This window comes from Paroedura picta, chromosome 4, assembly GCF_049243985.1.
Source record: "Paroedura picta isolate Pp20150507F chromosome 4, Ppicta_v3.0, whole genome shotgun sequence".
In the NCBI taxonomy this organism is placed as follows: domain Eukaryota; kingdom Metazoa; phylum Chordata; class Lepidosauria; order Squamata; family Gekkonidae; genus Paroedura; species Paroedura picta.
This window is the reverse complement of record NC_135372.1, coordinates 116,017,612-116,578,905: the sequence shown is the minus strand read 5'-3', so window position 1 is coordinate 116,578,905 and position 561,294 is coordinate 116,017,612. Positions and strand designations below refer to the sequence as shown.

Sequence of the window (561,294 nt, the reverse complement as noted above, 5' to 3'; positions counted from 1 at the left end):
GGTGGGGGAATTAGCAATTCCAGGAGACTATCCTTTGTGAGAGGCAGTAACAAGTAGAATGTTCCACCAATTTATATGAGCAAAGGATCCAGCTAGGAATCTCAGGCAGAGCCAGACTTAAAAATTAATCAAAAAGGATTTTAATTGAAAAATAAAAGGGACCCTAACACATTCACATGGTTTAAATGTCTCAAACACATAGAAGAAAATAAAGAACTGAGATGGTATGAAAGAGGATTAAGTTTTTTGGTAAGCAAATGTTTGAATAGCTACCTTCCAATGTGCAGAATGTCCAGTAGAGAGGCCTGCAAACCAACATGCTATGCTGAGTGAGTGTGAGGTAAAAAAAAACACACATTGAACTGAGCCAAGAGGGTTGTTTTTATACCCCCAAATGTATCCTGCAGCCACTTTGGAGTATTAGTTTCTAGGACAATGGGTTGGTGCTGTAAGACAATGAAGAGGAGACTGGGTGAGCCAGTCTTTGACAAAGAAGCCTTTATTGGCTGATTGGGAATCTTCCAGTGTTGAAGTAATAAAAAGGGAGTTTCTCAGGTGTTCGCCATATTTACATTTTGATATGAACAGGTGCCTTAAGCATAATGGACTCACCCAATGGAAGCTTGATGGTCCAGCAATTAAGGATTGGGAAAACGGCTGGAAAAATGTCTTCACTGGGAAATGACATTTGGGCATTTCTGCACTATGAAAAAAATAGCGTTATGCCAGCGGAATGGCATAGCGCTAAAAATTATCGCTCCTCCAGCCTTTCCTCGTTTTCTTGCTGTGTTGCTTTCATCCGCTGCCTTTTTGCACTTCTTACACGCTACATCGCCTGCTGGAAATGGCGGAAGAGAGCAATGCGCTTTACATGCTCTTCCTCCTGTCAATCAAGCCAGGCAACCAATCCCTTTCTCAATGTTTTAAAGGGCCCACGATGCCCGCTAATTTTTTTAATTCGATACTTCTCCATTTAAATGTCTATGCATCTAATCATAGATGTATAGTGCTTTTTGAATGCCACCCCTTATGGAATCATGAGTCTTGATACTTAAAAAAAAATCTCGTTCCTATTTTGCAGGGGGGACTTTAGAGAGGCATGCTTTGTATCACAAGTTTGGGAGAAAATTATTTCTGGCATTGCCTGCATGTTTCTTTCCAGGCCTATTCATTGCTCCAGGCTGTTCTTAATTTTTAAAAAGCGCTTCCTATCCCCTGGCAGAAGGGAGAGGGAGTCGGGTGCAAGGGCGGGATATTGGAGGTGAAGGTAACTCTTCTTCACCTCCATATATTTCTTTGGCTGGTGGCCTGCTGGTTGCTCTCCTGTAACTCATACTTTTTAGGTTGGGGAATCCATTTTATGCGATTCCCTAACTAGCGCTTTAAAATGGAGGATGTAGCGAGCAATTTGGTGCCTGGACGTTGTATGTTGGTGACCTCATGTGGAGCGGCCAGAATACGACTGCCTAAGGTAAGGATTTTGCTACATTTAACAGGTGCGGAAAGGCCTATTAAATTGAATCAATACTTTCAGGTGTGCAGGGTTGTTAAGCTTAGCCACCTGCCAGACACTGTCAATTCCTTTGTCCTCATTGTTCCAGGATGGGGAAAAAGTTAATAATCCAGCCTCTCCTTAGTGCAGAATGCAGATTAATTGCTAGCTATATCCTCCTTCCATGGAATGCGACCTTTCCCTTGGAAAGGTCTATTTCTAACACACAAAGATTTCTGGGTAGGCTTCCTGGCTTAACCAGTCTTGATTAAAGTGTACCAGAAATATTAATAAATGGATGTTTGCAGCTGCATTCCTCCTTGCACAGCGAAGGATCTCTTGTGGCCTTAACACCAGACAAGGCACAGATGGCCCCTCATGTACATTCCCTACCATAGCCCTGTCAATCAACCTCCTCTTTTGCTGTCACAAGCAGTTCTATATATGTGATGCAGAACAAATAGTGAGGAGAAGAGAAGAAAGGAAAGCACAGACTTTTGATGATGGAATGGACAGGGAAAAAATGGATGCTCTAGCTTTCATGCTGCACTATGTAATTTTAGGATGTATTACAGACCAGTTTAAATAGTTCCTTGATAGTAATCAGGCATCTTCCCTTTCAACCTTAGTAATTTAATGTCTGCTTTTTGTTCTTATGACAGTTCTAATCTGTTTTCTCCCTCCTCCCTTTTATGACTTTCTATGCATCTTTTAGCAAAACAAATACCATCTGTTCTGACAATGCTTCCCAGATTCATCTGCTTGACATCATGTAGAGTATGCAATACATTTGATGGAAGAAGTCTTGCTGCAGTCTTACCTCTTCCCCAACTTTCTGCCTTCAGTTAAAAAAATGTACGGTAAAGGACTAGAATATCATGGAGAGGAGGCTCATAATTCTGTTTACCACATACTTGCCTTCCCCTCTCTTTCTCCCTCTATATCAGGACCTACATCAGTGATTCCCAGTCTGATGCCCATGGGAACCATAGCACCCATTAATGTGTCACCTGGTACCCACTTCTTAACCAAAGTATCTAATCCCTAAACCAGTCTTGGCTTTTCTCCACCACATTGTAGTAGGGAGTGCGTCACTTTTCTGTCTGTAGGAACTGCAATTGTTGAACACATGAAACAGTCTTATTCTGAATCGAACACCAGCCCGTCAAAGTCATGACTGTCTGCTCTAACTAGCAGTGGCTTTCCAGGATCTCAGGCAGAGGTCCTTGGCATTATTTACCACGTGATCCTTTTAACTGGAGATGGTGGGACTGAACTTAGGACCAGCTTGGTATAGTGGTTAGGAGGGGTGTCCTCTGATCTGGAGAATCAGGTTTGATTCCTCACTCCTCTTCCTCACATGCAGCCAGCTGGGTGGCCTTGAGCCAATCACGGTTCTCAGGGCTCTTTCAACCTCACCTACCCTCAAAGGGTGTCTGTTGTGGGGATAGGAAGGGAAGGTGATTATAAGCCAATCTAGTAGAAAGTGGGGTACCAATAAACAGCTCTCTTCTCCTTATGCATGCCAAGCAGCTGCCTGACCCACCGAGCCACAGTCCCTTCTGTGGGGATTTTTCACATTGGAAGAACAGCAAGGAGGAGGCCTCGAGCATCCACTCCCTGAAGGTTTGCCAACTGCAGGAGAAAACTTGCTGAGAGGAGTTGGAAGGGCAGGGGCAGGTGTGCTGGCATTATACTCGTATGCAATGTCACTTCCAGCACAAAGCATGAAAGTGCTATGATCACATTGGGACAGTGCGCAAGTTTTGTGCCAGAAGTGCTATTGCATGTTGGTAGTACCCAATTTCTCCCCTTCCAGTTGATGAAACACCAGCTGGGAATAGGGGCTAGTTAGCTATCTTATCTTTATGAACACCATGGTCCCAGTCTGAATTAGATCCCCGATAGCATGGCTGGGAAGTCAATCCTGAATACAGAACTTCCTGTTCAAGTCTGGTCCATAGGACCTGGATGGGCATGGGAGAGAGGGGAGGAGGAAAGAGACAGAAGGACAATGATAGTTAAGGCCTCATTTGCCCCTGACTACATCTGCCCCTGGGCAACTGGCCTTTCCCCTCCTTATTTGTCACTGACAGGGCCTGGGAGGCCAAAATAGGTATTTCTATGATATCAGAACATATACAGCAGTGGTCCCCAACCTGCGGGCTGCGGCCCGGTGCCGGGCCACGAAGGCTATAGCGCCGGGCCGCGGCTCCCTCTCCCCGCCCCCCCCCTGCAGTAAAAAACTTTCCAGGCCGCAAGCTTGCGGCCCGGGAAGCTTCTTAGTGCGGGAGGGCGGGGAGAGGGAATCAGGGCCAGGCCGCGATTCGGCCGCGCAAGGCACATTTGCGCATGCGCAATGCGCGGGCTGCGGGCGCGGCCCGATGTGCGGGCGTGGCCTGATGCCCTGCCGGTCCCCAGGCTCAGAAAGGTTGGGGACCACTGATATACAGCAGCCATGAAAACAAGCAGCAATTGAATGGGAGCTCCCGAGAAATAAGAATGGTAGTAGCATATATTTAAAATTAGTTACATGACTGCACTTCATGACCTTGTTGTGTGAGAGTAAACGGCAGATGCGCCTCATGTTTTTTTTTTCCAAAGCAAATGCTGAGATTCTGTTTTCCATTGAAGAATGAGGGATGTTGGAATTCCCTGTGCTGGGCAATGGTTAATGGCTTGAGCTTGGAAGACATGAGAGAGAAGGGGGAGGAAAGCATGACACGGCAAAGTGCTAATGAAAAACATGTGTATTGGCCAAGGGCCTTCAGCAGAAGATGGCAGTCTCTATGGTTTGTGAATAATGGCTTAATCTTAGTTAAAAGGACTGGACTGTGTTCAATTTTCAGATCAAACAGTGGTGTTCTCCCACAGCAGTGATGAAGTGGCAGGTAATGGGAAGGTTAATTCCAAAGCATCCCACCGGCATTCCCTCAAGCAGGCCTGCTGCAGTTGGCAATGGAAGAAAATGGCTTCATTAAAAAAAAAATTGCTCTTGAGTATTTATTTTAGGGCAAGAGATCTCCACCAGGCCAACCATTTCTGGAGGCCCCTATAGTACACCAGGAGGCAGTCTTAATGACTCTGGGGGTTGGTGGCTGTTTTGCTGCCAGAGGTAATTTCTAACAGAGTTTTATATTGTATATATTTTACATGGGGTTTTTATCTTGTAATCCGCCACGAGACAGCTTGCTGGGAGCGGTGGGAAATAATTTGGAATAATAATAAACAACAACAATAATAATAAAAGACATTTTATTAGATCTCAAATAACTGAGGCTGAGGACACAAACCCAACTTGCAAACAGCATTTGTGTGCGACCTTTAAAAGAAGAGAGTGATGCTTGATTTGAAAGTGAGTTGAATTATATAAACACAGTGAACTGGAAATAAAGTTCATAAGATGGCATCAGTATAAGGTAGCCCTTTTCAACCTTTTGACCATTGAGGAACCCCTGAAATGATTTTTTCAGGCTTCGAGGAGCCTCGGAAGTGATGTCTGCTGACCACATCTCCCTGCCATGCTCCCCCCCCAGAAGTGCCATGTCACTGGAAGTAACATCACCACCCGCTTAGGCTGAGTGGTGGAGAGAGAGGAGGCGGCTTAACGCAATGATAGCCCTGCAAGCACATAAACAATGGGAGAACCCACTCACACTCAGGAGGAGGAGCACTGGAAGCAGCCAGTTCCCTAGCTTGTGGCTGAGTCCATTAAGGCAGGAGTAGAAAGGCCATGGATCCCCCCCCTTCCCTAGAGATTCCATGGACCTCCCTGGGTCTGTGGAATCCTGGTTGGAAAGCCCTGGAGTAAGGCATTGTGGGGGCAGGATCAGGGCTGTTATACTTAAGATAGGTGTGTTTTGAAACTGACTTGCAGTGAAATCTGAGAGAGATCTAATTCATGATACTTCACTCCCTTAGCATGATGGTTTTTTTCTGTACTTTAGAACTGCAGGTATAATAAGATGAGCATCAGCATACAGAGCCAATAGACATTTGAAAGGTACTATTGCAAAAACAGAGCCTCTTGTGTCGCAGAGTGGTAAGGCAGCCGTCTGAAAGCTTTGCCCATGAGGCTGGGAGTTCAATCCCAGCAGCCGGCTCAAGGTTGACTCAGCCTTCCATCCTTCCGAGGTCGGTAAAATGAGTACCCAGCTTGCTGGGGGGTAAACGGTAATGACTGGGGAAGGCACTGGCAAACCACCTCGTATTGAGTCTGCCATGAAAACGCTAGAGGGCGTCACCCCAAGGGTCAGACATGACCCGGTGCTTGCACAGGGGATACCTTTACCTTTACCTTTATTGCAAAAACAATATATAATGAGGGCCTATAGGCAACCACTTCCTGTTCAAGTCTGGTCAGGATGGACATGAAGACATTGTAGCTTTGGAGATTTACCAGCAAATTTACCAGCAGGGCAGCAAATCCACTGCTCCACATCTGATTTCCTGAGAGAGTGAAAGAGAGAGTCCATTCACAGCAGTATCTGTTTGGTCCTTTCTCTGTCTCTTTCAGAACCCATGTTGTAGTTTCTTTTCACACACACATCTGTTTCTGCCATTCCCTCAAGGGCAATTGTACAAACACACAAGTGGATATCTTCAGTCTTTTATTTTTAAAATTTATTCATTATTTACAGCATTTATATCCTGCTTTATTGCCTCCACAAGGGCCACCAAGGTAGTCAACACATTTTTAAAAAATATAATAAAATCATATTAAAAATGTTCAGACCAAAACCCACATAAGTGGCACACAGCACTGAAACAATTAGAAATGGAGCCAAAATAACATTGACATGAAAACAACAATTAAAATATTTTGTCAGAAGGAGGGAATCACTGAGGAAATGCAAATAAAGAAAAAGGGCTTTCATCTTTAAAAAAAAAAAGACAAAAAAGGCTTTGCCATGCAAAATACACTGATCAGAAGCCTGTACCAATATATTCTCCTAATCACTCCCATGCAGAGTGTTTACATGTTCCTTGATGTTCTCAGGAAGACTGTTCCAAGACACAGGGGCAGCCACAGTGAAATCATGAGAATGAGCACTTCACACATTTGATGATTGATAAATGACAACTTTAAGAGGGTCAACTGCTTTCACGGATTTAAAACACAGCAGCAAGGTCGCTCCTTGTTGCTAGTTACCAAGATAATATTCTGCCAGTAGGTAGGAATCAATGGACACTTTTCCCATTGAAGGGAAGGAAACAGTGGTGGTCTCCAAGGACTTATATTGAAAGCAGGTAGAATTGCCAACTCTGGTCAGGGAAATTCCTGGAGAGTTGAGGGGAGGGCAAAAGGAGTATAATACCATAGGAAGGAACTTCAGTGAGGTATAAAGTGCTGGAGAGTTTGCCTGCCAAAGCAGCCAAATTCTCCAGGAGAATTGATCTCTGTAGTCTGGAGATGAAGTGCTTTTAGCACAGAGGCCACATCCTGGGACCTGTCCAGTAAATGTAGACCCTGCCCCCTATGATGTGCTTGGGTTTTGTTTGCCTTGTTTATTTAAATTGTTTTAAATCTGTAAGCCATTATGATGCTTCCTTTGGGCAGGAAAGTGGCATGCATACTGAACCAAACAACTAAAATGCTGTGCAATGGGTACAATATTGGACTTGGACAGTTCTAGATCTTCACTTGACATGATATTTAGGATTGTCATAATTGTGGGCTGAAATATTCCTGGAGATTTGGAGATGGAGTTTGGGGAGTTGAGGAAGCTCAACAAGGTTGTGTTGCCATAGAGTCCACATTCCAAAGTTGCCATTTTCTCCAGGGAAACAGATAGCCTGGATATCAATCACAATTCTGGAAGAACTCTCCAGGCCCTATCTGAAGGTTGGAAATGTGAATCGAATGAAGGAGGGGAGAACCATATGTGCCACCCTCAGCTACTTGGAGGAAAGGTGGAATGAAAATACATTAAATACATAATCAATTAGGGGCTAGATTGCCTTCCTTGTGAAGAGTAGTTAAATTATAACTAAGAAATAGGACATGACAGATTTATAAAACTATGCATTATATGGTTGAAGGATACAGAAATTTTATTCCATGTCTCATCATAACATCAGAGGGTCTCTCAATAAAGATGATTTGGCAGTAGGTTTGATTATCTCACAATACTGCTATAGGATATAGTGATTCCTGCTAGCTTAGATGTCTTTTGTAAACAGTTTAATTGTAGATATTTATTCATGACTAATGGTTACTAGCTATGATGGTTGAAGCAGATGTATGCTCACTGGCAACATATCTCAGAATGCTAAAGGAAGGCTCTTGTTTCCAGTTCCTGCTGGGAAGCTTCCTGAAGGATCTGAATGGTCACAGTTGGAAGGCTGATGGACTGGATGAAAGAGTTACACAGTTACTCCCACCCATGGAGGACATTACTTAAAACAGGGACAGGGAATCCATAAGCTTCTTTGACTGTCAGCTGATTAATCACTGAGCTGCAAGGCTGTGTGAATAACTGCAATTATACAGAAAACAATAGCACATGTAAAAATGATTAGAAATAAAAAAGCACACATCATCCCTTTCTCCACTTAGAATGCATTTTAAGATGCTGTATGATTTCTAAATCTCTTACGAATCCTCTTCAGAAAAGATAAAATAATCTCACCCAAAGATAATATATGAAGAGATGAAGAGATCCTTGGGTCAGTTAGGAACCTCTTTCAAACTGAGTATGATCATATGTTAGGCCCCAAATAATCAGCTAACTTTCTCCAGCAATAAGCCCTTATTGATCGACTTAGAAAATCCAGTAAGCACTATTAATTTGACCAGTCCTCCCCTAGCAGATTTTGCAATTTAAAACAACTCCATGGAATCTATTAAAATATCCCCACTGTCCAATCCACTGAATGACTTTCAAGATAAGCCTTCTCACAGTTCTACATCTACCATTGTTCTAAGGTTTTTAGAAGCACAGGATTGAGACACAGGCTGTCTACTCTCCTGGAATATAATTGGATGGGCTGGGAGACAATCTGATCATTCAGTGCACTCTTTACTTAATAATTTTAATATTGTTTTATTTCATGAAATCTGGGTCCTTAAAGATAGCCCGTTAAAAGGTTACTCTTCTTATTCAATAGATACCAAGAAAAACAAATCCTAAGGGTAGACCCAGTGGAGGACTAACTAGTTTGTTTGTTGAAAACACTCAACTAAAGGTTAGTTCACTGTTCACAGATACTACAGTCTCTCAAGCAATTTTCTTTTCAGTAAGTTCATTAAAATTAATTTTTGTAAAGGTCTGTTTATGTCCCAGCCCGCTAATTTAGAAACTGGAGCATAATAGCAGAAACTGACCAAGATGTGCTTACCAGTATTCCATTTACCCAGATATTCCCTGGATCATCTGGAGAGATTTGAATACCTGCCTTGGCAACTCCATAGCATGTTTAACAAGACTTACTTTTTGAGTTGGGATTCATCAATAAATACCGTAATACTTAGTCTGCAGAAAGCCAAAAATGAAAAAAATCATTTTGGTGGCTTAAGTTTGCAAGGGGGGATTCACAATCATTAATTGGGCTCGCCACTGCGCTGATAAAACTGTTCTGACTTAGCAGTGATATCAGGGCTCTCTCAGCCTCACCCACCTCAACCCCTTTGTTCCTAGGATTAAAGTTAGGGAATTCAAATCCATACCCTGGGAGCAAGCATGTGAGAAACAACAATCTGAGTTCTAATATTACTCCCACTCCTAAGAGTGGCACAGGAGATCAATGTAGTTTTGCAAACCCCAATTTTAGGACACTTAGAACCATAGAATCATAGAGTTGGAAGAGGCCATACAGGCCATCTAGTCCAACCCCCTGCTCAACGCAGGATCAGCCCTAACCATCCTAAAGCATCCTTGACAGAAACAATTATAAAGATCCCACCAGAGAAAGTCATTTGGTCTTCTGAACTACTTACATCTCTTTTAAGTACCTTTTGTATGACTAAGAAACCAAAGAAAAATCTCAGACTAGCCCCTCTCCCCCCCTCCCCAGTTCAGAGCTATTTGCCACAATTTAAAGAAATCTAAAGTATAGTATTTAACCAAGTTTTGACGGTCAAATGCTCAGAAATTTCTGCCCTGAGCCTTAGGGGAGGGTGGTATACAAATGTAATAAACAAACAAATCCAGTTTTGCCAATTTGTCTATAAAAGGGGGGGGGGTGACTCATTCCATGCTAACTTGACAGAAGCTTTGTGCCTCACATCTTTGTGACAGTAAAATGTTCCAGTGAGTGGTAAGCACAAGGAATAAATGGAGAAAATTCCATCTATTTCATTGAATCTTTGGGGAAACTTTTTAAATGAGGAAGGATTCTTTATATCATCACCTTTTACTGCACTTTGTAAAAAAAAAATCCAAATGGTCGCTGTTTAAAATTGAGGAAGTTTTCACATTATTAAAAAGTCGTGCAGGGCTCTTGGCCCAGACTGGATGCCCCTGGAACTCTTTAAGAACCATTGAAACTGCTGGGTGCCAATTTTACAACACTTCTTCACTGTGCTTGATTCAGTTGGCTAAGTCCCTGACAAATGGTGAAAAGCTATTGTCATTCCTATATATAAGAACTCACAGCCCTCCTTGGCCAATTACAGACCTATTGGAACAATATGAATGAGAAAAAATATAAACAGTCATAACTGCATAACATATCAGTAATCATAAACAGATGAAGGGGATAACAGCAACAAATAAGGACATACTGTATGTCAAGGTTGCTTGGCAAAGGGGATGAGGTTGTAGGGAGGTCCCCATCACTGGCCTCATCTGAAAGCCTGGCAGAAAAGCTCATTTTGAGAGCTCCCTGCAGAACTGTTTGAGTTCCAATAGGGTCTTGATTTCATTGGAGAGCTTGTTCCACCATGTTAGGGCCACGGATGAGAAGGCTGTGGCTTTGGTTGAGGCCAGACAGTCTTCTTTGGGGCTAGCAATCACCAAGTTGTTGGAATAGATAGAACGTGTCACTTTTCGGGGAGTATATGAAAGCAGATAGTACTTGAGGTACACAGGACCCTGACTGTGTATGGCCTTGAAGGTGAGTACCAGTACCTTAAACCTGATCCAGTATTCAGTGTTATCCATACTAGGAAAGCTTTTTGCTGCCCACATACAACTAAAGCTCTGGAGCTAGTCCTACTGCCCATCAATTCCAGGTCTTTAACCAGTTCTACAGGGTCTATAAGAAAGAGGTGTTCCACCAAGAGTATGGTTGAGGCCCAAGTAGATCACCAAGAAGTGCTGCCTTTATGACTGAAATGGAGAGAAGATCTGCCCTCCAAAGATCTTGAACTCCCTGTTTTAAATTATTGTTTTCAGGGGGGAGGGTTACTGCAATTTATAAAAATTTATTGATTACGTGCTGATTTTACTGTTTTCAACCATGTTGTTACCAGCTTTGAGCTACTGAGAAATGACAGGCTATAAAAATAAAGTTTATTATTAGTATATTATTATTATATGTTTTGGAGAATGGTAATTCATAGGGTCACCATAAACTGGAAGTGACTTGATAGCATTTAGCACATACAGACAAGAAGCAAGACAAAAATTATTCAAACTCGCTTCTTGTTCCTAAGAATCATACACATTTTACAAACAGTTTCCATCTGCAGGATAATTGAAGAACAGACCAGTTTTCTTTCAAGATCAAAAGGAATTTAAGATCAAAAGATTTCTGTTGTATACTGAATGCAGTCTTTCTGTTTCTTTGGTTTTGGATGAATTTGAGAGATTTGTGGCCTAGCTGGGTACAAATGCATTTCAGTAAATAAACACCCTTTGGAAAATGTCTTGAAGAAGATCCGTGTGGTTTACTTTTACATGACTCAGTGAGAGAATGGGATTAGGTGTGAATTATATCTTTTGAAGCTTGTCAAAGTTGTATTCAGCCTCCTTTTCTGTATACTATGTATATCTGACCCAGCATGTAATTCTCAGTTCATCACATACAAAGCACATTTATAGAGGCCTGAATTTTGATTTGTATTTTGTATGTGGGTAGTGAAAAGCAGGGTATAAAAAACAACTGTTCTTCTGTATTAGCACCCCCAAATTGTGCTTGACATCAGAAGGAGAAGGGATGAAGAAGCGTGGAGAGGAGACGTTAAAGGAAAGACCATGGGGGCAGTGTGGGGGAAAAAGAATTTATTTAGTTATTTATTTTTAAATTTTTACCCTGCCATTCTCCAAGGGCCCAATATTGGCTTACAAGTTAAAATACACAACAGTAATTTTTTTTTTGTTTTAAAATCTAAAACTCAATTTTAGAACATAACTAATAAAAAATGTCTCTTTTTGATGGAGTGTGAAGATGGATTACTGAACTGAGGGGTCATATGAAGTACTTGTAGTGTTGTCTGTGGGAAGACTTTTGAATCAGGACTAGCAAGGGGGTAGGATTGGGGAAAAGCAGGAGCCAGAAATGGTGTATGTGTGTGTCCATGTGTGAGGAGACTGGGGGGCTTTCCGCACCGGGATCCTTGTAGCAAATTGTTTGCTGAACGAAAAATCGCCATTTAAAATAGTGCAATTCGTCATTATGCATACCTGACTTTGTAGTGGAATCCAGTTGCGTTTCTATCGTTTCCCACAAGCTTCCGGTCTCAGCAAAAATCGCTAGAAAGGAAGCGCTATTGCCGAGCTCGTCCCGCCCCTGGCCGTCAAGCAGCCAATGGGCAGCCGTTAGCATGCTCCCAAACAGCCCCTTTCCTTTTAAGAAAGGTTTTTTTTTTTTAAACACACCCATTGCAACGAATATGTGTTGATTCGTTGCAACGGAGAGACCCATCAGCTGGCAGGTGTGTTTGAGCTGTTGTTTCATCGTTGCCACGCTCCCCCCAAGTGAAAAAAAAATCCCCCCCCCTCACGGGCCCGATTTTCGGCCGAAAACAGTGTAAAAAATAAAGGGAAAATACATCAGCAAACGGGCTTCTCTGTTGTTTGTGCTTAGTGACTAAACAGCTATGGGGAGGGACTGAAGCCGGGGAAGCCTCTAAACAGGCTTGCTGGTGGGTTGAACTTTGCTCGCTCGGAGAAAAAAAAATGGCGATCGCTTCGCCGGAAGATCAGAGGAGAGAGCCAGGGGGAGGGACTTTGTAGAAACCACAACAATGGTAACGCACAGAATTTTCCCGCTAGTGTTGCAGATTGGTTGCAGGAGTGTAGCGCTTTCCGGAGGGTGAATCCACTTTTGGGGATTTCCCTGAAAGCGCTACAAGGAAGCGCTTTTTGTGGATCGGTTTCAGGTGTGTGGCAGATTGTCAACGACGTTGTGCATAATGGCAAATCAGTAGTGTTTTCAATTGGCAACCATTGTGCGATTTTGAAGGCGTGCGAAAAGCCCCTGGGAGTAGGAGATAGTAGGAGGACATATGAGGTGAGAAGGCAGGCAGGAAGATGGAGGGGGATAGGGGTCAACAAAGGCAGTTACTAGAAAGAAGGGAACTAGAGATGGAGGGCTAGCCTAGATGAGAGCTGAGCTACAGGTGCTTGTCCTGTTCCACATAATAATAGGGTATCTTACCTTCAGAGACCGATGCTAGGAGTATACACAGCCAGCACCACACAGAGAAAAGGAACATACAAGACAGAGGCAGTAGTGGTTGCCCTTCTTGTTTCTGTTGTCAGTGTTCACACATGTACTAACTGGATCAGGTTGAAAGAAGGCTAGTCCCAGGGATTATGATCCTACCACTACCGTGTGGTACAAGAGAAGAGGTGGCGGCTGCTTTGTTTCTACACAGAATGTTTATGTTTTGACATATGTAGGGGTGAAGGAAGGAGTTGATCAGCCTAGTGAAATGAGCTCCCTGAAGAGCTAAAGGCCCGTATGGAGCTTCCAATGTTCCGCAGGGCCTGTAAGATGGAGCTCTTCCACCAGGTGTTTGGTTGAGGCCGGACTAGGAAGAACTGCACCCTTCCTGTGCAGCCCCGTAAAGCTGCTCGGACATACCCTCTATCTGCACTCTGGAATAGCGACATTGGATATGGGAGTCAATGGATTCTCCTGTTGGTCTAGTGGATTCTCCTGTTGTTGTGTTTTTACTGCCATCTTGGGTTCCATTTGGATATTTTACTGTTTTATGGGATTTTAGATTTATGTAAACTTCCATTAGCCAGTTGTGTCCGGGCAGTTTAAAAATTTGAAAATAAATTAATAAAAATCAAGCTTCACATGCAAATATGAGCATGTGTAAATGTCTGGTAAGAGAATGAATATTTCATTTATTTACTTGGAAAATTCCTAGGCTGCTTTTTCACTTAAAAGTTCACAAAGCAGTACAGCAACATTGAAAGCTAGTAAGAACAATAGATAGCAGCAACACAAAGGCAGATGAAAGCAAATAAAACAGCAGAAATATAAATCAAGTCATAAAAATTAATTTGGCATCTCAGAATTGAATGCAAAAGCCTGAAGAGAATATTTCATGGACAGTGCCACCAAATAAGAGGCAATTTCTGCATGAGGAAAATGTTCCTGGACAGCCTTGGCATGTTGACAGCATGTATAGCCCCCTCCACATGACATCGCTAACCTCCCGAGGCTTTCTAGTAGCCAGGTCTCAATGTGGCCATTTTTAAATTGTGATTTCAGGAATCCAGAAAACTGGATTTACCATCCTAAATCGTGTGAACCACCAGCGAGCAACCAGGGATAAGACTGTATGGAGGGGGAAACACGCAATAGTCTCAGCAACTTTATCCCGCCCTCGTTCCCACCCTCCCCCTCCATTTCCAGGTTTGAGTAATTTTTTCAAAAAAATGGCACGGTCTCTGTTGTAACGGGACCTCAGACCTACATTATCCAAGGTGAAATAAAATCTTCTGTAAAGTGTCCACGATCATTTTGGGATCAGGCAGGCAAAACACAGCCCCCGTTTTGATTTTCTGGAGATAGGTAAGGAGCTGGGAAAGTGGATTGAACAGCTTTCTCCCGATCATTCAGCCATGTGTTTTTAAGCCTACCATTAGCACAAAATGTATTTTTGAGCTTCAGTTACCTGTCCAGCCTTCTCACAACTCGGGTAGGCAGAATCAGTCCTGTTTGCATCTTCTGGAGGTGGGAAATGAGCTGGGAAAGGGGGTGGGTAATCTGACTGCCTTCGGCTGCTCATACAGGGGGTTGAGAAGCTCGTTTTAAAGCCAACCATTAGCCACAAAATGTCTTCTTGGGCTCCAGGGATAATGTGCAGGCAAATCAGAAATCTACCAAGACAGAAAGTGCAAAAAAATTGAAATCCAAAAAGGTTGTGGGTTGTTTTGGAGTTTCTCCATAGCAATGGGGCACTATTGGTTTTATTAAAGATGCATCTAGTTTTATGGCATTACTGCACAGAAATGTGGAAGTGCTTTTTTTTTTTTTAATTGGGGGCTGGTGGGGAGACAGTTTCAGTCCATGAGAGAACTGCTGTGTTGTGATTTGTGGCTCACTGTGATTGAAAAGCCAAGGAGCAGAGGGAGCAGTCTGGCTTGTTTTCCCTTGCAGCCTCGATGGGGCAGAGGGAAAACACGGGAAGGGTCTTCCCATGAGGAGGGCTGCAAACGCAAGATTCACCATCCTGCGTTTGCCAGCAGGAAGCCACTCACATTTTACTCCCCACCCCCTGCGGAAATGGCAAGACTCTTCCTTGTCACCACCAATTTGATCACAGAATGATGAAGCACCCAAGAAGGGCCCCAATGAATTTCCTGGATACCGGCAGGTTCCTAAGTAAGAAAGTGGTCTGATATGTTCCATTCCCCTTTGTTATATCCGCTCTCTTTTTCCCCTGCTATATTAAAATGACCCACTGTCTAAGAGGCTTAATTATTTCCATTCATACCAAATTCTGATCCAAAGAATAGCCTCAGTGGCACCTGGATTCTTGTAAGCTTATAGAACGGGTTGCTAAAGTACCTTTTAACTTTTTAAATTCACAAGTTCATTAAAAAAAGAACAGTGTAATGGGTTCCTCTGGGATTGTTCAGTCAGACTGCTTAAAAGACATCACACTGAACTTTGATTTCATAACTGCTTTTCATGTGTGCGCTTGGTATATGTTTCAGCTTATCAGTAATGGGAGAGAGGGATTTATCTTCACAGAGAGATCTGTGTCAAATTAATCAAATAGAATTAAGATTCAGGACCTTTCTGTGGCTGAAGTCAACATGCAGTCAGAAAGAAGGATTTGGATCAAAGTTAATTTAAAAGAGCTGGGTTCCTTGCCAGGGGTGCTACCATTTCAAAAAGAATTTTTGATACATGATTGTGAAAAGAGTAAGTTTTAAAACGATTCATTTGTTTGTAGAACAGAACAGTCTGGTGTGACTCCTTGTGTTAGGTTTGTGGTCATGGTACTTATGAATATATGTCATTGTTATTGGAAAGGTTGCTTTAATGAAAGTAGGAATCAAAGCACTCATGAATGGGTGCACAGAAGGAAGTGGTTCCTTATCCTGGCAGATAAATGAAACTGGGGGCTGCAGCTATTTGAATGCAGTCCTTCTATCAGTTGTGTGGTATTAGTAAAGCTTGTTCATCTGTAGTTCAATTAGCTGTGGCATCATTCACTCTACAAACTTAGTAGCAGCAAAGGGTGAAATTGCTCCTCAGAGAGCCGTATTTGAAGAATGTGCAAGACCAAAACTTGACCTTGTGGCTACTAATATTTGCCTTTGATGATGGAGCAGTTTCTATGCACATGGATCCTATGGCCAGCTATATGTTAAATTTCACTGCTCATACGTATGGGTGATACAAAACAAATTCAGAGTCTAGTCAGTGGCACCTTTCGGACCCACAAAGTTTTATGCAAGGTATGAACTTTCATGTGTATGCACACTTCCTCAGGTACAATATCATGGAATCTGAGGAGGTGTGAGTGCACACAAAAGCTCCTAAAGGTGCCACTGGACTCTCAATTAGTTCTGCTGCTCCAGACCAACATGGCTACCCACTCGAATCTTTTTACAAAGACATTGCTGGGAAAGATATCACTGGGCAAGAATCCAGGAAGATTTCACTGGGTGACTTCAGAATTAAAGACTGCTATTCTTTCAGTTTCAATCCAGTTAAATGTAATATTTGCATCAGTTTCGGATAATAATTCTGTTATGAAACCATAGCCATACCACAAAATTACAGGAGCCAGCCATGAGTCACACCAGTAGATGATCAGTGTAACTTATACGGTTCATTAGCTTACGTCCTATGAATAAATGCTATGCACATTAGTCTGCTGAGGAGCATGTTCCCTTTTGCCTTAGCACTTCTGTTTACACACAATCAGTGGTTTTTAGGAGCCTTGAGAAGTGCTAATGCAAGAGGATGTGCACTCTGCAACAGAAGCTACCTGGCATATGGAACTCGCACATTGGATTCAAGTCACAATCTTTTCGTCCGACACCTTCAAATGCACTGCGTTGATTTTGTACTTTGAATAGTAAAATTTCCACCCTAACTAAGGTTCAACTTCCTTGCTCAAGAGGAAAATTTTAAACACAAGGCAACTTTTCTGGATAAATACTTTATTGATTTCCATACTTCATAAATGATCGTGCAATGTAAGCCATCGCTGAAAAAATCATTAAGGTATATGGCGGCTTCACAGTGCTGGTTATGTAATATCGTGCCATTAATTACTCAGATAATTCATGGTAATAGAAAATATACTAACAGATTTCCTAATGAGATAGCATCTTGAGTGCTATTGTCTCTACACAACTTAAAAATGGTCACTGTAACAGTAAATCCTTATGAAAGAATCAGGAAAAGGTATAATCTTTCCTGAGTAATTCTAATTGCATAACAAAGAAGGGTACTGAATTATTGACTTAAAATTCTCATAATGCATTTGGTATGTGTTTTTCTACATTAAGGTCCAATCGTTGTAGCCAAAGGTCATTATCTGCCAGAGGAAGGCCACTTCCACTGGCAAAGGGGGGCATTTTTCTCTGTAGGACCAATGGATCCAACCCATAGTAAACTTGTGTAGACATACACCCACAAATGTACTTATGTACTGTCACATATATGCATGTGTGCACTTGCACACACACCATCTTTTAAACTGCATTTGTGGTTGTATATTCATTTCTGGTTTGTAATTCTAGCTGATGCCAAATGTATTTACTACCAAGGAAAACACCTCAAGATGAACTGAAGAAAGGTCCACATTCATCAGTATCAACTTTACAGGTGGGCATCTAACATCAGCATTTCTATGCTAATCTGAGTTCTATAGGATTGAACAGCTGTATGTGTGACCAGTAGCTATGTGTGACCAAGTACCCACTGAGACTATTGGATTAGGGCCATCATGTTTAAGATTAGACTGTAAGGATGATGGTTGATCCTGAGACAGACTTCCCAAAGCCAAAAGATCACACAGAGCCTAATTCTATTATGGTTTAATGGGGAGTCAGCACCACTGAGTCCATGGGTATTTATTTCCCGGAGTGCGAAGGACTGCAGCTTTAATTTCTTCTTTATATCCTAAAACAAAATATTTTGCAATACTTCAGGTATAACTGGGGTTGGATAACAAGACTATCATGAGGTTGTGAAATATTGGGCAGTTAACTTCAGAAGAGCTACATGTTAAATGGGCAGGCAGGCTCCTGTATCTGTTGAGGTGACATCAACTGGGGGATGAGAGAGCCATTCGTAGAAGAGATTCAGTTTGTGAATAGCCTATCCTTTTGTATCAAAATTTCATATTCCTATGCCGGGGTTTTGTCAAATAGAGGCACATTTTAATCTCACTGGCTTCAATGAGAGAATTAACCACATTCTTAAAAATGCCCCATTGAAATTAATATTTTTTCTTGAGTGATCTCAAGCCTATGTCCAGAAGTTAGTAAATATTATAATTTCCATTGGATCTCTGCTTCCTCATAAGCAGGCACAGGGTTGCAGCCATGAGTGCTTAACAGTGACTGGATAATGCCAATCTTTAAACAGCCCGTGGCGCCACGGGCGCCACGGACTATATAATTCGTTAAGCCCCCTAGAGGTGGGCTTTGTCCGTGATGAGGAAGGGTCCGGGTTGGACCCTTCCTCACGACAGACAATCGGAGGGACCAATCGGCAGGCGCGAAGCGCCTGCCGATTGGTCCCTCCGATTCCCAGGCTGAGCAACTGCGAGCCGTGCGCAGCGCGGCTCCCAGTTGCTCCCGGACTGATGCGGCGAGAGGCGCGAAGCGCCTCTCGCCGCGTCAGACCGCCGCCCGAAGGAACCCCCAGCAGTCGCGCGAAGCGCGGCTGCTGGGGGTTCCCTCCCTGCCGGTCTGACGCCTTCTCCCCTTTCAAAACCCCTTTTTATAAAGGGGCTTTGAAACTAGTAGTTTATAAAGCTTCAACTCTAAAGTTCCCCCTAACTCTCTGTGCCTCATTTTTCTTTTTCACCATAAGGTGATCATATTATTGGGTTGGAACCAGACTACTTTCCCCACTAATTGAATGTGTGTGTGTGTGTGTGTGTGTGTCTGTGTGTAATTTCCACCAGTTTCCTCTATTTGCTGGAGACCCCCTGTTTTCCTTTCATGTCATTCCTGAAGGTACCAGAAATAGCATTTTGGGGAGATCAATGGGTTTGCTGTGGGAACAGGGGAGGCAGGAAAATTCTATTCTGCTGACAAAAGAGTCTTCCATTATTGGACTATTTAGTTTGAATCCATCCCAGAATCTCTGCCCTCATCAGAAAAGAACAACAAGCAGAAAAACCCTCTCCGCTGGGCTTTGGCTGAGGTTGCTGAATGGTCTATGCTGTAAGGTTCCCTGCTATTTTAAGATCACCTCAATTTAAAAAGCAGATTATAATGGTGTGTCATATTCTGGTTGCTCATCAAAATTAAACAGAAGTCCCTCCACACATGTGGTTGGGCAGGATCACTGGACGGGCCAGAGTGGTTAGTTTCTGTTGTTTGCACATACTTCACAGACTACAGAATAAACATTCTGCATTACTAATCCAAACTCTATAATTGGAATGTGCTATTGCAGATTTGAAAATCCTAATTACTGGGGGATGGGGGGAACTGTGTGGTATTGGCTGAACATGACCTTCTTTATCATATTAACCTCCCCGCATTCTTTTTGTTTCTTTCTTCCTCAGTAAATTATTTACAGATTCTCCACTCTGTAGGCCTGATTACAGATAACAGTGGAAAGCATTTTAATAGACTCCAACCTTGTAAAATTTATGGCAGCCAATGTTGAGGGGCTGGAATGTGCTTTGGGCTTTGTCTGTCAATGCTTTAAACTCTCTTCTGGCCTCTGTTTTCTTCTAATATCACAAAAGGATAGGGTAAAGTACCTCTGATTCTTTCAAAGGGGGAATGTGTATGGACCTGCGCCATCTTGCAGGTGTTACTAATTGGAGCTGTCCGCATAGATGGCCCTTATCATCTTCAGGGCCAAAGTAAAGTATTGGATAATTGGCTCATCAAAAGGATTTGTGTGCCACAGGATTGGAGGGGGAAAGTCAGGGGTGATGAGGTAATCATCTAGAGCAGTGGTCCCCAAACTTTTTATCACTGGGGACCAGTCAATGCTTGACAATTTTACTCAGGCCCGGGGGGGGGTAGTCTTTTATCGGGGGACGTTGCCACCGCCGCCTGAGCCCCTGCTCCACTTGCTTTCCCACCGGTGCCCCTGACTTCCCGCTGCCTGCTGGGGCCGCTGCCAGCAGCAGCTGCGCAGTGCCACACTGAGGGGGAGCCCCAGCCATGAGGTCGCTGGAGACCACCAAAGGTGAGCCGGTGGCAGAGTGGCAGGGCAACCTCCGAGGCAGCAGCCGGGGAGGAGGACAAGGAGGAGCCGCGGCCCGGTACTGACTGATCTGCGGCCCGGTCCCGGTCTCCGGACTGGGGGTTGGGGACCACTGATCTAGAGGGTTGTAGCAAGATATCATCCTGATTGAACTGTTACCATCACTAGCTTAATGTAGTGGTTAAGAGTGGTGGCTTCTAATCTGGTGAGCCAGGTTTGAGTCTCTGCTCCTCCACATGCAGCCAACTGGGTGACCTTGAGCTAGTTACCGTCCAGGTTGAGCTGTTCTCACAGAGCAGTAATATCAGGGCTCACTCAGCCCTACCTACCTCACAGGGTGTCTGTTGCAGGGAGAGGAAGGCAATTGTAAGCCACATTGAGACTTCTAACGCCAGTTGGCCATAAAATTATAATTGTGCTAAGAGGCTAGAGAAGAAATTAGCTTGCATTCTGAGGGACTAAAGGCCTCTACTACAACTTGCTGAAATTGCACTGGACAGCAATGTAGAGAATGTTCGAGCTGCAGCCTTTGACTCTGGGAATGTAAGATTGTGCCATCCAATGCAGATTTAAAATATATTAGGCAGTTAAGCTCGATTTTCTTGTCTTCTTTGATGTGAGATTTTAGAGTTGTGTTTCGCTTAGAAAAAATGACTGCCTGAAACATTATTATAATAAATTCTTTCTTTCTTTCTTTCTTTCTTTCTTTCTTTCTTTCTTTCTTTCTTTCTTTCTTTCTTTCTTTCTTTCTTTCTTTCTTTCTTTCTTTCTTTCTTTCATATATATAGATATATGTTTAAAAGGACTGTTTTTTTCTCGTGTATACTAGCTCTGGGGACCCACAGAGTTCAAATTTGGACTCCTTGACAGATGGTCTGACAGATCTGCTGTTCATTCCTATGGCAACATCTGGCCTTCATCTTGAGTATTGTCATAGAAGAGAAAGAGGTATCAAAGGCAAAACACACACACACACAAATGTTAAGGCCCATTTTCAGAAACCCCTTCCCCAAGTGTGACAACCAGACTTCTTAGGGATGCCGGTGCAATTATTTCTCTCAGGATTTTACCTGAATCATTTGTGTGCTTCCATGTGACTGAGACTGAATTGGATGGGAGGAGCTGAATATATGGCCTTCCTACACAATGGGCACCCTGATACTGTACATATGGGGCCTAACTACACATTATACTGTTTCTGAAATCTAATTTAATTCCTAGGTGCATAGGGGCCCAGTTTGGAGCAGGACAGTGGTCCATGGGAATAGGAATGTCATTTTGCTTACTTAATGTGTGCTACTACATTTAGGAAGTGGTGGGGGTCCAAGGCTCTCTATACGCCATGGTCCCAAACTGAATTGGTCTCCTACATGCCTGAGAACTGAGATCTGGATCACATGATACAAAGTCCACAAGTGTCTATATTTGTTAGGGCATTGTATCAGATGTGCGATAGGAGTTTTGTGCCTCCTGGATGCATGTGTGCATATGAGTGTGTGTGTGTGTGTGTGTGTGTGTGTGTGTGTGTGTGGTGGGGGCGTTAGAATTGGCTCTAGCCTCCCCAGTTTTCATGTTTTCAAATGATCCCAGAGAGTTACTACTTGCTCTGGAGAGAAACTTACATATTATGATAATTGAGAAGAGAAATTTTACATATCGATCAATATACTTTATGAGGACAAAGTTACATGGATTCCTGGTGGATCTCTGGCACTATACAACTGGACTAAAACATGTTACAGTAAACCTCCAAGCTAATGATCCTGTCCCATACTAATCAGGTGGCAACACTCTGCTTTCTTTTCAAAACTGGCCACTAGGTGCATTTGCCCAGCTTTCAGACTACAGAAAGATGGAGATGGAAAGATCTCTCTTTTACTTGAGTAATCAAGGAGTGCACCTATTTCACTCCAGAAAGTAAGCACACAGCCCCATATTAGAAGCTAAAGGAAGAAAATAATATACTGTTCAAGGAGCATATATTTAAGAACAGCGATGAGAGGATGCTGTGGCATGATTCAATAGTCACTTTTAGCACACTCATGTCCACATACCCTGCAACCAAGGGAAGTATGATAGTCATGATTACTGGGAACAGGAAACTTAATTTCTGGGACCCTTGGGTTGCTTATCACAATAGGCTTTAGCCTCTACTCTGGTTAAAGTGGCCACACATTTTCTACTTCTGTCCCTATACTTTTTACTGCTGTGAACCAACATGGCCACTCTGCAGGAATGTGCCTGTTTGGAGTTATGTAAGGGAGCCATGTGTCCATTGTCTTTTTCAAAACTAACATTCAGTAAAATGTCTTTCTGAAGGGAGGCACAATTCCTTTGCCATATGCAACCTTCCCCTCTCTTGTAAAGACTCTGTCAGCTGTCAGCCCCTAGCTCCCTCCTTCCCACTCCTTGTCAAACTTCCCATGGCTGTGGATGGCCTTGTTTATGACAGCATTAACCCCATATAAAATATCCCATAATTCATTTGACTATGGAAGGAGCCAAAGACAGCTTCAAAGGATTGGCTTCCTTTGCAATACACATGAGGCCAACAGGGTTAGAAGATGCACCTACAGGTCTAATGAGAGCCAGAGTCCAAGTGGCATTTCTGGTTTAAGTTTAACAGTTTGGGTTTCCCACTCGGCAGTAGCAGACTGTCTGAAACAGCCGACAATGGCAGACGGCACAGAAATCACAGCACGGCTGAGAGGGAGGTTTGCAGCTTGCCCAGGTAGCCACACAGTTAGGAGGGGGGGAAGGTCTCGGCCGGGGACGCTTTTTCTGTTGTGATTTTCTCTGAGGAGGAAAAAAAGAGAAGAAAGGTTAATGACCCCAACAGTAATAATCCTCATAAAGCATACTCAGCCTCCGGGGAGGGCGGTATATAAGTATGATAAATAAATAAATAAATAAATAAATAATACTCAGATTTCCTCAATATGGGGGTTCTGCCTGCCCCCATAGAACACAGAAAGATGCACTTATGTTCTTATGTCCTAAAACAAATTCATTTAGAAAGGTTTTTTGCTGCCTCTCCAGGAATTTGAGTAAAATGGCTTTCAAAAGAAAAATTATAACAACACATTTTAAGATAGCATTCATTTATTGGATTTATTCACCGCCACTTCTGAAGCTAGTCCAGCTCGTGGTGGTTTACAATAAAAGAACAAAGCCCCATAAAACAGAAATGACAAAAGTCCTCGATGGAGGGTAAAATAATCTATATCCCTCCTCCTAACCCTGCCGCAGCCTATAATGCCAGGGCGCACTGGTCCCCAATATCTACCATTGTCCTCGAGAGAGGTGCCTCTGCCCAGTTGACCATGGGCCATGCCTCTACAGGGGTCCTATATAGGGAGGGACCCAATCTTCGTGGCCCAGCCTCAACCAAGTGCCTGGCGGAAGAGTTCTGTCTTACAGGCCCTGCGGAACATTGACAGCTCTGATGGGGCCCTCAGCTCTTCTGGGAGCTCATTCCACCAGGTCAGGGCCAGGACTGAGAAATCCCTGGCCCTGGTCGAGGCCAGGCATGCCACCCAGGGGCTGGGGATAACCAGCAGATTCATACCCACAGGGCAAAGAGCCCTGCAGGGGGCAAAGAGCCCTGCAGGAGACAAGTGGCCCCTCAGATATGCAGGACCCAGGTCATAGATGGCCTTTAAAGGTAAGAACCTAAACCCTGAACCTCATCCAGAAGCTAATTGGTAACCAATGCAGCTGCCTCAGCGGACGCTAGACATGGACCCTCCAAGGTGATCTTGTGAGGACCCTAGCAGCCGCATTCTGCATCAACTGCAATTTCCGGGTCAGAGACAGGGGAAGGCCTACATTGAGCAAGTTACAGAAGTCTAACCTGGAAGTGACTGTTGCATGGATCACTGTGGCCGTGTTCCAGGGAGAGGTAGGGCTAGTAGCCTAGCTTAGTGCAGATGGTAAAACACCATGGGGGCTACCTTTGTGATCTGAGTCTCCACAGACAAGGAGGCATCAAAGATCACCCCCAAATTCCTGGCCACAGACACAGGATCAGGCATGCTTCCTGATCCTGCCCGCTTCTACCCAGCCACAGTACCTTCATCTCAGAGGGGTTGAGTTACAGGCGACTCTGCCTGAGCTATCCAGTCACTGCTTCCAAACAACTGGCAAACGTTTCTGGATGGGAGTTTGGCAGGCCATCCATCAGGAGGTAGAGCTGGGTGCCATCAGCATTCTGATGACAAAGGGTTGGACGGAGATTTCAGATGTTCTATTATTTTAACTATTGTTTGACCACGGACATTTTAACTGTAAATTATACCATGGATGTTTCAGTTTGATGATGTTTGTGAACCATCCTGGGCCTATTTGTTGGAAAAGGTAGTATATAAGCCTAATAAATAAATTTAAACCCCCCAGAATTAAATTCCAGGGCAGCCTAAAAACAGACTGTAAAAATGAACTGTTGACAGCTTAAAATAACACCTTCCGGACTAAAATAGTGAGCAAATAGTTTTGCATGACAAGAAACGTTTTGGCCTGGTGCCTAAAAGAAAACAACGCAGGTGCCAACCAAGCCTCCAGTAGAAGGGCGTTCCACAAGCAAGCTGACCTGTATATGGTTGCTCCCTACTTAGTGTTGCCAGCCAATGGCTGGCCCCTTAGAGAGAGATGGGGAGGAATAAGGTAAAGGTAAAGGTATCCCCTGTGCAAGCACCGAGTCATGTCTGACCCTTGGGGTGACGCCCTCTAGCGTTTTCTTGGCAGACTCAATACGGGGTGGTTTGCCAGTGCCTTCCCCAGTCATTACCGTTTACCCCCCAGCAAGCTGGGTACTCATTTTACCGACCTCGGAAGGATGGAAGGCTGAGTCAACCTTGAGCCGGCTGCTGGGATTGAACTCCCAGCCTCATGGGCAAAGCTGTCAGGCGGCTGCCTTACCACTCTGCGCCACAAGAGGCTCTGTTGGGGAGGAATAGACATATGCAGTTGCATTTGATGTCATGGACCAGCAGCACCTTAGGCTTGTCTGGGTTCTTATTACCTCACATTCCTGGGACTAGATATATTCCAAAAAATTCTCAGCATCTTCACAAAATTACAGCTCCCGAGACTCTTTGGAATCTTGATATAAACCAGATATAAAACGGTAGTATAGATATTAATCTCAGTGACAGAAACATAAAAGATAAGGAGAGCTCCTATAATTTTTCAACAAAGACCCTAATTATTTTGGCCTTGCGAGCGTTTGGAGACCACTTACCTTCAAAGATTTCTTTTTTTCAGCCTCTTTCCTGCTTATCTTCTTGGATGTTTTGGTTAAATCTTTTAGAAAAGGCAGGGAAGAAAAGTCAGACATGCCTGTTACTCCTGCTGTTTAATGTGAGCCTCTAAAACCAACACTCCATCGGGTATGAACACTTCAGGACTGACACCCTTCCCCCACAACAAATTCTAGCCATTTCAGGCTAGCAAAATATGATGGTAGCTGACCAATGTCAAACTAAAAATCCTGGTTAAAGGATGGCATTGAGGGACCTTAAGGGCAGAGGGAAGGGGGTGCTTCCTTCTTACCCAATCATGCTGCACCTTAAATTGCCATCTCACTCCCAACTCCTTTGTTTTGACCTTTAAGGCGATATGCGGCTTGGGTCCTACCTACCTCTGGGACCACTTACCTCCCTATATCCCCTGCAGGGCACTTTGCTCTGCAGGTATGAATCTGCTGATGGTCTCGAAGCCCTGGGAAGGACCCCTGGCCTCGACCAGGGCCATGGCCTTTTCGGTCCTGTTCCCTACCTGGTGGAGTGAGCTCCTGGAAGAGCTGTGGGCCCTGTTGGAACTCTCTGGGTTCTGCAGGGCCTGCAGGATGGAGCTCTTCCACCAGGCATTCGGTTGCGGCTGGGTGTGATGAAATAACGGGTGTGAAATTAGGTTCCCCTCCCCCTAGTTTCCATGACCAGGTATTAGACTGGCAGGAACCACTGATTGAGCCCCCCCTTGGTTTCTTTATCTCCAGTTGTTTCCAGCCATTGGCTCAACTGCATTAGATGTTGGGGAGAGTTTAGTATTTATAACCGCTATCTTGTTCTCGTTAGTATGGGGATTATTGTATAATTTTAGGATGTTGGCATGTTTTTAATTTGTATTGATGTTTTATGAACTGATGTTTTATCGTACATTTGTTGTGAACTGGCATGAGCCAGCGGTTCTGGGAGTGGCAGTATATAAATTAAATTATAAATAAATAAATAAAACACTATATATAAATTCAGCACAACCTTTGTTACACTGTGGACATAATTTTGTTCTCAGTGATCTTCTCCTGGGGACATGTAATCATACATTGGTGTTTAAAGACAAAGACTACTGTGTTTTGTGCTGTTGGTTTATCTTTTTCTGACTGGATGACATAACTGAAAAATCCTGTAAGAATACTTCAGACTTTCTTTCAGCACCTCTATTGATGTCTGTTCTTGCTTGACGCCTTTTCATCTTCCTAACTGTGCACCCAGCTTCTTTTTCTTGTAGGCCCGTATCCTGATTTACCTCACATGCTCTTTATTACTCAAGAGAGGAATAAACTTTCCCATGTAATTCTGTCAACCTTCAATCAGTCATCACCCATTCTTCTGCTATATAGCTTTCCTGCTAATACCAGTGAGCTCAGTTGGATTTCTTAGACACTTCCCTCCCTTGTCAAGGTATTTACTTACCCATTCACATAATGCCACTATGCAACTCCCCACCCCCAAAACAAAAATAGATATCTCACCCACAAGAGGAATTTATAGGGCTGAAGACTGACACAACTGTTTTATTTCTATTTGCCTTTCTAGAAAGTTTTCCTACATCCACAAAACCAACAGAAAATGAATATTTTCCAGGACTTTACATCTTTAACTGCAAGGCGGAAGATCACAGCTCAAAGTCAAAAGGTCTACTTTGCATACCAAAGGCCCTAGGTTCAGTCCCAGCATCTGCAGTTGAATATCAGGTGGTAGGTGATGGGATAGACCTGTACCTGAGAACTTCTCTGATATCCTGGAGGAAGCAGAACACAGTTTCAACCATTTTGGTCTTTAAGCGCCTGTCACATCCTCCTGTTCCTCAAGGCAAGAGCCATTACGGAGAAGGAAAGGGATTTAGTAGTTTACAAGCAGGCCAACTTAAATGGGAGAACAACCAGAAGATGGCAACCAGAAGACCACAGTTGGCATGTAAGGACATACAAGGAGATATGGACCTTCAGGCATGCCAGTCCTAGGCCATGAAGAGCTTTAAAGGTTACAGACCTCTTTAACTGAACTTGGAAACAAGCTGACAACCAATGTTCTTTTAAAATAAGTGAGATAAGTTCCTGCTGGCTAGCCCCTGATAGCAGTTGGGTTGCCATGTTCTGATCTAAGTTTTGTGTTGTCTTCAAGGCCAGCTCAATATACTATTAAGTAGTCCAGCCACAAGGCTGGATAACTGTTGGCTGAGTTTAAGGAAGGAGAGAGCTGGAGAACAAACCTCAGCTGATAGAAAGGGCACATGAAGCTGCCTTATTGTTAATCAGACCATTATTCTTTCAAGGTCAGTATTGCCTACTCTGACTGGCAGCAGCTCTCCTGGATTCCATGTTCTACCTGTTTTTGTTTTTTTTTAAACTGGAGATCCTGGGGATTGAACCTGGGACTTTTTGCCTGAAAGATGCTCTACAGCTGAGATACAGCCCCACTCTTCTTAATTTGGCCAGGCTAAATTCTGAAATAATATCAGCTTCTGGTCACTTATGAAAACCATATTGTGTTGTTGAGCTTTCACAAGCTCAAATTACTTCACTCTCAGTTTCATTCAACTAGTTATTTGTGAACAGATGGCTAGTGGTAAATGTAATTCTGCTAATCCCAGTATGCCTATGAAGTGCCTTTATAAAATTAGCCTTGATGTTTCTTTCATCTCATCACGTAACTATGTTGTGCTTAGGATTGTCTGGGTTCAGTTGGAATAGTCCAAGGATATTATCCCAAATCTTCATTAAAAAAAATAGGAGACATATGTTGGAGTGTGAAAATTGAGGCTGTAAACGCAAAGATGTAGATGGAATTTTCATGGATTCATTTGCTCTGCACCTAGTCTTTGTGAGACAGTCTTTGCAGGAATGTAGACAAAGGCTCCTGCCTCTTCCCCCTATCCAATAGTGCTGGAGGCAATCTTCCCTCTAATTTTTCTCCCTACTGAGTGGTGCAGATCAACATTCTAAACAGATTAGAAGGGTTGTAAATCTTAAAATATGGAGCCTCTTGTGGCTCAGGGTGGTAAGGCAGCCAACATGCTGTCTGAAGCTCTGACCACGAGGCTGGGAGTTTGGTCCTAGCAGCCGGCTCAAGGTTGACTCAGCCTTCCATCCTTCCGAGGTCGGTAAAATGAGTACCCAGCTTGCTGGGGGGTAAAACAGTAATGACTGGGGAAGGGAATGGCAAACCACCCTGTATTGAGTCTGCCAAGAAAATGCTAGAGGGCATCACTCCAAGGGGCATGACTCAGTGCCTGCACAGGGGATACCTTTACTTTTACCTTTAATCTTAAATGGGCAAAGAACTATGCAAGACCTTGTGTGACTCCAAACTGCAGATGAGTGGAGCTTCCTGTACTAATGAGCAGGTGCTCAAGTGCACAGCTTACAGCAGAGGTTTCAAATTCATGTGTTAAACAGGCTGGATTCTACATACATGTCATTTTGTCAAGCCAGGCTGTATGTGCCATAAAATGTAATGTCAGGGTCCAAAGATATAAACTTTATAAAGGACAGCAGCTGGTAAGCTCTAAATTGGTGTGTCCTCACGGCAAGGGCCCAAGGTGTAGAGGGGGATCCAGAGGAATACCTGCATGGGCAGACTGGAAAGCCAGCAATGCTGTGTGTGCCTGTAAAAGCTGCCAGGATGTACCACTAGGGAGGACCCCTTGGATATGGGGGTCGGTGGTGGGACTGGTCTAGTGGGTACTCCTGTTGCTGTGTTTTCATCGCCATCTTGGGTTCCATTCGGATATTTTATTGTTTTATGGCAGGGGTAGTCAACCTGTGGTCCTCCAGATGTCCAAATGCTGGCAGGGGCTCATGGGAATTGTAGTCCATGAACATCTGGAGGACCACAGGTTAACTACCCTTGTTTTATGGGATTTTAGATTTATGTAAACTGCCACGAGCCGGTTGTTTCTGGCAGTCTAATAATGTGAATATACGTATGTGTGTGTGTGTGTGTGTTTGTATGTATATATGTATATAATGTAGATGCCCGTGTGCTGCCTGGGGAAGACAAATTCCTTTCCCAGCCTGCTTCTTTTTCCAGTGCTGTGAGCTTGATTCCCAGGGAAAAGCCCTGAAGAAACTGGGCATTGCAAGATACTCTCCACTCCTCAGCTGCTGCAGAAGAAAGATGAAGTGGGCAGCCCCTGGCCTAGACATGAAGCCACATCCATGGCAGGACCCAGGCTGAGCAAAGCGCAATAAGTGATCCATTGGTGTATGGGCTCAAGCTCATTGCCAGCAAGCTGTGCCACCCCATGCTGCGGTAGTCATCCCAGGCCACTGGATCATCTGATGGGGGGGGGGGAGGCACTGCATGCACAATGTGGCAATATAATTAGAGATCACTGGCACTGTGTCCCACAAGGGAGCAGCTGCCTACAGCTGAAGGCCACCAGGTTGTCCATGATGGAGGGTGGCCCAAGTGCCAAGTCATTAGCTCAGGAACAGGACTAGGCCCCTGATGTAGGGGGAAAACTGCTGAAAATTGTACTCTATGGGCCAAAATGGTGTTGCATGTGTGGGGAGTGCAAATATGGTGGCAGCTGGGAGTCAGCAGACCCTGGCAGATGGTCATCTATACCCCCCTAATATGCAAATGTCTCCCCACAGTCATCTGCAACAGCCTCCTCAGAGCCTGCAGGCTGAGTGGAGAGGCATGTGAGTGGAGACCTTGCTTTGGTATCCACAGCTGGTGTAAATGTGGCTGAGATGGCCCCCGACTTCCCAGTGAGGACGCCATCCTTTAATATAACAAAAAGCAGATTTGACTGACCTACTATAGAGATGGGTGGGAGGTCTGGGAGCTTCATTTTGTTGTTCACCACACTGGTGTCTGTGTTCTGTTTTTCCTCAAATATCATGTAAGAATAGCAGGCTGTAAGCAAAGTGCAGCAAAGAAGGATGCCAAAGAGAAGGTTCTTATCTTCCATTCTAGTGGTGGGGGAAAAAAAGAGTATAATCAGCTAAATAATAAACGTTTTTGGACTCATAAACTGTATTTGTTGGTAAAAACGTGTTTTTAGACATTTCGCTAGCCTTTGCAAATATCTGTCAAAGTATTTATACCATGCCTCCCTAAGACAAGCGTAAATTGTTTTTACTCCCTACTGAAGAGCAGTAAGGGCAGGTGGACACCCAACCTTTCTGCTGTATCTGAACCCACAAAACTATCTCTCTTTCCAGAGCTGATTTTGCACTTAATTTGTTTTTTCCATTTTCTATCCTCCTGGATTCAGATCGATTTGAACCCGGGTCTTCTTCCTTTCTATCCCCCGAATTGAAACAGAAAGGTTTCTGCACTTGAATGGGGAAGCTCAGAGGGGGGAGGGGAGTGGTGGTCGGGAAGCTACTTATTTTTCTTTTCCTAAATGGGGGGAAGGGGGAGGCAGGAGGCAGCGGCAGCCTCACAGAGAAAAATAAATCCAAGAGGAAAATCTCTGTTGAGAGAAGTGTGGGCTTTTGGAGCACATTCACTTGAAAACAAAGTCCAAAATGATTGCAAAAAAAAGTCTTGGGAGGGAAGTCTTTGAACTGATGCCCTGACCAATCAGGGACAGACTACTTTGCGATGTCAGCTTTGGAGGCATGGGGAGGAAGTTAATTTGACAAAGGAAGTTAATTTGACACTTATAGTGGAGGTTTTAAAAGTTGGTTCTTCAAATACAGCGAGTTATATAAGCTCCTGGATATCACAGGAGAAAAGGAGGGTCGCCGCAGATCCATCATGGATGTTGCAGAGGGAAAATTAAAGCGCCCAAACTCAAAATGGAAATCGAATATAGTGAAGAGGGGAGGGGTTTATTTGGGCTGGGAGAGAATAAAAAGCAAAGTGCAGACTCAACCCTGGTCTGAGTTATCTCCCAGTATTACAACTGATCTCCCCATAACAGAGATATCCCCCCCCCCCGAGAACATGGCTGCTTTGGAGGGTGGACTGTATGTCCAGCTGAGGCCTGTCCTCCCCAAACCTCACTTTCCCTAGCCATATTGTTCCTGAGAGAACTGAGGGAAAGGTGACAATAAGAAAGAGAAAAGAGGATGAGGAGGTCTGAGAGAGGAATACAGCCCAGAAAAGGCCTGTGAGAGCTGGAAGAGCATCATCAGAGATTGTAGAAGCTGATATAATGAAATTGGAGTTCTATTATCCAACTTAAACTTATGATATAGACTTTTTATTGACCGTATTAGGAGAGTCCTAGGAAGAAGAGGCTGCTCCATTGAAGTCAGCTTCGCTTAGAGCTGTATTACTGATGATATGAATTTTGTTCAGAGGGGTAATTCTGTAGTTGGATGCAACACAGGTTGGATGCAACACAAAATGACATTTAGATCCCTAAGGATAGTTTATAGCCTGAAGTTTGGGTCAAACAAGTATTAACCTCGGCATGACTGTATATGGAAGGAAGGAATGGCTATATTTATCAGGTTTATTCATTACAGATGGCAGGATCAATAGAGGGAGGCCTCCTGATATTAAGCCACTGACTGACTAAATGAGAATATATGTAGTAAGATCAACTGAATACGGTTAGAATATTCTGCTTGCGTTGGCTATCAAAGATAGGTTTGTATTTATATAATTGGGTTTACAGGGGATTTGGAGTGACTTATTGTTATATATTATTTGGCTTACAGGGGATTTGGGGTGACTTATTTTTAAAGGCTTGTTGAAAAAGACTTAGCATTGTAATGAATTTAAGAAGAGCTGGCCACAGAGCTCAGTGATTCATAGGGATGAAAAAGAAAAACAATGGCATGCAGAATGACACCATGTCATTAAAATTACTAAAAGCTAATAGGGCATTGTATATGACTGGCATTACTCTGCCCATCTGACATGGGCAGAATATGGTTCCCAGTCCTTCCTACGTAAGGAAAACTCCTTCCGAAAAAGAAAAGTTCACAAGCTCTTGCTGCCCTCCCTGGTTTATTGGTGTGCCCATCCTTGATATAAATCTTCCCATAGCTTGTCATTTATTATTATTTAATATTTAATTGATCTGCTCACTTTTGTGTTCATTTGGTACAGAAACTAATAGTAGTAGTAGCAGCAGCAGTAGCAGCAGCATGCAAAGCAAATGGCCCCTGTGCTCTGGGGCAGTTTGAGGGATTCTAAGGCCATGGGCCAACCTCCAGAATGGGACCCCATAATAACTTTCCTCTTCTGGGGCCAAGCAACTCTTCCCTTCCCCATGGCCCAGGTCCAACATGGGGCCCCATTTGCAACTGGGGAATCAAAAGGAACGTGGATATATCCACGTTCCCTTACACAGAGGCAAATGAGGCTGGGATGACCCTGGCCCAGCCATGATGTCATCTGGGACTGGGAATTTGCCCTGCCATTGGGCAGGGCAAATTCCCAGTGAAGAATGGGTGCCGGAGCTCTTTCCTTCAGGAAGCAGGGCCTTTTGCCTGAGTGTTATTGGTTTCCCCAGTTAGAAATGATGACTGCAGAGGTGGGTGGTGGAGGAAAGTGTCATCAAGCTGCGACTAGCTTATGGAGACCCCCTGCCAGGATTTCAAGGCAAAAGGTGAACCGAGGTGGGTTGCACTTGCCTGCCTTTGCATAACAGCCCTGGAGTTCCTTGGTGGTCTCCAGTCCATTACTAACGGGGGCTGACTTTACTTAGCTTCTGAGATCTGACAAGAACAGGCTATAGCCTAGGCCAGGGGTAGTCAAACTGCAGCCCTCCAGATGTCCATGCACTACAAATCCCATGAGCCCCTGCCAGCGAATGCTGGCAGGGGCTCATGGGAATTGTAGTCCGTGGACATCTGGAGGGCCGCAATTTGACTACCCCTGGCCTAGGCCATCCAGGTTGGATGCATGCTTCACAACCCCTCTGCAGTATCTGTTGTCTTATTTTCAAATGAATCAGTTGGCACAAAATAAGAGCATATAAAAATAGCCTTACTTTTGTGGAGTAAACCCAGCCACTCGCAGCAATGTGGAGTCAAAGGAAGCAAAGGCTGCTGCCTAGAAGAGATGTTTCAACAATGCTAAAATTGCAGGGCGCTCCTCTCACTTTCCTTTCTTGACTTCAGCAATGCAGTATTCCTAGAAAGGCAGCCGGAATGTCACCACTAGAGCCAAAACATATGGAGAATTGCTAAAACGGTTATCCCACCAAGTCCTGCACTTCCCAGATGTCCGAAGGCCCAACTCAGACCAGGACCATAGCAGCTCTAGTCTTCCCCTCAGCACCATTTTCCCAGTGTGAAATAGCCCCAGGGAGTTGCTTGCGCCCTTAAGGAAGCATTTTCTCCCTAGATGCTAATAACTGGATCTCTGTATTACATTGGTGCCCTTAGCTCCTCTTGCAGCTTGGTTTAAACTGACCTGCTACTGGAGCAGCTCCAGCCGAGGCAGCACTGAGCTCTTGGCTCCAGCTGATCAGGATCAGTATAGCTGAATATTGCCAAAAACGAAGCTGAAAAATTCAACTTTTAGCCAGGCTCAGCTATTTTGGTAGGCAATCAGATTCTCTGATCTGTAAGCAGTTTGATTTTTCTGGTATTTTTTCATCTTTTCATCTTTTCATCATTAGCGGAATGCATACCTCGACATCCTGCACAGGAAGTTGGACGAGGTTTACACCCGAGCAGAATGGTGCTGCTGAAAGGGATCTGAGATAATGACTGGAGATGAGTCCCATGCTCATGGCTGCAGTCCTACCCAAATAATGGCGGAGTGAAGCAATCCTGACTGCAACCTAACTACACAACAGACCACCCACAAAAGGGAACACACATACACCGTATCAAATAGGGCATGGCAAGTTGCCAGACACATGACATACTTGGTAGTACGGCCTTCATATTGGAACTCAAGGAGAAATGACAAAAGCTCGATCCCAGAACCAGGGAAAGTGTTTTTGTGGGATAAACTTCTGGAAGTAAGGGGTACAGAGTGCTATACCAAGGAATAGGGAAGTCTATGCCAAGCATGTGATTGTCTTGATCAAAGCAGAGCCAGCGGAGAAGGGACTGCATCACACGACTCAGAAAAGGCAGAAGATCCGTACCAGCTCTTGGACCTTGAACCAGCATGCAGTGATGAAACATCAAAACAAGACACACAACCTGGGAAGGCTAATTCTGAAGCAATCGTGCAAGAGGTTCAGAGCACTACAGGAAAAGGAAGTAAGTGAGAATGAGAAGACAGCTGACAATGGAGGACAGGAGGAAAGAATTTTTTTTTTGCATTTAATCCCAATAATTTTAGCTGCATGACTACATTTTGTTACACTTTAGCCCATGTGTTTTAAAACAGTTTGCACTATCATAAACTCCTCTGATGTGTGACAAAGGGCAGCAGATACGTAAGGAAAAGCAATATTCTGTTCAGCAAAAGACATTAGCCTTTAAAAAGAGCAAAATGCCTCTTCCATGGCAGAATAAAGACTAAGAGATTTATCGTGGCATCAGCTTTCATGGGGGAGGGAAGGTGACAGGGCGTACCCCAATCCTGTCAGGTCTCAGAAGCGAAGCAGGGTCTGTGCTTGGAAGGGAGATCTACAATGAAGGCTCTGCAGAGCAAGGCCATGGCAGACCACCTCTGCTTCTCCCCTTCCTTGAAAGCCCCTTGCTGCGGTTGCCATAAGTTGGCTGTGGCTGGATGGCATTTTACACAAACTAGCTTTCATGGCCTAGAACTCCCTTTTTTAGCCGCATGAAATGTTCTCTTCGCCTGTTAGTACACGAAAGAACAATCATGGGCTTAAGTACATTAACCATAAGTTTATTAACCATCACTGAAAATTCTACAGATATGCCAGATTCTTGATCTTGGCCAGAATCGTATGCTATACTGTCACTTACATTTAAAAAATTCTTTACATTCTGGCTGTCCTCTTTTGGCAGGCTTTTTAAAAAGAGGTTTTCTGGTCTAGCAAACAGGTAAAAGTGCAGGAAAAAGCACACACATGACTTCATATAATTTGGTCTGAACGACTGTAATAAAATTTGACTGATTGATTGAAAACATACACGCAAAGATGATAGTCTCTTCCCTTGAAAATGTCATCAATCTGTAAACAGAGGATATAGCTTGGCCAATGGCAAGCTCTTCCTAGCTCAGTTGATTTCAGTGTCAGACAACTGGGCAATGTGCTCAACTTTATAATCCACATCAGTATGACTCTAGAGTTACTTGAGTGTACCCTATGCCTAATGCTGTGGTGGGATTTACCTGATGAACTTTCTAGCCAACTCCTGCTGCTGAAGTCTCTTCCTCCCAACTTCCGGGGACCCCTGAAACAGTGTTGGGCACAGTCTTCCATATTAGGGAACGGGAATTGTAGGAAGAATTCTGATGATATGTAACTCTTGGACATAGTATTTCTCTTCGAATCTGGTGATTAGAGTATGTGCAGGGCTCTTTGCTCTGCAGGTCTGAATCTGTTGGTTTTCGACCGGAACCAGGGCCTTTTTGGTCCTGGCCCTGACCTGGTGAAATAAGATCCTGGAAGAGCTGAGGGCCCTGACCAAGCTAGCACATTTCTGCATGGCCTGCAAGATGGAGCTCTTTCGCCAGGCATTTGGTTGAGGCCAGGCTAGGAAGGTCGAGTCCCTTCCTGTATAAGCCCCATAGGCTGGGCATCCCCAGAAGATACTTCTGGGGGAGGTGGTGGCTGTTACTGTAGGGCAGGGACAGGCCGGAGAGGGAAGATTTATAGATTGGTTTTTTGCCACCAATATTGTATTGTACTGTTATACGTATTTTATGTGGGTAAATAAATGTACTGAATCAGATCATAGGTCCATCAAGGTCATAGTTGGGTGTTCAGACTGGTAGTCTCCCTAGGGTTTCAAGCCTTAACTAACTCACTTAATGTTTGGTTGTGCTTTAGGTCCTCTTTCGGGAAGAAAACAGAATGTGAATAAGTGAATAAAGGAATGATTGAATGATGGAGAAATCTGACCCACTTCTTCTCCTGGAGAAAATAACTTTCTTCTTGGTGGAAAGCAATGTTAGATTGAGTCCTTTATATTTACTTATTTATTTTATTTATTATATATTGATATGCTACCCACCCCTTGCAGCTCAGGGCAGTTTACAGAGTACATGAAAGTTATTAGATACACACAATATAGGTTCGATAACTGCATCAATTAATAATAACAGCGATAACAGTGATAATTTACTTTTAAATTTGTGGTAAACTTTTCCATCTGAATTTCACACACAGAAAATCTTACATTTGTAATTCAGAGTCACTTTGTACAATTAATTTTGTTTACAGAAATCAGTATGTGTTATTTGTAGGATATTTCACACTATATTTTTCTGCTGCATGTAACAATTACATGCAGGTTATTCCACATGTTCCTTTAAAGGGCAAACAGGTCAAACCCTCTGCCAAAGAATCAATGGACACAGGTCCAACATCAAAAACCACAAAACTGAAAAACCTATAGGGGAACACTTCAACTGTCCAGGATATTCATTAAGGCAGTGGTCCCCAACCTTTTTATCACTGGGGACCACTCAACGCCGGGGACGACTCACCGGGGACCGCTCAACGCCTTTTACTGAGACCCGGTGGGGGGAGGTAGTTTACTCCTCTACTCTCAACCACTGCCCTAACGCTCTCTGATCGCTATGGTAATGTTTAAACATCCCTTCAAAATAAGATACAGACACGCCACAACAATGAACATAAGGAACATTTTATTTTCATGGAAATTTTAACTCATGACAATGACAAATCAATGGGAACCCTGAGCTTGTTTCTCTGCAACGAGATAGTCCCATCTGGGAGTGATGGGAGACAATGACACCCAAAGTGTGTTGTAAAGGGCCGGGGGGGGGGATAAGGCGTCCTTTGGGGCCCACCTCCAATTAGTCGAAGGACCACATGTGGTCCGCAGCCCACAGGTTGGGGATCGCTACATTAAGGGACCTGAAAGTAGCTATTTTGTTGCAAAGGAACTTCAAGAACAGGCTAGAAAGGGAGATTGCAGAAATGCAAGTTATTACAACACTCAAAACAATGACATACCCTGGACTCAACAAGGATATAGGTTTTTATCTCACTATGCATGCTAACCTTGTTTAACTCGTGTATCCACATTCCTCACAATTTATTTTAATTGGGACAATGTGACTGTTAGAAATATTTAATGTAATTTTGAATTTAACTCTCTGGTCTCAGGACAAAATAGTTGCCAGCTCAGCTTCTACTTGTAGCAATGTTTCACACTTGGGTGGGGAAAGATGGGGCAAGCAACAAATGGTAAAGTGTAAGCCGTCAGTCACTAGCATAGACAGTTTTATTTCTCCTATGTTTTTGTAAACTACAACTAAATTCGAGGGGACTGATTGGCTGTTTTAGCAAAGAATTATCATATGGATGTATTTGGATATTGTGACACAGTTTACTAATTTAACAGGATTAACTTTTGCTTATATATTCCCACTGTCATGATGGTCAGTTCATAATCTGAGGAAGAGTGCTTGCACTCGAAAGCTCACGCCTTGAATAAATCTTTGTTGGTCTTAAGGGTGCCTGCCACTGGCCTTTAAAATTTGTCATAGATGAATCAAGTTGGACCCAAAACAAAGGCACCATTAACTTCCAGAAGGCCTTCTTGATGCTTCATGGCCAGAGCATTGTGCATGTGACTAGGAAACAGGGTTCTAAAGTTGTTATGCTGTTCAAGAGCTTGCATAACCTTGTGTGCAAGCAAGAGAACTGTCACATAAATTATTTATTATAACACTGCACAAACTCTTGTGCAAGTCTTTGTGAAATTGGGCTAGTGGCTATTTTATTGCAGCTCATGGTTCTTTGGATATTATTATGTTTGGTAATATCACTTTTCCATGGTAGGGGCGGAGAGAATCATTTTCCATACTGCCTTTTCTCAACATTAAACTTACCGATTTCATTATTGTCCAGGTTTCTGGAACTTTCCTTTCTCTTTGCAGCAAGGGAGATGAGGAAAGGGATTGAAACTAGATGGAAATTATAGACCTTTAAAACCAGAGTAGCAAACAGGATTTTATTGTTCTAAACTTTGAATGACAAACCCTCTTAAGGCCAACCTATATGCAATGCTAGAATATCAGTGATTTTGTTCGCCATTGTGGTTTCTTTGTTAGTTTTGTAAGCAGGCACAAGAGGGTTTGATATGAATGTGGATTATGATATGGGGCCAGGGAGAATCAGCTATTTCCTGGGCCACTTTTCCCTGTCCCAGAGCTGATATTTGTCTCATTTGGGGAAATATACAATTTACCTCAGGGTACCCATGTTAATTTCCTAGGGGAGCAAAAGATCAGGTTTAGATGGGAGTTTGATACTAGAAAATGACACACACTAAAACAGAAGGAACAGAATTAAACCTTCTCCCATGGTACAATCCCATTGAGAATTGGGGCCTTCTGTAGCTGCAAGTTATGTCCCCCCCCCAAACAACAATAGACCCATGCTGGAGATAGGATCACAGATCATCTGGTTCAGCTAAGTGTTAGTTGCAGCACAGAAAGCTCTTTTAAATTTGTATTGTTTTGTAAACATAAATGTATCAGAAACAGTCTCTACTTTCTGTTACTGTGGAGGTACTTTTCAGAGGTACTTTTCGAAAAATGTCACTGAACACATACATGCCGTACAATGCCTTTGCTTTCGCTTGATCTTTCATTAAATGTTTGGGTAGATAGAAAATGTTACTTGAATTACAAGCGTTTTATGTTAAATGTGGATGTGGATAAGCAGCCATGTGAAATGTTTCCCCCCCCCCTTTTGCCATCCATAGATGGTTTATGGCAACTCCGAATGATTTTTGAGGCAAGAGACATCCCGAGTTGGTTTGCTGTTGCTTGCTGGTTGTCCTTAATGGTCTCCCATTCACATAGTGACCAGGGCTGATCCTGCTTAACTTCTGAGACCTAACAATACAGAAAATGGGACAGTTTGTCATTATAATACTACACAGAGAAGTAAACCTGTCCCTTAGGCTTACAAAGTCACAATATCAATATTTTTACAAAATATGTCTTTCCAAGGAATGTTAACAAATAAAGCTATATAAATTGAGAAACTTGTCTCGTTTCTTGTCTTTTCTTTTATTGTGAAGGTTCCAACCAAAACCGTCTCTGGATTTGTTCCGTTTTCTAATTTCAGGTGTTATACATTCCTTTCTGGAATTACTTATACCGATCAAATAGTGAGAGGTAAGGTATAAGTTGGTAGTTAATTGTTTATAATTTGTTAACGATGTATGGTATATTAATACTGATTACTTGTATTCAGGACAACCACTGAGGAAAATCTTGAAAATGGGACAAATCTAGAGACTGTTTTGGTTGGAACCTTCACAATAAAAGAAAAGACAAGAAATGGGACAAGTTTCTCAATATGTAAAGCTTTATTTGTTAACATTAATTGGAAAGACATATATTTTGTAAAAATATTGATTTGTGACTTTATTATACAGGTTTACTTCTCTGTGTAGTATTATAACTTCCGAGACCTGACAAGACTGAGCTAGCCTAACCTATCTAGGTCAGGACGTATTTATCTTACATCTACAGCAGTAGAATAAAACAGAAGTTCAGCGGCACTCTAAAGACTAACAAAATTAATTCCAGCATAAGCTTTCATAAGTCAGCTCTCACTCAATAAAAAAGTTATCCTAAAATAATTATATTATTATCAAAGGTTGTTCTGGACTAGTATTTTTTTACAATAAGTGCAAATATTCTATTCAAAATGCTTAATTTTTTTGAAAAACAGACCACTATTGTCTCTTTACTAAGACAGCCCACTCCAGAAACCACCAGGATAGACTATTGCAGCATAAATGTAGCCTATTGCCATGACAAAGCCATAGATGGTATGAAACAGTGACAGTGAGGGGGCTGAGGGCAAGCAGTGGTCCTTGGGATGAGAACAGAGGTGTTGCAAGGATGCTATTGGGGACATATTATACTTCTTATTTGCATCTGTGAAGTACTGAAACATTTCCCATTTCTCATTGTATTAACAAACATGGCATCAAAACATCCAAACAAAATTGCTCTTAGTGAAACAATTGTCTTATTTTGCAATGCTGCTCCATGGATATTAAAATTCCTACCTTACATTTTCAAACACAGGGCAAAATGAAGTTTCCCTTTACTAAACATTTGCTGATTTTAACATGTGCAGAAGTTCATCATGAGCATTAGTGAAGGAAACAAAGAAAAGGCAAATGAATAAGAAATATAATTTCTTGTACTACAGAACAAAGTTGATTCCATGTATTCATGGAAAAATAAAACTGCTGCATAGAAAATTAGGGAAAATGCTGAATTCCGGTGACCAGAAATTTGGAATGTAAATATGAATTATTTTATAAGAATATTGAAGAAGTATGAATTCATACCGTTTGGAATTTGTCAGCATTCGTTACTGCTGTTGCAGAAAATTATATAAAAGGTTTAACAGAATTTAAATAATTTTAAAGCAAGTATAATTGCTTTATGTTTTAAATAGTTAACATAAGAACAAAAGGACAATAGAAAGCGAATTAAAAATTCTTAATGCTGCCATAACGCACCACAAAAAATTAAAAAAAATGCTAATATATATATAAAAATTTGGCAAAAAAAAAAATCATGTACTTTCCTAATAACACCAAAACCAAAACTGCTATTTAGTACACATTTTTAAAAAATCTGATACGGTTAATTAAAATGTCTTTTAAGAGAAATTAGGAGAAATGATGACATTGTCAACCAGTAAATTAAAAAAAATGATTAGTATAACAAAAAATGAAAATATCTTTGAAATGTGAAAAGCAAATAGAGTGAAACATTCGAGTATTGAAAGTTTTAATATCACCTTTCTGAGTTCAGAAGGCAAGCCCATGATTTTGGATTTTGTTAGACAAAGAAAACTTTGACATTCCGTGGGGTTATCATTTTTGCATAAAACACAAATTTATGCATAAAATCCACAAGGATATAAGAATACGGGAAAGCAATGACAGATAGAGAATGGTTAATTTCATCCTACCTAGGTGGCCAGTGTGTCCAGCTTTCCACTCTCTCTTCTCTTCCTTCTGGTCTGTGGAGAACCTTGGCACTGTTCCTTGAGTTCTTGCTCCCCACCCTTGGGACTGTGCAAAGCCTGCCTCTCAGCATTGTAATGAAAGCCATGCAGAAACTGTTTCAGCCAGCCCTGTGAATACGTACCTGAAATGGTCATTCCCCCTCCCCCCAAGTCTTTGATGATCTGATTTTGATCACATCTTTCTTTTTAACACTCTGCTCTATTTCTTAAAGCAATTAAAAATTGGGGAGCAGGGGGAGAAATCCTAAACAGGAAAATACTGTCCTGGAGCTTGATGTTGTGTCATTTTAATCATGGAAAAATTCCATTGCCTTCAATTGGAATAGCACCAGATGCTAGCCAGACAAGAATAATTACTATAAAAACAATTGAAAAGGTATACTGGTAACATGTCAAGCTCTGAACTTAGTCCTTGTTTAAAGACCAGTCCTGCCATTGACTAGACAGGAAACCACCATGGGCTATAGAGGGACCCAGTGAATGCAAAATGATTATATATAATCAGAGTCATTTTCTAATGCCTGCTGCTTGACTTTAAATGTGATGAATTGAGCTGCTAGCAGGGCTGAAATTGAAAAAAACTATGACATCTATAAAAACATATTTGGGGGACTTTCTATAAAGAACAGGCACAGAGATGGTTCCCAATGTCAACAAAACATTGAATTTTTATGAGGAATGATTTAGTAGCTGATTAATACTATCTTGTGAGATTGTATGCATTGCACTTTCTCATCTCCTTTCTATAATTTACAAACTCCACTTGTAAATTTCACAAATTCTTAACGACTGTTCATATTTACATATTTAGAAGAAGAATTAGTTCTTATATGCCACTTTTCACTACCAGAAAGAGTCTCAAAGCAGCTTACAATTACCTTCCCCTTATTCTACCCGTAACAGACACCCTGTGAAGGGAGGTTAGGCGGAGGGCCATTCCACACAACCGGCAATGTAGCTAAATCTGAGCACTATTGTACAGTGCTGCGATTAATAGCAGCAGGCTGCGGTAACACACACAGACATTTTTCTTGGAGAAAAGGCTCTCCCACTAGTGCTGTTTTCGTAACGCACAAGTTTCCAGTCTTGCTGGAATCACAACAAAGGAGGCGATATTTTTCCGCACTTCCTCCCCCCTGACCGTCAATCAAACAGAACAGCCAATGAACTGTTGTGTTTGTGCTTCCTTTTAAAAACTGTTTTTTTTTAACCTGAAAACACCTGTAGCAAGGCATATTTGTTCATTAGATGTATCAGAAAGACCTTTTTCGCTGGCGTAGGAGCTGACACTTAATTGCTAACATGTTCTTAAAGTAACCCCCGGGTGCAATTTCTGGCCAAAATTACGGGCAGTGTCAAACAGGGGGCTGTATTGTGCTTGGAAACTTTACAGACAATTGCTTGTGGAGGGATTTCAGCCAAAGAAGCATCGCTTATTCATTACTTTTGCCGGTTTAAGGGGGGAAAAACAGTGATCACGATGCTGGAAGCTCGGGTGCGAGAGCTTAGGGAGGGACATTCTTGCTACCGCTATATTGAGAATGCACATGTCTTTTTCAGATGTGTTGCAGGTTGTTCTCAAAAGTCAAGCATTTTTTTTAAGGGTCTCGCCTTTGTGGATCCACTTTTGTGGATTCCCCAAAAAGTGATACAATGAAGCGAGTTTTGCGGGAGTGTTGCAGAACTGCTGTACTTTGTGTACGACGTTGTGCATAATGTTAAAAAAAAATAGCGTTACACAATGGTAAGACTTCAGCAACATTAACGCTATGCGGAATAGACCTGAGAGAGCCCTGATATTACTGCTCTGTCAGAACAGCTTTATCAGTGCTGTAGTGACCCAGCTTGACAGATTAGAAGTCTACACTCCTAACCATTACACCAAGTTGGCTCTCATATATTTATATACTGCCCTCCCCTGAGGATCAGGGTGGATTACATAAAACTTAGCAGGGAACAGTACAGATAACTCAGTCGTTATAATGTTAACAACACAGTGATGACAAATAGAACATTATGATAGAACAGGAAAACAATGGTGAGAACTGTAATTCAAACTACAGCATACTGACGGCTCCGTGGGTTGGATGAATCGGTGGTGGTTTTAATGGGAGGGAGGCTTGGGGGCCAATGGGAGATGATTGGTTCAGTTCAAAGTCAACCAAATGCCTGGCAGAGGAGCTCCCTTTTGCCACCTCATGCTACTAGGAGTCTGTATGCCACCAAAGATGTAATAAGATTTAACATTTTGGAAGAGGAGGCAGTGATTTCTCCCGCTCACTGCAACTCCCTGAAATGTTGTTCCTGGATAATTCAGTAGACCATTAGGATTTTCTCAAGAGATAGATTGGGGATTTGCACAGATTGGCAGAAATATTTTCTTCATCTTCCAAAAACTGAAGAACTCTTCAGAACTGGGTGACTGGATACAGATGATTAAATATGCTAATTGACCTAGGGAAGAAAGGCTGAATGATGTCTGATTAGGCTGCATACATGATTGGAAAAAGCCACTCGAGCAGTGACTTGGAGCAGGGCAGTGGCAGCTTGGGAGCAAGCTAACTGGCCTTTCTCACCCAATTATTTTTTGCAGTCACTTGTGCAGCCCCCCAAGCAACCTGGGAGACCAAAAGAGGGCTGTTGGGCTGCAGTCTCGCGTAACATGTAGCTTAGCCAAACATCTATGTAGTGATCATATTCACTCATTCCTTATATGAAATACTTAAGACAAAATGCAGCTAGCCAGAAGCGATATCCATAATTTCAATATCTGTTTTTGGATAGAAAACTGGGGACAAATGGTCATACTACAGGCATAAATGAAGCTCCCAATTTTAGGCCGATTATGTACCAGTATTTTCCGTCATGCATATCTGTTAGTTTTTCTTTTTCTGTTCTGCATTTTTCATTGCTTTCACCTCACAAGTCTTTTGGGTATTTTTCCATTCTGCATTGATATATGCCTCTTTTCAGCACTCAGTTCATTTTCTGGTTGCTGATTCCCCAGGTTTTCTGAGAGTGGGTTTGTGCTGGTTTTTCCCTGGCTTTACTTGTAAGCCAAAGATAATTCAAAATCATACAGATTTCCTCAGATTATTCCCTTTTCCTGCCTCTCAGAGGCCGCTCTACCACCCACATTGAGGTCATTTCTCCCACTGTGCACCTTCCACCACCTTCCCCCCTTCATCATCAGTGTACAAGCTCCACTATTGCTTACTTTTTCCATCATGTAAATTTGGGGGGGGGGGGAGATGGGATGAATCAACATTTCCTGTCAATTTTTCCTCAGTGATCTAAGTTTAGCAAAAAAGTCACATTGATAGACTCATCCTGTTTGTATTGTTCAACATATAAATTATTTGGATGAGGTATTAGAGGGGATACTTATTAAATTTGCAGATGATACTAAACTGGGAGGGGTAGCAAACAGAACCGAAGACAGAATCAGAATACAGGATGATCTTGTTAGGCTCAAGAACTGGTCTAAACTGAATAAAATGAAATTCAATAGGGACAAATTTAAAGTTCTGCATTTAGGTAGGAAAAATCAGACACCACTATAGGATGGGGAGACTTGTCTTGGCAGTAGTATGTGCGAAAAGGATCTAGGAGTATTAGATACATTGAACATGATTCAGCAGTGTGACTCGGTGGCTAAAAAGGCAAATGGAATTTTGGGCTGTATCAAATGGAGTATCATGTCCAGATCACAGGAGGTGATGGTACCACTTTACTCTGCTCTGGTTCAGCCTCACTTGGAGTACTGTGTTCAGTTTTGGGCACCACAGTTGAAGAGGGATGTAGACAAATTGGAGTGTGTCCAGAGGAGGGCAACAAATATGGTGAGGGGTTTGGAGACCAAGATGTATGAGGAAAGGTTGGGGGAGCTTGGTCTGTTTAGCCTGGAGAGGACATGATTGAGAGGGGATCTGATAGCCATCTTCAAGTATTTAAAGGCTGCCATAGACCGTTTATGCACTGGGAACTTCACTGCCCCAGCTCCCGTTCAGGAGCACAAATTGGGGGCGGATGAGGTGCACCAGGCCAAATGCTCTTCCATGTGGGTGCAGGAAGAGATGGGGCAACCTGCTATGACTAAAACTCCAGCCTGCATCCTGGCATGAAACCTCCAGTGCATAAACGGTCATATAGAGGATGGAGCAGAATTGTTTTCGCTTATCCCGAAGGACCAGATTCAATGGGATAAAATTAATTCAAAAGAAATTCTGTCTAAATATCCGGAAGAAGTTCCTGACAGTTAGAGTGGTTTCTCAGTGGAACAGGCTTTCTCGGGAGGTGGTGGGATCTCCATCTTTGGAAATATTTAAACAGAGGCTGGATAGCCATCTTACGGAGAGGTTGATTCTGTAAAGGTTCAAGGAGGTGGCAGGTTATGGTGGATGAGAGTTAGGATTGTGAATGTCCTGCATAGTTGGACTAGATGAACAAGGAGGTCCATTCCAACTCTATGATTCTATTCCCTCCCCAAAAAAATTTACATGATAGAAAAAGTAAGCTTGTACTCCAATGAAGGGGGGAGGATGCCAGAAGGTGCAGGCTGTGGCTTAGATCCTACCTGTTTTCCTCTGAGCCTTGCTCAGATTCCCTTTTCACTGTCACCACCATTCCATGTAGCTTTTGTCTATAAGAGTCTGATTTCAGTGGTTAAATATAGACTTTTCTTCCTCTTCCCCCAGCTGAAAAGTTAGTAGTCTCCAACTTAGTGTTTCCTTTCTCATACACATTTCTTTCTACTTTTCCCACTAGAACCTTTTTTTCCTGATAAGAAAAAAAATTATAAAAATCTACAGCTGGTGTCCATTACTTTAGACCTGGGATTCTTCAATGTCTGGATCAGGACTTTCAAGTGGCCACTGGCTTTGTGCCATTTTTGGGAAGAACATATTGAAGGGAAGGATGTGATGCCTCTTGCCTCTCTTTGCACACATGTGGCGAGTGGGAGCAGGAGGTTATTCAGCAGTAATGATTCATCCATGGTGGCTTGTTCCTCATTATGGTATATCTCATGGCTTGTGTTTCTTAGCCCTGGCTCTTTTGGTCTTTTATTCTGAACTTGACACTAGTGAGGTCATCTCCCTGACTCTGATTCCATAACCATAACTCTGATGTCATGTGAATTTGTGTCACTTGACCATGTTGCATTGTTGCAGCTCCATAAAGATAATTTCAAAAGTCTTTGTGCAGCAGACCCTCTCCCCATGTCAGATCACAAAATCCCAAAAAATCCCACTGAGCATTTGTAAGATGCACCTCAAGTAGCTCTTTGAATTCTGACTATTGTCTTGCTTTGGGTCTCTTGATATTCAGAGCACTCGGGAAGACAAAATTTATCATTTTCTTTATATTCTCAGCCCAAATTATTGCATCTTTTCTTCCCCAATTAATATTCTGGACAGATGCTACCAAGCCCAGCAGAATTTCCATAGCAGACTGAAGTAAACAGACCTGGAGATCTCTGCAGAGGGAATTTCTTGGAAGCCTTGCTTCATGTACCTTCTCATAAGCTCTGATGGATTCTGCACCAAAACAGGGGTGAGAGGTTTTTCAATTATTGCCCTAATGATCCTGCTTGTTTCACAATTCATAGTTTGGGACTTGTCAAACAGTTATGGCTATGTTAAATGATGGTGGAAGAAGCCGAGAGACTGACAATAAGTGTAATGGTGCACACTGAAGAGCAGAGTGGCATTTGGGATGACATAATACTAGAATGTGGTGTTAAACCATGCAAAACAATAGCTCATAAAGACTGGCTCCAGACACTCCCCTGCTCCAGCACAGCTCCCTGATCACCAAATGCTGACCCTGGAGGACAGGATACCCTGAAGAACAACAGGAAGTATATCTGGAATAAGGAGGATGACAAAATGCAAACTTTCAATTTAGTCTGGATTCAATCCAGGATTGGGCATGGGTTGTGTCTACTCAGGGCTGGAAGAAAATTAAATTCCTAAATGCTATTCTTAAAAAACAACAACAACAACGACAACAACACCCTATAAGTTATAGGGTTGGCTGCTCCTAGCCAACCTAAATGCTAATTGAAACCCTGTGGAGATCCATTTTAGATCAAGGCTAGGGGCAGGGGAGGAGGAGGAGGAGGGTTGAGCTCTTCCCCCATTTGGTGTAGTTGAAAGTGACACCCCCCTGTGCTGTTAATTAGAGCTCAAAGGGGAAAGGGGCCATTAGCGGAAACTGGCTTGATGAAAAAAGGCATCCTCTTCTTCTGAACATGATTATATTTTTACCAATAGTAAAGGGGTTGGATCCAGACTAAATTAGCAATTTCCTGTGGTTCTCCCTTCCTACTACAAACTCTTGGTGGCAGCTGCTGCCCAGATCTCCCCATGTCCTGCTGGGCAAAAGCCCCATTGGCTTCACCCACTTTCTTAAAAGCCTTGGTGCATGCCAGGAAAGATGCTGGTAGACACCGTGGTGCACTTGTTGTGGACCCCCCCCCCAATGTTATAATATTCTTGAGAAGCTTCTGAGCCATGGCTCTGCCGTTGGTGAGCAGGAGCTCCTGGGTGACAGGGGGGTTGTCAGGTCAGTGCCCAGAAGGGGATGCCAGTGGCATAGGGACAAGGTATGTGAATGCTGTTCCTGCATGCCTTAGTCCTGCTTGCACAGCAGCAGCAGCTTTCCGCACCCCTATGGCCTATTATGCACGGCCGCTGAAACGGCTGCATGGAGAACGCGGAGAAGCGAAGCAAACCGATTATGCACGGGATGGAACACAACAGCGGCAAAACCCAGAGTATCCGATTATGCACGCAGCTACTCTGGAGCCGCTTCTGGTTGTGCCCTGGTCCCGGGAAGCTCCACTTTCTTCCGCATCTCGCTAATGCGGCTTTTTCGGCGGCATACGTTGACTCTGCGCCCGGTTGCCGCCTGCAGCGTGCATAATTGGTGATTTTAGCCGCCGCCATTCCACGCCGAATGAGGACCTTCCACTCCGTGCATAATGGGCCTATGTGAAAGCAGTCAGGTCTGAACTGCAAGCTGAGCAACAGTGCAAGGGCCGGTCAGTTTGGCTTGTTCTTCGGCTGTTCATCCTCCCACTCTGCCTCTGTTCTAGGTGATTTATAATTGCAGCAAGATTGCAGTTAAGAAAGAGGTTTTATTTATAGACGGTTTTTAAAACTAAGACTCTTCTGGGATACCCTCTTTGTGAATCCACGTGTTTAAGGAGGTTGTCTCAACTCACAATTCAAAAATGTTGAAGTCATAACCTGCTTGACTCATCTCCCAAAGCAGAACTGGATTGTTTCCCATCAGGTGCGAGAGCTACTGTGGACTTGCACCTGTGACCCATTCACCTTCACAGATATTTATTATGCTAAAAGTTATTATGTCGAGCCATGTGGCTCACAGACTTATTGTGCAGGCTTGCGGACTATTTGGACTAGCTGCCTTACTGATGCAGACTATCAAGAAACTTTAGAAGAAAAAGGATATTTTTTGATATTGTAGCTTTCAAGATACAATTTGAAATCGGCTATAAATCCTTCAGGATTAGCTAAACTTGCTTGTTTGTTTACATTACTAACTCAGTATCAAGTATAAGAAACATGTGCCTTGATTTAGTGAGTGAAATCCATACACTGGCCCTCCCGGTAGACACGTAACTATGAACCAAAGAACAACAAATTAGTTCTGTGCCCCAAGTGGACTTTGTACTTGAGTTTCTTGAACAGCTCCTAATGTGGAATTACAAACTGCTTTTGAAATGGAAAAAAACTTCAAAAGTTAGCTGCAATATGAAACTGAGATCTGTTGTTGATTTTTTAAAAATCCACTGGGCAAGTACAAGCCCTTTAGTATGGATTCAAATGGGTAGCCGTGTTGGTCTGAAGTAGCTCTTTAGTATACTTAGGGCAGCTCTTTGGAGCTTGTTTCCTGTGTACAATATGGTGACATGCACACTGATTTATTACCAGCATCGGTCCCCTGGGATTGCATGCATAATTCCAATTATGTATATATACAGCTGAAATAGAAATAGATGAAGCATCAGATAATTGTATCTGTACAAACTATTTGGCAGTCATTTATAAGTTTTCCAGGCAAAATAGAAATTACTATGCATCTGCAAATTATAGAACAGAGCCTACAGTATGATGCTAAATAATTGGTTAGAAGTAATAATATAGTTGTAGCAATATTTGTAACTATATTACAGGAGCCCTCAACCGCCCTGTCTTTTGTACCAAACAGGGTCTTGCCTAAGTAATAAAACTGACAATCAGCTTTAGAGATGATGAGTACAAAACAGCCTTCTGAGCTGACCCATTATTACTGATCAAAATATTCTTGCTGCCCCAAAAACAAGTAAAAATGTTTATCAAGCTTATGTGAAGGAAAGGGGTACAGGAGGAAATGGCACTACATGAAAGGCCTTTAGTTCTTTCAAAAATATACTGTGGGTCTATACTGACAATCCCATTTTCTATCTCACTCCTAACTCCTCAGAACACCAGCCCATCTGGGAAAACACTAAAAAAAAATGCTGAGACACATCTTAATGCAGCAAAAGGATGAAATCCAGGCGTGTAAGTTCCACATTAAAAAGGCAAACCATCTGCTAGGAAAAAAGCAGAATATGGCAGAAACTTTCCCAACAAATTACAAAATTTGTTTTTGTTAGTTCACTTAAAGTTTACAATATATACCTTGCCTTTAATTTTAACTTTAATATCTTCATAAAGGAACACGGCCAAATGGACAAAAACTGTGGCAGCAAAAACACTGCTTGCTGTAACTATAAAAATCTAATTGCTTATTTATTACACATAGCGCCAAATGTCCTCCTGGCCATGAATATAAGAAAAGTCATTGGAACAAATGTCCCCTTTACAATGTCTTAAGAATTTTTCTTTGACTCAGCCAAGAAATTAGAAGATAGAATAAATACAGGCCACCTAGTCCAACCCCCTGTTCAATGCAGGATCAGCCTAAAGCATTCAGGATAAGTATCTGTCCAGCTGCTGCTTGAAGACAGCCAGTGAGGGAGAGCTCACCACCTACCTAGGTAGTCGATTCCACTGCTGAACTACTCTGTGAAAAATCTTTTTCCTGTTTAAACCTATTACTGTGGGTTCTATCCTCTGCTGCCAATTGGAACAGTTCCCTGCCTTCCTCTAACAACTTTTCAAATACTTAAAGACAACAATCATGTCCCCTCTCAACCTCCTCCAGGCTGAACATTCCCAAGTCCCTCAGCCTTCCCCGGGCCCCAGATCATCCTCATTGCTCTCCTCTGTACCCTCTCAGTCTTGTCCACGTCCTTCTTGAAGCGAGGTTTCCTGAACTGCACACAGTTGAGAGAGAGCTACAAACTGCTGCACTCTATGCTAGGTTAGCACATGTATCTTAATTTTTGCCACCTGAGAGGTGGTAAAAAGTAAACGTTGAAAGTAGAAACAAAAAAGACAATGTATTATTTGGACAGGACCCTTCTCATACAGTCACAACAGGTAATGTTACCAACATTGTAAGATATCAAATGAATGTTTATAGCATTGCAAACACTGAACTCTATTGCATTAAACACATTATAGCATATTAAATTGTAGCAAAATTATTCATATTTACCACTGAGCATATTTTTGAAAATATCCCAGAGATGGAGGTAAGCAGTGACTTAGGGAATACCCTGGGTGCAGTAGCTAGACCAAAGGATAGAACATTGTACTGGAAAGGGTGTTGGTTCAGATCTCATCCGTTCCAATCAGTTCAAAGCATGCTACACCTTCTGGGTTATATGGTATCTGTCACTGCAGCTTTGCCTATGGCTAGGTTACATATGTGACCCCTGCAGCTCTGTTTTTTATCTTGTTAAAGTGCTGAGATTCAATAGAACTGCAGCACAGAATCACAATCTTTCCAGACAGTATTGCACTGGTCATAATCCTGGGTAGCAGGATCAGTGCAATACTGGCCAGGGTGTAAACTGCACAGAGCAGTTTTTTGATCCTTTGCGTTTTCACACTGCATAGTCTCCCCGCTGTGAAACAATGTTGCCCAGTTCCTGTAAACATCTTATCTGCTAGCCCGAGGCGCCGGCCTGACCAAGGGAACGCTTGGGTTTTAGGCGGGAGAAATGTATTGACAACTGTTTGCTGTCCTAGTATCGAACAGTCTTGACTTCGAATGTTATAGTGTCCAGAGCTACTTCCAATTAAAGCTTTCTTTCTATAGAAGTTTGTTTGTGAGTTTTGTCTGCGCTTGACCAAGTGCAGACTCTGCCCAGGATTGTGATTCTATGCTGCAGCCCTGTTGAGCTGGCAGTTGCCCCAATAGGGCACCGGGTTCTGCTGCTAGGCACTATTAGGGTGGCACAGGGTGCTGCTGCTGGCTGGACTCTGATACATTGCACTGGTTTTCCTGTCCCTGGAGAAATGACCCCCTCCCAGTATCCACTTCAGGGATTCTCTCATGCAAACTTGGTCCTGTTGGGTTGGCACTGCCACAGTGGCACTGGTCATGCTGGGCGGTATTGCACTGGTCCTGATGCTGGGCTCGCCTTGCAAAAATGCCCCCCTTCACTTTCCCTACAGAGAGTCTCTGGGGCATTTTGCTGGGCTTGTATTGCCTTGTCCTTTTTTCCCACCTTAAAAACCAATGGAGGAAGGGATTTTTGGACACCCACAGAATTGGACCCCTTGGTCCAAACCTTTTGAAACTTGGGGGTTCCTTTAAGGAGAAACTCCAGGAGCTATGCTGCACATTGGTGCCTCTCAAACTCTACTCCCACCAGAATATTGAATAGACGTGCTAGATTTCCCATACACTTAAATGGTTCCATAGGTTATAATGGAGTCAAATCAACTCGGGAATCTTGAATTGTTGCAGAATCCGAATCCTTATATTAAACCGGGGATTCAGGATTCACCAAACTGATAAAGGATGATTTGGTTCAATGCCCCCAAACCCCATTTTTTTTTTGCACACTTCTAGTTTCTACCTAAGGAATTTTCTAAGTTCCATTTGTTCCAGGATATTGTGTTACCCATATTTATCCCTATGCCAAGCTCTGAGAATGAGCATTTGTGTTCTTTAGGTGTTAGGAGGGCATTATTATTTTATCTCAGGAAAGCCCTGGAGTTTCATTGCGATAAGGCATTGCTTATTTGCTTTGGGGGGGCCTGAAGAAGGCTATGAGAGCATCAGCTTAGACTCTGTGCAGATGGATTGTTAGGCTATTGGGAAATGTTATGTCCATTGAACATCCATGCACACTCCATTAGAGCAATGGCTTATTCTCCAGCTCATAGACAATGCAGAAATTAATGTTCTCAAGTGTGTTTTTACCTCTGTAGCTAGGGTTGCCACCCTTCCAGTAGGGTCTAAAGATCTCACATAATTATAACTACAGAGATCAGTTTCCCCTGGCAGCTTTAGAGGGTGGATTCTATGGCATTATAGCCCATTAAGGTCCCTTTCTTCCCTAGGATCCACTCCCAAATCTCCCAGTCTGCAGTAAAGGACCCTATTTACAGGAACAACAGAGCTTATCTTCTAACCCTATCCATTGTAATTAGGAAGCAGGATGTATTGCCAACAGAGATTAAAGCCTATTACTTCTCTAAATACTGTCTCTACATCTACAGCCAACAGGTTCTTTGCATGCCTCAGGAAGAAGGTATGAAAAGAAAGTCAATTTCTCCCTGAAGCAAAGACCACTTTTTCTTCAATGGGTCAGTCCAGACATCATACAAAGCCACTGTTTCATTCAGCTAACTATTGTTAGTGGGACACTTCTGTTAGAGTGCCTGAGCTACCCTGAGCCATTGGGGAACAGCAAAGGAGAAATGTAAAAATAAATCCTTATCCACGGTTCCTCTATATATTTGTGAAACGGCCTGGGGGGTAGGACATGTCTGGCTGTCCAAGTTGGAATAGGGCCAATCAGGATACAGCCAGCAACTCTGGCTGCACCCTGATTGGCCCTGCCCCTACAGCTCCTGCCCTCCCTCCCTGGACGCTAGCCACATTCCTCTCAGACATGCCAGAGACAGAGGGAGACACACAGAGCCCTGCCAGACTGACCACAAGCCCTCATTCCCTCCTATCGCTCCTGCTGCTAGGGAGGCAGAGAGAGACACAGAGAGAGTTGCCCCAAGCTGCTGACAGAGACACAGAGAGCTGCCCCTGCTGCAACTGAGGGAGACAGAGACAGAGAGCTGCCCCAAACTGCACACCAGCCCTCCTTTCCTCTTACAAACCAGCCCTGATTACCTGCTATGCTTCTGGCTGCGAGGCACACTGAGACACGCAGCAAGAGGGAGAGAGACACACACACACAGAGATCTGCACCTCCTGGTGACCCCTGGGTCCTAGCATCCATTGCATTCCTGCTTGCAATGGGCTTTCTTGCTAATAAATAAATAAAACTGTGGTTTAAAATTGATGTTTGGAACACCATGGTTAATCTTAACTTCATGTAATGCATGAACATGGGCATCCTGATTTAATCCTTGCTTGTTCCTTGGCATTGTCCTTGCTACAATGTGAATTGATTAACCAGTCAAGGGACAGGTGTCTGTAAGAAAGGTGGAGCAAAGAACAAAAAGGGATATATTCGTTATCTATTTAGGCAAATTTAAGCAGAAGAGGTCAGGGTCCTGCAGGACCTAAAACAGTTCCATCAATGTGCCTGGCTTGCTTATGCATCTAAATAGACATCTTGCAATGCCAAAATATTTAAAATATCAAGTTTAGTGCCTTCTCCCTCACACACTGCAGGAAAAGAAGAGATGTAAAGGAAAGGAATAAAGGAAATGGTTTACTTTTAAGATTGATTGATTTTGTATTCTTTAGTGCAACAGTATGTTTTTATCCAGATTTATATTTGTGTGCTTTTACTACCACGTAAACTGCCCTTTTGGAAGGGTGGTATAAAATGTAATAATAAATACATTTGGCTCACAGGCCAAATCCTGATTTCACAGGTTATTCGTAAGTGAAATAAGTGATGGGGTCACGTGACTTCATAAATGAAGCTATTATATTGAAAGAATGAATCATTTATTGAAACTGTTCAAAAGTCAAAACGTTATGAGAAATAATACATAAAAGCTATTACATAATACAGCTGCACAAAATCTGGCAATGTTTTACATGGTCCACGAAGAGAAAGTAAATGTACAATCTCTCTGATCTACCTGGAAGTTGCTTTTTTAAATAAAGAATCAGAGTAATGAAAACATGTCTAGCATCGCAATCAAAATTGTAATGCAAAAAGAAATGCCCAATAGCTTCAAGTTCCAACTTCCCTACTAGCCCAAGGGCATATACATTTCTGGTACGCAATACCACAATGTCTCCCTTCCAAATGTATAGAAAGTAGGACATTAAATCAGAACAAAGTAAAAGGTTTCCTAAATGTGGGATTCAGTAGATTGGCTAGGTCATTAGACCTGTGCATTATCCTTCAAACACTTTTGTTCCCTCACATGCTCCTGTGTAGTTAGTTAACAGGAACCAACCGGATGTAATTATTTCTGGACAAAAATGGACATTTTATTAATTCTAATTGCTCTACTGACTTTATTAGTGACCTTCTTACGTGAAGATAAAGTTTCCAACATCTCATACTCATGGACAAAGTTTTGTTATATTCCTAGTAGAATATAGATCTCTCTGGTGTCTGGTGGGACTATCTGTTAACATTATGCTTTATTTCTTGTACTTGATTTCTGTTTTATCTGTGTGTGTTTTTTTGCTGGTCCATTGAATGAATAAAGGATGATGTTGAATGTACAGATGCAGCTTTTTTGCTCAAGCTAGAAAGGTTGCTTCCAGACAGGGATGATTCCCAGTTTTGTGTTTGCAGTGGCAGTAGACCCTATGCATGGTGATTCTCCATGCGTTCCCTTTGCGCCTGCCATTCCCCCCCTCCTGTCAACAGCAGGCTTTTTGCAGATTTTAAAAGGAATATACTGATTTAAAAAATGGCAAGTAGCTTGCTGGTGAGTGTGCAATGGTGCGAGAAGTAGGGCTATGTGGAAATCCAGTGCTTTCTGTCCACGTGGACCCAAAATCTACTTGTAGTATGATCTTCCAGGAAAGATCATACCAAAATAGTACAACGAAGCTACAGGAAATCTAGAAGTTGGGCAACTGCACAATGTTGTGTAGAAGTCTAGGGGGGAAATACTGCAGTTTTTTGTGGGGAGAGAGGGGGTACACAGAGCAAGAGCTCCGTTTGGAATCAACAAGATCAAACATAAGAAGCAAACGGAGAGAACAGCTGCAAATGTAGATAGCTATTTTTTTAAGCATGATATTTTAAAATGTGCAAGCCCAATCCCGTTACATGGACACTTGGTGTCAGAGGTAGGAAACATCGCCTAGTTCACAAAAGTGTGGTTGGGGTTATCAAATACCTGGAGTACTGTGTGCAGTTCTGGAGGACTCACTTCAAGAAGGACGTAGATAAAATTGAAAGGGTACAGAGGAGAGCGACGAAGATGATCTGGGGCCAAGGGACCAAGCCCTATGAAGATAGGTTGAGGGACTTGGGAATGTTCAGCCTGGAGAAAAGGAAGCTGAGAGGGGACATGATAGCTCTCTTTAAGTATTTGAAAGGTTGTCACTTGGAGGAGGGCAGGATGCTGTTTCTGTTGGCTGCAGAGGAGAGGACACGCAGTAATAGGTTTAAACTTCAAGTACAACGATATAGCCTAGATATCAGGAAAACATTTTTCACAGTGAGAGTAATTCAGCAGTGGAATAGGCTGCCTAAGGAGGTGGTAAACTCCCCCTCACTGGCAGTCTTCAAGCAAAGGTTGGATACACACTTTTCTTGGATGCTTTAGGATGCTTAGGGCTGATCCTGCGTTGAGCAGGGGGTTGGACTAGATGGCCTGTATGGCCCCTTCCAACTCTATGATTCTATGAAATAAATTGAAATTCTACCAGTTTTAGGCATGCACAGTCAAGACTGCTGCATAAGCCTTAGAAACTGCATGGGTAACACACATTCTCAAATGTACTTGCCTTCTTAACTAGGGATATGCATTTGGAAGCCTCCTGACTATTATGGGACATGTAGGGATCTAATGTAATAAATCTGTGATAGAACTTTACAACTGAAAATCAACCAAATGTTCTGGGATTGGGATTCAATCTGTCTACCATGTCCCCCCTCCTTCCTGTTTTAATAGTTTGAATTTTAATAATAATAGGATAGAGGTAGCAATTTGGGAGAATGCAGGACTTTCCCCATGTATGATTATTTCCTAAAGGTAATTTCAACAGAACTCTTCCACAGTTATATATTTAAAACATGTAGATAATGTTCCTATGAGTAAAAATCCTTTTAATACAAAAAATGTGCTTATGCATCCCAAAATGAACACATTATAAAAATTAGACTAAAGTGTGGGTATTTGATTTAGAATGCACATTTTAAATTATAATCAGTGAATTAATTTAAGCAGGTCAACCATGAAAGAAAATAAGGAAAGCTTATTAAAAAGTTTATAAATACACATGCCCACCTGAAGCTGTGCCCTTGGCTGGACCCAACCAGATTTTCCTTGGTGAAAAATAAGGGGAGGGGGAGTTCCTTTTGCTCAGCAGAGAAACTATGCAAGGACAAAAGATGTGTGAGGCAGCAAGGAAGGGAATGAAATTCTGTGTTATTAGTTAAGCAGGAACTCTTCTTTCATTAAATACCTTTAAATGTGAATATTTCTCTCTGTTAAGTGGAACATTTAGTTTCACCTTTACATATTCTCATTTAAATTTGAGTCCTAAAAGAGAGTGAGAGTGAGATGCTGTTGAAGTTGGGGAAAAATGCAACTATTTGGAAGGAGAAAGAAAGCTATTCAAAGACATCGAACTCAATAAACAGACACACTTTGGATCCAGATTAGGACTTTCATTTTTAGTGACAGCCTGTTCATTTTATAACATCAGAGTCCTGTAGCACCTTTAAGACCAACAAAGATTTATTCAAGGCGTGAGCTTTCGAGTGCAAGCACTCTTCCTCAGACTTCGTCATTTTGTTGTTATTTATTTAGTTTATTTATTTATTATATTTATATACCACCCTCCCCGGAGGCTCAGGAAACATGAATGAAAAATAAATGTTTTATTTGTTTACTTTTAAATAAAAGCTTTTTAAAAAGCTAAAATAGTTTTTGCTATTATTTGCTTCAGGGTAAATATTTTTTTTAAATGCTGATTAAAAAAAATACTTGCCGGCGTATAAGACTACTGGGCGTATAAGATGACTCCCCGACATTTCCACTCAAAATATAAAGTTTGTTACATTACATTACAGTACTATGGGCCACTATGGGCAGCTATGTCTATCCCAACTGAAATGCACCCGGCGTATAGGACGACCCCCCCCCCACTTGGAGGCATGTTTTTCAGGGGGGAAAAGTAGTCTTATACGCCAGCAAATACTGTACTTTATTATAACTCCACTGTTGTGAGCACAAGTACATCTTTTGAAACCAAAGGGAAATGCTTCCTTGTAATGTGAACCCAAATAGGCTCATTTTATTTTCACTGATTTTGAGCATAGAAAATTGTACAAATTTTGTAATATTATGTTAAAAGTAGGACATAAAGTTAGACATTTCATGACATTATCATCACTTTTAAAATGAATCTATCATTTATCATCAATCTTTGTTGTTAGTTTACACTTCATGTTTGAGCAGCTTTTTATCCTTACCTTTAAAAAAATAAAACAAATAAACTGACATCTGAACAAGAATTACAGAGTGACGATTTTGGAATAAAAAGAGTTATTGTATTTTCAAATAGCACAGTTGACAAACAATTAAAAAATCCTTAAACTACCACATACCTTTTTGTAGCGTCTGGCATTACGTGGCTTCTAATAATTTGCTCTTCCTTTTTCTTCTGATAGAGTGGCAGCTAAGAGTCAATCAGGGTATTAAAAATACTTGCAGTCCAGTTATGTGGCCTGTTAGTTACACGTGCAATCTCCCCCCTCCCCTCCCCTCCCCTCCCCCCAATACTTGAGCATAAATAGTTGATGTCTTCACCTCATAAGAGTTGGAAAACTTCATAACAGTAAACTTCAGAAAGGTTTTGTCTGCATCATATAGGAAGAGAATCCAGAAGGTGTGCAGCAGTACTTTGCCCGCAAAAGGAAATGGTTTAAGTTAACACCTCTCGAGTTTCATGAGGGAGTGTGTCCTGAAACCCACTATTGAAAATGGAAACATTCTTCATGATTCTTGCACTGGACATATTTTGTCCTAGTTGGGGACAGTTTATCTCCCCACCCCCAACCTATTTCCAGTGAAAAAAAGGCCTTTTTGAATAATGCATAACATTATTTCACAGGGTACATGAATTGCAGACATGAATTAAGAATTTGCAGGGCCTATAGCACCAGAGACAGTTTAAGGATTCATGTGGACTTAGCAGATCACAACTGGTGCTGTTACATGTCTTGTAGCATTGGGGCATCCTTTCCAAGGACTGCTGGAACTTTTGAAGCAATTGGCAGGTTCTTTTTTTCCTCCTTGTGGTCCATAGCTACATAAATAGGAAGACCACCTAACAATAATAGTGTGGCCTCCTAATCATACAGCACTGTAGGCCCCCTAGAACTGTGGGGCCTGGAGCAATGTGCTACTCGGCCAAACCACCTCTGACTATAGGTGCACATTCAAGCCAGCATTCAAAGTATGGAATGTTATTTCCTACTGACACGATCCTCTCTCTTTTCCCCATGTGTCACCCAAGAGGATCTCGATGGGGATAGCAGCATGATAACAGTGCTTCTGCCTGTTGTATCGGGGTTTGAGATACAGTAGTGTGGCTGAATAGCATATTCTGGGATCCTCGTCTAGCACAATACACAAATCCAGTTTTGTGACCTAATTCCCATCACCACATTGCTTCAGTGGGAGCAGAATTTTTTTAAAAAAGGAAACAAACCAGAGCGCACAAGATTTCTGCGGTATAAGTCTCATACAGAGATTTCTAGGTTTTAAATGATTTTATAGCAGGTTGAAATTCAATATATAAAACTAATAATAGGTTATGTTTTCTTTTCAAGGCTTTTAAACGTAGATTTTGAAAACAAAACCACTGTGTTCCCAATGATATTTATAGTCTCCAGAAGACAAATAATAAAATGAAAACTTACATTTAACTATTGCACGTTTTGACCAAAGTATCTTTTACATTGCATGAAAACTTGCATTACCTATTGTTACTGTGTTTTTAACTTGTGTTCAGACAAATTCATAAACATCCCAGCACTCTCTCATATCTTCCCTGTTCTCCCCCCCCTCCCATTCCTAAAAAAAACCCTGGTTTCTCCTGCACTTTTTTCAAAGCAAAAGGTAAACTGAACTAAGTATTTTGCATTGGCAACTTCTGGCACAATCGGCCAGCCTGTTGAAATCCACCCAGAAAGGGCAGACTGGGTGGTTTCTTTGGAATTTACATCTTGAAAACAAAAGATTTCAGCAATGGAAGTTGACTGTGTTGGGATATCTCCTTCTTTGTTCTGTCTTGCAGATTTCTCTCTCTCTCTCTCTCTCATTCTTGTTTGCACTCTTTGCCTCTCTCTCCAGTCTAAAAAAGCCAGGATCAAGTCCCTCTCTTCATTATCAAAGCCAATGGTGCAAAATGGGGTGTGCTATCCTCCCCTTGGTATTTTTTGTTTTCTTTTGGACCTGAAAAAAAATTGGGACTCTCAAGAAAAAAACAGATGCCAGTACTACTAGAGTATTTGGTTCTGAGATTTTCCAGAGGTCCTGAATTGTTTTGGGTCCAATTGATTCAAACAAAAAATGCTGAGAAAAAAGCAACGATAAGGCTGCTAAAAACAAGCCAGTGGCAAAGCTGCTGTTTTGGGTTCCTTTAAGCTCAGAAGCAACCAACTTTGCATGGAGAACTCTTACTATGGCTTGGCTGGGACTTTGCTGGGCAGCCTGTTTTACCGTGGACTGCCCAACAGACCCTGCCAAGGAGCCAATTCTATGAGGAAAGTTCTCCCCACAGGCTCTACTGGGGCTCTGCTGGGCAGCAGAGATCAACAAGCAATCAGTCCTGCAGAGACAGCTCTCCCTGAAGGCTTGGCTTGGGGTCTGTTGGGTGGCCTAGTTTAAACCAGGCCATGTGGCAGAACCCACCATGCAGCTGATCCTGCAAAGAGAGCTTTCCCTGCAGACTTAGCTTTGGGTCTGGTGGGCAACCTGTTTGAAACCAGGCCAAGTGAAACCAGGCCCACCAAGCAGCTGATCCTTCAAAGAGAAGTCTCTCTGCATGCTCAGCTTGGGGTTGGCCAGGCAGTCCAGTTTAAACCAAGCCATATGGTAGAACCCACCAAGCAGCTAATCCTCACAACTGATTTCCAATGGACTACTATTTCTGCAGGGTGGCCAGAGACCAAATTACCCTAAATAATTGGGCCAGATGTGAGCTTGCAGTTGCAATGGAGAGGACATAAAATTCACATTTAGCCTCTCGCACTGCCATCTCAAAGGTTCTCATAAGTGTCCTATAAAGTGTTTTTGCAGGAGAGGACATCAGGGAGCAATCTCATCAATGGTGGCCAACATCCAGTTATGCCAATCGTTGACCATCTCATCGAACAAGTTGTTGGGAGGCTTTGGGTCCCACAAAGCATTCAGGAATCCTTCTGGATCCATATGTCTCTGTGGGCAGGCAAATATCTTCTCTCTGTCTCTGGGGGGGAAGGTGGGGAATCTGTAGTCAGGCCTTCAAGGAGTAGTGGTCTGACCATGGCATTGCATTGCATTTGCTGCTATCAGATCCACCTCTACCCCTGAGCCAAAGATCAAGTACAGGGTGTGGCCTGCTTGATGGGTGGGACTGGCAATAAATTGCGACAGCCACAGTGCAATCCTTTGCGGTTACTGCTGCCCTAAGCCCACTGACATCAATGAAATCATTAGATGGAGAACATCTGCATAGGATTATACAGACAGTCTAGCAAATGATATTATATACAGAATAAAGGGGGCATATTAAGAGACATAACCCAGATAAAGATTTTTAAAATCTCTATTGTTTTGGAAGGTTAACAGCATATGATTAACTCTCCCACTGAAATCACAGCCAATTACTACGGAATCCTAACCATATTTACCCAGAAGGAAGCTTCAATAATGAGCTCAATGGTTCTCACTCACGGATTAATGTGTATAGTCTTGCCGTCTTAAATACTTAGTAGCAATAAAGTGACTGCAGTCACCAGAGCTGTGCCAAAAATAAAACTGCAAAACAGACCCCTGCCCCCATACTACCTGCTGCATCCAAACTCTACAGCCTTTTTTCTTGCCTGGACCCCCCTCCAAGTCAATCTTGCCACCCTGTACTTCTCACAGTCAGCTGGAACCAACATGGGAAACTGATTGGTTGGCTGCAACAGTCTTTCTCTTTCTCGCCTTATTCCGTCAAGCCAGTAGGATCCCACCAGGAGTGTCCTGAAGGGTGTGTTTGGTTCTTTTCACACTTTCCTGCCATGTGGAGAACAAACAAATGGGGGAATCACCACTTTACCAAACCATGGAGGAAAGAAAGTATACACACATGGATCTGGGCCATGGTGGCTACAGACTTACTTGATTAGAAAAAACTATTGATATTGTCTCAGTATATTTTCTGGAAAGAAGGGACTGGGCAGTCCAGTTCAAAACTGGACACCTGGCAACCATATTCTACATGATTTAAATTCTAGGTACTGCCTTGCTTAGATTTTCAGGTGAAACTTTCAAGAATCCATCATGCTCAATATCAAAGGAGTGCCGTCTTGCAGGCCCTGTGAAATCCAGAGAGCTCCGACAGGGCCCTCAGCTCTTCTGGGAGCTCATCCCACCAGGTAGGGGAAAGGACTGAAAAAGCTCTGGCCCTGGTCAAGGCCAGGCATGCTTCCCGGGGATACGTGATCCTCAACAGATTCCTCAACAGATTCATACCCACAGAGTATAATACCCTGTGGGGGACATAAGGAGATGCAGGTAGGAAGGACCCAGGCTGCATATAGTCTTAAAGGTCAGAACCAATACTTTGAACTTTATTCAGAAGCAACCGGCAACCAACACAGCTGTCTCAGCAGTGGCTGGGCATGGGCCCTCCAAGATGACTTAGTGAGAACCTGAGCTATTGCATTCTGTTGCAATTTCCAAGTCAAGGACAAGGGTAGACCCACATAGAGCAAGTTACAGAAGTCTAATCTGGAAGTGACTTTTCTTTGGATCACCGTGGCCATATGTTCCGGGGACAGGTAGGTGCTAGTAGCTGTGCCTGGCACAGATGGAAAAATGCCATCTGGGCTACCTTCATGACCTGAGCCTCAATAGGTAGAGGCATCAAAAATCATGCCCAAGTTCCTGGTCATAAAGGCAGATGTAAATTGCACTCCATCCAGGCAAGGGAGATGCACTTCCTGATCCTGTCCCCTTCTTCCCAGCTACAGGACCTCCATCTTGGAGGGGGTGAGTTTCACACAACTCTGCCTGATCCATCCAGTTACTGCTTCCAAACAGCTGGCAAGTGTATCTGGGGGGAGATTCAGCTGGCTGTCCATTAGGAGATAGAGCTGGTTGTCATCTGCATACTGGTGACACTCCAGCCCGTAACTCCAGACCAGATGGGCCAGATTGGGCGTATAGATGTTAAAGAGAGTGGGGGAGAATATAACCCCTTATGGTAACCCACAAGGAAGTACAAAGGAGTCTGACAACTCTTCCCCCACCACAACCCTCTGTGACTGGTTCGTAAGAAAGGAGGTCAGCCACTTCAAGGCCATTCCTGAAATCCCTGTGTCCCTGAGGCAGTGTACCAATGACTTGTGATTGACCACATCAAATGTGGCCAACAGATCTAATAGCACGAGGATGGATGATCTACCCTGGTCCAACTGGCGTTGGAGATCATCCATCAGAGCGACCAGCACAGTCTCCACCCCCATGGCCAGAAGCTGTTTTTAAATTTTAGTATCAACAGGGTTCTGAAATAAAGGGAACATAATTCCCTGGCCCGTTCAGGCTTTTTCCTGTTCTGAGTTCAATCTTTTCTTCAGCTGGTTTGAATCAGCATATGGCTTCTGCTGAACTATGATGAGGATTATCTATCATTGCTTTGGTAATTACTTGAGGTCTCTAATGACTGCTGTTCACGTCAAAGCAGTTGTTCCACATGTAATGTTCCCTGGGGCTGCATTTACTGAGCACCACCTCTACTGATGGTGGGGTGGGCAAGTTACAAGTCATCACATGCAATATAGTAATTTAGCAGAAAAGCTTTGGTATATTGCAGACATACTTTCTAAAAGGGAGACTCAAACCTCAGGCAATCAGAAACAAGCATGTGGCATAATCATCACAATCTTAAAATAATGGTAGCGATGGTAGCATGAATCCTACCCTCAATTTAGTGAAAACTTGAAGACTTTATCTCCAGATTAACTTGCTTTTATGAAATATGCGCTCACGTCTTTTTAACTGTTAAAGGGTGTAAGTCCTACAGCCTGTGCTTATTTTGTAATGAGTGATGAGAAGGGAAAGCCATAACTCCCCCCCCCCCCGCCTAAACTGAACTGGTCACTGGGCAGTGGTATATCTGAAGTATGGCAGGTATGGCACGGGCCTGGGTGCCACTTAATGGTGGCCCACTGAGCAATTTCTATTAAAGTGAGCTAAGTCATCCTTGGATAGTGAGGATGGGAACCATACTAGGGGGGTGCAGGGGGTATGGCCCACCCCTGGTGCAGCCTTAGGAAACCTTGTTTGCTTTCAATTTCCAAAGGAAGGGGGTAGTTACAGAGGGGAGTCATGTTAGACCTCAGTAGAAAAGCTAGAGTCAAGTCCAATAGCAACTTAGAGATCGATAAGATTTTCAGTGTATGCACTTCTAAGAATCAAAGCTTCTGTCATCATATATTTGTCAGATACCTGACAAAGACCAATTATGCATTGTGGCAGCAGGGCAGCATGCTCTGCTGCTTCCCGAGTATACATGGGGGACAAAATCTCCTGGTGCATCTGATCTGCCCTGGAGTTGTGCGTGTGCACAATGGGGCAGGAAAGGTCCACCATGCCTCATGGTGGCAGTTGGGGGCATGGAGATCCCACCACAAGATGCTGGGATAGTGGCATGCCACTATCCTGGCATCATGGAGGTGTAAACATGCCTCGTTCAGCTCTACAACACTGTGAAGCTGAACAGGGCATTTTGTGTTCCTGCAGGGACGCCTTAGGTTAAAAGTTTAAAGTGTTGCCTTTTTCTGATTATTTTTGAGGGATTAAGAAATAGCTAGGCTAATGCCTGTTTGCTTTGAAATAAGGGCAGAAATGGTTTATCTTAGTAGCATATATAGCTTGTGCTAGGGGCCCCGCAATTCCAGAGGCCCCACAATGCTGTACAATTAGGGGGCCTTCACACTGTGATTGTTAAGGGTCTTCATACTTATATGGCTCATGGACTGCAAGAACTAAAAAAGAGCAATATGTATGCTCTGTTAGTAACTGAACATGTGCATCATTAATTGGGCATGTGTGCAGACCACAAGCCACATCAGTGTGAAGGTCCCTTAAATATTGGGGCATTGTGCTTGAACATCCCACCATGGTTCAAGAAAAATTTTCAGCAAAGCGAAGTGGTTAGTTGTTTCCAAAGTTTCCGCTATCCCTGGAAGGGGCCCCCTCCATTACATGTGCAACACTAGTAACTGTACCAGTTGTGCTCCTTAAACTGGCTCTGGTACTATGGGCCTGAATGAGAGTAGAGACCCACCTACACTGCCAAATTGAACATAAATTTTAGAAGCTTCACACTGCAGCTTCCTGCAGTGGTCAACCCAAACTGGCCCACAGCTGATTGGCATCTTGGCTGCAAGATTTACTTGTGTGACTAACAGTGTAATCCTATGCAAAGACTAAACCTATTAAAATTACTGTACTTAAGCTGGAAAAACTCTAAATCGGATTGCACTGGAGGAGGCTAAGAGAGCATCCAAAGGGTTTGGGGATAAATTGGCCATGACATGGTTGTTGCAAGTATCTCCAAACCTTCTTAAAAAATAGCCATGGGTAGGGGACTGTGAGGCTGAACAGAGGAATTATGAGTGTGTGTATGGAGATGCATATTCCTATTCTTGCTGTCTGTTTTTCTGCTCTAATTTCATTCCCCATAAATAGAACAGAAACAGGAATGTGACTTTTTCTTACCATTACTGTGTTCAAACTGGTCATCGTCTACAACTTCTGTACATTTTTCTTTTAGTTAGGAGATTGTAATGAGTGTCTGCCATGTAATATCTAGTTTGACCCCTAAGCTCCGCAAAAAGAAAATGAACTGAAAAGCAAATTAAACCATACAGATAGAAACGTGTCATTTTTATTTAAGGGTCAAATGCAGTTGCTTATTAAAGCTGCTTTCAGTTTTTGCCACTCAATTGATGTGTTTTACTAGGCTGGATCTGAAAATTTTCTGTTTATTCAGACTTCTCTTTGATGAATACAAAAACAGCTGCTATTTTCTTTGTTGCAATAAAAACAGCTAAATACAAAAGATTTCCTCTAGAAAGAGCAATTCCATCCATTATATAGCTGGCAATCTGTTTATGCAAAAAACACATAAGGCCTTATAAACTGTCAATCTTTGAACAAATAATTCCTTCAAAGCATTTTAGGTTTCTGAACCCCCAACTTTGTCAAAAATCTTAAGATTTGTCTTTCATAAGTACATTTGACACTAATTCTAATTCTATTAAATGTCCCTCTAGCATTACTTCTCTTTCTTCTGCAAAGGAATGGTTCTCCTTTTCATACCTTGGAAATGTATGTAGAGAATGACCAAATAACTGGGATCGTTACCAGTCTAGGCAAACCAAAAGGCAATGGTTTGCAGCAGACTCTGAATTCCTCATTAGGTTACAAAAATCTCTTTGTAGCACATAGAACTGGTAAAAGGCTTTTGACCCCCATTAGCAAGGGCAGATCCCCCATGGCCTATACTTAAAAGAGGGAGTTGGAAAGGTTGGGACGAGTGAAAAGAGTTTGGTGTCCATGTCCTGAACCCTTTGCCGCATTCCTTTGTGTTTGAACAACCTTTGTGCACGCACACACGCGTGCACACACACACACACACACACACACACAAAAGCACCATATGAAAAATGTCCTCATTAGTCTTCTGTTACCTACAGGCTAGCAACCCCTTGCATAACAAGTAATGGCAAATAACAGCATTCTAATCCATAACACACCCCACAACTGAATTGTTAGGCTATCCGAGGTCAGCTTGCTGCTGGGAGGGGGGGGGGAACGGTAATGACTGGGGAAGGCACTAGCAAACCACCCCGTATTGAGTCTGCCATGAAAACGCTGGAGGGCATCACCCCAAGGGTCAGACATGACCTGGTGCTTGCACAGGGGATTATTAGTAAACCGTTGCTGTAAAGGTAACGCAGCGTTCTTGGACATTGAGAGGCACCCTATTACTCGAGATATGTGTATATGTTATCTTTCAGAGGAGAAAGAAGAAAAGGGTGACACAATGCAATGTGTCAGCAAACCAAAAAGAAAGAAAGAAAGAAAGAAAGAAAGAAAGAAAGAAAGAAAGAAAGAAAGAAAGAAAGAAAGAAAGAAAGAAAGAAAGAAAGAAAGAAAGAAAGAAAGAAAAGGATAAAAGGAAAAAAGATGCTAGATGATGGCTTTTGAATATAAAACCCCTATGTCAAGTCAAACTTTATTGCACTAGGCCATCGCAAGATCAGATAACAATAAAATTGTTCAAAACAAACACAGATCTGTCACGGTTATCACTTAACCGGAATAAAAATCACACTTAGCCCATTCCTTCTGCTCATTCGCCCACAGTATTTGCCACAAGGCCAGCTCGAATCTTTCTTGCGGCCAAAGCAAAGGTGGCCACCCTTTGTGATAAAGCCCCTATGAGTTTCACTATAAAAGCTTTGTCAGAGTGATCTATATAAACCTAATTTTACATTCAATAAGAATAAACATAATTCAAGAAGCTGATAAGGGGGGAACTATAGTGGTACAAAACAGGAAAATGACGTAGAAGTACATCACAATTAAGTGATCAGACTTTGTGGGGCTTAGATACAGGGTATTGTTATGAGCTGCTCTATGGCGCTGGAGACTGATCATTTATATATAGGTAATTTTGAAGAGAAATTTGCACATGCAGTGGGGAATTATTTTCAGAGATTTATATCTATAGGGTAGAAGTATATTGATATTTTTTTAAAGATGGGAAAAGGCAGTTGTATCCAGGTGCAGGAATTTCATTGGTAACTTGATGTTCAGGATAATAATATCAAATCTGAAATTCATTTCGGTGAACATCTTAACAATTTCCTGGATGTTATGATTAAGAAAAAGGGTAATAGGATTTGGATGAATATTTACGAAAACACTGGCACATAGTTTCTTTTTAAAATTTTGATAGTTTTCACCTGGATTGTATTTTAAAACAGTTACAGCATAGTCCATTTTTTAGGATTACAAAGAACTTTACAGAAACTGAAGGTTACGAAGGAGGGGCAAATTTGTTAAAAACAAAATCTTGCCATCAGCATATGAGAAGGCTAGAGTTTGTAGTACTAGTAGAAGAAGAGTTGGTTCTTATATGCCACCTTTCTCTACCAGGAGGAGTGACAAAGCGGCTTACATTCGCCTTCCTTTTCCTCTCCCCACAACAGACACCCTGTGAGGTGGGTGAGGCTGAAAGAGCCCTGATATTACTGCTCACTCAGAACAGCTTAATTAGCGCTGTGGTGAGCCCAAAGTCATCCAACTGGCTGCATGTGGAGGAGGAGGGAATCAAACTCTGTTTGCAAGATTAGAGTCTGCTGTCCTAACCAGTACACCAAGCTGGCTCTCAGATTATTTATTGTCCAATAATAAAAACAAGTGCCAAAGAGACAGAATTGGTCAATTTTACTTATAATCAAATCAATGCACCATTTTGTAAAAGTATATAAAAATGTGGAGAATCCTATAGCATCCTTTGCAAGACCACCTCTTAATCTCTTTTAAAAGATCATCTAACTTAAAAGTTAAATTGGTTTATAGAACCAAGTTTGAGTCCAGTGGCACCTTTAAGAGCAATAAAATATTATTGAAGATAATTTCATGTGCAACCACTCATCTTTAGATATAATAAACAGAATTTCCTCAGCCATTGAATCCTAGAATCATAGAATAATAGAGTTAGAAGGGACCTCATGGGTCATTAGTCCAACCCCCTGCACTATGCAGGACACTCACATCCCAATCGCTCATCTACTGTAACCTGCCACCCCTTTGCCTTCACAGAATCAGCATCTCCATCAGATAGCTATCTAGCCTCTGTTTAAACATTTCCGAAGATGGAGAACCCACCACCTCCCGAGGAAGCCTGTTCTACTGAGAAACCGCTCTAACTGCCAGGAACTTCTGGATGTTTAGATGGAATTTCTTTTGAATTAATTGTATCCCATTTGTTCTGGTCTGTCCCTCTGGGGACAAGAGAGAACAATTCTGCTCCATCCATGTGGCACCCTTTTAAATACTTGAAGATGGTTATCAGATCCCCTCTCAGTCGTCTCCTCTCCAGGCTAAACAGACCAAGCTCCCCCAACCTTTCTTCATATGTCTTGGTCTCCAAACCCCCCACCATCTTTGTTGCCCTCCTCTGGACACGTTCCAGTTTGTCAACAACCCTCTTCAGCTGTGGTGCCCAAAACTGAACACAGTACTCCAAGTGAGGCCGAATCAGAGCAGAGTAAAGTGGTACCATCACCTCCCGTGATCTGGACACGATACTCCGTTTGAAACATCCCAAAATCCCAAAAAATTGCCTTTTTAGCCACTGAGTCACACTGCTGACTCATGTTCAATACATATAGGTGTGAGGGGGCTAGTTGCCAGGAAGGGCAGGTTAGTCAAGGTGCATAATTAAGTGGCCAATAAAATATAGTTGGGATTGGATTAAGGCAATTGTTAAATTCTGTGAATGGCAATACATTGGCATTCAAATATAAGAGGTAATGAACAGATAAGAGAATGAAGTTTCAGTCCAGTGGCAATTCCAAGGCCAATAAAGTTCAATTCTGGATATAAGTGGTAACTGAGAGACATGATTTGTTGGCATATTTTAACCACACCGGATGCTAAATGTAAACTCCGAATTTGTGCATCTGTGGTTTTCTCCCACCCCTGGTCAGGACTCCAGTTGCGGCATATGTTTTGCATTTTCAAAATATAGGAATTAACAACAGGGGTGAGAACGCTTGGATCTAAATTGGCTCATAGTAACACATTTGTCCCTATGAACTTTCAGCGTGCCATTTCAGGAGCAAGTATGTCTAAAGACCACTTTAAATGTGGACGTTGTAAGTGTGGTGACTCAAATTATGAAAGTTTCATTAACCCTTTTTGACAAAAAGATATGTTTGCAGCATCTATACAACATGCAATTCATATGATATTTATGCCATCTGATGTTCTTTCAATAAGGGATTTGTATTGAAGACCTCTAGAAAACACAAACAACTGAACATAGATGCAACATACTTTGCAAAACATTGGTGACCCTTTGGTAAAACATGTTATTGAAAAAAAGTATGCACTCACTGTACATTTTTGTATTTTTTGCATGTATTTTTGGGGGGTGATGTGGTTATATAAGTTGTATGATGATAATAAAAAAATATTGTTAAAAATGTGATTAAATGGATTTTATACTACAGCCTTTGGCTTCTCATGGGTTAAATTCTGACATGGGACTTTTGGCCTTGCTCAGTCAATCTCATAAAAATGCTGCATCATAGAACTCAATTGTTGTGGAAAGGTTCAGTATAAAGTGAAAATACTGGTCAGTATTTTCTTTACATATTTATATGTGTGTTTTCTTGCTTCATGTCCAATGTATAGACTATGCAATTCATTCTAATTAATATATAACTGTTTGGGGGCTTAATTTTATTCTGTTTTTAACTTAATTTTAATAGTGTATAATAATTTTTGTTATGGTCTTTCTGTTGTTTGCATTTCATGTAAAATTGTGCTTTTATAGATCTAATATGTATACCAATATAAATGACTTGAGAGTAACATGAAGAGTCTCACTCTGCATAATTTAATTTTTTTTATTTTGTGTGTGTTTCATGCAGGCAATATACATGTAATGACTATAAACTGAAAAGAGGGAGAAATGTAATTTTTGTTGACAGACTTTATGGAATTCCTAGCTGATGGAGAACCATTTCTTTCATACTGGGCTCATCTTCTGTTGCCGACTCCATCACATTGGATTTTCTTCACCCCAGAGCAAAGGAATATATAACATTCCCACTCATGCCAGAACACCCCTTTTCCACCACTAGTCTTGCAATTGGAAGCCATTTTAGATTGCTTGTAAAAAGTAGAGTAATGAACCGATGATGAATTAAAATGGCCACTTGTATCCATTACTCAGAGATCTTCCCTTCCATCTGCTGTTGAGAATTTTTTGTTCAAAACTCCCTGCCTACATGCAGGACTGTCCACACTGGTGGAAGTTTGGATTCTAGGCAGCACAGAATCACAGAATCATAGAGGTGGAAGGGGCCAAATAGGCCATCTAATCCAACCCCCTGCTCAATGCAGGATCAGCCCAAACTGGAAAAGTTCTGTGATGTTGTGATTCTTTTCTATTCTTTGTGACCATACATGCTTGAGAATCACGAGGACTGCCCAGATTGCTGTAATTGCAAACTCCCTGCTTCCTTAGCTGTGTACTTACAAAATGGCTATCAAAGATTCCAAGTAATCTTAGGGAAAGTATCCCACAATTGTTGAACAGTATACACCAATTCATAACAACATTATTACATCTGTTTAACAGTCATAGAAATTTGCATGTTCAGTTTTCACAATTGTCAAATCACAGAGCATGTTATATGTACCATATAATTCCATTAGTGTCGTCATTCAAAACACAACAGGAAGCTCTAGGGGAAGAAAAATGGGAGAAGAGACAACATAAGCATGAGGTGACACAACCTACCCACAAGAACATAAATTAAATCATGAATGCAAAGGAAAGACACTTTTGTGGATCGCACAAGCAAGGCTACATAAAACCTTGCTGACAGTTTTCTCCCAACATTATAATGCTGTGATAATATTATGAAAAAGTTAGTGTCATAAAACATTCAAAATTACATTAAAATCAGCAGCTTGCTTAGGGGAGGGAGTGGGGCGGGGCAGAAGGTGGAGTGCACATTAAGTGATGACACTTAAGGGGGGTGGGAAACAAAATGTGAAACCAGGGATTCCTCACTGGAAAGAGTTTCTATTCACCGGGTTGGTGTGTGTGTGTGTGGGGGAAACTATGGGGAAAGTAGATTTGGAAAATGGGGCACTAGATTCAGATCTACTCCTGGGGAAGTCAAAAGTTGTGTGGGATGCTTTATAAACTTCGATTATTTAGAAATGCTGATGCGGAGGTTTCCACTTTTGCAGAAATGGTCAGAGAGACACAACAAAGATACAGCTAATGTGTACCTGGCATGGATGAAGTTAATAAGCATCACATGAGCCATGCTGGCCAAAAGCAGTTTTTGAAAACAATATGGAAACCATATATGAACATGGAATATTAGATTAGCAGAGCGCTCAAGGTACATGGCACTGCAGAATTACCTGGTGTGTTTGTGCTGCTGTAAAGAATGGATCTCCATTCTAGATGGGATAGAGATAGGACTCAAATCCAGTCCAATTAGCTAGGATGGATGTAAGTGCTGGAAATGTCCTGCTGTCATGGCAGCAAGATGAAGAGAATGAAACATGTGAGAGAAAAGGTTGCTGGAAGGAAGACTACCCAAGAGTAGCAATCTATACATCAAAGGGTTAGCAATCTATACATCAAAGGGAGACCCAGTTTGGTGTAGTGGTTAGGAGTGCGGACTTCTAATCTGGCATGCCAGGTTCGATTCTGCACTCCCCCACATGCAACCAGCTGGGTGACCTTGGGCTCGCCATGGCACTGATAAAACTGTTCTGACTGAGCGGTGATATCAGTGCTCTCTCAGCCTCACCCACCCCACAGGGTGTCTGTTGTGGGGAGAGGAAAGGGAAGTTGATTATAAGCCGCTTTGAACCTCCTTCGGGTAGGGAAAAGTGGCATATAAGAACCAACTCTTCTTCTTCTTCATTAGAGCAGTAGAACGAACTCCCTCCCAAAACAAATATTATTTTTCTTGTTTGGGTATATTGAACCCACAAAATATCAATATATCTGGATATTTCTCAATCCCAATATTGGTATGGCATTCAGATTTGGTAAATATTCAGTAAACCCAATTTTTTGGGCTCCATTATAGCTTATGGGGCCCATTATAGTCAATGGAGAATTGATCCAGGGCTTGGGAGGGGGCACCACATGTGACAGAGGCACCACATTTGTGGCATTGCTACTGGTGCCTCTCCTTACCCTGCCAAGTTTAAAAAAGATTAGACCAGAAGATCCATTTCTATGGACCCCCACAGAAGGTGCCCCCATAAAGGTATTTAAATAAAGGGATTTAAAGGAATCATGGTCCTTTTAAATGCTTTCTCCATTTTGGCTTGGAGTGAACTTGAGTCCAAAGGCATTTAAAGGGACTGTATTTTTCAGGCATGGCCATTTCGGTAGCCAGAAAAAATCAAAATCAGTATCTGGCTGAATTAATACCCCAAAAATACCAATAAGCAGTAGAAAGGAATGGATACACAATATCAATAAGGGTCTGAATTGGTACCATCTGTGTATAAAACATGTAGTATGCCACCAGGTAGGCTGCTCTTGATTTCAAACAACTGTTCTTTATTTATTTCAGAAATACTGAGATACAGAAGAAATTTTCATTGAATGAATTACCAACAAAGTGCTGGTAATATTCTAACACACATAATATATCATTTTCTTACGGTCTCACAATATGTTCCTTTTTTCCCCCAGGTGGCAATCCTAACAACTGACTATTGTGTGGCTAGATCAAATATATCCTCTGCAAACCTTTGTATACTTTCCAACATTTCAGAGAGGAAAATAAAGAACTCTCATGCACTCCAGTAAAATGACCTGATCAAGAGTAATGTAACTAACAAAATCAGAATTCAAAAGTGCATGGCTAAGGTGAGAAATCAAATACATATAGGGCATATACTCACACTATATTGCATTTCAAGGGGTTTTAGAGACATGCCAGCACAAGAACAGTGAATCAGACATGGCAAATGGCAGTCCTATGTGATACATGTGCTCACCCAGTATATCCTTCTGCTCCCAGCCTGCCATGCACCCAGACCCCCTGAATCCCTAGTGGAAGAAGGAAGTTACAGTAGGTGGCCTCTGTCTTTTTATCAGCTGGCTGGAGGCAGTGACTCCTTGCCTGTCAAGATGCTGCATGTCATGATGACTGTAACATCATGGGCTGCTTAGGGTTCCAAAAATTGGGGGGGGGGGCTGACCCTCATAAGCAGAAATAATTAAGTAATAGCAGTCTAGTCCTCTCACCACTGAGTAACTGCATTGTTTCCCTTCCTACACACTCATAATGAAGTAGGACTTAAAGAGAGAGATGGGTGTGAAGTGCCCTCAAGTTGCAGTCAATATATGGCAACTCTATAGAATTTCAAAACAAGATCTGCTTAGTGGTGGTTTTCCATTGTCTGCCTGTGGGTAGCAACCCTGGATTTCCATCCAAGTACTAAGCATGGCTGACCCAGCTTAGCTTCTGAGATCTGGTGAGATTGGGCTAGCCTGGGCCATCCAGGTCACCACCTGAAGAGTAACGGCCCATTTCAAATACAAATTAAAGCTTCACCTCCTCTCTCCTTAGCAATTAAACAAGCCCTCCACCTCTGATCCTGTATCGCTGTATCCCTCTGCACAACAATCTTCTCGTGTTCCCTTTACGGCCTTTTCTGCACTATTTCGTAAATATATGGTCATCTTCAAAATAATTCCTCATCCCCTCTTAGGTTCTCCATTCTTCTCTCACCAGACACTTCAATTTGTGTCACGATACATCAGGACTTAGTATATCAATAGCAATACATTTTGGTTACCACCTCCAAAGGTCAGAATGGCCTTGGGCCCATATATCTTCAGGATTGCCTCTCCCACTATGTTCCAGTGCAGTAGATTAACTCATCTGAGCAAAGCCTCCTGAAGATGGGTAAGCTGAGCCGCTGCTCATTCATCTACTCTCTGTGGTGACTCCCAGCTCGTGGAATGCCCTGCCTGGAAGGCTAGAAGGGCTCCTGCACTTCTGTCATTCTACAAAATGTATTGAATTGATAGTTCAATGTCTTCTTATTTTGTTACCACTAAGTATCGATTTTATAGCTTTAGGATTTAGAATGTGTACAGTACAATAGCAATCAGTGTTCCTGCACCACATAACTGTTCATCTTGTTCTGGTTGCTAATATAACACTGTTCTCCTCTGTGTAATGTTGTTTTTGGTTTGAAAACTACCCCTTCCGCCTCTGTCCAGGACTGCTTCATTTTGAAACTCTCTTGAAGCCAGTAAATGTATCCAATTCTAATAGGATGTTTCCCCAAGTTCTACAAAATCTTCTTGAAAATTGGCTATTGCTAATTTTGCACATGTGCTTTTACAGGTAGATTTTTCTGTGCATAACAGGAAAATCTACTTCTAAACAATTGTTGTTCATTGAGAGTATCCAATCTATATAAAATTAGCCTTGTTGTTAGTTGCGAAGTCATGTCCAACCCATCGCGACCTCAGGCCTTCCTGTCCTCTACCATGCCCTGGAGTCCATTTAAGCTCTCACCTACTGCTTCAGTGACTCCATCCAGCCACCTTATTCGCTGTTAGCCTAAGTTTGAACAATTTTTTTCTTCTGGGCTTTCCTGCCAGACCCTTGGTTGTTAATTCTTTGACTATTGTGAGCATACAATATACCCAAACAGGAGCCCAACTCCTGTTTTACGATGTGATTTCTGGGTACACTTTCTCCGAGGATGGTCAGTTATTAGATAAGGGGTGAAAAAGAACAAAGAGTGGTAATTAACATGCACCAACCCAGTTTGCACAGCAAATATATAGGTCAATGAGGATTCTAGCCATAGAGGTCTGCCAGAAGGAGAGCAGGTTGCAATGCCCTTATTAGAAGAGAGTAACAAAGATGTCTGAGACCATGCTTAGGGTTGTCAATTCCAACTTAGAAAACTCCTGGAGATTTCGAAGCAGTGACTGAAGGGAGCAGAGCTTAGGCAGGGTAGTGAACTTAGCAAGGATGTGGTGTTATACAGCTTCCCCCCCCCCATATGGTGCCATCCCCCCCCCCTCTTTGGAACTTTGTAGACTGGAGATTAACTGCAATTTAAGGAGCATTCAGGTCCCACTTGGAAGTTGGCCACCATAGAATAGCCCTGTGTAAGAACACAGATATCAAACAGAACAGAGCCTGGTGTGAAGAGAGACAAACTATCCCTGAACCCTTGGTCAGAATCACTTTTTTCTGCCTGTTATAGGAGCCATGCCATGAAAACCTTGCCTAACCCCCCTAGATAGGAAGTGGGAGACTGAGAGGTGGTGGTGGCTGTCAGGCAATGGCATAACGTCTCTTCTAGGAAAATCTGGAAGTGATGCCATGCCTTTCTGGGAACTGGCTGAAACTCTATGGCCAACTCATAGAGAGGCATGACGTGACACTGTTAGCTGACAGCCTTTGATTTTATTTTTCTCCCACTGGAGATGTTACCAGCTAACATCATAACTCTGTAGCAGAACACGAATATGCCCTACTTCAGGAATCTGTTTCACATATGCATAAGTTAATGCCATAGTACATCAGATAAGAGTTTTCCTGGTACAAGCAAATATAAAAGTTTGTGTGTGTGTAAAAATAACTGGTCCAAATACTCTTCACAAAAAAGTTGACCATAATGCAGTAAGAACTGATAAAGGCGGGGAGATCCACTGTTTTTGAAATTGTATTGGCAGAAAAAAATGAATTTACTCAATTAATTAAGGCTAAACTTCACACCAGGGTTTCCTAAACTTTTTGGTGTTCTCAGTTGTTTAAGTCACTTGGATACTGAAATTTTTTTTTGAAGGGAAGTAGGATAGAAGTTACACTAATCTAACTCCTAGGGAACAGGCTCAGTGAAGGTTGAATGTGATATTACACTGCCATCTAGCTCCTAGTTTTTCAAATTCACTGCAAAACCAATCCCCAAGTAGTATTTAGACTACACATCCATTGAAGCCAACACTTTAAAAAAATGTAGCTAGATTGGTAGTGTTGCATCCATTCTGTCTTTATGATCTGTTAATGTATATGTCACATGGAAAAACCAATTGCCCTGAGCTCTTAAAATAGTCTCTCACATTTGAGGGAATGCTTTGTCCTCCTGTGAGATGTCCACATATCATGTGAATATATGAGAGTCCTTCACATTTCAGAAGTATTTTTTCATTCCTATGTACTCTATACACTGCACTTTTGTTGAAGTTTTAATCTCATGCATACTTTTTTGGGAGTAACTCTTGATCTGTTCAGCAGCAGAACGAAGGGGTAAAGAGTAGAGATTCTGTGAAGTCCATGGGTAAATTCTACTTGCCCATTGAATTCTGGACAAATAACTGGGTTGCTAGTTCTGAGATGGCAAATACCTGGAGATTTCAGGGATGGCAGGATATAATGCCATAGAGCCAACCCTCCAAAGTGACCATTCCACAAAGGTCTCTCCCCCTACAAAACCAGTTCTCTCCAGGCTCTACCCCTCAAATCTCCAGGAATTTCCAGACTTAGAACTGCCAACCCTAAATAGAATTCCATTGGACTGTGAGAGGAACTCGCATGGGCCAAAAGTGTGATTGTGATGCACTGCACTGTTGGAAAGAATTGTTGAAGCAACTTGCTGAACAGCCACAAATAGGTCAACAAAGGATGCTAGCTTTGTGAACTTGGTGTTCAACCATCCCTAGTAATGAGATGGGAATGTGCTGAGGTGACAGAATGCAATGTAGCCCTTCAGACAAGTCTTTTTTTTCAGAGCCTGCATGTACTAATTTCCTATAAGTGGAAATCTAGCATAGGTTCTGGCCTTGCCATTTGCATTAATTCTTCCTGGTGTGTCCAGCTTTACTTTCAGCTAATTATTAAAGGCAGTGGGATGGGGAGGAAGAGTTTGGATGGCAAGCTCCTCAGTTGCAGCCGGAAAAGATACAGCCATTCTGTCACCTCACCAGACCTTTGATTTCCTTAATTAGCTGACTTAACACCTCATAACCTATTTAACATCTCATAAATGGTGTTAATGCCACATGCTGCAGTTTAGATAGAGAATGGTCAAGGCCATGGCATGTTTGTGCTCAATGCTCTGAAGTATATTTTGTTTGTTGTTGGGGGGGGGCAGAAATTACTCAAATATCCACAGGTATTGTGTAAGTTATTCTATCCTAAACTTCTGGCTGCTAAGGCACTTTTGCTTCTGGATTTAAAAATGAAGGCATACTTGCTCTTCCTTTCAAATATGTAAGCAGGAAATTCCAAATTATTCTCATGTCTAAAAATTTAAAGTATAGCCCACTGTTCATATGGAGCACCTACAAAACCATTCAAAAGGAGTGTAACTCAGGAAATATGTTACAAAATGCATTACAAAATTCTGGAATTATACATGACACATAACACATTTAAAATCTTTAAACACAGCCCTAAATAAAGGAGTAAGGGCTCCGAAGGCGGGCCCTGTCCGGGATGAGGAAGGGTGCCGATAGGTCCCTTCCCCTGGAGGGCCCAATCGGGAGGCACGAAGCGTCTCCTGATTGGCCCCTCTGCTGGTCAGTCCACCCCCAAGATTGGCTGCTTGCCCAGCCAACAAACAATTGGGAGACGCGAAGCTGCGGATCGCCTTCCCCGGGGCTTGGGGAGCGTTTTAAAACCTGCACACCGCTTTGTGTGTCTGCTGTGTGCAAACCTAGCACATCTTTTATGCATGCCTGCTCCTGTTCCTGACGTTTACATTGCCACAACCCCCACTTCCATTCAGACTGTTACCTAAGGCACTGCTTGCTGCAAGGAGCCTAGGGAGTGTGCATGCCTTTTGGTTTTGCCTCTCATTTAATCCTCCCTGGCCTGCTAAGGGAGGAAGGCAGGAGATTTGGGTCAGTGGGTTAGCAGGCTCTATGACACTTGACTCTGCAGGCATCCTCCACCCCTGACCCTTGGTGTTCTGCATTTGGGGCATCTCTTCTGTAAGCTTCTATTCTGTAAGCTTCTATGCACAGTGCACCTACCCTGGCCAGTTACTCTGTTCACATGCTTATGTAAACAGACACATTTGGTGAATCAGCCAGCACTTTCTATGGGACTCTGTGACTGTGGGCAACTTCCCTGGGCTGCCTCCAAGTGGGAAGATGCTCAGCTGGGCTCAGGGAGGTACCGCAAAAGAGATTCTGCCTGTGGCACATGAACAGCCAGCCATCCTTCCAGCAACCCAGGCGACAGATGCAGGACCCCAATGCACTCTGGCCAGAGGCAACAGTGGTAGCATCCCAGTTGGTGTCACAGAACTCAGGGGCAAACCAGCTGCCCTTGCACCTTATGGTTGTCAACTTCAGGTTGGGCAATCTCTGGAGATTTAGGGGAAGACCTTGGGAGGGCCTGTGTTTGGAGAAGGAAGGGACCTCAGCAGGGGATATGTTGTTGTTGTTGTTAGGTGGAAAGTCGTGTCCGACCCATCGCGACCCCATGGACAATGATCCTCCAGGACTTCCTGTCCTCTACCATTCCCCGAAGCATTAGGCTCTTCTCCAGGGAGTCCTTCCTTCTCATGAGGTGGCCAAAGTATTTGAGTTTCATCTTCAGGATCTGGCCTTCTAAGGAGCAGGCAGGGCTGATCTCCTCTAGCACTGACTGGTTTGTTCGCCTTGCAGTCCAAGGGACTCGCAAGAGTTTTCTCCAGCACCAGAGTTCAAAAGCCTCAATTCTTTGACACTCGGCCTTCCTTATGGTCCAACTTTTGCAGCCATACATTGCGACTGGGAATACCATGCCCTAATATAGGCTCATCCACTCCATATTTAGGCTGCCCCCCCCCCATGCTTACTGAAAGGCCCAATAAATGCCCAGATAGACCGATTCCGGCCTCTGGGCTGTAGGTTTGACATGTCTGCTTTAAAGTTCCGATTTAATAGTATTGTGGCCAAACTACACAACATTTCCAGTTAGACTTTCAGCATGAGTCCTTTTTAAAAAGGTTCATTAACAGCCTCAAACAGATGCCTTGAAGAGTTGTACCTGGCTTTTTTTCTTTTCTGCTCAGCTAGTTTCAGCTTCTGCAAGTTAATTCATTTAATGCAGAGGAGTGTGAAAAATTGCACACACACAAGAACAGGGCTGTTTTAGATCACTGAGACTGAAGCATCAAGCTGTAGGCCTGCTTGGTGTGATTTTTGACTTTCTTTGAACTGGCGATCCCCCACCATGCTTGAATCACAGGCAGCCTTTCAAAACTACTCAGTGTCAAAAGCCCATCTTGTCTGTAACTCTTTCATCTTACTTAAGCAGTTTTCTTGATAGGCTAAATGCTAATATTGCATCCTCCTCTGTAAACAAATTCAAAAATGTTACGTATCAATTACAACTTAGCTTCTCTAGGCTAATACCATGAGAGAGAAGAACATCACAGAGGCATGCCCTCCTGCAGCTAGTAAACACTTGAAAAGGCATGGAAAGGGGGAAGAACATGCAGGACCAATCCGCTTTGTGTTCTGTTGAAACCATACTTTGGCACTGAGTTCATCATTGATCTTCTGTGCAGTCCCACATGGGGACTGCGTATGAGGAGGCCTGCTACTGGACAGGTTTTCATAGCTAAAAGCCTCTAAGTCAGGGGTAGTCAACCTGTGTTCCACCAGATGTTCATGGACTACAAACGCTGGCAGGGGCTCATGGGAATTGTAATCCATGAACATCTGGAGGACCACAGGTTGACAACCCCTACTCTAGAAGACACTGTGTGCTGGACTCAAGACTTTGTTCCCTCCCAGAGACACAGGCTCCTATACACAAGTTCCACTTTTGCTGCTGAAGGACTGGGTTGTGTTTTGTGAATCTCTGTACTTCATATTGAGTTGGTGGATGAGGTGGTGGATGAGGTGAAGGAGGTGGGGACCCTAGGGGGAAGTGACCATGTCCTCATAGAATTCTTTTTGAGATGGGGAGCCAAGGAAGCTTGTAGCCAGACGCGGATGTTGGATTTTCGTAGGGCAAACTTTAATAAACTCAGAGACATGATGAGTGTCATACCATGGACGAGAATGCTGGAAGGGAAGGGAGCATGTGAAGGGTGGGCGCTACTCAAACAAGAGCTATTGCATGCTCAATCAATGACTATTCCAGAAATACGAAAACACTGCAGGAGCTCTAAGAAGCCTATTTGGATGAACAGAGAACTTCAAGAGGAACTAAGAAAGAAAAGGAAAATGTTCAGGAAATGGAGGGAAGGACAGAGCTCTAAAGAAGAGTACCTACAGGTTACTAGGCACTGTAGATCAATCATCAGAAAGGCCAAAGCTGAGAGTGAGCTAAGATTGGCCAGGGAAGCCCATTGTAACAAGAAAAGATTTTTCAGTTACGTGAGGAGCAAACGTAAAGTAAAGGAGGCAATAGGCCCGCTGTTGGGTGCGGATGGACAAACTCTAACGAAAGATGCAGAGAAAGCAGAAAGGCTTAGTGCCTATTTTACATCTGTTTTTTCCCACAGGTCTAAGTGTTTAGGCACATCTAGAGATGGCTGTAGCCAAAGGATAGTGTCCGGGTGGCAGGTTAACATGGATAGAGAGGTGGTCGAGAGGCATTTAGCTGCACTGGATGAGTTCAAATCCCCTGGTCCAGATGAAATGCACCCGAGAGTACTCAAAGAACTTTCCAGAGAACTTGCACAGCCCTTGTCCATCATCTTCGGAACCTCTTTAAGGACTGGAGATGTCCCGGAGGACTGGAAAAGAGCAAACGTTATTCCGATCTTCAAAAAAGGGAGGAAGGATGACCCGGGAAACTACAGACCAGTGAGTCTGACCTCTGTTGTGGGGAAGATAATGGAGCAGATATTAAAGGGAGCGATCTGCAAACATCTGGAGGACAATTTGGTGATCCAAGGAAGTCAGCATGGATTTGTCTCCAACAGGTCCTGCCAGACCAACCTAGTTTCCTTTTTTGACCAAGTAACAGGTTTGCTGGATCGGGGAAATTTGGTTGATGTCATTTACTTGGATTTTAGTAAAGCTTTTGACAAGGTTCCCCATGATGTTCTGATGGATAAGTTGAAGGACTGCAATCTGGATTTTCAGATCGTTAGGTGGATAGGGAATTGGTTAGAGAACCGCACTCAAAGAGTTGTTGTCAATGGTGTTTCATCAGACTGGAGAGAGGTGAGTAGCGGGGTACCTCAGGGTTCGGTGCTCGGGCCGGTACTTTTTAACATATTTATTAATGATCTAGATGAGGGGGTGGAGGGACTACTCATCAAGTTTGCAGATGACACCAAATTGGGAGGACTGGCAAATACTCCGGAAGATAGAGACAGAGTTCAACGAGATCTGAACACAATGGGAAAATGGGCAAATGAGAACAAGATGCAATTTAATAAAGATAAGTGTAAAGTTCTGCATCTGGGTCAGAAAAATGAAAAGCATGCCTACTGGATGGGGGATACGCTTCTAGGTAGCACTGTGTGTGAACGAGACCTTGGGGTACTTGTGGATTGTAAACTAAACATGAGCAGGCAGTGTGATGCAGCGGTAAAAAAGGCAAATGCCATTTTGGGCTGTATCAACAGAGGCATCACATCAAAATCACAAGATGTCATAGTCCCATTGTATACGGCACTGGTCAGACCACACCTGGAGTACTGTGTGCAGTTCTGGAGGCCTCACTTCAAGAAGGACATCGATAAAATTGAAAGGGTACAGAGGAGAGCGACGAAGATGATCTGGGGCCAACGGACCAAGCCCTATGAAGATAGGTTGAGGGACTTGGGAATGTTCAGCCTGGAGAAAAGGAGGTTGAGAGGGGACATGATAGCCCTCTTTAAGTATTTGAAAGGTTGTCACTTGGAGGAGGGCAGGATGCTGTTTCTGCTGGCTGCAGAGGAAAGGACACGCAGTAATGGGTTTAAACTTCAAGTACAACGATATAGGCTAGATATCAGGAAAAAGTTTTTCTCAGTCAGAGTCGTTCAGCAGTGGAATAGGCTGCCTAAGGAGGTGGTGAGTGCCCCCTCACTGGAAGTCTTCAAGCAAAGGTTGGATACACACTTTTCTTGGATGCTTTAGGATGCCTAGGGCTAATCCTGCGTTGAGCAGGGGGTTGGACTAGATGGCCTGTATGGCCCCTTCCAACTCTATGATTCTATGATTCTATGATTCTATATTGGTGAGGGAAATTTTCTTTTCAGAATTGATCCAGTTATAGCTCAGAAAATGCTCTTTAAGAAGTGTACTTGAAAGAGACAAAATTACTTAGATGGATGAACGCCACCTATGTCTGTTCTGCCTGAGTGAGAAGAATAACTTATAAGATCTGCCAACAATTCATCCCTAGAGCTAGAAGGGATTGAGTATCAAAGTCGAAGGCAGTATTGTTGGAGAAAGCTCTCAAAGCTTCCAAACCACTCTCTTAATCGATTCTGGAAGAATAATCCATTCCTGTTTCTTTTGATTTGGCTCAGTTGGCTCTGCCACTTGGTTCCATGTGCTAATGGCTCCAATGGGTTTGCACCCCTCCAACCCAATGGGTGTCACATCTAAGGCTAAGCCTATTGTTTACTGAGACAGTCTCTAGATTAAAAGCAGCTTCATATTAAGTTGCTGCAGTTGTGGGCTGTCTGTAACGCCTTTCGCTGTTTCTCAGATACCCTACGGAAACTGTCCATTGTGCTCCAGACAGACAATACTGCCACTATATTTTATATCAACAAGCTGGGGGGGGGGGCAGGATCCTAACACCTATGCCAGGAGTCAGCCTTGACTTGGTTAACAGCTCAGTACTTACCTGCAGGCTATTCACATTCCTGGAACATTAAATAGACTAAGCAGAGTGGGATCTCTCTCTCTCTCTCACTAGTGGTCCATAAAGTAGAACCAGTCTTCATCCAGGGAAGCAGACTTGGCCTCAATTAGGGCCAGGACCTTTTCAGTCCTGTCTTCTACTTGGTGGAACGAGCTCATTCTGCATGGCCTGCAAAATGGAGCTCTTCCACCAGGTCTATGGTTGAGGCCAGCACAACAAGGAAGATCTGTTTGGCTCCCTTGCCAGGATAGTGCTGTGGATGGCGGCTGTGGGTTTCATCTGCTCCCTTCTTCCCACCTCCCTCTATGACTATTGGGAGAAGGGATATGTCTGTATTGTTTTTCTGCTGTTCTTCTCTTGTATATTGTGATTATTGGATTGTGATGTTTTTATGTCTTGGGATTTTAATTGGGTTTTATTAGGGTTTTTACTTAGACTGATGTAACCCCCCATGAGCCATTTGGGAATGGCAGGTAATAAATTGAAATATAATAATAATATAATAAAAAAAATCTTGTTTGTATAAGTGGAGAAAGTTTTATCTCTGGCATGGTACATTATGTGTATGTATGTAATGTGTATATAATGAAGTATGTAATGTACTAGCAAGGAAGCCCATTGCAAGCAGGAATACAATGGGTGCCAGGACCCAAGGGACACCAGGTGGTGCAGTTCTCAGTGTGTGTGTCTCTCTCTCGCTGCGTGTCTTGGTGTGCCTTGTAGCAGGAGCCATAGCAGGTAATTAGGGCCCCTTCTTAGGAGGGAAGCAGGGCTAGTGTGCAGGTTGGGGCAGCTCTCTCGGTCTCTCCCTTGGTTGCAGCAGGAGCGATAGGAGGGAATGAGGGCTCGTGTTTGGTTTGACAGGGCTCTTTGTGTCTCTCTCTGTCTCTGGTGTGGCTGAGCATCCAGGGAAGGGGGGAGGGAGCTGTAGGGGCAGGGCCAATCAGGGTGCAGCCAGCATTCCACCGCCCAGGCTGTTTCACAAATATATAGAGGAACCATGGATAAGGATGTAATGTAATGTAATTAAGAATCTAACTCCCTGGTCTTAGGACAGAAGACTGAACTCAGCATTGCTTGCAACAGGTTCTTTTAATTACTTCTGTCCACAACTGGGAAAGTGTCTGACATTAATCACTAACCTTAACATTTCTATTCCCTTTATTTGTTCCTCATTTTGCTGCATATTTGTTGGATATCTTCATGGTGCTATTTACTAAATTCTTGCCCAATTAGGTTGCCCAATTCCAGACACTCTAATGGTTTTAAAGCAGTTTGAGTTTGGTTTGGTTCCATTCCTCTGACCAACCTATATCCTTTTGTATAAAATAATACTAAAGACCAAAGCCCTACACTTTACATGTGAATGGATGAATAAGAATTTCTTGTCATGACTAGCTTGGTCCTCAAATAGAAGAAACATACAAACAGCCTTTGTGGAAAATCTTACTATATACAAATGCTATAAATAATGAAGAATCATTGTTTAAACAAAGAGGACCCACACGAATAATTAATTAAATCCCACATTTATCCCATCTGTGAGCAGAGAATTCATTGCCTTATTGCTCCAATTAACTGCATTGTGGAACACAAAAGAATTCCTCTTAATATCATTTCCCAGCTTGAGAACTTTCAAATTAAATCTTATTACCCTCAGAACAACATTCACCCTGCTCCACAAAGTGTTCCTTCCCTCATATTTCTCACATAGCCTCTGACAATTCACCATCCATCATTTTGATATGACACGTAATATAAATGTATCTAAAAAAGTAAAAGTGAAAGAATGAAAACCAAAACCACTGTCAAAATAGTAAAATAAGTTAATTAAGGAATATTTAATCATCTCTGTTTGAAAGAATCAATGTATGAAGATTTCAGAAGGGCAAGAATATATTATTTTAAGTATTTTATGTATTTTAAGAATTTTTAGTATAATGTGGAAATTCGCAGCACATGTAGAAGTCCTGAGTAGGGATGGACAAAAACTGGAAAATTCAGGTTCAGGATTCATGGTAGAAATGGGAGAGAGTGAAATGGAGAGTTTAAATGGCTGGCAGCCATTTAAACCTAAAAGTTGATGGGCAGACCAGTCAAGCTGCTAGGTTTAAATGTCTAGCAGATATTTCAGTGATCCATTTTGTTCCCTCCCAGTTCCAAACTAGGGGAATCAAAACGGATCACTGAGTCTCAGTCTGCACATGTTGGATAATGCAGTTTCAATGTGTTTTTGTAGCTGGATTTTCCTCTATGAAATGGGAAAAATTACTTCTTAAAATGCATTGAAGATGAGGTGGGTGCAACGGTCTGTTGTTACGCATCTCAGCAGTCCATTTCACTTCCCTCCACTTGGAAGGGATGGAAATCAAACAGAGGGAAATGAAATAGAGGGTGGACTGATTAAGCTATTAGGTTTAAATGGCTGGCAGCCATGTCAACAATCCATTTTGCTTCCTCCTGCCTGTTAATCTGAAATGGCTGGCAGCCATTTCACTGGTCTGATTTGCCTTCCTCCATATGAAAGACCATCCTGCACAGCTCTGCGGGTATGAATCTACTGGTTGTCCCAGGCCCTCGGATGTATTCCTGGCCCAGGGCCTTTTTGATCCTGGCCCCAACCTGGTGGAATGAGCTCCTTGAAGAGCTAAGGGCCCTGCCAGAATTGTCAGCTTTCTGCAAGGCCTGCAAGATGGAGCTTTTCTGCCAGACATATAGTTGAGGCCAGGGTAGGGTCCTGATATTCTTTCTGAGGACCCCCCCCACACACACACAGTATTGTCAGATAAGGCACCTCATTCCCAATGGTAGAAAGCTTGGCTTCTGGCTGGATGAGAAGGGAATTACTAGATGGTTTATTTATCACCAGCTGCCTTTGTTGCTATAAGGGAGGATTTTATGAGGTTTTATTGTATTTTATTATTTTATTCTTATACACAGCTGCAAGCCCACTGGGAGAGTGGCGGTATATAAATTGAAATATAATTTTAAAAAAATGGCCTAAACTCCCAAAGCAAATTGGACAAAAGGTCCATAAAATGTTTGTGGGGTGTGTCTCCCCCAAATGTCATGGGGGAACTGCCCACAATCATGGGGAATTTAGGCTTGTGAACTGACTTGTGCTCAACCCAAGTTCTGAGAGACTCCTTAGGCTCAACAAATGCAGCAAACAATTTAAAACATACATGCTAAAATCATATTTTAAAACCTTTAGAATCAACCCCTCCCCAAACACCCATCATTAAAATACGTAGAAATGCATAAAAACAGCAATTGAAACACTGGTCAGGAAGGATGGATCACTGAGGAAATGAGAAAGGAGACAAAACAGGCCCATTCCGCACAAGTTTAATGTAGCAGGAATGTGGCAAATTGTAATCGCTACTAATATGCAGTTATGCACGACGTCGTACACAATCTGCCGCACTCCTGAAACAGTCCCGCTAAAAGCGCTTCATTGTAGCACTTCCAGGGAAATCCCCAAAAGTGGATTCACCCTCTGGAAAGCGCTATACTCTTGCAAACAATCTGCAACAGTTTCAAAAAAGTTCTCTGTGTTACCATTGTTGCAGTTTCAGCAAAGTCTCTCCCCCTGGCTCTCTCCTCTGAACTTCCGGCAAAGCGATTGCCTTTTTTTTTTCTCGGAGCGAGTGGAGAGCACCCAGCAAGGCTTCTCCGGCTGCAGTCCCTCCACAGAGCTGCTTCAAAGCTCCCCCCAAGTCACCAAGCATAACACAGCCCCGTTTGCAAGTTCCCTTTATTTTTGGCCGAAAATCACGCCTGTGCACGGGGGGGGGGGATTTTTTTCACTCGGGGGAGCATGGCAACGATGAAATGGCAGTTCACATGCCAGCTGCCAGCTAGATGGGTCTCTACGTTAGGAGGAAGCAAGGAATCAAGGCATTTTCGTTGCAACGTGTGTTTTCCTTTTTTTTTTTTTAAACTGTTCTTAAAGGGAAAGGGGCTTTTCCGGAGCATGGTAACAACTGCCCATTGGCTGCTTGTTTGATTGATGGACAGGGGCAGGACAAAGCACAGAAAAAATCGCTTCCTTTCTAGCGATTTTTGGCGAGAACGGAAACCTGTGGGAAACTACTGAAATGCAACTGGATTCCACTACAAAGGCAGGTATGCGTTACGCCAAATTCAGGTATGTTGGTCCCAAATCATATAAGACTTTGAAGGCCAAGACCAGCATCCTGAATGGTGCACAGACACAAACTGGGAGCCAGTATAAATGGGCCAAGACTGGAGCAATATTGTCCTGATGACCTGCTATGCTCAACAGGCTGTTTTGGACTGAGGGATCTTGACACCTAGGCTGAGCTTTCCTTCATTTCCAGGCTGCCCCGTCAACATTTTCAGATTGAATAAACTGAAAAGGATTCCAAATAATTGGACTAGTCATCACTTAGGATTATCTCACCCTGTCATTGCCAACATAGAGACCAAGTTGGAAAGGTTGTGGGATTTTATCAACAGAGTTCTGAGTGGCAGGCTACTGAGCAGTCCACTTCCTCTGGCGGCCCAGATTCCAAAAGGCCCCTGAAAACCCAGAACATCTCTTCTGCCCTACACTGTGCAAATATAATAACGGCAAAATTGTTCTCCTTGACATCACCACTGCCATGGAATATAATTTAAAATAAGCTTTCACCCGTGTCTTATTGAATTCATCCCAAGTCTTCCTCCACAGCTGCTCTGTCTCTCTTGTTTTTTTACATCTCCTGCAGTCTCCTCAGTAAACAAAGGGACAATCTAGACTCCAGGGCCATTTTCAAACTGCCCTTGTATTCTGTTTTAGGAACTGGTTGCTAATGGATTTCTTCCTGTCATTTTAGACAGATGCTGTAGCAACTGGCTGAAAGTGGAATTTATTTCCCTGTTCATACAAACCCACTTGTCTTGGGTTGGTTGAACCACTTTTGAGGGAAACTGCTTTCTTCCATTTTCTAGCCCTTTGTTGCATTTCTGAATTGCTACAGTGTGCTGTTTGAAATGTCCATAGCACTTCCTACAATGCCACTCCCTCTCCCTCTTTGCCTCACAATCTCCTGTGGACTTTTAAAGAAAACATTCTGAGAGCTATAGCGCTAAACCAATATAGTCAATGGAGTCAAGGTGTCTCAGTGGTGGTGCTATAGCACTATAGCACTCAATATAGAATGCTAAAATTATTTCTGAGGAAGACCATGTGGGAAAAGAGCACAGGGGGAAAAAAGTTTGAAATGACCATAGGGCTTAAGTAATGGCTCATTAACAGAAGGAAATGATATTCAAGTGGTTAGCCATGTTGGTAGGAAAACAAAATTGAGTCCATTAGCACCTTTAAGACCAACAAAGATTTATTCATGGTGGGAGGTAATGTTCCTTAAACAAGTACAGAATCAAAAATTAAACTATCACCTCTGTTTTTCTTTGTTGTACAAACTTATACAAACCTATGCTTGGGGTTGATAAATCGGGGCTTTGGCTTTGGGAATTCTTTAGGAGATAAGAACACCCACTATAATTTAAAGCACATTAACACCGTCTCCAGGCTGTATTTCTCTGAACTGAGGAAGTATCTGAAGAAGTGTGCATGGACACAAAAGCTTATATTTTGAGTAAGACTTTGTTGGTCTTAAAGGTACCCCTGGACTCCAACTGTTCTGCCTGAATTGGCAGCCTTAACAACATGCTAACACCAATGCTTAAGCCAATCAAGGTTTAGAATTAATTTTACACTTAAATGTTGCTCCTTTACTTTTGGATAGCTATAAATCTTCAGGCCAAAGCAAACAGGGTAGTAAGTAGATTCATGCCCACAAGCCCAGACTTTCTGCTACCAAGTAAAACAAGGATAGAGAATACAAAACAAGGATAGGGTGATGAGATTAGGAGTCTTTCATGAGTTCAAGGAGTCTTTACACTGCTGGAGGACTCTCCTGTAGTTTGTCTACTAGTGGCTCTTCTAACACTGGAGCGTAAGAATGCCAGTCCCTTGGAATCACAGCTCATCTCCAGATCAAAGAGATCAGTTCCCCTGGAGAAAATGGCTGCTTTGGAGAGCGGACTCCATAGCATTATATTCCACTTAAGTCCCTCCCCACCCCAAATCCCATCCACTCCCAGCTCCACCCACAAAGTCTACAGGTATTCCAACAGCTGGAAACCCTACATTAGATGCATGTCAGCTGAAAGAAAAAGTCTTTGAGGGAAGGCGTCTGGGAGATAAGCAACAGGTGGGGGAGGATTCCACATTTCTTACCTGCACACATTTCACTGATGAAATCAGATCCCTCTCCTGGCCCTGTTTGTCTGTGAGACTGAAGGAGATTCAGGTTTCTGAATAAAACCACCTCTAGGTATCTTTTTGTAAGATCTCCTTTTTCCTCTTTGGTCATTCTTCTTCTCAGTAAATACAAGGCCTAATTCTTTCTTTGTGGCCATAACAAATTTGAGTCCATGTGACTCTTTAATAGTATTTTGGGTGCATTTAAGTTGAGTTTCCTTTATGAAGAAGCTCTTTCTTTTTATATTCCTGCTCTGCTGTATCACATGATGTTCCAGGGTAGAAGTACATCTGCACAGTTCGTTTTATGTGATATGTCCCTGGACATACCTCAAAAGTTTATATGGTCTGTGATTTATCCCAAGGCAAACCTCTGATTTGGTTTCAAATGCCAGTTTTTGCCCTGAAAAGTCAGTACCTCAACCTCATTTAGAGGATCTAACTTTCTGGCCACTTACACTATAACAGCTGCAGAACTGCCCAAGGGACCTTCCTACCAGTCTCTACCTAGTCTTTTGAGCTTCATTCTGACATTGCTACACGACCTAACCAGATTGGTGTAGTGATTAAGAGCAGCACTTCTAATCGGGTTTGATTCTCCACTTCTACCACATGCAGACAGCTAGATGACCTTGAGCTCATCACAGCCCTTATAATACACCTCTCACAGAGCAGGGCTGAATCTGCACAGAGCTTTTATTCCCACCCCAGGTCGACTCAGTCCCTGCCATCCAAACTGAAAGTGATTTTGGCCAATTTAAATTTTCCCTCTGCAACAATCAGGATTGATCCGGAGTGACCCTACCTTTTCCCCACAATATCCTGGAGTGGATATAACAATCAATATTTGAAAAATATGACTAAAGGTGCAATCCTCTGTTTCTCCCGAACTAACTAGCTGCAATGCTGTAGAAAAGCCCTGATTGGCCAGGGTGTCAGTTCAAAGGATTTCTTGTTCTCAAGCTGCAAGGTTTCTCTTAAAGGGGAAACCCTAACTTCTTTCAGTAGAGGCTCCAGAAGCTTCTCTCACTAGAGAAACCTCTTGGCAGAGATTTGCCTCTTATATATATTCCCTCTTCTCTGCTCTCTCCAATCCTCTCCCCCCCACCTTCAAGAAAAGAAAGAAAGAGGCTCCTGCTGCACTTGGCTCCCCCCACCCACCCTTCTGAGCTTCCCTAACTACGTGCAGAACACTTTTCTGTTCCAATGGGGAAGGGGGGGTAGAGGAAGACCCGAGTTCAAATCGATCTGGATTCAGCCGGATCCACAATGGAATAAACAAAGTAAGTGCAGAATCAGCCTAGTAATATCAGAGCTCTCTCAGGCCCACTTACGTCACAGGTTGTCTGTTGTAGAGAAGGGAAGGGAAGGCAATTGTAAGCAGCTTTGAGACTCCTTTGGGTAGAGAAAAGTGAAGTATAAAAACCAACTCTTTTTTTCCCTACACCACATGGTAATGTGCTAAAGGTATTTCCTCAGTGTGGCTTCTCTCTTCTGTGTGGATGCTTCAGTACCAGTGTGTATGGCTCTGCTTTCAGATTGGCAATTAATGCAAAAGACAGAGCCCTTGCTGGGGAACATGACCTTTACTTCTGTAAGTGGAACGATTGACATAACTATGGTTGCCAATGCCAGGCAGTGTAATTTCTGGGGATTTGGGCTGGGGTTTTGGGAAAGGAGGGACATCCACTTGTAGTAAGGCTTGGAGGAGGAGCATGTCTCATGGTTTAAGTGCCAGTCAGTGCTTAACACCCACTCAGGGCAGCTGTGCTACCCCTGGGTGCCTCCTCCTCCAACCTGCATGCCTGTCTGTCCAGCAGCCAGCCAATCACCTTCCATCCCCCATTTCTGACCACCCCTTCTCCTTCCACTTCCATCTAAGGCTTGGAGGCTGTCCAAAAGGCTTGGTGCTGTCTAAAAATAAATGAGTTTTCCCGGCCACCAGCAGCAGACAGAGGAGTAAGGTTGCCTGATAGAGGTTGGAAAATTCCTGGATATTTGGGGATGGAGCCTATGGGAAACAAGGATCTCAGCAGGTTACACTGCCACACATCCATTTTCTCCAGGGCAACTGCTCTCTATAGCCTGGAGATAGTGTTAATTCTAGGGGATCCCCAGGTCCCGCCTTGAGGCTGACATCCCTATCAATAACACAACAGATCCCTCCCTGAACAACCTGGAGACTGCATGTGAATGCTGCTCTGGAGCTGTGACGATATGAGCAGGCGTAAAATGGCCTTTGAAGTGTTCATCATTTTGCTAGCTATATATATCAATAGTAATAGTAGATATACTAACATGGCATCAGTATATTATAATGACAGCTGCCCTTTTGCTCCTGTGCAGTGGTGTCCAGCAGGCACCTTCCCCTTAATTCATGGTGGTTCAGGCTTCCCATGGATTTTAGCATAGAATCATAGAATCATAGAATCATAGAGTTGGAAGGGGCCATACAGGCCATCTAGTCCAACCCCCTGCTCAACGCAGGAACAGCCCTAAGCATCCTAAAGCATCCAAGAAAAGTGTGTATCCAACCTTTGCTTGAAGACTGCCAGTGAGGGGGAGCTCACCACCTCCTTAGGCAGCCTATTCCACTGCTGAACTACTCTGACTGTGAAATTTTTGTTCCTGATATCTAGCCTATATTGTTGTACTTGAAGTTGAAACCCATTACTGCGTGTCCTCTCCTCTGCAGCCAACAGAAACAGCATCCTGCCCTCCTCCAAGTGACAACCTTTCAAATACTTAAAGAGGGCTATCATGTCCCCTCTCAACCTCCTTTTCTCCAGGCTGAACATTCCCAAGTCCCTCAACCTATCTTCATAGGGCTTGGTCCCTTGGCCCCAGATCATCTTTGTCGCTCTCCTCTGTACCCTTTCAATTTTATCTACGTCCTTCTTGAAGTGAGGCCTCCAGAACTGCACACAGTACTCCAGGTGTGGTCTGACCAGTGCCGTATACAATGGGACTATGACATCTTGTGATTTTGATGTGATGCCTCTGTTGATACAGCCCAAAATGGCCTTCACCTTTTTTACCGCTGCATCACACTGCCTGCTCATGTTTAATTTACAATCCACAAGTACCCCAAGGTCTCGTTCACACACAGTGATACCTAGAAGCGTATCCCCCATCCAGTAGGCATGCTTTTCATTTTTCTGACCCAGATGCAGAACATTACACTTATCTTTATTAAATTGCATCTTGTTCTCATTTGCCCATTTTTCCATTGTGTTCAGATCTCGTTGAACTCTGTCTCTATCTTCCGGAGTATTTGCCAGTCCTCCCAATTTGGTGTCATCTGCAAACTTGATGAGTAGTCCCTCCACCCCCTCATCTAGATCATTAATAAATATGTAAAAAGTACCGGTCCGAGCCCCGAACCCTGAGGTACCCCGCTACTCACCTCTCTCCAGTCTGATGAAACACCATTGACAACAACTCTTTGAGTGCGGTTCTCTAACCAATTCCCTATCCACTTAACTATCTGAAAATCCAGATTGCAGTCCTTCAACTTATCCATCAGAACATCATGGGGAACCTTGTCAAAAGCTTTACTAAAATCCAAGTAAATGACATCAACCGAATTTCCCCGGTCCAGCAAACCTGTTACTTGGTCAAAAAAGGACACTAGATTGGTCTGGCAGGACCTGTTGAAGACAAATCCATGCTGACTTCCTTGGATCACCAAATTGTCCTCCAGATGTTTGCAGATTACTCCCTTTAATATCTACTCCATTATCTTCCACACAACAGAGGTCAGACTCACTGGTCTGCAGTTTCCCGGGTCATCCTTCCTCCCTTTTTTGAAGATCGGAATAACGTTTGCTCTCTTCCAGTTCTCCGGGACATCTCCAGTCCTTAAAGAGGTTCCGAAGATGATGGACAAGGGCTGTGCAAGTTCTCTGGAAAGTTCTTTGAGTACTCTCGGGTGCATTTCATCTGGACCAGGGGATTTGAACGCATCCAGTGCAGCTAAATGCCTCTCGACAACCTCTCTATCCATGTTAACCTGCCACCCAGACACTATCCTTTGGCTACGGCCATCTCTAGATGTGCTTAAACACTTTGACCTGTGGGGAAAACCACATGTAAAATAGGCACTAAGCCTTTCTGCATTCTCTGCATCCTCCATTAGAGTTTGTCCATCCGCACCCAACCGTGGGCCTATTGCCTCCTTTACTTTATGTTTGCTCCTCACATAACTGAAAAATCTTTTCTTGTTACAATGGGCTTCCCTGGCCAATCTTAACTCACTCTCAGCTTTGGCCTTTCTGATGATTGATCTACAGTGCCTAGTAACCTGTAGGTACTCTTCTTTAGAGCTCTGTCCTTCCCTCCATTTCCTGAACATTTTCCTTTTCTTCCTTAGTTCCTCTTGAAGTTCTCTGTTCATCCAAATAGGCTTCTTAGAGCTCCTGCAGTGTTTTCGTCTTTCTGGGATAGTCATTGATTGAGCATGCAATAGCTCTTATTTGAGTAGCGCCCACCCTTCACATGCTCCCTTCCCTTCCAGCATTCTCGTCCATGGTATGACACTCATCATGTCTCTGAGTTTATTAAAGTTTGCCCTATGAAAATCCAACATCCGCGTCTGGCTACAAGCTTCCTTGGCTCCCCATCTCAAAAGGAATTCTATGAGGGCATGGTCACTTCCCCCTAGGGTCCCCACCTCCTTCACCTCATCCACCAACTCTTGCCTGTTGGTCAGTATTAAGTCCAGTATGGCTGAACCTCTTGTGGGTTCATCTACCATTTGATAAATGAAATTGTCAGCCAGGCAGGTCAGAAAGTTGCATGACTGAGGACGCTTCGCAGAGTTTGTTTCCCAGCACACATCTGGGAAATTGAAGTCACCCATGATGACAAGGTCCTGCCGCTTGGATATTTTCTCAAGCTGCTCACAAAGTGAGCATTAGTTCTCTGAATGAAAGGGAACAGAAAGGAATTCAAGCAAAGGGGGAAAACCTGCTGATACTGAGAAGACTTTTTTAAAAAAACTGACAAGGAGTTGGGAAGCCCCATTTTCCATATTGCAGAGAACTGTGTTATCAGCCAGTGTAGAAATGGGAGGGAATGCCACGATCTCATGATATGGGAGACATGATGAATGTACAGAATGCTTGATGAAACCCACTGGCACTGGCACTGCAAGCTGTGATCATTGGCAACATGTGCATGTGTGTGCGTGTGTGTACCTGTGTAAAATTAGCTGCAACTCCACAATGCTTTGTTAAGCACAATAAAATATATAAAAGCATCAATTTATAGTCAATAATTTAAAATTGCAGGTAGGCAAACTAAAATTATTTCAATTAACAATTCAATTAAATTATTTGATGCAAAACATCAATTTAAATGTTTTCTATTATTATTTTCTATTTATAAAACAAATTTCAATTACATTTTGAAGTAATAATAGTTATCAGTTATAAATATGAATTGTTATATAATAGTTATAAATATAAATATGTCATTCCCTTTCAAATTAATCTAAAATGTGCTTCATCTTAAACTCTATGGCTCTATAATTTTATGCTGCTGATTGAGGATGCAATGAATGTCTTTATTGTAAAAAATGAAGGTGTAATGAATATACCAAGAGCCAGTGTGGTTTAGTGGTTAAGATTGGTGGTTTCTAATCTGATGAGCTCGGTTTGATTTCCTGCTCCTCTAATTACAGCCAGCTGGGTGACCTTGAGATAGTCACAGTCCTGTTACAGCTGTTCTCACAGAGCAGTAATGTCAAGGAGTCTCTCAGCCCCACCCACCTCATAAGGTGTCTGTTGTGGGGAGAGGAAGACAAGGTGATTGTAAACTGCTTTGAGACTCCTTCAGGGTATAAAAACCAACTCTTCTTCTATTATTTGTGGTTTTGCTAGCAATTGCTAGAAAAGAGGAAATCATTAAAATGAGCTGAGCTGATTACCTGCCTCTTTGATATTACTTAAGAGTTTCTCTGAGACAAGAAACATTTTTAAAATGTTGAGGTTACAGTTGTCAACTCATTCATGTTATGTTTTTAAACAGCGCATATAAATATTTTTATGATCAAAATTGTTTCTATTTTGCATTACAAATTCATTGTTACTGTATCCAATGAGCTGGAATATGTTCAAAGTGGAAAACATTTCCTCTTTTTATATGAGAAGTGTCAGTTATTGAAACTTCTGATAAAAACAGTCCATTTAAAATGTCAGACATATTCTGCACAGGACCATTCATTAAGTAGCTATTTCCAAACACCTAAACAATGGTTTGAAAATATTTTTAAAATTAAAAATTTAGTGCACTTTGATGCTTTATTTCTGTGATATTAATGCTAAGATGTAAGTAAACACTTGAAATATGACATACTGTGAGATTAAGCAGTCAAGAATATCAGTTTATTATTGTCTCTTTAAAAAACTTTGATACCCTTTTGGTTACTGCAGAGGCAGAATTTTAAATAAAGTTAATCTTTCAGATTGGACAACAAATGCAAAAAGAAATCAGTATTCATGTTGGTGAAAATATCAAAGATTACTGCAGTGAATAAAAAGCAGGCCCATTTCCCCACTCCTACCTCTGCCTGTTCACTTAGCTCTAATGTCTATGTGCTAAGTATAAACATACAGTTTATAAGTGTAGAAAATTAACATTTTTAAAAAACTTGGCAAAAAAGAAGTTTAGTGTTCAAAATTTCTAGATATATAAGAAAAAATATCCCTGTATGCTCATCATGGCTGACAAATGAAGGCATTTTCTATGGGATTTTATTTCCTTTGGATGGATACGAGAGCTTTGAAGATGTCTGATGTCTTTGTAATATGCCTTTTAACAAAATCAAAGCCGAACGGATTCACAGCTAACAGGTCAAGGTATCCAAAGAGACCCCAGTCAATGGTCACATCCTCCATCTTCAGAATGGGAACTGCAAATTTGCTCTAAACACCAATGCAATCATCTGTCAGATGTCCTAGCAATAGAAATACATTTTATATTCTAGATTTCTCTAGATTTTGGAACAGACGTTCCATTCCCACAAAAAAAGAGCAATTACGGTATGTGTATGAAGCAAAATCCCAATTACTCCCAAATATTTTAAATGATTGTATCTGCAAAATGACCGGAGCACCAAGCCAGCACTGTGCAACACACTTTCTGCAGTCATTTAGTGACTCATGAAATATTTCAGCATGGTATATTTGCAACTGCTAATAAAAATAAAAACAGAAAGGCATGGGAATATGAACATTTACCAATACAGCTGAAAACTCAGAGGGAGGTAAGGAAAGGACACAGATATCAGCCAAGGGTAACAGGAGAGAAACATTCAATATTTTGTTTGGAATGCAAGAAAAAGAAGTGACAAGGTCAGTTCCTACCTGAAAATCATGTGCCTCTATTTATTTTATCTTGGGAAACAAAAACCTCAAGATTCTCACTACAGATCTGTATTAGTCTTCCCCTTTAAGAAGTTGTAGGTTCACAGTATGAGAAAAGAAATCTGGCACAAATGTCTATTTTAAAAAAGAAGCTGAGAAGAAGGGAGGAGGGGGGAAACATTTAAATCAAGTACTTTACAACAAACAGAGAGGAATAAAAATATTGCCTGCACCTTGAATCCATCAGGCTCTTCCCTTCTGAAATCTAACTCATCTTGTGGGAGGGCAGGGAGGGAATACCAGTGCATGACCATCTTAAAGTTTGCTTTCTCCAGATGCAAACTCCATATACTCAAGGAATGTGGCATAGTTTAGTGTCTCTTCCCTGGTTCTAATTTGCAGTGAAATTCACAGGCCTTCTTGATTAATTTCCTGCCTATTGGGAATCAAGGTACAGGCTTTGCTATTTACTTAAGAAGTGCACAGTTTCGGTTCAATTCATTTTCATTTCTTTGGTTGTTAAATAGAATTCGCCCTCGGCAAATGGAAATTTTTGGCAAGTGAGACTTGCACACCAGTCACTTTACAAACAAAATAAAGATGCTTAGAGGTTCCACCTTAAAATGTAATAGCACTTTTCGTTTAATATCTTTTGACCCCTGAGCCTGAGTGAAACCTTGGACTGGAGGTCTCTATTGTGAAATTTTTCTCTGGGTTTAACATTCAGTCAATATTTGGTATTATGAAGTATTCTAATTTTCATTCTAATGATGTTCTAGCACAGGAGTCCTTAATGTGGCACCTGTGGGTGCCATGGCACCTGCAGACAATTTTCTTGATGCATACCATGTGCTCTTACAAAATGTCCGGGGCCATTGCCTTGTAGGGCATCTGCTTGGCTGTGCCAATTAAAAAATATATTGTTTGGGTGGCAGCTGCCAATGGTTTTATTGCTCTTATTCCTCTTTCCCATGTGTTTTTAATCCCTCTTCTCCACTGTACTTGGTCTGTGTGTGCGTGTGTGTATGTGCATGGCTCCACCTTCTGCGGCAGGCATTTTGTGGTTGGATCCTCCTATAGCAGCCATTTTGTGGCTTTTCCCATTAAAAGTGCCCATAGACCAAAAAAAATTGGGGACTCTTATTCTAGATCTTATGTTTATATTATAGTATTTTGAAGTGTCTATACTTTTAAGTAATGGAAAGCCATCAGGCATGCACTACTACACATTTAATTTTGGTATAAAAAGATCAACCTTTTGAACCTCTATAAGAATCTGGAATAGAGCCTCTTGTGGTGCAGAGTGGTAAGGCAGCAGACATGCAGTCTGAAAGCTCTTCTCATGAGGCTGGGAGTTCAATCCCAGCAGCCGGCTCAAGGTTGACTCAGCCTTCCATCCTTCCGAGGTTGTTAAATGAGTACCCAGCTTGCTGGGGGGTAAACGGCAATGACTGGGGAAGGCACTGGCAAACCACCCCATATTGAGTCTGCCATGAAAACGCTAGAGGGCGTCACCCCAAGGGTCAGACATGACCCAGTGCTTGCACAGGGGATACCTTTACCTTTAAGAATCTGGACTTGATTCATTCTTCTATACTGCACCGCCATCCTGTTGTGACGATGTCTTGGTCTTTTCCTGGGAATGATCTCTGTTGAGCAAAACGGAGCTTTCTTCTGAGTAGATGTGATTAGGATTGGCTCAGTAATTAGGGCCTGGAGTTCTCTTGGAATTATAAATAATATCCAGGTGACAGAGATCAGTTCTTCTGGAGGAAATGGCCACATTGGGGGATGGACTGTACAGCATCACATCCCCACTGTGTTCCCACCCTTCCTTAAACTTTGCCCTCCCCAGACAGATCTCCATGAATGGGAGGGAGAGAAAGACAAAGAGGCTACTGGCAAATAAAGTTCTGTGGAAGAAAAGGAACAATGAGAATGGTAATCTGTCTCTGAGACTACAGGTCTTTCTGTAGGGGGAGTTTAATTTTTATGGAATTTTGGCAGAGTATAAAACACAAGTATTCTAAGGTGATCTTTATCTTAAAACACTTTCTCATCTTAAAATATACCCCATATACTCTCCTTTTGCATATTTTTTGCTGGGTCATGTCCACATGTCTGTTAATTCAATTGTCTAAATATTTCTGCTTCATATTCCTTCCTGTTTTGTATGTCTATAGCTTCTCCCTTATCAGCTTCCTTAATTATTATTTAAATTGGACCGACCATGTTTGTTATACTTCTCAAATTCATCAAGGTTCTGGAGTATTTTATTTTCAAAAGCTTAGACAGGAACTGACACAGGACCTGGTGCCATAAAGTAGATATCACAGAAAAGGGGCAAAATAGGACAAGACCAGACTGGTGGTTGTTTAAAAAAATTCCTTCAGCTTCAGTCCTCAGTACCTACCTCTTGTCCACAGGGTCATGTCTAGGAGTAGGTACAAAAGGCAAACCTTTATTTAGAACTTGCAATTCATATTCTGATAAAATCCTGTCTGAGAGATCAACAACTAGGGGCTTTCCGCACCGGGATCCTTGTAGCAAATTGTGTGCTGAACAAAAAATCGCCATTTTAAATAGTGGAATTCGTCGTTATGCATACCTGCCTTTGTAGTGGAATCCAGTTGCGTTTCTATCGTTTCCCACAGGCTTCCAGTCTTGGCAAAAAACGCTAGCCAGGAAACGCTATTGCCAAGCTCGTCCCGCCCCTGGCCATCAAGCAGCCAATGGGCGGCCGTTAGCATGCTCCCAAACAGCCCCTTTCCCTTTAAGAAAGGTTTAAAAAAAATAAAAAACACACCCGTTGCAACAAATATGCGTTGATTCGTTGCAACGGAGAGACCCATCCAGCTGGCAGGTGTGTTTGAGCTGCCGTTTCATCGTTGCCATGCTTCCCCCGAGTGAAAAAAAAAATCCCCCCCCCTCACGGGCGTGATTTTCGGCCGAAAACAGTGTGAAAAATAAAGGGAAAATACATCAGCAAACGGGCTTGTCTGTTGTTTGTGCTTAGTGACTTTAAACAGCTCTGGGGAGGGACTGCAGCCGGGGAAGCCTCACTGGCTAAACGGAGGCTCGCCGGTGCGTTGATCTCCGCTCGCTCCGAGAAAAAAAAATGGCAATCGCTTCGCCGGAAGATCAGAGGAGAGAGCCAGGGGGAGGGACTTTGTAGAAACCACAACAATGGTAACGCACAGAACTTTCCCGCTAGTGTTGCAGATTGGTTGCAGGAGTGTAGCGCTTTCCGGAAGGTGAATCCACTTTTGGGGATTTCCCTGAAAGCGCTACAAGGAAGCGCTTTTTGCGGATCGGTTTCAGGTGTGTGGCAGATTGTCAACAACGTTGTGCATAATGGCAAAACTGTAGCGTTTTCAATTGGCAACCATTGTGCGATTTTGAAGGCGTGCGAAAAGCCCCCTAGAGTCTCCACCTTGTTCTAGACAGTTGCTGTGTCTTCTCCAGATAAATTTTCCCTATGATTTGTTGGATAATATATTCTGCTGGGGTATGGGGGTGTTCCTTGTTCCAAAAAAGAGGATGGTGATAAGGCCAAAGTGGCTGGTCTATTGTAATACATGTCCTCTTCTCTGTTGTTGTTATTATCTGTGCTGGAAAGCCTGGAAATATCTCTCAAGGTGCCTGTAAAGTTAGGAAATGAAATTTGGTTGCTGGCTGCATCGGCCTGGAACAGCTGATTCGGATGCCACCACACACAACCCTAATTCCAGGGTTGTCAGGAAACCCCAGAATTTCACAAAACACTGGTTGAGAAAGCCTGACTTAGGGGCAGAAATCCCACAGCCTCTTGTTTCCAATGCACAGAGAATACTTCCTATGAAGAGAAAATACAAATTCTTCCAATATGATGTCAGATCCTACACTGGACAGACCAATGGCAAGTACTTTTTTGTTGTTGAAGATTTCTAGCTTGTCAATTAAGAACTCAGAAAAGTATCTCCTCCTGCTGGAACAAAGTGCCTCCACACGCTGAAATTTTCCTTGTAAGTTTTACATTATTTCCTAATTCCACTGTCATCATGAGAACTGGAAAAGGTTGTTTCCCCTCTTTCAAGCCAAAACCACTAACGATGGTGCACTCTGAAAACATAAAGCACAAATAAACAGCTTGTTCTAGTTTTAAAGAAACAGCACTCTTTCTTCCTATCACGGTTCTGTCTCACATACAAATAATCACATCTTTCCTATAACATTTCTTTCTAAATAGCCTTTCAAAAGAATTGATTGAAATAAATATATCCTAAATATCTGAATTCTTGAAAGAACTGTGTTCTGCAAATTTGAAGGGCAGGCGTCACATTGATAGACAAGGGCGTAAAAATGCATTGCAGATTTATTTTTTTTTGCTCTTATGTGGCCATTCCCTGAAGAAGTTGTAAAATAAACACTGTCCCTACTTAAAAGACATAATAAATATTGCTTTTGAACTGAGTTTGTTTCCTAAAAATTTCCAACATGCCGTGCTTGGAAGTGATTTCATGCAGCAGATTAAATTTTAAACTAAATTGTGCTCTGGATCAGTGGTCCCCAACCTTTTTGAGTCTGGGGACTGGTGGCAGCAGGGAGGGCAATTGCCTGGCTGCGCATGCCGTGCATGTGCGGCCACTCATGTGCATTGTGCATGCGCGCCCGGGCCATGCATGCGTGCATGCGCCATGCACACCAAAATTGCGCACGCACAGCATTTTTGTGCATGCGCGATTTCGGCTGTGCATGGCGCATACGTGCATGTGCGGCCCTGCTTCCCCCTCCCCCTCTCCCACAGTAAGAAGCTTCCCGGGAAGATTTTAGAAGGTACGTCTGCTCTGTAGGCTTTAAACATTTCCACTTGTACAATGGGTGTGGACAGGTATGAATTGGCAGGTGAGTGAGCTTTTCCCACCTTTCCTCAAGCAAGAGGCCAGAGTGGGGGGTCTGTTTCTGAAGTTTTTTACTGCTGGGGGGCGGGGAGAGGGAGCTGCGGCCCGGTGCCAGGGTCTTTGCGGCCCGGTTGGGGACCACTACTCTGGATGGTTGTAAGGAAAGAAACAAACTGTGTGTCTTTTTTATTTGTAGTCTTCTGTCTATGGAAATGAAGCTCAGCGTTCAGAATGGTGTCTGCTGTTTATTTATTTATTTTCTATTTCTATCCTGCCATATTCTGAAGACTTGGGGCGGGTTACATAAAACAGATAAAACCCCAATAAAACCAACCAAACCCTTCAATAAACATAACACACAAGAAGGCAGCACCTACAGCCAATCACCAGAGGGTGGGGTTCATATGATGGTGCAGCATGGGCTGGCGAAGGGGCCCCAGTTGTCCCTGACTTGGCCTCAACCGAAGACCTGATGGAAGAGCTCCATTTTGCAGGCCCTGCGGAACTTAGGCAGCTCTGTCAGGGCCCTCAGCTCTTCTGGGAGCTCATTCCACCAGTTGGGGCCAGGACCGAAAAGGTCAAGGCCAGGCGTGTTTCCCTGGGGCCATGGACCACAAGCAGATTAGCACCCACAGATCAAAGAACCCTGAGAGGGGATAAGGAGACAGGGGGCATGTCTTTATTCTGTAAACCCCACTTTTTAATTCTAAGAGTATGGTGAACAGGAGGTTTCAATTGCTCAGCAAAGGGCAACTAATCTACATGTTCCTTTGACTTTCCTGGGGGAATGTATTTTTCTGCCTGTAACTCTTCTGTCCCATGTCCTGGGACATTTGGTTAATATAGCAGAGTTTTCCCAGTCATAGAATTGTAAAACTGAGTATAGTGAATAAATCTACACAGAAAAATAAGGAAAAGTGAATTCCCATTTGTTCAAATAGATTCAGTTCCCATTCGGGATGCAGCCAAAAGAAGTGAGAGAAGTCTAATCTAAAGAATACTTTCCCTATCACAAATGGCCAGCTTGTCCAGCATCATGTTTTGGGGGCTATGAGGAGATTGTATCTATAGGAGAGACATATGCCTCCATGGAAGGCCATATAAAGTGAGATTGAAAGGGCAAAGCAAGCGAGAGAGGCATCCCATTTGAGGAGGTCACACCTATACATACTTAAGAGTGACGTAGCACCTCCAATATCCAGGCGTGCTGAGTCAATCACTCCAATGCCATACAGCTGGAATGAAAAGATATGAGGTGGTGCCCCTCACTCATCCTGGCTTCAGGAAGATTTTAGAAGGTACGTCTGCTCTGTAGGCTTTAAACATTTCCACTTGTACAATGGGTGTGGACAGGTGTGAATTGGCAGGTGAGTGAGCTTTTCCCACCTTTCCTCAAGCAAGAGGCCAGAGTGGGGGGGTCTGTTTCTGAACAGAAATAATTTTGTTTGGTTTGGATCTAATGAATTGTCAAATTAGGTGTAATTCAGAATTGTTGTTAGTATATTTCTAGCTGCCCATCTTGCTGAGAGCCAATTTGGTGTAGTGGTTAGGAGTGCAGACTTCTAATCTGGTGAGCCGGGTTTGATTCCTCACTCCTCTACACGCAACCAGCTGGGTGACCTTGGGCTCACCACAGCACTGATAAAACTTTTCTGACCAAGCAGCGATATCAGGGTTCTCAGCCTCACCCACCTCACTGGGTGTCTGTTGTGGGGAGAGGAAAAGGAAGGTGAATGTAAGCCACTTTGAGACTCCTTCGGAAAAGCAATGACCAGGTGCAGCCCTTCCCCGGGTTTTGTACTTTATTTATAACACTGTACTCATAAATAACATGTTTCCTAGAAAAGATTATGAAATCAAAAATTCCCCGTGGTTCTGCTGTTCTTATCATTAGGATGTGACAACTTATACTATAAATAACCTAAAAGGTTCTGTCAGTTTTGGATGTATTTTCCTTCTCTTAAGGGAGGCATAATTTGCAGTATGAAGAAACTGCACATGATGCTTCTGATCGCAGCTGCTTTTTCAGGGGGCGGGGGGTGAGAAGGACAATGACTTTTGACCATCTAATCCAAGAATGGCTGAAGCTGTCAGGCTTTCTCAAGTATCTTGGGGATATTTTGCTGCATCAACTCCACCTATGCTGATTTGTTAGTTTCCATACTAAAGTTAACTGGCCAGAACAGGAGTAAGAAGGAATAAGAAGGCAGATCTCTAAAAAGCTGCCATGAAATGGTTCATCAGAAAGAAGTGTGAAAGTAGTAGCCTAATGTGTTGAGTGCATGAATTTTTGAAATAAGGGCTGGTTTTTATATCCTGCTTTTCACTACTCAAAGGAGTATCAAAGCGGCTTACAATTGCCTTCCCTTCCTTTCCCCACAACAGACACCCTATGAGGTAGGTGGGGCTGAAAGAGCTCTGACAGGACTGCTGTATGAGAACAGCTCTGACTGGACAGTGACTAGCCCAAGGTCACCCAGCTAGCAGCATGTGATGGAGGAGTGGGGAGTCAAATAGCAGGTGTCCCCTGCCTTAGAGATCTTCATGAGATGCTACCTGTTAGCCAGGGCTTTTGAGGGGTTTGAATGGCAGGCATCTTTTAAGGGGAAAGGGATTTGGGCAGTATTATTTTATCTTTGGTTTTAGCTGCATGTGTTTTAATTGCAAGCCACCTTGAACCAAGAGGAAAAATGGGACATGCATGTTTTAATGAATAAACAAACACCATCCCTTAGTTGTTGATTTTCCAGGTTTTCTCTTGCTTTGCTTTGATCTTCTTCAAACTTTGATATATATATATATATTTAAATCATAGTTGTACATCACATTGAAAGGAAAGTCTCATGCCCTGTCTTCTAGACTTAGAAAATATAGATTTAATACCCCCCACTCTTTTTTTTTAATTGTAGTTTGTCAATATAGTCAGTTATGACAGTGTGTTGACTCTGGGTGCCACCTGGCATTCACTTTGTCTATTATGAGCGTATTATTAGCTAGAAGGAATGACTCAATGAAAAAAACGGTTTTCAGTTGTGTGTGTTTCCTTTTCTCCTGCCCTCTTGGTAGTACAGTAACAGTAAAGACCTTAGACCTGAAAGAATGTTAAACACTTACTCATTCAGGCTTTTAACGTTGACCTGAAAGGTTTTTAATTTTTAACTTTAAAAAAAACCAGAACAGCACCCAAACCCTACCTATCTTCAAAAGACCACAAGTCCCTAATTGGCAGGCTTCCTGACCTGTGTCCCACGCAAATGCCCTCGACGCAGCAGTGAGGTTTTACCACAAAACAGTTTGAGAAGTCCTATTTAAACACATTCATCCTGCCTGTGCGCAAAATCTATTAAAAGGTATTTTAAAAAAGAAAACAACCCCCCATTCTTCTTTTACAATGGAGGTGCCATCAATTAAAAAATTAAGGCAGGTCAGCTTTATATGGATTTAAATTATCCTTCATTTCTCCTAGGAAACTGCATGCCATGCAGTTTTCTTACATTTCTCTCCTGTGAACTCCTGTAACCCTGCTGGACAGCTCATTTGTAGAATTTATAGAGACGAATAACCACATTTATTTTTTTAGAAATTTATACCCCGCCTTTCATCCAAAGGTCCCAGGGCAGGTCACAACAATACAAAATAAGGTCTATAAAACAATCTAAAATATATTTAATACATAACTCAGCTACCCTCCTTCTTATGCCAGACAGCACCCAGAGGGGCCACTGAACCATTGGCCAATTTCTGGTTGGCCACCTAACATTTACTGGGGTTTCTGTAAAAAGTATGGCGATATAGTTGACTGACACCCCTCCCCGGAGTTCTTATTTTCTTAAGCGAGAATCAGGATCACTTTTTGTAGAACAGTTGAGAGCCAGTTTGGTCTAGCAATAGAGTAATAGGCTAGGCCTGGGGAGACCCACCTTTGCATCGCTGTTTGGTATGAAATTCACTTGGTTGAGGTTGATCCGAACCATCACTTCCCACTGGCCCCCCAAGCCTCCCCCCGAGAATCATTAGAGATCCGCCAAACCACTGGGCCTCAGTATGAGTTAATCAGTATTTCTTAGTATTCTACTGTTCAACAATGTTTATTACTATCATTATCTTGTTGTTACTGTTATTGTTGTTACTACATCACTATAAACTGAGTTAGAATCATAGAATCATAGGGGCCATACAGGCCATCTAGTCCAACCCCCTGCTCAATGCAGGAGTTAATTGTATTGTTCCCGTTTCATGTAAACTGCCCTGAGCCATAGGGGAGGGTGGTATATAAGTAAGTAAGTAAGTAAGTAAATAAATAAATAAATAGGGTGACCAGTCTACCCCGTATGGTTGTTGGGATGATAAAGAGGAGGTAGGGAGAATCGTGTAAACAAAACCATGTACAAAACCATTTACCCAGGCCTGAGCTTACAGGAACTTCATGGAGTGGAGTCACAGGAAACTGGTATTGTATGATACTCTAGGAACTTCCTAAATATCTATGGAGTTTACCATAGAGACCTGGGAAATTCCTAGAGTGTCATATGACCCTGGGATGTCATGGGTCATTGTGGCATTACACAATGCCAGTCCCCCAACCCTCTTTGCTCCTGTTCCTCCACTGAGCAGCAATGGGGACCCAGAGCCTGGAAACAGGAGATTGCCTGCCAAAGGGGGCAGCCTGGTCTCCCTAAATGAGATAAAAATGTAACAAACAAAAGAAATCTTGAGTTGCGTTGTTAGTTTATGTATTTGAACCACATGAGTGGATTCTACAAAGTGGGGTGGTAACTGGAACATGCAATTCAAATCAATGAGTGCATTACATGAATAACAAGCAGTACCATATTTTGGCACACAAGAAGCATACTCTCACTGATCCTGTGCTGTGGCAGTTCACTCAGTGAAAAATATAATAGGCAAGCTGGCTTATTGCCTCCTTCACAGTCATTGGAGGACTGTACTGCAGTCATTATGCAGCCTTGCTTTTATTGATTCAGAAAGGAAAAAAATGTCTTAAATAAAAGGCTGAATCTTATTCAAAGTCAAGGCTGACTTTGAACTTCAGAGGCCTCCAGCACAGACTTGGAAAACACCAGCTGTGCACCAGAAGAGATGGTAGATAGTGACAGCAGAGTAATTCCATCAATAGCTATTCAGCTCCTGCTGCTTTTGAGATTTTGTAAAGCAAAACTGCTCCTGGAAATGTTCAGTTAGCTGATGACTGCATGGTTTTAGGAACAGCCTTTCAAGGACTCCCTAAAGGGAAGAATACTTTGTATAGTCTGGGTTGCCAACTTCCAGGTGGGGCCTGGAGACCTCCTACATTTACAGTGGATCTCCAGACTACAGAGGTCGGTTTCCCTGTAGAAAATTTGGTCTTGGGACAGGGACCATTCTGGGGTCCTGGATCTGAAAGGGGCTGCTGCTAAGTCCCTGGAGTCCTGGCATGGCTGTCTCACCACGGTGCCCCAACTTTTCTGCTGCTCTTTCCATGGCATAAGTAGTATCTTTCTCTGCTAAGGAATAAGGTTCTGCTACCTCCATCTCCAAATTGCACTACTCTGTGCCAGCCTTTCTTTGCCCTGACTTGACCTGGTCCAGTGAGAGGGAGACACGTGTTGCTGCTGGGAGATTCAGCAAAGAAGTCAGAGCCTCAGCCAATACCAGTCTCCCAGGGAAGTGGGTGGGATCCTTTGCGCCAGAAGCACCCTTTCCCATGTCTGGTGCCTCGGACAGGAATGGCTTCTCTTTGTGCAATCCAGATTCTCAAAGGCTCTCCCTCCATATTATTTGAATTATTCTTTTATTGTCAACAGGATGGCTTTTTTCCTTCTGCACATAGAGGAGCTGCACTCTGAAAATCCTGCTGCAGTGGCAGGGCTATCCAAACTGGAAAGACACTCTTGTTCTGCTCTGGAAGAGTATACAGAAATTTGTATAGCCCTGCCTGGAGCAAGAGGAGGCCTGACTTAAACAGTCTCAAGAGAATTCTGTTTATCTAAGTCTCAGAAATCCAAAACATTTGGAAATCCACTTGGGGGAAAAAAGTAGCTTAAGAATTGAATTGAAAACATGCTGCAACGTTGTAATACCTAACAAGACAAATATTTAGGATTTAAATAAAAGCTTCCTAAATCATTTATAGTATTATTTCTAAGGAAGTAATAGAGCTAGGAGGGGAGATAATGGATATAGTTGGATAGCCCAGCTGCTGCCATTCATATGGATAGTTTATTTTAGATTCTGCTGCAGATCAACTTTACCTTTGGGGATAAGCATTGGATTCTTGCTCTTCTTAGATGAATCTGGCCTGTAATTGTCTGAGTGGAAATTGCTGATGGGCTAGTTGTGTCCAGATGGGGAAAAAGATTTACTGTGATAGGAATACTGGTTTTGTATTCAGGGCAATTGGTATTTTATTTTAAAAAACCCAGACATTATGAATCATAATGCAAAAATGTCTCCCCCACCCAATTAACCTGTTGGTTTAAATCTTCTTTTCCAGGCCAGGAGAAGCTTCAGGATGGTTAAAAGATTTAGGAACCAGAACTCTTGGAAGTGATTATGGGTGCAGTAGAACAGTCCTGCTCTGGCTTGCAGGTCCTGTTCCACTCTGCCCACCTGGGTCTTCCCAGCACCTGGAGGTGCTTTTCTCCCTCAGTTCAACCATTGCCACCACCTGACCTTTGTAGGAATTGCCCACTGGGAGGGTCGAGAGACAGCTTGGACTACAGCCCTCAGACTTAATACTCTTTATACATCAGAATCTCTATTGAGTCATTGGAATATAATAATAATTAGATTTAAGGAAGCAACACCCTCAAGACGGTAGGAAGAAGCCAAGGATCAGTCTGAAGATGGTTTTGCTATTCAGAGAGGAGGAGACAAAGATTAAATAGCTGGGATTAGAGTCTTGGAGTCTGCTGGTTTGAAACAGTGGTTTTCTGGGCGTCTGATGCAAAAGTAATAGGTGTGCTTCCTATGCAAGGACTGGGAAAAAAACTTAAACCAGTACTCCTGGATCTTCTCGTGGCTTGAAGGCAAGGAGCTGCTTACCATCCCCATTTAGAAATAGCAAATGTTCTTGTACTTTCCTGATAGCTCTGGGTAAACTTTTTCATCTTTCAAATTTCATGACCCACTCTTGTTTTCACCATTTGCTCCCAAATCCTGTTTCTGTAATCTTTCATGCTGCCATCTGTCAGACTGGGAGCCTTTCTAATGACTGCTGGTAACCCTTTGGCATATATTAACTTACCATGTGGGAATCATTGACCTAGCAATCATCAGGATTGCAGCAATCTGCAATATGGTATGACAGTCTCCACTGTTATGAAATTCTGACTCCACTACATAGGATCCTGATGTTTTCCTACCAGTAAGTGCTGACATGGCAAACCTGGAGTCTCTCTGGGAAACTGGTGTTCCCTTTAATTTGCTAGAACTTCTATCACGGTATGTGCTTAGTGCCTTGAAATCTCCTGATGTCCGTGTAATGATTGATCATGCTAGCCAGCTTCCTCCTCCTTTCAGAGAGAAAGAGACAAGAAAATCCAGGTGAAAGTCATTGAAATCAACAGCAGCATCTGTGTTGGCTTGTGCAGGAATTCAAACTCTGTGGGATTTCTTTCAAAAATAAGATTGGCTTCTTAGACCTATAGAGGTGCAGCAGCACTCTAGCATATATCTCATGGGAAAGAGAGAAGAGGAGAAAAACCACATTTATGCACATAAAGGGACAACTTATACACAACACAGCTGCTGTGATGGTTGGGAAACCACACATGCAATATGCAGACCCTGGGGTTATGAGTAAAATAAAACTATGGAGGACATTCTGTTGAGCATGGCACATTTTCCCTGCCCCCATCAATCTACATAATAGGAATTACACTTAGTAATTCTTAGTAAAAAAATAACAACTTTTATCTGCACATGTCGAAATGCCACTCATGCAACTCAAGTGGCACTGCAGAGGGTTGGGGAAGGAAGAACTATTGTTGCTGCTGCTTACAGGCCTCCCATTGCTGCCTTGTCAGTGGCGGTGCTGTTGTGAATGTGTGGGAGAAGCCAATGGTGTTGCTGCTGCTGCCATCTTTACCATTGCTGTGGCAAACCAAGGTCCATTCCGCACAGCGTCAATGTTGCTGAAGTCTTACCATTGTGTAACACTATTTTTAAACATTACTGCAACACTCCTGCTATATTCCCGCAAAAATCGCTTCATTGTAGCGCTTTTCAGGGAATCCACACAAAAAACGCTTGACTCTTGAGAACAACCTGCAACACATCCAAAAAAGACACGTGCATTCTCAATATAGCCGTAGCAAGAATATTCTTCCCTAACTTCTCGCACCTGAGCTTCCGGCATTGCAATTGCCATTTCCCCCCCTTAAACCACCAAAAGCAACGAATAAGCGATGCTTCTTTGGCTGAAATCCCTCCACAAGCAATTGTCTGTAAAGTTTCCGAGCACAATACAGCCCCCTGTTCGACACTGCCCGTAATTTCGGCCAGAAATTCGGGGGGGGGGGGTGTTTAACTTTAAGAGCATGTAAATGATTAAGCGCCAGATCCTAGACCAGCGAAAAAGGTCCTTCTGATACATCGAATAAACAAATATGTGTTGCTACAGGTGTTTTCAGGTTTTTAAAAAACAGTTTTTAAAGGGAAGCACAAACACAACAATTCATTGGCTGCTAGGTTTGATTGACGGCCAGGGGTGGGAGGAAGCATGGAAAAATATCAACTCCTTTGTTGCGATTCCGGTGAGATTGGAAACTTGTGCGTTACGAGAACAGCACTAGTGGGAGAGCCTTTTTTCCGAGAAAAAAAGGCTGTGCGCATTACCGAGACCTGCCATTATTAATTACAGCACTTTTCGATAGCACTCAGAATTAGCTACATTGGCGGTTGTGTGGAATGGCCCCAAGAGTCCACACAGGGCCAAATTGTGCTAGAGAGTATAGGTGTAATGGGAAAAGAGAGAACTGCTTAGGGAGAAGGAATTACAGTAGAGTTACAGTAGTGAGGGGAAGATGAAGGGATGATAAGTGGGTGAAATGGGGAAAAAACAGACACACAAACGCAAGGAATGACAGTAAAAATTATGGGGGGGGGAATTGAAAGGCTGCCCCTGTAAGTTCCTTGTGGGTTCCCAATTATACCATAGATTCCCACAGGACAGATAGTAGATTCTTAGGTACTATGACACACCTATGACATATCTAGTATAGTCTTGTGACTCTGGAAAGCTCATGCAAATCCTGAATATTATCAGGCTAGCCTGGGGCATTTTTTTTCCATTTAATGTCCAGGAAATTCTATAAACGAAAACAGAGGGTTCCTCCCTCCCAAGCAAAAAAAATATCCATACGAAAAAATTCTTAAGGCTGTATGGGATGATCTAAAGACCAGATGACAGGTTTCAAAAATTAAGGTCCTCTGAGTTATACTCTTTTAAGTCCACTGAAGCTCAGATGGGTATAACTCTGCTTAGGATGGCAAAGTTTAGAACACTTTGTGTTCTATGTGTTAAATATAACACATAGATTTTTGTCTCTTGGATTTGAGAACTGCATGTCTTATTTATTTATTTTAAAAACATTCGTTGCCTATCTCCCTTGCAGAGCTCTAGGCAGCTTGCAATATAGCTAGCACAATATAAAAAATGAATGTTGTATTATAATACGTGAGGCTTTGGATCTACAAAAACCCTTTTTGTAATTAAAATATCCAACTGATTAAGTCAGGAAACAAAGCAAGTTTCTGATAGGAGGGTACCGTCATCGGCATTCCAAAGACTATTTATGTTCCTTCCTCCAGTCTTAATTCCAGTGATTGATTCTTTGCGTTCAATCTCATAATGATCTCTGCATAGTTAAACAGGAAGGGGGAAAGAACCCTTTCATTATTTTGAATCAGCCAGTTTCACCAAATGGTGTATGTACAATGGCTTCTTCGCTTACATAATGACAGCATAAGTGTACTGGCATCCCCAAATTGTGTAGGGCTTTTCAGTTTGTTGTAATCCACACAATCAAAAGCTTTCTTGTTGACAATAAAACAGATGTAGACATCCTTCCGATACTCCAGCACCTTTCCAAAATCTCACTCTCTACCTAAATGTGGAACAGGAGGGATTGTATGGTACTTAAAGAAAATATTATGTGCTTTGTGAGATACAAAGAATTCAAGGAGAACCATCTCAGAAGGATCTTGGGTTTGGTCCTATTCTGGGAGCAGGCAGACTGTGCCGTGACTGAAGACTGGGAAACTTGTGAAAGCAACATGGAGATAGACAAAAAGATGGAAATGGAAATCAGGTCACTGTTGGAAGAAAGTAAGTTTAGGGCCCAATGAAAGATCATTGCATTTTTCAGTCATTTTATATTGGAATTCCCTGACAGTGGATCTAACGATGATGACAAGAATCAAGGAGGACTAAACAGAGACATGGATCCATCAGTGGCTGCTAGTCATAGTGACTCAATGGAGCCTCCATATTCAGATGCAATAAATCTGAGACTCTGATCTGGCAGGGCACCTCTTAAGTTCTCATATAATGTCCCCAATGATTGTACAGAATACTACAATGCAGAACCCTTTTATGGTGCTGCAGAAACATCAGTAAAAAACAGTCATACTATTATGGCATCATACTTCAGCCTTTGTCACAAATTATCTTGGTAATTTTGTTTTGTTTTGTTTTGTTAAGCTTTTGGAATCTATCCCAGAATTATTCCTGGAAAATCCATCTCTCTGAACAGAATTTATCAACAACAGCTGGAATTGTTTATTATATTTTATGAGCAAATGAAAACTATATTGAATTCCTCATTAAAGGTATACTCCCTGCCGCCACCCCCATTTGGCACTGTTAGGAGGCCAACAGTACAATTCTAAACACAAGTTACACCCTTTGAAGTCCATTTACTCCAAAGGATTTAGGAGGGTTTAATTCTTCCTAGGATTTCCCTGCAAAGAAACAAGCCTAGGCATATCCGCTCAGAAGCGAATCCCACTGAGTTCATTTGGATTTACACTAAGATAAGTGGGCATAGTATTATGGCCAGAAGTGCTCATAGTCTACTCCAAGTGGTATTTCAAGCATTATTTCAGGTGATGGGAAACCTTGATTGTTTAGGTTCCAGCAGCCCTAGCAAACCCGACTTTATTCAGACACTTTTGGGGTGATTTGGAATATATTAGGCTAACAGTTGGCTCCATGAGTAAATTTAGCTAGCACCCACCACTTAGTTTAACACCAAACAAATAAATACCTCAACATGCAAGCCACAGGTATTCAGATCTCGCTGGAAAATCCCATTAAGCTGTTCTATTGAACAGAGATCCTGCAAGCTTTCCCCAGCTCTGATACAGTCCCTGTGGGTGTCAAAAGGAACCCCATAGACCTTTCATCTAAAGATGTACAAGAAGACATTCACTGGAGGGAATTAATGCAAACCATAAACATTAACAGTGTAGCAACAGAAAGGTGCACTTAAACTGGCAAAGAAACAAAGATCTTTCTGCAGCTTTGGTGACCATGTGCAGAACAGAGAGTAATTGTGTTTCTTAAAACAGTTCTGTAATTCAGACTCTGAATTTTAGAGTTTCCCTTGAGTAACAAGGAATGAGAGTTCCTTGAACAGCCAATCTCACAGCAATGAAACCAATTTTATGGTTTAAAATGCTACTTGAGATGGCTCCAAAAGTTGAGCTCCTGCAAATAAAGTATTAAAATTTTATATATTATCTTTAACCGCTCCTAGCGGAGCGGAAGAAATAAAACAGTAAGGGCCCCGAGGGCGGGCCCTGTCCGGGATGAGGAAGGGTGCCAATAGGCCCCTTCCCCTGGACTGACAGGCGGAGGGCCCAATCGGGAGGCGCGAAGCGCCTCCCGATTGGGCCCTCCGCTTGTCAGTCCAGCCCCAAACTGTCAATCAGCAGCCGCGCACAACGCGGCTGCTGATTGGCTGTTTGCCTGGACTACAGCCAATAGGGAGGCGCGAAGCGCCTCCCAACCCGCCCCATCCCCGACGAGGGCTACCCTTCCCTGCACGGCGGCCATTACTCTGCTGGCCGCCGAAAGGGAAGGTAGGCCTGCGGCTCCCTGTGCCTTCCCCCAACTGGGGGAGTACAAAGGATTCTGCGGGCCCGGGGACGGCGCTGGGAGGCTTGCTGAGCCGCCCTGCGCCGTTCCCGGGCGCTCAGAAGCCGCTGGGGGGGTAGGAGGGGAGAACGGCTTCTGCGCGCCCGGGGAGGGCGCAGGGCGGCCGAGCCGCCCTGCGCCCTTCCCGGGCGCTCAGAAGCCTTTGCAGTTGGGGGCTGGGGAGGGGAGAATGGCTTCTGCGCGCCCGGGGAGAGCGCAGGGCGGCCGAGCCGCCCTGCGCCCTTCCCGGGCGCTCAGAAGCCTTTGCAGTTGGGGGCTGGGGAGGGGAGAATGGCTTCTGCGTGCCCGGGGAGGGCGCAGGGCGGCCGAGCCGCCCTGCGCCCTTCCCGGGCGCTCAGAAGCCTTTGCAGTTGGGGGCTGGGGAGGGGAGAATGGCTTCTGCGCGCCCGGACAGGGCGCAGGGCGGCCGAGCCGCCCTGCGCCCTTCCCGGGCGCTCAGAAGCCTTTGCAGTTGGGGGCTGGGGAGGGGAGAATGGCTTCTGCGCCCCCGGGGAGAGCGCAGGGCGGCCGAGCCGCCCTGCGCCCTTCCCGGGCGCTCAGAAGCCTTTGCAGTTGGGGGCTGGGGAGGGGAGAATGGCTTCTGCGCCCCCGGGCAGGGCGCAGGGCGGCCGAGCCGCCCTGCGCCCTTCCCGGGCGCTCAGAAGCCTTTGCAGTTGGGGGCTGGGGAGGGGAGAATGGCTTCTGCGCGCCCGGGCAGGGCGCAGGGCGGCCGAGCCGCCCTGCGCCCTTCCCGGGCGCTCAGAAGCCTTTGCAGTTGGGGGCTGGGGAGGGGAGAATGGCTTCTGCGCGCCCGGGCAGGGCGCAGGGCGGCCGAGCCGCCCTGCGCCCTTCCCGGGCGCTCAGAAGCCTTTGCAGTTGGGGGCTGGGGAGGGGAGAATGGCTTCTGCGCGCCCGGGGAGGGCGCGCAGGAGCCTTTGCCATCTTCTCCCACCCTTGCCAGCCACCAAGCGCTGTCCCCAGGGACAGTAGCTAGCGCCCATTTTATTCTAATATAAAATGGGCTTAAAATCTAGTAATAATAATAAAGTCAATAACATAGAACCTGAATATCAGGCTGCATTAAACTTTTATAAATTCCTCATACAAAGCTGATGATAAATAACAAATGACCAACACAAGACCATTCATGTTTCAGCCTCAGACCATCTTCAGTGTCAATAGCACATAACAGTTTTTAGACACACATCCAGAAAATAAGCAATGTGTGTCAACTCTGATCAGGTGACGTTACCTCACATATTTTGTGCTTTAATGTTAGCTTATAAAGCAAACCATGAGTCATGTCACATGGTAAGTGTGCTCACAGATAAATCATCCATTGATACTATAATCTGGTACAGAATGTCAAGTATTTCAGGATGTGTATGTCATCAATGAGCAATAAAATACAGTGGCAAGTTGATGACACATCTGGAAATAGATTTTAATTAAATTATTTGTATGTTATATAATATATTTCTATTGATTTAGATTTTATTTACTGTAGCTCAGCCTTTGAAGCATTCTCAGTACATTCCCAGTTGAGCTTGTTTCCACCCTCTTCATTGCTTAAAACTCTATTTTCCATTATGGAAAGGTAACATCCTACATCCATATATTGGGGGGAGTCTTTCACAATTAATTTCCCAATATTCCTGCATGGAAATCAAGGTTAATTAGCTGTTCATATTAGAATAACACTAAGTGAGGGGAAAGCGGCAATCAAGATTATGTTTTCCAGCAGGAATCTGTCTAGAAATAATCTGGCTTGTATAGTTATTTGATTAGCCTAAGTATTCATTTCCTGTCTAGGAAAAAGGCATAATAGGTATAACTTGATGAAAGAGATGGAACTTTGAAAAGGTAATATGTGAATCAGAATCAACATAATTGCACATCGGGGCTCTCTGATGTGTAGGAAGTGAGGGACATGAAAGGTTTACCTTCCTTGCACCCCCTGCCCAGTAATTTATGCTTACAACACTATGATGGATTACTCCATTCTACACCCATTGTTTTAAGGTTTATATTAGAGTAATTCAGCACAGAACTGCACAGTAAACCATGGAATACACACCCTATTTTAGCCAATTTTCCAGTTCTATTTGATATTACAAATTGCATTGGACAACAGCACAGACCCATGGACTGGGTTATGCATTTAACTAGGAAGTACTTATTTACAAAAGCATTTCAGAAGATCCATAGCTAAAAATAATAACCAATTGTGGATTGGTTTTAATTGCTTTAACTATGGGTTTTATTGCAATTTTTATCTTATAACCGCCGTGAGACTAAGGGAACGGCAGTATAAAAGTTAAATAAATAAATAAAAAATATGATACTATCAAATAACATTTCAGCTTGTGTTTGGGGCCTAGCTCTTCTTGTGTACTACAGATATAAGCAACCACTAATGACTAGCTGTTAGCAGTAAATTACAGGGCTGCAAAATTGCTGTGAAGCCATGAAACACACTGCTGAAACATTAGTAACACATCCTCTCCACCAATATGGAAGTAACAAATTGGTCCCCTGAATAAAAATGTATTTACCCATGATATTAAGTTGAGAGAATAGATATGCACAGTCAGAAAAAAAAATGTTATTTCACTCAATATATTATCTTCTGGATTATTTTAGTCAGACTTGAGTCAGATATAGGCATGCACTTCAGAAGCCACAGGCATTTAAGTTCATTTTATTTATTGTTCTTATTTATGATTACATTTATATCCTGTTCCCAGCACAGCTGGCTCATGGTGGATTACAACAATCGTAAAACAATACAGACTAAAATCAATAACAATCTAAATCCCCCCCCCCCCACAGTTCTTGCCAATAATGTTTCAGGTTCATTATGGGTAGTAATTTAAAGTCTTTCCTAAACCTAACTATACTATCTATCACTGATGATTATAGGATTATGGGAGAGCATTTGATTATAGGAGAGCATTTACCTGAAAATCTTTTCCCAAAGATAAACAGGTCACAGTCTTGGAACTTCTTCTGAGAAGATTTCAATCAATTTAATTTCTCATACTTATAGAAGGAGAGTTGGTTTTTATATGCCGCTTTTCTCTACCAGGAGTCTCAAAGCGGCTTACAATCGCCTTCTCTCTCCTCTCCCTACAAACAGATACTCTGTGAGGTAGATGAGACTGAGAGAGCCCTGAGATTCCTGCTCGGTCAGAACAGCTTTATCGGTGCTGTGGCAAGCCCACGGTCACCCAGCTGGCTGCATGTGGGGGAGGAGTGGGGAATCAAACCCAGCTCGCCAGTTTAGAAGTCCGAACTCATAACCATTACACCAAGCTGGCTCTTATAGGTTTTTAACATCATTTCCTAACAATATCCAATTGCTCTACTTGTCCCAATGTTAACTAACTAAATTAGCATACACACACACATCCGTAACAATATTTCGCTCCCTTATATTTGGGAAATAGCCTCCTGGAAGGAGATTGTTTGGGGCCCTGTCTGTCCAGGTCCATCCTGATTGGCCCTCCCCCTCCAGCTCCCATCCTCCCTTCTTTGCCTGCTAGAAGCCTTGTGGCTGCGGCCTCCATTGTTGCCCATGAGGAGAGAGGCAACGACAGGGCTTTGTGGCCCGCAGGTACACTCCTGCTGGGAGGGAGTGGGGGGAGGGAGTTTGGGGCCTCCCTGTGGGCCTCAAAGCCCTGTCCCTGCCGGGGGAGGGGAGCTTTCCACTCCCTTTAGCCCGCTTTGCAGGCCAAAGGGAGCTGCAGCCACCCTCTCACGCCCTCCTGCCTGCCACCCCTTTCAAAGCCCATTTTTAAAATGGGCTTTGATACTAATACATATATATATATACTTAAAATATCTTCTTAAAATATGTAAAACCTGTTAGTTCATTCTTAATGTTTTTTATCTTAACGTTAGTGTTTAAAAATAGTGAGTACAAGTTTTTCATATACATGATTGTCTTTTGGCCCTCAACCAGGGCATCTACCTTTGAAATGTATCTTCACTTCTGTGAAAGTAGACATTCCTGTCTTCCTTAGACACTCTCTGCACTTGGGCCTCAACAGATAATATCTATTAATAGTGGGTTAGATGGCTTCATTTTTTGTGTTATTGCTTTGTTTCTTGATCTTGTCCAAGGCTATGTGCAGTTCTGGCATTTAAATTAAAGCCAGAGCCAGCAGAGTTATGCAAGGCCTGCAGAACACAGCTCTTCTGCCAAGCTTTCGGTGGGGCCAATGAGCTGATAACATCTACCGTGCCTCCCAGAACCCCTTCCTACCAGATACGCCCACTAGATCCATCACAACGCAGCCTCTGCTCTGGCCAATCTATCAAGCAAAAGTGTACGTCAAATGGTTATATGGTTAACAGTTTAAATGTTTATAATGTTGATACAAGTGACTGATTTTAATTTCTGGAGTACTGTACCTAATATTATAATAGAACTTGTGAACATTTGAATCTATGCTGTGAAGCACCCTGAGCTGTGAGGGAGGATGGTATAAAAAGGTATCTTTGAACTCCCTTATTGTCAGCTTTGGATTCCGGAGAATGGTAGAGGACAGGAAGACCTGGAGGATCTTTGTCCATGGGGTTGCGACATGACTTCGCACCTAACAAAAACATTGTCATCTTTAGCTGGGGGCCCAGGCTAACTTTGTTCTTGTGTGCATTTCCTATGAGGTTTTTCTTTTCTTCTTTTTTTTGGGGGGGGAGGAGGTCTAGTTTAGCAACGGTTCTCCTGTATTTCGGATTTTACTTGCGAAGGATTCTGATCTGAAACCACAATTCCATTATGCTTATAATCTATCCTTTCACCAGATAGAGGTCTTGCTATTTGGTGTCTGGCTGTGGTGTGAAACTGAACGCAGATCAGCAGAGTAAAGGCCAGCTCAGGCATCATCTAAATAAATAACAGCTTGATTCTAAAAGAAGCTACAAATTCCTCCACGTTGGCAACTTCAAGCGTTTTGTTTTGCTTTTCCAGACAAATGTACAGCTGTTTTCTGAGAAGCTGAAAACTACCTGGAAGCCCCCTCTTGTTAATTCAGTACATAAAAGGCCAATCCATTTGGAGATCTACCTTCAGTATAAGCTAGTTTTCAGATGTTAGAAGATATATTGGATAGAAAATATTAGAATATTTGTGCTCTGTCCAAAAAGCGATTTGGGTTTTTGAAAATTTTATTTAAAATTCCAGTTTTCCTAAATGTCCTGGGCATCTGGCATTACTAAAAAGTGGTTATGCACGTATATACGTGTTTTGAACCATTTGGGGCATTTTTCATAAAGCTTAGCAACAAGTATTCTCTGAGCTTCACAATAGCCATACATGGCTTCCAGGAAGGCTGTCCTTATTTATCAATCTTTTTAGCTTTGGCAGTGTTGTTCATCATAGGGGGCATAGAGAAAGGATGGGAAGAAGGCAACAGAACAAACAAAAAAGAACCAGCATATAAATATACATTCATTGCTAAGGGGCTGGAGTTCTTCATACAGTAAGTAAACTATGCAAGATGGAAAAGTTTTAAATTTAAATGCCCGAATTGCACAGAGGAACAGAAAGAGCACCCTGCTGGATGAGACCAGCGGTCCCTCATGTCTGGCAAGCTATTTGACACCATTTGGCCCTGGGCAACTGAGCAGAGAGGACAAGGACTTCCTGTAATGTTGCTTTCTGCAATAGTCAGCGGGACTTACCCCAAGTCGCCTGTTGGCAGGGGAAGGGCGGGCGGGAAGAGAGCGACTCGCTCCTGCTGCTCCTGGGGCTTGCTCGCGCTGCATGCGGCAGCATGAGCGGTGGGCTTACGTGCCTAATTAGGCACAGCCCTCCTGCTTCCTGCCACTCGCAGCTGGGCAGGCAACCAACCAACCCTTCCTCCCTGTTGTTGTTTTTATTCTATTGTGTGTTAATTCGTCAGGGCAGGTATGCCTACGGGAATGAGCCTGTTTAGGGGAACTGGTGTGCGATTGGCTTCCCCAAGGGGTTCAGGGCCTCCGTAAAAGGGTGGTTGCTAACGAGCTAGGGCCTACCCAGTGGGGTAAGCCACCATAGCTTGTTTCATGACCAGATGGCTCTGGGGGTACCCAAGGAGGTTCGCACCCTTTGGTCCCCCATCTGGGCCATCTCCCAGTTAGGGAGTCCAACAAAGGAGTTACGTATTCCCAGTGAGGAATTGGATGACATACTCTGATGGGTGCAGATTCCAGGTTGGAGGGTGTTCACTGCATAGGCCAGGCTGTGCCAACCCTCCCGTGGGAGATGTGTTTGAATAAATGCTGTGGCCAGTTATAAGCCAAAACAAACGGAGTCGCGTATTCTTCATGCCAAAATGGCCTTTTACCAACCAACTGGTTTTCGGATGCCTGCTATATCTCATCCTCCCACCCCCACCCCCTGTGGCGTCTTAGCAATATTAAAGCTGCCCAGGCAAAGCAGTGAACCCATACAACCACTCATAGGAATAAAAACATACATTATCAATAAAAATTAAATTTCTATTTATCGGTACCTCCAACAAAACCAGGGTTTAAACATTAAAAACATGCTGTACAGCAAAGATTATTTATCAACATAAATCTCTGGACAATAATAACATGAGCCATGAACTTAAAAAACAAAACAAAAATGTCAACAGATAAATGGTAAGCCATACAGGTGGAGACAGCACCATATGAAATTACTATGCTCTATTTATTGTTAATCAGGTGTTCAGGACAACCTTATCACAAACTATCAATACATCCATAGATTAGGATGGGGCCCCTATGCTCATGGAGCTACCGGGCAACTGCCCAGCATGCCTATGAATTAAGACAGACCTGTCCCCCCCCCTTTCCTCTTACCCTTCCCTTTTCTGAGAGTCAACTTGGTATAGTGATTAAAAGCAGCAGCTTCTAATCAGGTGTCTGTTGTGGGGAGAGGAAAGCAAAGGCGATTGTAAGTTGCTTTGAGACTCCTTCCTGTAGAGAAAAGTGGCATATAAGAATCATAGAATCATAGAATCATAGAGTTGGAAGGGGCCATACAGGCCATCTAGTCCAACCCCCTGCTCAACGCAGGATTAGCCCTAAGCATCCTAAAGCATCCAAGAAAAGTGTGTATCCAACCTTTGCTTGAAGACTTCCAGTGAGGGGGAGCTCACCACCTCCCTAGGCAGCCTATTCCACTGCTGAACTACTCTGACTGTGAAAAATTTTTTCCTGATATCTAGCCTATATCGTTGTACTTAAAGTTTAAACCCATTACTGCGTGTCCTCTCCTCTGCAGCCAGCAGAAACAGCATCCTGCCCTCCTCCAAGTGACAACCTTTCAAATACTTAAACAGGACTATCATGTCCCCTCTCAACCTCCTTTTCTCCAGGCTGAACATTCCCAAGTCCCTCAACCTATCTTCATAGGGCTTGGTCCCTTGGCCCCAGATCATCTTTGTCGCTCTCCTCTGTACCCTTTCAATTTTATCTACGTCCTTCTTGAAGTGAGGCCTCCAGAACTGCACACAGTACTCCAGGTGTGGTCTGACCAGTGCCGTATACAATGGGACTATGACATCTTGTGATTTTGATGTGATGCCTCTGTTGATACAGCCCAAAATGGCCTTCACGCAGCCAATGGGCAGCCGTTAGCATGCTCCCAAACAGCCCCTTTCCCTTTAAGAAAGGTTTTTTTTTTAAAAAAAACACACCCATTGCAACGAATCTGTGTTGATTCGTTGCAACGGAGAGACCCATTCAGCTGGCAGGTGTGTTTGAGCTGTCGTTTCATCGGTGCCACGCTCCTCCCGAGTGAAAAAAAAAAATCCCCCCCACCCGATTTTTGGCCGAAAACAGAGAAGCTTCTCTGTGCTTCTCTGTGACTAAACAGCTATGGGGAGGGACTGAAGCCGGGGAAGCCTCTAAACAGAGGCTCGCTGGTGGGTTGAGCCCCGCTCGCTCCGAGAAAAAAAAATGGCAATCGCTTCGCCGGAAGATCAGAGGAGAGAGCCAGGGGGAGGGACTTTGTAGAAACCACAACAATGGTAACGCACAGAACTTTCCCGCTAGTATTGCAGATTGGTTGCAGGAGTGTAGCGCTTTCCGGAGGGTGAATCCACTTTTGGGGATTTCCCTGAAAAGGAAGGAAGGAAGCGCTTTTTGCGGATCGGTTTCAGGTGTGTGGCAGATTGTCAACAACGTTGTGCATAATGGCAAATCAGTAGCGTTTTCAATTGGCAACCATTGTGCGATTTTGAAGGCGTGCGAAAAGCCCCTTCTTCTTCTTGCTTCCTTGTCCCCTGACAGCTAACCTTTCTTTATCTGCAGCTACTGAACTACCATATGACTTGCATGATCTGCCCAGGCCTGGCTGCTTGCTACTGTTCAAAAGCAGCCACTCCACAAAAGCCATTTTGGTGTATGGTTAGAGTAGGATCTGGGAGACCCAGTTTCAAATCCCCATTGTGCTGTGGAATCTCACTGGATGATCAGTCATGCACCCACAGCCTAACCTACCTCACAGGGTTGTTGTGAAGATAACACGAAGGAGAATGATGTAAGCTGTTTTGGGTCCACATTGTCAAGAAAGGTGGGGTATAAGTGAAGTAAAAAGTAACACATTGAAGTGAAAATGGGAGGTGGGTAAAAGGTAGGCTGCTCGGTGGTTAGGAAGGAAACAAGGGTCCCTGCTTATAATTGCTATAGCAAAGAAAGCAAATAAAGGATACAACCATAAAATGTCCATGCACATTGCTCTTGCATACTCATAACAGGTCACTTGTATTTCAGGGGCACCATGTATCAAGGCTTATGGAACCAGCCTGTTCTGAATGGAGATGCATACAGAAGCTGTGCAACCTCTGTGCACCATCATATTTATGCTGTAAATGGAAAGATGAGACATGGTTTAGAGAGCCAGCAAGGAGTTGGCCAGAGAATGAAGGAGACCAAAGTTATCTACAATTACTGTCCCTTAGAAATTCAGGAGCGGCTCAGAGATGTTTTGCCTTGGACTCATAGGCTGAATGAAATGTTAATACTTGTCAACACTGTGTATCTTGGCCAGCAGTTAGAATGTTGTAATTACAACACAGAACTAAATGAAGAACCTAGAGGGAAAAAAGCAATCACTGGGAGGCATGGTGAGTGACTTGGCAGCAACATATATTCTGGTTGTAAACTGCAGATGTTCTGCTTATAAAATGAAGGTGCTTAGATGTCAGAACCACAGGAAATTATATACTGCCATCATTATGAACTCTCAGTTAAGAGGTTTGCATAGACCTGTCTCTCAGCTTACTCTCTGATCTAATGTAATAAGGTTACAGCAGCCAGTCCTGATCAGTCAGTGGCTACTGGTTACTAATGAGTAGACTGGAGATCTTAAAAAAAACATATGGGAGACCAAACCCACTTTCATCTAATTAAATTAGTTCCCCTAGAATGCAAACTTATGGAACAGCAGTATGGATTTGTCATTGTCATTATGAAAGTTTAGCATTTGCCTTGACCATAAACAAATATTTTGGGCTTTTTGGACACTATAAACATCCTGTGAGAACAATCTATGATGACTACTCATCATATTTAATGGAATAGCAAATGAGTTTAAATTAAGCATTCCTAAGAAATCAAAGGTATAAGTGGCCCAGATGTTCAAGTTGAGTTAACTGTACAGGTAAGTAGACAGTGACACTTAGGGGGAACTATGTGTTACACTTTTATAAGGCAATGACGTGCCTTGCAGACAGCAATAGGAACTGCAGTTGCAAGCAGTAGGCCTCAGGCTTCAGAAGGACGATTATCACCAGCCATGCAACAGACTGTGCTAGCCAAGGGGTGTCTGTGGCCATGTGCATTCCTTTTGAAGGGGCACATCTGAGGGGGTAGAACTTTCACTTCTGCCTAACTACCTGGAGATGAGCTGTACTTCCAGGGGAATTTCAGATTCCATCTAGAGGCTGGCATCTCTAAACCTCAGTGGGGTACAATGCTACAGTCTTCCCTCCAAAGCAGCCATTTTTGTCCGGGGAGCTGATCTTTATAGGCTGGATATGAGCAGCAATTCCAGGAGATCTCCAGGCCCCACCTGGAGGTTGGCTGTCCCTAGTCTGGACGAGAGATACTTGCAGTAAATGATGTTTTGGAACTCAGCCGATGTCCTCCCCTCAGTTCACAACGTTCATTTGCAGTAAGTCGTCGTGTAGGGTTGAAGCAGATACTTTAAAATTAAAGAGAGAAAAGAAAGTCCGAGATAGAAAATGGCAGTCGTCCTCTGGACCTGGAACGCTGACAGCCTATAATCCAGGAAGATATACTCCCTAAAGGATTGGAGACGGCCCCAAGAACTTCCTGGGTAGAAAGGTGAGGTGGGGTTTGCGTACCCCTCCTCTTTTCTGCCAATTGCTTGCGCAATTGACCCCTGTCAGGCTTCAGAGATAGCAGAGCAAATGCCCTACCACCCTCTCAGAATGACATCTTTAGTCACACTCTCTTCTTTATACTGTATTTATCTCTTCTTTCCATGCAATCCCTCAAGTAATCCAAAGGAATACTTTTCAAAAAGATACAATTGTGTACCAGAAAGAGTTTAGACTAGAGGCCTTTCTGTGTTGTGCCATACATCTCTGGAATTAATTTCCTTGTGATTCTTCATGTGTATCAAATGGGAATGGATTATTATTTAAAGGGGGACTAATCTTGCCCAATTCCTATCCTTACTAGGGCAAATCTGCACGTTACAAAGTCCCTGCCTATGAGTACCCCATAGTACCCCTGCCTAGTTCAGGTAAAAAAAACATTGCAGAGAGGAGGTAAGGTTGCCAGACTGATGTAAGTTTATGTTCTGGAATTCCACACTACCTAGCTGTGCATAAACCTGACAAGGGTCAAGACTGCTGTGCACAGAGAAATCTCTTAGTTTTCCACCTTCCAATTGAGGCCACACCAAACCGTGAGCTAGCCCCCGTTATATTACAGAAAGCAACGGGCTTTACTACTAGTCATATACACAGTAATTCATACTTCTGATGACATGTTGAAGGTTCCAAAGAATCTCTCCTCCCCCAGGGCCAATTGCTGCTCTTGCTCAGGATTCTGCACCCCCCCCCCCCACTCCCTTCAGGCCTGCTGTAAAGGAAGCCTTTAACAGCCCCTGACTGAGGCAAGGGAGGCGTTTCTGAGAGCAAAACAAGGGAGTCTGAGGGCATGGGTGTACTTTTCTTTTGAGGGGGGGAAAGCGTTCCCCTTCTGCCTAACCACTGGCTGACAAGGAGGCCACAGAAAAGCCCCTTCTCACTTAAAATACGGCTGTGGCAAGCCTATCCATGCATATCTTTGAATGTTTGAGGCCTACCATGGAAGGTTGTTGTGCAGATGAAACTAGATGCTGTTGAAGAGGTTCTTTTGTCTCCTGTTTAATCTGCACAATATCCCTGTGTAGTAGGCCTCAAGTTTTTTAAAATCTCCACAGCAACCCTAGTGGGAGGCCTTAAATGTTTCTTCTGCGCAACAACCCTGTCCACCCTCCATCGCAGACATTTAACCTGGGAAGATAATCTTTACAATCTGGAGATGAGCTGTAATTCCAGGAGCTCTCCAGGCCCCACCTGGAGACTGGCTCCCCCTGGGTAGGAAATATTCTTAGAGGTTTGGAGGAGAACCTTAGGGTCAAGGCTGCTGCGCAGAGAAACCTCCTTTAGGGTTGTTAGCTTCCAAGCGAGGCACTAAACCCACACCAAACCATGAGCTAGCACCTATTGTATCGCACAATGCAACAGGCTTTACTACTAGTAGTATGAATATTTTCCAAGCATTTTATTTAAACTGATGTTCTGAAAAGTATCACATTTTTTCTCTAGATTTTTAACCCAGATTTACATAGTGTAGGTATTGGTGAGATAATAGGCTCTATTTTTCATTTAGCATGAAAAATATGCCTATATTTAATTTTATAACAAGTCAGTGCAGGCTAGACAAAGAGGCATTTGGAGGAAGCTTGGAATAAGATTTACATTGACAAGAATTTTTTTTAAAAAATTGTCCATGCCCTCCCCCAATCTTTATTTTTAAATTTTTTATACCACCCTTCCCTGTAGACTCTTCTCCAGCACTGCTTTCTAAATTCACATTTCTTTCTTCTACACCTGTTTTTCACATTACAGATGTACATCTGAGGACCCAGCTATGGAAACTTTGCATTCTGTACACTTTAGCCTTTACTTGAAAGTCAATCTTCACTGAATTCGTTATATTTGTTATTAAGTAGCTTTTGCATATAAATACCCAAGTCATCATAAAAGAACATCTTAACACTTTAACACAATGATTTCCAAGTTAAACATATAACAGAACATCATACAACACAAATAAAAGTTCAGTTCAAATTTTGTTCACTGTTCCTAAAGCAGGAAGCTGAGTTTTCTCAGGCTGTTCATGCACAGATAAAGCCTGTTCAGCAGGTTACTGTCCACATATTCAACAGTATAACATATTCATTCAGCATCATTTCATGCACATGCATTTTTGGCACATCCATATGGAAGCCAGATCAAAAATCTATTTAGCTTGTCAATTGTGCATACACATTCATGTCCAGATTTAGGGGAATTGCAATCCCCCCTAACTGGTTACCAATTGCTTAAATAGTGTGTGTGGGATCAGTTCACCAGTCAATGAATTATAAACACTGCATTTTTTGTTTAAAAGTCTATTTTTAACAGCAATAGGAGTGGACTGACTCCACCCCATTCCTTATAATCAAGTCCCCCAAGCCCATGAAAATTAAGAAGAGATTATTTTTATATCCCACTTTTAACTACCCACAGGAGTCTCAAAGTGGCCTACAATCACCTTTCCTTCCTATTCCTTCAACAGACACCCTGTGAAGTAGGTGAGGCTGAAACAGCTCTGACAGGACTGTTTTGTGAGAACAGCACTATCAGGACTGTGACTAGCCCAAGTCACCCAGCTGTTTGAATATGGAGCAGTGGGGAATCATACCCAGCTCGCCAGATTAAAAGCCGCTGCTCTTAACCACTAGACTAAGCTGCTATGTATGAAGTAAATATTCTATATGAAGCAAATATTCCATCTGTTAGCCAAAAGTAGAATACATTGTTTATCCACTTCTGCTTAACAGATGGAACATTAAAGCTTCAATCCATCCCTTACAAGCACATATTTATAGCAGGTGTAAGAAAGTGTTTGCAATAAAGTTGCAGGCAGATTTTGCTCTTCCTCTGCTGTGACATAGAGCCCCCAAGATTCCTGGAGAAAATCATCACAGCTACAAAACAAAAACACAATGTGTGTTGTCAAAAGAACTTTGTATCCATTTTGAATCTGATCCCTAAATATTTCCAAGATCCTCCTTGCTTTTGCAAATTACATGGGATTGGCACAATCCAGCACCCACTAAAAATTTTAGTTTCATTTTTGTGTGGATTCAGACAAATGCTAACTTTAAAAAAAAATATTTTTTGGCCCAAGTATATTTTGCCAATATATGTATGTAAATGACAGCATTTTGAAAATGTACGGTTTCATAGTTCATTGGGAATCTCCCCCCCTCATGAAATATTAACATGAAAAATTGCTTGTATATCAAGAACCAGAAACCTACGAATTTGATCTCAGTTGGGGTCCCACGACTCCCCTCCCACCCTCCCACAGAATTAAGAGAATCAGGCAATTTAGTTTTTGATTGTGGTTTTAATGTTGATTAATCTATTAATTTATTTCAATTCCAAAATTATATTTTGTTTTCTATGTCATTTATATTATTGTGAACTGCCCTGAATCTCCAGAGAGAGGGTGGCAGATAAAGGTCACAATAAATGAAGAAATAAAAGCCCTGTGGTGTGAGCTACACACATCATTCACTGTTGTCCCCTTCTTCTTTTGCCCTCGATCGCTCCCAGCATTAGGCTCTTCTCCAAGGAGTCCTTCCTTCTCATGAGGTGGGCAAAGTATTTGAGTTTCATCTTTAGGATCTGGCCTTCTAAGAAGGAGTCAGGGCTGATCTCCTCTAGGACTGACTGGTTTGTTCGCCTTGCAGTCCAAGGGACTCGCAAGAGTCTTCTCCAGCACCAGAGTTCAAAAGCCTCAATTCTTTGATGCTCAGCCTTCCTTATGGTCCAACTTTCACAGCCATACATTGCAACTGGGAAGACCATAGCCTTGACTAGACACACTTTTGTTGGCGTGATGTCTCTGCTTTTTAGGATGCTGTCTAGATTTGCCATAGCTTTCCTCCCTAGGAGCAAGCGTCTTTTAATTTCTTTGCTGTAGTCCCCATCTGCAGGGATCTTGGAGCCCAGGAAAATAAAATCTGTCACTACCTCCATTTCTTCCCCATCTATTTGCCAGGAATTGAGAGGGCAAGGTGATAGCCTTGCTGAACTCCTTTCTCAATTTTGAACCAATCAGTGATTCCATGCCCGGTTCTCACTGTTGCTTCTTGACCTGCATATAGGTTTCTCAAGAGACAAATAAGATGCTCTGGTATTCCCATCTCTTTAAGAACTTGCCACAATTTGTTGTGTTCCACACAATCAAAGGCTTTAGCATAGTGAATTAATCAGAAGTAAATGTTTTTCTGGAACTCCCTAGCTTTCTCCATGATCCAGTGTATGTTGGCAATTTGATCTCTAGTTCCTCTGCCTCTTTGAAATCCTGCCTGTACTTCTGGAAGTTCTCGGTCCACATATTGCTGGAGCCTAGCTTGTAGAATTTTGAGCATAACTTTGCTAGCAATGGTGCGATAGTTTGAACATTCTTTGGCATTGACCTTCTTTGGGATTGGAATGTAAACTGACCTTTTCCAATCATGTGGCCACTGTTGAGTTTTCCAAATTTGCTGGCATATTGAGTGTAGCACTTTTACTGAATTGTCTTCTAAGATTTTGAATAGTTCAACTGGAATGTTGTCACCTCCACTAGCTTTATGGTTGCTCAGACTTCTTAAGGCCCATTTGACTTCACATTCCAGGATGTCTGGCTCCAGGTCAGGGAGAGGAATGGGAAGGCGACTGTAAGCCGCTTTGAGCCTCCTTCGGGCAGGGAAAAGCGGCATATAAGAACCAACTCTTCTTCTTCTTCTAACTACCCCATCGGGTTAATATATGTATTGTCCCTCAATTTTCTAGTTCTGTTTAAAGCAACCCTAGTGCGATGAATGTATCACACGCATTCAATTAACTAAGCAGTAAATGTCTTGCAGACTTGTATAGCCTGGCAGTTCTGTAAGCCAGAAGCCTCAGGTAATAAATCTTGTCTTAGGGGCTAATGTTCTCAGGCCAACTTGCAATGTATCTTCTGTGCTGCCCAGGGGTACATGGGCCTGGTTCTGATTGGGAAGCCAAGAGAAAATTACAATTTTAAAATTCTACCTATGACTCAAGCAATAATTAATTGCAACAGTTTTCTTTCCCACTATTTCTTCTATTTTAGGATTTTTGGAGTCAGGTCAGAAATTACATATTTTATGTTGTGATTAATTGTACTTTATGGTGTGTATTTTAATTACCTGTACCACCGTGAAAGGCCATTTGGCCAAAATGTATCTGCTTTTAACATTTTTTTCTTTTATTATTGGCTGTGTATTATTTTCTGATTTAATGTACGTAAACCCATTGTTATTTATGTTGCTATTAGGCCTGGTAACAACCTTCTTGATTACCTGATTTGGATTGGGATCAAGGCATACAGGGAGAGGAGGGCTAAGGACCCTGACCTTCACATCATTTTCCAAACCCCAAACTGTTCTGTGGAGCCACTGTTTGCTCTCATGGTAGATCCAAGTTTACTTTACCTTTTCCCTCCAGGATGAACAGTACTTCTCAAGCTGACCCTGGGATGTCCCTAGACGCAACTCTGTAATGCAAGGTTAAAAAAGCACTGGCTGATTCTACAGGACTTTCATAGGAACCACTGAGATATATGGGGAAGCACACTGAATGCACGGGAAGTACAGCTATTAAATTCTACTGCAGCTTGATTCAAAGAGTTTTAAAAGCCTAATTTGGGCTATTGCAATTTCTCTCTCCAATTGTCAATAACTGCCCATTCAAATCAGACAGAGCCTGAGATCCTAAAATTGAGATGAGCTCAGATCACATTAGGGGAGTTTAACAGATAAATTACTGATGCTTCTCAATCCATGCGAGATAATAGGCCTGTAATTACTTTTGGTCTCTGTGCAACATTATATTGACCATCAAAGTATTTCAGAGTATCTGAAAACCTTTATAAGAGTGCCCTCTAATGGTAAGCATTTTTTAAAAAGCAGGAAACCAACACAAATATGACCCCCCCCCCAACTGCCTTTCGGGACTGTCTGTAATCCTTGAGCATTTTTAAGATTCTTATCCTGCATTTCAATTGGAAATTCTCCAAGACAGACTACAATAGGCCTTTTCAGTGGCAGCCCCATGTTTATGGCACAACCTCTCTAGGCCAGCCCCCTCACTCACCTTTAGGAGGACGTTAAAGACAGCTTTACTCATGACAGCACTTGTGTGTTTTATGTATTTTATTTTATTATTATTATTTTACATTGTAAGCCATCCTAAGTTCCTAGAAGGTAGAAAGGTGATCAATAAATGTTTTACATACATAAACGGAAAATAAATAATTATGTCAGATAGAACTCAATCCCGGACTCATTATTGCAGTGACAGAGCAACATCATTCAAATTCACATTTTTAAAGGGTTGACTGGCTTCTGCACTTCAGGCACACTCACTTGCCCTTCAGCAAAGGAATCTTCAGAAAACCAGATTTCACCTTTTCAAGCAGGGTCCAATTAAGGGCTGCCCAATGCAAAAATGTCTGTAATTGGGATTTTCCCCAAGCCCATCATTTTGTGTCATTTGGACATTCCCCTTTCTTTGTCACCATCCTCCTTCCCCCCTCTCTCCTGCCATTCCAAAAAATCTGGCTCTTTTTTTTTTAAGTGATGATCACATTACAACGCTGTTTCTAAGTTTTTAAAAAACAGTCTTGCACAGCAGTGTTACAGTGTTATAATGTTATAACCCAGGTTTTTAAAAAAATTATATTCAGGACACTTCCTGGGGAAGGGGGGAAGCAATCAAAGGTCCAGAATGGTGAGATTATGGGGGCACAATGAAAACAAAGGTGTGAGCAGGCATAATTTTGCAAAAAACACATTTTTTTTGAAAAGGGGAAGTGAGCAAAGCATGATGGGATGCTGCCTCAATCAGATTCAGTGCAGAAATCTTATCATGAATTTCAGCTTGGGAAATATGGGGAGGAAAGCCCAAATGTGGAAACACTCGAGTCAACTCATAGCATCCAAAGGACATCCAAAGTGAGGCTAAAACAAGGTATGTCTCCTAATGGGGAAACGGTCAGAGATAGTTGGAGTATATACTATTAAAATAACATTGCTGGTTTTAACAGCTGGGGCCATGACTTTCATGAGAAGCTTGTTTGGACTGTGCTGTTTTCATTCCAGAGACTTTTTAACCTTGTTTCCACATGCACAAGCTTTAACAGGGGATCTGGTTTATATGCTGAGGTGATGTGAAAGACCTCTCCACTTTACACCATGGAGAGCTTTTTCTGGTTAGAGGAGACAACCCTAACCATGCTTATAGCAGCCTGATTCAGGATCGGGCAATTTCATGACGGACTCTGGAATGTTCTTCCTAGGGGAAAAAGGAGGAACACGATTGCTGTCTTTAAATATCTGAAAGGCTGCCACTAAGAGGAGGGCAGGGAGCTGTTCCTCCGTGATGGGAGCCGTGGTGAGAGACTAGGTTTAATGGTTTCAGGAGGCTTTCTATATCTGAACTGGACAAATTGCTGAGGTCAGTGAGGGCTACCACTTGCTCCTTTGCCCCTTGTCCATCATGGTTGCTCAAGTCGAGCGATCAGCAGATAGGTGAACCACTGATATTGTGAACCTCTCCCTTTCCCTGGGAGAGTTCCCTCAGTGGCTCAAGGCGACGGTGGTTTGCCCTCTGCTGAAGAAGCCATCTAGGGACCTGCGGGACCCCACCAACTACGGCCCAGTCTCACATCTTGTGTTGCTGGGGAAGGTGGTTGAGAGGGCTGTGGCGGACCAGCTCCTGGCATTTTTGGAAGAAACTTTGGCCCTAGATCCATACCAGTCGGGTTTCCGTCCTGGCCATGGCGTGGAAACCGTGCTTGTCGCCCTGATGAATGATTTCCGGCGCCAGCTGGATTGCGGTGGGTCAGCTATTCTTGTGTTCTTAGACCTGTTAGCTGCATTCAATGTGCTTGACCAGAGCTTTTGGACACAGGGATAGGAGGAACAGTTCTTAAGTGGCTGACCTCCTTCCTTAAGAATAGGTCCCAGAGGTTTGCTGTGGGAGATGAGTTGTCTGACTCCTTTGCACTCCCATGTGGGGTGCCACAAGGGGCAGAACTCTATCCTATCTTAACATCTATATGAACCCTCTTGCCCAGTTGGTCCAGAGTTATGAGGGCTGGGTTGTCATTAGTATGCAGATGACACCCAGCTTTATCTCCTAATGGGAGGCCGGCCGGATGTCCCCCCAGAAACATTTGCCAGCTGTTTCGAAGCAGTGACTGGGTGGATCAGGAAGAGTTGCCTGAAACTCACCCCCTCCAAGACAGAGGTCCTGTGGCTGGGTAGGAAAGAGCAAGAACAGGAAGCACGACTTCCCTGCTTGGATGTCATCTGTACCACAACCCAGGAATTTGGGATTAATTTTTGATGCCTCCCTTTCTATTGAGGCTCAGATCATGAAGGTAACCTAGACTTCATCTCTCCACCTGCGCCAAGCCCAGCTACTAGTGCCCCACCTGTCCCCGGCCACTGTGATCCATGCAATGATCACTTCCAGGTTAGATTTCTGTAACTCGCTCTATGTGGGCCTACACTTGTCCCTGATCTGGAAATTGCAATTGGTGCAGAATGCAGCTGGACAGGTACTTAGCAGGTCACCTTAGAGGGCTCATGTTCAGCCGTTGCTGAAACAACTGCATTGGCTACCAATTTGCTTCCAAATCAGGTTTTGCTTCTTTCAGGCTTTTCCATGCCTATCACCAAGCCTGATTTGCTTCTTTCAGGCTTTATGTGGCTTGGGCCCTTCATACCTCCTGGGAGGCGCGCCTGGCCTTGATCAGGGCCAGGGCCTTTCCGGACCTGGCCACTACCTGGAAGAATTATCTCCTGGACGAGCTGTGGGCCCTGTCGGACCTCTCCGAGTTTTCAGGGCCTGCAAAATGGAGCTCTTCTATGAGGCTTTTGGTTGGGGCCAGGTGGAAAGCCTTGGGGTTTGTGATCAGGTCCCCCCCCCCCCCCGCTTCTGGGTACGGTGTTGCTAACCCAATTTTAGGTCATCTGCACCAAGACTGATGCTCAAAGCAAAATTATGGATTTTTTGGGGTCACACTGGGACCACCATCTCGTATTCTGTGTGGGTTTGGTTTTCAAATTGTTCATTATTGTGCATATTTCTATGGGGAGTATTTTATTTTTCTTTGTAAACAACCACAAGCTAGCAGGCTAGGAGCGGCAGTCTAGAAATCTGGCTCTTTTTTTTAGTTCAGCGGTGGAATCAGCTGCCTGGGGAGGTGGTGAGCTCACAGGCAGTCTTCAAGCAATGGCTGGACAGATACTTAGCATGGATGCTGCAGGTTGATCCTGCACGGAGCAGGGAGTCTGTTATATGGCCTGTACAGCCCCTTCCAACTCTTTTGATGCTGTGTGCTCATGCATGTTAGACAAATTTGATTCTCTGACCCAACCCCAATTCAGTGCTTGCTCACAAAGGGAAATGTAGATATCCTAATAAATATTTCCAAAATGAAATCAGATGGGACAAGTTAATGGAACAAATTTGAGTAAAGAGCCCTCTGTCCCCTTGTCAAGGAAGAGGTAATGAGAGGCCACATCCAGGCCCCAAAGCTGTGGATCCTAGCATGTTGTTCACTACTCAACTTGCAGAAATGAAAAATGCCCTTTAACACCTTCTCTGCATAGCCCAGGGCAGGCTCCCAATGTTCTGTTCTTATCCAAATACAGGCCAAAGCACAGACATACAAATCAAAATGACTACCTGAGATGCCCTCAAAATTAAAACTCCAGCAGAACAAAACACTGGATTTACATGAAGGTTTCTTCTTTTGAGTGGGGCGAAATCCTCCAAAACTGCTTAAGTCATACCTCCTCTCATTCCAGGCAGGTCTATGTAAATTTGTGTGCCTTTCCAGAACCAATAGGGGGCTGCCTTTCCAAGCATGTAACAGCCCAGTGCCCAATAAACAATCATATTGTAAATTTGAACTTTTAAAATAATAACCATAGTAACCAGAACAATCTCGTCAACATCACAATTTTCCAAATTCAACTATTAACCTGCAATAACACAATATACATTTGGGATGGGATCAATTGCCCCATTAAAGAAATCTTTGGTGGTTAATATGTGCCTTTGGTGTGATGTTGCCTTTTCTGACCAGCACATATTGTTGCTGCACCATTTCTGTGAAGGCATATAGAGTCGGTCTGATTGCATGGGAGTTCTAGTCAATTTATGCTGTACCATTTCTTTTTGCTGACCATTTTCCTTGGGCCACTTTGCTGAAGCAATGAGCTTCCCAGACCCTCAGGTTTGCATTCATTGCAATCAGGCTCGATTATGCACTGGGTTTTCCTGCAGTTTAGCAGTGTATTCCACGCAGTTTAAAATAAAATTTCTGTCTCTAACACTGCTTTCTGCTCAGATGCATTTTGCTTTTTTTTCTCCATCTGCACAGTTTTTGCGTTGTTCAGGCTCCACCACAGAATCAGTTCACTCCCCACCAACCCCAGGGTATCCAAAAGTGCATTTCCTCTGGGTTATTGAGAAATGTGAGCTTATTACACAGTCTTCTGTGAGCAGATGCAGTTCTTCTTTTGGATTTTCTTCCCCCTGCCAAGAGGTGAAAATTTTACCACAGTCTCTGCTTACTGCTCAGTTTAAGGCATAGAGTGCTGTTTGAAATTGTAAGGAGAGATTCTTCAAACTTCTTTCACTTCTGAGTGACCATTTCATTGGAAGGTTTTCCTGCCTACATTTTGTCTAAGTTGCAGTACTGCTTAAGTATTTAATTTGATAAGGCCCACTTAAATCTTGCAAGAATTGGCATTCGGCATTAGAACTATAGGCGTAGGGTCCACCCTTTCCTTATGGATGCCCCTCCAGTCATCTTCCCCTTCTTTGCTCCAATGTGTGCATCACAGTGGTGGGAGAGGTAAGAAACATTCCAAGAACTGCTGTATACCCCCCTCTTCTCCTCCCATCTAGTCAATTTCTTTTCTTTCTCTTTTTTGATTAAGGGAACTTTGTAGCAGACCTAGCCACTCCCAAGGAGGCAGCAAAAGCTTCACTTCTCTTGGTTTAAAACAACAGGAAGAGCTTTAGTTACATATTTTTCTGAACCGACTTTCAGTCTGTTAAGTGGCTAGGAAGTAACCTAGAGAAACATTGATTTTGGCTTTGGCCAGTTGTGTTTTTCCATCACAGAATTGACAGAACCTCATCCCTTCACCCTTCCAAGTTCTGCATGGTGATATTGGTTGATTCAGTTCACATTTTTATGCTTTTAAAAAGCAATCACAGGCAAGTGTTTTTTTCATTGTTTCCTATGGGCATTCGCTAGTTTTAGGGCGACATTCGATTTTAAAGTCCTAGCTATTACATCCCATCTAGCAATTTCCTGCATGCCTATCCCCAAACCTAACTTTCTCACAGATTCAGGTGGGTCGCTGTATTGGTTTGAAGTAGAACAATTATTTTGTTTTGTATTCTGCGCTTCCCTGGGAGGCTCAGGGCAGATCACATCAGGGTCAAAACAATCCAACAAATAAATTACAAGTGCAACATACATTAAGCATGAATTCCAGATTACAAATTTAAACGAAAGGTTTCAAAATCACTTAATCACGCCTCCTCTGCGCAAACTAAAATCTTACAGAGAGCAACGCAGTTTGGCATGAGCTTTTCCGCGCATGCCCAAGAACGAGAATAGCTTGAATATAACTTGATGGGGCTTGCTTTCCCGCCTGAAGGCCGACTCCCTCGTTCAGCCGCCCGCGAGACACAAGCCCTGCTTCCCCCAACCCACAAACGCCTCCTCCGCCTGACCGCGCCAGCCTTCCGCTTTCCATTTCCCCGAAGCGGCAACACGTGTTGTAGTCCGGATGTCCCCATCCACGCGCTTGCGCACTCCTTGCACTACAGCTCCCGAGAGGCTCGAGAGGAGCGCGCCGGCGCATGCGTCCATCCGGGGCAGAGAGGCGAGGCGGGTTCGGCTTTTGCGCTCCTCCCCCAGCGCGGCTGCTGATGCAAGAGCTGAGCGCGGCGGCGAGGGAGGGAGCGAGTGAACGCGCGAGTGGCTGAGGGACCCCCACCCACTCACCCACCCGCCTTCCGGCCGAGCTCCTCCGCGGGCAGCGTTGGGCGCCTCCTTCCCCCGACGGGCCCCGTCGCCTTCGCTCTTGACGGCCGAGTCGAGGCGCAGCGATGTCGGGAGACGAGGTGAGGGCGCGGCTTGGCCTCTCGCGTGGCGCCAGGCCGGGGCTGTGGCGGCCGCCATGTGAGAAGCCGGGCCCAGGCCTCTCTGCACCCTGCCCGCGCTGCCTCTCCCCGCCTGGGGCGCCGGGCCCGAGCAGAGGCCCCTCGCGCGGAAGGGCGCTGGGGACCCCGGCCCCTTTCTCCCCCACCCCTCCCTGCTCCTTGGTCCGCCCTGGCCGCGGAAGAGGGGCGGTGGCAGGGAGCGGCAGTGCGCCCCCGGAAGGCCGTGATTGAGGGCACTGGGGCTCTCAGAACTAGCCGTATAGGGCGTGGCTTATTAATTATTATTAATATACTATTATATTCCGCTTGTGGCTTGAGTGGGCTACGTTGTTGTTTGGCTGAGTTTTATGTCCGGCTTGTGTATCTGAATGGGAGCCATCCTGGGTGCCCGAGGTGTAATCGGGGCAAGCTCGCTCCATTTTGCGTTAGTCAGGATCCTCGCTCCTGCGAGTCACTTGAGCACTACGTGCCTTGTGTCTGAGCTGGGCTGGCCGAGCAGTTTTATGGCTGAGCAATTTTCTCAGTAATAGGTGGTTTATAGTGGTGACGCTGCTGCTTAGGAAGGAGAGATTCCGAGGCAGCCTTGGCTTCTGTCATATCCATGTAGTAGTGGGGGCTAGCACTCAAATCCCCCGTTCTTGCATGAAGCTTTCTTTGTGGTGGGTCAGTTTGATTTCCAGCGCTATAAAGAGTGAAGGGAAGAACCAACTATTCTGGATTCCTTCAAGTGAAAAGTGGGATAAAAATTCCGGTTACGTATAAGAATGTGCTTGTTGGAATCAGTTAGGGGGGATACGTGTACCTGCAAACATGCTGTGCTTCCTAAGTAAGCCTTGTGTTTCAAATTAAATAGACTGTCTCTAGCATTTTGGGGACAAGGAGGCAAGAGAGGTTTCTGGTCACAACATTTGTGTGAAGAGAACCTAAGAAGGCCTTGTTAACTAATTGTTTCTGCAGGCCTTGGTCTACCCCAGCATATATGTATCCATAAAGGATAAACATAACTTACCACATGTGGCCCATCCTACTCCTGGATTACTTGTAGTAGTCTTTCATGGGTGTGTTGCACAATCTAGTTTATCTTTAAGCATGTAGGATGAGCCAAAAGTTCATAAGAAGTCTACTTATGCAGCTAAGAACATAAGGAAAACATTTTCATGGCTGGTAGTCAGGCTGCACTCCTTTCATGATGTTTATGTTAGTGGAACTAGTAAATAATCAGGGCATGGAGATAATAATATTGAGATTTTAGTTCAGTTTTGTAGCTCAGCAGTGCAAAAAGATGTATTCCTGCTATAAGATCGAGTCCTGTGGCACTGCAAATTGAACAAACTTCTAGAAGGATATTTCTTGTTTGCCAACTCTGTATCCTTCTGAAGTCCTGAAAAGCTATTCATGAGAGTTGGGACACCCCTAGAGACAGCATGGGATGGTGTACCAGATGTGTAATCAGAAACGAAACTAACAGACCCCCCCCCCCAGCCATAGAGTCCTACAGGAGGAATGTGTGTGACTTCTGGCATTTCTTCTGCTGCAATCAGTGTTGTTCTGTTTTGGGGACTTCCAATAACAAAACACTCTTCTATAAGCAAGATTTGTTTGTTGTTGCATGGGATCCATTCCATTAAGGATAGTTTAAATGTAGGTTGAATTAACTACATTTGCAGGCCGATTTTATTTACCAAGCTAATTGTTTCCTTTAAGTGCAAATTATGTATATTTGTCCTTTGCACAGTGCTTCAGGAAATAATACCTAGAGTATTTTGATCACTACAAGTCCTGTTTAACTACTTGGCATTAGTAATAAGAGGAGTTTTCATTTCAGGTGTTCAAAGCTGTAATTAAACTTTTGAGCCATGTTGTTTTTATGTATTATTTTTTCAGAACTCCCCAGACTTTCTCTGCTGGTGTGCAGTGAGACATTTATTTTTTATTTATTATTTATTAGTATATATAAAGAGGAAACCCAGAAGTTCTTGAGGACACGTAATATTATTTTCAAAGCTAGCAAAGGGATATGCTTACTGAGAAGTCTGTTGGTTTCAGCAGTTCTTACTCCCAAATCATTACTCAAAGGATTATAGCCTAGGTTTCCTACATTCAAAATGGAAATACTGGTGTTTACTGATAAAAATGGTTGTCCAAAACTTTGGTACCTCTTTCCCATTTTAGATTAGTACTTGTAAGCTTCTGGGAGCTATGTGATAACACCATTCATAGATCTTGTTTCTTGCCAAAACTTCCCATCTCTGCTGCAGGAAGTTGATGTTTTCTTATAATAAGATGAAATTTGTTACATTTTAATTTTTAAAAATGAAATTAATCATGGAATTGTGGCTGCCTCTCCCTCGTTATGGATTCACTTAATCAGAAAACTGTTCCTGAAGAAATATTTTCTTTTTTTCCCCTCCCATTTCGTTCTTTTCAAAGCAGACCTCCAACTCATGCTGTTCCTAGGAGTCCTCTGTCCCCTCATAACAACATTCTGGGGGACCATTTGGTCTGAAGGTGAGGGGGAAGGTTGCTCCCTTGATAGGAGTCCCTTCTGTCAGTTTAGAGGTATTGTGGAGGATTCCAAACCCATGCAATTTCTTGTATCGTTTTGAAATTACCCTTTAGTACGCAACTGACATTCTAATTCTAGCAGTATTTTGTTTGTTGCCTAGACAAGGTCTTTCTTAGCCTTACAATCTAGAGAAATCTCTTCTATAGCTCTGTATTCTACAGTTGCCTAATGAACTACAATTTTTGGCAGATGATTTTTGACCCTACTATGAGCAAGAAAAAGAAGAAGAAAAAGAAGCCCTTTATGCTTGATGAAGAAGGAGGTGACACACAAACAGAAGAAACACAGTTATCAGAAACAAAAGAAGTCGAACCAGAGCCAGCAGAGGACAAGGATACAGAAGCTGATGAAGAAGACTTCAGGAAAAAAGGTAGGCCACATACTATTTAGTATGAAAATACTTACCACAGTGGAGGAGAGTACCCTGGTGCAAGTGTTTGCAAAAAGCAGTTAAATTATGGAACTGAGAAAGTAGATGACTTCAGAGAGCCCTCAGTTCAAAAACCAGCTCAGCCATGAAACTGGAAAGTAGCCTTGGACAGTCTGGACTTTTACTCAACTTGACCTTTCTTTCAGGATTGCCATGAAAATAAAATAACACTGTTTATGCTGCTATGCATGCTGAAGTATAACTAAAGCCGTACAAGTGTGCAGCCTTAAACTGGTCTGTGTATATTAACAATATTTAAAACTGATATGAATTTTTTCTTCCCACTGATTGCGTTCTGCATTTCATGATAAGCCTGTTTGGACTATTTGTGTGGTATTGTTTTCATCTCACAGACTGATGTCTTTTTGCATAGATCTTACATTTGCTTTCCTGTCCCCAGTTGCTAAGCATCTCAGAGTCCTGGGAAAATGTGATTTATAAATCTGCGTTCTGTGACATGTTGAGTTTGAGGCACACAGGCTGCTGCTTGTATTGAAAGTGGCAGCTGGTCCTTTCCTTCTTTTAACCACCACTCTTAATTGGCACGTCCTGTCTTTTAGTTGAGGTGCTGTATTCTGTGCCATTCACAGGATGCCATTTGCAAAAGAGTATGTAGTTTCCTTTCTTGTTGGCTTCTGAAGGTGCTCCAGAAAACTGTTCAGCACTAACTTCTGCTTATGCCTTTAGCTTTCAAGCAGCTAACTCAAACATGGCGCTGCTTCAGTAAGCATTCATTAAAAATGCATCTGCTGGGTCCTGAATAGATTTTAGTTGCTTAAGTTTATTGCAGATCTGTTCTTCCCTTTTCATAACTGTTTATATTTAGTCTAAATTGCTTATAATACTTAATTTTTACTTTTAGATGCGTCAAATGACCTAGATGACCTAAGCTTCTTCAATCAAAAGAAAAAGAAGAAGAAAACAAAAAAGATATTTGATATAGATGAAGCAGAAGAGGGTGTAAAGGTTAGTTAGCATAAAGTTTAAGGCTGTGTCTCTGAGCCTTGTCATCTGTGCCTTCGCAACATCTGCTTTATGCATTCCTGAGATGATGAAAAGAGCATGTGTCTGGCATTTGAACTGTCCTGCTTTACCAGCTATATAGTGGGCCAGCATTAAAATTGTGTGTTGTAGGATTGTCTCCATCCAAAGAGTTTTTAATTTGCAATTACGTAAATCATTTCGGAGGGTAGCTATGTTGGTCTATAGTAGAACATCTGGGTTCGAGTCTAGTAGCATCTTAGCAATCAGCAAGATTTTCGGGATATGAACTTTTGGCAGACAAAGTTCCTTTCATCCAGTATCCCTTCATCATGGTATATGACGGAAGTTTGACTCTTGAAAGCTCATACCCTGAAAATCTTATTGGTGGCTAAGATTTTACTGGAATCTAACAGCTCTACAAAAATTGCTGTATGCCTTTTTGAGATTATTGTTGGACATGTGAGTATTTATAGGATTAACTAAAGATCATTCATTGTTAGGGTCACCATAAATTGGAAGCTGCTTGGCAGCATTTTGCACACCATTTGTTATTAGAAATTGTTTAATCCTTTTCATTTACCATTGCTGCGCAGACAAAACCCAAAATGGCATCTCAAAATACATGCTTTACTCTTCATTCTCAGATCCATTAACTAAAGCATCTCTCATGTATATTACTGTCCCTTTCTTCACAGAAGTGAAGGATGTACTATTTAAAATGATTTTCCTATTTATGTTTCTATCATTCCCAAGTACAATGCAAAATGGGGCTATCCTGTAATATGTGCTGTTCAACTAGTAGATTCTGTATACGTCTTTGTGTTTATGAACTAGACATATACCACCAGCTGTACATTTAGGCCAGTTTCAAGAGTGATGCTTAATCATTTGTATTTCTTTAGATTTGGTGAAAATGCTCTGTGGAGCTTGTTTGACTTGTGATACAAACTTATCTTGCCAGTCTGGTCTTGTTCTTTGACAGCCATCTTCTCTCGATCTTCTAAGCCCTGGGCAGTTGTGTCACAGGAGGCTTGCAGTACAGTTGTGTTTTGTTCAGTTTAAATTCATTGAAATCAATGGTCTCAGACAAGAATAGTTCAGAGTAGGATTGCACTGTTGTACTTGGGTTTGGTTTGAACACGCAGAGGGCTTTAAAAAGAGATTTAGTCTTCCTTGCATTAATGTTCTTGAGCGACACATTACAAAATAAAAGGTGTTCTTAGTGTGTTAAGCCAAATGACAGCTAGACACTAAGTCTGGTTCTAAAATTTACTTTCACGAGGATCATGTGCGTCTCATGACCAGTAGATTATTATATATTGTGAAATGGATGTACAGTGGCTTATATTTTGATGTCACTTATTTGTATATCTTCCACCACACTTTTTTTTAAAGGAACTGAAACTTGAGAGTGATGTACAAGAGCAAGTAGAACCAGAAGATGACCTTGATATCATGCTTGGAAGGAAGAAGAAAAAGAGGACTGTGAAGTTTCCAGATGGCGATGAAGTATTGGATAAGGATGAAGGTATAACAGGGATAATTTTTGCCTTGTAGGAAAGATAAAAATGTTAAGGGTTTCTTTACAATGGGGTCTTCCAGCTCATATGTAGAGTCCAGGGGAAAATATGTTCATGTAAATGAGGGCTGCTGCAACAATCTCCAAGCTTACTTTGGCTTTCTCACTGTCTAATGGGGCAACTAGTTCCTGTCTTGGCCTTTTACTAGCAGCAGTCTGTGCTCTGTTGTATGCTCATATCTGTGTCCATGCCTGCTTGCTTAGAATTCTAGTGGGAAAGAGGCAATATGTAGTGCAAGAAACATAGATTACCTTGAGGTTGTCTGTAGGCAGTATCAAAATGGGGGTGGACTGAACAGCTGAAAGGTGGAATAGTCTCAGTCTCTTGAATGCTGGAGGCTTGCTGGGGGAAGCAGGAAGGATCCTGAGCATGCAGTAAGCAGCTTCCTTAGTGTTACTGGTTGGAAGTTTTCTTTGATTCTCATAATTGTAGTTGGATCGTGTGCCATTTGAAAAGCAGCTTCCTAGTGGTTCTCAAGTATGTTTGTTGTTCTTACAGCATTGGAGGATGAAGACAGCAAGAAAGATGATGGAATCTCTTTTAGCTCTCAGTCAGGACCTGCATGGGCAGGCTCAGAGAGAGATTACACTTATGATGAGGTAAATACTTTGATTTTATTTATAGGTTTTTAAAAGTGACTTCCAGTTTTATGGGGGCATAATCAAACAATACAGTGGACCTCAAAATTTCTGTAGATTCACACAGTCTGCTGCATGTTGTTTAATTGGGGATATACACTCATGACAAGGAAATTTTTTATTCAAAACATATCTGTCAGACTTTTATCTCCTTAAACTGAAGGTAGCAAAATTCTGGTTTCTATTTGGATTATTCAGAAAGTCATTGTATATTTCCATACTTTTTAGTTATGAGTATCTGCTACCTGTTTTGCAAGTAGAGCTGGGGACAGGAAGCAGAAGCAAGAAGCACTCTGAAATGTACAGTAGTGAGGAACAAGCTGAGTGAGGGGCCATGGCTTAATGCTGCAGTGTTTCTAGGGGGGTTTTTTAGGGAGGGGTCAGCTATTGGTTGAGACTTTGGCGAGCTGCTGCAAGTTTGTGTAAACAATACTGACTTAGAAGGACCAGTGGTCTGCATTAGTATAAGTCATTTTATTGTTCCCAGGGCTCTGTTCCATTGACTTCCACTCATGGTGCTGCTGCCGCTCTAAGGGCGCACCAGAAGCGGCAGGAGACTTAGCATCCTTGCTTTCTAGACATTTTCACTAGTGACAAATCCTTCCAACAGGCAGCAAGGAGTGGTGACTTACAGCTGATCATGTGGGCTTGTGACCATCAGAGCATTCTGACCCTTGGGTTGAAGATCAATTTACTAGGGAATGGAAGGAAAATAGAGAGAACTCTCCATCCTGTTACAGATAGAATTGAGCATTTGTCAAAGAAAGCCTAAATGCATGTGCTGTAAGTCAAGATTCAGTATTGGGGGGGGGGGAAGGGAATATTAACTTCCTGGTTCAGAAGCACACACAGCTCGCCCCTCAAAGTGTGAAGTAAGAAGGTACTTGCAGATGTTTATTTTTTGAAACATCCTCATTTTTGTGCCTTTCAGATTGAACTGATAGGCAGAATGTACATCCATCTAGGATTGGCCAAAACTGTTTATTTTGATCAGTGCTTTCTTGGTGAAGTTCAAACAGGAGAGTTTGATAACCGCTCTGTTAATGAAGTTAAATATACTATTATGTCACAACTTTAGCACTTCAGAAAAAAGCAAAATGTCATTGGGTTGGATCCAGTGAACTGTTCTGCCTTTTGCTCTTTATTACCACAGACTCATCCTACATGGCTTTTGTTTATGGTGGTCTCATGATCTTCAGCATAACCTTTTTGGGTAGTCAAATGGGACCTCCCCTTTTAAAACTAAGTGGAAAAGCTGGTTGAATCCATCCCTGTATTTTTCTCTTCAGTATGGTCACTTGATTCTGCATTGCTGGACAAGCCTGCTTGTCGAAAAGCTGCCCTAAATACACAGTATGGAATTGCAGCTGTGGTGATTTATGGTTTGTGGCTGATGTTAAAACCCTTCCTTGTGTATTTGCAGTTGCTGAATCGTGTATTTAACATTATGCGGGAAAAAAATCCAGATATGGTAGCTGGTGAAAAAAGAAAATTTGTCATGAAGCCTCCCCAAGTTGTAAGAGTAGGAACCAAGAAAACATCATTTGTCAACTTCACAGATATCTGTAAGCTGTAAGTCTGTTCATGTGACTTTTTAGTGGGAGGGGCAAGGTGGCCAGAAGGTGAAAGGGGCATAGTGAGAAATTTACGCTGACAATGTTTAACTTTGTGGACTTGAGAGGCAAAAGCTGCTCAGCAAGTATACAGTATCTGTTAGTGGGCTCCAGGATGAATGGTCCAGGTATAGGAGGGGAGCATTTCCCTCCATCTCCATCATCATGTGTGCTATACAAGAGCCAGACACAATGTTTCAATCTTTAAAAAAGGAATCTCTAGTAGGACTGTGATCAAAGTGCCCTGTATTTGAGAAGCCTTAAAGAGCACCCAGATGTGATGTGAAGATATTGATTCCTGCTGATTACTGGTACAGAGACTAGCTTGATATTGAGAAGGTGCAGTTAGTGTTTTGGTGGTTCTGAAAGTGGCAAATAGAAGCCAACGGGCTAAGCAGCTGCCAGCCTGCCTGCACTGAGCTTGCTTGTTCTCTTTTTGGTCTGCCTTTTCGTTTTGACTTCAGCCTACCTTTCTTCATCACATTAGACTGACATTGGTGTGCCCAAGTGTATGTTCAGTTGTGTGGTGCTCTCTTTTGTGCAATTACTGTGATATTTTTCTAGAACCCAACAAAGTGCATGAAGGCAAAAATGTGTACACACGTTGAGAGGGAATCATTTGGAGCAAGGCAAAAGAGCAGAATCGATGGAGTTCTGTGCACCAGGATTGCAGATGTGTGTTCGCAAACAGAATCTTCCCATACCTCTTAATCATTGTAACCCTGAAACCTTGCTCCTAGGGACTCTTGAAAATGGCCTAGGGGAGGCTACAAAAGGCATGCCGTGAGAAAGGGGAGTGGTAGAAATGTAGAAATTTAAGTATGGTTTTTGCAAGTCTTAGGGTCCACCCCAATATGTTTGTTTTGTTTAAGATAGCTGATTTCTTAAGGTGCAAACCAGATGTTTCATACCGGGAGTTGTAGAGACTGGTGCTAGGTTGTCTTGTGTACAGTTACTGAAAGGAGCTGATTTGGCTTTCCTAAAACCTTTAGAAGACCAGGCAACTGTGTCTACAAAACATGATGCCTTTTCCTGGACTATAATGCCTGACGTTGACACTACATGGCTTTTTCACAAACTTGTCTAAACCTTTTTACAGAAGGTTTGATGTGAGATTTGTATTGATCAACTTCTGCTCTACCACTGTCCCTTTTCTGTTCCAACAGAAACTCCTTTTTAAATTCTTCAAATAGCCTTAAAAAGTCTGTCTAGATATTTTTGTTTAGAACTTCACATGAATGTATCACTTGTTATAATTCTCTCAGCTGTCAGATCTCTGAGGAATCATTTGTCCTCGATCTGATGATGTGCTTAAAAATAAGACCGAGCATTTGATTGCTTTGTGATGTTATTTTATTTAGCCTGCGTCTTTCTCCAGGTTTCGAGCAGTCTCTTTTTTGTGACAATGTTTGTATAAACATCTCCTTTTAATATTTTTAGATTACATCGTCAGCCAAAGCATCTCCTGGCTTTTTTGCTTGCAGAATTGGGTACAAGGTAAGTACTTAATTTTTTTTTGAAATGCAAGTGAAATTTCAGTAAATCCACTCTTTTGGTTGAAATTATTGTCTGAAAGCTAGATGAAGCCCTTTCACTGCCTTCTCACAACAGCCCTCTCCAATCTTCGTAAGAGCGTTGCCAGGGATTGTACACATGCTGTGGACAGATTGCAGGGAAGAGGGGGAGTTGTACAGAATCACCTGATACAGTCCTAGACAATGGCCTTTCCTAGGCTGCAGAGGGCTGTTTTGTGAAGGCAAAGGCAGGAAAGACTTGTTGCTGGACATCTTGTGCAGCCATAGGATCCAAGCTTGTATGTTTGAACATTAGGTTAGCTTATGACCTGCTCTCTGTGTCGTTCGATTCTGAATTGCACAATTCTTCTTTCAAATTAGTGGCTCTATAGATGGTAATAACCAGCTTGTAATCAAAGGAAGATTCCAGCAAAAACAGATAGAAAACGTCTTGAGAAGATATATCAGTAAGTATGTTCCACAGTTGCAAATGTCATTTTCTGGAAACCTTTTTGGCCACCTTTCTGTAAAGTTTAAAATTAGATGCCTCTGTCTTGTGAGCTCTTACATACTTGTAGCATGAATTGTTATTTATCTTAAATGGTGATGGTCTGCAATCCACATATTCTAGGGTTAGACCACTAAATTGTAATTTGAATACTATAGGGCAGTGGTGGCGAACCTATGGAACGTAGAGCCCTCTCTGGGCATGTGCGCTGTTGCCCCAGCACAGTTTGCTGAGTCATCCTGCATGAGGTTCAGCTTCCCAGTGCTCAGAGGATGGGGAGGACTAAACCCATGTGTTCCCTGGCCCGGGCAATGATTGGCTGGCTCGGGTCACTCAGCTGGGCTAGCATCTATAAGCATTGGCAGGAGCGGGAAGGCTGCATAGAGCCCAGGGAGAGCAAGGCCGGGCCAGACCCCGCTGAGATGCCCCACATGGCTGCCCACACGCATACCTGGCCTCACTGCCTCCCCTCAATGGAGTGAAGGTGACAAAGGGGGGGGGGAGGGAGGAAACAAAACCTAAAAATAAACAGCCCAACAACAAAGGGCTCTGTTATTGTGTTTTTCTTTTAAGACCAAATATGTTAATGTGTGAGTTGTTTTTTCTAAACTAAACCTCAGTATTCAGGTCAAATAAATAAGTGGGTTTTGGGTTGCAGTTTGGGCACTCAGTCTCTAAAAGGTTTGCCATCACTGCTATAGGGCATGTGGAGACCTGCTATTAACTTTATTATGGAGATGTCACCTCGGCAATACACTGTTTACTTCTTGTAGCAATGTTGTCAGTGTTGAAGGAAAAGTTCTGTGCCTTTATTATTTATTAGGTGCTTATAGTGCCCCTCCCTGCAAGCAGACTTTGACTCTGAATCTAGTTCAGATGGGTCTGCAGCTGGCTGTAGAAATTAGGGTTCCTTCATACAAGTAACTACTCTTTTCTAAAATGCTGGTATTTCTACTTTGGTTGAATACATGACATTTTGGGCAGCTGTCAGCCGTAACATTGTAGCTAATGTCACATATGTTTTGTTTCCCCAGAGGAATATGTCACCTGTCACACGTGTCGGTCACCAGACACAATCTTACAGAAGGACACCAGATTATATTTTTTGCAGTGTGAATCTTGCCATTCGCGCTGCTCTGTTGCCAGCATCAAAACTGGTTTCCAGGCTGTCACAGGCAAGAGAGCACAGCTCCGTGCCAAAGCTAACTAGCTGGTTGGTCGACACTGGATTTTGCAAAGTGATCTGGGCGCAGATGGCTGGACAGGCTTACAACCTGAATGGATTTCCAATGTATTAAAAAACAAGATTGTAAAAGCTGCTTGGCTTTGGGTTGGTCTGTGAAATTCTTGCAAGAGAAAGATCCTCAAACTGTGTTGGCATTTTCTGACTGAATATTTTACCAACTGTCAGAAGTGTGATGAAAAAGGAGGTGCTTTTTAATCTGTTCATAGAATTCTGTAAAATGCAAGAAAAATTAAAGTTATTATAACTGACTGTCTTTCATTTGAATCTTTCCTGTTTCTTAAATGATTACTATGGTAACATGTAGGCATTGTATCTGATTCAAAGAATGGGGTGCGTGTTATAAAGAACAGTTTATCTTGAATAAGTATATTGTAAGAGCTTATGAAATGGAATAGAGTACTTAAAAAAATCTTGTTAATGGCTCCTTTCAGTTGAATCCATGCATGTAAGAACTATGTGGGCTAATCCCACTAATATTAATTTTGATGTCTATTTCATTAGAGTTAGGTTTGCTATCCTAAGACAGCTTTCTTTGGTATGCTGTTTATAATAACATTTTCATCCATACTCTGGAACTTTCCAGTACAGTTCATTAAATAAAACATACCAATTGGCATTTGTTAGATGAGTTCAGAAGGCACAGTTAATATATTTCTGCATATATGGTTGGAAAAATGATGCAGTAAGCATATGCTCTCACTTTTAAAAGTTCGGTGGGTATGTCTTTTCATTGTGTGCTTGCACAGCAAACTTTTCAGATTAAATTCTGATAATGTGCAAAGGCATATTCCACACAAATGAAAGCACCCTGTTTCAAAAAGTATTCACATGTTAACATTTGTCTGAGCCCGTGACTTTTCCCTCCCTCACCAATCTCACCCTTTTACTTTTAACCGCTGCACAGATACTCTCATGGTACCATTTATTTATTTCATTTATACTCAGTCTTTCTCCCCAAGGATGATCCAAAGCAGCTTGCGTTCTTCTGCTGTCCATTGTATCCTCTCAACAACCTTATGAATTAGGGTTAGGCTGGGAATGTGTGACTGTTCCAAGGTCACATTGTGGCCTAGGGATCAAAATCTGGATCTTCCAGATCCTCTTCTGACACCACTGCACCACACTGTCTCTCCGGGCTAATTCGATCAATAATCTAACACTGGCATGAAAACTATGATTGCCAAATAGGCTGAAGATATTTTTATGTATATATCCTGATTTGAACATGCTGCCTCCTAAGGTTTTTTATTTGTCATACCTTACCAATCAGGTATAAAACAATGGAAACAATCACTGGAATTAGGTAAGAGTGCCTTTCACTGTTGTATTACTTCTGGATCTCTGTTTGCAATCTATGTTTTATTAATGAGTAAGATAAGATGACTGATGGCTGAGTTAAGGACGTGTTTGGTCCTTGGATATGGCTGCAAATTACTAAAGATAACCATAACCATAGTTACAATTTGCAGTTAACCATGGTACAGTTTTAAAATGAACCCTATTACTTGTGCAGCCTCAATGAAACGGGGTTGTCGGTAGGTGCTGGCTCCTTTTGCATTTGACATGCGAATTCCTGTTTTGATTTTTAATTTACATATGTATACTAATAATTCAGCTGTGCCAGCAGGTTGTCTTTTATTTTCTCTCTGAACACTACTTGACTGAACAGTAAAGCCTCATGGTCTTCTGAATGGTTTTTAATAGCATTTTGAGTTGTACTGAATATTGGATGTATATTTTTAACCAAATAAAGACAGGATCAGTGCCTCTTGTGTAACGTTACTATGGCATTGTGGTCTTCACAGGACATTTTTATAGTCCCCAGAACGGTGGTCAACCCATACAATGTCCTTTTTTCTCCCCTCCCCCTGCACCACAGTTTCCTAGTGCAAATATGGCTTGTCGGGTGCTAGTAAGGGGTATGTGTGTGCAGACTGTAGGGAAGTGTTTTCAACTGATCCAGGAACTAGTATAAGAAGGAGCTGTTGTGCAACACTCTTCCTGCCATTGAGTTCCTCCAAGGGTTCTACATGAGCACAGTTCAATTGGCTGCTGTAAATCTCTGTCACCCTTTTTGTAATGAAAGGTTAGCATCTAATTGCCCCACTTAGCATTTAATTGCCCCATGGTGTTCCAATGTGTGTTGTGCATCAATTGTGGGGGTAGAAAGTGCTTTCAAGTCACAGCTGACTTAATGCACAGAGACCCTGTGCTGCTTGATGTTCCCCCATCCAAGTACTAATCAGGGTTGACCCTGCTTAGCTTTTGAGATTTGATGAGACAGGGCTGGGCCATCCAGGTCAGAGCATCAATGGAAGTAGTAGCTCTTTACATTGGCCAGTTTGATTTGGGTGGTGAAAATTCTGTCACCACCTAAGCTTCACACTTTTGCCGTGAATGATTAAGGAAATGCTTACCATAAAAGTTTTGATTTTAACTATTTGTACTAGGCCAGGAGTGTTGCTTTCCAGCAACGCCACATTTTGTGGGCTTTAAAAATCTGTTCAAGCAGTCACCGTTTAGAGGTGAATTGTTTTGACTGTGTTTATTTTGTTTATCCTTTGTAGGTAAATGAAGAGTTCCAAATATCCACTTTCTTTGTGGTGCTCCCTAATTTCCATGTCTCCTTATTCTGCATGACAGAAAAACTGGCTTCAGTGCTAGCAGTAGTGTTCTTCCTGCCTAATTGTTACAAATGAACAAACCTTCCCAGACCGTCTTTTGTTTTCATAATGGGACTGTAAGTCTACTTATTTTAAAAACATTTAGTATGCAAGCACAAAACGTATGCACAGATCTAGCTTCTGGCTGAGCCGGAAGCCACTGATAATGCTCAACTGTTTGCTGTGCAAGTGGAATTGCCTAGATGCAGAATGTGTCACCCTCCTCTGTTATCAGCTCAACCATACAGCATGCAGCAAGAGAAAAATCAGGATTTCTGTGGGGATTGCTATTGGTGCCAGAATAATCAGAGAATTTGCTGATTGAAAGCAAGCTTGCAACTTCTACCTATATGTTGTCACTTCACCATTCCAGTTTTTATATAGCCTTTGCCTGATTTCCAAAAGCTGTAATTATTAGGTTGCTGAGCTTAAACAATTAAATCCAAAAACAGTCGGTGGTAAATAATTGCTTGTTTGTCCCCACAAATTCTGACCCCAGAAGAGTCTGTGTGGGGCCACAGGATGTGTGGCTTAATAGCTACATGGAGCAGGAAGCTTGGAAGCAGAGGGAATTTTCTTTCCCCTACCATCATAGTAGAATTGCTCCTCTCAACCTGCACAGCTACTAGTTTAGGTATGTCCTATGACTCAGAAGAGACTGAAGGTGTAAAAGACATGATCTGCAGTCTTTGTATGCAGATTATGGAGTCTAATCCTGTATTTACACTCCCAACATGTAATGGGGCTGGATTCTATATATGCCGAACTCAGTTTCTTTTTGAGTTGTGCTATACACTTGTAATGGGGAAGGCACTGGCAAACCACCCCGTATTGAGTCTGCCATGAAAACGCTAGAGGGCGTCACCCCAAGGGTCAGACATGACCCAGTGTTTGCACAGGGGGATACCTTTACCTTTTATACACTTGTAATAAGTATCACAGTGAATTTCAGCCCACTGTCTGGGGAGGAACTTTGGAGCAGGGCTATATATGTCTACTGAATTCCTTCTGTTTTACCTGTTTGGGGTTCAGCCTCCCTGGTTTCACAAGTGGCATATGAAACAATGTGGGTATCCTGCTAGTTCAGGTCTGTGCCTTGAGGAGGATGGAAGAGGGGTAGGTTGGGGAAGACATAATTTTTGTCCAGTTCTACACCTTGAATGCTCATGAAAAAGGCAGCGAGCTGTATGGGAACTATCTTGTACGAATCACTTGCTTTCAACTCATTTTTATAGTATGGAACAATAGTTCTCTATATACTTGAATAGTTCCAAATGGACTGCCCAAGTTTGAATGTGAGGACAGTGGAACAAAAGAAAAAGTGCAAAAAGCAATTAAAAACCCAAGACTGCCAATATGTGCAATTAGACTAAAATCAGACGATAGCAACTTACCAAAAAAGAGGTAGCATGCTGAATTAAGTTTGTTTTATTATACAGGATTTTATATACAAAGTGCCCCTGCCCCCATTTCCTTCCCTACCTCAGTCTTACAGCCAGGTCATAGGAAACCATTGCAACTTCTCAAAGCCTAGAAAGCAGCTGTAAAATAGCTCAGTACGATACAGCAGGCAAACTGTACAGGGGGAGCCAGAATAGAAAAGGTCAGGGGAGGGGAGAGGAGGGAGGAGAAAAAAAAACCACTTGGCCCTTTTTTATTACTCCCCAGTAAAATGACAACCTATTACTGGTAAAATATTGTGCTTTGAGAGCCATGATCCTTTCTTGATGGTGATACCCACAGAAAGGGAGCAGCATTCCTTTGCAGGATTTGTTTTCCCAGAGAGATTTTGGGGGTCTGATGTCAGTCAGTTTCAGAACAGACCAGTATGATTCTGTGGTTCTTGCCTTCTCTTGCTGAGCAGTTGATCACCATCAGGGTATTAGCATCATCAGGGGTTGAGTCATACAGCTAAGCAAACTTTGCCCCGTTGGCCTTTGTCTTGGGAGCCGGGTTGTAGGTGGAAGAGAAAGCCAGGGACATTGCCAAACTCTGGTATATGCTGCAGTTCTGCTTAGTGTTGCAGGTGAATGAGTCTTTAAAAAAGAGGGTGTTTGGGCTAAAAGGAGGTGAAGAATCAAATCAGGGTCATCAGGGCAGAAAGAATTCTGTCTGCTTCAGGCCTATGTATTTATGCAAGGAGGACTAGAACCTTATTTTTCACTGATCCTAGGCTACTGGTATGATAAACAAGTGGTTAGTGTGTCGTTACTGGCTTTCATTGGACATGCGAGTAACTCTCTTACTCTTCCTTATCCATCTTGGGTGAGCCATATAGAGATGAGCTTTGTAAAGAGCAAGGGTGCTTGTTGTGGAGCATGGGTGCTGGGTTGTGAAGGGAAGGCTTCAGCCTCATCCCTTTTTCTGAAAAGCTCTGGATCCCCTATGATAGCCTGGCTGTAGTCAGTGCTCACCCTTGCCGCTATGCACAGACCTATCGCTTTACCCTTGCTGATGTGTAGGAAACTGAGTGGATAAAGAGGATTTGTAAACATCCCGGCAGAACCCACCCAACAGCCATGTTCTCTGTCCATGACATCATCTAGCAACCAGCATGTTCCAAATGCCTGTATTATCCCCCCAATGATGGTGCAAGTCCAAAGTGGCACCCCTGGCAGCATTTATTATCTAAAATAGAAAAACATCATTCTTATGTAGTATCTCCCCTGCTATGAAGCACCATGCCCCCATCAAGTAAGCTGCATCTTACTTCACTTGATGGTAAGGGTGTGTGTGTGTGTGTGGGGGGGGAGAAACCTAAGATCTTCATCTGCCAATAGAAAACCCATTCCAGTATCTGGCCAGTGAAGGTCATGGTGCTTACTGGCTGCAGGGCTTTGAGTCTGTAGAAGAAGGATGGGGTGGGAGCAATGCAGGGTTCCACTGGGATGGCTAGTTTGCTGTGTACTACAAAACGGCTCAGAGATAGGGGTCCATATTTCTCCTTTTGGATGCCAGGCAGAGAGTATGACAGTCCGGCATGTTATGCTTTTCTGCATCAACATGCCAAGGCAGGGCTTAAATCTCTTGCTGTCCTCCTGGTTTTTCCATGGCTGCTTTGCTGAATGACATGCTAGGATGATGGGAGGGGGAAAAGGAGACAGTAAGTGGACATCACCTGAACAGCTTGGACACCATCTAGTAGTCACCCAGGGGGGTTAGACCCACCCAAAGTCCACATGGGGGTCTGCAGAAGGATCTGTGATCTTCCTGGCTTTCTACCCACAGCTGCCATTTCACATTTCAGAAAAGCACATTTCAGAAAAGCACATAGGTGGGATCTATGTGATGTAATCCCCATGCAACAGTCTGTAAGTGGAAGGGGTCAAACCCTCCCCCACTCCTTCCTCTACTGTCACAGGCAGGAGGGACTAATTTAAGGTGACCAGATTGTTCCTCTTTTGGAGGGACATCTGGGGGTACCTGGCAAATTGTACTTATGTTGAAATTAAAAAATATATATTACAATACTATTTTTGCATTCTATGCATTCTATAAAAAAAATTGTTGCTCCATATAGACCAAATTTTTAATCAAGAACCCCCCCTCAGTCAATGGTGTCCTGCTTTACCAATGTTAAAATCTGGTCACCTTAGACTAATTGCATCTCTCCCCTGTCATTTCTTGACCTACATGGCTATTCCTCAAATGGGTCCTGCAACCTTAGCACCAGAATTGGCTGCTGGTAGGAAGGAAAAGTCAGGAGGCTCCAAGATTAGCAGTGCCCACCAGCAGGATATAACCCAGTGGTTAGAATGCCATATGACCGAGGTCTTCCAACAATCAAGAAGTACAAACAAATCAGAAGTGTTAGACTACAGGTCCTTAAGTTCCCTTAATGTGCAATCTCCTGCTTGCCTATTGTTCCTAATATTGCAACCCATCTTTGGTTACAAAAAAATACAAAAATTGGACATATTTCCCCATAAAGAACAGGAGAGGGGTGAAGTGGGGGGAGATAAATTGTGCCAACAAACACTAAACAAGCATCATTATCTAAACATGTGCATGGTTTAGTAACTCATCTGGATAATAAAATGTGGCCTTGTGACTATACCTGGTTACTGTAGGCTGGAATCCTCCACATCTGTATAATGGCTATTCTCCTGAAGTGAAAGTGGAGAATGGAGAAAGAGATTATTATTGGTCTCTTTTTGCTTGGAAGAGGGTAAAATATCAGATGTCTAATGGAAGAAAAGAAGTCTGAGGGTTAAACTTTGTAAGTGGAAAGTGATGGACCTCCTTCCCTTTTTCCCATGAGCTTCCACAGCATTCTGGGAGGTTTAGGGCAGTAGATGACCAATCCCTGAATTTACTGGGAAGGAAATTCCCAGTGGGCCACAGCCCTGGAGGACGTCAGGTGGCCAAGGGGCTCCTCTGATGTGGTCTGCACTGCAGTGATGACAATGGAGAATGGCTGTGACTGCAGTGGCCCCTGTGGCTTGGCTACCACCACATGGGTTGGCTGTTTGGTTCAGCTTGCTCTAGGGTTGTTTCAAGATCCCTGTCTACCTGTGGGAAAGGGCTGCTGTTAGGAGGAGGACTCTTAGGCCAATTCTACTGCCATGGCATCTAGATGAGGGTGCTTTTGCTTGATTGCCCTTCTCCTTACCACTTTTTTTCCAAGGGTTATCTCTTGATCCCCAACAGTTTCTGTGGGGGCTAGAGAGACAACTGTGGGGTATGACTGCAATTCCAGCTGACTTCCAGGTGGGGCAATTCCAACTGACTTCCAAAGTACTTTCTCTGGCGGGAATAGCAGCTTCATGCAGCTCTGGTGTAGTGGTTAGGAGTGTAGACTTCTAATATGGAGAACCAGGTTTGATTCCCCCATGTGCAACCAGCTGGGTGACCTTGGGCTCAGGATATGATTTGCATTTGCAGTCTAAAGCTTGTTTGTCCTTGGGCGATGCTGTAAAACACTGGGTGAGCATAAAGCCCCGAAGCCTGGGTGAGCATAAAGCCTCAGCCAGCACCAGGTTTAAAACAGACCTGGACTTTCTCTGGTTTCTCAGGTCAGTGCTGTAAATGCTTAGTGATAAGTGTAGCTGTAGTCTGATGCGCTGAGTGTTTTAATGGCTAGGGCTCCGGTTTGCCTTGCTGTGGGAAAGCACACATCCATTCTTGAAGGGAAATGGTCTTTGATTCCTTCCTTTCACTGAGGGCACAGATCACAGCAGTAGCCCACCAGATATTTTTCCATCTTCATCAGGAGAAGCAACCAGCTCCCTGCCTGACTCCGGGCAAGCCTAGCCAAAATGATCAATGCAATGGTTAGATTACTGTAACTTGCTCTAGGTGGGTCTGCCCTTAACCTTGACCCGGAAACCAAAACTGGTACAACATGGAGCTTCATGAATCCTTACCAGGACACTCTGGAGGGCCCATATTTGACCTGTCCTTTAGCAGTTGTACTGGTTGCCAGTTGAATTCTGGATCAAGGTTAAGGTGTTGGTTCTAACCTTTAACGCCTTACATGGCCTTGGCCCTGCATCTCTGAAGGACTGCCTTTCCCAGTGTGTCCTGGAAGAATGCTAGGATCTTCAAATGCCAACTTGTTAGTGGTCTCCAGCCTGAAATAAGTGTGGCTCGCCTCAACCAGAGCTAGGGCCATTTTGCCTTGGCTCCAACCTGGTGGAATCAGCTGCCAGTAGAGACCTGGGCTCTGATGGAACTGTTGAAGTTCCAGAGGGCCTGTAAAACAGCCGTATTCCACCAGGCTTATGGTTGCGGCCAGAACCAGTAAATAAACCCATATGGGCCTCCCTCTTTCCCTCTCCAGAATATCCCACCACTGAGCATATGGGTGAGCAGTAGGACAATGGAGCATTATGGGGTATCTATTGTTTTTACCATTTTTCTTTTGAATTTTGGAATTTTAATGTTGTAAACTGCCTCAAGCCTGTCTGCAGAGGAGGGTGGTCAAAAAAATTCAATCAATCAATAAAAGTAAAGTAAGTATGTCTGTCTGTATGCCTGGCCTTTCCTGCCAGGCCTTCTCCAACCGAGTGTGGATTTAAAAGGGGGCTGATAAAGCTGCGATCCATCACAGCACCAAAGATCATAGGACCAAAGAGTTGGAAAAGGCCTATAGACCATCAGGTCTGATCTCTTGCTCCAGGCAGGAGGTCCAAATCTAGCACCTCAACAAGCACTTTCTAGCAAGGGAGATTCTCTCCCCCGTGTGGGTTCCATTACGATTAGGAAGTTTCTTGTAATACTGACCCTTCTGCAACTTCAGCACATCTGGAGAAAATAAAAAGGGGAAACAGCTTTCTCCAGAAGTTTGGAGCACTTTCAGAATTGTACTCAGCAATTTTGTCTGCACTATTGGGAGAGGGTCTGGGGGCTCTCACCAATTCGTCTTCGCAGTCGTCCTGCACCAGGCCTTCCTCCTCGCCCTCCTCCCCGTTTAGTGGCTCCTCCGTGTTTGCCTCTGAGGCTGTGTCTTCTTGGGAGATCTCGCTTTTGTTTCCGTCGACTTTCTTTCTTACCTCTGCAGGGGAAGACGTACAGTGCACAAAGAAGAGAGATTCTCATCTGCTGCCCTCTTCCTCCCCTAGTCATTTCCCAGTAGCTCACTGAACAAAGGTCTGATTCTCCCCAGTGTCATAGTCCACTCGCCTTCTCCCAGGTGGAGTAGAAACTGGCGTGGAATGGAGATGGTTTGACTCTTTCACCCCGTTTTGAGTTTTGCTTCTCTCTTGTGCAAATCAAAGGTGCAGTGATTTGTTTTAGCCTTGTGTTGAATTTTTCATTAGAAATCGTAAACATTCCTCAGTGTAATCTGTGTCAACAAATCAGCATTATGCATCTAAATGCCATACAAAAAAAGCTATGCAATGAACATACACAATACAACCGAAGCTACAAACCCAACAGCACACAGCAGAAAATTTGTTGACACCTCAAGTATAAGAATATAAGTACTGAGGAGATTATAGGATAAAGTCTATTTAGATTTGGGGGTGGGGGGCTTAGGTCCACAGTATCATTTCTGGTGGAAGGTGATGAGAGATGGCTGGGGGAGGGGGCTGTTCCATGTTAATTTGGGGAAGGGGTAAAGAGGGGTGGGAAAGGATGGGAACAGCAACCACTGAGCAGCAAGGTTAAGCCTACACACCTTCCAGAATTGGGTATAACGATTAAGTCAGGAAAAATGGAAGGTTTCGGCACATTTTAATTGGATCTTTCACTCCATTCTGCTGCTCAGTTGGGGGCAAGCTACCATCAGAAATTGCTTATCTGCCACTCAAGGGTCTGAGCCAAAGATTCCAATGAGTGACATCTGGCAAATCTTGCCCCATGCAGGTGTACTCTCAAGGACAAACTATAAGAAACAGTATGGCACCATCAGCGTGTCTTTGCCGTTAAAAAAAAACATGAAAGCCTGAAATCTTTTGGAACTACAGGTTCCAAACCAGGGCCATCCATTTCCAACTGACCGGTAGCTGCTTTCTGTTGTTCAGCAATCTGCTCCAATCTTCCCAGGAGAGCATCAATGTTAGATTTGATCTGCGTCAGCTCTGTTTTGATTGTCTGCAGTTCGTTGCATTTCACTTGGAAGAGAAAGAAGTGGAAAGTAAGCCTTACTCTTCTTTACTAGTTTTCAGATTCACAGTTTTCCTTGAACAGAGATTTACTTTGCTATCTCATACACCATTACTCCAATCTAACCCCCTCGATGGCAGGTAGAGTTCTTCCCATCACTAGGAGGTATAGATACAAATGACCAAATTCTCATCATCTAACTTGAGGCCTGTGCACACATACTAGCTCTGATCTGGGTAGCCCAGGCTGGCCTGACCTTATCAGACCTTGAGAGCTAAGCAGGAACAGCCCTAGTTAGTATCTGGATGGAAGCCCACCAAGGAAGTTTCCTACCTTGATGCTCCCATGGGGCTGCCATGAATCAGCTGTGACTTGATGGCAAAAATAAAAGAAGAAGCTTTTGTACTATGGTGATTCAATAAGATCATCTAGGAAAGAACCCTAGCCAGCAAGCACTTGCAATTTGGAACAAAATATTTTTTTTCTTTTTAAACCAGATCTCCCAACCCTCCTCCACCCTGACCTTTGGGCAATTGTTTCTCACGTGATTAAAATATCCTTCATGTCGTGATTGTAACCTGGGCATTGCTTGCCAGGAGAATTTGTAGCAGAGAAGTGGATACAGGCTCCTAGTAGGAACCAAGGATAGTATTTTAAATCCCACCTCCAGCAGTCTGGCACATGGACAGGCAAGTCCAGACAAATGTGCTGACAGTGACACATCAGAACATTTGTCTGGAACTCAAGCAATGTCAGCACTGGCAGCACTGCTGGGGGCAGGGATTCAGGGGAAGGCAACAGACGTGGCTTCTGCCTGTCATCACCTCCCTGGGATGATGAACTTCCAATGCACTTTAGAAGTAGATTTTCCTATTTCGCACAGGAAAATCTAGCTGCAAATGCACACTGAAAGTGCATGATTTAACATGTGCAGAATCAGTTCTGCACAGCCTTCCGATTAATACTGACAGCACTACCACTGGAAAACAGCTTCCTTCGGGCAGGACTGAACAAACACAACCTGCATTTCTCTCCCCCCCCCCCCCGTTAGTCAGTGCACCAACATCTCCACAGAACAAAGTTTGGCTCCAGTGGCAACTTTAAGACCAACAAAGTTAAATTCTGGGTGACAGCTTATGTAATGAGTGATGGCATATGTAATGAGACATGTCTGTTAAGCAGAGCAGTGGTTCTCAACTTTCCTAATGCTGCGACCCTGTAATGCAGTTCCTCATGTTGTGTTGACCCCCAGCCATAAAATTATGCAAGTGTTCTTTCACAGAAATTAAACTGAAACTGATCAATGGCTTGAAGATCCATTGTTCATGATTGTATATAAATTGTACATAATTGTACATACATTGTATATAAATTGGCGGGTGCCTACAGGAGGAGCAGCAACTGTGGCGCCTCCCCCCCCAGTCAAGCTGCTCACCCTGTCGCAACCCCTGTGAAAGGGTCGCTCGACCCCTAAAGGGGGTCCCAACCCCCAGGTTGAGAACTACTGCCTTAGAGGTTCCATTGTCCTGAGTGTTGTAAGAACTTATAATTCAGCAACCTCCCATTCCGGCCTGTTTCTGAAATTCCTTCACAATAAAACAGCTGCTTTGAGGTTCCCCATTAAGTGCCCTGGGAGGCTGAAATGTTGCCCTACAGGTTTCTCCATGTTGTGATTCTTGATAGATCGAGATGAATGGCCATGTTAGTCAGCCTGTAGCAGTACAAAAGAGCAAGAGTTCAGCAGCGCCATAAAGTCTAAAATGTGTAGCAGGCTCACCTGAAGCAGTGAGCAGTGACTCATGAAAGCTCATACCCTGCCACAAATGGTTAGTCTTTATTTATTTCTTAAACATTTAAATGCCATCCTTCCCTAAAGACTCAAGGCAGCTTACTGTGATTTATAAATTACAATGGTTAAAACAATTTTTTTAAATGTAAAACTAAAGCCATCCATGTTTTCTGCTCTTTCTGTATCTGAGAGGAAGGGGAATAGAGTGCAATTCTGTTGTTTCCAACTGTGTTCCGGCATTTTTGCTTACGTTCTTCATTTACGTAGGGAGGCCAGCTCAATGATGGTGTATATATAGGCCTCAACCTATATATAGGCCTCAACCTATATAGACCTGGCAGGACATTTTTCTTTCTTTCTTTCTTTCTTTCTTTCTTTCTTTCTTTCTTTCTTTCTTTCTTTCTTTCTTTCTTTCTTTCTTTCTTTCTTTCTTTCTTTCTTTCTTTCTTTCTTTCTTTCTTTCTTTCTTTCTTTCTTTCTTTCTTTCACACACGCACTATTGGAAATCAGTTGGAAGTTGTACAACCCCCAACTGCTTAAAGTTGTACATTCAGCTATTAAACATGTATTATGTTTTACAATGAAACCTTAAAGCGTCTTCAATGATGCTAAGAGAAGCCCATAAGATACATCCCTCCATCCCATAGAAAGCTGCATTATAAAGACACAGGCACAGAAAAAGTGCAGCTTCAATATGGAGTTCATACAAATGCTACAGTTCAAGTTTTCATTCCTCTAATTCCTCATCACGTTCCCTCTGCTTATACATGCTTATACATTCAGCACAGATAAATCAGGCAACTGATTTTCACTCTCGGGTGTCCAAAATACTCCACTATCCTTCTTGCTATTATCAGGCTGTTGAAAATCTTCACTTTCCTCGCCACCACCTTGAAACTGAAGGCATAAAATAGCCCACATATGCATCAAACACTGCTTCATCTGAAAGATCTCACTCATTATAGACTCCCGAACATCATAAAAAGAAGGTCAGTCTTTGAGTTAATGCTGGCTTCAGTGTGAAACCATCGGTATTCTACTTTAGCAGAAAAAAGGTAACGAAAACCCCCACATTCAGAGAATTACATTAGGACATGATTCTTGATGTAATAGAATCATAGAATAACGGAGTTGGAAGGGACCTCCTGGATCCTCTAGTCCAACCCCCCCCCCATACACACAATGCAGGCCACTCACAACCCTATTGCTCACCCTCTGTAACCTGCCAGCCCCTTGAACCTTCACAGAATCAGCCTTTGTGTCCATTTCTGTATCCGTTTATCCTTTGGCAAAGGGTTTGACCTGTTTGCTGCATGTAGAGGACCAAAGGGCATTGTTTGCCGTTTAATGGCATATACCATGTTAGAAAATGAGCAAGCGAGCAAGCCTGAGATGATGATGAAGAGCTTTTTAAAAAAATACCCCACCTTTCACTGCCCAGAGTGCTGGTTTTTTTATACCCCACTTTTCACTACTCCAGCAGATGGTCTAGTTTATTTATAATTTATTTATTTATAATGTGACTGTTATATTGTCCTTCCATGCAAGTGGGCTTACACAATAAGCAATAAAACATCATAGCATTAAAATCCAATAAACACATTCAAAGCATAATAAAATCCAATGCAACCCCCCCTCCCCTGTTCCAAACTTCCCACAGCATCACCACTCCTGCCACCAATATATGTCCCAAATAAGATGAGGAAGATGTTAGATCCTGTGATTGCCTTATCTGGGTGTATGTGGCAGTAAATTTGGCACAAGGATTTAAGCCCTGCCATGGCATGTTGATCTAGACAATCATAACATGTTCCAATTAGATGTTGTATTATTATAAGTGAAATTGGGGGCTCTCCACAGGTAGAGACTGCATTTCCACACACCACTGGCACTTGGGCCAAAAATTTGTCTCTTCCCATCAAGTTCACAACTTGCTGAGCATGGGATTAACTCTTAGGCTGCCACAGGGAGAATCTGCAAATCTTCCTAAATGGTGCTGTTAAGAGCATAACTAAAAGCAGACCATAAAGGGTTATTTCACACTGAAATAGGGCAGCTCCATGTCTGGTAATTCTGAGAGATCTTGCCCCCCAGATGAGCATACAAGTTCATGTTTGCACGTCAGTATTTTTTGCAACAAATACCTAGAGAAGTGTGTGAAGAAACCATGTTTGCCACTGACTAAACCATGTTTCACTAATCGTCATTTACCATGCACGCCATGAGTTGTTTTTATGTTTGATCATTTCCTGTGTGTGTTTGTCTTGAAATGTGTTTTAATGTGGTCCCTAAGTCAGGTAAAAAAGGGACAGGAAAATATTTTAAATCAACCAAGGCAGGCACTTACATTTTAATTTGGCTGAGCTGTGTGCAATGGCAGCAGATCGGGAAAAGAGCTTGACTGGGAGGGTTGCTTTTACACGCCTTACTAAAGGAATTGTCACCCGTGGACGCTTCACAGGAACCACTCTAGGAACAGGAGAGACCCGTCCTCGATATTCAAAGAGTCTGCATGTCAAAACAGAAGGAAGAACCAGTTTGGAGGAATTTGGAAGAATTCACAAATGACCTCCAGGGGGAGGTAGAGATCCATGCATATCTAACAACACTTATTGGCTCCAGCAGTAAAAGTCACCGGGGGTGATATTTGATCATGAAAGTTTCCCGAAGACACAGTCACCAAAACATTACTCTTTGAGCTAATGCTGTTAAACTCACGCAGAGGTCTTTTACTTAGCAAATCATTCTCTACAGTCTGTAAGGCTGCGACTTTTAATACATTTTTAAAACACTCACCTTAATGTTTCCGCTTTTAGAATTATCTGAGGAAGCTCTGAAGATGTCAAGGCTGATAATATACACGCCGAATTCTTTTAGTTTTTTTACCCTATCGCCCTTTCAATCTCCTGTGTTCCTTATCTCAACCTGGAGTCTATTAATATTATGAAATGCTTACCTTGTGCTGGGGGGATCCAGCAAGATAAATCAGGCTGATGTGGCTTAGAGTAAGGCAGACACCACGCTATTTATGCAGTTAGCGTTCAGGCAAGCGAAAGCAATTGCTCAGCTCCTGTTCCCTCGTAGCTAAGGTAGGGGTAGTCAAACTGCGGCCCTCTAGATGTCCATGGACTACAATTCCCATGAGCCCTTGCTAGCATTCGCTGGCAGGGGCTCATGGGAATTGTAGTCCATGGACATCTGGAGGGCCGCAGTTTGACTACCCCTGAGCTAAGGGGACCCTTTCCAGCACTAATGACCACCAACTTCAGCAAAGCTACGGAGGCCCGATTGATAGGAGTCTGCAAAGACCTACTTAAAAGCTGTCAAACGGTGGGAGAGGGGAAATACCCTTCCGAAAACAGAAATGAAGGAGGAGAGCAAAAAAGAATGAGAAAGCAAACAGCCAGTGTGAAAAGAGCTACACTCTTGAACCAGGTCTGAATTTATGTTTTTTAAAAAATATTTATATGTCTACCTTTGTCCAAAGCATCTCAAGACCCAAAGAGGAAAACAACAATATTAAAAAATATAAAACCATTTGAATAAATGAATTAAAACAACAGATATATTAAAAAACCAAAAATGAGTTCCAATACACACTGGCACCAGAGGAGGAGGAGGAGGAGGAGGAAGAGGAGGCAATGGGTGTACCTTGTCTGGGCCGACAAAAGATCTTTTGCTGCTCTGGGCTGGCTGCAGTCTCTTTTCTCCGCAAGGACCCACCCTCAGTCATCTATGCTTTGGGATGTGACTGTCCATGCTAAGGAGGTATCACAGTGACAGCTGAATACTGTAGCCTCCAGAACTGTAGTATGAGAAGCCAGCAGTGTTTCAGCTCCACAAATGAGGGAGTATTAGAAATATCTTGCTACCTTGTTTCCTGATACATACATATGCTACGTACGTCAGGTAGAAAGTCTTTAAGTTCTATCGCTGGATTCCCATGGTTTACGAAAGCCACATAGGCCGAATTTCAGGCTATGTGCATCTGTGAAAGACACAGAACATAATTTGGGAATGTTACCTTTTTACTATGTCATCCTGAACTAATGGCGTTACTTAAAACTGGAGATGGAAATGAATTTTGAGGATGGGAAAGAAATCTTAAGGAGATCATCTCAGATCTGTTGGCATGTTCCTCAACATGTTGTTTTTATGGGGTTTTAATGGGGATTTGTGATATTGTTACCCGCCACGAGCCGCAAGGGAGTGGCGGGCTATAAATCTAATAATAATAATAATAATAATAATAATAATAATAACAACAACAACAACAACAACAACAACACTGAGGAAATAAAGCTGGGTTTAATGGTTTAGGGTTGGATGCAGAGATCCATGAACGGAAACTATTGACAGTCATGGATCTTTCTTACTTCTCCTCTCTCAGCAGCTATTTCTGTCCTCAGGAAAGCTGGTTCACGTGCCTGTTGACTGATTTTGCCTTCTTTACTGCCACATCACACTGTCTGCTCATATTCAGCTTACAGTCCACAAGTACCTAAAGCTCTCATACACTGCTACAGTTAATATTCGGCATTAATATCTTAACATTCTTGAAGAAAGGTATTAGTATTTTTTCCTTTCTACTGAGTGTCAAGTACTGAAACTTTAGAAATGCAAATGTTTATTTATTTCAGAAGATGGCCGCATTCCTGCAAAAGAAGATCCATATATAAAATGGCCATTAACATGTTGCTGTTACGGCGTCTTAATATAGTGAGCAAGAACAGCTTCTGGTGATTATTTCATCTCTCCTGGTGCTGCTCTTCAAAGGCAATATGAAGGGTTGTTATTTCTGAAGGCAGAGGCATTTATTCATCTCATCCACTCACCTGTCATAGAAATCATCTCTGTAGTAGTCATAATCAAAGTCGTAGCCACTGCAAACCAAACAGAGAAAGCTGATTAGGACTACAATTATTTCTCCAGCCATCTGTTTGTGGTGGGTCTTGTTAGATAACCAAACTCAGTTCTGTAGATATGTGTTTGTGTGAGTGAGTGTGTTTTGTGTGGGTGGGGGGTTTCCATAAATTATATTTCTATCTTGTCATCCCTGCAAGGGTGGCACTTGCTTCATTTTTATTCTCATGATAATCCTTTAATAGTTCTATAATGTATTTTTGGGCTGACAGGGAATGTTTGGCAGAATTTGCGTTTTTTCTGGTCAGCAACCAGCCTTTTAACCTCTACTCCATACTGGGTCAAGGGATTTTGAGTAGTACCACTATTTTGAATTCTGCTGTGGTGCTACAACTCCAGTGTATCAGGAGACAACTGTGCCTGGAAAGGAAACAAAGTCATCAGCCAGATCTGTATATTAACTGTTTCCTTGCCATGGACTTGCAGATTTCCCCCACTGGTTCGTGTTCGTGCAACTGGGACAGAGAAAGATCTTTTACCAGCAATTATTATGGGCCAAATTGCCAAACAATCAACAGGCAAACAGATGCCATTCCTAAGGCATGCTGGAAAACATTCCTAGCTAAAGCAGAGGGGAGGGAACAAAGAAGTTCAGGAGACACCAGACTGACTCAGGGATGGTTTTGCTGTGACCAGAGTGGTGGCAGTAACTGAGCTGATATCTCCCTGTTCCCCTTTCTCCTCTCGGGCTGCTGTTTGATACACTGTGATGAAAGTATAACAGAGAAAATCTTTGCAAAAGAGAATTTCAGGAAGATTTCATCTGGTAAATAATAGAAAAGGAAGGCTTTGACATTTCCTATTGAAAAGGAGGCATAGCAACACACCCATCTGAAAGGTTGACTTGGTGTGAAAATTTTAATTTTGACTTGACATTTTTGACTCCACAATGACATTGAAGCGACATTTCAGAACAATGACGAAACCACCTGAGATCTAAAGCTCAGCCCTCACTTGTTCCACAGACAAAGCCCGGTATTTTTCCATGCCGGAAACTTGATTTCAGTGTTCAGCCATGTAAGCTGCTCCCTTAAAGACTGAAAAAACGCAGGATGGAATTGCACGTGACATGGCTGGGGCACTCCAAACAGACCCCCCCCCATATTAAAACAAAACAGGACAATTTCCACACAGGTCATCTGCCCTGGAGAGCCAGTTTGGTGTAGTGGTTAGGAGTGCGGACTTCTAATCTGGCATGCCAGGTTCGATTCTGCGCTCCCCCACATGCAGCCAGCTGGGTGACCTTGGGCTCGCCACGGCACTGATAAAACTGTTCTGACCGGGCAGTGATATCAGGGCTCTCTCAGCCTCACCCACCCCACAGGGTGTCTGTTGTGGGGAGAGGAATGGGAAGGCGACTGTAAGCCGCTTTGAGCCTCCTTTGGGTAGGGAAAAGCGGCATATAAGAACCAACTCTTCTTCTTCTTCTATGTTTGCTGGTATTGGGAAGTGGGGGTTTCCCCGCTTCCCCACAGCATTATGATCCACCTCCCAGGGCTTCCCTAGCTTTGGGAAATTTGGGGAAAGATCACAGGTAAGCCTGGCTGGAGTGGCTGCTGTCTAGGTCAGGGGTAGTCAAACTGCGGCCCTCCAGATGTCCATGGACTACAATTCCCATGAGCCCCTGCCAGCGAATGCTGGCAGGGGCTCGTGGGAATTGTAGTCCATGGACATCTGGAGGGCCGCAGTTTGACTACCCCTGGTCTAGGTGAAAAAGTCCAGATTTGCCTACTTACACTCATGACAACCATTTCCCTCACTGTTGCCACTTCCTCCTCCTGCCACTGGTTTTTTTTTTTTAAATAGGCAGCCAAATATTATTATAGTGATATCATGTTAAAACCATACGCATTTTTATCAAAAAATTTAATTGAAACATTTAGGTCATGCTTTTTCTCATGCTATATCTCTAGCCTTTTCATTGAAAAGATATGAAAGGCAAGCATATTTCCACAATGAAGGGGTCTGGAGACTTAAAAGCTGAGAATTCAGAGAACTTGTATACATACTGCTATAACAATATACACATTAAAAAAAAGAAAAAGCCCTGCAGGGGGTTGTGATGGTGGGGCCTGGCTGCTGCCCCGTATCCGGAGCAGGAAAACGAAAGGGAAACCTACTGTGTGGAAGTGTCATTGCTGATGTACAGTACGGCCAGTCACAACAGTAATGGAAACTACACATGTCTACCTCTGTGCAGAAAACTGCAGAATTTGGAACTGTAACACTATTTTCCCACCTTTATTTCTATATCATCTTCCCCACCCCCACCTCAAAATGGTCTTTCTCCTCTGTGGAATTCACTGCTTCATCAGGTTATGATTGCTGCTACTTTACCTGCATTACAAAGACAGCCACACAGATAAAAGTCCACCTCTTACAGGGCTTTTAAAATGGTTTAGTCAGGAAAAAAACACATTTATTCAACTCAAAAATTCAAATCCGTAAAGCTGTGAATGTATATATGTCTATATTGGCCATTCCTGGAGGTCTTCCATCCAGATATTAGCCAGGTCCAACCCTGATTAGCATTTGAAATCTGACAAGAGCAGGCTACCCTGGGCTATCCAGGCCAGGGCTTGTGTAATGTTAGCTGATGTAAAAATGACTGATTGCCATGTGACAAATTAACGGAGAAGTCCAGGCTTCCGTAAAACCCCAGACTTTGTTGAAGCATACTGATTACTCCTCTCCCTACCAAAGACACTCCCTGAAGACTCCACTGCTCCTCTTTGATGTTCTAGTTCCCAAGTAAAGCAAGATAGGCAATCCTATTTTCTTTATAAATCGTGGGTAAACCTCTGGATACTAGTGCAAAGAGGCAATATTGAGGAAGGTGTCTTCTGTACCCTGTTTGTTGGCCCTCCAAAGCAACTAATTGGCCACTATGTGAGACAGGATGCTGGACTAGATAAACCAATGGTCTGATCCTTGTTAGGTTCTTATATTCCCTTTCCTAACAAGTCAGGTGAAACTGTGAGTTATGAAAAATTTTCCCCCCACTCCATGACTTTTAGCAGTCAAATCCTAAGCAGGTCTGCTCTGAATTGTACTGAAATTTATTCAATGGGGCTTACTCACAGGAAAGTGTTCTTGAGATTGTACTGTAAATGCCAAGAAATTATATATGCACAACAGATGGCAAATACAATGCATGTTATAATGGGAAGTCTTGCACATGCACATACCACTTTGCAGTTCCAAGTGTCCCTTCTGAGATCACCAATCAGTGTTATAATAAATAATTATATTAATGTAACCTCCATGTTCAGAGGGTGTAACTCTCTGAATACCATTGCTAGAGAACTATAACAGAGGGACGCTAGTTGCCATGACCCCCTGGTAGGTGTTCTGGTCACTGTGGGAACAGGACTGTGGACCAGACGAACCTCTGATGTGATCCATTATTTCTCCCATTCTAATTCCCAAGTAGGGTAAGGCATTCTTTTAAAAATATTTAAACCATATATTCTTCCTAGCTGTCTTTGGAAACAACTAACAAATGGGATGTTTAAACTTTGGCATAGTTGTTATGTTGACTTTGAATGGTAATGGGAGATCCGGAAACTGAGCTGTGTTCCGAATGTTGGTCTACAGCAGGGGTAGTCAAACTGCGGCCCTCCAGATGTCCATGGACTACAATTCCCAGGAGCCCCTGCCAGCGAATGCTGGCAGGGGCTCCTGGGAATTGTAGTCCATGGACATCTGGAGGGCCGCAGTTTGACTACCCCTGGCAGAGACGAAGACCCTGCAAGGGGCAGCAAGAAGGCTGTTAGACAGGATAGTGAGGTCAGGACCTTCTCTCCTGTTAAGTCAACACAGAAATGTTACAGGGGTGCATCATTTATTCATCACTATTTGTTTGATATAAAACTGTCTATTTTCGAAACTAAAAACTTAGCAATTTACCCTCTCAAAAGCAAACCCAAGGCAAATCAACCTATGTGTTCATATGGACAATTGTTCCTGACCAATGAAGCTGTAGTATACATGATCTCCCAACTTGTTCTTCCTGAAGACAGATGCATGAGGAAGACCATGTTAACCACAGGTGTTGATGGCAATACTCTTGACTTCTTGGCTGTCTGTAGGCATTTGGCTGGCCCATGTGTGAAACATGATGTTGGAGCAAATGGATCATTGGTCAGATCCAGCAAGAATACTATTATATTGCACATTGCTTAGTCTATACAGACAGTGCAGAGATAGTGAGCAGAGAGAAATTTCTCTCCCCCTCGCAAAGCAGCAGGAAGATCAGCAAAACCTGAACCTCACTACAGAGAGAGAGAAAGAGAGAGACAGACAGGCAGACAGACAGACATTCCATGTTCCCCATAGCATGGTGATGCTTCCTCCTTTCTTTTCACAGGGGATTGTTCAGTCAGAAGCTTCAGGTTCAATACAGGTGCCTGCTGGTGCTCTACCCTTCCAGGAAGAACCCATTTAACTTTGTGGGAGGTATTACAGGCATGCACTGCAGGTGATGCTGTAACAGTAATGCTAGAAGGGCAATCTGATATCTATATATCCATTTCCCAAATGTGGCTCCCATCTGTAGATACTTAAATCCGAGAATCAGGACCATACTTACCCCAAACAGAATTTTCTGCAAACTTGGGTGACTTCTCAGGTATGCAGAAAAATCTGAAATCTAAAGGAAAATACACAAGGGGTGTGTGTTAATTTCCCAAAAAGTAAAATAGCATTCCCCGCTCAAGGGCAGAGAACGCACTTACCCCCAGCAGTTGTTAGAGGAATTTGGGGACTGTGCTTGATCCAGTGAGAGTGGTGGCATATAGGAGCAGCACTGGGTCTACTAGTGGCGGTACAACCCAGGAGCCATGGTGGGTTGGCTGGCCGTGATGCAGCCCAGGAGTTGGGGCTGCACAGTAGTGGCTGGCAGCCTAGGAACGGCCCTGGGCCTGGCAGTGGTCATGCAACCCAGAAGCCATGCTGGGTTTGCCAACAGTGGTCATGCAGCTGGGAGCCATGCTGTGTCTAGGGGTGGGGGCCATGCTTCCTGGGAATCGTGCTGGGCATGCCATCAGTGGTGCAGCCCAGGATTCACACTGGACCTGGAAAGAAAGAAAGTGTGTGTGTATGTGTGTTTGTGAGGGAATTCACTCTGCAAGTTTTGTGGGCCCATGTCTTATGGTGCTATATTATTCAAATACAGTTGATAACTGATCAATTTAATGCAAGTGAAGAGTTAAGTTATCTCATTTATTTTACATTTTTTTCAACAGAATCTAACTTTTTCTCTATTACTTTTGTGCAAATATAATATCTTTAAATTCTTGTAAATTCTATCATGTTTTATCCAATTTTGGTTTTAATACAGGTGAATCAATTTCTATAAGTTCTGCTTCCATTTTATTCTTTGTGCCTCTTATATTATCTCCCCTGTTGCAAGGTTTTTCTGATAATAAATAACAATATAACAAGATGGAAATTACTACTTTAAGGAAATTGTCCCATTGATATTATAATCTTTTACATATCTTTTTACATTATAACTTTTTAGATTTTCCATTTCACTCCCCCAGATTCTTATATAGTTTTCATGCTATGCTAATGCAAGAGAACATCTAACGGCCCTCCGCCCCCCACAAAAATACCCCATGAAAACAACAGGAAATAGATCTGATGGGGATCATGTTAGAATAATAGTAGAATGGTGGTTGTTTTTAGTTACAGGTGCTGAGTGTGAGTGATTTTTAAATACTTTAATTGTTTTTAATATTACTGTTACTGAATGTGATGTTGTACACTGCCCTGAGCCAGCTTGCCATGTAGGTGGTATATCGATTGATCGATCGATCAATCGATCGATCAATCAATCAATCAATCAGGGCCAAGAACAATTCCAACATTAGAAGAGCATACACAACTAATTCTAATCAAATGGAAAAATAAAATTAAGATAATTATTCAATAATCTTCAATACCAAATGATGAGTGGCTATAATCCTAAAAATAAAATGCTTCTACAATATTCCTGTACATGAGGTCGCTACATCATACTTAATTCTAAGTTAATATAGTTTTATCTCAATGTGTAAGAAATAGCCACTTGAAAAGTTCTTACATGATACACAAGCTATAACACCAACTTTAAATCTATGAAAAGTACCAATTAATCTTAATGAACACATAATAGCACTTGTAGCAATAAAATACCAATTAATCAAGTTCTCAATGCCACATTCAATTAATTAATATCAATAAATTTGAAATATTTAATGAACATTAAAATCAATACAATAGTAATTAAGTACCTTGGGGGTAAAAATCCCCAAAGATTATAAAGAATTTGTCAAATTTAATTCCCCAAACATTATATCTACATTATGGAAGAGATCTTTATTTGGAACAATTAACACTGTAAAAATGATGTTATCAAAACTGATGTTTCTGTTTGCCAGTATCCTTGCAATAGGCCAGACATTTGCATGAAAGAGCACTAAAATAATTAATTTTTTTCTCTGGGATTATAAAAAAGCCCAGAGTTAAAAATAAGTCAATGCAGGATATTTAGCAGAATAGTGATTGTGATGTGCCAAACTTGGAGAAAAGTATTATTATGCTGCCAGACTTATATGGATATATGTATGGAAAAATCAAGATGATACGTCATTATTAGCAGTAGAGAGAGATTTGATTGCAGCTCCATTAAAGGTTTAATGGAGTTTAAAAATCTAGAGAGGAAACAGTTTAATAATGGAGAAAAATGTTAATGACCATTTTAAGAATATGCCCCAAATATATTAATTAGATTTATTACCCGCTGCTATCAGTCAAGCCATCTTGCACTGTATTACATAAAATAATACCCCACAAGTACATAAAAACCCTTAATCCCCCAGTAAAAAAATACCCTGGTGGCAAAATTTCCCCTCCCTGTGCCTCAAGGGACAACTTAATGCATGTTGACTCCACTGCAGATGATCTAGTCTAGAAGGGCCCATCTCCCAGGCCCTGACTCCACCCAAAGACCTGGCAGAAGTGCTCCATCTTACAGGCCCTGCAGAACACAGAAAATTCTTGCAGGGCCCTCAGCTCTTCCGGGAATTCATTTCATCAGGTCAGAGCCAGGACAGAAAAGGCCCTGGCCCTTGTTGAGGCCAGGTGCACCTTCTGTAAGTTGACCAGTAAGTTGGAACCCAAACACTCTGCAGGAGGCATAAGGCAGCAGGTGGTCCATCAGATATGTGGATCTCTGACCAGATAAGGACTTAAAGGTCAAAACCAAAATCTTAAACCGGATCTGGGCCACAACTAGCAACCAGTGAAGCTGCCTTAGATATGAGCCCTCCAAGATGTTCCTGTGAGGACTCTAGCAGCTGCATTTAGTACCAGCTGCAATTTCTGGGTAGGGATAAGTGTAGAGTGTAGAGTGAGTTACAGAAGTTTATTCTGGAGGTGACCATTGCATGGATTACAATGTCCAGGTGCTCTGGAGACAGGTAGGGTGCTAGTAGCCTTGCCTGGAGTAGCTGGTATAAAGCCCAGCGGGCTACACTTGTGACCTGTGCTTCCATAGAAATGGAGGCATCAAGAATCACCCCCAAATTCCTGGCATGGGGTGCAATGTTAATTTGCGTCCCAGCCAGGTTTGGTAAATGTGCTTCATGGCCTGCCCCCTTCTTCCCAAACCATAGGATCTCTGTCTTGGAGATGTTGAGTTTCAGATGACTCTGCTCAAGCCATCCAGCTATAACTTCCAAACATCTGGCAGATGGTTCCAGGGGGAGTCTGGGCAGCCATCCATAAAGAGCTGGTTGTCTTCTGCATATTGCTGACAATGCAGCCTGAAACTCCACACCAGCTGAGCCAGAGGGCACATAAAGATGTTAAAAAGTGTAGGGGAGAGCACCGCTCCCTGAGGGACTTCACAAGGTAGTCAAAAGGAGTGAAAAAACTCCTCCCCCACTGCAACCCTCTGAATATGGTTCTGCAGGAATTACAGCAGTGGGGGTTTCCCCGCTTCCCCACAGCATTATGATCCACCTCCCAGGGCTTCCCTAGCTTTGGGAAATTTGGGGAAAGATCACAGGTAAGCCTGGCTGGAGTGGCTACTGTCTAGGTCAGGGGTAGTCAAACTGCGGCCCTCCAGATGTCCATGGACTACAATTCCCACGAGCCCCTGCCAGCGAATGCTGGCAGGGGCTCGTGGGAATTGTAGTCCATGGACATCTGGAGGGCTGCAGTTTGACTACCCCTGGTCTAGGTGAAAAAGTCCAGATTTGCCTACTTACACTCATGACAACCATTTCCCTCACAGTTGCCACTTCCTCCTCCTGCCGCTGTTTTTTTTTTAAATAGGCAGCCAAATATTATTATAGTGATATCATGTTAAAACCATACGCATTTTTATCAAAAAAATTAATTGAAACATTTAGGTCATGCTTTTTCTCATGCTATCTCTCTAGCCTTTTCATTGAAAAGATATGAAAGGCAAGCATATTTCTACAATGAAGGGGTCTGGAGACTTAAAAGCTGAGAATTCAGAGAACTTGTATACATACTGCTATAACAATATACACATTAAAAGAAAAAGAAAAAGCCCTGCAGGGGGTTGTGATGGTGGGGCCTGGCTGCTGCCCCATATCTGGAGCAGGAAAACGAAAGGGAAACCTGCTGTGTGGAAGTGTCATTGCTGATGTACAGTACGGCCAGTCACAACAATAATGGAAACAACACATGTCTACCTCTGTGTAGAAAACTGCAGAATTTGGAACTGTAACACTATTTTCCCACCTTTTATTCTATATCATCTTCCCCACCCCCACCCCGAAATGGTCTTTCTCCTCTGTGGAGTTCACTGCTTCATCATGTTATGATTGCTGCTACTTTACCTGCATTACAAAGACAGCCACACAGATAAAAGTCCACCTCTTACAGGGCTTTTAAAATGGTTTAGTCAGGGGAAAAAAACATTTATTCAACTCAAAAATTCAAATCCTTAAATCTGTGAATGTATATATGTCTATATTGGCCATTCCTGGAGGTCTTCCATCCAGATATTAGCCAGGTCCAACCCTGATCAGCATTTGAAATCTGACAGGAGCAGGCTACCCTGGGCTATCCAGGCCAGGGCTTGTGTAATGTAAGCTGATGTAAAAATGACTGATTGCCATGTGACAAATTAACAGAGAAGTCCAGGCTTCCGTAAAACCCCAGACTTTGTTGAAGCATACTGATTACTCCTCTCCCCACCAAAGACACTCCCTGAAGACTCCACTGCTCCTCTTTGATGTTCTAGTTCCCAAGTAAAGCAATATAGGCAATCCTATTTTCTTTATAAATCGTGGGTAAACCTCTGGATACTAGTGCAAAGAGGCAATATTGAGGAAGGTGTCTTCTGTACCCTGTTTGTTGGCCCTCCAAAGCAACTAATTGGCCACTATGTGAGACAGGATGCTGGACTAGATAAACCAATGGTCTGATCCTTGTTAGGTTCTTATATTCCCTTTCCTAACAAGTCAGGTGAAACGGTGAGTTATGAGAAATATGTTAACACCAGAAAATGTCCAATGTCTTATTTTCCCCCCACTCCGTGACTTTTAGCAGTCAAATCCTAAGCAGGTCTGCTCTGAATTGTACTGAAATTTATTCAATGGGGCTTACTCACAGGAAAGTGTTCTTGAGATTGTACTGTAAATGCCAAGAAATTATACATGCACAACACACGGCAAATACAATGCATGTTATAATGGGATGTCTTGCACATGCACATACCACTTTGCAGTTCCAAGTGTCCCTTCTGAGATCACCAATCAGTGTTATAATAAATAATTATATTAATGTAACCTCCATGTTCAGAGGGTGTAACTCTCTGAATACCATTGCTAGAGAACTGTAACAGAGGGACGCTGGTTGCCATGACCCCCTGATAGGTGTTCTGGTCACTGTGGGAACAGGACTGTGGACCAGACGAACCTCTGATGTGATCCATTATTTCTCCCATTCTAATTCCCAAGTAGGGTAAGGCATTCTTTTAAAAATATTTAAACCATATATTCTTCCTAGCTGTCTTTGGAAACAACTAACAAATGGGATGTTTAAACTTTGGCATAGTTGTTATGTTGATTTTGAATGGTAATGGGAGATCCGGAAACTGAGCTGTGTTCCGAATGTTGGTCTACACAGAGACGAAGACCCTGCAAGGGGCAGCAAGAAGGCTGTTAGACAGGATAGTGAGGTCAGGACCTTCTCTCCTGTTAAGTCAACACAGAAATGTTACAGGGGTGCATCATTTATTCATCACTATTTGTTTGATATAAAACTGTCTATTTTCGAAACTAAAAACTTAGCAATTTACCCTCTCAAAAGCAAACCAAAGGCAAATCAACCTATGTGTTCATATGGACAATTGTTCCTGACCAATGAAGCGGTAGTATACATGATCTCCCAACTTGTTCTTCCTGAAGACAGATGCATGAGGAAGACCATGTTAACCACAGGTGTTGATGGCAATTACAGCAGCCACTGAAGGACTGTCCCTTGTGTCCCTGTCCTGGCGAAGCAGTGGGCCAAGAGCTTGTGGTTGACCATTTCAAACATGGCTGAAAGATCTAACATCACAAGAAAGGCTCTACTGCCTCTATCAAGCTGGTGTCGAAGATCATCCGTCAGAGCAACCAACACCATCTCCCACCACTCTCCGTAGACTCATGGCGGTTTACATAAAACCAATAAACCCCCATAAACCCTCCAATAATACAGTCACAACTCCTAATATCTTAAAACACAAGAGGCGGCATAGCCCCCATTTCCCCCCCATTCTACAGTCAATCGTCATAGGGTGGAGATTCGTAGAGAGGTGTCATGTTGGTCAGAGGAGGGGCCCTAGTTGTTCCTGGTCCTGGCCTCAACCAAAGACCTGGGAGAAGAGCTCAGTTATGCAGGCCCTGCGGAGCTGAGAAAACTCCATCAGGGCCCTCACCTCTTCCAGGAGAAAATTCACCAGGCTGGGGCCATTACCTAAAAAGGAGAAGCATTTACCTCTATCCCACCCAAAACTGCAGCAGTCTATCTCAGAAGGTCTGGTTTTGCTGTTAGTAAAAGGGAACTAGGATGGGAAAAGCGGCTAGCTATCTACTTTGATGCTTGTTAGATTTTTTTTAAATAATTTTTTTTACATCTACAGCCACCATCTGGAGGTTGGAAACCACACCCAGTGAGCTTCCATGGGAGTGTGGTGATTTGAACCAGCGTTCTCCTAGATGCTAGTACAATATTTAACCACTACACCAGTCCAGCAGTATGGTATGGTAGCATGGACTTTAATAGTAGTGGGCAGGATGCTATAAGAATATTGCGAAGTGGTTTGGCAGCCAAAGAGTCATTAGAGTTCTTTATCCAGATACAAAAATTATTTCCTCCTTTAAATAAGGAAGAGATGATGAATCCACCACTGATAGGCATGATAAACTCAACTGGGTTTTGCAGTTGAAAAACCCATGCAAGTTAACTCTCCCACACACTTATATTGTCCATCATTGTCTGGACTCTTCTTTCACATCCCTTGCTTTTCTATTAGGAGCTAACCTTAGCAAACAGATAGCAGAATTTAAGGTCAAACAGTATGCTAAGATCTACAAGTCTGTGACAGACAATTTGATCCATTCATATATCACACTATTCTCAATAAGCTGCCAACGATTATAGTTAATTATAATTCCCGGTATATTAAATGAACAAAGGTCTTCTAAGGGGGCTTGAAATTTATGCTCACAACAATCTCTCCATCAAGTGCAGAAAAACAGGAAGGCACAATTGCTTTCAATGATAAAACTGTGAAGTTACAGCCAACTTATTGCCAACTTATTGCTCATGGGGTTTTCAAAGCAAGAGGTAAGTGTGGGGTGGTTTTGGCCATCGCCTTTCCTTTGCTTTCCTCTGCCTAGCAACTGTTGTCTTCCTTGGTAGTCTTCCAAGTGTTAAAAATGGCTGACTGTGATTGGTTTCCAAGTTCTGACATGCTCAGGCTAGTCTGGATGATTCCATTGGCTCACTTGATTTAGGATTATGGGCAGTGTCTTTAGGCAGAAAAAAGAGGATTTTTCCAGGGCTGAAAAATGGAATTTTCAACTGCCTGGGTTTCAACTTGAGATCTTCTGCACTAGGTTGGCAGTCTGTGGAATACATATGTATGTATGTATGTATGTATGTATGTATGTATGTATGTATGTATGTATGTATGTATGTATGTATGTATGTATGTATGTATGTATGTATGTACCGCCCTCCCTTGAAGCTCAGGGCGGTTTACCAGGTTTACATGGAATGTAAAAATCAGTAAATAGAACTTAGTTGTTCCATAATTACAACAGCAACAATAATAATTAACATTAAGAGCAACAGGTTTTTGTTTTTGCTTTTTCTTGTGGCTGCTGGCTAGGCTTACTTACGTGAGTAACTTTTCTCCAATGCCCTGGCTGCCTGTCTCCTAGCAGGGAAGTAGGATTATATGACTTCTGAATCCTTCCAAATCTAAGTTTCTGTTTTAGAATGGAAAGACTCACATTGTGCCTGATTTCGGAGTGCAGAAAGGCATGCTTCTCTCTCAGCCAGTGACTACTTGTTCCCTTCTTGATTTTCCCGGAGTGAGGGTATTCATAAAGGAGAGTGGGGTGCATGTGTGCTTGGATGAGCACCAATAACTGCTGCTATTTACCTAGATGCTCCACAGCTAATAGACTAATTGACTGAAATACCAAGCGTGGCTGTCTGAGAAATAGCTTCTTGCTTTCTCTTTCCCCCACCTGGGATCTGAATGTGACAGCTGGTGAATTGCTAGACTCTTTGTGTGTGTGTGTGGGGGGGACCAGGTGTTTCCCCCCCTTGTTAGCTGGCACTTGACAGACCAGATGTGATTGCGCTCACCTTTTCCGCTCACTCATGGAGTCTCTCTTACCGTTAGTCTGGGTAATTAGTTCCGAATGCTCCTAATTTGGGACTGTATCGGAAATGAAGAGGATGCTTAGGAGAAATCCATTCCTGTCCAATGTCTCATGCAATTACATGTAGCAAATACGAAAGCGCAAGCAGTGGGAGAGGGAAAAAGCAAGCTGCAAAAAGACAGGGCTCCCTGACTGTTGCGATTGCTAGAGCAGGGGTAGTCAACCTGTGGTCCTCCAGATGTCCATGGGCTACAATTCCCATGAGCCCCTGCCAGCAAATGCTGGCAGGGGCTCATGGGAATTGTAGCCCATGGACATCTGGAGGACCACAGGTTGACTACCCCTGAGGACCACTAGCAAATGGTAACCCCAGTTCCTGATAGCACACGAAAGTGTTCCCATCCAGTGCCCCTGTCTCAAGCAGCCACATTCTAAGGCTGCAATCCTAAGCCAACTTCCTTGGAAGTTAGTTTGACTGAAATGAACAGTGCTCCCTGCCAAGTAAATACACTTACAAATGGGGCGTTTAATATGATTCATTGGGCACTGGGGGAACCATTATACATGCCCATTCTGATCATTTGACCTGACCCTGTGTGGGGCCAGTTCATCCAGACAGATCAGAGAGCAGCATGGTCTCCAGCACTGGCAGTCATACTGCACTGTAACCCAATCAGTTCCTCCAGCCCTGCTGGTTCAGATTAATGGCTCCAACATCCCATTCCCAACAGTGGCCAACCCAAAGGTTTGGAAGGCTCACAAGCCAGGCACAGAGGCCAAGACTTAGTACTGCTTCTACCCATGGGGATTTCTTTGAGTCATCATAGCTGCTAGCCATTAATGGACCTATCCTCCATGAATTTATCTACCCCTACTTTAGAGCCATCTGTGTTAATGGCCATCTAGTTATATAGGAAATTGTCAGCTGCAGATATGCTAGGTCAGCTTTTACGAGCGCTTTCAGCAGCATAGATCACCTGACTCAGCTGTGATGTCACACCAAATTGCTGAAGAAAGCTTTTATGAATTGCTCTCCAAAGTATGCTGCAGTATATTAAATTTGGCAGGCCTTACTGACCGGCTATGACAGAAAGTCTGATGCAGTAACAAGGATGGCAGTATTTAGTCTATTAATTGGTGAGATTAATTGATTTAAAAACCTCTTGAAGAACTAAAAAGGTTGCCTTGATTAACTGGGAAGCAGGTTTTAAAGATAATTCTAATTATTTTTAATACCAGCTCCAGGTGGCAGGTTCATCTCTCACTGGAAAGAGTGCCTTTTTAAAATTGGTGCTAGTGACAACATATGTGCATTTTCTAAAAACAAAACATACTGTCTGCTTCATAACTGTCTGTTTTTTGCAAATATATGTAAACTCTGTTTGATGATTAGGCTAATATTTTTAACTAACTGGAAATTAAAGCAAATATGTTGTACAATCCAATATTAATTCTTCACTCAGGATACAATCCGTGAAAATATGGAAAGGCCCATAATCTATAAATCCCACTACTTGACTGTTGCATGAAAGAATCCCAACAGTTTTTTACAAGCCAAGAACCTTTAGTTTTCAGATGCCAAAGGAACACAAAATCCATCCAGTCTGATATTAAAGCAGAGTCTCTGTCGTGCTCTCCCTAAGGTGATCTCAGAAGGGGTAGCCTGACTGTCTGAATGATCCAGGAGCTCCTTTGGCCTCCAGAATTACTGGCTGTAAGCAGGGGTGGCTGAATTATGGCTCTCCAGATGTTCATGGACTACAATTCCCATGAGTCCATTGTCCACCTCTGGCTGTAAGTAAGGACCCATGTTTGCAGGACAATACCCAAAGATCACAATATTCATAAGTAATTCTTCAAACCCTGGCCTTTGACAGATGCCATATTCAGTCTGTCACCAGATAATTCAATCATCTTACCTAGATCATCATATCCCACCCATTGTCTAACTGGGTCCACATCCTTCTCCTCCTGCTTATGACTTTACTGACACAGCAACTATTATAAAAGTAGCAAAGTTTTTACTGGCAATTTTAAATGAAAATCTTTTACAATAGATTTTACATCTGAAACTGTTTGAAATTTTCATTTTATGCTTTGCAATTTTATGCCAATAAAGGTACTCTGAATCTGAATCTGACTTTACTTAGACTTCTGCTTCCTCCGGTTACATATCATTCTCTGCTTACCAAAAATTCAAATTCACCAAGAGAAAACAGGGCCGTGTACTTTTGGAACCTAATCCTGCACTAAATTTGGCCACCAGCAAAGCCGCCCCATTGGAATCCAGGTAAATTCAAATGCATAAGACATCCCATGCCCTCCACCTTTGCAGCTTCTTCCCCTCTGGAACCTTCCTCCAGCAAAGGGATGCCAGTTTCCTGGTGGGACCTGGGGATTATAGCTGTGACCTATGAAATTATAATCTCTAGACTACAGATATCAGTACTCCTTGAGAAAATGGATGTATTGGAGGATGGACTCTATGGCATTGTAACTCACTGAAGCCCCTGAAAGCCAAGAGTTGCAGAAAACTCCTCTGAGGAAGAGGCGGTCAGCAGCCAATAGACCTGATCAAAGCCCACAGCCAGTAACAGAGACATTGCAGGAGGAGGCAGTCCCTGAGAAGCCAGACATGAATCTGCAGCCAGGGACCAGTCCAATAATCCCTGAGCTCCCCAGGCCTGAGTTGGCAATAGTCATCTGCTGACCAGTTTACTTCCCCTGTTACCAGAGCTTCAGGAACAGCTAAGCAGGAAGATAAGAAAGAGCTGCAGGAGAGAAAGTGTAGTGCCAGATTGGCAGCACAGCACTGGGTCCACATCAGCAAGAAGGATGAGTGCTTGTCGGAGCAAGGCTGAGGTTGTTGGCAAGTGCTTAGTCCACTATCCCTTCCCCTTTTAATCCTAAATCCACCCGCAATTACTTCCAAGAATAGGGGCATTGCTTGAAGTGCCAATAGACTAATGGAACAAGTTTTTCTGAAACTATTTTACTTTTCTCTCTATCCCAGTTGGGGGAAGTTTGGATAATGATTTTATACTGATGGCATCTCATATGTTGGAGGCTGAGTTAGGCTGATAAAAGAAATAGTTTTGCATGTTGGAAATGTGATGTGAATGTTGATGATTTTGCCTCCCCCCCCCCTTAAAAAGAATATGCAGCTTCTGGAAAGCCCCCAGTGCCCATGATCTGTCATCTCCATGGATTTCATCATGGAGATTTCAACCATGGGAAAACTGTCATATGGAGATGGGGTGGATCTCTTCTCTAAGCAAGCCCATTTAATGTCCTGTGCCTTCCTCCCCATGTCCCATCACCTCACAGAACTGTTTATGCAGCACAATTTGCACTCCTTTCCTGACAAAATAATATTTGACTGTGGGACACAGTTCACTGCCAAGTTTTGAAAGGCCCTCCTCATGCTGGCAGGGATCAAACCATGCTGCCACAAACTGTTAGAGCAGATCAATCAGATCCAAAAACTACATGATTTTTGTGGTTTTCCTTGTTTCTTTATTATTTAGGACTTCTGTCAAAATGGAATCCAGGTAATAATTTACACAATACAGACCGGTATCCCCATACCTATGTGAGCCTGTGGCCAGTATTATACTATTAATATCTATAAGGACTTGTCACTGATGAAAGAACTGAAAACGGAGATTACCTGGATTCCATTTTGACAGAAGTCCTAAAGAATAAAGAAACAAGGAAAACCACAAAAATAGGACATTTTAATTTATTTATCATATTGCCAGTGGATAGGTCTGTTTCTCTCTGTTTGCTTTAATTATTAGACCGTCCTTATACTCTTGCATGATTCTTCTTGGTATGCTAACCAATCTTGTTTCAGTTCTCACACCTGGGTGTGAGAACGACTGACTGTCTTGTATTCACACTGCATTGGGGATCAAAGGGGCCAACTGTGAGAGAGGGAAATTGGAGTCTATCTGTGTGGGTTCTTATATTATTCCTTGTCTTTGACAATGCCTGTGATGCTGAATACCTGTAGTTGCTGCCTTGCCCTAATAAAAATTGCCTCAGGTGTTTGTCTTTGTGGGTCTAATTTGAACTGCACCCCAGGGCTGTAAAAGCACCATACTATAAGAACCTGCAAGAAAGAAGGGGAATTTGGGAGGGGGGGGAGAGAATTAAGCCCTGTACACCAGTGGTCCCCAACCTTTCTGAGGCTGGGGACCGGCAGGGCAGCGGGCCGCGCCTGCGGCCTGCGCATCGGCGCATGCGCGAATGCGTCATGCGTGGCCAAAATAGTGCATGTGCGGCACTTTCGCACATGCATGATTTCGGCCGCGCATTGCGCACATGCGATGCGCGGGCGCGGCCCTGATTTCCTCTCCCCGCCCTCCTGCAGTAAGAAGCTTCCTGGGCCGCAAGCTTGCACCCTGGGAAGTTTTTTACTGCGGGGGGGCGGGGAGAGGGAGCCGCAGCCCAGCGCCATGGCCTTTGCGGCCCGGCACCGGGCCGCGGCCCGCAGGTTGGGGACCACTGCTGTACATCACAAGCTGCTATTCAGAGAAGTAGGTGATTTTTCCTGAATCTTCTCAATAGCCACTTGTGCTGTATTTTGTTTAGGACCCCCCTTTTCAGGACAAGCAGGAGGCTATGAAGAGGAAGGTGGGGAAAGATTTTCCCCATCAGGTTCTTCTTCCACTGGATCCAATTTCCACTGTGTTCAACACAATATTTTGTAAAATAATATTTTGTCATCTCAATCTGAAGAATAAATATTAAGATAAGACTTTATTAAGGTTATGTATTAAACAGTAATGACTGGGGAAGGCACTGGCAAACCTCCCTGTATTGAGTCTGCCAAGAAAACGCTGTAGGGCATCACCCTTAGGGTCAGACATGACTTGGTGCTTGCACAGGGGATCCCTTTACCTTTTATTAATGACCATATCTAAGTGTGGCCATATTTTCACTCTTGTTTTAAAACCTAAGAAATGGTAGGAGCGTTACAGTAGTGATATTTAAGTGATCTGTGAATTGCACAGAAAACAAGAACATGTTGCTCTTGAATTTGCTCTTTGGGCAGAGAAAAATATTTTGTCTCAGGATAATCCTGAGAGAATAATCTTGGTTTATATATAAGCAGTAAGAAGTATGGGGGCAAGTACTCAGAACTCTGTGGAAGACAAAACCAACACAAATCAGCCCCAAAGTCACCCAAAGTCAGGGTCCACTACACTGAATGTGCTGGATGAAAATCAGTGCAGAATGAAATTAAGGGACGAGCTAGAAGGGGGAATAATAACACCTGATCCTGCACATGTCAGCCAAGGAGAGAAAGAGAGCAGTTCTGCATTCACCTCAGAGAACAGCAGTCAGCACAGCAAGCCATCTATCATGGCGAGGATCCAATGGGTGGAAAGAAAGGCAAGGAATATTTCCAGCATGATTTTGCTTCAGATTTAACTCTGAAATCTAAAGACAAATTGGTATTCTGGCACACAATAGCCATATTGCCACCCACCCACCCACCCACTAGGTTTTGAAAGAAAACATGCAAAATTAAATATAATTTGTATTTTTTAACCTATGCAAGGATCAAGCTATTTAGGGCTTAAACTGAATGAATTTTTAATAGATGTCAAGAAGTGAAGGAATCCAAATCTGCTACATAATGCCAGATAAATTCACATAAAACACACACAGTCCTCTTTAAAGAGTAGACTATCAAATTCTATTTCATTGGTTAGTTGTGGGTTATGTAATGCATTGTGTTGTGTTAACATCTCAGTGAATTCTATTAGAAAGTCTCTTTGTACCTTGTAAGGCCCCCAATTTTGATATTTTATTTTGTATTAGGGATTATTACCCTGTTTTTCATCTCTTAAAAATACAAGTGATACATCAGGGTGTTTGATGTATCCATGGTGATTAAAGGTAGCATAACCAAGATGAGGAGCCAAAACACAGGGAAACAGCTACTTCTCTTTCATCTTCAGATGAGCTTTTTCAGAGTTGCACCAGTTGGGTGAACAGGGCTGCTAAGATTTACCTAAAGTAAAGGTACGATGAAAGAGGCAGAATGGAAGAAATTGTTGTCAAGAGTGTTGCTGATTAGCAGAGATGGACAGAGGATGAAAACTCTGTCGAATCACCCAACAGATTTCTCAGAACTGAACCATTCCAAAGCTCAAAGAAACATGAGAAACTATGCCCTATGCAGCATCAAATAAAAAAATATAAGTTAACTATTTCTTACCTTAGATCAGGGGTAGTCAACCTGTGATCCTCCAGATGTTCATGGACTACAATTCCCATGAGCCCCTGCCAGCATTTGCTGGCAGGGGCTCATGGGAATTGTAGTCCATGAACATCTGGAGGATCACAGGTTGACTACCCCTGCCTTGGATGACTTTGAAAAACTAGCCTAATATTATTACCAACCAATCACTTCTATTTTACTATCTATCCTAACTATCCATCAAAAATGCCCTGGTATGCCATTTTTCCTGTTGCCATTTTTTAAAAATCCTGCATACTTTCATTATTAATTTTCTTCTTTCATTCATTTTCTTTTTGGTATTGCTACCTCAATTACCAGTTGAGTACCCAGCTTGCTGGGGGGTAAATGGTAATGACTGGGGAAGGTACTGGCAAACCACCCTGTATTGAGTCTGCCATGAAAATGCTAGAGGGCATCACCCCAAGGGTCAGACATGACCCAGGGTGTTTCCGCACAAGGACCAATGTTGCCAATTGGTCCCACAAAGCGGAAACGCTATTTTTAAAAGTGCTATCTTGGCGTTATGCATACCTGCTTTTTTAGTGGAATCCAGTAGCTTTTCATTTGTTTCCCACAGGTTTCCAGCCTCGCTAAAATAGCTAGACAGGAGGCAATTATTTCTGTGCTTTGTCCCGCCCCTGCCTGTCAATCAAACGTACAGCCAATGGGCGGTTGTTATCATGCCCCGGGAAAGCCCCTTTCCCTTTAAGAACAGGTTTTTATAAAAAAAAACACACACACCCACATTGCAACGAATATGCCTTGATTCGTTGCAACGGAGAGATCCGTCTAGCTGGCAGCTGGCGTGTGAGCTGGCGATTCATCGTTACCACGCTCCCCCGAGTGAAAAGAACCTCCCCCCCCTGAATGGCCTCGATTTTCGGCCGAAAATAAAGGGAACTTGCAAACGGGGCTGTGTTGTGCTTGGGGACTTAGGGGAGCTTTAAAGCAGTTCTGTGGAGGGACTGTAGCCGGAGACGTCTCGCTGGGTGAATGAAGGCTTGCTGGTTCATTGCTTTCTGCTCGCTCCAAGAGAAAAAAAATGGCGACCACTTCACTGGAAGTTCGGAGGAGAGAGCCAAGGGGAGGGACTTTGTTGGAACCGCAACAATGGGAACGCACAGGTTTTTTCGCTAGTGTTGCAGATTGTTAGCAAGAGTGTAGCACTTTTCAGAGGGTGAATCCACTTTTCCTGATTTCCCTTTAAGCGCTACAATGAATCACTTTTTGCGGGATTGTTTCAGGAGTGTGGCAGATTGTGTGCGACGTCTTGTGGAACTGCAAATTAGTAGTGTTTACAATTTGCAAGCCTTCTGCTACATTAAAGTCATGCGGAATGGCCCCCTGTGCTTGCACGGGGGGATACCTTTACCTTTACCTCAATTATACATTCTATACCAGTTTTTACACATTTGGCATAAAAGGCATTCCTTTTACCTGTCATATTTCTATCAAATTTTGTTAGTATGGCTGAGGAAAAAGATGACTACAGTCAAACCAGAGATATTACAAATTTGGTATATTCTCCAGGTGTTTCAAGGATGAAAAATCTATAGCTGGGCTGTCTGCCAGAGAGCAGCTGCTTATAAAAGCAACATTAGCCTCTTTCAGCTGTTACAATTTTGGCACTCGTATAACACAGAAGGGAAAATCATGCTACTGGTGACCCTCCTGCTATGTACTGTTGCTATTTTGTGTGAATAGGACAATACATGCATTTTCAACCATACAGTCAGAAAACCAAATTTTTTGAGAGCATATATTTGCCTGAACCAAAGCTAGAAAATATGCACATTGCCCAATTCACACAAAATGACAACTGTGCATATTGGGATGATTATGGATAGCCCCATTCTCCACTTATGTGTGGCTTGAGCACAAATCCGTAATGACAGAAGATCGCTACAGAGTGACTGCAGTCTCAATGGATCTAGTCATTGAAAGCATCTGGCTTGAACACTGGCAAATTTTACTACCTTCCATATGACCCTTGACAACATTTCCCTCACAACATGGCCTGCTTCTCCCAGATTTCTAAATGGATGCCATTTCTCCCTAGTTCATTTATAAGCAGCCAGCATGTAGCAAACAGTCATCTGAAGCTGCTCTCAGATGCACCTCAGAACCTGGAATTGAGTCAGAAGCATGTATTCTACTCCATAAAAGCTTATGCGATAATAAATCTGCTAGACTGATGTCACATATGCATTGTGAAGTTCAAGAAGATTGAAATGTGATTGTAAATCATGCTTCCGGCATAACAACCAGTCAATTCAGAAGCACATTTAACCCTGCCCTTCTCTTTCTCACATATTCTCAACAACAGTGGGGCAGGGGCTGAAAAATACTTGATGTGATATATATACATTTGTCTTTTGGGTGTGCCAAAATACTACCTTCCTTTTTTGGATTTGCTTAAAGTGCTGGACAGGGATTGCATTCCAGAAATAAATTAAATTAATGCTGCTCGGACGTTCTCATTAAAAATGTCCTGCAGGAAAGTCAGGAGTCTTATTTGAAGCACCTTTTTGTTTTCGACGAGGAGACTGCCTCTTCATTTCTAAATACTATTTTTGCTGTCTTGCGGACCAGAACCTTAGCAAAGCAAACACGTGTATTCTTATGGTGAAAAAATACACACATGTTCATTATTCCCAAAGTGCAACATCAAGCAGTGATTGTGGTCTAGTAATCATGGAAATAATTAACTTGCATCTGGGCTGTATAACTTCAGACTGCAAGTGTGATCCCATCACTGGGAGTCTTTAAGCAGCGGCTGAACAGATCCTCATCTTGGATGCTTTAGACTGATCCTGCATTGTGCAGGGGGTTGGACTAGATGGCCTGAATGGCTCCTTCCTACTCTATGATTCTATGATCCTATGATTGAATCCTCTGTTGTTGTTGTTTTTTAAAAAACATCCCTCAATAGTAGAAAACTAGCATATCAGAACTGAATATTTTTCTTTAATGTCTAGTTTTTTTTATATCAGAGGAATGATTTGCATGCATTCATGTGGACTACCATTAGCAATCAGGAACAGGGGTAGATGGGAGGAAAAAATGGTCCCTCCTTGCCCGCTTGCAGGGGGGAAGGAAACCTCCCCCCCCGCTGGTGCTGCGGCCGCTTCCTTGGGGCCTGCAAAGCGCTCTCGCTGCCAAGGGAACCTTCCGCCACCCCCGCATTGCCGGCGCTCAAAGCACTTTGAGGGCCCCAGGGAAGGGAAACTCCCCCCCCCCCCGAGAGTGGGCAAGTAGGGAGAATGGGAGGTGGAGAGGGAGGGCCAATCAGGGTGCTTCAGCTTCAGGGTGCTGTACCCTGATTGGCCCTATTCCATCTTGGACTGCCAGGACAGTCTCCACCCCCAGGTCTGTTTCACAAATATATAAAGAGGAACAATGGATAAGCTTTTGTGTGCAAGCCCACTTCTTCAGTACACTCTTTGCACCCAAAAGTATAAGCATAATCTTGAATAAAAATTGGTTGGCACTAAAGTTGCCACTGGACACAAATTTTATTTTGCTGCTTCAGACCCACTTGGCTACCCACCTAAATCTACTATTCTAAGACAGGTTCTTTAAACTTAAACGTTAGACCACTATATAAGCTTCCCATTACTGTGAAGCTGTAGTCTGGGCTGCCTGTCCTTTGTTAGCTCCACATAGTAATGACAGCCATCAGTGCCTATCTACCCTCTATGGCAGTAGTCCCCAACCTTTTTATCACCAGTGACTGATCAATGTTTGACAATTTTACTGAGGCCTGGGGGAGGGGTAGTCTTTTGCCGAGGGACGACGCCACTGCCACCTGAGCCCCTGCTCCGCTTGCTTTCCTGCTGGTGCCCCTGACTTTCCACCACCCACTGGGGGGCGCTGCCAGCAGCAGCTGTGCAGTGCCACGCCAAGGGGGAGCCCCAGCTATGGCGGCCACCAGAAAGCACCAAAGGTGAGTCAGCGGCAAAGCGGCAGGGCAGCCCCTGAGGCAGCAGCTGGTAGGAGGACAAGGAGAAGTCGCGGCCCAGTACCAACTGGTCTACGGACCGGTACCAATCTTCAGACCAGGGGTTGGGGACAGCTGCTCTATGGATAGCCCAGGAAGAAATTTTGTCTAGAATCTGGCATCCCCAGACTATCATCTCCTAAGTGTCACAGTTCTGTGAGAGCATGAGATAGCCCATTCATTGTTCTGTCCTGGCTAGAACTATTTACATGACCACACCTCAAGTACTGGATACTTAAGAGAACTTCAAGCAAGGCACCTTGCCCTGAGATAAATGTTTCCTTGAAATTGCCTCCCCCCCCTGCCTGCCAGTCTACAAACAGGGCTCATAGTTCACTACAAGAAACTGAAGCCTCAATAACTGAACTTACCTGTACAAGGCAGATGCTGTTCTCTTCAGCCCTTTCGGTCTGTTGGGCTTTGGTTCTCCAGCCATGTTTATATCTGCAATAAACAGCAATTAGGCATCAGTACTATGGTATTCACTTCCTGTTCCTGATGCTGACTATTATGGACAACTTTTTAAGTGCTCTGAACACTAGAGCTTTTTAAAAAAAATTAAATGCAGCCTTTTTGAGGTACATTTAACACAAGGCAATGACTATTTATGAACCTTTTAGATAAAGCAACATATGCAAATGGTCTTTTCCCATCTGTGAAAGTAGCAGATATAAAAGATCCATTTAGCTATCTGGTTTTATGCAAGGTTCAGCTAAGTCTATCAGTGGATCGGTCCTTTGATCAAGTAATTAATCAGTGATGTAAAATACTTTTGTGCCATTATTCTTATGTGGTCGTGAAGCATAAGACAAGTCCTGGTTAAGAAGGTCAGGGTCAGGGTCTGGGTTAATGCAGGCATAATACTATACCCCCACCCCAAATCCAGAATACCCTGGAGAGCGTATATTCGACAAGTGCTTTGACAGCTGCACTGGCTTCCAGTTGAATTCTGGATCAAATTTAAGGTATTCGGACTTACCCATTAGATCCTTAGCAGTCTGGGCCTGCATACCTGAGAGACCGCCTTTCTATCGATGCCCCCAAAGAGCGCTTCACTCTGCTAACACCAATAAATTGGTGGTATCTGGCCACAAGAAGGTACATCTGGCCTCTCCTGGAACAGATCCAGGCCCTGTTGGAACTGGCACAGTTCAGAGACTGTAAGATAGAGCTCTTCTGCCAGGCTTTTGGATGGTCCAATGACACTAGTAATATCTACTAGACCCCCTATTGCAAGATGCCCCAGATCCCAGTCTGGTTTCAGGAGAATGGGAAAAATCTGGGATTGTTGATGCTGATGTTCAAGCCAGATTGTCATTCTTGGTTTTAATTTAATTTAAAATTTGAACGTAACTGTTTTAAGAATTTGTATGTCCAGAGGGAAATTGATGCACACTGCCCTGAGCCATCTTGCTGGGAGGGCAGTACAGAAACAAAAAGAAAGATAGAAGATTAATAGTATGAGAGAGGGAAAAGAATATGCATGCCCAGAGGTCTATCCTGATTTCTACTTTTGGCCAATATTAGATCTGTTCAGTCCTCAATCTTAAGAGGAAAAATTACTTGTAACGTTTTCTTTTTGTTCTTTATTATAGAAGTGTGCTTTAACAACAACAATAAAAAGGAAATATCCCACTGCTTACAATTTGCACCCAACAATTTATACGGATGACTGCTGGTTAATCAGACAGAATATTATCTGATTAACCTCCTGATTAAGGCTTGAAGCCTTAATTTGAACACAAGAAGGTGTTACATATGGAATTATACTCCTTACTGCCATGTTGAAACTCTCTGGTTTATTTTAATATTGTTAAAATTACCTTCTGCTTTCAATACTATGCTGCCCTAGCTAGTCACACCCAGTAGCAGCTGTCCCGGAGAAGCCTGGGTGGCAAGCCCAGCTGGAGCAGAGTCAGAGTTCAGTCCAAGTCACCGGGAGTTAAACAAGTACAGTGCAGAGCAAGGCAAAGAACAGTCGAGCAGTCCCAAGGTCAAAGTCCAGAGAATCCGATAGTCAAACAAAGCCAGTTCACTATACCAATGCAGTATGCAAGAGTGAAGCCAGGGGTCAGTTGCCAGAGATCAATCAGACATTCACAGGAACAGAGCCAATCCGGGGGGGGGGGGAGGTAGTTGCATAGCTTGCATCCATGCCTGAAAAGTCGCTTCTGTCTTCCTAAATGCAGCCCAGCTAATTAGCTGCACCTGGGGGGATGACTCACCCATCCCCCCGAGCTAACCCAGCTGGCCCCCATCTATTCTGGCAGCATTCCTGGAGCCTCTGGCTTCTTCAGTGTTCTGCCAACCCCACTTTGTCTGAGATGCTCAGGTGATTCATTTGTATCTGATTCAGACTCCTGCTGTGGCAGTGTCCATGATCTCTCATATGCCGGGCCCAGCTGACTGGAGCAGCCCTCCCCAGCATCCCTGTCAGAATCCCCTGTTTCTTCAGCCTCTTCAGCCAGAGCTGCCAGCTCCAGTTGTTCTGGCAACCCCTGGGAGATGGGAAGTGGCAGCGGGGGCATGAAAAATACCCAATTAAGTCTTTGAACCTGTTTGTTAGAATGCCAGTGCTGTATGGCAAGTGTCTTATTTCATCATTAATATACCCCTCATACTACCTTGTACTGAGTCAATCCATGGGTCTGTTAAGGTCAGTGGGGTCTACCTTGACCTCAGGCAGAGGTCTTTTATATCACCTACTACACTCTCTACCAATGAGCCATGGTCCCTCCCCAGTTAACATTGCAAATAAGATCTCATTTGGACAATCCATTGTGCACACACACAAATGTGAAATGCTCAAAATCCAGTCAGCCCTTTCCTTGATAAGATTACCTCATGAAGAATTCATCATTTTACAAAACTATACCTCTTGTTTACAATTACAAGTTGCTTTCTTTCTAGCAGAAAAACAAATGCCCAATATTGGGCACATGGCTTTGACATGTTCCTTGGCACCATCTTCCATTCAGCGCATGCTAAAAGCTGTGCTACATGCAGAGGCATGTCTGAAGTAACCTGATGTGATCTCATGGACAGTTTGCAATTCTAGTGATGGGGAAGAATGAGATTTTTCTGATCTGCTAAGAAAATCTCTGCCCTAAGCCTTCATATGGAAGGGTGTGTGTGAAACGTGAGGACAGAGAAGCGTGACCAATTTTCACGGTCTGCATGAAAACAGAACAAAGTAACGACATCTATAAAGGCACTGCTCGATAGAAGTGAAGCATAAGGAAAGGTGAAGAATCCGTCTGTCCTGCTTTTTCTAGCTGGAGGCAGGAGGGATGCTTGCATGCCTGACAAAACACTCCACATGGTCCTTGCGGCTCCCTCGAACACCTTGGGACTTTGCCAGCACAAAGATATAGCATCAAAAATGACAGATGTCCTTTCATTCAAAGCCAAGTCAGACATTTTGAATTGGAGATGCCAGTGTCACAATAGGGAAGCTTGAAAAGATCCATTTTGGGTGAAGCACTGCAAAGATGGATTCACAGAGAGGAAAGATCCCAGAGTACATATCTCATTTGTGGGTGGCCACCTTGCATCACAGATTCTGTTAAGTGGCACAACCAACTGGGGCTTATCAGGCTCCTGGAAAGACAAAGGAAGTCCCATGGGCCTGGCTATGTCATGGAGTTAGGCTACAATATAGAAGTCCACCTGCTCTCCAGGCCACAAGGCAATAGTGTTTCAAGGCATGCTAAAACTCACAACGGTAACTTTGGCAATTCTCTGGAAGGCACTTTCTCTGTTTAGGTCAAGGCACATTTTAAGAACTCCCTCAGCAATGGTGATCATGTTCCTTGTTGGGCTGGGCAAATGGCTGCACAAGAACATAAGCAGAAAAGGCAGGTTGTTTTACTTCAGGGGACCTTCCATTGGTTCATGTGGGGTTTGCAATAAGCTGAGCAGGAGGCGCTAGTGATACAGAAGAGTCTTTCCTTAAACAAATCTGCACCTCTCTCTCTGCATCTCCATGAGTCACCATGTCGCTGTTTCATTATTCTCTATATTCCTGTGTCCCTCAGTTATTCCCTATCTTCTTTCTTAGCTCAGTTATTGAGTTCCACATGCATCAATATATCCATGGGTGAGCATGGGAAACAAGCTGTATACCCTTGTGTATTTTTGCTTGTCTTCATTTGGGGAATTGTTGTGAACAATGTTTTCATCTTGCCTGTTTTCACTGGCCAATTACCCACTTTTTGTGTCTTTATATGGCTTTATTTTATGCCTTTTCATGTCCTATGGGGAACAGACACCGTTTACATCCAATTCATGCAAAACCAACATTTCTACTGAATTTCATTAATATGGACAAGGAAAAGCATGCCAGCTGTTTCGTCCTGAGTGTGGACAAGACATAAATGAAATTTCTTTTGAAATTAGTTGTCACGGAATTTGGGATCATCCCAAGAAATAAGCAGCATGGATTATATGAGTAATAAATTTGCATGGATCGCTTTGACAGCATAGACCAGAAAGAAGATATCAGTGTGGACTGAAGTGCATTGCATAGTTATTTTTTCCATCATTTTCTTAATGAAGAAAACTTACAGATTTTTGACATTTGTATTTTTCTGAATGACAACTTGAAGGGAAGGGAAGGCCAATGATTTGTTTTCAGTGACCTCCAATCACAGCGTGCTGAGCAATTCTCTTTGAACCACTCCCTCAGTATTTTTAAACATCAGCAACCAATCAGCGCAGAGGTCTGAGTGCTTCTGCATTTCATGACAACAGGAATTACATTTATTTGTCTTGTGAACATTTAAGAGCCAACCTCAGCCCCAGAAAAATACATTAGCTGCCACATTCCCATGCCACCTAGCCCAGAAGTCACAGAGGGAGCTGTATTTCAGTTCTCCAGCTTTGGAGACTGAGAGGTGACATCTAGGAAAAAGTGCAAGTTGTTTTGAAGGACTTGAGAATAGATTGCCACTAAGTAAATAACATCTTGCTTAAAAAAAAAAGGGGGGGATGTCAAAATGTTCCCATTCTCATTTCAGGTTGTTATACCAGATTTGCACAGGATGGAAATAGGTTTTGTGCCTTTGTACAGGTGTGTCTAGCACTCCTGTTGCCTTCCACATTGCCACCACCTACTGGGAGAACAAAAATGCCAATTTCTGATTGAAAATGTTATCTTCAACAACAATTCTCAGTTTATACCGGGCAACAAGAGCTTCTCAGCTGGTGACATTTCAAAGCATCGTGCAAAACGATTGCGGCTAGAAACAGTTCATTTCAGGCAAACAGGTAATATCAGCACAAGCTCTGTCGCTCTTCTACATGGCTGTCTTAAACACTACAGTATGTCAGCAGCTGCAGTTTGCAAGATGTGTGTAAAATTAGTGATCAAAACATACCAGCAACATATTGAATCTGTGTAGCGATCAAAAGAGCAATGCATTGAATCCATGAAGCTGCTTTATAGTGAGTCAGACCATTGGCCTATCAGTGACTGGCAGCAGCTCTCCAAGGTCTCAGCAAGGTCATTTGCATCATCTCCTACCTGATCCTTTCAACTGGAGATGCCAGAAACTGAACCTACAATCTTCTGTGTGCAAAGTGGATGCTCTACTAGACCGTTTATGCACTGGAGGTTTTATGCTAGGTTGCAGGCTGGAGTTTTAGTTGGGTCAGGTTGCCCCACCTCTTCCTGCACCCACACGGGTGACCATTTGGCCTGGTGCACCTCATCTGCCCCCGATTTGTGCTTCTGCACGAGATCTGGGGCAGTGAAGTTCCCAGTGCATAAATGGTCCTAATGAGCTACGTACATTTTATACCCAAGGCCAATATGAATATTATGCCTGTTATACATATTTCATTATGCAATATGGACATTATATGAACAGCTGAACCCCAAAGAGGACAGATGTTCTTGTTGCATAAAGCTCAGGGAATGGTGCAGTAACAGATGACATATTGCTTTGTGAAGATGCAGTATATTTAGTTGTTTCCATTGGGCAAATCAGGATTATATCCAGTCTCTGAAATGTATAGGGCATCAGAAAGTTGCTTCACCTCCCTGACAGTTATCAGATATGGTTGGTGCTTCTGTTGATGCACTGGCTGACCTCTGGATGGGGAAATGATCCGGGTTGTGGACACAATTGGTTCTGATGCCCTCTCTTAAGGGTTAGAGACCAGACAGAACTTTGATTTACTGAGGGGCTGTGGGCAATGAAACAACAAGACAGTGGCTAGAATGATACTAGAGGAAGACTCAAAATAAGACATGGGTGAAAGCTCATTTTAAAATTTACTCCATGGCTGCAATGATGGCAAAGAAACAACACTTTTCAGCCATGATTGTACCTGCACAGTGTAGGCTGATGGATCTGTTCTTGTGGCTAGAAGCCTATTGGGAGTAACAGCCCCACTCTAAGGTGACTCTACCCACCATTATTTTCAATAGACAGGAAAAAGCAACAAACAAGGGAAGGACAATAGAAGACCAGCAGAACCAAATCAAAGTCTCAGAGGATCTCTGCAGCACTGAAGGTGGGGAACATTTCTGCAAGCCCATCAGAACCAGTGCAATGCCCCAGAAGAACCAGGGCAACTGTGTCAGTGCAAACTGGGCAGGACTAAGATCAAGCCAGGAAACTGCTTTTGGAGAAAATGTCAGGCAGTTTCAAAAGTGTGTAGAATGGAATCCCTGCAAGCTACACACACAATCTCTCCAAGTGGGGGATGGATTACATTTTTGAGGTTCCAGTTATAAACCACTCCTCCCCGGAAGGTCTCCCCAGTGCTTCTTTTGGAAAGGACAGGTGTTCAAGAATGGCTCAAGAACAAGCCAGTAACCAAACTTGCAGGGAAACTTCACCTGTGTAGACCACTCCCAGAAAGACACTGGAAGCAAGGCAAGCATCCATCCTACGCTCACAGCTCTCCTCCAAGTTCCAAAGGCAGATTTAGAATGACAAAAAGGTAGTCATGACTTCTGGAAGGAGCTCTCCAAAATAACTCCATGATAGCTTGGCAGGCACTTTAGTCACACCACACAAGCAAGGGAAACATGTTCACAAAACTCACAGCCTTCCCCCCAGGCTGAAACATACAAGTCCAGAGAACACCCATCAACCATGGTGAATTCGTCCACTGTGCAGAGAAATGGAAACACCTGTGGAGTCACTAGGCCACCTCTAAAGTCCCCAAAGACAGGTTCAGAAAAACTTCCAACTGTGTCTCACCAAAGTAACCCCATGACAGCTTAGCAGGTACCTCTGGCAAACATGGAAACCCTGTGAGGCATGCCCACTCTATCCCAAATACTCTCTGGTTGGGCTTTTTGAGGCTGATGTGATGGGCTATGGCTCCTTCTCTTCCCCCCTCCCTCCTGCCTCTTCCACCTACTGTCCCTTCTGCCTCTGCCTCCTGGCTTTCTTTGGAGAGCTCTTGCTTACATTTCATGAGCTTTGCATTCCAAACAGCAATGCTGTCATTTATCCAGGGGGTCACAGATACAGGCCAGTTTTTACTCCTCTTCCATGCAGAAAAGAGGCAATCTGGTAGTAATACACACCTATAGCCTCTGTTCTCTTGTGGGAGGGCCTGGCTCCAGTGCTGAGGTCAGTGCCCAGCTCAGCACATGAAGCAGGGAGATGACTTGCCCCAGGCTGAACTTATGGGTGCAGGGCATGTCAGTGGTGTCCTGGAAGGGCTTGAGAATGCTCAACATTTGGACGAGGTTCAGCCAGTCCTTGAAGCTGATGTTAAGCTCCTCTTCCCCATGAAGGATGCTCATGGAGATAACATTTGGCACCATGCTCTTCTGCTCCACCAAACATGCAATCACAGTGTAGATAAAGTTCTAGCAGGTGAGTAAATCAGAACCAGGTGAGTCAGTGTTCAGGCTCATCCTCCTTCTCCCGCCTCTTGCGCAGCAGATAGGCAGACTTGATGTTGCACGTGAAGTGGGATGTCAGGCACCAGCTGGTCTCCAACAAGAACTGCATCTCAAGGGTGGCAGCACCCCAAGTGGCCTTGATAGTGCTCCCAACCCCAATGCATCCTTCACCACCAGGAGAAGCTTAGGCAGCAGGTGGATGATGTCCTTCAGGTTACTCTGTATCATAACAGTGATGTTTTGTGTTGCAGTGGTCTGCATCCATATCCTGCCCATGGAAGATAACGGCTTTCTAGTCTGGTGGCAAGAGTGTCTTCTCCTGGGGCCTGGGCTATGTCCCAACAATTCAGAGAGAAGAAGAGTTGTTTTTTTATACCCCACTTTTTACTATCCAAAAGAAGTCTCAAAGCAGCTTACAATCGTCTTCCCTTCCTCTCTCCACGACAAGACACCCTGTGAGATAGGTGGCACTGAGAGAGCTCTGAGAGAACTGTAACTGACCCGAGATCACTCAGATGGTCCTCTGGTTGCCACCAGTGGGCAGTGCCGATGAGGTAGCTGTGCCACTGAGTGCTCCAGTGGTTTGCCATGAAATGCATGGTACTGCCTTGTGCTATAGAGAGCTCAGCCTTGATAATTGCTACTGTGGAGTGGTGTATGGTGGGGAAGACTCATTGGCTCATGATCTTCTGCAAGGGGAATCCCATGGAGTCAGATGTTGCTGTAGCTGGTGAAAGGCTACATTCTCCATGAGGGAAATGGGTTCGTCATCCCCAGCAATTATCTCATTGATGAAGTGAATAAGTGCTTTCTGAGCCCTCCACATAGGCCTTCTAGATGGCACAGTTGCCATCCCTGGAGGAATGACCTCTTGGAGGATGGTCTGCCTTGATGACTCACCCAACTCAGTAGGAAGCCTGCAAACCATGAACTGGCAAAATTCATGACAAACTTTACTTCATGAAGCCATTTGTGCGCATTCCTAGTGCTGGACAGCATCAAGTTTTCCTAAAAGAGGCAAATTGCTTAGATCCTTTCCAGTCTGGGTTTGGGTCCTGGTTGTGAAACAATCTTGGCCATTATGGTGGGTGACCTGTGTCAGAGACAGACAAGAGTGCAAACCATCTGATTCTCCTAAATTTCTCAGCAGCCTTTGATACCATTAATCATGGCATCTTTTTGGATTGCCTTTTTGAGCTGGTATTCGGAGGTGTGGGTTTTAGAAGGAAGTGCTGGGAGTTTGTTGCTCAACTTTTGGGGTCCCACGAGGCTCCATCTTGTCCCCTGTGCTCTTCTAATATACAAATGAAACTGCAGTGTGAGATCATCTGACTGGGTTGTCACCAGTATATGGATGACATTCAGGTCTATTTCATGCTTCTAGCTGATCCCAGGGAGGTTGTAGAAACCCTGAACTAGCATCTGGAGGCAATTCTGGAATTGAGGTGTGTTAATCTCAACAAGATGGAAGTTTTACAGGTTGGTGTAAGGTCTGACTTGGGATTTAAGGTGACACCTGTTCTGGGTGGGGTTGTGCTCCCTTGAACTAATGGGTCCATAGTCTGGAGTTGCTCTTCAACGTAAACATACTGTCAGATAAGAAGATGGCAGTTATGGCCAAGAGTGCCTTTTACAAGATTTGATTGGTTAGCCAGTTGTTCTGGCGTTTCCTGGCAGAAAAGATCTCGCTAGATGTACATCTAGATGAAATTACTATAATGCACTTTATGTGGGGCTGCTCTTGATGCAGAATGCTGCAGTCTGAATGTTGTCTGAAATGTGTTGTAGTGACCATGGTTGTAAAACAATTTTTTAATTTTTAATCCCCGTTGCAGAAACACTCCAAAATCCTTAATGGACCTTAAAAAAATTGGCAACTAGCTATCAGAATCACCAGTTAAAATTTTCCATCTCGGATTAAAGCTTTTGTTGATTAATCCATTAACTATGTTGCTTTCAGTTAGCAGTACAGTCACCAACTCCAGCATGGAAAATTCCTGGAGAGCAGGGGACAGTACTAGGGGAGCATGCAGTTTTGGGAGGTAAGGATGCTAAGCAGGGATACCAGACGCTACCTTCCAAAACTTACATTTCTTTGAAGGCAACTAATTTCTGTAGTCCAGAGATCCATTGTAATTCTGGGAGAACTTTGAGCCACACCTTGAGACTGGTTTGCAGACCTGTATGAAAGCCAACTAGTAGAGCTTGGTGAAGCAAGGACAGGTCTACATACCTACTCATAGACTTCCTTTGCAGTTCTTTGCAAATAATATGGCACATTTGTGGTAGATCTGCTAGAGCAGTGGTTCTCAATCTGGGGGTCAGGACCCCTTTGGGGGTCAAACAACCCTTTCACAGGGGTTGCGGCAGGGCAAGCAGCGGGGGGGGGGGGGGCGCCATCCACACAACAGCCTTGGGGGGTAGATCGATATAGAGCGTTCATCTGTATGGAACAGTGGAAAAGAGCAAGATTGGCATGGTGGGACAGGAGGCAGAACTGAATTGAGAAAGCCCAGAAAAAAATCTATTGATATACAATCATGAACCATGGATCTTCACGCCATTGGTCAGTTTCAGTTTAATTTCAGTGAAAGAATGCTTGCATAATTTTATGGCTGGGGGTCACCACAACATGAGGAGCTGTATTAAAGGGTCGCAGCATTAGGAAGGTTGAGAACCACTGGACTAGAGGTTTTCTTTGAAAAAATAAGCAGATGTTCTACAACCAGGTGTGTGGGTGTTTTTGTTTAGTAGTTTATTTTCTGCAGTGTAGCTTCTTGCTGCTGAATATAACGCCCTGGAAGTGATGATGATATTTGCTGTAATGTACGCTACAGCAGCACTGAGGTCCCAAATCAAATTAGGCATCTAATGTGGTGAGCACCGTGCAAAACACAAAAGACTTATTCACCGGGTTTTGCTTCCATGATACGCAACTACAATCCAAACGTGTTCACCTATTATCAAAAGCAGGCCATCCATTGCATTGCCACAAATGATCCCACAGAGCAGTGAGGGTTTTTTAAAATCACAAACTGCTTAATGTGAGAATATGGTAGACAATCCACAGGATTTCCTGAGGGATAATCTAGATTACCTCCAGTGCAAACATAACATATGAACAAGTTCACAGTGCGATACCTTTCCTGCCGGATCTTATTCTTTACTTTTAGCTTTATTATCGTTTACATGAAAGAGTTACGAACCTAGCAGCTTTATACTGTTCATGAGCTCATCTTTAATATACTGGTTGATGTTGCATTATGTTGTAACACAAAGCCCTTGCTCTTGTTTGAATAAATGATTGAATGGAAACCTCTAACCCTGCTTTTCTTGGCCAATTTGAGAACATCCCTAGAAACATTATAATTCAATAGTCTCAGATTAATCCTCTGGATTAAATATCTCGATTTATTTATTTTACAACATTTATATCTTGCCTTTTTGCGCTGATAAGGGCAGATAAAAGAATTGCATCTCAAAAGAATTTAAAATCAATAAAAATATATCAAGAAAACCAGAACTAAAATACAAATGCAAAAATATAAACACAACAATTAAAACAATGGACAGGAAGAAGCAATCCCTGAGGGATTGACAAATGAAACCAGTGATTGCCTTATGCTTGTTTGGGCCCAACTAGGAGCTTCTGGTCTTTTCTAAAATTGGCCAGGAAAAGCAGATTTTAAGAAAAACCCTACTTCACACTTTTAAAAGGCCTGTGTTTTTATTGTGCATATTACAATGGAATAGTCTTCTGATATTTGTATGTCATTTTAGTCTCCTGTACCTTTTCTGCATGGGGCAAAAAGGCCGGGCTGGTGCTCAGGGGCTAATCCCAACTTCCACACAACACAACATATGGTAGGGGGGGCTTTAGGCCCTCTATTGCCCCACAGAAAGGGACATTCCCTTTACTGCTGCAGGTGCTGATGAGGCCTATCCCAGTGCAGGCTGTAATCAAGGGGATATTCTGAAGCTGTATAGGGCCCTCCTTTCTATCTAAACCAGGGGTAGTCAAACTGCGGCCCTCCAGATGTCCATGGACTACAATTCCCAGGAGCCCCTGCCAGCATTCGCTGGCAGGGGCTCCTGGGAATTGTAGTCCATGGACATCTGGAGGGCCGCAGTGACTACCCCTGATCTAAACAATCCAACTCAAAACGACCCCACTTATATAGGCTGCAAAACCATTTGTTCTGTTTTATATAAAACGAGCCTTGCTTATAATTGTTGTTCATTGATTTTCATGGGGGTCATCGATTTTCCAGGCTAGTCCTGAAGTAACATTCTTGGGGAATCTTCACAAACTTGACTAAATGCACAGCCTCCAGACTACTGTGAACTGGCTATCTCAGGGACTGTTACACTACTAAAAGGCTGGGCAACATCTTCAATAATGTTCTTTTAAGGATTTCTACGGAATGCACAGCTTTTTTTACCTCAGGCTGCAAAGCTCCCTCAGGCCTGTCCTTTTAGGACTCTCATTGGGGCTGTAGAGCTCTTTAGCTAAGATTGTTGGTTTTTCCAAGCACAACCATTTAGCACTTTGCTGAGAGCTTCATGCCTTCAAGGCAAGGATGCTCTCAAAACAGGCATGCAACCATTTTTTATGATGTTTCCTTTTTCTGCTAGAAGTTCTACATTGTTAAGAGAGCAGCTTTCAGTAAGAAAACCACTACCGAGGTATATTCAGCTCTGTCTGTCACAGAAAGATCACTCTCGCAATTCCATAAAGACCTTCAGGTTTCTGAGATATTCTCTTTAGGATGCATAGGCCGAGCTCTTACACATATATTTGAGAAAGGATGCAAGAAGTCCTTACCCAATGTCTGCCCAGCAAGCACTCTTCCATTTTCCCCCAAGACAGCAGCCCGTGCGTGCCTCTCATTTGAGTACTGTACAAATGCATAGCCTTTGTGAACGGAGCATCCCACCACTCTGCCATACTTGGAGAAGATGGTCTCTACATCGGACTTTTTGACCACTGCTGTGTTGAGGTTTCCAATGAAGACTCTGGAGTTGATGGACTTGGGGTCGTTCTTGTTCGTGATGTTACTTGTCTGCACTTTCAGTGACATCTTGACACCTGAGAATCAAAAACAGGGAGGGTCAGCAAGGTAGTGACTCTCTACAGCAACAGTCTGATGGAGGCAATAAAAGGTGGAATAGGAGAAAGAAGACCCCAACTCAGCAGACAATTCAGTGGGGTTAGGACTGGTGAAAATAAAGGTGGTATACTGCATTTGTTCATTTATAAGATTTATATCCTCCCTTTCTGCCCTCATATCATAAGAACCATCAAAATCAACAAGATCATTAAAACAATTAAAACAAAGCTAAAATATACATAAAAACAATTAACCAACTCCATTTGCCAGGCAGATTTCATGCAACACTAAATAACAGAACTTAAAAAACAACAGTTTTTTGCCATCTTAAAGACTCACATGCAGTTATTGTGGGGGGAAAAACCTTTCCAGAGCTCTAAAAAGCCTCAGGTCCAGAGCTCTGGAGAGTGTTTATTTAGAAAGAGGTCCAATAAGTGTCACAGAGATTTAACTACTTCTTTTGTTGGTTTCCATTGTGCTGAGTAAGTCGAAATGGTGTTAAAAAGGCTGAAAGCCTTTACCTTTAAATCTGCTGATGATGCAGGAGACTGTGCAATCCACTGAGAGCAACTGGTTTAGACTGGAGTAACTCTGCATAGGATTGCACCATCTGGTCTCACTTGTTCATTGCCATTTTGCATTTTCTCACCTTCTGTGTGGATTACTTAGATTTTTCTACATTATAGAAATGAGAAGAGTGGATGAAAATGGGCAGATGGTGATTTTATTTGTTAATGACTTTATTTCCTGATCTGTTTATTTTTGAATATGATTGCAGGTTCAATATCACTGCTGTGGATTGCATGTTTTTAAAATTGCTCTTTTACTTGTTGGCTGCAGCTGTTTTTATGAAAAGTGTAATGCTTATTTAAGCTGCTACAGGATTGCTACTTTTATCAGTTAATTTTTCTTCTGTTTTTTGTGTCAAAACCCACTCTGAATGTTGCTTTAATAACATAAAGGAAGGTGTTTTTTAAAAAAAAATAGTAATAGAGGACAGATAGAGCAGACTTTCAAGATGCATCCTAGCAATCCAAGGAACAATCTATTCATCCTCCCCAATACGCATGGAACCAGCATTTCAGAAGGACACAAAGGTCTTCAGGAATGTTTCTAGATTGTTGCCACAGTATGAAGAATTCCAGAAACAGAATCCTAAATAAACAAGGAAGGGTTTGGGATGGGATATAGATTGTACTGTTGCTCCATTTAAAGGGTATTCTCTATTTTTAGCACCCCAGACAAAAGACTATCCCTCCCTCCTCAACTGTCCTTCAAATTGCCTCTCTGGATCCTTGTTTTGTGAGACAGTCCTCTTGGTGTAATGGTTAGGAGGGCGGACTTTTAATCTGGCGAGCCGGATTTGATTCTGCACCCCCCCCCCCCACATGCAGCCAGCTGGGTGATCTTGGGCTCGCCACAGTACTGATAAAACAATTCTGACCGAGCAGTAAGATCAGGGCTCTCTCAGCCTCACCTACTTCACAGGGTGTCTGTTGTGGGGAGAGGAAAGGGAAGCCGAATGTAAACCGCTTTGAGACTCCTTTGGGGAGAGAGAAATGGCATATAAGAACCAACTCTTCTTTTTCTTCTTGGAAGGCTGGAGTAGGGAGATACCAAATGCAAAGGGAGGCATCCATTTTTAGAGTTTAAGATCCTTGTGGAATATCATTACAGCCTATCAGGGAGACAAGGAAATGGTGTTTAACACCTTCCTGTCTATAAAGTCCTCCCCACCTAGCCTTCTTCTGGGTTCTGTTGACCTGAATCAGTCCACAGTTTACATCTGTCCATCTAGTGAATTTTATCTTCTTCTCAGATTCTCGCTTCCCCATCTGGAAACAGACGAGACTTCTAGAATTGTGCCTGGCTTAAGACTGTCCACTGAATGGCAGTGTGGAGATGTGAACCTGAGCCTCCCAAATCTGACTCCAGCTACAATGACTATGATTACCACACAAGCCCACCTATCACATGTCCATGTCGATATGAAATTTGAATGCTTTCCATTTTACACTGTACCTCCAAAGCAACTGGAGAATTCACTGCAAGATTCTACTGTCAAGGCATCCTTGTCTCCCTGCCTCTTTGATTGCACATGGCCACTGTGAGGAGGACTTAAACCATTTTCAGTATGCAGAGTGCCTCGGAACGCCATTGGACATCTAAAATTCACCTTTCCTGCAGCTCTCATATCATATGAATTATTAATGCTCCCAGATCAATCAGAATAGATTTGTCCTTTGCATCCACAATCCAAACAGAGCACACACGGCCAGACTTGCAGCTTCCATTTCTGCTCCCACAATGCAGTGTGAACACAGCCAGTAACAAAAGGCTACGGTTTTAAAATCAGCCTGGTGAAGTAACATGAGTTAATGAACCTTCCTCGAGTTTCTGATTATCCCAGGCTAAACTCTTTCTTAGGCTTAGTGAGGAACACTGATGAAAATGTAAAGTGGACACAACATGGGGGTATAATACGATCAAAAACTACTGCAGTTTATGAAGTTATATGGATTCAGGCTATGATAAAGCTTTGTTGTTGTTATGTGCGAAGTCGTGTCCGACCCATCGCGACCCCATGGACAATGATCCTCCAGGCCTTCCTGTCCTCTACCATTCCCCGGAGTCCATTTAAGCTTGCACCTACTGCTTCAGTGACTCCATCCAGCCACCTCATTCTCTGTCGTCCCCTTCTTCTTTTGCCCTCGATCGCTCCCAGCATTAGGCTCTTCTCCAGGGAGTCCTTCCTTCTCATGAGGTGGCCAAAGTATTTGAGTTTCATCTTCAGGATCTGGCCTTCTAAAGAGCAGTCAGGGCTGATCTCCTCTAGGACTGACCGGTTTGTTCGCCTTGCAGTCCAAGGGACTCGCAAGAGTCTTCTCCAGCACCAGAGTTCAAAAGCCTCAATTCTTTGACGCTCGGCCTTCCTTATGGTCCAACTTTCACAGCCATACATTGCAACTGGGAATACCATAGCCTTGACTAAACACACTTTTGTTGGCAAGGTGATGTCTCTGCTTTTTAGGATGCTGTCTAGATTTGCCATAGCTTTCCTCCCCAGGAGCAAGCGTCTTTTAATTTCTTTGCTGCAGTCCCCATCTGCAGTGATCTTGGAGCCCAGGAAAATAAAATCTGTCACTATCTCCATTTCTTCCCCATCTATTTGCCAGGAATTGAGAGGGCCGGATGCCATGATCTTTGTTTTCTTGATAAAGCTTTAGTGAAGCTTTAATATTTTGCTTGACATTTTCAGGGTGGACTAGCTTTTCTATGAGTGCAAGGATTCCACCCAGGGAGTGGGTAGTGAGGATCCGGGGAGGACAGCCCTTACACACGAGTGTAAAAAGCCCCTGGTCTGAGACCACTGCAAGCATGGCAACAAACAGGACAAAATAATGGCTATTGATACTTTGATTTCAGGACAGAGTTGGATGATGTGAGCCCAGGTATGAGATGGGAATGAAATGATAAATTTCTTTTATCTGCAAATTCATCTTGGACAAGCCCCATTTTGATTTCACTTCACCCTTATGCTGATCAAACCTATAAGTATTTTTGTGCCATTTTCTGTTTCTTTGTGTGCAATTTACCAGTGAACACGAATGCTTTGTCCAACATGAAGAATGCATCAATTATATAAAAGAAGCAAAATAAATCAGGAATACAAGCATTGAAAGGCAACAGCAGCATATTTTTAAAAATGAGCCAGCAAATAGCATAGCTGTACATTTGTGGACAGATTCAAATGAGTAGCCGTGTTGGTTTGAAGTAGCACAATAAAATCAGAGTCCTGTAGCACCTTTAAGACCAACAAAGATTTATTCAAGGCATGAGCTTTTGAGTGCAAGCACTCTTCCTCAGACTAAGAACTGACCATCATAACAGTAGGAATATATAAGCAAAGTTATAGTTATTTCGTTGCCCTAACCATGGTTCACCGATAATTTCCTAAGTCTGTTCTGTTGTAGCATTTGATCAGATCTTGAACCCATATTACATCTTACAAGAAATATCCATCTAATAATGATCTAAAAACTCTCAATGAAAGGATGGAAAGTCATCATTCTCTGAAGTATTTTGCACCCCATTTCAATATTTATACAAATGCGATAAACAAACACTTTCATTTTTAAAAATTTCTGAATATCTGCTTGGCCTTCAAAGTTTATTCCCAACTTTCCTCCGCCTGAGTGAAGAACCACAGTTTCTAACAAAGACCACACTCAATCTAGTAAGGCATGGGTGTTCTTCTCATTCCTGCTTTGAGTAGATACTGCATTAATTCCTTTCACAGCAGGCCTGAATCGGGTGCCATATTCCAGTTACACAGTCCCCATCTGGACAATGAGTTATCACTGAATTTCAGACTCCGATATGTTTTCATTCTGTCTTGTCATCCCTATTCTCATGACAAGCTGAAATAGAAGTGTGGAAAGGAGTGAGTTATTTCTCACTCCAGGAGTTCCAGTTTTCATCAAGCTTTGACCTGATTGATTGCAAAAACCTCCCGGTCACTTGTTAAAACCCCTAGTGAATGTGTTGCTTTCCATTCCAACCCCAATGAATTATAGTTTGCACTAGCAAAAACATTAGCCTGCTTCTCTCCAAGATGAGAGCAGCGGTACTCTCTGCTACACACATAATAACATGGAAAAACTCATATTGCATTATTGGCTAATAGGTGAACATGCTGAGGTTTATTTAAAAAATATGCACAGCATGGAGAAAGTGAATAGAGAGAACTTTTTCTGCCTGTGTTATAATGTTGGAGCTCATGGGCGCACAATGAATATTCATGACAGATATAGCAATGCACTTCACTCAAAGAACTATTGCCTTGTGGAATTTGTTGCTGTAGGGTGTTGTGACTGCAGCTATTGTAGCTGTTTTTTTTTTTAAGGGACTGATGAAGTTCAGGAAGGGCAGTCCATCCGTGGCTATCACTCAATGGAAGATCTATGATCAAAGATAGTAACTCTCCAAGTCCCAGTGCTGGAAAACAGCAACATATGGAGGCTTTGGCCTCTGTCACCTTGTTGACTGCCAAATTTCAGACAAGTAGACTAAAGCCCCTACTCTGAGGCAAAGGCATCCATGCATGACATTAAAATCTATGGCACAGTTGATGGACAATATTCCAAACAATAAAGCAGTCATTTGAAAAAAAGAGTAGCACAAGGAAGACGCAGACGGACAGGGCTAGGGTATTTGGTGATGCAAGGCATCTGGGCAGATAGGCAAGGGTTTGGAGAGCAGCAGGAAAGGAGAGTGCAGACTGCAAGGGGAACTTTGGAATGGCAGGACAGGCATTAGAAGGTGAGAGGAAAGCACAGGAGTACCTCATATTCCTTCAGCACTGGAGTCGTTCACACATTTATGTAACTCTAGTGGGTCTTGCCTGCAATCTGTCAAGAAAGCCTGGGACCTATCTCTCCTTCCCCCCATCTTAAGGAACACTGTATCTTCTTCCTTATAAGTAAAATGTCCACCTTGTGCATATGAAACCAATAGAAACAGAGACTGCAACAGGGAAAGAAACCAGAACAAAACAAAAGCAAATCGTAGGTTTTTTAATAGGCTGTATAGATGGGGAATTTGCTTCATTTTTATATTATAGTAACTACAAAACCCTCATTTTTGCAATTATTGTCATAAAAAGAAACAATGTCTAATTTCCTGCATATAAAAGGCCCAAAGATCAATCATAAACATCTCCAGTTAAAGGATTTTAGGTAGCAGGAATTGGCTGGGGGGAGTGGGGTGGAACTGATCACACGACACTTTTTTTTTAAGGGGCTCTCTGGGCTACAAACTTGAACAGGGAAGCAGCATGGGCAAAGGAGGTATTTAATCCTTCTTTTCTTTCATCTACTATCCCAGGTTAGAGATGCCAGCTTCCAGGTAGGACCTGGAGATCCCCTGGAATTACAGTTTCTCTCCAGATCCTGGAGAAAATAGCTGCTTTGGAGGGTGACCTCTATGGCATTGTACCCCACAGGAGTCCCTGCCCTCCCCAAGCTCCATCCACAAATCTCCAGGAGTTTCCCAACCTGGATGAGCTACAGATGAAAAAAACAGGCACTTGAATCTCACCCCCTCTACAGCATCTAGCAGCTGGGAAGTATTTTTACTGGGAAATGTATTTAGTCAGCTAAGTGATAGCCTACATTTTGATACAGGGCTGGATTCCACAGAAAAGTTCTCTGGAGTTAACAAAATTGATTTTTCCCTGCCTCTCCATTTCTTCAGTAGCCTGTTACTTGTCTCAATAACCCGTCTGAGGCTAGGGAAAAGAACAACCATATGAGTGGCTATAGCAAGAAAGGGGCATTCGGGTGATATCATCTCCTTCCAAAAGGCAGAGCTTTGCTTCAATTTGCACCCTCTCCTTCCTTCTGGCCCTCTCCTTTTAACAGAGGCTTAATGTGTGGAAATGCGCAGCTGAAGCTATTCATGGCATGGAGGTAAATAACATTTCATTAAGCCTGTATTATAGGGACAGAACAGTTTTCTGTCTCCAGGCAGTTGGCAACCCCATGTGCTTTTCAAATCTGTGTGTATGAGTTGGGGTGGGGTGGGGGGATGATGACTAGCCTAGAGATATCTGGAAAGAAAAGGCTGACCTGTAAACTGGACTATCTGTGTTGTAAACAACTTAGAAATGCTCCATCCCTTTACATGGTGCTCATGCCCTGCAGCACTGGTTTCTCGTAGACTCCCAGTGAGACTGAAATGTTTAAATGAGCCTCTTCCGTACATTTGATACATCGTTCAGGGCCTGTCAAGAAGGGCTGTGGGTTCCTTCTTGCACAGCAGGGGCCGCTGTTATATTGGGAACATGCAGCCTGACTGGCATGCAGGCTGAATGGCTGAGAATGTGGTTTCATTCTTTATATCTCACTGTTGTGGCTCCTGCCTGGTCTCTTCTTGGTCCTGTCGCCTGCCTGCTGCCTCACCTTCTGTAGCTAGCAGATCTTCAATAGCACTGTGCAGTATGTGTGTGGGAAGGGTGTGGATGACAGCTCATACCCGACATACTGCAGCCACCTTGAAGATGCTGAGATGATGTGCAAGTTCTAGGACTGCCGTACCAGCAGGCTCAGGAAACAATGTATTTTCCCTTTAACACAAACTTAATTAGGGTTGCTGACTAGCTGGAAGGAGAATGTCCTGTCCCTTCAATTGAGGCATAATTTGTGGAAATGGCCAGATGAATCTTTTCATGGCAGGGAATTAAACTGCATTGCCTGGTAAATAACACCCATTAAATCTCTTGTTAAAGGGACAGGAAATTTTTCTCCAGGCTAGTTGGCAACCCATATTGAGCTGCTATTTTTCTCAAAACCTCTTGGCAACCCTTGGCTTCATGTGTTCAAACCTGAAGCTGAAGATTTTTATAACACAGAAATATAGAACATCAATAACATCCCTCAAAGCCTCCCTGAAAAGGGCAGGGCATTGTTCTATAGACCAGGGGTAGTCAACCTGTGGTCCTCCAGATGTCCATGGACTACAGTTCCCAAGAGGCCCTGCCAGCAAATGCTGGCAGGGCCTCTTGGGAACTGTAGTCCATGGACATCTGGAGGACCACAGGTTGACTACCCCTACTATAGACCTCCTGGCAACCCTCTGACTGGGTTTGTGTCTGAGGAAGCCAGTCTTCTTGGAAGCAAATCCCATCTAGTTGGACTTAACTTCTAGGTTGTGCGCATAGTTGGTCTCCTCAGGGTCTGGATGGGAGCTCTTCTGGTGATCAACCACCTCCATTATTCATTAGGTGGAAGAAAAATGGGTTATAAATGTCATGACTTCTTGGGGAGAAAGGGTTGGGAGTAGGCAGGCCGCCTTTAACTAGGGGCTAAAAGGCCAGTTTTTCAGTGTCCAAGGCAAGCAATGGAAACCTCAACCCTGCCAAGAGGCTGCCAGCCTGTGTTCCTTCTGACATGTGTCCACAACTGCAACATCAGAGCCATTACAAACTAGCAGCTCAGATGGTAAATATGCTACAAGAATCTGCTTGGTTTAATTTATGAATTGAGATTGTTTGGCTTGGCTCTTGATTAAATTTCTGGCTGTACATCCCTAAACTTGCCAGTAAATTTGAGTGCTCTGTGGGAAAAGCTTTCTCTGCAATTACAGAACTAGCATGCTGAGGGGAGGAGAGTCATCCTATCTTTCTCCTTGACATACTGTTTTTCTATGTGAAGAGAGTGAAAAAATATGGGGGAAACTTCAGATCTGTGATTGCAAGGGTGTATGGTGGCAGTTTGGGGAGTTTTCTGGAAATTGCAAACTTCTGAGATGCGATTTATGTACTTCTGGCTTTCTGCTTAGACTTGATGGTCTTTAAGGTACTACTGGACTCAAAGCTTGTTCTACCGCAGACCAACACACCTGCCCACCTTAATCTACAAGGCACTTCCCTCCACTACCCAAAGTAATGCCACAATGCAGTATGTCTGTTGTCTCTAGTGAACATTAGCAGAGCCACTCTGTGATTCCAGTTACAAAATCACTGTGACCACAGTTGACTAGAACCATCTCCTGCCAACAGAGTATATCAGGGATATCTATTTATAAGAGACAAAATCATCAATGACTTGGTACAGTTAGCTGATTAATGTACTGCAAATTAAAAATGGGGCTGTGAGTAATCAAACTTGCTATTCCTGGATGCGCCAACACTATGCATGCGAGTGGGCATGAGCCACCTGCTGGTTACATGAAGTCTGCAATGTGCATGGACATGGCATTGAGTTGCATTGTGTCCTCATTTCTAGGAAGAGGCACCCACTCAGGTATGTGTTTAATGCCAGTTATTAACACTCGTTTGGCTAGACATTTCCGGGTGAAGGACATTCAAAAATGCTGTTTAAGTCCTTGTTAGCATTTTATGCCGGCTTGTTTTAACTTCCCATCTGTTCCGATAATGCCTTCTTATCCTTTCTCCTCTAGGCTATTCTCACAGTCAGGTATGTGGATTCCCATCTTTATCATTAAGCCTGAGAAGAGTGGATAGGGGAGAAAAAACCTTTTTAAATAAGTCCAGCTTCACTCTCTATGCTATGCCTCAAAAGACATTAAATGCCAGTATCTCAAGTGCCGGCTTTAGGAAAGCCTCATTCTCCTGTTTGTCTAAATACTTTCCAAATTCTAATGTTCTCTGAACAAAGATATTTACAAAAGCTCTGACTGAGATGGTTCTTCCTGCAAACAATAACATCACCACTGGTAGTATGCTGAGTTCTAAGCATGTGAAACTGCACCACCCTGCGTGGCAAGAAGCAATTGTTAGGACTACCACTGAACTGTCTTCAAAGCTGAATCCTCCACTCCCGATTCGGCTGCTGAAGCGGCCGTTCCCTCCGGGCGCAGCCAGCACCACGCTGCAAAGGGGGGGGGGGAGGCGGTGTGTCTCCGGAGGGCCGGGAGGGGGACGGGGATGGGAGGGTTCCTCCGGGGCAGGGGGCTGGGACCTACCTGTTAGGCGGGCAGCCGCATAATGGTGGCTGCCGGGTGAAGGCGAGTGGAGGGGTGGGGTGAGAGGCTCTTCATGCCTCCCGACTTATCAATCCAAGGGCAAGGCACTAATTGTCAGCCACGCTGTGTGCGGCTGCCGATTGGCACCTTGCCCCCTGACTGACAAGTGGAGGGGAAAATCGTCAGGTGCTTTGCGCCTGGCGATTGGCCCCTCTGCTTGTCAGTCAGGGGGCAAGGGGCCAATGTGCCCCTTTGCCCATCACGGACAGAGCCCACTCCCACCCCCCTTAGCCTTTTATTTATACTTCTACCACGGAGCGGTTACAGATAGTTTGATCTCTTACCACCCTGGAGGAAGGGCGCCAAAATAACAACCAATTGGATATCAGCTCTGAGGCATTTGTGAGTCATTTTGCAGACAAAATCTCAACACTCTGCCATGACCTCCATCCAACCTTATATACAGAAAGTGAACTAGAGGCCCCTTGGCCATCTTTAGGGAGTATACTGAGTAAATTCAGACGACTCACGATGACTGAAGGGGAGAAGATGCTAAAGGCAGTGAAGCCAACCACATGCCCTTTAGACCCATGCCCATCATGGCTGCTAAAAACAACTGATATAAAAATAGTGGCCCCCCTCTGGAAGATAATAATCTTTTCCCTCTCAACAGGAGAATTCCTGGAAGGGCTAAAAGAAGCAGTGGTTCACCTGCTGCTCACAAAACCATCTCTGGACCTGTGACAACCTATCAACTATCATCCTGTCTTACTCTTACCGTTTCTACAGAAAATGCTTCTAGCAGTGAGCTAGGAACTCATGACTGTATCAAATGCTGCTGACAGTTCTAATAGCACCAGCAGTGCTGACCCACCTCCATCCAGCTGGTGGTGGAGGCTGTCCATCAGGGCAACTAGCACTATCTCTACACCATGGCCAAGTCAGAAACCTGAATGAAATGGGTCAGGGGCTGAAGTTTCCTAAAGGAATGCTGTTATTTGCCCCGCAGAATCCCTTTCAACCAACCTCGCCACAAACGCTAGATTCGAGATGGGGCAGTAGTTGTCAGGCTCCTGTGGAGTCACAGATGGGTTTTTGAGGTACAGGTGTACCACTGCCTCTTTTAATCCCTCTGGGAATTCTCCCACTGAGAGGGAGAGGTTGATTATTTCCTGGAGGGTGGCTCCTATACTTACATCTGTTGTTTTTAGGAGCCATGACGGACATGGGTCTAATGGGCAGGTGGTTGGCCTCCCCTTGGCTCCCAAGCCTCTCTCCCATGGAAACCACCACCAACCTATGGGCGTGTTAGTATGCTGTAGTTGAATTAATGTTCTCACCATTGTTCTACTGTTCTATTTTATTGTTATATTTGTTATCACTGTATTGTTATTGTTTATTACTACTGAGTTATCTATTGTTTCCGTTTCATGTAAATTGCCCATAGCATCTAATAATAATAATAATAATAATAATAATAATAATAATAATAATAATAATAATAATATAAAACTGGGCGAGCCTCAGTGGTGGCATTCCTCTCATGCTGGGTTTGCTAATCTCTAGTTACTGCTTTGGATAAAGCAATATCCCAAAGATGTAGAGCAGCTTGGAAGATGACAATTTTTGGATGTCCAACCAGCTTTTACTGGCCCACCCATTAAAACCAAAGTATCCATTACTGTGGAGGATAGAAAACCAGGTCATGTTATGCTCTTTCAGTCTTCGCCCATAAACTATGATGTGCCAGATTCTATCCAGCTTCTGACCTGCTGGGTTTCATGGTAGATTAGGGCTGAGCTGACAATCCCTTCTAGGCTTTCAACCTTAAGCCATCAAGTTCTGCACATTTATTTATGTACACATTTATGACCTGGATCCACTTCTGCTGGCCTTGCCGAGAGGCTATTATTTTTCAAAATCAGAAGCGATTAACCTATTGAGCAACCAGTCAAATATTCTGCTGAAGAAATGCCTTCATATCTGAACTGCTGCAAGCAAAAGCCCTGGGCACTGTTGCCACTCAACTTGACAACCATGAATAGATAACAAAGGAAGAAAAAGGGGAGAATTAAGAAGTTAGGGAGCAGAAAAACACATGGAATATGAGCTTCCAAGACCTACCACAGGTCTCTGGGAAATACTCTGTCTGGACTCTTAACATATAGACTTCACCTATAGACTTCACATATAGACTTATAAGCATCTTATAAAATAAATCATATGTTTCCCCAATTTTATGGGAACCCAGGATCTAGGCCTCCCAGAATTTTGTCCTCCTAGTCCTCCTCTGCTGGTAGCCCTGTATGAGACAGAAGTGCTGGCAGAGTTTAAATACCCAGGAGGGAGGAGTACCAAGCTGCTTAAAAGAATTAAATAATTTTATTAGAAGGGAAACAACTTTGTATAGAAAGAGAGGACACAGAGAGAGTCCTAACTAACTATCTAACAACTGTTGTACTGCATTCATTCAGTCTTATTCTGGAGGCAAGCATGGAGGTAATATGCTTGCTTCCAGGAAGTCTGCAAACTGGAGAAGATTATTTGAAAAACATCATGCTAACTCTGCTAAATGCAATCTCCTCTGATGCTCCCTGTACGATATTCTTCATATGTTTCAGAATCATACACATGACACATCTTACATATTCCAACAAAAGAGGTTAAAAAGAGAATTAAAGATGGACCACATGAAGAGATACCAAAAGAAAAAAAAGAGTAACCTAGAAAATGGAGATCTTTGGGGATGGAACATTAGAAAAGTGAGATAATTGAATAAGGGGCAAATAGACCTGGGTACTATGGGAGAGAGGAAAGATTGCTGATTTATATCCCTCAAAGTGATTTGAGTAGTGAACCCCTGACTCTCACACCAATGCAACATGGAATTGCTTTTCTGGTTTATTAGTTTACAATTACTTTTCCCTCTCACGTCTTTGTACCTGCCTGGTCACCTTGCCTGGAAATATGATTATTGCACTTACTGCAGGATATTGTTGGCCTTAAAAGAATTCTAGAGTTAATATGAGACAGCAGCAATACAAGTTTCGAAATCAGTTCTCTCAGAAATCTTGGTGGAATTTCTATTGTAAGATCCCACATTATAGGCATTCCAGCTTTGTGATCGATAGCTGCTTTTATGATTGTGAAAACTGAAGAAATGGGCCTTTTTTCTTGGCTTTTGTTTAGTCCAAATCAACATTAATGTCATCATGATTAGCATGTACAAGTTCCTGGAAACGTTTCACCAGTTGTGGGGAAGATGGAGAGAAAGCCTTTGATGTTGGAATGCAGCCAGCAAGAAAGGAAATGTCTGAGTTTTTGCAGCTTGCGGGTAGACTGTTTTATGGTATGTATGTGAGGATTAGTTCACTTTTGCAGGTTAGATCTATCTGGAAGTTCATCTCCTCCACATAGTCAACTTGTATCTTGGTAAATAAATACAGTTCAAAAATTCCCAATAGCTTCACTGACACTTTCTGATCACAAGACATTAGTCCCGTAAAAATAGCCCCTGGAATTTGCTACCACTTGTGATGCAGGGTGCGTGGAAGGAGTCAGATCCCTTCTTCAGACCCCTGTTAAATGTAATGGATTTGCCATGAACAATGGGCTCCTGACGGAAATTTGAGGAAAACATCATATTTGATTCTGAGCATATTAGGGGTTTTTTTTGGGGGGGGGGGTACATACCTCAGGTGTTAAACTAAAGGTAAAGGTATCCCCTGTGCAAGCACTGAGTCATGTCTGACCCTTGGGGTGACGCCCTCTAGCGTTTTCATGGCAGACTCAATAAGGGGTGGTTTGCCAGTGCCTTCCCCAGTCATTACCGTTTACCCCCAGCAAGCTGGGTACTCATTTTACCGACCTTGGAAGGAAGGAAGGCTGAGTCGACCTTGAGCCGGCTGCTGGGATTGAACTCCCAACCTCATGGACAGACAGCTTCAGACAGCATGCCGCTGTCTTACCACTCTGCGCCACAAGAGGCTCAGGTATTATACTACTACTAAACAAATAAGTTATCCTCCTTCCCTTTCCTGAACATTTGTGAAAACAAGACAGTAATCATTTCATGCCAGTTAGGGCCCTCTTCACTGTGACAAGGAAAAAAATTACATTGACCAATTGTGTATTAATATTTCACACTTCTTATAATTACATTGTAGCGATGAGAGTATTACATATTGTATACAGATTCACACTGGCATCCTATCAGCCATCCTGGTTTATTGTTCCTTTCATCAGGGAAACACAAGCAAATACTTTGGGGTTGTGCTGCACAATCTCTTGTCTACCAAATAAAACTGCTCACAATAATCCAAAAGAAAAGGTGCTTGTGAAAAACAGCAGTGGGTCCAGGCCGTCTTAGTCTCCTGCTGCCCAGCCAAGACAAAGGTCGGGAGTCTCTCAAGGCTCTTGTCATTTCAATGCTGAATGGGTGAATCGCATGCTAGGGCCACCTCAGCCCAGGAGACAGGCATACTGGTGTGGGAGGTTTCCATGCACTTGGCATTAATATACTTTATATCATTTATATAATGAAACATGTTGTGAAATTAAATATTAATATATATATATATATATATATATATATATATATATATATATATATATATATATATATATATATATATATATATATATATATATAAATTAAAAACCCATGGCTTGAAATATAGCCTCATCAAAATTCAAATGTACATTCATGCTAATCCCACCATTGACCAGACGCATTTCGGCATCACTGCCTATCAATAGTCAGGCAGCTTGGTGTAGTGGTTAGGAGCCAGCTTGGTGTAGTGGTTAGGAGCCAGCTTGGTGTAGTGGTTAGGAGTGCAGACTTCTAATCTGGTGAGCCAGGTTTGAATCTGCGCTCCCCCACATGCAGCCAGCTGGGTGACCTTGGGCTCGCCACAGCACTGATAAAACTGTTCTGACCGAGCAGTGATATCAGGGGTCTCTCAGCCTCACCCACCTCACAGGGAGTCTGTTGTGGGGAGAGGAAAGGAAAGGCGACTGTAAGCTGCTTTGAGCCTCCTTCAGGTAGAGAAAAGTGGCGTATAAGAACCAACTATGGACTAGAAGGCCAGATAAAATTCTTTGTGGCCTCTTCTGTTTCTAAAGCAGGGCCTGGTCCAGATGAGCACTTCCTGTGTCCAGTGAGTGTCCAATAGGAGCCAGCCTTTCTCCAAAGTATGCTGATATTCAGTCTACTATTTTTGTACTTGTTTTAATTGTCATAATCTTCCTTTGTGTAAGCTGCTTTGAGCTCTTAACTGAAGTGGTTCTAAAAACCGAAAAGAATACAGGCCCTGAGATACAGAATGGCTGCTGAAAGGTCTTTGGTTGTGGCCAGAGCAGGTGAGATTGAGGGCCGCTCTTCAACCAATGCCGGAACATCAGCCGTTCCCCTGAGGCAGATGGCTGTCTGGGTTGATTCTTGGTGGTGGGGAGGGTATCACTGCTAGCCATGTTGGATTGTTAAGTATGTTATTCAGTATTCAGTTTATCGATCGGCCATGGGCCATTTCTATCAAATGCACACAATCAAGATATAAAGATAAAACACATGAAATCATAAGGAGGAAAGAGATGTAAACTTTTTTTTTGGGGGGGGGGGTTCATTGGAGGTTTTATGAGATATGGATTATCCTCCAAGAGCTGTTCACAGGAATGGCAGGTTAGAAATGTAATGATAATAATAACAACAATAACAACAGCAACAACAATAATATATATGTTGTAGAAACAGGACCATGTGGAAGATGTAACCTGTTCTGTTCCTGGTCAAGTAGGCAAGCCAGGTTGTACTCCAGCCCTGCCAAGGCCTGTCAGCTAAGGCACTGCACCACACCCACAGGAGCTGCCAGGCAGTGCCAGCAATCTAGTTAAGAATCAGACCTGGGGGTTCAGAAACTGTTCAGGTAATTTCATGCAGCAGGGAGCATTATAAGGGGTAGCAGCAACAACTGAATTGTTTCTCTTTGTGCATGTGAGTTAAGTGTTAAGCACCATCAAGTCACTTCTGACTTATGGGCACACTACGAATTAAAGATCCCCAAAATGGTCTATCGGTAAGGGCCTTGCTCAGGTCTTGCAAGCTGATGGTTGTGGCATCCTTTGATGGACTCAATCCATCTCTTGTTGGGTCTTCCTCTTTTCTTCACAAGATTGTCCTTTCTAAGGAGGTTCTTTTTCTGTCTCTGCTTGATTACCCTATTCTTCGTGGCTGGCAGTTAGGGTCCTGATGCTGACAAGGCTCCTCTTCATTAAGGTGGTGAAATGAAGACGAGAGAAGAACTGTAATAGGTTCACTGTAAATCTAGGAGCAGTGAGCTAGACAGAGAATGTGCAGCAATCCCTATCAGTGCATTTATCAGCACAGGTAGTGTCTCCAGAGAGACACTATGATACCATTTAGCAGTGCCACCAAGAACTGTAGCCAGAGTTCCATTGGCCATCCTGAGTGCTATGCTCTGGACCAGATTCTACCCGAGTACTGCTCTCCAGATGCTAAAGCAGTAGGAGACTTTTTCGGCATCATGGCTTAATGTAGCGATCCCCAACCTGTGGGCCGCGGACCACATGTGGTCCTTCGACTAATTGGAGGTGGGCCCTGAAGGATACCTTCCCCCCCCGGCTCTTTACTTCATCCCCCCCAGCCCTTTACAACACACTTCATTGTTGTGGCGTGTCTGTATCTTATTTTGAAGGGATGTTTAAACATTACCATAGCGATCAGAGAGCGTTAGGGCAATGGTTGAGAGTAGAGGAGTAAACTACCCCCCCACCGGGCCTCAGTAAAAGGCGTTGAGTGGTCCCCGGTGAGTGGTCCCCAGCGTTGAGTGGTCCCCGGTGATAAAAAGGTTGGGGACCACTGGCTTAATGTACAACCTGCCTTGCCTACTAGAATGTTACTACTACTTTAATACCTGACAGCATGGCACACATACACAGGGGGCATATAGACTAGCTTGAAAAAGCCTTCTGTGTCAGAATAACATAAATCAAGAAGAGGAAAATTCTGAGTTCTGTATGTTATTATCCAGATGTTATTATTTTGCCCGGTTAAGAACCAATCAAACTCATTCTGCTGAAATAAGAACTAGAGACATTGTTGGTTTTAATAGTGGAAGCTTGAGATTCTCAGGGCCTACCACCTAGACGTATTTCAGTCCCAACACAATCTTGGAAAAGAAAAGTTATGTTGGAAAGAGAAGTTGGGGAGTGGAGAATCAGCAGTGCTGTGGCTTACACTTCCCCTCAGTCTGTTGGCAACTGCTCTGTCAGGGTCTCTTCTTTTGTCAGATTTTGAATGTGTGGCCAGAGCAGGGTGATTTTGACTGGGGGAAATGATGCCGAGGCTCTCACAGGTAAACTTGTGTGTAACATGTCACTAGTCCCTTACGGCAAGGGTAGTCAACCTGTGGTCCTTCAGATGTTCATGGACTACAATTCCCATGAGCTCCTGCCTGAAAACACTGGCAGGGGCTCATGGGAATTGTAGTCCATGGACATCTGGAGGACCACAGGTTGACTACCCCTGCCTTAGGGTGCTGAATACCTCATCCAAAACCAGTGCTTTCGTAGAATTGTGGCATATAAACAGCCCCAAACATATGCCACTGGACTCTTGTTCTTTTCTACTTCTAAAGACAGACTAACACAGCTATCCCTTTTGATCTGTAGCCAGAAGTCCGTACCTCTCTGTGTATATTTCCTCTGTTTCCTGAGCTACAGAACAGAACAATGCATAGGAATGGCTTTGGCTGAAGAAACCTTCCAGGTAGGGGAATATAAACATTTCCAATAGTAATTAAGGAAATTGTAAGTATAATTAATGCTGCTGAATGAGGAAGAAGCGTCTGTTGTGAACACCTGTGCAATATTTTTGTCATTTAAACTAACAGGAAGGGGTTATTTTTTTTTTTAAAAAAATCTTCACCTGGAGAACTGAGGATCTTTAATGTGTTTTTAATTGCCTGCTTGTTAACAGGTAGGTTAGTGTATTCCTTAACACTGATACCAGTGTTGTGAAATATGGTAGGTGCTGCAAATGGCATGGCGTGTAAGTCATTCAGACAGTAGGAGGTTAGATTAGACTCTCAGTGATGCTGGGATAAACTGGGTATAAATCAGCAGCCTCCAGTAGGTTTATTCTGGATTTATACCAGCATAATAAAAAGCAGATGTTGCAGACTCTATGGGAGAAAAGCATGAAGATGGATGAGACACATTAATTGCAACTGGTTAGAAAGTGGGCTAATGTCCTATTCCTATTACTGGCTGGGCTGACAAATAATTGGGGGGGGGCACCCTATTTTGTGCCAGTGCCCAAAGGCCTTTGCAGAAGAATTGTTTTTGGAGGAATTAACCAGTTACTGAGCACCATCTGGATCACTTTTGCCTGATGCACATCTATTCTGAGAAAACTGCATTTCCCCCTTCATCAGAATGTTACCATTCAGTCATGAATATAGCAAGCCCAAACAACTTGTGTATGCAGTAACTGGATCAGAATTCTCCTGCTCCCTCTTGATTATTCATTTATTGAATTTATATACCACCTCCCCTTTTGAGATATGTATGCTCCAATAAGGATGGGCTCCACCCATACAGTGTGTGAGAGGATCAGTGTGGCATCATTGTAGGAGCCCTGGGTTAGGGCTTGGATCCATTGGAATGTTTCCATGGATGGAAGGATTTCAAACCACACAACCACCTTCTTGATTTCTCCTTCTACTGCATCCTCAAATTGCTATCCTATATGCTTTTGTAGGGTTTTTTTCTGTCCTTCAGGATCATCATTTTTTGGGGAGAGGGACATTCAGGGCACCAGTGGGAGGGAGGAGGTGAGGGAGTTTTGCATCACTGTTGGAAATTGTTCAATTTGTAGAAATGCTGTGGTAAAACCAAGCCTAGAGAAACTTGGATTCAATTCCTTGCTGGACTATGAAGCTCGCATTTTGTCCGTCACAATGTAGTCCATTGTTGCCTGTTCGCAGGCCTTTTCCATATAACAGTTTCCATGAGGGCTGTAATACAGAATTTTAGGACATAGCTCATGCAGTTGGTTGGTTCATGGGGCAGGGGTATCTTAAAATGGTGATGGAAGGTATCATCAAGCTGCAGATAACACCATAAAACTTTTAAGGCAAGAGCTGTTCAGAGCTGGTTCAACATTGCTTGCCTGAATTTTCTTAGTGGTCTCCCATCCAAATGCTAACCACGGCCACCTCTGCTTAGCTTGCAAGATCCAATGAAATCAGGCTAGCCACATCAGGGATAAGGCAAAGGTCTCTTATGAAGTTTCTGCTGGCTGCACTAATACACAGTTGTTTGAAACTGTTATATATGCTGGGTCCCAGTTGCTGGGGAGAAAGTTAGACTTATTAGTGTTATAAATAAATAGATAACCATGAGCATCCACTTTCTGTTTTTTTTTCTTTTCCAAGGACCTGTAAAATGGCTCTCTTCCACCAAGCCTACCGTTGAAGTCAGAGTGGTTCAGAACAACCTTGAGCCTCCCTCCCCTGCCCATATCACCCCCATTATAGGTTCCCTGCTGCCCAATACCACCAAAATAGCTGAAAATTCCCAGCAAGATGATGGCAACTGAAAGGACATGGCGGAATGGCAAAGCATCTTAGAATGGATAAATTATAACATTTTATTGTATTTTATTATGTTTTATTTTATTGAGCGCTGGTTTTAATTGATAAGTATTGCTGTGAACCGCCCTGAGTCTGCTCGCAGGGAGGGTGCAGGGAGGAAATCCAGTTATTAATAAACAAATAGCAGTGCTGAGGACAGTGTAGAAGTCAGTTTTGAATTGCAAAAGCCTATAGGGTTTGAAGGGGTTAACCCTCTCCCTCCCACTGCGGCAGCTTCAATTCAAATAAGAGTGCTGTTGCACTGTTGCTTGCTCTTAATCTGGGAAGATTCAACCACCACCTCATACACTTAAACCCCAACAAAGCAACATTGGTTTCCTGTTAACTGGAACATATAAAGAAGGAGCTAAGAGAGTCCAGACCTTTATACAGTTGTGTACCATTTTCTTTGCCTTCTACTATAATCACAGCCCCTGGCTTGAAGCTCCCCGTAGACATCATGTCCTATTAAAGCAGCCAGAAAATGAGATTAATTTAGCTTTGCATCCCCTACAGGTCCTAAAGCCCTGGTATGACTTTTGCTTTCTGAGTGAAGGGAACCTCCCACAGTGAGTAGCAGTCACTCTGAGCATTTCCCATTCTCTACCCCGTAGGGGAGGGAGAACAGTATGATCAGGCCCATGATGTGCAGATTTCAGAAGCCTGCTGAATTTAGTGGAAAAAATGACTCCATCAACACAAACACTCCTCAGCAAGCCAAGAGCATTCCTCCCATTATTTGGAATGAAGTTTAAACTGGACAAGACAAGAATCATGGGATTCCCACATCTTTTAAAGGCACATGGAAGACCAATTGAGATCAAAGTTATATGGAGTAGGAAGAAGGAGTTTATCTCATTCATAGTATCTATTGCTCCCAGATGGTGGGTAGTAAACAAAGTTGCTGTTTTGGTGATGTTATGGAACTAATGCTAGTAGAAAGGGTGTATTTTCACTATCAAACCCCCTGTCTTCAGATTTTAGCCTCTGCTCCCACTGTTTCTTTTGTATTTAAATGGTTAATGACATTCATGGGTCTCTCTGACCTCAGACTTCATGGAGTGAATTTATCTCCCCTGTTGCAATGCACTGAGTTGCCCCCCCCCCCCATTTTGTTCTCGGGGATTAGTAGACCCTCATGAACACCATCAAGTGCAAGGTGGTCATTTGTAGTGTAAGGAGCAGAGGGCAGAAATCACTGTATCTTCTGCAAATGAAAATACCATTCCATTGGAGGCCCTGCAGCCAGTTTTCAGTACTGAAACCATGTGTGAGCTGAACAGTTAACCTTTCTTCTCCCCTCCCCACAAAGCTCTTAGCCAACTGCCCTAGACACTTTAAATAGTTCAGTCAAAATTGTTGGGAAGATCCAGTCATGGATTTCTGGCACAGAGTTGCATTTCCCCTCCAACTATGTGTGTATGTTCTCCCCCAAAAACAATATTCCCCTGTATGGAGTTTTAGATACAGTATTAATATGAAGTATCAGATCATGATGGTAGTGTGGCTGGCATTTTGCCACCAGGCATTTGGTTGAGGTCGACCTGAACCAACCACTTCCCACTGGCCCCCGAGCCTCCCTCCTATGGGAACCATTGCCAATCTGTCCAGCCCAGTGTCATCAGTATGCATTAGTTGACTTAATGTTCTCCCCATTGTTTTCTGTTCCACTATGTTACCTATTATCACTATTGTATTATCACTGTTATAAATATTGGATTATCTGTATCGTTCTTGTTTTATGTAAACTGCCCTGAGCGGTATATAAACAAACAAACAAACAAATCGACACAATCAAAGGCGGTACAGGGATGATCATGAACCAACTGGAAGAAGCGGTCATTGACAGAGATGAATGGAGAAAACTTTCCTACAGAATCGCCGAGGGTTGGACATGACTGAACGGATGACATCATAATCAAATAAATATATAACTTCAGCACCCCCCTCTGACTGTATTATGACATAGGACAATTCCCACTACCTCATTCTATGCAGTGTGTGCAACAGTTCTCAGTGCTGTGGTCCACTGCTGCTGCTCCTTTATTTAAATCCTTTAACATTATTGATATTCACTTCAATGATGGCCTAAAGCCAGGGGTGGTTGACTTGATAAGCTATTTCCCCCCCTGATTGTAAGTGTTTTGCTTCACAGATTAGCTATTTAATTGAGAGCCAGGTGTCACACTGTCTCCAGAGGCCACCGTCTTAGTGATGAACTGTCAGTGAAGGAGGCATGAGAGTTTGCTTCTCCCTTTTTGCAGAAGACTCTCATTATTCCAGTGTAAAGACAACGCATGGCCCAGCTGTTATTTCCTTCTTATCATAGTTGTTTGCAAATGGGAAACATGATTTTTCTTCTTGTGCCTAAGATGAACACAGTCACACATTTCCAACAACTCTGATAATTAATTGGCCAAAAAGAATCCCAGCCACATGGAAGTACCACAACATAGGATCTCTCAATTCCCTTACAGTAACCTCTGCTACAAAAAAGAAACTACATTATACCTATTGACCTTGAAAGAGGGCACCATAGACAACTAGCGAATAATACTTGATTTTAGCCAGTGCCCACTTGGAACTAGTTGTGAAGGTCAGAACACTGAAACATATGATTGATTATGAAGAGGAAAGTGTGACTGAGCATATGCAATATGACTTTTCATTGTCAATGAATAATCACTGCACACTTCTGTGTATCTGAGATTAAGGAGTTCAGGATGGCATACGGGGCTGCCTTCCACCATACTGTCCTCATAACAACCCTGTGAGGTAGCTTATGCTGAGTGTGGTTGGCCCAAGGATAGGTATGGTCATAGCTGAGTAGGAATACCTGCATGCTACTCATATGCTCTTATTCTCAACTATCTGGTGATGACCTTCAGCACCATGACCTCTACCTGCCATTGCTTGCTCCAGTTGGGTCTCCATTTCTTGAATCCATACTTCTTTCTTTCTCCCCATCCATCTTTAATCCATACTGATGTGCCCTGAAACTAGTTATAGAATCTATAGAATAGGGTAGAATAGTTACCCTTTCCTTTCCAAATGAGTTATTTTTCTGTTTCCTGCCACACAGCAAATAGTCACTTTGCAAAAGTGTTTTTTTAACTAGAAAACACCCATAGTACTTGTATTCATATACATTTAGGTAAGCAAGCAAAATAAGATTCTCTCTCCAGCTGTTTTATAACCCCAAAAGCAATATATACAAAATCTGGCTATTTAAATAAATTCAACTAAAAGCATTTTGATGCCTATGTAACTATGTGTTAAATAGTGTTATTTACAGGAGACTGATGATACCTTATGTTTTTGATAAAATTATTTATATATCTAGATTAATAAAATATTTAAAAATAGAACAGTTGATGACTTCCTGTGTGCTATCAAGTCACAGCTGACTTACGGTGACCCCAGCAAGGGGCTTTTAAGGTAAGCAGGAAACAGAATGGTTTGCCATTGCCTTCCCTGCCTGTCTTCCTTGGTGGTCTCCCTCCCAAATACTAACCCTGTTTAGCTTCCAGGATATTACAAGGTTGGGCTATACCATGCTGCCTTCCCTCCATTCTTCCATTCATAGCCAAACAAAAAGATAATAAGGTTGAATTTTACCCTTGACACTCCAGTACATTACAAATAATGCCTGTTTCCTAATACATTTATTATTATTATTGGGGTGGATCTTATTTTACCATCATATGTTAACTTGGACATCAATGCAAAGTCCCATGTATATTTATAACATTCCATTGATGAAGGATGGTTTATTTTGTTTAATATGCAGCAACCCAGATGCCAGCATGGATGACCAATCCTATCAGGACTTCCCTATTATTATCTAGAGCAGGGGTAGTCAACCTGTGGTCCTCCAGATGTCCAAGGACTACAATTCCCATGAGCACCTGCCAGCAAATTCTGGCAGGGGCTCATGGGAATTGTAGTCCATGGACATCTGGAGGACCACAGGTTGACTACCCCTGATCTAGAGCACACTTTAAAAGAAAACCCAGCAGAAGTAGAAGAGATTATTCATGTAGGAAAAATAGTACAAGAAAAAAGGATCAAACAGACATACTTTCCCCTTGTGAAATCATCTACTCCTTCCTGCTTTGTTCTGTGGCTGTTCTGAATGTTTAAAAAATTATGGAGGATCTCCCACATATTGCCTAGTATGATGACTGAAACGTGGATTCAGTTGGTTTTCCCCCTACCTGACCTGCCCATTCACGTTCAACTTCTCTGCAGAGATAAATCATAGAATCATAGAATCATAGAGTTGGAAGGGGCCATACAGGCCATCTAGTCCAACCCCCTGCTCAACGCAGGATCAGCCCTAAGCATCCTAAAGCATACTTCTTTTCCTTTCCTCATCTCCACTGGGTTTGAATAGGAATCTATTTTGGCTCCCTTTTACTGTTTCTATATCCTGTGTCTCTGTGACCTCACTAAAGCTAGTAGCTTTCAGCGTACCTATTTGCAAATGCCTCCAAACTCACCTTCCCACCTCCCCCTTCAATTCAATCCCATATGTCCTCATAATAATGTCAAGCCTCACATGTGTAGAAGTGGAAATTGCCCCCCCCCCAAAGTCCATAGATATCATAGAATCATTGGAAGGGGCCACACAGGCCATCTAGTCCAACCCCCTGCTCAACGCAGGATCAGCCCAAAGCATCCTAACATATCAGTTTATGTTTTTCTTGTTGTCAGCCATTCAGTCGTGCCCGACACTTGGCGATCCCGTGGCACAGCTGTCACCACAGTCCCCATTCCCGCACTACCTGCCTCAACCATGCAATGTTCTGGCCAGTGTCCATCTTGATTGTTTTTAGTTAGTATAAATGCAAGCAGGTTGTTATAGCACTTAATTAATACACATGCTTGATCAGGAAACATATGAACAAAGACAATGGAAACTTAAATTAATAATTCAATGGTTTGTTTTTTTCTTGGAGAAAAGTCATCATTATTTTATTATTTAATCATAATTTAAATCACCTTGATTTTATTCCATCTGCCCTGATATTGTCAAATACCATTCATGTTAATAATCAAATAGCAATTGTTAGTTATCTAATGCTGAAGTAGAATACAAACGGGTGTTAAATTCTGTGCAAGAAAATGTTTTGGACTGTTTCAGATATTGTCCTAATTGCTTCACTCTGAATCTGATTAATCTGATTAATCTGAATTGCTCATAGTTTTCTCAGATTCTGGCAAATTGATTTGGCCAAATTTGAATTGATTCTGCACTATTAAAACCAGTGGCACCATTAAAGTCCATGAGGATTCTCCCCTTTTCACCATTTCTGGGCTCTGGGAGTGGGTAGGATTTGAAGTAGAGGCACCAAACTTATAGCATGGCTGCAGAAGCCTCTCCTCAAAATAAGCTCCAAAGTTTCAAAAAGATTGGCCCAGAGGGTTCAATTCTAGAGGCACCCAAAGAGGGTGCCCCCATTCAACTTCCATTATTTCCCATGAAGAGAAAAAAATAGATTCTCTAGTCTGTTCATAAATTCTCATTATAGGAAATAATGTAGGCCAAGTGGAGCAACCTATATGGGTGACCCTAGCATTGAATCCTGGTTCAATGTTTTTGAAACTTGGAGGTTCATTTGAAGAGAGGCTCTTGCAGCCACACTGCAAATATGATGCCTCTACCTCAAATGTCCTTCTCCCCAGAGATCCCTATCTCCCCTTTCTCTTTCTCTTTTAAGTTAAAATGACTGCTTGTCCAAATTGATCATGATTCAGGGATTTGGATAAGGTTGATTTGGCCATTTAAACTGATCAGATTAAGCCAATTCGTGCTTGAATCCAGGCTGATTCAGGTAGTTTTTGGCAAATCTGGATTGAATCACGCATCCCTAATCCCAAGAACCTTGTGTAAGATAAAAATATTTCCTGTAACTTGTCCCAGAAACATCTTGTAAATGCACACAAATTCTATTCCAGGTATGAAAAGTATAGAAAGTCTGAACTCCACTGTCATAAATAATACAGAGACTACCACACCATATAAAATCATACATACATAATATATTATATTAAAATATCTATTACTAGCTATTCCTCTAAAGAGAGCTCAAAGAAATTTACAAAGAAATCCCCAAACTGCAAATTAAATTGCAAAATATTTGTTTAACAGTAAGGTAAAGATAGCAATCTTTTAAATAACTTTGCAGTCCCCACTGATTGCTCTCTGGAATGGCAGAAGATCTTCATATTTCCCCCTGAAGATGGATGGACAACTTTTGACTCTTGTGTAGCCCAATAATATCCATAAACTAGAATTGCAAACTTGTTCAAGGTAGTCTTTTGCTCCTCTAGAAATACACTATTAATATGGTACCATGACACATAACCATGGCACAACCCCCATTGCCACCAACCCCTGCCTGACTTCTTGCCTGTGTTGACGGGAGAGAGGTGAGAAGGAAAGAAGGAGAACGTTCCAGTGGCAATAAACAGATACTACCCATCTCCCATCACTTGTCCACCTTCAAGCTCCTCTTGCAGCTTCTTTCTGTCACTCTGACAGTTCTCCCCTTGCCCTCTTGTGGCTCCTTCTCCTCCCTTTCCTTCCATCTTCCTCCTCCCCTTTCCCTCCCATCTCTGTTATCACATCATCCTGCTGCCTTTGCATGTGTGAAGTTGCCAGGAAACCATTAAAATGGATTGTATTCAAAATGGCAGACAGAAATCTCATGCAGTAAATCTTAGTTTTTGCCCCATGTAAGGTAAATATTTTAAAACCTTTAAACATTTTTTAAAAATTTTCAGTTCTTCCTGCAAATCTGGGATTGTCCCATATCTGTAAAAAGGTCTACGGTCTAAGGTCCTATTGAGAATTTAAGTTACAAAATACATTTCCTTGCTTTTTAAAATAATGCACTGGGAGAGGGAATAACGAGAGAAGAATATAACAGTTTAAGGGAAAGAAGGGAACCAAGAATGCTTAGCAGGAAAAAGAAGAGCATAATAGCAGTTTTCCAAAAAAAAAAAAAAAAAAAAAGAGGAGTCAGTCATTAATATGATGACAATGACATTTCTGTTATACGGAGAAGAAAGAGAAAAAGGGAGATGTTTTATAGAACAAGAATAAAGGCAGAAAAATGTACAGTCCCAAACAAAACATAATGGAAATCAAAGAATGACTAATGGGAGCCATATGACATCTATGTATTGAGTGAAATTTGTTGAACCAATTCTTGAAGAAAGGGAATAATGAGAGCAAAATAAATAAATAGCTCAAGGATTGCAAAGTATGTATTTTACCTATCCTGCAAAGCTCCACTATTTATGGGATAGGTATGATCATTCCAGAAGTTTATGACCACAGTGTTTTCATGGCTCATAATGATAACCCTACAACTTCAAAACTCACCGAGTCATCCCTTTCTCTTTATCACCATGTATACTTCTCTGTGTCTCTAAAAATATACCGTATGAACTGAAGACAATGTGTAGGATTCACAACAGCACTTTCATGGTTCAGAGGGAGAGAGATTTTCATTAGTACCCCCTTCCTATTTCACACACCCAGGGCCCCAGGAGCAGCATTTCAGAAAGTATTTGGACTGTAGCAGGAGTGAGGAAGCAAGAAGGTCATGCTCAGCAGATGGAAATCCATCCTGTCCATGGAACTTATCTGATGAATCCAAGCCAATGAAGACTATTCGTTCTCTCTCTGTCTCTCTTTTATGCATTTGAGATGCAAATTAGCCCCCCTGACTGGTAATTTCCTTAGAGGTACTTTTGATAATTTATGAGATTTCTCCGACATACAACATTTCACAAGTCAGGTGGAAAATAAACACTTCCTCAGTCTTCTCTAACAAGCATTCAACTAAAGCCCCCAGCCCCTGCGATGTCATCAGCCTACCGATTGCTCATAAATGGGCTTTGCAAGGCACACTATTGAGCAGATGCTACATTTTCAAATTTGTTTTGCTTATACTGCCTGCAAGATGTTTAGTTTCAAACAGCTGATTAAAGAAACAGCACTGGCAAAGGATGGGATTTGGAGATAAGAGCTGACATAATTCAAGAACTGCCAAAGGCCTTTTATGTGGGAAACTGGGCAAATTGCTTAACTTCCATGTTGCACCTCAGGCTCTGTACTTACAACAACATGAGGATTCAGAGCTTAGCTATGGCCTTGAAGAAAACAGACTGAGGGTTGGATCCAGCACAAAATTTTTCTGTGTGGTAGATTTCTTGAGCAAGGGTAAAATGTAAGAAAAAACACGGAGGTACACATACAGGAAATCCAACTTATAGTATCCTTGCTTGCATTTCCACTTGAGCAAGATTTTATGTAACTAATTTCTGGACGTTATAATACACAAGGAGGAAAGTGCATCACTGGATCTAACCACAATCTCAGGTCTTGGACCTCTGGTGGACAATAGGCCCATAGAAAGGGAGAACAATCACTGGGAAAGTATGGGGATGACGTTGTGACTGCACTCTACCATTTACCTTCTGTAAATGTCTTCTCCATTTTTTGCTCCTCCTTTACCCGACCCTTTCTCAAGCAGTTGCCCATTTCTTTGGTCACTGTGCTTGATCTTGAGAAATGGAAATGAGTGGAAGCAGATGGGGTGGTCACTGGGCTACTGGCACTATGCCTTGCAGGTACTCTTGAAAGTGATCCCATTAACATTGCATAGCAGTGCAGGATGTTCAGTACACAGTATGAATGCATTAGCCCATATGGTTCAGATTATAGAGCTACAAGCAGAGAGGAGAAGGGAACAAAGCTTATCATCTCTGGTGTGAACCTGCTCCATTATCAAAGAAAAGACAGACATTGTACTGATACAATGACCTAGAATATAGGCTTAATAGTAAAAATACCTGGGCTGCAATGTGGGAACAACATGCTTTAGAGAAGCTCCATTGGCTTCATTGAGACAACTTTAGTGTTAGCAGTTTCAACCACAGTTATTCACTCTGAAATCCTCAGTTATAAGTGGGTATTTGACAGCTAAGAAGACAATAGAATGCATGAAGAAAGCCACATGGCATGGTGGAACCACTCAGGAGAGGAATGGGAAGACAGTGAATGGAATGGCTGATAGGATCTAACTCAGACCACTTCTGCAGAAGAGCAACCTTCACACACATTGGCATTCTTAAAATATTGAGGATTGTAACAAAAAAAAAAAAACCCTACAGCATTTTTCCTCCTCAGGAGTCAATCTGAATTTTACCCTCCCATACCCCAATGTTTTCCAAATCCTCTCTTACCCCCCTTTGGATCTTCACTTTTACTTTCCAAATTCAAGGTTGTTTTCCAACCATGCTGCCCTTTTGTCTCATCATTTTGGCATCATCAGTGTCCTAGGTCTTCTTTGTTAACTGCCCTCCCACCTCCACGAAAGTTGTCCCCAAGCCATAAACAAAAAAACTTATTGCAGATTTCATTAAGATGTAATTTTTAAGAGTCATATTAAAAACAAGCCACTGATCTGCCCAATGGAGCCTGCGAAGGAGACGATCCTGCGGGGATAACTCAGCCTGCAGGATTGCCTCGATTGTTACCCTAAAGAAAATGCAGTTCCTTTTAAAGAGGGGAGGGATGTAAGTCAAACTTTCCCCCTTTGTAAATCAAGGTTGTTTTTGCCAATGCAAGTACATCGAAATGATGCTTTTTCTGTGGGTGAACCTCATTCATAGATAGAAATGAAGGCAAGGGGCTGTTTCAGAGTTTTAGTGGACCTTGAATGAATGCTAGGATGGAACCACCATGGCAGGATTCAAAATGAAAACTCACTGGTGTTTCCCCCATTACAAAATGAGCTTTATTTTTTACCAATGCAAGTCCATTGTAATGGCTTTGTTAATAATAAAGGCTTGGTTAATGACAAAAAAGACTTTGTTAATGATAAAGGACATGATGGGAGGCAGCCCAGGTCCCATTTGAAGTAAACGTGGAACTCATTAAGCAGGTCTGTTCCTTGCTTAAAACCCTATTGTGGAATGAGTACTACAAACTCAAAGCACAAGATGGGGCTTCAATTTGCCATTAAAATGAGGTAAGACTGTACTGCTGGAATGGCCTCAGTATCCAGGTAAATATTTGGTTTCCATGTGTGGCTTTGTATCACCCCCTAGCTATATACCCATAACGGAAATGATACTAATAAGAGGCAATAATTAGTACTAATAAAGTTTAATTCCTGGAATCTCAGATTAAATGATTGCAGGTAGGACAGTGTTGGGAAATATCCTTTTCTGTCTTTCTGAGATCTTGGTGGCCCAGTCAAAGCAGGCAATGCTGACCTAGATAAGCCAGCGGTCTGACTTGGTACGGCAGCTTGATCATGCGCTCAGTCAAAACACTGTTTAGCTACATCACTTTATCCTGGCATGCTCTGTGGACATACACATCAGGAAAAGTAGAGTACTCTTCCAGTTTAACCAATTCACTGGTTAATTCACTGATTAAATAACCTGCATGTTTCAAAAACCTCAACAGAGGTGTCTGTTGAAAGGACGAGTGACACATTAGTAGAAAGCAAGACCATCTTCACTATTTTCTTTTAATCCCCTCTTGAAGCAACATAACAGGACCAAAATAGTTTCACAAACACACGTGCCCTTAATTCTCAGTCCCAATTAATTAAAATGTGTAGTTACTGATTATAATTCCCCCCCTAACCCTCTAATCAAAGCTTGATTTCCTAAAGAAAAGGAAAGGGAAGGAAAAAGGTCAAACAGGCCAAGAGCATAATATAGGGCCTTTTCGCACAGGGATCTTTGTTGCAAATTGTTTGCGGAATGAAAAATCGCCATTTAAAATAGTGGAATTCGTCGTTATGCATACCTGCCTTTGTAGTGGAATCAGTTGCGTTTTTTAGCGTTTCCCACAGGCTTCCGGTCTCGGCAGAAATCGCTAGAAAGGAAGCGCTATTGCCAAGCTCGTCCCGCCCCTGGCTGTCAAGCCGCCAATGGGCAGCCGTTAGCATGCTCCCAAACAGCCCCTTTCCCTTTAAGAAAGGTTTTTTTTTAAAAAAAAACAGACCCATAGCAACGAATCTAGGTAGATTCGTTGCAACGGAGAGACCCATCCAGCTGCCTAATGTGAGCTGTCGTTTGATTGTATGATCGTTGGCACGCTGCCTCGAGTGATAAAAAAAAAATCCCCCCCCCTCTCACGGGCCCAATTTTCGGCTGAATTAATGTGTAAAAAATAAAGGGACTTTATTTCAGCAAACGGGCTTTTATGTGGTTTGTGCTTAGTGACTAAAGGTGAAGGACTGAAGCCAGGGAAGTCTCTAAACAGAAAGAGGCTCGCTGGTGCGTTTATCCCCGCTCGCTCGGAGAAAAAAAAATGGCGATCGCTTCGCTGGAAGTTTGGAGGAGAGAGCCAGGGGGAGGGACTTTGAAGAACCCGCAACAATGGTAACGCACAGGTCTTTAGCGCTATTGTTGCAGATTGGTTGCAGGAGTGTATCGCTATCCGGAGGGTGAATCCACTTTTCTGGATTCCCCTGAAAGCGCTACAACAAAGCGCTTTTTGCGGGTCAGTTTCAGGATTGTTGCAGATTGTCTACGACGTCGTGGGTTATGGCAAATTAGTAGCGTTTCCAATTAGCAACCATTGTGCTATTTTGAAGCCGTGCGAAATGGCCCATAAGATTGCCAGGGAAGGATATGAAAAAGCAAAAGGCCTATTTAAGATCAGTTGCCCCACCAGTGCCCAGGAATCAACACAAGCTACCCTTGGTGTAGCCCTGGATTCCCAACCTAATCACCTTAAAAGGATAAGGGAGCAGTTTCTGCCTCAACTAGCAACCATTCACACTTTCTGAGCAAGGTCTATGTCACTGAGAAGAACTGCTGAGCTAGAGAGTTTAGGCAACAAGGTATTAAGTCTGTTCTACAGCCAGTGAATTACAGCAAGACAAAGAAGTTATGGACGCTATGGACATTTTCTGCAATAGCTTTGGACCAAATGTTTCCATGAATGGAGCAAGGTTATAGAAGGTTTCTGTTGAAGGTTTTCTGTTGTCTTCCTCTTGTATTAGTGGGTAGGAGTGGTTTAAGGATTCATGGGACCCATGGCACCATGACCAGCAAAGGAATTCTGGGGCCCTAGCTTAGTACCATTTTGGTGGGAGCAGCCAGACTGGGGACAGAAAGAGGTGTCACTCCAAGTGTCCTTAAAGAGGGAAAAGGGGGGAGGAGAGAGCCTACAGCCCTGATCCATTGAGGAAAGGCACCATGCGGGGACCTTGGAAGCATGGGACCCACAGCATATACTCCATGGATAAACCAGCCCCGGTTACAGTGAAGCACGAAAAGTCATAAGATGCAAGGAAGCCAGTTCCTGGTGAATACTTTCTTGTTACAGCCTCTGGTGCTGCCTGTCTAGCTGTCACAGAGAATACTGAATTCTCAGTGGTAGCTTTTCAAGGGCTGCAGGACGATTCTGACAAAGTGGCTGATAAATATAACACAAACTCACACCACTCATGGACTAACTGGATTCAAATAACATTCCACCACCGCCGCTATATTATTGTTGTTGTTGTTGTTGTTGTTGTTCAGTGTATGTTTACTCAAGAATGGACCATGCTGAGTCTAATGAAATGTACTTCTGCAGAGAAAAATCCTGGTATTTCTTACCATGTGCATTGCAGTAAGTCCACATTGGAGCTGAATTTCCCCAAGGCACCTGTCTTTCTTGTGGAGAGATTGCACCTGATTGAGTAGACACATGCTGCAAGGCACTTTCAAGTCCTGCCCTGCAACTGTGACTATACTTCCATGGTCCCAACAAAATGACTATCTAGTCAGAGGAAGAAGCAGTGACAGCATTGCTACTCCAGGCTAATGGCTCATTTCTCCAAGCAATAGGTTGGTCTTGACTGTACAGGAAAGCCATCAGCTGATGCTCTCAAAGCAAAATTGAGATTTGCTACATGATCCATTTGGGGGAAATTAAGTAAACTGCATAATGCTCTTCAAAACAGTTGGCAGATGTCACAATGAAGAGTTCAACTCTTGAAATGATTAATCTTGGTTGTGTTGCTTGGTGTATCCATTACCTTCATTTAACATGAACGGTGGGCTTCACATAACTCCAGGGCAAGAATTACATGATATTTCTGGGCAGTGTTTCTTTCTTTTCTTTTCTTTTTTATAGGAGTCCAGTTGTTTGCCGAGGTAAGACCCCATGAAGACTTGATATTCTACATCAGAGGTGGTCAATCTGTGGTCCTCCAGATGTCCATGGACTACAATTCTTATACAGACCTTATACTCTGTCAAGAGATTCCTTTATAAAGATGGTCCTTAAATATAAAAACCATTGTCCCTTGAAAAAGCTGTAAGGCAAAACGCGTCGGGACTTTTGTGAAATTATAAAAAAATAAAGAATTACTGAAGACAGAAGACTCTATATAAGTCCATTTTGGATATTTTATTGCCATATTGGTTCCCCAGTGCATCTATATTTCTCTATATTTGTTTCTTTACTGGGACCCACCCCTCCCAGCTCATTATTTTCATTTTAATAGCTGGCAATTATTTTTTGTTTCTTTTATCCCTTGTACATACTGCACACATATTTTTACACTACTTTAGGCACACTAGTGTGATTTGCACTGCATTCATACACTGTATGTGTAACTAATGCAAAATTACCTGCATTCATTTTAGCAGGAACAGTCTGTCATGAGTAAAGAGATTCTGGTGCAAAATGAAGAGTTCACAGGTTTGTGGGTCACAAGAAAGAAAAAGAATTGAACTGGAGACATACAGATAAGAAGAAAGGGTTGCTCTCTTACAGTCATTTCACGATAAGCTGACAATCAGCTTCCTCCCTTGAGTTGGCAGTTTGTGGTTTTGTTATGAAACAGGGAACACCACAGTTGCTGATCATAACAGAGGTCCATTCCACATGAGTTAATAGTAGCAGAAGTCTTACAAATGGGAAACACTACAAATTTGACGTTCCGCATGACGTCGCACACAATCTGCAACATTCCTGCAACACTAGCGCTAAAATCACTTAGTTGTAGTGATTTCCGGAGAATCTGGAAAAGTAGATTCATCGCTACACTCCTGCCAACAACCTGCAACACTTGCAAAAAAGACCTGTGCGTTCTCAATGTTGCGGTTGTAACAAAGTTCCTCCCCCTGGTTCTCTCCTCCGAACCTCCGGCAAAGCGATCGCCATTCTTTTTTCCTCGGAGCGAGCGGGGAAAGCAACAAACCAGCAAGGCTTGATTCACCCAGCAAGGCTTCTCCGGCTACAGTCCCCTAAGTCCCCAAGCGCAACACAGCACCCTGTTTGCCAGTTCCCTTTAATTTTGGCCGAAAATTGCGCCTGTGTGTGTGGGGGGGGATTTTTTTTTCACTTGGGGGATCGTGGCAACGATGACTCACCAGCTCACACGCCAGCTAGATGGGTCTCTACGGGTCTCTACATTAGGAAGAATCAAGGCATATTCGTTGAAACGTGTATTGTAAGGCCACCAATACCAAGAACGTGCCAGCTCCCCAATAGTGGGGTCCAAAGGCAGGGGAATCTGTCACATCACCAACTACCTGATCTGTTTTTAACTGGAGAGGCTGCAAATTGAACCTGAGCCACAAGAATCTTCTGTCTCTACTTGAACACAGTCTCCTGAGCTCCCTATTCAAATCCTTTTCATTTGCTTCTCTTTCTTTCAACAAGGAGAGAAACAGCTTCATGCTCTACAGATAAATGCAACAAGTAGTCTTTTGTATAGTTTCTGCTTCTAATAGCCTTGGAAATCTCTCCTGTGTAGGCGAACATGCTTTTTGACAGAAGCAAAATAAATTTTAAAGGTCAATTGAATCAGATAAGCCACTTTTGGCAGCTCCTGCATACTCAGAATTTTATGGCTAACATTTAGCTTATGCTAGCAAGGCGGGGGGGGAGGGGGGAGGGTTGAGGTGGGTAAATTCTTTGGAGGCAAGACAGTCTCAAAAGGAATGTTCTAAAAAGAATGAACAATTAAAGAGAATGTCATATACGGTCCCACTGGTGCAAATGATTACATACTTGGCAGTGGACAATGCTACATGCATTAATCTCATTTAAAAACCTTTGGTGCAATGATTTGGATCCAACTCATTAGTGGCCTAGGAGGACTATCGCTAATGGCTGGCCATGACTAATTTCTCAGGAATGGCTCTGTAATTCTTTATCAGGCACATCCTAATAGGCAAACATGAAGCTGTCTCCCCATCTGCAACCCCTTCTTGCACTCACAGGCACCTTCCTGCGATTGCGTCCCCTCAGCAGCGCATTGACTTGATTTTAGTTAATGAACTAAGGCCCTGGGAGCACTAATGTCATTTTAACAGAGTGACTTATTCGAGACCGAAACAGGCAAGTGAACTTATATGGAAATACTGTGATTGTTTTTTTTTAAAGGACCCACATCATTCTTCAAGAGATGCAGACATCCATGGCACAGTGAAACCACTTTTAGGTTCAGCAAGTGGTAATGATGTGATGTCCTTTTGATGAATGAGCATATCAGCACTGCAGAATGCCCACACGTGCTAGAAGATAGGGCACTTCACAATGGTCTGTGGCACTCAAGAGCTGATCAAGGTGAAAAAACAAGAGGATGCCAATGCCCTGTCTTTGTAGGACCCGTTAGATGTTATGACAATTCTACTGGCCCATAGGAGGTTTCACCATAGATTAATGGCATCTCAGTAATATTCAGAATTGCCGCTGAGGAAGGCACAAGCATGATCCCACAGTTTGTGCAGATTCCTGCATCTGTCCCCACTACTCCCCAATCTCCCAGGGCTACCTGGTATCTTTACCCAGTAGAATACCTCTTTTTTCATGCAGAAGGTCCCAGTTTCAATCCTTGTTATCTCTGTCTTGTTCTTTTTTTCACCTGAGATCCCCTAGAGCAGCCTTTTTCAATCTCTTGGCCGGGGGGTGGGCAAACTGTAGCCCTCCAGATATCCATGGACTCAAGTCCCATGAGCCCTTGCCAGCGAATATTGGCAGGGGCTCGTGGGACTTGTAGTCCATGGACATCTGGAGAGCCACAGTTTGCCCACCCCTGCTCTTGACCATGGAGGAATCCCTGAAATATTTTTCAGACTTTGAGAAACCCCAGAGGTAGAGATCCCCCCCCCCAAAAAAAAATTGCTTCAGGATGGCTTTCCACTTCTAAAACTGTGGTCTTTAGGCTATTTTAAAAACACAGAGCTACAAAGGCCAGAGAATCCACTTGGGGGTTAGAAGTTCATAAAGAAGCTTTTTCCCAAGAGATCCAGCTGAAGTGACGTGACACTGACAAGAATTGCTGCTGTCCAAGTACAAGGGATGTGATTAGTGAGGCACTTTTTCCCGTGTTTGTCTCACCTTGTCACACTGATAATGTGTTTGTGTGGCACATGTCGACTCAGGAGGTAAAACTAAATAGTGCTTCAGAGAACAGGTGAGAATCAGAAGTTTGCTATCTCTTGAGGAGGTTATTTCAAAGCATATTGGTGCCTCTGACTCACTTGGTGAATATAGAGAAATGCATACCAAAGGGCAGTTTATTGTGGCAGTCAATGGAGAGCTAAACACCAAGGATGATGTGTGGCAAGGAAAATTTTGCCACTGCTTGTTCCTGAATGGGTGTGGCTGTGTGGCAAGCTTCTTTTTATCATCTGCTAAATGCTAAAGACTGCAGGTTTCTTGCACGGTGCTATTATGATGGTGGAAAGTTAGCTGACAGGAAGCAAGCTGATTCATTGAAAGGTGGCACTGGAGAAGAGTTTTATGGACACCATGGACTGCCAAAAAGACAAACAAGTGGGTCCTAGATCGAATCATGCCTGAACTCTAGCTAGAAGCTAAAATGATTAAACTGAGACCACCTTACTTTGGCCACATCATGAGAAGGCTGGACTCACTGGAAGAGATGAAGGTGGCAGGAAAAGAGAGAGATCCAATGTGAGATTGGAGCTATACAGGAAGCCATGGCCCTCAGCATGCAAGACCTGAGCAAGGCTGTTAATGCTAAAATGGTTTAGAGGTCATTAATTTATAGGGTCACCATAATTCCTTGGGTCATTTGCCTGGCGTATGGTTGAGGCCAATGCTAGCACTCAGCAACATCAGAATGGGCCCTCTTATCTTCACCTCTACCCCCCTCCATCTGAAGTTTGAGCAGGGGGTTTGAACTTGATGGCCTCTATGGCTCCTTCCAAAGCTATGATTCTATGAATCCTGGGGAATATAATTTAATTTGAACTCTTCAACCCCAGGTTCTTTGGGAGGTTGTGACTGAGCATTTTTATCAGAATATATGAAAACTGCAAATGGTTTAAATAATTTTATTATTAGACTTTTTAGACTTTTAGGCTTCCCATTTCCAGAGTAACTTTGAATATAAATTTTAAATTATGTTAGCTGTCCCAAGACTGTTGTTGGAGAGGGGTGGTCTAAAATCTAATAAGTAAAATAAAAATAAGTCAGGAGCAACTTGACTGCACTTAACAGGCACAACAGTTAGCACCTTCTGAAATAATCACCTATTATTCCCCTGACCCTTAGGGGAGGGCAGCATATAAATAAACAAACAAACAAACATATTCATGTACACATACAGTTTCCCTGTGCGGCCTGTGAAATGTGAATCCTGTGACTGCATTGTATAGTCCAGTTATGTAGGCCACGAGAGCCCAAAAAGGAAGAAAAAAGAAATCCGCATGTATGCTAGAGGCATTCAGAACTCTATCACACCAGCTTTCACTCCCTTCATCACTACCCTCCTGCTTCATCCAAAGTGAATCAATGATTCCTTGCTCTTATTTCATTCTTACAACAAACTCTGTGAGGTAAATTAACCTGAGAGAGAGCTATGCTGAACTTAACTGCAGCCTGGGAATTTGAATTCAAAACTCCTCATCCAAAGTCCAACACTCCAATTACTAGACTATGGTAGCTCTCAAAATAACGGCCACAGCGTATCAGAACGGTGTGCCTCTGGTATGCAGAAGAAATGGTGCTTCTGGAATGCGCACAGGAAAACCGCTCCTGTCTTTCCTCCCTCCTGCCATGCTGCACCAAATGAGTGGCAAGAGAGCAGTCACACCTGTGAAATGTGTATGCAGTACACACACAATGAGCGATATAGTTTGTGGCAAGGCAAAACATGCACCTACAATAAGGCAGTTTGTCATATATACAGGCCTTAAGTGGCAGGCCAAACTTTTCTCCCGGGCTGAAAATTGGCCATGTGCAAAATTCCCTTTTCAGCTCAGCACGGCTAGAAGAGCTGAGATACAATGACAGCCAAATGGAGGCAAGGGGATAAAGGTAATAATGACATCCCCGAGCCACAGGGACGAAGATGACGCACAGATACAAACCAAGAGTCTGAGACAAGCCAATTGATCAGTTAACAGCAAGCAATATTTGCATAATAAAGGAGCTGCAACATTTGAAAGCGGTGCTTTTGTGGAGGAATAACAACAGGCATGAATAACAGCAATTATATCAGCACTATCCTGGCAGTTCCTCATCAGGAACTCCATGGCAAAGGCAGGCGATGAAATTATCCCGCAATGAGCCGAGAAGCACTAAGGAGGAAGAAAGGAGGTTTCCCTGGAGAGCATCCTTACTAGGCCACTTGCCTGAAAAACTCTCTCGGCATCTGCAGCCACTAACTGAAGCTTCAGTCCGCTGCGGAGAGATTGCCGGCATTTACACATTACCCATCTTGAACAGATGCTGCGTTTCCCGTGTGGTCACGGGAGCCACTGCAAGATAAACATCACAGCCACCATTTAGGCCTGCTGAGTTTTGGGGCTGTCACCTCTGGAGATGTTCTCCAGTTTCTGAAACATGCTATTGTGGGGTCCAGATGGTACTGTGCAGGGAAAGGACATTCCAATTTAAAAGGCATTCTCTGGGCTGGACTTTGTGGTCAATTTAAGGGTGATGGTCATGTCAATAAGAGTATATGAGTATGTCAGTTGCTGATTAGAAAAGAACTTTGAAAACGGCCCAAAGGGCATAGTGGGGGAATGGCTGCTGCGGAGGGAATTGGGAATAAACTGCAGAAACATTCAGAAACCAAACGGGAAGCTCTGAACTGTTTCCTACTGCTTTCCCTATGAGATTTTGAAAAGAAAAGCATATGATATAAGCTAGGGTGCACTACGCTGGTGAAACCACAGGCAAGGCAAGAAAGGTCCCCCACCATTTAAAACAAAAATTAAAGAAGAGAAGTAAAAAAAAGGGGGGGCAGGGATTGCAATGTTGGTATAAGAGACAGTGATGAGTACATGTGTCCTAATTGGTTTCTTTTTATATTCATTCATATTTCTGTATGCTTCTTCCTGCATGGCATAGTGGAGCCAACTTGGTGTAATGGCCCAGAGGGGCATCCTGTAGTCTGGAGAAGGGGGTTGATTCCCCACTCCTCCTCCATATGCATGCAGCCAGGTGACCTTAGGCTAGTCACAGTTCTCTCAGAGCTCTCTCAGTCCTGCCTATTACACAGGGGGTCTGTTGTGAGATAAGGAATGGAAGTTGACTGTAAGCTACTTTGAGACTCCTTAGAATAGTGAAAAGTGGGGTATAAAATCAAATGTTCTGCATTTTCTGTGGATTTGGTCTGTGTACACACACTATCCATATGTATGTATACACAGTCCTAAACTGGACCCCCCAGGCTAATCTGATCCCAACAGATCTCAGGAACTAAGAAGAAGAAGAAGAAGAAGAAGAAGAAGAAGAGTTAGTTCTTATATGCCACTTTTCCCTACCCGAAGGAGGCTCAAAGCGGCTTACAGTCTCCTTCCCATTCCTTTCCCCACAACAGACACCCTGTGGGGTGGGTCAGTCATTCTAAGTATTTGGATGTTAGACAACCAGAGAAGTCCAGGGTCACTACACATAGGCAGGTAATGGGAAACCACTCCTGAATGTCCCTTGCCTTGAAAACCTCATAGGGATGCTATTAATCAGCTGTGACTTGTTGGATTGGAAGCAGATTTTGCAGACTTAAAGTTGAGCTGCATCTTCCTTAAACCAACTTATATCAATGGACTCAAAATGATGCAATTCTGTTCAGGATTTCTCTGTAAAACAGCACAGATGGGAAATTTGAAACCGTCCTTACTGACAAGGCATACAGAAATACTTGCCTTCTCCTCCTCATACACCAAATGCAGAAGCAAATTTGCAGTACACTTCAGATATTTATCAGAATTCTAACATGTTGGTGTGAAACTCATTTCCCAAGCAACAGCCTCTGCTGCTTTCGGTGACCAGTAATCATATGTTTTTATGGGGTTAAGGTCAATCTTCCTTACCAAACAGAGCCCTGTAACAGCTGGCTTTCTTGCAACTGGCCATTTTTGTTTTATCAAAAACAACACTGTTGCTAATGGAAAGTGGTTCTAAAGGGCAGACCCGGAAAGGAACGTCAGCTTCAATTCACGTTGCCTATTCTTCAACAAATGCTCACTCTGCATGTTTGAATAGCCAGACTGCTCAGCAATGAAAATGCTTGTTTCGCTTCCTCTCCACTACTTGCCAACTGTCAAATTGCCTTAAACGTGCCACAGAGCTCAAGCCATGGAAGTTGCACAATAGCAATGGTGGCCATTTGCTCCCACCCTTTCAGCTATGGCATACATCCATCAATATGTCAATCCATCCTAATATCTGATCGTCGTCCACAGCTGTTCCATCACTGATATTGAGTAGCTCTGGATTAGGAGGCCCATGTTCTGAATTTGCTCCTTGACTTTCTGAGCAGCAAACTCCTGCAGTTTCCAGTGGCCTTGTGAGACCCTTGCAAACAAGCTTGAAGAATCACACTCATGCATACACTCATCCATAACAGCTGTTATGCTCTCATTTTAAAAGAAGTTCAAGTCTGGCTTCGGCAGCTGCATAACTTTGTTGACCCAGATAGCTTAGGCATACCCAGTCTTGTCAGATCGTAGGAGCTAAGTAGGGTCAGCCTTGGTTAGTATTTGGGTGGGAGACCTTCAAGGAAAAGCAGGGTCATGACACTGAGGCAGCCAATGGCAAATCACCTCTGAATGTCTCTTGCCTGGCTGCCAGACAATCCTATAATCCTGGCTCTCCTGCCTACCCTACAGATGCTGTACAATAAATTATCAGCACAGTTGATGGCATTTGTCATCACACAAGACAGCTGAGTGGTAGTCACTGTTGGCACATGCTCAGAATATATTGGGTTGCTGGCCAAGTCATGTATACCCCAGGGTCAGGAGCAGGGCATGCATCATTTAAAAACGATAAGCATTAGGAGTTGATGTGCTGCTTTGGGGCCTACACAATCAGTGGCATTCATCCGTCTTCATCACTCTAGGCAGCCGGCTCTTAGCTGCTATTGGCACATTCTCAGACTCATGGATGAGACACTGTGACGCATGATTTATATATACACTATCACACACACACACACAATGAAAGACAGAGAACATCACAAGATTGCTTAGTCAATGCAATGCCTTCCCCTGCACACAAACCACCAAATTGCAGCAAAAGAACACACATGGTCCCAAAGCATTTGCAACCCAATTTAAAACACCCAACTCCTCCTCCCGTCCTTGATCAGTATAGCACTGGTCAAAATGAAGACTAGACAGATAAATCAGCTCTGGCAGAACCAAGAATTAGGCAGGCAGAACGGAAACACCAAACACCCACAGTAAAAGGAACAAAGTACCTCTTTGGTGTTGACTGCATGAGAGGGTTTGCTCCGCGCTGCCGCTTGGTTTCCGTTCCGAGGTTTGTTGCACCAACCCTTCCCCCTTCAGCCCAGGGCAGCATTTAGCCTGCTGTACCCTGTGCATGAGCCTCTTGTGGCGCAGAGTGGTAAGGCAGCGATATGCTGTCTGGAGCTGTCTGCCCATGAGGTTGGGAGTTCGATCCCAGCAGCCGGCTCAAGGTTGACTCAGCCTTCCATCCTTCCGAGGTCGGTAAAATGAGTACCCAGCTTGCTGGGGGGTAAACGGTAATGACTGGGGAAGGCACTGGCAAACCACCCCGTATTGAGTCTGCCATGAAAACGCTGGAGGGCGTCACCCCAAGGGTCAGACATGACTCGGTGCTTGCACAGGGGATACCTTTACCTTTACCCTGTGCAACCTAGATTTGTGCCTCCACATGAGGCAGCCAGGGTGGCGAGGTTCCACCGTGCTATGGGGGGGTTATTTTTCTTTTTAATGAATGTGTGATTGAGTAACAATGTAATCACATGTTCTTTAAAAAAAAATCCCTAAGTGGCTCCACCATTCTGTGCAGTGTGACAGAGCTGCCTGAGGCATTTCTTTTCATTTGTCAGCGGGCTGAGGTGGGGAGAAGCTGGGCCAGGACGAACTGGTTTCCACCCCCCCTTCCTGGCAACCCAGACCTGACGTACACCCCAATGAGGCTTGCAGCAGAAAAATCCATGTTCATCCACATCCCCTTGCCACAGGTCAACGGAGGGCCTAAGTGACGCCAGGCCCAGGACCACCCTGGACCAATGCCGGCATCATGAGAAAGCTGGATTTCGGCCTGATCCTGGATGAGTGGTGAGTCAGACCAAATTCCTGGTGCGGTGGTGGAAAATCTTCCTTGTTTTCCTGGGTTGATTGGGTGAGCAAGGGAGAAGCCACACAGCTGCATTCTAGAATATGGTCCCCCCTCCCCCCCAAAAAAATCAATTATACATCTTAAGCAGCAGTGCAAAATACTGGCAACCGAATTCAGAATAACTTAAAAACATTTATCATATTTCTATGCCTCCCTTCTCCGACGACTCAGGGCGACTGACAACATACTATTACAATGAGTTAAAATGTTTACATTATTAAAACATTCAAATAATTATTTAAAAATTATGTTAAAGCTCCAGGAGCTGTTGTCCTCTCTCCAGTGTGGGCAGGGGAAGTGCTGTACTGAGGTAGATACTTGGTGTCTAGATGCTATTTCCTGTATGATTTCTGTGTAGGGAGGCCAGTTGGGAGGTTAATATATGAGCCTCAACCATAGGCCCAGTGGAACAGTTTTGTCTGATAGGCCCTACAGAACAGTTTTAGGACAGTGTCTGGTCACTTGCAATGGCAATCAAACTGTGATTCAAGAAGAGGAGGGTTTGTCCATTACTAGTATCATGATGACCTTTTCCCCCATCCAACCAACTCAGCATCTTAGACTCAGAGGAAAAGGCTGAGAGGACCAGCAGGACCAATAACATGGCTGAGGGGTTGCTGAAAGGGTCCAGCAGTACCAGAAGCCATCCTGCCTGAGCCTGCAATGGAGGATTCTGAAATAGTCAGCTGGGCAGGACCCAGTCTCCCAGAGGACATTTTCATTCTGCAGGAATGGTGATGACAGAAAGCCCAGTACAAGGTAGCCCAAAGGTAGCCCAAGGTAGCCCACTGGCAGTCTTCAAGCAAAGGTTGGATACGCACTTTTCTTGGATGCTTTAGGATGCTTAGGGCTGATCCTGCATTGAGCAGGGGTTTGGACTAGATGGCCTGTATGGCCCCTTCCAACTCTATGATTCTATGAAGTGAAGTGCTTGAGTGGTGCCTGGACATAACCCTTGCCCAGAGTCAGGCAAGGAGAACAATAATTCTTCACAGGACCCTGGAAAAAGCACAGCGCAGCCACAGGAGCCTCAACCCCTGCCTCTAATCATGAAATTTGTAGCAGTTTCCTCCCAATTCCTGTGGAATAGTAAAATTATTGAAAAAATCCAAACTTTGGGCCTTGATTCAATTCATCTAATAGAACTCGGCCTTAAAACAGCTAAAGCTGTCATAAGGCAACCTCTATTTGATATAGATTCTCAGGAGCAATCCACAGTGGTCAGGAAATATTCCATCTCCATACCTCACAAATATCTCCATAGTAAAATACCACTGGGCCTTCTCAAGAGCACGTTTTAACACGTTTCCCTCAGCTCTTCTTGAGGGCAGGTTTCAAAATCGTCCGCTAGAGCTATGCTTATGCCCCTGTGATACTGCCTGACCTGAGTCAATCTCACATATATTATATTGTCCCTTTTATGACAGCATCCGAAAATGTTTAATCCTATCTTTACTATCCCATTATACTAGTCATTCATCTTTGTCCTCCTATAATAGTGACATTCTAGTTAAATTTTTGCTAAGGGAAAAAGACCCATTTATTTCTAACTTGGTAGCAAAATTCCTTTATATTTCTACCTGAACCTAAAAGAATGTCCGAACAATAGTAATGTATAGGTAAATGCCAAAGAGCCAGTTTGGTGTAGTGGTTAGGAGTGTGGACTTCTAATCTGGCATGCCGGGTTCGATTCTGCACTCCCCCACATGCAGCCAGCTGGGTGACCTTGGGCCCGCCACGGTACTGATAAAATTGTTCTGACCGGGCAGTGATATCAGGGCTCTCTCAGCCTCACCCACTCCACAGGGTGTCTGTTGTGGGGAGAGGAATGGGAAGGCGACTGTAAGCCGCTTTGAGCCTCCTTTGGGTAGGGAAAAGCGGCATATAAGAACCAACTCTTCTTCTTCTTCTTCTTCTACTTGGGTTAATGGACTGTTTAAGAAGATTACTTGTTTTTGTATTTAACTCCTCCAAGTTCCCCCTTTATTCTTTATATATTGTAATACTTTTTTCTATTTACAATAACATTATATCTGTTCTTAACAACCTACTGTTTTAACACTGGTTAACATTGTTTTAATATCTTAATATTTTCATGTAGCAATATTCTTGTATTTTTTCATGACACCATAGTTATTAACTTTTACTATTAATTATTATAGCTCTTTGTGGATGGATCATTTACATGGGTCAATTGACTGGATAAACATGCTACTACTAAGACTACTCTACCTCTGCCTGCAGGGCAGCTGAGCCTGATTACTTCTCAGCCCCCTTAGGCTGAGGCTGGGAAAGTTGCTTAGCTGGATCAGCTGGTCTGCTAGGCATGAACACGAATCCCAGACCTTTGGCTTCATTTCCAGCTCCTGTCTGCCGGCACCTATCCATGCTCCCAATCTTCACTATCCAGACCATGAGGGCACTATTCCAGAGGAGACTTGGACTGGGCCTGCCTGAAGAGTGCAGGACAGCACCATTAGTCATCTGTAAGGCATGGGATCCCAAGGGCATAGTCTAAAGCAATCTTCCCCAACCTCCGAGCCACGGACCAGTACTGGGCTGTGGAGTCTTCGGTACCGGGCCGCGGAAGGGGAGAGGGAGGCATGGGCACCGGCAGGCGCAAATGCACAGAACTGCTGCGCCTGTGCGTTTGCACTCACCAGCACAGGAAAATCCAGCTGCCAAAGCACATTGAAAGTGCATTATCCTCTGTGTGTGGAATGGGCCCTGAGCAGTCATTCTTAGACTTCATTCCCCCATTGTGACCTATGCCATAGACTTGCTAGGAAAGCAATATAATTCAGATTGTAAAGCACTTTATCAAAACATAGTTTTAGAAACATTCTGCATTAGTAGTTGGAAGCAGTGTACAATAGTGCAGGTTCTTTTTAGCACTCAGACTCTACTTTGCCTGATCATATCCATTGTTCCCCATCTACTTGGCCACATTGAATATTCCCAGTACAATAAGCTTCAAGCCTTAATTTCTGTCCAAAGGGGTTAAAAGCCACATGTGCTGCCCTTCAACCCATTCTTAAGAGTATGGAAAGATTTGTAACCTATCATTGTTGGGAGATTATGATCATTCTTTTCAGTAAATGAAGTTTAGAAGTCATTAAAAGATTTGTCAGCTGAGACTTATGAGCCCTTCTTGCTGCAGTAAAGCAGAACAGTGACAAATTCCCTCCATCGCTGTATCATCTGTTATGTGTTAAAAGTTGCAGTGTTCCAATTACTGGATACCTACACACTCTATAAAAGAAACGCAACTCAAATATCCTTCATGATTGCCTGGAGAATTAATCAGAGATTGTGGGTTTTGCTGATGTGTCGCGTCTGCCTTAAGAGCTGTTTGGTAATAGGTGTACAACATTCATTTGGGTAGTACATTGCCCATCTGTGAGAATCTAACTATGCAAGACATTTTTTTAATGAGGTGGCAGGTATGGGTTACTGGGGCCCAACTCCCTTTCTTCACAACCACACAAAAGCTTTGGAGGCACATCAAGTTGAAACTCAGAAGGGGCCCCCTTGGGCTTGGGAATGTAGGGCTGGGGAAGAAGAGGCTCCTGTTCCCCTCTGTGCAATTTTTTGGTGTTCCTCTTTAGAGCTGCATTTTTAAAAGTCTTGTGTAGTTAGGCCCTGAGATGAATTGAAGACCAGGCCTGAGAATAAACACTCAATTCTCTGAAGTTGCTTGACTCAAACCACTTCATTCCTCTGTTTTATACTGCTTGGACACATGCCTTATTCATTCAAGATCAGTCCAGCACATCAAACCTTTGAGTGCAATGCAATTTAAAGCCTATTTATGAACTTTTAAATAATCTTTTATTCCTACTTTTCTCCCTTATTGAAGAAGAGTTGTTTTTTTATGCTCCACTTTTCACTACCTGAAGGCATCTCAGTGGCTTACAATTGCCTTCCTTTCCTCTCCCCATAATGGACACCCTGTGAGGGAGGTGGAGCTGAGAGAGCTCTGAGAACTGTGACTAGCCCAAGGTCACCTAACTGGATGGATGCGGAGGAGTGTGGAATCAGATCCGGCTCTCCAGATTAGAAACTGCTGCTTTTAACCGCTACACCAAGCTGGCTTTGAGGACTCAAAGCAGATTACAGGTTGTACAATATATATCCAATACAAAAGTAAATCGAAGCATGCAACTCCCCCTCCCCTCCTTAAATTAGCACTTAAAACAGACAATGAGTCATAAGGCCTTACATGGTCTGGAACCTGCATACCTGACAACCTCTCCATATATGCTCACAAAGAACTCTTTGCTCAGTAAATTCCAACATGTGGGTGATTCCTGGCCCCAAAGAGGTATGCCTGCTGGAATGAGTTGTTGGCAGAGACATGGGCCCTTACAAAACTTTCAAAGTTCTGGAGGACCTGCAAAATGTCACTCTTCCACCAGGCATTTGGTTGAGCCAGCGTGGTGTAGTGGCTAGGAGTGTGGATTTCTAATCTGGCATGCTGGGTTTGATTCTGCACTCCCCCACATGCAGCCAGCTGGGTGACCTTGGGCTCGCCATGGCACTGATAAAACTGTTCTGACCAAGCAGAAATATCAGGGCTCTCTAAGCCTCACCTACCTCACAGGGTGTCTGTTTTGGGGAGAGAAAAGGGAAGGCGACTGTAAGACTCAACTCTTCTTCTTCTGAGACCCAGGGCTGCATCTCTAACATCTATAGGGCCCCCTTGAGTATCCCATATCAGGGGGTTCTTGCCCATATATGGCAAGAATCTGGGGTTCTTGCCTGGCTCATTCTGTCTTGGGACAAAGCGATTATAGTAGGATTTATTGAAATTGGTTTTTAGTATTTTTTGTATTTTTAGTATTTATATACATTTGCATTCAATTCTGTTTTTACACACTGATGTAAGCTGCTCCGAGACCACTCTGTAGAGGGATAGCTTAAAAATCTCATAAATAAATAAAAGCAAATAAAATATAAATTAGTGCTAGATCTGCCAACATAGCTCACACAGTGCCATAGGTAAAAGCCCTTTGGCTTGCACTAACAGCTCATGCTCCTGGCCAACCCAGACTTAACGTTGATGTGGTATCTATGGCTCCACTCCAGTTGATTCAAAGGCATCCCAGTCAAGATAACAGGGACACAGATTAACCAGAAGGCACCAGTACTGGGTTGGATCCTGTGACTTGCTTCTGTTTACACTGGATCTTGGGTCTTTCCCATGGAATTGGCACCAGGTCAAGAAGGAGTGCTGATTGCAAAGATTCATGTGAGCAGACCCAAAATCTTGGGTCATTAAACATTCTCCCAACTTCACAGAACCTACCTCAAAGTAACTGGCTTCCATGCTGCTGGGAGAATGTCTAAAAATCTCCTCAAACAGGCATGTTTCTCCTGTGATCTGATGAGACATGGCAGTCGAACAGGACTGTAGGTGGTACAAAACAAGCTGCAGGGGGAAACCTGCTGTCCCCTTGGCTATTGTACAAAATGTGTGCATGTGTGACATCAGGTCAATTCAGCACTTTGAAATAACATCTCCTGGAACAGTGTGAGAGGCCTGACAGGCCCTTCCAAAGAACCTCCCTTTCTGCCCTTTCAAGAGTAACAGACCACAGAAGGAACTACATAAAAGGTCGGTCGCATCTGACTCATCCTATTCAGAGTTACACTTAGGCACAAACAGAAATAAGGGCTGTGGCTCATGAGACAAGATTCTCATTAGCATGGTTGTTTTGGAAACACACAAGACAGTTATAGTCAGGTTAAAAAAATCAGATTTCGTTTTTGCTCATAATGTGATTGCTCATAATGTCAAAAGCTGCAGTTCACAAGAGCAAAAGGAGACAGCGTGTTCTCTTCTGTGGAGGCAGGCAGGGATGGTAGGTTTGAAGACCTGTATTTCCTTTCAGGTCCTTTGTGGCTATCCATGTCTGCAGGCTTTGTTTGTTCACTGTCTGTGCGTCAAGCTGTAGGTGGTGGCTCACGTGGCTGAATGTTTCTTTCCATCTAAAATTCCTTGCCCATTGCAAACTAGGACATCAGGGAGAAGAGTTCTAGCTTAATCCTTCCCAACTTGCATGTGTTCCAGTTGGAGAGAATTTCTTAGTATCAAGAATTCAAAGAACAGTCAGTCTTTGCCTGCGTGATTGTGCCCTATTTAATTTCTTTTGATATTCATTTAATTATTAATATTGATGATCTGGGATCTCCACTTTTGGTTGGCGGTTTTGTAGCTTTGTTTGCATTGCGTATGCATGTTCTACATTTTTATATGCAATCTGTGATGTATTTACATGCTCAGCACCTGCCCTTGACACATGAACATTCAGTATTGTGCAGATTCTATGGGGTAAAAGGAAGCATTGCACAAATGTTTTAAGAAATGGCACAAAACATTTTAAGAATCATGGATTTGGTCCGTGCATGGACAAACTAAATTTAAGTGAGCATCTCAGTGTAAAAATGTTAGAGAAATAAAACCATCGCTCATTCAGTCACATCACATATCCTCCCCCCTCCCCTCCCCTCCCCAGCCTCAGTCAACCATGAAGCTGTAACCAACCACACAGGGTTACTGTGAGGATAAAAAAAGAGGGGAGGAAAACTATGGACAGTGTCTTGGAATCCTCAGATTAAGGGCAGGATAAGATGTAATAGTTATAATGGGTTAGACAGTTTAGAGCCTAATCCTGTTTGCATTTGCAGATGGCCCAGGTTACGGACAGGATAAAATGTAATATGGCTAATGGCTTGAACGGCTCATGGGAGAGACTTCTAATTAGTCCCTGAGCTGTTCCTGGGGGTCCACCGACCCCAGGAAGGATGGATTCAAGAACTTCCCTTTTCATGCGGATTGCTGATCTCATGTGACTCAGGATCTACCCATTCTATGGGTGCTTCCAGATTAGGAGTTGGATCCTGTGAAAGTTCTTTCTGATCCTACCCGATTCCCCTCCCACTGCAAGTCCCATACCTTTGGGCTCTTGCCCATGTGCATCCCATAAGTCCCAGCATAATCCTTTTGTAAATCCAAAAGAAAACCCTTTCCCATTTTTCACCATTGGAAAAACTGCCAGGCTCCAATCAGATCATGTTACATTGTGTGCAACTCTGAAGTTCTTTGTTTGTGTGTAATTTCCCCCCCCCCCCAGTTGTAAGTACATACAAAAACAATAAGAAACAAATATCTAATAAAATAAGCTGTCAAAAAGTACAGGTCTGGATGTAGCCTCTAAGATGCTGGGCATAAGCTGATTTGCTTTCCCATGTCATGCTTCCCTGCAGCAGGATTCAACCACGAGAGTGTTTTGCAGGTATCCAATTATATTGCATGGCCTTTGCGTTTCTGAAGACTCCATAGCTTACTAGGGTATTTGGTTCCTGTTTTATTTTCATGGTGTACACTACACATTTTATGACTGTCAAAGAACTGCAAGCACAACTAGGCCTGTCTCGACATAGCCACTCTCCAATTATTCACTCTAACAGTAACAGTCGTTGGGGGAAGCAAAAGAAGAATGATTTCGGTTTTCTAACCTTGAGTTCCCTCTGCCCTCTTTGGGCAAGAAACACTGCGCTTGTGGTATTTTCCTTTACATGATTGAACTGATCACGTTTCAGAAGGGGCAGCAAAGTTACCTTATCTGCCGAGACAGACTTAATGCAAACAGCACATGGCCAAAATATCAGTGTGTGAAAGCTGCCATTGACTTACATTTGCACACTTCCCACTGCCATAATATAAATGTTAATTATGAGAAAGCAAGTACTGCTATAACTCTGGTAGGTGACATACAGGCATAACTCCTGCCTAGCCTGCATTTGTGACCCCAGGAGGTCTTGTTGGGGACGGGGCACAGCACTGTTGTTGTGACATCACTTCTGGGTGATCACCTGGAAGGGATTTCACTGCCCCCCTGCCATGCTCTAAGAATTCCCCCAGTTGCTGGTATGTGCAAACTGTACACTGTGTGTGCACACCCCAATAAAGATTGGGTTAATTCCATTGGCATGGGGGGGGGGGGTTGTGAGGTCAGTTTTGGGTGAACATTTGGTAGAGATATTACAGTGCCAGTGATGTCACAGTGCTATGACATCACACTGGTGTCCCTACCAGTTTTTCTTTCACTGCCCAATTGAGTGTGGGCAATGGAAGGTGGGGACAAAAGTTCACCTCTCATGGGTAGGCACCTAGTCCAACCACCTGTCACTGAGTAAATGATAAAGACACCAACTCAAGTGCTTACTGCGTGAGGAACCGTGGTCAATACTGAATCCTGCTCAGTTAAGAGGGAAGAAAAGAGAGAAATGCTTTCATGACACTATTGCTGTGCAGCTTGGCGCAGATTCAGTCTTTCACTCAGAGCAGTAGATATTTCTTGCACCATCTCAAAATGGTTCATGGGGTCCTGTCCCTTAAAATAATTACCTAGCAACTCTCAAAGGAAAAATCAGCAATATACCTCTCACTTGTTTTTCTGAGAAATGATTTGTGCAGTGGCAGCAGAAATGGCACTATAGCCCAGGAGTCATGGGAAGGTCCAGTGTTGCTTTAGCCCCCGGTAAATGGAGATAGTGATGGGAAACTGGGGGAACAGAAGCATTTGTATTGTAGCAACTGCTGGCGTGGTTCCCTAATTGCTCCATATCACTTAGCAAATGGCTGGCATTCCTAAATCAGCAGTTACAGTGAAATATTTTTCTAGCACTGAACATATGAAGCTACCCTACAGTGAACTGGTCAGTACTGTTGATTCAAGGGATGCCAGCCTCCGGGTTGGTCCTGTGGATTAATTATAGCTCGTCTCCAGACTGCAGAAATCAGTTCCCATGGAGAAAATGGATACCTTGGAGGGTAGACTGTATGGCATTATGCCACTCTGAGGTCTCCTCAGAGCAATCATTGAGCATGCCAGTGCAACACCCACCTGGACTACAAACTCCTTGACATGTTGCATGAGGCATGCATAGCTGTGGTCACTTTCATACAATCGACCAGATGCCCCGCCCCGCCTCCTTAAGTGTGTACTCTCACAGCATAGTAGGGCAACCTTTTAATCCTTTTATAGAGAAGATGTTGCATCAAACCAGGACAAAGTCTTTTCTCCCAGCCTTTCAATGACTAATGGACTCCCACTGAAAATATTTCCATGATATCACCACCTATGGCCTTGATGATGTCACATCCAGTGTGACTCAGTTAGGGTTGAATGGGGGCCTGGAGACCTCCTGGAATTATATCTGATCTCCAGATAACAGAGATCAGCTCCCTTGGAGGAAATGGCTGTTTTGGAGGGTGATCTGTGTGGCATCACGTCTCTGATAAGGCCTCTCTCCTTTTTCACACTCTTCAGAATCCACACACAAATCTCCAGAAATTTCCCAACCTGGAGTTGGCAACCCTAGACCCAATCTAGTCTCTGCAGGAGCAGTTCCATCGGACCTGGACCAGTCCCACAGTTGGCACCCTGCACTTCTTTGCACAGGTTACAGCCCAAGTTAAGCAAAATGTGGGTTAGTTCAAAAACCTTACGGGTTTAGTTACAGCATAACATTTAAATCAAGCTCTGTTTGCTTGAGAAAGGAGGCAGAGTCCCTCTGAACAGCCAAGTGCTTTGGGGTGAAGGGAGGCCGAGGCGTTCCTCTCAGTCTGAATCAGAGATGCTGAGAACCTTGCAAATAAGAAAGAAAAGACAACTGCTATTTGAACATAACTTGCTTGCAATACCCATCATGTGTCAAGCTGTATAATGTCCCATCATATGATGCTTTCGGTTTCTTGCTCCCAGTGCTACTAATTTTTGCATTTGCTCAGTAATACCTAATTGTGATTTCACTGGCTTGCATGCCTTTCTGTCTGCCCCCAGGGTCATTATGGTCAGGTCATGCATAATTTAATTCCATCTCCATTTTGACGGTATCTGTTGCTTTTGCACTTGCACAGTCAGCAGCATTAATCAGTCAGCAGCATTTGTTGATCTGGCACCTGCTTGGGACAGACCAGGTAGAATCACGGATCCCAGAGGGCAGCGCAAGAAAGCATAGTCTGATACTAACTAATGCAACCATCCAAGAAAGGATGCAAAATGGAGAAGACCGGAACTCTATCAATGACAAAGTATCCACCTCAGCAGGATCAAGACAACCAAAGAAACCACCTCTTTTATAAAATGAGCCTTTCCCCCTGTTGGTTTCATCAGGTGTACAGCCGAGTGCAGTAAAAACAAAAGATTTATGATCCAGGCCCAGTGAACCATGAGTCAGTCTGCTAAAATGGGAAAGGCTAGGAAAGAGAGAAAAGCCATGCAGATACTCTCCCCCCAAGCAGTGCTAAAACACCCCTTTCAAAAATTGGTTTATAATAGATAACAAGGAAAATGGAAGAACATTTTCAACCTAATTTTGAATGTTTTTTTTTTTTTAAGATTTGAGGGGCCTGCTTGAATTTTGCAGAAAACTTGGAATCCAAACAGGGCATCCCTGTTCTAAAAGAAAAGTAAGATTTCCCCCTATAAACACTAAGGAATATATATTATTTGAGTAATCCCCATAACAGCCTGATGAGATCAGAGCTCTTCTGTGCATGTGCAATTTGACTGCATGTTTAAATTTCCCCACTGAATAGAACTAAGAATGGGTGGGGAAGACAATAAAATGGTCAAGGGCAAAGCCCTATTTTTGATCCTTAAATCTACATTTTGTTTGTGGGTTTTGTTACCCTTTGGAGAATTCCTTAAAATGCTGATTGTGTTTAAATTCTACTGCCATCCAGTGTGTAGAGCCCCCACTGTGAGCAGCAGGGAAGCTCTGCATGGAAGGAAAGCGCAGGTTGAGCTCAGCATATGGAGGGAGATGAATGGAGATAACTGACAATCAATGCCAATTGGCAAAGAGGCAAGGAATAGCGGCCCTGCTTTGTGTCTTTCTTCAACAATGGAAGGTTCCGTAGAGTTTTTCTGGACACTGCTCTCTCCCTCACAATCCCAGGGTGAGTTCAGACATTCTTTCCTCCTCTGTCTACACATCTCCACAAAACAAAACTTCACACCAACTGCAGCCTAAACGATGTACCCATGGATTCATTAAGTGAAATTCAAGCAGGCCCCAAGTCGGCACTGGGTCATGCGCTGGTGCCACCCCCCCCCTGGCACCATTGTGCTGGCCACTTTGGGCTGGAATGGCTGCTTTGGCTTGTTCTAACATCTTGTTTGATGGCTTGTTCTAACATCTTGCCCGCTAGAGATGTTAAGCTGATGGGTCAGAAGCTGATGGGTCAATAGCTACCCAGATCCTCCCTTTACCCCTTCTTGAAGATGGGGACAACATAAAGTCAATCATAAATAAATGCTATTTTGTGTGTGTGTGTGTTTTAAACCCTAACATCCAGTAGTTGTCTAAGTAGTCTTTAGAAGGAATGGGCACAAACTGGTTCTTCATGAATTAGGCCAGTTTGTGCCCCTCTGAACCCAAGTTTGGGGAAGGTCCCCTCTGGAACAATGTCCAGACTTTTTGTCTCCTTGGGTTAGGGGTTCAATCCATTTAAACCTAGCAGCTGAGCAGAACAGTCCACTCCACAGCTGCTAGTTTTAAAGAGCTCTGAGCCATTTAAACTGCCTATTTTGCTCCTCTGTTTTCCAAGAAGGGGGGGCAAAGCCAACTGCTAAATGGCTGCCAAGCCTGCCAGTCATTTCAGACTGATATTAAATGGACATGTTTGAATGGACATTATAAGTGGACATTGTAAGACTGAAATGGCTTCAGGCCATTTCAGGGATCAATTTCACTCCCCCCCCTTCCAAGTGAGGAAGAAGCAAAATTGATTGCTGAAATGCTGTCCACAATACCCTCAGAACTAACAGATAGGAATCCCAGGCATTTGGAACAAAACTGCAGCTAGTCTTTATTAGAACAAAGGAAAGAAGTCATATTATAGGCTGATGATTGTCGAAGACAAGTACCCCAGAGGGGGCAAGGGCAGTTATACCTTTGAATGTGCAGGAAAGACCGTTCCCACAAACAATTTGTTTGAACCCAGTGAGTGTGAAAGCTGGAGTCAGGGAGTCTGGCTCCTTGTTAGCCTGCATACTAACAGGAGTGCAAACAATTTCCTAGTTATTCTGAGCTATACTATAACATATTATCACATTACTATAACATAAGCCAGAAAAGCTTAAAGGCCTGGCCAGGAACAATGACACCCAAGGGGAGGGGTACGAAGGAGGAATGCACCTCCAGCCGAGGAGAAATCAATAAGATTGACATGGAACATGACATGCTGCAAACTTCATGGAATCCCTAAACTGCTTGTGTTGACCTCCACCTTGTCCTTTTTGTCAATCATAGTTCAACATTTCCCCCCATCTGTGTCCCCCTGGCTTTCTCCAAGGGCTTCTCATTCTTTCCTTCTTGCTCTCTCTACCTTTTACTTCTCTAGTTCATCTTCCCTAGCTCCTCTTGCTTCCTTCTCCCCTCTAGCATCTCTAGGTCTTCCCAAACTACAACTGATCAGAAACCTAGACAATGCATTCCTAGCCCTACCTGGAAGACTGGGAAATCAGGTCTTGGTGTTTTTAGAGGCAGTTTCAACCATCTGGCATCTAACTTTGACCCATCACTGCCGAGTTCCTATTTCAGACAAACATCTAAGAATATTTGTGGGGTACATACATCCAAATTTTCCCTCCCAGAGTTCTGATTTTACGCAGGTTAGTTTTCTTCTAGTTTTGAGGCTCAGGTCAGCAATATGGATATTAAACTCTTTATGCAAAAATCACTAAAAGTACACAGAATCAAGATGTCAGAGTAATGTGTAAAGCAGGGGTAGTCAAACTGCGGCCCTCCAGATGTCCCTGGACTACAATTCCCAGGAGCCCCTGCCAGCGAATGCTGGGAATTGTAGTCCACAGACATCTGGAGGGCCATAGTTCGACTACCCCTGGTGTAGTGTCCAGAGAACACAACAAAAAGTTCTCTGCAGGCCATCCTCAGTGCTGAGAGGCATTTACCCTGAGCTGTATTCCAGCACAGTGGTTATTTTTTATTTCACTTGTGTGTAATTAACAGAAATCCCTAAAGGTTTTTTTATTATAAATCAGACTGTATAAATAGCCCAGTTCATTACCAAACTACTGGCACTTTTATCCTTATACAACAACTGCACCCTTGCTCAAAAATCCTGCTTGTTTAAAAAGCATGCATGTAAGAAAATAAACAGTTGTGACAAACTCAAAAAATGCAGAGGGAGCACGTGGAAGACATGTGGAACTTCCATCTAAACACCATTTCAGATAGCAGATGGACTGCTAAGAAAAACAGGAAGAAGTCATGCATGGAGAAAATCATTCTACACTAGAATGTAGCCATTTCCAACTCTCTAATGTACAAGTGTACTTTAACGATACACGTATTTGCAAATACCAGGTTGTTACATTGATACATAATATGTTTAGTCATTTTAGGTGTGTATATTTGGGAACATGACAGAGGAGGCAGCCCTGAGCTTTCTCAAGGAAGACTGGTGGTGGCGGCAGCAGGGGAAATGAGGAGGAGGAGGACCTATTTTTCCATTGTTACAATTCCATTAGAGATGATAATGCCTGGTGAGAACCATAACATGAGTGCCATGTCTTAGTTCTGGTTTCTGCTCTACAAAGCAGCCTTGAACATGTCAGCACTCCCACTCTTTCTTGTTTAGAGGTGATTTACAAAGTCAAACATAGGCACTGATGCTGATAATCTGAGGAAGAAGGGATCATGTTATATACTTCTTGTTACCAACTGTCTTTTAAACATTGTAAATTAAAACAAGTTGCAGTTAGAATGCATTCTTATTTCACCCATGCTGGGAAATCAACTGGCAAAGCCCTGAACATCTGCTACTACTTGGCACAGGGACAATCGTATTAACTCTCTCTCTCTCTCTGTGTACTATTCCATATCTACAGCTCTATCTTAGGTGTGTTTTTCTCCCATAACACTACCAAGGCTTGCAGGGCTTTTCTGATGATTAATTAATGTTTGCAAAGTGATTGTATTAAAGATGGCCTATAAATGTAAATAATGGCAATCATTTGACCCTGGGATGCACAGGGATGAAGCTTCAGTGGTCTCCAGATCTGCAAAGGTTGGTCAGCCAACCTGAAAGAAGCATTATGCTTTATCACTGGTAGGAGACACAATTTGAGTTGATGCCATGCTATATAGACGCCAAGGATCTGATTAATATTCACCGAAGTATTACACTAAATCTACTATGATTATTTAAATACTTATATGCCTTGCTTACAACATACAGGCTCCTAAAATACCTTCCAGTTAAAATGTTAAAAGAATGAAACCATTTCTCAACAAACCAAAATAGCAGTATCAGATCTGTAATATATCAAAAATAAAAAGCTGGTTTTTAACATAGGATTATGAATATATGAAGTTGCCATATGTTAACCATTGGTCCACCCATGAATCCATCACTTGCTATTCAGATGGATAGTGGCTCTCCAGAATTTCCATCAAGAATTTTCATTAGTATTGCTACTTGACAGGTTTTTAATTAGAGCACATTGGGATTAAAATTTGGGTATCACGGATGCAAAGTATATTTTTGTCAGTGATTTAACGAATCATCTCATAAGAAGACATAGATTCAGCTGAGGGGATCATGTGAGTGATCTTGCTATTATTCCAAATCAAGTAAATCTGATATGAGTACATTTTAATTTAGCATTTAATATTACATTTGATATTTAGGCACAAACTCTACAGCTACTGACTTGCCAGGAAATAGATAGCACCAATTTCCAGCAACAGAAACGCCAAAATTTCAGCCTTGTACTTTCACCAAGCAGGATATCAGGGAAGTAATCAAACCCCTTTCAAATGCTGTTGTTATACTACTCTATCTTTCTTGAAAATATAAGCACACTGATACAGAAAAGAGATTTGCAGTGTAATCTTAAACAGAATGACACTTTTCTAGGGGCTAAACTACATGATTCGTTTGTTTATGGGTTGTCTCTGGGTTCACCGCTTTGATCCATCACAGGACAGCTCCAAGAATGTTACTTTAAAAGCCTCAGAAGTTAATTTTGCTGACAAAGGTTATCATAGGTGGAAGGGGGGGGGGGGGGTCCTGCTCTCTTTCAGCCTTTTTTTCCAGAGACTAAAGAACCTCCTGGTGGAAAATTATTCACATTTCTTTGTAGCTGCAGGTGAAGTAGTCTAAGCATTCACCTCCAAAGTTCCCACTGGCTTTGGATCAAAGTGGTGAACCTGGAGACAACTTGTAAATAAAGGTATCATGCAATTTACCCTTAAGCTCATTGAAGTCAATGGGCTTCAAAGAGTATAACTCTGTTTAGGACTGCACAAAAAGAAGTCATCAAAGAAGGAGGGCCTTGAACATTTCTTTGAAGTTTATAATTCGCAACCAGGCCCTCTCAGAAGTCAGGAGAAGCCTGGTCTACTTCCAGCTTCTGAGGCTCCTACTGACATAGACCAGACCACTGACAGCTTCTCACCAAATGAAGACACTGAAGACTTAGACAATGAGGAGGCAGAGCACCTGATGCCTCTCTCTGGAAACCCTTCTTGAACATGCAGGAAGAGCCCCAGCCTGGGACTCCAGGAGATTAAGTCAGCTCTCTGGCCCTGACATACTAGTTTGCCATTCTGCTCAAACTTAGAACCTGAACCCTCCATTCCAAATCTTGCTGCATCGCTTGAAGTCTTTCCTCAAATGCCCTTCAATCCTAGGGTTCTTAACACTTCCTTGGCAAATGCCCAGGCTAGTGCCTGGATGGGTGGAGTTTGAAGAGGATATGATATCATGTATAGGTGGTGCTTTAGGATGCATCACTGGGTCTCTATGGTCTTCATCGCAGAAGAAGAGCTGGTATTTATATCCCACTTTTCTCTACCCGAAGGAGTCTCAAAGCGGCTTACAACCACCTTGCGTTTCTCTCCCTACAACAGTCACCTTGTGAGGAAGGTAGGGCTGAGAGTTCTGAGAAAGCTGACAGGCCCAAGGTCACCCAGCAGGATTCATGTGGAGGACTGGGAAATCAAACCTGCTTCTCCAAATCAGAGTCCACTAATCTTAACCATAAGAGCTTCTTGTGGCACAGAGTGGTAAGGCAGCAGTCATGCAGTCTGAAAGCTCTGCCCATGAGGCTGGGAGTTCAATCCCAGCAGCCAGCTCAAGGTTGACTCAGCCTTCCATCCTTCCAAGGTCGGTAAAATGAGTACCCAGCTTGCTGGGGGTAAACGGTAATGACTGGGGAAGGCACTGGCAAACCACCCCGTATTGAGTCTGCCATGAAAACGCTAGAGGGCGTCACCCCAAGGGTCAGACATGACCCGGTGCTTGCACAGGGGATACCTTTACCTTTACCTAATCTTAACCATGCTGGCTCCCTAGAGACAAGGGAAACTTCCTATATTGTCACTATGTGGAAGTCAATTTTCTCCTGTTCCTCCATTCCTTAAGAGTGGAGAACTAGCACTAGGGGGCAGGTGATTCTTCACCCTGTGTGGTTAATTTGGAGGCCTAATTAAGCCCCCCCCCCAAGTCAAGAACCACTCCAACCATGCCAGAACACTAGAGAACTAGTAGTTTACTCCTGAAAAGGAGGGGTCTTCATCTCCACCTCGTTGCAAGAACATTGAAGACTTCAGTCCACCTTCAGCTTTTTCTGGAACACTAGCTAAGATATGGTGCTATTGGCCCCGCTCCACGAACTTGACACTTTACTTGACTTGCATCTTATGACTGGATAAGCTAGACACCTAACCATAGACACCTTGCAGCTAGACACCTAACCATAATGAATATACTGTGTTACTAGTTTGCACTATTTTAACTCCTTAACAAAATCTATCTATATCAATTAATAAAAATCATATCTTTTGCCATATATTTGCTTCAGTCTGCACCTCTAAATTGAGAATGTATCTTGTGTTCAAGTCTAATGGAGATGCACATAGAAAGAAGTAAAGAAGCTTATCAAATATTCCCCATTAGCCTGTTTTTAAATTTGAGGCTACCTTTGAGCTTGAGGCCTAAGCCAAAAGGGCATTTCTGCCTCCTCATCAGACCAAATAAGTTTGCCAGGTTTTGAACTGGACAGTTCAGTATTTTCATGCCCTGCTTAGTAAATAAACTGAGCAAATACTGGACAATATAAATGTCTGGTTTTTTTAAATTAAGTAAGCCTGCTACTATGCAGCCAGCCTCCATGCATGAACACTTTCTTTCCCCCTGTGGCTTGATAACATGACACCACCAATCCCTTGTTCTCCATTTTAGCCAACAAGGTTTGAAAAGAATCAAATCCCCCTTTAGTGTTCAGATTGGACATTCCCAGAGAGATCCTATTGAGCTGATTGAAGAAATCAGGAAAAGGAGGGACTTTTGCAGCTGACCAATTGGCTTCCTTTGTTGGTTCCAGCTGGCTGTGGGGAGTAAATGACAGCATGATTTAATCTAGCAAAAGGCAAAAAATTGATCTTGGAGGCTTGGCCATAGCAGAAAAAAGGAGGTTATCTTGCTGCACTTTTACCTTTTGTGCAGCCTTGGTGACTGCAGGCACTTTATTACTATTAAGCATGTTAAGAATGCAATAAGCCCAGAAGTCCTTGTATGTATTAAATGAGGGGACAGTGTGGTCAGCATGTCAGTCTAGATCCTGGTTAGGATAGACAAAAATGTAAGTTCCTTTAATAGAGGCTTAATAGGATCTTATTTACCTCTATGCCATTGAAAACTTCATTTCTGTGCCTAATCCTCTACTAAAGGGGCAGTGTATATTCTCATATCTGTATCTATCTTATATTCTAATAGCCAGTTGACCAATTTTTGGATACTTAAATCTAATGAGTGGAGCTGTGAATGGGCAAGACAGCTCTTTCTACAAACCTGGAAAGTGTCCCAGGTTTGCAGAAAAATGTAAAATCCTAAAATAATACACAGGCCAGCTTTGAAAACAACAACAACAACGATGATGCCTGTAGCTTTAAGCAACTGATTCGCTCAGCGGTCCCTGCTAGGCAACCACAGTATTCCAGACTGAGTTTCAGTGTGTAAAAAACAGGGCCTTTCCAGGCATAGTTTCACCTTCTGAGGGAGGACTTCATGGAGCTGGACCTGACTAGGGTTGCCAGTTGCAGGTTGGGAAATTCCCGGACATTTTGAGATGAATTCTGAGGAGGGCAAAGTTTGGGGAAGAGAGAGGCCTCAGCCAGATAGAATCCTGAAAGATCTCCAGGGCCCACCTGAAGGTTAGCAATGCTGGTAGGAGAGAAGAAGCTGGAAAGGGAAGAGGCTATGGGGGCTTTCAGGAAGGGAAAGGAAACAGTGAGGGAAGGGTAATGAGATGCCTCCTGCAAGTCTAGCATTGTATGTATGTATGTATGTATGTATGTATGTATGTATGTATGTATGGTGTGACTTCCATAACACCCCCTCGCAGTGGAAACCATCTGATAGCCCTAAACTGTGGTTGAAGGCTTTCAGCCACACTGGTTGCCAGTAAACTGCAGCCCTCTCCCCACAGGAATGCACAAGTTCAGCCAAGGGTCTATATGAACGATTCTGTACACACTAGACTTGAGCCAACTTTACATGCTAGACTGGAATTACAAACAATATAGCCTTCTAATGACCTGCCATATGGCCTTCCCACGCTGCCTCTCTTTGGCTATCACATTGCTAACATTGGGTTGGATCCAGTGCAAGCAGTTGGCTGAGCAAATATTTCCCCTGTCTTCTACAATTGCTCTGCCATTTGGGAGCGCCTCACAAGCAAATGGTGCCACAGGACAGTGTAGTAAAACCAGGAAGCAAAATAGTTTTTCTTTCTTCTCCATTAACACAAGACTCAAAAGACAACTTTACCCTTTCGCTGAAACGGTTGTGTATTTTGCCTGTCTCCTAATCCTCAAACAGAAGTTTCAGGCTGCTTAAGAAAGAGGGGGAGAGAGACACTCTAGTAGTTCCTTCCATGGACTCTTCCCCTGGATCCATGCCATGGACCCCATAGAGAAAAGGACCAAATAGAGAGCGGGAGAAGCCAGGAAGGAAGCTATTTCCAGGATTCCTCAGGAAGCCTTTTCCTCTGGCCCAAGGGCATTCAAGGTTTGCAACAGTGAATCCTGTATAACAGCCAGGAAAGGATTATGCCAACAGAAAGTTTCTTGCCTATATAAAACCACAAGTCCCTCTTCCAAGCAGAGTAGCTGGTTCCCTATGAGGCTAAAGGTACTTTCCTTGAACCTCTTGAAGCCTCATTCCTGACCAGTAAATAATCCAGTCCATTATATTTTAGCAGGAAATTGTCACACTTGATGAACAGGGGATCACAGAGCAATGCTTGGTGGCTGCTATCGAGTGAGTGGGTGCGGCTTAAATGCTCAAGTTGCTATGAGGAATCCAGATTGTTGCTCGAACCACCTGCCAAATAGCCATCTGTGTCATATGTTCTGCCAAAGGCGGAAGTGAGACTTTGGGGAAGGAACTGAGCACGATGGGGCCTTGTTTATATTGAGTGCTTCTCTTCAGAGTCAAAAACTCCAGAGACACGGGAGATCTTTTCTGAATGTTAATTAATTACAGACTTTTCGAATCACAGTTTGAGCCACATTTTTGCAAGAACGATTCCTGCTGCTTAAACGAGCCCCTTTTCTCTTTATGCCATTGACGGTGCTTGCTTTTTACTTCGCCGCAGTCTCATAACCTCCACGCTGCCTTCCGAGGAAGTACATACGTCAAGTGCCTTCCAGGTTATCCAGCACAATTGCCCAGATGCAAGGCAGGTAAATAACCACTTCCCAGAATCCGTTCTGTCTTCATGCCTCTGTAGCCTGCCAGGCACCCTGTGGATAGGAAACACTTACACAGTAGTGGAGTTTGGCAGATCAGCTTATTTTTATCTGGTAATTTTTATCCTAAGGAATTGAGACTACTTCAGTATTCGAGCTTTCTTTGATAAGGCAGGAATGAAATGGAGAAATGTGCTTTCAGGGATGGGTGAGAGCTTAGCAGAGAATAAAGATCTCCTGTGCCTTCGTAAAAATGTGATGCTTTATGAATCGTATGTGATTTCTTCTGCGTGCCTGCGTATTCAGCTGGCTGTGGATTGGGGAACCTTTTACATTTTATTATCAACTCAACCAAATGGAAGCAGGGGCACCAGAGCAAGCAAGCAAGCAAGAAACACTCACACGCACACACACAATGCTCATGTTCTTTAAAGGCCCTGATTTCCATTATTAGGGAGATCATATTGGCTCAGAACCTTTGGTTGTCAGTAACCAATTCATAGGACTGCTTTTTCACATTGCCTGCCTTTGATCAACAAACTTCAGAATGGGGTACAGTTCACAAGTGACAGAATCAATAAAACAGAGCCACGAATAGTATGATGTCACCATAGAATTGGAAGTGTCCATAGAGTGGCCATCTAGTCCAGCCCCCTGCTCAGTCCAGGATCAGCCTAAAGCATATAAGTTTCTGTCCAGCCACTGCTTGAAGACTGCCAGTGAGGGGGAGCTCACCACCTCCTTAAGCAGCCAATTCTACTGTTGAACTATTCTGACTGAATTCCCCCACCCCGATATCTAAACTATACTGTTCTACAGCTAGACTGTTTCCACACTAGCGATATCATTGGGATTTGCATTTTTAAATGGTTGCCTTTTTCGTCCATTTCCGCTTCTTCAGGTGTGGTCCCAAATTGCCCTCTCAGTTGCTCCACAGCAAAGGAATTCCCAGAAAACTGGATTTCAAGTGGGGTCTAATGCAGTGGTTCTCAATCTGGGGGTCGGGACCCTTTGGGGATCAAACAACCCTTTCACGGGGTTCCCGGCAGGGTGAGCAGCTTGGCCTGGGGGGGGCACCACCACTGTTGCTGCTACCTCTGTAGGCACCCACCAATTTATAACCAATTTATAACCAATTCCTCCCCCAAAAAAGCTCGTGAATGCACACAGAGGGGTAAGACCCGTATGTGGTCATATGCGGTCATTGGGGGTGTGGCTACATGAACCTGGTTCGCGAGCCATGAACTACCAATTTTGTGGGTTTACGGAGATCTGTGGGTTTGATCATGCCCATCTGTACTCTCAACCTCTTCTACTTCAGGCTGAATATTTCCACGTCCCTCAGCCCTTCCTCAAAGTGGTTAGTCCCCAGGCCCTGGATCATCATCGTTGCTCTCCTTTAAAGGTAAAGGTATTCCCTGTGCAAGCACTGGGTCATGTCTGACCCTTGGGGTGACGCCCTCTAGTGTTTTCTTGGCAGACTCAATATCGAGTAGCTTGCCAGTGCCTTCCCCAATCATTACTATTTACCCCTCAGCAAGCTGGGTACTCATTTTACTGACCTCAGAAGGATGGAAGGCTGAGTCGACCTTGAGCCGGCTGCTGGGATTGAACTCCCAGCCTCATGGGCAGAGCTTTCAGACTGCATGTCTGCTGCCTTACCACTCTGTGCCACAAGAGGCTCATAAGGTAAAGCTGGGTACTCATTTTACCGACCTCGGAAGGATGGATGAAGAATGCTCTCCTTTACACCCTTTCAATTTTGTCCGAATCCTTTTTGAAGTGAGGCCTCCAGAACTGTATACGGTACTCCAGGTGCAGTCTGACCAATGCAGTATACACCATTGTTTTAACAGCGGAACACCAATGACATAACTGACTTTCATAAACAGAATGAGAAAACAATGTATGCTTACAGAAACCATCTGCTTTCCAAAGCAAGCTTTTGATCAATGAACACAGAAGTGGATGGCTCTTGCTCATGACACTGGGGTATCAGCATAATATAGACATATGTCTTTGAAACACTATTCAGCTGGGTTATGATGTGACCCCAAACATGCTCAAAACGTCAGGGTGTAAACAATAAAGGCCCAGATTTAGCACATGGTGCACCCAAGGTCATCCTAGTAAATGCAGTTCAATTATTCTCTCACAAAAAAGTCTGGCATCTATTTTGCTACAGAAGTACTACACACAGCCTCCAGTCCTTCAGAGGTCAGAACGTCCTTATCAGCACCCCAGCTCCACTACTGTTGCAATTTATAGGCCCTTAGAATTTACTGAACACCTCATACAGATTTTCTTCCAAATTGCTATCAAAAGCAGTTTATTTTTTGGGAGGGGAGGATTTAGAACTTTAAACTTCTAAACTGCACCCCACAGCCCTGCAAATGTATCACACTTGCCTTAGCAATGACTAATCTGCCTCATTGACTTAAAAGGGACGCAAGCATGGTAATTTTCCTTGAACTGGGATCAAGAAAGAGTATTATAGCTTCGCTATCAATAAAGACATGCAGCTGAACAATGAACACATGAATCTGCCGTTTATTAGCTCCATTCATAAGTTATAGTGAATGAACATACAATCTGTGTACAATACAATGATAATTTTCTTTATGTGCCCATTGAGTAAGTCTCATGTTATGTTCAGCAATGAATGTGCAGTTCAACATGTGATTTGACCCCCATATTTATCCAGGTTCTAGTCCCTGGTTTAATTGGTAAAGTGAATGTGTGTTTGCTGTTTCTTACAAACTGATCCATGTGTGTACATGTAGAAGGTATACGCATTCACTGTAACATATGAACATGGTCTATCAAAGTCAGTTCAGTCTCGTTCTTTTATCCTAGAATTTTGGTAAGGTTTCCAACATGCCAGATTTGGGAAGAGAGACAGTGTTTTTTATTCTATCCCCCGCCCTCTCCAAGTCTTTGACAGTGTGACAACAACTTGATAAGAACAACTTTCTCAACTTTTGTGAAACCCTGGAGTTTTTTGATGGCCCTGGAAGGGTTTCCCAAATGTGTGGATGTTTATTAACTTTTAAATATATTTTTACAATTTGTTAAACATTTATCAGTGATATGACCATATAAGGTCAGGTTGACCAGCATTCCCCCATAAAATGGCCAATGATGGGCCTGGAGAGAGTGGAAAAGGGAGTGGCCACAGGTGGGCGTGTACACAGCTATGCTTCCCAACCATATTCTGCACAATCTCACCACATCTGGGGTTTCTCGAAGTCTGAATGTTTCAGGAGTTTCTCAGCCCCAAAGTTGAGAAAGGCTGGGATAATTAATGGTAAGTATTTTCACACTACACAACAAATTGCTATCATCTGGTATCTCTGAGCGTCTGTAGTCATAATCATGCATCTCTGAAGAACTGGACTACTCATCTCAGACTAAATGAGCTGTTCCAAAGGATACCACGCTGAGGTAGCATTGTCCTGGAACTGCTCACCAACCAGGAAAGGGCTCTTGTGTAACAGCCGTGGCCTTATAGCCACAATTATTGGTCATGTTTACATGTGAAACAAACATGGCCAACAGCTCTGCTTTGACAAAAAGTTCCATTGGTATCTGACACAAACAATGCCCCCCCCATTTGATAGGGCACCTTTAAAATATATACTTCTTGCATTGGGCTTGTAGGTTATTGTGTTGAGCAAACCATTTTACATGAGTCTCAGCTAACAGTGAGCTTGGCCGCTGAGTGTTTAATGCAGGAAGGAAGGCAGCATGATTCATTAGGGGGGAAGGACAGGACAACTTATCTGCTTCCTGCAATTCCACTCACAACTAAGAAAAATGAGCTAGTTTAATAGAAATTATGTGTGACAGCAAAGGACAAACCATTCCAATCGAAACAACAGTGGCTCATGGAATTCCTGAAAAGAAAAAAAGGGTAGGACTTGGTCTCTTCGAAGTGTGGCATCAGCTGGGAATGTATTTAGGCAGTTTAACTTTTTAAAATTAAAGCTAAAGGGGGAATGAATAAAAGAAGTGGGAGATGGAGAACAGGAGACTGATAGTGACTGATTTCCAGTTCTAACATGCTGCAGATTCTTTTGCAAACATGTTAGCAGGGAAGGGCAAATTGGGGTTTAAGTCAAAAAACAGATAAATAAAAAGGAAAGGGAAAAATGGAATTGCATCGCAGCATGGAAGTGGAGGGCAGGAGGGGAATTAGAGTGAAAGGCAAGGAGAAAATAAAATCAGAAGATAATGCAAGAGAGAGAGAGAAAGAGACTATCCAGTTCTCAGAAATCAAATCACTCTGGAAGGCAGAGCTTTCATCCTGATTCTCCAATTCACTGTTTATTTTGCTCAGCTGAAATATGACCCTGGGGGTCAAGAGCATTACATTTCAGACTCTTCTCAAGTTAGCTGGTTTATTAAGCATAGAGGGTCAGCTTTCCACTGCTGTTGTTAGCAATAATCAAGCTTCAAACCCACAGATCTCCCTCATTTCCTTATATTTGTTCTTCAAGAAAAGAAGAAGAGTTGGTTCTTATATGCCGCTTTTCTCTACCCGAAGGAGGCTCAAAGCAGCTTACAGTCGCCTTCCCATTCCTCTCCCCACAACAGACACCCTGTGGGGTGGGTGAGGCTGAGAGAGCCCTGATATCACTGCCCAGTCAGAACAGCTTTATCAGTGCTGTGGCAAGCCCAAGGTCACCCAGCTGGTTGCATGTGGGGGAGTGCAGAATCGAACCCAGCATGCCAGATTAGAAGTCCGCACTCCTAACTACTCCTAACCACTACACCAAACTGGATCTCAAAGGGAAATACTTTGGTACAACAGGTTATACCATTCAGAACCTGCATGCCCAGATGGATGGCTCATTCAGGATGGTCCTTGTTCTACCCAAAATGGAATGTTTCCTGAGTTTAGATGGGGGAATTAGCAAATTCTAGGAGACACAGTATGAGGGGGCAGCAATGGGATCCTCCACCTGTATATACTCAGGTCTTTAGAAAACTCAAACAAAGATCAGTTTGAAATAAAAAAATGATCCTATTAAGAACAAATTAAAAATAGAGCTAGCACACTTGCACACTGTTTAAACCTAGTATATGCATGAGAGAAATATAGAGGTGAGATGGTATGATAGGGGAGTATTTACCTTGGCAATGTATAGAAGTCCAAGGAGAAACAGAAGAAGAAGAGTTGGTTCTTATATGCTGCTTTTCTCTACCTGAAGGAGTCTCAAAGGGGCTTACATTTGCCTTCCCTTTCCTCTCCCCACAACAGACACCCTGTGAGGTGGGTGAGGCTGAGAGAGCCCTGATATTACTGCTCAGTCAGAAAAGCTTTATCAGTGCTGTGGCAAGCCCAAGGTCACCCAGCTGGCTGCATGTAGGGGAGGAGCAGGGAATCAACTCTGGCTTGCCAGATTAGAAGTCTGCACTCCTAGCCACTACACCCAGCTGGTATAACCGACAGTGGAAGCAACTAGCTCTTTGGGTGTATGTGGGATACCCAGAGAGCACACACACAAAGAAGGGGTTTTGGCATGTGCCTTAAATAGCTAGATTTGTGTCAGGAGGCTAAGGTTGGACTCTAAAACAATGGACATCATGAAATAGCAAGTGTAAAAAAGAAATCTAGGAGACAAATGAGGTTCTTAACAGCTGTGGGTGAAATGTAGGGTGAATTCTCAGAGGTTTCCCAGGACAGAGGTAATACCTGTGACTGCCCTGGGTGGACCTTTGATGAGTTTCCCAGGCAAAAGACAAAGACTTGGTTATATTAACTGAAATAGGTAAAAATGTAAATAGTGTCATAGCAACCTTGGGATCAGAGTTCAGGAGATGGCTTCAGGTGTGGTCAGTATGTTAATCATGGCTAATGGAGTTCTGAAGCTGAGGTGGGAAAGAAGGAGCAGTTAAGGTGTGATAAGATTAGCAACTATTCCTATGTGTGCCATTGATCTGCAAATAGGCATGGGGGGAGGGGAGAAAAGCTAGTGGCTGAGAATCCCTGCAGGCAGATGATGATGTCACCATCCTAAAGAATCCAGTCAGTTCATGGAAAGCATGGCACCTGACTGAAGAGTATACTTTCTGTATTTGTGCTGATATTGCTGGTCAACCATTGGAGAAACTGATACACATTTGCATGCTTGTAGCACCAGGATGCAGCTGTAGAACAACATAACAGCTGGATGCTATCGTCAATGAAGGGAGTTTGCAAGGCAAACTTTCCTCAAACCGAGGAGGGTTTTGACTGCTAACACCTGAAGACATTCACTTTTTGGCCTTGGACTTAGAATTGCCAATAGGCCTGGAGAAAATGTTCTGCCCCTTTCAGAAAGTCTTATTGTGTGAAAATGGGCAGTTGAAGCTTTTCACGGCACAAAGGTTAATAATACCACCTAATAAATAAAATCCCCCCCCCTTTGGTGGAGCCAAATTACAGCTGATTTATGGCAACCCAGTATGGTTTTCAAGGCAAGAGACATTTTGGGCTGGTTTGCCATTGCCTGTCTCTGTGTAGCGACTTTGGTATTCCTTGGAGGTCTGCCTTCCAAATACTTGCCACAGCTAGCCAACCTCCCTTGCTTCTAAGAGCTGATGAAACTGGGCTAGTCTGGATTATTGGGGTAAGGGCAAACATCCCATTATACTTAATTAAAAAGATAGAACAATTTTCTCCAGGTGTGTTGGCAACTTGACCTGGGCTATGGAATAGGCGATAACAGTCAGGGACAAAAGGCCTAGATTCAAAGAGCTTCTTAGCTACTCCCACAGGTTAAACATGCCAAGTGGTATGTTTCACAGTTTTATTGGACTGTATCACTATGCTGTAACACATCCAGCCTTTGACTGCCTTTGCAATGTGGCTGTGGTAGTACTATTAAGAGCCAATGACACAAAACTGTAGAATGTATTATATAGTTCCCAGAACCCTAGCTAAAGTGACTTGAAACCAGAGAGGAGACGAGAAGCCTCAGACTAAAACTGTAGCAGAACAGAGCAGTTCGAGAGGGAGCCTATATAATGGACCAGGATTGTCATCTCCTTCAACGATTATTGTAATGATAATCTTTCTTTACTATGCTGCCATTGCCTTTTGCAATGTCACTTTCTGCATTGTTCATAGTATACTTTGTCTCGGTTTGTTGTTTGCATGGTGTTCCAGTAGGTCCCACTTCATTCATGATTCATCCCTTACTAAACAAGTCATTGCTGGAACACGCAGGACCCAGCCAACTACCGCCTGGTCTCGCATCTTGCGTTTCTGGGGAAGGCAGTTGAAAAGGCTGTGGTGGACCAACTCCTGGCATATTTCGAAGAAGCTTTTGGTACTTGACCCATACCAGTTAGGCCTAGATGGGGTTTTATATGTTTTATTGAGATTTTATATGGTAACCTGCCACGGGTCTCTAGAAAGTGGCAGGCTAAAAATCAAATAAATAAATTGTTTTATGGTGTCCAATTGCCTCATTTTATATTCTGATCTGTAATATGCCTTGAGAAAGGCAAGCTATAAGCAAAGCAAATATATACATAAATAGTCTGATGATGTGAAAAGGTAAAAATAAGTAATAACCTGTGGACAGCAATGGGTCTTTGTGCAAGATGGAGATTGTTCAGGGACAACTGTGCTTGTTCTTTATAGGAATTCACAGAAACAAACAGGAGGTTTGTTGTGTTCTAGATGATGTTGTCTAGTCTGTTGAGCAAGAATACTCCAAAATTCTTCATGTACTCTTCCTAGAAATCCTTATTTCCAAAACTCTGCTTGAGGAAACTCACAACTCAAATAATATCATTAACACAAGCCACAGCACAAAACCAGCATAGATCAAACATGGAGCACTGTAAACTGATCTTCATTTACAAGGCTAGGAGCAGAAAGAAAGGATTGCTTGAACTCTAGCAACTAGGAGAAATGGTTGAACATCCAAGGCAGGAATCACATATAAAGTCCCAGAATGAAAGGGATAACCATTAGTGGCTTCTCCCGATGCGCAGCACAAATGAAGAAACTTCTCCATACATCACAGCCAATTTGAAATAAGAATTCCAATAATTTTCATCTCAAAAAACCCATTTCAATTTTGATTCTTTCTCATGCAATTGATTTTCCTGCCAATTTGTTGTTCCTTGCCCACAATTTTCTTATAGGACTTAAATATATTTCTCAGTATCATCTGTAAATCGATAAGGCATGAATGTCCATTTACTACATATATTACACATACAAATGGTGTACACTGCATATCAAAAACATAACTTTGGCACATAATACAATCTATAAAACTAACAGCAAAAAGCAGATGACCAAAAATTGTTGACAAAAATAGGAACAACTACAAAATGAAATGAAACAGAGAACAGTAATTCAGCCCTGGTTTCGAGAGGGACAACTGTTGCGAGGAATGAGACTGAACCCTTCCAAAGAAAAGATTATCTTTCTTTCTGAAAAGCTCAGCATGAAAGAAACTCAACACTTGCCCAATTTCACTGCTTGTGCCAGTGGACTCTGGTAGGGAAGCTGTTGGTAATGACTAAGAATAATAATGAACACAATCCAACAAACCATTGCCATGGGCAGAAGGATTTCCACACAGAAGGTGTGATTTTCTAGTCTTCCCCCCCTGTTGCAACACTAAATGCCCCCCTTCTACCTGCTGAGGCATTGTGAGAAGCATTCTGGACTGTGATATGTGTGGGTGGAGATGGGAAAGTAACACTCCATGGAAATCCTTCTGAATGCAGAAACAGTATGTTTGTCCAAGCCAATGATTGAGTATCAAATCCAGCCAAGAGTAGACCTAAACTGTTCATGAAAAGGAACTTACTCTGGGCCTATCCCAGCCCTGCACTCCCAATGGAGGATGGGAGGAAGAACCAGCTGGAAGAAAGGAAGCACCTCTGCTTGCCTTGCCAGCAAAGCTGGGTACAGTGGTGCCCCCCTTGCCTGCCCCATTAGATCCACTTCACCATGACACTGTTGGGCAACATGTGTTTTTCACATGTAACTTGGCCCAACTGGGCAACACCTTCTGTCACAGACTAGAGTCTGCAAGGTTCTCCTCATCAGATGAAAAAAACAAAGACTTACATGAGGAGGATGTTGTGCTGCAGTACCTCTAGGAACACCTTTTGATGTGCAAGAGGAGCCCAGGGAGTCTGAGCCAAATGGTCAGCTTGAGACACAACACTGTCTTCTGACTCCAGTCTTTAATCCCCCACCCTGGAGTTTATGGCAACACCTGAGGTCTCTCCCCAACTGATCCCTCATGCCACACAAAGACCAAAACCACCCCAACTTGTTGGAGTACTTGCCATTGTAATCATATGTGTCAATTTAAGTACAGGTAGTCAGTTCCTGGAGGGGCAGGGCTCACATTACCATTTCCTGTAGTATTTAAGGCCTCAGTTCTCCCTTATTCCTTGCTGGTAAATGTCTAAACTCTAGTATTCCTGGCTCCAGCTATTTGACCCCTGCTTTAATTCATTCCCCTCAGCCTTGAGTAGGACACCTTATGCATGCAACTCAGCTGGGTTGTGCCATGCATTTCTTGAATGATGGTCAATCCAGGAGGCACTTTCCTTGCCCACTTAGTTGGCCAATGCAAGTGTGATGGTGTGGGGAGAGGCAGCCCACCCAAACTATTGGCCTTGCCAGAAAGGTCCAGGTGGCTATAATGGCCAATTCACTCCTACATTTAGTCTAGATTTATAGATCCATGAATCCAAGGAAACATGAAAACAAGGTGAATAAATTGCAAGATAACATGTTTACAAATGAAATTAAACTCAGAACATCTCTTTTAGGGACACTACAGAAATATAAACTAAGTACACAGAGTAAAGCAAACTGTGCACTTATGCATGCGAAATCATACCAATATTGATTTGGCATAGAACTTAGCTTTGTTAGAAAATCTATACATACATTTAAATGCGATGGTGATATTTTGTCTTTCCTGTATATTTGTTTCATTGCCAAAGTTTACACACTCACCAGAACATTAAATCTCATGTTGTAAAAGTGTTTTGTTTTACAAATGACTGAGTACAAATCCAACCTTGCAGACGACTTACAGACTTAAGTCTTTCTGAATTGTAATGAAGAGCAATGAAGATCGCTCTATGGCAACCAATACAAACCAGCTGTGGCATTGACAGAATTGACAGGACTGAGGGACCGTGGCACTTAATTCACTCAATGAACAGCCTGACTTGCTCAGTGGCTGAGATTATTTTATTGACATCAGTGCTAATCTGCTCAAGTCAATAACTTTCACTAATGCACAGTGCAGTACAGAAATAGTAAACAATGGTATATATATTGGTGGCAACTTGCTGGTTACTAGTGGGTGGAATGGCATTTCCATTAGAGAGGTTCATTTTTTTTTCAAATCAATGGGAAAAAATGAAAAAAAGCCCCATTAATTTAACTTATTTGGATACTGTAAAAAATTGAGAGGGGGATGTTTGAATGAATGCCATTCAGGAAGGTATTCATATTCACTCCCATGTTCATTGATTCAACTTAAGACGTGATAGTTGAGAGCCAAACTAGACATTAATTCTGAGTCCTCTTGGGGTTAATAAACTCAGCTTGGAAGCCTCACACAAGGAAAGGAAGAAGCAGCTGCTGTTTTCTTTTATCCTACTTGTTGCTACTCAAAGTGGCTCACAATCACCTACCCTTCCTCTCCCTACATCAGACACACTGTGAAGTAGGGGAGGCAAACTGGGAGAACTGTGACTGGCCCAAAGTTACCCAGCTGGCTGCATGTGGAGGAGTAGGGAATCAAACGTGGCTCTCCAGATTTGAGGCTACTGCTCTAAATCACTACACCATGCTGGCTCTCCAGGAGTTTCAGCCTTCCTCCTGCAGTGTTTTCCCAATCCAGAATGGCCAAGGAGGGCCCTTATTTGCCTTGACATGAAGCTGTAAATGTAAATGTACTGATTGTAGTATGTGGAGTCTTGCCACATGGATTTTGGCACACTAAAATGGTTCAGAATGAAGGTTGAAGCTCCTTCTCCCCTTATAATGAATTGAGAACAGGAATGCTGTAAAAGCGTGTAAAACAGATGTAACCTCTACTTTGACCCTGAGTGGGCTCTCTTAATCTGTGGCTGTAGAACATGTTTGATGTACAGAGAAGTGCGCCTAGCCTCAACCAGGGCCAGGTTTTTCTCTGTCCTGGCCCCTACCTGGTGGAACAAGCTCCTGGGTGAACTACAGGCCCTGCAGGATCTCTCAGTGTTCCACAGGGCCTGTAAAACGGAGCTCTTCCGCCAGGTCTATGGTTGAGGCTGGGATTGGTGAGGAAGAGCATGCCCCCCCCCCCAAGTTTGAAATATACACCACTACTCTCCATTCTTCAACGTCCCTGATTGGGTAGGGGGAGAGTGGTATTTACCGCCATGTTTGGAATTTTTTAAAGTCTTTAAATGGGGGATTTTAAGACTGTTGTTAGCCGCCACGAGCTATTGTAGGGAGTGGCGGGAAATAAAGTGAATAACAACAACAACAACAACAGCAACAACAACAACATGAAAAGTAAACATGGGTATCAAGGTCTGTTGATGAGGGCTTGGAGAATTATCAGTTGTTTCTAACCAACCCCATTCCAGGCTGATGATCATTCTTCTGTTATACTGATGAATTATCAAGTGGCCACTGCTAAGTCAATAGTTGAGAATATCAGGGTAACTTTTTACAGTTTGCAAAAGTTAGTTTTGGACTAGTTATTAAATCACTGGGTGTGGGAATGAGTAAGAAAATCCAAAACATTTATTAATTACCTTTATAGTTTGCCTGCCTCCTTGGGGGACTCGAGGCAGATTACATAAAAGCATATAAAATCCCCAAACTTTAAAACCACCCACCTACAATTAGAAGAAAAATAAGTGGAGTCATCTACCCCCTCCATAACATCTACAAAGGGTTCAATAGATGATGTAGTGAAAAACCTGGGGGGGGGGCACTCATAAATGTCCCAGCCTCAACCTAAGACCTGGTGGAAGAGTACTCCTTATTTCTCATGCAGGCAAAACAAGAATGAACAGGATTTCCCCATGGCCAAACCAGATATTGGAGAAAATCTGTACACAGCTATTTTAAAAAACACCTTCCCCTGCCTGCAACCCTCTATCAGTCTTATTGCAATCAGAGCATAATGAGGAATAAAGCTGTACTCTTGGTATGGAAATGTCAAGGAAAATGAAAATGAAATCAAAGCAAATCCAAGCCCTAATTTTAGATACTTCTGGAGGGAAGGTGGCATGTTATAGTTGTAGCCCAGACTCGTCTGATCTTGGAAGCTAAACAGGATCATTCCTCAAATGGGAGATGACCAAAGAACACTCTACATAAGAAGGCTACAGCAAAACCACCTCTGCTTCTCAATCACCCTGAAAGTCTCTTGCTGGGGTTGCCATAAGTCAGCTGTGACCACACAGAGACACCCCCCCCCCACACACACACACACACCATTCAGCTTTCATGGCCCACTTCAACACTGATAACTTTTTTTTTTTGCTGTTTTTAAATATCATTTTATTGTATTTTTTCACTTTGTGAACCACCTTCAGCAGATCCCTGGAGAGGAAGCAGCTACCTTTCCTGAAGAAATAATTTTTCTTGTTTACATTTATACGTTGTTACTGGTTTTAGTAAGTTTGCTGTAAATGTGTACATTTGTTTGTATTGTGTGCACAAACTGAACTCTTTTTATAATTTTTTTTCAAGGCAGGATCCCATAAATGTTTACAGAACTATGTATAATTAGATCTATTGAATGACAACGTTTCCCCCCTCCCCCCCAAGGTAAAGTGAAGTGATAGAGCCATTGTATTATGCCCTTTACACTTTGGAATACCTATTTGACCTGACCAGGAAAAAGTTCAGGACAAAAGAGATGGATAAATAAATCACATTCTTCTCTAGCCTAAGCCATGCATTTAAATGCACGTGCCTACCTTTCTCTAAATTTAAATGCATGTGCCTGGCTTTCTCTACACTATTTTCTGAATCTGGATTGCATTGTATCCAGACTTAAGAACTGAGTCCCAACCGGAGGTGTGCCTTTTGATTTTCTTCAATTGAACATCTAGCAAGGAGTACAATAACACTTTCAAGAAATCACTTCTTCGTACTCCTCCTGGAGTTTGCCAAGGAGCTCTTTGAACTACTGCAAAGCCTGTAACACAAAGGTTATATATGCTCCCTTCTGAAGAGGTAATTTTATTAGTGAAGAAAATAAAATTCATACAAAAATGCAATCCTTTCTACAATAACCAAGCTATTTTTAAAATATCTTCATCCCCCAACTCTGTACAATCGTAATTTTAATTAGGCTGTGATAAGAACTGGCACTCATGGAGAGGGAATGTCAAAAAAATAAGGATTAAGGATGAGTAAATGTTCCCTATTTAATTTCTTTTTGTATTCATTTATATTTTTGACAAGCATTTTCATTTTTGGTTTGTGGGGTTTTTTTACTGCTGGTTTTGTATAAATGTTTGTCTTGGGGATACACACTGTAATTGTGTGTGTGCACAATCAAATGGGGTTGGATCCTATGAACATGTTCAGCTAACAAAGGAGCCCAGAGGGACTATAAGTGCAAAATGTAATATGCTCCAGTGTAATATGGGTCTTCTGCCAGAGGACGTTCTCCTTACATAAAAAGAAGGTTGCTGGTGGAGTAGATGCACAGGAGTAGGTCCTGCAAATTTTGTATGCCTGCAAATTTTGTATGCCAGCAGTTTTTTCTCCAGCTCTCGGTGTCATGTAAAAGAAATTCAATGGAATGGGTATGTAGGTTCCAACCCATTGGGCCAAGAAAAAAAAGTGGGGTATAAATATTTTAATAAAGAAATCCAAAGTAATGGGTACAACATACTTCATTTATATGCATATTAATTAGAGGTGGGCATCAACCTAGAAAATGGAATTTGGTTGGATTTGTGGGTGGTCGTGGGTCGGGGGAAGTCAGGAACCCCAAACCCAAAACTTGCATGGACACCCCCCTCCGTGTTCATGAACCTTGGGTTTGCTTGAGTTCATTCACTGTTTAGCTGTTTCCTGGTGTGTTATACATGTGAAATTCACTGGAGCCCCCTGATTGTATCACCTCATTTTGGACACAGTTTCCTGGCCTTGTACAGTGTCCAGCCTTCTCCCTTTTGGTCCTGGGAGGTGGTCATCCACACACCTACCTTCCCATGTCATAATTTTAGAGAAGAGTAAGGTATCCTATGAATTTAATGGATGATGACTGAAATGGGCATGGTGCCCACACATATGGTCATGAAGGTCCATAAGCTTCAAGGTGCCTGGGTGGGGTGTAGCTTCCAACATGCTCCCTGGGTCCTGGGCCAGGTGCTCTGATTTCCCTACTATCTACCTACCTAACCAACTTTCTACCTGCCTACCTAACCAACTACCTACATACCTAACCAGCTGCCTACCTGCCTACCAAACCAACTAGCTACCTGCCCACCTACACCACCATCTATACACCTGTCTAACACCTGCTGAGTACAACTACCTACAAGCACCAGACCCAGGGCCCAGGCAGTGTGGTGACAGCTACAGCACATTCTGACCCCTCCAAGCTTGTGGAGCTCCTGGTCACCCCCTGCTCTGTAGGCAGGCCCTCCAGATCCATTGTGCAAAGGACACAGAGTCCCCCCCCCTCCCCAGGAGTCTTTGTGATGAACTCTGGGGCATGAATGGCAGCTGGGTAGCCAAGCAAAGGCAGGAATTCCTGACTATCTCAGGGTGCCAAAGCATGGCTGGGTATTTTTTTGGCATCTCCCTCCTGTGAGTGGGGGCATACATGGCTCAACCCTAACACCACACCACCACTTCCATTGCCCCTCCATGCAACATCTCCAGAAGTTTAATCCCCAGTAACAGAGGTTGCAAACCATCATTCATGGACACTGGTGGCCAGACGTTCCCAACCCTCTACCTTGAATGTGACCACTGTAGATTTATGTCTCCATTGGGAGTGTTGGGTGGGGAAGGATGCTCTTCCCCACTCTTCCCATCAAAAGCCTTCTGTGGGACACCCTGGATTCCGTGAAAGGAGCGTTGCCCCTTAACAAGGCCGTTGTTCTCCTCCCCACTGTTAATTCCACCTGGATTGTGTCCATCCAGGCAGATCACTGAGCATTAGCCTCTGTCAATCACCATGGCTGCCTGCCAAAACAAAAAGGGTTGGCACCTGCCAGAACATGCGGCACCACTAGTGGATGTTTTGTCCATGGTAAGCTCTGATGGGTCAACAGGATTGTTCCCATCCCATGCCCCCAAATGGTGATATTTTGAGGCCCAAAGGTGTCTGTTCCCACCAGCCTCCTATCTCTTCACCCACTCCATGCAAAAACAGAAGACCAAGGCACCCTGAAGGTCAGAGAACATGAGAGGCAGTCAAAGGGAATGTGGGGTAGATCATGGGACAATGCAAGAAGAGATCTGTAAGGATACCCCTTGGCAGATGGCAACTGAAGACTTATTTCTAAGGAATATATGTAGAGGAATACATTCGACTTCAACATAGGGTAGCATGGAGAAAGCCAGAAATTCAGAACTATTTGGCATGGGGCCCTGAAGAGAAGGGAAGTATGCCTGGAGAAAGAATTTAAACTTGGTCCTTGGTGTGGGAGTTGTTGGGGGTCCATCTCATTAGATTGGGAACTATGGACTAGTTGTCGTCATGGCAATACTAGCTCTCTATGGCCATTGTGGCCAGATGAGTGTTCAACGTACATGGAAATGGGTGAGAGGAGAACAGGATGCTGCAGAACTCTGTGTTTGAGAGTATTCTCTCTGTTTAAATGCTGAAAGCCAATAAGCTATAGGACCCAGACTTTTCCAAAACTATTCTGAGGCCTCACTGGACACTGGAAGTGCTCAGCTGAACCAGGGCCTGCTTTAGAAACATAAGAGACCTCAAAGAATTTTATCTGGCCTTGTGGTCCATAGAATCAATTAAGGTCCTACATAGGTAACATAATATATTATTGTACTAGTGTGAAAGCCTATTGCAGCCTGTATATAAAGACATGTATTAGAAGGTAAATATTTTAATTTTAAATAATATGGTTACTTCCATATGGTACTTGGGTTTGTGTTTTTAACACAATTCCAAAATGTCATTACACTGTTTTGCTTGCTATGCAATCAGTGTGCAGTGTAATGAGGCAGCGTATTTCTTCACATGAATTATGGTCATTGATTTCATACCTCATTTTCTGTATCCAGTATAGGAGGTTACTAGAAAGGACTCTGGCTGGCTTGCTACAAACCAATATCTACCTTGTATTAGATCCATCACATCTGTATTTTGCATTTTCATGCTCATTGAAATAGCAAATACCTGTTGCAAGTTTCACTGACATATATGTGTCCATCGTTTAGTGTTTGAATTGTGCCTCCATCTTTTAACACATATCTTTTTATATAGGCTTTTATCTCATTTCATCTAAAACAAAATTCAAAGCAATTCAAATTCAAGGAGGTCCTATTTTTTGTAAAACACCTTGGGGACTTCAAAGGAGGCCAAAGGGGTTTCAGCCCAGACTGAAAGACTTCAGCTGTAAAGAGCCAAGTGGCTTTATTTTTCTGCTCCACTGTCTTCTCTAACCAAATGCTTAGAGAAAAACTTCACTAGATTTTAAATAAATTCAGGGTTTGGGTTTAGATAACAAGGAAGATCAACCATCTGTTCAGAAGTTGCTAAAGTCCTTTTATTTATTTATTTAAAAAAAACATTTACTGCCTACAATTAAGTTATGATTTTCCTTCTGCCTCTCTCTAGAAATGAAGTCTGGTAGATTCCTGTGTTGACCATCTGCCCATTCTGTTCATATGTGCTGATGAATCATCATACAGTGATTGTCTGCATGGTAGTAGCAAATACCTTTGACTATAAGATTACAAGTAACTTCTGCATTTCCTTATGACATAAGGCAATGACTTCTGGAAGCAAAAAATACAGTTCAAGAGACCCATTGAAACTGCTGCATCCCCATGGTATTTGCATGAATATAAACAGTGGGTTGAGAAGGAACATGATTGCTCCCTTTAAGTATCTGAAAGCTTGTCACTTGGAGGAGGGCAGGGAGCAGTTCCTGTTGGCAGAAGAGGATAAGACTTGCCATAATGGATTTAAACTGCATATAGAATAGTGCCAGCTAGATATTATGAATTAGTTTTTCACAGTCAGAGTAGTTCAGCAGTGGAATTGGCTGCCAAAGGAGGTGGTGTGCTCCCCTTCACTGGTGGTCTTTAAGCAGTAATTGGATAGCTATTTATCATGAATGCTTTAGGTTGCTCCTGTCTTTATCAGGGAGTTGGATTAGATGGCCCGTATGGCCTCTTCCAACTCTATGATTCTATGACTGAATTGCCGAAAGGCCTCAGCTGAAAAAGTTTTTCTCTTGTGCAAATCCTCCCCTTATTGAAATCCCTTCTTCTGGAGGAGGGCAGCCCCCAGACCAGTGGTTCTCAACCTTCCTAATGCCATGACTCTTTAATACAGTTCCTCATGTTGTAGTGACCCCCAACCATAAAATTATGCAAGTGTTCTTTCACAGAGATTAAACCGAAACTGACCAATGGCGTGAAGATCCATTGTTCATGATTGTATATAAATTGGGTTTCTTCAAGGGTTACTCAGTTCAGTTCAGCCTCTTGTCCCACCATGCGCAGTTGCCTGAAGGAGGAGTGGCAACAGTGGAGGCGCCCTCCCCTGGCCAAGTTGCTCACCCTGCCATGACTCTTATGAGAGGATCGTTTGACCTCCAAAGGGGTCCCGACCCCCAGGTTGAGAACCACTGCCCCAGACAATCTATCTTTGAACTGAAGCTGATTTCTTTTCTTGGATGGCGAGGAGAAAGGCCCAGAGGACTTTCCTTCCACTGGAGGCCTGCTTTTGAGGGAAAGCAGTTGGACCAAGAATACAGTACTTCTGGGACATTGACTACAGATCTTTGGTTTGGGAAGGGAAAGCAGTTTTGGAGTGGGGAATACCATACCCTGTGTAAAAAATTGTATTTTCCTTGAGCCAACGTGTGACTGGGAGGAGGCTTAAAAAAAAAAGAGGTTCTAAGCCTTGAATTCACCCTTATAGCTAATGTCTGGGTTATATTTAACTTCCTCAAACTTTAACCTTTATGCCAGTTTCAAAATCCATCAGAATCAATGCAAACTCTTGCTAACTTGAATAGATTTCAAAAAGTCAAATGCATATTAAGCATCTCAAAATCTACTGGAATCAATGGGAAATTCTAATTGACTTTCTTGGATCCAAGGTTTTATCCACATGATGAGACAAAAAATTCACCTCTAGTTACTTCAATGTGATTTTATAGGAACAAATCAAACTTATTTGGACTAATTTGATTTGTTCAATTTAAACACACTAATCAAATTTGAAGTCAACAATTAATCCAAGTGAACTTTTGTGTAAATATTCTCAAGGGTGCACATTTGATTTTGAGCATTCAAACAAACAAATTTGATTTGCAGATGAGAAGAAGTAAAAATCTATTTGTTCTTCCTCTTGTAAATATGCATTGCTATGATATTCAATTTGCATAGAGCATTGAAGGTAAATTTTGAATTCAATGCATATGGAGACCTTGAAATGGAATTCACATGACTAACCCAATGGGAAAGTTCCTCTATGAATCCAGATTGTTGTAAACAATGTTTTTCAAATATGTATATATAATAATGGTTTAATGGCATGATATTTTAAGCTGCTGTTCTGACACAGGTTCTTGCAGGACCAAGAATAGGCATTAGCTTCTGTTGCAAAGAGATAATCTGTTCTCTTCCATCAGTTTTGGGGTCCAACTGCAATTCCAGTAACATGTACACCCAAAGCAAGGTTTAGGAAAGAGACTGTGCCAATGCTTGTGATGTATCTGTGTAGCTTCAAAACATCTCAGGTTCCCTTGTTATGCACATAGTAATTATCCTGGGGTTTCAACAAGGGTGAGAAGCATGCTGTAAACATTTTCCCATGACAAGTTTGTCTGTATAGATGCTCCCTCTTAAGGGAGGCCAATGAAGAAAAGAGGCAATTCTTTAGTTTTAAAAGACAAGCTCCTTTCCTTTCATAACAGTAAAACTGATCCACGAATATGTAACTCCTAGACTAACTTTAATACATTGAGTTTGCTCCTTACTCCATTTACTGGGCTGGAAACTAGTGAAAAGAGAGGTTTGACCGGCATATTGCCCATTAACTCTTTTCCTCCCCCTCCTTCTCTCCTTCACAGCCATACTGGAGCCATCACTCCCACCAACAGCAGCACGGAATGCTTGTTGGCTCAGCTCAAATAGCCAGATTATAAACTCTTAAAACTGTGTTGTGTTATATTTTAATGTCTGGTAGAGACAACAAGATTATATAGACAGCCAGATGACCAAGAACAAAACTCAGCATGATAATAAACTTTTAGCATGCTGTAATGTTCAGTGCTAGTACAGACAGATATTTGCCTCTGTGCCCCCTCTCTTTATTCGTATCTGGCTACTGGATCTTTTCAGCCCATTTGTGGGTATTACACTTTTTCCTCCTTTCCCTTGCTTGCTGGGAGCTGCAGGTAATAAATCTAAGTAATAATGATGATTATGGTGATGATGATGATGATGTCACTTCCTTTTACACACATACGCCCACACAGAATTGATACTTGTTATGTTTCAGCCTGGATATCTTACATAATATTGAAATGCACATATAAGAACTGATAATTTCACTGCTAAGAATATATGCAGATGTCCCAGGAGTAAGGACTGCAGTCCTAGCCTTGAGATGTTACGGTGCAGCAGAAATGAAGAGGAAAAATTAACACAAGGCAACACTTTTATCTCACAGTTATCTTTCAGCTTTGCTCCCCTTCACCTCTCACCCACTCTTCACCTTTGATGATTCCAGTTTCAATGTGTGTGTGTGTGTGTGTATGTGTAAGAGAAAGAGAAACAGCAGCCCTTTAGAAATGCTAAAAATATCCAAGAAACCTATGAGAGAGCCAGCAGTGCATAAGAACAGCTGTGAGGAGGTTTTACTTGGATTTCAACTCTTGCCAAATTGAGGAATCTCTCCCCCTGGTCCAGCCTCCCTTCCCTGCTGGTCCCAATCCACACGCTTAGTTGGGCAATTGGTTTACTCCTTTTCCCAGAGAGATACCTCCGTTTTCTTATTTCTAATGATATATGATGCTTTGGAATGCTCATATATCCAGTGGGAAGGCTCATTTATACACAGTTTGAAAAATAGATGGTGTATGAAGTGCAATTTGGTGTTGTAGCAGAGTTTTGTCCCCCTTGGGGTGACTGGGTGTTTGATTAAAACCCTTTTATGGGAAATCAATAGGTTCCTCATTACAACTTTCATTCTCCTTCCTTTAAAAAGCACCAAGATGGACTTGTAAGGGACTACCCTACCTGCCATCTTTCCACTCCCAGATGTGAATTATTCTTTCAGTGTTGATTTTGATCCCAGGGTTCATTGAGGGAAATAAACAGGCTTCTTTCTTTGTTTTTTGTTTGTTTTTTGTTTGTTTGTTACTGGTTTGTTTTTTTTAAACCCAGCAAAAATACACTAGGTTTACTATAAAATTGCTTTTATACTGTGAAGTACATTGGAGGGATATTCAGGAAGGCATACCATGGTGAAATGTTCTCAGAAAGTAATATTTATTCAGTATACCAACAGATAACAGGATGATGTAGTTGTTGGAGTGCTGGACCAGCTGCATCATAATTCTGTTGAGAAGTACACTGGGTGCTAGTAATTCTGTCTCTCAACATAACCTACTTCACAGGCATTTTTTGAGGTTAAAATGGAGAGACAGGAGAACCATGAATGCTGCTCTGGGCCCCTTGGAGAGATGAGATAAAATCTTGATAGATATTATAAATAGATATTTTTGGACCAAATACATCACACAAGTTCATGAGGAATTTTGGGTAGGGAAATAAATTTGGAAATCCCAAAATTTCCCCATATAAACCAAGCTGACCCCCCCCCCACTTCCCCTCTCAACTGTTCTCTGAATCATGGGCTTCCTGCAGCATATCTAGTTCTCATCCATCCATCCTTGGTTGAGTATACTGGTGACTCTACAAAGTCATATTTCCCCTCCTGGCATACCTGTAGAGTTCCCCAAAGACATAGAAACCCCAACCTTGTCTCTGGAAAGCCTGCCTTTGCTGCTTTTGTTCTTGATATGGGCACCAGCCAGTTTAGAGTTAGCCATATTCATCATAGTCAGCTTCCTGTGAACATTCAAAGTAAGAAACCATTTCTCATCTATTTCTCTTCTACTACACTTAGCCAAGGGAAAACAATGAGTACACCCACTTAGAAATTTTGATTCAGAAGCAGCACACTGTCCTCTTTCAGGACCAAGGACAGCACCAAAGCAATCTTGGAAAGAAAACTGCACCCTCAAGGGTCTGGCATGCATCATTTACTTACTCACATGCAGAAATGTCTGAAGGCTACCTTTAATTTTTTTTTACAGTTTCTAAAATCTCCAGGAACTTGCAAGGCACCTGAACATTATGGAGAAATGCTGATTGCGTGGACGAGGATGCCCAATATAATGAGGGCATTGCATGTATTTCAACAAGGGCACTTTTACTGTATTTACATGGAACATCTGCAGGACATTCATCTCTTAATCTCAGCTGCTTTTATTAATTACATAAAATGCTCTCCAAATGTAATCCATCCCCCCTGCCCGTGTAACTCCTGTTCTTCCTACACTCTGATTGTCTACTGCAGAAACCATAGCAACATGAAGGAGTATACTGTAAGACAGAAGGTAAAAGGAAGGTACAAGGACGTTTAAAGAATCTTCCTGCTTTTTAACAAAATGCAAAGCTTTGCAGTTGTGCATGAGGACAGTGTAGTGGGCAAGGTGTCAAGACTACAGGTGAGGATGCCCAGGTTCAAGTCCTTGCTCAGCAGTAAAGTTTACTGGGTGATGCTTACTGCCCCCAAACTCTTTGAAAGAATAGCAGGATAAAAATGTTCAAGTGCATGCAACATGTGGCTGTGTATGGGGAGAAAAGTTGTGCTGCTGGATTAGATGACCTCAAAGGATTCATGCATACCACAGAGCTCATGTGTCCCATTAATACCCCAGCATTCTTCCAAGGAGCTAAGCATCACATACATGGACGGAATGGTTTCATTTGTTCCCCTCACTACAACTCTTTGGATGAGAGAAGGGATAGCCCAAGGTCACCAGTGAACTCTATGCCCAAGTTAGGAATCAAACTGAGTTGCCCCTGGTCCCACTCCAACCATCTAACTGAGGTGTCTCATGTCATTCTTGAAAGAACAACAATATGGAATATTCATGTCCATTCTAACAAGTAACCCCCCCCCCCAATAATCCAGAAAAATTAGTTCCTTTAGGCACCTGATAGGAAAACTTTTGCCTGTAATTATGTGCACATTTTTGTGTAAAAGGTATGTAAAAATTAATCAGGCTTACAGGCAGCTAATACCACACCAATTACTATCTTGATTAATTGGATTTCCCTCTATCTGTTATAAAGTCTTTCAAATAATTACATTTTATTTGAATTGAACACCTTTAGCGATAGCAGAGGAGAACGCATATATCTGCTCAAGGATCTTTTGGTGGTATTTAGTTGTTTATTGCTTCTCTCAATCTAGCACAATTAATTCCATCATTCCTTCAAGGAACTAAATTGGTATACATGGCTCTCCCTTCTCCTTTCTCCCCTCTAAACAATCCTATGGGGTTAGACTGGGAAAGTATGCCTGGCCCATGCTCTCTCAATGAGAAGTCGTGGCAGGTCAGAGATCTGAACCTGGACTTTCCAGCTTCCAGTCTGACATTCTAACCAATACATAGCACTGACTCATTTAGTATAACTGGCTTATATTTTTTCTTGCATTTGGTTCTTTGGGAGCTGATTTCCTTGTTGCTTATTATATTGCTTATTTTCTAGCTGCCGCTGGTTTATGATGCATGTGTGTGTCAAGTGCTATCAAGTCACTGCTGACTTATGGTGTCTCCAGCAAGGAGCTTTCAAGGCAAGTGAGATGCAGAGGTGGTTTGCCATGGCCTTCCTCTGAAGAGTTTCTTTTGTGGTCACCCTTCCGAGTACTGACCCTGTTTAGCTTCTGAGATCTGATAAAATCCGGCTGTACCCTGCTGCCTTTCCTTTGGTTGAGGGGCTATCTATAAATATGCTACATAAACAAATAAGCAGTCAGAACAGTTTCTGTGGCCCAAGGGGAGGGGGTAGAATGGCTGAATCTATACAGCTTCCCAATGTATATGTATGGCTTGCCACAAGGAGTGATTTCCCATTGTTGCATTCAGTGTGGCTAACCCCCCTCTCATTGTTTGTGCAAGTCAGTCCCAAAGCAAACCTTCAGAAGACAACCAACAACATGGACCCTAAATGTGATAGCTGTTTATCTGGTTTGGCTGTCCTTGAGCTACAAATGCAGCAAACGATTTTCTGCATTGCTCCTTCTTTAAAGAGAAAAATGCAGTCAGGGAGAGACATCCATAAAAGAAATAAGAACTAAACAATACGCCAGTTAACACAGTCCAAATATAAATGACTCTTCACCGATCATTCTTCACACAAACCTGATGTGAACATTTAAGCCTAGGGAAAAACTACCTTCCAATCACTGTGATGAGAAGACAATATTCTCTGTTTCATCCATCACTATCACAAGGTTGGAAAGCACAGCTTGGTTGCCAAAACGCTTTCTGCTGCTCTGCTCACTAGAAACTCATTTAATTGTTCTCCTCTTTGTGTTCCCACTGTGTAGGGTGCTTATTTGCTATTCAGTTCTCAAAAAACAAAACAAAACAAAAAACCTATCATGGGCTGTGGCAGTGTTTGCATATCAGTGGTAGAGTTTGCAAATTCTGGGGACTGCAGTACTCTTTGGGGGTAAATAGCTGCATGGCTTGTACAATTATGCCCAGACGGCTGGGGATGTGTACCTGGTAGGATTTTACAGATCAGATAATAACAGTTAGTGTTATTGTGCTTGAAAAGAATGGGCCTGCACCATCTTCCCTCAGCAAAGTCACATCTAATGGGATTTTACTTGCCCAGCAATGCTAGATCCCATGCAGTCCATCAGTCAGGGTACTCTGATACAATATCTTCTGTCCCTGCCAGTTTAGAGCAGCCCTTTTCAGCCCTCTGACTGGAGATACCGCTGAAATATTTTAAGGCTTTGCAGTACCAGGAAGTGATGTCAGCTGGCCATGCCTTTCTGCCATGTCCTATGGAACAAAGAGGAGCCTTGGCTGGCCAAGGTTTAAATGATCATGGCCATGCTCCTTTCCCCACTCCAGGCCCATCATTGGCCACTTGGGGAGGGGTCTGGTCAACCTGCCCCATTAAGGGTAACTTAAAAAAATTACACAACCTTTTCCTTTCCTCTTCATCTGAAACGGCAGGCACAGGATGTCAGGGCTCTCCACTGCTGCCATTTTAAAACCTCTCTTGCTGCAGTACCACTGAGGGGCCTTCACAGTACCCTATGGCAGTGGTCCCCAACCTTTTTATCACCGGGAACCAGTCAACGCTTGACAATTTTACTGAGACCTGGGGTGGGGGGTAGTCTTCTGCCAAGAGACATTGCTGCCGCCTAAGCCCCTGCTCCGCTTGCTTTCCCGCAGGTGCCCCTGACTTCCCACTGTCCACTGAGGGGCACTACCAGCATCAGCTGCGCAGTGCCACACTGAGGGGGAGCCCCAGCCATTGTGGCCGCTGGAGAGCACCAAAGGTGCAGAGTGGCAGGGCAGCCCCTGAGGCAGCAGCCAGGGAGGAGGACGAGGAGGAGCTGTGGCCCGGAACTGACTGATCTACGGACCGGTACCAGTCTCCAGACCAGGGGTTGGGGACCACTGCCCTATGGCACCACAGTACTATGGTTGGAAAAACCTGGTGGAGAGTATGTGATGTGCGATGATGACACAGGTATTTGTTTCAGTGCAGGGATTTGGACCCAGCTGCTGCAGTCAATCACAGCTTCTCATCTTCTGTATATGTAGCATAATAGGCACATGTGCAAAAGTTATATATGCCATAATATATGATGCATGCTTTTCCTTCATGGTAAAATATCCTAATCAAGGAATGTGGAAAATGTTACCCCCAAAGTTCTAGGTAAGAGGTCACCTAATGTGGCTAACAGGTGCTGGAGATGTAAAAAGGCAACAGATTCCTTTTACCATAAGTGGTGGACATCTGAAATGATTCAAAAGTTTTGGTGTAAAATACACAGGCTCATGCAGGAAATTATGAAGTATATGTTTCTTATGTATGCTAAGCATATGTTGTTGCGTTTCTTCCCAATTAATTTACCAAAGCAACGAAAAGAGTTTTTTTCCCTATGCAACAGCTTCAGCTGGGTTAATAGTAGCAGTGAAATGAAAGCAAATATCAGTTCCAGAAGTGGAAGAATGGCTGGACAAGATGGGAGATTTTGTATCGATGGCAAGACTGACTAGCATGGTATGCAAAGAACCTCCGGAGAAATTTCACAACCACTGGAAATGCTTTCTGGATTATCAAGAGGCATAATTATTCGTAAAAACACAGAATCACTGTAATTAACTAACTAGCAGACTGAATGTTAAGATGAGACTGTATTTGAAAAATCGGCCTTCTTTCCCTCTCCCTTCTCCCCTGCACTGTATACAGTATATCAACCCCTTCACTCTCCACCCTTTCCATGAAATAAATAAAACTGTATTAACAAAAGAGAAATGTGGAAAATGTGAAACAATCTTGAATTAAAACAGCCTTAGCCGAGTCAAGTAGTCAGACTTTATTGCACTAGGTCATAGGCCATCGTGAGATCAGACACATAATAAAATTGTTCAAAACAAAACAACAGCCTTAGTTAAAAACATATTCTCTGATTAAACAAAAGGGAGCAGTAATATGAAAAACGCCTAATTATGGAGGGTTTAACCAGCTTTTGGACTTGCCCATGAGCCACATGCACTAGTACGATGTTTAAAATTGCCACAAATAATGACGGGTGTGATGTCATATTAATGTGAGTATTTTGTTAATGAGCGAAATTAACACATAGACGAAAGGATAGTTCACGCCAATGGTATCATAGCAAACAAATTAAGCACACAAACAGAACTGCAGCTTTTAAATTATGTTGAGGGAGAGGAAGGCAATACACCCAAACTGTTAATGTCCTATCTCAAAGTGTACAATAATGGTAAAGGTTTCCTCCTCAAATTCAGGATCTGAAAAATATAATACTGTCATTCACCCCTAATCCCAGGGTATAGGGTCTGTAAATTATTAGATAACCTTGCTGAAGCTAAGCAGTGCTACATCTATGTATGATTAAATATTCTATGCTAATTACCTGCCACTAGATTTTCCTGTGTGGACAAGTTAATCCAGCACTTGAATGATTATTATTCCACATTAACTGTCTCTGCACCTGGATTCCAGAAAGGGCAACAGATGTATCCACACCTTCCTTATCCAGGCAACCATGCCTGCTGTTATGCATAAAGCTACGTAATACATAATGTTTGCAAATCAGCTTCCACATGGTGTCTGGGTTCAGGATGCTGTGACAAGCCGTTTGTCTCTGTTGTTTAGTTAGAACACTTGCTTTCATTAATGAATATCATCCACGCACAATTCAATACCACAATATTTATACTAATCAGGTAATTAATCAATTAACAGTCAGCAGCAAGGAAGTTAATGAACTAAAAACCTTTTAGTCATTTGACTGCCGTAGCTATCCGTGTTTCTGGCAAGGAAAGGTCCTGACAGGTTTAATTTTGCTCCCTTCATTTCATCCACTTAACAGCCACTAAACCTTTGCCGGTGTGCAGGTGGTGTTAGGATTCTGACAATTTACCAGCTACTAGGCTATTAGAACAAGGCTAATTATTTGACCTTTGGCTCCCTCATAGTTGGGAGCCACTGAGTAGCAATTTAGCCCAGCTATCCTATTTCATCTAGGTGTACTGGGATCAATGCAAGGATGCCCCCCTCCTCAGAATGCAGCAATGATGTGTGGTCAGCAGTTCCCATTCCCTCTTGTAATGTTGAGATTTCCATGCTGATCTGAGGCAATGAGGGAGCTGAGTGGAGCCCTTTTCCTTGGCAACACTGGCTGGATTTGGAGAAAGAATGTTATATTACACAAGATTTATATATTTTCATCTCAAAAGTATCACTTTCTATTTATCGACCCGATTTTCACTTTCACGCACAGCTCTGGGGATTAACTTTAACATACACGATGGGCTGTTTTTCTTCAGTAGGGGTTAGAAAGCAAAATAACATATTTGCCAACCCATTGCATGGAAGCCCTTTAATGTGGGTCCCTGAGCAGCAGGATGACCTGTTTGCATGGCCACGTAGCAATTTAGGCTCCTTGTATTTGACCTTTCAGCAATGCATGTGCACATGCACATACGGACAGAATGCAAATTCTCTGTTGCAGAAATGCCAGACAAGAAAAGTTGGTCTTTATACCCAGCTTTTCACTACCCAAAGCAGCTTACAATAACCTTCCCTTCCTCTTCTCACAACAGACACATGTGAGATAGGTGAGGCCTTGTGAACTGTGACTAGCCCAAAGTCGCCTAAATGGCTGTATGTAGAGGAGGACTGAGGTATCAAACCCAGTTCTCCAGATCAGAGGCCGATGCCCTTAATCACTACAGCATACTGGCTCTCTTAATGAAATCCTAAACAGAATTATACCTGTCTAAATGAACTGAAATTAATGGACTCCAAAGAGTGCAACTCTGCTTAGGATCGCACTTTAGGACTGATTATGCATGGGCAGGAAGAACTGGGCCAGCGCCTGCATGACAGTGAGGCTAATCACCGCTTATGTATGACATTGGTGTCAGCCCAGCCCCCTCCTAGCCCTGGCTCACTGTAGAGCCTTTAATGGCCTGTGGCCAGGAAATGCTGATTTTCCAGTGTTCCCTTTTTTGCCATGGCTGCCATCAGTGGTCAGGCTGGGCCAGGCCCATGCCCAAAGGCCCATGTTACAGTGAAAAGGAGGGGACTGAATATGCCCTACTTGGCTCAGTGGTGCTTCACAGCATCGCGGGGTCAAATGTTGTTGTTGTTGTTTTGCTAGTTTACAGGAAGGTGGGGCTGTCTCAAGCAGTTCCACCTTCCTGCAAAATAACCCCATCACCGCCCCCTGCATGACGGAACCGTTCAGCCATGGCTATGTTTCCCGGGGGGACTCATTTCAGTGGCAAAGCTGATCTATTACCAAAATGTGTCCCCTGCATGGATGCAGAAAGTGGTAGACCAGCTCCACCACTGAAATGCATCCCCCATGCTGCTCTGCCATAATGAATTGGCAGTGGCCTGGCGTGGTCACTGCCATGCACAATCAATTTAAGAGACCTAGCTTGGTATAATAATTAAAGAGTAGCAGCCTCTGATGTGGGTTTGATTCCCAACTCCTCCACATACAGCCAATTGGGTAACCTTGGACCAGTCATAGTCCTGTTCGGGCTGTTCTCACAGAACAGTTCTCTCATCTCTACCAACTCACAGGGTGTGGGAACAAGAAGGGAAAGGTGTTCGTAAGCCACTTTGGGAATCCTTCAAGTAGTGAAAAGTGGGGTATAAAAATGCAGCTCTTCTTCTTCTTCTCATGAAACAGGAGTAGAATGTCTGATAAGGCCTTCAGAACTTCCCTGTGGAATCAGATGAACACCCAGAATTGGATTTCCAAACACAGCTGCCATAGTCGTCATCCCCATTTTTTGGTCATATTGCTCCTTCTCATAACAAAATGGCTGCTGCTCCATTATGTTCATGAAAGTACTGGAAGTGGGCATCCAAAGGCAAGAGAGGAGGTTATGCTTACTCAGGGGACTTCCCATGTATGGTTTAAAAAGGACTTCATAACATAACCAAAAATAAAATGGAAAATTCAGTGCACTCTCCTTCTTCCCTCTCTCAGACTCTCACACATTTTATTATACTTTTTCCCCAAGGAGTTCAACCTAAAAAATACTGCAATGAAAAAAATACTGCCATAGATAGATAAATAGAAAAAATACTGCCATAGATTTTCCAAGAAATTTCTCTGTCTCTTTTTCTCTCACACACACACACCAACACTCACACATTTGTTGCCATGGTGTATATTTGTGTACAATTGCACGAAGATGATACAACATACTGTCAGGCATTTATTTGTGAAGAGTGCATTCCATCTGTTGCCAGGGTCACTATACTATTAAATTATTTCAGTTTTATGCCTGGAAACAGGACTCCTTGTGAAACTTGGAGAGTGGAAGCCAGCACACGTTATGCTGAAATGAAAGAAAGGAAAATGAAAAGTGCAGAAAAATAATAGATATCAAACTGGATGTTCCACGTTTGTTGCTCAACCACCTGTTTTGTGGTGTTATTCATATTTACTGAGCATTTCATTCTCATGGAGGGCAACAAAAAATGCAGATCAAACACTGTTGAGAGAGGAATTAAAAACCAGAGTTGACAGAAGTGAGTCGGATTCAAACGCTTTCACCGAGATCAAGAGAGGATATGGACTTCTTTCATGGCAGCAGTTCTTCATTTGGCTAGAAGCAGCACTTGCCCTAGGATCTCCGACTAGTTTCAATTTATTCCTTATTTTCTCCTAGGATTACCAATTTACAGAACAGCCAAGGCAGTCCATCAATTTCATTTCAGTTAAAAAACAATCTCAAGCTATATCCCAGGACAGCTCCTTGGGGCCATTTAAGTACACCCACCTGTGTCTACTTGTTCCATTTTGAATTAAAGTTTGACTTTTATTATAGTCTAGAATTATGCGTGCAAATATGTTTGCATATTTATATGGCTATGGTGCTTTACTACCAGACTTGATTTTGTTTGTTTCCTTTCCCCAGTAGGACTCTAACTCATCAATATGCTTAAATGGATATGCTTAACATTGATTCAGTTCACATGATTGAATCTTCTTCAGTATGGGATTTGTATGGAGGAACTAGTCATTGTATCCCTTTGCTGCAGGAGTCTGGTCCTTCTTCAAGTATTTTGACAGATGCAGAAGTGTACTGCAGAATATGACTCTAGATAAGAAACTTTTAAATCAAAGCTTCAAAGCACATTGAAAGCTGTGATGACTATTATCAGTGCTCAACCACGGCCAATAAAAACCCAAGAACTGACTGAAACAGGGCTTCTTACCCAGGGATACCCTTTACCATTTTGTTGTGCTTCCAGAGACAATGTTTACTGAGAGGAAAATGGCAGTGTTCCACCATCTCTTCAGTTTGCAGGATTCTAATGTGTACATTATTCTATTGATTGATAGATACATTTTCAGGCTACTTGTCCTCTTGACTGAAGGTGGCTTACATGCATTTCTGCCCACAAAGCTATCCTATACTGAATTGAATTCTTGTTCCATCAGCAGCTCTCCCAAGATTCTCAGGCAGAGGTCTCTCTTATCTCTTGCTAGCTCATCCATTTAACTGGAGATGCCAGGGATTGAACTGGGGACATTCAGCATGCCAAGCAGATGCTCTGCCAGTGTGCTGTGTACTGTATAACTCTGTTGATTTATTAATCACATATTAAAGCCATACAGATGCCACCCAAAGAGCTCCCTCCCTCAATGTGACTATGATGTAAAAATACTATTGGAATGGTAGTTTTATTATTATTATTTTATTATTATTTATTTATTGGATTTTTATACCGCCATTCTCAGACCTGCTGACTCATGGCAGTTTACAATAGGTACAGCAATAAAACACAAAAACTCTATACTACTGGCAAGGCTATGCCGTCTTGCCAAGAAAATATGCAATATTGTTGTTGTTATGTGCGAAGTCGTGTCCGACCCATCGCGACCCCATGGACAATGATCCTCCAGGCCTTCCTGTCCTCTACCATTCCCCGGAGTCCATTTAAGTTTGCACCTACTGCTTCAGTGACTCCATCCATCCACCTCATTCTCTGTATATGCAATATACCCTAAATTATAACAATAACAGTAAAAACTAATAGTAATAATAACTAGCAGATAATAGATGGTGGTAGCATCTTCTCCCTACTATCCCACAATGTCTCAGCAATTTTTTTCAACTGAATATCAACTAGGTATCCTGGTGTTAGCCAATGAGGGTGGTATTGGGCCAAAGAGGGAACCGATGGCCCAGTTGGTCTATCACCATGGTCTCCAGCTCAACCAAAAGCCTGGTGGAAGAGCTCCGTCAGGGCCCTCAGCTCTTCCGGGAGCTCATTCCACCACGAAGGGGCCAGGTGCACTTCCCAGGGGCCTGGGACAACCAGCAAATTCATACCCACAGGGTGAAGTACTCTACAGGGAGCATTAGGAGATAAGCAGTACCGTAGATAGATAGGACCCAGGCTGCATATAGCCTTAAAGGTCAAAACCAAAACCTTGAACTTAATTCGGAAGCAACCTGGCAACCAATGCAGCTGTCTCGGCAATAGCTGGACATATGCCCTCCCAGATGAATTAGTGAGGGCCTATGCAGCCGCATTCTGTACCAGTTGCAGTTTCCAAGTTAAGGATAAGGACAGGCCCATGTAGAGCGAGTTACAGAAGTCTAATCTGGAAGTGACTGCTGTACGGATCACCATGGCCAAGTGTTCCGAGGGCATGTAGGGCACTAGTAGCTGTGCTTGGCGCAGTTGATCCAGGCATGGATTGCTCAAGTATCAAGCATGAGTGAATGGAGATAAACTATCTTAGAGCATGTTTTTACTCTTCACATGATTCACATGAGAACAAAGAACCAACATATCACTTTTGTATAGAACACTCACGTGCATTTAGTGACCCTTGTCCCTTACCCCAACATTTCGCTCATTAGCATTTTATAAGAGAAACCATTGAATTTTTCACCTCTGCTACTGAAAACTCCTGGGATGCATAATGTAGATCCATTCCAGTAGAAGTCCTCTGTGGGAAACACACCTTACACTGCAGGCAAGTCTCACAAAACCATTTTGAAACAAAGGGGAGCTTTTCTCAACAGGACTTGTTATGGAGAGCATTCTACTGTATTATCTCCGTACTTAAACACACAGTCATGTGTCCATTTTCATGCATTTCATCCATTTTCATCCATTTTCATAGTGACCACAGGATCTGAGACATGTGACTAAATAATTTACATCTTCCTACAGGCCTTGATTAGAGCCTCTTGTGGCACAGAGTGGTAAGGCAGTGACATGCTGTCTGAAGCTGTCTGCCCATGAGGTTGGGAGTTCGATCCCAGCAGCCGGCTCAAGGTTGACTCAGCCTTCCATCCTTCCGAGGTTGGTAAAATGAGGACCTAGCTTGCTGGGGGGTAAACGGTAATGACTGGGGAAGGCACTGGCAAGGCCACCCTGTATTGAGTCTGCCATGAAAACGCTGGAGGGCGTCACCCCAAGGGTCAGACATGACTCGGTACTTGCACAGGGGATACCTTTACCTTTACAGGCCTTGATTAAGACCAAATAATATCTTATCTCTGAACATCAATTAATTAATTAATTAGTGGCCATGCCTGGCATAGATGGAAAAATGGGCTACTCCCATGACCTGAGCCTCCACTGATAGGGAGGCATCCGAGATTATCTCCAATTTCCTGGTCAAGGGTAAGATGTTAAGGTGGATAGGCACACTTCCTGATCTGCCACCTTCCTGCCCAGTTACAGGACCTCCATCTTGAAGGGGTTGAATTTCATGTTCACTGCCATTGGCTGGTAGGGCATATATCTCATTTAAAGTACTTTCCTTATGAAATAGCCTGCCTGGTGAAGTCAGGAAGACACTTGATCTCCTGGCATTCTGCAAACTGCAAAACGTAATGATTTAAAAGGTTTTTTCTACGCAGGTAATTGAGTAGCTTAGAATACAAATATTCACAAAGTTGCTCAGACAAATTATTAGGGACTGTGATCTGTATTGTTCTGTATAGTTCATTGGAAGTTGGATCCTGCTATGGAATCTTGCATTATTTAATGGGTCAATATACTTTGCTCCAGTTCTGTTTTTTTAGATTTTTTGGCTGGTTCTACAACCCAAATCGTATTTCATTTCTTAATCAATGTCCCATCCTGTTGATTATATTGATTTACTTTGTGTCCCAGTGAGAAAGATGGCCTATAAATCATGTAAATAAATAAAATAAAAACAAAGATTGAATTGGACATCATTCACTCTCCATGCTACTAAAAAATAATATTGAGGAGTTTCAGTTTTATGTTTATAAAGATTCCTGGCCTGTAAGCAAATACTCTAACCCTCTCCCAAGGTGTGATTTTCTTTAAACCTGGCTTTTGTATTTTTCTCCCCACCAGAAGATTCATTTTCTTCCTATGCTGCACAAAACTCCAGTTAAAAATTATATATACAAAAGCAAATTCTTAATAAGATAAACAAACATAACTAGCATAATTACTCTAGAGCTTGGCATGCTTCAAAATTCATGAAAGGTGTTTTGTTACCTAGATAAGACTTGCAGAAATATCAGGTAAAGAATGCCGCCCATTTGCACACTCGATACTTTATACCTTCCAGTCTATACATCACAGGTCCTGTTAAATTAAGTTAGTTAGAAAGATAATTTAATTTCTTTTGATTAAGTGCCAGGAATAAACTGCAGGTGAATGACAAGAGTATTTTAATGAGCCCAAAGCCTAATGAATCTTTTTCTTCCCAGTGTTAATTAGAATTTCAAAGGAGAACTCTGGAGGGACCAATTTATTGGGAGTGCAAAGAAGAGCCTTTTGTTCCAACACTCCCAGGCTGGTAAGCACACTTCCTACCTGACCTTGCATCTGTTTGGTTAACAGAGATTCTGCTTACTCAGATAAGAGGCAGAAACCTCTGGCAAAATAGCTCTAGGGAGTTTATTGATCTTTCCAGCTCATAATAAATACTTTGGAGTGATCACTTGACAAAAAGACAAATATCCCATGCAATGTACTGGTCCTGCCTACTCTGGTCTCTGGGCACCCATGCTGCCAGCCCAACAGAGCGCAGAATGCTAATTCATTCCCAGAATGGAGGAGCCACACACATAATTTTCGTCATCATGATCATGCATGGGCATTCAGCCTCATCCATGGCCGGCAAGAAGAATTCAGAAAAAATTTAGTGCCGTTCTACTGACTTCTTCCTCTACGATAAAACAAAATCAAATAAGATAAATGTAATAAATAAAAGTAAGTAAGCATCCAGAACCACACCCAAATTCCTGGCTGTGGACAAGATGCTAAATTGCACCCAGAGTGGCCAGCTAGGCTTCCTGTTCTAGTCCCTTCCTACCCAGCCGTAGGAGTGCTGTCTTGGAGGGGTTGAGCTTCAGGCGACTCTGCTCTAATCATCCAGCTATGGCTTCCAAACATCTAGCAAATGTACCGAGGGGTGGGTGGGAGTCTGGGTGGCCATCCATTAGGGAATAGAGCTGGGTGTCATCCACATATTGGTGACAACCCTGCCCAAAACCCTGGACTAGCTGGGCATAAAGAGGGGACATAAAGTTGTTAAGCAATTTGGGGGAGAGAATCGCCCCCTGTGGAATTCCACAAGGGAGTTGAAAGGGGTGTGACAACTCTTCCTCCACAGCCACCCTCCGTGTCCACTTCTGGAGATAGGAGATCAGTCACTGAAGGCCTGTCCCCTGTATCCTTGTTCCAGCAAGGTGGCAGGCTAACAGCTTATGACCATGCTATGTGTGATAGAACCTATCACTGCTGGACTGGTACACAGTGCCCAATGATCCATGGCATCCCCCATTAGTCTAGGGTTACCCCAAGCCAGACCCCATGTTCCCTTGTTAGCCAGAATGCAAGCTTGGCCAAGATTCCATTTTTCTTTCAGTATGACCAAAGCTACCAGTCTGACCTGACAGCTGCAAATTCCAATGTGTTCTGAATTTTTTTCTCCCCCCACAAGTGGCCGGCAGAGTCTGTTTTGCTTTAGGGCTTCCTGCCCAAGTTCTGTGAATCGCTCTGGCCAATCTGCCAGGGGGAATCTTCTCCCCCATCCCAACAACTAGTTTCTAAAAGCCCCTGGAACCTTCTCATTGTGCCTTGATGGTTTCTTTTCTTCAGAGCCATTAATGGCCATGCAGAGCCATCACCTAGACCCATCAACACCCATGTCTCTATTGTCTCAACCCCAAGGCAGCCCACCTTGTCTTATGTGCAGTTTCAAGCATGCCCCTCTCTCCAACAGGGTATAAAAATCCCTGTCTTGGCAAGCCAAATTGCCATTCTGGATTCCCGGATCCATCCAGGTTGCCCCCCAGTTCACTGGTTTGTAGTGATGCCTTGCTCTGCCTCCCCACTTTCTTAAGGATTGGTACAAATCTCTCTCATTAACCTGCTTTCTCAGGCTCTATTCATTTCCCCTCTTATTTTCCCATCTCTGATAGCTTGTTAGTGTGCCTGATCCACGTTGTCTATGTCTGTTTTTATTTTACGTTAAACCAATGACTGCCTATTATTTTATTTTACTATCTGTTGTGTGCCTTGAGTTCCTAATCATTCAATCATCTGGTAAATATAGGCAATTTGATCCTTTGCTAAGGTTACCTGACCTCTTGCAAGCCATTCCCCACTTAACACGTGTCTCCTGACATGCATTTAAGGTAACAGTTGACCATATCAAATGCGGCCAACAGATCTAACATCATGAGGCTAGCTGAACCGCCCCTATCCAGCTGGTGCCAAAGATCATCTGTCAGAGCAACCAACACTGTTTTCATCCTGTGGCCAGGACAGAAGCCCAGCTGATATGGATCGAGCATGGAAACTGGCTTCCATCTTGGACTGCTGATTTAGCCATACAGAAGACAATCTGGAAGCTTTGTTTAGCTGATACAAAATGAGCTGCTCATCTGTTAAGTAGAGCTCAGAGGTTGTATCATATCATGCCCAATATAAAAGAACAACACCAGTTAGTCATGTGACTCTGAGTACAGTTCAAGGAACTGGTGATACTTCTGAAACCTTGCATGACCTGGGACCCACATATATCCCTCCACACCCCATTTTTGCCAGCCTTGTCTGGTTCCTATATGGTCTTAGAATGTGTGCCTGGGCCTTAGATTTCTTCTCAAGGGAGCACTTCTCTTGGCTTCTCTGTCCTCTTATTCTCCCTTTCTACTATGTGTCCTTATTCTTCTTTTATCCCCCCCACTTCAGATCCAGGCCATTCCCCTCTCTCTCCCCACCATTGTTCTGGATGCCTAACTGTCTTTATGTTCTTTCTTCATTTAACGCGTTTCTATCCCACCTTACCTCCTCAGATTTAAAGTAGCCAACAATGTAGTGTCCACTGTGTTAACAGAATTAAAACAGAATAAAATAAACAAATTACACATGTAAAAGCATTCACATTTAAGAAGAAGAGTTGATCTTCATACCATACATTTTCTATCTTAAAGAGTATCAAAATGGTGTGTAATTGCCTTCCCTTTCTCCCCCCCCCCCACAACAGTAGCCTTGTGAGGTAGGTGGGGGGTCTGGGAGAGTTCTGAGGGAAATTATGACTGGCCCAAGGTCACCCAGCAGGCTTCAAAGGGAGGAAGGGGAAGGAAACCCAGCTCTCCAGATTAGAGTTTGCTGCTTGTATTCACTATAGCACATTCGCTAAAACAGACAAGAATTAAAACACGCAAGTTCACTAATAGATCTGCTCAACTATTCATTCTCCATCGAATGCTCTCTAGAATAAAGCTGCCTCACAATTCTTGCTAAATGGAGCACCTCACCCATCCTAACAGGCTATTTAAAGGGAGGAGCTCCCATGGAAAACCCCATGATTTTGTAGTAGGTGTATGGGACCTTCCATCCACTTTCAGGTCTTCCCTTGGGGGGCTAGCACCCCCCAGATGATGTCAAATCCTGATAATAGCAATCCCAGCAAACCCCAGCTTGCTTTGTCATGGCAATGACTCTGGGAAGGAGTGATCCCTTTGGGGTTCCATGTTCTTGTGCAATTCTGTTTGCAATCTGTTCATTTTACAATCTCTCCTAGGAGCCAGGTCTGACTGTATAGTATCAACAGCCTAGGCATAACTCTAGCATCATTCTCCCTTGTTGCATTTAAGCATTCTGCACCTATAGTTCTGCTGTGAATTTAATATGCTCTTTCTGTTCAGTGCTGAACATTTTACCGCTTAAGATGTACAATGAACGTTGTGAGCATGGAGAATGCTGGATCAGCCAGGCAAGAGATGCAAACCCAAAGGGATATTCTCTCTTCTAGATTCTGTTAGAAAACGTTTCTTGGCTGCTTGATGGGAAATGCTAGCCAAAGAATCTGTTTGCTTGGATTAGTGTGCATGTGAACCCGCTGCTGAAGTGAAGAAGCAAATCTCTAAGTCACTTGCATATATCTGATGAGGGGATTTACACAGAGATATCAGCTATAACCCAGCTGTTTATGTAGAAAAAGAAGGTCCTAAAGAAAATCTCGTCTCGTGAGTTTGCTATGTGGAACAAACCACCTAATTTCTAAACAGCCCAGCTCACATCTGCCAACACCTCTAAGGTAAAAAGGCTCCCAAATTGATTTACTAAATAAAAGCCACAGTGAAATACACAAACACACACACAAAGCAATAAAGAGAACTGTGAACAGCAGCCCAATAATACAGTTGGTAGTATCAGTCTAAACAATCACAGCAGTGCAATTTCCCAACAAAATTCCACCTCATGAAGCATTAGCCCAAGAGCCTTCCTTGGTGAATGAATTATATGCTGAAGGGGATCACCAAGTTGGCTCCATTTCTTGTGTCTATCCATGACAGGTGAGAGGCGCCCCGTGCTAACATGTTTTCATGCTAGGCATTTATGCTGAGATTATTTTGATTTATATACCACCGCATTTCCTAGGAACCCACGGCGGTTCACGGAATAAAACATTAAAATACAATAAAACCCCATAAAACCCCAATTTACAATAAAACAAGCAAATGGGCAAAACACCAATAATCTATCCCATCCCACCTCATTCAGACGGTTCAGACAGAGGCCAAGTTTTCTTCCACTAGGAGTGAGTGGGTGCAGGTCTAGTAGACTCAAATAGACTTTGATAGACTTTGGGAAGGGGTCCTTGATGGAAACACTGGGGGTCAACCCTGGCCTCAACCAAAGATCAGGAAATCTTTGCCACTGTTGCTGCTTTTAAGGTTTTGTTGAGATGGGGTTTGGCTGTACCTTGTTTTTGAATCATTGTTGCTATTTTCTTGTTTTTAAATGATTTTATTAACTAGTTAATTAGTTTTACCTTTGTTTTGATACAATGTTACTTGTTTTACTTAAAGTTAAGTTAATCAGTGTGTGTGTGTGTTATTGTTACCCAGTGTGCCAAAGTATAAGATATAATGAGCTGGTGTGGCTGCCTTCCCGGGGTGGTGCTGCTCAGCCTCATCCAGGTAGTAGGATGATTTGCCTCAGTACTTGGGGGGATGGCAGGATGCTCCCTTCAGCGGCACACTTACTCTGCAGTGCCCGGGGGAGGTTGTAGCCCTGGAGGCTGCTGCTTGTTGCCCTTCTGGCAGCAGGTGGAGATCTAGGAGCGCTTCTGTCTGCATGGGGGACCAGCCACTGGTGAGTGAGGGAGTAAGTGGCGGTGGCGGTGACAGCCTAGGCAGGGAGCAGGCCAGAGTTGTCTCTCTCGTTCTCACGCTCCTCCTTTCAGGCCTCATGGAAGAGAAACTTTGCTCCAGGGCAAGCGGGTGCAGGCAAGGTGCCTGGTAGGGGCCAAAGCGTGCTTCAGACAGCAGCTTCGGCTCTGTTTCCTTATAGGATTTTGCGCTCCAGACCATATTCAGTCAATTTGTCTCTGAAGCAGCCCTGCTTCAGAGATTTTTTGACTGGAGCGATCTGAAACGCACATGCCTAGTGCAGACTGGAGTCACCTCCTAGGATTGCACAGACACAAAGGAAATACATACTGCACTTATTTTAGCCAGCGTGGGGTAGTGGTTAAGAGCGGTGCCAACCCTACTTTTACTTTTCCAGTAAAAATATATAGCTGCATAAAGTCATTACAAATTAACAACGAATAAAACCCAGAATTAAAAACATATATATATATATATATTAAAAAATGGTATCACAGCTTAAAATGAACCTCATAAAGAGTTTCCAGGCTAAAAGAAAACTGTAAAGGCAAAAGCTATATTAAAAAAACCCTATTCCCTTAATTAAAATTCCCTACTGAACTGGAGGAGGTGGTCATTCAAGCACTCTGTCTCCAAGCTGTTTAAGGCCTTAAAAGGTAAGGACCAGTATACTGCCTAGTGCTCAGAAACAGAGGGACAGCCAATGCAAATCTTTAAAAGCAGGGGGGGGGATACAGTCTTTATATCCTGCTCTTGACAGCAGCCTCCTGGCTGACACATTTTGGACCAGCCAAAGTTTCTGGACAGTATTCAAAGGTAGTTCCACCAAGACCGCATTACAGTAATATAACCTGGATGGGAACAGAGCGCGGATCCCTGCAGTCACATCATGCCTTTTGAGGAATGGCCCCACTTTTCATATCAGACCCAAGATGATGAAAGGCAATGCATCCAGATATGTGTTCAAGATATGTGTTGTTACCAAGCATATCCACCAATCGAAGGACAATGGAAAAGTTTCAGTGGGAACTAGCTAAATAAAAAAGTGGCCATTCTCTTTTTCTCAGCACAGCCTACCTCACAATGTTGTTGTAGAGATAAAATGGGAGAGGGGGAGAATGGTGTCTGTCACCCTGAGCTCCCTAAAGGAAAAGTTGGAAATAAATCATTCTAAATAAACGACACTTGTCAAAAGATGCTGAGGTTTTCTGCAAACTATGGAAAACTGAATTGTTTAATAGGTCTTTTCTATGCAGACAAGACAGTATCTCAGTATAAAATCTTTCACAAAGTTGCTTGGACCAATTATTAGGGACTGTGGTCTATACTAGGCATATAGGGAAAAAATTCAGACAGTTTTGGATTCGGTCTGAATAGATTCAAGCACTCAAAGCACCCTTCCCTGTCTCAGAGTCAACCGAATCTGAAACCATTCAGCACTATGAATGGTCAACCAGAATTCCCTCCTTTCTGTCTATTCCATGATGTGGGGGTAAGGACTTGAGACAGAGATATCAAATTTGTGGTGTAGTTGCGGGGGCCTCTCTGCAGAAACAATCCTCAGCTTAAAAAAAAATTGGACCAGGTGGTCCAAGTTTATAGGCACCCAAAGTGGGCTTTCCACCCAACCTCCATTTTTTCCAACGGCAAGGGAAAAAAGTATCTCTGTTCTTGTCTCGTCATTGGAAACAATGTAGATTGGATGAGGGTACCCTTTTGGGGTGCCTATAGACTTGGACCCACCTTGTCCAATCTTTTCAAAACTTTGGGGTGCTTTAGAGGAGAGGCTCCGGCAGCTATGCTGTCGTCCCCCCCCCCCCGACCTCAAAATAGCTGGAAACTGCCCAGTCTCTGCATTGCTGAATTGTGCCTAAATTGCAGTTCAGTGATTTGGCCACAGCTAATTTAACTTCAAAGGAAGGTCTATTTGGACTGGATTAGTCCAAAAAGTGCCCAGGTCCTTTTCAGACTAGCTGAACTGAATAGCAAGTCTATACTACTGTGCATAGTTTGTTGTAAACTGGAAAGAAAGGCATAAAGAGAAATGGGTATTGCATTCCACGGTGATGAAAATATTCAACTCCTGTTGGTTAGGGAACAATGAGATTTTGCATGTTGCTGATGGCCTCTTGCCTTTTCTGGAACTTGCTTGGATTCTATTGCTAGCAGAGGCAGGAAGAATTGGTTTGGGGGGAAAGAGGAGGCAAAAAGACACAAAGGAAAGCTGGAAGAAATAAACTGCCTAAGGGATCCTGTGTTTATGAAGCAGGCTGAGGAAAGGCTACGAGAGATTAATAGGTGTTTTTAAGGAGATAATATCTGCCAGATCAGAACTGGGTGAAAAAGCATCAGGGCACTAAATCATAAATTACAGATTATAAATTTAATAACCCCATGCTTAATACAAAAAAACAAAAAAGCTCAGGTAGGGTTTAGTATAGAAGGGATGCAGTTTCCAATGTTGTTACCCTGCTTAGTTTGCTTGTTACATTATAAAAGATTTTATAAGTTGTCTGTTACCAAATAACATTTTATACTGTGCACACTTTTTATTGTGATCAGAGTTTGATGCAATCCTTGTACTTGGAAGTCCTCTATAGTTTTTTGACAGAGCATGCTATATAGTCTTTTGCAGACTGAGAATATCAAGATGGATATAATATCGAATTTAGTAATTTACCTTCCTATAATTGAGATTGGGATGGGTAACAGAACTCGGTACCCACCAACTCTAGTAGCATGAACCATGATGCTGCTATCAATAAAGCTGTCAGGGCTGGCTCCAGGCTCTGGAGCCCCTGGGAAATTTGCCTCCGGTGGCTACTTCACTGAGCATCCCACTCTGGCATGGGCATGGACACGGACACAAGACATACATCTGGAAGAGGAAAAGACAAATACATACGCCACCACACATCATCTGCGGCATGCAATTTACAGATTTGCAGAGGTGTGCACCACTCGAATATGGCAAAGGTGGTACAATAGAAGGCAAGTTCCTAGGCATGCCTCAGGTGCACTAAACACATAACCTGGGTATGCCAATCAACAGCTGAATGTTCAGATTTAGGCTCTGCATTGAATGACTAATTAGCAAAGCTTTAGAGACCCTGTTCAGAAATTTAATAAGGCGCTCTTTTTTTTACTGTACTTGACAAGCTTTTTGAAAGAATGGAACTGTGATAAAGAGGCGAAGACTATGAAAGCACACATCTTTTCTTTGGGAGCTATTCCAGCAGTTGCTTAACCAAAATGAAATGGACCCATCACAGAATTATTCTGAAAATGAGAGTATGATAGATAGATTTAAAATGACCCAGTAATGCAAGGGCCAAGAAGAGTGAAATTCTATCAGCCAACAGGAGATGAATGCTGGGAAGCAGTGAGGGAGTTAAATTTGTACAACTGGGGCTTGAAACAGTCGGAAGTCATCTGCTAGAAAGGAGAGTTGCCAGAATGGGTTAACTGAACAACAGACAGAAATAGGGATCTGCATAGAGAACAGATTTTTCATTGTCCACCTATACTATCTTGACTAGCAGCCTGATAGCCCAGCTGACCCTGATTTCATCTGATCTTGGAAGCTAAGCAGGATCAGCAGAAAAGTTGGTTTTTATACCCTGCTTTTCATTACTCAAAGGCATATCAAAGCAGCTTACCCTTCCTCTCCCCAAAACAGACATCCTGTGAAGTACATGAGGCTGAGAGAGTCTTGAGAGAGCTGTGACTAGCCCAAGGTCATCCAGCTGGCTGCATGTGGAGGAGGGGTGGTGAATCAAACTCAGCCCTCCAGTTTAGAGGCCAACCCTCTTAACCACTACATCACTATTTATCATACTTATATACCACCCTCCCTGGACGCTTGGGCTCTCAGCCACAGTTAGTACTTGTAGGGGAGGTGACAAAGGAAACAAGGAGTTGCTTTGCAGAGGAAGGCAATGGGAGACCACCTCTGCTCATCACTTGCATTAAAAAAAACCCTTAGCAGATTACAACTGGTGCTGTTACTTGTGCTGCTCAAGTAACAGCTACCCCCCCCCCTCGCCCAGGGATAGGTAGAACTATGGAAGCATCTGACTGCTTCATTTTGCTAAAAACATTTCTCGAACCTTGGAGGGACATGCAAGTGCAGTGACCTGATCGACCTCCATGCTAATGCAGCTTGTGGTCCGCATGTATGCTCAATGAGTGATGCACATGCTCAGTTACTAATAGGGCACGTGTATCACCCTGTTTTTGTTCTAGCGGGCAACAAGCTGCATAAGTATGAAGACCTCCTAACAATCACAGCAAGAAGACCCACCAATGATACATCACCGTGGGGCCCTAGAACCATGGAGCCTGTTACATGTGCTACATGTGCTACTAGGATAAACTGCTTCTGCTCTTGTGAACAACGCTTCTAACTCTAATAACTCTAATAGTTTCAGCATTAGCTGAAAATATGTGCAATCAGCCAAATGTGTAAGCAATCAGCCAAATGCTTATTTGAAAGAGATATTTTTAAATGCTTGGAGAGTTTATTAGTCTACAGTGTCAGTAATCCATAGGTGATGGGGCTTTGATGGTCTGTGCTGATCTTTAGAACTCCAAGCTGCTTCTGTGTAGGGGACTATTGATCTGGGGATTACAGGGGCATTTCTTACCTTAGCACTGAAATCCCAGTTTATTCTATTGTGATTAAATGAATAGAGAATATGTGCCATGGTCATCGCTTGTTTGAGATTCCTCTCCTTCCCGCTCAGACAATCATATTCCAGGAATTTTAAATTGTTTTTTTTTTTAGCAGGTCATGCAATGCAGTTTGCTCTTCATTTAGTAGGAGAGATATATAAGCTTATTATTTTTTATTACTTCAGTTGTGGAATTGCTTATGGTAGAGGTGGTTCATGTGGCTGTTCGCTGGAGGACTGGGTTGGAGAATGGGGTAGAGATCCATTGTTCTTACTGGAAGGCAATTGGAGGTGATGGCAGAAACATTGCAGTCTCAGAACCATGCAAATGGACAGCTGTTTTGTTTATATCATTGTTCAGTGTGCCCACAAATCCAGGCTTTCTTTGCTTGCAGTAGGATCTGGACTCCATCCAGTAGCCTTCATCCATTCACTGCTGCCTCTTGACAACCACAGGTAAGCACCACAGATCCTCACACCCATTCAGAGTTATGCATTTTGAGTATTCCAGAAAAACTGACACATGGACTACTGCTGGCCTACTGTGGAGTCCCGTCATGGATTAAGGCAGGACTATCCAATACTACATATAAGAAAGATTGTCCAACTGGCCAGGAAAAATTGTCCTTAGTTCTGCAGCCGAAGCTTTTCAAAATGCAGAGCCACGTAACTGCCCCTAATAAATTCTACAGATAGAGAAAAGGAAAGCTAGAAGGGACTATTTAAAGCACTGGTTCTCAACCTGGAGGTTGGGACCCCTTTGGGGGTCAAACGACCCTTTCACAGGGGTTGCATCAGGGCAAGCAGCTTGGCTGGGGTGGGTGCCATCCACACAACAGCCTTGCGGGGTAGATCGAGATAGAGCGTTCATCTGTCTGGAGCAGCAGAAAAGAGTGTGATTGGCATGGTGGGACAAGAAGCAGAACTGAACTGAGAAACCCAGGGGGAAAAAACCCAATTTATATACATGAACAATGGATCTTCACACCATTGGTCAGTTTCGGTTTAATTTCTGTGAAAGAACACTTGCATAATTTTATGGTTGGGGGGTCACTACCAGAAGAGGAACTATATTAATGGGTCGTGACATTAGGAAGGTTGAGAACCCCTGATTTAAATGATTGCAGCCCTACATATAACCAAGTAATTTTCTTTCCCTTAAAAAGATCGGCACTCTAGGGAGCAACCTTAAGCAGGTCTACTTAGATGAAAACTCCAATTTACTCTATGGGGCTTACTCCCAGGAAAGTGTTGATAGGATTGCAACCCTAGCTAAAGAGACTCTCTAAAAATCTTAAAGATGGGCATAGGTGAAACTGATAAATTCTGTTCAATATGAAATTGCACAATGAAGCAGAGGAATCTAAGCTCCCTTCTATTTTCAATATAGAATTGGGATAATATCCTTAGACAGCCAGCTCCAACTTGTAGCAGAAGTGACATGATGATATATGGTATTTAAAATGCATTGTAATCCTTTTGTTTAAAACAAAAACCTGCAGATTTCTAGTTAGCACTCTTGAGGGAAGGGGGAAAAAAAAGAGACTCATTCTATTGTCAAAAGGAGTGAAATCATGTACCCAAAACAGTTGCCCCTGTAGCAATGTTCTTTGTTTTTTAATAATTTGCCAGATTTCTCACTGCATTCCCCTTGTTCCATGATGTCAGGTGAGGGTCTGGCTCAGAATTTGCACAGCTAAAGGGCAAGGTAGTACATATTAATGAAGTCCGTGGCATTTATAGCTCTAATAATATTTATGCACTGTCTGCTGAATGGTATTTGACAGGGCAAATATTTACACACAATATTGCTGACAGTCTCACTAACTGCGAACAGCATTATCTGAGGAAGAATCAATAGCCTGATCTCACTCCCAAGTCCCAGGAGTGAATCCTAAACTACAAGGCTGGGAGGAAGAAGCCCCATCAAGATTTTCTTTTATCAGGTGAGTCTCTCCAAAGGGTATCTCTTTATGACCAAAATCACATGTGCATTGTAAAAGCACTGGAAGCTTGAAAGGCAAGTGTAAATCAGCTTGCCTGCAAAGCAAGGACATCCTTCATTCTGAAAGCCAGTTACAATCACATTTGTTGCAAGCTTTGTTTTTCACTTATGCACATAAATGCCGAGGGCATAGTGGGGTGGGGCACTGGGGACAAAATCCCAAAGTCCCTCTGAAGTTCCCAGGTAGCCTGCCAGATAAACCAAGTGATTTATTTTCATGTGAAGTTTGAATGAGATCTCAGTGATCTTCTGGAGACCCAGAAATGACTAAGAGGCCTGCGGAGAACTTCCGCAGACCAGTATAGCCTCACCAGTAGGTATGGGTATGAACTGGTTCAGGAAAAATGGGGTTCAGTTTGGTCCAGGAACCAAGCAAAACCAGGAGGCTTGTTCATAGGATCATGGAAGGGGCCATATAAGTTATCTAGTCCAACCTGCTCCTCAATGCAGGATCAGCCTAAAGCATCCTTGATACGTATCTGTCCAGTTGCCAAACCATTTTTTGGTTCATGGCCCTGCAAACCACAGTTCCTTTCAAAAGGGCTTGCAGAAAGTCTGAAAAACAGCTGAGCCACTTTGTTGTTTGGGGTTGACTTGGATTTTTAAAGAGATCTGATTTCTGATCCATCCACAAACCACCATAAACTGCTCTAAAAATTTGTGGAAGTTAACGATGGTTGAACTGTCACTAACTAAAGTGTGCCTTTCCCATTGTTGGTACAGAAAGCTGGGCCAGAGCTGGGTGGCACCTGCAGTGATGGTTTACAGAACAGCAGGTTTCCTTCAGCTAAGCCAGCTTCTGGGTCATTTTAGCTTCCTAGTTTCTCTCTCCACTGAGGAGAATGACTTAAAAGCACTTTAAGATGGTCAGGGCATGTAAGCATGTTTCTTTCCCCAATAATGTGGGCAAGATGATTTATAGTTGAAGGTGCTACAGAATACAAAAGCTCCTTGTATAAGTTTATCACATAATATGTATTAAATCTTGCCCCATGTTATTGTATTGTATTGATAATTTCTCTGCCAGCAGAACCATCTCTGCTGGCAGCAGCCAATATTGTTGAGTGATGGTGGAAGAATGCATAATGTGATGTCGTGATCTGGAAGAAGTCAGGATATGTCATGGAGGGGAGAGGAAGACCTTGGCACAGGCTGAGTGAATAGGCAAGAAAGGCTTCCAGTGGCAGGGAGTTCCAGGCCACCAACAAAAGAGCCCCATCACCAATATCTCCTAAGTACTAGGATGAAGAGCAGGGCAGGGATCTTAAGTCAAAGGCAGGTACATAAATGTCTAATGGGTGCCAGTGATAGTTCAGGTGTGCTGTTTCCAAGCATAATACTAAAAAGCATATTATGGGTAGAAAAGAAGAGGCAGGAATGTCTTTTCATTCTGTCATGAGCCATATTTTATGAGCTAGTCTCTGGTTGGATCAAGAAAAATGAAGGAGATGTTGCTAACGATTATGGGGAAAGAAAAGAAAGGACAGTGGTGGACAAAAAAGAATGGGTCAGCACCTTGAAACTACCTGAACAAAAGAAGCCGACATGGCTTTTGGCCATGGGGATGAATTGTATCACAGCGTCACTATGGAAACAAGGCAAATGTCTTCAAGAAAGACACTACCAAGCATTTAACAAGCTGAGATCTGCGAATCTCTGGCACCTGGATGTGTATGTTTGATCTGTGAACGGTGAAGGGAAAAAGTTCAAGGACCAAAGTCTGTTCCCAGCATGACGATTCATCACTGTTATCTTATACAGCTAGCACTGCTCTTGCTGTGTTTGAAAGTGGGTTTCGGCAATGACGATAAGGGAGCATGGAATGAAAAACAGACTAGAGGAAAGCAAGTGACTCACATGCCCAGGAAATGTAATAGGTTGCTCAGCACCACTTTGGCTATTACATTTGAACTATGCAATGATAATCTCTTGGTAGGAAAAACACAAATCATACAGCAGGGATGTGTGCCTTGAGTACCCAAACTGGAAGCATCAAGGAAGTACAGTAGCAGCCTCATAAGTAAGCTCATTGCATCAAGTATTTACTTGTCTACAGAGTTGTATTCCCCTTTTCAGAAAATGCTATCAAGGCAGCTGAAAATATATCAAAGAGTCCATTATAGCCATAAAATGCAAAACAAACAGTAGGTACTCTAAACATTAAAATAATAGTCACCACTGGAATCCAGAATTAAAATGAGAATACTATACACATTTTTATTAGACTTCTATTTCACTCTGTTTCGGCTGACTCCAGATTACAAAAGATTAAATAAAATCATTCTGTCCCAAAGTAGTTTTCATTAGTGTTCTAAAACGGAGAAGAGAATTGGCCAAATATACATATCAGAAGAGCAAGTTCTGATATGGCCTTGTTCTGCATACTCATCCATCAAATCTCTGAAGGCAAACAGGGCCCAAGGCAGATATATGTCTACATGGCCATTCATAGTTGAGGCATAGTTCTTATTGTATTTTGGTTAGAAAAGTCCCATAACAAAATAATGAATGTATATGTGACGAGTTGCACTTTAAATTCTCAGATATGCTGTGTGAACAGGTAATTGACTGTGGGGAATTAACAGTGACAGGTTGTTCCAAGAGATCTGATTGGAACAGCATACATCGAACAAAGAAAAACATGAGAGCTGAATGCTGACAAGAGGGCAGTGTGAATTCAGCCCTGACTGAGAAGAGTCTAATCCCGACAGAGTCTGAGTCTGTCCCTGACAGAGAAGGGATTAGTGCTGACAGGGTTTGTGCTTAGCCATAGCTGAGAACAATTGAACACAGCCAGAGTACTGGGAAGGTTAGCTGGAGGAGTGGGTAGATAGGTAACAATTTCCATTCGGGCCACAAAAGAATAATAGAATCATAGAATCATAGAGTTGGAAGGGGCCATACAGGCCATCTAGTCCAACCCCCTGCTCAACGCAGGATCAGCCCAAAGCATCCTAAAACATCCAAGAAAAGTGCGTATCCAACCTTTGATTGAAGACTGCAAGTGAGGGGGAGCTCACCACCTCCTTAGGCAGCCTATTCCACTGCTGAACTACTCTGACTGTGAAAAATCTTTTCCTGATATCTAGCCTATATCGTTGTACTTGAAGTTTAAACCCATTACTGCGTGTCCTCTCCTCTGCAGCCAACAGAAACAGCATCCTGCCCTCCTCCAAGTGACAACCTTTCAAATACATAAAGAGGGCTATCATGTCCCGTCTCAACCTCCTTTTCTCCAGGCTGAACATTCCCAAGTCCCTCAACCTATCTTCATAGGGCTTGGTCTATGGAGACAGAACTTCTCGTAAGAGAAGAATTTCACTACCCAGTTGGAAAAGGGAGATAGCTCTAAGGAGTGGAGTGATCCCCGATCAGATGTGTTTAGAAACTGCTTTTTAAATCCTGAAAAGTCAGCAACAAAAGACTCAAGAAAAGTACTGGTGTGTTTAGTGAAGGGATTTGTGTACTGGACAATGTATCTTAGCCTTTTGGAAACCAAGAGTCTAATATGGTCAGGAAAGTGTACTTTCTTTAGCCAAGATGGCTAAATTGACATTAATGGTTAATGGAAAATCAGAAGAAGCCTTTCAGGAACAATGGGGTCCTTATCTGAACAATCTAAAAAAGTAAATCAGATGGGAAAGGAGCGGGATCTAGTATGATTAGATTCTAAACAATTGCTTCACTAATATTTATTATAAGTATCTATTCTATTTCCATCTTTTCTGGAAAAATAAAAATTATATATATATACAAGAAAGTGTACTAGAGTCTTTAGGAAACACTGAAACAAAACCTCTAATCTTAAAGATTCTAAGCCACTGTGAAAAGCTTAAGAAACTCTCAGTTGCTTAAAGTATATGAACTGTAATCTGTGCCCATATTGATATGCCTCAGAAATTTTACCCGTGATTTCACCTGATGGTTCCCCTCTATATTGAGTAAAATATTCTGTTATTTTGGAACTTTAAATAGCCTCAAGTGTCATTTCAGTAGTTTAAATCGATAAATAAGGCTGCTCAATCAGAAAGGGAGAGATAATGGAGGACAAATCTTGCTTCTGAGGGAGGAAAATAGGCTAGGTCATCAAAGTATGCTTTCTGCTTAATGATATTGACCACTTTTAATAGAAATTTGCCACCTATTCCCAGGTGAGTAAATGCTTCCATGTGCATTTTGACTTCTTAGTAAGTCTACTATATCAACACAGCAAAGTGTTTTTGAGACAGTCAAAAAGCAGTTCATGATACAATATAGAAGATTGCCTTTCCAAGTTTAAAAAAAAAATCTCAGTAGCTATTTGCAAGACTTTCCAAATAATAACAGGTAATAATTGCAGGGATTCAAAATTTGTGAACTGAACACAACTTTACAACTTTCCACAAACGATTTCCAGCCTGGCCTTGGCTACTCAGCCGGTTGTCCTCCCCTTAATGAAGCCTTTCTTTCCTTACGGAGGAGCCTGTGTTTGTGTCCCTGCCTCAAGCCCTGCCCTCCCATTGATTCCCACTCTGTCAATTTCACTGCTACTGAGCTCTCTGCAATAAATTAAGTCTGCATGGCGAGTGTTGCCTCGGACAGAACTACTTGTTAGTTTGAGGTTTTATAGAGTATAGATCTGTTTCCCTCACAGCCATGAACTTTGCTGACTCAAAGGAAAGTGATCTTTAACAGTCCCCCAGACAGACGTATTTTTCCTGCCCAAGTGCACCCAAATTGCAACCTACAACCAATTAAACATACAATTTCTCATTTCTTGCAGCAAACGAAATTTTAATTCCAAAATGTCAATAAAGAGTCCTTCGCTTTCATTTTTTCTGTATTGTCTGCAGCTTGAGTTGGTAATTTTGAGAGTCAATAAAGGGAAGGTGGCTGAAGTGGTTAATTGAATGCCACCTGGTAGCTTGATGTAATGCATTGCGTTTGATGTAGAGTGGGTTCTCCGAGGTAGTGTGGGCATAAACATCGCTCTGTTTTTTACATTTACATTCCCGAAATGTATATAATCTATCTAGTGCCTTTTTATATCTAGTACCTATTGACATGAGCATATAAATCTTTGAAGGAGGACATCTCTAGGTGGACAGACAATGGTCAAATTACATTTTAATGAAGACAAGGCCCTCTAGTTGGGGTTAACATTGTATAGGCAGACTCATGGAGGGTTCACTGCAAATGTTCCATTTTATGGTATTTTATATCTTGTAGCTACCTTGCGAACTAGGTACTCATGACCTTGCTCAAAATAGGGAATTCTTTCAGTAGGAAAACAGAAAAAGAAAAAAACACTAATTTCACTCCCACGTACGTACATTCCTCTGTGATTCTTGAAAGATGGGTGGGATATAAATGTGAGGAAAGTGAGGAATTGATGACTGCACCTTTCTTGCCTAGGCTTCTGTTTGTTTTATTTAACTCATATTACCCTAGGCTTTGTCTTTATGATCATGCACTTTTCACAGCATAAAGATATTTCCCCCCAGTTCATTTCTTCTTTGTCGGATTCTGCAGGCCTGTATAAACTTTGAGGCTGGGAGTAGGGATGTGCATTCAGATATATGTTGTCCAAATATTTTCCTGAAAAATATTTTTGGGTATATTTGAATATCTGGAGTGGTATTTATGATAGAGGTAACTGAGTCTTGAGTAATATTTGGGAATATTTAGAGCCGACATTTTAAGAATTCCAGGTTTGGTTTAAAAGTTTACGGGGCAACAAAAAGTAGCTCCTGGCTGAAGTGAACCTCACCTAGCCTGAGGAAGGCAGATTCCATCTGGTGGGAGTCTTGCTTGGCTCAGGGGAGGCAGCTCCTTGCCAGTGTGAGCCAGGTGTAGGGCCAGGTCTAGTTGGCTCCTTCTCCTTCCAAGATTCTTTGTGGGATGGTGCCCTTATCCAGGGCTCTTTTTTCCTCTCAGTCCACATCTCCACAAATAGCCTGTTCAAGCAGCCATAGTATTGGAGCAAATAGTCCAATTCATTTGAAACTTGGAGGTCCTTAGTGCACAGGCAGGATTAGCCCTCCTGAAGTTGTTGCATCAATTGATTGAAAAACAGCCACTCCTGGCCCCATAGAAAGCCCCCCATAAGGACTTATGGAACCCACATTATTTCTAAATCTTCCATGAAAACCCAAATCCAAATCCTGAAAGGGTATTGGGGGCCCCAAATACCATCAAATGCCAATAATCATACCATCCCCCCAAATCCAGATATGAAAAAAGTCTTCTTTTTTGGGATCATGTATACATCCTTTGCTGAGAGCCCAGCTGATTCTGTAATTCTAACTTTTAAAGAGTCCAGGCTTCAGAGCATCATTGTGTCCACTATTAACATGCTATATAGGCTTAGTTGTACAAACAGTACACAAACCAACTCCAAACTTCTGTTCACCCAGAGGTCTGGGAGATAGTTCAATAGTCTGTCAATAAACGAGAAGAGCAAGGGGGTGGGGAGCACAATACAGCCTTCCCTAACCTATGTTTCTGCAAAGTTTTCTACACATTGCAGAGGGTTTTGAGGAGTGGTTTGTTGTAAGTCTTTTTGCAGTCCTTAGAACCTTATGAGCCTCTTGTGGCGCAGAGTGGTAAGGCAGCCGTCTGAAAGCTTTGCCCATGAGGCTGGGGGTTCAATCCCAGCAGCCGGCTCAAGGTTGACTCAGCCTTCCATCCTTCCGAGGTCGGTAAAATGAGGACCCAGCTTGCTGGGGGGTAAACGGTCATGACTGGGGAAGGCACTGGCAAACCACCCCGTATTGAGTCTGCCATGAAAACGCTAGAGGGCGTCACCCCAAGGGTCAGACATGACTCGGTGCTTGCACAGGGGATACCTTTACCTTTACCTTTAGAACCTTGTCATGACTTCTCTGTGCTTCATTTGAGATATGGGAAGGGAGCCCTTATGTATGGGCAATATATAGTAGAGCACTGCCATTTTCAGAGTATCCATTTCCAGGATCACCACAAATAGTGTAAACTGTTTGACCTCCTAGTAGCAAAACCACCTCATTTCCTCCAAGGTTTAATGATGTAATGACTATGATAATGGCTCAGTGGGAATAGAAACAGGCTGCCTAATGCGATCCGATTGCAGACTGTGAACAAATGAAATCCTGAGTTATGAAACTGAATGGCAAGAGTCTGCTATATGCAAGATCTCCTTTGAGAAAAGACTATGGACCTGTAAGCATTGTATAGATAACTTTCACCAATCACATTTAGTATATTTAAGCTATTAATAATAATAAAAATAAAATAATAAAAATAATAATAAAAATAAAATAAATAATAATAGTTTTCTGATGAGCTACTGAATTTAAATATATGCTGATTATGAAGTGAGCTTTAAAAAAAATCCCAGTGTGACTAGAAGCAACACATTTACAATAATTGCACGATCCTACAGCGAAAGGTGCATGGAAAAAGAGTTTTAAGCAAAGCAGATCCCTCCAGCCTCTCTTACCACCAGCCTTTTTAGACCTCTGCTGTTATTCTTTTGTATACCAATTCTTAGGGGGCATTACTGATGTGACAGATCCTTTCCAGGTTCAGACATGAAGCAAAAAAAAAAAAAAAAAACCCAGCTAGAGCTGCTTGGAAGAAGAAGCACATTCAGTTTTCTAATGATTTAATCCACAGGGATATACGGACTGACAGACCACCACCTGAAGCAGCCTGCCTTTTCATTCCAGAGACAAAAAAAAATCCCCAGACTTTTCCCAAAACAGAGTACCTAAATATAGACACGTGGGAAGATAAAACACGTTTTCTAAATGGGCAGGCTAATTTTGATGGGGGTCTTGACAACGGAGAAGAAAATGACATCTTGCTAGACTGATTCTTTACCTTGTGATTTATTATTTATAAAGATCCCTATAACGACCAAGAGTAGTGCAATTTTTAAAAAATGAAACAAAGGTAGGGCCAGCCTATGGCTTCGTTGCACTGACACAAGAGGGTATAACTGTGAAGATTTAATTGGCACCCTAAGGGCACCCGTGGCTGTGATGAACCACAGGGCTGTTGTGCTACAAGTGGGGACTTGCATTAGAGGACTGAGACCTTGGCCCAGATGTGATGACTGATACATGGAGATTGTTGAAACATGGGTTGGAACAAGAACAAAAGAAGACCTGCTTACATTTCCTTTCCAGAATCTGCTCTGACTATCAATGTTCTGTAACTTACACTTTCCTCTCAGTGATGAGAACATTTCCACGAGTTAAAAAAGCACAAATGACAGTGCACCAAAGCAATCATGCCCAAAGATACATTGTTCTATTAGTACAGTCCTTTCGCACACCAACGTCTTTGTTGTTCCTTTTGAAATCCATGATTAGGTACAGCCACAACAGGGCAAATAATGCATAAACAAGACAGCAGTGATCCAATGGCTGATTGTGCCTCTGTTCTTTATAGCAATTGAATTAGATGCTGATAAAGAACAGTGAAGGATTCCCAGTGTCAACAGGGTACACTGTATATAGTATCTGATCTCTGGACTTCTTTACAGTTTTTCAAGGAAACAAAACTATGCAGTAAAAGGACGCTAAAAGAATAAAACAAATGCATTCCCTGTAACTTATGCATTTTGCAGGGGAGAGGCCAGGCACACACCTAAGTGCAAACAAGACAGACCAGTCATTTGATGGATTAAAATTGAGCACAACATTATTGGTCACAGCTGAAAGAGCCTTGTTGCAGCATGGGGAAATGGATCCAGGGCATTGACCTACTGCTTTCTGGCTGTATACCACCCCTCCAGTCTGCCTGCTTGGGGATACCATGGGATGGGAATTTCAGGCACACACACCACATGGATGGAAACCAATGAGGGATCACCCCAGGCCACTTGAAGGTGAGGGCACCTCAACAACCCCTGACCTGGGCATAACCTTTGAAGCTCTACACCCACAGTTCCTTAAGAGGATCACCATAGAAGGGAGAAATGGGTACACAAGCTGAATTTCTCTCCAAATGGATCTTTTCCCATCCTGCCACCTCCAACACAGTTGTGATGAAGAAATATCAATTTATCTATTTTATTTCCTTTGATTTCTATGTCGCCACTCCCAGGGTTACTGGCTCGTGGCAGCTTACAACAATCTAAAAGTATACAATAAAATCAATACATTAAAACAGTACATAAAACAGAACCCACCAGCAGCATCACACAGGATTAGCATCAACAACACAGCTGACAACTTGTAGCAGCATAGGGTCATCAGGGTCTCGATAATGAAACAACCAAGTAGAACAATGCAAAAAAGGGAAAGGGAGCTTAAGAGAAGCCATGAAACAAAAGGGGCTGAGATGGCACTGCAGGACCAGATATACCCTGCCTGATTCTCCCCCAGCCACATCAAGCCCTGCCTGATTGGTTAGGCTGGGGGAGGGGGAGGCAGGGAAGCCATATAGCAGTGGTAGTCTCATCCAGCCCCTGGCCCATCGCAACAATGCTGACAGGCCTTCTTCCTTCCTTCCTTGTTGTTGTTGTTGTTGTTGTTGTTAGGTGCGACGTCATGTCCGACCCATCGCGGCCCCATGGACAATGATCCTCCAGGCCTTCCTGTCCTCTACCATTCCCCGGAGTCCATTTAAGTTTGCACCTACTGCTTCAGTGACTCCATCCAGCCACCTCATTCTCTGTCGTCCCCTTCTTCTTTTGCCCTCAATCGCTCCCAGCATTAGGCTCTTCTCCAGGGAGTCCTTCCTTCTCATCAGATGGCCAAAGTATTTGAGTTTCATCTTCAGGATCTGGCCTTCTAAAGAGCAGTCAGGGCTGATCACCTCTAGGACTGACCGGTTTGTTTGCCTTGCAGTCCAAGGGACTCGCAAGAGTCTTCTCCAGCACCAGAGTTCAAAAGCCTCAATTCTTTCACGCTCGGCCTTCCTTGTGGTCCAACCTTTGCAGCCATACATTGCAACTGGGGAGACCATAGCCTTGACTAAACGCACTTTTGTTGGCAGGGTGATGTCTCTGCTTTTTAGGATGCTGTCTAGATTTGCCATAGCTTTCCTCCCCAGGAGCAAGCGTCTTTTAATTTCTTTGCTGCAGTCCCCATCTGCAGTGATCTTCCTTCCTAGGACCCCCACAAACAGAACTCTGGGTAAATTTGAGAACTATGCTTCTCATTTCCCCAGTCTTCATTATTTTGCCCTCCTCGTTTTCTGCCGTTCAGTATTACAAGGGATTTTCCTTCTAATCCATCTGTATCCCATGCCCTTGACAGTAACTGCCCTGAGGGACAATACTCTATAACTGGCCCTTTCCTCATAACAGTTTTTAAACATTTTGTGATATCACAGCAATCGCCACGGATGCCCGATTGGCAGATGATAGATGGGCAGACATACAGTTTTCACCTTAAGCAAACAGAAGCTTGTTTTCTGTGAAAGGAAGTTGTTTAAAATTACCTTAAAGGAAGACTTGAAAATGTGGCAGTCATGTTGGGGGTTGGCTACATTGGTATTTTTCATGATAAACAGGTAAATTGTGAAGGGCAGAGGTCCATTCTTAATTGTTTGGAGAAGCCTGACCGGGCACAACTCTCTGGAGTGTTATCCACTGTATATGTACATCTGCCATACAACGTGATTAGTATATAGAATGTGAAGAAGGCAACACTGTCATCAATAACTCTGGGCATGCTGAAAATGATCAGAGCATTGGTGCATCTTTCCCATAAGGAAACCTATTTAGAACTTGCTTGTTGGGGGGGATGCTACAGGGGACATGATCAAGATTTGTAAAATGCTGCATAGGAGAAAGTAGATAGAGGGAATATTTTCTCATTTTCCCCAAATTAGGTTGCAACAAAGTTGGTGGGCAGTAGATACAAGTCAGACAAAAGAAAAGGACTTCTTCACTCAACGTATAATTGACTATTGAAAAACTCTCTTCATTGACATGCAAAGGTTCCACCAAGCCTTGTGTCTGGTATGCATTATGCATGGCATGTTTAGACTAGTGTTATTTTTTGCAGCTAGGTGCTTGACAGCAAAATACCCGTGCATGTATATCCCAAATACAGTATGATTGTAGCTTAAGAACTTCTGAAATTACTTTTCAGCAATTAAATAAGAAATTGCTTTTAACTAGCAAATCATTCTGTTGTGTGCTTGACAAGGAAGAACAATATCAAGGGCAATGACAACACACATGCCAAGAAGAGGTTGGCTGTTATTGGCTCATCCCTGGAAAGCAAGATTGGGAGCAAGTGGTTTGCATCTGAGGAGGTCAGGGTGTGGCTAACCATGCTGCCAAGACCAATATTGGAAGTCCAAGCATTAAGCACCTTACATCTAGTTTCATTTAAGCTCTGATCTGAAACTATTTTTTATGCTGCACAGCCCTCTGTGTGCCCACTCAAAAGCAAGCCCCACCCCCCAAATTTGCAAGGGTTTATTACCAGTAAAAATAAGGACTGCATCATTATTTGTTGAAAATGTCCACCCCATTATTGAGCTAATAAGATGTGCAAAACAAACAGCAGAATTTTCCTAGAATACCCACAAAACAGTAAGAAAGAAATGAAACATCAAACCCAGAACAAGATGAAGCCAACAGCATCTGAACACAGTGCCGCAGACTAAATAAAGCCGTAAAGGCTTTGTGGGAGGAGTTAGGGTGGGCTCGGTCCGGGATGAGGAAGGGTGCCGATTGGCCCCTTCCTCTGGACTGACCATCGGCCGGGCCAATCGGCAGGGGCGAAGCACCTGCCAATTGGCCCGGCCGATTCCCGCCCTGCTAACAAGGAAGCAACTGCGAGCCGCGTGGAGCGCGGCTCGCAGTTGCTCCTTTGCCAGCGGCCTGACGCGCTGGAGGCCTGGATGCAGTGGGCAGCCTCACAAGCTGCTCAAACCAGCCTGGCTTTGGGTGGCAGAAAGCAGGACCCACGGGTGCTTTCACCGCCAGGCGGGGAGGACAGCGGGCGGCTGAGCAGGATGGCTGCCATGGAGCAACAACAACAACGCCCAAGGTAAGGTGAGCCTAAAGCAGGAGCCGCCACCACCAAGCAGGAGCCGCTCCACTCCCGCCGCCCTCTGTGTCCCGCTTTAACTCCCCAACAATCTGGTCACTTTAAGCTTGCATAACGATAAATGCCCTTCCTTAATATCCCACCAAATATTAATTTACAGCACACTGTCTGGCAGGAATGGACACTGGAATAAAATATAAAGGGGTCAGAATGCACTGTCTGCTCCCAAGCAGAAAAAATGGACACTAGCCAGGTATTATATCTCTAGGACATACCTGGACATTTAGATTAGAGTCTGTGAGACTGAAGGGGCTGACTCACCCAGAACAGAGAAGCATTGCTCCAAAAAAAGTGACAATTATCTCATCAGTTCCTAAGTGCCCTCCTTTCCCTCACACCCATGGAATTCAATTAGCAATCACTAACAGCTTGTCCTACTTTGACAGTTTCCCATCCTGCAATCTAGGGGTCATCAAAAAAACATTAACATCTTTAGTTCTACTCTGGTAGAGCAATTCTGGGAAACCATTGAGGTTTCATACTGGGTATTGTCCTCACTCTCGACAACCCCATCACATGCCTTCCAGGTTCTTTATCGTTCACAATATGCATTGTTTTAGGGGCTAGAATATCAGCCATATTCCAAGGATATATTTCCCTTATAGAAGTAGAACACCAAACACCAGTCAGCATGTGTGTGTGTTCTGTGACTTTCTGTACACTCCCATTTGCATGTGGGTCTGCCTTCATCTTCTCTCTTCGTGTGTATTCCTTGGGTACCCTGCATACACCACCCACTTGCATATAAACTCCACACTTCCTTCCATGAAGTACTGGACATTTTACTGAATCTGCAGACTTCTTCATGTTGTGACAGTAACCATTAGCTTCTTTCCCAAAAGGTATCCCCATTAACCCCTAGTTTTTCTTAGATAACTCTCTGTGTATATTTGCATGCTTTTGTGTGCTTGTACTTTATGTTTTCTTTAATAGAAACAATGTTTCAGTTTACTGGGACTGGCTTATTTAGAGTTTCTGAAGGGAACCTCCTGGTGGAGATCTCATTGTTATCCATACTTGCCAAGTTAATTCCCCCAATTAAATTCAAATACCTCCAATTTAGATAACACGGAGTTTCTGAAGGAATAAACAGGATAACCAGACAGCTGTATATGTTGCTCTGTGCTCCTCAGAGCAATGGCAGGATAAAAATATGACACATACAGATTTTACAAATTTGGGACTAGAATCCGGTGACTAGATTTCTTCCAATTCTTTCCTCCTTCTGAAGACTCCCAATGTGCCCTTCCCATCCTTTCTGGTCCAGTGAACCAAGGGAGAATTGCTGGGAGTGGGGGCAAAGAAGTCTTCAGTGAAAGGGGAAAGATGCCTTTATCTTTTGCATCTCTGGTCACATGGCTTAGGATCCAGACCACTGTGTTTATAATGCATGATACAGGAACATGTAGTTATTAGCACATAGAGGTTTCAGAGACTTTTACTTACAAGTTTAAAATGTTGAACTTTGGCTAATAATTGGCTACCAAGCACATTTTGAAGTGTTTGGTTATTGTTCACCATTCTCCATACTAGGGACAAGCAACTTTGGGCATGAATGGCAATTCCCCTCTATTCTAGCTTGGTACAGGTGACCATCCTTCCCCAGACCTTGACTTGGAACATCACTGAACACAGGGAGCCACTTCCTCCACACAGCCGCCCCTGCAGATGATCACACAATTACATAAAGGCAGAGGCTGGAGCTAGCACATTTGCACCTGCTCTCCCTCTACACATCTTCAATGACTTCTTGAGCTATTGTCTATACTCTGTTAATGCCTGTTTATGAATATGTTGGAATGCCAGTAAATGAAAAGTGGAGGAAAGAGATGAGGGTTTTATTTGGCTGGGCCTCAACAGTGGGCTTAACAGCTCTAGGTTGGGAAATGCCTGGACATTTAGGGGATAAAGTCTGTAGAGGGCATGGTTTGGGGGAGGGGATGGCCTCACTGGTATATATTTCCATAGAGTCCATTCTCCAGAGCTGCCATTTCCTCCAGGAGAACTGATCTCTGTCACTTGGAGATCGGTTGTAATTCTGGGAGATCTATAGGACCCACTTTGAGGTTGGCATCCCTCCCTAACAGCAGTGCCATTACCTCAGGGCATCATCTTGGGCTTGACTGGTAGCTGCAAAGCTCTGAGGCAGAATGACAGGCATAAGCTGTGCTTGTTCTTAGCCCCATCGAGCATCTCAGGGCTTGGCCTTTGTGCTCAGAAATAGTCTGACACGCTGGAGGAGGCTGTACAATTTCTCTACTGTCTAATAATGGGAACATAATGGGAACAGGACACCTGAAGAAGTGCTCCATCCCATATGAGCCTACTCTCCAATTACAATCCTCATGAAAGGACTCTAACTTGCTCACAGAGAGACACACAGTGCTCTCAAGCAGGGGAGATTCCAGATAGATGCCTGTTGAGAAAGGAGTCTAGCATACAACAACTAATAATAGCAAATTGCAGACTCAGAAAATGTAAAGGCATTCCACTTGAATAGTTTTTTAACTTTCTGGTTGAAAAAAGAATTTTTATACTTATATTGTATTTTAAATCGGTGTGTTATTGTATTGACCTCTGATGAAGATCTTTTAGATAGAGGTCCAGGTTTTTTGTACTTATTGTGTACATGTTTGATTTATATGTGTGTGACCAACAGGGAAAGGAAGTGTTCCTTTTTATGGTTTTAAAATATTTTTAATTCCATTGATTTCTGTTTAATAAATTGTTTATTTAATATATTTTTATACCTTTGTGTCCCTCAACTTCTTTGGTTCTCACCAGTTTTTCAGGTTGGGTTTTTTGTTTTCCCTTCATCTCTGTTGTTTCCTGCTCTGAGTGCTCCTGGTTTCACAGGCTTGGGGGGTCCAATCTTTTCTGAACATGTGCCCAAGTTCTGGAAGAAGTTGAGCCAAAGAGCCAAATTTACAAACCTGTAGGTATCCAGTGAAGATGTTCTTCCAGGCCTTGTCAGATCCCGCTCCCCGTTTGTTACTTTATCAGATTCTCCTGCTTTAATTCCCTGGTTCTTTTGATTGGATTTTACTTTATGTTTTCCGTTTCGGTGTTTTAAGAGCTCACTAATCTGTTGCTGTTTTAAGTTGCACTTTCCTCTATATGCTGTTGTTTTACTATCTTTAGAATTCATATTGTTGTAAGCTTTAGGATGCTTAGGGCTGATCCTGCGTTGAGCAGGGGGTTGGACTAGATGGCCTGTATGGCCCCTTCCAACTCTATGATTCTATGATTCTAAGCTGCCTTGCATACACTGAGTTGAAAAGATAGGGTACAAATATTTCATTTACATCATGCATACCAAATGCAGGAAGCTATGCTTAACATTTCAGAATCTCAGAAATATACCTTCCTCCACAGCTTGTATTTCTATGGGAAGCAAAGAAGGAAATTCATTAAAAATTGTCCCAACGTTATTTTAGTACAATAGCTGGGCAGCATCATGCATCAGCCTCTCAACATTCATCTCCCCCCCCCCAATGATACAGGTGTTTCTTCCCCTTGCCATTAAGCCCCCCCTCCTGCTCATTTATGCTATCTAAATTATAGCACATCAGAGAACGACAGCCTCGTACAAGTGACTTCTTCAGCTGTATATTTTGCTTGCCGTGTGCTTTCAAAATTGCTCTGCTTCCCTCTCTCTTTCCCTTTCTGTGATGATTTAAGCCTATACAGAGTGGAGATGCAAAGAGTCATTTATAGGGAATGGCTGGCATGGCATCCAGCTCACAAGGCGATAGAGAGGGAAGGAATGCATTTCATTAAAGATCTCCAGGACTGCAACTCACAATAGCAGATAAATGATGCAAAGCTGTTAACAACTTCTCAAGTACGTTGCTGGGGGAAAAGAGACCCATCATTAAGTCTGGTTCGAAGAGAAGGTCACATATTCTTTGGCTTGTAATTTTTCTGAGAGCAAATTTTGAACAAATTCGACAGTGTTTCTCTTTAAGTGCTTTCTTTTAAAAATGGAGTGCATAATTTCCAAACAGATTCATTCTTGTTTATTATATTTGATATGTGGATGAGATCCAAGGTACAATTTCTCCTTTGATTGCTCTCCTTTCCTCTATGGTTGACCTAGGATGGCTCGAGGCTATACTGGTTATGAGGAGCTCATGCAAAAAACCCAGCCTCAATTAAACATGCTGAACCACTTGTAGGCAGAGCTCCATGCTATCTGGATGCAGGCTTATTATTTTTGATAGAGTTGCCAGGTCTCAAGCATTGGCCCTGAGGCCCAGGTTCAGAAGGCTTTATCTCAGTGGGTGTATGTATATGTTTTGGAGGGGCATCATCTGGACATGGAGCTGGGGTCACTGTGGGTGGGCAGGTAGCTGTGAATTTTCTGCATTCTGCAGGGGGCTGGACATTGTAGATCCCTTCCAACTCTCTCTCTCTCTCTCTCTCTCTCTCTCTCTCTCTCTCTCTCTCTCTCTCTCTCTCTCTCTCTCTCTCTCTCTCTCTTTGTGTGTATGTGTGTGGTCAGTCAAGGCTCTCAGGCAGCCTCTGTGATGGCTTCTTTTAAGACTTTCATCTTTTCCTGGCTGCAGCAACAGTTGCACGTGTAAACTGGAGATGAGAGGTAAAATAGAGACCTAGTAGTCCAACTACATTTTCCATTTAGTGCATAGTTCAAGGGTCCCTAACCATGTGAAAGTGGTTGCCAATATTTGAATGTCTGAGAAAAGGCAATGGGCACCACAATTAAATAGCTGCCAAGAAAAGGGCATATATAACTTCTCCTGATGCATATTGAGAGGTTTGCTGCCTGTGACTGTGAAGGTCACAGTGACTATGACGGGATACAATAGGAAACCTAATAAAAACAAGACACAAATGGGAAGGAGCCATGGCTCAATGGTAGAGCATCTGCTTGGCATGCAGAAAGTCCCAGGTTCAATCCCTGGCTTCTTCATGTACAAGATGAGCCAGTTTGGTGTAGTGGTTAGGAGTGTGGACTAGACCTGGCATGCCGGGTTCGATTCTGCGCTCCCCCACATGCAGCCAGCTGGGTGACCTTGGGCTCGCCACGGCACTGAGAAAACTGTTCTGACTGAGCAGTGATATCAGGGCTCTCTCAGCCTCCCCCACTCCACAGGGTGTCTGTTGTGGGGAGAGGCATGGGAAGGTGACTGTAAGCCGCTTTGAGCCTCCTTCGGGTAGGGAAAAGCGGCATATAAGAACCAACTCTTCTTCTTCTTCTTCAAGATCTGACAGCAGGTAAAATGAAAGATGTTTGTCTTAAACCCTGGAGAGCCACTGCCAGTCTGAGTAGGCATTGTGTATGAACCAACGGTCTTATTTAGTTTAATGAAGCTTCCTGTCTTCATCAGGCTATACGCTTAACACTAATCTCCCTCAAATTCCCACTGAAATCCCATTTTTTACTAAGTCCCCCTATTATTTGTGTGCCTTCCCCACAAATTCAGTAAGGCCATTCCACACTACTGAGGCTGCCAAAGCAAAAAGGTCAAGCCTAGGCAGCCGTGGACCTCACCAGCTTGCATGAGCTAATGATCAGTAGCTGCTGTTGGGATTACCAGAGTTTCTGAACCAGTTCATACATGGAGAGTTGTTGCACAGAGCTCAGGTCAAATTGGATCTGCAGTGTAGAGGTTATTTTCTCATGTGCTGGGTCCACGCTGCAAATCAACTTCCCATCTGAAAAGCATTATTTGACCAGCAAAGGGAAACATAGAAGTATTCATACAAACTAACAAAAACAATTTGGATAACAAACCCGATCAAAATCCTGGCATGGAAGCAACCAATCTAGCAGTTCAGTGTTTGCATATTCAAAGAATCACAAAATTCTAGAGTGGGAAGGGGCCATCTAGCCCAATCCCCAGCTCAATGCAGGATCAGCCTAAAGCATCCATGATAAGGATCCATCAGTTTCTGCTTAAAGATGCCAGTGAGGAGGAGTTCACCATATCCTTAGGCAGCCGATTCCACGGCTGAACTACCCGGACAGTGAAAATATTTTCCGTGGTATCTAGCCAGTACTGTTCTACATGTACTTTAAAGCCATTACTGCAGGTCCTATCCTCTGCTGCCAACAGAAACCTTTCCCTGCCGTCTTTGAAGTGACAACCTTTCAAATACTTAAACTGAGCAATCATGACCCCTCTCAACCACCTCCAGGCTGAACATTCCCAAGTCCCTTAGCCATGCCTCATACAGCTTGGTTCCCAGACCCTAGATCATCCTCATTGCTCTCTTCTGCACCTTCTCAATTTTGTCCACATCATTTTATAATTTAATTTATATCCCACCTCTTTTGACTTGGCCATTTTTTATTGCTCACATCAATAAAATCATACCCCATAAAACCATAAGAACAATTAACATACAGTTCCCTACAATAAAATTATCAAGACCAAGAATTCATGGATGGTGGCAAAAACCTACAATTACCCATTAAACCAATCAGTAGTTATAATCTTCCGATGCATCTACTTAGCTTAACTCCTCCAGGCTCAGATCTATCGCACCAGATGTACTGTGCACATTTTTGGGCCCCCAGGATATTCGCCTGGCCTCAACCAAATGCCTGGCAGAAGAGCTCTGTCTTATAGGCCCTGCTGAACCTTGACAGCTCCATCAGGGCCCTTAGCTCTTCCGGGATCTCATTCCACCAGGCTGGTGGAGGCAAGGCGAATATCCTGGGAGCCTGGAACCGCCAGCAGATTCATACCCATATGTTTGATGTGAGGCTTCCAGAACTGCACACAGTACTCCAAGTGCAGTCTGATCAATGTGATATACAGCAGGACTATGACATCTTGTGATTTCATCTCCAATGCCAAAACAACTGCTGAGGAAGAGAATAGTTTTCTTGTAATATAACCTGTTCAGAGGCAATGGCGGTTGTACACAAAGGGAAGCAGATGAGCCTTGGCTGTCCATTGAGCTATCCCTGGCTAATAAGAGAACAAGGTATCTGATGGAGGAAACAGATTCCTCAGTTAATTTGGAACTATGTAAAGAATTGCAGGCAATGGAAGAGGTAGCAAGATGCATGAGGAATCCACTTTGCAATGTTAATTAGCAAGGCAGCAAAATGGGAAGAAATATGTTTTAGAGCTATGGGGATGAGGGAGAGAACAGGATGGACTCCGGTGGAAGAAAATCAATAAAGGGCAAATGACACAGCAGGAGGTAATGGGCACAGAGAGCTAAATTGAGAGGGTTGCCCAGAGGTTATGATAGCCAGCAAGCAAAACATGAAGAAACACAGCAACTGGGACTAGTATGAAAAACTAATTAAAAACAAGGGAGGCACAGCCGCGATGTAAAGCATGCAAGAAGAGAGGAGGCCTGGCAGGGAGATTCAAGGGTACAGAGAAAGGAGAGGAATGAGAATGATAACAAGAGTCACAGTGGAGAATAAAAAAGTTCCAGCTTCATACAAGGCTTAGATAAATAATAAAGATCAGCTTTCTGGTACACGCAGAGCATGAGAAAATTGAGAGAGCCAGGAGGCTGTATGAGAGGGTGCAGAAGAACTCACATTGGTGGCAATGGTGGGGGTCCTGCTGTAATAAGCCAGGAATACTGGAGTCAAAGGAGGGCAGCGCAGTCTTATGAACAAGGAAGACTATAAGAATAGCCCTGCTGGATCAGACCAATAGTCTGTCTAGTTCAGCATCCTGCCTCAGACAGTGGCCATTCAGTTCCTCCGGAGGGCCAACAACAGGATATAGAAGCTGAGACCTCCTGATGTTGGCTCCTGGCTGTGGGATTCACAGGTTTAGTACCTTTGAACATGTAGGTTTCTCTCAGTCACCATGGCTAATAGCCACTAACAGACATCCTCCATGAATCTCTCTAATTTCCTTTTAAATCTGTTTCTTTCTGTGGCTGTCACTACATCCTCTGGCAGCAAATTCCACATTTTATCCACTCTCTGTGTAAAGAAATATTTCCTTTTGTCTGCCCTGAATCTACTGCCCATCAGCTTGACAGTTCTAGTCTTTTGGGATCAGGGAGGGAAACTTTGTTTGTCAGTTCTCTCCACCTCATGCATAATTTTATAAACTGCTATATAGCGGCTGCGGCTCGGCGTGGCCGTTGTTGATGCCGTGGGGGCGCCCGGCAAGGATGCGGCTGCCGGTGGCATCATCGGGCCGCGCCGCTGCACGGCCGGAGAAGGGCGGGGCGCTCGCCTTTAAAAGGCTGCGCGCAGGCGCGCCCGCCCTCTTTGCTCCTGGCCGCCCTGGAACAGATACCCTCCCTCCCATCCCTGTTTTCTTTGTAATCAATAGTCGCAGCCGCGGTTATGCTAGGTAGGGAGCCTGTTGGCAGGGAGCCCGTCTGTGTGCGGGACTCCCTGCGGTTGGGGGGTCTCAGTAAAGAGACTGGCAATAACTGGGCGCGGCTTACCCGGCTGGGTGGCCAGGGGCCCAGGGCCAAGCAGCAGGGGGACACCAATGGAGGCGGACGCCCTTTGGGTCCCCTGTGGCCGCTTCCCTGGATTCCACGGTGAAAGGCGTCCCATCCTCCCGGCTGGGAGTGAGGCGAGGAGCCGGAGCGCCGCGGTTCAAAATGGGCAGCCGGACGGCTGTGGGGGTCAGGCTCCCTTTCACCTGCATAAGGCCAACCCTACATTGGGGTTTGTTTGTTAATAAAGGGCTGTGGCCAAGTTATTTGCCAAAATCTGGAGTCGTGTCTTTGCTGGAAAGTCGCCACCTGCCAGTCAACATGTTTCCCCTTAGCTGTTTCTTTTAGAAATGGAAAAGTCTCAGGTTCTTCAGCCTTTCCTCATAGGGAAAGTGCTCCAACCCCTCCTCTGTACTTCTTCCAGCACTGCAGTGTTGCTTTTGAGATATGGTCACCAGGACTGTAAAAAGTTTTCCAAATGACCGTTTATGCACTGGGAACTTCACTGCCCCAGCTTCCATGCAACAACACAAATCGGGGGCGGATGAGGTGCACTGGGCCAAATGTTCCCCCCTGTGGGTGCAGGAAGAGGTCGGGCAACCTGCCACAACTGAAACTCCAGGCTGCAGCCCAGCATGAAACCTCCAGTGTGTAAACGGTCAATGAGACCACCCCACAGATCTTTACAGGACCACTACAGTATTGGCTGCTTTATTCTCAGTCCCTTTCCTAATAATTTTTTAACACAGACATGGGCTTAGAATCATAGAATCATAGAATTATAGGGTTGGAAGGGGCCATACAGGCCATCTAGTCCAACCCCCCGCTCAACGCAGGATCAGCCCTAAGCATCCTAAAGCAATCTTTACTGCTTCTTTACTGCTGCAGCACACTGGGTTACCATTTTCATTGAATCATCCACTACAACCCCAAGATATTTTCCCCCAGACAAAAGCACCCATTCACCCTCAGAATCTGTCCTTTCATAAGGAAAAAGAAGAGCTGGTTTTCAATACCTTGCTTTTCACCACCCGAAGGAATCCCAAAGCAGTTTACAAACACTTTCCCTTCCTCTTCCCACAACAGACATCCAGTGAGGGAGTGGGGCTGGGAGAGCTTTGAGAGAACTGCTCTGTGAGAACAGCTCTAAGAGAACTATAACTAGGAGGAGTGGGGAATCAACCCAGTTCTCCAGATTAGAGTTTGCCACTCTGTGACCACTACACCATGCTGGCTCTCAAAGCAATTGGATGGGCATTGACAGTTGCTGGGCCAACTGTCTCTTGGAAGATGAATGATAGTGCAATCCTAACTGGAGTTACACCCTTCTGAATCCTGAAGTCAATAGGCTGAGAAGGGTGTAACTAGAATCATAGAATCATAGAGTTGGAAGGGGCCATACAGGCCATCTAGTCCAACCCCCTGCTCTACGCAGGATCAGCCCTAAGCATCCTAAAGTAACGGTTTAGGATTACACTGTGAATTGGACTGGAGACGTGGCAAACCTCCTGGACTCTACATGCTTGCCCTAAGGGTAGCAGATGGCATTTTTGGCATCCAATGCACCACAAAATGGATTTGTCAGAGCAACAGAAAACAAGATATTGTACTTCTCTATTATATATATCACTGGCATATCCAGAACATGACTTTTGGATTAATACTTCCATGTATTCTCTGTATTCTTAATTAATTGGGTTGCATGACAGAATGTATTTAGTACTGGTTTTGCATGCCAAATTTGCCTCAAAATTTGCCTGATTACCCTGATTATCATAATTAATATGGGCTGTTAGACAGTAGAGATTATTCAGAACAATTCCTCCTGACTCATTTTTTTAACCTTGAACAACTGTAAACACTGGAATCTCTTTGCTGCAAATGCCCCCCCCCCCTGCAGCGGAAATAAAGGGTTTTGTTTTGATTGTCATCTACCATGGTGAGCTCCTGAAAGTGACATCATTTACAGCTACATTTTTGTACATGGTATTTAATGTGTGAATTAGTAGTTCCTTGCTATTAATTAGCAGATACTCCCAACATGTGTCATGCCCTCGTTGCCAGAGGCTGCATCTGCGCCTACACCAGAAGCTTTGCTGACAGACCCTTCAGAGCACAAAGATGAGGAGGAGCTGGGGCAAAGCAGCAAGATGCTGCTGAATGAGAAAAGCCCTGATAGGGACACACAGCCAGGTCCCAGCCAGGTAGACACCATGCCTTCTGTGCCAGCATCACCTCAACCAGAAGCAACACCCCTTCCCAGTCTGGATTCGTCACCAGTGTGCAGGAGAGAATGCAGAAGGAACAATTTAACAGCACGCTGTTGCATTGCCAGGCTCAGAGCGTGGTATGAAACCAGCTGGGGCCCAGCTGGGGCTGACTTAATGGACAGCAATGGAGCTCACATGTGCAGCCATTTAACTCAGGCTGCACTTAAGCAAGGCAGAGGTGGCTCTCAGCGTGGATGTAACCTGCGCACAAGCCCATGTTGCCTTGACTCCCAGTTCCTGATCTGCCTGTGCTTCAGCGAAGCTCTGCCCAACTGCTTCCTGGCTTTGTGATCTTGGATATGGCTTCTTGGACTGCAATTTTGGTATTTGAACTTGGTTTGACTTTGACTCTGTTCCTCCGGTTGTTGACCTAGGCTTGCTTATCAACTTCCCCTTCGGCTCTCCCTTGGAATTTTTCTGCCACAGCTGCTGCTAAAACCCAGACAGAATTATTGACCCTGCTTTCTGGTATGCGATTTGAACTTGGCTTACTGGCCAAGAGTGTGTTTATCTGGACCGTCCCTGCATGTGCCCGGCTAGGGCAGCACAACTGTTTGTTATGCAACAGAAACAACAGCATGAGCAGTAAGAAGATAAATTCCATCATTTCCTGTACAAAGGCAGAAAATGAAACATCAAACTCTATACTCAAAGAAATGTGCCAGGTTTTATGTGGATGAGGTGATGACAAGTTAGAGGTGATGCTGGTTAGGAAATCTGAGGTCCTATGCTTCCCACCTTTGATGGAGCTCAGCTGTTGACTGCTGACTCAGTTAGGAGCTGAGTGATAATACTGGATTCAGCACTATTGCTGGAGAAAGAAGTTAATGCTGCTGCCATCTTCATCTTTATTCAGCCCGGAAGATGGTCCCCTTTCTTGACTTGGTCACACAGATGCATACCATTGATGAAGTGACCATTTTGGTCTCCCTCTGTAAACTGTCCTGCCATTAGAACAGCCTTTCTCAACTTTTTAACCATTAAGGACCCCACTTGAGCGGGTTCAAACAAAATTTCTTAGAGCGTTATTTCAGGTTCCAAACTGTGTTTCAAACTCATGGATACGCCTAGAGACAGGGTTTCCAAAATTCAAAGCGAAAGCAGTAACTTCATCCATCTCCCTATGGTTAAAGGCGCACTGGGCCACAGCTGGTTTATTTCCTTCAATCCTCTGTGACAATTTTAAATCCCAGTGGCTGTTGGCCACCGAGAGGGAAATTATAAAATTAGGCTTTTCCTCACTTTCACTACTCAGCTTGGGGTACGATCAGGTGAAAATTGTAGTGAAACAGATGATTGAGGACACAGAGCGTCAAACTGACCTTTCTCGCTCCCCTAGGTATGGTGCACCACTGTGTTCCAGATATATTCAAGCCTCTGCAGACTATCTCTCCTATTTGGAAACAAAATACTATAGGAGAGCATTCACACTAGCTAGATGGTCTGCGTTACCATCTGCCATGCTGGTGGGTCGCTTCAAGAAAACCCCATTAGCTGAAAGACTCTGCCCCTGTAATTCCGGGGAGATAGAGTCAATCGAACACGTCCTCTTAAGGTGCCCTACTTTTAGCTCTGCGAGATATAAATTCATCCTCCCATTACTCAGGAATTCTTCCACCAGCTCAAACAAAGAAAATGTAAAATTCCTCCTGTGGAATAGTAGAGGCCATATTATTAAGCAGGTTGCCAAATTTTGTGCGCATGTGCTTAGCACACGGGAAAGACAACTTAAGCTTAAGTGAAAATTTTTAGAGGAATTTTACTATGCTTTTTTTATAATGTACCCATCAATTATACAATTTTATATATTTTAAATTTTGTACTGGCTCCCTGATTTTGCAATTTTCTACTCTGAAATGTTTTTTTCTCAGTATCTGTTATTAAAATAAATTTGAATAACCATTAAGGAACCTCCTAAACACTCTTCAGGCTCCAGGAAGCCCCAGAAATGGTGTGATTGTGCAGAATATATTTGGGAAGCATAGCTGTGTACATGCCCACCTGTGACTCATCCCCTTTCCACCCCTCCAGGCCCATCATTGGACATTTTGGGAGGGGTGGGTCAACATGACCATATGTGGTCCTATCACCCAATAAATGTTTAACAATTTTTTAAAAAATATATTAAAATTAATTAACTCCCATCCATTTGGGAAACCCTTCCAGGTCCCTCACAAGAAATTCCAGGGTTTCACGAAACACTGATTGAGAAAGCCTGCATTAGAGAAATGGAGGTTGTTTCAGGCTGACCTTTGTACAGACTAAGGTGTTTGCAGGTATCTTGGCAGCCTTCCATAGCATGGCACAGAGTAAGGGATGGCAGCAGATGCCTGAGATGAGAGACACGAGAAGACAAGGGCATAATGCCAGGTATGGATCCTGACACCTCACCTAATTTAAATGCTAAAAATCACACTCATTTCTGATTTCTCTCCCCTGAAGGAGCCGGAATATGAGAATGTTTTGAAACATAATCTGCCTTGATCTGACTGGACACTGCTTATCAGTGAATGTACAAGAGTAGCTGATTAGATAATGACCTACTTTGGGGATGTGATATGGAACTGTATAAAAATCTGTGTCAGGAGTAGTTCTTGGCATTTGATTTGGGAATAGAGCCCCAATGTCACTTGTGAATTGGCTTATATTGGCAGCAGCCATTAAAAGAATATCTTGAAATAATTCTTTGTTGTGGATGATTTAGATTCCTACACCCACTGGGTGAATGAATGGCTCGTTGGAGTTGGGGACAACACCACAGCTACCTCAAGACTAGACTACTGTAATGTATTCTATATGGCCTGCCCCTCCCAGTCAGCTTGGAAACTGCAGCTTGGTTACTATCAGGAGCAACAGCCTAGCTATTCTTCAGTCATTCTATTGTTTACAAAGCAGCTATCAGGATCTGCGGGATATTCCCTGCAAAGCTCTATGACCTTGAACTCTCATATTTGAAGGACTACTTCTCCTGCTATGCCCCATCATGACAGCTTTGCTCATCTAATCACCACTCTGCAAATAGGTAAGATTTGGTGACTGCCTGTACATCTGCATTTTCTGTTGTAGCTGCCATGTTGTGGAAAGGCCTGCCTGTACTTGCAGCTCTCCCAGCCAGTTCCCAGGGCATGCAAGCTCAACTTAGAAGACCACCAGAATTCTGAATGCATACTTATGCTCACAAATATGCATCCATTCTGTTACCTTGGGGAAGGAGACCACCCAGGAGGGAACTGCAGGGGCAGGTATGAAAATACTGAGGCACACTTGGCACAAGCTGTTTTTCTGAGATTGTATCCTCCTGTAACATGTAATTGGGGCCCAAGTGAAGAATGTTCAGTTGGATACAGGACTGTCATTTGTTACACATTCAAAATAGTCCATGGGCCCTAATAGTTATTCCTTCACAAAGTCACTGAAACACACTTTTAGGAAGATAATTGCCCTTACAAAAATTGCAGTATTTGCAAATGTAATCTAAAAGGGGGGGGGGAGAGAAAGGACTGGACATATTTAAAGCCCATCAACCATGGCAGAGTCTCTCTTAAATTAATCATCTGTCTCAGTGTTCACAAAAGAGGATGGGAAAACAGATGCTGGCAAGAAGATATATACTCCAGAGGGGAGAATCAAAAATGCAAGAAGAATTCAACGCCAAGCCAGAAACAGGTGATCACGTAATTAGTCTGTCTCCCAAATGACAGAATTAAATTAAACAGAATTTCTTGTAAACCAAAAAGAACCTGTGCTCAGAGATGCAGCAATAGAACTTGCACAAAAGAGTGCTAAGCCACAAAAGTACAAGGAAGCATTGTGAGTCTGCCTCAGCACTGCACTTGGTGGGATGAACTACATGTTACAAACACTGCAATGACTTTCAGTCACACAAATGCTCATAGAATCATAGAGTTGGAAGTGGCCATACAGGCCATCTAGTCCAACCCCCTGCACAACGCAGGTTCAGCCCAAAGCATCCTAAAGCATCCAAGAAAAGTGTGCATCCAACCTTTGCTTGAAGACTGCCAGTGAGGGGGAGCTCACCACCTCCTTAGGCAGCCTATTCCACTGCTGAACTACTCTGACTGTGAATTTTTTTTCCTGATATCTAGCTTATATTGTTGTACTTTAAACCCATTACTGCGCGTCCTTTCCTCTGCAGCCAATGGGAACAGCATCCTGCCCTCCTCCAAATGACAACCTTTCAAATACTTAAAGAGGGCTATCATGTCCCCTCTCAACCTCCTTTTCTCCAGGCTGAACATTCCCAAGTCCCTCAACCTATCTTCATAGGGCTTGGTCCCTTGGCCCTAGATCATCCCTGTCGCTCTCCTCTGTACCCTTTCAATTTTATCTACGTCCTTCTTGAAGTGAGGCCTCCAGAACTGCACACAGTACTCCAGGTGTGGTCTGACCAGTGCCGTATACAATGGGACTATGACATCTTGTGATTTTGATGTGATGCCCCTGTTGATACAAAGGCTTTGACATCCTTGCTGGGAACTCCAGACAATCTTTGGACTGGGGCTGCAAGGAGAGGGTGCTGCTCCATCTTCCCAACTTGAAGTACCTTTGAAGGAGCTATCTGTCCCATGAGTATAGATGGAGTACATAGGCCATGCCAAAGTAACTCCATATGCAAGTGAAAGCAAAGGGGAGCACCACCACATCTCTTGGTGGCCATCAGCCTCATAATGCCTTTCTGCCTTGCAGGAACAGAGCCTTGTGGAGGAGCCTCAATAAAAATTGCAGGCAAACTTTCAAAGCAGCTTCCTACAAAATATGTATCTGGTCAGTGTCTATGCAAATTCTTTGTGGAAGTGGCACCAGCGGCTACTCGAAAAGAAAGAAAATCTACACATTACTTCTCTCTACTACATCCGCCTCCTAAGTTTGCCCGAGATGTTACAATTTTAAACTGAATTGACAATTATGTTCTTCAGAAGGACTCTCTATGCTCCCACTTTCTGTTCTGATTGAAAAGTAATCCTCATACGGAGGTATCAGAATCGTCGGTAGAATGGGATTTGGGTTCTTGAGTGACACTAATGAGTCGGTAAACAGGAAATAATGCCTTAAAGCTAGTGCTTCATGAAGTCCAGTGGAATATTTATCCACTTAAGAAGGGCAACACGGGAGACATGTAGAAGCACTTGAGGGAAAAGATAATTATGTTATTAAGACTCCAATAATTTCAGCCCTAATGAAATTACTAGGCCTTGCCTGGAGTTTTTAAATTATGGTCTGTGGACTTGAGTCACACACCTACTTCGTGTGCATGCTTCTTGGCTTTAAAACAGTCCTGCCAATCAGCTTTTAACCTGGGTGAGTTTCTTTTGGCTTCAGTAGATACTCTCTGTAATTCTTCCTCTGTTTTGTCTTGTAATGCAGAAGAAAAAAAAACAAATTATTCTCAAGAGCGGGCAGGCCACCCTAAATATCTGCCTCAATTGTATCCTGCTGTTCTTCAAAAGAATGCTTTGTCTGAAGCTGCTCAATAAAGTTAGGGTGCCAACTCTGGGTTCTGAAATACCTGGAGATTTTGCAAGTGGATCCAGGAGAGGGTGGGGCTTAGAGAGGGGAGGGACTTCAGCAGGATACAATGCCATAGAGTCCACTGCCTAAGACATCTGTTCTCTCCAGGGGAACTGATCTCTATTGTCTAGAAGTCAGTTATAATAGCAGAAGATCTCCAGGTCCCCCCTGGAGGCTGCCAAGCTCAATGAAGTTCATGAGCAAACCAGAAAACATAGTGCACTGCTAAAGCAGCATCCTAAATCTATTGAAGTCAATGGGCTTAGAAGAGGGTGGTTTTGCTTAGGGTTGCACTGTTCACATCAGCCTACTCCAAGTCTGCCTATTGCACCGCACACTTGAACCTAGGCTATGAGAAAACGAACATATTGTAAATGCTGCAAAGCATCAAGAAAAATAAATGATTAATGACAAGCCTTTCCCTTCACAGAAGATGTCATCTTCTTGATGTGCTGTTTCTGTGATGTTATGTTACACTGCCTTTGTGCTTAAAAAAAAAAGCCAGAAAATTAAGCAGAGGATGCAAATAAGGAAGCCTGCAAAATGAGCAAAGCAAAAGAGCTGTTGATCTATCAGGGAGCAAAATGTCATTTTAACATGTTTGCATCCACAAACACATCTGTCTATCTTTCTGTCTGTTTCTCTCCCCCTCATTATAAAGCCTGTTCTCTCTTTGTGTCTTCTGACCCATATGTCATACTCGATCCATCAGTGGGGTTCTGATCAGTCACATCCTATCATGTGTCTTCTGATGAGTCAGGTGAAGGCTATGCACAATGAGACCTTTAAAAGCCTGTTCCTAACTTTTACATGTCTAACGAAAGATGAGCAAGCTGCCCCCAAGGCTGTTATCTCGAGCTTTCTGAAGTATGCGTGTGTGATGTTTTCTCCATGGTTATTCGCAGGCAGGCAAGCAGGATGCAAATGGGCTGAAGCTGATATATGATTACGCATACTGGAAGGTGTGCCACCACACAGTGGCTCAATCCCCGTGTGAACTCTGTGAAGTGGTAAGAGATGCAGACCCATCTGCTTGGAGCAGCTCCTCATGGTTGATTGTTGATCCAAAGCAGAGCTTCCTGAGTTGAGGGCAATGTTCACCATCCACAAAAGAAGCCATGGGAAATGAGGGCTTGTCTGGGATTATGAAACATGCCCAAGCCACACAGAATAGACCCTTTGCACAAAAGGCTACATGGAGCTACACAGTTGCATTTTTAAACAGGTGCCACACTGTCAAGTCCATGTGTGAACTGATCCTCCTTTGCACTACTTTTAGAACCTGAAATTAAGGCTTGGATCCTGTCTCTTTTCCACTTGTGCTCCTCGTTGTTCATTGCATGGAGGTGGTCCTCTGCATGAGCCTCTGGCATTAGAGACTTCCAGTCACACAAGATTTCAAGAAGCTGAATAGTGCTGAGCACTGCATGATGGAGATGGTCAGAGGGCATCTCAGTGGAGATGGTCAAAGGGCAAAGGATCAGAGGCTATGCCATTGCTTGGCTAGAACTGGTTAGCAAGCCAAGCACAGTGCAGGATGGAATGCAAAATGCATACCCCCCCCACTTTTTTAAACTAGAGTTCTACTACTATAATGTTTTTATAAACTGAAATATGGGTAAATTTTGATTGGTTAATGCACCTCTTTTCAATCCAAAAGACAGCATGAAGTCTGAACAGGGGTAAAATCAACCTGATGGGGCAAATCTTTTGGGGGAGGGAGAATTACTGGGGTTTCCCCCCCTTACAACAATGGCACATTTTTGCCTTTGTGAGAATAATCTGAACTTATATCAGTCTGATGATAGCCATCTTCAAACATCAGTTCAGAATACAATCAGCATTTGGACAGGATGCACTGGCCTTGCCTTAAACTTCACACACTGACTGAATCTTCTGAGTTTGAGCCTAAGCATGTAGAAGAAGAGTTGGTTTTTCTCTGTCACTTTTCTCTACCAGAAGGAGTCTCAAAGCGGCTTACAGTCACCTTTCCTTTCTGACAGACACCCTGTGAGGTAGGTGAGGCTGAGAGAGCCCAGATATTACTGCTAAGTCAGAATAGTTTTATCGGTACTGTGGCGAGCCCAAGGTCACCCAGCTGGCTGCATATAGGGGTGTGCGGGAGCTCATTCTACCAGGTCAGGGCCAGGACCAAAAAAAGCCTTGCCTGGGTTGAGGCCAGGCATGCTTCTCTAGGGCCAAGGACCACAAGCAGATTAACACCCAAAGAATGAAGAACCCTGTGGGGGGGGCATAAGGAAACAAGCGGTCCCTCAGATAGGCAAGGCCCAAGCCATGGATTGCCTTAAAGGTTAGTACCACCAAACCCTTGAATCTGATCCGGGCCACAACTGGCAACCAATGCAGCTGCCTCAGCACAGGTTGAATGTGGCCCTCCAAGGTGTGTCAGTGGGGACCCATGCCTTTCTCCCCAGTGGGGACCCAAAGAATCTTACATATTTCTTCTCTTCTCCATTTTCTCTGCAGAAACATGCTGTGGGGTAGTTTGAGCCTTTGGGTACCACTGGACTTCCGTTTAATAAGGAAGAACCACAATAGGGATCAAATGGCAGTGAGGAGAAATTCAAATGCTATCTTCCTGTGGTCAATCGCTTCAGGACAGGAGAAAAGGGGTGACAATATTCTCCATTTCAGCCTTTTGACTTTCTTTTTGGCCTCTTGACTGAAACGGAATTCAAAAGCTGGCCACATCCCCAACAATGCAAACACATAGACATCCCCAGTTACTCATTCTGAAAGGAGAATCTATTCACTGCTTCTAACTGGACAAGCAGAAGAAACTTGTTCCAGTTGAATCCTCTGCCAAATGAGCAAACAGTTCGAGAGCATCATTTGCTCCCCTGTCTAAGAATAAAGAAGCCTTTTGTTAGCTGTATGCACTCTTTTGTTAGTTACTCTCTTTTCAGCTCATACAACAGTGGGCAATCCTTGGCCTGAGACCACTTGGAAAAGATTCTCCCTGTGTCTCACCATTATGCATGGATTCCACCTGAAAATTGGCAGAATAGAAACTTTCCATTATATGCAATCCATTGTGCATAGTGCCCTAAACTGATCTGCCATTGTTTTCTAAATGATTGTGTTTACAAAATACGGTAGAGCTTATTTCATGCACAAATTCCTCATGGCTGCTAAAAAGCCTGTGATTTCTCTGTTCTGTACGCTGTTTCTTTTGTGTGTGCAGAGCTATGCATAATTCCAACTGCTCTGAATTTTGGTTGATTATTTACCATACCAAAAAAATAAAATAAAAGGATGCAAATAGTAGGGTTTGTATTAAGGAAGCTTTCTACACCTGCTGAGAGTGCTCCTCAGAAGAGAGCGAGAAATCCAGGGCTCAGTGGGCATGTAAGCTCAGCAATGGATACTTTCAGGCACTGCCTGGGACTTATCACAGAGGACCGAGCTATGCATGGAAAATAAACTGCAAGAACCAGAGTGAGGGAGTTGGATGTGCCAGAGGGTACCCTGATGTACAGGTGTTCCCTAAATTTCTAACATCCCTCCGAATTCCCTTCACTACCTTGCCTGTTCTGTGAACAAAGGCCTTCCTTGCCTTGATGTGGATCTATTAATACAAAAGGAGGCACTGCATTGTTGTCCTTCTTTCATCTTTGGCGCAGACATTTGTATGGGGTGTCTAATTAACTGTCTCTATTGTTTTGGGAGGGTTTACAACACTACCCACAATGTCTGGGGGGGGGTCCACCCCTCAGCTTCAAAATATTCATAAAATTTACAATTTTAGTCCCACTTCAATCCCAACAATATGACTATAAGAAAAGCTACAATCAACTAAACAGGGTTTTCCTTAGATCCACATGGTGAGACAATGGGCTTACCATGTGCCCTCTACTGACAGCAATTTCTTGTTGACACTCCTCCCATCTACACTGGTGCTTAGCTGAATGGTGGGGAGGATTTTAGCAATGCATCAGTATCATTGGTGGAAAACAGAAGTGATGTCAGCAGCACTTTCTGACCTCTGGCTTTTACCCTGGTCCAGCAAAGTTCTAAAAGCTCTGGTGACATCAAGTTCCAATTAGAAGTGATGTTGATGTGTCACCAGCATCTCCGCCACCCCCTCCCCCTTCATACCCTGCCTTCAGAAGTCTCCCAGTGGTTCCAGGCATGCACCTGGAATCATGGGCTAGAAACTCAGTTTCTACACAGGCACAGGTTCAATTTAGATTGGGAACACAGCATGCAAGAGAGGAGTTCAGCCTCTCCGCCCCCCCCCCCATGCTGTTATCCCAACCTGCAGTAAGGCAAATAATACCCCTTGGGGCTATTTCAGGTCAGGAAACTGGCACAGAAGGGAGGGCTATAGTGCCTTCTCCTCTTCATATGCTATGAACCTGATACAAATTGGGCCTGCATAGACTAGGCAACTGAATTCCTAGGATGAACTCATGAATATTCCCCCAACAATCATTACAGATCCACCCAAACCACTAGGCGTTAGTACGAGTTAATCAATGTTTCTAGTATTCTACTGTTCTACAAAGTTTATTACTATCATTATCTTGTGGTTACTGTTGTTACCACATCATTATAAACTGAATTAATTGCATTGTTCCTGTTTTATGTAAACCACCCTGAGCCTGACCAGTCCCCTCCGTCCTCCTCTTCAAGAAAACTAAGGCAACAAAGCAGGTTGGCGAGTATCAGTGGTAGCCAGGATGTTTTTCCTCCCCTTAATGCCTACATGCTCCTGATCATTGTTACATGACCAGTAAGCCTTCAGTTTATCGCCCTTTCACCCTCTCTAACTCATTCCATTTTAGGTTCATGACTGATGTACTAGGGACTCAATTTCTAGGCAAGCTCATGGATTGGGACCAATGCCCATGAGTTACTATAAACATGATTTTGTTCCATCTATAGTATACAAGAGATATAAGATGCATTGTCGGATTGCATTACAGTCTTATGGCCAGTAGCAAGCCTAAGAAACACAACTGGCTACTTATCTTAAATAAATATTTAATAGCAGTTGTCTTTTAAAAATAATAATATTAAATAGTTTGTCCAAATACATTTTAGCTATATTTTAATTTACTAGGCTTCCTCAGTAGCTGTCTTAGATGCAATGGGTATATGGAGAACAACCTTTGCTGAAAGTCAAAGTTACACCATAAACATTTATAAATAGCCGTGCTTGACTTAGGAGTCAATAGGATTAGCCTCACACATCATTGCTTGGTGTGTCTCTAAAGTCATAGTCTTGTGGTTTATCATATGAGCTGATCCCTTCAAGAGTAAACTATAGATTTGTAGCTGCTCTAAATGCATCTGCAGAAGAACACTCTGGTCATGGCCAAAGATGTAAGTTTCATGGTCTGATTGAAATCTTCCTATTTTTATTTCAGTTCCCCCCTTGTGAAAAATCAAATGGGTGTGTATTTTCATGCCATTTTCTGTTTTCCTGGTGCCATCCCCTGAGTACATATTTTCAACATTACCTGAGTATTAATGCATCAGCATGATTCCTGTTGTGTATAAACATTACCATACTCAGTAGAATGCTATTAAAACAATGCAAAAGAAACAAATGAATCAACAATACTAAGGACAATGAGTAGACTAAAACCTTTTGCAATGATGCTACACAAAGCAAAAAGAAACAAAGCAAAAAGGGAATTTTGTCTACACCTACCCCCTGTCACTGCCTAGAGCCGGGGTAGTCAAACTGCGGCCCTCCAGATGTCCATGGACTACAATTCCCAGAAGCCCTTGCCAGCATTCGCTGGCAGGGGCTTCTGGGAATTGTAGTCCATGGACATCTGGAGGGCCGCAGTTTGACTACCCCTGGCCTAGAGGTTCCAGCACCACTTCTACAGCCTCTTTCAGGGAAAAAATGATACCATAAGGCAGACATTGGTCAGAGAATATGTAAATGAAAAAAATATCAAGAAGGTGATGACAAAGCAACCAAACATTTATTCAAATTATAACTGCCAAATTGTGAAAACGGGTTCCTAGGTACACTCTCGTTTTCATATTTCTTCCTCAATGACACTAAAATGTTAAACAAAAATTAACATAATATCTCCATGTAAACTCATTATTAATAATGTAACATTAATTTCTATTAATACCTGTTTCAGTATTGTATTTCTTTATATGAGTTCCTCCAAAAAGGATTCTCTTACATTAGTAACGTCAAAAATTAAACTTAATACAAAATAAAATATCAATTAGTTATACGAATAATCTCCAATTGTACAGAAAAAGTTGTTAATAATATATTTAGAGATACTTTATTGTGTAAATAACAATCATGTATTTTCAAATCTACTTTGTATATTTTTTGTTTATTATTGCATTTGTCTATATCTCTAAAGCGGGTCTAAATAAAATAAAAATTTGTTATTATTAGTAGTAGTAATGTCTTTTATAAATATCAAGTCCATCCTGTCCAGATATATCCAGTTCCATAGACTAAATAAAACATCCAAAGGACTAACCTTACCTACTAATATCCAGTAACCACCACAGTGTACTTCTTCAGATAATATGTTTAAGTGACCCAAAGGCCTTTAACAGTCTCTCTATATATACAACCTTTTATTAGCTCATTAATCACTTTATTAACTGACTTTACTAACTTCCAACAAATACTATTTAATGGAAGTTCAAGAACACGTGTCTTTAAAGGGCATGTAGACATACCCACATAAACCTTAGAACAAGGACATTTAATTAAATACATGACTTGGGGTGTGTTGCAGTTTATGAATCCATTTAGAGCTATCTTAGTAGCATTTATAGTGATAGAACTTCCTTTCACTTTCTCCATAAACTTACATGCCTGACAAGAGTCACATTTGATGCTGCTACTAGTAAGTTTTGTTCTCTAGATGTAAAATTTACATGGGAAATAAGTTCTTTTGTATTTCTCCTTCTCTTCCATGCAAAGATGGGTTTTAACACCTTTACTGTGAGAAATTAAGTGCCAATGTTTTAAAAGCACATTTTTAATCTGGTGTGAGTACACAGAGTGTACACAAACCATTCTATTGCTTGTTTCCCATTCCCTGTATGATAGTAACAACTCCCTCATTGAGAAAGAAATATGAAAACGAGACTGTACCTAGGACAATTTGGCAGTTATAATTTGAATAAACCTTTGGTTGCTTTGCCATTGCCTGCTTGATATTTCTTCATTTATGTTGTCTCTGCTGATGGGTCATCTCCTGCTTCAATTGGTTAGAGAATAAGCAACGGGCTTCCCCTCATCCTACCAGTAAGCATGCAGCTCCAGTTGCCACGGTTGCTATGGGATGGCCTTGGGCTTCTTAAACAGGGTAGCAATTCTCTGTAAAATTCTTGCTGCTGAAACATTCACACTGTGGTTTCCCCTATGCTTCCCTCTACAACCTCATGAGAGTTACACTTGCATGCTTTAAAAAGATAAATAATATAACCAAATGTGTCAATTTTTTTTTTAATTTGAAAAAGTTCTCTGGTAGTGCAGGGTAAATGTATGAAATGGCAGCTGCAAGGCAATGAGGGCCAAAGAGTTTTACTTCCACATGACTATATGGCTGAGAGTGACCAGCATGGCCTATGAACCACAGGGCAAATGTGGAATGTCCTAGAGTACTGCTACAGTGATTGTGCAGGGATGCACCTAAAAACAGAGTGAGATGTCCTCACTCCTTCAGACTCTCTCAGGACATTGCTTTAACCCTAGCTCTCCATGTAGCAACAACAAGGAAAACAGACAACTGACCAGCAACAAGATAATAGTCTCCTATTGGAGATGGTATGGCTGGGTTTGCACCTAACAACAACGGCTCAGTTACTTGACGGACCTTAGCAGACCATCATGGAATCACTCTCTGAGGCTAGTTGTTGTTCCTCCCTTGTGGTTCTTACACATCTTAAAGTTTTATTTCCATGATGAAGACAATAAAGATCCATGGAAAGGCAATATGACCACTAGTCAGACTTCTCATCATTTCATTTCCTAGAACTCTTGCATCCTATAGTCATTCCCCCGGCCCATGGCCATTCCATCAGTGGAGGAGGGGGGATTTTTGCCAATTCCTCCTCTTACCACTTCCCCCCTCCATGCTATTTTTGAGGATGCCCTCACCCTGCAGGAACAGAATTAAGGGGGAGAGTCAGTGGGCTGCATTGGAGAAGTGAGTCCCATTCTACAACCTTGGTGGTCACTTGAGGTGCATATAAATCAATCGTGACAGCCATTCTTATAAATATGTGCATTATAGTTCACAAATGTATATAGTTCACGAAAGGTATCTTAGAACCTGTTTGTTTACCATTCTCTTGAAATGTCATTTGGGAATTCAGCTCACCCTCTGGAGGTGCTAAGGAGGTCACTGCTAGTCACAGCTTTAAAAGGCATGGAAGGCAGCTTTAATCCAATGAGGACAGAAAGTGCTACAGGTGCTAAATGACCAGGACAAGATATTAGCATCTGAATTAATTTGTGATTAAATGCTGCAATTTAGCTCACAGACAACAGAGATCCTTGAAAGGACAATCTCAAGATGGCAGTTCAAAGTGTCACAAAACGAATGCAGAGAGAACATCAAATCCTCTGCAGTTTATCAGGCATAAAACGCATAAACAAAAGAAGGCAAGTGACTACAGCATTTCTGGGGGAGTCTTCACAATATATAATTAATAATCCCCACCCCCTCTGTAATGACAGGAACAACAATTTGGGTAGGGGTTGTTGCTGTTGTTTTTTTGCATCAAACTCCACAGAGCTTCATTTAGTTCACAGCATGAATCCTGTCCATTAGAACTTCAGCAAGATCCAGTCTCTAGAAATTACTTTGAAGAAAATCCAAGAGTTTGTTTTCCAGAGTAAAGAATGCCAGAGAAACCAACACAAAGCAACCCTCCTACTCAGCAATCCACAATGTCAGCTTGAAGACCACACAAATCAATTCAAGTCCTCTCCCTTTGCCAGAGAAACAGCAGCCCAGCAAGAATGCAAACACTGCTGGACAACTCTAAAATAAAATGTGTCAGACTACTCACCACTAATGGTGCGCAGGGTGTGTGAGTCGGCTGTTCCTCCTTGCCCACTAGATGAGGAGGCGAAACTGAGGTCAGTGTATTCCCTTATAGTCCTGCTGTTACCTGCATGGGACAGGATATAGAAATTGTGAATAGTCATAGGACAGACTTAAATGGAAAGTTGTTTTCTGTGCAAAAATGGTGACCTATTTGGTGTTCAGTAAAATAAAACAATCACTAAACATAATAAAGCTCAAGTTGATAGCTCACTTCTACCTGATTGGCCCTCCCTGGAGGTGTGCTGCCAATATCCGAGTTCTGTTTGTGGTGTTTGATCTGAAACCGAATGTTGTTGAAATTCATTCATGAACTTATGGATGGTGGACTCAGAACTTGTGGGCTGCCATCCTTTCCCCTTTCCAAAACCATTAACAACTGAACAAAAATGTTTCTGGGACATATATTTTTAAGAGATTGTCTAAAAATGAGGGGCCAATGGAACGTGCTTGCTGATGCTGATTTTTATCACCTTCCCTTCCTGCAGCAAGCATTGAGAGATCTGAAAAGCTGGTATGGGCCATTCTGGAATGAAAAAGGCACCTAGCCAAGGGACCTGGTGTAAAAAGGGGAAACTGGACAGAACCATCCTTTATCCTGCTCCTGAGCCAGTGGAAACTTGGCAGGCCAAAAGAGAAGATAGGGATGACTTCTTCCACTTGTGTCTTCTTCTCACGACAACTCCCCTGCCAAGGTCATGTGCCTTTATGTTCCTGTTGAACCCTGAATCCCTAATATCAGCTTTGTAGAAGCTCCTGGTGGAAGGAAGAAGGCAGGAAAGAGTTGCATGGGTGAGTGCCCTTCAGCTGACCCTTAGTTGAATCGACCCCGATATTTTGCATCCGCAAAAATTTCAGCTGTGTAATTTGAATGTCAACAGAAAAGATGCGGGCAGACCCACATCGCTTATGATAAATGTTAAGTTGGAAGGTCAGCTCATCAGTCTAAGATGCCAGACAAGAACATCCTCCTGCCCCTTTGATAATTAAAGACCCAAGTCTGTAGTTGGCTACACTGTATCATTTCAGAACATGAGATTGGGGATAATTTTTTAAATAGAAAAGTGATGGCAGGGAGACAAAGGGCAGGCCTTTCCCAAGGCAGGAAGGACGCTTATGTTGAATGTGCTGATGTGAGATCACCCCTTGATTATGCATTCAGGTTTACTCGAATTCCTCCTACAAAACATAATGCGACAATGTACATGCAGTTTCATTGCTTTGTTAGGTGGACTTTTCTTATCCACACTACACTGACCCTGTAAGTCTGGCCTGCTCTTGAGTTGCCAACAGGCCTGGAGAATAACAGTTGCCAACAGGCCTGGAGTAGAGGCTTAATGTGAGCAAATGGGCCATTGAAACTTTTCATAGCCTGGAGGTAAATAACATCATCCAATACACACAATCCCATTAAACCTATGCTAAAGGGACCAGACTTTTGTCTCCATATAGTTGGGAACCGTACCCAGCTCAAATATTGCTGATCTAAAAATAAAAGAAACAAGGGGAAAAGCATGCTAAGCTTTCCACAGCATAAATGAACAGTTAACACCTGACCGAAGTCAGCAGATCGGGTCTTAAAGGCACACCTACTGTATTCATAGACTTTTCATTCCACCCTAAGGGTGCTGATGAAACATTTTGTACAATACAACCACTGTTGTTGTTTTTTTTAGCACCTGTTAAATAACGCTGTCGCTCTAGTTAGTGCCAGCTAGTCTTCTTAACTTTTATGAAATTCAGAATTTGTGTTTCTTGACAGGAGCCTTTAGGCACAGAGAATAAACAACCCTGACTAAGGGGTAACATTTATGATACATTTTGCAGTGCAAAATATTTCTCCCTGCCATGTCCAGTCTTGCCATAATGTTGGAACAATGGTGAGATTGGACACAGCTGCAGAGAATGATGAGTTCTATTGAGTTTCCTGCTTGTTTCTCTTCCATTATTTTAGCACATTTTAACTTGAGGGCCAAGTTAAAGAGGATGGCAGGTGATCCATAAACACATCCCCAGATGTTATAAACTTCACATTGGAGCTAAATGGGATCAATGTGCCATGTGTGTGTGTGTGTGGGGGGGGGGGGAACAACAAGAACTTCATTTTTCACCCACATTATTTTAGAGATCTGAGTTGACTCCCTAGAGACAGATCTGGTGTATAGAGGGGACAAAAGCCTGTATTTTCTCCTCCAGCAGAACAAATAGCAGTCCTCTAGAGTAGCAATCCCCAACCTGTGGGCCGCAGACCACATGTGGTCCTTCGACTAATTGAAGGACACCTTCTCCCCCCCCCCAGCCCTTTACTTCATCCCCCCCAGCCCTTTGCAACACACTTCGGGTGTCATTGTCTCCCATCACTCCCAGATGGGACTATCTCGTTGCAGAGAAACAAGCTCAGGGTTCCCATTGATTTGTCATTGTCATGAGTTAAAATTTCCATGAAAATAAAACGTTCCTTATGTTCAATGTTGTGGCGTGTCTGTATCTTATTTTGAAGGGATGTTTAAACATTACCATAGCGATCAGAGAGCGTTAGGGGAGTGGTTGAGAGTAGAGGAGTAAACTACCCCCCCCCCACCTGGCCTCAGTAAAATTGTCAAGTGTTGAGTGGTCCCCGGTGATAAAAAGGTTGGGGACCACTGCTCTAGAGGAATCATGCTCAGGGCATGGAAAGAAAGTTAAGACCCCCCCCCATGTCACTATACCATTTCAAATCAGTCTCCTGAATGGCTGCAAAAAAGGAATACATTCCTACGTCTGAGTCCTCAAGTCTAGTAAGATCCTGAATTTACAGAATCCGGTTCACTCATCCTATCTCGGTATCTACTCCTTACATGAAGGGATTTAGTGGGAGAAGATGAGACATACTGCACTACTTGTATAGATTATTCTGGAGAAGTTCCTGAGAAGTCGTAAACCTGGACTCATGAGGGTCTTTCTACACAATCATATTTTATTTTATCATAATTAATCTGTGTTCAGTTGATTTCTATGTTATACTGCACATGTTGTGTAAGTCTTTCTTCAAGATTATAGGGAGAAGATTTGAATTGAGTTCCTGAAGCAATGAGTCCCTGAAACAACCCCTCCTACTCCATTATTTCCTTCATATATATCATATCCGCCAATCACTGATACCTAGCAAACTGGACAGAGATAAGGGATTGGTGATCAGGTCTTCAGTATTTTGCTTTGTTCAGCCCTAACTCTCAAATGGACTTCTGTCCTCCTGCACGCATCCAATGTCAGGGTAAGTGCTGGGTTACACACCTTTTCTGTTCCTTCCCTTGCTGAACAATACTGTTAAATTTTTAAAATGGTTTAACCTCTGCCCCTAAATTCTTTGGATTCTTTGTGTTCTTTCTCTGTGCCCCAGTGGTGATGGAAATAAAATGAATACATGCTGAAGATCAACCAGGACCCCCTCCCTCACTGTTTGCCATTGTATGGATAGCTGAAAAACTGAAGTCACAGGTTAATCCATCAGATGCTTTGTAATTATCTTCTTCTGCAAGGAGATATAGATCTAGCCATCTTTCACATTTTCTTGAAGAACTAGTAGAGCACTATAAGTATTCTCACAACATGGCGTGTAGATGAAATATTATAATATTACCATAGGAAAGGGACTTGTGTAGGGATATATAGCACAATATTCAAACAGAATAGTTAGGATTTGCTTTAAATAATTTTGCAGAAAGGCTCCAAGGCCTTCAATCTGCCTTCAATATTCCCTAGATTTCAAAACTGTATTCAACATGGGAAGTTGCTTGAGAATACAAAGTATCATAAATTGTAGAATTTGAAGGGACCTCCAGGGTCATCTAGTCCAACCCTCTGCAGATTTTAGAAAATTGACAACTACTTGCCCAGCACAGTCTGTCTTTAAGGTGGCAGATCAAAATATTCCTTTTAACCCAGGCTATTAATGAAAAGGTTTTATCTTTTCAGCTGTCTTCTGGTCTGCTTCCGGTCTAAGGTACATTTTATTTATGCTCCCTGGCTTCTTTTTTAAATAGCTTGTTCTTCTGTTGAACATGTATAATGATATTATAGTGTTAAACCACCTTGAGGAACAGTCTAGAGAGGCACCATATTAGACTGTCAAACAGACAGACAGAGGTGTGCATCTGGTTCTATAAGAGCCAGAAAAATAGCCAGAAAAATATTTATTGGTATTTATTGACTATTCTTTCAGCCAGATATAGAAGGCGTGTATTTTTGCCTATTGAGCATAGCCAATTCCAGATAATACTGGGGGGTAGGGGGATCAATATCCAGGAAAACAGGATTGCTACAGCTAAACAGCATTTAAGGAGATTGAACTCCCTTCAATTGCTGTTCAGGGTGAAGCTGCATTTCATGCATTCATGAAGAGCCAACAATACTTTTAAATGCCTTCAGTTCCATTATTATTGGAACCAATATAAATATGTATCATGATTTCATTTTACTGTTGTACACCTCCCCGAACCTGCTTGTGGGAAGGAGCAGTTGTTGCTGTTGTTAGTTGCGAAGTCATGTCCGACCCATCGCAACCCCATGGACAATGATCCTCCAGGCCTTCCTCTCCTCTACCATTCCCCGGAGTCCATTTAAGCTTGCACCGACTGCTTCAGTGACTCCATCCAGCCACCTCATTCTCTGTTGTCTCCTTCTTCATGGGAATTGTAGTCCATGGACATCTGGAGGACCACAGGTCCTATTAAAAACCCTTCCTCTTATCCAATGAATGCTAAGTTTACTCATTGTCAAAAGCCTTTTGAAATTCCAAGTATATAATGTTACTGGGTCACCAATGTCTACATGCTTGTTCACTTTCTCAGCTCCAAAAGGTTGGAGCAAGTCTCAAGGGGGTGGGCATTGCAAAGGTGAGATGCTACCACTGAAAACACCCTTTACAATGCTCTTCCTCTTGCTTGGTTCCTTCTATGCTGGCCCTTTAAATGCCAGGAGAAAACATACTTTTTGTCCAGGCTTTGAAGTAACAGTTAATCTTTTCAGTTGTTTTATGGCCTGACTTCCATTTTTATGGATATTTTATGATGTTTTTTATGTCCCTGGATTGTTTTTAAGATAGGCAGTGAAGTGCAGCTGTTATAAAAAAAATTATATGATAAAGATAATAATAGAGTCAAGAAGAGGAGAGAAATAATATTTTTGTCTACATGTATCAAAATGCTAATCCCAGCATACTGTGAAGCTCAACTGACATTCCATCACTCTCTAATGTGAACAAGAACCAGAACCCAATGCAGGGCTATGATAGTTAGGGAGAACTTGATTCTCCGTGTCTCCTGTTGAACTCTAAAGGACAAAAGAAACAAGCTGTAATCTAGGACACAATTTTGAGGAGGTGAACTGAATGGATATCTTGAGGAGAGCAGTATCTCTCATCTAGTAGCTCCAGTACTGAGTATGGGGAGGGGAGGAAATATATTTCTGCTGTTCCCTGCCTACCCTTTCTATCAAACTACCACATAGGAAAATAAAAATTGAAGTTCAAAATCATAGTATCTAGGAAGAAGGCACTTTGATAAGGAAATCATAGTGGGGGAAAAGGGAATTTGCAGCATCTAGAGACATGGAAAAATAAGTTTGGGTCACTTTGACCCATCTTGGAACAACCCTGTGATGCATGTCTCTACAAAGTAAATCTATAGGCAATTGTTTGAAAAGTACTAATCACTCTTGCTCAGGAGAGCCTAAGGACATTCCCTCATTTTCCTTTTATGCTATGTAAACTTCTTTGGAATTTTCATTTTGTTAAACACAATTTGGGAAAAACAAATATACTTTGGGAAAAACAAATATATCCCTTGACCTGCAGGATTTGAATCAATGTTAAATATAGTCACACCTCCCAATGTAGAGCATAAACACAATTGCTTCTGTTTAAGTAAGCAATCTGCAACCAACCCCAATTCCAGAAGGGATTCTGTGCCATCACAATAAACAAATGTATTTGCTCAATTTCAGCCAGGGATAACTACTGCCAAGAATCTAGAATCTGTTCCATAATCTGATGCCAGCCAGAGCTAGACATTTGAGTCTCATATGTCCTAATTTATTATTCTTTTTCATGTCTAGGACCCTGAAAAAACAAGCACCTCCAAGGCACATACAGGATGATCTCACACCAACATATAGCAGCTTTTGCAGATCTAACTTGAGAGGTCAAGATTTCCAAACACAGGTAGGACAACCAGGAAAGGACAAAGTCCAGCATTTATTTTTTAGAAGCCACGTATTCCCATAGGTACCCTTTGCTGTAAGATTGGACTGTATGCGCTAATATCAGCCATGGCAACATGGACTGTTAAAAAGCACAGCTGGGGCAGTCATCTACGTACATTGCATGTGGAAGGCATGTTGTGGATATATATATGCACATATTCAAGCTTCAGCCCCTGTATCTGGATTAATAAACAATTTTGCAGAAACCCATCTAGCCAAATTAAATTAGGAAAATAAGAGTATCCCTTCTATATTGGTCTATCCAGTTCAACATCTCATTTCCATAAGGAAGGCCTACAAACAGCACCAAATTTAATGGCACCTTCTGTGGTTGCTCCCCACTAGTATTCAGAGCTTGGAGTACTGATGATCCTGTCTTACATGAATTTAATGGAATCTAAGCCATCAACAGCAATCACTATACCTTGTGGTGGTGAATTAAGAAATAATTTATTATTTACTGAATAAAGATGAGGCATTAAGTATTAAGATTGCCTGAATGTGAACATTCCATTGCAAATGCTGCATTTCTAACTGGGCAAGGTTGCACCTTCATGCCTACTGAAAGGGTATAAGCTGTTTCAAAGATATTATGAAGAACTGGCCAAGACAACCCAACTGGGACAAGTCTTTGCAGCTTGCCTGCTTCAAATTTTAGATAGAGCCTGGAAATTGCATTGTCTCCATTAACTCTGGTTGGGTATTAATAGCTGGCAGCTGCACAATGGAATGAAGATATGAGCAACTGCTTTGTGTTGAAGTGATTAACTCATTTTCCATTTCAGCTTTGAAGGGCTCAGGAGGAAACTTGAGGTGAGTGGCAAAGAGATCTGTGCTAACCATAATTGTGCACATTTTTAATTATATTGGCAGACTTCAGACTCTCATGTAGTCTGGACGAAAAACTTCAGCAATCCTAAACATCTGAAGAGAGAGTAAAACATTTGACCTAAAACAAACAAAGATGCAACAAGAAGAGGGTAATTCTTTTCACCAATGTCTTCAGGGGTAATATTTCTAACAGGGCTTCCTAACGCTTGCTAAGCTACATAGATTTGAGAAGGATCTATGACTCAGTGGTAGGACATGTGATTTGCATGCTGAAGATCTCCCAGCGAAAAATTTCAGGTAGCAGGTTTGGAAAAAGGTCTTTAATTTGCACAAACCCCTAGAGTTGCCAGATTCTCTGAGTGAGGCAGGGGGTCCTCTGCTACCAGATCCTGCCTCTTAGCCACCATTTAGGAGGTGGCAGGGGGACTTACCTGGAGAAAGATAAAGGCTCCAGCCTTGTTGCAGGGTTTGCACAGAAAGTGATGTAATCGCACCAGCAACGTCCAGGCGATGCTTTGTTAATTGGGCAAAAACGCTATGGTAGAAGCTAGTTTTACCATAGATATTTTGTCCAAATACCTGGATGCTACTGGTGTGATGATCGGCAACCCTACAACCCTCCCCACCAAGGCTGCTTCCAGTTAGAGTAGACAATGTAAAGAAGTAGAGTTAGCCCCATATTGTGTTTGTAGACCCAGGTGGGATGAAATGTAAAAAAAACAGACACCATCCATACAGTTTTTATAGCAGTATCTTCTTCACAGACTTCCTTCTGTCCAAACCAAAAAGTTAAGTATAAGGCATGTAAGAACTGCTTCCAAACAACACACCAAGAAAGGAGAAATCTACCTGCTTTCATAACAGCAGGTTCAAGAGACTCAGCTCAGACAAAGAACCTTTCAGCCCACAAAAGAACAGACACCACGGGCAAACCCCAGGGAGCTCTACCTTAAATACAAGAAACCATCTGCTGCCATTAATTATGCCAGAACCACAGAGGAAGGAAGGGTGGAGTACACCTGTCTCAAGCTCAGCTTTGGAGGTAATTAGCTTTACTCCATTTAACTGTGGGCCTAATTATCAACTGCATTTGGTTAAAAAAAAAAAAAAACAGGCTTGGCCTGCTCTGTAACTGGCTATTAGTATTACTTTATCAGTTGACTGCATCTCTTCAAATAGCCCTTCTCCTTCCTCTCCCAAAGAACTAACCCCCCCCCCCTTCCCCTCCCACTTCTTTTTAGTTCCAGAGTCACAGGCAGGGCAGGATGAGAAGAGGCTGACATTTTTCTTGGCGCAATTTGCTGTGGAATTTTTCAGCAGAGCCGTTTTGTTCCCCTACACCAACGTGACATTAATTGTTGTTAAATATTCTTATCTGTTACATACAGTTCTGTTTCAGTAAAGGTCAGCGGTTGCAGCCATGACAGGGTCTGCTGTTGCTGTGCTGTAGAACTAATCAGTCACTCTCGGGCGGTGTGTGGAGTCTCTCCCCCCCCCCCCATTAATTCAGGCTCAGCAGATAGACTTTAAAAATGCAAAACATCTCAGCTGCTCAGATGAGTATTAGGATATGAAATTATTAGCTCAGACTGCTTTGGAAGGCTGGTTAATATTGCCTGTGTGATTCTAGCTACACCGCCTCATTAAGGGGCCATGTGAGGGTCCACAGAAAAAAAATCCTTCTTTAATTAAAAAGTCAGTATGGTCGGCAGGGATGAAGGCCAAGATCTGTCACAGGAGTTTGTCCAAGATGGCTTCTTTCATGTTTAATAGTAACAGGATAAAATTAAACAGGGCTTTATCTTGCCCTTGCCTCACAGAATTTTTTTTTAAAAAAAATATAAAGATATTAGAAATAGTGTTGAATAGTACTAGCAGCCAGTGAAGGAAACCTCCCCAGGTATATAGCAGCGCTACCAAATATGTACCTTAATTAGAGAGAACAAACCAGGATGAATGGAGACGCGACCACTGGCTCTTCCCTGGAGCAGTAAATGTGATTCTACAGGGACTGCCCCAGCCATGTGCCATTGAGAGAGACTTTTGCCACTCACTCTCTTATACCATCTTCTAGGGGCTCAGCCTGTCCATATCTGTATTTATCTCCAGCCCTGAATCCCGGAAGGCTAGATGTTGTAGCCTGAATTGCAGGAGAAAAGGATAGCCCTATTGAGTATGCAGAAAGGCAGGCCTTGCTGTATCCTCTAAGGCTAAGTTGTGGCTCTCCAGATGTCCATGGACTACAATTCCCATGAACCCCTGCCAGCACATTTTGGCCACCCTTGCTCTAAGGCATCATATGTAAGGGTGGCCTTTACGGTTGCTAGCTCAGCGCTGGCATCTGACAGATTGCAGGGGGTGAGGACCTGCTGATCAATGTCGTGGCAGCATCACAATGCCACTTCTGGTATAAACCAGTGTGATTACATATAGAGATATTATTTCCAGTTAGCACTGGAATTGACCATGTAGCATTGGCATGACGCCAAATCATTCTCTTCCAAATCCCCCATCACCCAGTTAAACAGTGGCCGGGAATGGAGAGTCCAGGATAGGATGTCTCCCATTACAGTGATAAACCTGGACTCTCTAGTGAACATATCTACTTCAGTCCAGTATTACAGTTAGAGTGGTCAACTCTGAGTTGGAAAAATTCTGGCAATGTAGGTGTGCTGCCTGGGGATGGAGGGGCTTGGGGAAGGGAGTAGCTTCAGCAGGGTATAATGTGATAGGGTCCACCCTGCAAAACAGCCATTTTCTCTAGGGCAACTAATCTCTGTAGTCGAGAGATTAGTGGTAAATCCAGGAATCTATAGGCCCCACCCAGAAATTAACAACTCTATGCAAGCCAACAAGCAACAGACTCCAGTAGATTCAACAAGAAGTCTCTTTATGGTTTCCATCTGGGAGAAAACACTTACAAATGTAGGGCACATAAATAATAGACTCTCAATGCCAAATCACAAAAATGTGTCACTAAAATGACAACCCCAAAACGCAGAATTTATGTGAGGCCTCTCATATCCAGGACAAATGGGTAACAGAAACTAGTTGACTTGAATTTATACATACGTGTGTACATCACAGATTTGTTTTTTTTAACAAACCTGGCTAACTGAAAGATTTCATATTGCCTGCAATTCCTAGAAAGTAAGTCCTGCTGAATTTAGTAGAATGACCCCTGTGTATACATAGGAATGTAGCTGATAATCTCTGCATCACCTCATGCAGAGATTATAAGGGGGGAAACTGCCAGTCTAAAATGCCTTCTAAAATATGTCTTGGATGAAGGAAGTGCCACATGGGGATGGCAGAGGGGAAATGACACCCGGAAGAAAGGATATGACCCAAAGATAGTTGCAAGTGCCTGCATGGTATCATTGAATTCCACTGGAATATCCATTGCTCTCAAATAGCTTACTAGACTAAGCCAACTGTAGTTGGTGAGTGCCTGCATGGGAGACTTCATGGTGCCATGAGGGTGGAATATATATGAAGAATAAATTTATGGTATAGCTAAGAATCATTATAATAATGTTTACAGATACTTCCTTCCTAATAATCAACTTATTTGTTCTTGGTAGTATTCCAGGACTATAAGAAGTGCCTGCTGGTGTAAACTGATCACCCAGGAGTACAAGTGTTCAGTGTACTTTGCTATTTTAAATCAAGTGCCCAGCATTATATTTCTTGCATTAAGTTGAAGTGTGTCGATGTGGGATTGTATGACTGCAGTCTCGCTTGGGACGTCTTCTCAAAGGTCACATCTCATGCATGCTCATTGTTTTGCCTCCAGCAACTCGGTAACACGTTTATATTTATGTCTTTGAAAGGAGATCCAGGTTGTTGCTTTTTCCAGAGACGCACATTTCTTGTATTCAGAGAGCTCAAAAAACAATTACACTTGAGACTGACTACATATCCCGTTTATTAGAGCTTAGGGGATGTAGCTCAGGATCCAAAGAGCTGCTTTAAATGAGGTTGGGTTTGCCATGAAAAATGGTAAGCTTTTGTTTGAGAAACAAAAGTCCAGAGCCCCTTTGGGCACGTGGAATCAGTTCTTTGGATCTTGGATCATCTGTAAATATCAACACAGAAATTTTCTTGCCTGCGTTATCTCACAGTGCTGGAATTAATTTGCTCTCCTGCAAACTTCTGTTTAAAAAAAAAACCCAAAACTTTAATGGATTATGATATAAATATTCACCAACTGTTTGAGATTTGGCAATCAATATTTGACACCCAACAGATTTGATAATGGATGCTTATATTTTACATATGACCTCAAAGCTTGATCTGCACATTTTGATATTTTTGAATGTACTATATAGCAGGGGTAGTCAACTTGTGGTCCTCCAGATGTCCATGGACTACAATTCCCATGAGCCCCTGCCAGCATTTGCTGGCAGGGGCTCATGGGAATTGTAGTCCATGGACATCTGGAGGACCACAGGTTGACTACCCCTGCTATATTGGAGAGCGTTTGGCAGAAGATGTAGGGTAGCAGCCCTCAAGTATCTGTCAGTTGTCATTTAATTACATGTAGTAAAGTCTGCTTTGGTACTCATTTTCACATCCATTAACTGGAAAACAATCTCCATAAACAGCCGACAATGACAGTTTTGAAATCAGTGTATGTAATTAATACCTATTAGCTCACTATCAAGAGGGAAAAGAATCATATCTGCAACTACTGATAATGGCTCAAACGTAGCAAAAGGTTTCTTGAGAGTTATCATGGATCTAAAACTCCATAAAAACGTATTTTAAAGCAAACAGCATCCTGCTTCAAACAGGTTGCACTATGCAGCCTACGAGTAGGGAAGGAGATGACGTAACCAGATCAGTTAAGCAATGACCAGAATGCCATGCATTTGTATAGTGCTGCTCCAGAATTATACTCAATACTTGAATCCTTGAGTAATGAAACTTGCTAGAAGGTATTGGGTGTCCTACTGAGGTCATCTCCACTGAAAAGACTAATTGGCTGCCTACTGCTTGAGGTGGGGAGAAGCACTTCAAGAACTTTTCAGATGCTGATTTGGAGACGAGAAAAATAGTTGTGCCACTTGCTTTGTCATAACGTAGTAACAATGGGACAACCCTCCCCCACAAAATCCCAAAGAAAAGAAGCAAGCTAGCTCTGGCAATACCCGCTTCCTTTAATCTTTAAAAGGCCTTCAGAGGCCAGGCCTAGCCCCACAGAAAATAACAGCCCTTTAAAACAGGGAGACCAACAAAAGCTGAGCTGATTAACTCCTATGGCCGGTCCCTGCCCCCTTTAAAGTACGTAAAAAAAGAAAGGACTGAACTGGTTCTGGGCTTGTGTGGCTGGCACCATCCTCACTGGTGGCTCTAGGGCCATGTTCTAGGCCTTCCAGTTTCAGTTCCTGCCACTGGCATCAAAGGTGGCAAAGCCAACTCCGTCAGGAATCGGGCTCCCAGACTCCGGGGAAGTTAGGTCTATTCGACTGTGAGCTGTTAGTTGGCTCAGATATTGGTTGGCATATTTGGTTGTTATTTTCTATGATGGTAGACTTGTGCTCCAGAACTCAGGGGGTCTTTCCACAGAAATATAAACTTTACATTTTAAAAGGAAGAGGGATGGCCAAGTATGCTTGAAGAGGCCAGCATCCTTTCTCGCCCTCCTCCCCTCCTAGGTCTTTCTGCCTCTGTTGAGAATGGAAACAAACTGGAAGCCAGGGTAGATGGAACAAGACTTGGGTATTATGGCCTCTATGACCCACTGTAGTCAATACCTTGACCACAGCATTCTGCACTAACTGGAGCTTCTGGACAGTCTCCAGTGGCAGCCCCCACATAGAGCACACTGTAGTAATGCGATGGACTCTTATGGAATCCTGCCACAGCAGATAATTTGGCCTCATAGGGAAAAAACAACAACACTGATTTGAAGGGACAATCTTGAAGGGATAACACAGACATGGTAAGGATTCCTGAAAACACCAAAGGGCCTAATCAGGTTACATTTGTAAAAGACTTCCTTAAAGACATGTTACACCTAAACTATCCTGTCATGACAGAAAGGACTCCAGGACCATGGGTGAAAAATCTACAACTGGACCATACTCAGCCTATTTATTAAACAAGTCTCAGGAGGAATAATATTCTGCATACAGCAAAATCTGCCAGACTGCTATTTTGCCATGATGTCAAGCATAAAATTCTGTCCTTCCTGGATATGGCCAAACCAATTACTGGTAAGTCTTCCAGAAAGCAAGACAAGCAGCAGAAGAGACAAAATCTTGAATCACTGCTGGACTGTTCTGTGTAAAAACTAGAGATGGAATTAATTCTTCAGGTCTCCACAACATCATGGAATTGGATATGTGCTGAAAATGTACAAAGACCTGTTCCGGAGATGCCTTCTTGTTATGCCATTTGGGCATAGCAAATGGGTACACATTTGTGTAGCACTTTCCATTTTAATCCTAAAACTCTTTTGGTCAACAAAGAAAAGCATAAGATAGGATTTAAGGACCAATACACCTGCACTGAAGCAGTTGGTGCAAACTTAAATGGACTCCGGGGAATTGTAGAGGACAGGAAGGCCTGGAGGATCATTGTCCATGGGGTCACGATGGGTTGGACACGACTTCGTACCTAACAACAACACACCTGCATATACACCAGTTGCAATGTATGGCTGTGAAAGTTGGACCATAAGGAAGGCCGAGCATCAAAGAATTGAGGCTTTTGAACTCTGGTGCTGGAGAAGACTCTTGCAAGTCCCTTGGACTGCAAGGTGAACAAACCGGTCAGTCCTAGAGGAGATCAGCCCTGCCTGCTCCTTAGAAGGCCAGATCCTGAAGATGAAACTCAAATACTTTGGCCACCTCATGAGAAGGACAGACTCCCTGGAGAAGAGCCTAATGCAGGGAGCGATTGAGGGTAAAAGAAGAAGGGGACGACAGAGAATGAGGTGGCTGGATGGAGTCACTGAAGCAGTTAGTGCCAACTTAAATGGACTCCAGGGAATGGTAGAAGACAGGAAGGCCTGCAGGATCATTGTCCATGGGATCACGATGGGTAGGACATGACTTCGCACCTAACAACAATAACACACCTGCATAATGCTGTATGCAATCGGAGGCTATACCACTGTTTGTCCATGCATGTTCAAGGCCAAGAAAACACTGACCTTAAGATCCTGCAAATCAAGAGACAGACCGATGGGCAGATAAAAATACAGAGGGAAGTGTCAAATACAAGCCAGTCAGAAGAATGTACATCTTGAAACTGGAGACTGAACCATTTATTGTGCTGAAGATATTATAAGGTCTGTAAGTAAAAGTTTCTAACACATGCTGCCTTCATGACTGATATATTCTTACCAACTGCACCCAAGGGGAGTCAAATTTCACTTTTCAAAAGCAGAAAGACTTCCTCTTCTCCTTGGCTCACCCAAACCCATTGACTTTTAATTATTTTTAGCCCCAGCATAGAGTAGAGGAATGTACAGGGAAGAGGCAAAGTGAAAGTGGGAGAAAATGGGATGTTCGGGGTGCAAAGGTTTACCCTGCTAGGGTTACCAATCATGTCTCCAGGATCACCTGGTAGTAGATGTTTTGAATGATTGGCAGCTGTTCTGTCAAGACTGATTGACATTTCATTACTGAAGAGGTGCAATGTTCAGACAATATTTTTATTAAAAATTTTATTAAACTTAAATACAAAACACTTTACACCAATAGAAACAAACCATGTCCCCCTATGCCAAAAGTTCACCCAGAGCCAAACTCATAGTGAGAGCAGCAACCACCTTTTAGATCCACAAGTCTGCTCATCAGCACTGGTGAGGCCTTGTTTTGGACATACGTGAACCCATGAAGCTCTCTTCTACTAAGTCACACACTTGATCTATCAAGGTCCATGTTTTCTATTCAGACTGTCAATGGATCTTCTGAGTCTCAGGAAGAGATCTATCACCTTGCTACTTTGATCCACAAGGAAAAGTGGGATATAAATATTGCAATTCACAACTGAATCAACTCTTACATTATCCTTGTAGTTTGCCAGGAATTGGTTGAAACTGCAACTTTCTGCATGCCAAGCAGATGCTGTACCACTGAGCTATAGCTATACCTCAAAGGAAGTGTTATTCTCTGCCGCTTTACCTACCCACGATCCAGTGCCTGCTTCAGGTCCTTCCTCCAAAAAACAAGATGAACGTTTGAATGACAGACCATGGAGAAGTAAGGAAGGAGAATTAAACTCCTTACATATAGATAAATTACACCCCACCTTCATCTTCAGCTCTGTCCATACACAAACACAACAGATGTGTGCAAAAAAACACACACACACAAACACAACCTGGCTACCACCATCCCATTGAGTATGGCCTTCAGAGCAATCATTTTCTAAACTTGGTCCTATGGTGTTCTTTGGAAATTTAGAGGTTCCTCAGTCAGAATATCACATGGATATTTTTCCTAAAACAAAAGCTACCGAATCACAACCCATCTTCTTTTACAGTGGGCAATCACACCAGAATATCAGAAAAAGCCCTGAGATCAGTTCCCTTGGGGTAACAGCTAGGCTTTCCATAAAACACTTTCATTCCTATGCTTCAACTTAAATTTGCTTGTAACACAGTGTACTGGAGATGGGACAACTAATAACCCAAGCTGTTTCCATATCATCCAGTTCCAAACCTTAGACTACCATAACAGAATAGGCCCATCTGTGGTGTTTCCTGGGGCTTTTCAAAAAAAGACCCAAACTGGGGCCTTTCCAAATAACTGAAAAGGTCCAGATTTTACTGTTAGTTCTATACTTAGCTAGCCTTGATCTGGAGCCAATAGTGTGATATTTCATCCCTAGATGATGAATGGGAAATTGCTACAGAGGGGAATAGTCACTCAAACCTTTTTCAAAAAAGAAGATAGATATCAACTTATACGCCAGTACATAAAGAGTTGCCTAATACCTTGAAAATGCCTCAGTATTGATGCAAAGTGCTCAGCTTTTTTCCTAAAAATCTAGACAAAAGAATGTTACTTGGTAATTTGGCTACAGAACATATTTACTATGTGTTTACATATATTTATTCCTCTTTCTTTCTACAAACAACTTAAGGCTGGAACCAGACTAATATTTTTGATAATGGAATGGAGGAGCAATTTCTATAAACATTTCTCCTTCTCCCACTGCAGATTTCCCTCATATTGTTCTCAGGGTTTGCTATTCCCTAGGAGGAGTTTGTGGAGATCAGTTTGCTGCTTTGGGAAGGGAGAAGCAGGAAAGTTCCAGTTCATTGATGGAAAATTTAGTCTGGATCCAATATTTGCTCACTATACTTTGAATGAGAAAGAAAAGAAGAGGGAAAGACTAAAATATTTAAAGGAGGTCATTTTGGGAACTCTCAATTGTGCCTTTTCAATCCATGATGGCAAACTGATTTGCAATTGCATTGGGGGGTGGGGGGGTTGATACAAATTGGGCCTGACAAAAAGATGGAAAACCAAGAGTGAAGTGCAATGGGTTAACCACAATGTCACCTGGATTCATCATAAAACTTGGGTGAGTTAATTAAATCCACTCTAGACTAACAGTTTGTGTGAAAACAGAAGAAGTGAGCAAACCAAGTGCTGTCAACATTTGTCAAAGATTTCTTTTTATTTGTTCTCATTACATTGTTTTGATTTTCTCTGTGAATCATCTGTTTTGCAGTGGGTGAATGCAAATATGTCAAAGAAATAGTTCTTCCCCTGTATTGGCAGCAGAGCTTCCCCAACCCTAAGGCAGGGACTAGAGTTCTTCCAAAGTTACGCCTGATTTGCAGACTAGTGAGATCAGTTCCCCTGGAGGAAATGGCAGCTTTGGAGAGAGGACATTGTGGCACCTCATCCTCACTGGCATCTCTCCCTTCTCAAAGGCTCCCCTCCCCAGGAACTGTCCCTAAATCTTCAGAAATGTTCCACAATGGAGTTAGCAACCCAGACTGGCAATTAGGATTGTGTGTGGTGTCGTCTGAAGCGATGCTGCCGCGCACAACCGTACTGGCAATACTTTTAAAAGCAGGAGCATGAAAAACTGTATCAATAGAAAAAGGGAGAGCCAATGAAGAAGCCACCACTGACTTGACTTCTGCCACAAGATGATGAAGATGGGTAAGCATGTTAGTCTGTCTGTAGCGGCAGAAAAGATCAAGAGTCTATTAACATCTTAAAGCACCTTGTGGAGGGGTATGAGCTTCTCCTGAAGTGAGCAGTGACTCATGGAAGCCTAGACCTTATTAGTCTTTAAGGTGCTACTGGACTCTTGCTCTTTTCTACTGCTATAGACAGACCAACACTGTTGCGCATTTAGATCTTTCTCTATGGAAGGCCCCACATTTAGCTGTACAGAATGGAAATCCATCAGCCTTGTGAAGAAACTTCCACAGGTATCTTAGATGTGAGCAGTGACTCACAAAAGCTCATGCCTTGCTCATCCCTTTCAGCGTTCTACAGGGCCTGCAAGACAGAGCTCTTCTGCCTGGTCTATGGTTGAGGCCGGCACACTAAGGAAGATCTCTTTGACCCCCCTCAGGACTTGGGGTTATCTGCCCTTTCTTGCCTTCTCTATGGGTTTGAAGGGGTATTTTACTGGGGGGTTTATACAGACATTTGTAACCTACCATGAGCCGCTTGGGAGTGGCGGGTAAGAAGTCTAATAAATCAAATAAAAATATTCGGTTAGTCTCTACTGGTTTCTTGCTCTTTTCTACTGCTACAATGCAGACCATGTTGTTTCCTGGTATTCTACTGTACTTATCTAAAGTGCAAAGTGATGTAGCCACATCAGAGGCTATAAGGGGCAGTGAGATCATTGGAACTCATGTAAAGAAGCTTTCGATGAGAAATGTACTTCTAACAATATGTATTAGTCATAAATACCCCAAGCCATACACTCAGCATTGGGATCATCCTATTTCCTTATGAGGCTTGCCAACCAGCTGTTATGGTGGGTGATCTCCCACCACTCTCTTCTGACCCCGACTGCTGCTCAAATGAGGGATGGAGAGGGAAACATGAGAGGTAAAGATGTTGTGTTTATGTCTCTTACACCTAAATTCTAAAAGTGACGTCAATGGTGCTCTAGGAGACTGGCAAAATGCAAGAGCTTTGGTGACTTTGGGGGTTTAGCCATAAATGACGACAGGCTCTCCCCCTCCATACTCCGCCCAAAAAGGCTCCCAAGGATTGGAGGCATGTGCCTTGCAATCCTATGCTTTATTCAGTACCACTCATTGATTCTGAAAGCAAATACCACATTTGCAAGGCTTTCCTGACAAGGCCCCAGTGGCCTCAAGTGGACTTTGGTCCTCCTCCAAGTAGCACTGGATGCACTTAGCAAGGCTGAATGTCACAGGTCAATTTTCCAGCAGGTGTCAGGAAAACAACAGCTGCACTGAGGAACTGGCTACACTGCCCAAGATAATGGGACAAAGAAAAGGCACATGAAATATCTAAAGAGAGAGTCTTGTATTTCAGCACCAGTGGCTGCCAATTCTCTTCCCAGTTACCAGCAGTTACTGATAGAGACACATGATTTACTCCTTCATGTCCACTGTCACTGTACCACTTCATATGTTAATTTTTCAATGTTAAGGTTTGATGATGGCTACCATATTGGGAAGATTCAATCTCCCCTCCCCCTCCCCGCACAGTCATTTATGGCATTTCAGAAATGTTCTGAATTTGTAGGCCAAACGTAATCCTGCTAGGCCCCAGAAAGGGTTAGGGATCTCAGACCATTTTTAACAATTTATCAAGCTGAAGAAGAGTTGGTTCCTATATGCTGCTTTTCTCTACCCAAAGGAGTCTCAAAGAGGCTTACCTTTGCCTTTCCTTTCCTCTCCCCACAACAAACACCCTGTGAGGTAGGTGAGGCTGAGAGAGCCCTGATAGTCCTGCTTGGTTAGAAAAACTTTATCAGTACTGTGGTGAGCCCAGCTGGCTGTATGTAGGGGAGTGGGAAATCAAACCCAGTTTAACAGTTTAGAAGGAAATTTTGAAATGAAAGCTAAACAAATCAGGGGCATAGTTGTAGTATGGACTGAACACTAAAGAGAGCAAATCATTATAGTGAATTCTTTTTCTTAACTGTTACCTCTGTTCTTTATTTGGAATATTTATTTATTTATTTATTTATTTTTAATCACAGGTTTATCCTGCCACTCCAAGCAAAACCGGCTCATGGTAGTTTACAGTCAATAAAATATACCATAAAACATTGATAAAACACCATAAAAACATCAAACTAGAGTTCATTAATACTCCAAAATCTCAAATCAGAAATCAATGGCGTATAAAATACAAATCTCCACCCCCATGACTCAATGCGTCGGCACCCACAGTCCAAGCCATCACTGTTAAATATGGTGTAACACAGGGGAGTCACTGGCCCAGTGGTCCCGGGCATAGTGTAGCACCTAGCCCAGAGACCTGGGGGTTGCTACCCAATCTTATAACCCCGGGCTCTCCACCCACCCTCAACCAAATGCTTGGTGGAAGAGCTCTGTCTTATAGGCCCTGTGTAACCACAAAAGTTCCATCAGGGCCTGCAGCTCTTCTGGGATCTCATTCCACCAGGTAGGGGCCAGGATTGAGTGAAGTGCCCCATAGGGGGCATAAGCAGGTAAACCAAGCAAAATACACTCCTCTAGTATAAAACTAAATTTTATGAGTTCTTATAGCTAAACAACCAGTTAGTGGCAGGGAGGGATATCCACTTTCTGCAAGACTAACTTTAAAGTAGAGCATTGCCAAAAAAAATAACTCCTATTAATAGAAAATGTCACTCAGAGATGCTAGTGTATCACTTGCCTTCTGAGAATCTGTTTCTAGGAGACCACTTCATTCCCATTGTAAAAAACTGTTTCCTTTTGGTAGAACTGCAGTTTCCATTCCTATAAAAACGAGTCCTATATCACTGCTGATAAGTGGAATCGATAGACCATTGCCTGGTTAGCAGAGGACTGGCCAGCAATCTGGCACTTGAATATAGCCACAGGCATTACTTTATGTTCCATGGCCCAATGATACTTAAGTTGGTTATTTCTTGCTTTCACTTGACTGAATGTCAGACCAACCTAAAAAAAAAAATGACTTCCAAAGTTTTACACAATGCACTTTAATCTTGGATGTAGATAATGGGACAAAGTCTGAAAGAAAGCGTGTTGGCTTGGATGGAAATGTAACTGCTCCTGGCTTTGGGAATAAATCATAAATTTCAAGCAAAACTGAAATCAAAGTTCTGCTATTTACAATTTTCTGATGCATTTTCTGATGCATAATCTTCTGACAGAAAGATCCCCAAGTGACTGTTGACAGAAGAAGTAAGTGCAGCATGATGGATCTCACCAATGCAAATTGGAATGACCTTTTGGCCAAGAAGGATGGGCACTTCTCATTTACACTGAATATTAAAATTAAGCATCATTAAGATGTTGCTTTATTTGCAAGAGAGAAACAGAAAGACACAATGTCTCAGGCGGAATTAGAATGATATGCAATAAACCAGACTAACCCAGGGGTGGTTTTTTGGCATGGAATGGGAGCAGGATGCAAGGAACTGGAGGTAGCTCTTCCCTTTACTTGTCACAGCATCCTGGCATGCTAGAACTTCTGGGCAGGCTTGAGAATCATTTGAGCACGAGGTCAGTTTAGTCAGGTCCTAAAGCCCTGGAGCTCATATGGCCAAAGGTGATATCCAGTTGGTCCGCTATTGCAGGTCTGTCCCCTTGATTTCCACTTGCTGGGCTTCAAGGTAGATTCCATACCCATGGGATACTCAGTAGCCTCTGCAAACTTCAAAACCTTCAGTATCTTCCAAGAGTGGGCAGTTGAGGTGTGGACACATTTCCCCAGTTTATATTCTTCCTCAATGATTTTCTGCTCGCTAGGCAGAAAGGTAGTCCTGCATGCATTGAATGGCTAGTTGCCTTCCAGAGTTTGGGAAGGGAACTGGAGGGTACCTCTGGTTCAGGATAAATTGAGCCCCCTGTGCTCAGTTAGTCTACCTGGGCATCCAATTGGATTTAGTCAGTGAAATCCCTGATGACCAACTGTCAGCCTTGTGCTCACTGCACAGCACTCGCTCATAGCAAGAACACCCTAAAGGGGCTGCTGCCCCTTCTCTAGCTCTTGGACATCATCTGTAAGTTAGTTTTCCCAGGGCAGCCTCACCTACCTCATAGGTTCTGTTGCAGGGAGAGGAAGGGTAGGCAAATATAAGCTGCTTTGAGACTCCTTTGGGTAGCAAAAAGCAGGGTATAAAAAAAACATCTCTGCTCTTTTTTCCAGCCCAGTATGTTCCATGCACAAATAACAACACTGCTGATGCAATGTTTAGGAATGGGAATGAACCATTAAAATGCAGTTTGGTTCCTGGTTCATGGGCTGTCTGGGCGTAAAACAAACCAGTTCAGTTTGTCATCTTTGTGATGCAGTAGAATAACAGTCTCCACATGGCAGACACACCAAATTCACAGGGGATTTTTGGCTGATTCTCCTTTACCTGCCCTCCAAGTTTGGTGAGGATTGGATTTACAAGGTCTGAGTTATGCCCTCCCTAAACAAGGTGCCCCCAGTAAAGTGCTTTCTGTGAAAATGACAAGCACAGGTTCAGTAGGTTCAGGAGTATATAGAACATTCCCTGTTCAAGCTAGAGACATCAAACTTGCAGGGGACCTCCCCTTGTTTGTTGTCTACATGTCCTTCAGGTTATTTGCCAATTAAATTTAGAGGATCTATGCCCCTCCAGGGGCATTTCCAGCCCACAATTTGGAAACATTTCCACACCCTCCCCAGGGACCCCTTTGTGACAGAGTGTCAGTGTCAGGTCTGCCACACTCTGGAGGGAACAACCCTCCCACACACACACACACACACTTGTTCTCTAGTATCCTCTGCAGGCACCTACAAAGGGTGCACCCAAAATGGTGGCCAGTGGGGGGAAGAAGAGACCCACTTCCTCTCAGCAGGGAGAAGCAGAGGGGGAGTGAGAGGCCCATCCAAGAAAGGCTCCCTGCACTCAGGCTGCCACGGGTGGGCCATTAAAGTGGGCCATCCTCCAAGAGGTCAAAAAGGCTACATAGAGGATTCAGGAAGCAGTCAGTCACCATGTTAGTGAGATTACTTCTGTGGATGGCTAACCTTCTCCCTTGTGGAAGATGTAGCCATTCATTGCCTGCAGTGATGATGGTCAAGGCTTAGCTCTCCAGAGTGCAAGGCATAACCAGGCACTTCACAGCAAGCCTCTGAAGGACTGTTGGGCATGGCCCAAGCCACCGGATGGGACAGTCCTGACTCCAGCCTATAAAGTAGTTCTGCTCCATGTTAACAGGATGGATAAAGATCACACGGAGAAAAATATTGCTCCCGTGATGCAGAGTAGCCTGATGAAGTGGGTGGGTGGGGGCAACATTGTCTGTGCCTACAGGTCATGGATGCTGGCACCAATAAGCTGAAAAACAAACTGGGATCACTGGGTAAGACCCCCTCTCCAAACAATCACTGTGACTTATAACCATGATGTTTTATAATTAATAATTCATATGGTCTGTACATATTTCATAGATTACAGAAAAATATCACCACTAATGTGATTTTCTATCACAAATTGATCAAAGTCCCATCCTTTGTGATACTGTAGAACAGCTTCTGTAATGTTGCAGTAAATGGTTGGCATCTAAATATAAGACCATGTCATAGTTGATCTTCCTCAGAAGTTATTCTTAGTTGATCTTCCTAAGACGTTCTCTCTCTAGAATTAACCATAATCATGATAACACAAGGGACACCATGTAGCCGAATGGGATCTTAATATTATAAAGAACCATATGTTGTATTATTTAGACTTTCCTCTAAGGAGAAAGGGGAGAGCAGATAGATGAGAGGAAGAACTTGGGTGGAGAGTATTGTGTCACTGACAAGAAGCCAGTGCACTGTCATCCATAGTACATACACAAGATGGTGGGGCATAGCATGTAAGCCAAGTCTTAATGTGTGCAAAATTAGGAAATATGAAAATACAGGCTCAGTTTAGAACAGGATTGCAAAGCACTATGCAAAAGTTGCATGACCTTGAAAGGGCCATGATATAGCTAACCGGCTATACTAGGCTCCACATTGTGAACACTAGACTGCTCCACCCTTGAAGGGATCCGAGTGTAAGAGAGAATGCTGTTGCCTCAGAAGTCACAAACACTTGCTGCATTGCTGGTGAGCACCTGAACGTGGAAAAATCAAACAGATTGTTTGGGGAAACAGGCTTGTAATTCCTAAGAACCCCAAATTTGTATTCCCATTCTAGGGAATCATTATGATGATCTGAATCAGCATGCACCTCTCCCCCCCCCCCCCCATCTTTGGCTTGAGAATTTTATGTGCACCACTAATACATGTTCACACAGAACTGAATTCCATTTTGCTCACTGGGTCTTATTCCCATGTAGGATGCAGAGGTTATTGGAAATGCTTGAATAAAGGCATGTGTCTGTGAGGGGTGTTGAAAGAAGGAGAAAAATGGAGCCGTTCCTGTCTCACTCATGCAGTGATGTTCAGGCTAAGGAGAAGCCTGAACATACTGCTAAATGATATGATGAATGTGACGCCTTATGATTGCCATAACAAATCCAGGGTCCTGTCCAGTTCCAGAGGAAGGATGACTTCTCTTATGAGACATGCAGGGTGCCTCTGGAGCTAGCCAAGATGCTGTGGTTGCTGTAGGAGCTGCAATGCCTCAACCTCACCTGGGAGGTCTTAGCTGAATCCAAGAAGCAGACATCATCCTTCCCATTGCAGTATCTGAACCAGCTCCAGTGGGCTCGAAATCTCAGTGGAGGAGATTTGGAGCCTCAAATTCTCAGTGGAGGAGTATTTCGCCTGAAAAATATCTGGATCTACCACTAACATTGGCTATGGTTGCTATGATGGCTACAATGAGTTTATCTCACTTGAGAGGAGATTTCTATCAGATGGAAGCCTCCTCTCCCAGGCTTAGATTAAAACCTCCCTCCCCAACCCTCAAGGGAGACTGGTCGACTATGATTGCTGGTTGGGTCTGTGGCCTACATAGCTTATGGTACTTCCACATAGCTTCCACATCCCATGTATTCCCATGCAGTATACTTAGACTTTAGAGGAAAATAACAAAAAGGTGAGGTTCTTTTGTAAAAGATCTGGTACTCAGGAGTATTTGGCTTCAACTGATTTTGCTACTTGAAATTATTAATAAAGCTTTATCTGGGGGAGGGTGGGGAACCATGGCAGTGTCTTGCCTGTAAGAAAACACAATTGCCTGTAGGAAAACACAATTTCAATCACTCCAGAATGGCAAAATTGAATACACACATGGTATTAATTAAGATGCTGCATTTGTGCTCTATTCAGTTACTTGAATGCACAAAATCATTCATATTGTATTGTAATAGTATAATACTTGAATTGTGTACACTTCAAATAACAATCAATCAGTACAATACAAAGACAGGCCAAAAGGATGGATGGTTTGTGCGTGTGCAGGTATAGTCCACTCAGACACTCTAAACATATAACTATGGGCAGATTTAAAAGTGTACTTTTCAAAGTTCATTGAAGTCAATGGTCAGGGGTATAATTATGTTGGGGATTGAACTGTGTAAGAGGAGCAACCAGAATTAATCACATTATATTGTTAAAGTTGTTTTTTTTAATTGGGTGCTGATTTTGTTCTGCATAATTTTTTAAGGGGAATGTTTATATATCATTTGTTTTTAATGATGAAATACACAGGAGACTTTTAAGCCACTGACTGTTTTGCTGGGCATTTGGAATGAACTGTTTGAAAATAATATTACGAACTTGGGTGGAATTGATTTACCTCAGCAAAGATATTAATAGCTTGCAAATAGCACACAAACATCTTGCACAGATTAAGTGGATTACTAACTGCTAAAATGGTAAAAATAACTCAGCTGAGGGACAAATCCCAAACAGGTCTACTCAGAAGCCTACTTAAGCTTGTTCCATGGTGTTTACTCCTTGCCTTTAGTTTGAGGAAATAAGACAGGATAGACATGTTCTAAATAAATAACTGAGCAACATAACACAGGCTGTACTAGAACTAGGAGCAACAGAAAGAGAATGGAAAGGGTAAACAAAATGTTACAATCATTTCACTCTGATTTCCCTTAGATTCTAATAGATGGTTCTTTTGCCTGGTGGCAGTGGGCCATCTCCCCTGTTCCCTCACTCCTCTTGATAATTAGAGGAGAAAAAGTGTATGTGTGTGGGGGGAGAATAATTGATTGTGACATACTAGGAATTTTCCCCAATCTCTATGGTAAAGACCACAGAGATTAGAGGAATTCCTTGACTGCCACTTGGAAGAGCATCAGATCAATTGTCTCTTTGCATGAAGTCATGCCACTTTAGGAATTTCCCCAATGCTAAAGAATGTAGAGATTGAAGAAATTCTTAGAGTGTCATCCAGAAGTGATATCATATTCCACTGAAACTCTACTTTCCAAATCTCCTGGAATTACCTCCAAATCTCCTGGAATTTTCTGGCACAAGGCCGACAACCCTACATGCTATTGGGGGGGAGGGTTATCAACTTCATGATGGGACCTGGAATTACATCTGTTTTCGAGACTATAAAGATCACTTCCCTGGGAGGAAATGACAACTTGAGATGAGGGACTCCATGGTATACCAGATAAATGGAAAAGATACCATATTATTCGTTGATTGTTACCTGTAAAGTCACAATCTCAGAGTCTGGCTGGGAATGGAGATAGGGTTGCAGCTGCTTTTGGCTGTCACCTCCCTATGGGCCTTTGGACAGTACCTTTCTTCTTAATACTGAGAAAAGTCTGAACAGTGATAGTGATGCTCTGACTGACTTTTAATGCTGAGATTTAATTGGTAACCTAATGTTTGATGTGTTTCTTATGTTTAAGCCACCCTTCAGGAGGTTCCCTGGAGAGATGGCATGTACATTTCTAAATATACAGGTGTGGCTCTGTGGAAAGAGTGTCCTTTTTTGGTCCTAGACCCTGCAAAATTAACTCCAGCTTTGGAGATGCTACATATATCTTTTAAATATCAAACAACTAACGGCTGCCAATTCTTACTTGGGGGATTCCAGGCAAGTTAAAGGTAGTACCTGGGGAAAGGTGGTGTCATGCCTGTACTCTTGGATTTGGCACTGGAGGCATTCTGGAGGCAGAGGATCTCCCAGACTTCTACAGACTAGGAGCTGCCTGATCTCCCAGAGGACGAGCAGCCTGGGCCCAGCCATACTATGTCAAGCCTCTGGACAAGGCAGCAACCAGCCCAGCGCAGGAGGCTCCAGGCCAAGGCCCCAGCAAGCCCCAAATGGCAGAGTTGGAGGAGGTGACCTACCCTGACAGCTGTCAGTAGATCAGTGTACCTGTCAGCGTGCTGTCAGGGTACATGGGGCTCAGGTGCACCGTTCCCTCTGACAAGGATTGACTCTAAGCTGAAGCCTTTCTGGTTGAGGGCTGCTTCACCTGGTCTCTGGCTATTTCAGAAGGCCCTTGAGGCAAATTCCTTTTTGGGGGCAACATGTGCATTACACTACCCATCTTTCCTGACAACTCCCATTCCTGTTTGCCAAAGCAAAACTCTGCTCTTCTGACTCCTGTTTTCCAGACTTTTGGTTTGGCCTTGACTTTTTTCCAGGTTCCAGACACCCAGCTTGGCTTTGACTACATCTCTGGTATTTGACTCTTGGCTCGGCTTTCAACCATGTCCTGGCTCTTTGACTTTTGGCTCATCTACTGACTCTGCTCCTGATTCCAGTTTGGCTTTCGACCTCGGCTCGGCTCGACTCCGCTCTCCTCAATGCTTGCTATGAACTGTGTCTTCCTTGGGTCTCAACCTCCCAAACTGGACTCTGTACTTTGGCATGCCTTCTGACTTGGCACAACCACCTGGCCGAGTAGGTGCAGCCCAGCAGGACAGCACAGGTGAAGTCTGGGATTAGGGGGGAGGTGAGTTGTGATGCGAAGCCATAAAGATACTCTTCTGAAGTGGCAATTTCCTCAGGTGTTTGAAGATCAGTTGTAATTCTGAGAGAAATCCAGGCCCCACTTTGAGGTTGATAGCCTGAGCTATCATACAACTTCCTTCCAAAACAATGGGGTACTGAAATGCCTGCTAATCACTGGGATTGCTAGAAGTGCAATATAAAACGCCAAATCTTCCTTTGCCATAGTTTCAGTTTTCACTGTACATGAGATCACAAAGCTGGAAAAAGGCATTAGCATCAATTTGTAAAATATCCCTCTAAGGTGCCACTTCAGGTAGTCTTCTGACTATGGAGAACAGTGTGGAAGGCTTAGCTGTTCTTATCAATGCTTTGGCAAGCTCTCTTTGAACAGAGAAAATCAAACCCACAGTTAGAAACAGCTATTAGGGACAGACATATCTGCTCTTCCATGAACGGCAAACAGAATAATCTTATTAACCTTCATCTGACCTTTCTGAAAGAAGCGTCTCTATCTCTTTCTATCCTACAATAATATCATTTGTTTATGCAATGGGATTCCCTAATAACATATGCTTTGGATGGAAATGAGCATATTAATTTCAAGAGAAGCCAAGAAAAAACAACAGATTAAACCGGGTAATGTCACAAGGCTGTGTCACAGTCTTGATGCTGTGTGAGGTGAAGAAAGGGGATGAGTGAAAGAGCTAATGTCTATATCTGTTTCTTCAACAATAGGTTTGAAAAAGAGCATGGTGCCAGTATCATTTGCCTAGAAAAAGGGAAGAAGAAGAGGAGTTGGTTCTTATATGTCGCTTTTCTCTAGCTGAAGGAATCTCAAATCACCTTCCCTTTCTTCTCCCCACAACAGACACCCTGTGAGGTAGGTGAGGCTGAGAGAGCCCTAATATCACTGCTCAGTCAGAACAACTTTATCAGTGCTGTGGTGAGTCCAAGGTCATCCAGCTGGTTACATGTGCAGGAGGAGCGGGGAATCAAATCCGGCTTGCCAGATGAGAAGTCAATGCTCCTAACCACTACACCAAGCTGGCTCTCCAAGCTGGAACAGATGTATCCACTTGGAACTCTCCTTCACTTTTCTAGCTCTTGTTAAAGACATGTCAAAAGATGTGTAAGGAAGTTATTAAGGTACATAAAGATGAAGCTTTGCCTTAAACCAAAATATTTTCAACTGCACTGTTACAGAAGAACAATTAATCCAGCCAACTGCCATGTAGTCATTGGTACTACTGCTGATGTGCCAATAGCGATAACTATACTGAAGGAACTCTGAACTCTGGTGCTGGAGAAAATCTTGCAAGTCCCTTGGACTGCAAGGCGAACAAACCGGTCAGTCCTAGAGGAGATCAGCCCTGACTGCTCCTTAGAAGGCCAGATCCTGAAGATGAAACTCAAATACTTTGGCCACCTCATGAGAAGGAAGGACTCCCTGGAGAAGAGCCTAATGCTGGGAGCGATCGAGGGCAAAAGAAGAAGGGGGCGACAGAGAATGAGGTGGCTAGATGAAGTCACTGAAGCAGTCGGTGCGAACTTAAATGGACTCTGGGGAAAGGTAGAAGACTAGAGGATCATTGTCCATGGGGTTGTAATGGGGCAGACACAACTTTGCACCCAACAACAATAACATACTGAAGGAAATAGAATCACAGAGTTGGAAGGGGCCATGCAGGCCATTTAGTCCAACCTCCTGCTCAATTCAGGGGCAGCCTAAGGTATCCAGGATAATTATCTGTCCAGCCATTGCTTGAAGACTGTCAGTGAGGGGGAGCTTACCACCTCCTTAAATAGCCCATTCCTGCTGAACTACTCTGATTGTGGTTTTATAAGTGCTTATATGTCAGTGAAATAAAGTACATCTCAACAGCACTCTGGTAACAGGTGGACAGAAAAGCAGAAAGTAGCAGAACCCCTTCCATGCATCTTTCCTTGCAATGAATAATCCAAGAGCTGCAACATTATAGCAGATCATGCAATTTCCCAACATCCAGCATGTCAATCTGGAGAATCTGGAGGAGGGCAGGATGCTGTTCCCATTGGCTGCAGAGGAAAGGACACGCAGTAATGGGTTTAAACTACAAGTACAACGATATAGGCTAGATATCAGGAAAAAAAATTCACAGTCAGAGTAGTTCAGCAGTGGAATAGGCTGCCTAAGGAGGTGGTGAGCTCCTCCTCACTGGCAGTCTTCAAGCAAAGGTTGGATACACACTTTTCTTGGATGCTTTAGGATGCTTAGGGCTGATCCTGTGTTGAGCAGGGGGTTGGACTAGATGGCCTGTACGGCCCCTTCCAACTGTATGATTCTATGATTCTAATAGGGTTTGATAACCCACTCCTCCACATGCAGCTAGCTTGGTGACTTTGGGCCAGTCACAATTTTCTCAGTTTTCTCAGAACTCTCTCAGCCTCACAGGGTGTCTGTTGTGGGGAGAGGAAGCCATTCTGAGACTCCTTTGGGTAGTAAAAAGTGGGATATGTACAAACCCCCTGCTCTTCCTCTTCGTCTTCATTTTTAAGAAGTGCTCCTTATTTCAGGATCTCCTGGATGATTGTGATTCTAGTCATAAGAAAACCCTTGAAGTTCCCTAGAGTTTATTCTTGCCAACCAGATGGCAAAATTTCAGGTTTCTGTCTGTTTAGCTGGCCATGTTCCATTTCATAAACTATTCCTCTCCAGTACTAACCCAAGCAAGTAACATGACATCATTAGCTAATAGCCATCCACCATTCATAGCAATCAATGTTAAGTCCCCATCTATCCATTAACACCCTGAATATTTGTAATGGCTAAGCTATACAAGAGCCTAGGGGAAAGATGAGTGCCTCAGTTTACATGGACCTACTGGCATTGTGCACAAGTTTTGTTATTTGTGATAACTTGTGTGCAAGGTTGCCCTCTGAGTAACTGGCCCTGAGGAAGAGTAATGGCACTTAATACACACTAGACATGACCATACACAGAGACCTTTTTCTAATAAATGATTTACACAAAAAATGTGTGTAGGTCTACATGTTCATTTGGTTCAGTGCAAAGATTTATCTCTGAGTAAATGAACTGGTCAAGGTCTTCTCATCAAGCAGCCCTGCTCAGTTTCATAGGAGTAGCTTCATAGGAATATACTTCAGCTAGGTCAATGAAAGTCATGATTGCTTCTGAGATTTTTAAGTGGTACTTTATAATGGGGCTGCCTGCCTCTTTATGAAAGATTGGAGGCCATTTAAGAACCTCGGCTACACCACTCTTCTGTTAAATTTATCACATTGGACAATTGCCTTTTATCAGTTATACCATTCTCAAGCAGAAATAAGAATCCTCTGTCTTTCCCCAGCAAATAATCTAGGGTCCTGGGATGGTCCCATAATCTGTGGATGCAAGAATCAAAGATCTTTCCCATGTTCCCCATTCCCCAGCAGCCATTCCCAATCCAGTTACAGAACCCATGTGGTCTAGTAGCCATGTAGCTCTAGAGCAGGGGTAGTCAAACTGCGGCCCTCCAGATGTCCGTGGACTACAATTCCCAGGAGCCCCTGCCAGCATTCGCTGGCAGGGGCTCCTGGGAATTGTAGCCCAAGGACATCTGGAGGGCCTCAGTTTGACTACCCCTGCTCTAGTGGTTGCTATGGGGAGGGGGAAGGGAATGAAATCACCTCCTCTTTGATCAGTGGAGCTACACGGACAGAGGAAACAGAAAATAACATACTGTCCACTTCCCCCTCCTCACTGCAGCTTTCTACCCCCCATAGCTATTAGACCATCTGACTATGTGGATCATGTGACCCACTGACTAAACTTGAGCAGATTGAGAAAGCACAGTTGGGGTAGGGGGGAACGTAGGCAAAATCCACAGCCATCGGTGCCCTCTGCTGATGGCATTTTCAGTGATTTTTCCCCCTCTTTGTTAAATCCTGCTTTGTAGCTTGATAATTCTGAAACAGGCACTGAAGTCTCTGACACACTTTATCTTTTTGGAGGTTGAAGGATTTTTAAAAGAAGCTCAGCTCTATGCCAAATTAAGTCCACAATGACATTCTGGTAGATCAGCAGCACTTTACTGCAAATTACCATCAGATTTGGACCAGGCTTCATAAGGCAATGGTCTGATGCTAACTAAGATGGTCAAGAGCTTGCGGAACCTTTCACATGCCCTTCACACGCCATTTAGGCCATTAAAAGAACATAGTGGTATCATTACTAGAAGGCCGTGTCCTGGAGCTCTGGAAATGAATGATTAGCTGGTGTATAGGAACCCGTTGGCATGGATTAAAACCTAGCCAAGCGATTGGAAACAAAATAGAGAATGACTGCTCCTCAGAGTGGCATGAACTATTCTTGGGTCAGAGCTATATTCACTATTAATTTATTCTACTTATTAATTATTTTTCAGGTCATAACCCCATCTGCAGAGGTTGGCATTCTCCACTCATGGAGCTTTTCTGTGTCATATCAACCATGGTAAAGAGACCACAACAGGGTGACAAGGAATAAAGAAACCTTAATTTGTTCGGCATTGTAGTTTAAAATGACGATGACTCTTTAGATAGAAGACAAAGTTCACAACCTGAAGCCTTCCCTTCCTCCCCCCACAGCAGACACCCTGTGAGGTAAGGGGGGCTGAGAGAGTTCTGACAAGACTGCTCAGTGAGAACAGCTCTATCAGGATGGTGACTAGCCCAAGGTCACCCATCTGGTTGCATGTGGAGGAGCTCGCCGGATAGAAGCCACCGTTCTTAAAAACTACACCAAATTGGCTCAGCAGATGTATTATGCTGATGGCAATAGCCTGACTAGCAGAAAGGAATCTGTGCCCAAATCAGGCTAGACTTTCAGTTTTCCTAGCAGGATTTCCTTCTGCGGTGCTATCTGGAGCTATTGGTCCTACAAGAAATCCTGCAGCAGGGTTGCGAACTGTGCTCTATAGTGTGTGGTTTGATACATGGGTGTAGTGCAGTGGTCCCCAACCTTTTTTCGGCTGGGGACCGGCAGGGCGACGGCCACGCCCGTGAAAGTGCAGCGCATGCACAATTTCGGCCTCGCAGCACGCATGTGCGCATGTGTGGCCCTTATTCCCTCCCCCCCTCCCGCAGTAAGAAGCTTCCCGGGCCACAAACTTGCGGCCTGGGAAGTTTTTTACTGCGGGGGGGCGGGGAAAGAGAACCGCGGCCCGGTGTCCTGGCCTTCGTGACCCACCACCGGGCCGCGGACCGCAGGTTGGGGACCACTGGTGTAGTGGATAGAATCCCTATTCTGAGCAGGGATTTCGACTAGATAGATTTTCATTCCCATCCTAGTTTTGTGTTTTCATGATGTTCTTCTTTATGAGGACCATACTCAAAAGAATGGTACAGGAAACCACTAAAACTGCAGCAGAAAAACGTTTTAAAATTATGAATGAGGAATTGTTCTCTTTTAAGATGTTAGAACTCCAGGTGCCTTGGTATGATCTCTGTACTGTATTTAAAAAATGAGGCATTTGTTCAAACACACATACTTTTTTTAAAAGAAATTAATTTCCACAAGGGTTATAGATATTCATGAAGAATAGGTCAAATTAGTGGCTAACAGTATAGAAAGAACTTCCTTATTGCAGTGGGAATTGTTACTCTGATGAGCAGACTGGAGAACAATTGCCTTCTCTGCATACCAGAGGCATATGGCAAGGCCTTGATATGGATAAAGTACTGGTCTTGGTTACAGTAAAAAACGCATTCTTGATACCAGGTATGAAGAGTCTTATCTTTCTAACCTTCCCCCCACCCCCAGCATAAACAACTGTGTTTACAGATACCCACATTGAACCAAAAGGTTTCCCATTCACTTCCTTAGTATAGCTGAATTGCTATAATTTTTGAAGGGGAAGAGCCAACACAGAAATGATATTCACCTCTCAGCTCTGAAGTGATCACTGTAAAAGGGCCAACATGAGGTATTAGATACTTGAACAACCCTGACCTGTGTGGTCCAGGCAAGCCCAATCTCATCAGATCTTGGAAACTGGCTAGCCCTTGGAAGGGTGACCTCTAGGGAATATCAGGGCCATGACACTGGGACAGACAAGGGCAAACCACCTCCAAACCACATCTACCCAACCTGGCTGGGGCGCAACTTAACATCGCACCCTATACTAGGAATCTGGATGTGATCTTGGATGCCTCACTTACTATGGAGGCACAGATCAAGAGAGTAGCATGCCTGATGTTTTTCCAAGGCTACTAGTACCCTACCAGTCCCTGGAACACCTGGCCACAGTGATCCATGCAACAGTCACCTCCAGGATCGACTTCTGTAACTCGCTCTATGTGGGCCTACCCCTTCCCTTGACCAGGAAATTGCAGCAGTTACAAAATGCAGCAGCTAGGGTCCTCACTGGAACATCTTGGAGGGCCCATATTCAGCTGGTGTTGAGACAGCTGCATTGGTTGCCAGTTGAAGCCCGGATCAAGTTCAAGGTTCATTAAGTACGTTTGCGGTCTGGGCCCCATATATCTGCTCCCTGCAAAGCCTTGCATTCTGTGGGGATTAGCCTGTTGGTGATTCCTGGTCCTTGAGAGTTTCAGCTGGCCTCAACCAGGGCCAGGGCCTTTTCGGTCCTGGCTCCAACCTGGTGGAATGAGCTCCTGGAAGAACTAAGAATCCTGCAGGAGCTTCCACATTTCCTCAGGGCCTGTAAAACAGAGCTCTTCTGCTCGGTCTTTGGTTGAGGCCAGGGTGCGGGAGAACTATCACTGTTCCTTGGGTTTGGGGCCTTGAGGTGCTGAGATAAGGACAGTCATGGGAGTTGGAAGAGGGATTTTATTTGTTGTATGACTAACCCCCAAAGAAGACCGAAACCATTCATTCCATGCATTCATCACTTCCAGCACAGGCAATTGCAATTCACTCAGAGTATATTTTGGGGAAAAAAAAGAGAGAGTACCTGTTTCATAACACAGCAAGCGGCTGCCAGAAATGTCACTCAGGGGCCTATATAGGATTCAACAGCTAGTCGTAGCTCTGTTCTCTACAACAAGAAGGAACTTGTCCCTGCTGGGGCTTGAACCAAAAGTTTTCTAGCCAAACATGGTTGTTTAGCTTACCCAAATACTAATAGTTCCCAGTGTATAACATATACGGCACATGTGGTTTAGAGCTTGACAGCTCTTGGTCTTTAGTGAAGGGTTATCAACCAGCAGGGAGAAAAAACACACAAAGAAAAACTCATATGTTCATTATTTGCATGAGAGGGGTTCTTCTCATCATAATACTTAGCGGCATGTATTCGCTGATGGAACATTTCTATTTGCGGAGACGATGGCTGCGCGCTGTTTTAGCCATTTCCCCCCCTCCCTCCCTCTGCACATCCTCACTTTGCCTCTTATGTTGTTCCTGCTGGTCCACTGATCTCTCAGGAATAAAATTCCAAGGGACTCAGTGTGTTGCAGGAAACAGAGAAGCAGCAACAGGAAATCCCACTCTGCAAGATGTAGAGATAGTTTGGTGCATGCCACTAATGTGGAGTTTTCAGAGTTCAAAGCATTTTTCATGCATTCTCTTGTAATCCCTACAACAAAGCAGTGAATCAATCAGTTCAACTGGGGGACCCACAAGGACTTCCCTGAAATCCACGATGGTCGCTTTGGTGGGTGGACTCCACTGAGGACCCTCCTGCCCCAAATCTCCCCCTCTGAGGCCCTAAACCCAAATCTTTCCCAACCCTGCATCTCCTCTTTTGCTGCTTCCTCTTCCCCTTCCCCCCCCCTACCAGCCAATCTACCTTTTCTTCTGCCCTCTCTTCAGCTTTCAACCCAGTCCCCCCCTCCCCCTGCAACAACCTTCACCTACATGAAGGTCAGATATAATGCTGCCTGACAGTCCAAACTTACACTTAGTGAAAGGGCTTCATAGGCATGTGGTTTCTTTTGTTTAAAAAATACAAATGCTATCAGTGCTGTAAACTGACCCAAGCTGTCCCAGAAACACTCATCCAAACAGACATGGTACTCCAGAGAACAAGCCAGGAAAGAATAGCTAGCAAAACAGCTGACAGGGAGCAATAATTTAGAGTAGGAAGATAAAAGCTTCCCTACCAATCTGCACAAAATGAATCTTTTTCCTTTGCTTCAGAAACTCTGTAGTGGATAAAATCGCAGATGGGCTTTTTTGGCAGGGGCAGTGTGGGGGGATTTGTGCCTATACATACATAAAAACACAATTGGACTTGCCGCCAAACATTGAGTTATTTCGAATCAAAAGGATAAGAACAGGTGAAACCCAGTCTATCATTTCTTGCACCAGAAAGCAGGCAAACAATTCATAGATGTTGGGTGCCTGTCACTGGTTCTGAAAGGTTTTGCATCATTATCTATGAACTGTTGCTTTTTGGAACATACTCTTCCGCTTCCTTCCCCACTTTTCCCTCCCTGCCCTTTGCATTGAACAAAGAAATACACGCCTAAGTACAGTTTCTTGTAGTCTGATTTTCATGCAGACCATCAAAGGCTGCATAAATATACATCTAAATGCAAGGGAGCAACACTAATTATGTAAACAAGGAACATGAAGAGACAAGATGAAAGCCGGGACACAAGGGCTTACTAAGTAGATGCAAACATGTGTGAGGAACTAAAGGCCTAGGCTCCGATTGTGCTTAGCAAATCCAGCTGCATCACTGGAAGAAGCTACATTTCACCATGTCTCAACAATACAGAACATAAGTTCCGCATATTGCAAAGCTCTTTGAATGCTATCCACCTATTGAGATATTTAAAAAATATCTTTCCCCCGTTGGGACCCAGGACAGCACATTATTCATCCCATTTTATTGTCCCAGCAATTACACAATAGTGTAGGACGATTTCTGCACGAGGAATTTGCCCCTACCTGACCTCTCATTGTTCATGGGTTTTAATGCTGCTGCCTCATGATGTCCGCAGCAACCTGTGGCTCTCCAGGGGTTAGCGCAAGTTTTCATCCCTGTTGCCCCATGATAGTGGAAAGCAGGAGAATCTGCTTCCTGTTTCTTGTCATGGCATAGAACAAGGCAAAAACTGTCTGAAAGAAGTGTGCAACAGTGTTGGTAGCATTTTGCCTGCCCTTGCACCCACCCTCCCCTCTCCATTTCTGGCTCTCAATTTTTTTAAAAAATGCACAGTCTGCATTGCTATGGGAATGCAAACCGACATGCCGGTGTATCTGTGGAAATAAAATGTACTGTCTGTTCTCTTCAAAGTACACAGCAATATATTGGCAGCGGCCTAAAACACATTCATGTTTTTGTTTTCTGGTGGTAGGGCATGAATGGGGAAAGATGAGGGGGGCATGTTATGAAGCAGACTTCTCCCTATAAGCATGGCATCCATACTCTGTATTTTTATACAGTTTTGTGAATACATAATCCTCAGGGGTCCCATCACCATCACCAGCATAAGTCTCAAACCCATCAGAAATCTACCTGAACATAAATTGAGACAATCATTTAAAAAATCCCAAAAAGAAATAAAGGGGAATGTTTTATCATTCTGGTGGATCCCCATAGCAATTTGGAAGTTTCCTTTAAATATATATATATACTCAGGGGTAACGTTTGAGTCCTCAAAACCACCGCCGAGAGGGGATTAGTGGCTTATGTTTATTGATAACCCAAGAGGTGTGTGTGTGGGGGGGGGACCTGTGGGGTTGTCCATGCTTCTGGTTTCTCCACTGTCTTGTTGGGAAGACAGATGGCGGGCGTCAGGAATAGGCCAAATGCATGGGTGACAATTGTGCTTTTACAAGCAGGAGGCAGTGCGAGTTGTCAAATTCTGTGTGGAAATGGTACTAGTTAAGAAAATCCTGGCCAAAAGTCACCCAATACATTTCGTGATGTGGTGGGGATTTGGACCCAGGTCAGACCCTCTCTTCATTCACTACTTTGGCTCCACAGTACCAGTGGAGATGGAAATTCCATGATGGATTTCTACTGGAATGCTGGGCAATATTGGAGAACACTCTATGCTTTTCCCTCCCTTTCAGAGTTCTACATTGGGTGCTAATTGTTGGGTCTTCCTTTAGTTCAGTTATATTTAAAAGGGATTTCAAAAAATGCATGCCTATTAATGGTTATTATCCATGAAGGTTGAATGGAAACCCCTCAGTTTGCAGAACAGCCTAATTAAAATAAAACATTGGTAGGGGGCTTTAAATTCTCCCCCAAGTTATAAAAAATAAGCATTGTCTGCACATGCACATTTACCTTACCATTCATGGCTACTCCTACCTGCAAGCTATGCCAGGTGAGCTGGGGATGGGGGAAGGGCCTGCTGGCTTTCCTGCTGGCTCACCTGGAGCAGCTTCAGATGAGACGTAAAGAATGGCGGGGTGAAGAGAAGAGTCTGTTGGCTTGTCCTGAGCTGCTCTGGGTGAGGCACGTAAAATAGTGTGTGTGTGTGTGTGTGTGTGGGGAGTTTTCAGGAGAGAGGAAAGGAAACAAAGGGGGGAATGTCCCCTCTCCACAAGGTTCTTGAGGATCTCCACTTGTCATACAGCTAATAGTGATGGATGTCCCTCTTGTGCAGATCCAAATGGAAAGGATACCATTGGAACTGTATATTTTCCTGCAAACTTGGTCTTGTTCAGATTTACAGAAAGATATGATTTTGAAAATGGGGATCAAAACACTTCCCAAAGTTAAAAAAAAAAGAAAAAAAGGAAAAAAAAAACACAAACCAGTCCTCTGCTATCATTTTGATGGTGAAAGAAGGTGTGCAGAATCTGTTAAAAAAATAGGTTCAGCCATGAGATGGGTGACCAGTTGAGTGGCTTGGGGAGCGAGGGGGGGAAAAATAAAAGCAGGCAATTGAGCAGGTTGGAAAGGAAAAAAGCACCTGGGTGTCTTGGAGACTGGTAAGGGGATGGAGGTGGGCAGTTGAGAGGCTGAATCCCGGGGTAGTAAAACAGAGGCCAAAATAAATGGGAGGCGTAGGAATGGGTGTATTTCTCTTCCCTGACAAGCCCAGCTCTTGTTCTACTAAAATGTAGTTGATGGAAGGAAACAGCACTGGACGGTGTCTGCATTTATGCACTGTTTAAGGGCTTCCTTGAAGCAGCTACTTATGGGAAACAAAATGTTGGGATGAATTTACATTTGGTTCTCTCTATCATGACTCCTATGTCCCCCCCCCCCGAATACCACAACAATCTCCCCCTGACTTGTCTTGAAACGTTTCTTCAGAATTAAAAACTGGATCCTGTGATCAAGAGAGTGAAGTATATTCTGCAGCCCACTCCTCAATATTCCATCCCTGAGTGAAGGGGTGTAATGATGGTGTGCTGGGTGGCAGAGGCACTTGCAGGAGGATTACATATAAGACACACACCCCCTATCAGACCCTAGCTGTTGCTTTCCTGGCAAGAACACACTGCTAATTCTCTTTACTATGATATTTCCCCCACACACACACACGAAAGGGAAAGCTTAATCAAATAAATGCTTGCTGGTTTACAGAGTGGCAATTTCAACACTGTCAACTTCATATATGGTTCTTTGTTTCTTCCACATCTTTGTCAAAGGAAACCTGTTCAGGTTTTCTTTTTTTTTTATGCAGAGGAAAGTGAATGACAATGAATTGGCTGCAGAACCATCAAATCAATCAGTAGCCCATGCACAGCGAAAATCTTTTGTGGGCAGGCTTGGTACTTAATCAGAATTAATTTCCAGAAAAAAACGATTAGCTACCTTTCCATTCTTCCTGATAAAGATAAGTGCACAATTACGACGCTTGTCTACTTTTATACCAAAAAGGTGGGCCAATACAACATATCTAAGCAATGATATTTGTTTATAGAAAGCCATTACCTCTCCCTCAAAAATATCAGGCCTGTACACTGGTATGCTAGTTGCTGCCTGCTGGCCCAGATAAAAGTAGCAATGTGATTTTGTGTGTGTGTGTGTGTGGGGGGTATATATTTAAAATAATTATATAGTCAGTTTTCTCCTGAGCATCTTAAACTCAATCCCTGGCATCTTCAGTTAAAAGGACCAGGTAGTAGGCAATGAGCAAGACCAGAGACCCAAGAGAGCTTCTGCCAGTCTTAGTAGGTAATACTGACCTTGAAGGTACAATGGCCTGATCCTGTATAAGGCAGCTTCATGTGTACATGTGATTATATTATTACTAGTAGTAAAGCTAGTTGCATTCTGTAATACAATGGGTGCTAGCTCATGGTTTGGTGTAGGTTTAGTGCCTCACTTAGAAGCTTGCAACCCTAAAAGGAGGTCTCTCTGTGCACGGCAGTCTTGACCTTCGTCAAGTTTATGCACACCTAGGTAGTGTGGAATTCCAAATCATGAACCTACACCAATCTGACAACCTTACCTCCTCGCTGCAATGTTTTCTTGACCTGAAATAGGTCAGGGGGTGCTATGTGGCTGGCTGCGAAGGCATTACTCACTTTTGAGGCCCCACTTCCAAACGTCAAGGAATATTTACAGACCAGGGACAGCCAACCTCCAGGTAGGGCCTGGAGAGCTCCTAGAATTGCTACTCATCTCCAGCCTATAAAGATCAGCTCCCCAGGCAAAAATGGCTGCTTTGGAGGGGTGACTCTGTAACATTGTACCCCACTGAGGTTTAGAGATGCCAGCCTCTAGATGGAATCTGAAATTCCCCTGGAAGTACAGCTCATCTCCAGGCAGTTAGCTGAAGTGAAAGTTCCACCCCCCCCCCAGATGCGCCCCTTCAAAAGGAATGCACATGGCCACAGACACCCATTGGCTAGCACAGTCTGTTGCCTGGCTGGTGATGACTGTCTTTCTGAAGCCTGAGGTCTACTGCTGGCAACTACAGTTCCTATTGTTGTCTGCACCCCAAAATACAGACAGTTGCTGGTAGGGGCTGGCTAAAGCCCATAGCCCCAGTGGGACATACACCACTCCACCCCAACCTCAGAATGCAAGCCTCTGCCATCATCTCTACTATTGCTCCTCATCTCTAGATTATAATGATCAACTCTGCGGGCAAAAATGACCTGAAGGGAGGAGGGGTGTGTGGAATCCTGAGCAAGAGCAGCAATTGACCCTGGGGGATGGGACATTCCACCAATAGGAGTCTTTGGAACCTTCAGCATGTTGTCAGAAGTATGAATCACACTTTCCTGAGCACCATGAAGTTCCAGGGTCCAGTCCTTTCCTGGGTTTGTTCCCTTGGAAGAGAATGCACTTGATGTCTTCATGGTACTTGCTCTCTTTGCTAATACACTGCACAGGTATAAAGGCAGGAATGCACCCCTACAAGGCAACAGACCCCACAACAAATTCCCTAAGCAGAGAACTTCCCAAGTAATTCTGAGATTTTGTGAGATCATGGTTGACATTATGGAGTCTCTATCAACTGCATAAATATATATAGTTTGTTTGTTTTTTTAATGAAAGGCAGAAAGCAGGACTGAGGGGAGGAAAGTAGAAGAGAGAATAGTTGAAAGGGAGATAGAAAGCAGTGATGAGAGTGTGAGTGGGATGAGCAAGTAAGGAGGAAATAGGGTCCAGCGGGGTGGGGGGAGGTGGGGTGGGGTGGGAGTTCCCTTCCCCAATGAATTCTTGCAGGTTCCCCCTCTTATAATACAATAACCCCTAAAGTGACAAGTCTGCTGAATTATTTGGAAACCAAGGTCAGAGGAACAGCACTTTAAATTAATTAAACCAACAAAAGGAGGATGCAGATCCCATCTTTTCAACCACTGTAACTTTTCCATAAATGATTCAGCAGCACGGAATCTGACAAACTCAGTGGCTTTGCAGTCATTCCCAGACTTTCCATGCAAAATCAGCTGTCTCATGTTATGGGCTGGGATTTTATAAAGTCATATTTCATCGCTGCAGAGGAGGCTTTCAAATAAAAACCACCGAGCAAGTCAACGGTATTTTATTTACTAGAGAGGCAGCTTATGTGAATCAGAGGAACTTGGACAGTGGGGGAAGAGTCAGCAAGAGCAGGATTCCTCACATGCTCTGCAAGCTTTGTGACATTCCTCACATTTCACCAGCCGGACATGGACGGTGTCCTACCAGCATTTTTCTAGCATAATGAAAAGCAGCCAACAGCAATGTTCTGCCCAAGATAAAGTCTTGCAGAGCATTCATGACTGTTAGAGCCTTGGATTGTTTTGCTTCAACTTGAGGCTGGATTGGCTCGCTTAGGACGTTACTATCCAATGAGAAAGCACATAGGTAAAGGTATCCCCTGTGCAAGCAACGGGTCATGTCTGACCCTTGGGGTGACACCCTCTAGCGTTTTCATGGCAGACTCAATATGGGGTGGTTTGCCAGTGCCTTCCCCAGTCATTACCGTTTACCCCCCAGCAAGCTGGGTACTCATTTTACCGACCTCGGAAGGATGGAAGGCTGAGTCAACCTTGAGCCGGTTGCTGGGATCGAACTCCCAACCTCATGGGCAGACAGCTTCAGACAGCATGTCGCTGCCTTACCACTCTGTGCCACAAGAGGCTCTGAGAGAGAGAGAAAGCACATAGGTAAAGTTAATTATTCCTGTCTCACCTCATGCTACAGCTTTTGCTGCTTGCTGTTGACCCACCTACCCATCCTTGATATCATAGGATTAACCAGTCACCAACTGCAGCCAAGTGTGAATTTCGGCGGTCTTTCCCCAGATTGGCACTTGGGAAAGGCACTTTTTCACCTGTTTCGTGATGTCCAGTCTGGTGGTAATGCTATCTGTTCCACATAATGGTGGTAAGGCTATCTGTTCCACTCAGCACTTAACACCCACTCAGGGTGGCTGTCCCGCCCCTGAGTGCCTCCTCCTCCAACCGGCTTGCCTGTGCCTGTCTATCCAGCATCCTTCCATCCACCACTCCTGACCACCACCCTCCTTTTACTTCCCTCTGAGACTCAGAGGCTGCAGCTAGCTGCTGTGTGAGAGCTGCCCCTACAGATGAGTTCCCTTTCCGGGGGCCTCCATCCTGCAGCCGTTCCAGGTCCTGCAGGGAGGGAGAGGGCTTCCACCACCCGCCTCCCCATCTAGGGCCTGTTGTATTCCTGAATGCAATGGGCTTGGCTCCTAGTAAATAAATATATTTGGGATGAATTAGGCCGGGTCTCTGACTGTTCAGGCCATAATGAGATCAGCAGGGATATGGTGGGTTGTGCTGGCAGAGCTTGAATATGCAGAGAGTATGGAGCACCAGGCTGCTTAAAGAATGACATGGTTTGTATTGTGAAGAGAAACAACAATGCACAGAAAGAGAGAGAACTCTAGTTATCTTCAGTCATTCTTCTGTTCAACTGCTGTTCTGGAAGCAACAGGGAAGAAGTGTGCTCAAAGAGCAGAAAGTCTCCTATTGAGCCAGTGAGGACAGTGGAGGAGATAATTCGAAAACCATTAGGAGGTTCCTATCCTATCTGTGCGAAATATACATCTCCTCCAGTGCCCCCTGCAGGACACCCATTATATTCTGCTCAATTATGCAGATTGCTCATTTAGGGAGAGAGCTTGCTGGGGGATAAATGGTAATGACTGGGGAAGGCACTGGCAAACCACCCCGTATTGAGTCTGCCATGAAAACGCTGGAGAGCGTCACCCCAAGGGTCAGACATGACTCGGTGCTTGCACAGGGGATACCTTTACCTTTAAGGAGTGAGTACCCTGAGCCATCAATCAAAATGGACAGTGTATCCTGGATGATGGGATGGAACTTGGGAAGGGAGCACCTTTGGTGCTGATCAACATCTTCCTAAACCCAGTGGCAGCCTTATGTCACAACTGGCCATAGGGGCCGGGCATCTCTCAGCTGGGCATCTCTCAGCACTTTATGTGCAAATGTGTATAAATGAGGCTGGTGGTAGCTGCTGGCTGTGTTTTGATTTGCAAGTGTTTGATTTTTATGAGCATGATTATATGACCACATATGGCCTTCTATAGGACTGCCCACCATCTCTGCCCCGCACCTGTTGCTCACCCCTGAATCCTCACTGACTCACTGCCCAGCACTGTAGGGCCTTGGCAGGAGTGTTTACTGCTGCGGGGACCAGAGGGCCAATGGCTGGCCACGGCACAGGAATGCCCCGTCCTTGAAAACAGATGGCTGGGGATGGCATTCAAACATTGGGGAGGGGGAAAAAGACATGGAGTTGCCACCGGAATACCAACTCCTCTCGACACCATAGTTCTCCTTCCTTCCTTCCTTCCTTCCTTCCTTCCTTCCTTCCTTCCTTCCTTCCTTCCTTCCTTCCTTCCTTCCTTCCTTCCTTCCTTCCTTCCTTCCTTCCTTCCTTCCTTCACTGACTGCCTTCCATCATTCATTTCTGTCCCTCCTCCTTCCTTCCTTTTTCTCTCCCACTGCTCCTTCCCCTTCTTCTTCCCTTCCTCCCTTTCTTCTTTACCCCCTTTCTTCCTTTCTCCCTCCTTTTCCCCCTTCATCCTTCCTCCCTTCCTGTCTCCCTCCCCCCACCATAAGATCCTAATGCCCATTGACTTCTAATACTCCAAGGGTTTTCATTCTATAACAGAATAAAGGAATCCTCTTACTTTGCATTGGTTGTATTGCCCCTTGGTGACATTGGCAGGTAACCAGATGTTATTGGCAATGGGACAGCATCATTTTTGCAGGAAGAGAACAATGATTTTGGGCTGATCCTGCGTTGAGCAGGGGGTTGGACTAGATGGCCTGAATGGCCCCTTCCAACTCTATGATTCTATGATTCTATGATTTTAAATGGAGGGAAATAATGCCATTGAAGCAGCTGAGCAGGGCTGCAAAAGACTGCTCCTTTAGACTTCTTCCCCTGAAGAAACAGGGTTGCCACTACTGTTGATATGATAGTATTTGAGAAGCAGTTTTCTCACTCTTCGGTAGTATGGAGAAACTGATATTGGATGATCCAAATGGGAGGATCCAATGGGAGGATCCAAATGACTATCCAAATGGGAGGAGAAACATTCCAAATTGTTTGGACAAAAATTGACCCACAGGGGAACACAAGTTGTGAAGTTTTTTGGAACACTGTATCGTTTAATTCTATCCAAGGCACATAGAATTGGCCCCTTAGTGTCAGTCTTGGAGGCTACATTGCAATCCACATAGCTGTTTGTAGGAGTAAGGAGACCCTTTCTGGAGAATTTCACTGGTCTTCATTAAATTAATTTGGCTTCCCCTACAATTCTATGTTCTGACTGAAGAAGAATGTGTGTTCTCTTTGAATCTGTTCTGAGGAACAATTCAGTGATAACCTAATTATGTGGAACCTTCCTGAGAAACATCTCCAGTGGATTATGCTGTAGTTCAAATTGAAATGGTACCATTATGGTAAAAGTGTTTCTGTACATCAGTGAAGGCAACCATCATGGATAGACTGGTTCAGGTTGAGAAAGTTAGAAGGAACAGCTGGAACTAAGAACTCACAGGGACAATGGTGGGATGAAATGGTATCAACTGTGTCATGAGTATATACTAAAAGGACTGTGCTGAAAACGAAACCTCATAAAACATAAATTAAAACAAACAAAACTCTTAAAAGCTGGATTTAAAAATCACAATTCAGGACTGCAAATAAACTAAACCAAAGGCAGATCTAAATAAAACAATTTTCAACTGTCTCCTAAATATCAAGTGTGGGGTCCAGGTACACCTCCATGGGGAGGCTGTTCCATAACTGTGCTGCTGCCACTTAAAATGCCATTTTTCATACACATTCCAAGCAAGATTCCTTGATTGATGGGACAGTCAGCAGGGCATCTCTTGGTGATCTTAATTCCTGGGAAGGAACATAGGGGAGAAGATGGTCCTTCAGACTGTTGGAGAGTTGACAGGCTGCTAGGAGTCTAATTACTGCAAATACTGCTGAAAGAAGGGTTTAGTCCACTTATACCTTAGGGAAAACTGCAGCACATTCTCTAGTATTTAGGGTTTATTGAATGTTTTTTCTTGCAGTCCAGCCTACCTCTTGTTTTCTCTCTCTGCTGTATGTTAATATGTTAGTGCTTATGTTTTGAAGGCTTCTCTGCTGTATTAGTCGCCTATAGTCAGTTATTTATTTATGTATTTATGTATTTATTATATTTATATACCGCCCTCCACCGAGGCTCAGGGCGGTTTACATAAAAACGTATAAACAATACATGAAACAGTTAATGTCTTCTTACAAAACCCTGCTGCTACAAATTCATTGAATGCAAACTCCAAAACATGGATTGGATTATTTCCTGAACTCTGCCAACACAAATACCCTGGTTGCATGCCGTTATGAATGTAGCTGATTCTGTATTCAACCATACAATTAGAAAGGGGGTTTCATTGTATGGATTTCACGAACCCATGATTCAGATTTCAGTGAGCCCATCTATGATGAAAATCCTAAAACCTTATTGGGATCTTGGGGTTTACATTAGAATGACCCATTCATGTCCATTCAACATTGGACATAATCCATTTGTATAAAGGGCAATATGGTTTGGGCCAGACCACATATTTGGCATGGAAATTTGGAGCCATTACCAGGTGCTTCAAGGACTGAGACTATATTTTATAAATTTCTGATTGGTAACAGTAGTTCTAACATAAGAGATGGGGCGTTACATGGGATTGGCAAGGTCAGTTTATCATTTTTAGAAAGGAGACTGGCTTAGGTCAGATCCCATTGACTGTAAAAATCTGGATGTTTTATAATTTCCTTGGTCTTCAGCAAAAACTGGCATCCACAGGAGGTTAAGGATTCCTCCAATGTCTTGTTATTGCAGGAAATACTGCACATGCTCTAAGGCAGGGGTAGTCAACCTGTGGTCCTCCAGATGTCCATGGACTACAATTCCCATGAGCCTCTGCTGTTTGCTGGCAGGGGCTCATGGGAATTGTAGTCCATGGACATCTGGAGGACCACAGGTTGACTACCCCTGCTCTAAGGAACTGACTATAACCTAGGTAATACGTACTTAGCTGAGGTAGTTCTATTTTATTGCTTTTTATTTTTAAAATTCTGCGATGTGTCAGTTTCTCCCTTTTCTTGTGTTTTGCCTCCTTTCTACGTTTTGAACTCAACCAGCTTTTTCCTTCCTCCCTTCTTTTTATCAATCCTTTTTTGGACTCACCTAGTACAATATATTTTCTTGCGATATTCTCTTAATCTTGTCCTCATACGCTAGATCACACAGACACTGTATAATTTGCTATAAGTTATTTTCCAGAGTTCCTACCCTGTTACGTTCCTTATTGATCTACCACAGTGCTAGAAGGGGTCAGTCTAGATGTTCTCAGAGGGTTCCGGAATGGTGTCAGCCCATTGACAGAGTGCTTTTCAGGGAATCCTTGGTCTGAAGGAGTTCCCAGCAAGGAAAGACACCTCCCCTCAACTTCTGTCCATACCACCACCCAAGGATGTTTTCTTTTAACTTGATTATATGACAATTCTTTCTTAAGTCCTTTTAAGGTCTCAGCCAGCGAAAAGAAAGAAAAGAGTTTTCCAAAGCACTGAAAAATTAAATGACAAAAGGGCACAATCAAAGGGCAATAGTTTCTGCTCACCATGTTCATGATGAACGTCAATGTCCCAGTCCGGTCACCATACTGGAAATGGCCAATTCATTTTAGCTGTGATCTCCCAAGAAAGGCCCAATTGAAGTTGGTGGGGAGCTTTTTGACGGACTAATAAAACCCTCAAGTGGGCCCAGAGGAATAAATAAATCCACTTCCTTGCCCCCTCCTATTGTTGAATACTACTCAGTAAAGCTGGCACAAGTGGCTCCTTAGCACTCCTTCAAGAAACTAATTTGCTTGCGAGCCTTACAGATGGTGATTGTTTAGTGTCATTTAATTTCTATGGCCCGTTTCTGAATGGATTCTGCTTAAGCTGGAAGATGAAAGGGACCAGAAAAATACAGCAAATGAGTTTTTAACCAACACTGTGGGGAAGGGGGGGGGGATTCAACCACAGAAGTTGTTAGAACTGCAAAGCAAAGAAGCCCTTTTGTATATCCACCCATAAAGAGATAAAGGGAAGAATTAAAGTAAATTAAAGAGGGACTCATTCTGGCCTTGCATGCAGGTTTTTGGAAGACACCCCATTTTGTGCATGCTGTTAATGCTCTGTAATTGGGGACAAGGTAGAATGGCTGTTCAGGAGGGATGTGGACTTTTTTTCATTGTACCTCGATTTTCTCTGCCAAGTTGGTCTCACTGCCTTTTTGCGCTCTTTTTTTTATTACTCCCCGTTTTTAACAGATTGTGTTCCATTGGGTGATTTTTTTCCTTTCTCCATCACTTGGATTTTATTACAGCTTACTGCATCAGGTGCCAAAAATGCCTTCAAAGGCCTTAGCAGCTTATTACTGTAGGCCAGTAAACAGCCAACTGTCTTGCCCCAAGTGCACAGACGAGCTTTATGCTACTGGCATCCTGGGATGTTTAACTCTGTTGTCACGGGAGGAATCTGCCGGGTTTTATTTCACTGTCCATTAGCTGAAGTTTTGCCAAGGGAGAAGATTCTGTTACTGCCGAATGCATTTCAGTCATGGAAATGCTCAGCTACAATGGCCAGTACAAGTACGGCTGCACTGACTAATTTTTGCACGCTTTCTGGCACTAAATACCATAAATGTCTGTAAGGTCTATGATCACCCACCTGTCTTAGAGTCCCCCAAAGGCAAAAAAAATGCTTCAGTAACATGAAGCTGATCCCCCCCCCCCAATTTCAGCAACAGCTTCCAAGCTTTTTTTCTCAGCTGATACTTTTGGATTCAGTGTCAGATACCTAGCAAGAAGAAGAGTAGGTTTTTGTTTTTTTCTTTACCTTAAAGGTAAAGGTATCCCTTGTGCAAGCACCAAGTCATGTCTGACCCTTGGAGTGATGCCCTACAGCATTTTCATGGCAGACTCAATGCCGGGTGGTTTGCCATTCCCTTCCCCGGTCATTACTGTTTACCCCCCCAGCAAGCTGGGTACTCATTTTACCGTCCTCGGAAGGAGGGAAGGCTAAGTCAACCTTGAGCCGGCTGCTGGGATCGAACTCCCAACCTCACAGACAGCATTTCTGCCGCTTACCACTCTGTGCCACAGGAGGCTCTTTTCTTTACCTTCAGGAGTCTCAAAGAGGCTTACAATCACCTTCCCTTCCTCTCCCCACAACAGGCACCCGGGGACTGTGCGAGTAAGGATTGGCACAAACCCGGAAAATGTTATTCAGCTCATAATTTGTGGCATGCATAGTTTGGCCCCATTGCAAAATCGCCCCTCCCCAAAAACTGTTGAGAGTCCAAGCCCATGCTCCAAGTCTGTCACTACCCCAACCATGAAACTGCCGCTGCTGATTGCCTCAGGGTCGAGGGGACTCCCAGACAGGAGCTTCTGCCTCCCTGAGTCGCATGCTGGAGCCCAAGGAGACCAGCACTGGCTGCAATCTTTCTGGCTGAGCAGACAGAAGCAACGAGGAGAAATTAGAGCAGGTAAGAGAGTGCTTATGTTTATATAGCCGCTGGGGATGGCCCAGGCCTAGCTCTCCTCTCATAGTACTTGCGTGGCCAGCCAGGTAAGCTTGTGCGGCTCAATGGGCGCCACAGCCGAGTCCCCAGCTGGGCTGGCCACCCTGTCTTTTCTGTGGCTGGAGTCAGCTGCTGCAGTTTGTGGATGACTTGCAAGCCAGAGGCCACATTTCTCACAAACCTTTTAATGCTAGATAAACCAGTCTGATTCATGAGGCATGTGATGTGGTAGAATACCCTTCCTCCAACAAGCTAGAGCCCCCAAAATTTCAGGGGATATTCAGCTGATTCTCTTCTACCAGCTCTCCAAGTTGGGTGATGCAGTTTTGTGGAGATGCCTACTTGAAACCTCTGTATCAAGACGCTGACCCATGGGGTCCAACCACAGTGTGGTGGCCAGAGCCTAGTCCATCCCTCAAAAGACCTGCCCAGACTGGAGGCATACATACAAAGCACATTGGTGGTGTCCTGGAAGGGCGTGAGGACATGTAGTATTTGGGACAGGGTCAGTCAGTTCTTGGAGGTGATACTGAGCTCCACTCCTCCATGCAGGATAGTAATGGAAGAGGTGACATCCTGCACTGCACTCTTTTGCAATCATGACATAGGTGGGTAAGTCCAGACTGAGCTGGTGTTCAGGCTCATCCGCTGCTTCCTGCCCCTCGTGCAGCAGACTTGATGCTGCATGGGAAGTGGGTGGCCAGGCACTGGCAGGTCTCTAGCAAGGCCCATATCTCAGTAGTGGCAGTTTCCCAGGCAGCACTGACAGTGCTCCAGCCACAGAACATCTCTCACCACAGAGTGAAGCATGTACATCAGGCAGACAATTCCCATGAGGCATGCAGCCTTCACTGCTGCCAGCATTTCTGTGTATCTGTGTTCATGTTACTGCAGTCCATCCTCTCCCTTAGTCTATTCTGTATCATGGCAGTGATGTTTTGCACTGTGTGGTCTGCATCAATCCCCTGTGCATTCAGCAGAACCACTCTGTAGCCCGGTGGCAGGACTGTCCCCTCTTGGCCTGGACCATACCCCGAGAGTCCAGGCAAACAGGTCTTCTGGTTCCCAGCTGTGGGCAGTAAAGGAGAGGTTGCCATTCTGCTTGCTGAGCCAGAGGTCTGCTGTGACGTGTACATTTTTAGCTTGTACTCTAGATAACTCATCCTTGACATCACCACTGCAGAGCAGTGCATGGCCAGCAAGACTCCTTGGCCCACTTGGCTAAGCTCCTCCATGCAATGTGAGCAGAGATATGGGAAATCTGTTATTGGCAGTGAGGTGTGCTTGTTAAGATTTGGAGGGCTCCTACTGGTGTTTACAAGTAAGGATGGGCATGGACCATGAAAACCCTTAACCTAGACGATCCAAGCCCTTGAAACAAACCAGGCCTGTTCATGCTGGTCCATTTTGCTTCTCTCCACATAGAAGCAGGAGGAAGCAGAACAGGATGCTAAAATGGCTTCCAGGAGCAGAAGCTGTCTCCCTTCTCTCCACAACAGATACCCTGTGGGGTAGCTGAAGCTGAGAGAGTTCCAGCAAAACAGTTATGGAAGAACAGCCCTAAGAGAACTGTGAGTAGCCCAAGGTCACATATGCAGTCTGCATATGGAGGAGTGGGGAATCCAACCTGGTTCTCCAGGTTAGGGTCTGCTGCTCTTAAACACTATACCAAGCTGGCTTTCTGAATTACTGCCTGAATTATAACCAAATTGGATCCAATACAGAATGCTCCAAAACTGATTCTGAAATCAAGCATCTGAACCTCAGCTCTCCATTTCAGACTCCACAGCACCAGCAATATGGAGACAGTCTACCAATGCTGTTTTGACTGTTTTAGAAATGGAAGGCAAATGCATTTAATGTTTGTGTGCTTGCTTACCTTAACAATCTATGCTTTATTAGCAATACAAATACTAACTCATTTCACCCCAACGACTGCAAGGTTTATGGGAAATTAATTAGTCAAGTGGCCAAGGAATGTTTTGATTTAGCAAGTGAGATGAGGACAATTAAAGGCTTCATGAAAGGAATGAGATGAGAGGATGTGGAGTGCTTTGCTTGGGGGCAAAGAGGAAAGTATGGAACAAGACCTGATAATGTGGAAAGGACTGAGGAATATATGCTGGGGAAATGAAAATGAACTTGAATGACTGCCTTGTTAAAACTGCTTGGAAAAAGGAAGATAGAAGGAAAGAAGAAAGCAATTGTGTTCAAAACAAAGGAGAACAGATAATAGAATCATAGAATAATAGAGTTGGAAGGGACCTCATAGGTAATCTAATCCAACCCCCTGCACTATGTAGGACACTCACATCCCTATTGCTCATCTACTGTAACCTGCCACCCCTTTGCCTTCACAGAATCATCCTCTCTGTCAGATGGCTATACAGCCTCTGTTTAAAAATTTCCAAAGATGGAGAATCCACTTCCTCCCAAGGAAGCCTGTTCCACTGAGAAACTGCTCTGTCAGGAACTTCTTCTGGATGCTTAGATGGAATTTCTTTTGAATTAATTTCATCCCATTCCTTCTGGTCTGTCCCTCTGGGGCAAGAGAGAACAATTCTGCTCCATCCTCCATATGGCACCCTTTTAAATACTTGAAGATGGTTATCAAATTGTCTCCTCTCTAGGCTAAAGAGACCAAGCTCCCCCAACCTTTCTTCATACGTCTTGGTCTCTAAACCCCTCACCATCTTTGTTGCCCTCCTCTTGACATGTTCCAGTTTGTCAACATCCCTCTTCAACTGGGGTGCCCAAAACTGAACACAGTACTCCAAGTGAGGCCAAACCAGAGCAGAGTAAAGTGGTACCATCACCTCCTGTGATCTGGACACGATACTCCATTTGATACAGCCCCAAATCCCATTTGCCTTTTTAGCCACTGAGTCACACTGCTGATTCATGTTCAATGTATGGTCTACTAAGATGAGGTAGGTAAGTGGAAAATTAAAACAAACTATACGGTACATAAGATCATTTAGATTAAGAAAGTGTCACCTTATGTCACTCATTCATGCCACGCAGTATTTTGCACTTCATAGAATACTTAGAATTCATAATTCAGCTAAAAAGAAAGGTTTGATTTTTAAAAATCCTAGTGTTAAATTGGGCTGTGTAGCTTCCCAACATTTTCTTTTCCAATTTCAGGAAGTCGAAGATTTGCAAGGAAAATAGCCTTCGTGCATTTTATCTGTGCCTGCCTTGGAGGTGGGGTAAGGCAGAGATTGCTTGGTGTCGACAGTTTAGATATGTGAAGAGAAGTGCCAAACTGCTTATAATTATAAAATAGTATTATTAAGAAGAGAAACCAACTTTGTATAGAAAGAGTAGAGAAAGTCTAACTGTTGTTCTGTATTCATTCTGTCTGTTGTAGATAGGAAGCCAGAAATCAGAAGGAGATTGAGATTTGGAAAGAACAGGAAACAATCTTTAAATGTAAGGAAATGTCACTGGAGACAACCGTATATGGATACGAAAGTTGAACAATGAAGAAATAGGAAGAAAAATGGATTCATTTGAAATGTGATGTTGGAGGAGAGTTTTATGGATATCATGGACTAGCAAAAAGTCACACAATTGAGTTCTAGATCGAATCAAGCCTGAATTCTCCCTAAAAGCTAAAATGTCTAAACTGAGTTTATCATAGTTTGGACACATAATTGATGACTACTGACCAGAAAAGACAATACATTTAGAAAGAGTTGAAAGTAAAGAGGAAGACCCAATACCAGATGAGCTGGTTCTATAAAGGAGGCCATGGCCTTCAGTTTTCAAGACCTGAGCAAAGTTGTTAATGATATGACCTTTTAAAAAGTTATTATAGAATTGACTTCCATAAGTCAGAAGCAAATTGATGGCACATAACATACACACAGAAGAATGCCTTAAATCCCTTTCCATCGCTACATTTAACAAGTATCCTCGTTGGCTGCCTTACCTTGTTAAATTGATACTTTTCTGCTTAATTTGAATGGAAGCTAGATAACAAGGGGTGACACCTTTGATGGCATGCATCTTGCAAGCAAATGGGATTCTCACAGGGTTGCTGTACACTCTGCCTTTCCCTCTCTTAATGTCTAAGCGTGCTGATAACAAAAAAAGAAAGCTGCTGTTGGGTAGCCTGGAGCTCTGCTTAGGCCTTGCTCCAAGACATCCGGGTGGGAGGCCTGTATTGATCAGTTTCTAATTAAGCACTAAAACTCCTGGCACTTCACCTATAAGGTCAACGGAAGACTATTTGGTGGAGAGAATCCATCCTGGCCACCTGCCAGTCTTTCGAGTGTATCTGCGGATAGCGCTAAGGATTTATACACTTCATCGCCTGTCATTTTCTACCCTGGAGGAAGCAAGCCTCTAAATTGAATTATCACAAAGAAATCAATTTCAGATCAAACCTCTGTGAAATTATAATAGCTTTAATGATCTGCAAGCTGGAAAGAACAGAGGAGGGGAGGAAGGGTATTGTTCACAGAGCTCCTATCATTCTTTGTTTGCAGGGAAAGTTAATCTCCTAATTATGCCTTCATTTTGCCTTCTATTATTTTCCCATTTATATATATCTCTTACAGGCCCTTTTTCTTACTGTGAGTAATGGGACTGCAGCATAGGGTTCTGCATTCCACGAAGCTTGGTGGTTATCAAAAACACTAGTCACGCCAAACTTAATTTTATGTAAGCCAAGGAAGCTACCATTCTGTTGAAAAAATGTGAGCAGGAACCACAGTGGGAAAGATGCATAAGCCTTTATGACTCATGCAAAATAATGTTATCATGTAGCCTGCTTTAGCCCCTAGCCTTAAACTACTTAGGTATAGTGTGTTGGCAGAGCTTCTCATTAGAATTGACATTTTGACAAGTCTATAGAAAAACACCCCCCCCCCCCACATACACAAACACACCATAATATCTTGAGTAATTTAAAAATAATCACTGGCAACTGAATAAAAGCAGACAAGGAAGAATTCAGCTATGATAACCCATTTCCTCACCCTGCAAACAGCTATTAAATGTATTTTTAAAGAAAAGAAAGGAGAGAGCAACCAGGCTTTCTTCTTGATTAATTGTATGTCTGCAGAAGGCGAGTGTGTGTGTGTCAGGATTTCTTGCATTATGTATTAAGGTGAATGCAACTAACATAGCTATGACCAAAGCCATACAAACAAATCTATGCTTGTAAACATGCCCAGAGATAATTAATCTGTTCTGCAACCTAAAGCTCCTGCCTGCTCCTTAGGAAACAGGTAGCAGCTTTGCTGAAAAATCCTCTTTGCTATGGAAAAAAATCACAGATGCCATGTGGGATAAGAAGTCCATTGATTTATGCCACAGCCAGCTACAGGCATGTTCTCTGCTCCATTAGGGTGTTGACAAGAACATTCCCTGAGTAAAAATGAATGAAGCAGAAGGAATCTCACAATAAGATATTCTGAAGGCAGGAACTGGAAGAGCCAGCTTGGTGTAGTGGTTAGGGCTGTGGACTTCTAATCTGGTGAGCCAGGTTTGATTCCTCACTCCCCCACATGCAGCCAGCTGAGTGACCTTGGGCTCACCACAACACTGCTAAAACATCAGGGCTCTCTCAGCCTCACCTGCCTCACAGGGTGTCTATTGTGGGGAGAGGAAAGGGAAAGTGATTGTAAGCCGCTTTGAGACTCCTTCGGGTAGAGAAAAGCGGCTTATGAGAACCAGCTCTTCTTCTTCTGGAAAACAGGCGACTGGGATCCAGATCTAGATCTCCAGTCCACAATTTGCAGGACACTCTGCAATGTTCTGGACATTGATTGACATGCTGCATAAAACCAAATTCTTTGATCCAACCAGTGTCCCTGATAAACCCATACTTCAATTAATTCTTTTTTTACCTACTTAGCAGATAGATTGGCAAATCATTTCAGTGAGAGATCTGCAGACTCAAGGAGAGTTGTGAGTCAAAGTCTAATGTAGATTAACACTAGTGATACCTTAGCATAGGGGTAGTCAACCTGTGGTCCTCCAGATGTTCATGGACTACAATTCCTACGAGCCCCTGCCAGCGTTTGCTGGCAGGGGCTCATGGGAATTGTAGTCCATGAACATCTGGAGGACCACAGGTTGACTACCCCTGCCTTAGCGGACATGTTCCATTTAAGAAGCTAAGGACCATCAAAGCAACACTTACATGAATACAAAGGAGGAGGAGGAGGGAACCAAGGGTGGATACTCTATCATGGAAAGGTATCATAGCTTTTGCTCAGCCTGCCAAAGAACATGTAAACTGTTCATTGGCCATTGACCTATTGGATCAGTCTTCTGACCCCATAATGGCTGGCCTGTTGCTTGTCATTCTCTACCCATGCATGTATACTGTTCACTGGCCACTGTTCTTTCATACCCTTGCAGCTGCCCAGCCACTTGGCCCCCAACACAGTCAGCCCTACTTCTTGGACCTGGTTGCCATTGCTTGGACTGCCTCTCCCCACATGTGGGGTGGCAAATGGGGCTGCATTTAATGAGTTCAGTGAAGAAAGCAGCTTGCATCTCTAATAAGATGACCAGATTTTAGCATTGTTAAAGTGGGACACCATTGGGGGGGGGGTTCTTGATTAAAAGTTTGGTCTATATGGAGCAACAAAAAGTTTCATAGAACGCATAGAATGCAAAAATAGTATTGTAATGTATATACATTTTTAAAATTTCAACATAAGTACAATTTGCCAGGTGCCCCCAGATGTCCCTCCAAAAGGGGGATAATCTGGTCACTTTAATCTCTAAGCAAGTTTTACTTTATTGCCTTGACTATATATTCATCTTGCTAGACCTGAATAAGGCTGTTAGTGATAAGAATGTTCTGGATAACACACATAATGACATATATCTAAAACATAAATTAATAAAGCAACCAATTATCCTTATCCTTTGTGGGAAATCTGATAAATTTGTTTTAGGTGTTTTTTTTCCTACAGCAAAAGAAAATTCAAATATAATTTCTGTTACCGACTTCCCTTTGTTTGAAAGCAGGAACTTAATTTTCTGTTTATTAGATCAGAAATCAAAATGAGAAAGAAACTGGGTCAGAAATTTTGTTAGATGAAGTGATCATTTGCTTCCACAGGAGATGAGCTGGATTGCAAAGAATTTTGCTTTAATCAAGCAAGCTTGGTTATTGTCTAGAGAGTTTGCTTTACTGATAACATTGTTCAGAGGTGTTTTCAACATGCAGTTCATGAGCTACTGGCCGTTCGCTGTTGCTTTCAGAGTAGCTTGTACATCCCCTATGACCCAGGACAAGAATGCAAAAAGATCTGCTACAGACATTTTAAAAGTCTGAATTATTTCAGAGGGTTTTTCTCTGTGCTGCTTAGCTTCATTTCAGTGCTATTCTTAGTCCATGTTCTGTTTCTAGGACAGAAACAAAACTTGGCAACATATGGTGGTGGGGAGTAGCTCTAGATATTTTTCTCTAGTCAAAAGTAACTCTCATTTAAAAATGGGTGACCTCTGGTTTAGAGGCTGTCCAGAAGAACCATTAAAAAGCCGAGTAGATTTCAAGTATGAGGGACTGAATGAAGAAACGTGATATTTGAAACAAGTTATTCAGATAGTTTGTGAATTTTTTATATAAATATAAATATTTACTATTTGACAATTGTATTTCCCAAGTGGGATCCCTCTCCTCCTTTTAGCCTCCTTCCCCCTACCCTTGATATGGCCAGGGCTGCCACAGCTCTCAATGTGTAAAGTAGCATCTCCTACTGCTTATCAGTTTCATTGGATGCCCTTGAGTTCTAGTATTTTGGGAGAAGAAGAAAACTTTATCTGTGTCAACTATCTCTACACTATGCATTCTTTTATAATCTATTATGTCCCTCTTTAGTTGATTCTTTTCTAAACCTGCTTCCTCTTAGTTTATACTGTTCACACAGAGGATGTGGAACACTATTAGTGATTCATCCCTCCTTCCCATGGTATATACCTTGTCAGGAAAAAATTGCTTCTCTCTCCAACACCTCCCCTTTAGCAGAATTTAGAGATGTGTCTGTTATTTTTGCTTCCAGAAGCCAGCTTGGTATAGTGGTTAGGAGTGTGGACTTCTAATCTGGTGAGCCTTGATTTTGCGCACCCCCACATGCAGCCAGCTGTGGCCTTGGGGTTGCCACAGCAGTGATAAAGCTGTTCTGACCAAGCAGTAATATCAGGGCTCTCTCAGCCTCACCCACCCCACAGGGTGTCTGTCGTGGGGAGAGGAAAGGGAAGGCGATTGTAAGCCACTTTGAGACTCCTTCGGGTAGAGAAAAGCGATATATAAGAACCAACTCTCTTCTTCTTCTTCTTCTTCTTCTTCTTCTTCTTCTTCTTCTTCTTCTTCTTCTTCTTCGTCTTCTTCGTCTTCTTCTTCTTCTTCTTCTTCTTCTTCTTCTTCTTCTTCTTCTTCTTCTATCCTGGAGCCACACTTCTTTCTGCATCTTTTTGCATGCCAGAAGTCTTTTTGGTTTCATTGACAAATTAATGGTAAGTGTGTATAGTATACATATTTAGAGTGTTCAAACTCTAGTTTTCTCTGGAGTGAAGAATGATTCTCACTCCACAAGCATTAAAATGAGCTCTCCCATTTTACATTGCAATGCACAAAAAATAATTTTATTAATACTGGCAGATGTTTCAAGATAGTGATTCAACCTACCTTGTGTCACCAGACCAGCATGGCTTTTATGTTATTACGAAATCAAAATCTAGACATGCCCTGATACTTTTATTTTGGGGATGTGTTCCTCTCTCATTCTCCAAACATCTTGTGTGGATACGTGAGACCTTGGTAGGACATGAGTGCTTTTTGAATTTTCAAAATGTTTGCTAGAGACTGTACAACCTCCATGGTGTCTATGCAGCAGGCCCCACTTTCTGACTATGTGCTCTGATTTAGGAGACATGTTTGATTCATTGTTCTGCAGATAGCTTTCTGTGTGACCCTGGGACTATCATTTCATCTTGTTATGCCTATATTTCCCATTGTGTATGAATGCAACATGTACTATTATTAGTCATGGCTGTTGATTGAATATGTTGCTTGTCAATTGTTAACAAATGGGATAGATTTGTGAATGCTCACTATTGTCCATGAGACCTTTCCCACTGGCTTTAGGGCATTAGGGTAGGGTCTTGGGGTGACAGATGAGTTCTGTTTGTGTGCAACCAAGACAACCAAGACTATGAATTAAGCAATAAAGAAAACGCAGTGAGGCAGAGAACTGTCTTTTACTGGCTTGGCTGTCTTTAGCAGCCGCTTGAAAACCATTGTTGCATACGATTTAAATTTAACTACCTAGCTGATAACAAGATACTTCATACTACTGTATTCCACATCACTATGTATGCTTGTGAATGTTGTACAATGAAGACAGCTGACAGGAAGAAAACTGATTGCAAATGTGGTATTGGAGGAGAGTTTGGCAGATACCACAAGCAACCAAAAGAGCCTCTTGTGGCGCAGAGTGGTAAGGCAGCAGACATGCAGTCTGAAGCTCTGCCCATGAGGCTGGGAGTTCAGTCCCAGCAGCTGGCTCAACGTTGACTCAGCCTTCCATCCTTCCGAGGTCGGTAAAATGAGTACCCAGCTTGCTGGGGGGTAAACGGTAATGACTGGGGAAGGCACTGGCAAACCACCTCGTATTGAATCTGCCATGAAAACGCTAGAGGGCATCACCCCAAGGGTCAGACATGACCCGGTGCTTGCACAGGGGATATCTTTACCTTTACCTTTTTACAGGCAACCAAAAAGCTAAGTAAGAGGTTCTAGATCAAATCAAGCCCAAATCTTCCCTAGAAGCTAAATGAGCAAACTGATGCTATTGTACTTTGGTCAGATTATGAGAAGACAAGAGTCACTGGAAGAGACAATAATGCTAGGAAAAGTTGAAGGCAGAAGGTAAAGAGGAAGACTCAACAGGAGATGGTTTGACTCAGACTGATTCTGCATGAGGAATTTGCCCCTGGACTGCCTCTAATTGTTTTAGTGCTGCTTTAGTGATGCTTCCACGTGATGTTGGCAGAAAACCAGAGTTCTCCAGTGAGTAGTGCCAGTTTTCATCCAATTTGCTCCACAATGAGGAAAATCATAAAATCCCAGTTTCCCTCTTTTTGTTGCATTGCAAATCATGGCTTCAACAGAGATCAGTTCCCCTGGAGAAAAGGGTTGCTGGAGAGGAGGGACTGTGGCCCTGTGCCCACAGAGGTCCAGGGATGCCAGCATCCAGAGGAAAACTGGTAATCCCCCAGAATGACAGCTCTTCTTCAGACTGCAGAGATGAGTTACCCTGGAGAAAAGGACTGCTTGGGAGGGTGCACTGCAGCCTTCTGCCCCACAGATGTCCATGGATGCCAGCATCCAGGTGGACATAGGGATCCCCCAGAATGATGGCTCATCATCAGACTGCAAAGATGAGTTTCCTTGGAGAAAGGGGCTGCTTGGGAGGGGGGACTGCAGCCTTGTACCTTACAGAGGTCCAGGAATGCCAGTATCCAGGGCTGCTTGGGAGGGGCATCCCCACCCCCACCCAACTTCTACACTAGGATAACTCATTGGGGCAGGCTGTCTCGCCCCCCCTAACTTCTACACCAGGATAACTCATTGGGGCAGGCTGCACTCCCCCGACATCCAGGGCTGAGATACTCACTGGGTCCTCTTCTGCTGCTGCTGCTTCTCCCCCTCCCTCACTGAGGTTGCTGCTGCTTCTCCTTTCCCTCCCTCCATGTCTGAGCTATTCAGTGGGGCCTCTTCTTCTCCTCCTACTGATGCTTCTCCCCCCTCCCTCCAGGGCCAAGCTACTCACTGGGGCCTCTTCTGCTGCTGCTGCCTTTCCCCCTCTCCCTTCAGACTTTTCTGTATTATGTGTTCTCCCTTCAGGGCTTAGATACTCATTGGGGCCTCTTCTGATGCTTTTGCTGCTTCTCCTCCTCTCCGTCTCTCCCTCCACACCAGAGCTACTCACTGGGTCCACCTTTTCTGCTGCTGCTTCTCCTCTCCCTCCATGCCTGAGCTACTCAGTGGGGGCAGCTCTGTTTCCACCCAGCATGTTCCAAGGACAGTAGGAAGTTGGGGGCAGAGAGCTGACTCCTTATCAGCCCTTCCTGGCTGAGGGCTCCTTCCCAGTAGTGGCTCTACAGTGGAGGGCTATTACTGGCTGAGGGCCAATAAGGTAACGAGTGACCCATCATTTTCAAATATATATGGTTTATTGATTGTATTTTATTGACCAGTTACCATAGTCTGCTAGGGTGAAAGGGATAGAGTACTGGATTAGAACTGGAAAGACCTTAGCAAGGCTGACTTCGAAACTCCAATGAGTCATGAAGCATTCTGGGTAGTGGCTCTTGAGAGGGCAAAAAGCTGGGATATAATATTTGTAAAATAAACAAACCAAAAAAGAAACAAGGGCAACATAATGATTTAACACAGAGAGAGAGAAACATGTGAACCTTTTTATCTATTTAGCCAGATGTTCATCATTATTTTCCATTCTGTTTTCTTTAGAATATGGTCTGTTTTGCTTATTTTTTATTCATGCCTTTTATACACATTCTATAAATTAAATTTCCATTTTATTAGATGCTTTCTACAGTTTAGACTATAAAAAGCCTCTTCAATATATAATGTGGGTTAACTTTAATAGTCCAAATCCAAAAAGACTTACACCCTTGTGAGTCCAATGACTTCAGTGGATGCAGCATAATTCTCTTAGAAGTGTATTGTAATGTGCTGTCTAGTTTTAGTACAAGCCCCGAATGTGTAAAATGCATCAGCTAAAGAAGTATATCCCAAAGGGTTCATTTTAAAAACTTCATGGAATACTGACAAGTCCAGGAATGTCCCAGAACCTCTGGCATCATAAGTGGTTAGAGTTGCCAGCTCTGGGTTGGGAAATACCTGGAGACTTTAGGTGTAGAGCTGGGAATAGGTGAGATTTGGGGCTGTGAGGGAATTTCATTGCTGTTAGACTTTTCTGTAGTATGTGTTCCAGTTAAACAGAGATGAAAGACACAGAATTGCAAGCTGAAGAGCACTGAGAAAAAAAACTCAAACAAGAAAGCATAAACTGAAATTACTCTCCTGATTATACCATCAGCAGAGCTTGCCTTAACATGAGACACTGTGATCTGGTTGCCACAAGAAACTGATTTTGGAGTATTAAAGGCCTGGTAAGGCAGCCGACATGCTATCTGAAGCTCTGACCATGAGGCTGGGAGTTCGATCCCAGCAGCCGGCTCAAGGTTGACTCAGACTTCCATCCTTCCGAGGTCGGTAAAATGAGTACCCAGCTTGCTGGGGGGTAAAACAGTAATGACTGGGGAAGGGAATGGCAAACCACCCTGTATTGAGTCTGCCAAGAAAACGCTAGAGGGCGTCACCCCAAGGGTCAGACATGAGTCGGTGCTTGCACAGGGGATACCTTTACCTTTAATTCTTTCCTGGCTCTGACCTGAATAGCCCAGGCTAGCTGGATTTCATCAGATCATGGAAACTAAGCAGCATCAACCCTGGTTAGTGTTTGAATAGGAGACCACCAAGGAAATCCGGAGTTGCAGGCAAACAGTTTGTCTCTTGCCTTGAAAGCCTTATGGATCACCACAATGTGGCCACAACTTAAAAGTCCTGTGAAGAATATGTTAAAATGTATGCTGTTGTGTATGGGCTTCTTCAAGCGGTTATTCTATGGTACTAACATATTGGACAAGATTCTGTCAGTGCTATAGATGCATCAACACACTCAGACAAAGGAAGAAGCACAATAGAGCTTTCTAAAATTATGCATAGCATGGATTAAGTAGATACAACTTTTATTTCATCTCCCATAATATGAAAACTTTCAGGCACCCCATGAAGCAGATGTGCAGTAGATTAAAACATGTAACTCAACTATGGAATTTACTGCCTTGGATCTAGGGATGGCCGCTAGTTTTATTAGCTATAAAAAGGGATTAGACAAATTCACTCTCTGTTCTGAACCGAAGCATTAACCCTCTAAATATCTGTGCTGGGAGTCTTCAACAAGGAAAAGCTTTGGTCCCTATGAACTGCTTATTTGGCAATGGTGAATGGATCATTGGTCTGATCTTGTAGAGCTGCTCTTATTTTCTGGTTGAGTGCTGGCAGTTACTCCAGAAAGATAAAATACTCAACTAATCAGACTGCAGACTCTGCTATGTTCCTTTGATGTCTGTATTATGCTATGGTCCAGTATAAATATGTACACAAGATAGTTCCTAATTCTGGGAGGATGCAATCATAATGTCATAGTTTATTCAGCTTTTATTATCAACTTTACATAAAACTAATGACACACAAAGGCATAGATTTTCCAAATTAAAAACCAATATGCTGAATTCAGCCAACCCAAGATAAAGGTCAAGAGGAAAGATCTTCTATTCCCCTGTTCTTAATAGCTCCCACTTCAGAAGTCCGACAATATTTTCATAACAAAGATCAGCAAAGTTAGCAACGAAATGAAGAGTCCTTAGGCATTAGGGGATCAGGATGTGGGCCTTCCTGTTTGGAAATGCCTGCTGGTAGCCTTCCTGACTTTTGATATTTCTTCATTGGAGGCAAAAGAAAAAAAAAGAAAAAAAATTATTATAATAGAATCCCAAACTGTGTTGATTAAGGATGGGCACGAACCAGAAAAATACAATTTATCAGTGGATGAATTGACATAAGGGTGATACCCTCTGGGCTATTCTGAAACACATCCTGCTCCAATGATGCAGGGGAAGCCAGGAATGACTCCTTATTTTGAGGAAGAAGGATGCCAGTGCCTGGACGAACAGTGGTGGGCATGTTGTTGTCCAGAGGTGCTGCACTGAATGCCATGCTAAGGTTGAGAAAGCCCTGTGCTCATCAACAGCACACCAGAGCAACATGCTGAGGCCATCCAAAACAAATGAAAATGCTAAGCATGAAGAGCTCAGCTCCTTATTAAGTGTTTATTCAAAAGCCTGTATGACACATTGGAATCAGGATTTAAATTTGTAAATCCCAAATCCGTCTTCTATAATACAGGCAGGATTTGACAAAATATTCCTTAAGACTGCAGTGCCAAAAATATGGTATTTGAAGCCATAAAATGTCAGCAGTGCACTCAAACTTAATGTCTGTCTCTGCAGCTTTCTAAGAGAACCGCCAATATAAGCAGTTAAAACTCAGACATGGCAGAAATACCACATATCTCCAGAAGCAGTAGTGGCAGCTCTTGTTAACAAAAGGGAAATATGCTAGACACAGGACTGCATTGATAAAGAGGTTGTAGGAACCCTCCACAGTACATATACATGGACGCATGAAGCTGCCCTATACTGACTCAGGTCATTGGACCACTAAGGTCAGTATTGTCTTCTCTAACTTGCAGTAGTTCTCCTGAGTCTCAGGTCAAGGTCTTTCAAATTGCCTGCTACCTGATCTTTTAAACTGCAGATGCCAGGGACTAAACCTGGGACTTTCCGTATGCAAAGCAGGTAGTCCGCTATTGAGCCATAGCTGCTGTCTAAGAAGAGGACAGACAAATGGAATATTGTATGTTTGTTACTCCATTGTTACTCCATTGTCAGACGTCTTGTTATAGTTGAACTGGACCTCAGCTATTTGCAAATGAAAACATCTTATAAGATGAAATATCTATCAAATATGGAAAAGTACAACCGAAAACGGTGTCTGTCAGAAAGATGTAAGATACTGGACAAGATCTGTGACACCAAGGAGGTCATGGAAAACAAAACTAAATGTAGGTAGTATCAAGAATTTTAGTTACTTTGTTCCCCAAGATCCTACATAAAAGAGGACATTGGTTTTGATAAATTCCTTTCTGACTTGATTGGCTAGTTGCTGTTGCCCCAGACGGTTGAACCAGAACCAATGGCTTGAAATTAACAGGCTTCCTCATGAGGTGGTGAGTTCTTCTTCGGAGATTTTTAAGCAGAGGCTAGATAGTCATCTGGCAGAAATGATAATTTTATGAACTTAGGCAGATTGTGAGTGGGTGGGCAGGTAGTTGTGAGTTCCTGCATTGTGCAAGAGGTTGGACTCCCTGGGGGTCTATGATTCTACATTCCTTCAACCTGTTCAAGAGTGAAGAACAAGGAGAATAAAATTCAGAGGGCCCTGGTCATCCTGGTACCCCAATGAGCTCTGCATGGGGTCTCTGGTGTGTGGCTATATCTTCAATAGCCCCTTTATTGAGAGGAAAGAAATGTAGAGAGTGATCTTGAGCTGAACACTATTCACAGGAGTTGTTGTGAAATGATGAAATAAGGGTGGTTGGCATTGGAATATGCAATAACTGTAGTGTGCATTATTAAAATATATTTATATGATGAAAATCCTACAAGGAAATCAGAGGAGATACTTATTTAGCATGGCAAGATGAGGAACATTCTGATGTTTTTTTTAATTGTCCTAAGTCCTGCTTGGCTCATGTGAGCTTACTTTCTCCCAGCTTGCTTGGGAGAATGCAATGAATGAAGACAACAGAACAGTTAGACAGTCAGGTGTCTCTTTCTATACAAATTTTCTCTTCTCAATAAAACTATTTTATTATTTTAAGCATCTTGGTGCTGACGTACTCTTTGCATAATTAAACTCTGCAAAACACTTAGAATATAAATATGAAACTGGAAACAGAAAAATTGGTTTTGAAGAGGGACTCAAACCAAATCTATGTCTGGAGAGCCCATGGTGGATCTAGGCACTGCCACCATATTTACCCAAACTCAGCTTGTGACTCTCCACATAGCCTCTGCTACCTTTCCCACCTCCACGCTTATGACATTCAAGCCCACACACCATTAAAAAGAAAAATTAAGATGCAAATGCATTCTATAAAGCTAATATCTATCCTGATTAGCAGCCAAGCAGAAAAGGGAGGTGAGTGATTCATAAAGTTAATCTACAAACAAACCGATTTATGGCCAAGAGGAAACGGTGCAAAGCACATGGAATGAGGCCTCTGTCTTCATTCAAAGCAAACCAGCTCATGCTTGAAAGAACATTTAGGCTCCATGAACAAAATCCTCCACTATTGTGTTGTTATTTTTTTAATTGAAGGACATAAAGCTTGCTTTGCAGGACTTGCCTTTGGCAAGGTGCTACAGCTTTTGCTTTGTAAAAATCCAAGATGGGGAATTAAAACAAACAAATTACTGAAAATTACTTCTTGAATTTAAGGGATAGATTTCAGCTCAGAAAAGGCCCCAGTGAATTGTGTTACAACCTACTGCAAAGATTTCTCTAGCCATGAGGAATTTGCTTGGCGACAAGAATACACCATTATATTCTAAGGATACTGGACATCCACTGTGGCCTGGGGATCCCATAGTTCAGCACCTCCCTCCCCCCCCCCCCACTTCAGGATTCAAGGAAGTTAGGGAAATCTTCCCAATCCCCCCCCCCAAAAAACGACGAACTGCTATTTGCTACTCTGCCACCTAGACCCAGAAGCTACCTGTTCACGTCCACTCCTCCCCCACCCAAAAAGTCAGAGCACTGCCTCTCACATCTCCATTTTCTCACGTCACATTTTCTGTGAGACATGAGCACATCAGAGAACTCTCAGACACCCCCCCCCCCATCCCTCTTATTGTGTTCACAGTTGTCTTGGGACTCCTCACAAGCATACTGAGAACCAAGAGTACGTCTGTTATTGCTAATCTTAGTTTGTGAAGAGTAAACAAGTCCTAGTTTGTGGAGCCTCTTGTATTTTGATGCTATGGTAAACCTGGAGCATGAACAAACTTCATGTATAGATAGAGGTGGCAAAGTGAGGGGAGCATACCACTATGGCAACAAGCTGTGATCCTGTCTGAGCTGAGTTTGGTCTCTGCTACTAGTCTGAATGACTGAAGGAGGAATAGGAGGTTGTTGATCTTGGAACAGTTTGTAATCTGAAATAAAGAGGACATTCCAAACACTTTCCTGATTGCTACCATAAAGCCTGCTCTCAGGGATCCCAGACTTAAATTGATATTCTTTAGGAATAAAGCTGAGAGTTGGCTAGTAAGGATTAGTGAAAGAGTGTCAGGGGGATAGAGCTTGGAATTTTTATTATGCTCCCCCTCCCCGCTTTTCCACTCATAATACAAGCCCTGGTTCTTTCTCAGGTAGAAGGGACAGACTGATGAGAAGAACTGATTTGTGCAACCCCCACATCATTGCTATTAGTTCCCCACCAGGCAAGATGGTGCCATGTCAGATGTAATTAGGTGATTGATTAATTAGAATTAATTAATTGATTAATTAAAATTAAAATGCTGTGCCCCCCCCCACCGCACACATACACACACTGGGGAGTCAAAGCAGCTTACGTATACAAAATGTATAATTTAAATAAACATATACTCCACCCCACAATTTACATAGAGATACACAAACATATTTCTTGCCTCTGGAGAGCCTAATCATACTCACACTGCATAGAAAGTTTCTCTATAAGGATATATTCAAATGGGTAGCTGTGTTGGTCTGAAGTAGCACAATAAAATCAGAGTCCAGAAGCACCTTTAAGACCAACAAAGATTTATTCAAGGCGTGAGCTTTCGAGTGGAAGCACTCTTCCTCAGACTAAAAACTCCCTACATCAGTGGTCCCCAACCTGCAGGCCGCGGCCCGGTGCCGGGCCGTGAAGGCCATGGCGCCGGGCTGCGGTTCCCTCTCCCCGCCCCCCCTGCAGTAAAAAACTTCCCAGGCAGCAAGTTTGCAGCCCGGGAAGCTTCTTACTGCGGGAGGGGGGAGAGGGAATCAGGGCCATGCCCACGCATTGCACATGCGTGGGCGGGCCGCGCATGCGCAATGCGCGGGTGCGGCCGCACATGCGCGATGCGTGGGCGGGGCAGTTGCCCTGCCGGTCCCCAGCCTAAAAAAGGTTGGGGACCACTGCCCTACATGACAGTGGGAATATATAGCAAAAATTAATTCTGTTACATTAGTAAACTGTGTCACACATCCAAATACAGCCATATGATAATTCTTAACAGCTAATCAATCCCCTGGAATTCAGTTGTAGTTCACAAAAGCATAGGAGAAATAAAACTCTGTCAGTGATCAAAGGCTCCCACCCCACCATTTGATGTTTGCCCCATTTGTCACCCTACAAGTGTGAAACATTCCTGTAAGGGAATTGCTGGCAATTATCTCATCCCAAGACCAGGGAGTTAAACTCAAAATTCCATTACATCACCATTACCTTACACTCACATTATTATCACAAATAAAATAGATTGTGAGGAATATGGATACACGAGTTGAACAAGGTTAGCATGAATAGTGAGATAAAAAACCTATGTCCTTGTTGAGTCCAGGGTATGTCATAGTTTAGAGCGTTGTAATAACTTGCATTTCTGCAGTCTCCTAGAAAGGCTCGAAAGGGAGATTGTACCAATCTAATTTAGAGGTAACTAGGTATAGACCACAGTGCCTAGATCTTTTCTGCTCAGGAAAGATTGAAGATGGCTAATCAGTCAAAATTGGTAAAAGGTACTCCTGGCCACAGCTGCTATCAGTTCATCTAACAATAGGCCTGGGTCCAAGAGCATCCATGGCCTACAAACCTGTCCTTCAAGGGGAGTGGTGCCCCATCCAGAGCAAATGATATATCCTGGGTCAGACCTTCCACTCACTAGTAGCTCTTATGTCTGTCTTATATGGGTTAAGTTTCAGTTTATTAGCCTGCATCCTCTCCAAAACTGCTTCTAAGCACAGGTTTAGGGTTCTGCAGTCTCCCTGGAATCAGAAGGAAGGAAGAGGTAGAGTTGAATGTCACCAGTATATTGGTGACAGCCCAACCCAATTCTCTGGATGACCTCACCCAGCAGTTTTATGTAGATGTTTATGGGGAACAAGACAGAGCCTTGTGGAACCACAAAGGCCAAAGGCCAAGTGGCTAAACAGTTCCTGAACACTACTTTCTGAAATATATTCACCAGGTAACTGGAAGTACTGCAGAACAGTCTCTCTCAATCATAATCCAGAAAGGTAGTTAAGGATGATACCATGATTGAAAGCCATTGAGAGGTCCAGGAGAATCAATAAAGTCATAGTCTGTCTGTCAGTGTCTTGCTACAGATAATCCACAAGCATCACCAACGCTGTTTTAGTCCCATAACCAGCCAGAAACCAGACTGAAAAAGAATCTAAACAATTGGCCTCATCCGGAAGAACATGAAGTTGTCCAGCCACCACCTATTCAATAGCTTTGCTGAAGAGTGGAGCATTTGAAACTGGCCAATATTTACGGATATCTCCTAGATCCAGAATAGGTTTCTTTAGAAGTGGGCTCACCACAGCTTCTTTCAAGGCTGGGATGACCACCTCCTATTTCAAGGAGGCATTACTCTATTTCTCAAACCCAGACAACCAGGCCCATCTTGGCAGATTTAATTAGCCGGGAAGGTGAAGGATCGTACAAGCAGGTGGTAGGCCTCAAACTTCCAATCCACGTGGTCAGTCCAAATAAACTGGAAAGTATCCCTGGACAAGTCAGTATGCTGGCATCATCTGACCAGATCACTATTAATGTGAATCCAGGTCAGAATAAATTGAGAGATTTCATCTGCAAAGTGCTGAGCAAAATAGTCACAGTGGAAAGACTTCAAATATTAACTGATTGCTCAATCGCAGAACAATCAAGGGTAAAGAAATACAGTCTCTCACAAACTTGGAAAATTAGTACAATGCAAATTCGAAAATGGTGAAGCAATTAGCAATGGCCATGATCCTCAATCCAATGTCAAATTTACATAAAAATAATAAAGGCTTTGGTGGATGAAACCAAGATGAATTCTCTTGAAGTGCTGTTTTCATCCCTATTAATCTCAAAGGGCATTTATAGCTATAAAATTGGTCAGGTTTACGTGTTTTGATCAGAGCAGATAGCTATTTCAATACCTGATCTAAATGCCAAGTACAGACAGCAGTATTTTTTTAATTAGGCAACCTGTTTAGTTTCAAAGAATCTAGCTTTTCCATTTGTTCTGCAACTCAGTTGAATGTCAGTAAGAGATCCCTTCCCCATATTGCGATGATTTTCAAACATTGGATGCCTCCCCATTGAACCTCAATCAAATGCCTTGCGTGCTTGCAACTTGGTGTAGTGGTTAGGAGTGTGGACTTCTAATCTAGTGAGCCAGGTTTGATTCCTTGCTCCGACCACATGCAACCAGCTGAGTGACCTTGGGCTCACCACAGCACTGGTAAAGCTGTTCTGACCAAACGGTAAAATTGGGGCAATTTCCTGCGGTAATTATGTGGAAGTATGAGACTGTGGTTGATTCTGCTAGGGTTTTAAACTATTTGCTACAGAACACACAGGAAAGAATTGTATGGTAGTCCTGCCCTCTATATGGAATGGAAACACTTTGGGGCATCAGTAGATAACTTTTGATCAGTTTTTAAACCCAAATCATTCTGCTTTATTTTATTTATGGCCCGCCTTCCTCACTGAGACTCATGTGCCATGTTTCACATTTAGAACAGGTCTAAGAGACTGGATAGTTGTCACCCCTGTCACACGATAGACTTGCTTGTATCAACTCGTCCTCCATTTCCTTTCACTAAAAACCGAAGGAAAATTGTTGTCTCTTTTACCAGTTCTGAGCAAAGGCTGGGATCCTGTGCTTTGCTTCACTTCACCCAGAGTCCTTTCCCACAATTCAGGTAGACTCCTCTATGATGGCTGCTTCTTCTGCACTAGGAGCTGTCATTCAAGCACAATCCAATGAGCTGAAAAGCACTGAGCAGTTGGGGAAGGACTGCATGGTGGAGGACTGTTTGCACAACAGCAAATGTTTACAAACGGAGGCAAGCTCTAAGAGGCGGCCCAAGTGTATTGATCGGCTAGATCCAGGGTACCCATACCCTGTCCATAACGACTCCTCCCACCCAACCACATTGCAACTCACGTCAGCCTTATGTTTTTAACATTGTGCAGGCACTTCGTAGCGCTATTACAACTGACTCCTCAATGATTGTTGCTTTCCATTCTGGAGCAATGTAGACAAATCAGCATGCACAGGGAAAAACAATCTGCCTTCCAATCTGTATTCTTTCTAGCTGCTTTCACTGGACACAGAATTGAGCATGTTGATCCTAACTGAGCTTTCCAGCCTTCCATGCTCTGCAAAGCTTAAATGAGCTCTGCGGGAATTAGTAAGTGCATACAGGGAGGGCATGGGCAGTCTTAAAATATCAAGGCATCGAAGACTAAGCAGCAGACTTTCAAGAAAAGAAAAACATGACCAAAAGAGCGTGGATCTGTTGGCAGCTAGACATGAAGAGCATTTAATATTTTTGCTTGGCAAAGCAAATACAATGCAACGCTGCTTTAAACCCTGGCTACACAGCGCCAATCACTCTTTCATCAATAAAGCTCATTGTCACCACCTGAAGTGCATGGCAACACTAATGCATTTCACCTGTGTTCACTTCCCCTCTAGGGCTGCTTGCTTCTTTTGTGAAGGCTCCTTATGGAGATGGCAGGATAATTGGGTGGGTTTTGCTTGCCTCCCTCACACACAGAGGAAAGGCTGTCAACTTGAGTCTTCACAAAGAAACCAACACACAGCTGACCTAAATAAGAGAGCACAGATGTGAGTGGGCCTTCGCAGCACTGCATATATTTATGCACAGAGATATTAAGCACTACCTGCCCCAGCCACGGTTCCTTGGAGATGAAGAAAGGAGAGGGGAGGAGGAAGCAGCATTCGTGAACATTTATTATTTATCTTCGAGTACGATGCTCTATTCCACTCAGCATTATTGCCCGCTTAAATACATTTCCTTCCCTGTGGACAATTTCATTTAGCGGTGAAGGGTCATATTACATAAGCATAGCTCACGTTGCATGAGATGCGTGAGATTTGGTTATGCTGCCTTTCAAGTCATCCATGCAGTTTAGCCTTCTTTGCCAAAGAAGGCAATTTCTTTAAGCTAGCTACTCAGACGATGGATCTAGGAATAAATTATCCTGGATATTGCCCAGAATGGAAGTAAGGACACATGAGGAATCCTAGAATAACATCAGTCTTTGCAGCTATCATATTTTTGATACTTTTGATTAGTGCAGGATAGGTTATAATTTCATTAGGGATGTTGATATGTATATAAACACATTGTAATTTGTTCTTCTGATGGGGATATTTTCTAGAACATACTCTCTTGCATCCATAGTGAATCAGGCCATTACAAGAATCATGGACCTGTGGAAAAATAATTCAGTATAACTTACACCCCATGTTGATGTGATTCCAACTCCATGCAGCTCAGTGGTGTACCAATGGTAGGGCATTAACTCCCACCCAATTGGTGAAACCCTTCTGGGGCTGTTGAGAAACTCCAGGGTTTCACAAAACCCATGTTGAGAAAACCTGTCCTAGTCTGATGCTTTACGCAGTATACCAAGCTGGGTCTCATGATGGAATGGTGTGCTGGAATTTGATTGTTTTTTTTACAGGCATGATTATATAAAAGAAGTTCAATAAAAAATGCTTTTTATATATCTTTTCTAGCCACTGAAACAAAACTTGGATTGAGTGGCACCTTTAAGACCAAACTTTAGACCAACATGGACCAACATGGCTAACCACCTGAATGTGTTTCCTGGCCATTATTAGCATTTATTTTATGTTGTGACTATTACTGAAATTAATTTTGTCATATAGAGTAGAGGCCCTAACCTGGGCAGTCCCCTCCTAGCCTGATCTCATCAGATCTCAGTAGTGTAGACCAGTTTGAAGAGAAAATCAGATTGTCTTCATTGCAGTGCTCAGCCAACGTTGGAAGAAGGCCTCTTTGGCTGGAGGAAGGCTTCCAAAATTGCTGTGTCCTTGCTGGCTATTTGCCTTGACTGCCAAAACTTCCTGACTGAACAGAATAAACAAGTGTTTGGAAAACTGGCATTTCAGAATAATTGATATGATCAAAATATTATAACTAAAACTTCTTGGAATATCCTATGTCCACTGCATTTTCCACATGAGGACAATACAGTACAGCAGCAATGGGCTTCTGCGTGGCAGGGCTCTCTGTAATGGCCCTACCTCACCACCCCATTGCCATCAGGTGTCCCATCCATTTTTTAAAAAATTGCAATCATATATAAACATATCTTTATAATGATATAATAATATGTATGTTCTCTGAATTACCATATTTCATTAAAAACCATACTGTGTCCCTTTAATTCAGGAGAGATGCCTTCCCCCTAATTTCTCCACAAGGGGCTAGCGACTTAATTATTTTTAATGACACTTTAAAATGGGAACTTCAAAAACCTGATACACAGAGTGGTATAAAGTTAATGATATAAGATTAAATTACCAATTAAAAAAATCAAAAATGCCCCCTGGAGGCAGAAGGAGGAAAAGGCTTATGTGTGGGAAGATAGCTGCCAAGTGGGCAAACCAGGACTGCTTCCGCATGAGGAATTTGGCTCAGCTCAGCGCTTGTCCAGTCACAGGGCTAATTCCCTGATAATGTTGGCCCCCGCCCAGGGAGGTCACAGGCCTGGTGCAACTCTAGCACTCAGCTGGTCTGCAGCAAGGGAACGTGGATGAATCTGCATTCCCTCTTTTGCCTTGGGCTTCAGTGGGACATATGACAGGACTGGGCCATGTGTCTGTGGAAAATCCGGGCCATCCCCAGTTGGGGCATTGTTCTTGCCCTCCCCGCTGAATGTCACCTCTATCCTTGATCCTCACAACCTTTCCTATCGGCTATTTAAAAAAAAAAACATGGCCAATTGCATTATAATGCAGTTATGTCCATTCATTAAAAAAAAGATATTTAGACTGAGGGGGTGGTCAGATGTGGAAAGATGGCACTGGATGGTGATTGGGAGCTTTCGTGACATGGTATCGATTGACAAGCCAAAACAGACAAAAGCCACAGTGGGAAACCCTGGCTTCCAGTCCATCGACTGCCCCATGTGGCAGCAAAAATCTGGGGTGAACAGGTGGAAGTGGGCCAAACAATACCTGTGTGGTTCTGGGAAGAATCAGGGCAACTAGCCCCAAACCCCAAAAATCAGGCGGCAGCGCAGCTTTTTGCATCCTTTGTGTGGTAAACGTCTTTGAGATCCAAACTTCCTCATCTGCGTGGCAGCCATTAAGGCTTTGCTGTGAAGTTCCCCAAACTTCATAACATATCAGGTTTGGGAAGGTTTTGGGAAATCCCCGTAAGTGCACAAATGCACCTCAATGCCATGGGGAAGTAGGAAAAATTCAATTCCCCACAAATAACCAGTGTGAAAATTGCTAATATTTATTATTTCTATTTATTTATTTTAATTTCTAGATTGTCCTTTCCACTGAAGCAGATTCATATTTATAAGCAAGCACATTACATTTTTGCAAAATTGCTACAATCTGTGTACACTGTCCTTAATATGTCCAAAGCAATTGCTTTCCAGTTTGCAAAACCTATACAAATTTACAATTTGCAAAACCTATATAAATTGACGATATAAAGTGTGGTATAAGACGTTTCACTTATGTAGCGTTTACACTATCAATTGAATAATTTCACTCAGTCACACCACCATTGATATATAAAAGTTCATACACAGACACATGTGAAAGTGCTACCCTTCAAAAAAATCAGCTTGTATGAGTTTTGGGGAACAACCTTTCTGGTGGTCATCTCAGGCATATATAAATAGGTAAAGGTAAAGGTATCCCCTGTGCAAGCACTGAGTCATGTCTGACCCTTGGGGTGACGCCCTCTAGTGTTTTCATGGCAGACTCAATACGGGGTGGTTTGCCAGTGCCTTCCCCAGTCATGACCGTTTACCCCCCCAGCAGCAAGCTGGGTACTCATTTTACCGACCTCGGAAGGATGGAAGGCTGAGTCAACCTTGAGCCGGCTGCTGGGATCGAACTCCCAACCTCATGAGCAAAGCTTTCAGGCGGCTGCCTTACCACTCTGCGCCACAAGAGGCTCATATATAAATACTCATAGTGAAAAGTGTCATCAGATCTCAGCCGAGTTATGGCAACCCCATAGTGTTTTCAAGGCAAGAGACATTGGGAAGTTGCTTGCTATCACCTGTCTCTATATAACAATCATGGATTTTCCTGGTGGTCTTGCATCGAAGTATTAACCAGGGTTGACCCTACTTAGCTTTTGAGACCTGATGAAATCAAGCTAACCTGGGCCATCTAGGGTCCGGACAATTAATTCATGCCAAGTTAACACTGCAAATATGTCAAAAATACTGAGCAATCATTTCTTTAAAAAAAAAAATAGCCGACACAATCAAACAAGACCCAGTCTGAGTTCATCCTATTCTCAACTTTGATCAGAATGATAAAATTACTTTTGACTCAAATTTTATGCTTCCATTCCTAGAGATTTCCTATCTGAACCACTCAGCTAGCTAGGCATTTCAGAATGTTCTTTATCAGAGTAGCTACAGATATTTGCAACCAAAGATTTTCATGCAGATTAAAAGCATCTCTAAGCCACTAAGGTATGATATCCAAGGACCAATTTCCATGTGAGAATGAAGCCTAGTCTATACAAACTACACACATGGCAGTAAGCTGTTCCCAGACACAATATCACTGCAGGCAGTAGCAATGGGAACTGAGGCATGATCATAATTTTGGTCCTTCACAGTTCCTAGAGTGTTACAGAAATTACTAAAAGAAGGGTAATTCCAGGTTGGGGTCACTCTTGAGTTCCTAAAATGAGAATGGTGTGTATACATTTCTTTTATTTAGCACAAAAGAGACTACATCTTTGAACATCCCCCGTCCCACCCGATAGTGTGTCAGAAGAAAGGCTAAGCTGGAATGATTTGTTAAAATATGTGGTAGCATCGAGTTTTGTGATTCCCCTCAGGCAGTCTGAATCATTATAATCTGAGGAACAGGTATCTCTTCATCTGCTGTTCATTGCCTGTGATTCATCATACGAAAGGGCAAAGTAGCTTAGAAACGTTCTCTCTGCGCAGTTATCCTCAGCCTAGCTGGAATGCTTGGATGAATCTACTTATCATGTGGCTGTCCAACATTACACTGTGGCTCATCATGTTCCTCTTGTGCTCATGGCCATCTGGAATGTGTATGAGTGAGAGAGAAGTGTGGGACTAGATGGTAACAACCCATATAGGAGGCAGTTCCAGGTGTTGCAGTCTGTGCAATTGTATCTGTAAAACTAGTTGGTCAATGAACTAAGCTACCTAGTGACCTGTGGCATCTCTCTCCATGGCAACTTGTGTTTATACTAAAGCAATATCATGTACCTTGACTTATGTCACTGTTCAAGGCAACATTGGATAAACTTCCAATACAGCTCTGATCCCATGAGAACTGTAATTTAGGAATAAAGATAAGAAGAGTTGGGTTTTTGTACCCTGGTTTTTACTACCTGAAGAAGTCTCAGAGTGGCTTACAATTGCCTTGCCTTCCTCTCCCCACCCCAGACACCATGTGAGGTAGGTAAGGCTGAGAGAGCTCTAAAAGAATCATGTTTGGCCCAAGGTCACTCAGCCGGCCGTATGTGGAAAAGTGGAGAATCAAACTTGGCTTCTCCAGATTAGAGGCCACTGCTGTTATCTAAGGAATGATAAAAGGATGATACTTTCATAAAAAGTCAGATCCTGGGACTCAGTCTTGTCTAAAATCAATGTCTGAATCCTGGATCTACAGAAGTAATTCCAAGTGGTCCAAGGGAGGGGAATTCACCTTATCTAACATACTGCAGGTGCCAAATCCCAGGAGTGGCTTCTGAAATCGATGAACTCATGTTAAAATGAACTTCTAAAATATTGCAAACTTTAAAGATGGGTGCCACCTTATCCTTTAGTCTTGATAGATTTTAAACATTAGGAGACTGTACAGAGCTCTGAACAGTGAAAATCAGTGGAACTCCAAAGTCAGAGGAATGACAGATCTGACATAGGATGTGACATAACCTATATTCTATCCTGCCTGTTCAGTTCTGTATTTGACCCATTCCACAGTTCATCATCAGTATAGAAGAAAACCATACCAAAGCATGGGGGGAATCATATCCATGCCATAGCAGTACATACTATATAATCAAATACCTGTATTTGGTGTGTGACATGCTTACCCAAAATGTTAACAACCACTAGTATAAAAAAACATGTTGGGTTTTGACTTATGGAGTGCTGCTTGAAGCTTCCTTGGCTGGTGACTCTTCCAGACATGTATAAACCACCCTTCCCTTTTCCACCTTGTGTTTAAAAAGTCCCTCGGTGCATTGTACATATGGTGTTTGTGCCTTGATGGACTTGCTACTGGGTGGAAAAGTTCCAAGTACAGAATGATCCCAACTCTACATGCAGAGCATTGAATGTGGCAGGGAAATACCCTGTGGGCAAGAAGCTTGTAGGAACACTCCAGCCTGTACAGACTCCCTGGACAATGTCTGTATTTCAGAAGCCATTAAGGGCACACAATTTCATGTTAGCCTATCCCATTGAATCCAATTGGCAGGGCCTTTTCTGGGCTTCAGAGAGTGGACTGACTCTGCTTGGATAGCACTACTGATCCTGAGACTGGTGATGCTTTGTGCATACAAAACAAAAGCTCTGCTCATGTGCTACGGACTCTTTCTATGGATAGCTATAGAAATTCAAATATTTGTGCCTATGCGTAGAGATGGGCACAATCTGGAAAAATGCAGTTCAGTTTCTGGCATGAAATGGCTCATGAACAAGCCAATGGCACAAAACTCACAGGAAAACTTCTATTTAAAGTGTTTAGTGAACAACAGAAAGGTAGACATGACAAGAAATTTCCAACAGGGGTTCCTCAAAGTTACTCCATGACAGATTGGTGGATATCCATTCACAAATTGCCATAAACATGCAATGTTCATGCTGGCCACCCTTCCACAAACATTGCTTTGCAAGCCACAAACTGGCCAGCATTTGTGATGAACTTAAGTTTGTGAGCCTGTGCATGCTCAACCCTAGCTATGGGAATCATTCTCTTTCCTTAGCCAATCACAATATTTCTATAATCAGTTAAGAAAGATCTATGCACACATAGTCCTTTCAATCAGGACCATTATGAGCACAAACTCTCAGATTTCCCGTGAGATAAAATATTATATCTCATTCTGCCTGACCTCAAATAAAATAACCAGTGTTATTCTGTGACAATACTGATGAAACTCTATTCTCTTATCAGTCATGAGATTATTGACTGGCCTTGATTCAACTCACATTCTTCAAGCTTTACAGTGTTACTTTGCAAGTAAACTAAGTAATTTTACAAAACCCTATGTTCAAATATATGCAATAGTAGATGCCACACACCTGCAGGTTTCAGGTACAGAACAGTTCAAAAGTTAAAGTGAATGCATGCACAATCAGTGTACAGCATGGAGATTTATCTTTCTATGCTTGTTGAGTAAATTTAGATGTTGAACATCTAAGTGTATATGTAGCTGCATGCAAAATTGAAAGCATTCATTAATCCAAGAACTGGTCTCAATTTCATTTGTAAAGTGAACATCCATTGTCTCTTTCTTACAAACAGATGCACGCCCATATATGCCAAATAAGCATGCATTCACTGTAATTTGTGATTAGGGTTTATGGCTTGGATTGAATGGATGATTTCCATGGACAGGAAGGGGTGGCTTTTCATTGGCTTTCCCAAACTGCAGATCTCCATCCTTGTGCTATTCCTATTTAGAACAGCAGTCCCTCAATGTGTAGATTCATTCAGTAAGTCATAGATATAGGTGTGTTCCTGAAGGATTCTCATATGTGTTCTGAAAGGCTGGGGTAGGATGTTGATAGCTCCTTTCCCCTTTCTAAATGGAACCCCAGGTCCCAACTCCTGCAGAAATTCTTTCCAAGTTCTTTCATTGCCTAAACTGAAAAGCTATAGCTATTCTGTTTCTGTGGCTCACAGAAGGGCTATTGTAGGCCATGGCTTATTAGAACATTGTACAACCTTGCAATATTATTATTTAGACCACGTGAAAACCTCTTGAGCCACCTCTTCTTAGATGTGAGAAAGCCTTCATTCCCATTTAAGATTAAACAAAAAAACTAACTTTTGATGTTGGCTGCAATGACAATGATTGTTCCTTGTATTCATTTGATGTTTGCAATAGAATATTTGATTCCACCTTTCAATGGAATTTTTACCATTCAACACATCCCTTCCCGATTCTTTGCTTTCAGTTTTCACAGAGAGTATTAGCTTATAAACGTCGAATGAATTTTGTCCAAATTGATCAGAAAGCCTTTTTGATCATTTTTAAAAAGATAACTTAGGGTTCTTTCTTTCTCTATAATATGGGTCTTAGTCCAAGGATACAATATATGTGAATTTATTCAGAGTTTAGTGAGAGGGCACAAAACCATCTGAAGTGAATTCACAAACTATAGTTTCAAACTACCATTGTTAACGCAACCAATATGGTGGCAGTTTCGGTTTTACTTCTCCCTTTATTTATCCTTTCTGACTCTTGGACACACAAAATGGTTTCCAAATATTCAGACAAATACTATAAGCATTTAAATTAGCACGTTGAGATCATCATGTGAGATCATAAAACACAGAGGTCAATGTTTTGGGTACCATTAGTTATATTTATTTATTTATAATTTAATTTATATACCACCATTCCCAGAAATTCTGGCGCAGACTCGTTTACAACATTTACAATCAAACAATAAAATCAGAGTTCATAAAAACAGCAACCAAATAAAACATCTTACTATTACATAACCCCAAAATGGCAGTAATAATTAATACAGCCAGACCTCTAATACTATGGAATTAGATGTTGGAGCAGCTGAGGATGGACACACTTTGGGGTAGTTCCTGCCAGTCTAGTACCTGAGCATGGCAACTGGGGGGGGGCTAATTTTCCCGGTACTTGTGGCGCTTGGCCTCAACCAAACATCTGGCAAAAGAGCTCCATCTTGCAGGTCCTGCGGAATGGAGAGAGTTCCAACAGGGCCTGCAGCTCTTCTGGGAGCTCATTCCACCAGGTAGGGGCCAGGATCAAAAAGGCCCTGGCCTGGGTCGAGGCCAAGCACACTTCCCAAGGGCCTGGGTACCATCAGCAGATTCATACCCGCAGAGCAAAGTGCACTGCTGGGAGCATAAGGAGGTAAGCAGTCTGGTAGGTAGGTAGGGCCCAAGCCGCATAAAGCCTTAAAGATCAAAAACAAAATCTTGAACTTGATCCAGAAACAGACTGGCAACCAATGCAATTGCCATTCGCAATGGCTGAACATGGGTTTTCTGAATTGAATTAGTGAGGACATGTGCAGCTGCATTCTGTACCAACTATAATCACTGGGTCAAGGACAAGGGTAGGCCTGCATAGAGAGAGTTTCAGAAGTCTAACCTGGAAGTGGCCGTTGTATGGATCACTGTGGCAAGGTGTTCTGAGGACAGGTAGGGCACTAGTAGCTATGCCTGGTGCCGATGGAAAAACGCCATCTGGGCTGCCTTTGTGATCTAAGCCTCCACATGGTTAGTGAGGCATCAAAGATCATGCCCAAGTTCCTGGCCAAGGGTGCAGATGTCAGTTTTGTTCCTTTAGGAAACAGCATAGGATACTAAGGTAAACCAAAATTATATTCATACTTTTGGTCCTACAAAATATTTACACAAAAACACACACTATCTAAAATATCATATACTGTTGTGAGATCCCTAGATTTCAGAGTTCCATATTTAATATCAAATATACTCAAAATACTAAGGCTTAAATTCCAAAGGAGATTTGTCAATATCTCCTCCCCCTCCCATCTCCAGATAGGGACATTTGCAGTACAATTATAACACTCTTCTAAATGCATGGACTTCAATGGACTTAGAAGGCTGTAATTCTGTTTAGGATTATTCTGTCAGTCTGCAGTGCTTGGGCCCAAATCCCACAAGACAAGAAAAAACTCTGATCAAATGCAATGTACCATAATGGTACTTTATTACAGAGAGCTAAGAGAAAATAAATGTATGGATTATCCAAGTAGTTTTACACATTTGAATGGCTTCAGACCACTTCTTACAGTTTCATTCCTCTTAATGGAATGTGTGGAACAATAAATCCTCCTAGAAAACTTATCTGCTTTCAAAAGCACATGCAAACAAGCAGAGAGTAATTTCTGCAGTTGGAGAAATGACACATATAATAGTACACTCACCACCTCCAAGGCATACACATACATCCCACTTTCCACAGCCAGTGAAAAGGGGCAGCAACAGACTTCAAGATAAAATTGAAGAACAAGCAAACCAAAATAAAACCACCCATTGTGTGTGTGTGTGGGGGGGGGGGTTCCACCTAGCAGGAGATGGCAAACTGAAGTCTGAATTGTGCTAATCGAAAGCTACCTTTATAACATGAAACTGCAAAATTAGCTCACCTGACATTGAACCACTGCCTCAGATAGCACATTCTTCCTACAAGGTCCCTTTATTTGTTGACTGGAAACATTTTTTGAGGGGGAGGGGAGAGGTGGTAGTGGTGAAAACATAATAGGACACTGTTGGATGACAGTGGTAATGTGGAGATGGAATGTAAGCTGTAGGGATGCAGACTTGAATTTCCACTGACTGTTCTAAAGCTTGGTTCTTCATAGGTAATATGGCATTCCCATTTGTTTCTGTCATCCTAAAGAGCAGGGCTTTGGTAGGGGGTTCTTTTTCTATTAGTTAGGAAATAAATGACCCTACCTACTTAAAACTAGACTGCCATTTATCTCATTTGCTTTCCTGGTACCCAGCATTTGATATTTTTGGGGCATCCTCATTCATTCTCATTGCCTGAATGAACATAATGTATTGGGATTTTCCTCTTTGCTTTCATTTGTTTGAAAACCTCTCAAGCAGGTGACTAAGCAAGTCAGAGCTAAAAAGACTTCCATGGCCACCTCCTCTAGATTTTTTAAAGATCAGGATGAATGGGACTCTGACATCCTCAGCAGCAATGGCATTCTAAATAGAATTAGGCTGATCTTAGAAAGGTACAACTCTACTTTGAATTACACTGTAGATCTTCCAAGGAATAGGAGATAATTGGATGAGGACTATGATTCTAGGAAAGGAGGAGTTTAACCCTTCCCCCTCAAGTCTCATAAAGGAAATTCCCCTCCAAAGAAGCTATTTGCTCAATCCAAAACACTTCGTTGGCTGCTTTTTTTGCTGAAAACAGTATAGCTGTGAACGGGTTAATCCTTTCCCTCAATGCCGCAATCATGATCCAGTCTGAAATAGACCTGAACACAAGTCAATAATGTCTTGTCCAGTTTGATCAAAAGCCTATTTTTCTGTACAAACGGCAACCAGATGAGGGGATGCTATGAACTGCAAATTACTTATTTCTATAATAACCAATTTTTAAGCCACTCTAAATTTCTTAAAATTCAGAACATATACCTTCCTAGGAAATATTGGGTTAGATCCAACCAGCCTTTTCACTCAGTAATGTCCAATTCTCCTCCTTACTAAGTCCCCCTGCCCCACACGGCTTTTGTATATAGAAGTTCCATGACTCCCCAAAGTAATTTTTGTTAGGGACCAACCTTGAAAAATGAGATTTGTCCTGGGATGTATCTGACCACCTACAAACCAAAGCTTCCCCACCTCACCTTCCCAGAGCCCCTGAAATATTTCTTGGTTTATCGCTCCACCCCCACCCCCATATGAATAACTCTAATCATGATGTAGGTAGCTGTAGTAAGGGAGAGGAAATTGTCAAAAATCTCCAAATCTGCCAGTGGAAGTGTCCTTGCTCTGCTGGGAAGTAACCACTGGACCCTTCAATGCCATAACATACTAATACTGCTCACACCATATCCCATTCCTTGGCCCTTTTTGCTCTCATTCTGTTGTGATTAAAGGAATAATAATAGGGTTGTGATGTGATTGCCGTTTCTTAGTATTGCAGGTTGCATATAACGGAAAGAGTTCAAAGTGTCAGTGACTAACAGGAAGGATCCAAAAGATACAGTGTGATCCAGGAAATGCACTATTGATTTAGAGCCTAAGAGACTGACTTTATACTGTAGCTCAGTCATGAAACCCAGCTCAGAAAATCTTATAAGAAACACTAGTAATCAAGCCCGGGCGCTACGCAAGGGAGCCTCCGTCAGTTGCGCACAGCTTTGTGCCTCTTGCCACGTCAGGCCACCAGCAAGGGTTGCTCCCTTTTCGCCAGGGCGGGAATTGGCAAGGCCAATCGGCAGGCGCTTCACGCCTGCCGATTGGCCCTGCCGATCGTCTGTCCAGAGGAAGAGGCCAATTGGCACCCTTCCTCATTTCAGACAGAGCCCACCCTAACTCCTCCCCCTAAGCCCTTACGGCTTTATTTAGTCTGCGGTGCCGCGGGCTGTGTTAAGATGGGTCTAACAGAGCAAGTTGCCCTTTTCTTCTCTGTAACGTAACATGTGACTTTCTTCGAGTGCTGATGCAACATTTATTTTTGGACTTATAGCCTGCCATTCTTGAGAGATTCATGGCGGCTTACAATTATAAAATATCATAGACCAATAAAACCCCTATAAAGCCCCTGATAAACCCTACAAGATTGGCAGCCAAACACCCCCTACCTCCCAAACAGACTGACCTAGGGATGGGGTGCACATGTGTAAATGCCCAGCCTGAGGAGGGGCCACGTTGATCTTGGCCTTGGTTTCAATCCAGGACCTGGCAGAAGAGCTCCATTTTGCAGACCCTGTGGAACTGTGATAGCTCCATCAGGTTGGGGCCAGGACCAAAAAAGTCTTGGCCCTGGTTGAGGCGAGACATACAATAATGTGACTTTTGCCAGCCATGTCACAGATCCCTGGCTGCTGTAGGTACACAGATAAAAGGATATCAAGGCAGGATATAAGTTTTATTACATTATGGGGGGGGGGGGAATCGGCATTGGCCATTCAGGGTTGCAGCCTGTAAAGTCAACCAGCATTTATGAAAGCAATGCAAATTCCTGCTGCTTTACCCCCAAAGAAAACTGACTGTACAAAGATGGCTGTGAACATATTCCCCATATTTGGAGAAGGAAAGGCAAAGTATTAATAATGAGTTTCTTTTGCAGCAATTGCTTGTATGCGCCTGCAGCGTATCCCTTCCAGCAAAAACGGACAGCAACCAAATGCACACTGGCTATATGGAGAACCTTGCTGTCTCTCACTGACAATTAGCACCTGAAACAATGCTTGAATTCTTTTGCAGGAACATGACCTAGCTAGTTTTAAATCCCCTGTAACAGTAGGATATGCCAATTAGAGTCCAGTGCAAAACTCAGCACGATCTTCAAATCTATCCTCCTCTTCTTTTCACTTCTCTTCCTTTTCTTTCTCCTCATGCCCTCTTTTGTTGAGGCTCAGGTATATTGTTGGTTGATGTTTGAAAAGAACAATACGATGCAACTATCATGCCTCTCAAGGTACGGGGAACAGGTCCCAGAAGAGATTGGGGTGGAGCAAATGTACCACAGGCATAAAAAAAGCATCTAAGTGTAAAATTAGAGCTAATAAATAGATCAGACAGTTCCAAAGGTCAAGAAACATGGGCACTGCAGACTTGTGATATCTGTGCTGTAGAATTCTACAGGTCTGCAGGACTCTGAAATTCAGCTCCATTTTATACAGTTGTGAAGTTCAGGCAAACAGCCCCATGTAGAACAAGCAGACATCTTATACTAGTTAGCAGCACCCCACCTTGCCAGTGAAGCTAATTCTTGCTGACAGTACCAGTACCAAAGTACATGAACCGGTATTACAAGGGTGAGACATTTCCCAGCTGTGTTGCTTTGGATCTCCTCACTGATATCATGTGAGGGCTCTCAGCCATGCAAAGCATTTCTTTTACAATGACCTTTACCAAATGCAGCATCAAGGTCACTTGCACATGTGATCCTTACATTGGTCTACATTTTTATTTCTCCTGCTTGCAATTTGAATGCAGAAGCCAGTGAGTCCTCTATAGGTTGAAAAAGCTATCCATGGCAGCACTTGTGAAGTTCATCCAACTGCTGAGTTCATCTGACTGGCATGAGGAAAAATCCCAATGTCACCTTCTGGTGGGGACCAGTTGGCACTGGAGCCTGACCATTGTATGCATTCCTCTGTAAAGGCTCTACACAGTCTACAGGTCACAGAAACGCTCCAGGCAAATTCACCCGGGGAATCAGGTGTACCCATTCAGCTCATGCAACTGCTAAGCATAATAGGGGCATCAAACCGCATTTCCTTAAGTTCAGAAGCATTTGGGAGACTGAAGCAAGAAAGCCATTCTGAAATAAACAGGTACTTCCAGTGCAATCATAAGCTGAGTGACATCCTTCTAACTCATTCGATGGGCCTCAAGAGCTATAGCTCTTCTCAGAATTGCACGGTTACCTGGGATTCCAGTATTATTTTGTTTCACAACTAAGAATGCTGAAACATGTTACACTGAATGAAATGAAGATTCTGAGATAAGGTGAATAAGATGAGATTGCAAATCTAATTTTTCAAGGCTGGCCATTCTTTAAGGCCCAGGGAATGCAAGTAAAATTGTAATAGATGCTAGCTGCCATGTTGAAACACCAGGAGTTGCAGCCTACTTGCTTTAACTCCAGTGGGGTTTGGGGCTGGCTACAAACTATGAAGAGCAGGTCAAATGCCACTGGAGCCTATCCTTCTTGGTAGATATGCATTTCTTCATTCATACCCAACTTATCTCCTGAATGGGTACTCAAAGTGGTTGACCCTACTTGTCAAGTGCTTGTTTTAGATCATATGTGTGGCAACTGCCCCTGGGTATACGGTGCAGGGGGAAGAAGGGGTGAACTGAGGAATGGTGTGAGAAGCGGACTGAGGGGGTGGAATGGGAGGGGGAAGAGTTTTTTATTGTTGTATTGGTTTTATATGTATGCTATAATCTGCCATGAGCCAGCTGTGCTGGGAGTAGCAGAATATAAATGTAATAAAATAAATAATGTTCAGAAACCATGAGGTAGGGAGAGTCTTTGGCCTTTGTTCCAAGTTTGAACACTTGTGGAGCATCTAATTGGCTACTGTGGAAAATAGAAAGCTGGACACATGAACACAACACATGAATCAGACCATCAAAGTCAGTAAGTATTGTCTACTCAGACAGGCAATGACTCCTTCTAGGTCCCAGGGAGAGGTTCTTCACATCACCTCTTATGTGTTCTTTAACTGGAGTTGCTGGGAACTGAATTTAGGATCTTCTGCATGCATGGCAAGCAGATGCTCTACAAGACCATTTATGCACTGGAGGTGTCATGCCGGGCTGCATGCTGGAGTTTAGCTGTGGCACGTTGCCCCATCTCTTCCTGCACCCACACGGGGAAGCATTTGGCCCGATGCATCTCATCTGCCCCCGATTTGTACTTCTGCATGAGAGTTGGGGCAGTGAAGTTCCCAATGCATAAATGGTCCAACTGAGCCTAGTCGGATCCAGCTGGACTCTACTTATGTTCCAGATTAATTTCATTTTGGGACCCATCACAGAACAGCCTTGGCTTGAACACAAGATCAATTGCAGCAGTGAAGTATTTGTGAGGCAGATGTAATTACATGCATTCACGGGATCAAAATGTCTGTTGTCTTCCCCCTCTGAATGAGGATTTCACTCCTAAGTAAAAGTAATCAAAAGTCCTTTGAAGATATCAGAATTACTTTTCTTGAGCTCAGATTACTTGGTGTCAAGTTTTTCAGAACTGATGAAAAACAGATAGTAATGACTTCATCTAAATTAGGTTGCACACCAAGGCATTAGGTTGCACACCAAGGCATTTGGCTCATCTTCATGAGCCAAATATCAGTGACTTTAAGCCATTTATATCCAGAAAGCAACCCAATCATTATTTACTCAAACATCTTGCACTAGGGTGAGATCATAAATACACCTGGGCAGATTGACCCAACAACTGCAAAAGCCAGGAATTAACAAAGCTCAAGATAAGGCTAAAAGCCTTGTTCACCTCTGGTTCTAGAGCAGGGGTAGTCAACCTCCAGATGTCCATGGGCTACAATTCCCATGAACCCCTGCCAGCAAACATGTTTGATAGGATATATTTGAGTGATTAAAGTAAACAGTCCATAAAACCTGTCCTTAGCCAGCATGGTTTAGGAGTAAAATTCTTTTCTATTCTCAGTCCTGAATTTAGATATGTCAGAAACAAAAGTAATGTGCCAGGATCTTCCCAAGCATTCTACAACTGTCCTGCCAGCTGTCTAAACATGCAAAAAAAGTTTTTAAAAAATTAAATGACCACCTATTTGCAAGAGCATCATAAATTACATCTACACAATAAATTAGGGGGAAAAGATGCCTATACATGCACAGTCACAAATATTTAACTTTCCCACACCTACCAAACCCTGGTTATTGACTGAAAATCCATATTGGAAAATTCTGCAGCTGTTTGGAGAAGTTATGTAGGTTTTGATGTATCTATAGAGGGAAAGGGAGTTTCATGACTGGTTACCGCTGAGTGAGGCACCAAATCACCATTTAGGAAGCAAACTTTTAGCACAATTTCTTACGTGTTCATTGCTGAATGACTGCAGCATCAATTGATAATTTGCTTATGTGACACATCTATCATCAATCAGACACCATCCCCAGAGATCCCATTTCCTCACACCTTCAATGCAATATTTTCCAGTTGAGGCCACTTGGAGTGCAAATGATGAGACTCCACAGAGCTGAGTACCAGGTGACTGCATGTGTGAATCACCTCTGATCCAAGTTAGGGTTTAAAACTAAACCAGGCTACCATGGCCATCCAGATAGATGACTGCAGTTCAGCAGATTTCAATGTGACCATAGGAATAAACAAATTTAAGTTTACAAAAGCAGAGCTTTTTAATATATATATATATATATATATATAAATAATTAGTCATATTTTGCTTCTTGGCATATAGGTTAGTATCACTTTCTAGCTCTTCTCCTTTGAAATCCTACAATCCTAGCAATGGCTCAAGAATGGCAAGAAGTTCCCTCTGAGCAAATCTTTGCACAACAGTCACTCTAATCCAGTTTGTTGTAAAGTAGGAACAATTAGGTTTACTTAAGAGATGCACCAAGAGGAATCCTGACCTACTAATTAAAATGGACACATCTGAGTCAAGATTGTATTGTTCACCTGACCTTATAAGACCGCTAAATGTTGGGGATGGAAGAAAATGGCCAGAGCAAGCTAGACTTCCCAACATCCATGTGTTCTTATGCAACAGAGAGATCAGCTTAATCACAAATGACAACTTCTGGAAACCTTTGCTTTGAATTCATCCCTGGCATTTTCTTAGGCCAACTTGAAAACAAAAGCTTTGTCTTCTTAAAATGCAATGGCCTCTGGCATTTTTGTAAGAACAGTGACATAACTCAGGTTGGAAGGGGGGGGGGATTGGTGCTTTTCAGCATTCTCCTAAAACACTCTCCCTACAATTTAGCTAGATTCAGATTATCCAGATCAGCATGAATTCTACAGATTAACCTACTCCTATAAATATAGCTATGAAAAGTGCAGGTTTAGGATTACATTTTAACTACCTCATTACAGCTTTATGGGTTTGAAGAAAATCGCTGGTTATTAACCCAAGACAGTTTCGCCTAGCAAATGTTTATGAATTTGGAAGGCATTTGCTGTGGCAATATATGCGAACGTTACCTCCGTCCAGCTCATTATTTGAAACTTTGGCTCTCTCCTACCCTCCCTTCTCAAGACTTACATAACCAGCAAAACTGGATAAACACACTTTTTTGCATCTCTCGCTTATTGCCAGACTATTTGCACTTATCTTCCTATGTGCGTTATTCAAAATCAAATTCTGGCTGTGCGGCCCACCTTTCCTACAAGTTGTAGAATGAGCTCCTGAGTACCCAGAGCTGTTGCCTGAGTTGGCAGCATGTAGTGGCTCAGAACACGAGTGTAAATTCTATGGTTCAAAAGTCTCTGGCAATGAATTCACTGGGGACTGGTGCCAAGATAAAAAGACCTGTTACTAAAGCACAAATAAAGGATCAGCCACAAAACTGCATGTTTCCCTTCTCTATCCCCTTCCCCTTTATGCAACCCCTCACCACTAAGGCTATGTTGATAATTGCTTTTTAATCATTCTTCAAGCTGATGAGAGTTAGAGTTCTACCATTGCCACAACAGGTTATGTTGACTCTGCTTTTTAGCCAGAGTTCCACCTGTACCAGAATCTGAAACTACCACTTAGCATAATTAAGGGACAATTTATTTCTGCTTTGCCCAGCACTCTCCAGCCTGTCCAACTTCATTCATTATTTGCAAAACAGAGACAATGCAGCTATTTGATTCCCCTGTTTATTTTGGTGTTTTTAACCCATTTTTCTCTTCTCCATGCAGACTCGTAGTAGTTTACAATGATAAATCCATGCCACAACAGAAATCCCAGGAGGGTTTAAATACACCACCCCACAACAAATCTGGCATCAACAGTCTAATTTGCAGGATGGTAGAGCAGGTGGCAGCAACTCTTCCCTTGCTGGAAACAGCTTCTCACCAGGAAGACACTCCCTCCCTTCCTCCTTTCATAGCAGGATGAGTTGTAGGAAATTACGGAGAAAATGTTTGCACCATTTTACAGAATACTCTATCCTGTTATCTCAGTGCAAAGAGACAATACTTTAAGAAGAGTCTGGCTATCAAAGCAGCTTCTATGATTTTGCACCCAGAACTCATTACCTTTGACTTGCTCTTTAAACCGAGTTCAAGGCCTGGAATTCCCACATGCTACTCTCATTTTGGACAGAGATCATGCTTGCTTTGCTCCTGTTATTGAATAAAGGGCGCTTAACATCCACGATGATGGCTAGGGTTTTTCTTTCTTTTTTATTTTTTGAAGGCTTGAGTCACACCATCATTTAAAATAATAAAATCTAGAGTGTCGGTCTTCCCTTTGCACCCTGTAAAGCAGAGGTCTGTAGACTAAATACACATACCCTCCAAGTAGACATCCTGGCCTTTGTTCCTCTGTCACTCACCCCCACCCTTCCCCAAAAACTCTATGTTCCACTTTCCCAGGCTTCAACCACTCTCCCCACCTACTTTCCTGGCATACGTGCAGGCACTGTGTCCTACTCCCCGATAAATGAACTGGTGACAAGATTTCACAGCCGTACTTACAATGCCCTCCTCCCAAATCACTGCCTGTTATGCACCTTTTCAAGAGAAGCAGTCCTTAGGAGACTTGCTCTGTTTTACCATTCCCTTGAAATCCAGCGATAACTTTACCTTGATGGGCAAATCCCACATACATCCTGCATCGATATTCTATTGGGAAGGGGGGAACTATTCATCTACGGTATATGCTTCTTGAAGAAAACACCTCACATTCTAATCTAGCTGGCTTTGCTCTTCGACATAAACATCTATAAATATGAATAATACCAGGGACAAGCTGCTACTGAGAGCAGGTAGCTTTTAAGAGACTCTGAAGAGCTTTATTCCAGCTCCATTATTCGGCTGTTTTCTAGATTTCTTCCCCCTTACACATGTACTTTTTTGCCATCTGAACAATTTTGCTTCCCAGATTACTTTAAAGAAATGATACTAATGTCAAACCCCACAAAATGAGATTTCAGTTCTCTGTATCGTACAAGCACTCTCCTACAGCTACAAGTGTGAAATTTCAGTGGAAGAGTAAGACACGTGCTATCATTCACCCTCACTGAAATTAATGGGAGTCAACTTTGGCTGAATTATGCTTAAAATATATTAGATACATCTATTTGCCCTAAAAATTATGCACATAAAACGCTTTCTGAAGGCAAGAAAAAGCAGCTCTTGTTCTAAGAAACTAAAAAAACTGTCACACAACTCACCTGGGAAATTAAAAATAAAGCTAAGTCAGACACCACATTGGAACTGACACATTTAAAAACAAAGTCTCTCTGTCCCAGAGTGTTTGCTAAATAGCCCAGTTTGCAAGGCGGCTGAACAGGTTGACAGGGCAGATCACAAATATATCAACCTGCTTCACAAGCTGCTTCTTTAACAGTAATCAGAGCTAACATGATCCTATGAGAAGTGCAGCTGAATTAATCTAGACAAATATGACACATTCTGCACTGGAGGTACGAGCCTACCTGTCTTTCTTCTGCTCAAGAGATCATAGTAAACAACAGCCTATGTTTTGGTTCCAGATTGTTTCCTTCGTTGTGGGTTCTTAACACATTTATAGGATTCCTGACATATTATTCTTTAAAAACCCTCCACCTACAAAAAATACGAGAACTATATCTTTTTTGAAATGAGAGTAAAGAAAAGGTTTCAAAAAAGCTATTAGAAATGAAACTTTTGCCAAGATTGGGAAGGCCTGGGAGCTCAGAGAAATTTCCAAGGAATTGTTTACATCTGTAAGTGGCAGCATAGTGCTGTTTTAAACACTCCAGGGGGGGGGGGGTAAAGAACTTGCTTAGATGAAGATGAGCCCTTTCAAGGTGTACTCAGTTTATTCAGTAATGGGTTTGTGCAGTGACTGGAGTGTTGAGTAGGACTGGGAAATCCAGGCTGAAATGTCCACTCAATGATAAAGCTCAGTTGGTAGTCAGGGCAAGTCCGTCCCTCTCACCTCAATTCACCTCACAGGTGGGGTGCAAGGCTGAAAGGAAGTTCTACACTCTTCAGAGAAAGGGTAGGGTGTAAATTTGACAGATCATCCTTCCGCAAAGGCTATCTTCAAAGAGAACATTTGAGAGAGCTCAGTTTTAGAAGCATCCCTCTGCCTTGGAACGGACAGGGTAAACTTAGTCATTCTTTTTAGTGTACAGTGTACCCCCTTTAATGGACTCCCATTTTTTCTTTCTTTTAAAATGACAGTACATAGAAAGACATGAACCTCTGGCCAGCATCTTTAACCCATGTGTAAGGGACCAGAGATGGCTGGAACCAGTAAATGCAGTCCTTATATTAGTTGACTTAGATGGGAGAGCACAAGGCTCAAATTACCACTCAGTTTACTGCACAGCCTTGGGCAAATCACTTTCTCTCAGAGGCACCTTTTTAGAACAAACTGAAGGTTCCCCTGAAGATACTGGAGAACTACGGAGAATTCGTTGACTAGAGATATGGTGCCCCAAAACATTAAGTGTGCACAAACATTTCTTTTTGAAATAAAACAGCTACAAGGCAAGACGCATTGCTTAAGTCCCCTTCCTACATCAGCTTCTTACTCTTCAAGCCTACATGTCCAGCTGACGGACTCAAATCAATGAGAGACTCTTTGGGTAGCAGAGGCACATGGCCCAAGATAACTTGAAACAGTGTCCAGTGACACAATATGAAGAAAATAGTGTATTCTCCAGTCCACATTATAACAGTAGTCTTCCATGAAAAAAAGCCCACCTCCCTTTGGTTATGACGGATTTGGCAATGTTAAAACAGATGTACTTGCAGTGTACACAGTACTGACAGACACAGAGATGTTTTCAAAATTCACTTTACTGCTTCCCTTATGGTGGGCTACAGGAAAATATTTATTTTACAGTGTCGGGTCCCTTAAGTTTCAAAAACTTTTTCCTCCCCATCCATTTGCCTATCTTTGTTGGAACAGTGCCTCTGGTTTCTTGGACCCTTCCAGGCTCTCCATGAAACTTAAACCCAGGAGAAAGTATTGATAATACAAAACATTTGAGAAATTCTTTTTTTGGTGGGGGGGGGGGAGATAGAAAAGGCTGAAAAAGAAAGACGGGAGATGTCTGTCAGAAATGCAATTTCTTTGTTAAAAAATCTTCCAAGAAAACTACTACATCACTTTGGCAGACACAAGAACTAAAGGCTTTAACCACAAAGAGGAGGAAAAACATGTAAAAGTTCAAAGACCAAAGAATAAAGCCACACAAACTAATTACATATCTGTAAGGAAGGGGAAAAAAAGATTTGATAAAACAGCACAGGAGCGCATAAATCAAGCTTGCAGATCAGGACTAATTGTCAGAAAGGCGAGGGGAAAAAAGCCAGAAGAGGGTTAAGCAAAAGAAAAATTAGTTTGGCGGGCGGAGGAGGTAAGAGTCGAAAAAGGTAAGACCAGTTAAGACCCGACATCGCAAGTAGACCAAATGAACACCAACAAAAAAGGAAAGAGTCTCTTTAAAAAAAAGAAGAAGAAAAGAAGTTCACAATTAATCTTTCGTTGCGAATTGAAAAGGGTCAAGGAGGAAAAAGCAGTTGCAGAAGAAGAAGAAGAAGGGAAAAAAAATACTCACCAATCAAGAAAATGGTCAGAAGTAAAAATGTCAAAGGAGTGAGTGAGAGACAGGGAAGGAAGAAAGAGCGGGAGAGCCACCAAGCACAGAGAGAAACTAAAGAGCGCCGCAGCCGCCGCCGCCGCTTCCCCGAGCCAGTCGCTCGACCGCAACTCTAGAGAGCTGCGAGCACACTGGCAGCGCTGAGCAGTCCGGGGCAGACGCGAAGAGTCCTTCCAGGAGAACGCACCACTGGGAAGAAGGGGGGGGGGGAGAGAAGAGAGAAGTGCGTAGACCTCCACGGCCGCCTGGCCCTTGTGCTGACGAGGCGAGGCCGAAACTGCCGTGGGAGAGACTCAGGAGAGAGGAGTAGGCGGCGCTTTGCCGGGCTGTAACGAAAAGCTGGGGCTCTGAGAAGCGTCTCTCTCCTTTCTCCCCCCCCCCCCCCGGTAGTGTCTTTGGTAAAGTCCGCTCCTGGAGGGAGCAAGCGGGGAGGGGAGGCGGTGGAGGTTTATTTCCGAGCTTGGCGTGAGTGTCTCGCAGATGTGATCCTCCTTAAATCAGCGGCGGAATCGCCGTCTCCACTTCCTGCCGGGTCTCCCTGCCTTCGCCGCGGCCAGGCTGAGGGCTTGCTTAACGGGGGGGTCAAGCAGCCTTGCCTTGCCGCGAACAAGTGGGGAGCCCCTGCTGTGTGCCGGCAAGCGGGCAGCAATGGGGCTTAGTCCTTTGGCGCGCCAGTGGCTGGGATCACCTGCGTTGGCATCTCCTAGGTGCTCAGCTGGTGAGGAGAGAAAGAGGCAGATGGGCAGGCGAGAGCTCAGCCAGGACCACGCGCGCAAGGTTTTGGCACCGGCGCCTAGGCGTCGCCCGGGGCGGACGTAATAATCCCAGGGGTGACAGAGGATGCCAAAGGCACAGAGGGGAGCGTGCAGCGCCAGGCAGCCCTGCGAATGAGAGTTGCACAAGCAACCGCCCCGGCCATGCAGTTAGTTGTGGTGGGTCAGGATAGAGTTGCTGTGAGGGGTGTGTTTGTGTGTCTGGGGGCGGCAGCATGCCTTTAAAGGAGCCCTCACAGACGAGTTTCTGCTTCCCCCATCAAGGCCTCTGTGGGAGGGACCGCACCCGTCCGGTTCGGTGTGTGAAGGTTGTGCTTCCAAGTGTATAGGGGGCCATAAGGAAGCATGTTGCTGAAGCTGCCAGAGGCCCCTGTGTGCTGACTGGATATGTAAACTTCAGCGCCCCCCCCCCCAAATGCCACAGGTGCCAGCAATTCAAGCGTGAGCCAAGTGTTGATTTATGCCAGAGCACTAAAACAATGGGGGGGGGGGGGTTTATAGTGTATGATCATGCTGAGACCTTGTGCATACCACTTACTGATAAAAATACCTATAGCAATAAGTGTTTGTGTTGCAGAAACTCTAGAAGAGCTCAACATGTGATGTTAAGTAGTATAGTTTTAGTTATACTGTTCTTTCCCCTCATATCTGTGGAGTGGTTGGAAAGTTGTAAAAGAAACCTTTTAAATGTGTCTTTAATCTAAAAATATGGGTGCCTTCACACTTTCCTTTCTTTGTCAATAGTTCTCTGTTGCACAACAAAGAAGCACAAGAGCGGTGCGATCCATTTTTCCTCCCTTTTAAATGATTTTTTAAAAAACTTTCTTCCGCAGGTACAAAAAGCCTTACAATGAAGCAAAAAAAAAAAAAAACATCAACGCCAGAGAAATTCATTCCCAAACATTACATCGTCGCAAATCTGCCATAAGCAAAAAATATAAATGCTTAAGAATCCCAATAAATAGAAAAATTTGTTTTTCCCGCTGAAGAACCTATCAGAGTTATTTGTACTTCCTGAACATTGAAAACACTCTTGGGGATGACTAAAAAAAGGATTGCGCAACAGAATTGGCTTTTCTAATAAATAGGGATCAGAAATGCTTAGGGTATTCTGAAAGGAAGATGATGACCTAGGCTTACAGCAGAAAGTATACAGCTCAGATGCTTATTCCCTAATGATGCGTTGGGACCACACAAGAAGTACATGAGTGTTCTCTCTACACTCTGCAGAGGCTTTTGTGAGCTTGATCTATACCAAGTGGTATTTCTGTTTTGATTTTGGGTATACACTGGTAAACAAGGTATATTTGAATCCATTAGCACCAATTTTCTTTTTGGGGTGACGGTTAAGCTTTTGAGAGTCAATGCTCCCTTTCTCAGATAAACATACTGATTTAGACATTAACTTTTCCCGTTAACAAGATTCCACACAGTCCATTTCTAAATCTTCCTTCTCTTCTGTCAAACAGTCCAGGATAAGTTCATATTTTTTACTGACAGAAAACAAGGCTGACAATACAGTTGTACTTACCTAGCAATGACTACTGGGCATATTTATTTCTTAAAGCTGTAGGTGTTGGTTCTATTATTCTGGAAGATTTGACCCAATTTTTTTTAGGATTTCAGATTTTTCTGAAAAGCTGAGAGTTTTTTTCCAGTTTATAGAAATACCAGTCTTGTGGCTGTTAATGTCCTCAGTCTCTGGATTTAAGTATCAGATATGATCATATTGAGAGTTAGAGAATTGTGAGTCTGCAACTGTGATAAGGGGGGTCAAATTTACAGGGGTGGCCTGTTCTGCAAGCAGTTCTTCTGCGGCTATGTGTAAAAGTTCATCAACCACTTTCAATGTGACCAGGTTTCCTAATCAATTTTGTAATATGATCATGTGATCAATAGATTTTTTGGGATCCTATATGAGCCAGATATTAAAAACAATTCTTTGAATTCAAGTGGGATTCTATTTCATCTACATAGCTCTGACTTTCATTTTTCATGGTGAATTAGAAACAAATATTTTCCTGTTATCCAACTTTTTGTCAGGCCATTTTAACATTAATCTGACCAGAGGTTTTGTGAAAGTAGAATGGCAGACAATATATTAATGCAATCTGCAAATAGGCAATAGACCCTGTGCTAACACATTTTCATACATTTTCATCATGCATTTTCATATTACCATTATAACTGGATGTTATTCATTGTTGACTCAATGAAGTAAACAGAGATACAGCGATGGGGGTTCTATTAATGAGCCATCTCTGAAGCACTATGGTTATATCAAACAGTACTGCTTTCCCCCCCTACCCTTGTTAACCATACAATATTCCTCGCAGTTTAAAAAAAAATGTTTTAAGTTGAGCACTATAGCGCTAAACCAATACAGCATTGAAGTGCTATAGTGGCACCACTGAGATGCTTTGGCTCCATTGACTCCAATCAGTCAACGGAGTAATGGCATTTCAGTAATACTGCTATAGCACTTCAGTGTTACATTGGTTTAGCGCTATAGTGCTCAACTTAAAACATTTTTAAAAAAACCACTCCAAGGAAGATTGCTCAGTGAAATAGGGTAGAGGAGAAAGTGGCATTGTAGCAAGCACTATGGGCATTTTAAACAGCATACCGCAACAATTTGGAACTGCAGTGAGGGCGCAGAAAATGGAAGAAAGCCAATTTCCTCAAAAGTGGGTCAATAGTGAACAGGTAAAAAAATCCCACTTGAAGCCGGCTACAAAAATGGGTCTGTCTGAAATGACAAAAGAAAACACATTAACAACTAAACCGGAATATAAAGGCAGTTTGAAAATGATCATAGTCTGGTTCCAGAGAGAGCCGGTGACTTGACTTTGCATCCTTGGTGGCAGATGTGAAGGAATAACTGTAGAGGCAACTTTACCATAGGTTCATCCCATAAATCAAAGCAGCTGTTCAGTAGAGAGCAAGCAATTAGCACTAAGAACCTGAATAAGGCTATTAATGAAAAAGATTATTTCAAAGTTCCTTTTTGTTTTGTTTTTGCCCTTCACTTATTCCATTCTCTGCCAGAACAATGTCTGGATACACCAGTTATTGATGTGGGACACATCCTCTGGCACGCCTCATTAAATGGATATGTAGATGGACGTGACGTCCATTGTCCCGCCCACGAAGCATGCCAGAAATTGGAGGACCCCGCCAGCGGCTGCTCAGACCCCTGGGGCAAGGCAGTAAATGCACCAGCCTCGGGGGCCAAGGCAGCCTCTGCATGACCCGTGGGGGCCAAGGCTGCTGCTGCCCCACCCCCAAGGCGTTCACAGTGGCTGCTCTGCTCCCTGAAGCCTGGACAGTGTTGTGAACCTCAATTCATGTCTGTTTAGTTTCATTTCCTGAAGCCTAGCAAGGCCAGGTGTGGTAAAACTGTAAATCTGGCCTCAGGTTCTATGACTCCCCTACTTTCCCAGCGGGGCGCCTTCTTTCGCTTTATCAAATTCTTCTCGTGACCTTGCTTGGATAGCAAAGACTCAACAGAAATAGCTGTAGAGATTAGACCCTGGCCATCTGGCAGTCTGTGAATTCCGGCACCTCTGGTGCCCTCTACTCTCCCGCCGAAATGCCTATGTTCCCCCCCGCCCTTATTGAGAATAACCTATAACTCTCCTGAGGTGTCTTTTGTTCTTTGTTATTGCCAAGATCTTTTGCTTACGAGACCTTGGCCCTGTCTAGCAACTCTGTAGATTCCGTTTAATAAAGTTCTTCCTTGAATTCTCAACTGCCTGTTGGATCTTGGATGTGCCTTTATCATGGACTCTACTGGCTGGGCTCAGCCTGAATCCTGACAGACAGCTGCTGCGTGACCCGCAGGGGCTGAGGCAGCAGTGGAGGAGCAGGTAAGGAGGAAGGGGAGGGAAGGGAGTGTGTGTGTGCACTTGCTTGCTTGGGGGAAGGTTGGGAAGCCATTAGGTAAGTGGGGAAACAGGAAGGGCGAAGGCATTGAGTCTCTGTGTGTGTGTATGTGTGTGCTTGCTTGCTTGGAAGGAGGTTGGGAATCCATTAGGTGAGGGGGTAGGGAAGTGAGTTTCTTTGTGTGTGTATTTGGGAGGGTGGCAAGGTGACCCTGACAGTCAGTCCAGAACAGGTATGTGTCCCACATACCCTCTGAGAGTCAGATTGTCAGGACAAATTTCTTTTCACTAGCACTTACATCAGTGGTAAAGAGCTAATGCAAAATTAAAATGCAAATATTTACAACAATACATGTGCACATATAAAATTTGAAAACATCAATATATATTACACTCACACAAAACCAAAACATTTTGACACATGGATAAATTACCAAATAACCAAATGTGTTTTAACCCCCTTAGGGTCTTCTTCAGTGGTCTAATATTTAAATGTAATAATGGGAACTATAAGGTGGTAAACAATACGAATGGAGAGGCTCCAGCCTCCCACACTAATGAAAAGTATCCAAATATATTTATTTGAGCCCCCCAATTAAAATATTCCTCAAAATGCCAGACTTGTAGAAGCCCTCTCTGTGGTTGAGTGTATTCTCATGTGTCTCATAATTCTAATACTTTTAAATGTCTACAGTTCACCGCTTCTTCTTAAGGCTTTGTTTTCAAACACTTCACTCTTCACTTATGTACAATAGGAGCACTACAAATATACAAAATTAAACTTTTAACCACAGGGGGCTCTCCAAACGACTTCAAAAAACACAAATAGTATATACATTGATAAACAACCTTGCCATAATATGCAGTGTAGTTACATATATCCACTGTTCCCTTGGGGGACCAAGCCTTCATGAGAATAAAGGAAAACAACAAACAACCCCCGCGCGCGCGCACACACACACACACACACACACAAAAGGCTCTGTGAAATGGTCTTTTCCATGAAGGATTCTTACTTTGTCTTGTTCAAGTTCTTTGTGTTAATTGCATGGGTTCATCCCACAGCAGTTCTGTGACATTTAAAAGCCATCAGCTACATGGGTAGGGTTAACTGTTCCAATCTTTAAGAGAACATTGTCACCAAGCTGGGATCAGAGGCAAGAGTACTGTGATAAGAACTTATGCAAAAGGCCACTAAGATAGCAGACCTCCCAGAGCTGTGCTGCGGTTTTTGAGATGGTTTCAAAACGCACAGAAAAGAACCGTAGACTTTTAGGTCAGAAATGAAACTAATACGAGATGATCTGTGACTCTGAGAACTGCTTTGTATGGTAGAATATTCTAGAAAAGCATTAATCCTTGTGTTTGAAAATACAGATATATTTTAATACATAAGGAGTGAGAGTGAGACCAATTTTTAAAACAATCTGGATTGAATTGAATATCTTTTATTTGGGAGAAAGTCTGTTTTTGCACTGCTTTTTCCTCGTGCCATATGTGTATAAATTATGTACAACAAATAAATGGCATAAAAATGGGGCTCAAATGGCATAAATATTGTCCATGTGGTATACATATTACGATTTAATGACATTTTGGGAGTTTATATGTTCTATTTATTTAAAATATGATATCAATATTTGTGTTTTAAATACTGTATTATGGTTTGAAATGTTCATCCCTTTGGAAACCCTGAATTGAATTGAAAAATCGTATTAAAATGTTTTAAAATAGTTTTTAAAACTTTTGAACTGTTACCTCCCTGTGAAGGCAGAAAGTCAACATGTGAATACTCCAAATAAATAAAAACCAAGATGGAATTTACGTGGCATGACAGAAATAAATTTCCCTCATGCATGCTCCCTTGTGGTGAGGGATGATAAAATTAAACCCTTCTCTATGCATTCCCAACCTGAACTGGGACTTGGTGTGATCAAATTCTGGATCTTTCAACCTTTTGTCTGTGTTTTATTTTAGGGAAATGTAGGAACCAAACCTGGAAGGAAGAGGAAACTTGATGTGGCTAAATTGTGTATGATAAGTCAGTGTGGTTACTTTACTGATGCATAAATGCTACAGGGCTTTTTTACTGCTTATGTTAACTGCAAACAGACAGTAATGCCGTACTTTAATTTTGTTTCTTAATAAGTATTCCTACCTTACCCCTAATATAAAAGCAACAAAAAAAGACTGCTTCACAATGAAAAGAACAACATCCATTAAGTGTGGGAAGGATTAAAGATGCCCACCAGTTTCTTGGGGAAACAAGGGTAAGAGCTCATGCAAACATTTGTCAGTGACCCTTTAGTCCTCTCATTAGGTGCGCAGCTGCAACCAGATTTACGCACTTTAATTAAAACTGACTTTACGAACTCGCTTGCTCAACCAGGAGAACATTAGAAGGAAGAAACACATGGGGGTTTCAAGAACTGTGACATTGATTCTAATGAGCAAGCAGTTCCAATTGCTACCCTCCTCCTCCTAGGTAAATGAAAGTAACTTGTCTGAACCAAGTAGGTAGTAATTAAAATATCTAGCTCCACAAGGAAGCAGTTCCCCTTTCTCAAGGTTTACCCATCAGCATATGTTATTAAAATGGTGCTTGGGAGCACATCAAGAGAAATTGCTGCCTTGTCAGTTCAATTCCTACACTTGGGGGAGGGGCACAGGCAGGGTGCCACTGCTGGGAGACCATTAGGACAAGACGCCCAGTGTTTCCCCCCGCCCCTCTGGCTCCTCCTAATGAAAGACATATTGCAACGGCGGTTTTGAATTTTGCAAAACTGCAAGAAGGCAATCTGTAAGGAACAGTGAGAAAATAAGAAACACCTCAGGTAATTTATGAAAGCTGGAATATTTCCATGCCTCCGAAAGAAAGCACAGAGAAAACGTAGTGTAAAATAAGAGCAGTGGCAACAATGGAAAGAGCAGCACAGAGAAGGGCATCCTGGCTACCCAACAAATCATTGTTGGAAGAAGGAGAAAAAGAAAAAAAAGGAAAAGATGAAGTGTTTGGTTCCTCATTTTTGTCTGCTTTGGAAACGAATGTTATTACTTGCAGTTCAAACGGCTAGGACATGGCCTTCCTCTGAGCTCTCTTTTATTAAGGGTATATTAGCTTGCATGGCACTATAAAAGGATGAGATATAAAAATTGCCTGATACTTGCCAGTGTATTGAAAGCCCTAATTATCCATGACCCTACAGGACTTTCCACTTCGCTCTTCTTCAAACAAAGAGATTTTTGTTCACATGTCACCAGAAGGCCCTGGAGAGGTCATTAATAAAACCATTCTTATTTAATATATTATTACTGTTAGTAAATTCAGACACAGAAACAATGAGCAGTGTTAACTCATCAACAGTGCAGTCCTAAGCACAGTTACACCCTTCAGAGTCAGTTGAAGTCAATGTGCTTAGAATGTTGTATGTTACTCTGCTTAGAACCCTGCTGTGGCTAAGCGACCTGAGTGGGAACTGCCACACAATCTAGTCCATCAGACAGCGATGACTAAATCGAGCAATGGCTTGCATGTGAGGGAGAGCGGCTATTGCTCAAGCATCACAAAGGAAGCTTCCCTAATACATCCTCACATTAAAGTGCTTTCTGTGGAAGCAGATCACATGTTGAGCTGCAATTTATTGAGATATAATTACACCGCACAAGTGCATCTGGGATTTAATACCAAATGGACTTAAAGAGAATGACAGCTCAGTGATACTGGAAATCTGTGAATGGATCCCCTGACATGGAATTGGGGAGGGGGGGGGATGTACAGGGATAATGGTTTTAGAAAATGACTTTCTCTAGAACAAGTAATGTCAGACTAACCTTATCTCTTTTTTTGAGAAAGCTTCTAGCTTGCTAAGTCAGAGGAATGCTGTGGACATCTTTTACTTTGATTTCAGTAAGGCTTTTGAAAAGGTTCCACATTATATTCTTATTGGCAAGTTGGTAAAATGTGATATGGATCCTATTACTGTTAGGTGGATCTAGAGCTGGTCTACAGATCGCCCAAAGGGTGCTTGTAAATGGTTCGTCATTTCTTGGGGAGGAGTGACAAGTGGAGTGCCTCAGGGATCTCTCCTGGGTCCTGTGTTGTTCAACATATTCATAAATGATTTGGATGAAGGAATAGAGGGGGTGCTTATTAAATCTGCAGATGATACTAACCTGAGAGGGGTTGCAAACACACCAGAAGACAGAATCAGGATACGGGATGATCTTAAGAGGCTAGAAGACTGGGCTAAAATGAATTTTCATAGTGAAAAATGTAAAGTTTTGCATTTAGGAAGGAAAAATCAAATGCATCATTATAGGATGGATGACAATTGTCTTGGCACTAGTACGTGTGAAAAGGATCTGGGGGTCTTAGTAGATCATACACTGAACAAGAGTCAGCAGTATGACTCAGTAGCTAAAAAGGCAAATGGGATTTGGAGCTGTATTAAAAGAAGTATAGTATCCAGATCACGCAAGGTGATATTACCACTTTACGCTGCTCTGTTTAGACCTTACTTGGAGTACTGTGTTCCGTTTTGGGCTGAAGAAAGATGTAGAGAAACTGGAGCATGTCTAGAGGAGGGCTACAAAGATGGTAAAGGGTTTGGACACCAAGTCGTATGAGGAAAGGTTGAGGGTGTTTGGTCTGTTTAGGCTGGAGAGAAGATAACTAAGAGGTGATATGATAACCACCTTCAAGTACTTGAAGGGCTGTCATATGGAAGATGGAGAGAGTTGTTTTCTGTTGCCCCAGAGGGTTGGACCAGAACCAATGGGCTGAAAATAATTGGCTAACCATGCGGAAGAAGTTCCTGACAATTAGAGCGGTTCCTCAGTGGAACAGGCTTCCTCGGGAGGTGGTGAGTTCTTCTTTGGAAGTTCTTAAGCAGAGGCTAGATAGCCATCTAACAGAAATGCTGATTTTATGAACATTGGCAGATTGTTAGTGGGTGGGCAGGCAGGGATGTGCCAGTCTTTGTTTCTTATGGCCCTTCCTTGCATACCCAGGGAATTGCTGATCACCACTGTGGGATGGTAGGTGAGTTTCCTCCAGACCAGGCTGGATTCCGGAGGTTTTTGGTGAAGGGATCACTTGGGCATGAAATTGGGGTCACTGTGGGTGGGCAGGTAGTTGTGAGTCCCTGCATTCTGCAGTGGGTTGGACTAGACAATCCAGGAGGTACCTTCCAAATCTATGACCAAATCTGCACGATGTCGGGGACCCGCTTGCTAACTGAAAAAACAGGGTGCCCCTTTGAAGAAAACGTCACGCCAGGCCTGGTGAACGATACAACAGGAACAAGCTTTATTTCAGCAACGTGGAGTCCGCTGGTATGGAGTAAGAGCTTCCACCGAACTCCAGGTGGAAGCTCCCTTTTATACAAAACCCACCTCCTTAGGCTGTATTGCCCCACCCAGTACTTGCGGAGGGAACATGCTGATACAATCATGACTCATGCACATATGCGAGGTTTTCCGGGGTTCCTGATGGCCCATTTTCCTGGAACAAAGGGCCATCTCCGGGCCCTTGTCAAAAGGTGGAGGGGGACATTGAGGTTCTTTAGCGGCCATTGCCACCTCAACGATCGGGTGGGGCGCCCAGCTGCCGGCTTGCCTATGATCACCATGCCCTACTTCCGTGATCGCGGGCGCCTCTGATGGCGGGGTTCGGTCCGGTTCCCAAGCCACCAAGGACCGAACCACGACATTCTGCCCCCCCAAAGGTCCATTCTCCAACCCCCCGGGACGGCCAGGATACCGCTTGTGGAAACGTTCAGTGAGTCGGGGCGCAAGGACGTCCGCTGCCCAGACCCATTCCCGGTCCCCCAAAGCGAAGTCCTTCCATTCCACGAGGTACTGCAACTTCCCCCTGTGGAGTCTAGAGTCCAGGATATCCGCCACCTCGTGGTGCTCCCCCCCCGGCAGGACCTCGGGCGCTGGCGGGGAAAACACGGGGTGCCAAACGTCACCGTCCGGAGTTTTTTTTAGAAGGCTCACGTGAAAGACGGGATGGATGTGCCGGAGGTTCTTGGGGAGCTTGAGCTTGACCGAAACTTCGTTGATCGGGGCCAAGACCTCGAAAGGCCCCAAAAACCGAGGGCCTAGCTTCTTGCTGGGCAAATTCAACCGTAGGTTCCGGGTGGAAAGGTAAACTCGATCCCCCGGTCGGATCTCCTCAGCTGGTCGTCTCTTCCGGTCGGCGTCCTCTTTCTGCGCTGCCTTGACTTTGTGGAGCTGCTCCTGCAGCGACTTCCAGCAGCTCCCGGCACGCTTCCCCCACTCGCGAAGGTCGGCCGATTCCCGGGCGGGGACCTCTCCAAGCTCCGGGAAGTGTCTCAGGTCTGTCCCGTAGACGACGGCAAAAGGCGACATCTCCGTGCTGCTGTGGTCTGCGTTGTTGTACGCGAACTCGGCCAGGGGGAGCAGGGGCACCCAGGTGTCTTGATGATAGGAACCGAAACACCGCAAGTACTGCTCCAGTACTTGATTAACCCGCTCGGTCTGCCCGTCCGTCTGGGGGTGGTAAGCGGAGCTCAGCCCTTGCTCGATGTCTAACAGGCGCAGGAAAGCTTGCCAAAACCGGGACACGAATTGTGAGCCCCGATCGGAAATCACCTTGTCCGGCAGCCCGTGCAGTCGGAACACGTGATCCAGGAACATCTGAGCCAACTGTGAAGCACTGGGGACACTGGCGCAAGGAATGAAATGGGCCTGTTTGGAAAATAGATCTACCACCACCCAGATCACCGTTTTCCCCTTGCTGGGAGGCAAGTCTGTTATAAAGTCCATGGAGATCACTGACCACGGCCGGGCCGGGACCTCGAGCGGGTGCAGCAGACCTTTCGGCTTGCCAACCCCCGGCTTGCAGGTCAGGCAGACAGGACAACCACTGACGTAAGCTTTTGTGTCCCGCCGCAGACTGGGCCACCAAAACCGCCGCCGGGCCAACTTCCAGGATTTTACGAAACCGAAGTGCCCGGCGGTCTTAGCATCGTGGCAGAGGCTGAGGGCTTCCCGTCGTAGCCCTTCCGGGACGTAGACAGCCTCCCCCCTCCGCCAGAGACCGGAGTCCAAAATCAAAGAGTCCCGGAGCTCAGCCAGCTCCTCGTCTGTCCCGTAGGCTGCCACAAGGCGGTCTCGGAGCGGGGCGGTCGCCGGGTCGGGCTCCCATTCCTCCCTGGCCCGACGCCTAGTGACGACCCCCCGTCCCAGCTGCTCCTCACCAAACACGGACCTGGTGCAGGGAGCGTACCCCTCCCCATAATGCGGCAGACGGGAGAGGGCGTCCGCGAGGAAATTCTCTTTGCCGGGGATGTGACCAAGCTTGAAATTGTACCGCGAAAAGAACTCCGCCCACCTCATCTGCTTGGCGTTCAGGGATCGCGGTTGCCGGAGCGCCTCCAGATTCTTGTGATCTGTCCAGACCTCGAACGGCTCCTCTGTTTCCTCCAGCCAATGCCGCCATTCGGTGAGGGCGAACTTAATCGCAAACGCCTCCTTCTCCCAGGTAGACCAGTTCCGCTCCGTTTCGGCGAATTTTCGTGAGAGGTAGGCCGCCGGCCTCAGCTGTCCCGCCTTGTCTCGCTGCAGGAGAACCGCCCCGGCTGCTGCGTCGCTGGCGTCGACTTGTACCACCATCGGCTGGGTTGGGTCGACGTGCAGTAGCGTGGGCTCAGACGCGAAAGCTTGCTTGAGGGCCAGGAACGCTGCCTCCGATTTCTCATTCCAGCCGAGCGCTGCGCTGGGCCGCGTGGCGCGAGGACCTCTCCCCTTGGTACCTAGCAAGTCCGTGAGGGGAGCCACTACGGAGGAGTATCTGGGGATGAAGCCTCTAAAAAAGTTAGCAAACCCCAGGAAGCTTTGTAGCTGTTTCCGGGTGCGGGGCCTTTCCCAGGCCAGCACCGCCTGCACCTTCTCGGGGTCCATAGCTATGCCCTGGGCTGAGATGCGGTAGCCCAAATAGTCCAGGGAGGGACGGTGGAATTCGCACTTAGCCAGCTTCACGTATAGGTGGTTTGCCAGCAGGCGCTTTAACACCTCCCTCACCAGGGTCACGTGCTCTTGGGGATCTTGGCTGTAGATCAGGACGTCATCCAAATAAACAACCACCCCCTGAAACAGAAGGTCCTGCAACACCTCATTAATTAGACTCATGAAAACCCCAGGTGCCCCGCTTAAACCGAACGGCATCACTTTAAATTCGAATTGTCCCAATTGACAGTTAAACGCTGTTTTCCACTCATCCCCCTCCCGGATGCGTACCCGGTAGTACGCCTCCCTTAGGTCCAGCTTAGTGAACAGAGTCCCTTTGCCCAGCCGGGCCAGCAAATCCGGGATCAGCGGGAGGGGGTAAGCGTTCCCCGCTGCGATGGCGTTGAGGCCCCGGTAGTCCTGGCACAGCCGTCGGGACCCATCCTTTTTCCGGACGAACAAGACTGGAGCTCCCATGGGACTGGAAGCGGGCCGGATGAAACCTCGGGCCAGATTTTTACCCAAAAACTCCCGGAGGTCCTTGAGCTCACCCTCACTCATCTTGTAGATGCGCCCTTTGGGTAGTACCGCCCCCTCTGGGATGTTGATAGCGCAGTCCGTGCGGCGGTGTGGGGGTAGCTCGTCCGCTTCCCGCTCGCTGAAAACGGCTGCGAGGTCTCGGTACTCTGGCGGGACCTCGGGCTCTGGTATCTCCTGCTGCGCCGCCGCCGCTCCCCTGGGACGCGCCGCCGTCCTCTTGTGGCTGGAATTCTCGTGGGGGACCCGATGCCGTGCACCCACCGTCAAGTCGAACTTCAGGGTCCCCGCCCGCCAGTCCACCACGGGGTTGTGTTCCTTCAGCCAATCCAGGCCCAACACCGCCCGATATCCCGCTACGGGGACCTGGATCAGCCACCGCAGCTCTTGGTGGTCCCCTATGTGGATGGCGATAGGACCCACCTCCTCCCCGAAAGGTCCCCCCTGAATCGGGCTGCCGTCCATCTGGACGAAAACCAGGGGAACCTTCCGAATGCGCTTCGGTAGCCCCAAAGCCTGGGCTATCTGGGGGTGGACCATGCTGTGGTCGCATCCAGAGTCCAAAAGAGCCTCCCCCACCCAACTTAGTCCGTTCTCCGGGTTCCGGAGCTCTAAAATTACCACGTTCGGAGGTCGCGCCTCATGCTGTAGGGGTTTTCCCTCGCACCGCGGGACCTGCTGCCCGGCGCCGTCTACAGCAGGTCCTGGCCGTTTCCCGTCGCCTGGGCGCTTCCCGGTTCGTTGCGGAGGTCCTCCGCCCGGCGTGCCTGCTGGGGGCGTGTCGCACCTCCCCCCTGGGAGAGCCCGCGGTCCTCCCCCCCTTGCCGTTGGCACGCTGCTGCGAAATGTCCTGACCCCCCGCATTTCAGGCACAGACCTTCCCGGCGTCTCCTTTCCCGCTCGGGGTTCGGGGGTCGTTTGGGGCGAGAGTTGTCGGGGCCCGGTCTCGGCGCCTCGGCTGACCCGCCTTTGGCCTCCCGGGGGGGTGCGGCGGCCCAACCCAGGCTGGCTTCCAGCTTGGCGACCACAAAACACCACCCCTCCAGTGTAGACAGATCTTCTTCCGTCCCCTTGATCACGGCCCATTCCCTGAGCTTCGGGTTAAGGCCCTCCCGGAAGTACTCGATTTGGGTCTCCTCGTTCCAGGAGAACACCTTGCCTGCTTCCCTCCGGAAAATGTCTATATAGTCCATAACCCCCCTAGTACCCTGTCGAAGTCCCTTGATCCGACTCTTTGCCTTGTCCTCAGCCTGGGGGTCCTGGAATCGTCGGCGGAGCGCGACCACGAAGTCCTGCAGGTCCCGAGTTGCCGGGTCGCCGCGCTCGGCCAACCCTAGGTACCACTGACCCGCCTTGCCCTGGAGACACGAGGCCACCCCCCAGACCAAGTCCTCGGAGTCCTCATACCGGTCTCCATACCTCCGGGCATGCGTCAGCGCGTGGAGGAGGAACTGCGGGAGGTCGTCCGGCGTCCCGTCGAAACGCGCCTTAAGCTCTGGGGGGGAACGTTTTGGAGAGTAGTCCGACCCCCTCCGGATCCGGGATTCTCGGCGTCCGCCGTCTCGTCCTGCTCCGCTCCACCGGCTACCAACTTGCCCAACGACGCCGTGCCGCTCCCTGCCTTGCACGTCGCTCCTGCGTTGGTCCGGCTCTCGCCGCCCCGTCGGCTCCCCCGCTCCCCCGAGATCCTCTGCTGTCTCGCCTCTCCGCTGGCCGTCTCGCCTACTCGGGACTGAAAACTGCTCCGGGTCGGGGTCCGGGGCCCGCTCACCAGTGCCGGGCTCGTCCTCGTCGCTGGAGACGTCCTCACTCGACGCGATCCCCTCCGCCGTTGTATTACCAGTCCCTCCGGGCCCGGCCCGAGCTTGCTCACGGGCTTCAGCTGCCTGCAAGCGCCTGGCCAAGTCCGCCATGGCCCGCCGCAGGTCCTCTAGGGATTCCTCAGGTCCTACCGGGCGAAGCGCCTGCCTCAGCTGGGTGTCCCAGGTTGGGGCCAACCCCCCAGACCTCGGCGCGCTCCCCGCCGTGCTTGGGAACCCCATGGCCCGGCGCCTTCCCTTGGCCGCCGCTGCCGAAGGTCTCGGGGTCCCGGACAGCTGCTCCTGGCCCCCCGATTTTCGGAGGAAATCTCCCGGGGACATTAAACTCATGTTCCCGGGGTTCGTGGGGGTCGAGACCGCCCCGTTGCTTGAAAACGCCATCTCTGGATCCGTCCCGATAAGCGCTCGGATGCGATGCCGACCCTGGAGTTCGGTGGGAAGCTCTTACGATGTCGGGGACCCGCTTGCTAACTGAAAAAACAGGGTGCCCCTTTGAAGAAAACGTCACGCCAGGCCTGGTGAACGATACAACAGGAACAAGCTTTATTTCAGCAACGTGGAGTCCGCTGGTATGGAGTAAGAGCTTCCACCGAACTCCAGGTGGAAGCTCCCTTTTATACAAAACCCACCTCCTTAGGCTGTATTGCCCCACCCAGTACTTGCGGAGGGAACATGCTGATACAATCATGACTCATGCACATATGCGAGGTTTTCCGGGGTTCCTGATGGCCCATTTTCCTGGAACAAAGGGCCATCTCCGGGCCCTTGTCAAAAGGTGGAGGGGGACATTGAGGTTCTTTAGCGGCCATTGCCACCTCAACGATCGGGTGGGGCGCCCAGCTGCCGGCTTGCCTATGATCACCATGCCCTACTTCCGTGATCGCGGGCGCCTCTGATGGCGGGGTTCGGTCCGGTTCCCAAGCCACCAAGGACCGAACCACGACACACGGAGGGGCAAAATGCAAGTGGCTTCCTGCTTGCAAATGTGGGATGGTAAATCTCACATTTGCAGCCCTCTGCACAGGAAGATCGCACCCGAGTTTTCACTCTGCCCTGTCACAACTTTTTGCCTCCTGAGGAGGCTGCAAGGGAAAACAAGCTGAACTTTTCCCTCTGCTTCTTGGCTTGTCAATCACAGCATTCCACTAATCACAGCAAGCCAACAAGCTATGCTGTAATGGATTTAAATTTTCTCCTATCCCCAAAATTAATTTTTAAAAAGCACTTCCGCATTGCTATGCAGTAAAGCCACAACACAGATGCATTTTTAATAAAAAATCAACACTGCCGCGTTGCTATGGAGAAACCCCATAATGATATAGCACCCCCCCCCCTTTTTGGGATTCCTGTTCTTTGAAATAGCAATTTTAAAAGATCCCATATGTATTTTAGAATTCGTTTTAAGAAATGGCCTCATTTTTGCTGAGATCTCTGTATTTTACTTCAGACTTAGCTTGATGGAATTTAGAGGCATAGGGAATTTCATCTTTGCCCGTTTTGCTTTGAATGTTCTGTGTTTGAGTTATCTCATAGGATTGTTCTTGGGATAAGGGTATGTCTTGGAAAAATTAATGCCAAACCTGAATCCAGACAAAGAGTTTTTTTGTCCAGCAGAGAGTCCTTCTCAGGGCCCATCTTAGCCAATGAAAACAAAGTCAGATGCTCTAGACCCCATGCTGGGAATGGGAGAGTTATCACCCATGACCTGGCCCTCACTGGGTTGGGGGAGAAGAGAAAGAGCAGGTTCAACCATTTGAACCCACTAGAAAGCCAGCTTGGTGTAGTGGATAACAGTGGCAGCTTCTAATCTGGGGGCCAGATTTGATTCCCCACTCCTCCATACACAGCCAGCTGGGTGTCCTTGGGCTAGTCACAATCCTGTTAGAGTTTCTCTCAGCCCCACCTACCTCGCAGGATATCTGTTGTGGAGGGAAGAAGGGAAGGTGATTGTAAGCTGCTTGACTCCTTTGAGTAGTAAAAATCAGGGTATAAAAAATAACTCTTCTTGTCAGCTCTGGGTTGGGAAATGCCTGGAGACGGGCGGTAAGAAGATCAGCCCCCCCCCCACAAACTGGCGGTAGAGAGTGTCACCCCCCCTCCTGTAGTTGAGGATGCGGAGACCAAATGAGTAAGATTAAGCCATCGTTGTTATAAATTTATTGGATCTTATTGTTATTTTATGGTTTTAGGGGACGGGGTTATGTAAGCTGCCTCAAGCCTTTGGGGGGAGGCGGGGTATAAATACAATAATTATAATAATAAAGACTTTGGGGGTGGAGCTGGGAGTGGATAGTGTTTGTGGTGTGGACGGACTTCACTGGAGTATAATACTATGGAGTCCACCTCTAAAGCAGCCATCTTCTCTAGGGGATCACTTTAGTCTGAGATGTGCTATAATTCCAGGGGATCACACCTGGGGACTGGCATCCCTAACTTTTAAATCCTTCAGGGCTTGGGCAGCTGGCTTCCAGTGATGGTTCCCATTTGCTTTATATGGACTGAAAGTTGCTCCTTGCTTGTCCCAGGCCAGAATGATGATGGTGGGATCCTGCGGGGGGGGGGGAAGTGACAGAGATTCTGGGGCTCCATCTTGGACTTTTGCCCCAGACCCCAGAATCACTAAGACGACTTCAGTTCTTCTCATTCACTTGTGGAGCTGAGGCTGACAGAATGTACTTTGTGGATTAGGCAAGGGGAGAAAAATCAGCTTTCTAATGGCAATAACAAACCTGGCCAAATCAGCTTTCTTGTGGTGATAACAAACCTGGCCAATACCGGTCTGCTGTAGGTGCCAGTTTTGTATAGGCCTGTTCTCTTCTATGCATAAATTGATACCACAGGTGGTTTTATTTTTGGTTACATCATTTTCTCCCTCTTCTTTTTACCTTTAAATCACAGTACCACTTGGGGCCCACATATCTGAAACCTGTCCTGGTATTTATCAGTGTACCAGCTTTGTTCCTCCCATCACTCCATGGTTATCCCATAGGATGTGCTTTTCATCTGCAGCCCATTTATGGGCCTTTATGGCCATTGTTATAAAGTGATGTGATGGGTTACCAGAGGATGTTAGGAGGAGGTCTTTCTCTCTGACTTTTAAAAAGTGCTGCCTTCAGGTGACTTTTTTTTGGTGGCTGTTGAATTAGTTCTAGAATATGTGAGGTAGTTCTTGGTGAAATAATCTATGAAATACATCTGTTTCCCTCCCCCTCCCTACAAATTCTCCACAAAGCCATTTGCTGCTGTCAAGAGCATTGTTAGGCATGCTCAAGTCTCCCTGAAATAATAGAATGTATAAATACTAAAGGCTGTGGATTTTTATTATTTTTTAAAGGATAAAAAAATTCATGTTTTTACTTCATAAGACATGAGGCCGCTCTGTATTCTTGTACAAAGGAAGATGCCTGCAACTCAGAATCTAATTTCCTCTGTGGATTCACATAACATCCTTGATCTTCCAGTGGATTCAAAATAACATGTAGCAAGGGTAGAGCTAAGTCCTTTCAAACAGCCACAAAGTGCATAAAACTGCTCAAGGGGAAAGAGTATTCCTTCCGTATCCAATGTACGAAGTCAGCTTGCTCTGGAAGAGAGAGCAAATAGACCTGTTACACTTGAAATTGGGCCTGACGGAGGAAGCAGAGTGCTGCATATTGAATGTAGCTGGACTTTCTCTGCTCTGTTGCACTTAACCACATGACGCTCTGGAGCTAGTTCTCTGGGGGTTTTACAGTTCGTATTTTCCGAAGATACTAGGTTTTTGGCTCCTGGAAACTATACAACTGTGATTGTATGAGTGTCTTCTGAGCTTGTAGACCCTGAAAACATTTTAAAAGGTATTCTTTTGTAGGGTGTCACCTGATGCGTCTGGATTATTCATTCATTCACACCCTAGTGTTTCAACCCGATGGGGACCCAAAGCTGCTTTGATCATTCTCTTCCTCCCCATTTTATCCTCATAACAGCCCTGTGAGGCACGTTATGTTGAGAGTATGATTAGCCCAAGGTTGGCCAGCAAACTTCCATTGCAGAGTGGGATTTTGAACCTGAGTTTCCCATTTCCAAGCGTGGCACTCTAACCACTATATTTAATTGGTGGCAATGCTCCTTACTTCATATCCCATATATTTAAAAACTTTACATGGATCTTTGAGTTCTTATCAGAACAAGTCTGTGTCAGGAAAAAAAGAATTATGTGCAAAATGCAGCTGGGCCTTCTTCAAAACAAAGGGCACAGTCTTTGTCAACCTGAATTTGTTTGTAGAAGAACTGCTTCCACCCTCAAGTCAGAATTAGGAATGCCCTAGCCACTTCTGGTGAAAAAAAGTTTATTTCTTGAACTCTGCAAGGAAAATTTGCTGAAGAAGATTTTGTGTTATGGAAGAACCTCACATGACAGGAAGTCTTCTAGAGATTGCTGTTTTGCCAAAATAAGTGGTGGAGGCTGAAGTTTTGTAAAACAGAAGACTGATGTGTGCCCTTTGTAACTCTTTCCTTTCTAATGTTTTATCTGCAGCCTACGGATCCAGAGGCAAAGATGATTCTTTTAGAAAGAAAATGAAATCTGTAAATGCATGTTTTTGGAAGGGTAGGTGGGTTGCTAAAATAACCATAACTATGCAAAGGGAATGGCACAACAAGGTTTTTATGGGACTACAGGGCTTCTTAGAGATGCTTTACAGAAAGGGAAATGATAGAAGTGAATCGTTTTCAATAATCCTTGGGCAGATTTATGCCAGTGAACTCGTAGAGCACTCCTGTATTTCTTTATCACACACTGCGAGGCTGTCTGCAAAGGCCTCAAAACAACCAACGTTCCTGTTGTGGAAACTTTCTGGATAATTAATTAACATGCCAATAATCAGTCATATTAAATGGCATCTTTTTTGTTATATAAACAGACTTTCTTATTCTCATTGTTTATTGATCTCTAGCTTGGAATTTGGATATCATTTGATGCATTTGACTCTTCAGTTACGAAAGGTGGCTTTCTTTATCTTTGGGTGTAGCCGTGGATATTTTAACTATTACTGTTTTAACTATTACTTGCTTTGAACCAAGAGGAAAGCTGGGATCTAATGTTTTAATGGGGGGAAATACACCTTGACACTGCTTTCTATGCTGCCTGGGAAAAATAGATGTGGAACCATGTAGGTTGAGGTATCTGACGTCATTAGGGCCAGGGATGTAGGGTTGCCAACCTCCAGGTGGGGCCTGGTAATCTGGAATTCCAACTGATCTCCCAATAAAGAGATTAATTCTGAAGGAGAAAAATTACTGGTCTGAGGAGGGTCCTCTTTTGCAGGGGTAGTCAACCTGTGATCCTCCAGATGTTCATGGACTACAATTCCCATGAGCCCCTGCCAGCAAACACTGGCAGAGGCTCATGGGGATTGTAGTCCATGGACATCTGGAGGACCACAGGTTGACTACCCCTTCTCTATTGCATGATGCTCCGCTGAGGACCTTCCCTTCCACAAACCCCATCATCCCCAGGCTCCACCACCAAATCTCAAGGAAATTCTCAACCTAGGGGCTTTACGCACCGGGATCTTAGTTGCAAATTGGTCACTGAATGAAAAATCGCCATTTAAAGTAGTGGAATTCGTCGTTATGCATACCTGCCTTTGTGGTGGAATCCAGTTGCGTTTTGTAGCGTTTCCCACAGGCTTCCGGTCTCGGCAGAAATCGCTAGAAAGGAAGCGCTATTGCCAAGCTGTCCCGCCCCTGGCCGTCAAGCAGCCAATGGGCAGCCGTTAGCATGCTCCCAAACAGCCCCTTTCCCTTTAAGAAAGGTTTTTTTTAAAAAAAAACAGACCCGTAGCAATGAATCTGGGTAGATTCGTTGCAACGGAGAGACCCATCCAGCTGCCTGGTGTGTTTGAGCTGTTGTTTGATCGTTTGATCGTTGCCACGCTTCCTCCGAGTGAAACCCCCCCCCCCTCTCATGGGCCCGATTTTCGGCTGAATGAATGTGTAAAAAAATAAAGGGAAAATACTTCAGCAAACGTGCTTTTCTGTGGTTTGTGCTTAGTGACTAAAGGGGAGGGACTGAAGCCAGGGAAGCCTCTAAACAGAAAGAGGCTCACTGGTGTGTTTATCCCCGCTCGCTCGGAGAAAAAAAAAATGGCGATCGCTTCGCCGGAAGATCAGAGAAGAGAGCCAGGGGGAGGGACTTTGTAGAAACCGCAACAATGTTAACGCACAGGTCTTTTTCGCTAGTGTTGCAGATTGGTTGCAGGACTGTATCGCTTTCCGGAGGGTGAATCCACTTTTGGGGATTTCCCTGAAAGCGCTACAAGGAAGCGCTTTTTGCAGATTGGTTTCAGGTGTGTGGCAGATTGTCGACGACGTTGTGCAAAACAGCAAATCAGTAGCGTTTTCAATTGGCAACCATTGTGCTATTTTGAAGGCGTGCAAAAAGCCCCCTAGAGTTGGAAAGTCTATGGCATAATTGTAACTTCTGGTGTTATAAATTATCAAAATGCACAAATTACCAATTCAATTAAGTAAATCAGCACCAGCCAATCAAACCGCTAACAAGTTAATTAAATTAGCATTTACTGTCAATATTAATTAGTATATCAATGACAACTAATTAAAACAATTTAGCATTACCTATTTAATAAAATTAGCCCAATAGCTGTGTTCTTTCATCTTTCTTCTTTTTCATATTTGGATTTGTGGGTCTTAGCAACACAGGACTATATTGCTAACTTTTAAATTAAGAAACGGGTTGGAGGAGAATCCAAGAATGAACACACACATGCACACTCACACACGGGGATTACTTCTCCTTCAGAACTTGCATAGGCAAGTGAACCTCATCCTCACTAGCCTGATTGCCACTATCCTACCAACTGCTTGCTCAGGACAAGAAAGCGGTTGGTGCAGCATGCTGCTCTGTCCTTCTAAGCAAAGACCAAAGGGGTAACGAAGTGTAGCTTCCCTGGGATGAGAACACTATCATCCTTCTTGGCTTTGTTCTTGTCCTGAGCAAGCAATTTGTTCAGCTATGGCCATCAGGCTGCCTGGGGATGGGTGAACCAGAGATGGCTGCCTTGCAGCATAAGCACTTTGAAGGGCCTCATTTGCCTTCCTGATCATATATTTGACACCCAGGAGGTGGTAGATGTTAATGGAGGCCATTCCAGGCATACACGGAAATGCATGGATGTAAGTCATATAAGAAAACAGGAACCCTTCAGCTGACTGAGAGCTGCAGAGTTGGCAGGGGGAAAAGGTAAAGGGGAGAGCAATGTGAGGAAATAGGAGCAGTAGTGCAGGCAAAGCATTAGAGAGCTTTAAAGATAAGGAAGGAGGTAGATCCTGGTAGGATAAAAGAAAGTCTTGTACCAGTAGTAGGATATGGAATTCCCTGATTCATATCTTTTCAGGCCTGTTTGCTTCACAATAGCTGTTGGAAGGAGCATCTGCTAGGAACAGCTGCCCTGGCAAGCCATTTGCTGTGGAATGCATTGTTGAGTGAATCTTGATCAACAGAGGAGAAAGTGACAATGCAGCCTGTAGTGACAATTAAAATAGCTACACGATAAACAGTGTTTCACTTACCTGTCACTGTTGTTCACCTGTTCACTGTTGTTCTGGGCAGGCACACATTAGGGCTGTACTTGCACAGGGCAGCCATCAGAGGCTCTCTTATGGCTACTCCAGTATTTTCTAACGCTCCATGGGGGAGCCTCTGCCCTACAGAGCTGATTAGATTCTGTTCTCCCCTTTATTAAGGGCAAATGGGTTATAATTGGGTTTACCAAGGCAGGTGACAAGGTTTTCTGGAAATACAATCACAATGTACATCCAGGGTGACAGGCAATAAATCCTGCCAAGCACTGGCAGACCAATAAATGAAATCATAGAGTTGGAAGGGGCCATACCGGCCATTTAGTAAAACGCCCTGTTCAATGCAGGATCAGCTTAAAGCATCCAGGATACGAATCTGTCCAGCTGCTGCTTGAAGACAGCCAGTGAGGGGGAGCTCATCACCTACTTAGGGAGTCGATTCCACTGCTGAACTACTCTGATTTTGAACCCCCCCTCACATCCCAATATCTAGCAGATATCGTTCTACGCATAGTTTAAACCTATTATTGTAGGTTCTATTCTCTGCTGCTAACAGAAACCTTTCTCTGTCCTCCTCCAAGTGACAGCCTTTCAATTACTTAAAGTCAGCAATCATATAGATTGTTGATGTAGTGGCTATGTTATATTTTAGGTCATTCCATGTATCCCCCCATGATGTTATATGTAAACTGTCCTGACCTGTATGGAAGGGTGATATAAAAATCAAATAAACAAACCTCCTCTTCTCCAGGATGAACATTCCCAAGTCCCTCAACCTTTCCAGGCTTGGTCGCCAGGCCCCAGATCATCCTCATTGCTCTCCTCTGAGCCCTCTCAGCTTTGTCCATGTCCTTTTTGATGTAAGGCGTCCAGAACTGCCTACAGCACTCCAGGTGCAGTCCAACCAGTGCAGTATACAGGGGACTATGACATCTTGTGATTTTGATGTGACACCTCTGTAGATACAGCCCAAGACTGCATTTTCCATCTTTACCGCCACATCACACTGTCTGCTCATATTTAGCTTAAAGTCCACGAGTACCCCAAGATCACGTTCACACACAGCTACCCAGAAGCGTATCTCCCATCCTGTATGCATGCTTCTCATTTTTGTGACCAAGATGTAGAACATTGCACTTACCCTGATTGAATTGTGTCTTGTTCTCATTTGCCCACTTTTCCAGTGTGTTCAGATCTCATTGAACTCTGTCTCTATCTTGTGGGGCGTTCATTACTCCTACCAATAGCATTGCTTTAACCTCCTTCAGGGATCCGAAGTGTCCTCAGCTAATTCCAAAATCAAACACGCTACCATCATGAGCAGTGGTCCCCAACCCCCGGGTCGTGGCCCAGTGCCGGGCCGTGAAGGCCTCGGCGCCGGGCTGCGGCTCCCTCTTCCCACCCCCCCTGCAGCGAGAAGCTCGCCAGGCCGCGAGCAAATCAGCTGCTGAAGCGGCCCGGCAAGCTTCTTGCTTTAGGAGGGGGGGGGGAGAGAAACTTGCCGGGCCGCAAGCTAATCGGCCGCCAAAGCGGCCGATTTCCTTGCAGCCTGGAGGGGCGGGGAGAGGGAGCCACGGCCGCTGGCATGCCGGCGGTGCAAACGTGCATGTGCGGACTTGCCATGTGCGCGCGTTTGCATCCAGTGGGGGCGCAAACGCGCACGCTTGCACTCGCAGTGCTGCTGCGCATGTACGTTTGTGCCCTGTCCCCATTGTTTTGCTGTGTTTTCTTACTGAAGCCTTTATTTCCTGTGTGTAAAATAAATAAAACTTTATTAAAAAATAAAAAATGGAGAAGAGAAGCCACTTGGGGTCCCTATTGAGGACAAAGGTGGCTTATAAATGAATTAAATATCCATAAATAAAAAATCCTCAGCATAATCTACAAAATAGGATGGTTTTGAGGGAAAATGGACAAAAGGTGACCACTGTGGGTACCCACCCACTGGGGAGAAAGATGAGGCACAAATTTATTGAATAAATTAATACATATGGTGATATTAAAATCATTGTTTCTACACACACTTCAAACCTGTCTCTGTGGCCAGAGGGCTGCCCAACCTCTTTGTGAAGTCACAATGAAGCCATGCCACCCGCCCAACCTCACAATGCTCCTTGTCCCTGAGGTCATAACACTGCCACCTATAAAAGGCCACAGTTTCTGGCCTCCCTTCAGAGAAAGCAATCTGAAGGCAGAAGATGTCAGCCACTGGCAAGAAGAAAAGAAGATGACAATCTGAAGTCAGCCACTGGCAAGAAGAAAATATGAGGAGAGGATGGCCCTTCCCAGTTTGGGCAGGAAAGTCACTAGTGGTAAGAAGAAAAGAAGATGACAATTTGAAGACAGAAGATGTCAGCCACTGGCAAGAAGAGCAGAAGCCAAAGGGAGTAGATATCAGCCACATTTATCCTCCCCTATGGTAGCAATGGCAGTGCCCTCTCTCTAAGAGAGGCACCCTGCTGAAGACACGAAGACAATCAGGCTGCTCCCCAATTGGGTGGCAGCTGGAGGAAGGAAGAAGCCAGACACTGGCAAGAAGATAAAAAGAGGATGGGTGGTCAACATGTTCCTGGTTGTCCCTGCAGTTGTAGAGAGGCCTAATGGGTAAGTTCAGGCCTTTGCCTACCATTGTCACGAGACAATGCAGGCTGCTAAGGAGGCAGCTGAAGAAAGAAGACGCCAGCCACTGGAAAGAAGACAAGAAGAGGACAGGTCTCCAACATGTCCTTGTTTGTCCTCGTGGTGTTAAAAGGCCTGATGGGGTAAGGCCAGGTCTCTGCCCTCCAATTTAACCAGACAGTGCAGGCTGCTTTAAGCTGGCTCCCTGAATTGGAGCCGAGAAGGAATTCATCCCTAGGACATGGCCCAAAAGGGCCTGGTGGACCTAGGTATTTTTCCTTCTCTGCACTGCCTTCATCCGACCTGCTGCTTCTCATGGAGCCTCCCCCACAGGAGCTATGGAAAGAACCTGCTGAATACAAGAAGACGTTAGGGCTCTTCTGGATGCCCTCTCTAATTGGGACGCAGCTGAAGAAAAGAAGATGCCGGCCACTGGAAAGAAGACAAGAAGAGGACGGGTCTCCAACATGTCCTTGTTTGTCCTCGTGGTGTTAAAAGGCCTGATGGGGTAAGGTCAGGCCTCTGCCCTCCTCTTTAACCAAAAAGTGCAGTCTGCTTCCAGCCAGATCTCTGAATTGTAGATGAGAAGATATTCTTCCCAGGGACATGGGCCTAATGGGCTTCATGGACCCAGGTTTTCTCCTTCTCTGCACTGGCTTCACCCCTTATGCTGCTCCTCATGGATCCTCCCCTATGGGAGCATTGGCAGTACCCTCTCTCTAAGGGAGGCAATCTGGTGAAGACAAGAAGATGATAGGGCTCCTGAATTCAGAGGCAGCAGAAGAAAAGAATTCATCCCTGGGGCATGGGCCTAATGGGCCTCGTGGACCCAGGTTTTTTTCCATCTCTGCACTGGCTTCACTTTGGGAGCCATGGCAGTACCATCTCTCCAAGGGAGGGAACCTCCAGAAGACAAGAAGACGATAGGGCTCTTTTGGATGCCCTCTAGAATTGGGAGGCAGCTGAAGAAAAGAAGATGCCAGCCACTGGAAGGTAGAGAAGAAGAGGCCGGGTTGCCAACACGTTCCTGGTTGTCCCTATAGTTTCAGAGAGGCCTGATGGGGTAAGGTCAGGCCTCTGCCCACCATTTTAACCTGACCGTGCAGGCTGCTTCTAGCCGTTGCCTGAATTTGGAGCCGAGAAGGAATTTTTCCCTGGGATCCCACCCCAGTGGGTCTGGCGGATCCAGGTCTTTCGCCTTCTCTGCACTGCCTTCATTGGTCAGCTGCCACATCTTAGCTGGCAGCTCACACAATGAGTTAAAATGTGGGCCATTAAATCCTATTTAAATATTGGAGAGGCCTGATGGGGTAAGGTCTTTCGTGTGCCCACCATTTTAAGCATACTGTACATGCTGCTTCCAGCCAGGTTATTCATTTTCTGCACTGCCTTCACCCCATCTGCTGCTTCTCATGGATCCTCCCCTATGGCAGCCATTGTAGGACCCTTTCTCTACGGGAGGCAATCTGGTGAAGACAAGAAGACGATAGGGCTCCTGAATTCGGAGGCCGCTGAAGAAAAGAAGACACTGGCCACTGGCAAGAAGACAAGAAGAGGCCAGGTCGCCACCAAGTTCCTGTGGTGTCCCTGCAGTATTAAGGGGCCAGATGGGGTAAGGTCTGGCCTTTGCCCACCATTTTAAGTAGACCGTGCAGGCTGCTTGCAGCCGGTTGCCTGAATTGAAGCCGAGAAGGAAATCATCACTGGGACACAGCTCTAAAGGGCCTAGCAGACCAGGTTTTTTTCCTTCTCTGCACTGGCTTCACCCCATCTGCTGCTTCTCATGGATCCGCCCCTATGGGAGCCACGGCAGTACACTCTGTCTAAGGGAGGCAATCTGCTGAAGACAAGAAGACGATAGGGCTGTTCTGACTGCCCTCCGAAATTGGGAGGCAGCGGAAGAAAAGAAGACGCCAGCCACTGGAAAGAAAACAAGAGGATGGGTCTCCAACATGTTCTTGTTTGTCCTAGTGGTATTAAAGAGGCCTGACGGGGTAAGGTCAGGCCTCTGCCTTCCATTTTAACCCGACAGTGCAGGCTGCTTTAAGCCGGCTCCCTGAATTGGAACTGAGAAGGGATTCATCCCTGGGACATGGGCCTAATGGGCCACGTGGACCCAGGTTTTTTTCCTTCTCTGCACTGCCTTCATCTGACCTGCGGCTTTTCATACAGCCTCCCCCATGGGAGCTATGGCAGTACCCTCTCTCTAAGGGAGAGAACCTGCTGAAGACAAGAAGACGATAGGGCTGTTCTGGCTGCCCTCCGAAATTGGGAGGCAGCTGAACAAAAGACGCTGGGAATTGGAAGGAAGAAAAGAAGAGGATAGGTTTCCAACAAGTTTCTGTTTGTCCTTCTGGTGTTAGAGAGGTGTGTTGCGGTAAGTTCAGGCCTCTGCCCACCATTTTGAGTAGACTCTGCAGGCTGCTTTAAGTCAGCTCCCTGAATTGGAGCCGAGAAGGAATTCATCCCTGGGACATGGGCCTAATGGGCCCAGTGGACCCAGGTTTTTTTTCTATCTCTGCACTGGCTTCACTTTGAGAGCCATGGCAGTACCATCTCTCCAAGGGAGGGAACTTCCTGAAGACAAGAAGACGATAGGGCTCTTCTGGATGCCCTCTAGAATTGGGAGGCAGCTGAAGAAAAGAAGATGCCAGCCACTGGAAGGAAGAGAAGAAGAGGCCGGGTTGCCAACACGTTCCTGGTTGTCCCTATAGTTTCAGAGAGGCCTGATGGGGTAAGGTCAGGCCTCTGCCCACCATTTTAACCTGACCGTGCAGGCTGCTTCTAGCCGTTGCCTGAATTTGGAGCCGAGAAGGAATTTTTCCCTGGGATCCCACCCCAGTGGGTCTGGCGGATCCAGGTTTTTCGCCTTCTCTGCACTGCCTTCATTGGTCAGCTGCCCCATCTTAGCTGGCAGCTCACACAACGAGTCAAAATGTGGGCCATTAAATCCTATTTAAATATTGGAGAGGCCTGATGGGGTAAGGTCTTTCGTGTGCCCACCATTTTAAGCATACTGTGCATGCTGCTTCCAGCCAGGTTATTCATTTTCTGCACTGCCTTCACCCCATCTGCTGCTTCTCATGGATCCTCCCCTTTGGGAGCCATGGCAGTACCCTCTGTCTAAGGGAGGCAATCTACTGAAGACAAGAAGACGATAGGGCTCTTATGGCTGTCCTCCTGAATTGGGAGGCAGCTGAAGAAAAGAAGACACTGGCCACTGGCAAGAAGAAGAGAAGAGGCCAGGTCACCAACAAGTTCCTGTGGTGTCCCTGAGGTGTTACAGAGGCCTGATGGGGTAAGGTCAGGCCAGTGCCCACCATTTTAACCCGACCGTGCAGGCTGCTTCCAGCTGGTTGCCTGAATTGGAGCCGAGAAGGAATTTTTCCCTGGGACCCCACCCTAATGGGTCTGGTGGTCCCAGGTTTTTCGCCTTCTCTGCACTGCCTTCATTGGTCAGCTGCCACATCTTAGCTGGCAGCTCACACAATGAGTCAAAATGTGGGCTATTAAATCCAATTTATACAAAATCTAATAAATTTCCAGAATTTAACCAGATCATAGTGGTCTTGGGTCTTTCTCTACCAGCTAGAATTCTCTCTTTCAATGTGCTGGGGATTCTGTCATCAACCCCCTGTCTACGGCCCTGTACCGGTCTGGGAAGGCCACAGTACCAGGCCACCAGCAGCCGCACCTGCCTCCCCCCCCCCCCCACAGCGAGAAGCTCGGGGAATAGGCAGGCTCGGCACGCCGGCAATGCAAACGTACACTCGCAGTTGTAGCGCATGCGCATTAGCGCCCCCTGGTGGCAAAACACGCGTTTGCGCGCAGCTGCCGTGCGGCCCCTGGGCTGTCGGCTCTCCCCTCGCCCCGGAGGTGGTCCCTGACCAAAGAAAGGTTGGGGACCGCTAATCATGAGGACAGGAGCACTCGGCTGTGTGGAAAGTTTCCCATCAGCAATATTTTAATTCTGCCCAAAGCATCACAGCCTGGATCGGAAGAAGGCAACATTTGTCTGCCCTGAGAGAAATTACTGTGACTGGCATTGCATTCCTAAGTAGAGTTACACTCTTCTAAGCCCATTGACGAATATGTTTAGAATCACAAGGTGTGTGACTACTTCTCATCAGGAAGTTAAGCCACTGAAACTTAATACAACTTATTTTGTCTCCCCATGCCAATCCTCAAAAGTCTCGCTCTCATTCAACACCAGAGTGGTTAGGGAAAGGAGAAAGTTTGCATTCCCACTCAGATATGAACAGGGATAGTTTGATAGGCGTTTAAAAAATTATATGCCCTTAAATTTCATGCCAAACTTAGTTCTGAAGTCTGAACCATATCCTCAGTGGTTGAGCTTGACCTTTTCTTATTCCACTTAGAACGTGTCTCATTATTTCTGTATTTCAGAATTCTGGGGCTCAAAAATGTAACAGCAGTTTTCCTTTTACATATATTTAGCATTGGAGGAAGGCATGTGAAACAGGCAGAGAAAAGAAAGAGCAGGCGAAACAAAAACGGGGGCATTCACAGAGCTACTCTTTTGGAATGATTAACATAGAGAAAGAGTACATGTCGGGTCAAGCACTATATGAACATGCATTTGTGGTATATTTTACAAATGCCGAGTTTATCATACTTGGGTGCCAGAAAGACTTATGTTAAATTGGAATAGCATTAGAGTACTATTCCAACTAATTAAGAGGAAATTAAATTAAAGTGACTCCCACAAATATTTTAGACAGTTCAGTCAAAAGGAAGAAAATGTCGCTGAGATTACATTATTCACTCGACTGTCATCTCTTTGGTTCCCACATCAACCCAACCAATTACCTAGGAAGAAAAAACGGGAGAAAATGACACAAAAGCCAATGAGATAAGTCTCATTTACATAATAATTTCTCTGCTTTGTGCTTAATAGTCTGAGAGTAACATTAAAAGTATATATCATCCATTCTTGAAGACGTTTCAGTACATTAATTGAAATTAAATTACATAGACCACCATCTTCTTTTCTGTTGTTAGCTGGGCGACAGCTTGTGAGTCCCAGTTTTCTGTGTTTCTTACTAAAGCGGACAAATACTTTGTCATGATTGTCACCTTCTCTCCAAATGAGTCCTAAATGTGGCTTTTGTCAGTGGAGGACAAGCCTGAAATAATAGTTCTCCCCTCCCCCCTGCATTAAAATATCACATTTCATGCACACACAAATGTCATCCCTTTGCATTTGAGATGCATGTGGCAGTGCCTACTGGAGACTCTTTGAGTTTTCTTCTTAAATTTCTTTACACATGGTGTGTAGCTCAATTAATCTGTCAAGCTGACATTTTCATTTAAAACAAAACCACTGACAAAAGTTTAATGATAGATTGGCAGGCAGCAAAATGGAATGCTCTTATATGCCTCCCTGCCTCCAAAGTAGATGGCGGCCCACATCCTTTTTCAGTGAGGATAGGCTATGGTTTCCGAGTATGGGACTAGCTGGTATATCTTGAAGCTGACCTGGTTGAACCCCTTTTGGGGTTGAAAAATTTAACTTAGTCTCCATAGTTCCTTCACTTCTTAGTCTTGCTGCCCCCTTGGGAACCAATTGTGATGCAATTGTTAATCCAGACAGAAACCATGAATGGGTTCCACAAGGCTGTCTAAGAAGAAAAAATTCTGAAATGTGAGAAGCCCACAAATTATAGAGATTTAGTGCTTTGCATTGTAATGGGGTGTATGTGTGTGACTGTTTCCACATGGAGGGGTAAAATGTGCATGGCCTCCTGCTTGCAAACATGGGACGGTAACCCTTGCATTTGTAGCCCTCCTCACAGGAGACTCTCCAACATTTTCCCTCTGCCCTGTCACGGCTTTTGCGTCCCAATGGGGCTGCAAGGGAAAACAAAGCAAACTTCTGTCCCTGCTTCTTGGCTTGTCAAGCACAGCAAGCCACCAATCACAGCACAGCAGTTAGCTTGTGGACTGAAACTTTCTTCCCCCCTGAGCCCTGTATTAATTATTTTTTAAAAACACACTTCCGCATTGCTATGTGGTAATGTCACAACACATATGCATTTTTAATTTTAAAAATTAACCCTTCTGCGTTGCTATGGAGAAACACTAGAATGATACAGCATTTTGGGATTTGTGGTGTTTTGGACTCTATGTCTGGGTGGATTTATGAGATGCTGGAAATGGTAACTGGAGCCCAAAGAGTCATTTGTTGTAAATGGTTGGCTTAAAAACAAAGCAGACACCTGGATGATCAAGAGAAGGCTTCTTGATTACCTGCCCCTCTTTCCCAGCTCATTCCCCACCTCCAGAAAATAGAAATAGGACTGTGTTTTGCCAGCCTGATCCCAGAAAGACTGTGGACACTTTGCAGAAGATTTTATTTTACCTTTGACAATGTAGCTCTGTGGTCGTGCTACAATGCAGACCACACCATTTTTTTAAATTACTTGGAGCAGGAAATGGAGGTGGGTACGAGGGCAGGACAATGCGCTACAGAGACTATTGCCCCTTTCCCCCTCCATATGGGCGTGCCTCTAGTTGCTCATTGGTTGTTCACCAATGGGATGTGAGATAAAAAGTGGCAAATCCACTTTTTGCAATTTCCCTCATCCTGAGGCAAATCTGGGCAAAACACAAGCCAAACCCTGGACAGCCTCCGGATACAGGCGATGTCATGTGTAGGGGGCTCTGAAACCCGCCAGCAACCAGAGGCTGTCCAGGGGCAGATTCCTTGTGCAGAAACAGTCTGTCTGTAGAAAATTATCCACTCCTCAAAATGGAAGGCACCTTCCACAGATAAGTTGCTGGAATGAAGTAAGGGATTCAGAAGATGAGATATTTTCACTACCATCACCACAGAAGATATGCATGTAATTTTTAAGTGCGATGACAGTAAAACCAGCATTGCTATTGTTTCTGCTCATATTCTTAATGAATTAGTAACAACACTGTCAGAAACAATTTGCTCTTGGAACTTTGCTGTCACATCACATTCAGAATTTCTGTTTTTGGTTAGATCCTCTGCAATCTCACCCCTGGATGTAAGGACAAACTCTGTGTCTAGTAGTTTCTTTCTCCTAGTTCAAGTGGATGTCTGTAGGGAGCTGCTGGTCAGGTAATGGAGACTACCCTGTACAAGCTTGCTGTAGGACTTGAGCCCTGGAATCTGTGTAAAAGTATGTCCTTAAGTGCACTGCTGCTACTATTCAGCCATCTGCTTCTTAACACAAGCTTCCTTGCATAAATGGAGAACCTTCACTCTTGTCCCCCAGTTCTTGGCTATCAAAAATGCACAAGATTCTTTGGATTCAGCTCCTGATACAGATGCTCTTTAAACATGAATTGCTCATCTGCAAATGGCTCAGCACATACAGCCAAGAGAATAGTTCCATGACCCAATCATGTAGGAGGTGTGCAACATGCTGACTCCTCTGGGAAAAACCTCTGACCTATCCCTTATGAATGTGTCATTTCAAATGTTCTTCCAGCCAGGTCTGAGCTGCTCTCACTTCTAAGCGACTCCCACACACTTGGTAGAATTTGCAAAGAGCAACCATGGAACTGCAGTCTTTCTAATTATTTCATAATAATGTCTTCTAATGCCTTTCCAGAAGATTACAGGGGCTGCTTTTATGCCTAATTGCAGGTTTCTGAATCGATGCTAAGAGGTATATCCTGATTCTGAAGAATTGTTCTGGCGTGTGTGTGTTTTGCTGATTGTAATCTTAAATATTCAAACATTCATATTCAATCTTCCTCTCACCTTGCACTACAAAACCACTGGGTAACATTTTCCTGTTCTTATTTGTTGGTGCCTTGCAAGTCAACGTGCTTATTTGAAATAAGCATTTGTTGAGTCTACAAAGAGGAGAAATGGAAAGCACGCAGGAAGCCAGTTCAAGGGATGGCATATTGTGAAAACATTCAAGGTGGAAATATACAGTGGAATGGCAGACCTGCCTCAAATTCTCATAATATTGAGGTACTCTTTCTCGTATTGTGACATCTTCTTGTTGAGTTTTCCTCCACCCATATACCGTATCATTGGCTGCTGTTGGCAAGGACAGGAAAGCACACAGCAGGATGATACTATGACAGACAAGTATGCTTAAATACTATTAGAGGGAATACAAAGAACTTGACATGGGACTGCTGCTTTCCACAGCAGCTCCTGCTGAGTATAACATGCAGTGCATCCCATGGAGGGGGGAATCTTTCCATCAGTTTTCTGTGCACTGATACAATCACACACAACAGTCTTACTTCTGTGTCTCATTAATTCCGTTTGTTCATTGACTGCACTTATTGTGTTTTCCAGAGCCCCAAAGACAAAACCAGAACTGAAAGCAAACATATTCATAACTATCCAGACTGATTTGGCACAGAGATGTAAACATCTCTGTTGAAAGCTGGCCGAACAAGGTAGGGGTGATGTATCTATGACGTGCATTTTTATTTCTCCTCTCCTACAAGGTGATCAGGGTGGTATGCCCTGAGCAGTTGTGCAACACTGACTGCTTCCACAGAAACTTGAATCTCTATGTGGCTTTCATTGCTGCCACAGAGCATCCACACATAAGGTTTTTTATTGATATTTATTTTATTTATTGCATTTATATACCACCCTCCCCAGAGGCTCAGTTTCCCCTAACTCTCCTTGCCTCTGCTCACTCTGGCTGCCACTACCCCCCCCCCCCCACTGGAAGGATTTTTCAGGCTTTAAGGAATTTACATGTGAAATGGGTGATATTTTAACCCCTATCTGTAACTTGAGTTTACTGGAGGACTGGAATGTGATACTGATATTTAATAGATACCTCAATGAAAGTGTCAACTCAGTATACTGCAGCAGTGAAAAAGGCAAACTCTATGATGGGGATTATTAGGAAAAGCCAGTATTAAAATGCTTCTGTGTAGATTGATATACATTGAAAAAAATCACTTTAAATATATGCTGATTGAGACTGAACTGACTGAGATAGACTGATTATGTACATGGCTGGGAGTGCCGGGCTGCTACCGATTCCTAATGATGGGGCAGCATACCCTGCTGCTTCATGTGCTGCTGCATGGGGACCAAAATCCCCCAGTCCACCTTGGAGTTGTCCGTGTGCATGCACAATTCCGGGACAGGAAGGGTCCTCTGTGCCTTGCTACAGCAGCAACCATGGGGGGGGGGATAGGGGGCATGGGTGTCCCACCGCATGATGATGGGATAGTGGCATGCTGTTATCCCACCATCGTGGGGGGTGTACAAATTTCCCATTCAGCTCTGCAGCACCATGAAGCCAAATGGGATGTTTCATGTCCCTGCAGGGGCAGGATAGGTGGGGGGAGGAGCCAGGCCTCAAAGATCCAGCTCTTCCCTTGTATACAGGCCTTCCCTGGCCAGGCCTCTGATGGCTACCGCGGCAAGGCACGGAATGTGGAAGAATCCTCATTCCCTTGCCGTGGGCCATCAGAGGCACTAACATGGGCCAGGGCCAGGAGGGTGCCTGGATGGTGCTGGCATCATGTGTAAGCAGGTTTAGACCCGCTGGCATGCAGAGGCCGACCTGCCTTTTCCGGCCTGTGCAAAATCAGTCATGGAGAGGAAAAGAGTTCCTAGAGTTGTAGCTTGTAGTTGACTCACAGTATGGCAGTAGTAACAAAGGCAAGCTCCATGCTGGGGATAGTAAGGAATAGAGCTGCCTCAACTCCAGGTGATAGAGATCAGTTTCCCTGGAGAAAATGGCTGCTTTGGAGGGTGGGCTCCATAACATCATATTCCACTGAGGTTCCTCCCTTCCCACCCCCAGATCCACTCCCAAAATCTCCAGGTATTTCCCACAGCTGGCAACCCTAGTTAGTAAAGGTATCAAGTATAAAACAGCCAATTTTATAATTCCCTTGTAATAGAGCAATGGTGGAATGGTGCAAACACAGTTGCACAGCTAGAAAATGTTCAGTAGAGGGCAACCAAAGTTCTTAAACCAACACCTCGAACTGGGCTTAGGAAGGAATCAGAAGTCAGTATACTTGCTATAATATTGGGCTCAGCAGTTTATCTGCAGCCCACTGCACTAGCTGCAGCCTTTGAACACCCTTCAAGGGTTGGATATAACTAAAGTATGAACCATCACACTAGAACAGACTGAGCCAGGAATGGGCAGTTGAAGCTGAGTAAAATCCTAAATCCTAACCACAGCAACCACTTGCTTTTCTAAGGCAACCATTATGTTGAGCGGCATTCCCAAGGGATGAGCCTGAATACTCAAGGGAAGTCAAACCCCTTCCAAGACAGGAAAAATCTGAAGTCCCTGGACTGCACTTCTATTACACTGCCCCAAGACATCTGGGCCAAAAGTAGCTGTCCTATAAATCCCATCATAAAAAAATAAAGAAAGAAACAATCCAGAGCATCATCATCTTGTCAGGATTATTGTTTGGCTCCAAAATAGATTTCGGAGTGATTCGCCATAAAGCGGGCTTTGATTAATGACCTTCGAAGGAAATAAATTATTCCCTTGTATCCAATGCTTTTGTCAGATGTGCAGCGCTTTGCCTCTCAAGAGCTTACACCCTAATGAACTTGTGGGTCTCTGTGATCCTGGACTCCAATCCTAATTATTCTTTTATTTCTTAATAGCATGAGCTAATCCTCACTTCCCCCTTCAAGGATCGCTGCCTTGTTGTGGCAAGGGGGCTTGCGTAGCTCAGTGAAGCTATGAGCTATGCCGTGCAGGGCCACCCAAGACGGACAGGTCATAGCTGAGAGCTCTGACAAAAGGTGATCCACTGGAGAAGGAAATGGCAAACCACTCCAGTATCTTTGCCATGAAAACTCTATGGACAGTTCCAATAGGCATAACGATATGACGCCGGAAGATGAGCCCCTCAGGTCGGAAGGTGTCCAATATGCTACTGGGGATGAGCAGACGGCTAGTACGAGTAGCGCCAGAATGAATGAAGCGGCTGGGCCAAAGCCGAAAGGACGCTCAGTTGTGGAAGTAACTGGTGGCGAAAAGACAGTCCGATGCTGTAAAGATTTTTATTCCATAGGAACCTGGAACGTCAGATCCATGAATCAAGGCAAGCTGGACGTGGTTAAACAAGAAATGAGAAGACTGAACATCGACATTTTAGGAATCAGTGAACTAAAATGGACAGGAATGGGTGAATTTAATTCAGATGACCATCAGGTATACTACTGTGGACAAGAATCTCGCAGAAGAAATGGAGTAGCCTTCATAATCAATAAGAGAGTAGGAAAAGCAGTCTTGGGATACAATCCCCAAAATGACAGAATGATCTCAGTTCGAATCCAAGGCAAACCATTCAACATCACAGTGATCCAGGTCTATGCCCCAACCACTGCTGCTGAAGAGGATGAAGTTGATCAGTTCTATGAAGCCCTACAACACCTTATAGAAGCAACGCCAAAAAATGATGTGCTTATCATCATGGGGGATTGGAATGCTAAAGTAGGAAGCCAAAAGATAACTGGGATAACAGGCAAGTTTGGCCTTGGAGTACAAAATGAAGCAGGGCACAGGCTGGTAGAATTTTGTCAAGAGAATACAATGGTCATAGCAAACACTCTTTTCCAACAACCCAAGAGACGACTCTACACATGGACATCACCAGACGGTCAACACAGAAATCAGATTGACTATGTACTCTGCAGCCAAAGATGGAAAAGTTCTATACAGGCAATAAAAACAAGACCAGGAGCTGATTGTGGTTCAGATCATGAGCTTCTTGTTGCAAAATTTAGGCTTAAATTGAAGAAAGTAGGGAAAAGCACTAGGCCACTCAGGTACGAACTAAATCATATCCCCGACGAATATACAGTAGAGGTGACAAATAGATTTAAGGAATTAGATCTGATAGACAGAGTGCCTGAAGAACTATGGACGGAGGTTCGCGACATTGTACAAGAGGTAGCAACTAAAACCATCCCAAAGAAAAAGAAATGCAAGAAATCAAAATGGCTGTCTGAGGAAGCTTTACAAATAGCTAAGGAGAGAAGGGAAGTGAAAGGCAAGGGAGAAAGAGAAAGATACACCCAATTGAATGCAGAATTCCAGAGAAAAGCTAGAAGAGATAAGAATGCCTTCTTAAATGAAAAGTGCAAACAAATAGAAGAAAACAATAGAATGGGGAGGACCAGAGATCTTTTCAAGAAAATTGGAGATATGAAGAGAACGTTTCATGCAAAGATGGGTATGATAAGGGACCAAAATGGTAGGGACCTCACAGAAGCAGAAGAGATTAAGCAAAGGTGGCAAAATTATACAGAAGAACTATACAAGAGCGAGCTTAACATCCCTGATGACCACAGTGGGGTAGTTACTGACCTGGAGCCAGACATCCTGGAATGTGAAGTCAAATGGGCCTTAGGAAGTCTGAGCAACAATAAAGCTAGTGGTGGTGACAGCATTCCAGTTGAACTATTCAAAATCTTAAAGGACGATGCAGTAAAAGTGCTACACTCAATATGCCAGCAAATTTGGAAAACTCAGCAATGGCCACAGGATTGGAAAATGTCAGTTTACATTCCAATCCCAAAGAAGGGCAATGCCAAAGAATGTTCAAACTACCGCACCATTGCACTCATTTCTCATGCTAGCAAAGTTATGCTCAAAATCCTACAAGCTAGGCTCCAGCAATATGTGGACCGAGAACTTCCAGAAGTACAGGCAGGATTTCGAAGAGGTAGAGGAACTAGAGATCAAATTGCCAACATACGCTGGATCATGGAAAAAGCTAGGGAGTTCCAGAAGAACATCTACTTCTGCTTCATTGACTATGCTAAAGCCTTTGATTGTGTGGAGCACAACAAATTGTGGCAAGTTCTTAAAGAGATGGGAATACCAGAGCATCTTATTTGTCTCTTGAGAAATTTATATGCAGGTCAAGAAGCAACAGTGAGAACTGAACATGGAATCACGGATTGGTTCAAAATTGAGAAAGGAGTTCGGCAAGGCTGTATACTGTCGCCTTGCCTATTTAACTTGTATGCGGAGCACATCATGAGAAAGGCGGGATTAGAGGAGTCACAAATTGGGATTAAGATTGCAGGGAGAAATATCAACAACCTCAGATATGCAGATGATACCACTCTAATGGCAGAAAGTGAAGAGGAACTAAAGAGCCTGTTGATGCGGGTGAAGGAGGAGAGTGCAAAAGTTGGCTTGAAACTCAACATCAAGAAAACAAAGATCATGGCAGCCGGCCCTCTCAATTCCTGGCAAATAGATGGGGAAGAAATGGAGATAGTGACAGATTTTATTTTCCTCGGCTCCAAGATCACTGCAGATGGGGACTGCAGCAAAGAAATTAAAAGACGCTTGCTCCTGGGGAGGAAAGCTATGGCAAATCTAGACAGCATCCTAAAAAGCAGAGACATCACCCTACCAACAAAAGTGCGTTTAGTCAAGGCTATGGTATTCCCAGTTGCAATGTATGGCTGCGAAAGTTGGACCATAAGGAAGGCCGAGCATCAAAGAATTCAGGCTTTTGAACTCTGGTGCTGGAGAAGACTCTTGCGAGTCCCTTGGACTGCAAGGCGAACAAACCGGTCAGTCCTAGAGGAGATCAGCCCTGACTGCTCTTTAGAAGGCCAGATCCTGAAGATGAAACTCAAATACTTTGGCCACCTCATGAGAAGGAAGGACTCCCTGGAGAAGAGCCTAATGCTGGGAGTGATCGAGGGCAAAAGAAGAAGGGGACGACAGAGAATGAGGTGGATGGATGGAGTCACTGAAGCAGTAGGTGCAAACTTAAAAGGACTCCAGGGAATGGTAGAGGACAGGAAGGCCTGGAGGATCATTGTCCATGGGGTCGCGATGGGTCGGACACGACTTCGCACATAACAACAACAACAACAATCCTCACTTGTTTCCATGGCGTCTTGGGTGGCCCAAATGCTCCAGCAAACTGTTATCTCTTATCATTAACTTTATTATTATTATTATTATTTATTAAGCTTATATCCTCCCACTTTCAAAAGACTCGTGGAGGCTTACAACATGAAACCCCCATAATAAAACCCATTATACCCAGGTCTCTAAGCCCCCCTACAACCACAAAAACATGGTTATGAGAAAGCAATTTCTGCAGCTGATCACATCACCCTTCCTCAGGAACAAGAAATGTTGCATCTTCCACAGCTCCTTCTCTTATACAACTGTTAAAAACACAGAATCGCATCTGGTCACTTTAAGAGATACCGCTAATGAAGAAGTTATTCTACGCAATAGATTTACTTTAAATGTTTCTATCCTGCCTTATCACCACCTGATAATGGTAATGGCTAATCCAGATTTGATAATGGCTGCTTCCCTGTGATAGTTAACCTTAAATCATGTCAGTGCTGAAGAAAAGATTGGGGATGAATTTGATTATTGAAACCTTATCAAGGTGTGCAAATCTAATTCCACATGATAAAATTATTCTAACTGTCAAAATATTCAAAACCAGCCTTTCCACTTTGTTTTCTCCGCACAGTGCAGTTCTTTGGTTTGCTTTAGACCCCCACAAAACTCGAAAAGGGGGATTGTGTGTGTTTATGCAAAAAATATGCAAAGTGTCACTTTGCAGAGGATATTAAAACTGTGGGGGAAATGTTCATTGATACTGTCAATGAAGAAGAACATACCAAATGAAAATTAGCCTGTTCTGAAGGATTTCTTCAAAATAGAAGGCACTTAAGTCAAACAGGCTTCTGTTAGAAACCACACAGGGCTAAAGGGAACAGTGGTTGGCAGCAATTTGATCTGAAAGATGAGAGCACATCCAAAATACAATTAATCCAAAGGTCCCAGGTTGCTTTTTCCAACTGTCCATTTGTAATTTGAAGAGCTCATCTGCAGGACAAATTTCTTCTTTAGGCCCAAAGTGAAAAACAACTTGAGATGAAATTTCAATTGCATCGCTCAATTTTTACTGACCCCAGAGACTTAAAAAAAAAAAAAAAGACCATCATTTAGCTCTGTCTACAAACCTCGGGTCCTTTATTTCCCACGTGTCTTTTGCCTTATCTTTGCCTTATCTAGAAAACAAAAGCACACCAGTCAATTGGGATGACAAAGGACATGTAGTCTTATTCCTGAAATTTAGCTGAAGGTGATGCCTGACTATGGTCCAAAAATAAAATGCCAAATAAAATGCCATAGAGTTTACCCTCCAAAGCAGCCATTTTACCCAGGAGGAAAGCTCTCTGGTGTTCAGTTGTGATTCTGGGATATCTCTGGGTCCCACTTAGCGGATGGCAAATGTAAGCCTAGAAGCAGCTTCTGTATGACTTGATACCATCTGACTTGTATGACTGAACTAGGCCTGGCTGCTAGCTGCTGGACCACAGTAGCCACCCTATGAAAGCCAGTGTGGTGTAGTGGTTAGAGCTTCAGAGTAGTTCTGTGAGACCCAAGTTTGAATCCCCATCTTGCTGTGAAAACTCACAGACTGATTTTATGGTATTATATATTCTGCTGAAATTGCTTCCCTCCCCAACCTTGCTTTCCACACTATTCAAATCCAGCTGGTGTTGCTACTTCATCTGAACAGAATGTCTTTTGTAAATAGAAACATAAACAGTTCTGCTTACAGTCAATCTTGTGCAACACCTAGCAGTTTCCTCCCTGTATATTATGGTGCCAGGAATTGATTGCAAGACATATTGTGCAAGCAGAAATGCAAGAAATGAGGTCTGGGCCCAGTGTATCTGAGAGACCGCCTCCCTGCCTATACCCCCAGAAGAGCGCTACACTCTGCCACTTCCAACAGGCTGTGGATCCCTGGCCCTAAAGAGACACGTCAGACCTCAACAAGGGCCAGGGCCTTTTTAGTCCTGGCCCCCACCTGGTGGAATGAGCTCCCCGAAGAGATCAGGGCCCTCTTAGAACTCTGCAAGGCCTGCAAAAGGGAGCTCTTCCACCAGGCATTTGGTGAGGCCGACTGACTCGTAATATCTACAGGCCCCCCTACTGAGGGAGTGTCAAAGTTATTGTTAAAATACTGTTCTAGTTGGTATGTTATTGTTATTGTTAAATTGATTTTGAGAGTGTTCTGTGTAAATGTTTCAAAATGTAAACCGCCCGGAGCCGTAGGGAAGGGTGGTATAAAAATATAAATAAATGAATAAATAAATAAGAACAGATAAGAACAAATAAGAACAGATATTGTAAGTTTGACTGTTTTCCTTGCATTTCTACCATGGAAGAAGGCTAGTGCAAATGGAAATTTTGGGCTGGATCCAAATACTTATGCAGCAATGACACCTACTTTTTCTGCTGTGAAAAGATGGTTTATGAGGGGCCAATATCTGTATAAAGTATGGCTGCTGTATTTTGTATTTTGGATTCCTTAAATTTTTACCAGTGTCAATTATAGGAGAATAGGAACAACAGGGAACTTGTACTGGTTTGTTCCCTGATATTATTATGGATGAATTCTTGATTATTATTTCCCTCTCCTACTCTCTGAGACTAAATATATGGCAATGAAGTTAACATTAGGATACAAAATCAAGTTAAGTGCACCATTATTATAATACAATATTTACCAATGATACCGATGGCACTTTATAAAGCAAGTTAAAGAATTAACTCATTTGGATAATATGCATGTAGTTAGTTTTCAGGTCAATTAATGTGCTTAATACCATGTTCCATTAGGTTTTTCTTGTTTTAAGCTTTTCACATGCGCATTTTCACATTTCTAAAATGAGCTGTTTTCTCTTTTAATGTCGCACAGCACTTTTGAGCAATAAAGCAAAAAAAGGCATAATTGAAGAATAGCTCCCCCCCCCCTTGCCCCTTAATAATTTCAGGTTTTGGTTCACTTGAGCTGCTCCTGTAGGAATTTTATAACATTTTGATTCCTATAACTTCAAGCCTTATTCCATACTTTTAGCAAAAACCTAATGGAATAAAAACCTAATGGAATAATTCAGCTTTGTTCCCCTGGCTTAAACTGGAATAATTCTGTATGAGACAAAGTTGTTATTCTATAAAATTCTGAAACCTCTCTTTTAAGTAGAGTTGCCAGCTCTGGGATGGGAAATTCATGGAGATTTTGGTGGTAGAGACTGGAGTTGGGGGTATTATAGAATCATAGAATCATAGAGTTGGAAGGGGCCACACAGGCCATCTAGTCCAACCCCCTGCTCAACGCAGGATCAGCCCAAAGCATCCAAGAAAAGTGTGTATCCAACCTTTATTTGAAGACTGCCAGTGACGGGGAACTCACCACCTCCTTAGGCAGCCTATTCCACTGCTGAACTACTCTGTGAAATTTTCCCCCCTGATATCTAGCCTACATTGTTGTACTTGTAGTTTAAACCTATTACTGCGTGTCCTTTCCTCTGCAGCCAATGGGAACAGCATCCTGCCCTACTCCAAATGACAACCTTTCAAATACTTAAAGAGGACTATCATGTCCCCTCTCAACCTATCTTCATAGGGCTTGGTCCCTTGGCCCCAGATCATCCTCGTCACTCTCCTCTGTACCCTTTCAATTTTATTCATGTCCTTCTTGAAGTGAGGCCTCCAGAACTGCACACAGTACTCCAGGTGTTGTCTGACCAGTGCCGTATACAATGGGACTATGACATCTTGTGATTTTGATTTGATGTCCCTGTTGATACAGCCCAAAATGGCATTTGCCTTTTTTACTGCTGCATCACACTGCCTGCTCATGTTTAGCTTACAATCTACAAGTACCCCAAGGTCTCGTTCACACATAGTGTTACCTAGAAGCATATCCCCCATCCAGTAGGCATGTTTTTTTTATTTTATTTTTTATTTTTCTGACCCAGATGCAGAACTTTACACTTATCTTTATTAAATTGCATCTTGTTCTCATTTGCCCATTTTCCATTGTGTTCAGATCTTGTTGAATTCTGTCTCTATCTTCTGGAGTATTTGCCAGTTCCCAATTTGGTGTCATCTGCAAACTTAACGGGCAGTTCCTCCACCCCCTCATCTATATCATTAATAAATATGTTAAATAGTACTGGACTGAGCATCAGGCTCTGAGGTAACCTGCTACTCACCTCCCTCCAGTCTGATGAAACACCATTAACAACAACTCTTTGAGTACGGTTCTCTAACCAATTCCCTATCCCCTAACTAATTTGGTGTAGTGGTTAGGAGTGTGGACTTCTAATCTGGCATGCCAGGTTCATTTCTGTGCTCCCCCACATGCAACCAGCTGGGTGACCTTGGGCTCGCCACGGCACTGATAAAACTGTTCTGACCGAGCAGTGATATCGAGGCTCTCTCAGCCTCACCCACCCCACAGGGTGTCTGTTGTGGAGAGAGGAATGGGAAGGTGACTGTAAGCCACTTTGATCCTCCTTTGGGTAGGGAAAAGCGGCATATAAGAACCAACTCTTCTTCTTCTTCTTCTATCTGAAAATCCAGATTGCAGTCCTTCAATTTATCCATCATTATGTCATACATAATGCTGGGAGCGATCGAGGGCAAAAGAAGAAGGGGACGACAGAGAATGAGGTGGCTGGATGGAGTCACTGAAGCAGTAGGTGCAAACTTAAATGGACTCCGGGGAATGGTAGAGGACAGGAAGGCCTGGAGGATCATTGTCCATGGGGTCGCGATGGGTCGGACACGACTTCGCACATAACAACAACAAATGTCATACATTCCACCTGTTAAAGCAGCCATTTTTAAAGGGGTACTTATCTCTGTGGTATGAAGACTATTTGTTATTCCAGAAGATCTCCAAGCCCCATCTAGAGGTTGGCAAGCCTACATTTAAATTATATTTTAGCTTATTTTGTGTGCTAAAATGACTCTTCACTCCACAGATCACTTATGAAAATTTCAGAAGCAAAATTCTAAATGCACACTCTTCTGATACTCAGAGGTTCAATTTGAGCTTAAACCTGCTCCCCTAGGTAGGACAGTGGCTATAAATATGGATTTTACTGACTGGACCCCAACTAGGCATCTGGTTCTGGCAGGAAATATGTTGATGACTGATGAAGGATAGATTGAAACAGAGTGAAATTTCATATTTCCAATAGCCCTGAGAAACAATCACTTTACCTGGATAATTCACCAGCTAGAGTGGAGAGATTAGAACTGGAGAAGCTAGACAAGAAATTGATTAAAAAAAACAAGCTAATGCCATAGGTAGATGACTGAGGCTGTCCAATTTATAGCCATGAGGTAATTAGGAATTAATTTTGTAATTTCAAGTTTAGAACCTACCTTTAGGGTGCATTTAAATTTCCTACTTTTATTTCATCCTTTCCTCAGTTATAAATAACCATTAAAATGTTCAATATATTTTGTCTTTTGTAATAAGTAACTTTTATGTAACTCCTTGATTCCAAGGGTCCTTTATAAAGTTTAGGGCAGCCTTTCTCAACTCTTTGTCTGCTGAGAACCTCCAGGAACATTCTTCAATCCCAGAATTGGTGAAATCATGCAAAATATGGTTGGGAAGCATAGCTGTGTACATGCCCACCCAGGACCCCTCCCCTTCCCACCTGTCACTGGCCATTTTGGGAGAGGGGTGGGAGAGGGGTTAAACCCAATAAACGTTTAACAAAATAAAAACAATTTTAAAATATCTAACACCCATTTGTGGAATCCTTTCAGGGGCATCAAGAAACCCCAGAGTTTCACGAAACCCTGGTTGAGAAAGCTTGGCTTAGGGTAATGTTTATAAACTTAAAATTTCAATCTAATTGATCTAAATATAACAGAAAGCAACTGACGGGTCTCAGAGCAGAATCCTAGTCACAACCCACTGTGAGAGGCAGTTTGGTGTAGTGGTTAGGAATGTGGACTTCTAATCTGGCATGCCGGGTTCAATTCTGCACTCCCCCACATGCAGCCAGCTGGATGACCTTGGGCTTGCCACAGCACTGATAAAACTGTTCTGACCGAGCAGTGATATCAGGGCTCTCTCAGCCTCACCCACCTCACAGAGTTTCTGTTGGGGGAGAGGAAAGGGAAGGTGACTGTAAGTTGCTTTGAGCCTCCTTCGGGTAGAGAAAAGCAGCATATAAGAACCAACTCTTCTTCTACTCTTCTTAGAAGGCACAGAAACAGCACTATGTGTTCTTTAGGGGTATGCATAAAATCTCCCCCCCCCCCACTCCCAGTTTGGGTCTTTTTTTTCTGAAAAATCCCAGGTCCAAATATTTGTATGGTAATCAGAACTGTGATTTTTCAGAGATCCCAATTTTTCGGGTCCAATTTTAAATTTAAGCTGTGCAGCAGGAGAAGGAGTTCCCAGGAGTTGTGTGCTGCCCTGGCCAATCCTTGTCTGGCTTCTCTTGCAGCTCAGTTTATATCAAGCTACAAGAGAAGCCAGTCCCAGCCAAAACAGCATGGAGCTCTGAGCTCCTGCTACACTCCCAGCTGAATATCTTTAAACCGCCCGTGGCGCTGCGGGCGCCACGGACTAAATAAATGGCTAAGGGGTTCTAGGGCGGGATATGTCCGTGATGAGGAAGGGCCCGGATTGGACCCTTCCTCCGGACGGACAATCGGAGGGACCAATCGGCAGGCGCTGTGCGATTCCCAGCCCCAGCAATTGCGAGCCGCGCGCAGCGCGGCTCACAGTTGCTCCCTTTGCCGCTGGCCTGGCGCATCGGAGGCACGAAGCGCCTCCGACGCGTCAGGCCAGCGGCAAGGGAGCCCCCGGCAGTTGCGCGGAGCGCGGCTGCCGGGGGCTCCCTGCCCAGCGGCCTGACGCGGCGAGAGGCGCTTCGCGCCTCTCGCCGCATCAGGCCGCCGCCTGAGTGAGCCCACACCAGTCGGAGCTCAAAAAGACACGCCGAAAAGCCGACGACACCCCGCCGCCGCCGCCTGCCCTCGACGCCTCCTCACTAAGGTGCCCTTCCTTTCCGCGCGCTGCCCTGTCCCTCCCTCTCCCCCACATTCTAGCGCCCATTGTATTTCGTTTACAATGGGCTCTTTTCCTAGTCCATGAATAAAAGCAAACCACCCCAAAAAAGCAAAACCAGCTTTTAATTGGGCTCAGCTATACCAGTAGCTGATCAGACAAGAGAATCTGTAATTGCCTTGGTAAGGTACCTAGTAAGGTATTTTTCAGGTATTTTCCCAGCTTGGTTTGGTCAAATGCACATCCCTCAGCTTAGCCAAATGCCTTTTAGCTAGCCCAGTTCTGCTTTATACTGCCTCTCAGTGTCATGGTGGCTCTTTCAAAGACATATCCCATGAGCCTTTGCTAAACATGAAAATTAAAACATGCTTATATACACATCAGCTATCTGCTAGTCCAGTCTGGCCTAAAGTCTAAGTATTTGAAGTCTACTAAAACTCTTACATTAATGTGCTGAGTAATAGCTTTCTTAAAAATTCAATACATGTGGTTTTGTGGGTTTTATGTCTCATTTGGTCTAAGTTATACAATGAATTAAAAGGAGATTAAGAAAACCGTCCCTGGCTATGTGATTTCCAGTTAGGTAGGGCTTGGAGTTCTCTTGGAATGACAGATCTCCATACTACAGAGAGCAGTTCTTCTGGAGAAAATGGCGGCTTTGAATTTGTGATGTTATATTCCTTGTTGAAGTCCCTCTTCTACCCAGACCTCAACATCTCCAGGAATTTCCCAATGCAAAGTTGGAAACCCTACCACTGGCTTTATTCCTGGGAATTTTCCTGATTTTGAAAGCAAACTTGAATAAGTGAGGGCTGTGGAAGGGTTTGTGGACTATATTAGAAAGGTTACATACACATGCAATTTAATTACTATACCTAATTTACAAGTCTGATTTCCCTCTTTGTATGTATATAAAATATTTAAATGCCACTTTTCTGGCACTTGTTGTGGTATATTTAGTTACTGTATCCTAGAATGTGCCCGAGGCAGCATTTAAAAATTTAAAATACAATTTAAAATAAAAGAAACATAAGACTTAAAAAATAATAAATGCTAGCAGTAGCAATAAATGAGAAATTAAAAGATCAGCATTTTAAAACAGTGGCCAGCAAAATCAGTGGTATGAAATTATAATAAAAGTGGGGTGGGAACAGGATAAGGAGATAAAATCCAGTTTAAAGCCTGGGTGGGTAAAAATTGTCTCAAAGCAAAAGCCTATAATATACGTGAGCCCTTATTGTAGCAGTGAGAACAGGGTTGCAAGGCCCAGCCCGCTAGAGAGGGAGGGGAGCAATAGTCGGTAATGGTTGAGGCTGGGAAAAGAACATCTAAAATACTGGCCTCCCTACCTGATATTCCACCCACCCCAAATAAACTACTAACATCAGTTAGCCCCCCCCCCACCTAAAAATATACATTGAATAAGAGTAGGCAGTTATTAAATTGCTTTTAATGATTTGTTTGCTTATTTAATACTTTATCATGATATGTATTGCCAGATTGTTCTAAACTGCATATTATCATCATCAACATCATCACTTTTGGGAAAAACTGGAAGTGAGCCTGGAAGTGAAATCAGTCCTCTATGGTTTTACCATTGAGTGTCCAGCAATTCCTAGAGAGTATGGCATCACTCCTAGGTTTTCTTGGCCTGATGATCATTAATTTTCCCCCTCCTGCCTTTACTCGGAGTTGTGGCAAGAAATAAGAAGTCATCTCCTATCCTCATTGGTGGAATTATAAGCCTACTGGAAAAGCAGATGGGGAGAACTATGCTCAGTGTGGAACTGTCAAGTTTGGTTACTTGGTTACTGGGAACCTTGACTTTCCTGATATATTTCTTACCTAGAAATAATGGGAAAACCACTTGAGTCTGTTTGGGCATATGCTGCAAGCTACATCTTTAATTCATCTATTGACAGTGCATCAGAGGCTAGGTTTAGTGCCTTTTTAGGAAATATGGTTTTTTAAAGCTGAGACACAGGATAACATGACAGCTGTAATTCAGTGCATATTTATTTAGGACTGAGGCTCACTGAACACTCCAACTAAACATGTGGCTCAGAGGCCCATTCAGCAGAAGAGAAGAGCTCTTTCTGCTCTCAATTGCAGCGCGAGCCAGCAGTGATATATCCATATAGCACATGTAGTATGTGCTATGGGCCCTGTGCTTTCAGGGGGGCCATGCAGTGCCTTCCCCCATGGATTAGGGCCATAGCCTCTCTCCTGCCCCCCATTTTCCCTTGATCTGTAATGGCACAGGGAAGTTAGGACTATAGCATCAAAGTAATGGAGCAAGAAGGATGGTGTGCATTGTGCAAGCACATCCCTAAATAAATGGAGCCAAGCTACCCAGTGGGAACTAAGGGCCATTCTGCACCGGGATCCATGTAGCAAATTGTTTGCTGAACGAAAAATCGCCATTTTAAATAGTGGAATTCGTCGTTATGCATACCTGCCTTTCTGGTGGAATCCAGTTGCATTTCTATCGTTTCCCACAGGGTTCCGGTCTCGGCAAAAATCACTAGAAAGGAAGCGCTATTGCTGAGCTGTGTCCTGCCCCTGGCCGTCAAGCAGCCAATGGGCGGCCGTTAGCATGCTCCCAAACAGCCCCTTTCCCTTTAAGGAAGGTTTAAAAAAAAAAACACCCATTGCAACGAATATGCATTGATTCGTTGCAATGGAGAGACCCATCCAGCTAGCAGGTGATGTTTGAGCTGCCGTTTCATCGTTGCCACGCTCCCCCCGAGTGAAAAAAAAAATCCCCCCCCCTCACGGGCGCGATTTTCGGCCGAAAACAGTGTGAAAATAAAGTGAAAATAAAGTGAAAATAAACCAGCAAACGGGCTTGTGCTTGGTGACTTTAAACAGAGGGACTGCAGCTGGGGAAGCCTCACTGGGTAAACGAAGGCTTGCTGGTGTGTTGATCTCCACTCGCTTGGAGAAAAAAAATGTCGATCGCTTCGCCGGAAGACCAGAGGAGAGAGACAGGGGGAGGGACTTTGCAGAAACCGCAACAATGGTAATGCACAGAACTTTCCCGCTAGTGTTGCAGATTGGTTGCAGGAGTGTAGCGCTTTCCGGAGGGTGAATCCACTTTTTGGGATTTCCCTGAAAGCGCTACAATGAAGTGCTTTTTGCGGATCGGTTTCAGGAGTGTTGCAGATTGTCAATGACGTTGTGCATAACAGCAAAACTGTAGTGATTTCAATTAGTAACCATTGTGCTATTTTGGACGAATGCGGAAAGCCCCTAAGAATGCACCTGCATGGACATGCTCTCTGTGCTGCAGTGGGATGAAGAAGTCCACTTCATCCTCCTCTATCCTAGTCTGGTCCCTTACTTGCCTATTGCTGCCTTGCTGCTGCTGCTCCTTCCTCTGTGACCTGCCCTCCACTGCCTCTCCCTTCCTGCACAGGACTGAAAACAAGGCAGCAGCAGTTGAGTCAGAGGCCCCCTCCTCCTCTGCTTCTTTCAATGCACTCTTGGCAGGGGCCTTTTTAAAAAGTGGGTTGATAGAGCTCTTTAAGGACACTTGAAGTGACACCCCTTTCCACTGTGGGGGTGTCCTTCCTCCTCTAGTCTGGTTGCTCCAGTCTGCCTCAGTGCTCTACTAGGGTCCCATGAATCCTTGAACTGGCTGTGATGCAAACATCATTCCACATGAAGTGTAACCTCAGCAGAAGAACAAAATGCAGACTGGGAGCAGAGCAGATAACCTCAGGGCAGGCGGTCAGGGCAGTTTATGTCAAATAGTTTGTCTATCTGCTGCTGTTTTGGTGTATTTTGTGTTGCTGACCACATCAAATAGTCCACACCAGCCATATGAACAATGCCAAGGCTAAATGTCTGAGTCCCAAGCCAGCTGGAATTGGAGCCATCCCAGTTTTATCTTGTTCAAGACACCTCACCCCTGGTCTAGAGTGGGCTTCCCTTTCAAGAGTTTTACTGAAATGTCATTATGAAATTAATTCTTTTTACCCACACAGTACGTCTCCTTCTGAAACATTCCCTGGATGAGTAGGAGGCGTTGGCTTAGGATATTGCTTCCATGTGTACACCTCATTCATCTTATTTTTAAACAGGACCATGTCTCTTTTACTACATAAGGGGAACAAAATGTAAGTTGTGACCTCATTCTGTAAGAAGGCTAATAGAGAAGGGAGCCAAGGTCACAATAAAAAGCAAAACAAAACACAGAATTGCATTAACACAGCACACCTTAAGCTAGTAGGTAAGGCATCACACTGTATCTCCTGCTTCACTACCAACTGATGGGCAATGTGCTGTGTTCTTGAAATGCTGCCTTCCAGTGGCCAAGTAGTTTGGATTGAGCACTGTCAGGATCAGAACTCAGGACTAAGGGGAAGAAAGCCCAGCATTGCATTAGATTTTGTCACACTACATTTGGTCTTAGCAAGAAGGTTGAGTGTTCAGTCTATTGAGCACCGGGGGAAAATAACTGAAAGTTGTGCTTTCTTTTCTTCCAGTTCAGGCTAGGGTAGATTGATTACCTCCCGCCAAAATGCTCTGACTGGTCTATAATGGTTTTGTGGTGGGATTTTCATGATTCCAATGTGCTTTGGGAGGTGTTTCCATCTGCATCTGTGTAGTTATATGATTTTAGGTACCCTCTTTTGTTCTTCTAATGACAGTAGCCACAGTCACAGATGCTGGCATGCAACAGCTTAAAGGATGCATGCAAGGATCCTTGCTACATGCTCATCTGTAAAAAAATGCATTAGGCGTTGACAGACTTTAAATGTGCAGAAGAATTGAGCACATGCTGTGTAAGAACAAAATACTGAGGTAAAGAATGTGCTTTATAGGACAGACAGGAAACAGAAACCTATCTGTACTGGCTGGGAGAGGGGGAGGGACTAATTGGTCTCTGAAGAACCAGGAAAACCTCAGTTAAACCAATCAGAAGGCAAGAAGGGAGCAATTGAAAATAGGGGGAGGTCCCTAACGTTGCTAAACTAGCTAGCTGTCCCCTGTGCCTCCTCAGCTGGATGTTCCTGTCATCTGTCTGAATTTATGCACATTAAATCTTTGATATTTCAACAATAAGATGGATTGAGTGACCCCCAAAGTAGTGTATTTCTAGCTGGAGCAGTACTCAGGGAAGGTTGTGTATGCTTTAGTTCTCTTGCCTTCCTTCAAACCCCATCCATGCTAAAGCAGCATAGCTGAAATAATTGGCAGTCATGTTTCACTCCCATTTTTGAGATGAAAGTTATGTATGTGCATGCATTTACCAAGGTGTGCACATGTTCATTGTAATGCATTTTGACCATCCACCTTCTTTGTAGCTGGTCTTGATCGGTTTAATTCTAGTTCTTGAAGATGGGAAGTCACTCACTGTTTGGGAATTGCTTACGATCTATTGAATTGTTACCAAGTCCTCATTACAAACCAGATAATGGAGACAGATGCCAAATGTATGATACTGGGTGGTGCATGTCACAGATCCCAAACCTTTCTCAAAAGTTCAGCAAATAAAGGTATGAACTGCCTGAAAGATGTTACTGTTCCCATATAGATTAAGGTGTTGCCAGATTTTTGGGTGCATTTCTTTGTTTGGGTGGTGTAGTGGTTAAAAGCAGTGGACTCGAAACTGGAGAACTGGGTTTGATTCCCAACTCTTCCACATGCAGCCAGCTGAGTAACCTTGGGCTAGTCACAAATCTCTCAGAGCTGTTCTTATATAACAGTTCTCTCAGGGCTTTATCAGCTCCACCTACTTCATTGGATGTCCATTGTGGGGGCAGGAAAGAAAAGGTGTGTGTAAACCACTTTGGGACTTTTTTAGGTAGTGAAAAATGGGATACAAAAACCCAGCTCTTCTCTTCTTTTTTCTAATACAAGCATTCTGCTTGAGCACAGATTTCAAGTCTCGTTGTTTCAATCAGAAATTATAGTTTTGTTCTGGCAAAGAACAGCGTGCTTCACTGGAAGCATGTGTAGTCAAGCTTCCTCAAGTGAATAGTTGCTAAGTCCAGAAGGTACAAGGCATGCAGTTTTGAACCCAACAAAATCAATGGAAATTAACCCATTGGCTTTGATGGAGTCATAATAGCATTTTAGAGCTTCTTAATTAAATTGCTGTAGCATAAGTTTAAACTGACACGTATAAGGTTGGAGCCCAAAATCTCTGGATCACAAATCTTTCCTGCATTCACTTCCCCTCAAGAAAATATATTCTCAAGTTCATGGGACTCTCCATTGTTGGAGTGGCTGCAGTGAGAAGGGGAGAAGGGGTTAAATCATCCTCTAATCTCTCTTCTATTAGCAGAGCTGCACTGACAAAAGAGGCATAAAGGGAATTTTTTTTGTCCTTCCACATACCCTGCAACCCTGGGAATAAACTTTCTTGGGCTTGTAAATGCCTTCCGGTGAATACTGGAGAATTCCATGATCCTAAGTGTCTTCCAAGGCAGGGGTAGTTGTGGTCCTCCAAATGTTCATGGACTATAATTCCCATTAGCCCCTGCCAGCAAATGCTGGCAGGGACTCATGGGAATTGTAGTCCATGGACATCTGGAGGACCACGACTACCCCTGCTCCAAGGAACAATTATGAGATCCAATTTAAAAGTTCTAGACTTCAAGCACAGCTTGTCTGATGATATAACTAAGGGTTGACAATGTACATACATGACCACTTTTGTTCTGCATGTTTTTTATGCACCTCAAAGTATGATGTATTCTTTGATTCCAACTTACCTTAAAGTGTGAACAGTAAAGAAGAGGCCAGTTGGAATTGCCCCTTTCCTTTTTAAATTTGTAGAGGAAGGTACTTAAGAACAAGGTTCTTTTTGAAGTGCTCCTTCTTAAAGTAGAGGTGAGAAAGCATACAGAGTAAGATACAGATGAGAATTGCATAATTTCTTTAAAATTCAGCCACTGGAGCAAGCATTGGTAAAAAGTTGTTCAATTTCAGGCTATGTAAATTTGGTAGCATTCTTACCGCTACCCAATAATTAATAAGAGGCCTGCTGGGTCAAACTAGTGATCCATTTAGTTCAACATCCTATCTCATACAGCGGCCAACCAGAGTCTCTGGAAGGTCAACAACAGGGCGTGGAAGCCAAGGCCTTCTCCTGAGTTTGCCTCCTGGGATTTACTGGCTCTGAATGTGAAGGTTCCATTTAGTCATCATGGCTAGAAGCTACAGATAGACCGATCCTCCATTAATCTAACCCCATTTTAAAGCCCTCTATGCCTCTGAATATCATTACATCTAGCATTGTATAACAAAGTACTTCCTTGTACATCCTGAATCTACTGCCCATCAGCTTCACTGGATGTGCTTGAGTTCTAGTCTTTTGGGAGAGAGATGAAAGGTTCTAGTTGATGTAATGTTGCTTTTCTGAAAATATTGTCAGTCAATTCAAGATAATTTAATACTTCAGAATCACCCTCCCCTTTTCAGAGTTTGTATACCTAGGTGTTTTAAGCAACCTGGCTGATCTGAACCTGTGTGTACTTGTCTGGGTGACCATTTGAAATATAACCATATGGATACTATTAAGTCTGTGGGTTTGGCAATACACAGACAGTTTCTTCAGAACCAACAGTTCTTTTTTTAACACCAACTCCAACCAGAACACCTAACAGCAAACAATAGAATCTCTCAAACTTATATGCAAATCAGGCAGCCCACCAAGTAACCTGATTGGTCCTTAATGGAGCCCTACAATTGGTCCATTCCCAGATTCAGTCATTGGTTGGCTAGTTTACGATTTCTCATTAGCATGTTGTTCAAGCAAGTGTCTCTGTCCACATACTTAACAGATACTGCTTGATTTTGCAAGCAGTGTGGGTGTTTCTCCCATTGTTTTGCAAACTGTGAATGGTAAGAGTTTACGCTGGTCTGGCTTTAATCTACTTGTGACCTGAGTGTCTGAGGAGGCATCCTTACTCAGCACTACAAATGATCCTTTCTATTTCAGACCAATGATGGTTACCCCATTTAGAAGCAAAATGAATTTGAAAATAATAACTTAGGTTTTGGAGTGCAGATGATTATATTTACCAAAGACAAAACAGTATACCAAAGACAAAAGAGTCTTAAATAATCATCAGACTTATCAGTCATGATATACAAACAGAGACTAATGTGGAATAATGATGATGTTGATAACAATAATAGCTATAGTGGTCACAAATGTGGCCTTGATGCAACCAGCTGCAAAAACTCATCTTCATTAGATGCCTATATCTCAAATCCAGTAGAACCATTCTTCTGAGGGCAGAGTTAGGAAGATTATGTAGGAATTTTAGCTGCTCTTTTCTGACTATAACATGTGTAAAATAAAAAAGCATACCGAGGCTCAGAGGGTGCTATAACTAAAATAATCAGCTCCATATTTGACAAAACAGATTCTCAGATTCTGTTGATTCTGTCACACCCTCCAAAATATGCATGGAATCTGCTTTGAACAAACATGGTGGCCTATAGTCTGCCAATGCTGTTTATTAATTTCTGACTGATTCAAATTATGATAAGGGGTTCAGTGTGCATTCTTCATAGGATACTGGCTTTTCTCCTCTCTCCTTTGATAACAGCATAAGAAGAGTCTTGCTTGCTTGATCACTCCTAGTCTAGCTCGCCTTCTAGATTTATACATGTAGAGACTGTAATGTGACAGTCCTTGTAAACATATGATCCCCTATGTACATTCAATTTATATCATTCCTTGCAATGCAAACCATATTATGAAGCAGAACTCACTGCATGAATCAGGACCTTATTGTTGGGTAAAGCATGCCTGGACATTAGGGGGCAATATCTCGCTCTTTGCACTAGATGCAAAAGTGTGTATGTGCTAATTTATTTTATTTATTTATTATTTATATTTGCTTTTATTGACCGCCAATCCTGGGCCCTGCTGGCTCATGGTGGTTGACAGTAAAATCATAAAAACCCACATAAAGTACAAGATACAAATACTGGCAGCAAAATCTAGTCTATATCCTCCCCTCCCCACCTATCCATGCCCAACAGCAATCTCACACCACCACCCCAGGTGGGGTGGGCAGGGTGGGGGGATATAGCTCCTGCTCAGATGTCCGGCACATGGGGCATATATAGGGAAGGTACCCTAACTCCCCAGCCTGGCCTCAAAGAAATGCCTGGTGGAAGAGCTGTGTCTTGCAAGCCCTGCAGAACTGTGATGGTTCCGTCAGGGCGCTCAGCTCTGCACTTCTTGAATAATGCATTTTAAATGTGCTTATGCAGTTGGCTTTTGTATGTAAAACATGAAAATCTACTTCTAAAGTGCACTGAACTTGCAATATCCAGCATATGCAGAATGGATGCTTGTCTAAACTGGAGACTTCTCTCTGATTCCTCCTTTTCTTTCTGTATCCTTTGTGATCCTCCTCATGGACCTGCAAAAAGCAGGACATGCCTATAGGTCTAACTTGTAAACCATGCCATCATACCTGAAAACACACACTCCTAGATTAGCTGGCCATTTTCAGTAAGGAATAGCATCCTTTTGCTTAGGCCTGTCTCCCCAACCCTTTCCGCATTAGGAGACATACCTTGTTTTTAGCTTCACTTTGGATGTCCTTTGGATGCTGTGAGTTAACTCTAGTGTTTCCACATTTGGGCTTTTCTCCCCTTATTTTCCAAGCCGAAATTCACAACATGCTTTCCATGCTGAATCTGACAGAGGCAGCCTCCCATCATGCCTTGCTCCCTTCCTCTTTTCCAAACATGTGTTTTTTGTAAAATGATTCCTGCTTGCACCTTTGTTTTCATTATGCCCCTTTCTACCACCATTCAGTGCGGAAATGGACAAAAAAGTTGCTTTTTAAAAATGCAAAGCTGAATGATATAGCTAATGTGGAAACAGTCTCCTTTTGCCTTGTCTGAAGACCTAATAGGGCAGCATTATATTCTGCTTGACATTGTCATTAGATGCTGGTCTATAAAAAACTGTCTGAAGTTTACGTGACTGTTGAATGTATAATTCTTCCTTTATTTCACAGCTCAAATGTAATGTATGCCTTTCTGCCTGCATGTTTGTGGATGCTGCAATACTTAGGAGCATCCTAATTGTGAAATATTTTACTACTGGGTTGAAAGTGCAGTCATAATATGATCCATAAATCTGAGACAATCATTCTAGTCTGTCCTTTGAGTCAATACCACTTTAGAAATGAACAAGATTTTCAAAGTATGAGCTTCTGAGAGTCAAAGCTCCCTGAAAATCTTTTTGGTCCCTAAGGTCCTATTGGGCTGGGATCTAGCTGTTCTACTGCAAACCAGCATGGTTGCCCTCAGAAATTAGTCTGACTTTAGATCTCTCAACTCTGCCTTTTTGCATGGTGAACTTTCCCTCTCTTGTAGTCAGCCTTCTTTGACATAATTTGAGGAATTTACTTTGTGGTGGTCTTGACTTTTCTGATGAGACTTCCTTTATGATACAGCCAAGAGGCAGGACAATCTATATGGGAATACTGATCCCTGAGGTGAAGACAGTAAGTATCTATACAAACCTCTAATATACACCTTGTAAAGGATCTGCCTGTTCAAAATATCTCACCTGGCTCTAACATGTTGAAGAGCATGCTGGGACAATCTTTCATCTTTCACTTCACCATACTTCATAGTTTTCTCTAGAGATGACAAGAGGGCCAAACTATCCATTATCATGAAGGTCTGTGATGGACATACCAAATATTTAGTAAAAGATTTTATTTTCCTTGGCTCCAAGATCACTGCAGATGGGGACTGCAGCAAAGAAATTAAAAGATGCTTGCTATGGAAAATCTAGACAGCATCCTAAAAAGCAGAGACATTACCCCGCCAACAAAAGTGCGTCTAGTCAAGGCTATGGTATTCCCAGTGGCAAAGTATTGCTATGAAAGTTGGACCATAAGGAAGGCCGAGCGTCAAAGAATTGAGGCTTTTGAACTCTGGTGCTGGAGAAGACTCTTATGAGTCCCTTGGACTGCAAGGCGAATAAACCGATCAGTCCTATAGGAGATCAGTCCTGACTGCACCTTAGAAAGCCAGATTCTGAAGATGAAACTCAAATATTTTGGCCACCTCATGAGAAGGAAGGACTCCCTGGAGAAGAGCCTAATGCTGGGAGCGATCGAGGGCAAAAGAAGAAGGGGACGACAGAGAATGAGGTGGCTGGATGGAGTCACTGAACCAGTTGGTGCTAACTTAAATGGACTCTGGGGAATGGTAGAGGACAGGATCATTTTCCATGGGGTCGCGATGGGTAGGACACGACTTCGCACCTAAAAACAAATGTTTAGATTTGAAGCAACAGTAGATGAGGGAACTTCAAAATTTTATTGGAGCAGCATTGCTGAGGGAGGGTTTGACCTTTTATTCTCATGTTATTTTTTAAATCCTTAATTTGTCCAGAATTTGCTGTAATGCCTTTAAATACATATTTATTTCTCTTTTCTATGTTTAAAAGCATGGGATGAAGATATGACTGGAGATGTTGAGCTGGGGAAAGGATAGGATGTTCTCCTTATCTTAAATTCTAACCCTATGCTTCAGATGCTGTCAGAAATAAAGATAATGTAATTCTTAATGCAAATCTATCTAACCCTAATCTGCTGTATAATATATAGCTTGGCCTTGGGGGAAAGAAGAATTTGCATTGATGTAGTTAGTCCTGAAGTGCACTTAGCTGAGCAACATTTGTAGAAAACCTCAATATTCATGTCATCTTCATGAAAATCAAAAAATCAAAAATACATTTCTGAAATAATACTATTTAGATTGCCTGAAGCAGATGCCACTTTTAAACATGTATACTAATATTATACAAATCCTGTCCAAGATGCTTTAGACGAGTATGGTTTTCTATTAAAAGGATCTAGTGACGTGTGGAAGAGCCAGCTTGGTGTAGTGGTTAAGAGTGGTGGCTCTAATCCAGAGAGCCTTGTAACCATGTTTCACAGTGAGGAGGGAAAATATGCAGTGTGGGCAGACAGGAATCAAAGCAGGCAAATTAAAGGAGACAACTACAAAGCATGGTTACATGGGAACAGTGAAAAGACATGGGTCACAAGGACAAAGCAAAACATGCAACAGGCAAGATGGAGTCACACAGGTTCATCAGACAGAAATCATGGCAGAGAACAGGAGCTGATCCTGACACTTGGCAGGCTCCACACACCCCTTTCTCAGGTTCTGAGCAGGGGGGGAGGCATTAAAACTGGCCAAATCATGGCCAAATCACTGGATCACAATTCAGCCACTGCTGATTCAGCCTGTTTAAAGTGCAGGGATGGGCGATTTGGCTCATCTGTTAAAAAATATCTGAATCAACATTGATTTGGGTACTTTTCAGTTTATCCAAACCAAATTGGCCATTCCTAGCCAGCACATGTCCTAACAACATATCTTCACACTTCTCTATATACTGGAGATTTTAATGGATACATATGGTTAATGATAAAAACAGCTGAGGTACATTGGCTATGCTGAAGAACATGACTCACCTCTTGTTTTTGATGCTAAAGACAGAGGCATCTTCAGATCAATGACATGGAATAGAGATTGCAAGCCTGATGTGACATTTGTCTCATCTGATCTGAAAAGTCAGCCTTTGAATATATTTTGAGGCTTTCCTACACAGCCAGCATCGACCTGTAATCCTTGAGCCAGAAATTCAAATACCAGCTATCAGGTATTTTCCAAGGCCACAATAGTACTTTAAGAGAGTGAATTGGAAGATCTCGATAGGTGTCTTCGATGGGTCTCTCCAACATGTAATAACTAATGCCGATTCACTGGAACGGTTATATCTGTGGCCAAAAGGCACAGTCCTTGAGGATATCAGAAAGAATATATTCCAGGCTGGAGTGAGGAGAGTGAGAGGCTATATAAAAATTCCCTCAGCAGCAAAGTCCCAGAAGTAGCAGATGAACTACTCCCTGAACTTGACACTGCATGCAAACAAAAATGGATTGAATCAACTGCAAATTTGTATTTCAGGCATTCCAGTAGGAAACTGTATACATTCTATGCTGATGTGGTCAGGATCTCTCCTCTTACCTTGATAACAAATTATGGCTTTGATTTTTTAGTCATGATGGTAAGTTAAATAAAATAGTTTTTAAATTATTTTTAATAAAAATATTTATTTTAAAATTGAGCAAAATTATTTTGTATATTTAAAAATAATATGCTAGAGACTGTGGAAGCTGTATGCTTGAGGAAGCTCATGGTCTTTTGTTCAAGGGTGAGTCCTTCCTGGTGAGATTTGGATGCAGAACCAGGAAGTTAAGAGAATGTCCAGTTTATTATGTAGTGCTATGACAACCAACCTTTAGTAAACAATGGGTTGGATTCAGACTAAGATCTTCCAGGAATGTGGTTTGGGGAGACATTAGGAAAGGAAGTGGAATAATCATATGTCATGACCCTAGGCGTGCATTGCTGTGGAAATGGAAAGTCCCTTTCCATTCCCTAACATGGCAAATACCAAGGCTCAGATACTTACCCAAAGTTAGTTTATTGAATAAAAGACATACAGGAGATCACTCTGCCAAAGGTGATTAGTAGAACAGAAGGATTGACTGGGACAAAGCCCTGGGTTTGAGCTGGGATAATATAGGCACAGGACCCCCTCCTCCAAAGATGTGGGAAGCCCTTTCCCATGAAAGAATGTTTGATCCAACATTTGATCCTAGCCAGGTGTGAAATCTAGAAACAAGCAGGCTGGGAAAGTTGGCCAGATGACCTCATCTAGGTTACACAAACATGCTAGTTTACCTTTTCAAAGTTGCAAGGAGAGATATGCAAAAGAACCCTTCCAGGAGGAGGAGGAAAATGACTGCCTTGCTGGATTAGGGGAATGCTGTGGACATAGTTTATCTGGATTTCAGTAAAGCTTTTGATAAGGTTCCACATGAGAAGAAAAGATGGAAAGAGCCTAAGGCAGCCAAGGTGGCTCCATAAGCAGCTGTCAAATGGTTTGAGGAATAAAAAAGTCATTTAGGAAATAGAAGGAAGGCCTTATTACCAAGGATGAGTATAAACAAATAGCCAATGATTGTAGGGAGAGTGTTAGAAAAGCTAAAGCTCAATATTAGGCTAGCAAGAAGTGCTAAACATAGCAAAAAGTGTTCTTTAGTTATATTTCAAGTAAGAAAAAGAGTAGGGACTCTGTAAGGCCACTGCGAGGGCAAGAAAGTGAAATTATAACAGATGATGATGAAGAGAGGGTTGAACTGCTTAACTCCTATTTCTCCTCAGTCTTCTCTAGTGAGGGAAATAGTGCTCAATGTGGCAAAAACATATCAAAACAGGGAGGATGGAAATGGTTGCCTAGGATCATTGTGGGGGCAGTCTATAAACACCTAGTTTCTTTAAATGAAACAAAGTATTGAACTTGCAGATGTACTCTCTGAATCTCCGTCTATTAGTTTTGACACTTCTTGGAGAACAGGTGAGGTGCCAGATGATTGGACGTGGGCAACTGTTGTCCCCATCTTCAAGAAAGGGAAAAGGATGATCCAGGTAACTACCAACCCATCAGCTTGACATCTGTGGCTGGCATAATTTTGGAAAAAATCATCAAACAGTCGGTCCTTGAGCAGCTGGAACAGAGAGCTGTGATTTCTAAGACAGCAAGGGTTTCACAAGAACAAGTGATGTCAGACAAAACTTATCTCTTTTTTTGAGAAAGTGACTGCCTTGCTGGATCAGGGGAATGATGTGGACATAGTTTATCTGGGTTTCAGTAATGGTTTGGATAAGGTTCCATGTGATATTCTTGTTGACAAGTTGGTAAAATGTGGTATGGATTCTAATTCTGTCAAGTGGATCAATAACTGGTTGACAAATCATACCCAAATGGTACTTGTAAATGGGTCGGCATACTCTTGGAGAAGAGTGACAAGTGGAGTGCTCCAGGGATCTGTCCAGGGCCTGTATTGTTCAACATATTTATAAATGAATTGGATGGGGGATTAGAGGGGATACTTATTAAATTTGTAGATGATACTAAACTGGGAGGGGCACCAAACACATGAGAAGACTGAATAAGAATACAGGATGAGCTTGATAGGCTCAAGAATGGGCTAAACTAAATAAAATGAAATTCAATAGGGACAAATGTAAAGTTCTGCATTTAGGTAGGAAAAACCATATATAGCAATATAGGGTGGGGGAGACTTGTCTTGGCAGTAATATGTGCAAAAAGGATCTAGGAGTCTTGAACATGAGTCAGCAGTGTGACTTGGCTAAAAAGGCAAATGGGATTTTGGGTTGTATCAAATGGAGTATTGTGTCCAGATCATGGGAGGTGATGGCACAGCTTTACTCTGCTCTGGTTCAGTCGGGGGAACTTGATTGTTTAGCCTGGAGAGGAGACGACTGAGAGGGGATCTTATAGCCATCTTCAAGTATTTAAAAGGCTGCCATATAGGGGATGGAGCAATGTTGTCCTCTCTTGCCCCAAAGGGATGGACCAGAGCCAGTGGGATGAAATTAATGCAAAAGAAATTCCATCTAAACATCAGGAAGAAGTTCCTGACAGTTAGAGCGTTTTCTCAGTGGAACAGGCTTCCTTGGGAGGTGGTGGGTTCTCCTTCCTTGGAGAATTTTAAACAGAGACTGGATAGCCATCTGACAGAGAGGCTGATTCTGTGAATGTTCAAGGAAGTGACAGGTTACATTGGATGAGACATAGGGTTGTGAGTGTCCTGCATTGTACAGGGGGTTGGACTAGATGACCTAGGGGGCACCTTCTGACTCTATTATTCTATGTTTCTATTCTATGTGGGGATCCAGAGGAAAAGGGCAAGGCACCTGACATCATACTCCATGGGCAGAAATCTATTTATTTGTGGAAATGCTTGTCTAGATACAAATTGAAATGGTGGAAAGATCTGTTGAGTACACGTTGTTAGTAATGGTTATAAAAGTAATGGTCTTCTAGACTTGAGTCTTTATTTTTGTTCTAGCTTCTCTTTCTTTGTGCCTACTTCTTCCCAATACAGTTAATACATTTGATTGTTATATTTGCCCATAAATGACTTAGAGCATGTAAATGGGATAAAATGTCATAAAAATAGTAATGAAAATGAGGCAAACAAACAATGGTAACAATGACAGGATATGAAGCTGTACATTTTGTACTGTACCTAACCATCATTGTGAAACTGAATTTATTGTTTTGTGGATCAGAATGGCTCATTTCAACAAATGTGCATTAGTGTTATGAACATCCCCACCCCCCAATATGGACTCAGGACCAGTTTCTTCAGATGATGACCAGGAGGAACGAAGACCATTCTGAGGGAAAACTGGAAAGCTCAGGGAATGCCTAACACCACTGGACCCTGTCTAGACCCAGAGCCTCTGAACCTCCCCATGAAGGCTTAGCTCTAAGCCATGGTGCCAACATGCTGGAATCCAAGTCAGCCAGCGTTTCACCTTTTAGGGCCAGGTCCTGGACTACCAATCCCTCAAGTTCTCCCTCCAGTAACACTGAAAGAGATGTGGCCAGTGAAGAGGTGATTCAGCAACAGAGAAGCACCTGACAGGCAGCCCACTACTGAGCCAGATCACTGCCTAAGTGCACATAGCTCTTTGTAGGATTGTGGTTCTATCCAGGAATATGTTGGGTCTCTTGCTCTCCAGAATATTTAAGCCCTGAGTTAAGCAATGAGCGTTGCTGATTCAACCAGTTTGTATGGTAAGCTTGCTTCCATTCTACCTGTGACCCAGCCCCCAGATACTGAGTCTGCTTTGAACCTTTGCTATTGGAGCCAGAGATATGCCAATTGTAAGTCTAGATACAACTAAAACACACACACACACACACACACACACACACTGTACTCTTTGAGTGAGATCACTGCATGGAAGCACCAATGTGGCCTATATGGAATTCTCATTTTTAACTGAGGCATCAATTGTCACCAGGATATGAATGAATTTGTCCTTGAGAAGAAACTTTCAAGTTATATTTTTCATCTTCTAGTCTGTTCAAGCCCAACAGGCTGCAAAACTGCTATTGACAAAACTGGGTCAGTTAGGTAGACCCCATGTCTTGGTCTACACAGTAAGATATCTTCCAAAAGCATTTCTGCCATTTGAAATCTGTACTGTGCAACCACCATGATTTAGAACGTTCATGTCAGATCTGGCCAACCAGTGAATTTTCCATACTGGTTCCACTGAAATGGTTTGCGAACTTCAGCAAAGACTTTGATGAAAATGGTTGGCGTTTCAACTATGTCATAAAACCCCAAATGGATCGAGTTTCACATGGTTGCAAATCTTTCTCCTTGCTCTGATCAAAGGTGCATTCAGCAAGGATGAGGCTTTGATACTGCAAGACAGCACATCCCCTGAAATGTTCAAAGTAGAGCCCTGGGATTCAGCTGAGCAATTCCTATTGGGGGTGCTGCAGCTAAACTTAGCAAGGCTGGGGGAGTGGGGGTGATGACAGGAAGATGTCATATTTTCAGTCCATTCTGCATTTCTCCAGGGGCACTTTTTAAATTCCAAAGCCTTCACATCAAAGTTCAAAATGCAGTGTGAACGTAAATGCATTACGGAAGGGAATAGCTGCCTGTCATGTACCAATTTCATTCCCACCCCCCTTTTCTGTGGCTTCAGTCAACAAGCAGCAATAAGAAGTGTAACCAGAATTATTGCTCTGCACCTTCAAAATGCAACTTTTTTTTAGCAAATGAAAAATGTCAGTATTTTCAGAGGAAGAAAACATGTAACTACTGAAAAATTGGTTGCTGACCCATATTCCAGCTGTCAGGCTCCGGAGTAGTTGTATCATAAAGTGATAAGAGCTTCAACCAGCTTAGACTGGTCTGCTGGCTGTGATCAGTGCTAGAAGGCTACTGCTACATATGCCATTGGTAACATTGAGGCCAGGCTTTCTTAGCAGTGCCTCCCAGAATTTAAAATGTTTTGCCCCAAGTTGGCTGGTACTGACATAAGGAGAGCTCTTGTTCTGCCTAAGAAGAGGCAGACCTTGCTCGTTCCTTTTAAATTATAGGACCAAATCCTGATGGTATGTGCAGACAAATAATCTTAATTGCATTTAAATACAGCATGGAAGAAACTAGGGTGATCAAAAGGGTAGGGAGGCATAGAGCCACAGGCTGAAGCCTAATTTCACCTGAAAACCTGCTACATGTTAGAAAGAACTGCCACATATGGTGGCAATCATGGATGGTAGTCCCATCAAGCTCTTCCTATGAGAGATCTCTTTTAGCATGCAAGACAGAGTGGAGCCATAGCTCATCGGTAGAGCATCTGCTTTGCATGCAAAAGGTCTGAGGTACAATTCCTAGGGCCATTCTGCACTCGTCCAAAATAGCACAATGGTTACAAATTGAAATCGCTACTATTTTGCTGTTATGCACAACGTTGTTGACAATCTGCAACACTCCTGAAACTGATCCACAAAAAGCGCTTCATTGTAGCGCTTTCAGGGAAATCCCAAAAAGTGGATTCACTGTCCGGAAAGCGCTACACTCTTGCAACCAATCTGCAACACTAGCGGGAAAGTTCTGTGCGTTACCATTGTTGCAGTTTCTGCAAAGTCCCTCCCCTTAGCATTCTCCTCTGATCTTCCGGCGAAGCGATCGCCATTTGTTTTTCTCTGAGTGAGCGGAGATCAACGCACCGGTGAGCCTTCGTTTACCCAGCGAGGCTTCCCTGGCTGCAGAGCTGTTTTAAGTCACCAAGCACGAAACAACACACAGCCCTGTTTGCTGGTTTATTTTCCCTTTATTTTTTCTGTATTTTCAGCTGAAAATCGCGCCCGTGCCTGGGGGGGGGGTATTATTTCTTTTCCACTCAGGGGGAGTGTGGCAACGATGAAATGGCAGCTCATACACCACCTGCTAGCTAGATGGGTCTCTCAATTGCAACAAATCAACGCAGATTCATTGCAACGTGTGTTTTTTTAACTTCCTTAAAGGGAAAGGGGCTTTTGGGGATCATGATAACAGCCGCCCATTGGCTGCTTGACGGCCAGGGGCGGGACAAGCTCGGCAATATCGCTTCCTGGCTAGCGATTTTTGCTGAGACCGGAAACCTGTGGGAAACGATAGAAATGCAACTGGATTCCACTACAAAGCCAGGTATGCATAACGACGAATTCCACAATTTAAAATGGCGTTTTTTCGTCCCGCAACCAATTTGCCACATAGATCCTGGTGTGGAATGGCCCCTAGTATCTCCTGTTAAAAGAATCAGGTAGCAGGCACTCCTTGACAACAAGTGAAGGGATGGGAGGGATTTAGCCATGGATGCTGCCATTTTTAATGGCACTCTGTTTTTTCGTGAGCTGAAACAGCATTTTAAATTTTATGACCAATGTCAGTGACCCTGCAGACACAAAAACAAGCTATGCACCTTTCAGTTTCCATGTAACCATGCACATTCTCAGTCTAATAGTACATTCTCAGACCTTTCTCCATTTCTCTTCTTCCGCAGACCTGTTGTCTCATTTCCCTATCCTATAAAAAAACAGTGAGAAAATCAATGAGCAAGCAACACTGTACTTTATTATCTGGTGTTCATTTAACTCTGTGTTTACAATATCATTCCATATATGCCCATTTTTGACCCTCTGATGATTATGCATCCTCTGCCACTTCCCGTGTCCCTGTCCACCCCAGATCACTGCATCCCCAGAGACATAGCCAGGGTGGAAAGTTTCTGCCATGTAAAAAGGGGGGGCAACAGAGGAGGGTCTTTGCACAAAGAAATGCAATCCCACTTTCCTGCAAAGATGCATTTGGCCCCGCATCACCGTGAAGTACAGTGGAGCTGACTGGAGCATTTTTCACCCCTGCTGGGACTTCATAGGTAGAAGAGGAGCCAGGCCTGGAAGGCCCAGCTCTTCCCTGTGTGCATGGGCCTGGCCTGGCATGGGTGCCAATGGTGCCCATGGCAGGAAAAGGAAGCCAAAAAAAAAAAAAAAACAGCATTCCCTTGTTGCAAGGTGTTGGAGGCCCTAAAGCAGGCCAGGGCCGGGAAGAGGCTGGGCCAGCAGTGATTTCATATGCAAGCAGTGATTAGCCCTGCTGCCATGTGCTGGCCTGGCCTTTTCCTGCTGTGCATAATCGGTCTTTGTGAAAGCCCTAGTCCCCTGTCACATCATTTAATTACCTGACCTGACAAAATCAGCTCATTGACTGGGTGACAACCTTGGTTTATAGAATGCGTTCTCTGAAAACTTGTGGAAGTTTCCCTATTAGTTTTCTGTGCGGGGAAGGACTGACTAATAGACAGTGGTCTTCTGCTGGTGGTTATTTGAAAGATATCTGGTGTGAATGTTGACAGAAGGAGTGATGATGTGGTTATATTGTTAATTATATTAATTATTTGATTAGATTAATAATTGATTATTACTTATTGCATGGTCTTTAACTATTTGGTGTTCAAGCTTTTGTAAGCCAGATGGAAACATCATGGCTATTGGAAAAGGAAGGAGATAGATATTTTAAGAAATATAAATGTAAAAAAAATTAAAATCAGTTCTGTGTTTGTGATGGCGTGTTTGGGAGGGGGAGGAAGGCCTTTCCCCGACTGCCTATTATGAGAAAGAAAGATTATCACAACAGAGTCTTAACAGATAACCAACGTACCCATTGTGGTAGTGCACCAGGTAACCTTGGGCCAATAATTCACTCTCAGAAACTAACTCATTCTGTGGTGTTACTGCGAAGAACAAAAGAGAGAAAAGAGCCATGCATGCCAACCAGAGCTCTTTGGAAGAATTAGCATTGATAAATACTTAAAATATGCTTCCCTTCAATATATGCTAGAGCAGGCCTTTGCCCTCTCCTGGGAATCTTTCCTCCCATTGCAAAAACTGAACTGGTATCCTTGCCTTGGAGCCAGTTGTATTTTTGGTAGCCTCACATAGTTTAACTGTTCCTTCATCAAAGTGTATGGTCTCATTTGGCTGTGGAATGGAATATGCTCTTCATCTTTATGTAAATTAATATTAAATTATTGATAGTTCTGTCCATGGTGCTCTATTTTACATGCTGACATATGCATGATTTATTCAATGATGTGACATTCCTTAAAATGTGCTCTGTCAAGAAAACTGTACCCCTTAAATGGGAACTCTAAACAATTTTCTGCAACTTCATCTCTACTAGTGCAATCGTAAACACAGTTACCCCTTTTCAAGTCAATTGACTTCAATGGACTTAGAAGCCTATAACTGCACTTGGGATTGCACTATAGCCCTATATCATCTAAATAATGAAAAAAAATTAAATGTTGAAAGACATGAAACAGGGACATTAGCTCCTTTTGCTCACCACCACTTGCCCCTGTAAATAAGTAAGCCATCGCTCTTTCATGTGAGTTTGTTAAACTGATTCATTCTTTGTAGATATCATTAGAATTAATTTTTCAACATCCTGATGATCTGGAGAACTCTCTGACTTTTAGTATGCAAAGTCTTCATACCTTGAAGAGGCCAAAGCCATTCTGAAAGTCACTCTGAGCCTTTTAGGGAAAAACAATTGAAATTGAACTGAAGCAGAATTCAGCAGTGGTTATGTAACATTCCCTTCCCATTTTGCTTCTTTTCTTGAAAAAGACTCCAAGATAGCTTGCTGTAAGTAGCACATTGCCTGACTATCTAAAGCTGATTGGTATAAAATTCAGGACTAATAGTATAATAGCACAGCAATATAGTAGAAACAGAAAGAGCAGTGTAGCAATCTAAAGGTAAATGTTCTCAGTCTTCGGAGTTTACAATGAAAATGCTCTTGGTATAAAAGAGAAAGCCTGGCGGTTACTCAGTAATTACTGCCTCCCTCTCACCTTCATTTATCCCAAGAAGCTTTTTGTCCTTCAGTGTCTGGTCCCAGAAGAAGCAGTAGAAGGTCTACCTGTGAAAGATTTTGGTCCATTCTGCACAGATTCTTTGTAGCAGGAGTGTGGCAAATTGAAATCGCTACAAAAATGCGGTTATACACAACATCATAGACAATCTGCCACACTCCTGAAACCGATCCGCAAAAAGCGCTTCGTTGTAGCGTTTTCAGGGGAATCCCAAAAAGTGGATTCACCCTCCGGAAAGCGCTACACTCTTGCAACCAATCTGCAACACTAGCGGGAAAGTTCTCTGTGTTACCATTGTTGCGGTTTCTGCAAAGTCCCTCCCCGTGGCTCTCTCCTCTGATCTTTCAGCGAAGCGATCACCATTTTTTTTCTCGGAGTGAGTGGAGAGCAAAGAACCGGCGAGCTTTTGTTTACCCAGCGAGGCTTCCCTGGCTGCAGTCCCTCCCCAGAGCTGTTTTAAGTCACCAAGCACCACACAGCCCCGTTTGCTGGTTTATTTTCCCTTTATTTTTCCCTTTATTTTCGGCCGGGGGGGGGGTGTATTTTTTTTTCACTTGGGGGGAGCGTGGCAAAGATGAAACGGCAGCTCACAAACCACCTGCTAGATAGATTGGCCTCTCTGTTGTAACGAATCAACGCAGATTCGTTGCAACATGTTTTTTTTTTAAACCTGCCTTAAAGGGAAAGGGGCTTTTCGGGAGCGTGATAACGGCCGCCCATTGGCTGCTTGTTTGATTGACGGCCGGGGGTGGGACAAAGCTTGGCAAATATTGCTTCCTGGCTAGCGATTTTTGCTGAGACCGGAAACCTATGGGAAACGATCGAAACGCATCTGGATTCCACTACAAAGGCAGGTATGCATAACGACAAATTCCACTATTTAAAATGACGTTTTTTGTTCTGCAACCAATTTGCAACATAGATCCTGGTATGGAATCACCCTTTGTTTTTCTTGCTCCATTTATGATGTAAAAATATATTGTCAGTGCCATGAGGACACCAGTGCCCATTCCAGTGAGGAATTACATATGGCACCAGTGGCAGCTATTGGGATGAGAGACTCTGAGGCAGTTTCCTATGGGAATTAAGAAGAAGAAGAAAAGTTGGTTCTTATATGCCGTTTTTCTCTACCCGAAGATGTCACAAAGTGGCTTACAATCCCCTTCCCTTTCATCTCACCACCTGTGAAGCAGGTGAGGCTGAGAGAATCCCAGATGTCACTGCTCAGTCAGAACAGCTTTATCAGTGCTGTGGCGAACCCAAGTTCACCCAGCTGGTTGCATGTGGGGCCGCTTGCCAGATTAGAAGTCCATGCTCCTAACCACTACACCAAGCTGGCTCTCTGTCCTGCACAGTGGCCTCTCCTTTTCTCTTTAAAAAAATACACCTGCCCACAATAATTTCAAAGGATATACAAACTTGATTTAAAGAGTCCAGGCCTGGCCTGAAAGCTAGGCAAGGTCACCCCAGCTCATTATTTGGATGGGAGACCACCAAGGAATACCAGCAGAACCCAGCAGAAGTAGGCAATCGCTAACCATCTCTGAATGTCTCTTGCCTAGAATACCCTGTGGGTTCCCTATCGGTCAACTTAAAAGCAACTTAAGCTGCAACTTAAAAGCAAAACAATCACAAAAGTGTAAATTGTATGCTCCCCAAAAGTCTTTTATTTGGAACCACACTAGAATAAATTCCTTGTCTGACTGGACAGATGGCAGATGGAGATGAACAACTAAAGGAAAATGACCTATTTATCAGGGTAAACATTTTGTGTGGAATGCTTCAGTACATGCAAGTAAACTGTTGCTCAATTTCAGCCCCATAGGCTGCACATTTTTCCCAGTGAGAGGACTACTTTAGCTGAGCCTCAAGTAATGTAAATAAATGCTGAGTGGGTATTTTAATCCCCTATCTTCTTACAGGTTAACCATTTTACAAGGTTGCACTGGAAGCTAATACCACAACAAATGAAGAACCTGGCTAAGCTGACACCCAGAGCTGGGGATTTTCCCTCTCTACCTGAGCTGGCTGCCTCCCCCCCCCCCCCCAGTGGAGTTCCATGGGCTCTGACTGGGTGAAAAATCACTTGGATTTGCATAAGGTCAAAATCACAGGAATTTGTTCAGAACTCTGAAAGAGAGGCAAGACATTTGGGGGATGATTGCCACACAACACTGCTATTTTATATGTTTAGGGGAGCAAACATCGTGATCTTGCAATGGCATTCAGATCCATGAGCAAACATCTTAACATAGCCCGCGGTGCCGTGGGCGCCGCGGACTAAATAAAGCCATAAGGGCTTAGTGGGAGGAGTTAGGGCGGGATCTGTCCGGGATGAGGAAGGGTGCCGATTGGCCCCTTCCTCTGGACAGACCATCGGCTGGGACAATTGGCAGGCGCTTTGCACCTGCCGATTGGCCCGGCTGATTCCCGCCCTGCCGACAAGGGAGCAACTGCGAGCTGCGCAGAGCATGGCTCGCAGTTGCTCCCTTGCCGGCGGCCTGACGCGTCAGGAGGCGCAAAGCACCTCTGACACGTCAGGCCGCCGGCCAAGGGAGCCCCCGCCAGCCGTGCTGCGCACAACTGCCGGGGGTTCCCTTACCTAGCGCCCGCTGTATTTTTCTTACAGCGGGCTTGATTACTAGTCAAACTATATATTTGGGTATTCATATTAGGAGATATAAATCAATCGGTCTCTTCAGTGGAACATCCTGTTCAACAAAGTCCTGTTCAAGATATAAGCTTTTGTGTGCAAACTTTATTTTGCTGCTTCAGACCAACATGGTGACCCAGCTGAAATCTTTCCAACAACAACCCCTTGCAAATATTTATAGGGAAAGAATAGTTGAGACAAATTCTAAAGTACATTAATATATGTGTTGTTGTTGTTGTTGTTAGGTCCGAAGGCATGTCCGACTCATTGCGACCCCATGGACAATGATCCTCCAGGCCTTCCTGTCCTCGACCATTCCCCAGAGTCCATTTAAGTTTGCACCGACTGCTTCAGTGACTCCATCCAGCCACCTCATTCTCTGTCATACCGTTCTTCTTTTGCCCTCAATCGCCAAGCATCAAAAAATTGAGGCTTTTGAACTCTGGTGCTGGAGAAGATTCTTGTGAGTCCCTTGGACTGCAAGGCGAATACACCGGTCAGTCCTAGAGGAGATCAGCCCTGACTGCTCCTTAGCAGGCCAGATCCTGAAGATGAAACTCAAATACTTTGGCCACCTCATGAGATGGAAGGACTCCCTGGAGAAGAGCCTAATGCTGGGAGCGATTAAATTGACTCTGGGGGATGGTTGAGGACAGGACGGCCTGAAGGATCACGACTTCACACTTAACAAAAACAACTAGTGAGTACATAGGTACAGCTTAACAACCTAACAACTTTACTACAACAACCCTTGAGAGTTGATTTCAACAAATTACTTGCTGATTGCAATTTCAACATTTACTGAATCAATCTGAAGAAGAGAAGGGAAGAGCAGTTTTGATCCCCCCCATGCCCTACCCTAAGCTGCACATGTGTTCCTCATTGCCACTCTGCAGTCCTGGGTGTAAACTGCACGGAGCTTTTATTCCAATCCCAGGTCGATTCAGTCCCTGCCGTCTATACAGAATGCGATTTCCATTTGATTTTGGGTGATTTAAATTTTCCTTCTGCAGCAAGAAGGATTGATCTGGAGTGACACTACCTTTATTGTGTCATATTTATTGTGCGATATCGTAGAGTGCTTTTAATGCTCAATATATGTCAAGATTTGGATTAGAGAAAGCAACCTCCATGGTAGAGATACCTTGATTGGCCAAAGGTGGCCATGTGAGAAGCTTGCCTTAAAGGAGAAGCCCCTAATTTCTCTGAACTTCTGTTGGTCTTGGATTTTTTCTCACTCCTCTGCCTTCTTCGATCCTCCCCACCCCCCACCCCCCCCCACCCAAGAAAAGAAAGAGGCTCCCTGCTTGGCTCCTCTCACCCCCCTTCAAGAAAAGAAAGAAAGAGGCTTGGCTCCCCCCCCCCACCTTCTGAACTACCCTAACCACGTGCAGAACACTTTCCTGTTTCAATGGGGAGGGGCTGGAAGAGGAAGACCCAAGTTCAAATCGATCTGAATTCAACAGGATTGACAATGGAATAAACAAAGTAAGTGCAGACTCTGCCCTGGAAATAACCTTTCCAGGGGCTGAAAGAGCTACAAAAACTTAGAAGAACATAGGAAATGGAGGGATTCTGTGGTCAGAAGGTGCCCAGTGCCTGTCAACACTAACCTCACTGGTACTGTTGAAGCTGACACAGGGATGTCTGCATGGATCCCTTGTCCCATGATAAGGCCAAACAAAACAACAAAAACTCACATAATATTTACAGAATGTTTGTTTCCCTTACAATTCAAAGCAACTGAACAGAAACAATTTCATTAAGTCTGCTTTCCCATATCTGTAGCATGTGCTAAATATGATCACTCAAAGCTGAAAACAGATTTTTAAAGTAAATCAATGGTTAAAGTGAAGTGATTTCTTCTGATCCATGGGACAGATTTCAGATGTGTTGCTGGAACCATAAGTGTGAAAAGTAGCTTAAAAATTGCTTATGTTTGCTGGATCCTCTGCAATTATAATAATTGACATAACTAAGACATCTTGAACCAAGTTTTTTTTCTTTTTCAGAGAAGCTGTTCCAAACAATACATGCACACTTCAGTTCACCCATCAATATTTAATAGTTGTTTAGTCTGCATTTGTAATAATCAAAGCACTGTGGCAGAGCAAATCAGGTAAAATTCCTCCCAGCTGTAATTCCATTGATTTCTGCAGTTCTTCTTTTATATGTGAATATTATGAGGCATCAGGTGAAGAAGGCTTACATACCATCTTGAGAAGTAAAGAGGTCATCAGGATAATTGCTCACCAGACTTGGAAGCAATCAAATAAACCATGAGAAATGTGGGCAATGATAAGGTATGTCTGTAGATGGTTAAAGATACAGTGTTTGTATGAAAGGGTCAACATAATCTCATAAAATGGGACAAAGAGCAGCATTTTTTTCAGGCATTACATTCCAAGCATATGTTCAGTGAAGTTAATTCACTTCTGTTGTGTTGATTCACAACATTTGTTTGAATAATTAGCTCATCTCCACTGTCTGTTAGTGCTGGAAAGAGGCCAATAGAACACAGGCTTTGTTTGCAAAAGATCCTAGGTGAGAAAGTACAAAAACCTCTTGTTTCTCTTAATTTTTGTATCCCAGTGTGACTTCCCCACATCCTCCCTTGTGCCCCAAAGTACCACTAAAATGCTGATTCTAGGATATTTATTTATTTTATTTATTATTTTCTAGACTGTCGCTATCAGCATAGCCATCTCAGTGCAGTTCACAACAATGTTAAAAAATACGATTAAATTATATTACAATTCAAATCAACTAAAACAGTTAACTGGTTAATTTAACATATAGCTGGTGGCCCCAAATAGTTCTTCAGATTGGGGCAGGCAATAAGCTGTTGAGTTGAAACGGGGGAGGCCAGTTTTGTTCATTTTTGTCCAGACTGGCCTCAACCATAGGCCTGCAAAAGAGCTCTATCTTGCAAGCCCTAAGGAATAGTGTTAATTCCATCAGTGCTCTGATATCATTGGGGAGCTCATTCCACCAGGCTGTGGTCAGGGCTGTAAAGGCCCTGGCCCTGGTCAAGCCGTAACTAAAACCTTGAAGCAAGCCCAGAACTCCACTGGGAGCCAATGCAGCTGCCACCAGTCTGATATGAGCCCTCCATGGTGTCCTAAGGACCCATGTGGCAGCATTTTGGACCAGTTGTAACTTCCAGGTTAGGGTCAAGGGTAGGCCCATGTACAGCAAGCTACAGTAGCCTAGTCTTGAATTGACTGTCACATGGATGACTGTGGCCAGATGTTCCAGGGACAGATAGTGTGTTAGTGGCTTGGCCTGACAAAGATGAAAAGAAGCCTGCTTTGTTACTTTCATGACTTGAGTCTCCATTGATAAGGAGGCATCAAAAATCATGTTTTTGGCTGTCTGTACAGTTGACAGTTGCACTCCATCCAGGCATGGCAAGCATACTTCCTGATCTGACCCCTTCCTGCCTAGCTCCAGAACCTCCATCTTCAAGGGGTACAACTTCAAGCAACTACACTTGAGCCACTCCTCCACTGCTTCAAAACACCCAGCCAACGAGTCTGGAGGAGCATCTGGTTGACCATCCATCAGGATGATACCTGAGCCCTTAGCTGCAGATCAGTCTGGCGAGCAGGCACATAACGATGTTAAATAATGTTGGGGAGAGAACTGCCCCCTGCGGAACTCCACATTGGAGTTGGACTGCAGTTTAATCCCAAATGGCGATAACCATAAAAATCTTTCTTGTAAATTAAGCAAGAGTTGTCAGAAAAATTTGGTACCTGTCCTAAAGTGACCCTAGCATATCTAATTAATAGGATCTTAAGTAGCAGCAGTATTTGGAAAGACCTTTACTAGTTGTGTAGGCAGCAAGGATGGTCAAAATTCTGTCACCTTAGCTGCCCCCTCGTCTTAAACAGGAAACCCTGTGAGTAGCTTGAGCCTGTTTAGGGGGCCAGTCCTTGCAAGCCCCAAGATCAATAGGGGGTAAGTGGATTAAACCATAGAGTCCTGGGTAAATCCAAGAACATCACTTGATGTGATGATGCTACTTCCAGTTTGATGCCAGAATTGACATTGCTTCCTGGCACCCTCTCATTTTTACCCATTTCCCTCCACTCACTATAACAGGAGACCTGCCCCCACTGGCTTGGTACTATGTTACACACAAACACAATTCCCATGGATAGGATCGGGATCCTCTGCAGCCCCCTATACCACCCCTGTCAAACCATGCTCAGAAGATCCCTTCAAACTTCCCCCTCCCTGCAGACCTACTCTTTCTAAATATTGTTTGGCAACTGCTTAAGGTGGGCAAGTTCTAGGCAGGGAGGTCTGAAGCTCAGGCTGCAAGCAGTTGTTGCTGTCAAGCATGGTCTGTCGTATCTCTAGTAGGCAGTACTGTGCTAGATTGATCAGTTGTCTAACTCAGTACAAAGCTATGCCATAAGCTGCCTCAAGTAGGCCTCTGAGGAGGAGGTGGTGTAGAAATATCTTGTTCTAAATAAAACTGAAGTGTTTCACCGGGTTTATGGTTGAGGCCTACAGTAATATCAAGTTGCTGACTATTCTGCCTGTAGCCACCAGGCTATACTCCTCAGTGAGGGCCGCGTTAAGTGGATCCCCCCTTCTCATATAAAAATACTCTTAAAGACAATATTAGCCATGTGCTTTTAAAGCATCTTAGCTGTACTGAAATAATTATAATTTTTATTTTTGCATATTTTTGGAACGTATGTATTTTATTGATATTGCAAACCGCCCTGAGTCTTTTTGAGAAAGGGCAGAATAAAAGTCAAAACATAAATAAATGTGTTGATTGTGTATTTAACAGTCATTTCTTTATGGTGCTCCTAATATTGTAATGAAATCCTAGATAGCTCCTCTCAAACAAACAGAAATTCTCTTGATGTATCTGAGTTTGATTTCCAATTTCTCTTTTATCGATTAAAAATAATCTGGAAGAATTGTGCATTCCTTTTGTTGCTTGGTATCTTATGTGTTTTGTGAAGAGTGTAACTAAGCAACAGTTAAAACAGCAGTAACTGCACCTGCCTTGCAAGAATGGTCACCTTCCTTGTTCTCAAAGTCCATTGGAATGAATCAGCTATCTGTGCCAAGTGTAATCAGGAGAAAACTGTCCTTTTGAAACAAAGAAAATTGAGTAAAATTAACAAAATTGAAGCTAGGTTTGTGGATTTCTAGCAAAACACCGGTCCTTTTCACCAGGCTGAAAATCATGTGGAATGAGCACACATGTTGGGGATAGAATCACACTAGTTGTCCCTGCTCTCACACTCAAGATGTCTATTGTAGTAATGCTGCCATGTTTACAAATTACATATTCAAAATTTGAATTTAAATGGCTTGCCACGTCTGTCTGTTCTTGAGTTCGCCCCTCTATATGATTGCATTGACATTTTGCAATGTATTTTAGGAAACATTACAAGTATATTTGCATTTCTGTGGCATTCATTGTCATGAAGATAGCATACTGGTAGCTGTTGTTGGTACCTGCCAGGATATACTGGCTTGCTGGAGTTGATGGGAGTTGCTTAGAGATGCCAAAGCCCATGTGGGACCTGGGTATCCTGTAGAATGAATCCTCATCTCCGGAATATAAAGATCAATTCCCCTGGAGAAAATGGGTGCTTTGGATGGTAGACTTTATGGTATTGTACCCCACTTAGGTCCCTCTCCTTCTAGTCTCCATGTCCAAATATTCAGGAATTTCTCAGCCTGGATCTGGCAACCCTACCCCCACTCCACCCCTACGGGTGGCCAGGAGGGAGCTGACAACCCCAGTTCAGTTGATGTTTATACGGCCTCACAACTGAATTTGGAAACTGCAAAAAATGTCATTTCCATTTGCTTCAGTAGAAAGGCTTGCTTGAAAATACTTGAAAAAGTAACATACAGGACCACTAGAACATGTAAGGGCCTATCTGGTGTTTAACGAGGTATGACAAGTTAATTCCTCCCTATAGAAACAAAGCAAGCTTAGTGGCCTAGAGAAGGAGCAGGTTGTTGGAATATCAAGACTGCTAGGGAGGTGGCTGAAGCAGCACATTTCTGTATATACTTGTACACATTTTTCAAGCATCCAGCCAAACACAGGCATTGCCTGATGAAACCTTTTGAGTGTTCAGTAGGGATGCTCAAATTACATGCATATGGATTGGGGGCTGATCATAGGGGTGTTCACCCATCATTCGTTCTTTACCTTCAGTGAGCTAATTAATATGTGGGGCTTCTAGGTGGGGGCAGCGGATGTAATCCCACACCCCTTCCATACAATCATGGTGCAGTTTCCAATTGTGTAAAAGAGGCTTTCATCAGGTCATGCCTTCTCATGCCTTCTCCAGGGCGATTGTCCCCAAGACAATCCGTTTTCCCAGGGACCTTAAACTGCACAGGAATAAACTAATTGTGTAGGTATGAATGTAGGTACTCATACTGCTTACGTACAAGTTCCCCATATAAACTTAATGGAAATGATATTATGCCCATGTGGGATTAAAAAACAGCTGTACCGCTCACAAAATGACTTTTGAGGAGGGTCAAACTGATCCCCTCCTAGTCCGTGGTGTTTCAACATTTGCAGTGAAATCTCATTTTCTATTAGATTAAAATAGGACTGTATTGTAATGCACAAAGGACCCATTGGCTTTCATCTGTTTTCCATTCTGTTAGGCCTTTTCATGGGGAATCAAAGGGAAATTGGATTGATTGCTTAAAGCATCTATCTCACATAGCATTGAAAGTTCCACAGTGAGTGTGCATGGTGAGAGGTGATATCTGTGTGATAGATTACAGATCCGATTGTGATAGGCTGTATTTTTCAAGGTCTCTTGACAGCCTTCCTTGCACTTTACCCATTAATCCAGCTCATCCAGCAGTTTCCAACAGGAACTATTTTTTAAAACTGCTGTGTTAAAGAATTGTAATCCTCTTCCTTTCAAATATGAAATTCCCCCCATCTCCCTTAAAGATGATCCTGTGCTGTGCCTCATGATGGTGAGTAATTTCAAGCATCATTTTGTACCTTAGCTAGTCAATTTAATTCCTGATTATTGCCCCCTGCATTTGAAATGTCTCCTGTAGGAAATATTCTTAAGTTTATATAAGTGTGCTGGCGAGAAGCCAGAATGCATGCAATACTGGAATTTTGTGATTGGAACTCCTAAATGTATCTTTTGGCCCTCAGTGCCAGCTGTGGGGGTGTGATGGAAGGATCTAAATGCTGACGCAACAGCAGCAGTTAGTGAGGAGTTAAAATCCTCACTAGGCAGACTGATCCAGGGTGACAGGCCCTGAGCCCTGCGATAGGCCAGCCACTGCTGGGTATATACTGGCTGTGGGCTGGAGGGAAGACAGAGAGGTCCGATTTTGATTCTTAGCTGATAAACTCCTCTAGTGAGAAAACAGAGTTTTCAATTGAGAGCTATTCCACACAGTGTCTGGACAGCTACTTGGCAATGCAAATTTAGTAGATACTCCAACATTAGGCCAAAGTGGAAGCTGAATCCTTTAGGCCAGGGGTAGTCAACCTGTGGTCCTCCAGATGTCCATGGACTACAATTCCCATGAGCCCCTGCCAGCATTTGTATTTGCTGGCAGGGGCTCATGGGAATTGTAGTCCATGGACATCTGGAGGACCACAGGTTGACTACCCCTGCTTTAGGCTGATCCTGCATTGAGTAGGGGTTGGATTAGATGGCCTGTATGGCCCTTCCAACTGTATGATTGTATGATAGGATGCAGAGTGTGGTAAAGAGAAAGGCGGGGGATGGTAGTGATCAAGAATAGAAATCTATTATGACCTTTATTGGTATTATACTTGCTATCTCCCCCCACATAATCTCAGTAATCATTACACTGTTACATTTTATGGAAAATTTGGTTGCTTTGCTACTAGGAGGAAGCAGACTCCTAGACTCCCGGTATTTGTGGATTGAACCATTTGCAGTGATCCTGGATATGGATCCTCCTCAAATTTTAGGACAATTAACAATGCTTTTGTGAGATGCTCCCATGTGTACAAGTAGAATGTGAAAAATTTGTATTTGGTTTTGTTGTACACATTCCACTTAATTTTGTTCTATATTTACTTAGGCTTTCCATGATAATTGTGTCTGCTTCCTTGTGGACTGAGGATCATGGCTTTGAAATATGAAAAGAGTATAAATTGCTGCTTAAAGAGAACAGGCAGAACTCTCTTAGATTAATTTAGTTAACTATTGTTTCTGCTCGCCAGAACAAAAGTAAAATTAAAGCAATTTAGAGGGCTATTAACCTGGGGAATAGGTTAAGTGCTTTTGAGAACAAGCACCCAGTGTTCATTAGTCCAAAGAACCTCCTGGAATCAGAACTATTTGATAACCCCAAATTGCTTTGTGCATAAAGAAGTAGATGGACAAATGTGTCCAAATACTAGTAGTGATCTTTGTAGGAGCTGAAAAGAAAAGAACCCTCATGAACTGTTTATAGGGCCATTTCAGCGAAACAATCCCTAACACCTTTGAGAAGAACTGAAGATATATACATTTTGACACCAAAGTTTAGTTCCACTTCCCTCTAATATTATCTATAGCTTCTGGCTATAGGAAAATGATTGATTCTTCAACTGTGACCTGGATTGTGTTCAGCTTTTCTTCTAATACAATTGTGTTTTGGCCTGATACAGTGTGGTGTGTGTGTGTTTGATATTTCAAACGTTTTATTATAAAAGAAGATCTGGATGTTTTGCTAACCAATACTTAAGCACAAGTAACTCTTTAAGCAACTTCTATCAGGCACCTGAAGAACCTCAGGATAGGAGAACTTCACTTGGTTGTAAGGCCTACATAAAAAAACCATCATGTATCACACCTACTTTGTCAGATTTTCCCAAGGAGCTTGGAACATCAGCTGAGCTGTGACATTAAGTCAGACCTCCTTCTACAAATCTGCTAGAGACTTGTGTTTAAATATTCCTAGAAAACCAACAACAAATAGTTCTTCCAGTATACCAAACATGGACAGGCACTATGATTAGTAAAGTTGATCTATCTTGTAGTGCTCAATGGTCTTTTGCTGAAAAGTGATCAGATTCATGCTTGTATGCTGAATGCTCTTTTATCTGAATCCCTTGCTAGCAGTTTTCTGTCAGACAGCAGTCTCCCAGGAAACCAAACATCCCCCCAAAATGCCCTTTTTCCTACTGCTATGCTCCTACCACCCATTTCACTAATGTCATACCAGAGTCCTCTCCCCATAGTGGTTCTTCCAAGAAAGGCAACTCCCCCAAATGTATAATTAGCAAAGACAGATTCTACTCCTGCCCAGATCAATCCTCCCACATTTAGCCTATCTTTCTGAACTCTGTGGAAACCATACATGACTTTTGCCAATCCTTTCCCTTCAGTCATGGTTGATATTAGCAAACAAGCTGCTGTCCTGCAACAGACAGAGATGTAGCACACTGCCAATGAGATTCAGCCTGGGTTTTGCAATTGCAGCCACTGTAAAGCCAGACATGTATCTTGTTATGGAGCAGAAAGATCGCAGATTTCAGGTTCTGGGAGAGGAGAAGGCACTGAGTCTTCTTTCTTCTGTGCAGCCAGGAACTCATGAATTGCCTTCTCTATTTGCTTCCTGAAGTTGTGGTTAAGTTTTGGATCAATCATCTGAGAAATAATTCTGAGCACTGCAGCTTCCAGCATCCCTGATTGTGTCACACTCTGCCCTGGGCCATTCCGCAACTGTTTTTTGTTCATTGTTGGGTTCCAGGTGAGTAGATAAAAAATTGTCCACTTTCTGTCTCAAATTCTGATAGGCTAGCTTGGTGTCTACATCAGCCAGGCAGTCCCTATGGAAAGCGTTGAAGAGGCCATGGGTGCCCCACTATCAGGGCAATCAGCGGAGCATTACCAGGGGGCAGCAAGGCCAAGTCAGTAGCCCTGGACCTCATGGAGCTCCCCCCCCCACTCTGACACTGCCTAGACAGAGGCCAAGCCACCAAGTTCCACCATCCCCCTGCCCAGGCCTCCCAATGCTGTCCAAAGGGCCACCACACTGCTGCCAAATGAAATGTTTTTCATTTGCTGCCAAAAGTTTAGAGGGCCCCCAATATTTGTAGATCGTCCCTTGGTTTCTGCATGGTCTCCCATTAAATATTACTGGCCTAATAGATTTAAAGAGCCTCTTGTGGCGCAGAGTGGTAAGGCAGCAACATGCTGTCTGAATCTGTCTGCCCATGAGGTTGGGAGTTCAATCCCAGCAGCCGGCTCAAGGTTGACTCAGCCTTCCATCCTTCCGAGGTCGGTAAAATGAGTACCCAGCTTGCTGGGGGGTAAACGGTAATGACTGGGGAAGGCACTGGCAAACCACCCCGTATTGAGTCTGCCATGAAAACGCTAGAGGGCGTCACCCCAAGGGTCAGACATGACTCGGTGCTTGCACAGGGGATACCTTTACCTTTACCTTTAATAGATTTAAGATCAAGAACTTATTTTCCCCCCTTTTTGTAATGCTTTCTCTGCACGTTTTTGGCTTTGAACACATTCTTGTCTCAGTTTTACTTGTAAAGATAGAGTATGGCTATGGAAATGCAGTTTTAATGAACAGACCTTGATGAACCTCATCTATGGTCACCGTAAGTGTCATACCAGACATTTGTCCATTTCTTCACGTTTTGCTTTGAGTGTCTCTCAATGAGAATGCAGCACAAAACAGTAGCATTGCAAAAGGGCATGTAAATATTCAACCTGGATACAGATTAGAAAATAAGAATGTCAATCATCCTGGAAATAAAAATAATACCATGATGTGACTTGAGTGACCAATCAGTGGAAAAACACCTTTCCCCAAATTGCCTTTCCATCTTGTTTGATAAAATTCTCTGTGTTAACTTAGGCATTGCATACTCATAAACTATCTTCAATCCAACAGGATCATCCAGCATGATATATTGGATTGGATCCAACCAGTTTTTCTGCTGGTAAAAGGGAGGAGGGGTCCCCTTTGATCACCTATAAAGGCTTTGCTGAAGCTCATGGAACTTGCATGAATAAAAGCCATGCATAATGAGGGCTGTAGTACAGAATTGGACAAGACTGAACATAGAAACTGGATGAATCCTTTATGTTTTCAGAGAAACAACAGATTTTCATAAAGAAAAAGGGGGTATGATACAGAAATATTGTTGTCCATAGTATGTCCATACATTCTATCTTCTTCTCTGTTTACAGGTTTCCCATGTTCTTTACCTGCTCCAAATCCTATTTATTCAATGGAAACAATGACCAAGAGAAATCGATGTGTCCTAGGGGAAAGGACATGTTCTTCACCATCCCAACGTCACTTCTCTTGAACACCCTTGATTATCTCTTCTTGCTGTCTTTCGTTCTGCGGGATGAGAGTAACCACAGCTGTCAATACCAATGACAACCTTTGAATGGTTTTGCCATATGAGCAAGAAAAGGAGGCAAGTCCAGCAGTTGTGTTGCTAGGAGCAGTTTGTTTGCTTTCCATTCTAACAGCTCTTACCGACTGGAAGGAGAGTGATTTGACCTTACTCCATTTTTATAGCTGTAAGAAATTATTGCCTTTCCTTTAATGTCTGCCTGTGCTACAAGGAGAGTCTTGTAGAGTAACTGACCTTGTAGCTCAGCTAACCTTATAATTGAGTAATTATTACAAATGAGTTTTCATGGGCAGAGCAATTTGTTGAGACACAGGAGTGCTGATCTCAAAAAAGAAAACAAAGTGGCATTTCTATACAATACTCTGTCTTCATCTTTAATCTTCCCCTTCTTTTGCGCTGCCTTTGTTTGATATCCTCAGCTTAAAATGAACACCTTTGTTTTCCACACCTGGCAGGGAAGAGATGGTTTCCACCAGCAGTACAGAGAGGCACTGGGGAGGTGGCTAGAAAGGGAGGGCAAAGATCATCTGTAGTGATCTTGCTTTGGGAGCTCTGCATTACTTGGCCATATCTTTCTGAAAACAGAATTGGTTTTGAGGGAGTTTGGGAAAATGATCACACTATAACTGAAACTCTAAGCCTTTCAGGGCAAACAATTCACTTAGCTGCTCAGCTGTACAAGAGAGGGGAGACATTTAGGGTTCTATTGCAGGATGCTGAGAATTTTTCACAAAAATGCACCCAACATTTGAACTTTGCATGTCTGGAGCTCTGAGCCGGGAAACCAGAAATGAAATTGACCAAGGCTGTTTTAGCTAAGGAGCAGGTATCTTGGTGTGAATCCAAACCCTGCTATATTGTTCTACAGAAGCCACAATTTGGTTTGTGACAGGTTCAGCTATTGACAAAAGAATCCTTGGAAACTGGGTTAAAGATGCTGTGAACACTATCAAGACCAGCCCAAGAAGTGCAGCCAGTCAGGAAAAGGGGAAATGAAAATGAGTCATAATAAATGTAGACCATAGGGCAATGCTGAACAAATATTTCCTGGAGTGAAATGACCTCACACACCCGTTTCTCACTTGTGAACCATGTGAATGAATAATTATAGTTTGGCAACTAGTCATGTTGCCTATGGGCAAAATTACTGGGTAAAGTTGGGTGAAGGTCTGCAAAGCCCAATGAATGACGAAAGTTTCAAAGTTTAGAGCAGAACAAAGTGGACAGCTTCCTTTCCCGCTACAACAACCCTGTGTATCTGCATGAAAAGAGCCCCTTTCTGACGTTTCTTTGAAATACAGTTTTGAGCTAGGTGGCTGGAGAACAAACGATTGCAGGGCAGAGCTAAATTATGTTTTTTTCACTGCCCACATATTCATGTACTATGCTGTTTTTGTTTTCTTGGTCATTTAATTTATTTATTATCTATGTCATGTTTATTTATTATCTATGTCAAGGGCCTCTTGTGGCGCAGAGTGGTAAGGCAGCAGACATGCAGTCTGAAGCTCTGACCATGAGGCTGGGAATTCAATCCCAGCAGCCTCATGGTTGACTCAGCCTTCCATCATTCCGAGGTCAGTAAAATGAGTACCCAGCTTGCTGGGGGGTAAACGGTAATGACTGGGGAAGGCACTGGCAAATCACCCCGTATTGAGTCTGCCATGAAAATGCTAGAGGGCGTCACCCCAAGGGTCAGACATGACCCGGTGCTTGCACAGGGGATACCTTTACCTTTAACTTATGTCATGTTTCAATACATTTGTAGAATTCATATCTGTAGAAATATTAAGCCTGTGTTTTCTTACTGATTAAGCAGGACCTGGGAGGGAAGAAGGCATAATATAATAGCCCAGAGGTCCCCAACCATTTCAAGTTTGTTAACATCTTTGGAATTCTAGCACAGCAGCCCAAAATGGCTGCTGTAAAAGGCGGAGCCACACGCAGAGAGGAAGTTCAAGTGAAGGGGACAAGAAGGATAATTAAAAAATATATACTGGGAAAGAGGAGTGAGAGAGAATAAAACCAACATTGGTGGTAATTCCAACTGAAACAATGTTATTTTAGTCTGCACAGCCAGTGACCAATCAAAAGCCCTGCTGGGCCAGAACCTCACATGACTCCATCCACTTTCTAAAAAACTTTTGGAGGGAGACAGGAAATATGCTGGAAGGTACCATGAAGCCTACAAAAAACACCCCTGCAAAAAAAAAAATCTTAACCTGGACATAGACCCGTTGAATGGGAATGCACTAGAAATAATAACTATAATTGATGCTGCTGCTAGCTACAGGTGTGTTTTGAAATGGTTTCAAAATGTTATTTCAAAATTTAAAGTAATATTATCTTTACTGTTCATTGTACACTGAGCTGAGCTGGCTTGCTAGGAGGATGGTATATACATTGAATTAAATAAATAAATAACTATTGGGGAACTCTAGTATAGCCTGATTTCATCAGATCTTGGAAGTTAAGCAGAATTGGTACAAGGAAGGGGACCACAAAATAAGGCTCTGTGGGGGAAGACACTAGCAAACTGCCTCTGCTTCTCACTTGCCTTAACAGCCCTTTGCTGGGGTTGCTGTAAGGTGACTGCAGCTTGACAGCACATTCTTATGTATGTAAGCACAGCTCCTTGGGTCTATCTAGGGATGCCCAGATAGGCCTATTATGCACGGCCGCTGAAACGGCGGCATGGAGAATGCGGAGGAGGAAAAAGCAAAGCAAACCACTTACACATGGGATGGAACGCAACGGCGGCAAAACTCAGAGTATCCGATTATGCATGCGGCTATTCCGGAGCCGCTTCTGGTTGTGACCTGGTCCCGGGAAGCTCCACTTTCTTCCGCATCTCGCTAACACGGCTTTTTCGGCGGCATACGTTGACTCTGCGCCCGGTTGCCGCCTGCAGCATGCATAACTGGTGATTTTAGCCACTGCCATTCCACCCCGAATGCGGACCTTCCACTCCGTGCATAATGGGCCATACTGACCAGTTAGGCTCATGTTCTGCTTGCTGGTCTTGAGCAGAGACATGACTTTTTGACCAGCTATGTGACTTGGCTAAATGAGTTATTTTTCACCAATTCAATCAGTGCTGTGTACTAGCGCATTGCTGTTAGCACACTGTTTCATGCATGAGCATTGTGACACAGCCCAAGGGGAATCTATTCCCCTCCCCACCCCATTCCCTCAGACCTATTGTAGCTGCTTGTTGCTTGACAGCCAATTGTATAAATCGACAGTGAGGCAATTAATTAGTTAGCCAGTGATTGTAAGCAAACATTTTCTTCACAGTTTTGCTATTTAGTTTTTGTACTATTATTCCAATTACTATCATGGTTATTTGATGCCTACACATGTCCACTCAGCCTTAGGGGTACTGTAGAAAGGGGAGTAGCTGTGGCTTGGTGGACGAGCCTGTCCTTGGCATCTAGAAGGTCCTGGGTTCAGTCTCTAGAATCTGTAAAGAAGTTGGCAGCAGGATGTGCAAAAGATCTCTGCCTGGGGACCCTGGGGAGCACTTGCCAACATGAGTAGATAATACTGACTGTAGCAGACTGAGGGTCTGACTCAGTGAGCGGTAGCATCATGTGTCTTTGTGTGTAGTACTCACCATCCTTTAATTATCTGACACCATCTTCCATGAGCCTGTGGAGAACGGATCTCACTTCCTGCACAGATGCAAAAGCAGCCTGCAAAGCAGAATGAAACAAACCTGAAGCACCACAGCTGTGCACAGCTGCAAAGCTGTTAGGCAGATGCTTGAAATGAACAGATCTGACATTTAGCTCATGAGCGAGCATGACTATTGAACGGAATCTGCTCACCTGCCAATTTGTTCACTGCAAGGTCTGTGGCATCGCTCCGTAGGACCCAGATTATTGCTATCATTATTCAGTGTGGTGGAGCGGTTAGAATACTGGACTAGGACAGCCTTTTTCAACCTTTTGACCGAGGAGGTATGCCTAAAGGTTTTTTCAGGCTTCAAGGTACCACAAAAGGGATGTCAGTTGGCCACGTCCCTCACACAAATAAAAACAATGTAAATGAAAATAGGCAAATAAACATAAATCCCAGCCTCCGTCTCCTCACCCTCCCACAATTTGCCTGCAATGCCCCATATGCAAATATAAATTAAAAATAAACTTAAAATATGCTTCCCCCACTCATGGCACTTCTGACACCCAATAGAAGACCCATCAAGCCAACTTACTGCAGCCATAGGGGAAGAAGCAGGGATGATGTGGTGGTGGCTGCTGGTTCCGTGCGGCCGCCATCTTGTAATCCCCCATGCTGTGGTACATCTGAGAGGCTCTTGATGTACAGTACTGTACACTGTCTGGGAAACCCTGGACTAAGATCTATGAGGCCCCAGTTTGGTTTCCCCTCTGCTGTGCAAGAGGCAAGTCACAGGCAGTCAGTCTAGCCTACCTCACAGGGTTGTTGTGGCAATAAAATTGAGGAGAGCAGTATACGTTGTTTTGGGTTCCCCCTGGAGTGAAAGGAGGTGGTATAAATGAAGTAAATAAACTCAGTGTTCAATAACCAGACCTACAGTTTAGAAAACAGCACTGGGGGGGGGGGCAAACAAAATGTGCGTATGCATGCACACTTATGTGTGTGCGTGTTTTTGTGCCTGGCCAAATCATTCCCAGTTTCCTGATGTTCCAGTTATCAAATGTTGGACTAGGCAGCTATAAAGGACAGACTGAAACATCTCGCATGCATAATACTACAATGCCTTACAAAGTGATTGCAGTCTGAGCCCACTTAAAGGGTTTAGGATGGCCCTTTAAGTTTCTCACGGTGAAACATAATCTGTGTGTGGGTACTAAAATAATCTAACCAACAACAGATAGGAAGGGAAACAGAAGCTGTGGAGGAAGCTAAGGGAAAGCACTATGAGCAGATATATGTTCAATTAGCTTTTTAAAAACTGTCAAGAAATATATACGTACAATACTGTTCTTTTTTTCTTTTTTTCTTTTTTGGTGTTCAATTGTGCTGACCCCAATTTGTGAATAACCTGTGAACCAACCCACTTGGGTGATGGAGAATCTCTTTTTTAAATCAAAATTGCTAGGCAAAATTCAACATATCTGCACAAGAAATAATTATAGAAATCAGAGTTCTCTTGGCATGGGTTCATCGTGAATTATTGAGACTGGAATAACATAACAAGTGTTAAAAGTGCAAAAAGGAGGGTCTGGGGATAAATTACATCTCCATGATGTAATGCTGGCTGTAATACTTATTGCTACTGGGAATGATTTTTGAGTTTCACATCCTTTCCGCTTTATCCCCACAAAAAATCTGCTTAAATTTTGCATCCACCTTGTGTGAGTCAAACCTCAGATTCTTGGCTTGATTTTTTCCCTATAAAAGATATATTATCTCTATTGTGGCATAGCGGTCAGAGGGCTGAGATATGATCTAGAATCCCCAGATTCAAATCCTCACTCAGTCATAGAAGCTTGCTGCGTAGTCATGGGCCCATTTCTCTCTCTCTCAGTTGACCCTACCTCACATGGTTGCTGAGAAGATGGAATGGGGGAGGAGGATGTTGTAAGCAGCTTTGAGTGTCCCTTGGGAACAAAAATGGGGTTTGAAAAAATGTTATCTGTATGAATGCCCTACACCAGTGGTCCCCAACCCGCGGGCCACGGCCCGGCACCGGGCCGCAAAGGCCTTGGCGCTGGGCCGCGGCTCCCTCTCCCCGCCCCCCCGCAGTAAAAAACTTCCCAGGCCGCAAGCTTGCAGCCCGGGAAGCTTATTACTGTGGGAGGGGGGGGAGAGGGAATCAGGGCCACACACGCGCATCGTGCATGTGCGGCCTTGCCGCGCTTGCGCGATGCACGGGCGCACATCCACGGGCGGGCAGTTGCCCTGCCGGTCCCCAGCCTCAAAAAGGTTGGGGACCACTGCCCTATACTGTTAAATATAAATGCAACCCATGGAGCATCAGTTACTGCCAGCATCTGTTGTTGCTTCAAAATCTCTAGCATCAGATTTACTATCGGAAGTGGATTATTATTATTATTAATAATAATTTATTGTATGGAATGTCCAATGTAGCCAGGAGATCCCAGGATTGTCTGGCAGCCCAGCCAGATGTTCAGAGGTGGTTTGCCATTGCCTGGCTCCTCATCATGACACCCAGTGCTCCTTGGTAGAACTCCATCCCAATCCTTGGAGGTCTTCCATCCAAATACTAGCCAGGGCTGGCCCTGCTTAGCTTCCGAGATCTGACTTGCCTGCACTATCCAGGTCAGGACTAAGAGGTGGAAGATTCATATGTTACGCAGCAGTCCCCATCACATGAGCAATATTAGCATCACAAGGATGAAATTCCATGATTTTCAGACCTGCTGTTTCAATTGCCTGACAATTATATCAAGAAAGCCTACAAAGAGAGGGTATATATTTTAACTCTAGCTGCGGTCTGGCATCATGTGTGCTAAAGAAACAAATGGGGATCTATCACACTGCCATGCTTTAAGGCTGCAGAACAGATTATAAGCCTCTGTTATCCAGCAGTATTTATAACTTTTAAGGAGACATGTTTTGCTTAGTCTGCTGCCGAAGGAGTTAGGGTCAAGAAAAGCAGTCTGCTTGGCAGCTTCTGCATTTTAATTTTAATTAACTTGCAGAGCAGCTGAGGTTCTCCAATGCAGTTTGAACTTGCAAACTCAGCTCTTGCAAGGTTTCCTCTCATTTCCTGGGCTTTGTTTAGAGTGCCTTGAAAAGAGACAGGAAAAGTAGAAGACCAAAGAATGAGATTCCAAGGGGCAGGCACTGGAGTTTATTTCACATGAACTAGGTGCCTAAGAGAAGCTGCTAAAATTGCTCCTGCATGGCAACAGCTTCAAGCAATGAACCATTGCAGGCTTCCCTTTCAGATCAGGCCACTGCTATTGCAACCAGCTAGCAAGAATGCTTGGTGGGCAGGATTTGCCAACCTCCAGCTAGTGGCTGGAGATCTTCTGGGATTACAACTGATCTCCAAGTGATAAAGAGAACAGCAGTTTTAGAAAGTGGGCTCTGTGGCATTATACCCCATTGCAACCCCTCCCATCCCCAAAATGCACCCTACTCAGGCTCCACCATTAAAATCTCGAGGTCTTTTCCAGCCTGGAGCTGAAAATTCTAATGATGGAGTATGGAGACAATCCAAAAAAGCACACTAATTTGTAAGTCACAGTACACAAAATGGTGCATTTTTGTGTCCCTTTTTGATCCACCCCTACTTTGTCTGCTTTGTTGTCAAATTTAGTTATGAGGCACTGAGATACCAATATGGTGAATTAAATATGCAGAGTAGACTTCTATGGAGCCTTCAAACTTCCATTGTTCTTTATTCTTTGATATTCAACAAATCCCAACGTGTTTCACTCTCATGGCATTCCATAAGCTATGAGTACCATTTGTTAAAACAACCTTACTCAATAAATCTTATTTCACAAACTTATTTCACAAAAATCAAAGTTGGTTTTGAAACATTAAATTTGATCTCCCTTGAAAAATCTAAAGAGCAAAACACGTTGGGATTTGTTGAATATCAAAGAATAAAGAACAATGGAAGTTTAAGGACTCCATAGAAGTCTACTCTGTATATTTAATTCACCATATTGGTATCCCAGTGCCTCATAACTTGCTGTGTGTTTGGTCCTTCACTGGGTCCTACCCCTCCCATTTTATTTTTGCTTGTTGATGGATTTGGCTGCTTAGCTGAATTCTTTCCAGAAAGGCCATAGCAGGCCAGCATGGCCTCAGTGGTTTCCCTGTGCTCCACACCAAATATTTGAGAAAGTAAAATATTATTTTTCCAAGGATTGAAGTACAACAGTTGGTCTCAGTTGTGCTATCAACAACCGTATAACATGGTCAACTAAGGCAAAACCATCCCATTTAGAAGATAGCTGGGAAATCTAGGCCAGGCTGGATTCTGGAGATTTGTGGCAGAGGGATCTCTTGGCCATGAAATTGGAGTCACTGTGGGTGGTCAGGTAATTGTGAGTTCCTGCATTGTGCAGGGGGTTGGATTAGATGACCTTGGAGATCCCTTTGATTCTATGATTCTAAATCAAAGATCAGCTGGATTGGGGAGATTCAGTCATCGTGATCTGTCCACCACATTCGATGTGGTCGACCATTAGTTGTTGGCTCATCGTCACACCAGGGCAGGGATATGGGGAACCTTCAATGGCTGTGCTCCTTCCTTCAGAACTGGACACAGAGGGTGGCAGTGGGGGATGAGCTATCATGCCCCTGTTGAATCCCTTGTGGGGTCCCGCATGAGGGAGTGCTTTCCCCCACTCTTTACAACATCTTCATATGCCCTCTGGCACAGCTGGTATGATGTTTTGGGCTGGGCTGTCATGAATATGCAGATGACACCCAGCTCTATCTCCTCATGGGCAGCTGGCTAGGCTCCCCCCTGGAACCATTCACCAGATGTTTGGAAGCTGTAGCTGGATGGCTCAAGCAGAGCTACCTGAAACTCATCCCCTCCAAGATGGAGGTCCTATGGCTGGGTAGAAAGGAGGCAGTACAGGAAGCTCACTTGCCCATTCTTGCTGGGACACAACTGAACACTGTGCCCCTGGCCAGAAATTTGGGGGTGACTTTGGGCTCCTTGTTGTCCACAGAAGTGCACGTCATGAATGTAGCCCACCAGGCATTTTATCTCCTTCATCGGGTGAGGTTACTAGCACCCTACCTGTCTTCTGAGCACTTAGCCATGGTGACCCATGCAATGTTCACCTCCAGAATTTACTTCTGTAACTCACTCTATGTGGGCCTACCTTTTCCCCTTACCTGGAAATTGTAACTGTTGCAAAATGCGGCTGCTAGGATCTCACTGGAACACCTTGGAGGGCCCATATCTAGGCGGTGCTGAGGCAGCTGCATTGGTTAGCAGTTGTGGCCCGGATCAGGTTCAAGTCTTTGACCTTCAAGGCCCTTCAGAGTCTGGCACCCACATATCTGAAGGGCTGCCTCTTGCCCTATGCTCCCCACAGGGCTTTATGATCTGTGGGCAGTAACTTGTTGGTGATTCTTGGCCCCTGTGAAGTTTGCCCGGCCTCGACCAGGGCAAGGGCTTCTTGGGTCTTGGCCTCAACCTGGTGGAATGAGCTCCCAGAAGAGATGAGGGCCCTGTGGTAGCTTTCAGCATTCTGCAGGGCCTGTAAGACAGAGTTCTTCCACTAGGTCTACAGTTGAGGTTGGGGAATGGAAGATTTGATGGCCGTCCCAGAAGAGAAGAGATCTCCATCAAGCTATCCATCAAACCATCACTGTTGGTGGGTAGCTAGCATGCGGGGTCCCCCTCTGGAGATTGTTGGCACCAGGGGTATTTTTATTGGAGTTATTATATTGATGTTTTTATATGGGATTTTATCTGTAACCTGCTGTGAGACGGTTTTCTGGGAGCGGCAGGATATATTGAAATAATAATAATAATAATAATAATAATAATAATAATAATAATAATAATAATAATAATGATGATGATGATGATGATGATGATGATGATGATGATGATGATGATGATGATGATGATGATAATACAAGTAAGCGATGAACATACATGTAAAACCATCATTCCTGTAATCTTTTGTTTACCATCAGTATACCAAGGGAAATACACAATTCATATACATGATCATGGCTTGCAGCCAACCTTGTTTGAGATCACTAAGATCTAGTGATCAACTGCCCTTATTCGCCTTCACATGGCTAAGGGGATTCTGTTGAAGTTTTTCTTTGTTTGATTTTTAAAGAAGCGTCTCACCATAGGCTTAGAAAGAAACAATAGGAATCACCCAGATTATGAGATTGGTTTAAAATTACACGACTTCTTTTCTACAGGGATTGTTACCATTTGCTGCCTCCTGCAAAGTCTTGTTCTTATTTCATTATATCTCTTAGGAGCCTATTAACGATATACTCATATGTGCTTCTTTTTTGTTACATAAAAGGTTAAGCAAAGACAATTCTTTTCCTTTTCCTTTTCCTTTTCCTTTTCCTTTTCCTTTTCCTTTTCCTTTTCCTTTTCCTTTTCCTTTTTTGTTTTTTTTCTTTTCTTTTTGCATAGTGGGCATGCTCTACAGCAGGGGCAAATGCTGGCAGGGGCTCATGGGGATTGTAGTCCATGAACATCTGGAGGACCACATGTTGACTACCCCTGCCCTACAGCCTACAGGAAAAGTCAAAGTCTTTTCTGATACACTTGGTAGTTGTCAGGCCAGTAATATTAGAATTGTTTTGTATATGTAACTCCTGCTCAGGAAGGAGTCCTTCTGTCATCAAAAGAATTCTTTCTGTGAATGGAAGAACAGCTTGTGTTAATTTCAAAACTACAACACTCAAGAATGTTGTGATATTCTTTAGACATTTGGCTGCTGTTTGTCATACAGAGGTGTTATGCAAATATGAATAAGGCTTGTTCTGCACTTCTAGAGCTATTGTCACCCTCATTATGACTTTAGAGAACACAGACAAGATACGCTGCAAGACAATCCTAAACAGAGTTATATCCTCCAAAATCCATTGATTTCAATCTGTCAATATAAAATAAATATATTTGTGCTCTGGATCTGGGGTTGTCGCTTGAGAGGGTCTGGTGGAAAGGTGGTGCTTTGGTGCTACAGCGTCTTTAGCTTTCCGCTTTAATAGACAACCACCAAGATAGAAGTATCTGAGTAATACCGTTTCCCTGATTTCTTGCAAACTATGCAAAACTGAATTATTCAAGAGGGCTTTTCTGCACAGGTGATAGGCTTGTGTGGTTTAGAAAGTTACTTCTGTACAGGTATAAGGCCTGTAGTTTATACCACTCTTCAAAATTTGTATCTTCCTGTTGTAAGCAAGATCCTGCTATGTACTTCTTGCTGTGTTCTGTTAATAGCTATGATTTGGTTTGGTTCTCTTTTCAGATTTCTGGCTGGTTCCACATTTTGACCATGCAAATCCTATTCTATTGCTTATTGGATGTCCCATTCTATGGATTGCATTGACTGACTCTGTGTAATCCAACATGAATCCCAGTGAAAAAGACAGACTATAAATAATCTAAAAATAAAAATAAAATAGGCTTGGAGAGGGAAAAAAGAGAGTAGAGCCTGGTAGTAGTACATCTGCGGCTGCTAAAAGGTCAGTGCCGGTCCCTTCCCAGCCATCGGCTCTGAGCAGCAATCCCTAGTTGGCTTCTCCTGCCAGGAACTGCTGCAGCAGTCTGAAAGTAAAGCTGCCTGTGCCTCTGACTGACATATTTTGCTTCAGCTGTCAGTGTCGTAAAGTTATTTCTGTACCAAACCGAGTGGTAATGTGCGTAATACTGTCAGGCTAATTTACAATTTGCCCTGGGAGCCTAATAAGTATCCAACAATGATTTTAAGTTAAAAGGGGGGGAACATTTAAATGATTCCCACAATAGAACTGGGGAAAGTAATATTGAGAAAGTTTGGTCCAAAAAGGCTAAATTTACCCAGAAGACTTATTATTTAATAGACAGTACTTCATAGGCCTTGCATGATGTCTGTCTTGTATTCATATCCTACCTTTCTCCACCCCCCACCCCCCTTGAAAAACTCAGGGCAACCAGCCAAACCAACAGAAATGAGACCAAACAGGCCTGCCAAAGAGTTTTACCACCTCAGGCCTACCCTGCCCTGCTGTTTAGATCTACCCTCAGACCTACCCTCTTCCCTGTCTTCTTGGGCCTCTGATTCAGAGGCACTTTAGAGACTAATGCAGTTTATTCCAGCATAAGGTTTTGTGGGTCAGCATGGAATTCAACAGATCTGGATTCATCTTATGTGTCTGCTGTCTTCCCATCTAGTTTACTTGGCTATTGACAAGGATTTTGGTATCCCATAAATATTTTTCATTGAAGAGGTGAGGTTGTTTTATCAGTTACTGCTGCCACACAGGAATTCAAGGCAACTTATTTTATCTGCTTGGCTTCATTCTTTCCTGCTGCTGTTCCTTTAGCATTTTAAATGAACAAAATAGCTAAAATAGATTATATTTTTCCTCATTAGACTCCTTTGACCTCAGTTAGCATGTGACATAGTGGATTGTCCAGGAGTAGAATGATCTTAATAGGTGAACAGAATTTTGCTTGTTAGCTTCCCTTGCAGCAAAACTCAGCTTTTCCATCCTATCTCTGCATTCCTCAAAACCGACTGGACCCCTCTGTTGGAATAATGCAACATTACACCCACCTTAAATAGATTTCGTAGATAATTCTTAGCTTTTTCTATTTAGAAGGCTTGAGAATAAGAATTAACCCTGGCTAGTAAAATTGCAAACCATTGCTCATATTGTTATAATGCAATCCCCTGAGGACGCTAAATAGCTTTCTCCTCTCCTCTATTTTGTCCTCACAACAATCCTATTAGGTAGATGAGGTGGAGAATCTGTGATTGGCCCAAGGTCACCAAATGAGTTTCCAAGGCAGAATGATGGTCTGAATCTGGGTCCTGCAGATTCTTGTCCAACACTCTACTGCACTACATGTCAAGAGAGAAAGAGACTGCAGTATTATAAAACCATTTGGAAGTATAGCCAAATCTTGTGCCTGCTTCTATATGTTGGGTAGTCAGACTTACTTGGCCCTTGTTTTGCCTTCAATCAGGGAAAGTGGGGTTCCCATGAACTTTTGTATATGGAATTTCTGCTCTCCTGTCTCCCTGCCCCTGCCTGCCACCCCTCTGGTGTGCCAGGTGTGAACTCTGCATGAATGAACAAGCAGGTGCACAGGTAAGAATGTGTCTCTTTGGCATGGACACTGCCTTTGCTTCTTGTGTTCACATTGTGCTCTGGCTTTTGCTGCTTTCTCACTCCTACCTACAAAATCCATCCTTGTCTTTAGGTATTTTTTATGCAGCTGAAAAGTATGAGGCTCATATTCGAAAGGGACAATACACGTCGTGGCTTGCTTTAGGAATCCACAGGGGCAGTTCATCAAGGCCATGGACTGAGGACCTTCCACAGGAAAGAAATAGAAACTCAGCCTGGATCTGACACAGGTAGCAGCCATTCCCCCATCATTTCCCTCCCTTACTACTCCTCATCAAAACTGGATGTCTTTTTGAGTAGCCCAGGGTGAGTAAAGAAAGTGTTTATTCAGTGGATAGAGCTGATGACACGACTTGCTTACACATCCACAGTCCCTGCTTTGTGCTGAGGTGTGCCCTGAGCTTGGGAGTTTTCTCTTTTTAAAGGAAATGGGCCACACTGTGTTCCTCGGCATAACCATCCATTCTGAAGTTGCTGTACCAACTTATGAACTGCCCTGAATCTCCAGTCAATTCTATATATATATATAAATGAGGCTCTGTCTGCTTTGTGAGAACATGAAAGATTCCAGAGTACATTTCAAGAAGATTTCACTGCAACATTATATATATATTTCTGTGACATGCATTATCCACTCCCCCCACCCCATTCATCTCTCCTTTGTAAGCTCAAGTGTCCTAGTTTTTTATGTCTCTCCATATGCGCTGACACCCTCTAATCATTTCTTCTGCTCGTTCGGTATCATTTCCAGCATTCGTGACATTTGGGGGTGGGGAGCCTGAACAGTACAGTGCGTAGCACTCAAAGGGACATTGGGATGTTTTGTTGGGGGCAATGGTGTCAGAAGTGAGTAAAACATGCCGATCTCAATTCAGAATGGGTTCCTTCTCTGCTTTCTCCAAGAATTAGTGGTTTTATTCTAAAAATGTCCTGAAAGCTCTGAAGGAATTCTTTCTGAGAGAGCTTCCCCCCAGTTTTTCCTAAAGTCACTTTCCCTCAAGCTTACTATCCTCCTCGCAATGGTGATGCTGTAGGTCCACCAGTTTGCCCCCCCCTGCATTATCCCCTCATTCAGATTCTGAGAAAGAACAAAGGGCTGATTCATCTACTAATCTAGGCTTGGATCTGCCTTCAGAGCCATCTCCTGACAACACAGTAGGAGGCTCTTAGCCAATGTCATCTAATGAAGATTTGAAGCTCTATACAGAGCAAATTATGAGGATGGTTAAATCATTGAAATTAGAATCATAGAATCATAGAATCATAGAGTTGGAAGGGGCCATACAGGCCATCTAGTCCAACCCCCTGCTCAACGCAGGATCAGCCCTAAGCATCCTAAAGCATCCAAGAAAAGTATGTATCCAACCTTTGCTTGAAGACTGCCAGTGAGGGGGAGCTCACCACCCCCTTAGGCAGCCTATTCCACTGCTGAACTAAGAGGTGACTTCAAGACCTTGTGACAAGATCTTGGGTAGATTTTATGATGATTCTCCTGGCGTAATCACTTTTTGTATTCTAAAAGGCATTGGTGAAATTTCTAGTGTCTTGTGGCAAAAACCGGCTAGTGTGGCTGCCACTTGCATTAAATGCAGCCCAAAGGTTACTCTTATTTCTTTTGCCATCCCCCAGCTTTGTCCCTCATAGATGAAGAAATGTGCAGATATTCACTTGTTGCCAGCCAATAACAAGGGACAAAAAATGGATGCGCTTAGCAGAAAAGTCTACTTGTCTACTGCCCTCAACCTGCACATTGCTACCTACACTGTGATCTTGGGAGGATACCAGTTACCCCTATAGAAAAAAATGGCTTCTTGCATGGAATTTCTGCCTGAGGATAAGAAGCGTCTAGCAAAATTTGTCAGGCAGAGGGATTGAGACTTTCCAAGCTGCAAATTAATGCAGGCAGAAATTCAGCTGATGCTTCATCCAGGGCTAGGGCTTCTGCATTTGTTTGGAGGAGGCATATTTGGCTACACCCTTTCTCCTGAGATCAAACTGAAGGTAAAGAAACCTCCCATCTGAGAGAACAACTCAGATAAAACTGTTCTGACTGAGCAGTGATATCAGGGCTCTCTCAGCCTCACCCACAGAGTGTCTGTTGTGGGGAGAGGAAAGGGAAGGCAACTGTAAGCTGCTTTGAGTCTCCTTCGAGTAGAGAAAAGCGGCATATAAGAACCATTTCTTCTTCTTTTTCACCCATTTTTGGCCCTGGTAACTCTGGTTCAAAGTTCTTCTTCTTCTTCTTCTTCTTCTTCTTCTTCTTCTTCTTCTTCTTCTTCTTCTTCTTCTTCTTCTTCTTCTTCTAGGTTCACAGTCCCTAGAGCTATAATGAGACAGCTAGACTGGTAGAGGCATGAGTGTAACCTTTCAGCAGGGGTACCCTTTGGGGGAAAGACACCTCTGCTGTCTATTCTGTCTCCTTCTGTGGGGAAAGGAAAGGAAAGGCCACTTTGAGACTCCTTCAGGTAGAGAAAAGTGGCGTATAAGAACCAACTCTTCCTCTTCTTCTTTATCATCCATTTTTGGCCCAGGTAACTCTGGTTCGATGTTCTTGTGATGCTATCCAACAGAGCCTTCATCCACTTCCCCTTGGTAGCAGACTTGCTTCACAGGGGCCCAATGGTGCACCATGAAATGAGGAGAGTTTACAGCTTGGCTGTTGAACACTCTCACTTCAGGTTCTTAGAACAAGAACTGCAGAGAATATCAAAGATGAAATTAGTGTTGCCCTTACCTGTAACTGTTGTTCATTGAGATATCTTCTGTGATTGACAGGGGTCTCTCCCCTGCAGAGCATGGGAAGATGGCCTCTAAAGTGCGCTGCAAGAGAGGAGCTCCCTTTGGGGTGTTAACAATAGAATAGAATAGCTATAGAGGGCCTCTGGTGGCTGACCTGCACAGGAGATATGTTGAAGAACAACAGCTACAAGTAAGTGCAATATTGTTTCCCCAAACCTGGTATTCTAATCTCTACCCCAAACTACTTCAGTGTCATACTGAATACAGAGATGAACCACATGTGTAAAAAAGAAAAGAGCCAGAATATTTTTCTTATTATCTTGAGACAATTGTATGAGTAGAATCAGTTCTCGAAACGAAGGCTTCTGTGATCTATGCCCTGGATTAATTCAGTGGTGAACAATGTACTCTTTGTGGTTATTAAGGTGCCTTGGTTTTCTATTTCCTGTTTAATAGGAACATACTTGCAGCATAGACTGTGCTGCAGATAACTGGAGAGTGCCTGTAATGTTTAATAACGGCTTCCGAGGGTAGAGATGAGGACAATATTTTATCCAGCGAGGAAGCAATTTTCTGTACTCAGTGTGGGTTTTGTCTTGTATTTTTACATGTAATTTCCTCATTCTGCAAGTAGCGGGTCCCATTCTGCATCTCTTTATAGCATTTGGTCTCCAAGTAGCCCTGTGGAAGTCACAAAGGCTATTCTGCATAAATAACCATTTGGTTTGAGAGGAAGACACTAGCTCAGGAATGAGCATCATGCTGTGCTCAGCAGCTAAAGATGCAAGATGTGGGCATTATTATCATTTTAAACAGAGATCTAACATTCCCCCCCCTCCCTTCTAAATAGACGTGAGAACAGAAATGTGTTAGGTTGCAACAAAAGGGAAGTAGAAATGAGATGCAAAATACAAGATGTCAGGGGATGACATTTATCATCACTTTTATGAAGATATCTAATGACTTCTAAGTAGGCATAAATGTCACATCACAGTGAAAACACTTCCCTGCCATGATCGCATATAATAAATGTTTACAAACACCCCTGCACATAAAATACCAGCAAAAGTGAAATGCAAAATCAAAGACGTCAGAGAGAACATAAAAATAATGCTACTGAGAACTGCCGTGCAGTCAGTGCTGGAAGCAAACCCTCAGAAGATCTGAGTTCAGGCAGTCTGAGTTCGGGCAGGTTTTCTGAAGTGAAAGCCAAAGAAATCTGAGGACGAAGGTGTAAGTGGAATGGACCAACAGTCAGTACTGAATTACCTGATTATGAAGTTGTTGAAGTGAGGGCTCACTACCTAGAAACAATAAATTTTTTTCACTCCTAGTTGGCAGCTGCTTGGGAACAAGAATGAAAGCATCCAGAAAGTATCATCGACTTCTAAGTGCAAATTGAGGCTAAAATGTAGCTTTTGAAGGTACTTATTTGGGAGGCAAATCTTCCTGACTCCAAACTGTCCCATATCCAAAACAGCCTTGTTTATTTCAGAGATTTCATTTATTCCAAATTGTGCTAAGATCTGTTCAGCCTCATCTTTCACATCCACATAGCACTCAAGTAAATATGGACTTGGTGAGTGATGCTACACCAAGAGTGTCCCCAAGAGTTGTCCACCCAGGTGAACCCAGTGAAAACATGTTTGGGAATAACCCTTAACCTATAGATACCTCATGGTGTTTACCAGCTAAACCTATTTATGTGAGGTTGTAGCCAATTGCTTTCAATAAGAAAACTCCATTTGCAGGGAAATCTCTTCACTGAAAATGAAGCTTTGCTAAGACTAAACATCTGCAGTCCGTTGCCCTGCCTTAACCTCCAAGTACCCCCTTCTCCCCCTGCAAGGGGGGCATGAAGATTCCAGGATGCCATCCTTCAAGTAGCTAGGGAGATACAACCACCCCTTAAGGCCACAGTAAAGACAGTGGTGCCAGGCGACAGGACAGGACAGGAAATCTCACCACTAGCTTACGAACCACTATTGCTATAATTCACACCTAAGGTATCTAAGTTAATCCATTATATGGACTGAGAACCTAGCAAAGCAATAAAAAACAAATGGCAAACTCAGGCATGGTTTTGACATCTGTAGTTTAGTAACAAGCTTAATGAAAGACCACACCTAATTATAACTCACCCAAGCCCCATGAACAACGTGGAGCAGATTTAAAAAATTGGCTGTGTTCCTTGCCAATTTGCAGGGAGCCCCCTCCCCATCCTGTCAGCCAGCAAATCCAGATCTATTCAAAATGGGTGTAGGGACAGTTTATAGAGAGTTCCTGCTCATTAAACTCTTCACCCAACATTAAACAGCTGTAGCTGGTGTTACCAATAGAGATGAGAACTTCCTGGAAATTTGGGTGGAGCTTTGGAAAGGGAGGAAGCTCAATGGAGATGCAATGCCATATAATCAGCCCTTCAAAACTGACATTTCCTCTGCAAGAACAGATATCTGTAGTCTGGAGACCAGTTGTAATTCCAAGATAACTCCTGGTCCCCTGTGGAAGCTGGTAACCCTATCCCCATGGGCCTATCATGCTCCATTCAACAGCCTGTCAGACAAAATGGCATCTTCTAATTGGAAAATAGAGAAGGGATTTCATTGTTATTAATGCCTTACATGTGATCTGATTATGGAAGAATGTTGTGCCGCAGTCCAATATATTATTAACCAGTGATTAAACTTTTAATTGGTTTCATAAAGAAAGATGACCCAATACTTACAAACAACGAAAGCCTGGGAATGAGATCCCTACATTTCATGTTAATTTTACCATGCAGTTTTTGAGATACTTAAATTTTTATTAATTTAAGCATAATTTTTAATATCCTGGCTTGGATTCTACTATTGAATTCCAGACTGATTACGCATGAGAAGTTCAAGTTGTTATTGTTTGTCACCTCATTGGGAGGTAGAAAGCCATGATGAGGCGGTGGGAAAATATGGGAGGGATTTCCCATCAGGAATCGTGCAATTATGCGGCTTCCAACAGCACATTTGAAAGCAGGAGGTAGATGAGTGTTACGTCTCTGTGAGGAATAAGTCCTAATCACTGTTCCCACATTCCTTTGGCTTAAGGGCTATTCCATGGACATTAGATGCTCTTTCACCCGTTGAGGGGCCTCCAGGAGCTGTCTTAATGATTCCAGGGTCCCTAGGAAAAAATCTAGGATGGGGCCTCAGAATCATTGCCACTTTCCACACCCCCCCCCACAATAGGGAATAACAATGGGTGACCCTCAACCCATGTGATGTAGACAGGAGCCACCATTGCAATCAGCTGCCTGAGCCCCAGAAGAAGCATGTGTAAGGGACAGCAATGGCTTATTCTACTAATTTCCCACTCCTTATGGGGGCAGGTGGGGGGATGGATGATGAGTTCCTCCCCTAAGCATAGGACCAACGACAGCTCATCTTTTTGTCCACTGGCTAAGACTGCTCCACCTTGCTCTGGAAGATTGTGTGAACACTGATGTAACCAAATTGTAGGATCCAACTACCTAAATTTCAAGATACACAATTTACAGCAGAACTCTGTTTTTACAAATTCTGTGATATCTATGAAGGGGTGCAAGTCAGCAATGAGTCCAAATAAATGTTTCATATATCATATTGTAGCACACCTTGCTACATAATATGAAAAGGTCAACTCTTGTCTGAAAGCTAAAAAGGAGGGTGATCATCAAACACAAAATGTAAAATTCTATTAGCAAAATCATTTTGGGGTTTTATTCTGAACAGCAGTACCTTGCAATGTAAAATATCTTGGAGCTTACAGAATTCTTATTGACCCTTTTCTGTATTTGAAAAACAGGATTAGAAAAAAGTATTCTGCAATACATTTATGGACACATCCAAACTTCTCCTGTTGAAAATTGAGATAAACTGTAAAATGCTTGAAAATTGCATATTGTAAGTTGATACACGGTGGCTTTCCTGGGACAAATATGAAAAGATGAGACCAAGGATCAGAAGGGCAATGTTGATATTTGCTTTATCCTGAACCCAGCAAATTTAGTTGCCGTGACTTGGGCTGCTGTGTCTAGTTTGCTTCCAGTTATATTGCTCAGCACAATCATGCTGATTCCACATGTCATCTCAATATGGTTCTGTAAACAACGTCATTGTTGTTGCTAATAACTAGTATTCCAGTAAGTTGCAATCTGTACCCATTTTTCTGAAAAAAATCTTGACAGCATAATGTAATGCTGAAATGAGGAACTGTGTTCTATCTTAGTGAAAATAAGGGTGAGGATGATGAAGAAGATGAGGTCAGGGTGGTCTGAGAATTTTAGTTACTCTTTATTGACATTGAGCAGGAGGTTGGACTAGATGGCCTGTATGGTCCCTTCCAATTCAATGATTCTATGAATCCGTGATCTATGCAGGCTTAATTTCAGGTTTTTGTGGGTCCTGGAGAAGAGACTTACAATGGATCCAGACATTCCCATGGCATTTAGACATAGAGACGGGAAGTAGACAGATAATCTCTCTCTCTTTCTCTCTCTTTCTCTCTCTCTCTCTCGTGGTATGGTGGCAAAAGTCACCATTTGATTGAGCCTCCAGGCGAGCAACACTGAGCCTGGCAAGGAGCTACAGTCAGTAGTAGCAGGAGGAGGAGGAGGAGGAGGAAGAGGCAGCAGTGGCTTTTATTTATTATTTATTTACTGTACATAAAACATCATAACAAAACCCGAAAATACAAAATTAATGGCAGTTAAAATGCATAACTCATCCATAATGTCTCAATGCATTAGATACAATATGGTCTGTAGTAGATGTCAACTGATTATGTAAAATGTGGCATAAGTCACTCAGTAGTTGCAAACATGGAAGAAACTTGGGGGGAGGGGCAACCTGAACGTATAACCCCAATCCTTCCACCCGGCCTCAACCAAATGCCTGGCAGAAGAGTTCCATCTTACAGACCCTGCAGAACCCAGAGAGCTCCATCAGGGCCCCCAGCTCTTCCAGGAGGTCATTTCACCAGGTAGGGGCCAGGACTGAAAAAATCCTTACCCTGGTCGAGGTCAGGCATACTTCCCGGGGCTCCCAAACCACCATCAGATTCATACCGACAGAGCGAAGCACCCTGTGGGGAGCATAAAACAGTAAGGAGTCGTTCAGGTAGGTAAGACCCAAGCTGCGTATAGCTTTAAAGGTCAAAACTAATACCTTGAACTTGATCCGGAAGCAAACCAGCAACCAATGCAGGTGCCTCAGCAATGGTTGGACATGGGCCTTCCACAATGACTTAGTGATGACCCGTGCATCTGCATTCTGTGTCAAAGACAAGGGTAGGCCCACGTAGAGTGAGTTGTAGAAGTCTAGCCCAGAAGTGATTGTTGCATAGATCACTGTGGCCAGGTGTTCCGAGGACAGGTAGGGCACATAGCCAAGCCTGGCCCAGATGAAAAAAACACAGTTTGGACTACCTTGGTGACCTGAACCTCCATAGATAGTGAGGCATCAAAGATCATGCCCAAATTCCTGGCCAGTGGTGCAGATGTCAGTTGCACCAAATCCAGGATGAGGAGGCATGGGTCATGAGGTATCTTCTGTGAAGCTCGGCCACTTTATGCTCATGTTTTCTTCTTGGTGCTATAGGGTGTGCTGAGGGGGAAAATATTATAATTTCATATCTGTAGTGAAACGTTACCTTGATTATTATTTTAGTGTAGTACACTACCAGTTTGAGATGCAAATCTACGTGGTCTTTTCCCCAGGTTGCACCAGTTCAAAGCCATTACTTTCAATGGATAATCAATTGGAGGGCCTGGGGACCATTTAGAAAAATAATGGCAGCAAATTTGTGCAGAACATGACCCTCCCTAATCTTTTGACTGCACCCAATTTTCAGGTGTTTTGGACCAAACAGTTGACTATTACAGACCCCAAATAGGTGCTTCTTGGCATTGTCACACTTCTCTCCACTGATAACTTAAATGGGGGAGGGAGGAATAATCCAGAATAAAAAGAAAGAAAGAAAGAAAGAAAGAAAGAAAGAAAGAAAGAAAGAAAGAAAGAAAGAAAGAAAGAAAGAAAGAAAGAAAGAAAGAAAGAAAGAAAGAAAGAAAGAAAGAAAGAAAGAAAGAAAGAAAGAAAGAAAGAAAGAAAGAAAACTTTGTCTGGATTCATTTCATTTTCTTACTCTCACACTGACAGTCAAAAAAAAAAGTTACCTTCACACTTAAAACTCTGAGTTTGCCATCCTTCCTTGTTGTGTTCTGTTGTTTGATTCCTTTTCACAAAAGGACAGAAACAACATGGGGGTGGGGAGGCTAGTGTGGCTCCTTTTCAACCCAATGACACCAAAATTGCAGTGGAGCTAATGCTGCCTGTCCACTAAAGAACAAAGAGATCCAGTTTTCTGGGACCCTGAATAAGATACCCCAGCAATGGTACCTGCAAAGAGAAAAAAAAGGGCTCTACCTTCCACAGAGGAGGGAGGGAAGGGCTCTTTGTGGCTTGTCTCCAGCATTTGTTGACTGGGAGCACTCCTCCCTTGTAAGAATCCCATTAGAATACAAAAAAATGCCATTGTCTAGGAAATCAGTAGAATTTTTAAAAAGTACAGACTGCATTACTAGTATGTACCCAAACGCCAAAACAAAAATGAATTGATTGGGGGAAGAGGGTTCTTAATTCTCAAGATGCCTAGATTTGTATTCCTGCACTGGGTTATCATTGTAATGCCTGAGCCAGGGATTTCCATGTATGTTTGGCTCAGGAAGTTTGGAACGTACATTCTCATGTACAACCTCTCTGTGCAACCTACAGATCTCTGGGAACTACTGCTGATTTCCAGATTATAGTCACTTGTAATGATTGTTTTTTGAAGGTACTACCTTCTACATTAATAAATACATTTGCCTCCATTTCCATTGACTGCCTCTTTTAGCTTTGTATCTTGTGTTTGATGTACATACAAGGCCAAATAAAGATGGCAGCTATACGTTTTCAGTGTCTGTAGTGAGATCTCTATTGATCCGCAGACCCAGTTTACAGATCCATGGGGCTTGCCTATACTGCACGTTGACACTGGGACATTATTTGACAAAGTTGGTTTTAACAGATCAGAAACTAAAATTTGGGACATGGACAGTCCAAGGACAATCTGATATGGATCTAGAAAAAGGAGGATAATATTCATATTATCAAAATCACCTCTTCTCTTGCCTTAATAAAGACATGTGATGGAACTTTATGGGATCACCAAGAGTTGGCTGTAACTTGATAGCAAACTTTTGTTTACCTTGCTCCCTTAAAAATGTTTACAAATTTAGCCATTTTGTTAAGAATATCTGAATATGCCTACTTAACAGATCTCTCTCTCTCTCTCTGTCCCTTTTACACACACACACACACACACATACACACATACATGCACGCACACACACGTTGATCGCTGTTTGGTCAGTGACATTTTCTCATCTTGCATAATGTATGTTTTCAAAATTAGATTTATGCAGTTTGAGTATAAATGTGTTGTGGAGAAAAATACAAAACAGAACAATATTTTTTTCTGAAAGTTAGATCCATATTTGACTTTTTACCCATTACATTATGTGTATTGAAATCAATATGCATAGTGGTGGTAGGATGGATGAGCATGACTGTATTGATTGTCTTCCTTCCATATCTATGATCAATTCTTGTGAGCACAGAGCTTAGATACATAGAAAATGTAGTATGCTTGACTTTGTCCCTGTGATTAGGAACACTGATTTTTGGAATGTTCTCAGTTGCAGATTGAGAGCCTACGTAGACTTCCTATATAAATAGACTGTGCTAACAAAATACTATTCATATTGCCTGTGGGATGGGGCATGGGTGCTAATGCCTAGGGACAGGCATGAACCGCATTTTTGCAATTCAGTTTGGTTTATAGTTGAACCACAAACTGAACCATAAACTGAAATGAACTGGGAGGTTGGTTCACAAGTCAACTGTCTTCTTATTGGTTCATGAGACATTTAAAGTTTAGCCTCTGCTTTCTTCTTCCTGCAGCTTTTAACAAGGAGCAGAAAGCAGGGGGTTCCCAACAGCAGAAAAGCAAGGACTGTTGGGGTTAAATGGCTCATGAACCAACTGTTGAGTTTAAATGGCTTGGTGCTGTTTAAGTCAAACAGCTGTTTTTTTTTTTTGTGAAGAACAGAAAGCTCTTCACAAACCACCATGAATTGCACAAAAATCTAAGCAAGTTCATGGTGATCCTTAAGTTTGCTAACATTATTTCACAAATCATGAACCAGCCAAAACTTGTGATGAACTTTAGTTTGTCTGAAGGCTTGTGCCCATCCCTACCTATGCCTGCTCCCACTCTTCACAAATTGATTTCCATGCACAAACCATTGTGTGCATAGATCTTTGCACATATCCACTGATGAGCTTTGACTCTTGAAAGCTTATACCTTGAAACTTGTGTTGGTCTTTAAGGTACTGAAATCCAACAGTATATAGAATGCCAACCCATTTGGCAAAGTCTGGATACTGTTTCCCTATCCTGTGTCACTTTCTATTTTAGTTGTTGCTATGCATCTGATTCGGAAGGTTAGAGAAGAGTACCCATAATCAATGCATTCGATGGAATTATAGTTCAAAAATACTTTCAGGTGATTTTACCCAAAAAAGTAGCCTTCAGTTTAAAGACATCTTTCTTAAAACCTGTTTTTCTTAGCAAGCATTTTATTCATGACATGTACCAAGTTAAGATGACTCCAAGGACCCTGGATAATGACTATCCAGTCCTTAGCCAGACACACATTTCCTGCTATGCTCTGAACCATATCATACATTTTTGGAGTTACTGTATTCTGGGTCAGTGGCCAATGAGTTCTGTAGACCTGATGGCATATTTAGAATGCACAAACTAGTACGGATCCCTCATGAATGATTCAATGGGCAGTTATCACACATCAGCAATCACGGCAGAGGCCGTTACTCCATTTCCAAGGTGTATTCATGTTCCGCCTTCACAAGCCAGGCCGACGAGCCGGAGCTTAGGAGAATGTTCGTGCCTCTCAATGAAACAGATTTTTAAAGGAGATATCAGGGTTGAAAAGGAGCTCTTGAGTCAACTTTAATGACCTGCCTGTAGCAGCCTCCAGGGCCCTAGAGGAGTGTGTTGCGTGAATAAATCTGACACGCTCAGCTGTTCCCCTGTGATGCCAGGTGGGGCACAGTGTAGGATACAGCACAGCAGTGAAGAGTGAAGGAGAAGCAAGACTCTTTTCTTTCCTCCAATGGGAATAGAAAAGCCTATAATTTCCTTCCCACTGCTCCCACAGCTTTTCATGCATCCACCAAAATTAATTTTTAAAAGAACTTTTGGAGTGCAGCATATTTCAGCTGCAGGGTGGTTTCATGGTTTCTCCTTTCCAGATATAGCCACGTTTTGGCTGCACCCTACAATCAACTGGATCCAAATAAAAGGTTTCGAGGTGGCTTCAGGCAACTGGTGGGGGATGGGAGGGACTTACCAGTAAAGTGATCTTATCATGTCATTTCTGTTATTTGGGGCAAAACTCTATGGTAAAATTGGCCTCTCCAATGTTTTGCCCAAATACTGGAGCATCAGCTGGAAGTCACTGGAATGATGTCACTTCCTGTGCAATGCTGGCAGTGTGGCCTAGGCTTGACTGATAAGTCCTGCCAGCCAGCTGATTGATGACTGGGGGGAGGGCAGGGCCTGGTGGCAGGGAACCTTGTTTTCATCAGAGGGACTGGCAACCCTATCTTAATGGAAACTACATTACATGACTATTGTAAGGTGTTTGGAAGTGGCCCTACACCAGTCCCTGGGGCTTAGAAGGAAGAGCCAGCAGCCCTTCCCTGCTCTGACAAGGAGAGCACACAGCAGTGTGAAAATGTGGAGCCAGGAGGGAGGCAGACCTGTGGGGACTTTGAGGGGGTGACTGATGGGGAAAACATGTTGAGATGGGGCAGAGGGCTGTTGAAGCCAGTTCTGTCAGCAGCAAGCTAGTTTCCAGCCCTAAAACCCACAACAGGCCAGAAGAAGAGGCTTTGTTTCCTCAATTAGTGTCCCAGTAAGCCAAAGGCCTATCAATGAGAAAGGTGCCTCCTTTCAAGGCTGGAGGAGCCCAGGGAGGCCTCTTCCCCAGGAGGGCCTTTATAAGGCAGGCTGAGGAAGAGCTTGGGAAGAGCTAGTTCTGTGTTCACTAAATATTATGTACTATGGAGCAAGAATCCTCATCCTTTAATCTCCCCTTTATTTAAGGGCTCATTGTAAAGCATTGATCTTGTGCAAATGAAAGTTTCGGAAGAAGAGAAGCACACTCCATGACAGGCACAATCTAGCACACCTAGAGCTCATTTATAGGATCTAAGCCTATAGCTTCTATCATTCTGGTGGTGTTATGGGATCTTACACCATTCTATTTCACCCAGAATCAGTCACTTTCTCCAGAATTCCCCTCCAAATTAGGGAAAGATCACACAGCTTTCCTGATGATTTTACCTTGTTTTTATCATGCCCAGCCTGCAATGGCATTTTCAATGACTGAGGAGGCTGTTGAGGCATGGAAAGGCAAAGTGAATTCCCCAAGGATGCACACAGTTAATCTTGTCTCCTTGCTCAGATGGATTTCCTCCTTTCTGCACACTTGTAACATACTTGCAATATATTTGTTCTTAATAATGCATCAATACCTAACCCCTGGAGGAGAGCCAATATTAAAACAATGTGTAAAGTGACCTGCAAAGATTTCAGTGAATTTCATTTTTTCATGAGAGTTTAGAGCTCATGCTGACACCCCTGCTGACTGATGCTTCTTTTAGTTCAGTATAGCTGGCTGGGCCACGACATTTCCTCAGAATAGCCTTCTTCCTGTGCTTGAGAACAATCCACTTTACAGGGAGTGGAGACGTCTGGAAATGAGAAGTTTAAATCCATTTCTAGCAGTGGATTGATGGTTCAGTCTCTTTCTCTAGTAAGGAACAGGAATATGTATGAGTAGTGAGTAGTGATATAGTCTTTCACTCAAATTGTAATCTGATTACAAATTGTCACTGCTTATCATGATTCTGGTGGGGCGAGGAAGACTTGTTTCCTCTCTCATTTTCCACCCTGGCCCAGTTTATTTGTATGCCTTCCAAAAATGAGTGTGGGCATCAGTGGTTCTAAATTGGATCACAAATACATTGATTGCAGCCCCAATGCCTAAAAGAGAAAAGGCAGCAGAGACAAGGATCTCCCTTTCTAGCAATCCCTCCAATAGCAGAGTCACCCATAATATTTTGGGGAAAAATTGGCCACATTGGTGTGGCATGGCATGTACTCACCTGTGGCCCCTCCCCTTGACCCAGTTCCAGGTTGTTTATAGACTAGCCTGGGGAGGGGTGGGCCTATGCTTTCATGCCCCTGCCAGCTCCTGACCCCTCAGCTTCCCTGTGAGCCAGCCCTCCACTTTGAACTCAGTGTGTGGGACCACAAAGGGGCTTGCCGGTGAGTCAGCCACCCCCTGCATATCCACACATTCTGCCTAGGAAAAGTCATTCACTCCAGTAAGTTTTGAACTTGTGCCAAATGATTGGTGCTATTCACCACAGAGGTATAAGAATAACATTTACATTTGAAATGTAGCTGGATTTTGATGATGCATGGCCTGCCCATGATGACCCTGGCCAAGCAGCATCCCAGCAAGGCTTACATGAATAGTATACATGAATAGCAGCTACTTGGCTGGTCGCCATGTTGAATGGGAAAGACATTGAGATACTGCCCATTTAAAAAAAAACTGAACAAATCACTGGTGCAAGCATATTTGGTGCTTGACTCAAAATTAAATGACTACCGTGAGCAAGTAAAATCTGATTTCCAGACATGGTCTTTGCAGAAATCGTTTCAGTACTTTAGAGTAATGTACCCATTTATTGTAAAATCCTGTGCAGTGTTACTCCGGTTGAACCCATTGATGGACCAACTCTGCACAGGATTATACTGTCCGAGAAGCACAACAACATCACTCTGTTTGAGGGTGGAATGTCTAATTCAGTCACACACAAAGATAATTTCAGGTGTGGCAGCCATGTTGGTCTGAAGCAACAGAACAAAGTTTGAGTGCAGTAGCACCTTTTAGATCAAAAAAAGTTTTATTTATGGTATAAGCTTCCACATGCAAGCACTGTAGAAGTGTTTATGGACACAAAATCTTATACCTTGAATAAAACTTTATTGGTCTTAAAAGTTCCACTGAAGTCAAATTGTGTTACACAAAGTAATATAATAGCTAAGAGTGTGAACTGAGTCTCCAGAAATTCCTGATTCAAATGTTACTTCAGCCAGGAAATCACAAGCTGTCCTTTTTCTTACCCTTAACTCTCTTCCTCATGATTTGCAATAGTGACCTCCTTACATGGGCAAGCATTCTAAATTGTGATCCCCCTCTACCACATCTGATATCTTGAATAGTGTGGTTCATTCTGCTGCTGGTATAGTCTAGGCTTGCAATAATGTACATGCTTTAATGGTATTTTAAAGTGTCGTTTCACATTGGTCTGGATTGGTATAAACTGAGTCATTCAGACAGAAAATGCTAAACAAATAAACTGCTTATGGGCTGACTGCAGCATTGCACATGACCTGGTTAGAATGGGACCTGAACTCCTTTGGCCTTGATTTTTTTATTATTATTACACAACTACAAAGAAAGCCCAAGATCTCATTGCTTCCCAGCCTTCCAGTATGTGGACGGCACAGACTGAGCCAGCCACATGATGCAACCTGCCCTTTTCTCTATCTGCACTTTCTCCTTAGATCTCCAGCGTATGAAGTTTGATTGTTTTTACAAAGTGATTTTACTCCTTGATGTTTGTCCCACTCTCCAAACACAGAGAGAGGAAAAACAAACCATCTGTCTTTCTGTGGCTCTCAAAAGAGTTGATGGGGTCTTATCACACCACCACAGGGGCTTCTCCTCTTTGCTGTCTCTGCAGCCCATCTAATCAGCAGGTTGCATCGAGTAGTTTAGCTACTGGGTGGAGGGAAGAAGAAACAACAGTTTCTTACTTTTCTTTTTTAAAAAATCAGATACAATCGCTGTTTCGAAGAAAACGCAAGACAACACGTTAACACCCCTCCATTGTTAGTTACCCAAGAATTTTCCTGCAAGACCACTTTAAACAGCAGTGGAATGGCTATTATTGACACCAACGGCATGCTGAGTAGAACTCTGTTCTTTTTTCATCTCTTGTCTAGAGAAGAGCCAAATGCAGTAAACAAAAGTCTAACAAAGGAGAGACAGAATCTGTCCAGTGGCTTAATTAAGTATAAGAAGATAAAAAGTCTCTTATCTCTTATATTTAGACTTTGACTCTGCCAAAACGATCTCTAGATTCATTTGTTTTCCGTTTTCAGTCTGGATTTTGTCAGTGGCAATGAGTCCGTCCTTGTTAATGTTTGAAAATATAATGAGGGAAATGCTCCTGTATAATGGAGAGTCAAGGCTGTGAGCTCTTGGTCTCCAAAAAAAAAAACTTTTAACATTGTGTTGTACCATTTAGAGCCATTCTGCACAAAGCATTTGCTCTCTGATTGCAGTGAAGTTTTGCTTGTTTGTTTGTTTGTTTCCACATAGCATAATGTTTCTACATAGCATAAGGGTTGATATGTACAGTTCTTGGGGACTTCCCCTTTAAGCTGGAATATCTTCTTTGTCACCCCCCTCCCCGCTTTTTCTTCTCAGCCACTCTTCTGGATGGCAGCAAATAGGGGATTAGTATGCAGAACCCAGCCAAGCCTGTGAAGAGAGGTCACCTTGTAGGATAGGTTCCTTTTGGGGTCAGTTTAGCGATAACCCTATTTATTGTTTGACTGTCCATTTTTTTTGTTTTTTAATCATATGCTTAAAAAAGGAAGTATTAAGGGAGGGGGTGAGGATGACAGAACAGGTTTATTGGGAGCAAAAACTCAAAGGGGTGGGGAGGAGTGTCCTCAGCCTCTGAGGGTGAAAAAAGTTGGTGGGAGGGCCAGATAATCTTTAACCTTTTCAATTACCTTCAACTTTTGAGCAAAGAAAGGGGAAAATCAGACAAAACTATTCTAAAAAACCCAGAGAAACAGCAACTAGTAAACTTACTGAGTGCTGAAGGGAGGACAATGAATGAAGAAAGAAAAATAAAACTCAAGTGATGTGTGCGGTCAGAGAAAGGGGAAATGCGGAAGTGACCCTCCCCCCCCAAGGATACACAGAGCAAAACTGAGGGGAAATAGCAGTGCGTAAAAGGCCTACGAATTGTGTTATTTGAGTTACCCCTTGCAAACAAGCCTGCAGTCAGAGTGCTTTGGGTGGCGGGGAGTTTATAGTCCTTCACAATCATCATCATCCTTATCCATTGTTGTTTATATATTTCTGAAACAGCCTAGGCGGTGGGACGTGTCCAGTTGTCCAAGTTAGAATAGGGCCAATCAGAGTGCAGCCAGCTTTGCCCTGATTGGCTCTGCCCCTGCAGCTCCCATCATCCATCCCTGGACTGTAGCCTCTTTGCTCTCAGATGCCTCAGTGCCTGGAGCCAGCAGCTGGTAAGGGGAAAGGGCCCTGGGCAAAGAGTCGTGGTGGAGGGCTTGCTAACAAGGGCCTCTTGGCCTGCTAGGCTGGGCCTGCTGATGAGGGCCTCCCGGCCTCTGACTGCCTGCTAAGGAGCTCAGTCCTGGCCCTGCTAATGAGCTGCCCAGCCCCTGCCTGCCCCACTTGATCTTGCTGCAAGCTGCGGCCCAAAGCCACCTTAAGCTGCCTGGCAAGGGGCCAGGGGAAGGGACCCTTTCCTGTTCTTAGGAACGGGCTTTGCAGCTAGTTATAAATAATAACAGAAAGAAGAAGACAAAATAACTTGTTTATAAATAGTCTACAGTCAGCTCTTCCCGCTGTACACTAATGTTATATTACACTGACCACAAATACCTATTAGATAACCAAATACAGTCTACCTGTAAAGCAAAGGGGGATAATAAATACATTTTTTGAAGTAAATCATGAAGGCAACAATTACAGTTTGCTTATGTTGAAGTGTCTCCTTGCTCTAGGCCTGAATATTTGTAGGTTTAATAAGCTCCCCCCCCCCTTCTTTCAGATGAAATGAAGTTTAGAAACCATTGACTACTTAAGATGTCTTGGCTCCCAGAAGGACCCGTGGAAATGGGCCTTGCTGTCATGTGAACAATCTGCATAAACAGCCCACAAACAACTGTGTCCTCTCAGAGTGTCCTCCAGGACTTCAAGCACATGTGGTTTATTTGTCAGTACCACATGTATTTCCCCCCTCCCTTTATTCTTCAACTCTGTTTTTTAAAGTTGGATGTCAGCCACATGGCAAGGTTATTCTGTTAGACAAGCTGGCAAATGCCAGTGACAGGATTATAATTAAGTGCCAGGACATGCAGCCAACACAATTACTGTGCTGTTATTACGCTGTATGATGTGCTAAAGAAGCTCATAAAAATGCCGTAAAGCATATAAATCAAGGGGCATGTATACAATCCAGGGAGAGAAAAACCCTTTCTCCCATTGAGAGCTGACATCCAACAAAGAAGAGATAACTGTAATGAAAAAAAAATGCTTTCCTCCCTTGACTGTCTATTTTGTCTGGAGCATTGCAACAGTCAAGACATGTGAACATTGCTTGTAGTTTCTTCATGCTCTTTGCCATATGTCTGTTGCTCTATCTTCCTTCCTTCCTTCCTTCCTTCCTTCCTTCCTTCCTTCCTTCCTTCCTTCCTTCCTTCCTTCCTTCCTTCCTTCCTTCCTTCAGGCTACTTTAGGTCCAAAGGGGATACGCCCTGTTTCTCAAGTTAATTGATGGCACTTACTTAGTACATATGTATAAATAAGTACAAACTGTAGGGTTGGGTTAATTGTAGGGGAGCCAGCTTGGTGTAGTAGTTAGGAACATGGACTTCTAATCTGGTGAGCCAGTTTTGATTCCTCACTCTTCCACATGCAGCCGGCTGGGTGACCTTGGGCTTGGCACAGCACCGATAAAGCTGTTCTGACACAGCAGGAATATCAGGGCTCTCTCAGCCTCACCTACCTCACAGGGTGTCTGTTGTGGGGAGAGGAAACGGAAGGTGATTGTAAGCCGCTTTGAGGCTCCTTCTGGTAGGGAAAAGTGGCATATAAGAACCAACTCTTCTTTTGCAATGAAAAGGCATTCCCATAAGTACAAAGAAGGCCTGTGTCTTCTGTGGATTTTCCACTCAAGCGGCAACCCCATCTACAGAGCTTCTGATGATCTTCTGAGGTGGAGGTGGGAAGCTTATTGGTGGTAATTAAAAAGAGGTAGAAATTATATGTATTTCCCCCACCCACCCATCCCCAGCCTCTGCTTATGGTTCTTTGGATCCAACCCATAATGCATATATCAATGTTGTGTGACACAATAAATATACCCAACAATCACATTTAATATATATTATTCTCACTAATAACTGTTCTGAATAATTGAGGATAATTAAGACTGAATCTCCTTCCTTCACTATTCCCTTTCAACCAGTATTCCACTTCACAAAACCCCTGGTTGTTGACGTATCCATTGATTGTGCTCTAGACGTTCTTTATCACATGGTATTCAAGAAAATAAAAAAGGAAAGATTTGTTGCCCTTTAATTAATACATTTTCCAGGAATAGAAAATGTTCTTTAGAATTAAAATTCACTAATATTCAGTTGGTGTTTGAGTGAGTATTCCCCCTCCATTGCTCATTTTGTAGTGGCTTTGCTGACATGAGAAGATGAACTCTGAGTTTCTGGGGTGAATTTCGGATATCATTCATAGTTAAGAGTATAAAAAGGACTAGATGAAAAGTGCCCTTTCTGCTTTATTCTTGTATATAATCATCCAGAAGCTTTGTGTTTGGGGACAGGACTACAACATATTTCTATCCATCAGACCACAACGTTTCTGACAAGATGCCTTTCATATGTTTTTGTTTCCTGGGTGTGAAATGCCGCCAACTCATAATATTACAGTCTAATTATTTTTAGTTGCTAATAAAACAAATTTGTTTTCTAAACATTCCCTATTTCTTCTGCATCAATCTGTATTTCAAGGCTTGGTGTATGCTATCTTGTTTTAGGCGTGCCTGAGAAATTAATCTTATCTATAACAGAAATGGCTTTCTTTGATCCCACAAATGACTGAAATGTAATGATTCAAAACCATCCAATCTGCTTCTTACTTTATTAAAGAGTTTATCTCCGATAAAAGATTGCCCCTGCAACTATTATATGCAGGATAGTTTTTCAGATCCTGTTTATGCTTTCATTTCACTGTAGTGCAATACTTGGCCAGTGTGTACAATATAAATCATCAGATGTTATATTTTGCTTGCCTGCATCAGGACTTTAATTCTCATTGGGATTCCTTAACAGAAGCCAAGTCCAAACAATTATGCAACTAGTTCCATGTACCCAGGAGATGTCTGTGTCTTGGAATAGCAGCTCTTATCCTCATGCAACATAGAAAACTGCATTTGAAAATGTTAAAATAGTTGTGAAGTGTCCTTTTTTGACCACATTCAAGTAACTATTTGAGCCCTTAAGTAAAAATTTAGGACAGATCTAGGTCCCAGCATTATGTCAAGCTTTGTTTTCCAGGGGGCATAGAAGCCCATTGGCTTTTATTATTCTGGGCCATTATAACACCCCTATCTACCTTATGAAGGTGCAGTTAGAAGACAACTTCACCCAGACCCATTCCACATAGGCAGTAGCTGTGCTGTGCTGTAGCTGCTTTTTTATGATGGGTTATTTTGCCCCGCCACTTCCTGTATCCCCATGAGGGACCATTTTTAGTGGTGCACTCTGTCTGCCCCAGATTTCTGCCTTCACATGTGGCAGCCAGGGTGGAAAGGTTCTACCGTGTGGAGGCGGGGGAACCATTTTTTCTGTTTAGGAATGTGGTAGCAATACTATGTTCCTAAACCGAAACAAAATGCCCCAGGTGGCTAGGTGGTATTGCATAGTGCCACAGAGCCACCTATGGCATTTTGTGTCCCTTCCAGGACACTGTAGTCAGCCCAGGGTGGGGGGAGCAGCCAGGCCTGCAAGGCCTGACATTTCCCTGCCAGATGGGCCTGGGCCAACATAGGCCTCAATGGCACCCAGGCCTGGGCCAGGCACAGGACAGCACTGATGTCAAGTGGAAGCAGTGATTAGCCTCACTGCCAGATGAGCGCTGGCCCAGGCCTTATTTCCTGTTTGGAAAATGTTCCAGTGAAACATAATGGGAAGGGAGCAATGACTAAATATCCCAGCTTCAATCCCTAATTATCTCCAGTTAACAACCATTTAGGTTGTAGGTTATTTGAAATTTCTCAGCCCTGGAGATCTACCAGTCTTGTAGGCCTAACTCCCCAAGACTGCTTCGCTCTGCCAATACAAACAGGCTGGTAATCCCCAACCCTAGAGATGTAAGCTTGGCCTCAACCAGGGCCAGGATCTTTTTGATCCTGGCCTCAACCTGGTGAAATGAACCTCTGGAAGAGCGGTGGGCCCTGCAGGAGCTCTCACAGTTCTGAAAGGCAAAATGAAGCTCTTTTGCCAGGCATTTGGTCTGGGTCAATGAATGAGAAGACAACAGGCGTGGGCCCTCCTCCCTAAACCCTGTAAACTCTCCCACTGAATATGAGAGGAAGTTGTATCGGTCAGTCAGTGGTGGTGAACTGCAATAGCAGGTTATGACTTATGAGTTCTATCAATGTAATGTTTTTAACTATGTGTTATTCCTTTAACTGTCCATGGACCTATTATAAATAAACAAACAAGACTGCCCTTGATGGTTCAATGGACTGATTCAATAGAAGGCAGCTTCATATGATGATGGACAGGTCTTTCAAGACCTAGGTCTTTCAAGAGGACTACATTTGTCCTGTTGCTTTGCAGTCTTCTGCTGAGCATCCGTACTTCTTGTCTTTATTGCCAAGATGGCTGAAACAACCATTTAGCTGATACTGATATTTGAGGCCAGTAAAAGACCCAAGATACTCTTCTGAAATATGCCTTACATAAAGCCCTGTTTAATAATTCATGTTTGCCTGTGATGTTTTCATTCTTTCTTATTCTCCAGATAAAAGCTGAACTTGAAGCTCTTTCTTGTCAGCCTTTAGCTCCAGTCAACACATTTGGATACTTAATTTGAAAGTAAAGCTGATCCATTCTAAATTTAACAGAGGATTGATATAGATCTGAGGTGAGCAGATGGTTTGGTCTGAATACCTTCATTTTGTAGACTGTGGCTTGGGTCCCATGGGGTCATTATGTTGGAATAGCAGCAGCTCCTCTGATGGAATGGCTTTCCCATTTGTGAAGTAGGGGAGAGTGTTTTCCCCCCCTTCTGGTTCTCACTTCCTGCTGCAGACTCCAAGCTTGCCCCTTTCTGTTTCTCCAGGGCTGTAGACTCAAAGGAGTATACTTGGGGGGGTGGGCAGGCAGGGGATTTGCCTTCCTCTGATTCAACTCTACTTGTGCTGAAATGATGCTTCATAACATGTTAGTATGGCAACCCCCCTCCCTGCAGCTGCTGACAAAATATATAAAAATGTTTTGGGTGTATGCAATATTAACCCCAATCCCATGAGTCCTGAAAAATGTTGGTGTGGAACTTTATATTTCTTTGGGATGAGAGGGAAACTGACTTCTTCCTGACTTATTTTGCTATGTTCTCCTTTGGTTTTTGAAAGCAATTTCCTAGTTGGTGAGGGAAAGCTGTTAGAGAAACATAAATCCATTCAATACACATAGATATCAACATATTCACCTTGATAAGACCTCTTTGCCCCAATCCATAAGCAATTTCCATGTGAAAGAATCCCTGCCTGAGACCCCAGAGAGCCATGCTAGAGAATAGACAATACTGACCTTGACAGAATAGTGATCTGACTCAGTATGAAGCAGCATAATGTATATGTGCTCAAGGAAAATTGCACAGGATTCTACTGTATACTGAAGAGATTGGCTTGCCTTCCATTATGTGTTGGTGGGTGCTAACAGAAACTGGTTGGCTACCATGTGAAACAGGATGCTGGAATAGATGGACCACTATTCTAATCCAGCAAGGCCTTTCTTATGTTCATGCATGGTTAGACTACTAGACGATCTGGCCCAACATTCTGCTTCACACTAGTTTATCTTGCCACCTAGTTTATCTGGAAGTTCAGCAAGGCCTTCTCCCGATGCTGCATCTCAGTGCTGGGTTTCAAAGGTTTCCTCCCACCAGACATGGAGGTTGTGTTTAATGATCATAGCTAGCAGCCATTGATGAATCTATCCTACATCAATCTATATATTCTACTTTTAAAACCATCTGTGCTCATGGCCATCAATACATCCACTGGCAATGAATTTCCTGAGTTACTTGTAGAGTAATAAGAGAGCAATCCAAAACAATCATACTAAAATGGATTCAATGGTGCTTGCTCCCAAAGAAATATTATTATTGTACTGTAGATTATCCCATGAGATATCTTAGAGATATCTTAGAGATATCTCACCTAGCAAGATTTGTTGCCCTGAGGATTTGAAGCCAGGTTTCTGCAGTCCTAGGCAGAGTCGGCACTTACTTTCTTGATTCCATTGTCAATCCTGTTGAATTCAGATCGCTTTGAACTCGGGTCTTCCTCTCCCCCCCTCCTCCCCATTGAAACAGGAAAGTCTTCTGCACGTGGTTAGGGAGGCTCAGAAGATGGGGGGAGCCAAGCCTCTTTCTTTCTTTTCTTGAAGGGGGGGGGGGGAGAGGAGCCAGGCAGGGAGCCTCTTTCTTTTCTTGGAGGGGAGGGGGAGAGGATCGAAAAAGGCAGAGGAGGGAGGAAAAATCCAGGACTGACAGAAGTTGAGAGAAATTAGGGGCTTATCCTTTAAGGCAAGCATGTCACATGACCAGGTATAGCCTATCAGAGGTTCTCTACCACAGAGCTTTCTTTCCCAAGCTGGATATTGAGGATTAACAGCGCTCTGAGATATCGCACAATAAAGGTAGGGTCTCTCCGGATCAATTCTTCTTGCTGCAGAAGGAAAATTTAAATCGCCCAAAATCCAAATGGAAATCGCATTCTGTGTAGAGGGCAGGGACTGAATCGATCTGGGGTTGGAATAAAAGCTCCGTGCAGTTTACACCCTAGACTCTACCACAGCAGCTCTCCAGATGTAGAACTACTGTACAAGAAACAGCAGTTCAGTAGAGGTAGCTTCAGCTATAAATCAATTCAGCTCTATTTGGGGGAACTTTGCACCTGTTCAATCATGCAGTGTCATCATGCAGCTCTGTCAGGAAACAGGGTGGCAACCCTAGCCTTGACCTTGTGGGTGGAATCCACAGTGGGTTTCTTTCTTTGTGATAATAGTCTATCAAGGCCTAGTGCTAACAATGCCCTGTGGTGACCTGGCCTTTTTCTTATGCACATTCTAATCATATGTAGACCAGAGGTTGACAAAAGCCTGCAAAGTTGTCTCCCTTTTCTTCTTTTAAAACTTTAACTTCCTCTTACATACAAAGGGGGGGGAGGCAAGGTGGCTTGACATTTCCATCATCTCACCCTTCACCCTCTTTCCCATTTACAACTTAATGAGGAACATGACATGTTGACCTGCAGCTACAGGCAGAATTTTGCACATCCAAAGATCACACTTTGAAGCTCCACCATTCATTCAGCACAAACCTGCACATGCTGGCAAGCTGCGGAACAAAGACGGAGCATGTCCCTGTGTTTAGGAGACAGTTTAAAACTCAGGCTCACCCTCTAGAGCGGGGGTAGTCAAACTGCGCCCCTCCAGATGTCCATGGACTACAATTCCCATGAACTCATGGGAATTGTAGTCCATGGACATCTGGAGGGCCGCAATTTGACTACCCCTGCTCTAGAGCTTTTCCAGCTGCATCCTGATGAACATCTATGATGACCCTGTCCACTTTTCTCCCTCAGAGCCAAGATTTTCCCTCGATTTTTCTTTCCTTTTACTGACTGAGCTACCTGAGTAATGTGTTTTCTCATTGGCTGAAGAACTCTGGCTGTCCCACCCTGTGTTGGTATATTTTGGATCTTGGAACCTGAGGGAGCCTACTTTAACTTAAACAACTTAAATAGCACATGAGGTGTTTTGAAATTCAAAAATAATACATTATTTTATGTAACATAGATAGATGGGAACAGTCAGGTATAATGAGGGATTGAAACCAGTTATAAGCACAGAGTTTAGTTTTTCAGCTTTTTACAGTAACTGAAATCTTTATGTTGAGAGGCTTTTGTTCTAATGTTTTCCCAAACACTTCCACATACTTCCTTTGAGTAATCTCTATTTGAGTAATCTCAAAGGAAGTTAGAGTGGTTTCTCAGTGGAACAGGCTTCCCCGGGAGGTGGTGGGTTCTCCATCTTTGGAAAGTTTTAGACAGAGGCTGCATAGCCATCTGACAGAATCAGAGTACCTTTATTGGCATAAAATTGCAAAGCATAAAATGAAAATTTCAAACAGTTTCAGATGTAAAATCTATCGTAAAAGATTTTCAGAGAGGCTGATTCTGTGAAGGCTCAAGGGGGTGGCAGGTTACAGTAGATGAGCGATTGGGATGTGAGTGTCCTGCATAGTGAAGGGGGTTGGACTAGATGACCCATGAGGTCCCTTCCAACTCTATGTTTCTATGATTCTAATCTTAAAATCATTTGGTTTCCAGAAGGCTGCTATACTTTTTCTATTCCCCAAGCCTCTCTTGAAACTGAACCTGCAAGAATCTTTGAAGCCAGGTTTCTGCAGTTCTAGACTGGCCTCTAACCACTCTACCACAGCAGCTCTCCAGATACTATTTCCTTGAGAAACAGAAATACAAATGTAAAAGGAGTTCCCTAAATCATAAATTAGTCCTGAACATAGAATCATAGAATCATAGAATCATAGAATCATAGAATCATAGAATCATAGAATCATAGAATCATAGAATCATAGAATCATAGAATCATAGAATCATAGAATCATAGAATCATAGAATCATAGAGTTGGAAGGGGCCATACAGGCCATCTAGTCCAACCCCCTGCTCAACACAGGATTAGCCCTAAGCATCCTAAAGCATCCAAGAAAAGTGTGTATCCAAACTTTGCTTGAAGACTGCCAGTGAGGGGGAAGCTCACCACCTCCTTAGGCAGCCTATTCCACTGCTGAACTACTCTGACTGTGAAAAACTTTTTTCTGATATCTAGCCTATATCGTTGTACTTGAAGTTTAAACCCATTACTGCGTGTCCTCTCCTCTCCAGCCAACAGAAACAGCATCCTGCCCTCCTCCAAGTGACAACCTTTCAAATACTTAAAGAGGGCTATCATGTCCCCTCTCAACCTCCTTTTCTCCAAGCTGAACATTCCCAAGTCCCTCAACCTATCTTCATAGGGCTTGGTCCCTTGGCCCCAGATCATCTTCGTCGCTCTCCTCTGTACCCTTTCAATTTTATCTACGTCCTTCTTGAAGTGAGGCCTCCAGAACTGCACACAGTACTCCAAGTGTGGTCTGACCAGTGCCGTATACAATGGGACTATGACATCTTGTGATTTTGATGTGATGCCTCTGTTGATACAGCCCAAAATGTCATTTGCCTTTTTTACCGCTGCATCACACTGCCTGCTCATGTTTAGTTTACAATCCACAAGTACCCCAAGGTCTCGTTCACACATAGTGTTACCTTGAAGCGTATCCCCCATCCAGTAGGCATGCTTTTCATTTTTCTGACCCAGATGCAGAACTTTACACTTATCTTTATTAAATTGCATCTTGTTCTCATTTGCCCATTTTTCCATTGTGTTCAGATCTCGTTGAACTCTGTCTCTATCTTCCGGAGTATTTGCCAGTCCTCCCAATTTGGTGTCATCTGCAAACTTGATGAGTAGTCCCTCCACCCCCTCATCTAGATCATTAATAAATATGTTAAAAAGTACTGGGCCAAGCACCGAGCCCTGAGGTACCCCGCTACTCACCTCTCTCCAGTCTGATGAAACACCATTGACAACAACTCTTTGAGTGCAGTTCTCTAACCAATTCCCTATCCACCTGACTATCTGAAAATCCAGATTGCAGTCCTTCAATTTATCCATCAGAACATCATGGGGAACCTTGTCAAAAGCTTTACTAAAATCCAAGTAAATGACATCAACTGAATTTCCCCGATCCAGCAAACCTGTTACTTGGTCAAAAAAGGGAAACCAGGTTGGTCTGGCAGGACCTGTTGGAGACAAATCCATGCTGACTTCCTTGGATCACCAAATTGTCCTCCAGATGTTTGCAGATCGCTCCCTTTAATATCTGCTCCATTATCTTCCCCACAACAGAGGTCAGACTCACTGGTCTGTAGTTTCCCGGGTCATCCTTCCTCCCTTTTTTGAAGATCGGAATAACATTTGCTCTCTTCCAGTCCTCCGGGACATCTCCAGTCCTTAAAGAGGTTCCGAAGATGATGGACAAGGGCTGTGCAAGTTCTCTGGAAAGTTCTTTGAGTACTCTCGGGTGCATTTCATCCGGACCAGGGGATTTGAACTCATCCAGTGCAGCTAAATGCCTCTCGACAACCTCTCTATCCATGTTAACGTGCCACCCAGACACTGTCCTTTGGCTATGGCCATCTCTAGATGTGCCTAAACACTTTGACCTGTGGGAAAAAACAGATGTAAAATAGGCACTAAGCCTTTCTGCTTTCTCTGCATCTTCCGTTAGAGTTTGTCCATCCGCACCCAACAGTGGGCCTATTGTCTCCTTTACTTTACCTTTGCTCCTCACATAACTGAAAAATCTTTTCTTGTTACAATGGGCTTCCCTGGCCAATCTTAGCTCACTCTCAGCTTTGGCCTTTCTGATGATTGATCTACAGTGCCTAGTAACCTGTAGGTACTCTTCTTTAGAGCTCTGTCCTTCCCTCCATTTCCTGAACATTTTCCTTTTCTTTCTTAGTTCCTCTTGGAACATACAGACAGACATACAGACAGTTGTGCATGAGCTTTTGCTAGTTCTATGTGGACTGGGCTACAAACAAGGGCAAAATGTTGGCCAATTGTGCCTGTGGTATCAGTTTTGATAGCACTGGTTATCTTCTCCCACTGTCATCATGTTCTCCCACTGATGTTCAGTTGCATTTATTTTGCTTTAGACTGAGGGCAGGAAGCATAGCCTCCATTCTGGTCTGCTTGTGACAATACCATCTATCCAATCAGATCTGACTGCGATGATGGCATCCTTTATGCAAATCAGAGGGGACAACATTTTCTGCTTTCATTGGCTCAGATGAATGTGGAAAAATATGCTAGAAGAAACAGGGAAACATTTCAGAGTTCTCACAAGCCAAGAAATCCTCCTGAAAACATTGGAAGTTGTGGCAGTCATATCCTTTGCAACACGGGAACTGCAGAAGTATGCAAGCAGAGAGCATCTTCTTTTCTCCCGATCCTGTGTATGTTCTAAGGATTGTCAATACATCATTCAGGCCACGTTTAGGCCTGAAGTCCTGCCTCACAGTTCTTTGTGATTGACACTACTTCTGTTCTGAAAACAAAGGAAGTGCAGGAATGAAAATAGAGACAGATCAATGACTGTGATACAAACATGTTATTCAGACTAGAAAGTTTTCACCTACTGGGGAGGGGAAAATCCCAGGATGAGTGGCACCAGCTCAGTGTACGCAGCAATCACATCAGCCGACCTTGTTCTCAACCTGTCAGTCCTCCTGCAAAGCATTAAGCATGAAAGACAGGAGGCCTTGTAAAGAATTATACTATCTGAGGGGCAGGTTCTACCTTGGAAATGTTCAAGGAGTTTTCCCCTGGCACATTTCCTGCCACCAACTGAGTCACAAACAAGTTTGCATTCCCTTAATCCCGAGGTCCAATGTCATCAGAAATAATAACAAGATAAGCAATGCCGGTGGAAATTATGGTCTCCTTTTGTTCACTGGAAGCTGCACACACCCCTAGCATGTGTATCATTAAGCTATGCCTGTTACAATCACATTTGTTGCATTGTGCTTCACGTTTTTAGATGTACATCTCTTGAGTACGTTCTTTAAAAACAAAAAGTGGGTGGTACTCGAGGGTTGTTCTTGGTTGGTAGATTTTTTTTCAGGGGGGGAGTGATTATCACTGATTCTCCCTTCCAAAGTGGTGAACAGTTTTTAATGCCGGGTGTTGATGAATGTTGTAATGTTTTCTTAATTTATGCTTGTAATGTTTTCTTAATTTATTATTTTTTCTTTAGTAAGCCACCTGGAGCAGCCTAAAACATACTACACAGGGTTGGTGTAGGGGCAACAGAGGACAGATGAGCCATATAAGCCAAGCTGTGCTCTCAAGAGGAAAGCGGGATAAAAATGTAATAGATGTTAAATTCAGTTGGTGATTCAGTCCACTTGCTTAGTGATTGCTGATGATAGTTGGCATGCAGCCATTTGATAAGGTAGTGGGCCATTCTGCACCCGATTTAAAAAGTGAGAGGCTTAACATTTGTAAACGTCATTTTTTTTGCATTTTGCACGACATTGTGAACATCCAGCATGACATCTGCAAACCGGCTGCAACATCTTCCATTTTATAGCGCTTGTAGGGATATCCACAAAACTGGATTACCCCTGTGAAATAGCGCTAGTGGGTTGAGAGCAGCCAGCAATACACTCACACAATGTGCATTACTAAAGCCAGTTTGGTGTAGTGGTTAGGAGTGCGGACTTCTAATCTGGCATGCCGGGTTCGATTCTGCGCTCCCCCACATGCAACCAGCTGG

The 561,294-nt window shown here is 43.3% G+C and overlaps 3 protein-coding genes, 1 long non-coding RNA gene and 1 other non-coding gene across 13 annotated transcripts; 3 read left to right on the top strand and 2 right to left on the bottom strand.

Annotated features, from left to right (window-relative positions):
• Positions 1–17,002: 17,002 nt before the first annotated feature.
• On the bottom strand, positions 17,003–97,605 carry ASIP (agouti signaling protein). Of its 7 annotated transcripts, none has more exons than XM_077335305.1 (5): positions 97,323–97,421; positions 33,449–33,591; positions 30,307–30,464; positions 25,503–25,564; positions 17,003–23,059 (listed from the first exon to the last, which is right to left on the bottom strand). In XM_077335305.1, the coding sequence occupies exons 3-5, from the start codon at positions 30,461–30,463 to the stop codon at positions 22,883–22,885; spliced, it is 396 nt and encodes a 131-aa protein (XP_077191420.1). In that variant the 5' UTR covers position 30,464; positions 33,449–33,591; positions 97,323–97,421; the 3' UTR covers positions 17,003–22,882. The 7 variants fall into 7 exon arrangements, with proteins under 7 accessions (XP_077191420.1, XP_077191418.1, XP_077191419.1 ...); XM_077335303.1 differs by lacking the exon at positions 97,323–97,421 and adding an exon at positions 41,540–41,657; XM_077335304.1 differs by lacking the exon at positions 97,323–97,421 and adding an exon at positions 41,540–41,645 and having other exon boundaries at positions 33,449–33,617.
• Positions 97,606–136,619: 39,014 nt separating this feature from the next.
• EIF2S2 (eukaryotic translation initiation factor 2 subunit beta) lies at positions 136,620–149,746 on the top strand. The gene is made up of 9 exons (XM_077335294.1): positions 136,620–136,846; positions 139,641–139,821; positions 140,744–140,847; positions 142,261–142,393; positions 142,944–143,044; positions 144,507–144,655; positions 146,137–146,193; positions 146,592–146,677; positions 147,753–149,746. Exons 1-9 carry the CDS (start codon positions 136,832–136,834, stop codon positions 147,926–147,928), a joined length of 1,002 nt encoding a protein of 333 aa, XP_077191409.1. The 5' UTR covers positions 136,620–136,831; the 3' UTR covers positions 147,929–149,746.
• A 2,293-nt stretch (positions 149,747–152,039) lies between these two features.
• RALY (RALY heterogeneous nuclear ribonucleoprotein) lies at positions 152,040–437,995 on the bottom strand. 3 transcript variants are annotated; one of them, XM_077335295.1, is made up of 10 exons: positions 437,025–437,991; positions 345,241–345,342; positions 200,750–201,013; positions 188,426–188,498; positions 164,803–164,850; positions 162,315–162,475; positions 158,073–158,186; positions 156,984–157,123; positions 154,685–154,733; positions 152,040–153,700 (listed from the first exon to the last, which is right to left on the bottom strand). In XM_077335295.1, the coding sequence occupies exons 3-9, from the start codon at positions 201,003–201,005 to the stop codon at positions 154,689–154,691; spliced, it is 837 nt and encodes a 278-aa protein (XP_077191410.1). In that variant the 5' UTR covers positions 201,006–201,013; positions 345,241–345,342; positions 437,025–437,991; the 3' UTR covers positions 152,040–153,700; positions 154,685–154,688. The 3 variants fall into 3 exon arrangements, with proteins under 3 accessions (XP_077191410.1, XP_077191411.1, XP_077191413.1); XM_077335296.1 differs by lacking the exon at positions 437,025–437,991 and adding an exon at positions 353,733–353,758; XM_077335298.1 differs by lacking the exon at positions 345,241–345,342 and having other exon boundaries at positions 437,025–437,995.
• TRNAA-GGC (transfer RNA alanine (anticodon GGC)) lies at positions 324,858–324,932 on the top strand. Its single transcript has one exon. It is a non-coding gene; the product is annotated as a tRNA-Ala (tRNA).
• A 3,563-nt stretch (positions 437,996–441,558) lies between the features above and the next one.
• Positions 441,559–520,992, top strand: LOC143836862 (uncharacterized). The gene is made up of 3 exons (XR_013230793.1): positions 441,559–441,708; positions 517,228–517,356; positions 518,817–520,992. It is a non-coding gene; the product is annotated as an uncharacterized LOC143836862 (long non-coding RNA).
• The last annotated feature ends 40,302 nt before the right edge of the window (positions 520,993–561,294 follow it).

What these genes read in the sequence shown, in the direction of transcription:
- RALY (XM_077335298.1), bottom strand. Translation starts at nt 201,005, where the DNA reads ATGTCACTGAAAGTGCAGACAAGTAACATCACGAACAAGAACGACCCC. An exon ending in ACAGCATCTGCCTTGTACAG is followed by an intron (nt 164,851 to 188,425) that starts GTAAGTTCAGTT and finishes TTTGGTTTGCAG; the next exon opens with TGGCTACGACTTTGATTATG. An exon ending in CAGCTCAGCCAAATTAAAAT is followed by an intron (nt 158,187 to 162,314) that starts GTAAGTGCCTGC and finishes TTCTCTTCCAAG; the next exon opens with TGAAATGCAACGAACTGCAG.
- ASIP (XM_077335299.1), bottom strand. Translation starts at nt 41,682, where the DNA reads ATGGCTTTCATTACAATGCTGAGAGGCAGGCTTTGCACAGTCCCAAGG. An exon ending in TGGACACACTGGCCACCTAG is followed by an intron (nt 30,465 to 41,539) that starts GTAGGATGAAAT and finishes CCCCACCACTAG; the next exon opens with AATGGAAGATAAGAACCTTC. An exon ending in CCCACCCATCTCTATAGTAG is followed by an intron (nt 25,565 to 30,306) that starts GTCAGTCAAATC and finishes CTTTTCTAAAAG; the next exon opens with ATTTAACCAAAACATCCAAG.
- EIF2S2 (XM_077335294.1), top strand. An exon ending in AAGCAGAAGAGGGTGTAAAG is followed by an intron (nt 140,848 to 142,260) that starts GTTAGTTAGCAT and finishes TTTTTTTTAAAG; the next exon opens with GAACTGAAACTTGAGAGTGA. An exon ending in CTTGCAGAATTGGGTACAAG is followed by an intron (nt 146,194 to 146,591) that starts GTAAGTACTTAA and finishes CTTTCAAATTAG; the next exon opens with TGGCTCTATAGATGGTAATA.